The 576,716-nt window shown below is 37.4% G+C and overlaps 3 protein-coding genes across 3 annotated transcripts; 1 reads left to right on the forward strand and 2 right to left on the reverse strand.

Moving 5' to 3' along the window:
- Positions 1–13,576: 13,576 nt before the first annotated feature.
- On the reverse strand, positions 13,577–16,219 carry LOC121400634. The gene is made up of 2 exons (XM_041584123.1): positions 14,097–16,219; positions 13,577–13,842 (listed from the first exon to the last, which is right to left on the reverse strand). The coding sequence occupies exon 1, from the start codon at positions 15,680–15,682 to the stop codon at positions 14,165–14,167; it is 1,518 nt and encodes a 505-aa protein (XP_041440057.1). The 5' UTR covers positions 15,683–16,219; the 3' UTR covers positions 13,577–13,842; positions 14,097–14,164.
- LOC121400788 lies at positions 16,168–18,537 on the forward strand. The gene is made up of 2 exons (XM_041584741.1): positions 16,168–18,017; positions 18,272–18,537. Exon 1 carries the CDS (start codon positions 16,168–16,170, stop codon positions 17,947–17,949), a length of 1,782 nt encoding a protein of 593 aa, XP_041440675.1. The 3' UTR covers positions 17,950–18,017; positions 18,272–18,537.
- Positions 18,538–96,381: 77,844 nt separating this feature from the next.
- Positions 96,382–401,252, reverse strand: LOC108709652 (autism susceptibility gene 2 protein homolog). Its single transcript, XM_041584124.1, has 4 exons — positions 399,987–401,252; positions 230,726–230,923; positions 100,969–101,064; positions 96,382–96,465 (listed from the first exon to the last, which is right to left on the reverse strand). The coding sequence occupies exons 1-4, from the start codon at positions 400,260–400,262 to the stop codon at positions 96,394–96,396; spliced, it is 642 nt and encodes a 213-aa protein (XP_041440058.1). The 5' UTR covers positions 400,263–401,252; the 3' UTR covers positions 96,382–96,393.
- Positions 401,253–576,716: the final 175,464 nt, after the last annotated feature.

The raw sequence follows: 576,716 nt of genomic DNA on the forward strand, positions 1-576,716 counted from the left end.
TCCGCCTTCCACCTTGACCACCTGTTCCCATTCCCAGTCATCTGCCACCAGCCAAGTTTCTGTGAAGGCCATGTTTGAGCGTAAGAAGCCAATGTCTGACTGTCACCCCCTTGCCCGGCGTCTGACAGCTGGCTTGTCTGCACTCTTAGCCCGCCAGCTTTTACCATACCAGCTGGTGGACTCTGAGGCCTTCCGCAAATTTGTAGCAATTGGGACACCGCAGTGGAAGGTACCCAGCCGCAATTTTTTTTCTAAAAAGGGAATACCACACCTGTACCAACATGTGCAGAGCCAAGTTACCGCATCTCTGTCACTTAGTGTTGGGCCAAAGGTCCATATGACTACTGACGCATGGTCCTCCAAGCATGGTCAGGGCAGGTATGTCACCTACACTGCCCACTGGGTGAACTTGGTAATGGCTGGGAAGCAGGGAATGGGTAGCTCAACAACAACAGTGGAGTTGGTGTCACCGCCACGGATTGCACGCGGTTCTGCCACCACCTCTACTCCTCCATCGCTCTCTACCTCGTCTTCTTCTTCTTCTTACTCTGCTGCTGGGTCCTCCTTCTCCTCCTCCACACCTGTGCACCCCCAGCTCCCCCTAGGCTATTCGACGTGCCAGGTACGCCGTTGTCACGCTGTCTTGGGGATGACGTGCCTGGAAAGCAAAAACCATACCGGATCTGTACTCCTGTCATCTCTGCAGTCACAGGCCGATCGGTGGCTGACCCCACACCAACTGCAGATCGGAAAAGTGGTGTGTGACAATGGAAGCAATCTGTTGGCAGCGTTGAGACTAGGCAATTTAACACATGTGCCCTGCATGGCACATGTGTTAAATTTAATAGTCCAACGTTTTGTCTCCAAGTACCCAGGATTCCAGGACGTTCTCACCCAGTCCAGAAAGGTGTCGGCCCATTTCAGACGTTCCTACACAGCCATGGCACGCCTTGCTGACATTCAGCAGCGCTACAACATGCCAGTCAGGCGTTTGATTTCTGACAGCCAGACTCGCTGGAATTCAACGCTCCTTATGTTGGAACGTCTGCTGCAACAACAAAGGGCCGTCAACGAGTACCTTTTTGAACTGGGTGGTAGGACTGGATCTGCACAGCTGGGGATTTTTTTCCCCCGTTACTGGGTGCTTATGCGCGATGCCTGCAGGCTCATGCGACCTTTTGAAGAGGTGACAAATATGGTCAGTCGCACCGAAGGCACCATCAGCGACCTAATACCCTTCGCTTTATTCCTGGAGCGTGCCGTGCGACGAGTGACAGATGAGGCTGTAGACCAGCGTGACGAGGAGCTGGAAGCGCACGATTTCTGGTCGGAATCACCAGAACGAACCCAGGCACATGCTGCAACGCAGGGAGAGGTGCCAGAAGTGGAGTCAGAGGAGGAAGGTGGCTTTGTGGAGGAGGAGGAGGAGGACCAACAGGAGCAGGCTTCCCAGGGGGCTAGTGGTGACCTTTTGGGGACCCCTGGTCTTGTACGTGGCTGGGGGGAGGAGACCGTGGATGATGCAGTCCTTGATAATGAGGAAGCGGAGATGGATAGCTCTGCATCCAACCTTGTGAGAATGGGGTCTTTCATGCTGTCATGCCTGTTGAAGGACCCCCGTATCAAGAGGCTTAAGGAGAAGGACCTGTACTGGGTCGCAACGCTACTAGACCCTCGGTACAAGCATAAAGTGTCAGAAATGTTACCAACATACCACAAGTCCGAAAAGATGCGGCATTTACAAACCAGCCTGCAAAACATGTTGTACAATGCTTTTAAGGGTGATGTCACTTCAGGAACTCATCAACATTCCAGGGGCAGAGGTGCCAGTAATCCTGCCACGAGCACACCTGCAAGGACAAAGCCCTTTGGCCAGTCTGTAACGTCAGACATGCAAATGTTTTTCTGTCCAAGGCAGCGCCACAACCCTTCTGGATCCACCCTCAAAGAACGCCTCGACCGGCAGGTAGCGGACTACCTGGCATTAACTGCAGATATCGACACTCTGAGGAGCGATGAACCCCTGGACTACTGGGTGCGCAGGCTTGATCTGTGGCCAGAGCTGTCACAATTTGCCATGAACCTCTTGTCTTGCCCAGCCTCAAGTGTGCTCTCAGAAAGGACCTTCAGTGCAGCAGGAGGGATTGTAACTGAGAAGAGAACTCGCCTAGGTCACAAAAGTGTTGATTACCTGACCTTTATTAAAATGAATGAGGGGTGGATCTCGGAGGGTTACTGCACGCCGGAAGACTTGTTCTGACTTCTATGCAGCTGTCCTTCTCTTCAAGCCTCATGACTCCACACACAGCTGTCCTTTAGCGTCCTCCTCCTCCCTCCGCCACCGTTACAAACTAGGGTGCAAACCCTACTGGTTTAATTTTTTCTGGCCTCTGTGCTTCAGTGGCTGCGACCAAAAAAATGCCTATTTTCTGCATTTATATGACATAATTTTTCTGGCCTCTGTGCTTCAGTGGCTGCAACCAAAAAAATTTATATTTTCAGCATTTATATGGCATAATTTTTCTGTCAACTGTGCTTCAGTGGCTGCGACCAAAAAAATGCATATTTTCTGCATTTATATGGCATAATTTTTCTGGCCTCTGTGCTTCAGTGGCTGCAACCAAAAAAATTACTATTTTCAGCATTTATATGGCATAATTTTTCTGGCAACTGTGCTTCAGTGGCTGCGACCAAAAAAATGACTATTTTCAGCATTTATATGGCATATTTTTTCTGGCCTCTGTGCTTCAGTGGCTGTGGCCAAAAAAACTGGGCAAACAATGCCTACAAGGTCAACGACGTTGACCTTGTAGGCATTGTTTGCCCAGTTTTTTTGGTTGCAGCCACTGAAGCACAGAGGCCAGAAAAAATATGCCATATAAATGCTGAAAATAGTCATTTTTTGCCATACGTTGACTCAACGTATATGGCAAAAAATGACTATTTTCAGCATTTATGTGGCATATTTTTTCTGGCAACTGTGCTTCAGTGGCTGCAACCAAAAAAACTGGGCAAACAATGTCTACAAGGTCAACGTATGGCGAAAAATTACTATTTTCAGCATTTATATGGCATATTTTTTCTGGCAACTGTGCTTCAGTGGCTGCGTCCAAAAAAACTGGGCAAACAATGTCTACAAGGTCAACGTATGGCGAAAAATGACTATTTTCAGCATTTATATGGCATATTTTTTCTGGCAACTGTGCTTCAGTGGCTGCGTCCAAAAAAACTGGGCAAACAATGCCTACAAGGTCAACGTATGGCAGTTGTTTAAAGAGAACAGTAGATTACTAGCCAGCAAAGCTACCTAAGCTAAAATGTCCCTCAAATCCCTGCAGACTTCTGTCCCTCCAATACAGAGCAGTATCAAGCAGATTACTAGCCAGCAAACTTACTATCATCTGTCCCTGAAATCACTAACAGCTCTCCCCCTACACTATCTCTTCCAAGCACACACAGGCAGATTTTTCAGATACATTTTTGCCCTTGATCCCCCTCTGGCATGCCACTGTCCAGGTCGTTGCACCCTTTAAACAACTTTAAAATCATTTTTCTGGCCAGAAATGTCTTTTCTAGATGTTAAAGTTCGCCTTCCCATTGAAGTCTATGGGGTTCGCGAACCGTTCGCGAACCGCTCGCATTTTTGCGCAAGTTCGCGAATATGTTCGCGAACTTTTTTTCCGACGTTCGCTACATCCCTATTAATCATATATATATATATTTCAGTAATGCCCCTTTTGAATACTGGAAGCCAAACCTCCATTTAATTCTAGATGCCTCATTATCCATGTTTTGTAAATTTGAAGAACTCCTCTCACCTCCTGTGAATAAATACCATTTTGAGCACCAAAGAAATTATTGTTGGTCATTGCTGTCACTAATTGTTTGCTACAGTCATCCACAAGTGTCCTTTCTCCATCAAAGATTTATCTTAATCATGAGGGTATATGTGAAGTAGCTTAGATATATTAAATTTACCAAATACATAGCCTTACATTTATCAGAACTGATTCTCGCATGGTACTTACCCACCCAGATAACCAGTTTGTCAAAAGGATGAGAGAATCCTGTAGCACATCATATAGAACCCTATTCTAATTTAAAGAATTAAAAATTGCAAAGCACTCTCTGTCACTCTCAGACAGTTCTCTATTTAGGTACAAATAATACCCAAACAGCAAAAGACCTTAGATTAAAAACCAAAGGTTTATGTGGGACTGTATCAAGAGCCTAGGCTAGAGGAGACCACATCTAATCAAATGCCATTTTACCACTTCCTACATGATAAAAAGCAAGTTAATATGTTTGACACAATCTATTTGTATATAAAACCTGGATATTAATATTGAATGTGATCTTCTAACAAACCTTTGAATTACTTCCCCTGCTCCAAAAAGTAAAAGTTTCAGGTCTATAATTGCTAGGTAAGACCATGAACTCTTTTTAAATATTGGATTACATCAGATTTTCTTCATTTCACTGGTTCAACATCAAATTAAAATGAGTCTGAGAAAATCAGAAATAATGACCTTGCTAAAACTGAACTAAACTCTTTATATAGTTGTGGGTGTATTCTATCCATTTAATGTTTATTTGAACTGTTCTTAAAAGTGATGTCATCTGTCAGCCAGTGACAATTTGTTTTGGCCAAACCTTCTGTACTAGAGTTTGCAACACTGGATTCTCTGTTGTAATACTGAGAAAAAGAAATCATTTGAATAAAGCCACAGTCTTAACATGTATATTTTTACTGCTGTTTTTTGGGAATTGGTATTTGCAAGTGAAGCAATTCATTTCTTGTTTATTTATTCTTTATTGCACTGTAAATGACTGTAAATGATTTCCTTTTGTGAGATTTACTGTCCATGTTGATCAAGTTCATATATAAATGCATGAAAAGGGAAAACAATTTAGAAGGTTGATTTGGGCTGTTTTTCCAGTACGTTCCATTTATTTGAAGCTTTTATCTTGGTTTTATTGCCATCAGAGTAAATTCCTATTAATCCTAGCCAATACATAGTAGAACTAGTCATTAGACATTAATGGTTTCTCATAAAGGTTAAAACTTTGTTAATGTTTTCAGAATGACCTGCTTTTATGCTTTTTATTTAAAAATTCTAATTTTGATCTATACTTTGCCTTGTGCCAACAAATGACTATACTGAATATCATTGATTTGCTTGTTCATGATCTCTCAGATTTCTACAACATTATGGTAATAAATAATTTTAGACTACTGATTTAAGACCATAATCTCTAAAATTAGTTTACTTATAAAAAGGGTTCATTAAGCTCCTGCTAGTTGTGATCCTTTGGGGGGTATCTAGGGTTTTTTTTATGTGTGTTATTTTTCTAAATTTTAAATGTGTAATTATTATTTTTCTGGTTATGTAAGACAATCAGACACGAATGAATGTCAGATTTTAACAAGCAGTATTTTATTTGTAACAATAAACAATCTAAATCTAATTTTGTTTACACAAAGTAGCTGAGTCCTAAACTACAAAAAATAATCTTTGTTTTTATCCAGGTTCAATATCTGCCATCAGCTGTCTGCAACTTGACCAACCAAATCATCTCCATATTGCTGCTATTTTAAGGTGAACTTTTGAAAGAGTGCTCATCTGGCAATTACTTGATTGATCAGAACAATGCACCATTAGATGCCCTATTCAGTTCATATTAAAACCCATTCCAGATTATTCTACAAATTTGTGAAAATGTTGGTTTATTTTGTATTTGTTATACATAAAGCTGATATTTGGCTTTTATTTTCAGACCTTGTTAGATCATTGTTGATCTGTCTACGGACTAGCTCTAGTTCTTTTATTATAGAAAATATATCTGTAGTAATAAGTCAAATCAACTGGAATTGATACTAATATTTTATCTCCTTGAAGACTTTTCACTAGTCATCCCACTGGCTTTCTCAATTCAGAATGACCTGTACACAAATATTTGTGATTATATACCCTAGAATTGTACTCCAATCAGAATAATCTGTTTATTATAACCAGCATGGCATCCAAAACCTGATGGGGGTAAGGTGTTGATTGTATTAGCATGATTGGAGCTAAAACAGCATTGTACTGTATGTAGCAGACAATAGATGTTGCACCTCTGTTCAAACTTGGTTTTTACGTCTTCACATATATGTGACCCCTCCTTTGAACCAATCCTCCTCCCTGTCCAGAATGTGAACTTGGCAGTCTTCAAACATGTGTCTTTTTTCCTTTAGATGTAGGTACATTTCTGAGTCCAGACCAGAGAAACTAGTTCTTCTGTGCTGTGCCATATGTTTTTGTAACGCTTGTTTTGTTTCTCCCACATACATACGAGCACTTCCCACTGCAATGCATAAACAATATGCAATGTGTTGCTATGTTTAACACAGACTAGGATGCAGTATTTATTACAGATCCTTCTAAGTATTTCAGACACCCCAGAAATATAAGGGAGGACCAAGCTCTTGTGTATGTCCTTCTTTCCACCTTCACTGGTAGTTTTGGTGTTGTTCTTTCTCTTTCTCTTGATTTTAAAAAAGGCCCAGTCTGGATACCAGCATGTTGTCAGTGCCCCTTTGAGGTGTTTCAACTCTTTTGCCTGACTGTGATGGTGGGAATCATGTGTTCTGATTCAAATAGAAGGTACTAGAAGGTACTGATCTGTGTGGGTTGGTCTCTATGAGGTCCACTGTATTCAAAAGTCTGTACCTGTTGTGTCTATATCATAACCCAAGTGTCATCCACGTGTCTGAACCAATAAATGGGTGTCATTCTTTCTTGTAATTTCTTTCTCCTTATACAGGTTTGCCACAATGGGTGGAACTGGTGATCCCATTGTGCAGCCATGCTTCTGCCTATAGAATTTATCCTTGCACTTGGAATAGGCTGTACTCAGGCATAGGTTCAATAAGAAGCGCAATTGATCTTGGTTAAGTTCTGTTCTGTTGCCAAGGGTGTTTTGTAGCAACTGCTTTTTCAACTGCTAGTCATCCGACTGGCTTTCTCTGAACTGAGAAACCCAGTTGATGACAAGCAAAAAAAATACCACAAGTTCAGTTGATTTGACTTATTACTATAATTATACCATAACCTGAATGAATGAGAACCTTCATAGGTATAAAGTAATTACAGCACCATTTCTCCACATGCCAGACCTTGATGTGGTTGGGTTCATCCATATTTAATTAATCAAAGTTAATTAATTGGAGTCAAACACCAAGGATTCACCTGGGGAAATAGGCCCACCAACCACTAGTAAGCTATAAAACATGTTCTGCTTGCTGAGGAAAACACAAAAATTTCTATTTCTGAGAAATTCCAAATTCCAATTTGGCATCATTTTCAAAACAATGTGATGCTAGACTAGAGAATGACATCACAGTGAATGTTTTAGCAAATATTTTATGTATAAATAGAAATATCTCAGCATCCATTTTGGTAGTTTCCACAAAGTAAAATTCAGGATTAATTTTAAAATGTGTTTTCCTGTGTACTATGTTGCATTATACTACATTTGCTAGTACAAGCTGAGTTAGAGCACTAAGCAAAGAAGTGGATGCTCACAGACACATTCCAAAGTGTAGTCCAGACCAATTGTGTGCACTAACTATTGTATATTAGCTCTTTTTATACCATTTACACTGTGCAAAGTATTTCAGAGAAACATTTCCAGGTAAGTACAAAGTCAATTTAGCATTTGTCTTTTTCCAGACATATTATAGGGTTCTAAACAAATTATTTCTCACATGATTTTCTTTCATGGGCACCCCCATACACAGAGGTTTTAGCAATCTCTGAGAATTTCATGAAAACATAGGGAATAGTTATCACCATCATCATTTATTTATATAGCGCTGTCAAGATACGCAGTGATTTTACTGCTCTGTGCTCCAAAAAGCTAAAAGTGATCAAGCAGTCCAGTGTCCAATGTGTTACACAAAGTTTTATAAATATCTCATGTACTGTGTAATATTTTCTCAGTTTAGATACTAGCTAAAATATATCAACAAAAATGTAAGAAAATACACAAATAAATGACCATTGTTGGTCATCCCATGGTTTTTCAAATGTTGCCATGCATTTTATCTCAAATTTCAATTATTGCAACATGCACTGTGTGGACTTTTGTAATAGATATCCTGACAAGTATATATATATAATGTATCAAGCACTTACTATTTCTTTGTCAGTAACCACAAAAAAACTGAATTAGCCTCATTTACACATTTAGCAACACACAAACAATGCCACTGGAACTTTGGGGAAAATACTGCACTGGTTGTAAAAATAATGTGAACTGTGCTGAAAATACATTAGCAAACCTTGAATTTGAAATTTGAGTGCTGGAAATTGTGTGGATTCTGAAATAATTACTTTATTATATATCACCAACATATTCTGTAGTGCTATACAGAGATTTTACAACATTCACTGCCCAGGTGGAGCTTACAATCTAAAATCCCAATCACACTGACACAAATTAGGGTCAGTTTTATCAAGAGCCAAATAACCTCTCTATATGTTTTTGAAGTGTGGGATAAAACCAGCGTACCCCAAGGAAACCCACACAGAACATACTAACTTATTTTAGCTAGTGACCTGGCTGGAATTGAATCTAGGATCCCAGCATTGCAAGACATTGGTGCTAACTATTGCAACACTGTACTGCAGAAACCACAATTTTGCTGAATTCTAATTGTCATGTTACTTCTGGTAGGCGAAACCTTCCTTCTGAATTTTCTAAACCACATTCACAAAGTGTTTTAGAAGAATCCTATTTATTTTTACATGCAACACAAATGTGCATATCAGAGGATGGTGGCATATGCACAATTTATATCTCTATATCTTTTCAATATTCTAGAATCATAATGTAATCACATATCCATAGCATGGAATAAATCACCAGGGCTAAAATAAAGATTTAAAAAAAAAGCTTCTTCTAACTATAATTCATCTAAAACTCTGTGTATGTTCATCACCAATTATTCCAAAATGATGTGTGATTCTGAAATCAAATACACTTCAAAGTCTTAATATTTAATCTGGCAGTGATTATAGCAGCGTACTGATTGTATCTGACAGGATATCTTTTCCAATAATGTTAATTTTTTTTTTACAACTATTGAATTATAGAGAGGCAACATATTTGTCTTTTGCTGGCTAGGGGCTAAATTATAATCTACATCAGAAACCTCTGGCTGCTTCATTTCCAATGAATGTCATCTTTCCATAGTTCCGAGTCTGAAAATATGAAACAGTAATCTTTATCTGATTTCTAGATGAATTAAGTCATACTGGCTCATTATTAAAATTGGGTTACTGAAGCAATCATCATGTTTTGATACCGATAGAGTACATTACAATATCTAAGTGCTAATGCAATTCAGTGGCAGAAATGAGTGCAGTCCTTTAACTGCATTTCAAACATTCTGAATCTGAATTTATAAATTAAATCCAACAAACAAAAGTGGTGGGTTTTTGTCTTCCTATGGCTTTCCAGCAGATTTGGCAGTAGACACTAGAGGACATAATTAGTGATGGGCGAATAAATTCGCCTGGCACGAACTCGCCGCCGGCGAATAAATCTGCAAATCTTCAGCGAAAATTCGCCGTTGAAGATTCGCTGGCGTCAATTTCCGATTTTCACAATTTTTTCGTGAAAACGTTCGAATTGCTAGATTTTTTTCGTGAAAAGGTTTGAATTGCTCGATTTTGTAGTGAAAACTTTTGAATTGCTCGATTTTTTAGTGAAAACGTTCAAATTGCTCGATTTTTTCGTGAAAACGTTTGAATTTCACGATTTTTTCATGAAAACGTTTGAATTTCACGTTTTTTCCTGAACTTTCTTATTGCACGATTTTTAGTGAATTTTTCGTTGTTTCGCTAATTTTGCTGGAAATTTGCAAATTTTTCGGCGAAACAGGAGATATTCACCCATCACTAGACATAATGATTTGCTGTAAGTATTTGTGGAGTAATCCTTTGCCACTTCTGAAGCAGTAGATATATCCATGGACAATAGAAGTCACATTTAAGTAAGATGGACCAAACTGTTATAGGGATGCACAGTTTCTAGAACTGAAGCATATGTTGCACATTTTATTGCACTGAACACAGTCTTAGTTTAAAATATTTATGGATTATTTTATGAAATAAAAAGAATATGAAACATGTTTAAGATGACCTGTACCATTTTTCATTTATATGCTCTAAGAACTCCATTGAAAAGTTCATTGGTTTCCATTTGCTACATAGGTAACTGGAGCTCTTACCCTTGATACCTGTTGGTTGTTTGACATAGGTGACTATATGAGTACGTAACCCCATTACTGTCTATGTAATGGGTATAATTCTCTACCAGCCACAATGAATGTGGCTGGTAGAGAATTATATAACTTTAACATAGAGTTTAAATTCTGATACACTTTGACATTCCTTGTGTTTCTTTTTCCCTGTGCCCTGCTCATAAATAACTTTGCCTATAAAAGTATCACTAAAAATTGTTCACCAGTTCAATCCTGGTGAAATCACATTATCTTGTATAGGAAGATAAAGGATGAAGTCATCAATATTTACTACCTGTCTATAATTCTGTCAGAGTTGTTAAGTCGTTAAGAGTTAGTAATATTTACTACACTGATACCATTTTACAACTATTTCAACATCTCTCTGACTTTTGAAGCAAACACAGCAGTTTTACCAGTGCAGGGCAAAACTGCATTATATTTGTATTAGTTTAAGACAGTAAACATTACTAATTCTGCATCTTATAAAGTGCTCTTAATGTCACATCAGTCACTTTCTATTCATACTGATCCCTAGAGTCCCATAAAAGTGTTTATTTTCTGATTACAGTTCATATATACACTTGTATTTAGTGTATGTGATTCAGTCTTATCAGTTTAATACATACATTTGTTAAATTCAATCAGAATATTTATACAGCAGCATAAATATCAAATAAATGCTTGTTAGAAAAAAAGAGAAGTTCACAGAAAGAAGATTATATAATTGCTAGGATAAGGTTAGTGTTCTCTGATTCTGTCTACACCAACTTGCCAATAAAATGAGTGCACAAGACCTAAGGGAACATTTACAAAGTTGAGTCAGTAGGGAAATTATGGCTAAAGACATACATAAATTTAATCACTGTGGGAGATTATAAGATTATAATACACAAAAGCCATGAATATCTTGTAAATTATATCCTTATAAATGGCGAGTTCTGATGTCATCAGTTATAAACGGTGAGTAGTGATGTTATTTCTGTCACATGACTCACTGAAACTTGTGTATTATAATAAATAAAGTACGCCCAGTTGCAGAATATGAGGATATTAGAAGTTACCCCGGAGTTCCATGACCTGTATAAAAACACTCGGCCTTCGGCCTCGTACTTTTATATGATCATGAAACTCCTTGGTAACTTATAATATCATTATATTTTACAAGAGGGGGTACTTTATTCACTATATCATCTTATACCCCTGTGTACTTCACATGCACTGGGTGTGCCTATTATGGGTAAACATTTGGATGACTTGTGGTGTAAGGTATCTCCTGACAAATGGGTACACCCCTGAAAAGTCGACCTATAAATACAAGGGACTAGTTCCCCATATGTATTTCCCTGAGTGTTGATTCCTTTTGTGTCCACCCTTTAAAGTCAGGGCTGGACAGGGGTTTGTTTAAATAAAGTAGAATTTCGTGAATAACACTAAATTAATAGTTGTCTCCAATATTTATTTTGTAAAAACATTATAGAAAAAAACAAAACATGGTAATTTAGGTTGGAAAATGGAACATGTCCATTGAGTTCAACCTTTTATGTCTATAAAAAGTCTGTCTAATGGCAAGCTGATCCAATTTGCCTCAGTGGGGGAAACATTCCTTTATTTCCCATCAGTGATGAGCTAATGTTTTCACCAGGCATGGATTTGCAGCAAAATTCTGCACTTCACCATCTGCAATTTTTCCGCAAAACTGTTGCAAAAATCTGCTGCAGAAAAATTCTCCAAGACAAGAAAGTCGCTGAAACAAAAAAAATGCCTATTGACTTTACTGCATTTGGGGTGAGAAGAAATTGTTGAGCATGTAAAAATGTTGATGCCTATTGTCTTCTATGCGTTTCTCAAATTTTTCACAATAAGTCTATATTATATATGATATATAATTGTCAAATGGTTCAACTGAGTCAAAACAACAGTATAAAAAAAATCAAAATGATTTCGGCTCACTGGTCTTCTGTGAATATAATGTTAACTTTGTCCGACAAAGAGATAGATGCAGATGTAAGAAAAACGTATTTTTTGCATATGCCTATTTTCTTCCACAGACAATGAATCATATGAACTTTAGCCTGCAGCATAGTAACACTGGAATTTCAAAATTCATTGTAAAAATGTGCCACAGATTGACTTTGCATGACATTTGCAGGCAAAATAGCCTATAGTGCCTCCTTGATTCGATATACTGCAATAGCATCTAATGGGTAACCTTCCTTGACCTTTGCAGTTGTCATTGGTTAATGTAACTACAGTATCAACATTGTCAAGATTTTTCACAAAGGCATAGCCTTTCAGGCAATGTTAGACTGCAGCCAACAAATTGTGAATAACTGAGGCTGACAACACATTACAGCCCTGCCATAACCAATGACTGTCTCTGCACAGCAAAATGGCAGCTAAATTACAAGAGGATATGTAACAACATGTCTCTTAAATTGCCAAAACAGTCCACACAACATACAGAAAACAAAGCTTTGTGTTGCATCTAAAGCATCCTGCAAACTACCCTGCTCGTTGGTTAAAGTCAAAAGAATGCATATAGAGCACACTTGAATATTACTTGCATTATAACAAGATTTGTATGCAAAAGCCAATTCTGCTTACTGCACATATTATACTGTATACATGAATCTTCTTTGCCCTACGTTTTCTTATTTTATTCAAGCAAATTTTTGCTTCATCCCTTGGTGCTGCTATTTTAGCTATTTGGCATATAATGATTTAGGGATGGATTTATAAATGGTAGGGGAGGGTGTAAAGTGCAAAAAACAGATGCATGCTGCTTTACTTCTCATATGTTGTACCTTGTCCCTACCATGTATGCCTAGAATGAAGCACAAGGACCTCTGATTTCTTAGTGAATACAATACTGCCTGTGTTTCTCAGCACTGTGTTCATAAGAGGCAGGCTATGGGAGACATGTAGGCAACCCACAGTAGCAAGGGGAGCAATAGAGAGTACCTCTCTTTCTGATTGGCCAAGTAATTATTTTTCATTTAACTGGACCAATCAGATTACAGTAGCAGGGACCAGAGAACTGAAAACACTACTGTGCCAGACTCCCATTCAACCTACCCAGCACAAACCAGTGTTCCAGTCCCTAATTTTCTGAACCCTGATTGTCTATGTACCTTTGTACATATACTGTATATAACTAAACACAAGCTTATATTAACATTTCTCATGTTTTTGCTGAAAATCACATTTCAATAAAAACATTTCCAGTTAAGAAATCATTTTTAAAATAAGAAGATAGTGAAAGGATGCCATAGACTGCAGAGCTCTGCTGCGTTAGTGCTTTATTGTACACACGACATGTTTCGAGTCACATGGACCCTTTCTCAAGTGTAACAATCACATGATCAAACCACATCTTATAGCCTTAATTGCCAAACAGTGCTCCTCCTCCCACCAATTAACTCATTAGTCCAGAGTAAAAGTGTAAAATAGGTAGAAAACATAGAACGTATAAAACGTTTAAAAGTCCCAGTGATCTCCAGTGTACATGTAGTGTCCAAGTGCCAAGGTTCCATATCTTCAGATACACTCTATAATAAAAGACAAAAATCCAAAAAACCCCACATCACCTTAGTCCAAAAAATGGACAACCGCTATTTAATTTAAAAACATTTAAAATAGATATTCACATAAGAAAGGTGGTACTATCCTTTTTTGGATCTACCTGTCCTGACAATCCAAGAATACATGCATAACTGTGCCTTTCCACAATTATTCTAGAAATACATTCATATTAGACTATTATATTAAACAATACGATTTAAAGCAATCGCTTCTCCCTTACCTTACCCCCAGCTGAGAGGATAGGCATCACTTAATATCTGAAATAAATAAGAGTAAATATTACAATTCTTATAAAAAGCATTTCAAACTCCAGGCATCATTAAGCCCAACTGGGGCTAGTGAATTCAATTTAGAAATCCATTTGGCTTCACGTTGTAGCATCTTTTGCTTAAAGTTACCACCTCGACTTAATGGTTGTACTACTTCGAGGACCACCCATTTCAATTGCCCGTGGCTATGTTTTGCCTCATTAAAATGTCGGGCTACAGTCGTATCTGTCTGAGATCCTGGTTTATAATTCCTTATGTCCCCTTTATGCTCTTTAATCCTGGTTTTTACATTTCTAATTGTTTGCCCCACATAGACTAGGCCACATGGGCACTTCAACATGTATATGACCCCTTTCGATTCACATGTGGCATAGTCATTCAAATTTAGTTTATTGCCTTTAGTGGGATGATTAATGCTTGACCCTTTTATTATCGAGGCGCAACAGACACAATTCAAGCACGGAAAGGTACCTTTCTTCTGTATTCCCAGGAACATCTGTTTCTTTTCTATAGGTAACTCTGAAGGGCATAGCATGTCCCTAATACTCATGCCCTTCCTGTAGCAGAACCGTGGGGGATCCTTAAATAACTTCCCAAAAGTCTTATCTCGTTGGAGAACAGGCCAATATTTCTTTATAACCTTTTCTATATTTTTGCTATGTCTAACGAATTTGGACACAAACATACTCCGGTTATCCTTCTGTCTCACCTGCCGACTTTTTTGTAACAGTTCTTTCCTTGGTATAGACTTTACTTCCTCCATTACTTTTTTGACATGCTTAGACTCATATCCCCTTTGTACAAACCGCTCACTTAAGGACTGGCCAGCCCTTCTATAATCATCATCTGTAGAGGCAATCCTTTTGGCCCTTAAAAACTGACCCTTAGGGATTGCTTTAACGGTACTTGGGTTATGAAAACTCTGGGCATGGAGTAAGTTATTTCTATCTGTTCCTTTTCTATACAAGTTAGTGCTAATCGCCCCATTACGAATAGTGAGTTGAACATCTAGGAAGTGTAACTCCTTATCGGACATTTCAACCGTAAACTGTATAGTCTCGTGTGACCCATTTGCTTCATTAACCATCTCATTTAATGCATCCATGGTCCCATTCCATAGTATCAGGATATCATCCACATATCTAAGATATAATATGATATGTTCACTTAACCTGTGTCTCAGGAAGAATTTCTCCTCTAATCTGCGAACAAACAAATTGGCAAAAGAGGGGGCGACCGGGGCACCCATCGAGGTCCCCTGTCTCTGCCAATAGTACTCCCCTCCAAATCTGAAATAGTTTTTACACAACACCATTGTCAAGCAATCCAACAAAAAGTATACCAACTGGGTATCAATCGTGGTATCCAATAGTGCTTCCTCGATATACCTAATCCCTTCTTCCTGGGGAATGGAAGTATAAAGACTCTGAATGTCTATACTGGCTAGAACTATACCATTAGGTAAAGGGGGTAGGTCCTCAAGTCTGCACAATAGATCATTCGTATCTTTCAAACACGTAGGAATCTCTGTAACCATTGGTTGTAAATAGGCATCCACAAACTGTGCAAGAGGCTCTAAGATAGACCCCACGCCGGATACTATAGGGCGCCCTGGTGGATTGAGCAAAGATTTATGTATCTTAGGAAGAATTGATTGATTGGGATATAGAGTTTAAAAAGTTTGTACGTAGTCTAAAACTGAAAATGTATTTTGCCAATGTACCAGCTGTAGAACAAACTAAAGAGGTGGTTAGAAAGTTTACCCAGCGGAGTGAATTTATGCCTGAAATAGAGAACGTCTCCCTAGATATGTTTGAGCATTTGGTTGGTATGGAGGTTAAGCATATTTGGGAACAAATGGAGCAAAAAAAACTTAGATACAATTTAACGTTAAAGGAAAAAAAGGCACTTGATGGGTTAAAAATGAATAAAAATATAGTAATCAAGAAGGCCGATAAAGGCGGTGCATTGGTAATAATGGACCATACAATGTATGTAAATGAGGCCAATAGACAATTGATGATGCCTGGACATTACGAAAAAGTGGGTTATAATCCAACAGATGAGATAAAGGAAGCGGTCGATTTAATAGAGGCATGTGACAACAATGTTATTCCTAAAAATGTTAAAGATTTCTTGATTAATGCCCATCCAAAGATACCAGTACTGTATCTTCTTCCTAAGATACATAAATCTTTGCTCAATCCACCAGGGCGCCCTATAGTATCCGGCGTGGGGTCTATCTTAGAGCCTCTTGCACAGTTTGTGGATGCCTATTTACAACCAATGGTTACAGAGATTCCTACGTGTTTGAAAGATACGAATGATCTATTGTGCAGACTTGAGGACCTACCCCCTTTACCTAATGGTATAGTTCTAGCCAGTATAGACATTCAGAGTCTTTATACTTCCATTCCCCAGGAAGAAGGGATTAGGTATATCGAGGAAGCACTATTGGATACCACGATTGATACCCAGTTGGTATACTTTTTGTTGGATTGCTTGACAATGGTGTTGTGTAAAAACTATTTCAGATTTGGAGGGGAGTACTATTGGCAGAGACAGGGGACCTCGATGGGTGCCCCGGTCGCCCCCTCTTTTGCCAATTTGTTTGTTCGCAGATTAGAGGAGAAATTCTTCCTGAGACACAGGTTAAGTGAACATATCATATTATATCTTAGATATGTGGATGATATCCTGATACTATGGAATGGGACCATGGATGCATTAAATGAGATGGTTAATGAAGCAAATGGGTCACACGAGACTATACAGTTTACGGTTGAAATGTCCGATAAGGAGTTACACTTCCTAGATGTTCAACTCACTATTCGTAATGGGGCGATTAGCACTAACTTGTATAGAAAAGGAACAGATAGAAATAACTTACTCCATGCCCAGAGTTTTCATAACCCAAGTACCGTTAAAGCAATCCCTAAGGGTCAGTTTTTAAGGGCCAAAAGGATTGCCTCTACAGATGATGATTATAGAAGGGCTGGCCAGTCCTTAAGTGAGCGGTTTGTACAAAGGGGATATGAGTCTAAGCATGTCAAAAAAGTAATGGAGGAAGTAAAGTCTATACCAAGGAAAGAACTGTTACAAAAAAGTCGGCAGGTGAGACAGAAGGATAACCGGAGTATGTTTGTGTCCAAATTCGTTAGACATAGCAAAAATATAGAAAAGGTTATAAAGAAATATTGGCCTGTTCTCCAACGAGATAAGACTTTTGGGAAGTTATTTAAGGATCCCCCACGGTTCTGCTACAGGAAGGGCATGAGTATTAGGGACATGCTATGCCCTTCAGAGTTACCTATAGAAAAGAAACAGATGTTCCTGGGAATACAGAAGAAAGGTACCTTTCCGTGCTTGAATTGTGTCTGTTGCGCCTCGATAATAAAAGGGTCAAGCATTAATCATCCCACTAAAGGCAATAAACTAAATTTGAATGACTATGCCACATGTGAATCGAAAGGGGTCATATACATGTTGAAGTGCCCATGTGGCCTAGTCTATGTGGGGCAAACAATTAGAAATGTAAAAACCAGGATTAAAGAGCATAAAGGGGACATAAGGAATTATAAACCAGGATCTCAGACAGATACGACTGTAGCCCGACATTTTAATGAGGCAAAACATAGCCACGGGCAATTGAAATGGGTGGTCCTCGAAGTAGTACAACCATTAAGTCGAGGTGGTAACTTTAAGCAAAAGATGCTACAACGTGAAGCCAAATGGATTTCTAAATTGAATTCACTAGCCCCAGTTGGGCTTAATGATGCCTGGAGTTTGAAATGCTTTTTATAAGAATTGTAATATTTACTCTTATTTATTTCAGATATTAAGTGATGCCTATCCTCTCAGCTGGGGGTAAGGTAAGGGAGAAGCGATTGCTTTAAATCGTATTGTTTAATATAATAGTCTAATATGAATGTATTTCTAGAATAATTGTGGAAAGGCACAGTTATGCATGTATTCTTGGATTGTCAGGACAGGTAGATCCAAAAAAGGATAGTACCACCTTTCTTATGTGAATATCTATTTTAAATGTTTTTAAATTAAATAGCGGTTGTCCATTTTTTGGACTAAGGTGATGTGGGGTTTTTTGGATTTTTGTCTTTTATTATAGAGTGTATCTGAAGATATGGAACCTTGGCACTTGGACACTACATGTACACTGGAGATCACTGGGACTTTTAAACGTTTTATACGTTCTATGTTTTCTACCTATTTTACACTTTTACTCTGGACTAATGAGTTAATTGGTGGGAGGAGGAGCACTGTTTGGCAATTAAGGCTATAAGATGTGGTTTGATCATGTGATTGTTACACTTGAGAAAGGGTCCATGTGACTCGAAACATGTCGTGTGTACAATAAAGCACTAACGCAGCAGAGCTCTGCAGTCTATGGCATCCTTTCACTATCTTCTTGCTGATGCCAATTGAGGTCTATACGGTGTGACCTTTGAAAGGAGTGCCTGCTATTGCAAAGATTGGGGATAAGCTGGTAATTCGTTTGTTGGACATTTTTAAAATAAGTCACTCTTTATGAAAAAGTGTATTTTTCTCTTATTTTAGCAGCTTTAAGATTTTATTTGAGTTTGTTTTTTCACAATGTTCTGTGAAATTAATTAAATGTGAATCACCAAAACATCCACTCATTAATATCCAAATGTTCTCTACAGAAACTTGAATGACGAGTATTGCAGGCAAGGAATGCAAGCACAAAGGCAACCATACTCATCTTGTGGGACACATACCTTATTACACGGAGCTCATTACCAATACTCTTGTGTAGAAAAGAAGCACCTAGAGAGCACATCATTAGCTTTATATGCATTCATTATTGTGCAAATGGAATTTCCATTATAAAGCCACAAGCATAAGAATATCAGATCTCTAGTTTTGTTTTATACAAATAAATCTAAAATGTTATAAGAAATCGCTAAATACTGGTGCAGATGTTAAAAATGGACTTCTAAAGTTACCAACCTGTAATGACAAATAACAGATCCAAGAAACTTTACAACGTTGTTTATATTATCGCTAAGGAAAACCTCTAAAGAAAGTCAATAAGGTTACAAATTAGTGAAGTAAAATACATGTTGATTCAGAAAAAACAATCTACTCATACTTAAGACTGAATGATCCAAGATTTTTTTTTTAGCAGTTTCTGGCTAAATTTATCAGTACACATCCTGATTTAATCCAATTTCATCAACATTATTTATTTATATAGCTCCAGCAATATGCACTGATAATACTTTAAAAAATAAGAGACTTAAATCAAACTTACAAACAAGAATTGTAATTAGAAGGTCTTGCTTATAGGTCTTAGAGCCTCTAGAGTCATGAAGAGGCTTCAGATGGGTTTTTCTGCCTTCCTCTCGATCAATTGGCAATTAAATGGACGTGTGTCTCTTTTCAACCTAACTTACTATGTAAAGGAAATGCATGCAACATGAATAATTCATAATAATGCAATTTTTGAATTACATTGCAAATGACTCCTCTTTAATTAATTTTTTTTTTTAGTTTGTTTTAATTTGTTTTCCATCATCAAAAACCTACAATATCATGTGAAAGATTGGGGACACTTCTAAGTCATCATACGTCTGTGCTGTTTGTATTTATTTTAAATGCAATGCATTTGCAATTAGTATGATCCTGTACTGGGTAGATATCAGAATAGAAGTCATCTTCCATGGGCATTTACAGCCCAAAGTCAAAGCATCCAAAATTATCTCCATTCAAATTTGAACTTTGTCACATTGCTCAATTACAGTGTATTAATTGATTTCTGGGCATGGCAGTCTTGCATTTATTAGGATTCAAGCATTATAAGGTCTTATTTGTTAGCTTTGGACACGGCCCTAGGTGCAAAAACAGGTGCAAATGATATGATATAGAAAAGCCATATTTGTTTCATATAGAATTTACAATGAATACTGTAGCAGATAGTGTGCCATGGCTAAGCACCACTGAACAAATCTGTGGGTACAAACTGGCACATCATTTCTAGTCTAATCTTTATTTAATATAATCATTTGTGAGACTTTTATAGCCGTTTAAAGTACCAACTACACAAAAAAGGATTTTGCATGTATTTATATTACCCTGCCTTCTTTGCAAAAAACATTTATTCACTCCAGAATAACTACTACAGTTCAAGCTGAAATTTGGAAAAAAAAAGAATGTTTGCATAAGAGATGATAAATAGCTGTGAAGCATCCAATATTTTACATATGTACACAGCATGATAATCTAGGACTTTATTACAATGAAATATCTTATTTGTAGTTGAGGGATTAACAAATGCAACCATTTAAGGTACAAAAAAAAAACTACAGTATTTTCACTTTATGGCATTACTGATCTTTCACAACGAAGAATAAGTTTATGTTTGAATAAGATAGTATTCTACCTACTGTATGCACACTTGTGGGTGTGGAATTTGATAAACCAGATGTCATCCATATAGCAGACTCACACAGTGTTTTGTAGCAAAATATATTTGAATGTGGAGGGAGGACCTCTATATTGATGATGGCACTAACCGAGATTTATAAACTAGTAACAAAAATCTTTGATTGTTCGACAAATTGGTTTACTTTGTGCAAACTGATACAAATTTAATCTGAGGTATTTTTTAACATTGTCTTCAGAACACCTGTGACTATTCACGACAAAATAAGTATTTTAGTTGTTGTAATAAAGCTGAAAATCGATTATCTTATTTTATGACTTCTGTGAATAAAAAATAGAACTGCAAAATAAATAAAAACAAATTTGTTTCATAAACATAAAAGTTTGTCAGAAATGGCAACACTGCTCTTTAAAATGATGGATTGTTTCCTACAACCCTTCAATTAACATTACAAAGCCCTGACCTTGTGGGCATTAAGTATTCCCACAAGATGTTGAGGAATATTTTAAGAGTTGTTTCATTTTGCCGTCTTCCTTCTGATTACCTTTGAGGCTTATTAAGCAATCTACTATTTTGTCTTAGGGGCATAAGAGAAAAGCAGAGTGCCAGCCAAGGTTCTAAGATATTGACAGTACAAGATGAAAGGGATTTATTTACAGAAAACAGATTTGAATTTTTAAAAAAAAAAAAAGGAGCTGCAATTACTTCATGCATCAAATCATAAAAACATTTCACATGACAATAATAGTATTTCCGCATGAAGCCGCAAATGGTCTAATTTGTAAACAGTAGACAAAGGAAAAGACAAGAAAAGGTGAAAAAGTTGAAAAGGTGGGGTGCATTGTTCCTATTGGCAGGTAGCCTCTAACACATGTAAGGGGGAATGTAATTAAAAGTCACAAGCGTCATTTAAAATGGTGTCTTTGTGAATGTTTAGCACTGCTCACAATGTAAAATCAGTCACTTGCGAATATTACAAGTGCACATTTTCACTAAGCAAAGTTTAGCGTTAACACCTGCTCTGTAGTTTCGTTAAATAGTTGTCCCTAAAGACTTTTTTGAAAATGAATTACATACGCTGCGAATGTTCTCAAAAACAATCTGTTCGCAAACATTGCGATGAAGACGTTGAGGTCTTTAATCAGTAAAAAAGGACACAAAAATGGTAGCTAATGTTTGTACAGTATCTAGCACAGGTTTTTTTCACTAGCGAAACATAATAGATTCCCCTCGTAGGTTCCAAGATTTCAACTCAAATACTTTTGGATGATAAAAGTCACAGTGACTAAGGCCCTAAACATGGAGAGAAAGTTGTCAGACTTGCTTAGAAAAGACCAACAATCTTTTAGTCTTTTAGTATTACTCGTTGTTTTTTAGTTTTTTGGATATCTATTCAGCAGCTCTCCAGCAATCTGTTTGCTAGGGTATAAATTACCCTAGCAACCATACATTGATATAAATATCAGGCTGGAATATGAATAGTTGAGAAAGATTGAAGAAGGTAAATAATTTAAAAAACCTGTAAAAAAACAAACAAAGAGGACCAATTGAAAAATAGCTTAGAATTAGCCATTCTATAACCTACTTAGGGGCAGATTTATCAAGCCAGTGAAAATTTGAATATAGAATTCACATTTTTGCGTCAGTTTTTATGGCCAAAACTGTCAAATTCGACCATGGAATTATTAAAATTTGATTCGAATTTTTTAAAAAAATTTGAATTTGATTTTTAAAATATATTATACATTGGTCCTTTAGGAACTCAAATTCGACTATTCTCTACCTTAATCCTGCCGAATTGCTGTTTTAAATAACTCCCATGAACTCGGAATTTGACCCTTGATAAATCTGCTCCTAAAAGTTAACCTAAAAGGGAACCACCCCTTTAAGAAGTACTGTTACGCTTTGCCTGGCTTTGCAATAGCTATCCATCATCCATCATTTGAAATGAAATTTTTAACTTATTTGAAGTTACTGAAATCTGACATTATTTACATTTTACATTCATTGTCCCTTACATTGTAAATTCCTGCAAGAGATGATTATGATTTATGTTATAATCATAATTAACATTTCTCTTGTTGCTTAGACAGAGGGACAGTCCCTCTTTTGACAGCTCAACCTGCAGTCCCTCATTTGTAACAATTTTGAGACACAAAAAAACAGTTTAGATAAGGAGAAATATTTTCAAACTTTCAGAAACTGACAAATTTTGTAAAATAAACATTGTAATTAAGGGGTGTGGCCGCAGAAAGTGGCGTGGTCAAAACATTTGCTGCGCTTCATTTGAAAAAATGTTTTGTCCCACTTTTTACTTCCAAAATGTTGGGAGGTATTCTTAAATGATACCATCTAGTGGCATTATCTAAATTGAACTTAAATCTTGAACTTTAAAGTTTTAGCTTATTTTATTAAACTTTTCAGCAAGTACCAAAGATGTAACGAAGGCATAAAGAAATCAGAAAATAGCCGGTCAAAAAATATTACTTGAATATCAATCAAAAGTTTAAAAATATCTACTAATTTTTGTCCTGTTTGAAATTTATTCTGTGAATATTTACCAGATATAGTGACTCTGTATATTTCTGTTATTTCAGTCAGATTATGAAATAGAACCTAGAATTTCCTAAGCCCAAATTCTCATTTCTACCATTTGTGCAACAGTATTTTATTTTTATGGAAATAATTTACACAATGCACAGAGTCCTGAAAAAGAAAGCCATTAAGAGAAATAATATGTTTTTCATCACAGGGTGGAAAAAGCCACACAGAACAGGATGTCTTCTTCATCTTATGTAAAAGAAATATTTATATGATCTAACACAGAACCTTACAATTTTATTGCCCCAAAAATTATTTTTGTATGAGATTTATTTACTCTGTCTACAAATCTTAATTAGACACAGGCCAACAAATATAAACAGAAAAATCAATGCTAAGCTTAGTCTGTACAACACTGGCTCATTTATTTCATGGCGGCCTTGAGAAAATAAAATCCCAAACACTGTGAATAGGATGAGTGTTGTTGTATGCTATAAACTGTGTCTGATTCTGGGATCCCCTGCCAGGCGAAAAGATAAATACATAACGCACAGATGAGAAGTGCATCTGGTCTTGGATCATAAAACACATTAGAGTGAGCTTTGCACCTTACAGCTGGAAAGGGAGCAGGGTGGGAATTCCAGAAAGCCATGGATTAAGGACTGACACAGTCGATTGCATGAAGGAGCTTCCATTAATCAGACTGTTTGTGTCACAGGAAGGGAGAGTATTAGTGCAAACCCTTAGACACAAAATATCCTCATAAAAGAAACCGTATGCCACAGCTAGTATTCCAGGCAGCCAGCTAAGCCTACTGGAGATGCACATAATGAAATACAATCCTTTCAGGGATGGCCCTTGGGTAAAATTTTCACTTCTACAATCCATTTTCAGTTTAGGTCGGTATTTTTTGAAGACAATAAGCAGCAACCCGACTCCCAGGTGACATGATGTGTTCGAATTTAGTCTATGAATGTTGCAAATTAAATTCCCTCATCAGGCCTCTAATCACTCTTACCAGATGGGGCTTGTGCTCAATTTTGAATCCACAGGAAATTTAATGGTTATTGTTTCAGTTTAAATAGGAGATTATTGCATTTTAATAAGTTCTCTTTGGGACCTGCAGCAACAATAGAGCACTATGAATTACTGTAGATAGCCGTTACTGCATGCTGGGGAAAAATCAAGTTACTAAGTGTGACAAGTTGCTTTTTCTTGCCTTCCAGCAATCGCTCGGAGTGTATTTACCACCAAATTAAGTATGTGCCGTGGGGATAATATTTTTATCCTGCCAAGGGAGAGAAGGTGCTTGTCTGTGGATTTTCATTAAAATGACACATCTGTTCAGCATTTTCACAAAGTAATTCTACTGAAAGTTTTATCAGCTAATTTTAATTATTCACTCCAGTGGGTTGAATACAGGATTCATCATGTTGAATTAATACATTTGACGGGAATTTCACAAAGAGGGGGAGAATAAAAACAATCAACAAATTGAATTGTCATGCAATATGGATTTAATTGAGATTCTTTAATTAGGATAAGGCTGAGATGCGATATTTTAAAGGTATTAAAAAGCTTAGCAATACAATGGTAAAGATTAAGAAAAAATGCAATTAAACATCACTGGGTATAAACATACCTAAACAGAAGTAATTTAAATAGACTTTCAGAGTGTCTTTTTCCTTGTTTTTAATAGCTTTGCTATCCTATATGCTATACTCACACAGCCAATGAGACTATGTATATGTGGAAGCGGAATGGAAACCTTTGAAAAATTGCTAGGATAATCATTGTCATTCTTAAAGGGATCCTGTCATCGGAAAACATGTTTTTTTTCAAAACGCATCAGTTAATAGTGCTTCTCACATGACTTGGGGCAGCTGGGAAATTGACAATATGTCTAGCCCCATGTCAGATTTCAAAATTGAATATAAAAAAATCTGTTTGCTCTTTTGAGAAATGGATTTCAGTGCAGAATTCTGCTGGAGCAGCACTATTAACTGATTCATTTTGAAAAATTGTTTTTCCCATGACAGTATCCCTTTAAGCCTTTCCTACCATTCAGTGGCAAGAGAAATTAACAATTCCTATGCTCACCAATGAACTGAAAGATTAATGATAATGAACTTCACTAAAAGCAGACGGTCCTGTGCAGAACAAACGAAACAAACATGTGTGCACCCTCATGTGCAAAACAACATAGCCGCCATATGTATTTTATGTGATCAGTTGATTAATGCTCAAAAAGAAAGGTTCAACTTTGCTTCTTTAATTTTCTTTCCAAGATCATTTTTAGGTTTTATCATCTTAAGGTAAGGGACATTGAATGTGCTGGGATAACCCATCCATGTTTCTTTTGTGCTTTTTTAATTTTTTTTTGAGCACAGATTTTACCTAATAAAAGACATACCAAAGAAGATAACATCTGTTCTAAAAAACATTGACCTACCTTATAGGTTTTGACGGCTACATGCACAAGTGAAACAAATTGAAGGTGGCCACATTACAGACATCTGTCTATACGTTTGGAGATGATGAAGAAGTGCCACCTGCTTCATAGATATGTTTAGAAAGTTTCCATCTGCCTGACCTCAAATTGTATGTGTATTTTGCGATGTTACTGGAGAATCGAAGCAGATCCTGCAGGGAGCTGTATGAAAGAATTTTTTTAATCTAAGCATACTGGTACATTTCATAGATGAAAAGTCTCACTGTAATATATTTCTAAAGTTTGTATTCTATGCTTAGGGTTTTTTTCCCTGTTGTATATTTGAAGATACAATATGACAAAGGCATAAGAACCAGATACCAGTTTCTTGATCTATTAGATTCTGCAGCTTTTAAACAGCATTTAAAACATCCTTCATTTCCAGCACTACTAGTAAATATGGGTACCACAAGTCAAATGCACAAGGAGTTTCCTACAACCAATCCACACCTGGTTGACTAATATGGTAGTTAATTTGCCTCTTTTTAAGCAAGGTTATTATTTTTGTATGCTAGCATTCTTTAAGGAGACTAAAGCCTCATGTGATGGCAGCATGTATGAATTACTTCTGTGGAACAGGGCTTCTTTGCCAATTTCTAAATGATAGACATCCTCTAACTGATTTACCTATCTTTTTGGGGTTGCATGGTGTTTCTTTTTAATTACTACTCTGCGATGGAATAAATGATGTGTTGTGAATCATGCAAGAGCCTGTACCATATGTTTATGGGGTGGGAAATTGTATCCCATATGACATAAATGAATAAGAAAATAAATTCAGCACTTTAAGGGGAACTCCACAAAAACATGACTTAAGCTTTTTGAAAAGTAAACATAATTTCAAGCAACTTTGCAGTATACATCAATTAAAAAATATGCAGACTTTTCATGATTTTTAATGGTTTCTGAGAGTTCCCTAAGCATAGCCCCTTGCTCTTCTTCTGATCTTTCGGACTACTTTGCTGAGCAGGCTGACTACTGTTACTTTGTATCAACAGGCAGCTGTCCTTAGACTGCATCCTCCAAACCCCACAATTCCCTGCACATGTGATTTTAATTAGAAATGAACATCATAGTGCAATGCATTGTGGGTTATGTAGTTCCTGCATGGTGTCTTTAAGCTGTGGAGAAGTCATTACAATTTGTAACATCAGTGTTTAGTCTCTCCTTCCCTGCCAGGTTTGAACTGTTAACCAGCTGGATTGCAAAAAAAAAAAAAGAAAAAGGAAAATGTTGCAACAAAATCACATCTACCTTCTGCCTTAAGTCCAAACACACAGAAGTATGAACCCCTGGAACAATGGGAATATATCCCTCCCACAGGGCACAGGTTACACTGCAGGTATAGAGGAAGTTATCTCTGCATCTCTTACAGTTGAGTTGCTCTAAAGGCTGAAATGTAAATGGACAATAAAACCTCTTAATTTTGCTAAGGGAATACCTACACTAGACATTTTTGATATATTCATTCTACACAGACTATTTACAATGTTTTTTTTCTGGTGCTAATTAATTGGCCTCTTTTATTTGGTCACAGAATTATGCCACCTACTGCGTTCTTGTAAGAAGGTTTTTTTATACTATGTAAGAACTATTGAGGAGCAAGAGGAGCAACAGTTTTTCTTGAACATCATATTAATGCCATGGATGATTAATCCTTGCTATTTAATATGCTTTCAATATACCAGAAGCACACTGTTCTATAGAGCTTGGATGTTCTAGAATTATTTGAACTTTTTTAACAATTCCATTCCATTTTCTTTTTTGCTGTGCCTCGATTGGTTTGCTTTGCAATCAAGCCTGTGAGGTCATAGTATCCTTGAAGAAAAACTTCATGATCAGAAGAAGAAAATCATGACTTGGCATGGTCCTTTGGGATGCTCATAGTTAAGGAAAAAAATAGCACTGGCATATGGCAATGTTCATATAAAATATTCCCACCATTTGGTAAATTATTCTTGAGAAGTTACACATCATAGAGTGTGAGCCTCTACTGAGGGAGTAAAGCTGCTACTTTATATTCTCATGATCACAAGTATAATTGAGTGGAAAACAAATCTGTTAACATAAGGGAGGGGGTGACAAAATTTGGGCAATCACACACAAGTGCTGTTAAAATGTTAGCAAAGCAAGAACATTAACAGCAGGGATATAGCACATTTTATATACAGGAAAATACTAATAAATGTGAATACATTCTATGAAAAACAAAAAACCGTTTATAGAAATTAAACAACCATATATCTTTTGATCGCTTTTATTCTTTATAGAGTTAAGATAATTTCTGAAATACTGCAGGTCCATCTGATTTCCATGTATATATACATAAAAAGGCAAGGTAGTAAAAGACATTGCTATATCAGTACAGATTATTTATGGCCACAGTTTTGACATACAGGTATTGTACAGGTATTGGACCCATTATCCGGAAACCCATTATCCGGAAACCCATTATCCAGAAAGTTCAGAATTACGGAAAGGCCGTCTCCCATAGACTCCATTATAATAAATGAATCCAAATTCTTAAAAGTGATTTAATGATTTCCTTTTTCTCTGTAGTAATAAAACAGCACCTTGTACATTATCCAAACTAAGATATAATTAGTCCTTATTGGAAGCAAAATCATCTTATTGAGTGTATTTAATGTGTACATGATTTTCTTGTAGACTTAAGGTATGAAGATCCAATTTACGGAAAGATCCCTTATCCGGAAAACCCCAGGTCCTGAGCATTCTGGATAACAGGTCCCATACCAGTATTATTTAATTAAAAGGGTACTATCTAATGCACATGGCGTAGTCACAAGTTTTCAACATTATCAGTAGAGTCTTTCTTTGAGCTACATCTAGGGGCAAATTCATCAAGGGTCAAATTTCGAGGGGTTAAATCCCTCGAAATTCGACTGGGGAATAGAATCGAATAGGCAATTCAGGCGAATTTACGCGCTGGCGAATAGTCGAATTGGCGAATATTCACCAGGCGAATTGGCGCTCGATCGAATATTCGCTCGAAGGATTTTCATTTGATCGAATGCCTTTTTATTCGATCAAAAACTTGGAAAACAAGCCTATGGGACTTTCCCATAGGCTTTTAAAGCAATTCGGTAGGTTTTAGGTGGCGAAGTAGGCAGTCGAAGTATTTTTAAAAGAGACAGTACTTCGACTATCGAATGGGCGAATAGTCCGATCTATTCGAATCATTCTACTCAGGCGAATTTACGCCAATTCGATAGTCGAGGAGCACAAAAATTCTACTTCAAATCCTTCACTCGAAGTTAGTGAATCGGCCCCCAAATGTTCAAATCAAAATCAACAAGCTGATATTTTTTTTTTTGCAAAAGATTGATCACAAACGTAATTGTTTGTAATTATTTGTTATTGAATTGTTTCAGAATTTAATCAATTGATTTATTTTTCCTTATTTTTAATCATTTCAATGCCACCAGAACTATGGAAAATATGTTAACCTCCAACTTTATTAATGTCATAAACTTTTATTCAAGGAAATGCAATCTAAAATAGGTTCAGACTACATCATATATATATATTCCTTTGTGTTTTGCATAATTTTTTACTTAAATTAAATTTAACTCCAGGTTTTCTTACCTTGTATTACACAAAAGCCACCACTTACCATGTAGTAGGAGATACTGACGTATAAGCCCATCACCTTATTATTATTATTACCATTAGCAAGCCATAAAAACCTGTTTAGCTAAAAACCTGTTTAGATAACTATCACCCATTTTACATTTGATAAATACATAGCAAAATACATCTAACTAAAAAATAATAGCAAGCTATATAGGTCTGTGTTTTTGTAAAGGATATCCTTGCATAGTCTATTAGAGTATATTCCCATGAGATAACTGCATAATCTATGTAATAGTGCTCATATCCTAGAAAGTGACAAAAGCACTTCTGGGAAGGGAAATAGTAGAATGAATCTGAACAGATCAATTATAATTATCTTCTTCCCCAGGCACCACAGCTTATTGTGAATCACACAGCAATACGTAATGCACACTGTCTGGAATGTATTTTCTTTAAGATATAACTATAACATTCTAAATGTTCCATGCCTGTGGAATTATACTTTAAATTTCAACCAAAATGTCTCTTATTAGCAAAAATTTGACAATCATATAACTGTTTTTCTGAAAATAATTATTTTTAGCAAATAAATATTTGTATTAGCCCTTGATCCAGCTACGCACATCTAACTGTCACTTTTCTCTCATTTTTATGCGGTCTAACCTCATTGTTCTTTCCCACTCATTTTGCCATCCACAACTTTCCACATTTCTGCATTACTATTTGGCCAACTTATCCTGCTGTCACTGAGCTTTCTCGGTTTCTCAGTTTTCTGCATGTATTGACAATATCAGTGGGTGATTGTAACTTCTAAATGTTGGATATAACTTTCGTATGATTGCTGTCTGCCAAATAATGGCCAGAACATGGTCTGGTCTTGTTATTTTTACTAATTTATTTAATCATGTTTTATGCCTTCATAGTTCTTGAAAGAACCATTTGCTGTTTGCGATAGTTTTCGTTTGATAATGCAAATTCTTCTAATTTTTCAGATGACAATTAGAAAAAGTTGAGTTTTCGGGTTTTAAATAGAAAAAGTCTTGTGATTCCAACTGATGCTTGCACCAATTTGTCAGAGAAAAAGTACTGATAAATAAAGGGGATTCGGTTTGGGAGTTCGGCTGGATTTTTTTAATAAAGTGAGAAAATTTGAGTATTATGTACTCTTGTTTCCTTTTGCCAAGCCAATTGCTTGTCTGGACACTGTATGACAGCTATATACATGTTTTTCTATATGGTATGTGTTCCATATGGCCATGTCTGCTGTTGAGTTTCTTTGTTGGGATTATCCCAGGCAAACCAGTTAGCGTGAGAGTTCTAATCAGATCAGCTATTATTTACCGGCCCAGTGGGATGTGTGGCCAAAACTGGGATTGTGTCATGAAAACCAGAACATATGGGATTCATAGTTTCTTTTCAATTTGAACTTGGTGTATTTGTGAGAAATTAATTTGACAAAATCACTGTATGGTTGCAGAAATCCCCTCAGCACATTGTAAAAATAAAAATTACAATAAAAGTTTGTGAAAAAAATGTAAGAAAGCAATTTTCACTCTGCTCTGCAAAATGCCACAATTTTATACATATATTTTATATAACCACAGCTTGTTTTGCTGTTGGACTGCTGCTCACATGCTGTGCAGATTGCTGCTCATGAATATAAAGCATTCCATAGAGCGAAATGAAAGATTTGGGATATAGGTAGTATGAAAAAATAAAGTGCACAGCTGTCTGAAAACAATTCATATGAGGAGAAGGGATGGGGGGAATTGTAGGCACTGTACTTTCACCTTTAGAAAGCTTCTAAATATTAGATTGTAAGCTCAGCGGTGCAATAGACTCTTCTTCCCTCACTCTGTTAACTCTTTGGGGTAGGGATATCTTTTTGTGTCCTTGTTAACATAGTTATACTTTGTCGCCCTGTATTATTATGATGTGTGTATTATGAAGTATTGTGTTCTTGTATACTTTGTTATGTCCTGCAAACTCAATGGTGCTATATCAATAATGGGAGAACATTTACTAAAGGGTGAATTGTAGATTTTATAGAATTTGCAAAAATGACAATTCCTAATGAATTCACCAAAACAATCATTTACAATCATTTCCTGAAAGGAGAAGAAGACAATTTGCTATAGAAAAAGCTCAATGCTGCAGAACTTTTGTGCTATTTTGCCAGGAGAATTTTTGCTCAGGAGAATGATCGCTAATCCTCAAATTTATCAAAGTGTAAACTTTTCAATATGTTACCCTTTTCACCAAAGTATACTTCTCCTGGTTGTACCTGGTGAATAGTTAAGAGGAAGCTACATCCTCAATATTGCTAGGTCAGTGACATCATATCCTGTATTCAAAAAACTGTTTAATAGGACATGGGTCACTTAGTGCTAGCAAATTAGCAACGTTTGATGCAAGCAGACAGGATAGCCATGAAATTATCAGCATGCCCAGGTAGAAGGTAGTTTCAGGGTAACCTTGTGTCAATGGAGTGTATGGTCTGACATACAAGTACTTTACACAAAAGTAATTTGATTTACATATAAGTAATTTAGTAATTGTGAGTATGTTCACTCTGTGTCAGAAACTGACTCTTGTAGAAAAAAGGCTAATAGTATCACTGGTAGGGAAGTTAAAATGGCTGATGCTGCAGTTGGTGAAAAAGAGCCCTCGCTTGAGTATGACAGTAATTATTTCTCATGTATTTGATTATAACTTTATCCTGCAGAATACCGGCTATTACACCAATCTATAAGCTGGATTTATCAGGAATGCCCTCTCTAATATAAATGATACAAACGATTATCTACTAAAGATTATTACTACTAATTTAACTAATGCATATGATTCAGATTGCCATACAGTCCATATGTTGTCTATAGAACAACAGTACCAAACTTTAAATTTCCCAGTTATAGATATTAGCTGCAGTAACTTTCTATATAAATAAGGTATCATGAGTTGCACGAATGCCCAAAAAATGTGCCATAAAATGGTACAAGGTGAGTGATTCTAGATACAAAATACAATAGCAAGCCTGAACATTATGGTATGGGTTAGATCAGGGTTCCCTGGTTTAATGGTTATTGTAGGTCACTTTTATAAACTGTTTGGGGGGTCCAGTAGACTGGGGCTGTTTACATTTGCAGTTAATTTAGGGTTTCAGTATTATTGTCACTTGAATCTGGCATGCTGTATATTTTTAACAGAAAATATTATTGTAGGCTTGAAGGTTGGGACTATATACTTGTTCTTAGCATATTCCTTCAATTACAAGAACAATTTGTGTGCAAAATTCATTATTACAACATTATTATTTAGCCAATTTGATTTTTTTACCTGCCTTTAGAAATGGTTCTCAGACTATGACTAGATAACCAACAATTTTGTACTTTCTGAAGCAATTTCGTTGTACGAAAAATAAATACACCTAGCAAATGATCTTTAGTGGCCAAGCTAAAACTGCAGAGCTTTTTTTTTCTGTGTTATGATCAGGACAATTCAGCAAGCTACATGTCTGGCCAATTTGTACAATGCCCAACTGTCAGGCCCACAGGCCAACAATTTCAGGTAGCATGGGAATTGTCTGACACTGTGCTGAAGCAATAAAAAGATACAAAGGTCAGTTAAGAAAGATGGACAAAAGGCAAGACATTACAGTAAGTTTAATTGGCATGTTGGCTGAAGGCGAAGAAACTACATTTTAATAATGTGTCCTTTCACGATGCTGATTCCATACTGAGCAGATTGTGTGCCACTAATTGGCAATGCTAATTAGAACTGTGACATAGTGTTATATAAATATATACAGAAGACTGTTGCAGTACCTGTCGCTATCCTAGTTGCATGTCTAATAGATAAAATGTGTTAACAGATCATTTTTGCCTGTAAAAAAACGTACCATCTTCAATAAGGCTTAAATTAAAAGGCATTCTTGTAGAACCTAAGTTAGTGCGGAATTCCAGTTTTCTTTTGGCCAATAATAAAGCTTATTTAAACAAAGGTAATACATTTAAAACATGGGGATGTAAAGTACATTCAAATTCACAAACCATATCAAAGCAATGTGCACTAAAATAAATAACCTGTGTTCTATAATAACAGTTTTAAATAACCAGTAATGTAAGTAATATTTCCCACTGAACTATAACATGGCAACTTAAAATAACACATCATGAGCAGGATCTCATCCATTCCTTATTTGAAAACACTTTTTCTCAAGCATAGTATTGGCATCTTATTATGTTATTCAGTGTATCCAACCGTTCATTCATACCTAGGCATTGAGGTTAATGATGAGCGAATCTATCCCATTTCACTTTTTTGAAAATTTGTCAAACTGTGGGAACATTTCTGCAGGAAACTGCATGAAATGCATTGCTCAGTGGGTGTTTTTTTTGCTACATTTTTCATCTATGGGCATCTATTGTTTCATGGCAGTTTTGCAAAAATATTTGCTGATGGCCAAATGTAGAATTTCACTGCAGATCCATACCTGCTAAAAAATGTTGTTCTTTACAAATTAAGGTTATGCATTGGTAATAAATGGCAGGTAATCTGCAAAGCACATATTGGAAGACTGGAATTTTGTCAAAAGATTTTCTTATATACACTAGATCCTAAAATGTGCCTGAAAGCTTGAATCCGGTTAACATCACTTTTTTTGGGGAAAAATGGCATGTGCATGTATTTGACCTTTCTAATTTAATTTTGATTATAATTTTAACCTGTACCACTGCAAGCTGTTAGCATCTCATTTACAATATGTTTATTGGTGCAACTTGGTCTCTCCTGCCCCCTACTGCATGTCTCCTGGGTGAGTTGTGATAAGCTAAAACAAATACATGGTTTCCTGTGTTGTATTTTCTTTCCCTGAAAAGTGCTTCTACATTCCTCTCCTTGTTTAACGTCATTTCCAAATGTCTACTAGGGATTTTTCCCATATTATCTAGTGAAAAAGAAAGGTAAAATAACTAGCAATGCAGCAAAATGACTTTTGCAATTATATTTAATCATTTTAATGTTTTTTGTTGAAAATTTTAGTAGAAGTAATAATCATTAAGTCATTCCAAATTAAAGTGTGCTTCATCTACCTTTCTGACTTTTTCCAAAACTCTTTTTTTAACAACACATTGTTGTCTATTGGCACTTTTTTGAAACCCAGCAAAAAAATGTACCCATCACTACTAAAGAATTATAGGTGCACACATAATTTGCTAATATTTCACATTGGTATTTTCCTTAGTTTTGGATTTGAAAAAAAGTATTAAGATCTACATCTATTTTCCATATCTTTATTTTCACACTGCTCTATGAAGGTATAACTAACTTCATTTGCAATTTAAACCTTGCTGATCTCTTCATGGCTTGCTTTACTATACCTGCTATTATGAGCAAGAATGGCCATTGCATAACAATATTCTGGGCATGGTCAACTGAGTAGAGCTATGAATGACATTCTCCACAGCAGGGATAGCTACAGTATCTATGCTTTCTAAAAGTCATAAATCTATGTCAGCATACATTATAAATTTTGATACATAATTTACATAATTCTGCAGAAACTTTTGATCATGCAGTAGCACTTTAAGGATTGAATGCAAACCAAATTAATTTTAAATGTTAGTTAAAAGCCAAAGTAATTTAAATGTTTGTAGAAATAACGAGCAACAACAGCAATAATAATATAATAATACATTCTGATGAGCCTTCGAGCTCAGTCAGTTGGAATTAATCAATATAATACAGTACTTGGAAGAAGCACAATGCCTTACATGAAACACGGTCTGTAAAATAGATACAAAAGGCACATGATATTCTCCAAGGTCCCTGGAAGCTATAATATCCATCTTTGGCAGCTTACTTGACATTTATTTGCCCTGTTTCCCACTTCAACTATTTTTTTCCATTTCCCTCATAACAGCTAAGCTTTCACTCTCAGGGGTTTGCCATCCGGGTGAACAGATAACAAACCTGTCACAATGAGTTTGGCTAGGGAATAAATCCTGCAATTGCCAGGAAATGATGTGAACAATAGGAAAATTCAAGAAATGACATGAACTGTCCCATTGGAGAGAGCAAACAGGGAGAGAGCTTCAAATGTTATACAGTGTTAAATATACTCTTGGAGAGAAGATTAGATTTCACCTGGGATGTACAGTAGCAAGGGGACAAAGCAAACAAAATGTTATCCTATCATCCCAATTTAATGATGAAAAATCAAATAATTTACCGTACTATGAATGCATCAGCAGTGGCTGTTGAATTTGTATTATTTTCCAGTTCACTAGACATAAATTATTATAGGCAATAGACTGAAATGTATAATTAAGCAACGTGGAATCAAATAATTGTAGAATGAGTTAAGGAATGTTGGCCTGGAACATAGTATTTGTACCTGGATAGAGAACTGGCTAAAATATAGACTACAAAGAGTTGTTGTAAATGGAACATTTTCTAATTGGACCAGTGTTGTTAGCAGAGTACCACAGGGCTCTATACTAGGTCCCTTGCTTTTACACTTGTTTATTAATAACCTGGAGGTGGGCATTGAAAGTATTATTTCTACGTTTGCAGATGATACTAAATTGTGCAGAACTATAGGTTCCATGCAGGATGCTGCCACTTTGCAGAGTGAATTGTCTAAGTTGGAAAACTGGGCAGCAATCTGGAAAATTAGGTTCAATGTTGATAAATGTAAGGTTATGCACTTTGGCAAAAATAATATAAATCCAAGCTATACACTAAATGACAGTGTGTTGGGAGTTTCCTTAAATGAGTAGGATCTTGGGTTTTTGTAGATAACAAATTGTCTAATGCTGGGCAGTGTCATTCTGTGGCTAATAAAGAAAATAAAGTTCTGTTTTGCATAAAAAGGGCATTAAACAAGGGATGAAAACATAATTATGCCTCTTTATAGGTCCCTGGTAAGGCCTCATCTGGAGTATGCAGTGCAGTTTTGGACTCCAGACTCCAGTCATTAAGAGGGATATAAATGAGCTGGAGAGAGTGCAGAGACGTGCAACTAAACTGGTTAGAGGGATGGAAGACTTAAATTATGAGGGTAGACTGTCAAGTTTGGGGTTGTTTTCTCTGGAAAAAAGGCACTTGCGAGGGGACATGATTACACTTTACAAGTACATTAGAGGACATAATAGACAAATAGCAGGGGACCTTTTTACCCTTTTACCTTACCAGAGGCCACCCCTTCAGACTAGAAGAAAAGAACTTTCATTTAAAGCAACATAGGTGGTTCTTCACAGTCAGGACAGTGAGGTTGTGGAATGCACTGCCGGGTGATGTTGTGATGGCTGATTCTGTTAATGCCTTTAGGAGGGGCTTGGATGATTTCTTGGACAGACATAATATCAAATGCTATTGTGATACTAAGCTCTATAGTTAGTATAGATATGGGTATATAGAATTTAATTAAAAGTAGGGAGGGGTGTGTGTATATATGCTGGGTTTTCATTTGGAGGGGTTGAACTTGATGGACTTTGTCTTTTTTCAACCCAATTTAACTATGTAAGTTAATCAAGCTTTTTATTTGTTTTATAGTACAGTTCTTTGAGGAAAGCAGTGATTGTGCCATAAACTGCAATAATTGATTTCCAAAAAAACTTATTATTTAATACTGTAATATACTGTATATAAATATTTGAGCTAGTTACAAAGTAAAGCAATAACTTTGCTTTAATAGCCCATAGCAACCAATATACTTTCAGACAGGTGACAATTGTTATCTAATGTTTGGTTGTTATGATTTATTAGAATTAGTATATACTTTTACTACATGACTACCAAATTCACCAGCATACAGTAATATCTATAATATCTGTCATACCACTAAGGGTAGTGAGTTATTTCACTTTAGTCATGCAAGAAATTAGCTTTCCTACAAATAATATATCAATGGCAACTAGTGATAGGCGAATCTGACCCATTTTGGTTTTCCCAAAAACTTGCCAAACACATTGAAGTCAATGGACGTTTTCCACTCGACAATTTTTCAAACCACACAATATTAGAGTCTATGGGCATTTTTTCTTAGAGAAACATGGCAAAAAATATCCTTAATGCCAGCATAAGGTCAAGAATAATCCATACTACTTCCATATCTCCATATTTTTTATATATAGTTAGATCTGAGGAAAATTGTAGCTTTGATGATTTTTGATAAATGTGCCCCAAGATACTGATAAAAGGACTAAATAAAAAAATCTAATATAACTATTAGATTTAATATTCTAATATTATATCTAATATAAGTTTATCTTAAAATAGATATAAAAGTAATATCATTAGTAGAATAAACGTTTGGCTATATTATTTGGCTATATATATATATATATATATATATATATATATATAGACACACACATATATTACACACAAGACATGTAAATGCATGCTTTGAATACTCTTGTAATTAAATTAAATTCTAACAATTGTTTTGTTGTATTAAAATTATTGTTGACAGAGAATATCTCCTCTGAGATAAACACTCTTATTCAAAGTAGCCTTTGCACTAGCAAAAAACCCAAAACATTTTACTTAATAGGATACTCTATTAAGCAACCGAAGCCCAGTTGATTTCCCAAGTCCAATTATTTCACGCAGCACAATTCTCTTGAACAGCACACCTTACCAAGGGACATTGTCTAACTGAATTTAGAACGATTAATGGAGTCCCTGAAGCTGTCTCCATTTCATTGCTTCTGTCTAATAAGCAGTGATATTTTTCTCCTGCCAAATTAAATTTAAATGTACTCTTTACTTATGAAAACAAGTTTGAATGTATTCTCCAATGAGCATAGCAATTCCTCTCTAAACCTTTTCCCTAACCAACGCTGAGAAAAGTTTACTTACAAAAGGGCAGTTTCCAGAAACATCTGTTTTTACAGTTATCTGACTTAAGCCAGGTTTAGATGATATCACCACTGAGAGGAGAATATTGAGTTTGACAGAATTAGAAGTCAGAATTAAAGTTATTTATTAAATAAATAATCAAGGATAGATCTAAGGCATGTGTGGAAGCCCTATGGGTAGTGATTTAACTGGTCAGTTGCTGGTATAAGAAAATCTAATAATGCCATTGGTGGGTTCTCTCACTCTTTTCATCATTTTTTCCACAAAACAAAATTTATGGCAAAATTCTAGAGCAGATTCAATAAAATAAGCACTGCTGTAGAAAATTCAAATTTAGTCACAAAGCTGCACCAAGCTAAATAGTTTGAAAAATTTGTGAAACACATTGAACTCAATAGGCATCAATGTACTTTTACGTTCGACAACAGTTATTCTCACTCTAAATGCATCAGCATTTCTTGTGGTGACTTTTTTGTCTTGGCAATTTTTTTGTCTCCGCAAATTTTTTGTTCAAATGCAATAAAGTCAATGGGCGAATTTTCTTATGGCGATTTTTTTTTGTCTCAGCGACAATTTTGTTTCGTGACATTTTTGTTGTGGCGAAACTTTTTGGCGGCAGATTTTTGCCACAGTTTAGTGAAAAAAATTTCCTATGGCAAAATGCGGAAATTTGCCATGAATCCATGCCTAGCAAAAAATTTTTTTCATCACTACTCGTGACTATTGGTGTATTCGCCAAAGCAGTCATTGCATTTATAGATGTCATTTGTAAAAGTTATCTGCATCTAAAGGCAGTCCTTGCTTTTCTGAAAAGGTGCACTGTTGCTAGTTCTGTCTCACCCACCTAAGTGATTTACGCACAGTTCACCAATTAAAGCAGGAGAACCATAAAACTACTGATGCCAAATTTTGACACTATGTTCTGGAAATTCTGATATCCAAACACTGAAAATATTTAATGCAGTTTCATCAAATTTGTGACACGTGCAACTGCACAAGTTTTAATTTTTTTATTGCCCACCACTGAGCTGGTTGATAGCAAATTGTGTTCCATGTAGGATGCTGCTGCTTTGCAAAGTGATTTGACTAAATTGGAGAACTGGGCCATAAATTGGTAGATCAGATTTAATGTTGATAAATGCAAGGTCATGCATTTCGGAAGAAATTACATTAGTGCAAGTTAAACAAAAAATAGTAGAGTGTTGGGGACCTCTGATATTATGATGGGATTTTTGGGGATAACATTTATTAAATATTAAAGCAAATAAAGTACTTTTTTGCAAAAAAGGGCATTAACTCTAGGTATGAAGACATAATACGCACCTTAAATATGCAGTGCAGTTTTGGGCCCTGGCCCTTAAGAATATTAATGAGTTTTCTCTGGTGGGACATGATTACTCATAAGTTCATTAGAGGGCATTAAAACAGATGGACCTTTTTTGCATAGAAAATATTAACAAGAACAAGACACCGCCCCTTTAGAATTGAGGAACTAAACTGTCCATAATCCAGCAAAAAATGGGCTGGATTAAATTCAATGAGAAAAAGTTATATCATGCTTTATCACTTGAAAACTCACAGACAAGATTCAATAGGAGGAGAAAAAACTTTTCTCCAAATTCAGTTCCAATTTTTCCCATAGACTTTAATAGAGTTTTCACATGATAGATTATGCTTTTTCCTGAATTGAATTGCATCTCAAATGGAATCTCTTACATGGGTTTCAACTTTTTTCTCTTTTTTGGCCTAATAGATGGACAGTATTGTCTACTATTTCTGATATACCTATACCAGTAATCTGAAGGCTTTTGTGTATTCTTTCATTGCCTTTATTGGTTTTTCTATGTACACCTGTTTCCTTCGATCTCCAGAAATGCACAGGCAGGTTTATTGATGCCTGATACTGTATAATTGACCATTGTTAATATGATAGGTATTCCATTGAAGCAGGGTCTAAATTACAATAAATCTCTGTAAAAATTGCATTAATTCCTTCCACCTGTTATAGAATAGGAGTTTAGTACAAGGCTCTGGTAATATAATTATCTGAATAATTGTTATCATAATAATATCATATGTTTATTATATGAACAATAGCTAATCCAGAATGTTTGAGACATAAAGGGGATAAAGGGGGTATTTCTGTATTCTGGATCTCTTTACATTAAGAAAAAATAATAAGAAAATAAAAATAATTAAAATAACTAAAAGTATTTGAAATATTAATTCAAACCAACAGGATTGTATTGCAACCAATAAGGATTAATGATATGTTAGTTGGAATCAAGTACAAGGTACTGTTTTATAATTACAGAGAAATATATATATTTTTTGAAACAACAAAGTATTTTATAGCATTTAATAGTAAACACAAAGAACCAACATGAAAAATATCACAGATAATGTGCCAGAATGAGAAACAAAAATGGGATATATGCATTTCGGTCTAAAAGTTTTAAAAAAAAATTCTACAATGAACCATTTTTACATTTAACTTTAAAAAACCACAAGAGCTGTAAGTTGCAAGAAAATGGTAAAAAAAAATGAAATTACATAATGTTTATGCACTAAATTTCCAACACGAGGCCCCAAACAGACTTTAACCACATTAAGACATTACAGAGGTTATCTGTGTGCCATTAAGTTGAATGTTATGCTGCAACATTACTAAGCCACACTGGCATTTTGACTTGCTTTTGATGTTCTTTCTTATAATCTTTTTATAGCATAATCACACATTTTGGGATGTGCGTGATCAAAGGAATGTTAAAGCTTCAGAGGCTAAGCCTGGATATTGGATCTATAATTCACTGAATTCATTAGATTTAATGTTATTCTCCAGAGAATAATGAAACATATGCATAAAAAGGAAATAAACAGAGATGAATAATAAAAGTACAGGAAGTTGACTGTTTTCATTTTTTGTTGCCCCTTGTGACATGTGATCAAGAGTGTGACAGTGTCTTGTCTTGCAGCAAAGTGACCCCTGATTCACATGTGTTTAGCAACTCAGTTGTACTCTTTATACTGCAATAACAGAGCAGCATACATACAGCAAATGTCTTGGCTATGCCTCATTAAAGTTTTCTTTGTGCTTTCGGTCATGAATTTGGTCACCAGAGGTTCACATGCTGTATTCCTTACAGGCAATTATCTCTTTTTACACTTGCATATACAAGCCTTCACCATCTCATAATACATTCATATATTGTTTTGCTGTTTAAACACTACATAATCATTTTAAGCATTTCTGAATATCAAAATGTATTTTGGATGTTTAACATTAAAAACTAGCCTTGATGGAAAAAATACCAACATTTCTTTATATGCAGAGGGTAAATCAAAAAAACAATTGTAAATTATATTTAAGTAAGGCTCATTGTCGTAGCTGATACATATTTGAATTAGAACTGACAAAATGGTAAGTTGCCTGTCCTGGACTGATACAGAATGACATTTTTACATACCTCTTACATTGATTTGCCTCCTTATCAATCATTCTCCTATATAACTGGTAGGATTCATTAGTTATAGTGTCTTTTTTCCTACTAACAGTAGGAATGTTAGAATGGTGAGTTAGAATGGTTATGAATGTTAGAATGATAAGTTAGAATGGTGAACTATGGCTTTTTCATTGGTAGGGTGAAGTCAATGCACCCCTTTCCTCATGCCTCTAGTGTCATGTATAAGCAAGAGGTTACGCCAAAGGCTTGCACATTACTTTCATTGTGTGATGTTCCAAACATCTCATGATGTGTCACATGGGAGTCTTTACTATCATCAGTAACTCTCCTCTCCCCACCCCTCTGATAACAATATCTACACAGAAAAGTGGATAAAATTGATTGCTCGCATCTGTGGTGCAGTGAGCTGCCAAAATATTGCTAACAGATAATATATACTGATATACTAAATACTAAATATAAAATAAAAGTGAGCAGAGCTCAAAAGGGCAAATAGGAGTTGAAGGTTATGAGAGGTTGTGACATCACTTACCAGATCAAACAACGGTGAACTTTTTGTAGAATTTATAGGTTGACTTATCTGGGACACCCCAGCATGGCTTTATGAAGGATAGGTCATGTCAGACGAATTTGATTGCATTTTATGATGTGGTAAGTAAGATTCTGGACAGTGGGGTGGCAGTAGATGTGATCTATTTGGATTTTGCCAAAGCGTTTGATACTGTGCCCCACAAACGACTGCTTTCTAAACTAAGGTCTGTTGGGCTTAATGAAGTCGTTTGCACGTGGATAGGAAACTGGCTACAGGATCGGGTACAGAGGGTACTTGGAGTAAGGTTCTTAGTGTGGTCCCTCAGGGCTCAGTATTGGGTTCACTTTTATTTAAATTGTTCATTAATGACTTAGGGGAGGGTGTTGTAAGGAAGGTATCAGTGTTTGCAGATGACACAAAATTATCCAGCCCAATTAATTCCATTGAGGATGTGGCATCCTTGCCACAGGATCTTGACAAACTGGCAATCTGGGCAGCTAAGTGGCAAATGAGATTCAATGTTGATAAATGTAAATTCATGCACCTGGGATGTAAAAATATCCAAGCCACTTATACCCTTAATGGGACTGCACTAGGCAAATCCATTATGGAAAAGGACCTTGGAGTCCTTGTAGATGATAAACTTGGCTGTAGCAAGCAATGACAGTCAGCAGCATCAAGGGCAAATAAGGTCTTGAGCTGTATTAAAAGGGGCATAGAGTCAAGGGAGGAGGGGGTCATTCTTCCACTGTATAGAGCACTTATAAGGCCCCATCTAGAATATGCCGTACAGTTTTGGTCTCCATCACTCAAACAGGACACTATTGTATTAGAGAGGGTACAGAGAAGGGCAACTAAGCTGGTAAAAGGTATTGAAAATCTTAGCTATGAGGAAAGACTGGCCAAATTGGGGATGTTCCCGCTGGAGAAGAGGCGCTTAAGGGGTGATATGATGACTATGTATAAATATATAAGGGGATCATATAATAATCTCTCTAATGCTTTATTCACCAGTAGGTCTTTCCAGCTGAAATTCCGATTAGAAGAAAAGCGGTTCCGCCTAAATATTCGGAAGGGGTTTTTTACAGTGAGAGCTGTGAAGATGTGGAATTCTCTCCCTGAATCAGTTGTACAGGCTGATACATTAGATAGCTTTAAGAAGGGGTTGGATGGCTTTTTAGCAAGTAAGGGAATACAGGGTTATGGGAAATAGCTCATAGTCCAAGTTGATCCAGGGACTAGTCCGATTGTCATTTTGGAGTCAGGAAGGAATTTTTCCCCCTCTAAGGCAAATTGGTGAGGCTTCAGATGGGTTTTTTTTTTGCCTTCCTCTGGATCAACTGGCAGATAGGTAGTTAATAATAATAAAAAAAAAAAAAGTTGAACTCGATGGACATGTGTCTTTTATCAACCTTACTTACTATGTTACTATGTTATGGTTAACAGTTTAGTTAAAGAAACCCCACCACTGAAACTGATTTAATGGTAACCCCAGAACTGCAAGCATGCAGTTCTTTTAAAAACACTACAAACTGTTGAATGCAGATCTTCTTTTAGTCAAAACTGTGACGATAAAAATGTACAAAGTACTCAAGCATAGCTATTGGTTTCAAGGTTGAATACAATTATCACATTTTAAGTAGTCAGCTTAAAATCATACACCATATGTTATACTTCAGACTGCTTCCAAGATAAATTTTTTTTTTCAATTTTTTAATGTTTTTGTTTTGTTAATAACATACAGATGTATCCCATCACTTCAGACTTTAAATGTCACTTGATATCTTTCTGACTCATAAAATGATAGCCTCTGATGGACAAATGTACAATATGTGTTTTCTTAAAAAGGATTATGCGAGGCAAACCATTAGCATCAATATACCAATTACTGTACAAAAGGAATCTGAACCATTCAGCATGAACAGAACAAATTATAGAACCAGTAAACCTCAACTTTTTATTTTGCGTATGGATTTAATTTATAGAAATAATAATGGAGATCTACACTTTTTATCTTACTCTTGAAGACTTTTTATGTTTACCTATCTAGGTGGACTCATGCTTAGAGGAAGAGGTGGCAGAATGAAGTCCATCTCCATCTTGGACCTTGGCATATGTGGAGAAAGTTTCTGCAATCTGCCAATATAACCATTCCTGGCAGGGTATTTCAAACTGAACTCACTTTGAAAGGGGTGGCTTCTAGTCCTTTGCTATATGAAAAATGGCCTCTGATTTCCTGTAAAATATTTGTAATGTTATCATGTTCTTTGCAAGCACCTCTCTCCAGTGAAACTATACTTAATTTTGATAGTCTTTACTTATAATTGAATTTTTACCAGTTTAGCTGCATGTCTCTGCATTATTTACAAATCATTACAATCCTTTCTTAGGAATGTGACACAAAACTCCCCTACATACTCAAGATGAGGTTGTACATGATATTATTATTCATGGGCACTCTCTAGATTGTAGTCTGCTAGTCAACAAATCCCCAAAACCTTCTCAATTAAGTAGGTCCTCAACAAAATCCTATGTATTGTATAACTCACATTCAGGTTATTATAGAAGCACAACTTATACTTTTTCATTTTTCTGCCCATTTCTGTAATTAAATTGTAATTGCTCTGCAAAGTGGCAACATCCCACATAAAGACAAAAACAGAGGCAGTACTTACAATTAGATATACAAAGGACCAAAAATGTACCCCTGAGGTATTCCACTAACAACACATGTCCAACCCTCTTTACCACTACATTGTACCTTCATTTAATAAGTTAAAGTGTGTGCAGTACTGTACAAGGCAGCCCTGCTGTTAATTGTTCTTGTAAGTAAAGTAGTTACTGTAACTATAAAGTTCTAATTTGTATTCTAAGGTGCATGAGATGGATATAATGAAAGTTTCAGCTTACTCAAATTGCTTAAATGGACAATTTAATGCAATGATCTGAGAATGCATTCATCACAAAGGTTTTTCTTTGCTTTGTCTTTCTTTGCTTCTAAGAGTAATATGCAGAGAATGATATTTGTTAAATTGCATTTAAAAGATAAACCATTTGTATATTCTGTGTTAAACCATTTTTGTAACCCTCTAAAATGGCATTTTCACTCACTATGTCCAAGTCCCTATTCAGCATATTTTACAAAATAATCCTAATTACTATCCCATGCCTATTTTTGTATCACCTCTAACCTTTCTAGTCATCCTCTCCCCCAAACGGCAAACCATTATCACTATTCACCCCATCCATTGGAAGAGTCTAAAGCCAACTGAAAAAACAAGTTTGGGTCAAGTGGTGCTGCAGGGTTCAGTATTAGGTCTACTTTAGTGTTGATAATTAGAAATATTATGCACTGGGGATTTTATAATATGTATGCTATCCAAATTAGATGGCGATTTATCCTAAAATAAGGATTACTTGGGAATATGTTGACATTAACGGAAGGTTTTCTTTTTCAATCATCTACTAAGTAAAAAAACAGATAAATGCTTCTTTTAACTTTTCAATTAATAATATAAAGAAATAAATTATATGAAATGGCAAGTATAGTACAATCAAAGAAATGTGGATATCTTTATTAGGGATGAGCAAATTTTTTAGCCTTTTCTCGCAGCAGAAATGACGGCCATAGACTTCAATAGAAGAAAAAAGAAGTCGTGCATCAAAAATTTTTGTCATGCATCAAAAAAAAATTTTTTTGGTGAAGTGAAAGGGGTTCAATTAACCCATCCCTAATTTTAATGAATCAGTCTCTCACAAATATTTTCTACAATATGATCATTTGTTACCAATAGTTTACCTGCCTCCATAATAATGCTTCAGTTGAATATAGTAGCTTTAAAACATTTCTGTAATATTTCTTTTTTTATGTTGTGCAAGTGAAATTGAAGGTGTTTGTTGTAACCCAAGGCAATATCCAACTGAGCACTTTAACTGATGTAAATGCTAATAACCATTCATTATATCTGAACAGAATTTAAGACTAAAAAATAAGAATTTTTAGAGAAATGACAGCATAAACAAGGTGCCAAGAAATAAAGGCAATATCTCCTCTACCTTACAATTTTTACTATGCTCAAAACAAACATTTAGCTAAGCGTTTACTTCTGCTTGGAAGCAGTCAACATGTCAGCACAAACCTGGTCACAAGTAAGTTCATATTATCACCCCTTCCTTGGCTGGGAATTTCCTGCATACATTCTATCATAAATGCAAAACCAGGCTTATACCGTGGGAGCCGTGTGCTCCCTAAACCTGAAAAACTGACTGCAAGTAAGCGAGCAATGTATTGCCAAGTTGGCTGTGAAAAGTCATTCAGACACATTTAAAATTAAGTCCTGCTTGTAAAAACAGTTAGTCATGAGTTTTTAATAAAGAACTGGAATATAACTAAAGGGTTTTTTTGCAACGTTTGCTCTGTAGGCAAAACTTGTCCTTCAATTCAAATTATATGAATTTGACAAGGTAATTTCTTGCATTCTATCCATTGTGGGCAAATGAAAGGCCACATAAAAATGTATGCACATTTTCCTTTTTATCCCAATTTTGCAACACAAGGTTTGCTTAAAATGCTATAATCTCAGACTTGATGCCATAGTCCCTTACTGTTATAATATCCTTAATGTAAACTAACAAATGACATGGAATAGCAGTTCAGGGGTTATTGGTGAAGCTCTCCATATTTTTAATGTTATATCTAGAAAGTTTCTTATTTCCATGAAATTTAGATTTGTTTTTACAGACGTTTTAAAGTGCTACATTTACATTTTTTTAGGTCACAGATCATAATATTAAACACACACACACATATATATATATATATATATATATATATATATATATATAATCTCTAGAACAGACCAGGTTCTATCAGTTTACATAAGGTAGATGAGTTATGTTCTGTACAAGTCCTCAGTAGCTAAAATATATAATGTAGACCTATTCATATAATCTCTATATTTATAGATAAAGAGCAAGTTGCATACTGCAATTACAAATGTAAATAAACCCTTGATGAATAAAAATCTTCAAAGACCTAACCATACCATGTTTATAGCCATTTTAAAAATATAGCCATCTGGCAGATAATGTGTAGCCATCATTCTGTAAGTAAAAAAAAAAGTAAAGATGCTGAAGCATACCAATTCATTTTCAACAATTAGTTTTATGAGTGGCCTGTATTTACCATATCATATTTTGTATTTCTATTTATAATGACTGTCAAATGCTTACACTGCCTTTTTATTTAGGTTCTATCAGTTTTATACTAAAAAAAAACAACAAAACCCTATACCAAATAAAAAGCAGTATTTATCTTGCTTGAAAGGGGCTCAGTATGCCTTGCATCCATGTCTTCCTTATTTTCTTCCTTCTGCCATAGGTCATATTGCACTTAGTTTATGGAAGAATTATGCTCCAATGTGTTATTTCTTATCTTAGAGGTCTGGTCTCACTGTTGTCTGGAGCTTTTAAAATTGTGAAATGCTTTATGTGTCAAAAAGGTCAGTGAATGAATTGGGTGCAACTTATGGCAAACATCTTCAGAGTGTGTACTGCATCACTTCCAGAATTACATTAACGTTCAATTCGCTGGGTGCAAGTCTGTTGAATGTATTGATGCAACTAACTATGGAAACGCTATAAACATCCAGGGTGAGAGGAGCTCCAGGGTTATGCAAAGTCAATAGGCACCCTCGCACACAATTCTGAAGAAGAAGGATGGGCTCAATGGTGCTCAGCACAACTACTGTATGTGGAAATGGAAAGAGCATATTTGGATACAAATACAATTTGACAAATAGTTTCAATAAATAGTTTCAAGTGCAACTTTTTCTTTTTCCATTTTAGCACAACTGCAATTGAGGTCGTTAATGACCTTTGCTGTGTCTGACAATGTAAGAAAATACTATTTATTGAAAACTAGTGATGAGTGAATCTGTGGCATTTTCGCGGAAAAATTTGGAAATTCACGCGAATGGTTAAAAATTTGTGAAACGCATTGAAGTCAATTAGCGTCAAAATAATTTTGACGCAAGTGTCAATTTTTATACGTGCGACTACTTTGTCCAAATGCATTAAAGTTAAATCCATGCCTGCCGTATTCACCCATTACTATTGAAAACCAAAATACATATAAAAAATAAATGAAATCAACTTTTTTCCCAGACAATCAGTTGTCAATATTTCACAAAGTTTTCACAACTGTAGCTTTATCTTATTTCACAATGTATTGTTCGTGGAAAGCCAAAGGAATACCAATAAATCAATACTAAATTATTTTTAAACAACAGTAGCACAGTTGTCAGGTCCTAGATTTAACTCAGTTGACAGATGCCCTCCGTATGCTACAGTATCTGGCACATATTAAGATGTAATTAAAACTCTAATTCAATGTAACTGCTTTATAGGGAGCAACTTGACTGACATATTACTCATACAAGATAGATTAAAACCCTTAAAAGGGCACTAAGACAACTACATATAAAAAAAAATCTAGTACAAAAGGCACTGTTACAAGAATGAAAGATTTTCATATGCTTGTAAAACAAACAAAACCTGTGCTGTTTTAGCAATAAAATATTTTTTATAAAAAGTTTTTATGACCTACATTTAATTAACATTATAAATGTGAGGTGAGTATGTAGGAGAGAGAGATTGGGTGTCAAATTTCCGTGGCCCTTACTATGAATAGTAAGTATGCTACATACCTAGGGGGTTGCAAAAAAAGAAAAATATCGCTTACAAAAATATATGACAATATTTTCTTGTGGAACAGCGCCTAAAGTAAACGGAGAAAGCAAAAAAAAAACAGGGACAGAATATGGTGTAGTATTTTCAGTTATTCTTGTAACACCCTATGCTGAAAAGCAAAAAATCACTAGTGTGAGTTCCCCTTTAAAGAGACTTTCTCTTTTTGTCCCAGATTGTGTATAGTTGAATTTGGTGTTTTCTGGATCCTTCAATAAATTTAGAAGAAATGCCTACTTACAAGATAATGGTAATTTTATTGCATGTATTAATAGTTCCCAGTGTCCTCCTCTCCTATGCCAGCCACTGTTAGGCTCCAAGGTAAGGATGCAAAAGGTGGATAGTGTAATACTGATTTATTAAAAAAGCTTAAAAAACATTTAAAATATTCAACTCACATTTGTTTGCATTAGTTTTGGTCACATATAGGTAAGTCTTTTAGCAGGTGTCACCAGTTGGAATTCAAAGGAGGAGGTTTTGCCGGTGTCTCTCTCCCTCGTGGTGTCTTCCCCGCAGCTTGCTGTGACGTCACTTCCACCTGACGCGTTTCACCAACCCAATCGGCTTCCTCAGAGGCATGAAGTGTGTATAACAGCGCATCCTTAAAAAGCTCGTCATCCTTGGTTGCCATGGGTTACCTTCCGGTACGCTTCCTTATGCGTTCCACCGGTTTGCTATATTTTATATTTCATTTCTGGTTTATCGGTGTCGGATTTAGCAAGTCCTGTATCGGTATCGTAGATCTCCCATCTGAACTTGATCAATACTACATGCACATATAGATGGTATCTTTCCCCATGGACAAACAATGCTAAAAGGTTTTACATCAGGGTAGTAGGAGTATAAAGTTCATAACTGTTATATTCAACAAGTGATTAATATCATATAGACATACAGAAATCCTATTAATCCCTCTAATATTTTCAGTTATTTATACATTTCCTTTTTTAAAATTTGGCAATTTACCATTATTTCTATATGCCCCATCTTGAGCAGCCCAAATTTATCCACATCATTGCTTCAATGTATAGCATCTATTGCTTTTTTTCTTTCCCAAATTTCATATGTTTGTGTCCTATTCAATATACTGATTCATTAAATGCTATTGTGTATACATGAAATTATATAATTGTGTGAGTTGTCACTTCATTGACTTTTATTTATTAAATAAATGTATAGTTTGTTTATTTTTCATTCATGTGAATACTATATATATAACTAATTAATTTATGAATACAATCAATTTAACGTGCTTAGTGCTCCGTGCAAAATATTTAATAAATAAATATATTGAGAAAGAAATTTTGTTTTCCGTTCGTGTAGATACTGTATATGTAATTAATTTATGAATAATTTATAAATAAAGTCAATTTAAAGTGCTTAGTGTTCTGTGCAGTTTATCTATAAGAGTGCTTGCAATTTTCCTAATGTTAACCTCTGGTATTTTTATAATATTTCGTTTTTTCAGGTTCTCATAAAAAAGCCATGAGATTCATATCCATGTTCAATCCCTGCAGGGCTAAAGTTTGCATATTGTGGATCCACCTACTCTCCTCCTGCAGGGTCCTCTTGACTATATCCCCTCCCCTCCAATTGTTTGTTATTTGAGCGATGCCCTAAAATTTTAAACCTCCAGCCTTTTTATTGTGAATTTGTTTGAAATGATTTGACACATTATGATTTTCCACTCCCTTCTCAATGTTTCTAATGTGTTCATTAATTCTTTCTCTCAGACTTCTTTTTGCCTTCCCTATGTATCGAATATCGAAGTCGAAGGATTTAGTGCAATTCATTTGATCGATTAAATCGTTCGTTCGATTAAATCCTTCGATTTTAATCCAACGATCGAACGATTTTCCTTCGATCAGAAATTGGTTAGAAAGCCTATGGGGACCTTCCCCATAGGCTAACATTGTACCTCAGTAGGTTTTAGGTGGCGAAGTAGGTGGTCGAAGTTTTTTAGTTCGAAACGTTCAATTTGAAGTCGTAGTCGACGGTCGAAGTAGCCAATTCGATGGTCGAAATTCAACTTCGAAATTCAAAGTATTTTTTATTCTAATCCTTCACTTGAGCTAAGTAAATGTGCCCCTACATATAATTTAATGATAACAATAAGCAATACAGTCATATTGTTGCCTTTTTTTATTATAATACAAGTTCCATTTTTTAAGTTTCAAGTTTAAAATAATAAAACCATGAGAAAAATGTATGATTTTACTATACTGGTTCTAGGTGACTGTACGGGACTACTTGGAACTTACAGGAGATGGCAGAATGGGACTCCCAGTCCCAAGACTATACCCTGGGTCAGTGTGTTTTTCATTACAGAGGAACACCATTCTGGGGTTCAAAGTTAAAGACAGTAATCACTGGTAGATGCTTATCAAACTGCTTTCCTGCTATTTGCACTTTTTTTGTCCTTTAAAGATTTGGTCTTTTTTTCATCAGTAGAGCATGTTGCCCCTTTAATAACTCGAGAGGCCTGTTTCAATCCTGAGTGACAATAAATGAAAAGCTGTTTCTATTATCTCTATTTGAGAGCTGCCAAATTACTTAAAAAACACATGTGCTGAATGTTTTTCAAATCCTAAAATGAATATTAATAACCATTTCAAAATGTAAACTGAAAAATAATTAATGCATCTGACACACTGGAATTATTCTGCACAAAAATTGCAGATTTCTAATTATAGAACCAAAGAGTCACAAGAACTTCTAGTTCTTAACGGAAACAGAGGGAATGACTCATCAAACGTAATCTCTTTTAAAAAGTGCTATTCTTATACAGATCGACTTTTGTCATTCAAGCCTCGTCACTAGCAATCTTCAACATAAAGTCCTAAAATCCTAAGATCCTAAAGTGAAACCTTTCGAAGTCCAATCAAAGCATCAGCACATTGTTTATTTTGACTGATCTCGACCTAAACTCCATGTACTGTAGCTGAGAATTTTTCAGAGTTACTTGAATTTTTGCTATTTTAATAGAAAACTTGGGCAAATCTTAAATTATTTTACCAGCACTATTGAGGATACTATTGAGAAATAGTACAGTCCTGATAAGGCACATTCTTAAAACCCTTTCTAAAAGATAATACATACATTACATTTAAATATTATTGATAATTATTATTCAGTTTATTTTCAACGCTAATGTAAAAGCATTCGTAAGGCTTTAAACATTATAGTGTCAGGGATTCTCCAAGCATCATGTTACTAAGCCCTGGGCTGGTGGTCATCCTATAATTTGCTGCAACAATGATAACTACTTGTGGATTACAGTAAAACCAAGAATTAAGCTGTGCAAAGATGTTATTGGAGTTGTCTTCGCTGTGTCTATGACAGCATTTATCAGCATTATAACAATGACAGGTTCCTGAGAAATGAACAGTGATGACTGCTAAACTACAGCAGATGGTTGACTTAAAGGACATTTCCGAGCACAAACAGCCCATGAAATACCAATCCGACTGCAATTATTCTCTATCGAACATTATTAAGTGTTATATATGCAATTTATTTGAGTGCATTTTGAAATATACTACTAGATATTACAAGATATACAGTGATGGCACAATAGCATGGAGACGTTGATGTCAACCTATTACCTTACTGAGTTAGTAGATCATTTTATAGATTGAGTAAGGTAAAGTATAATTAAAAAAGAAGTCATGAGCATCTAAAGTCTTTAATGTCTAAATGTCCTTTATGCAGTGGGCTCACACAAGTTTTTTTTCTTTTAGAAGCTACAAAGATGTTTGTGGTTTCAAAAGCCTTGTTGTGCTTTCTGCCATTGTTAGTCAGCAATCAATTATAATACCTGTGCTTATAAGCAAGGCTTATCATTTTTGCTCCAGAAAAAAAAAGGCTGCTTACAGTACTGTAAATGTTTTGAAACACACGCATAGCATTGGATGATGTATTCTCTGGTGTTTAGAGCTGTAAAATCATACAATATATCGGGCAGGGTGGGTTCGGTCTAAAGAGCTCCACTGATTGTTCGGTGCACAGGGGAAAGCAAGAGCATATCAGATTGATTTCTAGTTCCTTCTGACAGCCTGTGGATTGAAGTAGATTGTCACAGCAGGTTGCGACCATCATTAGCTGTAGTCTGAAAATAGCTGATAGCAGATGGCATGCTCACATAAGCAACAAAAAAATACTCTTTCATGTAAGGTCTACAGGACTGTTGTCATACCTCATCTTTCCATTCACACTAATTCTCTCTGAGCTTAATGCAATATTGAAGACAAAGAAAGCAAGATTATAAATAAAATACAGATGCAAGATGCTTCCATGTTTTACACAGTTTGCACCCTGACCCACTATCAAGCCACCAAGAGACCCAGTAGTTACTATCTGGCAAGCGATAAGCAAAGGGCTTATTTAATTGTTTAATTCAGTGTCAGGTGCAGAGCATAGCACAACTCTGGCCACAAATGCTTCTAGAATGAGCACACCATTAGTGCTCTATCACTGGCATCCGGGGTCCTGCTAACTGACATCTGTTTTAAGGCAATTAATTATCACCATCAATATACAGGTTACTATAACACATTTATTTACAGATGAATATGGTTCCAGGACTTTGCACACAATATTCACCAGATACCTCAAAATGGTAATTTTCACCTGCATTGTTATGGTTTATCTATGGAGAAATTAACTGCCTGGTTCGCTTTACTTCTACTTTCTGCCTACAATACCTGATTGTGCCTAATTATTTAATACTGTTGCTTCTCCATTTATAACCAGTGTTGTGTTTAGCAATGTTGTGTTTAGTACCATGTCAGAAGAAACAAAGTATTGTGGCTGTGGGTAAGGATTTACTCTGTTTAAGGAGGAAGTTTTGCCGTTGAGGGAATAGAATTAAGGGGAAATACAGTATTTAAGTAAGTATTTTCATCTTTCTATTTCATTTCCATTAACTTCTATTTCTATTTAATCTATGTAAGTATTTCCATCTTTCTATTTACTTGTACCTATATATGATTTTAGAGACATATTTATTAAGAGATAAAAGTGTGTTCACACATACATATCAAATTGATCAGTCTTCCCTTGTCTCCACTGAAGTGCTCAGCATTGAATGAGAGGAGCTGAATCTTTAAGCTGGTGCAATCATTTCAGTATATAAAATATGGCATTTTAAGCCACATTAGTTTTTAGGGTTTTGTTCTCCTTTAAGCATTTTGATCTGAGTAGTTAAGCAAAGAACACTGCAACAATCTAAACTGACATAGTAACTGTTGCTTTTATACAGTAAGTAGAATTTAATTGAATCTCTCTACTTTAATTACAGATCCCTTATCCAGAAACCCGATATCCAGAACGCTCCCATAGACTCCATTTTATCCAAATAATCCAAATTTTTAAAAACGATTTCCTTTTTCTCTGTAATAATAAAACAGTAGCTTGTACTTGATCCCAACTAAGATATAATTAATAGAAGCAAAACCAGCCTATTGGGTTTATTTAATGTCTAAATGAATTTCTAATAGACATAAGGCATGAAGATCCAAATTACTGAAAGATCTGTTATCTGGAAAACCCAGGTCCCGAGCATTCTGGATAACAGGTCCGATACCTGTACTTCAAAGACAAGTCATTTTAGTTAGGATAATTTGGATATCTGTGTTTTGAAGTGGCATAATGAGGTGTTTACATCCAATATTTCTTTTACTTTCTGATACTGGCCTTATGTTTTTATTTTTGTTTTATTTTACTTATAAGCCTTGTAGTAAATATATTTATCAGTGAAAGGAACTCTTCAGTACATAAATAATAATAAAACACCCCAAACCATACACGTATAGGGGAGAGTTTCAGCTAGAAACAAAACCCTGAAGCTGGTAAACCATGTGCATTGTGAGCTAACCTTGACAGTGTTTTGTAATAGTGCTTTGTAATAACAGTACTTTGTAATAACAGATATTGAACCTATGATCCAGAATGCTTGGGACCTCTGGATTTCTGGATAATGAGTCTTTCTGCCTTCAGTCTGCTTAAAATCATTTAAACATGATTTAAAATCAGTAGGATTGTTCTGTCTATGATAAGGATGAATTATATATTGTACTGGGATCCAATATAAAGTACTGTTTTATTTTTAAAGGAAAAACGGGCTATGGGAGTCTTTGGGAGAAGGCCTTCCTGTACTTTGGAGATCAAGATCAGGTTCTGGTTGGAGAGGTCCATGAGGGCAGAAGCCCAATGGATTTTTTCCTGGTGTCCCACCAACCCAGTTCAACCTTGAGCACAAATTTGCCAACCAATCTTGTATCCCTAGTGAGCTGTTTGAATGGTTCTTTGTAACTGCAGTGTAGGGTATAAAAACAAACTTGTTATCTATGCCCTTTTAAAAAAGTAAAAAAAAATGAACAGAAATAGACAATTCAATTACATACAGGTATGTGCTATATATTCAACTTCAAAATAATTGATAATGAAGAAAATATGGCACAAACAACTGCACAAATGATGTATCAGAGCATGATGAGCTATATATCCCAATCATTTTTCAAAAAGAGAGCAGCAAGCAGGATTTTTAATTGATTTTTGTTTATTCATAAACTCCAATCATGATGTTCAAAGAACATTAAGCTGTAATTCAGATACAATTAAATATTGCAGATGATACCATTTGAAATATCAGTGAGAAGGCAAGTGGAAGTTCACAGAGTTCAGATTTCCAATAAATGAAACAAAGTATATAATAATAGAAATATAAATAGCTGAAGTTTTAAAGTATTTGAAGGCATAATTAGTTATTATTGTAATGTAGGAGGATATAGTAATTTGTTTTAATGGTGATACTGACTGTAGTAGCCATACAGTGCAAATGTACAATGTAGTACCATACAGTGGCGCTAGCATTTACATTATGTCACCATTTTTTTTTATAAAAGGCCATCTGAAAGTAATATTTACGAAGTTCTTGTTTAATATTCGTCTGTCAGATGCACCTGTAAAACACGACCTGAAGATAGGTGTTTATTTTAGGGCTCCCTTATTTTTGTGCCATGTCCCTTCCCTGTCCTAACCACTTTCATTCCAATTTCAAGGTTCATAATTGGGTTTACAAACTACGCTCCCACGTAGCAGGTGAATTCACAAGACCTGTCCTCAAATTGGGGCCCCACATTTGTATCCTTGCCAATATCATCCCTTGGGTGGTTCACTTACCGGGGTGCTCTCAGAGGCAGTAACACTTCAGATTACAGGCAGCTCTGCAGCAGGATCAGTCTCACCAGTGGCATATTTGAACTCCTGAGTCTCTAGCAGCTTGGCAGGGAACTGGATGGGCTCTCTCTGTACATCAAGAGATGCAGAACTCTCAACTAAAACTGCACAGTATAAAACAGCACCTTGTCTGCACTCCTGGGCAGTTTCACACAAACTGGTTCTGGCTGGATGCTGCAGCAGGGGCGCTTTTATAACCTCTCTCTCACAACCCCTTGCAATTGGCTCCAAACCCAGGCTCTTCCTGGATCCTCCTCTTTTTCCCAGATGGCCTCTGGGGCTTCCAGCCACTCAGTCACTCCCCTGCCTGTAACCGGGATTAGTGATGTCACAGGCAGAACAGGGGGAAGGCTTGTCTGATCCCCTCAGTGTCGGACTGGGACACCAGGGGCCTACCCAAAAATCTTTGACTAGGGGCCCACTAATTAATCTTAGACCAGGGGCCCACTCGTAGTACTATTATTTTTCCTCTCATCACTCAATCTCTATTCCTAGTCTTTTTCTTTTACATACTATAATCTATTATTCCATCTATTTAGCCTCTTTGTTCTTATAGCATTTGGGAATGGCCATGAAATATGCCAAATGTCTAGCAGCATGAGGGCCCACTGAAACCTTGGCCCCCCGGGACTTTTCCTGGTATCCCGGTGGGCCAGTCTGACACTGGATCCCTTACAGAACTTATTTTAGTTTTTTGTATGTTAATTCCACTTTATTTCTAGTGAGTCTTTAAAGTAGCAATGTTCAGTGATTCAGTGAGCAATTTTGGTAAAGTATTTTTATTCAAAGTAAAGAACAGTTAATAATCACCTGACAATCCTAAGTAGAATTTTTAAGTTGCCAGAAAAAGCACAGCTTCCTGTATAAAAGAATTCTCAAGACATTTAAAGTGCCCATCCATATGAAGAACCTTCTAGTAGAATATTGTTATCTACAGATCACAAAGGCAGAAAGGAGCCTTTTGACTTTACAATTCCTTTGAAATATATGGATAGAAAACATGTCTAAACAGGTTGGATATTTTAAATATAGGGAATTTATGGAATTAGGCAAATTATGCAGTCTGCGTTTATTGTTCCTATCTAGCATGTAGGGGCAGAAGACTTTAACAAAACTTTCCATTGTTTTTCTGTTTTATATAAAATTAAACCAGTAAAGGGTAACCAAAAAGGTATCACTGGCACACAGATTTTATCATATCATTATGAACAGCTTTAGCCATAACTGACTGCTGTTATATGAAGGTGATTATTATTGGTAAACTAACATCAACAGAGAATTCATGGGATGTGACCCTTTACTGTTGCTTTTGATAGGACATGTTTGTAGGATATAAGAAATGAACAATAATCTCAGTTTTGTTATCTCACATTATAAATAGAGTTGGGAAAATTATTTGAAATTATGTGGATGCAGCGTTTGGGCCAATTGTTCATCAGGAGCTATATCCATAACCAACTGTTGGGTTAAACTAGTAACCTAGAGGGTAATACATTTTTTTAATTTTGTTTTATAATAGGACTACAATTGAGGAAGCAATCTTCTCCATTGTTTATTCATTTTTATTTAACATTATCATTAATAGGCAAATCCTACCAGGGAACATAAAATGTGTGGCCATTTTGTCATCATCTGCAGCCACAATAAAATGCTGGGTCAAACTAGTAGATAGATTAGAAGAAGTTATATAGAGATTACCATTTTTATTGGCTAAGTACAGATGCAGCCACTTTGGTTTGTCTGTTTAACACAGAATAACTAAACACAGATATCCCATTTATCTCATTTAACACAGAAAACTGCGTCACAACATCCCATCTAATTAAGGCATTCACCATTGTTCACAATGGTGCTTTGGTATGCTAATGGAAAGGTTAAATGCATTAAATGAGTTAAGATGACTTTAGATAACGCAGTTTCTTCAATTAACCATGAGTCATGACGCATTTATCTCACAAATCCAAGTGGCTTCATCTGTAATAGGATAACCATAGCAAGTCCATTTGTCAAACTGAAAGGTTTTGAAAGTAGGTATGTTACATCTTGGTTAATCAAAAATATATGAACCATATTTTTTTAAAATATATTTTAAAATAAATAATATAATTTTCTTCCATTGTCATTTTACATTCTTTGCCTATTTAGTAAATCATGTTTTCATCAGCGTTATTAATTTGTTTCTTCTGCTAGCGAACACCTTTTTGCAATAAATATTTTTCACTTCACTTCCTTAGGACCAAGCTATTTTGCCATCTAAAAAATTCCAACATTTTCTCTTAATATTGCATATTTCTAAAAAACAAAATAAAATGGGAATTTTGTTGTTTATCCCATACAAATATTTACAGCATGAATGTCAAAAGAAAGAAAATTAAACATAAAATGGTTCTGCTAAATATTTTACTTGCAAATTTAACTCTTTTTTCAGTCTGCATGTCTGTCCTTATATATATATACTAAGAAGAATTGCACTCTGCAGATAATCCTTTGCACACATTAACAAAACATTCCTGTATGTAGAACAGGGCTGAAAACAATAAAGAGTCCCATCATTTGAAGACAGCAAAACTAGCAAAACATCCACTAAAATATGCCCATTTAAAATAAACAATACAGGTATATTACTTGTGTTTGTGAGGAAAATAAATTAGATGCTGTGGAACAAAACAGCCAGTTACTGAGGTTGCAGAGTAAAAGCTGTGTAAATTGTTGGGAGAAGCCTGCAGCAGCAATAACATATTAAAGTGACTTTCTGTTTCCAATAATGGACTGCAGACAATGATCATGGGGAGTTCTGGGCAGAAGGGATCATACTCCCACACACAGGAACAGTTCAAAGGGACACGAGCCACACCGAGTAATTCTGCAGCAATTTGACCCCCTGAAATGCAGTCCTACCCCTTAAAATCTCAACTACAAAACTTGTATATCATAAAGACTACATTCTGTAGCAATTTCCTAGATTCCTGGGGTTAGAAATCTAGATTGCCAATGGATAAGTGAGCCTTAAAATCACATCCCTGCTGACAAAAATTCATTTCTTATAACCGTCTCCATTTACTGGAATGCTGAATCTTTCCCATGGGGAAGGAACAAATGAAAATGTTATTTCTCTGCTCATGAACTCATACCTTTCTGTCTGCTTTTCACTGTTGGCAATTTCATTCTCTTCCAAATTTGACTAAAGCCCATGACCTGAGGGAAATAATGTCTATATAATAATCTTCTGAAACTCTAATTCTGAGTTGTGTTTTTTTGGATGTTGCCTTGCAGTTTATGAAAATTGCACTGAGATATGAAATGTAAGCGGTGTGGTGTCCTTGCCTAACATCATCATTCTGTGCACCGAACATGCTGCAAATAATAACAGAATGCACTTAACCTCTTTAGGCAGTGACAGATAATGCAATCATTTGGACAGGTGGCAGTCTCCATGACCTCCATGCCAATCCTTTAACCTAAATAAGTGATTTAGCAAATCTGTTTAGATTGTTGTAACGTATATTGTAATTTAATTGTTTCTCCTGTCTGTCAGCAACTGAAATGGGAAACACTGGTCATTTAGGAACACAATATCTGGAAGAGTTCATTGCATGATTATCGGAAATAAGGTCAGCGTTAGTGGAACATACACATTTGATTTCATATGGAAGTACATTTTGCAGGTATTTTGCAGATATTTTGCAGTTCATGTAGTTTTTTGCTCTTAACTATCACAACATACTTTTTCGCTGTTTTAATCAGGAAATATCTATGGTTTAGGTACTTTCTTGCACTAAACAGGGCAAAATCTGAAACTGAACTTGGTTAAGTGTTAGACTGGCCTTTATTTCTGATTCAGACTCTCTTTCATCTGGCATGGTACCTATGTATTGGAACGCTGGAACGCTGGGCTGCGATCCCTCCATAGGCTTATTACAAATGAAAACAGGACTCCAGCCTATAGAGGGATCTCGCCGCCCCAGCTCAGTGTGACTGAAACAATTCAGAAAGATAATTTAATGGTGTTAGAAGGTCGTCATTACTAAGGTTCGCTGGGCTAGGGCTGCTTTGCGGAGCTTTTAGCTGCTTATATTTTACGTGCAGCTTCTTTTCAATGATACCGACATGTTCCTATTTTTATAGGAACATGTCAGTATCACTTTAAGGATGCAGCATCCATGCAGCAGGATCTTGACAAACTGCCACTGGGCACTAAGTGGCAGATGAGATTCAATGTTGATAAATGTAAAGCCATTCACCTGGGATGTAAAAATATGCCAGCAACATATACCATATAGATTTTGCGGGAGGATGTCATTCTTCTACTGTACAGAGCCCTGCTAAGACCCCATCTAATATATTCCATACAATTTTGGCAACTAAGCTGGTAACAGGTATGGAAAAGCTGCCCAAGCTGGGGTTATTCACACTGGAGAAGAGGCGCTTGAGGGGTGATGTGATAACTATGTATAAATATATAAGGGGATCATCAGGGGTGCTTCACCAATGAGGCGAGTTGAGGCTGTCGCCTCAGGCGGCAGTGCCCCACTAGGTACCAGGGTCAGCAAAAATGCTGCTCCTGGTACTTTAAGAGCGAATTTCCGAGGGAGGGGGGGCAGCAGCAGCTGCTGCTGCCTCAGGTGGCGGAGGGGCCAGGATCGCCCCTGGGGATCATATATTAATCTCTCTGATGCTTTATTTACCAGTAGGTCCTTCCAGCTGACACAAGTCACCCATTTTGATTAGAAGAAAGGAAGTTCTGCCTAAATATTTTTACAACGAGAGCCGTGAAGATGTGGAATTCTCTTCCTGAATCAGTCATGATGGCTGATAAATTAGATAGCTTTCAGAAGGGATTGGATGGCTTTTTAACAAGTGAGGGAATACAGAGTTATAGAGTAACGTAACTTACTATGTTAACATGCTACTTCCTATGTTTACATGTACAGTAAACAATAAATCAGCATTCCACTGAGAAGCCCTCTCTCCCAAAGGTAGCCAGTTAGGCTGTAAGATAAGATTATTCTCAAAAAGTGTGGTTTTGTCAAAAACTTTATGTTTAGCAAAAGCCCTACCCATTGAATTTAAGTTGAAAGATGTTATTCAAGTCTAGATGTTAGATGTTATTCACGTCTATACAGTAATACTAAAAAAAAAGTGGGTCTTTAGTCAACAGAGCAAACCGTGGTAAAATGACATCCTTATGAAGTATGTGTACCCAGTGTATAGCCTTCTAAAAAGAATGGAGAAGTCTATTTACTGGCATTTCTCTGTGAAATTAAGATTCTATGCAAAAATGTTCATAGAATTCAGGAAATCATCAGCAACCAAAGTATAAACTAGTTTCAGAGCTGGATTCTATGTTGCAATTATTATTCTTAATTTGAAAAACAGAAACTTGGCAAAGCTCAACCAACAAGTTTTTGTGAGTATATTGATTCCAGAGGCATGATTGTTTTATTTCTTATCACAGTGGGATTCCATTTTAAAACATAAAATATGATTAAAACAAGTTATAAACAGAGGGATTTATTTAATGCTTGTCAGACCTTAGAACTGCTCAATGACAGAGCATAGCAGAAATTCCAGCCTCCTACTAGGTTTAGTTTACTGGAGAGGAGATAGAGTTGCAGGCAAGTAGTCAATGTGTTTGGTGCTAAGACACCTCTTTGGAAAATCCAAAAGTCTCATTTATTGCTAAGAATCAACATTTTCTGATTCTTTTACTATCTGTCTGATTAAAGTCAATGTTACACATTGGCATTTCACTCATATGTTTTAAAAGGCCAAATGAAAGACAACCGATGCAACGAGAAGGATAGATTATCGATATCAGGATCGTAGAAGTAAGCAGAATGAGAACGCAGGGCTGTTGTTTATGCTTCTTTCAGCTGTTCAAGAGAATATGTCCTGCACCCAGGTCACTTCAAGTAAAGATGTCCATGGATGCACAAAACAGTTCAGGTGTTGGATGTGAATTAAAACAATAAATGGGCATTTGTTGGAGGATTTGAGGTGCTGGATGTGTATTTCCATTACAATTTGTTTTATAAGCAGGCTTCAGGCTGGATCAAAACAGTGAATATATGATATTACATTTTAAACTTTATTTGTCTCAGCAGCAGTATGACTTTGCCAGAGTACCACACAGGAACTTTTATAAGATGGAGAAAGTAGGTTTTCTCCTGTGACTGCATGGTGGGTTGATTGATACAGATTCTACTACTGCTTGTGCTAGATGACAGCCTGCTTGGATTTCCAATCATCGCCACTCTGCATATTCAGGGCAGGCAGTAGGGCTGCTGAACATCTCTCATGTGGGAGATGCAGCTCCTGCTGGTAGCAGAGTTTGGGCCATCCTCTCTGTAGGTAGAGGCAGTCTAAAACTCAGTGGTGGATATAATGACATAGTGCTGATCTCAAGTGAGCAATAGTATAGTAGCAATCTCTTGTGGAATTTTGGCTTTGAATATAGCCTTGGAGTAAGGCTGGCAAGGCCCTATTTTTTTAATAAAATGTCAATAAATGCTGTGGCCATTTTACACAATTTCTAGCTCCAGGTGTTTCATTAAGGTATGTAACCATGGGGTTCAGTGGAATGGCTCAAGGCGAAGAGTCCCCTTGTCATGCTTTTACACCAGCCATATATTACAATTTTTTTTAAACAGGTGTTTTGCGAATAACGTGTTTTGTAAACCAAACAAAGCAAACAAATAATTGGGTTTTCTTACCTTCATAAACACAGCAGGGGTTAGGTAACAAAGGTGAAAATGTTGCTGCTGGTCCAATCACTTATAGCAACCAATCAGTAGTTACCATTTACCTGTCGTATATTTTTGGTTGCTATCAGTTACTGCTCTTGGACAAACTTTGTGCCTTTTATCACATATGGGAGGAGTTAAAGCTCAAGAATAGGATTTTCAAAAAGGTTGCATAGATACTGCAAGTGCAGTAATTGCTCTATTCTTTCATGTTTGTTTAAAATATTATTGCTTGAACTTGAATTCCAAGTTATTTTGTACAGCAATGTTTTATATGAAATAGGTAAAAATCCTGTTTCAATAAAATTACAAAGGAGAAAGTGTCAGCTTAACATCATAAAACATTGTTTGAATAATTCTTTGCCTTAGCTTTCAACAGGACATACAGATGAAGCCACTTGGATTTGTGAGTTAAATGCGTCATGACTCAGAGTTAATTGAAGAAACTGTGTTATCTAAAGTTATCTTAACTCATTTAATGCATTTAACCTTTTCATTAGCATACCAAAGCACCATTGTTCACAATGGTGAATGCTTTAATTAGATGGGATGTTGTGACACAGTTTTCTGTGTTAAATGAGATAAATGGGATATCTGTGTTTAGTTATTCTGTGTCAAACAGACAAACCAAAGTGGCTGCATCTGTAGCACCTCATTTGCAATTGCTTCCATGTACATTTTTTTTTTCTATTTTCCTTTTTACAACTCTAATTTCTACATTTCTGTTGAAATCCTGTATGAAACGGCCCTTATAAATCCCAATTAAACATATCTGTTTTCACTTACGCTGGTACGTATACCTGCTCATCCAAATGCAATTTCAGTTTCTCACAATGTAATGTAACTCTACCATTTGGAATCATTCTACAAAAGGAAGTAAGCAATTGTAAAGATGAATATCACATCTGATTGTGTCTGCATCAAGGCTAGTCCTCTTACTTCTATTGGCACAAAACTTACTACGTTTAAAAGTACATTGAAGACAGATGTGAATTTTTGAAGTCCTAAACAGAGATGATTAACATCATCCAGGGAAAGAAAGAAATGTGCTATTCCAGAGTTGACTAGTAAGGTATTCAGGAAGGCCTAGAGAATTCCTATAGGGAGGCAAACTAATAAGCTGTGAGACATTTTATTTTGGAAAGGGAATAATACACACTATTGACAGATCGCTGCCAGTTCTAACTAACGATTCGAAAAATTTCAGCTACATTAGAGAAACAAAGAATATTCATAATTATCTAAATATCCACTGGAAATTTGGATGTTTATTTATGTTTCTTTAGTTAAGCTTTAGTTCTCCTTTAAGTCTGTGAGGCACAAGTACTAGAGAGCTAAGGTCCACAAGAGCATGCCTCTTAGTGTTAACGTAACATGCACTTGTGCCCCAGATACTACTGCACTCTACACTGAGCCCCAAATTCTCTTAAAAAACAGCAGATAAAGAAAAAAGATTTGGCATTATCTACCGTATATACTCGAGTATAAGCCGAGTTTTTCAGCCCCCAAAATATGCTGAAAAACTCTACCTCGGCTTATATTCGGTTCAAGCGCATAAACCGTCGCCGGCACCTTAGAATAGTCGCTGGCGTCCAAGAATAGTCACCGGTGTCCAAGAATAGTCGCCGGCGTCCAAGAATAGTCTCCAAGAATATTCGCCGGCGTCCAAGAATGGTCCCCGGCATCCAAAAACGAGACAGTCACCTCCAATGGGAGCAGAAACCCTCAATTTATTGATTGAAACTTACCAGAAGCTGCTGCATTTCTCACCCTCGGCTTATACTCAAGTCAATAAGCTTTCCCAGTTTTTGGAGGTAAAATTAGGTACCTCGGCTTATAGCGGGACGGCTTATACTCGAGTATATACGGTAAATATTTACTGAAAAAACTGATGTTTATTTTATACTTTTGTATGATGAACATTTAGGGGGTAATTTATCAAGGTCTGAATATCTGAACCTCGAATAATTTGTGGTTTTCAGAGGAAAAAAAATACTAGGAATTTTTCGTGATTTAGTTTTTTAGTCCGATGGCCTAAAAACGTCGAATCCGAAACCCCGGCATCTAAAAGCTCTCGAGGTCCTGTATGGGTCAATGGGGAAGGTCCCAGTGTCTGCGCTGATGTCCGTACCAATATCCGAATTGTTTGTGGTTTCTGCGTAAAAAACTCAGAAAACTCAGATTTTTTCGTAGATTTCTGAGTTTTTTGTTCAGAAACCACAAACAATTTGGAAGTTTTCTGGGGGTTTTCGAAGTTTTTTGTGCTTTTTTTTTCATAAATAAGGTCCATTCGGGCAATCAGAGTTGCTCGGATTTCTTAGAATCTTAGAAATACTCAGATGAATTTGGACCTTGATAAATAACCCCCTTAATCACCATGGCTCTCCACAATTTCTAATGATTTCTTTGATGCCAGACAGTACAGTGTTTCTTAAAATTTCAAATAGCTTTCATATAGGTTTTAAAGTAATGGCAATAGCTAATTATGATGCTCTTAGATTTTCCACAGCATTTTGGGCTTCAGGGGCAAACAAGGATTTCTTCCCAGTAACTACAAACTGAGTCCTCTATGCATTGTCTGTCAGCTTAGTCTAGCTAGCCGATATAGCTAGCCGATAGAAAGAGCAGCTCCCTTTAAATCATAATAATAATAATAGTTCATCTTACAACTTCAGGTTGCATTTTTGTTACATTAAACAGTGGTAAAGAATATCTTCTAATTCATGTATATACAGGCATATAATCTATTATGTAAAATGCATCAGAGCTGAATTTTCAGAGATCTTTCTGTAATGGATCACCATTCTTCAAGAGTGAGTAAGTGTAACCTCGTGAGTTTCAAGGTGATACATACATAGACATACACTTGACCTGGTAACCAAAACTGGCCTTGCAGGGAATTATATAACAAATAAGTAGCACTTATATAAATGAAACAGTGAACACTACTGGTCTTAACCTTGCATACCTTATTGACGCTCAAGTTAGGGGGAGGGTGGGGGACGTCTATGTGCCGTTTGTATAAATTGCTGGACAAACACAGTGTGCAAAGTTTAAAAAATGCCTGATTGCAACCTTCATGACTCTTGGGGGCAGATTCACTAAGCACCGAATTTGCGATACCGTCCGCTTCGCTCACATCGCAACACTTCTCCAGGCGTAAATTCGCCAGGACAACACTAAGTCACTAAAATCCAAAGTTGCATCCAGGGCTGCGAACGCTGGTGAAGTAGCGCTAGTGTTACTGTGGCAAGTGAAGCGAAGTTGCGCTAGCGTTGGCTAATTTGCATACGGCGACAAGTTAAAGTTGAATGGACGTATATGTTGCAGCCAATACATTACACTACACAAGCCCAGGAAACCTTAATAAAATAAAATAGAGTTGTTATATTGCCCTACACATGAGCCCAGTGTATAGTTTAGGTGTCATATGTAGGAAATGTAGGGGGGAAGCCAGGTACCCCAGAAAAAATGTACGATCTTTTGCAGCCTATCACCCTGAAAAATGAAAAGTCGCCAGCGTTTTTTGGGACTTAGAACATTTTTCAACTGTTTTTTGGGGAAGTCCTATCTACTCTATTGCACTTTGCCTGGTCTGAGGTGGCGAAGGCAAGTCTGGTGCAAGAGGTAACGTTCAGTAAAATCCGCATCTTAGTGAATTTGCGTAGTTACGTCCCTTCGCCAGAGCGCAACTTCACCCTTTAGTAAATCAGCCCCTTGATGTTTGCTAATAATTTAAATTGCATTCTTCAGTGTTCTATTCTTCATGTCACTACTGTTTCTGTGTTGATACTCAGATCATTTTAATTGCACCTTTTCATTCCTGCTTACCTAACATATCAATCCTGTCTAAATTTGGAGTGTTCACCAATCAAATACAGCAAATTCACTGCACACACATTTCCATTACCTGCTCCCACAGTCTATACCACTCAGCAGCACCTGTTTACAAAACTCTTTTAATACTATAACATTTAACAAATAGCTCACTTTCCCTGTTACTCATCTTGCTCTCTAGGGATTTTTCACCAAACCAATACCTAAGCATAGGTATTCTTATCCTTACAATACCTTATTGCACATCAACCCCTAACCCCAGACATTCTAACTTGAACAGTCTGTCTATTTCTGCCTAACCCTCCTTCCCTTTACTTGTGCTATCTGTAATGATACTCTGGCTTGTAGTAAACTAACAGTCAATTTTGATTTTTTCTTTCCCAATCGCTCAATCTGTTAGCATTAACTGAACTATAGCTCATCTTAAAGGGGTGGTTAACCTTGTAGAGAGAATTGTAAACACCCCTTCAAAATTCACATTCTTCATCCAAACATACACAGTAATATCTTAACATCTCCATTATCAACTATAAAGCTTCTCACATTACATCTAATCCTACCTTTGTTATACTAATCTTTTTAAGATCCATGCACTTTACTATTCAGCAATGCCTCCTTCTAAAAAGACAGCATACATTAGATAGTACCTCACATATGTATATGGAACGCACCCCTAAAACCTTGTAGGTATCTAAAACAAAAAGGCACAGAAATAGAAAGTAAAGTACTACAGAAAGTAGTATAGCAACAGGAGTACTCTGTGGAAAGTAAGAATAATAGTGTGCATGATGAGCTGCAGAAGGGCACTTGGATTTGAAAGTAAGAGAAAGGAAGCCTGAGAAAAGTGACTGAGATGTAGGTTATCTGGCATCACTAATGACCTTAATTTGTGCCATATCAAGTGGTTTATTCATATCACCAGTAATACAGATGCAGCATCATATGCTACTCCAGAATGCTCCAACTGGGGGCACACATACCTGGCATTAGTAGCCAAGCAATTTTAATCCCCACCAGAAAGCCAAAGGTCTCCATGGATATCTTTATATGACATCACCATTTTATTCTAATCTGAGACACAAGCAGTGGTATGTCAAATAACTAGTCAACTAGATGCAAAACGTTAGTCAGCACTGCACTATAACATATTAAGGTGCTACGCAGAAATGCTGCATGATTCTAATTTAGGTCAGATGATCAAATGGTAAACTCTAACTTCATTTATTGATAAATATACCTCTATAAATCCATTAGAAATGAATCTAGAGTGAAATAATTTTACTGTGATGAGCTCTAATGTCATGCTTTGATAAATCTGCCCCATACTATCTAGTACCTAGGCATACTGGCATCATTTGAACTCCAAAAGACATCATAGGTAAGGTTTTATATGTACATAAAATGAGGTGTGTACTGAATGTAACTAAAAGTTATTTTGTCTTTTAGAGCTGTGTGCTAACTCATATAATACTTATATCTCTATTAAACAGTGATGAGAAATGAAGAAAGGACAAAAATCTGAATGTACTTTGTTGTATTCTTTATATATGTATAGATTATTCTGAAACTTTATGATCTGTTGCATAAAATGGTGCTTAAGGCAAAAAATATTTCTATTCCATTACTTGCGACAATACTATAATTTTAATAATGTAAAATATTCTGTTATGGGTAAAATTAAAATGCATTGTCGCTAAAGATTTCATAGGAAACATTTGTATTACGGCCATGGGCACATATTTATGGGGAAACAAACAAACTGTTTTGATGCCAGTTCAGCTTGAACCTAATATCATGCAATATAACTTACATTCTGCATCATGGAGCTAGGCCAAAGCATTAGCCTATATAGAAACTCCATTTTCCTTGATCCTTGTGAGCTTATTTTAATAAAGTACAAGCTACAAATCTAAACAGTATGTCAGCATATTAGATCTAGTAACCAAAATAACATATGATTTGGAGATCCATTACCTGTAAAGAACTCAGCCTTCGGCCTCATGTCTTAATATGGTCATGGAATTCCTCAGTGACTTCTAATATTATATTTTACAATAGAGGGTACATTAATTACTATATAAATGATGGTTACATGAGTGTCACCATGTTAGTCATCTTTAGGACTAACATGTAAATGAGTTCATCTCTCTCACTGAAGAACATATTGGCACCCATTCACTCATAATCATAACAAAATCAGTTGGTTGATCCAACCTAGTCACATAAGCAGGTATTTGGCAGTTTTGTTAAAACAATGAGCCAACTGGTTAGTTAACTGTGTGTATAGCTTCAAGATAGAGCATGAAAATCTCACCACATACCATTAAAATCTCTCCACATAAACAAATATCTCAAGACAATAAAAACACAAATGTTTCTTTAAGAAATTACCACAAAAAAACAATAAAAACTGGGATTTTTGTATTAAGTAATTAAGTATCTCAACCAAAATGGAAATGTTGTAGGAAAATAAATGATCTGTTTAGTGCCTGCTATTCAGCATTTGCTCCCAACAATATCCAATCAATTATGTACACGGGAGTTGACTGAGATTTCACTTAAATAAACACTCGCACATTCTCCAATATTGCACTGAGCATAATGAGGTAAACAGCTATTTAATTATTTCAATGAAAATAAATTCTGTCTCCCTTCAGCTCTCTGGGGGAATAATATCTCAATCTTCTAGCTTTAGGACAGCTCTCTGATGGACTTTTTTTTCTACATAATGACACAGAAACATAGGTAAAAGGTGATTTGGATAGACCGCTGTGTCACAAATTGTCAGGATCTGATTTAGAGACCTTGCTTTTGTCAAGAAAGACAGTTGGGTGTCTGCTTTAAAGAAGTGCTGGGAATATTTTCATCAAAGGTTTGAATTGAAAAACAGTAGGTGGCAAATATCAGAGATGTTGCTAAGAAAGACCACTGTACAGATGCAGCCACTTTGGTTTGTCTGTTTGACACAGAATAACTAAACACAGATATCCCATTTATCTCATTTAACACAGAAAACTGTGACGTAACATCCCATCTAATTAAAGCATTCACCATTGTGAACAATGGTGCTTTGGTATGCTAATGAAAAGGTTAAATGCATTAAATGAGTTAAGATAACTTTAGATAACACAGTTTCTTCAATTAACTCTGAGTCATGACGCATTTAACTCACAAATCCAAGTGGCTTCATCTGTATCTGCACAATTACCATTAACAGGAGACAGCAGTTGCTCAATGAAGTAATTCAATCTGGTGTCCTACATTTTATCAAAGTAATTTTTAAGCTAGCACAAAGTATTCGTAATAATCTTGAGGTTTATTTTCTATGTGTTGCATTCATATTCATTTTCAACCCTACTAAATAAATGCAGAAGATGAGACAATAGGAAAAAAATACAATCATATAATGTTTGATTAGTATTGGTTAGGGATGTAGCGAACCGCCGATAATGTGTTCGCGAACGCCGTTCGCGAACACCGGCAAAAAATGCGAACAGTTCGCGAACAGTTCGCGAACTTCGAACATCCGAAAATCATTCGATTCGAACGATCGAAGGATTTTAATCGTTCGATCGAACGATTTTCGTTCGAATCGAACGATCGAAGCCATTCGATCGAATGATTTCATTCAATCCAATGGCTTCGATCGTTCGATTCGAACGAAAATCCTTCGATTTTAGCGATCGAATGGTCGAATGGTCGAACGATTTTGACGCGAACGCCTTTTCGCGACGTTCGCGAACTTGCGGCGGACGCGAACAGCCGATGTTCGCGCAAACAAGTTCGCCGGCGAACAGTCCGCGACATCCCTAGTATTGGTGGAGTAAATAAATCAATATCATAAATGCAAGGTGAACACATCGTGAATAGATAATTTACAGCCTTGCTGTGAATAATGGTTATTGTAACATTTAGAGGAATAGTCAGGATACTGTTGTATCAATGAATATTAAACTAGAAAAAAATGTATAAAATAGTCATTGCTTAATGTTATACCAATAACAAATGCATTTTTAAGCCAGTATACACAATATATGACCAATAATCATGTAGTAATTACTGAAAATATGTTTGCAAACAAACATCTGGTGCTGGATGGTTGCTATGGGTGAGTAGACCTGGTCAAACTTTGCATCTTTTATTATATTACTCTATATGTACTTCAAATCTGCTTATAGATAGATGCATGAGTAATGTGACTCTAGTTGATATTCCAGTGGTAAAAAATGCTGTGAGAAGACCCCCGACATGCCACATAGTCACCCTCAAAGGAGGTGGGTGCTGACTCACTGGCACTGGCCAGTAGACATGAAAACCAGTAGCTGTGATTAAGGTAGGACACCACAGTGTATATTAAATTTGAAAAGTATTATTAATTCTACACATTACATCAGAGATCTGTAACCTCATTAAACGTAATTATTGTTTATCATATGGAATATTTACCTTCGTTTTCATGATAGTGAAAACATACAATTTTTCAGGGTAGTGTGAATCCATCTCATGCATTTCAACTTTAGACTGATCATTACTGATTTCAAAAATAATATAAGTGAAACACAAATCACATCAAATATTATTCTATTTTAAGATCAAAGAAGATATAGAAAAGACACCTTGTTTATGACTGTATAATTTCCGACAATTGACGAAGTATATTGCCAAATCAATTAGTTGTTTATCCTTTATAATTATAATAAATTCGGGGGGCGTGGCAAGATGGCGTGCTGAGAGGTCGCATTGAACTCACTCTCCCGACCCGAGCGCCCTGAAGCATATTAGTAAGCGATACCCATCTCACACAAATATGGGGAAACACTACAAAAAAGCTGAGCAAGCATCACAGAACTCATCGCAATCCGCCCAAGGCACAATATCACCATACCTGGGTAAGAAATCCGCCCATCGTTCTGAGGCCCGCTCATCCAAAATGGCGGAATCAGCAGCACGCAGTCCAAGCCCAGCCGGATCAACGGCCTCCGGCTACAGTACGGCCTCTACGCGCACAGATATCCGCGCCCTACTATCGGCTCTTCCGACTAAAGATGACCTGAGGGCTATGGCAAAAACGCTACGCGAATCCCAAAAGGCAGACCTTGCAGAAATCAAGACGGAACTGCGCCATATTGGTGAGGCCTGCAGCAAGATGGACGACAGGCTGTGTAAGGCGGAACAGGCACACAACTCTCTCACGCATAGATCTAATGACCATCACAGGTTCATATACCTTCTCCGCAAACACATGGAGGATTTAGACAATAGAGGCCGCCGCAACAACCTCAGAATCCGGGGCATTCCGGACTCAGTATCCGCAGCTGACCTGGGTGACACCGTAAGAGCCATTTTTAATTCTATTCTTGGCAAAGACCCCGCTAGCCCACTCGAACTGGACAGGGTCCACCGTACGTTGGGCACCCCCAGGTTCAGAACAGAGCGCCCTAGAGATGTTGTATGCTGTGTCCACAAATTTACGATTAAGGAGGACATAACAAGGGCCTTAAGAAATGTGGAGCTGTACAAATTCCAGGACTATGAAGTCTCTATATTTCAAGACTTGGCATGGCTCACGATTCAACAATGCAGAGCCCTAAGGCCACTCACCACTGTCCTGCGAGCTAAAAACATAGCTTACAGATGGAGCTTCCCATTCGCCCTCACAGTCTCGATGGAGGGAAGGCAATACAGTCTAAGGGAACCAGACGGCCTAGAGGACTTTCTGCGGGCAGTGGGGCTCCCTACAATTGAGCTCAAAGACTGGAGAGAACTAGCCTATAACGGAGATCCGATGGAAATTTTGGAAACCGAACATTGGCAAGGCAGAAGCACGATGCACAAAGCCACAAGCCCATCAACCCCAAGACGCACGGCTTGATTCCCACTCCTGTCACTATATACTGATATGCGGGTCAAGTGACATACTCCGCAAATTTTACATGCCATTATTTTCACCGAGGAACAGCGCGGGGAGTACCCGCAAATCTGACTCCCAAACAACTTACTTTTGGGTCAACCCTAACCCCCTGGAATCCTGTCATATGATTTTTACCAAACCAGTCATCCAAGGAAAACAATAAGGAACACGGAGGGGGGAGGGAGAGGGGAAAAGAAAGAGAAGTGATAAGACCCGAAGAGTCGCTAATGCAGAATAACTCATGTTTTCCCCATAACACCAATCTACAAAATGGGATCGTAGTTTCGCCTACAACTATCTGCAATTCTTGGACGCCCTTCATTTGGTGCTTCATAACGCCTCTTTCAGCCCCAACATTAAGTGACCTGGATTGTAAAGCTGGATATTTCCCACCTTTAGAAGACCCAACCAAAGCAGAATTTCCGGGACACTCTCAAACTTAAGGCTGGGACACAATTGGGAGTCACCTCTGCTATGCAGAGGGGAAACAAGTTTAAGCGGCCTTACCAATTCGCTCGTCAAATCCTTTATTTGCGAATGTTATGGTTTGAATAGTTTATTAGTTATGCATATTGTTATAGTTGCATGTATCAGTTTTAGATCCCCGATCTCCTGTGTCTTGCTTACACATGGGGACTGGAAAGTTCAATTAGGTATTCGGTGATCCCAAAATTGGGAATTACGGCTTATCACCATACTCATACTCCCCACTCCCAGATTACTTACTCATGTGATACTTATAGATAAGCTTATTGTTTCACTTTTTGGGAAGAACATGCTATCATACCCTGTAGACTACTCTGAAACCAATTATTACCACAACACGGAGGTTACTCCGAACTTAGAGGGGGTTTTCCCCATTCCCTCCCCCCCCCCCTTTTTTTTTTTTTTTTTTTTTCCTTCCCCTCAGCATTACCTGTTTGTAATCACCCTGGTAACTGCCATATAATCTACCCAGGGGGAGGTATCTTCACTGATTTAAAAGGGTGGCTCGGGTACGGAGGGATGTCCTGTGTACTCTTTGTGCGTCACACCCACGCGCCCCTAACCTTAGACCTTTGGGCTTACCACGAGTGTGACATGGGGAAATCTCACACTCGCTGTTCGGTCAAGTTGACCCCATTTATATTTTGCAACTGCATTGTATTTTTTGCGTATGTATGTTTTAATTACACTCTAAATTTCTTTTCTTACTCTTTTCTCCTGACACTCTACCTGGGGCTCTCCACCCACCACGTCCCTCCTGCAAGCGAGGCCTACAAAATACGAGACATCACTCACTGGCTCGGCTCACTTCCTGATGAACGATGGCTGAAATTCGAGTAGGATCAATAAACGTAAAGGGGCTCAATACCCCCATCAAAAGGTACAATCTCATGCGAGACATAAAGCGACTCAAACTTGACATAGTTTTTATCCAAGAAACACATTTTAAAAAGCAACAAACTCCGCTCCTCAGGTTTAAAGGTTTCTCTACTATAATTCATAGCACACCCTTACCTACCAAAACGAGAGGAGTCATGATTATGATCGCAGATTCTGTAGGCTTTACACCTATAGACACTCAATCAGATAGGCTAGGCAGGTATCTTTTAGTTAAAGGCAGCATCAGTGACAGTAAATATACCTTTGCCTCGATCTATCTCCCCCCCGACGAGCAATCGCCAGCCTTAACACAAACAATCCAAGCCCTAGTTGCTTTTGAAGAAGGCATGCTCGTTATGGGGGGGGATATAAATATGACGCTTGAACCAAAATTAGATTCGTCTACTGAACGGTCCAGCATCCCACACAGAAAAATAGAAGCGTTTAAGAAACAACTTAGGTCTCTCACCTTAATAGACACCTGGCGACTTACAAATCCTTCAACACGCGATTATACCTTTTACTCCCACCCACACGACTCTTATAGTAGGTTGGACTATATTTTCATACGACATTCTGACATCAATCTTTTAAAAGACTCTTCAATAGATATAATTACCTGGTCGGACCATGCACCCATTACATGCACTCTCCTCCGTAAAAACCCCATACACATAACTTTTTCTTGGAGATTAAACGACTCTCTCCTGAGGGACGAAACCATAAAGAACGATATAATTCAAAAACTCCAATATTATTTCCAGGAAAACAGCTCAGAGCAGATTGACCCATGGACCTTATGGTTAGCACACAAGTGTGTCATCAGGGGTGAATTAATTCAAATTGGAGCAAAAAGGAAAAAAGAACACAATGCTAAACTACAACTTTTATTAACGAAAATTCGAGCACTAGAAGCACAACATAAATATTCCAAATTTAACCACATATTAACCGAACTAACGCAAGCTAGGAAAGAATTGCGGGATACTTATTCGGCATTCATGGCCCGAGCTATCGAAATTCATAAAAAACTTTATTTTGAACACGGCAACAAATGCGGACGCCTCCTAGCCGCCGCCTTGAAAAAAAAACAACTGAGAAACTATATCCCCAAAATCCGAACTAAAGAAGAAAAAATGGCAAATACTTCTACAGATATTGCGGAGACCTTCCGTCAGTACTATGTTAAACTATATCAACTTCACTCCAACGACACCCCACATAGCAACACCTGCGATAAAAAGCACGCATGCAATGAATACATCACAGAATCAAATCTTCCACAATTGTCAGATGCAGTTAAAAAGATATTAGACTCCCCGCTAACTAAAGAAGAGTTTACACTAGCCATTAAAACATCGAAGTCTGGGAAGGCTCCCGGACCCGATGGATTCTCGATATCCTATTACAAGGAACTAAGTAATCATCTTATCCCATATCTAGTTACGGCCACTAACACTATCTCGGCTACTACGACAATCCCTCCTGAATTGCTAGAAGCCCACATAACCCTAATACATAAGAAGGGTAAAGACCCCACCGACCCAGGAAGTTATCGTCCCATCTCCCTCCTTAATGTTGATACTAAACTATACGCAAAGGTCCTAGCCACCAGACTTAACCAAGTTCTAGCCTCCCTCATTTCACCGGAACAGGTAGGCTTTGTTCCTCTTAGAGAGGCAAGAGACAACACAAACAGATTATTCAGTATAACCCATTTTTGCAAACACCGGTCCATCCCTGTCATGCTGCTGTCTACGGACGCTGAGAAAGCGTTTGATAGGGTGGACTGGACATTCATACAAGCTACTATAGCACACATAAATTTGGGGCCCAGAATGCAATCATGGATATCCACTTTATATACTAACCCATCTGCTAAACTCGCAACCCTTTCGGATCCACAATGGGACCCGACAGGGCTGCCCCCTCTCTCCGCTGCTATTTATTTTAACATTAGAGAGTTTCCTGAACACGATTAGAGGCAATCCAAACGTAAATGGCATCACTATCGGTTCAAAGGAACACAAGATTGCGGCATACGCCGAAGACCTTCTGTTCTTCTTGCGCAACCCCACGATCTCCCTCCCGAATCTAGTGAGAGAACTAGACAAATTCCGGTCAGTTAGTAACTTTAAAATAAACCTGACAAAATCAGTAGCCCAAAACGTATCAATTCCTCACGAAGAATTTTTAACTGCTACAGCCACCTTTCCCATTAAAACAACTAACACCGGTTTCACCTACCTCGGCATAAAGATATTTCCAGACATAAAGCAAACCATTACTAAAAATTACGCAGATTTTTTAAATTCTATTAAAGCTGACTTGAAAGACTGGACAAGCAAGACAATTTCATGGCTGGGTCGCATAAATACACTTAAGATGAATATTCTACCCCATTTTCTATACATATCACAGGCCATTCCATATCCCCCCCCTAGAGGCACCCTGCAAACAATGCACACAGTCACAAAAAAATTCGTCTGGGCAGATAAAAACCCGAGACTAGCCAGATCTACCCTATCCGCCTCCAAAGCACAAGGCGGCCTGAACCTTCCAGACTGGCAAAAATATCACCAAGCGACGATCATCAACAGATGTCTAGACTGGGCCTTTTTTAGGAAAACCAAACTATGGATAAGGATAGAACAGGAATCCTTAATAACGCCACTATGGGCCGCCCCTTGGCTACCACCAACAGATAGAACGTATAGAGACAGGTCAGATACCAAACTAAAATATACACTAGATACATGGGACACACTAGCTAAATCGGGTAAATGGATCAACTCTCCCTCCCCTCTGTTACCTGTAATAGGCAATCCCAAATTCACACCTGGTCTGGATCTAGACAATTACAAGGGTTGGAATATACTTCTCCACACGGGTGCCGAACACTTTCATAACCGAGGTAAACTGAAAGACATAGAAGATCTCATAACAGACAAAACTCCGTCTGATCTGGACAGATTTAAGTACAGACAAATTCGACACTTCATACAGGCAACATTCCCGCCTAATAAGACTAAGCCCACACTGACGACCATAGAACACATCTGGTCTCAGAAAGATCCCCCACAGCGGACAATTTCAAAAGTATACAAACTTATCACTGACCTCAAATCAAGCCCTCTATTCACCTTTAAAGACAAATGGCAACAGGAGATAAATTCAGAGATAACAGACAACCGATGGACCAAAATCACTCAATTGATACACCAATCCTCGAAATGCTCGAAACTTCAAGAACTTAATTATAAACTATTCACGAAATGGTATCGATATCCAACTAAACTGAATAAGATATATAAGGCTGTATCACCCATGTGCTGGAGATGCAAGGAATACCCGGGCACTTTAACACATATATTTTGGAGTTGCCCTATACTTAATACCTTTTGGACTACTGTACGCAATACTATCAAAATAGTCACAGATATAGAAATCCAAGACAATCCCTTAGCAGTCCTTCTACATGACACCCCTCTTGCAATAAAGACATACAAGAAATCTCTTGCTCCCATAATGCTTGACTCCGCTAAAGCTCTGATTCCCCTTAAGTGGAGACAGACGGTTAGCCCATCTATTAAAGATTGGTTACTTAAGATTAAAGAGATACACAAATTTGAGGAGCTGAAAAACGAATCAGCAAATGATTCCCAGAATTTCATACAGAAATGGTTCCACTGGATTGATTTCACCAATTCAGACTTATACGCTCAACTGTGCCCCGCATGAGATTTGCCTATACAAGCTGTCAGATATTTATAATCTCGGTTACTCAGCCACACAGGTATACAACTGAGTATACTGATCTCAACTAAGCAAAATTTATGGAGGAGCTGCAATCGGACGGAGACTTTGGGAAATACTTCTCGTGTCTCAGCGGGACCGTGCGCAGCATAGGGACAAGAAACCATCATCTCTGCGACATACTTAGTGGAGTGCCTCAGGTGGACTGGTCACCTACTCTTTCCCTGTACTTTCTTACCTATACCCACCTTCCCTGATCTTATCCCTTCGTTTTCCTTCTTCTATCTTTCCCTCCTCTTCTCTGTTCTATCGAACACTTTTCAGCTAGAAGCATCAGCACTCAATGTACAGCTATGTGGTAACCCTGAAGAACTAGTAGGTTGAGAAGCAGCAGAAACAAGCTTATGTGGACCCGGGAGTCAGCAATGAATACCCACTTCAAAATTGTGCTCTTCTCCTTAACTGAAAATGGTTCAATAGCAAACTATCCGGGCAGACTTCTGAGTTACAGATTTAAAGGAAAACTATACTCCCAAAATGAATACTTAAGCAACAGATAGTTTATATCAAATTGAATGACATATTAAAGAATCTTACCAAACTGGAATATATATTTACATAAATATTGCCCTTTTACATCTCTTGCCTTGAACCACCATTTCGTGACTCTATCTGTGCTGCCTCAGAGATCACCTGACCAGAAATACTACAACACTAACTGTAACAGGAAGAAGTGAGGAAGCAAAAGGCAGAACTCTGTCTGTTAATTGGCTCATGTGACCTTACATGTGGTTTGTTTGTGTACACAGTGAATCTTACGATCTCAGGGGGCGGCCCTTATTTTTTAAAATGGCAATTTTCTATTTATGATTACCCAATGGCACATACTACTAAAAAAGTATAATATTATGATAATGGTTCATTTACATGAAGCAGGGTTTTACACATGAGCTGTTTTACTCAGTATCTTTTAATAGAGACCTACATTGTTTGGGGGGTATAGTTTTCCTTTAAGGTTTCGCATGTGATATTGTATATTGTGGGTTACTACTGAATATTATGACTGTTGTAGATACACATTGCACATGATATGCTTCTTTTTCTTCACCTTCTGTTACTTTTAAAACTAATAAAAACAGAATTATAAAAAAAAAAATAATTATAATAAATTCAAATACCTCCACACCATTAATTTAACGCCTTTAACTGAATTATATTTCCAATTAATTGAATATCTTCAATGTAATTTCAAAATGGATTCATTTTTAAACATTTACTGTGTACACTCAATTGATCAATTCCAATAAAGAATTAAAAACCCAGAATCAGTGTTATTGTGCAATTAATAGTGCCAAAAAAGTGCCAAATGCCAAGTACTTTTAAACCACTCCAGTGTAATTCATTAATTAACTTAATCACACTCCACGAATCACTATCAATTAATTAATTCAATCAATTCAAAATAAACACCATCAAATTAACACCTTAATGAATTGTATGTCACCAATCAATTGTCTGTCTTCAATGAGTTTTTACCATTTTTACCAGAATAAATTCAATTCGAAATAATATCTGTTATCATTAATGAATTAATGATAAAGTATCAAGTGCTTTTAAACCATTCCTGTGTAATTTATTATTTTACTTAGTCACACTCCATATCTCCCATGAATTCATCAATTCAATTAATTCTATATAAAGTGACTGGTGCAATTCAAAAGTTTTTGGTTCCAATAAATATGTAATGTGAGTTATAAACCCTTTGTCAGAACACCCCCAAATCACTCCTTGATTAAAGATTTGGAGAAAATGAAACTGTATAGTCAGTGAAGTTGCTCCCAAAGAATCTAGCTTTCTCTGGTTAATATGGCATCATTCACAAGTGGACAGAGCACACCCCAGCAATTAGCTTTTAATTATAGTTTATATAGGTAAGGCCCCATCCCCTCCTCCATGTCTTTTTTTCATCTGTCCTACATATGACTGGCAGGGTAAGATTAACTGGCCCATGGCACCCTTATGGACGCCCAAATCCAGTAGAGATATATATATTTTTCTTTCACCCTTCTTTTTGATCCCACTGTAGCAGCCGGTGGAGCATGCCTGGTGGCCTGTTAGCAAGCAAATAATTGCTGGATCCAGAGCCTGCAAGGATGCCTTACCTGGTGGTAGGAGGTAGCAAGGACATGCAGAATAATTCTCAGACCTGGAGGCTGGGACGCACTAGATCCAGCATTATGGGAACGGAACGCACCTCCTGTGGCGATTGCGGGGATGTCAGAGGAGAGGTGGGGTCTGATGACGTGTACAGCTGGTTTAAGGAAGTGATTTCCACGCACACCGGCCCCTAGACTGGCAGTCACCATTTGCAGAGGCTAGAAGCCGGTTACCGATGTTATGAAAGTAATGAATCTCACGCTTGTGTGTTTCATTCAGCAATTGCCATGGAGTAAGGTCTCTCGCATAGCCCGGAAGTAGCTTGCCGAGAGGAAAGGAGGTGGGACATTTTTTTCTCTTTTTTGGTAGTAGTAAGAAGGGTGTAATATAGGAATCCAATGATTTTTTCTCTCTCTCTTCTGCTTGCATCAGTGAGAGGAAGGGAAAAGCCAAGATGTGCTGCTTATGATAATCAACTGAAAATTTTGTCTAGCATGTTCCAAGAAATTGTCAAGAGAAACTTCAGCGGATTCTTTAGACATTATGTCTTGGATTAAGGAGGCAGTAGTACAAGGCATCAAAAAAGCCTCAACCTCAACCACTGCAAGACAAGGAAGAGAGTTGCAGACAGAGAGTGCTACACTATAGAACATTCTCCATTAAGAGATTCTTCTGAAAAAGAATTATCTAAGGTGGAGGAGGAGGAAGACGTAACGGATCAATTCCCAACCTTTGACTTTATGTTCGTGGAACCATTAATAAAGGCGGTAAGAGAGGAACTGAATTTGCCAGAGGTTCATGAACCACAACCTTCAGTTAGTAACCCATTTAAGGTCCTTAAAAAGGAAAGACAGACCTTTCCGCTACATTAGACAATAAAGGAGATAATCACAACAGAATGGGAAAAAGCAGAGGCTAGGTTTACAATCCAGAACAAGATCCAAAGGTTATATCCATTTGTGTCAGATCAGGAAAAGATATGGGAAAAGACCCCTAAAGTGGATGCAGCAGTGGCTAGGCTCTCAAAGAGAACAATGCTACCAGGGGATGATGTTTCTTCATTTGCTAATCCAATGGACCGCAAAATGGAAGCAATGCTAAAGAAGAATTATTTAGCAACAGCAGACAGCAGATATTTCTGAGATAGAGGCAGCCCAGACCCAGAACATCCCCAGAAGACTATTGAAATTTATAGGGATTTGGGCAAAGTCAATATCGGACCAGTGGGTGTTAGACACAATAAAGAAAGGATACTGTTTGGAGTTCAAAACGAGTCCTTAACAGCATCAATTATGTATTTTAGAGATTCCACAAAACAGAGAAAAGAGAAGAGTCCTCTTAGATTATGTGGAACAATTGCAGGCACAAGGTGCAATCACAGTAGTGCCAAAGTTTAACATGAGACGAAGAAGCAATTTCAAACCAGTTCTAGACCTAAGGGAACTCAAAACACATCTGGTAGAGAAACCGTTCAAGATGGAATCACTGTTTACGATAATTCCAGAGGTCAGTCCAGGGGACTGGATGTTATCAATAGACCTAAAGGATGCATATTTGCATGTTCCAATTTCAGCATCACATCAAAAATTCCTTTGATTTACATTGGGGTTGAGCAGACACTATCAGTTCACTTGTCTGCCCTTCGGGCTTTCAACATCACCAAGAGTGTTCTCAAACATGCTAATTATGCTGATAGCAGAATTAAGAAGACAAAGAATCAGAGTCTATCATTATCCAGACAACATTCTACTTTTGGAAAGAGATCCTCAGAGTCTGAAGTTACAGTTTGATCTAGTCATTGCATTTCTACAAAGGCATGGTTGGATCATCAATCAAGAGAAGAGTCAATTAATACCTTCTCAAGATCTGGTTTATCTGGGAGCCAGATTCTGTACAAACAGGGCGATAGTCACAATTTCGGAGGAAAAGAAGGAAAAGATAAAAGAGAAGGTTTGTTGGATGATAGACAAAGGAGAGTGTACAGCAAAGCAGTACATGAGTGTGGTAGAGCTCTTGACACCAGTGATACCCATGCTACAATGGGCAAGATGGAATACAAGAGTACCACAGAGAGAGTATTTAGCCCAATGGAATAGGTGGGATTGGGATCAGAAGATATTCATTCACAAGAAAGTGAAGACAGCGTTGACATGGTGGTTGAAGGACAATCACTTGGCAAAAGAGGCAGAAGATTAGGAGACATACAATGGGAAATCCTAACAACAGATGCCAGCTCCATAGGTTGGGGAGCATACTGGTGGTCAGAAGTGACACAGGGGATTTGGTCACGAGAGGAAAGACTGCTTCCAGCGATTGTGCAAGAATTGAAGGCAGTAACATTAGCCCTACAGGATTTGGGACACTTCTTCAGAGGAAAATCACTACTGGTTTGAGTGGACAACACTACAGTAAAGTGTTATCTGGATAAACAGGGAGGAACCAGAAGTGTACAATTAATGAGAGAATTGAAACCAATAATGAATTGGGCACAGGACAATCTGCAAGATCTGTCAGCATTCTATTTACCAGGGAAGGACAACAGAATAGCAGGACAACCTAGTAGACAGACACAAGTGGGAGCTCATTCAACAGACCTTTGAAAGGAATGTGAACAGGTGTGGTAGATCTTTAATAAACCTGATGGCGACAAAGAGCAACAGGAAGGTGCAGCACTTTTATTTGAGATTTCCCGATCCAGCAGCAATGGCAACGGATACGCTGACACAGGAGTGGGGCACGGATCTTCTGTATGTCTTTCCACCCATCCCATTGATTGTGAGAGTTCTAAGGAAGATAAGACAGGACCAGGCAGTTAAAGTGGTGATTCCGGATTGGTCAAGGAGGACTTGGTATCCATTACTCAGACAGATGGTGGTGGACAGTCCAATGCAGTTACCAAGAATACCAGAGCTGTTAACACAGGGTCCTGTCAAACACCCACAAATCCATGCACTAGCCCTTAAGGCATGGATTTTGAAAGGAAGAGATTAGTGGTATCAGGATTACCACCTCCGGTAGTAGAGACCATGATGAATTCGCATAAGGCTTCTACAAATAAAACATATCAAAGATCATGGAAGGTTTTGTGAAATATCTCAGAGAAAAACAGATTTTGTCGAGGATATGGCAATGTCAGATATTTTAGAATATTTACAAAGAGGTTTGGAGAAAGGCCTAGGTCTGTGAACTTTAAAATTGCAAGTTTCAGCTATTTAAGCCTTTACGGGGAAGGCTTGGGCTCAAGAGCCCGCTCTGATACAGTTCATGGCAGCTATATTCAGGATAATACCTCCTAGAAGAAACATCTCTCCTTGCCTCTAGTATTGGGTGCTTTGACAGGATATCCTTTTGAACCTCTACAAAAGATGTCAGATACAATACTACCACAAAAAGCAGTTCTGCTAACTGCAATAACCTCAGCAAGACGAGTGAGTGAGTTGAGAGCTCTGTCAGCTAAAGAAACTTTCACAATGATTCATTCAGACAAAGTCATATTAAGACTGAACCCAGACTTCTTACCAAAGGTCTTGACGTCATTCCATTGAAATACAGAGATAGTACTTCCAGCCTATTATCCAAATCCTCAAGATGACCAAGAGAAGAAGTGGAACACTTTGGATTTAGTCAGGTGCTTGTTTCTTTGGAAAGAACGGCGAGTTGGAGAAAGTCACACCAATTATTTGTTATCCCTTCGGGAGTAAAGAAGGGGCAGACGGCAGCCATTTCTACCATAAGCAGATGGATAATTACAACGATCCAGAAAGCTTACAGATCACAGGTAAAACAGATACCTGAGGAGATTAATGCACACTCCACTAGGGCTGTAAGTGCTTCATGGGCTATGGAAGCACAGATATCTCCAGAGGAAGTATGCAAAGCTGCTACATGGAGTTCTTTCTCCACTTTCTTGAAGCATTATCTTTTGGATGTAAAATCAGCAACAGAAAACATAATGAGTGTTCTGTCAGCAGTCCAATCTTTCAGAGAATAAAGATTTGGTTATTTTTTTTGTTTTTGCAAACAATATGGTGTGGTGTCATTTGTATACATTCAACCCTCCCTTAAAACTGCTTATATAGACATATAGATGCCATATTAACCAGGGAAAGAAGAAAATGAATATCTTACTTACCAAAATTTTATTTTCCTGGTTAATAGATGGCATAATTTACAAGACCCTCCCTAAGTAGCTGAATTATAAAACATGGAGGAGGGGATGGGGGCTTACCTATATAAACTATAATTAAAAGCTAATTGCTTTGGGATGTGCTCTGTCCACTGTAAATGATGCCATCTATTAACCAGGAAAAGAACATTTTAGTAAGTATGATATTCATTTTCTTCTGTATTGTTTCTGGTCCCTAGGAGCACCAAAAAGTTGGAGAAGGCAGAAACTGAAGTGCTGCAGTCTTGGTTATTATCTTTCCTGCTTCTCTAAAGAAAGAGGCTATTATACCCTAAAAAACCGCAAGCCCAACAGATCTTAGAAAGGAAAATAGAATTAGTAAAAGATTCAAGGAAAAGTTTGTTATACATAAAAAAATTAACTACCGCCACACACCCTCCGGTAAATAAATAAAATCAATTAGAGTCAATCTTTGCCCAGACGCACGTTTCGCTATCAGCTTTCTCAAAAGGCAATTACTTGTTTGCATCGTGTTGGTGGTTTTTATAGCCGCATGTTCCTGTTTGGTGCGTTGTCAGTTTCCTCCAATTCACTTCCTCCCACCACTCGCTTTGACATCAGCACTCCGCACTTGTCTTGCGAGCATGGCCGTTGCTGGGTTAACATATTATTCTGGCAAGGTAACTCTTTGTAATATGCACCTTCCCATGTTGATACTTGAATGAGCACAAGTACTTTATCTACAGTATGTATTTTGTTATTTCCAATCAGCTACTACTTCTAGCATTCATCAACATCTTTAGGGCCACCAGGTTGGAGAATATATTCATTGTCTCAAAACATAAAGGCTGAGTTTTGCAGTCAGACACAAAACAAGAATAGGGACAAAGCTTGCTAGTATGGAATGAATATAAAACCTTCTCCAAATTCAATGCAGATTGTAAAAGATACAACACTTTGGGTGCCATCGATGTCACATACTGTCCAATGTAACAGGAACTGGCGGGTGAATCAGTGATTTGTTTTTTTGTCAGGTTTCAATGTACAAATTTCTATTGTTTAATTTCAAACACAAATTTATTTAGTTCTTTTTGGAAAGATGCCTTACCATTCTTGCAATTTATTGTCAGTGAAATGGAACAGATATATGCTGATGGGATATATTTTTTCATTCCTGAAGTCACATGCAATAAGCCTTCAGATTCAATGTAATGTAGCATGTCTTAGAAAGAACAGTTTAACAGCATGCAATCAAATTAATTTGCTTTGAGATAGCCAGCTATAAATCTCCAGTCTGTATAGGGCTCACATGGGGAGAATTCATATTTATTTCAGCACAGTTGAAGATATCTAGATTTGCTTGATGGAAAGAGGAAGGCAAAAAGAAAACAAGAGGGTTTTTGTTTGCAATAAAATGTAGACAGATAATGTAAGGTATTGCGAGATTATCAAGAGTAGCTTGTTCGATAGAAAAACTCAAAGAAAGACATCACAGTGGTTACATGCTCCAGTTGTGAACCCTTGTTTGCTTTTGTACCATGTAAGGTGCAAAAGAGTCTATAATCATAAAGCCTGTGCTAAAGAATTAAACAAACAGATGTTGGAAGAAAATAAGAAAAGAAAACAGGAAGTATGGACAAAATAAGCAAAGAGCATATGTACTGCAAACAAACCAAAATAGATTTTACTTCAAGTATATAAATTTGCATTCCTTTTTATATGCTGTTAAGGACAGATTTTTATGGCATTGTCTGCAAAGTATGAAGTGCATATGAAACTTTTGGAGAACAATGTTCTTTTTCATACACGTGCAATACATCTTTAGGGTCAATGCCAATATTTCAAGCCAATAGAATGAAAATAAAATTTTGCAAGCAATGTCTAGCAAATGAAGACATGTTTCAGTTACTTATTATTTGTAACAAATAAGGTTTAGGAAAGGAAAGCCCTGGAGATATAAGTGCAGGGGCTGCATGGCAAGGGATTTGAATAACCAGCAGCCAGATTATATAGGTCTAGGTTAGAGATGGGCATAATATTGGACTGGAATACCAGGGGCCCACCAGAAGACCTTAGGCTGAGGGTCCACTTTCCAAACTATTATATACTATCTCCTCGCTCAACGTCTTTATTCTCCTAGTATCTTTTCTCTACATACTATACTCTATTCATCATCATTTATTTATATAGCGCTGTCAAGATACGCAGTGCTTTACTGCAGCTATAGCAAACAGGAAATAACTGGTGGATAACAAATAAGGAATACAAAGTACAATAGGGTTAGAAGGACCTAGAGATTAGAGTTTACAAACTAAAGGTTAGGGTACAATTGAGACATTAGGATTATATAAACACTTTGTCATTTTTGATACAGCAATGATTAATTAAGGTACATCGAATAAGCCTCTTTAAACAGGTGGGTCTTTAAGGAGCGTTTGAAAGTTTTGAAAGAAGGAGTATGCCTCTTTGTTCCCATTAAGAAATAAGGAATGACAATGAAATAGGCCAAATGGTTAGAAGCAAGAGGCCCACTGACACCTGGGCCTACCGGGAGTTTTCCTGGTATTCTGGTGGGCCAGACTAACCCTGGATGGTTAGAATCACATGTAGCTGTGCTTAGGTGAGAAGTAATGAGTTAAGGCAAGAGATGAAAACAGTGCACATATGAAATTATATTTTAAGTATTATTTGTCACAGCAGTTGTGGGACCTTGCCAGAGTTCTGCACAGGTAAGTTTAAAAGAGGGAGAAAGGAGGTTATCTCCTGTGACTGCCTGTACAATGGGTTGATTGATACAGATGCTACTACTGCTTGTGCTAGGTGACAGCCTGCTTGGATTTCCTATCATCGAGACACTGCAGATGCGGGTCCAGCAGGAGGGCTTCTGAACTTCTCTTATGTTGGAGGCAAAGCATAGTACCGATCTCTTGTTAAATTCTGGCTTTAGAATATTGCCTTGGGTTAGGCTGGCAAGGTCCTATTTATTTGATAAAATGTGAATAAATGCTGTGACCATTTTACACCCATCTCTGTCTCCTGGTTTCATTGAGGTATATAACAATGGGGTTAAGTGGGATGGCTTAAGACGAAGGGTCAAACTGAGGAGTCCCCTTGTCATATCAGTTTCTAGTAAAATTCAGTGACACTGGAAAAGTATATTGGACTTCCAATTAAAAGCATACCCTTACATATTGCTGTTTCTTAGGTTACTGTCACACGGAAACGATTCTTGGGCTGTGGATAAAGGCAGGCTGAAAATCCATCCATACGCTTCAAAAAGTTTGGTGATGTGCCTGCACCGGAGTTCTTCATTTTATTCATAAAAACTGTTGATTTCACAGAGTAACTAGTCATGGGCGAATTTATTCGGCAGGCGTAAATTTGCGGCGAATTTGCGCGATTCGCTGCCAGCAAATAAATTTGCGAAACGCCCGCGAAAATTCGCGAAAAAAAAGTCAAAAACGGGCGCCGGCGTCAAAAACGAGACGCCGGCACCGTTTCGCGAATTTCACGCAAAATTCTCGAATTTTTCGGCGAACCAAAACCGTGCAAATTCGCCCATCACTAAGAGTAACTATTGGATCAAGCATTTTGACTGCCAACTCAGTTGGATCCAGTGGCGTAAAAAGATTTTACTGGGCCTTACTTCAAATAAATTTTAAGACCCCCAACATAACCAAAGGTTGTGTTTTTTTACCAATAATGTATATGTTGAAATAGCTCATTATTTAGGGCCTTGTGGGGCCCCTATACCTCCTGGGGCCCCCTGCAGCCACAGGGTCTTCTTCCTCTGTAGTTACACCCCTGGTTGGATTTTATGTTGTTATTTCATTTATTTGCCTAATTGTATTTGATTGTTGTGATTTTGTGGTTTTTATGCTTGCATTGTTTCTCAAGTTTTTTTAGCATTGTTTTGCAGTTTGATCATTTGGAGTAGAAACACATTTTTTGTAATTTTGTAATAGTCAGAATGTGTACTTTTCCAAAAAAGGTTTTTGGTGGTATTTTACTGTTAGGGGGTCTTGCGGCACATAATATGCAGTAAGGGTGCTTTGTTCACAGACGGGGAATTGGCTGTTGCGAAAATTCATATGCACTATTTTAATTTGGTGTCCGTACATGCCATCTGCTTTATTTTATTTATGCATATTGGGAATCAAACTGTTCAGTAGACCCGTCGCATTTATTTATTTTACTATTGTATGTAAGAAATTATGTGAGATAAATGCAACAAATTGCACTATTTTTACTAGATTTTCAAAAACTGCTGCCAGTATCGTAGCTTTGCAGTTTGGTAGTTTGAAGTAGAAAGACATAATTACCCATTTTAGATTCGTCAGAATGTTTACTTAGAAATTTATTTACTTACGCACAAATTCGAGCCTGCGAATAAATTCGCCCATCACTAGTTATCACCCTGTGGTGAGTCCACCACTAGTGCAGGGATTTCAGTGGGTGAGTTGAGGAGCAGTAATGGGGCCAAGATTCAAGACCCCAGGCTGAGTATCCTTGTGCACAAAGCTCTACTTTATGGGATGATTTGCCCCAGGAGCAAGGTAACCTATTATCGCTATTTGTCTTCTGAAAGGGGATTCTGCTATTATTATTCTGCTTGACATCAAAGTGCCTATAAATTACTTCATTGCAACTGTTCACTGTAAATAAACCAGTTATTTTGCTGCAAGAAATCATCTCTGTGACTGGATCCTTTGCTGCACGGAACTACACAAGGTATCGGGAGTTGCAGGGAGTGGCACAGGTACATGTAGGTCATTCGCTCAGTACAAGCCGCAGTAGTCCTACCCACACACTACAATACACAAACAGTGAAAGTGCACTCACGCGTGTGATATATATATATATATATATATATATATATATATATATATATATATATATATATATATATATATATATATGGGATTTGGTTATCCAATGTCAACATTTTTCTATTTTGAGTTAAGCTGCATAAATTTGGCTAAAAGGTTTGAATAATGCTAACATCTATATACCCTTGAAGAAAATATTATACAAAATTAAATGTAGGCTGTGGGTTCTCTCTTAGTTAAATTAGTTCAGGTCGTAAGTGCAGCACTTAAATGCTTTCTTCCCACACTGTGTGACTTAAATTCATGTGTGTTAAAAGCATAAACAAGGATGTATAATCAGTGTTTATGCCTCATTTTGGGATAATGTAATAATCATATTTATTATAAACACATGTCAAATGGAATTGTTAAAAGAAAATGTATTTGTCTGTGCCACAGAGTACATCTGGAGTATATTTAGTTCATGTAAGTTAATAAGGCTCTAGGTCTGTCTAAATAAGCTACATAATTTTAATAAGCTTTCCAAAATAAAAGCCAAGTAATTCACTCACATACATTCACTGGAAAATTATTATGCATATTTGTTGTGATACTTACAGATATCAAAGGATAAAATTAAAAAGCAGACATAATATATTTATCCAAGTATAACATATTTTTAGCTGCTTGTTGTAAATGCACAAAGAACATTGTTTTACAACAAGGGGGTAGGGGATGTGTATGTAGGAAATAGTCTGTTACATTTCTCAAGGAAATAAACTTGCAGATTAAAATATTTTAATATCCCTATGCATCTCACAGTTTCCATACAGTTCCTAGGATTCTATTCAAGAGCTGCCCTGAGGGAAAGCCTTCTCCAAGGTCGTATTTGCTAACTCAGGAGCTGGGAGCAATATCATGTGCAAATATTAAACTGACATACTGTAGGTTCCACCTACAGTTTTCTAAACAGTGCACTGCGAAAGATTATACTTTACATATAGCTTCCTCATATAGCTTCCTTTGTATATTGCATCCACACACAGCCTGAAAATAGCGCAATTCAGGAGCATGCCTGGTGCAACTTTCTGCACAGATTATGAGCAGATGCAAGAATGCTGGAACTATGGGAATGGGAATACTGCACCACCTTTTTTAATTATGCTTTTGGAAATTATTTTAATGCACCCTATCTTCTTCATGAGCATAACAGGCCAATAGTTATACATATCAATGTATTAGTTGACATTGCAAAAAGACATATGTAAAATATTCAATCCACCACTAAAATTACTTATTAGGTTTTAACTGAGGAATGCAAAGAAAAAAATCTATAATAAGATTATACAGCTGTCTAATATATAAATAATAAAACCTGAAAATCTGCAGATAACACTGGTTAAAGGTGATCTAAACTAATTTCAATCTCTCTTAGCACTTAACACAATAGTTGCAAAAAAACATGTATCCCATATATATATATATATATATATATATATATATATATATATATATATATATATATATATGTATATATATATATATATATATATATATATATATATGTGTATATATATATATATATATATATATATATATATATACACACATTCAAAGTCCTAACGCACACCATCCATGAGAGACTCCAATGATTAGTCACATACCTGGGTGCTACGCTGAAAATAGCTGCATTATCCAATTTCCACTGACAAAAGGTGCACACCAGGATTTTTCAGTTTAAAAACTCCATATTTATTAAATAGATTTAAAACAGGAACCGGCCAACGTTTCGGTCTTTTTCTAAGTCTTGATAAAGGTCTTAGAAAAATACCGAAACGTTGGCCGGTTCCTGTTTTAAATCTATTTAATAAATATGGAGTTTTAAACTGAAAAATCCTGGTGTGCACCTTTTGTCAGTGGAAATTATATATATATATATATATATATATATATATATATATATATATATATATATATATATATATATATATATATATATATATAAAACCCTGCATAATAACTTTAAAAAAAAGATAACAGTGGTATGTCTTTCATTTCCCTGGAACATATGAGTACTGGTGTGTTTTCTGAACAAAGATATTTAGTGAAGTAGTATTCAGTTGTATGAAATTAAATCAAATGTGAAAAAATAGCTGCGCAAAAATTTGGATACCCTTGTAATTTTACTTTACTAATTGAATGCATTTAACTGCTCAATACTGATTACTGGTAACACCAAATTGGTTGGATTAGCTCATTATGAACTTCATAGGCAGATGTGTCCAATCATGAGAAAGGTATTTAAGGTGGCCAATTGCAAGTTGTGCTTCTGTTTGATTCTCCTCTGAAAAGTGACAGCATGGGATGCTAAAAGCAACGCTCAAAAGATCTGAAAACAAAGATTGTTCAGCATCATGGTTTAGGAGAAGGCTACAAAAAGCTATCTCAGAGGTTTAAACTGTCTGTTTCAACTGAAAGGAATGTACTGTAATCAAGAAATGGAAGGCCACAGGCACAGTTGCTGTAAAACCCAGGTCTGGCAGGCCAAGAAAAATACAGGAGCGGCATATGCGGAGGATTGTGAGAATGGTTACAGACCCCAAAGATCACCTTCAAAGACCTGCAAGAACATCTTGCTGCAGATGGTGTATCTGTACATCATTCTACAATTCAGTGCAATTTGCACAAAGAACATCTGTATGGCAGGGTGATGAGAAAGAAGCCGTTTGTTGCTTGTTGTAAGCAACGCATTTAGACAAGCCACAGTCATTTTGGAAAAAAAGTGCTTTGGACTAATGAGACAAAAATGTAGTTATTTGGTCATAACAAAAAGCATTTTGCATGATGGAAGAAGAACACCTCATTCCAAGAAAAACACCTACTACCTAATGTCAAATTTGGTGGAGGTTCCATTATGCAGTGGGGCTAGTTTAGGGACTGGGGCCATTGTTAAAGATGAGGCTCGGATGAATTCAACCCATAATCAACAAATTCTTCAGGATAATGTTCAAGCATCAGTCACAAAGTTGAACTTATGCAGGGGTAGGATATTTCAACAAGACATGACCCTAAACACACTTCAAAATATAGAAAAGGCATTTATGCAGAGGATGAAGTACAATATTCCTGAATGGCGTTACTGTCCCCCGACTTGAATATCATTGAAAATCTATGGGATAATTTGAAGTAGGTTATCCATGCTTGGCAGCCATCAAATTTAAATGACCTGGAGAGATTTTGTATGGAGGAATGGTCAAAAATACCACCTTCCAGAATCCAGACACTCAATTGAAGGCTATAGGAGGCGTCTAGAGGCTGTTACATTTGCAAAAGGAGGCTCAACTAAGTATTGATGTAATATCTCTGTTGGGGTGCCCAAATTTATGCACCTGTCTAATTCTGTTATGATGCATATTGCATATTTTCTGTTAATACAATAAACTTTATGTCACTGCTGAAATACTACTGTTTCCATAAGGCATATTATATATTAAAAGGAAGTTGCTACTTTAAAGCTCTGCCAATGATAAACAAAACTCCAAAGAATTAAGAGTGGTTCCCAAACTTTTTCATATGACTATATATATATATATATATATATATATATATATATATATATATATATATATATATATATATATATATATATATATATATATATATATATATATATATATATATATATATATATATATATATATTATATATTATATATATATATATATATAAATACTATATATATTATATATGTATATTTTAATATATACAGTATATAAAATAAATATATATAAAGAAAATATGACATATAAGACTCTTGAACACTGAATTCAGTGTTTGGCACCATATCTCTAAGTGCTTTATGTCAGTTGTCTCTTATTGTTCACACTCAACAACTTAACAGTTAGAGCAGATATTCTACATTTAATTTTAAAAGTGTTGAAAATATTGAGACTCTCCAGGAGTTGGGAATTTTTCCAAATAGCCAGTCTCAATTCAGCATGGTGGAGAAATGTAGCAGATGGCATATCGTATGTTCTCTAGCTACTGAAAATAAAAATATATGATGATACAGATTGCTCTTCCATACACACACATAAGGGAAGGGAAGCAGAGTAATAGAGAACCTCAGATAAGTAGAGATAATGCTACACTAAAAGCAGGGTTTTTAAGGAATTGTATTTTGGTTGAAAGAAAAGGGAAAGTGACTGACAAAAAGTTCAAAACAGACTTATGGAATAAAAAAATATTTCTTTGAAAACAAAGCACCGGTTTGTCACTGGCGAAATATTCACCAGTTATCTCATGCTTTCATCACGTGCATTCGTCTATTTTTTTAAACTCTCTAGCAAGCCAGTTATTTTCATTAGCTGATATCTCATAAAATGGTTTTCTGTGTAAACTCCTTGGCATACCCACTATCTCACTGGTTGTGTAAATGTGCTCACCTCAAAAAATAAATATATGCTAGTACTGCTTTATGAACTGCATTAACCTCCTTGGATAAGCAGTTAAATTAATCAACTGTGGTGCTTGGCTCATCAAAAATCTAACTGTATGAACTAATTAACACTCTTCATCAGGCTGTCCCCATTGTGCACAAACTGTTGTAGAGTTGACTTGTTATTTGTGAGTTTTACTTTGCCTATACAGCATATAAATATTATCAATACAGTTGTAAAGACAAAGCATCTTATTTACCATCACTTTCAATCCATGCAATAATGTAATCAATTTAATATAGGGAATCATATTCAGTTGATTACATTATTACATGCACTAAAATGGAAAAGAGATTAAGATGCTGAAGTAAAGGCTATAAATTCCAGATTGTATTCTGAATGCTGTTTAAGTTTATTCACTTACAATGAGAATCTGAAGTGTTTGGAGAATAAAAAAGGAAAAGTATTTATACCCAATTTAAATTTATGGATTACTGTAGTTAATTCACTGCTAAAATACAGTTTGATGGTTATGGCAATTTAAAAGATGAATGCTATGACTGCACTACACTTTTTTATATTTTTATTTTTGTGATGTTGATATGTATGACTACTCACCTAGCCTCTGCTGCTAATAGGCAATTATTTATTTATGTCATTATGATGTCAGTCTGTCTAAGCCTCAAGTACAATTGCCCCCCCTGAACATTACATTCATACCATAAGACTAATCTTTTTCTAACTGTCTTTGATTTTTAAAAAAACAAAAACAACTGCAGCTTCAAATTTTCTTACCCAAAATAAGAGTAGGGAAACATGTATTATTTTAAATCCTATCTACATTACCAAAAATAATGATTATATTTTTGAACGATTTCTGACAAAATATATATCTATTTTTTTGCTCCATAACTTTTCATTCTTAAACTAATACTAAGACAAATAAATAAAAACAATTCTACAAATACATTTTTTCTCTAGGGCTATTTTGCTCTTGATCCAGAGAAATATCTAAAGAGTCTGAATCCCATAATAAGAAAGGAACAAATATAAACTTTTAAAGGATAAACAACATGAAAAAGTTAATTATTTCATTTTTAGTCAAAGATTGTGGGGGTCATTTATAAAGTTTGCACAGAGCATATTTATTCACAAGTGGTTGTATTACCCATTTTTTCCCTGAACCCTGAAATATTGCACTGCTGTGCCAGTCTTTCTGGGGTTTTTTTGCGAATTCTCATTATGCACAAATATTCGCAAATGATTTGGGTGTTTGTGTGAGTGTAGCCACTGTGAATGGTTGTAAAAATAGCATTCACAGTAATTTAAATTTGCAAATTTCGCAAACTGTTTAGCGAATATTTTCTCCGCCACCAAAGTCATGGCATAACTGAAAAGGCTAAATATTAGCAATTTCCGATGATGCCATATGAAATGCTCTTATGGACATCCGCAGCACAAATAAAATTTGCAATTCTGTTTGCACATAAAATACACCACTCTTATCTAGCTTAAAAATACAGTATACCCATACACAGGGCAAATATGTTCACTGTGCGAATTAATCTGTGACGCAAATGAGCCCCTGTATCTGTTTATCCAGCATCTATAAATAAACTATTTGTTGGAAGAAAATGTCCTGTTTTATATGGGCATGGTTTTCAGCCTATTGTCCGCTAAAGAGCCATGAACGGCATTTGGCTCATGTTTATCTTCCTGTGTAAGAACTAAACCCGTTGTATCCTACATATAGTAGATGTTATCTGCAGTGCGAATGTGTGACTTTTGCCTTATCACAACTTGAATGGCTGCACAGCAGTGTAGGGGGCAAACACAAATGTTTTGCCAGTGTAGTGTAATAGTATTATATTCAAGTGCATACAGTGTCGGACTGGCCCACCAGGAAAACTCCCAGTGGGCCCAGGTGTCAGTGGGTCTCTTGCTTCTAACCATTTGGCATTGGCATATATCATGGTCATTCCCTATTTCTTTTTTGGAAAAAAGAGGCTTAATAATGGAGTATAGTAGGTAGATATAAAAGATTTGGAGAATAAAGAGGTAGAGAAGTAAGTAGAGGAGGAATAGTAGTTTGGAAAGTGAGCCCACGGTCTAAGGTTTTCTGGTGGGACCCTGGCATCCCAGTCCGACACTGAGTGCATATAAAATTATAATTTTATATAATTTTAAAATATAATTTTTTTAGTGTTACTGTTCCCTTAAAATAACTACAGTAATTTGAGGTTATTAAGACACACTGGGAAAATTTACACCTGGGCAGTAACCCATGACAACCAATCAGGTGTTTGATTTCATTATTCTATCTGCTGCTGGCTGGAAAAAAAATCACTGATTGGTTGCTATGGGTTACAGCCCAGAAGCAAATGTGCCCAGTGTTTATAAATGAGCCCCCTGTATGTACTTGTTAAAGGTTCAGCGGCTTCAATCCAGACAACAAGTTACTATTTAAATTTAAAACGGATAACTGTTGGTATTTATTAGAATTGAACTGGATACAAATTGTTATAAATCATGCAGAAGCTTGCAATATGATGAAATCCTGCCAATTAATGCATTTTTATAATAAACTGAATATTTAAATATGTCCATCTTTTTTCCAAGATATCTCTATGTAATAGAAAAGTATTAAACACAATTGACAGAGAAGATGGTTACTTTATATTAAATATGCAGTTTCACAATCAGAAAGTGATTGTCATGGAAATACAATTGTAAATGAAGAGTTCATTATAGAAACATGACAGAAATCTGTGGGAATATGCCCGTGGTGACAAATATAAACCTGATACAGCCAACTTAAAATTTTCAAATAAACGAGAGACTCTTTTTTTTCTGAAAGGTAAACAGGCAGCCATGTATACAGCATGAAACAGGATGGGTATATGGAATTCATATTGGCATTGTACCAGCAGGAAAAAAATGGCCGCTGTAAGGAAAAGGTGCAAAAGCTGATTTTAAGCCTACTGTCAATCATACATGGATCCCTCCCACAGTGTGAGCCACTGCACATCCCCATATTTATGTGTTACCTTAATGCTTAACACTTCAGGAATGTTTGAGGGATGACATTTCATTTGGAATACCACAAGAACTTGGTCATATCCATAACTTGGGTTGTGCATGACATTCTGAAGTAGCACAGAGCTTTAGCCAGTTCTGACCTAATTACTATCATTAGCCAGGCATTGACCTTAGAAGTATGGTGTTGAAAGTTGATCTGTACTTACAAAATATCCTGTTCCCAAACTGGAAGGAGCTGAACTCTGTAAGAAAAGACAGGGGGTTGGAAAATCAGCAATTGGTCTGAACACATCACAATGGGCACTACATTGGTGTCACTTTCCATACTAATCCACAATTGTATTGTCAACCAAACTGCACATCATTGCTTCCTTTACTGTATGTTATTCCCTCTTTCTTTAAATCTCCTATTGATTTGGGGATTGCGACATATTATGTTTTGAATTCCAAGCTTTTGCTTCAACCATAATTGGCAATTTATTTGACAGGCAGCTGGGTAATGATGGCATTTCGCCCTCCAATGAGACTAAGCAGACACTCATCAAACTGTCTCCTTGCCTTTGTGACATCCACTGCCCTGATCCCAACTTACTCCAAAATGCGGCCAGACAATGGCAAAAGAGAAAACAGAACATCCGAGCATCAGACAAGGAAGTTGTTCTGGATGCAGAAAGAAATAAAGTTAACAATAATAATAGCCAGCTTGCCCAATGATCTACTGAAGGTTTGCAAAGAACGATGCATGTTTTAAAAAATATTTATAGCATGACATTAAATGGCAATATTGACACTACCAATATTTGTGTACTTCTGTGAAGACGTGCCATCTGTTTGTAGGGGTGGTGTTAGATAACATGCATCCTTATATATTACCAGCATTTTGTGTTATAGTTTTTAAAATTGAACATAACATTCTGTTATTAAAACCTGTAGATGGAATTACTAAGAATAGTCCAAATCCTAAATGAGATGAGTTATCTAGATATTATCCAAGATATTCAGAAGTCACTACAGATCGTATGCATTCACACAACCTTCTGGTTGGTGGATGTGGTTCTAAAAGACTCCACTTCAATTTCTATACCACGCAAATTTAATACCTGAGGATGGGATAGTGTTGCCACCTTTTGCTGCTGCATGGTCCAGGCAGGTGGGCAGGCTGGTGATATCATAGGGCGGGCTGGTGATGTCATAGGGTGATCTGCTGTCATGTGTTCCTTTCTGTAGCTCCATTGACAGGCATTGGCCTGTGTGGAGCTACACCGAGTGGATACTGTCACATTTTGTTCCATATCCATTCATTGTAGCTCCACACAATGTAGCTCCATACAGTATATATGAACAATCAGATATAGAACAAGGGAAAATGAATTAAATTAACTATTTCCTAGGAAAAAAATAAAAAATATATATCCTTTATCCTCTGAAATGTCAAGTCTCCAACATGTAAATATGTATTACAATGGAGATCTGGGTGGCACAGGGACTTTGTTATACATATTTGTCCTGACTTTTGTTTATGCAGGGCTGAGTGAACGAGGGAACAGTGGGTATCATTTCAATTTCTGATGTCAACATCAAATTACTTATTTAATTTCATGCCCGGTGAAGCATCGTATAGCTACATGCAGAATCATTTCACTTCATTTGTTATGCTGTGTTTTCTCGGCAATTGGCTTGCCTTCCAACTGACAGCTTTAATTACAACATGAATTTGATTGCACTGCCATGGAATTAACATAAAGCAACAAAGCATTTAAGAAGCTAGACTTACAAAACAAAAGTCTATCAACCTCCTTAAGTATAGGCTGACTGTCATTCTGCTACTACCATGTAGATGAGCAACACCTTTAAAAAAACAAAAGGAAATCCATCAGCAAGGTATGTGTCTGTTTTTTTCTCTCTTTAGAATGGCATACATTTTAACCCTTTAAGGGCCACACAATGTAGAAACTAAGTTCTATGGATAAAAATGCTCTCAGTGCCACAGAAAGTCAACGTTCTGCAGCACTTCCTGGCTTGGGAGTGGAGAATCAGCTTGTAAAGCAGCACCTTCACTTGTTCCCCCACCCCCAAGCAATGAGCAGAATCTGGGAACAAGTGGGCCCTTGGCTGTGATCGCCCAGAGTTCCCTAGAGAGTAGCATGTGCCAACTACCTGTCTGTTGCGGGCAGCACTTCCTCTTCTTCCATAATCACCCTCCCCCAGCGGATCCCATTATTGCTGGTGCAGCCCCTCATGCTCCAGTGTTCGTCCTGTACCTCCAGCCTGCCTACCTGCCTGTTTCAATAACTAAGTGCTGCTACACACACTTATATTTACACTTACACACACTCACATACATTTTTGGGGGATCAGGGGCATTTTTACACATTCACAGCACACACACACTTGCACACACACACATATGAATGCAACATAAAATTTGGCAAGTGTACACACACATACACAGTTTTGGAGCTTTTTTTTACTGTATTGTGAAATTTTTCTTGTTTTGCTTGAAAAAAAAAGTTGCATGGCCATTGCGAATAGTATATTCGCTAACCACATGGTGCATTACCTTTTGTATGTTATTTTGGTGATTATTTACAATTTTGGTGATTTTGGTGCATTTTTAGCCATTTTATAAAATTTTCAGCTCTATGTAGATGTTGTTCACTTATTTCTGTCTGTAAAAATTATTTGGCCAACCCAAAATAATCAGATCGTGATTCTGACTGCTGATTACACTAGGGGGCACATTTACTATGGGTCGAATATCGAGGGTTAATTAACCCTCGGTATTCGACCTTCGAAGTAAAATCCTTCGACTTTGAATATCAAAGTCAAAGGACTTACCGCATTTCGTTCAATTGAACGATTGAAGGAAAAATCGTTCGAACGATTAAATCCTTTGAATCGAACGGTTCGAAGGATTTTAATCTATCGATCTAACGATTTTCCTTCGATCAGAAATTATTTAGAAAGCCTATGGGGAAGGTCCCCATAGGCTAACATTGGTGCTCAGTAGGTTTTAGATGGCGAAGTAGGTAGTTGAAGTTTTTTTTAAAGAGACAGTACTTCGACTATCAAATGGCCGAATAGTTTTTAATTTTTAGTTTGAATCGTTTGAAGTCGAAGTCGCAGCTGAAGGTCGAAGTAGCCAATTCGATGGTCGAAGTAGCCAAAAAAAAACCTTCGAAATTTGAAGTATTTTTCATTCTAATCCACTCGAGCTAAGTAAATGTGCCCCCTAGATGATTTTAGTGATTTTATTGCATTCAACCTTGTTCTTTGTTACTTGTTTTTGCCCATGTAAATTTTGTCTGCAATATATTTGGTGTGGTCTGTACATCACATAGTTTTGGTAAATCTGTGCATACTGGGCATCAAAGTGTTCAGTAGACCCCTAATGTGCTTATTTAGGATATTTTTAGATGTTATCTTGCCAAATCTGGGGTATACAATAGGGTAAAATGAAAGCTTTGTGATGATTTTCAAAATATTTCATAAAAACCAGTATGTTTAGCATGGCCTTGCAGTTTGTTAGTTTGCCATAGAAAGAAGCATTTATCCATTTTGGATTCGTAAGAATGCTTACTTTCTGAAAAATAGATGGTTTTCTGGGGTTCAATTACTTATTTGCTGTTTTTGCCCCATAAAGCAGGCAGTATTTATTTTGGTAGGAGAAATATATGCTATGAAATGTGTATCCCTAATCATTTTGGGGTCTCTAAGCATCTCCTATGTACATTGAGCCTTGTATTTACCACAATAATAATATTGGTGTACATTTATAAATTAATGTTTTCAGTGGCCCATAAACATTTACAGACATATTTTAAAGGCCTTGTACTGGCATATTGATAGAAATACATTTCTTTTGTTGTTCTACTTTTTCCTATATTTAAAAGGCAACCATGTATGAAACTTGGTGAAGAGTGTAAGATACTTCACATATCTGATTCATCTCTACAGGAGTAGGCTTGTCACTAACAGCTTTCCAGATGACAAGTTTGTTTCTAATCAGACTTGCTCTTTACTTAGAATGTGGTTGCTGTAAGCAGAATATATTGTGCTGAGTGTTTATTAAAGTTGTACTTTTTTTACCTCATCTACTTTGATCAAAGGCTCAAAATCTTTGTGTTTCCCTCAATAGGGACCTGGAAAGTATTGAGCATTAACAGAGTTCTACCATCTCTAAAAGTACTCTCAATGAGTTGCCTGTTTTACTTGTGTTATCTGCTAACATTTGTGAGCTGCCATTCTCCAGCATGGATCTCATTAACGTGAAAAAGATATTAGGCTGTCAACATACCAAGTCTTAGCTTCCACGCACCTCAAAAACAGTAGATAAGAGAATGAATAGTTGAAAGATATTTCTTTGTACATGGACAAGACATCTGACATCCTTCAAAATGGATAATCATAATATTTTTCTCTAACTCGCATTTGTGTACTTACTTAGCTGCCTGCTTTAAAGTCAAAATATAGCTCTTTATAAGTAGAGATTATTGTTATTTTTTCCTTTTAAATAGGCAATAAACTATGATTGTATTGTCCATGACACACCACTGATTCTTTACATATTACAATGTATTAATATGAGTGGAAACTTCCATATTATTTTATTATACTCCTGTAGAAAAGACTGTGGAACAGTGGCATTTGCAGTCTTTGTATATAGTCCAGCTATGGGAAGCTAAACTTGGACAAACACACAAACATACAGTACATTAATTCTTATTTATATTTGGTATACTTACATCACTTAGTCTCTCCCGAGAAGCATTTTTCTTAGAAGGCTTTGATTCCTTCATATGGTTCTCACTGTCGCTGCAACTATTCTGTCTCGGTTTGAGCTATAAAGTAAAAAAAATAAAACTATAAATAATATTCCCTTCTACTTTCCTTCAGTTTGTTACTTCACGTACATATACTGTACTTTATGTTGCATGTCACAAATGACAATAAGCACAGGTACAATGGACATGCATCCTACAGATGGCCATTGTCATATGAGTGATTTTATGCTTGTAAATTTAATTTAACCAAGGCACCAGCCAATTCCTCAAGTGTTACTCGGATGGCCCTATCCAGGTTTGACATCTGCAATGATTGAAGGTGAAGGTTTAGGCTAGTGTTACATGTACAGTTTCTATCATGGGAAAAACTTTGTGTTTAACCATGTGGATGTGCAGATCAAGCACTTTTTCGCACCTGAAAAACACTCACCATTGTATTTGAATGAAAAGTCACTTGCTGGGATTTGCAAAAGGCACTCAGGAGAGGGTGGGTCCAGGAAAACTATGGTAGGGGATAATAAAAATGAAGCTCCTATTAAATGGTTTCTTTTTTTCCCCATTACTGATCCAAAAAGTAACCCCATAGACCAGGAGTTCATTAAAATGTCTGACTTAATGTGACATAACCCATTCTATACACAAAAATGGTGGATTATGGCTGTTTCAATAGTGCTGATCTTTTCTTTTACTGAAACTGCTATTAAGGAATCAGATGTTTGCTTTCATATGTGTAACCAATAAATGCTACTTTGTTGGTTCCACTGCAAATTTTGAATGATTATGGTGTATGGTTCCTGGCATGTCTTGCTCTGACCTCATATGCATCAATCTTATTGAATGGTGTCTTCATTAGTACTGGTGCAGTTAGCATTTTCTGTTTTTATGGGAGTGGCTGCAGGTTTCTGGGTTTTGAAAAGGAGCACATAGACCTGTGGCCATTCAACTAGAAAAGAACAGAGGCGATGTTCAAAGTGCAAAAAATGTTAATTGTGGCCATTTCTTGCACTTTGCACCCTGTCTTTCACTTTGTAAATGTTTGTAAATGTTTGTAAATATCTTTCACTTTTCACTGTTTGGTAAATATTGAAAATAGAATATGTATACAATGGACAGTCAATATTCAGCTGACAATATATTACAATTATTTATTAAAACCATTCACGATGAAATTATCATTGTAAAAGAAGGCATGCATTGTATGAATGCTACTGTACAGATTTAAACATGACAGAGAGAATGAACAAAGCAGTATGAATGCAATAACCCATTTTATTGTGTGTTTATTCAATTTTCAAAAAGCACCAGCTGTTACTACTGCAAACATTCCACAGAGAACTTAACTTGAGTTGAAGAGTGAGAATTCAGTGCTGATTAGCTGACTACCCCTCTCCATCTTCTATTTATGTTTAATCTCACAACAGACTTGTAGTCACTGTGCAACTGCTTCCTCACTTGACCCAAGCAGTAGAAGTAAATCTTTGTCCCATCAAACCCATATGCCAATCCTGCCATTAAGAAATGCACAGGGGGCATCTTTGAATATAATTATTTAATATGCAATATTATGTTAACCCACCATAGATTATTGCTATCGGTTAAAAAGAAACAAAAGTCATGAACGTTGAATGGAAGGGACTTAAGGGCTAATTTATTGTAAGAAGAGAGAGAGTGCTAAAATACAAATGTACCCCTTAGAGCCTATGCACTCAAATGTATTACTTGTGTCCCTGCTTATGTCGCACACAAACTGCGCCTTGTGTCAGAAACTATGCAGAGTACTGCTTGGGAAAGTACAAATATCAGGTTGTTCACAGTGGACACAAAAGAGTCTTGCATAACCTTCCTACCAGCCCCACCATCATAAATGAGCCAAATAGCATCTTTCATTAACCATGTCTGTCAGCATGTATGCAAGACAAACTGTTAATCATGGGGAAACTGGTATGCAAATAAGAAAAATAAAGCAATGTGTAAGACACCAACATTCCATGAAGTTTATTGTGCCAGAGAATAAAACTCATTTGAAAATGTTTTTGTTTTGTAGATGTTCAGATGAAGGCACTTCATAGAATATCTAAACACATTGAAACCACTTATCTCATTTAACACAGAAAATTGTGTCACAGCATCCCATCTAATTAAAGAGTTCACTGTTTGTGAACAATGGTACTTTGGTATACTAATGAAAAGGTTAAATGCATTAAATGAGTTTATCCCGAGTCATGACGCATTCAACACACAAATCCAAGTGGCTTGAATGAGGGATGAGTGGCTGTATGGGGATTTGTTCCAAAATTTATGTGTAAGATTTTCCAGCCTTGGGGCAAATTCTCTAAAGGGTGAATTTTTGCAAGTGAAGGCTCTGCCACTTTACTAAAATTCCAAAAAAATCTAAAATTGATAATTCACTAAAATGTGAAGTTGTGTCTCGTAGTCAAATGCTGGCGAAGTTTCCCTAGTGTTTGTCAGCGTGAGCATATCATAGAGAGCTTTTGCAAGCGTTCATTTCTACCTTGCAAAACTTCACTAGCGACGGCCTCTTTCAATAGCGAATTATCCTCTATGCCTGTTAGAAAATTGGCAATGGGCCTATGGATGGGATTTCTGATGAATTTTCACTAGCGACAGCCACTTAGCCCTTTAGTAGATCTGCCCCCTTGTATTTGAATATGTTAATTTATTAAACTTTATTTCCCTGCTTCTATATCATTTGTTATAGATCCCCATAATACAAATAAACCCTAAGGGACCTATTCATAAGCATGGACTGGTAATTTACACCAAAAAGTACAAACATTGGTATAAAATTAAATGTCAATTTACAAAGCTTTGAAGTATAAAAGATTGACACATTTCTTTGATTGTAAAAGGCCCTTGCACCTATGTATGCAAGTGTGCATGCCATCATAACTCTCGAACTTACGCAATTATTTTACAAACTCCCATCAAATGAAATGGAACCAAGTTGCCAAAGCTACATGTAAAAGTGGACTAAACAAAGCAAGTTGCTTAGGCAATAATTACTAACTGTGTAAGTTTCTATTTACCCAGTTTTTGATGCAAAACTTTTATGCGTGACTACACAGCTTTATAACAAAAGAACAAAAAAATGATAGTGCAAACTATGGTGAAATAAAAGACATCAATGGAAATACCGACCTACTTTTTAATACTTTCTAATTTCTAATTCTTCTGTGCCAACATTTCCTTTACTATTATTATTCATTGTAAAATATAAGCAGGTTGGACAGTTTTAGTAACTACAATATTTTAACGATCCTTATATATATTTGTTAATCAACCCCAGAGTGAGCTGATTTACTAGTTCAACTGTGGCAGGAACTGAGGTTTATCCATATGTTTGCTGCATGCAATATGATAGTCTCCTATTGCCCACCACTGATCTATACAGTAGTAATATTTTTCTTGATTTAATTTGGGGTTTTTCAGGTTTGGCTGAAAGAACCTGGCATAATAACTATAAGCTTTCAGATTTTTTTTGCAGGAATAGTTTCTTCCACTTGGAGAAGTTACCCTAGGGAATTGCAAAATTACAAATGTCAAAATAGATTTTTATTAAAAATGCATGAATGTTCTGCTCAAAATCCAAGCTTACAAAATTATCATTTCATTTACTTCTCCACAGTTTCTCTGCCTCATGACAGTAGGAGAATATCTGTCACCAGAAATGAAGCTTCTAACATTAGAACCTTGGCAGAACCAATAAACCTGACAAACTTGAAACAATGTCTGCCTGTGAATATGCTTAAGTTTGTCAAAGTAGTTATTGTAAGTATACAAAATTGTAAGTATACAAAAAAGATTCCATTGTTAATAGTCCAGAATTTTATTTGGCTTTAATGTCAAGACCCAAGTCAGATTAATACTTTGCAAAACTTATCTGGCTGTTATTATCTTTATGGGTTAAAATACTTTGAAAACCCCTGCAGACAGCATTTTTTATAGGGCTAGTAACACCAAAAAGATAATAATGAGAATAATGAGAATAAGAATAAAAATATTCCTAACTGGAACAGAAGTTTGCAAAAAAGTGTTTTGTACAAAGCCATGAATTATATTTGGCAACTTTTTATTATCACAACCATAAGTTCTAAAATCATGTTATTCTAAATAACTTGTGGGTCATTGGAGTCAATACACAAAAGTGATACCTTTTCTGTAAATCCTGCTGCCTCACAATACCAGAGCAAATAGCATGACCATTACAGAAGTGATCACAGATGCAGACAAACATTGATACTTAAAAAATCCCACCAGTTTGAAATTACTATATTGGCAGATATATTTGATCATTTTTAGAAAGGTTGATTTGATTGTTAGAACATCTAGGGGCACATTTACTATGGGTCGAACATCGAGGGTTAATTAACCCTCGATATTCAACCATCGAAGTTAAATCCTTTGACTTTGAATATCGAAGTCGAAGGATTTACCGCAATTCGTTAGATCAAACTATCGAAGGAAAAATCATACGATCGCAAAATTAAATCCTTCGAATCGAATGATTCGAAGGATTTTAATCCATCGATCGAATGATTTTTCTTTGATCAAAAAAATCAAGGAAAGCTTATGGGGACCTTCCCCATAGGCTAACATTAGTACTCGGTAGGTTTTAGGGGGCGAAGAAGTTGGTCGAAGTTTTTTTTAAAGAGACAGTACTTCTTCGTCTATCGAATGGTTGAATAGTCGAATGATTTTTAGTTTGAATCATTCGATTCGAAGTCAAAGTCGTAGTCGAAGGTCAAAGTAGCCAATTCGATGGTCGAAGTATTTATCATTCTAATCCTTCACTCGAGCTTAGTTAATGTGCCCCCTAATTATTAAATTGACAATGTTGACTGACTTAATTGACTGATCAGAAATTACATTTTGCCTTAATGAAGGAAATTGAATATGGCTTCCAATGGGTTTTTTTTTCTTTTACTAGCTCAGTTAGAAGTCGCGCAGGATGTATTTTCTGAAAAACTCATAGGTGAGGGCCCTCTCCATTTCCCCACAGAGAACTCTGTAGAAGAATTGGAACAGAAATTGGGGATGACATCACCAGCTTCCCTATGAAGAAGAGAGCAAACCTTGTGATTGGATTAGGTTCCTTCTGAATTCTATTCTAAAGTCCACGGGAGAACACCTATGTGATAGACAAAGTATTATGCAAGTAGACTGTGGCACCTTTAGGGTAAAAATTGAACAGTACTTTCACTTGAGGTATACTGTTTCTGTGGACATAAAAGCCTAAAGAGAAAGATGTAGAGCAATCATTCTGAAAGTAAGCACATATTCTCTGCCAATTAAAGAGTTATAATATGCTACTTATACTCAAATATGTTATTTATAATATGCACGTTTCAAAGTTTCCCTTCCTTTTCTAAAATTATGCAAAAGCTTATTAAAAACAACTTCATCTACAGTATTCACAAAATTAAAAACGATATATTTGCCCTTATGGAGTTAGGAAGGATTGCCCCAAAAAGTTAACGTGATGGACATGTGCCTTTATTTAAACTTGTTTTTTTATATGTAACAATAGATGCAATGGAAATGTTTAATGCAAAAGCTACATCAACCTTTTTTGTTCCATTTACACTAAAGTATCCACTTTAACCATATCAGAATGTTTTCTCCAGCTCAGAGCTGGCAAAATACTATTCCTTTGTAAGAGAATGAAGATGAAGAAGGCGAAACAATCATTGATGTCATTCAACTTGTTGAAATACTACTGAAATAATAGATTTTCTGACAGTTGTTATTACTTAAATACATTTTTGACTGTTACTTCAGTTCTTCAGTAGCAACTTTGCTCCCCTCAACATCGCCACAAACGTTTTCATTCATTGGGCTTTATTAAACCAATGATTTTCAGTATATTACATACCATATAAATGTAAGTTAGCAAAAAGTATCTCCCTTTGTGATTTCTTATATCATAAGCCTGTGGGCTGCTGTACATTGTAAATGTTTTATTAGTCATTAATAAGTCTTAATGCAATTAACATAATTGGGTATTGTGGTGGTGGATATATAGTTTCCCTTTAATGCATGTATATTGCATAGCCTTCTTGGGTTCACATTTGCTTATATAGCTCTCTGTTTGTTATCTAAAATACCAATAAATAGCTGAGTAATTCATGCTAATTGATACTAATTATCAACATAATTTCTCGAGGCAATGGAAATTAAATTAACTCAATTTGAGCATAATTAGAAAAGTCATTATTAACTCCATAGTATGCTTAGCACATGCTTGTTTTCATCCACAGTGCAGTTTTTTATATTATAATCCTGAATATCCTCAATATCAAATTTACAAGAACATAGAGAGAGAGTAGGGTTGCCACCTGGCCGGTATTTTACCGGCCTGGCCAGTTAAAATGATGGTTGATCCCAATGTTATTAATAGGGAAAAAAGATAAATATATCGGAAGGCCGGTATTTTTTTCCGGAAAAGGTGGCAACCTTAAGAGAGAGAGAAAGAGATGCACAAGTCTGTAAACTGATCATCTTATATACAGTATAATATGTGTTAAAAAAGAAAGTTTGTTAGCTGTTTTTTCACTCAGAAACAGTATGGACCAGTATAAAACATCTCAGGAACCATCCTCTAATCTATGAGGACATCACCATGTACTTTAGGTTCAAAAAAACATTGGGCATTCGTGTGCAATGGCCCTGCATATTTCATTGTCCCACAACATTTGATATTTCATGTTACTATTCGTTTAATGATGCAGATGCAAATATTTTTTTCAGAAATAACTGTAACATCTGGAAATAGTGAACAACTAACCCCCTAGACCCCACACACCCCCACACAACAGTTAAAAAGCCACACAAACATGAGCGGTAAAAACACATTGGTGGCCAGTCCCCCTTACAGGTTTAAAAAAAAAAAGTTGGTGGTCAGGGAGCAACTCATAAAAGTTAAAATATTGCACTGGTGACCCCTCCCGCCATAAAAGCAAAAAAAAAACTTCTGAGGGTGCATGCATGCCATGACGTGAAGCGGATGCACAAGAAGGGAGCTCTTGTCTATAGGGGACAAACAGTCCGATTTTAGCTTCTATACCCCCATTCTGCACTCATCGCGCAAGTAGCAGAGGAAAGCACAATGAAATGGGGAAACGCCGGACAAAAGACCACGCAGGCACAATGTTCCCATATTTGCAGAAGACACCAGCTCATCAGCAACATTCCCAAGATTGCGCAGAGGAGTTGGACATTGACGCTCCTCTTGACTCTTCACCACCCAGCTTTCCGGGACTGGCTCACGCAGCTTCATCTCCTCCTCAACAGCTCTGGGTGAGATTATAACCCAAAGAGTATACAAATCTACCTATTTACAAGCAGTACAAATGCCTGATGTTGCAACTGTTCAGGTACTTTCCTAGCAGCTAGCAGAATTACATGAAAAGCTGACAAGCTCCATTACTGACACTATTCATTTGGCTCTTAAAGACATACAACATGATAATCCAAATCTGGGAGAGAGGACTGATCAGATTGAAAACAAGGTAGACAAACTCATGATTAGATATAACCAAGAAGAGGAGGAATACTTAACTCTACACGATGAACTTTCTTTCTCTACTACTACAGACACTGAGGATCTGGAAAATAGATCCAGGTGGCAGAATTTAAGGGTGCAAGGGATCTGTCCTTTCACAAGATATCACATTTTTCCTGTGCTCCCTCTTTTCTGCCATTATTCCAGATCTCCCAGTAGAGGCCAGGCTCTTCGATACAGCCCATAGAGCCCTGGGAGCTAGACCGCCTAACGTAACTACACCAAGAGATATTATTGTCTGTTTACACTATTTCGAGTAAAAAGAGCATCATAGGCAAAATCTGGAACATGTGACATTTTTATCATCAAGGACAGAAAGTACAAATCTTTAATGATATCTCTCCAGTTATGTTGTATAAGAGGAGAGAGCTTCACCCCAACAACCCAGATGCTGAGGAAACATAACATATCCTATTTAAGCTAATTGCAAGATCTCAGTCTTCCAACATCAGATTCAAAGATACCGTCATCAAACAGGAAGAGACAACAGCCCAATCATCTGAAGATGAAGAATAGTTCTACCAGACTAACTTCCCCACTTAACGCAACGTGACTGCAACCCTCCATAGATTTGGACATCAACACTGCAATGCAGATTAGTTCAACCTCAAAACAAAATAGTAGAAAAACAAATTACTTAAGCACTGAGAGCTTAATCCTGTGTTAATACATTTCTGATAGAGAACAGTCTTCATGAGTTTAGTTTTGAGGTGTGTTCCAAGAAGCAAGATTTATTGTTGGACTACATTTAGACCGGCAATGGCCCACTGGATCTGAATCATTTAACTCAATGGGGCAGATTCACTAAAGGGCAAAGTAGCTGACGCTAGCAACAATTTGCCAGAAATCCCATCTGCAGGGACATCACAGATTCACTAACAGGCATTAGACCAGACCAGACGAACTGAGAGAATGAAGCTACATCTTCCTATGTCAGTGACATCATATCCTGTATGCCGGAAATGCATTAAAGTTGTAAAAAAAATGCTGGCGACTTTTCTTTTTTTAAAGCGGGATTGCCTTGGACATGTATTAAAAAGTGTGTGTATATACAGATGCAGCCACTTTGGTTTGTCTGTTTGACACAGAATAACTAAACACAGATATCCCATTTATCTCATTTAACACAGAAAACTGTGTCACAACATCCCATCTAATTAAAGCATTCACCATTGTGAACAATGGTGCTTTGGTATGCTAATGAAAAGGTTAAATGCATTAAATGAGTTAAGATGACTTTAGATAACCCAGTTTCTTCAATTAACCATGAGTCATGACGCATTTAACTCACAAATCCAAGTGGCTTCATCTGTATATGTATATACACTGTATATATACTAAATGCTACAATAATTTCCAGAAGCTCCCATGAATATGTTTTAGATTCCTGCATTAAAATAAAGTAACTGAAAAGTTGAGGGGGAAAAAAGTAATGTTGCATATAAAATGTTTCTTTTGCAAATTCATAACACTTCTACTTTACAGCCGCTAAAGAGATGATGCAGTTTGCAGTTGGTATATTTTAAAGCCACTCAAAGTTATTTGCCCATTTGTATTTTCAATCACAATGAAAATGCTGAACTGCACCAGGACTCCGATTGATGCTTACTGTATGTGAGAAGTTTAACGTTTTATTTATTCATTTATTTTTTTGTAAAACAGGCAGAATAGACAATAATAAGGTTCTTTGAACCTGGCTTAACTCATCAGGTACAAATAAAGCATTTGTTAATGTGGCCATATTTCTGAAATGTGTTTCAGAGGAAAATTGTGAGCTCAAACAGATAAAGGCTGTGGTATGTTGCATTGCTTAAGCTTAATGCTCAATGAAAATCTGTTCCATCTTATCATTCAGTAGGTCCTTCATACAAATATGAATAATTCAATATACAAGCTGATGCACATCGTCCACAAACCTAACCACTGCTTGGTCAAGGACTATTACTAAAAATGTTGCATCACATTCATATGTTAAAAGAATGTAACAATGGCAACTGATATCATTCTAGGCACATGCATCCATAAAATTAATTTCCATCTCCATCATATGAAAATAATCTCAGCAGATCAAAGATGTGCAGACAAGAAAAAAGAAACAAATTAATAACTATTTAAGTATTCTGTTTCATCACGATAACAAACAGATGGTTTTAATATTCTGGAGGCTAATTTCTGAACAATTAAAAACACAGCAAGATATTAACATCTAATGAAACATTTTAACTACCAGTATATGCATCTGCCATTAATTTCAACACAGTAAGGTCTTGGTTCCCCTCAATCTGTTCTTTATTAAGGGACATTTTTCCACTCTGAATTTAGTGAAGTAGAGAATTAACAACTGTTTTCAATCAGCAGTCAGCATGATATTTGCTAGTGAGGGCTAAAACCATTCACACAACGCAACAAAAATTTGCATTGTAGCTTTGATGTACAGTATACGTGTGTTATATTGCGTCCCTGTCCCTAATTAAAAAACTTTCTCCTATCTGTGATGGGTTTATAATTGTATGTGAGCCCGAACATAAAAAGGAAACTGGGGAAAGCAATGAAATAAATATGTCTTACTTAAAGATCAATAGAATTTTTCCAGGATGTTTAAACTGTGGGAAATTACATGTAAAGAATGGCTTTGGAGTTTGAGCAGATTTTATACACAGCAGGTGACATGAAAAGAGAAACTGATTTCCCAGATCCCAAAATGGCATTCAGTTGACATTATGATTGTTTGGGCACAAGTCTGCTGTGCTTATTGAAACCACCCCCATTGGGACAATTTAATTACCACCTTGTTTGGGGTTTTGGTAGCTTGAAAGTTCCCCAGGGTCAGTAGGTGAACTTGAGAACTTTGAGGGCAGAGACACACGCTGCGATTTAGGGAGATTAGTCGCCTGGCGGAGATGGCACTTTCGATTTCTGAAATCGCCTGAAGTTTCTTCGTGAGGCAACTTCAGACGACTTCAGAACAAAGCGCTCTGAGTGCCATCCCACTGGCGAATTGCATTCTAGCCGTCAGGAAGTCAGAGGAGGCAGTTCGGGGAGACTAGTCGCCCCAAAGAAGATGAGATTTTTTGCCGGGCTACTAATCTCCCTGAATCGCAGCGTGTCTCTGCCCTTAGCAAATAAGACAGGACAGATGCAATGGCACTAGGGGGCACATTTACTAAGCTCGAGTGAAGGATTCGAATTAAAAAAACTTCAAATTTCTAAGTATTTTTTTTGGGTACTTCGACCATTGAATAGTCTACTACGACCCTCGACTTCAATTCGAACGATTCGAACTAAAAATTGTTCGACTATTCGGCCATTCGCCAGCCAGTACTGTCTCTTTAAAAAAAACTTTGACTACATACTTCGGCAGTTTAAACCTACCAAGGTGCAATGTTAGCCTATGGGGACCTTCCTCAGCACAAGTTTTTTTTGATCGAAGAAAAATCACTTGATCGATCGCTTAAAATAATTCGAATCCAGGGCCGGAACTAGGGGTAGGCAGAGTAGGCACGTGCCTAGGTACTTACTCCTACCCCTAGTTCGGTCCCTTCTCTGCCGAACGCCCACTTGTTCATATCTGTGCGCGTATGCATGTGTCAATTCGCGCATGCGCAGAAGCGTTTTTTCGCGCATGCGCAGAAGCGCTCAACCAGCCGGCGCAGCAGCCGGGCAGGCTTGCCTAGGGCGCCTGCCCAACTTGCCCCGGCTATGATTTGCGCTAAATCCTTCTAATTCGATATTCAAAGACGAAGGATTTAACTTCGACGGTCGAATTCGAGGGTTTATTAACCCTCGAAATTCGACCCTTGATAAATGTGCCCCTAGGTGTAATAATATAGAAGTGGATCTAAGTAATAAATTATGTCATTAAGTGATACGTTCGGATCTATTTTAGCACGACCATACTTCATTAATGACCCCTAAAAACTGAGAGAGAATCAGAAAGGATGTAGCTAAGATATTTATTGAAATTCACACAACTGTTGTTTTAATTAGTAAAATAACATTACAAAAGACTTCTGGCTAATTCCAACCAAATGTCTTTGGTACTAAATTAACCTACTTACAATATTGTAAAGCATTAAGAGAGTTGCGGTGTTATTAGCAATTTTCACAACTACTGATACAGCAAACTAGTAATTATTGCCTGCTCTGATATTTACTCTAATCTCTGCAATGTTTGTTCCTGCAATTGGAATCTACATTCATTTCTCTTTATCTACCAGCAATTATGTGCTGCTTGCCCCAGGGGCAGTGATAAATTGTCTATATCTCTTGATGAAGGACCATTGCTCCGAGACATACAAGTGGGATGTGCTGATTAAAACCAATTAGCAGATTAAGAGATATTAATCATCTGAATTTGGAGCAACTGAGAAAATTGAGTTCATAATGATGCAAGCGGCAAAGATGTTTAATATTTGGAATTAAATGGCTTTGGAAGTACAGATTTTTTGTACGATGTATGTAAGAGAAACTGAACCCACAAACACATAGATAAATTTCACATTAGATAAAATCCACAATTGCCCACAGACTGAGTATGGAATGGTGTGTGAAACAAATCAATGGCATTTACAATGGCATACAGGCACATTAGAAACTTGTATTTAATGGAATGCAAGTTTGGCAAGTGCTCTTTACTGCTAAAAAGGGGAGGTAACTTTTATTTTACAAAAATAGGTTGTTTATATTTCTATGCTGTACATGTTATTGTGTTTAAAAAACTGAATGTGATAAGTATACAACTGTAACAGTTTATATTAAAGGTACTCTGTCATGGGAAAACATGTTTTTTTTGTTGTTTTTTAAATGCAGTTTAATTGCACTCCTCCGTCAGAATTGTGCATTGAAATCCATTTTTTTAAAAGAGCAGATTTTTTAATATTTCATTTTGGAATCTGACATGGGACTAGACATGTTGTTATTTTCTCAGTTGCCCTCAGCATTTTCTTTCCAGAGTAAAAATTAAGAGGATTTCTAGTCCCCATAGGCTAACATAGCAATTCGGCAGGTTTAAAGTGGCGAAGTGGCGAAGTCGAAGTTTTTTAAAGATATGCTCCACTAGATAAACATGCATATGTCAATGGAAAAATTAAGGGAATTCAGGGAAGGTGATTTGTATTAAAATGCAAATGTTTCTCTTTATTTTAAAATTAAAAATATGACCTCTCAACCTCGATTTGACTTAATTTACTAAAAAATCTGAATGAAAATTGTACGTGCCGGAAACGTCACTTAAAACATTTTTCACACATTTTTTGGATCTTTGAACAAAAACCAGCTTCAAAAGAGCTCAAAACCCTTGAAAATCATAAAGGCAAAAAACAACTTCCAATCATAAATGGGACATCTGCCATTGATTTTAACATGACTTCTAAATGTTTTTAGATGGAGCATTTTCAGATATGGATTTTTTTTTGGAACATAATAAATCACGAAAAAAAAAAAATCTGTTTTTTTTCTTTAAAAATTTGAAATTTCCCCCTTAAAAACTCAAACAGAAGAATTTGAGGTTTCATACATTGACCCTATAATCTCATTTCTTCATATTTTCCATGCTTCTATATGGCTGAAATTCTGTGTAGCTCACCCATAGTAAGTGATGACAACAGCTGCAGGGCTCAGCGGCTGTTATAAACCTACAGCAATTTAATCGTTTTATTGTTCTGCCGTGATATTAGAAAGCAACCACTCTTTTCTCGTAGGATTCTTATAGGGGTTGCAATGAGAGTACAACTCATTTACCTAAAAGTGCTTATAAATTTTTAATTTGCTTTAACAAGTAAATTAACAAGTCCCTCATTCAGGCACGTTTTATGACTCCTGGCCACTTAGGGAGGACTGTAAAAGTTTTATGGGTAATTTGGAGCTTCTGAGGCTGCTCTTGAAAAATTGTCTGTTTCCTGTAATTCCATCAAACTAGAAAGAATCTTTCGTCTTTTACTTACAGATTCCGAGTGCAATGTTTTCTTTTAACATTCTCCTTTTGACCTTTAAGATGATATTTTGTTCTTACTTAACTGGATTGCTCATTCAGCATACATAAGCTGTTGATAAATTACATTTCTGGGAGGTATAGTTTTCCCCAGTGGTAATGCATTCTCAAATTACCATGGTAACCTCGGATACTAGCGGTTAAGTAAACTATGATTTAAAGCACTGAAAATAAACAGTTATTAAAACATTTAATGCTCAGGGGCCTAATACTAACTAGCGATGCATCAGTTAATTTCACATTGATTCTCAATGGGATCACTGCTTGAAGCTTTTATCATTTTCAACTTTACCAGTTATAGTGAAATGGTGGCATCAGTGATTTCAAATGGGGAATCTTGTTTCTAACATGACCAGTCAATGCAAAAGCTGAAAGACTAAAGGCCAGTTTGACCAAAATCACGCTGGTATGCTACTCAAAGCTTGAACACAAAGCCTGGCTAACTAGAAATCATTTAAAAAATTGTTTGATTTATCTATCTAGTATCTATCTATCTATCTATCTATCTATCTATCTATCTATCTATCTATCTATCTAACTATCTATCTATCTATCTATCTTTCTTTCTTTCTTTCTTTCTTTCTATCTATCTATTGATCTATCTATCTATATGTGTGTGTGTATGTATGATATACGCAAGTTAGTAATGCTTATTTTCTTTATAATCTTCCTTTTACATTACATAGGAAAAAATGAATAAAGTCACAGAAAAACTGCTGTTCTAAATGTAAATCACATAATACCCTTAAGCAATTTTACAGCAGGAAACATGGGGCATATCCTGCTCTACAAATGCACATCATGTGCAATTAAACTGGAAACTGCTGTTATGCATTTTTATACTGTGCAATTCAGACGCTGGATTAGTTCACAACAGGCTAATGTGGTATAATCCACCAGGCAACAGACTTTGTAGGATGTAGTTGTCCTGCTAAAACCTTTTATCAATATGTCAGTTCCTTGTGACATAACATACACTGGTCGCAAATTTTATAGCTCAGCCATTAAGTAAGAGCACATGACAGAATAATCCCATTAACAAAAAGGGGATAAAGTGAAAAGACTGGCTGAATTTATTGACGCAATTATAGCTTATGAAAAATAAACCCCCTTTGAAGTTTCCATTTATTTATTTATTACTCCCACCCATTACTGGCTGTACATGCTGATGTTATGAGTATAGTGAAGAGAGCTCCTTCAATTATTTAATTAATGCTAAGCAGGGCATTATGCAAAACCAGTTTGGGGTTTTCATTATAATGGCTGACATTTTATGCCAGACAGCACTAGGGTCAGTAATTCCAGCACTAGCTCATAGAAGATCATATATATTCTTTCTAAAAATCTCTACCATTAAACCCCTGTGGACTCCTTTTAGAGTGCAAGGATTTGTACCTTTTGTGCTGTAGGAAACACATAGACATGACCCCTCCTGCCCTTACTAGTTTCCTAACTTGCTGTTTTTCTCCCACCAGCAATACACTCTTAACAAATTAAAAATCTTGCTTGAAGCATGGAGTGCTGGTATGCCCTGGGCCCAAGTGTTTGTTGAATGAACCCTAAATGGGTAATTTTGTATAGGTTCTGTCAGGACTTACCCTGGTGTTCTAGTGGGCAGCGGGGTCCACCGCCGCTCCTTCGGCATGGACGCCCGCTGCGCAGCTCCTGCTCACTTCCTGGTGCTGGTTTCCCCTAAGGCGCGTGCGCCGCGCACGCTCGGTTCTTAAAGGCGCAGTGACGCTGGCGTGTGACGTCAGCGCGCAATGGCGCCAAATTCAAATGTATTTAAGGGGAATTTAGGTTTCAGCAAGTTGCCCGTTGTTAGGTTCAAATTAGCTTGTTCCTGGGTGCTATTACTTGTGATTCCTGATTTATCTACCGTGTTTGCCCCATTGCCTGCCAGAACTTACACCTTGCACCTCTCGTTAAGTCCAGGTGGCATCTGAGTAAGCTGAGGGCTCCTCCCGAAGCCAAAGGCGGTCACTTAACTGGTGAAGTCGAGCCGAGACCAGGGTACTTGGTTTCTGTTCTGGTGTAGGGTGCCGACCGTGACAGTACAACGGGCCCATGAGACAGAAGAAAATGGAAGAAGCTCCCGTGATTCCGCAAACCACTGAACTGTTGTATTCAACCCTCCTCCAGCGCCTTGATGAACAAGAGGGGAAGCAGAATTTTATCATTCAAGGTCTGCGGTCTCTTTCCGAGAGGTTGGATGCACAGCAATCTGAGATTCCTGAGGGGTCTGTTTCGTCAGTTACTCCGGGTAATAGAGGTTTTTCCCATGATCCAAAAATCCCCTTTCCTGATAAGTTTAGTGGGGATAGGAGTAATTTTTTTGTTTTTCAAGAGGCATGTAAGTTGTACCTCAGTTTTTTCCCTCACAACTTCCCTACAGGTGAGGATGAAGTAAGGTTCGTTATGACCTTACTACAAGGTGACCCACAAGTTTGGGCACTAAGATTACCCCCCTCTGACCCTGCCCGTTTATCCCTAGAAGCATTTTTTGCTACCATGGCCATGTTATACAATGACCCGGATCGTGCTAGTTCTGCCGATTCCGCTATTCGTAAACTCCGTCAAGGGAAAAGAGTTATTGAGGAGTATTGTACCGAATTCCGCCACTGGTCAGTTGAGACGGGGTGGAATGAAACAGCTCTTCGTAGTCAATTCCGGTTGGGTCTTTCTAGCTCTGTCAAAAATTGCCTGGTTAATTACCCTCCTTCATCCACTTTGGATGACCTCATGAGGTTAGCCATCCAAATTGATAGGAGGCAAAGGGAAAGACGAGCTGAGGGGGATATAGATTTCCTTACTACATGTAATGACGAATCACCAACTCCCTCGTTTCCTAACCCTCAGGGGGAACCCATGCAATTGGGGGCTACACGCCTGTCTTCCGAGGAAAGGGCCCGTAGGCGATCCCTGGGTCTATGCATGTATTGTGGGGATAAGGGGCATTTCCTTAAAAATTGTCCCAAGAGGCCTGGAAATTCTCAAAACCTTTGTGGAGAAGGGAAGCTCCATTTGGGTAGAGAGATTTCCTCTCCCCAATTCGCCTCAAAAAACCTAGTAACGGTAGTTTTATCCTGGCCTGGGGGTTCAGTTACAGTTTCGGCCTTAGTGGATTCGGGGGCTGGGGGAAATTTTTTAGATGCTGCCTTTGCAGAAAGGTATAATATTCCCCTTAATCCCCTCACACCTCCTATGAGGATTTCTGCTATTGATAAAAGCCCACTGGGGTCAGGTTTGGTAACCCAAAAATCCAAAGCATTATCCATGTGTGTGAACAATATGCATTATGAAAAATTTGCTTTTCACATTCTCGATGGTTCCTCATCCCCGTTAATTCTGGGGTTACCATGGCTACAGGTACACAACCCCCACATTGATTGGGTAACTGGGGAGGTTATTCAGTGGGGTTCCAAGTGCCAAGATTCATGTCTAGCTTCCACTCTAATGGTTGCAGTTACTTCCTTAGAGAAACTCCCTTCTGTTGAGCATAGCTCTAAGTCTTGTTCTGGGATACGTAGGTCCCTATCGGCAGTTACATCCGCTCAAGTAAGAGCAGTAGATAAGTCCCATAGGGATGTATCCAAATTTCAGGTTGGGGACTTGGTATGGCTACCCACAGGGAATATTAAGCTTAAAATTCCAGCTCTTAAGCAGGGGCCCAAAGTTATAGGTCCATACCCTATTGTAGAAATTGTGAACCCAACCTCTGTCCGCCTTGAGTTACCTGAGATATTTCTGTTATCTAACCTGTTTCATGTTTCTGTGTTAAAACCAGCCATACAGGTCCACCAACAATCATGTCCTACTCCAGTGTTGGTGAAAAGTCTGGTCAAGTCTGATGCCAGGGTAGACCACCTTAGGATACAGTCCCATCCCAGGTCTACTGGTAAGCTTCAGGGTCCAGTGGCCCCTCCTAGAGGGGGGTAATGTCAGGACTTACCCTGGTGGTCTAGTGGGCAGCGGGGTCCACCACCGCTCCTTCGGCGTGGACGCCCTCTGCGCAGCTCCTGCTCACTTCCTGGTCACTCCTGCTCACTTCCCGGTTTCCCCTAAGGCGCGCGTGCCACGCACGCTCGGTTCTTAAAGGCGCAGTGACGCTGGCGTGTGACGTCAGCGCGCAATTGCGCCAAATTCAAATGTATTTAAGGGGAATTTAGGTTTCAGCAAGTTGCCCGTTGTTAGGTTCAAATTAGCTTGTTCCTGGGTGCTATTACTTGTGATTCCTGATTTATCTACCGTGTTTGCCCCATTGCCTGCCAGAACTTACACCTTGCACCTCTCGTTAAGTCCAGGTGGCATCTGAGTAAGCTGAGGGCTCCTCCCGAAGCCAAAGGCGGTCACTTAACTGGTGAAGTCGAGCCGAGACCAGGGTACTTGGTTTCTGTTCTGGTGTAGGGTGCCGACCGTGACAGGTTCTCTGTATGCCAAAGTTTCCTGCTTCCTGCTTTGAACTGTTATCATCATCAAGGGAGAAGCCTATTCTGCATATTCCTTAATATTCCAAAAGATAAAAAAAAGTACTTCCAGGTTTCAGGATGTTCATTAATAATGATGAGTTACACCTATAGATAATTTCCCAAGCACTCTAAATAACCTCTGCCACTATGATATCTACCATATCTTGCATATACATGACCATGCTCCTAGAATTTCAATTTGCATAGACAGGACACTAAAAATGTGGACCTTGACCTGATAATCAGGACATTCCGATGGCCTCTAAAAGGCTGTAATGTTACCCACGGCTACATTTTTGCCGAACTTGATATCTGAGCAAGACTTGATCAGATATTTAACCTGAAGGCAATCATTTTGAGTGAATACACATAAAATAAAGCGCCTTTGTGGATTCCAAGTGTCTGGTGAGTTCAGATATCTGGCAAAGAACACCCAGCTGATGCATAAATATAGGCACCCTAGGATCATTTCTGCAACAAACAGAAGTGTATGCCATTTTTTTTAAACCAAGAAAGAGGGACAGAACTCTGGCACTGCCTATGATTAAGGGAATAACTCCTGAAACGTGCAAGGCATAACTGCAGGGCACTGCAATAAACCTGCTCCTTTTTACAAGAGTGCCGCCCCTCTTTTCTGGTATAGTGATATTGTGAGAGTGGCTCTACAGGAGTGTGAGCTTGGAGCAGTCCCTTTGGTTGTTTATGGCATTTCTTCCCCTTTGCTTTCCCACTCAAAAATCTAGGCCTTAATTTTCCATTAGAAAAATGTTTTATGGGTTAGAAAGTTATATGGTTCTATTAACGTGCTCTTTAAGATTATGTATTAAATAGTTCTGACGTTCTATGTGAAAAAGAAGCTAACAGAATTAAAGTGTGTAGCTTTATTCGCAAGTACTGATATATTCATATTATCTTGAAAAACACACCTTAGACATGTTATATAATTTAATAATGCATTTTATAGTCTAGGAAAATTACCTATATTAGACCCTAATTTCAGATTCTTCTATAATGCTTTCAATAGCCGACATACCTCTGAGAGAAATGACTGCAGGTATGACTATATGCAATTTTTCTGTCTGGGAATATAGACTAAAAATCATGGGATTATTGTTCTGTTACCAGCTGTGTTGCTTTGTTCAAAGAACTTCTGGAACTATTAACAACAAACTATACCATTTTCTCAAGAGACCTAAAATGTTATTAAATCTTTCTATGGCTTTTCAGAAAAATCTCTGGTAAGCATCACTGGAAAACAGGCAGAAATCATAAAGTAACCATCTTATAATTTCCTTTCGATCTGGCATCCCTTTCAAAGTGGCTACCAGTCTCCTGTGCTCTTTTAAGCCAAGACAGCTCCTCTTGCGTAGAATTTAGGAAAAGGAGGTCATTGACGATAACTGAAAATAATAACACTAAAGGAGAAAGAAAAATGGGAACATTTCCAAAACTGCAGCTGTGCTGTCCCATTAAAAAGCTGAAAGTCATTCTGCAGCTCGACCTCGTGCTTATCACCACATAACTATTCATCAAAGACATTTCAGTGCAATTAATTAAATTATTCCCACGTCTGTGCCACAGAGTCGTTATTCCAATATCAGCTTTCACTCACACTCTCCTAAGCTTCTGTCTGCATGCCAAGTCACATCTCTAGGGTTGTCCAGTCTCAACAAAGCTGCTCCCCTCACCCCTCGCTCAGGCTATCATCTCTCCTTTTTATTGCTATTTATTTTCCACTAGGATTCCTCTGCCAGTATATTGGCAGGACTTCCAGTATATGGATGTAATGAAATCTACCACAGACACTTAACACAGGGTCATGATTTAGCTTTGCTCATGTGAAGCTGTAATATGATAAACAAATGCTTCCATGGGGAGGATTTTATTGGCTCAAAAATAGAACACGGTATCCTCTGGTATGCCAGTTTAGAAATAGTTGGAGTCTCTTGCAAATCCTTGTGATAATTAAGTTTATGGTTGAGATGTGCCTACATGAGAAATCTGAGCTAGGACATATCATTTATGTCATCTGTCAGGTCAGGTTTAAAGAGGGAATAAAACATTAACCTTACTAGGATCTATATTTGGTGTATGTGTGTTTCCAGTTCAGTAATCACAATCTACACTGCAGGTCAAAAGAAGTCTATGTCAAAAATAAAACAAAACTTAAATTGGTAATAGCTTCCATAGGTCTACCCCATGTTCCTTTTAAAGCCCAAGTACCACAAGGAATAGAATATGTTTTAGTAATGTTTTCTACATTGTTTACAAAAAGCTTTACATCTTAATGTAAACAGCCAATATGCCTATGTGAGTAGTTACCAACAGCACAACTATTTTGTATTTTACTAGGCAATAACATTTCCTGATTAGGGCAACATCTATATACAGGCACCTTAAGAACGTAGCCCACCACCACCACAGCTTTACCTAAATCCCACTTTTACCAGAAGAATCTAGGCCCCAAGCAACATAGTAATAAACCCAGGGTCAGACAGGCCACAGAACAGTCTAACAAAGTTTTTAAAACATATAAATTGTCTCAAAAGTGCAAAAAAAAAATGAAGCTGCATTATACGTTGCCCCTGTAGATATGTGTCTGCCATATCACTACAATGGAGTGCAACAGTGCCTGCTAGATTATGTTGTTCTGACTGTGTGCTCTTGGGCTTGCCCTTATACCTTTCTCCATATGCACCAACCAAAGTGCAGTGTACACTTAGCTTTCTGAAACTAGTGGTCAAAAAAGTACTCTAAAGGACATAAGGGCAGAATTTGCACCCCTGGGTTTATAAATGAGCAATAAAATAGTGATGAGTAATGAGTAATAAAATAGTCAATTTTAGCCATGCCTATATAGATCAACCATGTCACAATATACTTACCCAACAGTGTCTTTGACATGCTTTCCTACCACTACGCTGATAATAGCTACCTGCCATGCAAGAGACCTTCAGCAGACATGTTAGGTGGACTAGTAAGAGAAGGTAACATTTTAAAGAACACCCATTTCCTAGGAACCTATGTCTAAGTGATCCACTCACCAGAAGCAGCACTTTACTTCTTAAACAACAGGACAGACCCCACTCCTGGAAAACATTTCTATGGCAGCCTAGGACAACCAAGTTAATATGATGACCATCACACCACAATACCCGAAAATTTCAGGTGCCTTGCTGAGTTTTCACTATTCTTTCTAATTTTCTGACTTTTTTGTTGCTTGTGTTGGTCTTTGGCCTTCTCTTGTGTGAAGAGTTCTACACAATTAAGTTGGCAGGCCTCTTTTTATATGAATTATTACTTTTTGGAGCATCCAGTCGAAAAGCAACATAGTTATCATTTCATCCACTCTTAGCATCCCACTCCTCTTTCTTCTTCTACTGTGACATCTATACACATGTATGCAAATGTGTGCTGTCCATTTATATGTGTGCAGAACTATGTCACAAAATCAGGAAACTGCATTGGCTAGGTATGTTGTGGAGACAATTTTCTGAGCTATTTATTCAGGCGTATTTACTAACTGAGTGTTCATAAATGTGCTTAATTGATACTTAGTTGAGCTCTGTTTGAGGTCAACCAAAACTCACAGTGTCTGATACTATTTATGAGAATGCCCATTTTGAAAGGGTACTACATAATGAAAAACAACTGGCATTCCCAGGAATTCAGCTCCTGTGAATTTTGACCTAAGTTGTAACCAAGAGCAGAACTCTAAATAGACACAAATCAGGTGTCTGTTCCTCTTATTTTCAAAACTAGGTAGAAATAGACCTCCAATCTTCTATATGATTGCCTCATTCATTTGTATTTGTAAACTTAACAGAAAAATTAGGACAAAAACCTCTCATAGGTGGACATTATATTTAACTGTGCATAACGCATTCTCATTTTTGAAAAATAATGTCAAGAATATATTATTGAAAAATGGGACGTGATCCTTGCATATTCTTTGTCACAGAGCACAAAAAAAATAGTTTTTACTTTTTCTATTCAGATCTTTCTACAAGGAAATGAAAAATGCTCAGCAGAGTAGTAACCTTGTGAAATATTTCTCTTTAAGCAAACTACAATTGTGCAATTATAATGACAAAAACCTCTGCTATTCAAAGCACAAACTGAAAAGCACTTTTCATTTTAAAAAGGCTGGATAATCATGATTGATCTGGATTTGTTCACACAGTGCAAGAAAATGGAAGGAATGAAGCAGTGCCTTGTGGTTTCACCCTTGAGTCTAATTTGGTACATGCCCATTTAAAATGCATTGTGCTTCATGCTCATTATAGTCCAAAGACTTCTGTGATAATTTCCTTAAATTATACTAATGAAAATAAGAGCTATAGAAGAATGCTGGTGTACTTTCATATGCCTAGGAGATATATACTGTATGTACTACTTTAATAAGTCCAGATTATACCAGCCCACAGACAACCTGTGGCAACATTATTAGTTCTCTTGTACAATATGTGTTTTTTTCTGAATAATTATAAATATTAAAAATAAACAAGTGACACATTCATGCTTATGAACACTTTCATTTTGCACTATTTAAGTTTCCTTTTAATCTATTTTAATATTGTTTTTGGTTCAATTAGCTATTATCCTTATTCCCCAAATGAAAAAGTTTTTGTAACGGAAAAATAACAGTTATGAAAGTTTATACTAGCCATACTACAGTACACTGTAAAATAAACTGTGTGCATGTGTTCTTTTTTTGTTTTGGTGCTTGTTTTGAATATTAGTGCAGAGTAACACATTACTGACCTAGGCAAAGAATTCTCCTTTTACTGTTTTTATAGTGGGGTTGTATATCTTTCTAAAGAGAAGGCCATGGGCACACAGAGCTGAAGGCTCCATAGCGCTCAGCCTCTACACTTTTACAGACTGAGAGAAGCAGATACACTCAGTGCCCTTGCTCACTCATCTAAGCTGCTTCCAACTGCATGTAGTCACGGGGAGTGGAGGTCGGTGTGATGCCTCCACCTATTTGGGCTGACCTTCACTTCTGCTCCACTGTATGTGAGTGCACAAAGGTTAATCTAATTCAAATCAATTGAGATGGAGCATGGAGTGGATCCCCTTTTCTCTGCCTGCAAAAATGCACTCCATGTGCCCATGGCCTAAGCAGTATGGAATATGCTTTTTAAGGAAGGTCCCAATAAGATTTTGTCTTCTGTTTTGTTTTATGTTTTTTCAATAGGAAAGCCACAGCACAGGGGTATGAAGAAATAGTATAATAGAAATGTATAATAGCCTTAAATCGTTTTCTACTATGTTGTTTGTGCCACTGTGGGTTAAATTGGATACAAATCAAGTCGTTAATTGGTCATAGTGTTTCATTTTCACTATTGATGCATACTTTGTGAAGAAGTAAAAGGTAAGAAAGGTAAGAAGAACTTTAAAAGGTAAGAAAAGCATTAGCATCAATAAATATCAAAGTCTGAAAACATAGTTTAAAATAAGGATAGGCAATCGGCAGACCCATTGCCCTCTGCATTCCTTTTCTTTTAGCCTTGCTTTCTAAACAAAACAGTGTAGAACATATTTACAGTATAACATTTTTGAAAGCGCAAATTCAAATTGTAATTCAAATATTTTGCTTTAGAAACATGCATTCATTCTCTTTATTGTGGATTTTTTTCAATGTGCACAGGCTCTCCTGTGTGCTTTAATGAATGCCCAGCTTTGTTGTCTGAGAATATAGCCCACAAAGGGAATTCCAGGCTGTTCCAAACACAGATGCTTTTGCACACACCATTAAGCCGAGCACAGTCCCACATTTCAATTTTTTCGGTGGCTATAATCTTGCCCTTGCAAACAGAGTGAGATAAGAGAGATAAGGATAACTAATATCCAGCACACAGTCCTTCTATCTACATGATCTGGGGCAATACACTGAGAATGAAAACATATGCTATGGTTCGATAACTCTATCCCTGCTGTGATTTGATAACTGCATTTCAAACAGTGTGTGTTGTCAGACTCATTCCTGCACTTGTGGGTCTCCCATTGTCTGATTAAGAATATCGTAATCTGGGAAAATGCTTTGGTTAATGCTGTTTTAGAGAGATGAAAAGGCTTGTGGCTCTGGTTCAATACCCCAAGCCTTCTTCTTGATAACCTTGCTCTGATCGCTTAAGGTCTCAAGCAGTGCTTCACTATAAATGCACACAACACAAATAAAGTATAAAAAAAAAAAAAAGAAGTCAACAGAGAAAGGGCATTTATAACTGTAAAATTATTCCCTTGCTTTTGTCAGTGCTCCCAATTCTATAACAGTTAAAGCCTGCCAAGTAATAGGCATTGTAGAACTTTCCCTTGGGTGGCAGCCAAGGCCACTAACCTAGCTATTAGAGTGCTGACAAGCTTTGTCAATGCAATCTGCTGAATGCCGTGAGTGACAAGCGATCAATATTCTCTACTCTCCTGGGTCATCACAGGTGACAAAGGCCTAAGTAATAAAACAGTCTTAGCGTTCTTATACTAAAATGCTTCCTCTCTCCCTCTCTCCCTCTCCCTCTCCCTCTCCCTCTCTCCCTCTCCCTCTCCCTCTCCCTCTCCCTCTCCCTCTCCCTCTCCCTCTCTCTCTCTCTCTCTCTCTCTCTCTCTCTCTCTCTCTCTCTCTCTCTCTCTCTCTCTCTCTCTCTCTATATAATGTTTTTTTCCTCCATGCCTCCTTAGATATTGGCCCAAGTGATGATGATGATAAAGGTTTGTAAGCATTGCTGTCAATTGGTGTCACCAAGGAAAATTACTGTAGACAAGAGACAAATAAATCTAAACAACCTACAACAATTTTGTTATCTGCCAAAACAGGAGTCGAGTTGAACAGGTGCAGTATGATTCAGCCTAAAACTTATACATACTGTATTTTATAGTGTCTGATATTCTGTGCTGTTAACAAACACTTATAAAGTACTCCAATAGTACAGTACAGGTACACCAAATGTATAGTACAGGTATGACTACGTCACTTGCGCAATGAAGTAATGTTACTTCATTAGTTTACTTATGAATACTTAAGACTCACTTAAGATGTATTCTGTCTTTAAGATTTACAAATAAATGCAGTTGTCTTAACCACAATATAAAGTAGAAACTATATAAAGTGATCAAAGGAATTTTGCCATGGTTCGCTACTCAGTTAAGCTAAATTGGCATCTGACTATCTTGGGATGGTTTCAATATGTGGTCCTTTCAGGAGGTATGCCTTTACTAGAATGTATGCTTTACCGTGTATAATCTGTATCCTCTGTTATCGGTAACCCCTAACTTTATTTTATAGCCAGTGAGGTAAGGTCAACCTTTAACAATGATACAGTTGTTGGGTGCCATGAAAAAGAAGAAGCACTTTCTTCTTTACAAGTACATTACAAGACATTATACCTTTTTTTCCCATAAAAAAAAAAACCAATGCACCAGAGGTCACCCCTTTAGACTAGTAGAACAGAACGTTCTTTTAAAGCAGCATATGTGGTTGTGAGGCCAGTGTGGTTGCGGACAGTAGCGTAACAATGGCGTGCTGAGCCACCCTTGGCAAAAAAAACTTTGGAGGGACGCATCACACACCTACCTGCCACTTGCCTGCCCTCTTGCCTACTTGTGTTTCCTGCTCCCCCACCACTCATGCAGGGTAGGTACTATTGCAGCTGGGAAGGGGGAAATTCTTAAATATATAGAGCAAGTAGACGGCTCCCCTGTTCGATGCCCCCCCAATGACTCTGGCTGTTTCTCTTAATGCCTTTTAAAGTTGGGTTATTTCTTGAACATGCATAATATCCAAGGTTATTGTGATTTTAATATCTATTTTTTTTCCCTGATCAGCAAAAAAATAAACAAAAGCTAATTACAACAAAAAAGGCAAATCAAAAAAAGCAATCTTTTTGCCAAGATTTGTAAAAATGTTTCAATGTTTTTTTGCTGCACAAATGTAAAGTACTTTGTATAGTGATAATCCTCATGTATCTTATCTTTTTTATCATATACTGATTATATATATATATTCAGGGGATTAGAATAAATATGACTACAATTTGGCAACCGATCTAAGCCCTGCAAGGCTCTCATGGAAATAATGGTAAAAAAGGTAACCACTTTTCATGTTTTGTTTACTGTAAATGATTGCTTTGCTGAAACATCTATCTCCAAGGACAATCAATTGTGATAATGAATTATACAAAGAATTTGATGCACTATGCAAGAACAAGATGCTTGGCAGAATAATACTGACCTCCTTTACTTTAAATCAATTTACAGAAGGTGTATATGCACTTAGTATTTTTCCCAAGGTGCTTTTTTTCTTTCTATTACATCCTGTACTTTGTTGGTGGGCAAGCGTTCTACTAATTAGTGCTTTTATGACTTTACAGGAATGTTGGCGTTTATTTCCGATGCTTTCATGTCAAGTCCAATAACAATAATACAAAAGTTATGTATTTTTAAAGTTAAAAAGCTTTGTAAACTTTTGTAAAGCATTTAGGAAACTATTGTATGCAGAACGGATATGATCTAATATCTTATATAAAATGAACATTCCTAAAAAATGTAATTAATATAATTTTGTTAAGAAAAGGAACCGCCTTTCATTACTAAACTCTAAGGACCTACAAGATTTAAACATGTACAATATGTAAATACATGTATACATTTATATGTATGGTATGTGTTATCTTTGTTCCAAGATGGACAAACAATTTTAAGTAGTTACCTGATTTTGTATGTTTGTACACATCAAATGATAATGTAGGCGACCTATGCTTCTCCTACTGTTCAGGAAGTCTTCGGCCTGTTACTGATGCCATGTGGGAGGGAGGTTTCCCAACTGGCCCTAAGGGGAGAATCACTAGTTCTTTACCAAAGTTTTTATGATACAAGAGAGAACATGGTTTCTACCCTTTTGCCTCCACTAGTAATGCATGGGCTGGCCTGAAACCTGTAGGACAGGTGGGTTCGGACCGACTTTCACAGAAGATTGCTGGGTCACAGACATAATTGGGTTGAGGTCTTTCTTCCACTCTCCTCACAGCCTCTATTTATAGGCACGTGCACACGCTTTTGCGACATCAGATATGGTTGTGTGTGGGTTTATAAATAAAGCTGCCGTACCGGGTTGGATACAGTTTGGGTTGAGAGGGCTTGGGTTAGGGTTAGGTGTGGGTCAATTATTCGTCAACCTGTACATCATTACTCTCCATCTTGTGTCAGGGGTGGATGTGCTCGGAAGCCTGGAGCAATACCCCATTACCATGAATAAGTCTCAGACTCCTAAGGTAAGCAAACACATTAGACAGAATGAAAGCCTCATTTAAAAAGTATTGCAGTGGGGATGCTCTTCTGAATCTTTTTTCACTAGTGATTACAGACAAGGAACATCTACAGTTACAGTCATGTCAAGATTGGCTATAACTGCACATGCTCAGTTCTACCAATTAGGTATGGGCGAATTTGACCCGTTTCATTTTGCCAAAAAAAAAAAATTTTTTTTGACACGCGTCTTTTTATTTTGACACACAACGCCGTACAAATCTATGGGCGTAATTTTTTTCGGCGAAAAAAAACGCCCATCCCTACCACCAATCATTTGTGAGGGAAAATTCAGCACCACTGCATGATGCTGTTAAACTCCACTGTACTAATCTGCCTTTTCTTAACTGGTGTAAGATGGGCAGGAAAACTGCTGCAATTTTGGTGGTTGGATGAAGGAAACTCAAAACTACTACTATTTATGTGACGCTATCACTCTCCTTGATATTGGTAAGCAGGGACCCCAAAAACAAGGTAAAGGTTGTGGCAGACAGCCCTGTCATAGCATTTGTAGGAGCTGAGCAATAAACAGGTCAGCCTAACAAGAACAGTATTTCTCTCTCTAAGAATAGTGTGGAGTTGGTACTCCCCAAGAGCTCAAGGTATTCATCCCTGCAAGGCTTCCACTATATGGGATCCATTTCACTGATACACTACTTTTTACAAAACATGTTCCTTCCTCTGTCCTTCAAATGCCAACATTGGTCCAGGCTCTCATACTCTCCATCATAGCCCACTGAACCATGTTACCAGAATCTCATCTCCATCTGTCCATACTCTCCCTAGCTCAGAACAATCTTATGACCATGCAGTTCACCAAAACAGCTGAGACACGCATAAAACCTTTTTCACTGATTGTAACTCACCTCTAGAATGCTCTACTAGCTGGCATGGCGAAAGCGCCCACACTTTGCTTCAACAAACCCTGTTCACTTGTTCACCACCAATCTTTTTATGTCTCTTTCTAACAGATTGTAAGATCTACAGGGCAGGGACTTCATCCCAACTGTGTATTAAAAGAAAGGGGGTGCCAAATGTTAGGCACTCCCAAGTGAATGTTTTTACTTACCTGAAAACCTGGGCCAGTGCTCCTATCAGCAGAAAACTGTACCGGCCCGGGGTTATTCCAGAGAGCACTATGGAGCGCTCCTCTTCTGGCTTCCCAAGTGTAAATTAATTTCCTTCTCCTTTAAATAACCTAGCACTCAAGCATAGATTCATTTTCATTGTTTCATTTATTATAACTATACCTCTGTTTGTGTTTATGCCTTGTAAAGCATTGCATACATCAGTGGTGCTATCTTAATAAATACATACATACATATTGCTGCCGAACATTTCATATTTGACGAAACAAGTGTTGACTTTTACAGTTCAATTTACAAAACCCTTCCTACAACACAACACCTCTGTAAGTGCCCACCTGAGGAAGGGAGTCACAATTTAATAATGCTCAGCTATCAAGCAGCTGCTGTAATTTTTTTTTTTTTTTAAAACAAGGGGTATTTTTAGGCTGGGTAGCTGATGACTGGTTAAGTGGAAGTCTTCAGGAGTTTTAGGGTCAAGGGCTTGGGGAGCAGACGTTTTGAAGAAATACAACCGAACAAGTTCTGTCTGTTGTACTGAACTTCCTTCCTGTGTTCCATGTCCTCCATGGTGCTAAATAAGCTCAGTTGTGGGTACAGCTCATTGTCTGAGATCTCCCTCTTGGCTTTCACGTTTAAACCCTATATCTGCACCCTGCTTTACCTATGATACATAGCCTTTCTAGTTCCTGGTTGTACTTCTAGCAATTGATATTTATTTCATTGCCCTGTCAGTGCCAGTACCTGATCATTACTAGTTTTGACCTTTGCCTAATTTGAACCAAGTCTTGCAGGAATATTTTGTACCTCAATTACGGATTTGGTTGGTCCCCACCTTCAAGCGGTCTCATCCTCAACCAATCTGTATTTGGACTCCCTACCTGGCTGTTCAGTAAAGTTCATATTTTAAAGTCTTGGTCACCCAAGTAGTACACTTCTGATAAAGTTACATATAAGTGCATTCTGATATAAGTTCCACATATCTATCATAGACAGAAGAACAATCGGAGACCACGTTAATTGTGTAGATGCTTAGTTTTGGAGTCCTTGATCATTATACAGGGGAGCAGTATAATTTATTTTTTAATTGTTTCATTTATTATTACTATAGCCATGTTCAAGCCCCCCCACAAAAAAAATTATAGGAAGCCAGGCACACATGCTTAAACCCAGACCCCCTCAACACCCATCCACTAGATCGCCCACAGCCTGCCATAAAAATTAGCGAGCCAGCAAATTTTTCAGAAGTGGCAAACTACCGCACTGCAGCAAATGTTGTTAGTATTGATGAGTGAATGTGTCCTAAAAATGTAATTTAATTCTAAGTTACAATTAATGAATTATGAGTTAAAATAGATGCTGAAAAAGAGTTAAAGGAGAACCAAACCCTAAAAAGTAATAAGGTTATCCTAATGCTATAACGTTCTGCAACAGTAATGAGCCAAACATTCAAAGTTTTCACAGGAGTTCACCATCTTGGATTTTGTTATGAGTGTCATTGACACTGCACGTGTCCAGTGTGCTCTGAGCATTTTTAAAAATCTTAGGGGTCATAACAAATCCCTAGGCTGAAAATATGGTTTACCTGTCAGAAGCTGATGAAAGGGCTGATTATTTACAACTGCTAATTCCATTTTGGAGCTGCCATGTAATGAGTGAGTCGGACCTTAAGCTCAGGTAAGCAGAAAATAGCATGTGCAGTGAATTAACAGTAAAGATGATAGGGAGCTACTGGGGCATTTTTGGAGGGACAGATCTTCACTGCTAAAAGGCTGTGGTGGTTGCCTTGGCTGGTACAGAACCCCAACAGTATTTCTACCCTACTTCCTTGTTAAGATTTAATTTTTCATGTGAATTGTAATTTCTGTGGAAATATCTACAATCTGTGCATTAGGTGGTTCTAAAGGAGGTGGTTAATATGTCCTCCTATTGTTACCCTGCGAGGAATGTTTTGCTTATACTGTACATTGGTCTTTTTTAATATAACATTATGTGAGATTCAGGTTAGCAGGGATCATGAGAACAGCACTGTTTTTTCATACAAACATCGAAGGCCACCTTAAAACAGTTTTTTTTATTTCAATAAATTTTTATTGACTTTATCAGGATTTTGTGTACAGACTGTATTCCAACACTCGTATCCGGGTCCATGTTTTTATTGTTTTATTTTACAGCATGCAGTTACCTTAGTTTGTGGTCCGTAACACGTAATAATTTAAGCAAAAATATTAAGTCAGTCATTTTTATGACTAACAGTTTAACCTTATAAACTGTAAAGAACACTCAAGGGTGAACATTATAATTAAAAGGAAGAATACTATTAGTACCAATACTACAGTAGTGTACTGTACCTACTACAGAGAAAGAAGGGTGTGGCGAATGCCTGGCCCATACCTGTATACAATCCAGGTCCAGCACTTACAACATTAGGAGTACAAAGTCCCCCAAAAGTCTCAGTTAGGTTTGTAGCACCTAGTCAGTTAGGTGGGAATCTTTCATGTTCCTCTTTGTGCTATTTAATCAGCCTGCAGCTCAGTTTGGAAAACACACAGTTCTCAGTTCCCACACACACTCCAATACTGGGAAAGCTGTTTAAATTAGCCCACCTGTGTGCAAGAAAAATTTGGACCGGTTACATGGCCGGAACCATTCTGACAGAAACCTGGGACATTTTTTGATTTAAACTACATAACAGGTTATTATTGTAGTCGGGTCTCATACTTTCAAAGAGTGATTTTGGTTTCCGTTGACAATAAGTGAGTGTCACATAAATTGGTCTAAGTACCAACAGTGTTGCAACTATATACTGTATGCCATTTTTTAATGTTGCTAGTGTAGGGATATGGTAAATTAGCCACCCTAGTTAATATTGGCATGTAAATCCTCAGTGTTTTAGATGCCTAAATGGGTGCGACTCAATTTACTATAGCGCTACAATAGCAACAAATAGAAGTCTTGTCTTGACCAGGGCTATATTTATTCAGTAGGCTTCACATGGAAAATAGTACCAAAAAGGCTTTCTCTTAAAACATCAAAGTGGATGTGCCTGTAACATAAAGTGGTTACTTTGCCCCATTCAGTGTAAAATGCAAAGTTACAACATATGTTTTCACTAGAGCTTGCCTACAAACCTAGTAGGACTTTATTTTCCTTGCTCTTAGTGAACACAAAGTGTGCATCACAAAGGCATTAAAATCACAGGAAACCTCTGAGAATAAAAGCCAATGAAACACATGCTGGACTGAAATGGCTTAGATCAATATAATTAACTCCAGTGTTTTGGACTAAAACCCAGAGAAAGAATTATGCAGGGAATAGGAATTAATGGCACTAATGTAAGCCATTCGTTACAGTGTTTTTCTCCTAACTTTTAGAAGCGTACACTGAACACTGACTAATGCAGTGAACCTGTGTCTCAATAGATTCAATGATTAAAACATTTAGTGAGCAAGACATGCCGGCGGGTACATTTTTTATTTTTTTAGTCTTTAACACTAGAAAGTAACGAATAAATCCACATAATTATTTTTATGGCACTTTAGTTTTTCTGCCGATTCAAAATTCCCAGCCTAAGGACTCATTTTCAGCAACATTATTGCTAATTATAATTTATTTGATACTTTTCCGTAATATTAATTCTCAATACAATAGCTTGGGATTTTTATACTAGAAATTTCTGTGAATGCAATTCATCCATAAACGAATACCACTTCTCAATGTAGACATATGGAATCTATTATCCAGAAGGCAAGGGTTCTGAGGTGTTCTGCATAATGGGTCTTTTAGTAATGTGAAACACTATGTATTGTCTAATGAAAAAAAATGACATCAAAAAAAGTTTCTGCATCAGTCAAAAACAAAGATTTTCTTTTAAATAGGACCTTAGGATCTTTAAATGGCATTGCCACCATTGAGGAAGGTAGGGGCTGTAGGAGTGTACAAAATGTAACATTAAAAAATACTGAGGACCATGAAGTGATTTTGCTATTCTAGCTATTAAAGAGGGATCCAGGTGAGAGTTCTCATATACGTTGCAGTTAATTTGATGATAATTATCTCATAATGTCAAATAAATCTCAGTTTTAGGCTGGCCTCTTGTTTTTCGCAGACTCTCTTTAATCTGGTATGGTACCTATGGATTGGAGGAAAGCTGATGTAATTCATATATTTAAAAAAGGAATTATGATGTCAGCCAGGCAATTATAGGCCAGTAAGTTTTACATCTGTGGAGGGAAAATTATTTGAATACTTTTTAAGGGACCAGATTCAAAATATTGTCCTGGTGAATGGCATTACGATCAGCATGGCTTTATAAAGGATGGGTCATGTCAGATTAATTTGATGAGGTAATTAAGATGTTGGACAGTGGGGAGCAGTAGATGTGATCTATTCAGATTTTGCCAAAGCGTTTGATACACTGCCCCACAAACAACTGCTTGACCCTACGATTTGAGCCAACCCACTGAACCCTGTTATTATATACCTTAATGCAGGGATCCCAAACCTTTTTCAACTGTGAGCCACATTCAAATGTAAAAAGGGTTGGGGAGCAACATAGCATGAAAATAGTTCCCAAGGATGCCAACTAATGGCTGTGATTGGCTATTTGGTAGCCCTTATGTGAACTGGCAGCCTACAGAAGGCTCTGTTTGGCAACACAATTGGTTTTTATGCAACCAAAAGTTTCCATCAAGCCAGGAATTCAAAAATATGCACCTGCTTTGAAGTCCTTGAGAGCAACATCCAAGGGGTTGAGGAGCAAAATGTTGCTCATGAGCTATTGGTTGGGGACCACTGCCTTAATGAAATCAGAAGACAGAGAGAGGTGTATAATGTCCACAGCATTTATTCACATTTTATCAAATAAATAGGACCTTGCCAGCTTAAACCGAGGCAATATTCTAAAGCCAGAATTTAATAAAAGATCACTAATATGCTCTGCTGCCAACATGAGAGAAGTTCGGCAGCCCTGCTGATGGACCTGTATCTGCAGTGTCTCGATGATATGAAATCCAAGCAGGCTGTCACCTAGCACAAGCAGTAGTAGCGTCTGTACCAATCAACCCACAGTGCAGTCACAGGAGAAAACCTCCTTTCTCCATCTTCTAAACTTACCTGTGCAGTACTCTGGCAAGGTCCTACCGTACAGGTGATTAAACTTAAAATATAGTTTCATATGTGCAATGTTTTGATCCAGAAGAAAGCAAAAGACAGAGTCTGAAGCCAATGCCAATTATGCCTCAAGAGGGAAAAAATTCCTTCTTGACCCGAATGGCAATTGGACACATTCCTTGGATCAAGCATTTGACATTCATTTAAAAAAATCAATACAATGCAGAGTCTCACAATTATACTGTATAAAGATAAAGATAATAGGAAAACAAAAAGAAGAAAAGTCCTGACATTTCGCAAAATATGCAAAATGGGGGAGGGTGGGATGTTTCTACCTGCTCAGATGGTAAGAAAGTGAACTTCTTCTTCCCCTGACATCACATCCCTCTCTGACTCCGCCCCCAGGCCAAGCCATCTCATTCTTTAATTCACTCCTTTTCACCTAAATGCAGCTACTAGTGATGGGCAAATTTGCGCCGTTTCGGTTCGCTGAAAAATCCGCGAATTTCGCGAAACGGCGAAAAATCCGCAAAACGGCGCCGTCGTCTCGTTTTTTCAAAAAAAATTGTCGACGGCGGCGAATTTTTTGACGGCGGCAAATTTTCGCGGGTGTTTCGCGAATCTATTCGCAAATTCGCCGCGAATTTGCGCCTGGCGAATAAATTCGCCCATCACTAGCAGCTACACGTGATTCCTCCCATCTCTAACCAAGACCAGTGTTATCAAACAAGGTCTTGAACTGTATTAAAAGGGGCATAGATTTGTGGGAGGAAAAAGGGTCATTCTTCCACTGTACAGAGTGCTGGTAAGGCCCCATCTAGAATACACTGTACAGTTTTGTCTCCAGTGCTCAATATTGAATTAGAAAGGGTCCAGAGAAGGGCAACTAAGCTGGTAAAAGCTATGGACAATTTTGGAGTCAGGAAGGAATTTGTCCCCCTCTGAGTGAAATTGGAGAAGCTTCCAAATAGTTTTTTTTCCTTCCTCTGGATCATTTAGCAGTTATCATCATCATTTATTTATATAGCGCTGTCAAGAAACGCAGTGCTTTACGCAGGTTACTATGCATGACTTTGGTTACTGGACTGTGTAAAACTGTAACATGTTCCATATATATATATATATATATATATATATATATATATATATATATATATATATATATATATATATATATATATATATAACTTTACAAGTCAAATTGTAGATGCCCAATAACACTCTACTTTCTCCTTTTGGCACAGATAAACACTGTGCTAGTCTTGCAGCCTATACTTAAGCTTTGCAGCAAGCAGTTCCAAACAGAGGACATTGCCAATGTTGGTTATACTTGGTCATAACGGAATTATGTTGCTTTCAGTTCTTTTAAGTCTTTTATTGTAAATAGGGATGTAGCGAACGGCGGAAAAAATGTTCGCGAACATATTCGCGAACTTGCGACAAAACATGCGAATAGTTCGCGAACGTCGCGAACCCCATAGACTTCAATGGGAAGGCGAATTTTAAAAGCTAGAAAAGACATTTCTGGCCAGAAAAATGATTTTAAAGTTGTTTAAAGGGTGCAACGACCTGGACAGTGGCATGCCAGAGGGGGATCAAGGGCAAAAATGTATCTGAAAAATCCATTGTTGACACAGCGCTGCGTTTTGTGCTGTAAAGGGCAGAAATCACACTACGTCACTCAGGTGATGTTTCTGGACACGGAATGTGAAAAAGCTCACACAGCTAGGTGGCACTTGGTTAAAGACTGGGCAAACAATGCCTGCAAGGGCAACGTATACACTACAGCAGTGGATACGGAATATATTATTGCTGCTTGGAAAACGTCACTCAGGTGGTGTTTCTGGAGACGGTATTATTATTGATATTTAGACAGAATGTGAAAAAGATCACACAGCTAGGTGGCAGTTGTTTGAAGAACAGATGCAGATGAGAGATCAGCAGCAGGACAGCTGCCCACAGCAGCTACATACAGAGCACTGCAGTAGAAGGTAGATTACTAGCCAGCAAAGCTACCTAACCTAAAATGTCCCTCAAATCCCTGCAGAGTTCTGTCCCTACAATACAGAGCAGTATCAAGTAGATTACTAGCCAGCAAAGTTACTATCAACTGTCCCTCAAATCACTAACAGCTCTCTCCCTACACTAGCTCTTCCAAGCACACACAGGCAGAATGAAAAAACGCTGCAGGGCTTCAGTTTATATATGGAAGGGGAGTGATCCAGGGGGTGTGGGGGTGGTCCAGGAGGGAGAGCTTCCTGATTGGCTGCCATGTATCTGCTGGTCTGGGGTGAGAGGGCAAAAATAAGCGCCAGCTAAGGCGAACCCAAATTGCTAAAGTAAAAAACCCTTTGAAGCCATGCTCTCAGAGTCCATCTTGTGCTGGCTCTAGCCTGAGCATGCAGGCAGAGCTCGAGTGGAACCTAGACAGGTCAGGTCTAGTAAGGATAGGCTACTCACTTTAAGAGGTCACTCTAGGAGTGAAAGATAGACAGGCTATTTAGCTGAGCAGCTCAAGGCTCCGTCAAAGGGATTAAGATCACGGGTACTAATTGCCCAGAAGTAGGAAATAAGTGTGGAGACTTAGGGATGTAGAATTCCCCTGGGTTCCACTTAGGGAAAAGGCTGAAAGCTGGGTGTACCTTCATTGCTGCTGTGTATGTTCTCTTCCCTGTGGGGACTAATACTGACCAAATGTGCTGTGAGTGTATGCCTACCGTATATACAGGTACTCGAGTATAAGCCGAGTTTTTCAGCATCCAAAATGTGCTGAAAAAGTCTACCTCGGCTTATACTCGGGTCAGCGGGCAGTAGCTGAGATTGCAGTCACTTTTAATCATTCCTATACCAACAGTTCACTTGGGGAGAGACTGCAATATCCCACAATGCCCTCTGTTGGTTATATGAAAGAATAACAGTGCACCCTCTGTTGGTTTTATGAAAGAATAACAGTGACTGCAAAATCACACAGTGCCATCTGTTGGTTATATGAAAGAATAACAGTGTGCCCTCTGTTGGTTATATGAAAGAATAACAGTGACTGCAATATCACACAGCGCTCTCTGTTGGTTATATTAAAGAATAAAAATCTAAGTTACAAAAAAAAAAAAAGAATAACAATGACTGCAATATCACACAGCACCCTCTGTTGGTTATATGAAAGAATAACAGTGCGCCCTCTGTTGCTTATATGATAGAATAACACTGACTGCAATATCACACAGCACCCTCTGTTGGTTATATGAAATAATAACAGTGTGCCCTCTGTTGGTTATATGAAAGATTAACAGTGACTGCAATATCACACAGCACCGTCTGTTGGTTATATGAAAGAATAACAGTGACTGCAATATCACACAGCGCCCTCTGTTGGTTATATGAAAGAATAACAGCGACTGCAATATCACACAGCGCCCTCTGTTGGTTATATGAAGGATTAACAGTGATGCCAATATCACACAGCGCCCTCTGTTGGTTATACGAAAGATTAACAGTGATAGCAATATCAAACAGCACCCTCTGCACATGGTAGTGGGACAGTGGGACAATGCACACAGTAATCCATTTGGCAATTCTCTGTCACATCAACTTTGCAAAAAAGTCCGGTTGATCGCTGGGGGGGCGCTTTGACAGAATGTGTGCTGCTGGGAGATAGGGCTGTAGTTGTGTCTAGGCTTATACTAGAGTCAATATGTTTTCCCAGTTTTCGTAGGTAAAATTAGGTACCTCGGCTTATACTCGGGTCGGCTTATACTCGAGTATATACGGTATTCACATGTTAATGTATGATCCTGCTTGCTCTGTATGTACACTCCACTGAGGATTGTAATTGTTCTATAAATGTGTTCATTGGTTAAGTTATAAGAACCACTGGCACCCAATTCTTGCACCCTTAATCTAGTTACAGTTACACTACACCCTGCCTCCACACCATTTGCGAGGGCTTACTCCCAGAGATTTAAGGTCTCATCCGGAGCACAATATTGGGAGTGGAGCAAATGGAAAGAGAATGATGCAATTTACTGCTGCGCTACACAAGTTTATATCTACATTCTAAAAAACACCAGGACAAATCCTGACACTTTTGCTGAAATGCTTCCTGTCAGTCAAGCATTCAACTTCCGGCCTTGCAAGCTCTGATTGACAAGCCCCAAGGGACCATAAGAACGTGTTTGGTCCGGCACTCTCTTAAAGGAGAAGTGACCTATGTCCAATTTACACAGAAAGGTAACAGAAAATGGGCTAAAGGACATATAGGCATATTTTGATGAAGAATTCTATATTCTATATTGTGACTTTAGTCACTTAATAAAAATCCTTACACAAATCCATAGCTTAAATTGACTGTGAGAAACTGATGCTGCATCTGTACCCCTTAAAATCTGTTCTATTAAGCTTGATGTGGAAACTTGCCATCCGCCTTTCACCACCCCAATGGAAACTGATTGGCTGTTAACTGACAGCAGCACATTTTCTTTTTCAGATGCCAATGTTGTGATAAGGCTCCATATGTCGTAGAAACAGCCCTGCTTATCAATAAGGAACAGTGAAAGCTTTCCTTCAGCTTTGGCAAGAATACACATACAGTATACTGCCAGATCGGATGATCCGCTTCACTTCATAATGAATGTCAATCTGTTTTTCATCCATTATCGCTGTTTGAGCTGCAGCATTATTTTTTTCCCACTTTTAGTTCATAGGGCAAATGACTTACAATTTCAGTCAAGACATTCCATCTGGCTGTCCTTCATAGAACACCTACAGAAATACGTTGCCATGCATTCCATAACCCACCCCTTGTTTCTCCTTACGCACACAGCCATCTGTACTTTGGAATAAATCGTGAAAAAGTTTGTATGACTACAAATTTGCAAAAAGGTATCAGAGTAGCAGAATGCTAGCAGAGGAGTCATATCAAACCACTTGGAGATATAAGCAAAGGAGTTCTTAATGGGTACATCTTATGCCATTGTACAGATAAAGAAGGGATTCTTGATCAGAATTTTAAGGATCCAGAAGTACTTTTAATTAAAATGTTATTCTAAAAATATGGATTTACAGGTAAAATTGTGAGCTTTTTTATTTTACCCATTACTAGTTTGTAATGACATTTTCAATTGTTATAATAAGGTGCAACGTAGCTTTTTAAATACAAACTTAATCTTCTTTTATATTTCAGCAGGTTTTTCTTTTTTTATTATAAAGTGAATCTTGTCTCCTAGTCCAAATTAGTTATCCTGAAATGACTTTAAACCTATTCAGATTTGCCTGTGTTATTTATCATACTTTTTGAAGCAGCACTTTAGAACTTTACTTTAGATAAGTGATGGTTGATTGTGACCTGTTTCGATTTACTGAAAATTTGTGAAACACCAAAAAATATGCCAAACTCGCTGAAGTGAAAGGGCATTTTTTGGCACAACATTTTTCAAACCATGTATACATTAGAGTCTATGTCCAAAACAAATTAAAACATTTCTCTCAACCCTATTAATCATGTCTGTCCCCAGTGGAGCTTGCTATTTAAGGGCCCTACCATAAGTCAAGCACTATTGTAAATGTCCTTACAAACCTGCAAGTGTGTATTCGGACAAGACACAGAAAACATACAAAAGGATGCTAGCGCTTATAATCAGTCAGTATAGTCAGTGTTATAACCAGGGCCTGAGTGCTCAAGATGGAAGATGTTCTTCTATTCTTTATTTTACCATTTGCACTTCAAACCATTCCCTTTTCTTTTTTTGTAAGTCTTTATTTTTTAGAGTTTTCAAGGTTATATGGGGGTACAGAAGAGAAAAGAAGGTGGGTAAGGGGTACAGTATTATAATAAAGACACATAACATGTTTAGCATACAATATAGAACATTTATCATCAGACTGTTCCTTCAATTTATACCCTTTTGTCTTATTTCTTTTGTGTTAGGGCGACTTGGAAGCCCTTTTTTTTTTTTTTGCTTCCAAATATATTTCTGTGTTTCTATACTGTTGCTATCTGAGATAGGGGGGGGGAGAAGGGCAGGGGGGTGATAGAACTGGGGGGGGGGGGTGGAAGCAAATCTAGATCCACTCTTCATTGGTCCTTCTTTTTGTCTAATTCCTGATATCTCTTCTTCATCTACTTAGTTTATCAAAGATTATATTAGTCACTTAGTTGTTGTCTGACTATTTGAATTTCCTTGCAATGTAACTTGTAAGTCTTTCCAAATTGTTTCATGGTACCATTTTTTAATGCTACAAGTTCTTCCATTGTCTTTGTGTCCTCCAGTTCCCTGACCCAGTCTAGTTTGTTGGGGGGTTCTTCCGTGTTCCATCCTTTTTGTATCACCATTCTCGCAGCTTGTAGTATATGAATGATCAGTTTGTCTTTTATTACTGCTTGTGTAGCTCTGTTTACGTTGAAAATCCCTGTTTCTATACTGTTTGTGTATGTCCTAGGTCTTATTTTTTCAATCGCTTTAAACACCTCTTCCCAATATTTTGCAAGTTTCTCACACGTGTACCAGATGTGAATGAAAGATCCTTCTTCTTTCTTACATCTCCAGCAAGCTTCGGAGACATGGTCATAAATTCTATGTAGTTTTACGGGAGTCCTATACCATCTACTTAAGAGTTTGAAGTTAGCTTCCCGTACTCTGATTGATCTTGATCCTTTGTGCGCTGAAGACATTATATCTTCCCATGCTTCATCTGTGAAGCTAATGTTCGTTTCTTTCTCCCACTGTTGTTTGTACCTTGATTCCCCTGTTTGAGCCTCTGCGTTCAATTTTTTGTAAAATTTCGCTATGGGATGACTCATTCTTGGTTTCCCATTATTTCCCATTCTGTTAGTGGTCTTGTCAACTTGTCTATCCCTACTGCTTTCAGATAGTTTTTAACTTGTATATAGTTTCTTGGGTGATTACCCCATCTTTTATAGATTTTAGTGAAAGGGATCATTTTCCCTTTTTTAATGAAATGTTTCAGTTTGGTGAGTATCCCTTTAGTACTTGCCCATCTTTCGAATTGTCCTCTAAACCATTCCCTTTTCATGGAAAGTTGCAAGGATGCATCTAATCATAACCTTTCTGTAAACTGCTTCCTCTGTGCTTTTAAACTGTAGTGCAGGGCTTTTAAAGGAGAATTAAACCCTACAAATTAATATGGCTAGAAATGTCTTATTTTATATAATGAACATACTGAACTACCCTAAAGGTTCAGCATCCCTATAGTAGTAATGATGCTGGACTACAAAATTGTAGGAGTATCTGTAACGTACACATGCTCAGTGGGCTCTGAGCAGCTGTTGAGAAGCTAAGCTTCAGGGTGGTCACAAACAATCAAGTAGAAAATGAGGTTTGCCTGTCATATAAGCTGACGCTACAGGCTGATTTATTAAATTCTCATGGCAATTGGTTTCTGAGCTGCTATGTACAAATAATCATATTTACTAATCAGCCTTATATTGTAATATATATATATATATATATATATATATATATATATATATATATATATATATATACATATATATATATATATATATATATATATATATATATATTCAGTATATTGTGCATCTGCCCCTAAGCTCAGTAAGTGACAGCAGCACAGAGAATGTTTTAGTTCTCCTTTAAATGGTTGCTGAAAATGCCATGCACTATGCACATTATTTGTGATTTACGTGCACACATTTAAACTTGCAGACAAGTCACTAAATTAGCACAGCACTGCTCCAAATGATCTCTGCACCTAGTACCTGCCCTAGTCAAGCCAAAAGAACAGGGAATTTCTCTAAACATTTGTTTTCTAATGAAAATCATAACAAATAAAAATATTGCCACTTAAAGGGATACTGTCATGGAAAAAACATGTTTTTTCCAAACGGCATCAGTTAATAGTGCTGCTCCAGCAGAATTCTGCACTGAAATCCATTTCTCAAAAGAGCAAACAGATTTTTTTACATTCAATTTAGAAATCTGACATGGGGCTAGACATATTGTCAATTTCCCAGCTGCCCCAAGTCATGTGACTTGTGCTCTGATAAATTTCAATCACTCTTTACTGCTGTACTGCAAGTTGGAGTGATATCACTCCCCCCCCAGCAGCCAAGCAAAAGAGCAATGGGAAGGTAACCAGATAGCAGCTGCCTAACACAAGATAACAGCTGCCTGATAGATCTAAGAACAACACTCAATAGTAAAAACCCATGTCCCACTGAGACACATTCAGTTACATTGAGAAGGAAAAGCAGCAGCCTGCCAGAAAGCATTTCTCTCCGCGGGGCAAATTCACTAAGATGCGAAGTTGCGACAGGCGCAACTTCGCCGCACTTCGCCAGGCGTAGTTTCGCCAGCGCTTCGCAAATTCACTAAAATCCGAAGTTGCGCACAGGGGTAGCATAAGGTTGCAGAGTTGCGCTAGCGTTGTTTCGCTATATAAAGCAAAGTTACGCTAGCGAAGGCTAATTTGCATACGACGCGTACATTCAAATTTCAATGGAGGAATACGTATCTGCACTACAAATGCCTAGAAAACCTTCAAATCTGCAAATAAAAATTTTATTTTGCCCTACACATGTGCCCACTGTCTAGGTAAGTTGTCATGAGTCAGGAAATGTAGGGGGGAGGAAGGGGAGCCCCAAAAAAATTTCGATCTTTTTCAGCCTATCAGCCATCATGTAGAAGACACGCCAGCGTTTTTTGGGACTTAGAAAAAATTTTTACTTTTTTTTAAACAATCCCTATCTACTCTATTGCGCTTCGCCAGGTCTGAGGTGGCGAAGAAAGTCTAGCATAAAAGGTAGCGTTCACTACACTGCGCAAGTTAGTGAATTTGCGTAGTTTCGTCGCTAGCGAAGATTCGTCTGGCGTAAGGTTGTGAAGTAACACTAGCGAAACTACGCCAGCGTTCGTTAGTGAATTTGCGCAGTAGCGAAAATGCCAAACGCTAGCGAATTAACGCTAGCGTTCGGCGCTTCGCGCCTTAGTGAATTTGCCCCCTAAAGTGCAGGCACAAGTCACATGACTGGGGGCAGCTGGGAAATTGACAAAATGTCTAGCCCTATGTCAGATTTCAAAATTGAATATAAAAATATCTGTTTGCTCTTTTGAGAAGTGGATTTCAGTGCAGAATTCTGCTGGAGTAGCACTATTAACTGATGTGTTTTGGAAAAAACATGTTTTCCGATGACAGGATCCCTTTAAAACCTACCAAGATGCAGGTTTTAGTGATCAGGGCTATAGATTCACATGCACTTTTATAAATTTTCAATTGACCAATTCATCAATTTAACTTGCTTGTATGTTTTTGGAGTGTGAGAGTACCCAGAGAAAACCCAAGAAGTACATACAAACTCATTGAGGATAGTGTCCTAGCTGGAAGGGAACCTAGGGCCCCACTGAAAGGCAACATTTCCAATATATTTTCAATTTGGACAAGTTGAAATTTTACTGCTCTATAAATAGGTGGTAGAAGAGAGCTTCCAATCACACCCCATTGCTTTTATTGTTATGTGAATCGATTGTTGCTCACTAGACCAAGAATTGGAAACTTTGTACAGCATTTATAAATAGAAATAACAATATAACAATATAAACTCTTCCAAACCTATGCATCACATACTCTTTTCATTTAACTACTTAAAAGCTGTAGGTGCAAAGCATAGCAAATTTGTGCCCTGCCCTCTGACATTTAAACAGTTTACACATAATGGAGCAGATGGAAAAGATTGTCAATTTTAGACAAGACTCTTTTGACTCCCAGTAATCTTTCCTGCAATCATTCAATGTGATGTCATTGTGTTCCCTCAAAAGCGGAGTTCTTCCCAAGCTTAAGTTGTTATAGTATTACTTTTCTGTTTTATTTCACTCAACCTCTTTGCTGCTGCCGAGACAAGCAATTCTTTTCAGTACCAGTGGGGGAGTGAAAAGTGGCATGAAGGATTATTCCACAACAATAAAAAAGAAAACATAACAGAATTTATCTATGTTTAAGTTACGCTAAACCTCTTATCATCAAGGAGAAGTGATGTGTGCAAACAAAAAGGGTCTGTGTGACAAACATAAATTCCTTTATCCCCTACGTAGGAAAAGTCCTATTCCTTACCATAATGCACTTGTCACAACATGGCAAACTCTATAGTATGGCAAATTATCTGCTGCAGAAATTATGGTTGCTTGTGTATGCAGGGAATAATAATGTACATCATACTTTAAAATATAAAGATTCTAGGAGATCTATGACCATATAATAACATAAGCCGACAGGCAAAGTGTTTCTATACAGGTTAATGCAACTCCGAAGTGAGTACTAATTTTCTGATATTGATATCTGGTATAGTAGTGGTACATTATTTGTTATAATAGCTTCCAGGATTTTTAAGAATTATGAAGTGAAATCAAATAAGTGGAATGAAAATAAAAATTAATTCCACCAACCAAAACCAGTGTGTAATTCCTTCACCTTTATAACAACATTATAAAGGTCATTTAAGACCACAAATGCATTGTGCAAAGCAATATTTTAGGTGCAATTTGCAGTGTTATTTACCCACAATGTAGCATTTTCCATAATTCCAGCAATTGTGTTGAAAATGTCTGGATTTTGTTATTTCCAGTGCTCGCTATACAAAAAGCAGCAAGTATGATGCCAAGCCCCATTACAACAATGAATCATAATCAATATAGACAGTGAGAAGTATGTGACAACAAATCTTGAAGAATAAAGCATACCCCTAGAAAAACAAACAGATTTTAGTCACAACACTATTTATTCTGCATATCCTGAAAAGTGGAGATAAAGCACCATAAATAAATGGGGTTAAATGGCAAATCAAAGCAGAATGAAGGCCAACAAGGCCAAATAAAGGTGAGATTACTGTACGGAAACCTCACTAATTAAGGTCACATGGATGGTCACACATTGATTTGCAGTAGAACCAGTCAGGCTTAGAGATCCCTATCTGCAAAAAAAAAAAAAAACAAAGAGGAAAATGAAGAAATTACCAGCTGGCTAACACGTCACTACAATCATGAGCCAATCAGGCCAAATAACTATAGTCTATATTTTCTGATAACACAGATACCTGTCCTGCATAACGAATACTGAAAAATGTTACATGAAACAATATTTACCGTATATACTCGAGTATAAGTCGAGTTTTTCAGCCCCCAAAATATGCTGAAAAACTCTACCTCGGCTTATTCTTGGGTCAAACGCAAAAACGGTCGCCGGTGTCTAAGAATAGTCGCCGACGTCCAAGAATAGTCTCCAAGAATATTCGACGGCGTCCAAGAATGGTCGCCGGCATCCAAAAACGAGACGCCGGCACCTCCAATGGGAGCAGAAACCCCCAATTTTTTGATTGAAACTTACCAGAGGCTGCTGCATTTCTCACCCTAGGCTTATACCCTAGTCAAAAAGCTTTCCCAGTTTTTGGAGGTAAAATTAGGTGCCTCGGCTTATACTCGGGACAGCTTATACTCGAGTATATACGGTAGTTACATCACCAGAAAACTCATCCCAAACCTGTATTGATCCATGTAAATAATACGACTTGCACATTTCTTTCTTCCCTGATCCATCCTTCCAAAGCAACCAGGGCCTGAACTAGGGGTTAGGCAGAAGAGGTACCGGTCTAGGGTGCAACAGTGGGGGGGGGGGGTACTCAGCTGGTACCTCTTCTGCCTAACCCTAGTCTGAGCTATTTTGGTTCCATCAATTTTCAGGTACTGCTTTCTACATTATGAACACAGCAGCAGCATGTAGAAACAGGAACTTAACTCTAAAGGTAGCAGACCTTGAAGGTGCTGAAGGCTCATATAGGTAACTCCGAGGGGAACTGGCTGATTTGCTTTGTGGGTAAAAAAAAACATGGGTATCTGTTTTTGTACTTTGCACATAGCACTCACTTTCTTTAAATGAGTTCATCCAGTTCAAGATTTTGTGCTATTCCTTAAATTGTCATAGTTCAACATTTTTTTTTTTTTTTACGGACAGAACATATTCCAGGAACATGTCATAGTATTAACTAATTAAGTCAAGAATGATGAGTTAACGAGAAGACTGAAGTCTTGTGTTTAAGGCTTATTTTCCTGCCAAGCTGCTTAACGATCAACTGTTGTATTCCATTGGAATGAATGGTAACTATTCATTTACAACCATCTCAAATTACAGGTAAAGAATCCTTAGCTGACATCCAGGTCACTCCTATTAGAATCTTTTCCTTCATACACAGCCTATCTCTGTGTGCCTGAAAGTATCTGGATCACTCTAAAAGCATATTTAGCCCGAGGAAGCCAACAGTTTGACCCCTTTTTCATGCTGCCTCCTTAATCATGGAAACCAAGTTCTTGGTTAAGGTAACTCAGATGAGAACAAAATTAATTAAAATTTGGTCACACTGTATATCAAGATCTCCCGTTTTATATCAGAAAGCAGGTTATTGTTGAGTATTGTGCATTTAATAACACTAGCTTCAGTATAGTATGCAAACATGACTGATTTTATTGGTCTGGTAACTAGTTATGGGCGAATCTGACCTGTTTTGCGTGGACAAAAAAATAGCGAAAATTTTTCAAAATGCATTGAAATCTATTGGCGACAACATTTTTTTTACCCATTGGAATGGGGTAGATTCACTAAAGGACAAAGTGGCTAACACTAGTGACAATTCGCCAGCTTTGCCATCCGCAGGGACATTGCTAATTCATTAACAAGTGCAGGTGCCAATTTGCTAGAGAAAGAGACCGTCGCTAGTGTTCATTCGCACTCTATCGCAAGGTGACTTTCCTCTCTGGCGAAAGGTTGTTACTCCTTAAATTCAGTAAAGTGTGGATTTTACTGAACGATACCTCTTTTGCCAGAGTTGAGTTGACAGAACAGGTGAAGTGCTAAAAAGCAGCTAGATCTTCCTCAATCTTACATCATATCCTGTGTACCGAAAATGCATTAAAGTTCCAAAAATGCTGGCGAATTTTCCTTTTTGAAGCGGGATTGCTTGCAAAAGTCCTAACTTGAACTTTTTTTGGGTAACCGTTTTTCTCCAGGCATTTCATAACATATGGAACATTGACCTAAGCGAAAGATCACTAGCGAATTTTCTCTAGGCACAAACAAACGTTAGCACATCTTTGCTAAGAAATGCTTGCACTGCTGAAGTAACGCTAGTGAAAAGTCACTAGCATTTGGTGCCCAGGACCCCCTTATTAGTGAATTGGCATAGTCATAGCGCATTTGCGCCTGGCGAACTGGTGCGAGCTGTGTGAAGCTGACGCTGAGGCAAAACTTGGCGAAAAATTTAGCTCATCGCTACTGGTAACCAAAGCCCTATGTAAACCTGTTGTATACTAAGTATACATTGCTATTGGGCCGCTGTATCAAGTAAAGCCTATAACTGTAAAATAGATGCCAACAACTTCTTGTTGTGACAAGGCCTCCAGTGTCTAATTGCAGATGTAGCAGTACACAGTGAACCTGATCAGTTAAAATTATATGAATGTCATTGGCTGCTTTATAGATAGTATTATTAGGTGGTCCTGCTGGGATATTGACAGGACCGTCAACATCATGAATCATAGTTCAGGCCGGCGCCCATTAAAGTCAACGACCTCCGTTAATCGTCGCCGGCGTCTAAATTGACACTGCTGTCGAAACTTTGCAGCAAATTCACAGTGCTCTGACAGCGCTCCATAGGCCCCAATCCGATTTGTTCCTACATGTGGGTGGCCAAATTGGACCCAGATCTGCTCATTTACCCACTTTGACAATTGAGTGGATTTGGCAGAGTCTATCACATTCACATACACTGGTCAATTGTATTTTTTATCACAAGTGAACCTGCCTGAATGATCTTGGAATGTCTACTGTCTACTTCTGCTATGAAGAATATGAAGAATTTGTATATACATTATATAAGATGTTTGAGTGTTTCACATTTTTTGCAGTGCACTTGCACTCCCAATATTTTACCAGTGGACAAAGGCTATTGGGGGTTTCAGAAAGGTTGAGTTCAAACACAGATGGACAGTTGCAACCAGTATTGTTTTTTGTATGTTTTAGGCTACAGATTTCCAGCATTGTCAAAGACCAACCTTCTCAAATTGCAGCTTTAACATATTCTTTGCCCTAATACTCAGATACACACAAGTTTCCATGAAAAAAAAGAGCATTTCAGTTTATTAAATAAGAATCTCAGCCACACACTTGTGTCAGACCAATCACTATATCCCAGAGGAGTCAGATTCTGCAGAATAAGTAACTAGAGCAAATTCCTAAACAAAGGAACAACAAAGTGTTTCTCCAGCATGTATTCCTATGATCAGGTGTCCCAAGAAAACACAAGCTGGTCAACATTCACACGAATTTGCTGCTGCTTTACACAGCATCAATGATTCTTGCAAAGACTTTTCAGGGCTTAATAAAATAGGAATATATACCGTAGCTAACAAAACTCAATTTAAATGTTTTCTACCAAAGAAACTTCCAGAACGTGAAATTTAACTAGCACTAAACAGTGCCATCTGGTGAAAAATATCGGAAAGGAAAGAATTCATATTTTATGTAAGTTCATAGATTTTACAAAAAATAATATAATATAAATAATGCCTTTTCAATGAAATTTTAATTTTTTACAGGGTAAAAGGTGCAAAGGTGCATTTTTAATGAATTCTGAAGCCTACGTTGATCATAAATCATGTGAGAAATTTTCAAACAGCTACTATTAGAGATGATCAAATAGGTGCTGAGAAATTTGGAAGATGCGCCAGGTTCTTTGAAGGCAAGTCGCACATATTAAACATCAAGGGAAAGATGTCAGGAAATCTTTAACAACTACCTGTGCTCACAGAATTCATCTAATTTCATCACGCAGACACATAAGTCACCTGGATGTGCCACTATTGCTAAACTGATCTTGAGTGGCAACTGCATGAAACAGAAATTTCCTCCTGAATTAACCTATTTTTGTAAAAGTATGGTCAGAATATGTAACTATAACTACTGTATGTTTAAAACATTCTGGCCGACATCGCCCTTACTTTACTCATGATACTGAAGTGATTATCATTGTGCAAGTATCAACAGATTATTGTACAACATACAACCATTATACAGTAATTTAAAGGCTAACCTGATTAAAACAGGATACATTGTAAATACGGTATATAATAACAATTGTAAATGATCACCCATAGTGTTTTTTTTCTTCTTAAGGTTTTGTTCTGTGTCCTAATATACTGTATATGGGCAATGTGGTCCTTAACGCCTGCGTTAAGGACCACATTGCCCATATACAGTATATTATGTATAAGGTATGGGTCTGGTAGGGAACAGGATATGGGGCACCTACCTGTCTCACCTCTCTTAAATAAAGAAAACCAAAACGGAGTAGTCTTGTATAAGTAGGAGTAGCTGCAGGTCTCAGAGCTCCAAAAAGAAGCCTTAAATGAGAATTCAACCCTTCAGGGATCACAGTTCACAGCAGCGCAATTGTTACAAACCGGGAAATTTCTCCAACTGCGCATGCGCCACTCCGCCGGTCTCAGGTTACCAAAGAGCCGAAAGATGGCTGCCGTCAACTGTGATCTACGCCAAGGGTGGAGTTAGGGGCATTTCCCCAGGGTAGCTAGGCTGGGTATGTTGGGTAGGGGGTAGGGTTTTTTTTTTAATTAAGGGTTGAATTCTCCTTTGATTAAAGAAGGCAGTGGCTTTAATGACAAGTTTTTTGTAATTGACACACTGGCTTTGCACTACAAAAGCTAATTCTAACTTAGAAGAGGACATGGCTGCTAAAACCTATTGGAAAAGTGCCACTGTCTGGTGTGGACATGTAGCCTGTGCAGTCACACAGGAGCCAAGACACAGGGGCACTCGTTCACATGGTCCATTCATTTTTTGTTTTTTATTTTACACAGAATGAAGTGAACTTGGGTGAGAATCATAAGGGAATATGTAAACAGTTTGTTCCATTAAAACTAAATGAGGTACTTTCTAGACTGAAGAGGTAAGCGTGGTGGGCACAGAGAGTGATACAAGGGAGAAGGAGAATAAAAACCCACATATGCCATACAATAGGCAGCACTGTATTAGTTACATAATTGCAAGAGTAAGATGTTGCTGCCAGCCAGCATCATGTATGGCAGCTTCCTAAATCATGGTCACTGTTTTACAATTGGAAGATATCATGATCTGTGCTGGGTTTTGGGCAATAATTCGAATAATTTGTGATTTTTGGGCAATAATCTAAACAATTCTTGAGTTTTCGGGCACCGAATCCGAAAAAAAACAAGGTAAAAATGCGAGTTTAGTTCAAGTAGTTTTATATAGTTAGTTAACCAAAAATGTAATCAATAAAGGCTGAAGTGAACGGATGTCTAACATGATAGCCAGCTCTTTAACTCTGAGTTAGTCAGCAACTTTAAGGGAGGCCACATGGGACATAACAGTTCAGTGATTTTGCAATTGATCCTTCGCATGCAGGTCAGATTCAAAAAGCAAATAGTTATGCCCCATGTGGCCCCTCTCAAGTCACTGATTGGTTACTGCCTGGTAACCAATCAGTGAAAACCAGAGCTGCAAAGCAGGAAGTAGTTTTCTGGCTATTAAAGTTTTTTTTAAAAGTTGGCAACTCTAACTGGAAGGCCAGTCCACCCCTGTCAGCAAAATATACATATATATTTTGTTTATATGGCTGGGGTTGATGGTATGTTTTTTACAAGAAAGCAGGAACCACAACACACACATGTCCAGGCAGTTTATAAGATGATAATTCTCCACTTCTGGATGATAAACTGCTACTTAAAAAAAAAACCTTTCAACACTGAAAAATTGAAGTAAAGTGATACTTTAGATCCATGAACTTTCCATTGCTTTGTAGGCCTTTCTGGCGGTAATGAGTTTAAGGAATGCTGCATAATCCCTTCCATGCCTCCGGATAATATCAAATGACGTCTGGCAGACATCTAACAATTCTGCAAATCCCAATAACAGCTATAAACAGAATCATTTCTTTTTCTAAAAGATGGAAAACTTCAGTCAATAACTTTAGGATTTAGAGCTCTGTAAAAACCTATTTTCTGCCCGTAGCATAAAATACCTCCATATGCAAGGCCTCATGGGATTGTTAGAAAAGCCAGCAATTTTGAAAACTGTCGGCAGCACAACAGAATCAGAACTGACAGCGGCCCTAAGGGGCTACAGAAGTAATGTGACTTGTGTCCACTGGGGCTAATTCTGAGGTTTTTTTTCCCTGAGATGTACAATGCTGTTGCTTTCTTTAAGCCTCAGTGGATTCCCTGATTCTTGTCATCATCATGTCCTTGGATGACAAACGGTTCTTGTTTCACAATCAAAGAACATATGGGTTGCAAATGGGACACATTTGTTTCAGGATGTTTTAATTTGTCTGTGTAGTTTCTACACGCCATACGCTACTCTGCTGTTTATTTACGAGGAGAAAACATGTTGCGTGTAAAAAAAATGAAAGAGAAATGCTTGTAAATGTATGGTGCTTAGTGATAAATAGCAGCATACGCATTGTGACTTACATCATGAATTATTCTATTCACAGTCACGCATGCCTTAACTCTGAAAGAGTTCACTAGTATCCCCACCTTCAGCACAGCTTAACCAAACATTTGATTGATCTCCAATTTTGTTGTTAAACCCCATCCCCCTGGAGGGGGGGATAAGAGATACCGCATCCTCCACAGAACCCTAGTGACATTAATACACCTTTCTAAAGCTAGTACAGGTATAGGATCTATTATCCAGAATGCTTTTCTGTAAACAGGATAATTTGTATCACTTAACCTTAAATCTGCTAAAAACCAGGTAAACATTAAATAATCTCAATAGGAATATTTTGCCACCTGTATGGATTCATGCAGCTTAGTTATCGTCAAGTACAAGGTACTGTTTTATTGTTACGGAAAAAAGGAAATCTTTTTCAAAAACTAGAATTATTTTCTTAAAATAGAGTCTATGGGAGATGGCCTTCCCATAATTCTGATCTTATTGGATAATCGGTTTCCGGATAACGGATCATACATTTATACGTTTAGGCTTTGCTGCTTTTATGGATCAATTTAGTGAATTATAAATGACCTTAACTTGCACAGGACAACATGTGTATATCTATACCCAATTGTAAGCACAGGTATGGAATCCGTTGTCTGAAAACCCATTATCCAGAAAGCTCTGAATTACGGAAAGGCAGTCTTCCATAGACTCCATTATAATCAAATAATCTTAAATTTATAAAAACGAATTCCTTTTTCGCTGTAATAATAAAACAGCACCTTGTACTTGATCCAAGCTAAAATATACGTAATTAATCCTTATTGGAAGCAAAAGCATGTTATTGGGTTTATTTAATGTTTACATGATTTGCTAGTAGACTTAAGGTTATCCGGAAAACCCCCAGATCCAGAGCATTCTGGATAACAGGTCCTATACTGGTATAAGGATATTTCAAGATCATATAATGGCATAGCCTGGAGCACAGGACTCTAATGTAATGTCTTCTATCCTGAAAACTACTGTGCTGCAAGTTTGTAATTCAGGTGTCCAAACGGACAACATTCCTAATAATTAGCTTTGCTTTATATTTTCTGTATTGCAGCAGATTTGTAACAGGCTGAGGTTTAATAATTGTTGTAAGTCCTGCAGTTGCTACATAAACTGTAAATGCTTCCTATTGCTTCCAGTTTTCCAAGCCTGCAGTTGCACCAAAATGGACTGAAGATGGCGCCTGTGCCTTGCATTTCATTCTCTATCGAATTTAAACAGAATAAAAATTTACAGGATTGACTTTTAATGTCCTCTGATTAGTATTTGGTGTCACATATGCTAATAACCGGTAAATACATCGTAATACTAATAGAAACCCATGATGCCATTGCCCTGCGCACCCAAAGAATGAAGCAGACAAGCATCTTTGGGATCAAAAGTGCAGTGTACCAATTCCAGTGAAATTGAGGCCATGCCTATGTCAAAACTGTGAAATAAATTTAAGTTGTCAAGATGTTATTTCCAGTATTTGTCTTCAGAATTATATCTGCCCCTAGTTCACTGCATCTATTAACACAGTCTGATGTGGAAACACTGAGCTAGTATTATTACTGCCATACAGAATATCCCATGATCACTGTGGGGGCAGAGGTGGGACACATGGCCGCTGTGTCTGTTGTATGGTTCCACCTTAGTTCCTGCTGTATCGACCACTTAATCAAAGAAGCAGATCAACAGTTTAAAGATCACTTTGCAATTTTGGGTGCAAGTTGCCATTTTTTGGCCACAAACCATTGCTTGCCCCGCAATTCCAGTGCTTTTGTAGCAACAAAATGCCTGTCTGCCGAAAATTCAATAGTGTTAGCCCTCAAAATGAGGTCTGTGTTCCATTCTTTAGGCACAAATTAATTACATATATTGGCACAGGCCACTTTTTCGGAGCCAGTAGTTGTACATCCACATTTTCGTAAAAAATGGGCATTAAGAGCAAACATGCGGAAGTGGAAGGGGGTTGCTTTAGACGCATGTATCTTTAATGAATGCTATTTTTTGTGCAATGACTATGGACAAATGTATTCAATTACAACTAGACTTAGCAGAGATATTTAACATTTGCTAAGCATTATTTTATAAGCCACAGTTTGCTCTCAATATATCCTGAATAAAAAAGTACTGTTTCCAGCATCATTGTCAGAGACCAGCTACTTTATCAGTAAATACTACCCAGACATTGTTACAGCTTTGTATCAGGTCAGTACACACAACACCAAAAAGTAACACTGCTGACACTTGGTAAAATAGATCACATATATGTGATCCAAAGTGAGTGCCAAACACTCCAGCCAGATTTAGCCCAACACATATGTGGCCAGATAAGCTAAATAATTTATTGTAGGTCAATATAGCTAAACAAGCAGACATTTGGCCACATTTACACAGCCTCTTGTTTGCTAAGGTCAGTGGCTCTACCAATACCATAGTGGATTAAATATGAGGGTCACTTTTTTTATAACTACCAATTCAAATTACAACAATTATACTTTCCCTTTAATGTTACCAATGACCGCTATCTTAGCAATTCTGTCATATCAATTACTACCAGAAATCAAGCTGAATTACTGTTGTCTTTTAGTTTGTAGTTAGAGTTGTATAATAAAAAAGGGTCACTTTTTGCTTTCAGTCATATGTAGATTAAATCTTCCCCCCCATGTGGCCTCACTGGGCTCCTAGGGACATATCTGACACTTTCTAGGCCACTATACTGTAAGTGATGCACTGGCAATGTAATCACTATCCATGTAATAAAATACACTAAATGTGTCCAGAAGCAGTAACCTACAGCAACCTATGTTTTAATCCAATATATATTTCCTTGAGACGGATCCAACAGTCAACCTTAGTAGAAATTATAAAGCAGATCAAATTATCATATAAATTCATTAAAAATCAATATTTAACATTGACCTGCCCTGCCAGGAAATCGTTCCCTAGACCTCCTGGTCAACTGGTTTGAGGCATAGGATACCATTATAATCTATGGGGCATGTTCTATTGATCATTAATGAGATACTTTAATCGATCGTTCAGTAATAATCAGTGATAAAGCTGCCATTCAATTTTAATTAAGTGGAAATGCTTTACTTTACAAATATGCTTTGTAATACACATAATACGTGATCATTTATTATTTTGCTCTGCTTCTCCTTTTCCTCTTTATTCACTTCTAGATTTTCTCAATTCATCCTGCTAAGCTCTCCAATCCTGTATATAAAAAGGCTAATTCATAAGGAATAACTATAAGCATAATCACCATTTATAGCTATAGCAGTTTAAACAAGCATGCTTTCATATTCCACTGTGTACAATAGAATAAAAACAAATCAATGAAACATCCCAGGTGTGCAAATCAATGGCAGGGAGATCAAACTGTCAGATCTACATGACCAGGGACTGTCTTAAATGACTTTAAGCTTAACAGACTTTGCTTAACTGTTTAAGGGGTTGTTTAAGGGGTCGCCTTAACATAACTAGTATGATGTAAATATTGACATTCTGAGACAATTTGAAATTTGTCTTAACTATATAACTATATATTTTTAATTGTTCTGCTGCTCTCCAGTTAGTTTGGAATTTTAGCAGCAATTTGGTTACTAGGGTCCAAGTTACTCTAGTCACTGATTTAAATGAGAACCTAGAACATGAATAGGAGAGAGCTTCAACAGAAGGAAAAGTAGTAAAAATGAGCAATAATAATAAAGATGTAACCTCACAGAGCATTCGTTTTTTTGGAAGAAGGGCTCAGTGACCCCCATATAAAAGGTGGAAAAAGCGAGAAGAAGAAGGCAAGTAATACAAAAACTTTAACAAGTAGATAATGAAGACCAGTTAAAAAGCTGCTGTGAATTGGCCATTCTATAACATACAAAAAGTTAGGAGAACCATCCCTTTAAGTAATGTATAATACTGATGGAGCATACCTTGAATGGCGCAATGGTACAAAGGCACCAATTATGCTAGCACGTATGTAGCTCAGTATATATGTAGCATCATAAAAGCATAATCTATCTAGTTCTCTCGGCTGCCTCCACCTGCTGAACCAAAGTGAATGTCTGTTGGGGAGCCTGGGGCACAAGGCCCCAGTTAATGAAAAGCCTAATGGAGGTGAACCTTTAACAAAGTTAATAAAGTTGGAGAACAAGGACCTCATGAATAAGATCACAGATAGTGGTACCTGAGTTCATGTATTATTGTAGAAGTTTAAGGCAGACAGGCTGAGCTATAAAGAGCAGTTCTGAGCTCCAACATAGGATTAGTGGGTTTTGTGTCTTTCTCTCAGGTGATACTGCCTGTTTATGGATCAAAGTAGAAATGAAATCAGGTTACAGTATTTCCCACAAGCTTTCACTGGAGGTAATCCAGGGTCATAAAATGGTCATAAAAGGGTGTCACATGTGTAAAGGGGATCAAACTGTTGTGGAATTTCAATTACCGGAGACCACTTGAGGTTTACTGAACACAACCTCCATGGATTTTGAACTCACAAAGAGTCCCAAACAAAGGAATCACAGAGTTTTCTAAACTTGGGAACATATTACATGAGAACATATGTGAATAAAAGTTAGTGTCTGATGGGAGAGTATAGAGATACTGTATCTCTTTATAGCACAGAAAAACAAAGAACTGCTCTTATAGCCAATTAGGTGATTCTGCCTCAAGGTCAGGGAACTAGTGGCTAACTTAAGAACAGACTTCATCCAAGTCAGGGGCATCCCAGGAGGAATTTGCATACACAAAATTTCATTTTCTCACTGACTAGCCTGTCCTAAGAGGAAGGTCAGTGTGTGATATGCTCTGCAATATATTGCTGTGACCAACTTACCTCCACTTAATCATTAGTCCTACTATTTAGCTTGCTGAATAAACATTCGTCATTGGTTTAAAAAATCCAGTTTGTGCAGCTGAGAGATATAGTTCTCAACAACTTGAGTGAAAAAAACAAGGGTACGTGTAGTTACATGAACATCAGTACAAACACATACTGTATGTCTTTTCATTCAAGTGAAAGCAGATATGAATAAAAAACATTTACCGGCAATAAAAAATACATTGCCTTTAAAAAAGAATGCTTGAAATGATTTTACATAACCAATATATCATCCACACTGAATGCCTCACACCTGAAAAGACATGTTATCTCCCCTGATAAATTAACACTCTGCATTATTAAAAAGGTGAGATTCTTTGAGGCATGAAGCTGCAAGATAATAAGATAGGTCAGCAACTCATACAGTGCAGAGTATAAAAAATGCCTGAGTTCACTGAAAGCTTTCCTAGTTCTGAGCCCAGGAACATAGAGTTCTGACTTCTCTTTAATGATGCTAAAAATTGTCTGCAAACCTCAGATCAACTAACTGACCTTGATTATAATACACGCTTGTGTAAAATAAGGCAAGTAAATGTAAAACTAATAGAAACGGAAGGCCAAAACCCCCACCAAACTTACTATATAACAAAGAAGTTAATGCCATAGAATGGTGCCCCATGCTGATACCTTATGATGAATAAAACAGAAGATTCCTGTACATTTACATAGAATATAAAAAATACCCTATCATAGAATGACACATGCTTTGTATTGTGCTGATGCTATACAGAGATGGAGATGATATACAGAATAACTTGCAGTAAATGTAAGAGTATTTTATTATGCTGTGTATTCCTTTGCCACCTTTTATTAATAGGGATGTAGCGAACGTCGGAAAAAAAGTTCGCGAACATATTCGCGAACTTGCGCAAAAACGCGAGCGGTTCGCGAACGGTTCGCGAACCCCATAGACTTCAATGGGAAGGCGAACTTTAACATCTAGAAAAGACATTTCTGGCCAGAAAAATGATTTTAAAGTTGTTTAAAGGGTGCAACGACCTGGACAGTGGCATGCCAGAGGGGGATCAAGGGCAAAAATGTATCTGAAAAATCTGCCTGTGTGTGCTTGGAAGAGATAGTGTAGGGGGAGAGCTGTTAGTGATTTCAGGGACAGATGATAGTAAGTTTGCTGGCTAGTAATCTGCTTGATACTGCTCTGTATTGGAGGGACAGAAGTCTGCAGGGATTTGAGGGACATTTTAGCTTAGGTAGCTTTGCTGGCTAGTAATCTGCTGTTCTCTTTAAACAACTGCCATACGTTGACCTTGTAGGCATTGTTTGCCCAGTTTTTTTGGACGCAGCCACTGAAGCACAGTTGCCAGAAAAAATATGCCATATAAATGCTGAAAATAGTCATTTTTCGCCATACGTTGACCTTGTAGACATTGTTTGCCCAGTTTTTTTGGACGCAGCCACTGAAGCACAGTTGCCAGAAAAATTATGCCATATAAATGCTGAAAATATAAATTTTTTTGGTTGCAGCCACTGAAGCACAGAGGCCAGAAAAATTATGCCATATAAATGCAGAAAATATGCATTTTTTTGGTCGCAGCCACTGAAGCACAGTTGACAGAAAAATTATGCCATATAAATGCTGAAAATATAAACTTTTTTGGTTGCAGCCACTGAAGCACAGAGGCCAGAAAAATTATGCCATATAAATGCAGAAAACATGCATTTTTTTGGTCGCAGCCACTGAAGCACAGTTGACAGAAAAATTATGCCATATAAATGCTGAAAATATAAATTTTTTTGGTTGCAGCCACTGAAGCACAGAGGCCAGAAAAATTATGCCATATAAATGCAGAAAATATGCATTTTTTTGGTCGCAGCCACTGAAGCACAGTTGCCAGAAAAAATATGCCATATAAATGCTGAAAATAGTCATTTTTTGCCATATACGTTGAGTCAACGTATGGCAAAAAATGACTATTTTCAGCATTTATATGGCATATTTTTTCTGGCCTCTGTGCTTCAGTGGCTGCGGCCAAAAAAACTGGGCAAACAATGCCTACAAGGTCAACGTCGTTGACCTTGTAGGCATTGTTTGCCCAGTTTTTTGGCCGCAGCCACTGAAGCACAGAGGCCAGAAAAAATATGCCATATAAATGCTGAAAATAGTCATTTTTTTGGTCGCAGCCACTGAAGCACAGTTGCCAGAAAAATTATGCCATATAAATGCTGAAAATATAAATTTTTTTGGTTGCAGCCACTGAAGCACAGAGGCCAGAAAAATTATGCCATATAAATGCAGAAAATATGCATTTTTTTGGTTGCAGCCACTGAAGCACAGAGGCCAGAAAAATTATGCCATATAAATGCAGAAAATATGCATTTTTTTGGATGCAGCCACTGAAGCACAGTTGCCAGAAAAAATATGCCATATAAATGCTGAAAATAGTCATTTTTTGCCATACGTTGACCTTGTAGACATTGTTTGCCCAGTTTTTTTGGTTGCAGCCACTGAAGCACAGAGGCCAGAAAAAATTAAACCAGTAGGGTTTGCACCCTAGTTTGTAACGGTGGCGGAGGGAGGAGGAGGACGCTAAAGGACAGCTGTGTGTGGAGTCATGAGGCTTGAAGAGAAGGACAGCTGCATAGAAGTCAGAACAAGTCTTCCGGCGTGCAGTAACCCTCCGAGATCCACCCCTCATTCATTTTAATAAAGGTCAGGTAATCGACACTTTTGTGACCTAGGCGAGTTCTCTTCTCAGTTACAATCCCTCCTGCTGCACTGAAGGTCCTTTCTGAGAGCACACTTGAGGCTGGGCAAGACAAGAGGTTCATGGCAAATTGTGACAGCTCTGGCCACAGATCAAGCCTGCGCACCCAGTAGTCCAGGGGTTCATCGCTCCTCAGAGTGTCGATATCTGCAGTTAATGCCAGGTAGTCCGCTACCTGCCGGTCGAGGCGTTGGACAGAAAAACATTTGCATGTCTGACGTTACAGACTGGCCAAAGGGCTTTGTCCTTGCAGGTGTGCTCGTGGCAGGATTACTGGCACCTCTGCCCCTGGAATGTTGATGAGTTCCTGAAGTGACATCACCCTTAAAAGCATTGTACAACATGTTTTGCAGGCTGGTTTGTAAATGCCGCATCTTTTCGGACTTGTGGTATGTTGGTAACATTTCTGACACTTTATGCTTGTACCGAGGGTCTAGTAGCGTTGCGACCCAGTACAGGTCCTTCTCCTTAAGCCTCTTGATACGGGGGTCCTTCAACAGGCATGACAGCATGAAAGACCCCATTCTCACAAGGTTGGATGCAGAGCTATCCATCTCCGCTTCCTCATTATCAAGGACTGCATCATCCACGGTCTCCTCCCCCCAGCCACGTACAAGACCAGGGGTCCCCAAAAGGTCACCACTAGCCCCCTGGGAAGCCTGCTCCTGTTGGTCCTCCTCCTCCTCCTCCACAAAGCCACCTTCCTCCTCTGACTCCACTTCTGGCACCTCTCCCTGCGTTGCAGCAGGTGCCTGGGTTCGTTCTGGTGATTCCGACCAGAAATCGTGCGCTTCCAGCTCCTCGTCACGCTGGTCTACAGCCTCATCTGTCACTCGTCGCACGGCACGCTCCAGGAAGAAAGCGAAGGGTATTAGGTCGCTGATGGTGCCTTCGGTGCGACTGACCATATTTGTCACCTCTTCAAAAGGTCGCATGAGCCTGCAGGCATCGCGCATAAGCACCCAGTAACGGGGGAAAAAAATCCCCAGCTGTGCAGATCCAGTCCTACCACCCAGTTCAAAAAGGTACTCGTTGACGGCCCTTTGTTGTTGCAGCAGACGTTCCAACATAAGGAGCGTTGAATTCCAGCGAGTCTGGCTGTCAGAAATCAAACGCCTGACTGGCATGTTGTAGCGCTGCTGAATGTCAGCAAGGCGTGCCATGGCTGTGTAGGAACGTCTGAAATGGGCCGACACCTTTCTGGACTGGGTGAGAACGTCCTGGAATCCTGGGTACTTGGAGACAAAACGTTGGACTATTAAATTTAACACATGTGCCATGCAGGGCACATGTGTTAAATTGCCTAGTCTCAACGCTGCCAACAGATTGCTTCCATTGTCACACACCACTTTTCCGATCTGCAGTTGGTGTGGGGTCAGCCACCGATCGGCCTGTGACTGCAGAGATGACAGGAGTACAGATCCGGTATGGTTTTTGCTTTCCAGGCACGTCATCCCCAAGACAGCGTGACAACGGCGTACCTGGCACGTCGAATAGCCTAGGGGGAGCTGGGGGTGCACAGGTGTGGAGGAGGAGAAGGAGGACCCAGCAGCAGAGTAAGAAGAAGAAGAAGACGAGGTAGAGAGCGATGGAGGAGTAGAGGTGGTGGCAGAACCGCGTGCAATCCGTGGCGGTGACACCAACTCCACTGTTGTTGTTGAGCTACCCATTCCCTGCTTCCCAGCCATTACCAAGTTCACCCAGTGGGCAGTGTAGGTGACATACCTGCCCTGACCATGCTTGGAGGACCATGCGTCAGTAGTCATATGGACCTTTGGCCCAACACTAAGTGACAGAGATGCGGTAACTTGGCTCTGCACATGTTGGTACAGGTGTGGTATTCCCTTTTTAGAAAAAAAATTGCGGCTGGGTACCTTCCACTGCGGTGTCCCAATTGCTACAAATTTGCGGAAGGCCTCAGAGTCCACCAGCTGGTATGGTAAAAGCTGGCGGGCTAAGAGTGCAGACAAGCCAGCTGTCAGACGCCGGGCAAGGGGGTGACAGTCAGACATTGGCTTCTTACGCTCAAACATGGCCTTCACAGAAACTTGGCTGGTGGCAGATGACTGGGAATGGGAACAGGTGGTCAAGGTGGAAGGCGGAGTGGAGGGTGGTTCAGACGGGTCAAGGAGAGCAGAGGTAGAGCAGTAAGATGCTGGACCAGAAGGAGTGTGGCTTTTAGTTTGCCTGTTGCCTTTGAGGTGTTGCTCCCAAAGTGCTTTGTGCTTGCCGCTCATGTGCCTTCGCATAGAAGTTGTACCTATGTGGCTGTTGGGCTTACCAAGGCTCAGTTTCTGACTGCACTCATTGCAAATTACAATGCTTTTGTCAGAGGCACACACATTAAAAAAATCCCACACTGCTGACTTTTTGGAAGTGTGCGATCTGGCGGTAACAGTAGAAGTTGGCGGAGTTGGCGGTATTGGCGGCAATGGCGGGTGCGTTGGCCGGCTGAACACAGGTGCCGATACATGTTGTTGCCCTGCTGATCCCTGCGGGCTGTCCTCCCTGCTTCTTCTAAGTCTTATTCTCCTACTGCCTCTCTGACTCTCCGTCTCTCCATCTGAACTACCCTCCTCTTGCTCTCTTCTACTAGGCACCCACAAAACATCAATCTCCTCATCATCATTCTCCTCAGATGCATCAATTTCTTCTGACACATCACAGAAGGAAGCAGCAGCGGGGACCTCCTCCTCATCACTCATTATGTCCATCTCTATCGTGTTCTCTGCCAGAATTAAATCTGGTGTAAGGTCCTCATCTCCTTCATCTTCTTCTGGCAATAATGGTTGCGCATTACTCAGTTCAAGAAACTCATTGGAAAATAACTCCTCTGACCCCAGTGAAGAAGGGGCACCGGTGGTGGAGGAAGTGTTACGTGGGGTGGCCATAGCAGTGGAGGATGAGGAGGATGTTGTGGTAAAGTTAGAAACGGTAGAGGATGGGGTGTGCTGTGTAAGCCAGTCAACTACCTCTTCAGCATTTTGGGAGTTCAGGGTCATTGGCTTTTTAAAACTGGGCAATTTGCTAGGGCCACAGGATTGCATAGCAGCACGGCCCCTAGCACGGCCTCTGCGTGGCGGCCTGCCTTTGCCTGGCATTATTTTTAAAAAAACAACAACAACAACAAAAACTCAGTTGGTTTTTCTGGAAACGATAATACACACAGCTAGATGGCGGGTTGAAGAAAACACTGTGCAAATAATGCCTACAAAGTCAACGTATACACTACTACAGCGGTGGATACGGATTACGTAAAATATATGAATGCTGCTTGAAAAAAAGTAACTCAAGTGGTTTTTCTAGAGACGATAATATTATCAATATTTAGACAAAATGTGAACAAGGTCACACAGCTCGATGGCGGGTTGAAGAAAACAGTGTGCAAATAATGCCTACAAGGTCAACGTATACACTACTACAGCGGTGGATACGGATTACGTAAAATATATGAATGCTGCTTGAAAAAAGTGACTCCGGTGTTTTTTCTGGAGACGGTAATATTATGGATATTTAGACAGAATGGGAACAAGGTCACACAGCTCGATGGCGGGTTGAAGAAAACAGTGTGCAAATAATGCCTACAAGGTCAACGTATACACTACTACAGCGGTGGATACGGATTACGTAAAATATATGAATGCTGCTTGAAAAAAAGTAACTCAAGTGGTTTTTCTAGAGACGATAATATTATCAATATTTAGACAAAATGTGAACAAGCTCACACAGCTCGATGGCGGGTTGAAGAAAACAGTGTGCAAATAATGCCTACAAGGCCAACGTATACACTACTACAGCGGTGGATACGGATTACGTAAAATATATGAATGCTGCTTGAAAAAAGTGACTCCGGTGTTTTTTCTGGAGACGGTAATATTATGGATATTTAGACAGAATGGGAACAAGGTCACACAGCTCGATGGCGGGTTGAAGAAAACAGTGTGCAAATAATGCCTACAAGGTCAACGTATACACTACTACAGCGGTGGATACGGATTACGTAAAATATATGAATGCTGCTTGAAAAAAAGTAACTCAAGTGGTTTTTCTAGAGACGATAATATTATCAATATTTAGACAAAATGTGAACAAGCTCACACAGCTAGATGGCGGGTTGAAGAAAACACTGTGCAAATAATGCCTACAAGGTCAACGTATACACTACTACAGTGGTGGATACGGATTACGTAAAATATATGAATGCTGCTTGAAAAAAAGTAACTCAAGTGGTTTTTCTAGAGACGATAATATTATCAATATTTAGACAAAATGTGAACAAGCTCACACAGCTAGATGGCGGGTTGAAGAAAACACTGTGCAAATAATGCCTACAAGGTCAACGTATACACTACTACAGCGGTGGATACGGATTACGTAAAATATATGAATGCTGCTTGAAAAAAAGTAACTCAAGTGGTTTTTCTAGAGACGATAATATTATCAATATTTAGACAAAATGTGAACAAGCTCACACAGCTAGATGGCGGGTTGAAGAAAACACTGTGCAAATACTGCCCACAAGATCAACGTATACACTACTACAGCGGTGGATACGGATCTCGTAAAATTTATTATGGCTGCTTGAAAAAAGTCACTCCGGTGTTTTTTCTGGAGACGGTAATATTATGGATATTTAGACAGAATGTGAACAAGGTCACACAGCTAGATGGCAGTTGGTTGAATAACACACTGGGCAAAAAATGCCTACAGGGCAAATAATGCCTAAAAGGTCAACTTATACACTACTACAGCGATGGATACGGATTACGTAAAATATATTATGGCTGCTTGAAAAAAGTCACTCCGGTGTTTTTTCTGGAGACGGTAATATTATGGATATTTAGACAGAATGTGAACAAGGTCACACAGCTAGATGGCAGTTGGTTGAATAACACACTGGGCAAAAAATGCCTACAGGGCAAATAATGCCTAAAAGGTCAACTTATACACTACTACAGCGGTAGTAAAATAAAAAAAAGTAAAATAAAAAAAAATGAATATTAAAAAAAAAAATTAAAGTTGGTGCTGCTGAACTACTAGGAGCAGCAGATTAGCACACCAGTCCCACTCCCCAACACTGCTAGACTAATAGCACTGGGCTCTTATAGTAGTAGTAGTAGTAGTAGTAGTAAAACAACAAAAAAATAAATAAAAGCAGTCCTTACAAGGACTACTGTTATTGCAGCAGTCAGCAGATGAGATCAGAAGCAGGACAGCTGCCCACTGCAGCTACATACAGAGCACTGCAGTAGAAGGTAGATTACTAGCCAGCAAAGCTACCTAAGCTAAAATGTCCCTCAAACCCCTGCAGACTTCTGTCCCTCCAATAACAGAGCAGTATCAAAACGATTACTAGCCAGCAAACTTTCAACTGTCCCTGAAATCACTAACAGGCAGCAGCTCTCTCCCTACACTATCTCTTCAGCACACACAGGCAGAGTGAAAAAACGCTGCAGGGCTTCGGTTTTTATAGGGAAGGGGAGTGGTCCAGGGGAGAGCTTCCTGATTGGCTGCCATGTACCTGCTGGTCTGGGGTGAGAGGGCAAAAAAAAGCGCCAACAATGGCGAACCCAAAATGGCGAACGTCGCGCGACGTTCGCGAACTTCCGGCGAGCGCGAACACCCGATGTTCGCGCGAACAAGTTCGCCGGCGAACAGTTCGCGACATCTCTATTTATTAACACACCAGCTTATGATAAGTAAAAGTGTGCCTCCTTTTATTAACACATTACCAGCTTTCCTATATTGCTATCTATATGCACTAATAATAAAACCATCCAGGTGGAAACCATTGCTTTGTACAAAAAAGCAACATCGAAATTCACTTTTTTTGCACTGCTCTTACATAGCTCCCTGCTATAGAAATCAAAGCTTACTGAAAAAAGGCTAAAAAGGGCACATCAAACCACATGGACACCACAGTCTTGGAAATTGGCACCGTTTTGGAAAATCTGCCAAAAAAATGTGTACAGTAAAGTTTTTGCTATTTCTTGCACAATTTCAGTAACTTTGCTGATTTTCACGCACATTTACAAGACTTGCTCTTGCGCTTCACCAAGGCAGTTGGAGTGTATTTGTGTATTTTAGTATATATATAAATATAAATTTGGTATATATTTGGTAAAAATATACAGTATATATATATAGACAAATGCAATATATTTAGAACATTGAGACATTTTGTGCCTTAAGCTATTAAAAAATGCCTTACCCTTTAAACAAAACAGGGATTGTTTGACCTTATATTGCAATAAATTTAAACTGGCCAACTACGTCAAAGTCATCACTGGTATGGCCAGTCCTACACTCAGTCCTACACTGGGAGTTTAAAGCTGGCCATAGACGCACAGATCCTATCGTACAAATCGATTTGTACGATTTTCGTACGATTTTCGGATCGTGTGTGTAGATTGCGGACATCTTTCGTCCGGCGGAGATCGGTCGTTTGGTCGATCGGTCAGGTTTGATTTTGACCCAACCGATCCCTCCGGAGCCCATTGCACATCGTAATCAGATCATTCGGCCATACGGCCGTACGTTCAGATTACCCCCGATATAGCCATGCTCATTAATGGCATATCGGGGAAAGATCCACTTGTTTGGCGATGTCGCCAAACGAGCGGATCTTTGGTCTATGGCCACCTTTAACCCTGAAAGCAGCTAGTAAGTTGCAGGTAAAACTTGTGTAAAATGTATAATGAAGCAATAGAATTCTTAATGAATCAGATGAAAGTTGAGCGTAGGACTGGCCAGATATGGGATGACTTTGATGTAGTTGGCCAGCTTAAATATATTGCAATATATGGACAAACAATCCCTGTTTTGTTTAAAGGGTAAGGCATTTTTTAGTAGCTCTAAGCACAAAATGTCTCAATATCCTAAATATATTGATAATAGGGTCAGTGCAGCGGACCTTTTTTAAAGAAGGATTATACATACACATTTTGCAGGTATGGGATCGGTTATCCAGAAAAGCTCCAAATTACGGAAAGGCCATCAACCATAGACTCCATTTTATTGAAATAATCCAAATTTTAAAAACAATCTCCCTTTTCTCTGTAATAATAAAACAATTCCTTGTACTTGATCCAAACTGAAATATAATTAATCCTTATTGGAAGCAAAACCAGCCTATTGTTTTTTTTTAATGTTTGATTGTGTATTAGACTTAAGGTATTAAGATCCAAATTATGGTAAAATCCATTATCCGAGCATTCTGGATAACAGGTCCCATACCTGTATGTATATATATAAATACAGTATACAGTATATACTTGAGGCAATAGTGTCAAAATCCTTAGCAAGAATATCACCACATTATTTGCATTGAAAATCAAATTAAACACATATTTTATACATTTGCCCTTTTAATTAACATATATATCTGTTATTTCTTTAGGGTAGAATGGAATCTTATTTTTTTTCCCCCTCTGAATCTCACTTATGCATCAATGTTTGGCTTCCACGCTACAGAAAAGACTGTTCTAACATCTTATTTTTCCCATAGGAAGGAAACGTTGCAAAGGCATTTATGGCTGATGGAACTAATTTACTGCAGAATAGGCAGTAAGCTATCTTTAGATAAATGCTAATGAGAACAAGACTGCTCCACTCTGTTATGCTGAGATGGAAGGTCAACAGCTAATAAACCTAGTTAAAGCAATCTGAACTTTCCTTCAGCGCCTGCTGTTCAAAGTTATACTCTTACAGTCTGTGACAGTTAAAATGGCAGTACCCGGCAATGGATCAAATAAAACAATAATATAAACAGCTTATCAATGGAATCGGCCTAGATGGCAAATTGCAATTACAGTAACAACTTGACTGATTTTTAACTTGTAAATTAATTTACAGTAAATAGTTCGATCCCATCATCCAGTTAAATGATCTCAGGGGAAATTATACAGAATCATCATTGCACAAACAACAAGCTCAGAACATTTTGCAGACAATTGCAGGGAGATTTCTACCTTAATGGGATGGGATGGGACCTAATAGATCTGACATTCTAAGATATCAGGTGTTTCCAAGAGAGTTGTGCTATAACTAAGCATAAACATGATAGCACTATAAATATGTACAATGCATAAAGAGAGTAAAATCTGGACAAATACAATGATAATGTAGTTGAAAGACACACCATTAGTTTCTTATTGAATATTCATTAGGATTTATCTTAAAAGATTGTAAGCTTTGTGGGCATTATTGTAAGACCCCTCTTTATTATAAATAAATGTAGCACTGGCAGTATATGAATAGATGATGATGATGATGATGATGATGAAAGACAATTTTACCTTTTTTTAATTTACATGCAATTTACATCTTTTTTTACTTTTAATGGTTTCCAAGATATTACCAGTTTTAGACGTTTTTGAGTTTACTTGGCTTAGCAACTCTTTTGAAGGCCCTAAATGTTTAGCACTTTCTTTGGACTTCTTGTATTCAGTTAACTTTTGGATTGCTGACTCTCAGTTGAGCCAAAAGCCTGATTTTAGCAGTAGGCATGAGCAAAATATATTGTGGAAATTGCACATGAAAAAACATCCATAGACCCTAATGTATAGGAAACAAATGTTGAGTGGTTTGAAAAATGTAATGTAAAAAACTGCCTTGTGATTTCAAAGTTTTTTGCAGTTTGTGAACTTCCAGGGGGTTATTTATCAAAATCCAATTTTTTCAGATTTTTTGAATAGAAAAAGTCAGACCAAACTAGAATCCACAATGTAACCTTATTTATTATCTAAAAAGCATGAATTGATCAGTTTGGGGAAAACCCCTCAAAAAACGTATGAATAACCATATTGCACGTTTTTTCTCTGGCTTTTCCCCGAATCAGACTACTATAACTTCCAATTAAGATAGGGACCTCTCGCATTGATTTATATACAACCTTACCAGGTCTGAGATGGTGGATTTTCAGATTCTGACTTTTTGCAACCTTGGGGCATAATAAATCTTGAAAAATCAGAGGTTTTTTCCACTAAAAAATGCGGATTTTGTTTTTAGCATTCAGACTTTAATACATAACCCCTTAGTGTAGTGAAAAGGGTCAGATACATGCATCACTAATTAAAAGTCTAAAAATGGAAATATCTCAGAAAATGATAAAGATAGAAAATTATTGTAAACTGCAAATTTCAGAGGAACAAGCTAGATACGTTTATATACATGTATTTCAGGGTTTTGATTAAAACAGTTCCTCTGTGTTTTTGTTCATTAAATGGGGGGGACAAAAAAATGGGCACTTTAGTTAAAACTAAGAAGCAAAAAAATATCATATCAACAGTACCATAAAAGGTAGGCTCCTACAATATCAATGATAAAGTCAATGGAGTCAAAGACCAGGTTTACTAGGCTATTATAGTAACCGGTGATGAACTTATCAACCACATGTCTATGGCTGTTGCAATAAAACAAATGCACATATAGAAGTTACAACATTCAACCTGAAAGCAAAAATACTATAAGCATTTATTAGGCTTACACTTAAAATGCAGTAGTGATTTAGAAATGTCAATGTATACAGAAAGTAATTAAAAAAGAGAAATATATTAGCACTAGTGAATGTGTGACTAAGCAATACATCTGCTAAAATATTCTTGTTTTCCAGATGAGCCTGAGATGCATTTACAGAACCTGTATAGATAGAGGATTAATGAATAAAGCAATTAAGAATTTTAAATACTGGAAATACAGATATTTTTCAACATTTATATCATAATTGCCCTAAAGTTTAACTTTACATAGTTTACAATGCAAAACTGACAATTTGGGTATAGATTGGTGATATGACCTTCCAAGGCTCTCATTGATCCTGATCTATAGTGTCAGCACACTACACTAATCTCCCCACTGTGATGTATATTGATTTATTTTTCACTGTTGTTTTAGCAAGCTCATTAAAAGGGCATATTGTTGATCCAAAAGGTTAACAATTATAACAGAAGTAACAAAGTGAGCATTTAATGATTTGTTTTATTAATAATGAGCTGATGCTTGTTTTATTTCAAAGCAAAATTATTAATATGATCACTGAAAGTGGTCTGGTCAACTAGGTGGTAGTTGAGAAGCCATTTCGATATTAGGGAGTACTATTAACTCTGGTTCCAATACTGCAAATTGCAGAAATTATAGCAAAAATTAATAGTTTTCTCTCATTGATCTGGTGTAGTGATGGGCGAATAAATTCACCCGGCACGAATTTGGGTGGAATTTCCATGTTTCGCCGCCAGCAAATAAATTTGCGAATCTCCCACGAAAATTCGCTGGTGAAAATTCACCGACATCAATTTCCATTTTCAAGATTTTTCATGAAAATGTCAGGTTTTTCGCGATTTTTTTTGTGAAAACCTTCAAATTTCAAGATTTTTTGGTAAAAACCTTTCGAATTTCACTATTTTTTCGTGAAAACGTTAAAAATTCAAGATTTTTTCGCGAATTTTCCGATTTCACAATTTTTCGTATATTTTTCAATGTTTCGCAAATCACGAATTTTTAGGTGAAGCGTAACGGGAGAAATTCACCGATCATTAGTCTGGTGTAATTAGAAGAATGGAGTTCAAATGTAAGCAGAGGAGTATACCTCTTCTAACACTGATCACAAAATATTTTTTCTGTGTTTACTGTCTCTGAATAAACCATTCTAACCCAAACAGTCAATTCCTATCACTAACTAAAGTATACTGGGAAGTGGAGAGGTGAAAGAGTAGATCTACTATATATAGCTACATCTATCCATCAAATCCATAGTTCTAGCTATCCTATAACAAGGGTATTTTTTATCTTCTATACCTGAGTACAATACAAGATTGTGATATAGGGGAGACCCATCAGGGGACAACCATATCAGGGGCCCAATGCAGACATTTCAAACCTGTCCAAAAGATAACCTGGCCAGATATTGGCCACTCTACTTCTTTCTTTTCCTTGCTAACAATAACTACACTTGCCTGGTGTAAAAATAGATCCTCCTTTTACTTCTTTATTTGAAATTTGCATAAGTTATAAGAATGGTATAATAATAATAAAACATAGCTTGATGTCATACACATTGGCATAATCCTGCAAAGAATTTGCCAGTGGCAGATATTTGACCATAGGAAAATACATATTATTAAACATCTAGCCATGACAAGTTTATTTAAAGAAAATGTGATTTGCTTATAAAGATTTGTTTTTGTATGGATGAGGACCAAAGCACATCTGCGAGCCATTTGAATGAATAAACTAAAAGAACTTGATTTCTGTGATGTTTTAATCAGAATTTAGCTGTTGTAAGGGAATATAGGATTAAACAATATTGGGCAAAAATACAGTGGTTTTTTTTTTTGGTAATTCCTAGTCTTTGTAAAACATAATCACAATATTCCTCATTCAACCTCCTTCCAGCTACAATGGATCTGCTCCATGAGGTTATTACAGTACATGGAAATAAAGGATGTAAGGAATACCTTAGCATTAGCATTGTAGCGAGGTTACCAGATAATAAGGAAAATTGGGACAATTCTAGAAAACTCAGCAACTTAGCAACTAGCTTTTATTAATATTAATAGTAAGTCATAATTTATAGGCATCTGTCCAAAGAAGACAGTTCACTTTAAAGTTAACTTTTATTATGATATATTTATGCTGTTATGGTTTTTGAATAATTTAACTTGTTGTTCTGCACCTCTCCAGATTGCGGTTTAAACTGAATAGGAGAGGGTCAGAAAACAAAGATATGTAATGTAATGGTGCTGGGAGAGATGATCAAGCCCTTAACAGATAAGGCTGGATCATAGTAAGGTGAATTTACTTAAAATGGACAACATGAAATATTACTGGATTATGCTGTTACTGTATGTTGGTCATTCGTGAGCAAGTCAGTAAACCAGCCTGTGAATGGGGCTAAACTAGGGACTCCACAATCAATATATATGATCAAGGCTAGGCTGAGTTTGGCTCAATGGTGTTCAGCGCAAGTGGAAGACACAAGTATGGGTAAATACATGTCAGGGGGCCTAACGGCTCCCAGCGGGAGTAGTCGTAACCAAGTAGGAAGCACAACAGGGGTTAAAGTCCAATTTGCGGTACAGGTAGGGATCAGGAGAAATCAGAGTCAATATTCAGGCAGGAGTTAAATTGCAGGTAGAAATCAGAGAGGTCAAAGTCCAGGCAAGGTCAGGAATCCAGGAATCAATAGCAGACGAATTATAACAAACCCAGGAATGCAGCAAACAATTCCTATACTTGGGCATTGAACCGGCGACCTGGACATCCTTTTATTTTTTTTATTGACGTAGTTGGCCAGCCTAAATATATTGCAATATATGGACAAACAATCCCTGTTTTGTTTAAAGAGTAAGGCATTTTTTAGTAGCAGTATGCACAAAATGTCTCAATGTCCTAAATATATTGATAATGGGTTGAGTACAGAGGACCTCTTGTATTTGTCTATATGTATTTTGTGGTCACAGTCTCATTGCACCCCCATTTAATGGTTTTAAAAATTAGTGGTGAGCACAGCTTTCCCTTGTCCATTCAAATACCTGACCCACACCAACTCCCAGTGGCTCACTGGATTAATGCAGTTACTGTAAAGTTCAATTCCAGTCAGTGTCTGGCACAGTGTGTTACATTTTTAACAAGAACTTTTCATCTGCCTATACAAATGTGTGCAAATGCCGTATTAATATAAAATTAATACAATACAGTGGCTAACATTTAGACTGGCTCAGAGATTAGATGTATTTTGAATGTATGCACTAGAAAATGCACAATTTACCATATGGATCTGAACAGTGATTTAGTTTAGTTCCCCTTTAAGGGCTAACTGAACATGTGGATTAAATTACTTCATTTTGGATAAATCACAACATATAACATTAGATTTCCTTGGTCAGGAAAAGTACCAGAGGCCTTTATCCTTTGCATGCTCATATCAGATTAAGCCATTGGTCTAGTTTATGAATCACCGACACACTACAGTTCCCAGTAATGGAGAAATTGTATTTGAATGCTCCTTTGCCCTGCAGCTTTGGTCAAGACTGCTGTGTTTAAAGGTTATAGTGATTAAGCACCGTGATTAATTAAGTCTCAAAAGAATCAATTCCACTCAACCACAAATCTCATTTGCATGGCAGCACAAAGGTCTTGCTTAATCTTGCATCTTTATAGTTTCCAATGCCAGCCATTTTTCTTTACAACAAGCATTTTGGGATCAGAGCATTATTAAGACACGCTGTTCAAAAGCCAATATAAAAGATCTATGTTCTGTATATTGTGGCGAGAACATTAAATTGCCTTTCCTTCTGTTCCATGTTAGTTGTGCACTGAATTTCCCCCACAGCATTAAACTGTAATAAAAAGCAAGTTTTGAAAGCAATAACTCCATTCAGAAAGGGTTGCTGTTTATAATAATTAAATACCCAAGATCCTAGTTGTTGTTCTCTTATTGGATAAATGTGCTAAGTACTCAACACAAGTCATGCTCTGGAGGAAGCTGGCCTAGTGCCCTTCTGTTTAGGTATGGGGTATCCTTATTGTTTCCCATATCAGTATTATTATAAGGGTTACACTTACTAATTAAAGTAATAAGCACAGGGCATAAGGAATCTACCATTTTAAAAATGTTAAATGTTTACAGTGCTTCTATCTTATAAGAAATATATAGATATTTAGATACAGATAGGTCAGTCTTCCACAGTTTCTGATACTATCAGTTTTATTTTCCATGTGCGCTAGCACAAGTTTAAGCCAGTACAAGTGTGGTGTGTCTTTAAATATTTAGCTAAACTTGATCTTGTAAAATGTAAGGACTATTACAGGGTTGCCTAACACCATTCACTCAGCAAACAATTGGTCCCTTAGGAGACCTAGATGTTGCTTATATTCCTTTGCTGCTAAAGCAGGCATACTGGCAGACACATTGATGTAGAGCGACAGATCTGACAGTTGCCAGAAGTGACAGATTTGTTTTGTCAAGGCTCACTTCCACATACATGAGCTAGCTGGCAGTCAAACCAAGATCTATGCACTGTCTAAAATGACAGCTATTCTCATCCCTTCATCAACCAAAGTGACAAGGTGACCTTTACAGTCTATGCTATCAATATGTATCCCTATTTAATCACACATAAGATTAAATCTCATGAGATGTTCAAGGCTAAATATAGCCTTTACCCATGATGTAAAGGAATGCAGTCATTTTCCCTTTTTTTCTTTTTAATTCACAAATTTAATTTCAGCAGCAGCCAGAAAGACAATACTGCAGCAATGGCTTAATACAGATCCTCCACCATCGACACTGGTAAAACAAAAACGACACCATATCTTTCATATGGACTGGTTAGAAATGATAGCCAGAAAATAACATAATACATCGAAATTCTTCAACACGTGGCTAACCTATATTACGCACCTCCCACAACAGATTAGACACCTTGCGATCTGTACCTTTAGACATACATCATGCTATGATATGGAAACCTTGAAAGAACACCCATTGGTCATGGAATCATCCCAATACCTAGAAAACCTACAACAAGAACAACCAGATTATGCGCCTCCCAGGAGTCACCAGACTAACAGGTTATTGACCTCTTACCTAAACTAATCCTCATAGGATTTACATATTTACACCATAATTATGCAGTATATAAGGAAAAGTGCTTCATTTTATCTATTAATTTAAACAGTAAACATATAGAAGAGCACATTTACAGCACAGCCAGTTGTTTTTAACAGTAGCCCAGGAGAATATATCAGACTAAATGAGTCACTGATTAACCTACCTGTGTTTATGTGAGGCGTTCCTTTAGATATGGCACTTATGGGTGTACTAAACATTACCACTGAGAGCTAAAGCATGCCAGTGTTTTACTATGCACCCAATGTATTTGAAACTCACCACTGAATACTGATGACTTGTTAATTGGGATGTTGTTGCTACAGCGGTAAATACATTAGAAGGTTATCTAGTGGAATCAAGAAGGTAGTTCACAGTCATTGCGGACTTCATGTCACGGGGGAAACCTATCAAAGTGTTTGTACCATCTGTCTAGAGAAAATAACAGCAGCTGGTGCAAGTAAGCACAGATATTAGACCCTAAAGTGACAAGATGGGAAATGACACAAAACAGCTTTTTACTCTGCAAATAGCAGAAGAAACCTACAAAAATATCATGCTTGAAAACCTCCAGATGGCATCATGTTATCACATTTCCATACCTTTGTTCATAACACATCTGAAAGAAACAGAAAATGTATCCTTATCTCGCCCATGAATTGCAATATGAGTTTTAATAATCAAAGCACAAATAAGGTAGGGTGGAAAGCCCTTGCTAAGGCCAGAAGGGATGCTTTGCCTCTACATGACTTTTGGGAGTGATTCTATGGTTTGTTTCATATCGAACATATCCAGCATTAGGTATCTGCCATACCATGAATAACGCATTACCTTATAAATCACTTTTGCTCAATTATACTGAATCTTTCGCTGCACATATTATTGATAGCAGCACTATACCTTAATTTTTCATTTTAAGAGGTTTTTAATAATTGTGGCTTGCTTATCCTATAACTTTTATGGAAATGGCTCCGCTTGCTGCTAGCCTTATATAATCAATATTTGTCTTTCAAGCTGGCTAGCTAGCCAAACCGTCCCTATCAACTTCCATAATGCTCCTCTTGCATTTTAACCCCTCACACGAGGCCAGAAGGACATTTGAATTGATGCCAGTAAGGATGTTAACATCTAAGCTTTCCATAGCAGGGACCACTCCTTTAAATTTCTCATACATTGAAGGGGTTATTTATTGAAGTCCGATTTTTTTCTGGTCGGTGTTTTAAAGAGGAAAACACAATTTTTTTCATAGAAAAAAATAACTGAAAATTTTCAGGATTTATTAAACCCCAAGGCTGCTAAAAGTCAGAATAAAATAGTACTCTCAAACCTGCCAAGGTCATGTAGAAGTCAATGGCAGATGTCTCATTTACAATTGAGAGATATCCTGCTCTGTGCTGGGTTTCGTACAATAATCCGAATAACTTGCGGTTTTCGGGCGATAATCCAAACAAATAGTAAAAATGTTTTTTTCATGATTTAATAGAGTTAATGTATTGGTAAATACAGTAAAAATGTAGACGGGAGTTTGGTCGAAGTGGTTTTAGGAAAATTGTGAAAATTTTTCAGATTTTAGTAATTTTTTAGTGAACTAAACGAGAGATCGTGTTATACTGCTTTGTAGTACTTTTCCTTTTAATGACAATATAATATAGGTATACAGTCTGAGAAGAAAGCAACCAGCCCTTCTTTCACAAAATGTTGTACCTAAAGCACCTGCCACCCGTTTTCAGAATAGCTGTCCATGTGAAAACTGCCTGTCCAGATTTCAAAATTAGGAAATCCATACAGGGCTCTAAAGTAAATAACATAATCCTGACCCTTGACATGAACCCACCCATGAAATATCACCCAATCTGCCCCGATGTCATCAACCCTCCCCCACGACATCTGCCCCACCCCCTGCCTGGACCCCCAAATGCCAGAAGGTGGCAACCTAAGTGGGTCTGTATACTTTTAAGGTTTTACCAACTGTGGACATGCTGTCATTTCCTAAGCGGAAGAAGTATCTGAGCACTGTGGAGCACTGGGAGTTGCATTCAATATCCACTACACCTTTGTGCCCAGCAATAGGGTCTACAGTGTAGTGAACTTGGTTGATTACTGGGTTAACAGCAAAATTAAACTGTGTCCCTCTACCTTTTACCAATCAACAGAGATGGTAGTCAAAAAAGAAGGGAAAATAATACAAAACAAAATGACCTACGTAATTGCTAGTGTCTGTGACCATATTCACCAAATACACAATACAGTTTGCATACAAGGCTGCAGTTTCATTTGTTAAGTGGAAGTCTATAAGGGTAAATAAATAAAGGGAAGTATCCAAAAGCTCAGCAAATTCCATATATCGGTATAGAATCTATTATCTGGAATGCATGGGACATGGGGTTTTCCAGATAAGACAACTTTTTGTAATTTGGATCCCCATACCTTATATTAAACCAAATAGGATTGTTATACCACCACTATGGAATATGGTTTAATGTAGTATAGTTAGGATCAAGTACAAGGTACAGTTTTATTTATTACAGAGAAAATGGAAATAATTTTTTAAAATTAGAAATATTGACTTAAAAGTGACCTTATGGGAGATGGTTAGGAGCTTTCTGGATAACAGGTTTATGTATAAGAGATCCCATAACTGTACCACAAGAAGCAGGATCACACATTGAACTTTATATGGTAAAGAACTTCAAGAGGTCAGAGTCAGATTTTTAGCCATTACTATCATAAACATTTAAGAGTGGACTGACACAATATGTGCAATGTGAGCAATGATTTCTTTGCAGGACATGTTTTATGGTTTATGCAGTATTTGTAATAACACTTCTTACTAAAAAAAAAAAAATACACCAGCTCACGGATCATTGACTCTGTATATTTGCCAGCCAACATTCAAATGTGATACATGACTGTTCCTTAATTAGTTAAAACCTAATTAAATAGCCTAGAATACAGTTCCCAACTCAGCATAAATGTTTTTATATGAATTTGACCTTAAACATCATCTGATTTTCAAACAAGTCCTAAAAGTACTGTATGTGTGGCCCTCCATTGAAGTCTGGCTGCTTTGGTTGCTTACCTTTGTGAAGCCTTTCAAATTTTCTATGTTTTTATGTGAATTTGACCTTAAACATCTTCTGATTTACAAACAAGTCCGAAAAGTATGTGTGGCCCTCCATTGAAGTCTGGGTGCTTTGATTGATTACCTTTGTGTAAGCGTCAAAAGTTACCAGAACCGAGATTAACTGGCCCCTGCATAGTTCACACCTAAGATTTAAAGTGGCCACAGACATTAAGATTTTTCTCTCCTAAACAACCAATTCTTGTGAGGTTAGTGGGCAACCAAGAATCTTGAATCTACCGATTTTTCATCCGACACCGGTCAGAAAATTGATCAGCCGGGTTAGAATATTTCCATCTGTCACAATGGAATCTATCCATTGTCCAATTGTTTGCAGGGCCAACCAGTCAGCTAACCACAGTTTTCCTAGCTTCCTAGGGTAATATAGCTTGAAATGACCTTTTTAGTTGAGGGACAAATCATACATTGCAATGATCGTTTCAAGATAAGCTTGGTCTTACAATAATGATTGTGTAGAAATAGAGGAAATTCAAGGCCTTTGTTACTCTACCCAGAAGTGGTCGACCATCAAAGATAACTCCAAATGCAAGGCATCTAACAGTAAAAGAGGTTACAAAGGAATCCAGGGTAACTTCTAAACAACTGAAGGCCTGTCTCACATTGGCAAATGTTGATGTTCAGGAGAACACTGATACGCAATGGTGTGTATGTCAGGGTAGCAAGGAAAAAGTCACTGCTCCTCCCCCAAAATATTGCTAACCGTCTACAGTTTGCTAATGATCATGCGGACAAACCAGAAGGATACTGGAAGAATGTTTTGTGGATGGATGAAGACAAAATAGAACTTTTTGGCTTAAATGAGGAGAGTTACATTTGGAAACGCTGCATTCCAGCATAAGAAACTTATCCCATCTGTGAAACATCGTGGTGGGAGTGTTTTGGTTTGGACCTAGATGACATGCCATCATTGATTGAACTATACCAGAAAATTTAAAAGGAAAATGTCAACATCTGTCCGTGAAATCGATCTCAAGAGACAGTGGGTCATGCAGCAAGACAACAATCCTAAACACACAAGTTGTTGAATGGTTAAAGAATAAAGTGAATGTTCTGGAATGGCCAAGTGAAAGTCCTGATCTTAATCCAATTGAAATGTTGTGGAAAGAACACAAAGCAGTTCATGTAAGGGGAACCCACCAACATTCAAGAGTCAACACTGTTTTGTATGGAGGAATGTGCAGAACTGATCAACAGTCTCAAATGTTTAGTTGCAGTTATTGTTGAAAAAAGGGGGTCACACCAAATACTGAAAGCACAAATCACTTACTCTTGTCACTTGCAAATATGTTATTGGATAATTTTTCAGTAAATACATGGCCAAATACAATAATATTTGTTTCATTTGTTTAACGATTTTCTTCATGAATCTGTAAAAATCTTTTTTTTTTTCTATTTCTTTAAAACCCATAATAGTTGTTGGGGTACTACAGATGTCACTGAGAGTTGATCCTATTGGACATTTTCTTTTTTTAAAACTTAAGTTTTATTGAAGATTTTCATAAAAACAAGGAATACAAACCTTCGATAAGAATACAGTGTTTCAGAAGTAATTATGGTATCATTACATTTTTAAGCAGTTACAGAAAGATCGGTGGTTTGCCAGTTCCATATTAACACATGCTTTGAACTTCAAACAAGAACTCAGAGTAACAGAATAGAATAACAACTACTTGGAATAACAAGGCTCCCAAATCCTCCCAAAATATGGAGACACATGCTCCTATTTGGAGAAAAGGCAAAATCGTGTATAGAATGGACGAAAATCAGGACGCTACATTGAGATATGTAACACCTATTGGACATTTTCAATCAGTTCAGGCATTTAGAGGTTTTCACTAGGAATTTTTTTAGGTTTTAGGGTTTTTTTTGGGGGGGTTTGGATTGTGAAGCACTTTTTTTCAATTGTACTTTTTAAATTCAGATCTTTTAATGAATTCCATGGCATTCATGGTTTTAGAGAAAGTGCGCTTATTGTGTGGTTTCAAAAATATCTAAAACCACTAAAATAAGACAGCTAAAAAAACATTTAATAAACACAATGAGATTGGTTGGCCACTAAAATTGATTTGTTATCAATATATTATGTATTTAACTACCATAAAGTACATGGTTTTTATTACTACAGAATAAAGAAAATCATGATTATTTTCTTCAAATGGACTCTATGGAGGATGGCCTTACAGTAATTTAGAGCATTTTAAATATCGGGTTTCAGGAAAATAAATTTCATACCTATATTGTACTGTAAGGTAAAGATTGTTTTCTTAAATCCATTATCACTGTTCAGATCTTCCAATTGATATTCATCACTCCATACACAACACAAGGAGCTACAAGGAGCTACACAACAAAATCAAATTGAGGTTCTAATTTATGCTTTGTGTAAATTGCCATTATGAAACCATCTTTAGAACCTTTTCAGAGTGTTATATGGATATCATGTAAAAGAGAAAAAAATATCTCCTTATTAATGTCCCCTAGTAGATTATCGTGTATATTGTATTATATTGTCACTGCATTTGTGAATCTTTAGAAACAATCTTGCATAATAAACCAAAACAAAATCCATGACTTTTTAAAAAGGTTATGTGTTTAGCAGTTCCCTGTTATATGTCATAACAAATGGCTTCAGCAGTCTTGCTTCCACACTTGTAAAGGTCGTCTGTTCCAATTCTGTGTGCTATGTGTCAGAATGGATATTTCCAACAAATGGCATGGTGTTTAAATGAAATGCTTTAATTTGTTATGATACTGTGGCAAAGAGCTATTGTAGAAATTCTTTATTTACACAAACATATTATGTCCTAATGCATTTTGCCTAATCATAGGCCTATGATTACGTGTGGAAACACACAAAACACGTTAGGACATAATATATTTGTGTACATAAAGCATTTTTGGATTTTACCGCTGCCTGGAGTCCCGTTGAATGCGTGCCGTATGGTGTCGTTGATTTGGAGTCTCCCCTTGCTGAGGGTTCGGGGCGCAGCACCCGGGCCACCAAAAAAGGAGCGGTGAGTGACCGCAGCATTTGCACAAGTTTGTTTAATCTATCATCAAGTGGATGAGCACCCGAACCAAATTGTTGATTTGGTGAGCTATTGGGGAATTTCCTTATAATAATTTAAACGAAAGTTGGCATGTAAAATTGCCCCATATGTTCATTACAATTTTGTACGGCTTTTTTTAAAAAAAATTGGCAGAGGGGGTTTGAGCGCTCTAACTTTTGTGTGGTGCGCAAAGAGCTATTGTATTACTTAGAAAGAAGAATTGATCCACATGTATTGTTGAGTTTAAAATCTAAGTGGATTTGGTATCCACAGATAGATGTCCAATTACATTGGCCTTCTGAGTGTACATACTTGCAGTAAAACCTAAGATTTTTTTTTTATTATTTCGGTATCTGGGAACAGAATAATAGAGGCGATGAAGAGTTACAAATAGAAAAATAGATTCAGGTTTACTTGCAGGAACCCCAATAAATCCCAACTTTCAGAAGTGCCGTCTTTTTTCCTGAGTTTTTCGTTGAATTTACAGTGGGGACACTGTTGGACTGTGCACCTGAACCGAGGGGGGAACGGTGAGCAGTGCGGTCCTTATCTTTTTTTCTACTTATTGTTTCAATCTTTATACATTATCTTAATTTGTACTGTAATTAGTACACATAAGCAAAAAGCTGCTGATTATATACAAAAAGCTGATCCTCCATTAAATTTATATTCAGTATGACATATACTAATCAGCACTGCTTATATTCAGTAACACGTGTACCTCAAATATGCCTGTAAAAGAGTGAAGTTAGAGATCACCAGAGTCCTCTAGAGTGAAATTCCGCCACTCTCCATTCATTTCTATGGGATTTATACTAGAGTATTTATCAATGGGTGAAAGTGAAAGTTCATCTTTTGATAAATACATCTTTCAAAATCCCATAGTAATGAAGAGAGAGTGGCAGAATTTCACTCTAGAGGACTGTGGCAAACTTTAAATTCACTCTTTGATAAATATACCTCCCTAGGCTATAGTATAACTGCTGAATTTCTTATTAAGTTTTAAGAAGGCACATGTGGAGAGTACAGATACCTCATCTGATAATTGAATAGCATGACTGATTAAATGGCAAATACTGTAGGCCCATAATCTACACTACCAAATAGCACACACATTAAAATGCATAGGCCAAATTGATCATGAATGTAATGTGTGTTAAAGGGGCTTGCTTAAAAACAGCTTTAAATTTATCCCCCAGCTCCCACAGGACACTTTTATCTAAATCTAGTAATGGTGCTGTGGGAGAGCTGCGTGATTAGCACATCCACCGACTGTACTGTACATGAGCCAATTGGTAAAAGCTGTGACATTTGTGGCCCGGTGCCTAGGCCAGCACCAGACCAAATAAATCCCTGTTCAGCAGCAGCATCAATCCGAATTCTTTTTGCATGATGCTATTTATTTTTGTATACATAATACCTTTAATGCTGCAACCCTCTGCCCTTTGTTATTCTGGCTGCTATTTTTGTTGGATTTAATTCAAATTCTATTTCACCTCTTCAATAATGCTAAATTGCCACTTATTTCTGAAAAGGATTAGGCATATCTATTAGTGATATCTACACCCCAAACCACAGGCAGTCAATATAGCACCACTAAGCACCAGCAGCTTTGCACAGCTATTTGCTTACACACAAGGTTTCTGTTGCCATACGGCAAAATTTGCATCAGGTGTCAGCAGCCTGCTGACACCTGATTTTAAGATCAGAATTTGGCTCTTACAATGCAGCTGTCTCTGCAGCTCTCTGCACTAGAAAAGTGGCTCCCCCTCACCTGGCTCACTAACACTCACCCCTCACTAACACTCGGAAATATTAGCATATGGTGGGGGCATCCCAATCGCTGCCTCATGGCGGCCAGTGACCCAGAAATACCCCTGCTCATTCAAACTCGATTATGACAAATACATTTCCCCACATAAAACTGTGATGAACTCTATATACTGGTTTAAATGATTTGTAAGTAAATATAAAAGGTAAGCAAAGGTATCCTTATTCAAACCCAGAAAGGCTTTTATGCTTTAATTCCTAATTTTTGAATAAGACAAGCAAAAGCATGCCATGACAAAGATTGTTGTATTCCCTTTAAGTACAAGAAACAAAACAGAAACAATTAATCTACGTAAAATGAAGAAACAATGAAAAGACAAGATTGATAAACCCTTTGGTAGGCTTCCTTTATTATTAAACTCAGAAACAACCTGCTTAGCGGCTACACAGCAGTACAGCAGTAGGGCTTTATAATACAGCTTTAATTACTGTCTAAATAAAAGAAATTATTATTCATTTGTGACATTAATTTCAGCTTTGGAGCTGGATACATTTATGCTGCAGAAGAAAGGGGGGGCAGAGTATGTAATTACGCTGGAAGCACTTTACCAAATGATAGAGGAGTTAAACAAGAAAGCTTGTTATTTCTCTAATAGGATAGCACGTGACTTGTAGCTACTGACTCTGAAGGACGCCCACAGCCCTGATACCTGCCAGCATATGATAGGTACACCAATATTTGTAATTCCAATAACAGAGCTAATTGAAGCATATGGGGTTGGTCTGGCCTGTAGGAGGTCAAAAGCCACCAAAACTATCCAGACAACAAATTAAACACTAAACAACAGACTGCAAATATTATGATAGCTTTATAAAAGATATTGTGAAATATTTCAGTGGGAAAAGGTATATTTTCTAGAGGTTACGTAATGTAACATAAACTTATGAGGATAATTTACAGCTTATGATAATTACAGTATATACAAACCCACATGCTGTTTATTTTTTACCCTGGAAGCTTAACTAGCAGAGAAATAATTACACATTGTGTGGCATCATCTCCACATGCTGAACTCCTTGTCCTCCTTTCAGTATATTTGTTTTTAGAAAGTCAAACAGATAACAATCTGGTTTATTTAAAAACAGAAGTGGCTTACCATGACTAAAGGAGTTTAGAGTGCTTTAAATACAGTTACGTTGTTGGATTCTGTTCTTACATACACTTAAAGCAAAGTTTATTCTGCATCCATAATGAGTGAAGACATGCTGCGTAAAACCAATGAACTGTGCAATGCATTCTAAAAGAAATGACTATTTTTGGAATTCTATTTGCAACACAGTTTCTACATGTTCTACATTTGTCTGTATGGGTTTCAGCTTGGCACTACAGTTTACTCCCACACTCCAAAAACATACAGTATCAGCAGACAAAGTAACTGCTGATAAAACTGATCTTACTGTGTGTGATTGTGATAGATACCTTAGACTGTAAGCCCCACTTAGTCAGGGACTGCCAGTGTAAATGTGTCAGCCCTATATAAATAACTAGTCAACTGGGGAAAAAATTAAGGACTAATGTCAAGAGAAGAATAGTTGTCATACTTGCACTAGAAAGACTCGGGGGTCCTTTACTAAAGTGCAGTAAATTTGACTTTAATTTTCTGCATGTTATCGCTGCAGATATTTTTCTGCCAGAATATTCGCAGCGACTAAGTTTCCTAAACAGTGATGCGCTCAGAAGTCTTTGCGATCACTTGCGGTAACTACATTAACGAACCAGCTTACGCTAGCGGTAAATTTAGCGAGTTGCACATTTTCTGGCGACAAATTAAGTTTGCGAATACTTATGCTATAAAATAGTCTTGTTTTATGGCATTTATTATGGCATGATTCATGGCCAGAAATGTATCTTCAAAACTGCTGAACTTTATAGATATTATCAACAACACAGTAAACAGATTTCACCCATGTATGCATCATATAAATCCACATTTCAATACATCCAGTCACAAGACTGACCCCCTGCCAATGGAATCATATAAATAAAATTCATAAACAAGTTTTACCAATGTGTGGATCATATAAATGTAGTTTAATCTAGGCTGACGAAGCCTTTGGTCCCTCCTAGCCATAATAAATCGTCTTTCAGCTGAAAAAGCTGCTGTAGCAGCAGACAAAAGAATAATCCAAAACATCTTTGATAATCCTGTCACTTCTCTCTTCTCCTGTCAGGATTGGCAACAGGAACAGAATGATGGGTAAAACAAGGTGTTATGGGATATTTCCTGTCCCCTAGAGAATTTTCTGGTGAAAAAATAGATTACCGCCACTATATAGATGGCGGTAAAATTTTGTGAATCTGAAATTTTGTCTTTCGTACATTTTGCTGTTTAGTAAACCAGGCTTATTTTCAGCAAATGCGAAAACTGTCAAAAACATATTGTTGCGCAAGAAAATTCGCAAATTTATATTTACCGCAGGTTAAACTGGGGTGACAAATGTGTCTATATTCTGTGTGCATATTTTTACCGCGCAGGCATGCCACCTGTCATTCTTGTCTTTCTTCCAGTTATGCCAGTGCTAAGGTTAGCCAGCTCTCAACAATAATTAAATTGTGTTATGCAGTTACATAGGCATCATTTGAAGAACTTGATTCTGTGCCAACACTGTAGAAACAATTCAAACACAATTTTATAAACGCAAATTATCAAGACATCAATCAACAAGTTAAAACCTAGCAAGCAGAGTTCTATATAAGCCCACTATTATTCCATCACTTTAGCTTACAAGGAAACAAGCACACAGCTCATCTCATTAATTGTTTACCATTTTACAAACCTACTGTAAAAAAATCCAGTTCTTCAATAATTAAAGGTCATTGTTATTCTTTTCCTGCATTCCTAGCAAAATTTAGTTTTGAGCGATATACTCATTAAATTTGTTTAGAGAAGCCAATGCTTCAATTACTGGAATGATCAGTGTAACATAGTACTCATGTCCTTTGTCCTAAATAAGGCGACGAGTGCTATTTTTGAAGGCAGGACATTCTTTAATATGACTACATAGGCTTGCCCAGCATAAATCCCACTGAACATCTTTTTTGAGTCCTGCAATCAAAACAAACTCATACATCATAGATTGCTGACTTTTCCATATACAAATGGTTTGTTACAAGTAACAAAATATTCTTTGTTGTGGAATGTCCACAAATTCCAATTACACGCAGTTCGTAATAAAAGATAGCCAGCCCCAAATCTGCTTCCATTATGCTTTGGCATCTTTTACACAACTAATTCCTTCAAGGCAAAAGAAAGGGTCATCACAGTTCATTGCTCAAGGACATGGAAGCAGCATTTTGGCTGGGCTTACAGCAGCACCATTTAGTTCAGGCTTGGCAGTCTCTGGAGGAAAACACTGAGTATAAAAGATGGGTACATGATCACCCATATGTCTTTTCTCTTCTCTGTTTACACACATAGGATAAGATGTAATTCATCAGTAAAACTGCCATATTCTGATTCAGGGAAACCTGATTTTAATTTGTTTAACGAGCATATCCCAGGGAACCTGATAATTACAATGCATTGGGCAGGCAGTAGTTATGTGGATAGCCTGTTATTTTGTGTCTTACTTACTACACCTGCCACTATATATGCTAATATAGGAAAGCATATATAGTCGCCCACTATGAGAACAGGTAGTGAAAAACCAAACAAGAGGAAAGAGGCAAGGTGAGGTAAAGAAAGAGAAAGGAAAGTCTGATGGCTTTAGTATATCCCATAGTGGGTCAGTCTGTTTAACTTTTTTATTTTTGCTAATTATTCCTTTATTGCAGTTAAAGCAGCTAAATTACATTCACACTCAACTTTGCTTTTCCTTTTTAGGAAACAAGAAACTATAAAATAATAAAATCCACAAGGACAGTGAAACCACAGTGGTGCTTGGAAAGAGTGAAATGGAATTGTAAACTTAATGACTGCTCTTGCTTGTGAAATAATAATGATAATGGGGCCCAATAAGTTACAAAATGAAGTCAGTAGAAGCACACTGTAGTAAGACCTAAAGGTGACCATATAAGGGGGCAATAATGATGCCGAAAATTTATTGACCCGCGTTTGAGGTGCTCTGACTGCTTCCCCAATCATTTTCTGCCTGAAAATTGGGCAGATATCAATCCAACAGGTTTAAAAATGCTTTTGGACAGAGGACTGCATCAGTTTATTGATGCGGCCCTTGCGTCGACCTCCTGTATTCCTGTCACTGAGATCTGATTGTTGGGTTCCATGGCACACACTCGGATCAGCCTGATAATGCCACCTCAAGGTGGGCATATCGAGAAGAAATCTGCCCATTTCGAAAGTTGTATGGCCATCTTAAGCCATATCCACTCTGTGTGTTTGCTAACAGGCCAACCCTTCAGTGAACACTAGGGATGTCGCGGACTGTTCGCCCGCGAACTAATTCGCGCGAACATCGGCTGTTCTTCTACCTTCTACTGCAGTGCTCTGTATGTAGCTGCTGTGGGCACTGCTTCTGATCTCATCTGCTGACTGCTGTAATAACCCAATAGTCCTTGTAAGGACTGCTTTTATTTTCTTTTTTGTTTTTTTACTTTGCTACTATAAGAGCCCAGTGCTATTAGTCTAGCTGTGTTGGGGAGTGGGACTGGTGTGCTGCTCCTAGTAGTTCAGCACCATCCAGAGTAATTTTTTTTTTAATATATATATATTTTTTTTATTTTACTTATCTTACTGTTCTTTAACGTGTCCAGTGCTGTTTGCTGTTCTTCATAGTAGTGCACCAATAGTAGTGCACTTGCAGGCATTGTTTGCCCAGTGTGTTCTTCAAACAACTGCCACCTAGCTGTGTGAGCTTTTTCACATTCTGTCTAAATATCAATAATAATACCGTCTCCAGAAACACCACCTGAGTGATGTTTTTCAAGCAGCAATAATATATTCCGTATCCACTGCTGTAGTGTATACGTTGACCTTGCAGGCATTGTTTGCCCAGTGTGTTCTTCAAACAACTGGCACCTAGCTGTGTGAGCTTTTTCACATTCTGTCTAAATATCAATAATAATACCGTCTCCAGAAACACCACCTGAGTGACGTTTTCCAAGCAGCAATAATATATTCCGTATCCACTGCTGTAGTGTATACGTTGACCTTGCAGGCATTGTTTGCCCAGTGTGTTCTTCAAACAACTGCCACCTAGCTGTGTGAGCTTTTTCACATTCTGTCTAAATATCAATAATAATACCGTCTCCAGAAACACCACCTGAGTGAAGTTTTCCAAGCAGCAATAATATATTCCGTATCCACTGCTGTAGTGTATACGTTGACCTTGCAGGCATTATTTGCCCAGTGTGTTCTTCAAACAACTGCCACCTAGCTGTGTGAGCTTTTTCACATTCTGTCTAAATATCAATAATAATACCGTCTCCAGAAACACCACCTGAGTGACGTTTTCCAAGCAGCAATAATATATTCCGTATCCACTGCTGTAGTGTATACGTTGACCTTGCAGGCATTATTTGCCCAGTGTGTTCTTCAAACAACTGCCACCTAGCTGTGTGAGCTTTTTCACATTCTGTCTAAATATCAATAATAATACCGTCTCCAGAAACACCACCTGAGTGACGTTTTCCAAGCAGCAATAATATATTCCGTATCCACTGCTGTAGTGTATACGTTGACCTTGCAGGCATTGTTTGCCCAGTGTGTTCTTCAAACAACTGCCACCTAGCTGTGTGAGCTTTTTCACATTCTGTCTAAATATCAATAATAATATCGTCTCCAGAAACATCACCTGAGTTGTTGTTGTTGTTTTAAAAAAAATGCCAGGCAAAGGCAGGCCGCCACGCAGAGGTCCAACGTTTTGTCTCAAAGTACCCAGGATTCCAGGACATTCTCAGGCAGTCCAGGAAGGTGTCGGCGTTTTTTTGCGTTGCAGTAAGCGCCGCGTTTTGTCTTTGCGTGTGAACAGGCTGTAACCTTTACACGACTTGATTGGCATGTAGACGCCGGACGTTTTAAAGCAGTTTATTACACAAGTTTAGAAATGTAGTTTGATTTCTTCCCTTTACAGAACTCTGCAAGGATTTGATGGACATTTTAGGTTAGGTAGCTTTGCTGGCTAGTAATCTACCTTCTACTGCAGTGCTCTGTATGTAGCTGCTGTGGGCAGCTGTCCTGCTGCTGATCTCTCATCTGCTGACTGCTGCCTGTAACCCAATAGTCCTTGTAAGGACTGCTTTTATTTTCTTTTTTGTTTTTTTTACTTTGCTACTGTAAGAGCCCAGTGCTATTAGTCTAGCTGTGTTGGGGAGTGGGACTGGTGTGCTGCTCCTCCTAGTAGTTCACCACTACCAGCACCAACCAGAGTCAAAATTGTTACAAAGTATCTTATTTGCACCTGTTAGCTGTTCTGAGCTCTCTGCCAAAAGCTAATTAAGTTAGAAACTGGTTTTTTTCTGGCTGTTCAGTTCAGAGAAAAGAGGGACTGGTGTGCTGCTCCTCCTAGTAGTTAACCACCACCAGCACCAACCAGAGTCAAAATTGTTACAAAGTATCTTATTTGCACCTGTTAGCTGTTCTGAGCTCTCTGCCAAAAGCTAATTGAGTTAGAAACTGTTTTTTTTCTGGCTGTTCAGTGCAGAGAAAAGAGGGACTGGTGTGCTGCTCCTCCTAGTATTTCACCACCACCAGCACCAACCAGAGTCAAAATTGTTACAAAGTATCTTATTTGCACCTGTTAGCTGTTCTGAGCTCTCTGCCAAAAGCTAATTAAGTTAGAAACTGTTTTTTTTCTGGCTGTTCAGTTCAGAGAAAAGAGGGACTGGTGTGCTTCTCCTCTTAGTAGTTTACCACTACCAGCACCAACCAGAGTCAAAATTGTTACAAAGTATCTTATTTGCACCTGTTAGCTGTTCTGAGCTCTCTGCCAAAAGCTAATTAAGTTAGAAACTGGTTTTTTTCTGGCTGTTCAGTTCAGAGAAAAGAGGGACTGGTGTGCTGCTCCTCCTAGTAGTTCACCACTACCAGCACCAACCAGAGTCAAAATTGTTACAAAGTATCTTATTTGCACCTGTTAGCTGTTCTGAGCTCTCTGCCAAAAGCCAATTAAGTTAGAAACTGTTTTTTTTCTGGCTGTTCAGTGCAGAGAAAAGAGGGACTTTCCAGTACAAAAGAGGGACAGGGGGTTGAGTGGTCAAAAGAGGGACAGTTGGGAGGTATGCAAGTGCCACCTAGCTGTGTGAGCTTTTTCACATTCTGTCTAAATAACAATAATAATTCCGTGTCCGTAAACATCACCTGAGTGATGTTTTTACAGCAGCAATAATATATTCCGTATCCACTACTGTATACGTTGCCCTTGCAGGCATTGTTTGCCCAGTCTTTAACCAAGTGCCACCTAGCTGTGTGAGCTTTTTCACATTCCGTGTCCAGGAACATCACCTGAGTGACGTAGTGTGATTTCTGCCCTTTACAGCACAAAACGCAGCGCTGTGTCAGCAATGTATTTTTCAGATACATTTTTGCCCTTGATCCCCCTCTGGCATGCCACTGTCCAGGTCGTTGCACCCTTTAAACAACTTTAAAATCATTTTTCTGGCCAGAAATGTCTTTTCTAGCTTTTAAAATTCGCCTTCCCATTGAAGTCTATGGGGTTCGCGACGTTCGCGAACCGTTCGCATTTTTGGACGCAAGTTCGTGAATATGTTCGCGAACATTTTTCCCGCCGTTCGCTACATCCCTAGTGAACACAAATAGGATGTGTGGAAGTCAGTAGATTGGCCTTTCTCTGCTGCTGTATACTGTATATGCCAGTGGAGACAACGACCTGTCTGACATTGGCCTAAAATGTAACAGTGTACATCACATAATTTTTCAGACACATGTGGGACCCTGACCAAAAATCTTGATTTAATTATCTACGCCACTATATCACAGCCGGTGATATAGAGAAATGAGTCAACTCATTCTCTGTGAATCAAGAACATTTACTTGTTTTTTTCTGTTATTTTCTTAAAGGGATACTGTCATGGGAAAAAAATGTTTTTTCAAAATGAATCAGTTAATAGTGCTGCTCCAGCAGAATTCTGCACTGAAATCCATTTCTCAAAAGAGCAAACAGATATTTTTATATTCAATTTTGAAATCTGACATGGGGCTAGACATATTGTCAATTTCCCAGCTGCCCCAAGTCATGTAACCTGTGCTCTGATAAACTTCAATCACTCTTTACTGCTGTTCTGCAAGTTAGAGTGATATCAACCCCCTCCCTTTTTCCCCCAGCAGCCAAACAAAAGAACAATGGAAAGGTAACCAGATAACAGCTCCCTAACACAAGATAACAGCTGCCTGGTAGATATAAGTACAACACTCAATAGTAAAAACCCATGTGCCACTGAGACACATTCAGTTACATTGAGAAGGAAAAACAGCCTGCCAGAAAGAGTTGCTCTCCTAAAGTGCAGGCACAAGTCACATGACCAGGGGCAACTTGAAAATTGACAAAATGTCTAGCCCCATGTCAGATTTCAAAATTGAATATAAAAAAAACCTGTTTGCTCTTTTGAGAAATGGATTTCAGTGCAGAATTCTACTGGAGTAGCACTATTAACTGATGCGTTTTGAAAAAAACATGTTTTCCGATGACAGGATCCTTTTAAATAATGATTTATAGATTCTTCTCTATGTTTGTCATGTTATGGTTGCATTAAGTGTTGGTGTTATGTTTACATTTTTACATTTATAGATGTAGTAGTGTTAGTGTTTTTTAAGGTAGTAGTATCAAGGCTGACCTTACAGTTATCCATACATCTGCCTCATAATCTTGATATCTGACATCATAATTCTAAATGCAAATGCAAATATTTGGATTACTTGAATGGTCTGTTAATGCAAAGACTCACGTGTGGTCACAGCTGGCACAAAAATCTGATCTAACCATCTAGAGAACACGATACCAGTAGAAAATTACTCTTTACACCCATATGTATGTCGAGTTTTCTGGGTGACAATTTGAGAAAATTTTGATTCGATTTGATACAAAATGTTGTCGTGACTTTTTCCTGCACTGACTTTTTCAGGTTTATTGGTAAATATATATACATATATATATATATATATATATATATATATATATATATATATATATATATATAGTGAGAAAAAGTTGGAATTTAGTAAATACTCCCTTAAATGTAGTTTCCTTTTTGGTATGGCATAAACAAATATATTCTTTCTATATTGGTGTTCATTCTGGAACACATCAGTGAATATTGCTGCAGCAGCAGAATTCTGCACTTAAACAGCAAACATATCTTTTGAAACCTGACCAAGTATAGATATGCTTGTATGAAATTGTTGTTTTCTCATGTTCCCTCAGTCATGTGACTTGAGCTCTGATAACTTACTTATGCTTTACTGTTGCACTGCAAGTTGAAGTGAGATCACCCCCCATCTGCCTCCTTGGCTATTGCTTGCCTCTGCATGTTCAGTTAAACAAATCACAATGGATCTGTACAGGTTGCGGAAAACTTGCCCCATTTGTGATAAATTCGCCTTTTTAGATCCATTTGCTACCCCAAACCAATTGCGCACTTTGAATGATAGTTTTTATACATACCTTTTTTCTTTTTAAAAAAATTGGATATTAGAAAGACATTCAGAGGAAACATTTTCTAGATATCCAAGCTATGATTTATTCAGTACACAATTTAATAGAAACACACAACACCTTTATACTTCTGATTAGTGATTATTACAACAATGAATTCCTGCAGCATTTTTAGAGTTATTGACAAGCTTTCACCAGCTACTTTAACAAGACAAATAAGATGTGCCTGCAATCATTTGTACCAGTAAAGGTGCTGCTTGATGAAAACACATTGCAATATGCCCACAGCATTCTAAGCTAAGCTGTAGAGAGTGGCCAGAGTGAAATTACACTTCTGAAACCAAATTAAAAATCAGAATACTGCACCATGAATGCAATGCAGAGGGAAGACAAATAGAGTATAACAGAATGGTTTCAAGATGGTAGTGAGTCAATCTACCATACATATTGGAATTTATAAAATATTTGCCCAAATCATTTTTAGTATTAACTAATACATATTTAGTTAATGTTTTTTTTCTTGTTATGTATAAATATTAGTAAGGGTATTAGGAATAAACTCATGTTACTCTAATCTAAAGCATAAGAGGATAAGTGGGCATTGAAAGTACTGTTTCTATTATTGCTGATACTAAATTGTGCAGAACTATAGGTTCCATGTAGGATGCTGCCACTTTGCAGAGTGATTTGACTTAATTGGAAAACTGGGCAGCAAACTGGAAAATGAGGTTCAATGTTGATAAATGCAAGGTTATGTATGTTGGCAAAAATAATATAAATGCAAGCAGGTCTGGACTGGGACTCAAAATAGTCCCTGGCATTTCAAATACACCAACCAGTCCCCCACCAGCCCACTCCACAGTGACAGCAGCCCCTCTGGTATTTGCCAGAACTCACAGATTGCCAGTCCAGGCCTGAATGCAAGTTATACACATAGGGGGAATATTTATCAAGGGTCGAATCTCGAATTTGAAAAACGTTCGAATTCAAAAAGGTCAGTTTTTGGTCGAATTGGTCCGTATTCGTACAAATCGAATTTGCATTCGATCGAATTCAATACTAAGTGTTTCCCAAATTCAAAACGAATTTGGACCATTCCCTAGTCGAAGTACACAAAAAATAGCTTGAAACTCAAAAAATTCGAAAATTCCTCTCGACCTTTAATAAATCTGCCCCTAAATGGCAGTGTATTGAGAGTTAACTTAACAGAGAAGGATATAAGGGTTTTTGTTAATTCTGGACAGTGTCATTTTGTGGCCACTAAAGTAAATAAAGTGCCTTGCATCAACAAGAGCATAAATGCAACATAATTTTCCCTCTTTATAGGCCCCTGGTAAGGCCTCACCTAAGTAATAAAACTGGTATATATCACCCTTGTTGTATTCTCTTGAAGGTATCTTAAACCCCTGCTTCCATCCAAAGCTGAATCCAATAAAGCAAACGAAATGGGGAAAGAATACCAATAAGCGCTTATAGCTGCATAGGTGCCTTTATTTACCGTCACACGACATGTTTCGAGCTAGGTACCTAGTTTGAAACATGTCGTGTGACGGTGAATAAAGGCACCTATGCAGCTATAAGCGCTTATTGGTATTCTTTCCCCATTTTGTTTGCTTTATTAAAGGCCTCACCTTATGCTGCACCCCATGTGCAGCTTTAGGCTCCAGTCCAGGATATAAATGAGCTGGAGAGAGTGCAGTGAAAGTATAGAGTTGTTTTCTCTGGAAAAGACGTTTCAGAGGGGACATGATTACACTTTACAACTACATTAGAGGACAAATAGATATAAAGACAAATAGCAACGGGACAATTTTACCCATAAAGAGGATCACTGCACCAGAGGCCACCCCTTCAGAATAGAAGAAAAGAACTTTCATTTGAAGCAACGTAGGTGTTTTTTTTCACAGTGAGGACAGTGAGGTTGTGGAATGCACTGCCAGATTATGTTGTGATGTCCAATGTTGTTAATGCCTTTAGAGCGGCTTGGATGATTTCTTGGACAAGCATAATATCCAAGGCTATTGTGATACTAAACTCTATAGTTAGTGTATGAGTATATATAGTTTATGTGAGTGTATTGTGGGTTCAGTGTGTGTATGTATGGATGCTGGGTTTTCATTTGGAGGGGTTGAACTTGCTTTGGAGAACATTTAAGATCCTTGCTGGTGTATCTTCCCATGAGAATCTAGTAAGCTAGAAATGGAATAGTTTTCTGGATATGAAAATGATACATCATGAATAGAGTATGTAAGTCAAGTGTGCAAAACAGAGAAACACAGTTTTGCCCTATTGGGAAAACAAGGCAGTTTACCTCATCCTTTCGAATGAGTGCCTCCAGGTTTCCCACCTTAGGTTGCATGCATATAAAGTAATGCATTCTGTGGGAAGAGTCTAAGTAAAAATCCAAAAAAGAAAAGGTGATTTTTTTTTATTAAATTTTAGAACTAAAGAGTAGATAAATTAAAAAGAAGAAAAAAGACCAGTAAAAGGAGAAGAGACATTCAAGGAATTGTTTGGAAAAAAATAGAACAAAAAATAAAGATTAATGGGAGTATAGAGAGTTATAGAGTACAAAATGTATAAAACAGGGAAGAGGAGTAAGGAAAGGCTGGATCAGAAGAAAGAGGTAAGAAAAGGGGTTATATAAAAAATGGAAGAAAATGACAAAAGAGTTAAAGAAGGAAACAGTTGAACAATATTTGTGATGAGTATTATTTTATATGTCTAGAATATCTAGCAGATACTGAAATGCAGTTTACAGTATTCTCTTGCAGACTTTTACTTAGGGTTACTGTTCCACAAAAACCTGAGGGTACCAGTTTGAAAACCTGGCATATATTGGGGTATCTTGGCCTAGGATGCTGATATACTGCTTTGCTTCTGTAAAAATATAACGATTAGGGGATAGGGCTGCTCATTAAAATGTTTTAGCAATGTGAACCCCCTTCCCTTACTAAAGAGGCTAGTGAAGTCTTTAAGATCAGGCCTGACTCTTCACTGAGCAACAGGATGCTCCCATAAAGAATACTGTTCATTTTGCTCTAGCGAAGGGTTAGGAAATATTGTGTGAACTTTGTGAAATTACTGAAAGACTAGGGTCAATTATTTATGCAAGTGCAGTACACAATTTCTGTTGTTCTGCTGTTATTTTTTTAACCAAATTGCATAATTTTTTCCACAATTCCAATATCATTGCGGCCAACGACAGTGTTCAACTCAACTGCTTGAGCGTAAATTAATTGTGCTAAATTGTACATTTGTTAATAATGCTACATTTTTGGGGTTTGGAAGGTGTCAAAACAGCATTAGTGCGTTATTCTTTGGGTGTAAGTCTGTTGCACCTATTGATGCAGCCTTCTGGAATTACTGCTACATTCAGGATTGGGTAGCTCAAGTGTTCCTATGAGTCAATAAATGCAATTGCATACATTTTTTGTAAAGAATGGGCATTCAATGCACAATAGTTTGGACACAAGTATCTATGAATAGTGCCAATAAGCACATAGCCTTGCATCTCAGCTTCCATCACAGCTCACGGGAACTTGCTAAATAGCAAAAAGGAGCCCTCTGGTGTGATGCACAGAAGGAATGCGGAAGGAGAAAGGGCCAATAGCAACCCTGTTCCCTGGAGCTCCAAATGGAATATATGCAACATGCCAGTACCACCAGCCCCATAATCTGTATGATGTGTCACAGGCAAAAAGCACTGTCAACCTACATGGAAACCCTATGCCATTAAAGTGTCAGCGATTTATCTGGGACTCTGAGGCAATGTATACTGCTGTGACAGGTGCATCGTACATTTTGATCTGCTGGGTGTGTATATATTTATATATATATATATGTGTGTGTGTGTGCATGCATACCCCAGGTGTATACAAGTGTCCACATTTTCCCTTTGCCATATGAGACAATATATAAGGATTATGTGGCAAAATACCAAATCTGCAGCATCACTGCCAGTTGTAAAGAAGAAAGAAATGATATCACTGCTGTCATTTCAGTAGCAATGCACATTTCATTAAAGCGAAACTTTTGGATTAAGATAAAAAAAAATCTTAGTTTCAGAACTGTTTAGCTTTATTATGTTTTTACATGTTTGTATCAATAACAGTGTAAATATTAGCATTTACTTCTTAGAATTTAGCATTTTCTTCCAAATAATATATAATAATGTATAGTCTGCATGTGTTCATTTGTATTGCAGAGGATTAAACATTGCTTTGCATTTGCTATTAACCCTTTGCACAATAGTTAAATACCCTCAAGGTGTTGCACTTTGTGCATGTTTGGATGCTTGAGAGAAGCTGTCACTGTGCATCTGCAGTCCTGTCAAAGATACTGAGATAATCTGATGTCGTAAATGTAACTTACCTTTTCCGCATATTTGAACTTGACATAAAACCAAGTAGACTTGATCATTGTCTACTGAAATGCGTTTGATACAATCCAAGCAGGTGTTTGTATTTGGTTCTAATCCTTTCTGAGGAAAAGGGCAGCCTCATACATGCACCCTCGCTAAAGGATAAAGCCTGTGGATTCTTCTCTTGCTCTGCTACTGTGTATCCTGCTGTGATGAAGCCTTCTCCATCCACTGTGCTCAGCAAATGCTCTGTGCTGTGTTTCCTCTGTCAACTTGGCTGCCTGACAAGAGAATTCCTCAAATCGACCTCAGCAGCATTCATCACAAATGGCACATGTCAGTAAGCCAGGAGGAGGCTGGCTTCAGACCTGGCAGCATCCCATGAGAACAGCCTCCCTCCACTGAGATGAATAATGAATTCCAGTGCTGCCCTCCAGATACAGATTAACACCTGGCTAAACATTATTCTGACAACATGCTGCCTGGTTAGAGATCCCAGCAAGAAAAGATTAACTCTTCTAAGCCTTAATAATGCTCGTCTATGCCCCGTGCCCACTTCAGAGCAGGGGAGCAGAAGCAGAGCAATGATTAATTCCTTTATATACACACCACTGAAGCCAAGGCACCAAGCAAAAAGCCATTACTAAGCATACTTGCAGGAAATCAAGTTTGCACTGCTAACAAATAGCAAGATATGTTCTTTATTTGCAACTAGGATGGAGGGTACCATCACCTTCATTTGTATAATGTGTCCTCTAATCATCAACATAGTAGAACACAATGAGAATATAAGTGTTAAAAGCATTGTTCCCTCTTATTCCTACCTGGACATTTATTTTTGTGTGCACATTTTAAACATATGTGCACAGTTTTAAAAAATGTGTGCTAAAGAGGGATACTGTCACGGGAAAACATGTTTTTTTCAAAACGCATCAGTTAATAGTGCTGCTCCAGCAGAATTCTGCACTGAAATCCATTTTTCAAAAGAGCAAACAGATTTTTTTATATTCATAGGGGCGGGGCTAGACATATTGTCAATTTCCCAGCTGCCCCCAGTCATGTGACTCTGATAAACTTCAATCACTCTTTACTGCTGTACTGCAAGTTGGAGTGATATCACTCCCTCCCTTCCCCCCCCCAGCATATATGTCTAGCCCCATGTCAGATTTCAAAATTGAATATAAAAAATCTGTTTGCTCTATTGAGAAATGGATTTCAGTGAAGAATTCTGCTGGAGCAGCATGGAGCAACATGTTTTCCCATGACAGTATCCCTTTAAGGTCAGAATTAATTCAAAATGTTGTGTTTTCACACAAAATTGTTTGTGTGCACCACAATTTGTTGTGTGCGCGCACACAAGTGCACACCTTACACTACAGTATTATTTTACTGTAATTAACACTCTTGTCGTGGTTGTTTACCTTTAAATTAAAGGGATACTGTCATGGGAAAACATGTTTTTTTGAAAACGCATCAGCAGAATTCTGCACTGAAATCCGTTTCTCAAAAGAGCAAACAGATTTTTTATATTTAAATATATATATACAATTAAACTGTTCTTGCATTGCAAATTTTCTTTGTGCATTGCCTACTTTTAAAAAGTGATTAAAGGCGTTGTAATCTTTTGGAGCAAATGCAATAACATTTTTTCAGTAAGAGGTTTTATTACATTCACTGCGCACTGGCGCAAACTATAAAATTTGCAAACCGGAAGTGGTCACTAAAAAGTTTCCGGGTTCGCAAAAGCTATATTAAATTTGCGCAAATGAAAATTTGTTCGCACAGAAGCATAACTTTTCGCATTGCAAATATTTTTTTCCGTTACCAACTTTTATTACATTCCCCCAATAGACTTTAAACATAAATGTTTTTTAAAAAAAAACTTTACAGTGACTTTAAGTCAACTCTCAGCATAAAAATAAGTTTTGTTTAAACCCAAAGCCTGCCTACAATACTCTACACTATAATGGTATTTAGGACACCTTAAAGTAAAAAGTTTTATTGAGCAAAAATATTGTACAGGAATTAGAGATGATTCAGGGTTGACATAAAAAGTAACTGGTCCATTCCATACTCGGTCTTTGTCATGAATATGATGAAGACTTCTATAACAAATAAATGCAATTTTTTGAACAGTTTGCAAAACCAGTTATATCAAGGTTGAATTCATTCTCTTTCTCTGCCTTTTTCTAATGATGGGTTTTTACATTTGAGTCTTCCGTGTCATTATTGTATTAATACTTAAAATACAAGTATCCTTTGTGTAACAAATATAGGAAGGTATTTCACTGGCATGAATTTCAATTACCCTAACAGCATTTCATCAGTCAGTGAATACTGCACTGTACAAGACAGCCACTTCCTAGGTTTCACATATGCTGATTAGAAAACCCTGCACTGAACCGAAGAGTCCCAAACTGCCCTGCAGTTGGGATCTAATTAGTGCTAGCATGGTTGTTCTTTAGAACCAGATGGGTGGGCTTCAGTCTAAAGGTTATTCCATGTATCAGAAATAGCTTAGATTCTTTCCAAGATTTTCCATGCAGTTTTATATACAAATATGCAGTGTGTCTCCTTAATCCTCAAGTGCTGTACGTCTGTTCATTGTGCTGAGTTCCAACAATTGCATACCCAGTCTTCAACTGGGATAAAGCTGTGCTTTAAAACATGGTGGTGGGAAGACACCTATTGCATTCAGCCTGTAGCTAAATATATTTCATAATCAATGTGTTGCTGACAATGTATGCAGTAGTTTTAGACAGGTAGCCTGTTTGTGACTATGCAAGAAATGTATCTCTATTCTGGAAGTCATTTAAATTTAAGACCTATTGCGGATTTTTATTCAACAGTCACCAGGGCCGGGTTTACATAGTGGGCACCCCTAAGCCCACTGCCGTTTGTCGCCTCTGTCCCCTCCAGGGGGACAGGAGCAATGGGGATTGGCGAACATTAAATTTAAAAAATGATTGAATCTCCAGCACATCCCCAGTGTCTTTGAACCAATGTGGGTGTGGTTGGGCAGCATGCCGTCCCCCTAAAATCCTGCCACCCTAGGCCCGGGCCTAGGTGGTCTTTCCACAAATCCGGCCTGACAGTCACACAAGTTTTTACCTTTTATACTGCATACTGTATGTGTGTGGTCAGATTTATATCAAAGTAGATAGAAAAGGATTCTGGGGGGAAAGGTCAGACTGGTCCACTTGGCCCCAAGTAAGAGCGAGCCCCACTTTTAACCAAACAGTTAGACTTCTTTGCAAATGTCATAAGAGAGACAGTGAGAAGAAAAGAAAAACAGAAAGGGAGAGAAAGAATTAAAGAAAAAGTAGTTATTAATAGAAATAGTAGGTAATAAAGGAACAGAAATGGAAGCAGACAAAACAAAAGAAAAAAGGATACTGGAGGAAGAGAAAACAAGGAAGCAGGACACCAGCATTGAATTTAGAATAAAGGGCCATGCTCTAAGGTTATCTTTTGGGCCCCTGAGAGGCAGTCTGACACTTCAAGATTCAATTTTTGTTGTGTTTTTTGTCATGTTTGTCTTTCTTTCATTCCTAATACATCTCAAAACACAGGGAAACTGGTATACACAGCAGGCAAAAAAATAATCATAGAAATGATAATCTCTCTTTTCTCTATTTACTGGACCCATTTATTATACAGACACTAAAGACATAATTAGCAGTACATGTGGCTAAGTGTGAGCCACAGTGATTCATGAGATTGCAGATAAGATTGTTTCTTTAAATCCCCATTTGTTGCAAATTTTATTCTGGCACTGTTCGCAAAACTGTTAAAAGAATACTGTATATTTACTTGTAATTCCTGATGGATAGGTAAATATAATTAACAAGCAATTAGTAATGTGCAGGCTGTCTGGAAGCAGATGTCTCGGCTTCATAAAAAATGAAAATAGTTTTAAAAATAGCTTAAAATAATGTAAAATAATATGAGTTTTATAGTTAGGTGTGGTATATGATAGTATATGATGTCATAGGTACTGCTGAAACATCACACTGGGAAATACAATTTGAGAGCAATACCATGTATCAAAGGGACAAAGGGGAGTATGTTTTTAGGCATGGTTTGTTAAGATATGTATTAATGTGTGTGCTCTCATACGGATCCCAAAGTAATCTGATACTGATACAGTGTCATGTGACATATTCTTTGTCTGCTAATGCAGAAGTGTTAATAAAGTTATATGTTCTTGAAGCAAGAGAAGCATGGTGTCTATGTGCAGTTTCTCCTCTGTCTAAAGAAAGCTGCAGGCTCACGTGAGATTGAGCTACCGGTTATCTCATCTCTTAAGCAGAATGGTTACATGGTTTGAAAGACAGGGGAATTAATGATATGGTTGAATCCATATGGGTAGAACTGTTCATAGTTTGTAAGACAACAGGCAAGTTTACTGCCACTGTGTTGTCACATTTTCAAATTTTTTTTTAAATTTGAAAAACTCGACAGACTCAAAAGTGTGCCAAAACAATCAGGATCAGAATTCCTGCTAATCCTTAATGCAATAAACCAATTGATCTTGCATCATTAAACCAGACACGCTGCCAGCCTGCACAGCGCTCCAGGTGCCCGTGACGTCACAAGAGGGTGACGTTACAAGAGGGTGATGTCACAAGAGGGTGACGTCACAAGAGGGTGATGTCACAAGAGGGTGATGTCACAAGAGGGTGACGTCACAAGAGGGTGACGTCACAAGAGGTAAGCAGCTTTCCCTTTTTATAACAACCCTCTCTGAGTGCCATAAACCAATCCTTCCACCCCCTATAGCCAGTCCCAGGGTTCCCTCTGCTCCCAGTACCTCCCCACCCTTCGTTACCCACTTTGGTGCCTTGCATGACATCACTAAGCATATTATAAATTTGAAGATATTAGTACTCATTTTCTTTTTAACCTTAAAACAATAAATATAATCTAGTCTCTAAGAAAACTGAAGGTTTATATGATATGATACTATGTTTAGCATCCATAAAATAAATATACAGTTTATAATCTTTCCAAAAAAAAAAAAAAAAATTTCCCCCAAATACAAAAATACAAGCAGGCTGCAATCAGATCCACACAATATAACTGCAGACTGAAAAGCTAATGTAGGATTGTAGTTTTAGAGAGAACATAATCTGCGCCCACATCCTTTCTGACAAACTGGAAGATTAGAATAAAATTCAGCAATCCTCACGTCTCCCTTATTATGAGCTGGGGAGGGAATGATTGTCTCTGTGTTACCCATGCGTGATTATACTCAGTCTAGGCTTATTTAACAGATCATTCTCTTAATTTTACATATTGGTGGAAGAGATTATGTACTTGATCTGCATCTGGAAATGTTTCAAAGATCACATGCATGATTAAATGGAAAGCTGTTCTACTTTTCATTTACGTCTGATAGAAACAAAACTGTAACATTTTGAGAATTGAAAGATTATAGTTTTTATACATTTTACACCAATGACAATTAGCTTGTGTTAATCATCTTCTCTGAATGTAAGATTTGAATTTTGAAAGCGATCAATTAAAATAGCTTTGGGAGTAAATTTAAATGTGCAGCAATTTAGCCAGTAAAAAATGCAAAGGAAATGTCATTTAAGAAAACCAAGTCCCCTGTAAATAACTCTTAAAACCCTCTGCATGAATGCACTAGCAAAGAACTGAATTATTTTGTGCAATATAACATTGAATATATACCCAAAGGTCTATAATACCCTGGGTGTCATGTTTTGATTATTATCTTTGCCTATATCTATGGGTCTTCAGTGAGAACTTGAGAATTCAGTGATATTCTGTTCTTGCATGCATTTATAATGCATCTGGCACTATGAAATGAATAGTTGTCTTGCAGTAGATGCATCTGTGTGATGGTTAGTAAGGGTTCAAGCTATTTATAAACAGTGACTTCATTAGCATGATTCTTTAATTCCCAGTTGACAAAAGTTGTATCAAAAATCTAAAAATTTAAATAAAATTGGGTAGAAAACTAGAAATGTCTTTAGGGGTCATTTACTAAATGGAAGGTATGCACTTCTGCCCAGGGTCTTCAAAAATGACTCCTTACATGTTTTAAAACCTGAATACAATGTAGAAGTTAAAAAGGTCTAACTATAGTAACCTTAGTAGTCTTCAATTCTGACAGCTCAAGACAGCAGCTCCCAGACAGTTCGACCCTACAGGAATCTCAATGTCACATGCTTTCAGGCCTGTTTGCTATTTCCCACTCACCAACCACATTTTGAATGCATTCATCATACAAAGCATCTTTGCTTCCTCCTAACTGCCCTTTAATGGTCTCTTTAATCTTTTAAACTCTTGGTTCTTATCCAGCTTCTGCCATTTTGAGCACTTATGGTATTAAAAGAAGGAAGAGAAAATAAAAGGCATATTATCACTGGAGGAACTGTTGTATCTCCAGGACAGAACATTTTATATTTATGCCTAAGAGTGACATCACCTCTTCATAGCACAATGAGAAGTTATCCATTCACAATTTTATTTTGACATGCTAAGTGTTACTGGAGTTACACACAAAACCGGTCTGATGGCAGGGAAGAAATATAATTTACATCTTGAAATCCTCAGCAATGTCCGATTAATAGAAACTTTTCTTTGGGGAATTTAAGTACAGACAGGCATTTGCAGCAAAGAACATCAGTCAACGAGTCTTAAAATGAATCTTGAGGAAATGCTTTGTTACTGGGGAGCTGATAATAACAAAGCCAATGCCATTTCATTTTACAAAAGGGCACAACTTTTTGCTGAGCATGAGAGATAACAGTTATGCTAGTCCTTTATATATATTATAGTGGTTTTTCTGGTCTCTTTCACATGGAAGTTCGATAACAATGGCATTCTGAGACAAGGTATTAGAAAGTAGCTACACTATATAAAATGCTACAAAAGCCATTGTAGGTGAGGCGGTTTCTGCAGACAGTCCGAGATGATGTAATATACTCAATTTCTCAATAGATGTATCTGTACACGATTCCTTTAGTGAACAAGTGCATACTAGATGATTCGATACAAAGGACATCTCACTCACCCAAACTCAACAGGTTCAAATTAAATCTGGATAATTTAACAGAGCTATAACCCATATTTAACAGATCAAACAAAACTCATTTCTGATTGGTCACTGTCAGTTTAATGCATCAGTACTTTATAAGGGCAACAAAAAAAAAGGCAAAATAGGCACAATCATTGCAGTATGATGACCCAGTTTTTAAGACATATCTTTGAGAGCACAGTGAGTACAGTTATTTTACAATTAATGTACTTTAAGTTCCATGGGGTATTTTGTAATTTGAGAAATTAAAAAAAAACAAAACAGCTAGATGCACAAAATAGAATATAATAAAAAAACTTATTTGCATGCTCCCATACTGTTTATAAATTACATTATGATTATCTAACTGCTTTATCCTATGCAATTCTGGCAAATCAGTAAATGCTTCTGTTTTTGGTTTCTAATGGAATTGCCAGCATCTGTACTGAGACCATGTACAAGACATATGTATTTCTATCAATTCAGTGCAGACATTTATTTGATTTTTAAATTAAAAAGCAGACAAAACTAGTATCCACAATTTGCCCTAATTTAGCAATGAAAAATATCAGATCAGGGAAAACCGTGACTTTTTTCTCATTGCCCTATGAAAAATCTGACTTTTTTGCGTTTGATGCCTGAAAACCACTAAAAATTATTTTGCGGAAAAACCAGTGTCAAACCCTGAAAATATCTTCAAATGGTTAAGGGGACATCTGCCATTGACTTTTACATGAATTTGGAATTTTTTTAGATGGCATACTTTCGGATTTGGACTTGGAACAGATTTGGGGCATAATAAACCGCAACTCTTTTGGGGTTTCAGTGTCAAAACAGACACCGCAAAAAAAACAAATTAATAAATCTTTGATCTGAAAACAAAGATTGTTCAGTATCATGGTTTAGGGGAAAACTATAAAAAGCTATCTCAGAGGGTTCAACTGTAAGGAATGTGATCAGGAAATGGAAGGCCACAGGCACAGTTGCTGTAAAACCCAGGTCTGGCAGGCCAAGAAAAATACTCGAGCGGCATATGCAGAGGATTGTAAGATTGTGAGAACAGGCCTGCACTACCTGCTTTCCCCAGGATTGAGAGAGAGACACACAATAGCTTGCCCTATTTGGACTTGGAACAGATTTGGGGCATAATAAACCGCAACTCTTTTGGGGTTTCAGTGTCAAAACAGACACCGCAAAAAAAACAAATTAATAAATCTTTGATCTGAAAACAAAGATTGTTCAGTATCATGGTTTAGGGGAAAGCTATAAAAAGCTATCTCAGAGGGTTCAACTGTCAGTTTCAACTGTAAGGAATGTGATCAGGAAATGGAAGCCCACAGGCACAGTTGCTGTAAAACCCAGGTCTGGCAGGCCAAGAAAAATACTCGAGCGGCATATGCAGAGGATTGTAAGATTGTGAGAACAGGCCTGCACTACCTGCTTTCCCCAGGATTGAGAGAAAGACACACAATAGCTTGCCCTATTTGGACTTGGAACAGATTTGGGGCATAATAAACCGCAACTCTTTTGGGGTTTCAGTGTCAAAACAGACACCGCAAAAAAAACAAATTAATAAATCTTTGATCTGAAAACAAAGATTGTTCAGTATCATGGTTTAGGGGAAAGCTATAAAAAGCTATCTCAGAGGGTTCAACTGTCAGTTTCAACTGTAAGGAATGTGATCAGGAAATGGAAGGCCACAGGCACAGTTGCTGTAAAACCCAGGTCTGGCAGGCCAAGAAAAATACTCGAGCGGCATATGCAGAGGATTGTAAGATTGTGAGAACAGGCCTGCACTACCTGCTTTCCCCAGGATTGAGAGAGAGACACACAATAGCTTGCCCTACTTAAGGAGAGAAACACCTGTTACTCTGTCAAGTGTTGGACAGACCCAGACTGTTCATCTGGAGTAGGACCCGCCCAACACTCACTACTCCAGTAAACCAGGCCCTTTTCCAGCTATTACAGCTAGCCGCAGACCCGTGAGAAAATCCATTCACTACAAAAATGCACATTTACCTGGTTGCTTAAAAACAGTAGGACAGAAATCTGGGTGAAACATATACCCCTTCAACCAGTTTCCCAGCATTTCTGTTACACCCTAGATATCTCTGCACACCGATGAAAGTTTAGGTACATAATTCTGACAAACTTGCATTCCAACTTTTGTAACTGATCAAAGCATCATTTTTAAAAAAATTGTATAAATTGCAATAGAATTCATTGGTTATTCGTGGTTATTTACTGGATCACACAGATCTTTTGACACAATAGCTCTGACACTATGATGCCTTTGGTCAGTAAACTAACAGTTTATATAGAAGAGGGAGAATGGTATCACAAACCACAATGGAGCCAAGCATATGGGCATACATAAAACGATGGATTTCATTGTGCTTTCAGTTTACAACATGACATATTTTATCTATTGCAGTGCACAATGTCTCTCTGCAACATGTTGCACCATGTAACATATATTGCGCTATTAAGGTCCACTCCATCTGTTTGCTCATAAGCTACACAACAGCAAATATAATATTGCTAAGGTGCTCCATGCTATTCTTTTTTTTAACGTATGTTTTTATTTAAATTTTCAAACAAAATAAAAGAAAAAACATAATAACAGTATGGAGAAAACAGAATTGCAGGTACAGAAGGAGTGTTCCATTTAAAAACATTTTTAGGAAGTTTGTCTAGAATATACCAAGTTACATGTCAGTAGAGATAGCATCAATAGAAAAATAGTATTAAGTTATCTATGTTGTCTCATATCACAGATTACAGAGTAATTAGTCATGAGTAAGTATTACCCGATTAATTTGGCTGCTCCTGGGGGGGGGGTGATCGATGATCCTGTTGCTGTAGGAGAGAGAGATTTTGGATGTATATATCTGTTTCTTGTACTATGGGGTTGTCGGTCAGTAATTCTGTATCAAACCAGGTGGTATGTCTAAATGCATAAATAGTGAGATGTTTAATATGCGAGGGAAGAGAGGTAATATATGTCATCCAGGTTGAGAAAAAATGTTCTCAATGTTGTTCTTTATTTGTCATAGATTCTAGTCAATCCATATGGAAAATGTGGTGAAGTTTGCGTTTGACTAGTGAAAGAGGGGGAGAAGATGAAGAGAGCCAATGATGTAAGATAGTTTTTCTGGTTGCAGCAGTTAGTCTTTCAGCTAAAAGCCTTTCTGAACGTGTATGATTCAGTTGTGGGGGGGGGGTGTACGGAAGTACGGAAATACGCCTGGCGAAGTGCGGCGAAGCGGACGCTGGCGCAACTATGAATCTTAGTGAATTTGCCCCATAGTGTGTTTATTGGGTTGTTTTTATCATTCTGGGAAAGATGTTGTAAAGTCTTCATGGCAAAATCTAAAATTTGGATAGAGAGCAAGTAGTCATCGGATAGAAATGGGAGTTAGATTTTCTTTGGTAAGTATTGTGAATTTGTTGGTAGCTATGTATTGATCAGTCTCAGGTTTTTGCTGTTGCCAGTTTAGGTAGGTGGAGTAGCCTGATGTGAGCTTGAATCTGTGTCGTACTGTGTTCCAAGCTTTGTAGGTATCTATGAATAGGGGGTGTTTAAGCATATCCTGAGGAAGGTCTTTTAGTGGAGAATGGAGTAAATAATTAAGTGATAGACCTCCAGTCAGTGCTTGATCAAGTTCTATTGAGGTGTATACATCTCTATTGTGTAGCCAGTCACCTTCAAAGCGCATGAGTGATGCATCGTTGTAGTGACGTATATTTGGAAAATTCACCCTTCCCAGCTCTTTGGATTGTTGTAGCTTAAATAGACTTATCCTAGGTCTTTTTTGTTTCCATATAAAGGTGCGGAATATTGTGAGTAGTCTTTTGTGGTCTGAGGGCTTTATACTATATGGCAGCATCTGTAATTGATATCATATTCTAGCTCCATGCTATCCTTACTGAACACTTTACAGTGGTACTTGAAGAAACGTGAGCAAAAATGTGTCATTGTTGAATGACCTACAATCGTATTGTTTTCTTTATCTTTTCACTGTAGACCAGGGATCCCCAACCTTTTGAACCCGTGAGCAACATTCAGAAGTAAAAGGTGTTAGGGAGCAACACAAGCATGAAAAATGTTCTTGGGGTGCCAAATAAGTGCTGTGATTGGCCATTTGGTAGCCCCTATGAGGATTGTCAACCTACATTGAGGCTCTGTTTGGCAGTATACCTGGTTTTTATACAACCAAAACTTTTCTCCAAGCCCGGAATTCAAAAATAAGCACCTGCTTTGAGGCCATTGGGAGCAACATTCAAGGGGTTGGAGAGCAACATGTTGCTCACGAGCTACTGGTTGGGGATCACTGCTGTAGACTAATAAAAGCTTAATGCTTATCGGTTATTATGGGCCAATAAATGAGTGCAAACCTCTATTAACCAACTTAATCTGTTCCCATACAATATACCTAGATATCATAACATATGTTAACAATGAACTTTGACATGTTTTTCTGTTTATAAATACTAGATATAACAAGAGGGGTGCAGAGCCTGCAGATGCTTTGCAGATGGCCCCACCTCTGGCAAATCTTGCACACACAATAGTTGGCTGTGCATCAAAGAGTTCATTGTGCATATGTTGCAATGATGTTGTTTCTTTGTTGTGTTGATACCCCGCAGGAAGGCTTTGGGCCAGGTTCAAAGTTCTGTTAATTATGCAATTGTTGAACAAATATTTGCAAGTGAACTAGGACAATTTTACTGCTACACACTGCATATACTAACAACTATGTAACTATATACTGTATATATATAGATGAAGGTTTCTGTGTCAGACCGAAACCTTTCTTTTCGTTCATTTATATTTTTTGTTTGCCAATTCTTTATATTCTAGGAGCGCAGTCCTTATTTTTTTGGACTAACACCCAGGTTTTGTTGCTGACCCTTTGGACCAGGGCCGGAACTAGGGATAGGCAGAAGAGGCACGTGCCTAGGGTGCAAAGGTAGAGGGGCGCCAGGCACTTACCTCTTCTGACGCCTTCCCCTAGTTCCAGAAACAGTGTTCCGCTTCTCTACGCATGCACACTTGTGCACCCCCGACGCATGCGCACGCGCTTCCTTGGCGCATGCACACTTGCGCCTCCTCGGCGCATGCGCACTTGGCACAAATGTGGGGGGGGGGGCAGAGTAGGCGCTGGGTTGCCTAGGGCAGCCGGCCTTCTTGGCCCGGCACTGCTTTGGACTATTTTATATACATACTATACATACATAAGTAAAGGCTTGCTACATTATATATACAATACATAGCTTTACCAATATGCAAAATGAAACTGAAGCTATGACTGAAATGTTTAAATTGCAGCCATAACTAGGTAAAACATGAAACAGGCATGAGTTGGAATGCGGTAAAGCAAGGCCCTGGAAAATTGCCATTCAATATAAATGCGCTTTAGCTTAAGCTGTTACGGAACAGATGAAAGGATGTCTTTTATTGTGGAGACTCATTTCTTATATTCCTTTGTGAAAAAAAATAAAATAATCCATATTCAGTTCAATGCGAGTAACTGAGAGTTCAGTTCAATGAGAGTTACTGACAGAGATAATTGCCATAAAGCTAAAAAGATTGCTTAAGGTTAATGGCACAGGTTAATGGTTGAGTACCCCAAGTTTTATAATCCAATTTTTAGGGGGTTTTGTCCATGTACTTTTGCAAACAATGTATTTTGTCTATTCAGAGCGGATCACTTACATAAAATCTTTACAATGAATGGGCGCGAAATTGAATTGAGTACTAAAGGAGAAGGAAAGGCTTGGTGCACTTGGGGGTGCCAAATGTTAGACACCCCCAACACCAAGTGATTGTATTTACTTACCTGAAACCCTGGGCCGGTGCTCCTATCAGCAGAAAACTACATTGGATTGGGGTTATACCACTGAGCACCACGGAGCGCTCTTGCTTCATCTTCCACTCTCTTTGCGTGGCTGTGCATGTGCAGTAGAATGAAAAGCTGAACTTTAACTAAAAAGTAGGCTAATTTGTTCAACTGCACATGCATTTGCCCTGGGAAATTTGAAGCAAGAAGAAGCCGGAAGAGGATCGATCCGTGGTGCTCACTGGTATAACCCCGGGCCAGTGCAGTTTTCTGCTGATCACCGGCCCGGTGTTTCAGGTAAGTCAATAGAATCAATTGGGGGTGCCTAACATTTGGTACCCCCAAGTGCAGGAGGCCTTTCCTTTTCCTTTAAGGGATGTTTTTGTTTCTGCAGACATATAAGACAAAACCATAACACACTCCAGTTATCCAATGACATTTAATTTACTGCATTTTGTGCTTGGCACATACATTACTTGTGCATTGTATTTGGAGGTAAATATAACTGTTAATTAACTGTAATTTTGATCAGCAGACAAGGCTTTGTGTCACATATTTACAGCTTGATCTTTCTAGCAGTAAAATATAAATATACTTTTTGCAAGGAAATACAATCCTAAAGACAACATTAAGTTATGCTATAGCGCATAAGGTTTACAACTGCTATCATTCTATGACAGCACCCATTTTGAAACTTTACAATGCTTTATGATGCTTTAAATGCAGCATTGCAGTTGCTGAGCAGAAACCCACTTTCAAATCAGACTTCATAGGCATCAACAGAAGCGCTGTCCGTAGTGACCCACTGTCAGCAGGAATAAGGAAAAATAGTATTCTTATTTTTTGTCCATGATAACAGGTAAAAAAGAGATAGTAAATAGTGTATGAAGAAATCCCTGCAACCGCTTCATCATGGGCAAGATACATATGCATTAGCCTGAGGTCTTGCCACAAGGCACTTTAAACTAAATGTACAAATAAGTCCCTGAAGCAGAATTTTCCCAGCTCATAAAAACCACAACATGTACTTAACAATAATGTAATGATAATCTGATATTTCTTAAGTCAGGAACATATCGAAACATTTCAGTTCCATTTTCAATATGTTACTCTGAAGCAAGTACAGGTATGGGACCTGTTATCCAGCATGCTCAAAACCTGGGGCTTAACGGATCTTTCTGTAATTTGGATCTTGATACCCAAGTCTACTAGAAAATCCTGTAAACATTAAATAAACTCAATAAGCTGCTTCTGCTTCCAATAAGGATTATTATATTATAGTTTGAATCATGTAAAGGTACTTTTTTATTATTACAGAGAAAAGTGAAATCATTTTTAAAAATTTGGATTATTTGGATAAAATGGAGTCTATGGGACACAGCCTTTCCATAATTCAGAGCTTTCGGAATAACAGGTTTCTGAATAAGGGAACCTTATCATTAATAAGGTTTAAAAAAATGGTGCTTAAGAGGGAAACTGACTATAAAAATGATGTGAGACACATTTCAAAATGAGATTAAACACAATGGAAATTAGTGAAGTGGAAAACTACAGTACGGAACCATAACTAATTAATTCTTTCTGTAGCTGATAAATGCATCACTTGCAACCTGAAACATCTCTATGATGAGCATCAGCTTTCTTTTGTTAAATAACAACATAAAGATAGCAGAAACTATCAACAATGGCTGCGGCTGTATGCAAGTTGTATCTTACATTGTAGACCTCATTGAGAAGACTGTATTTTCCACAATGAGCAGGGTGCATTTAGGTGCAGTCTCTGGTGGTAAAGAGTATAGTACTGCTTAGTGAAGCACTTAATCAGTGTCCCAACGGATTGCGCTAGGCTCCTCTGAAGATTTTTTTGCAAGGTTACGCCACTGATTGTGGGGTAATTTATTGAAGTGGTTAAGCTGTGGCCTTTTTTGCTCCAAGAAGTTGGCATGCATATATATGCAGTGGAGCAATCAACAGTAACACTAATGTTAAAAGGATAAAAGGGTGAATAATAATAAATATGGGTGGCTGGTGGTCTTTGGAGGAGTGAACCCTATTGCTGTCATATAGAAAGAAAAGGTATTGTATTATGATCTATAATTTTTATTCAAAGACCATCATTTGGGACAAGCATTGACTAGATACCAGTACTGTTGGGTTACTGAGCTAGATAGCATGATACTAAAGGCCTTGTTGTCATACATTGTTGCAATAAACGACTTTTCTTAACTGGCGTTCAGCCTGGTTTGTGCTTGAGAGGAGTGTGAAGACAGATGCTATGCCGGAGCCTGAGAACCAGGTTGGTTTGTGGTTCAGCATTGGTAGGATCTTGTAAGCGGGGACGTCTGGCAGAGGGCGGGTTTGCAGCAGCCTTTCTTATTAACTGGATGCTAATGGCCTCAGCATTTAACGTGATGAAGCACTTTCCATGTTTTCTACTTAGCAAGTTTAGGTAATAATCATATGTGTTTGAGTGTGTTTCTTTTTCTGCTAAAGTTGACACAACAACACAAACATATAAGCTATTTCCAACAAAATAAATATCCACTGTTAAAACCTCATTACAAAAAAGCCATATTTACAGCCCAAAGGCATCAATAAGGTACAATAAGATTGTTTCATAAAGAAAATAATTAGTTGTCAGAGGTTTCAGAATGAAATATACGCATACATGTTTGCTAAAGCATCAGACACAATCTGACAGTCAGGGATTTGTGAGTTTACCTGTATTCGGTTACCATACAAGCAATGCAGTCTATTTGAAAACCATATAAAATACTGTCTAGCTTTAATATTCCCGTTCATTCTGAAGCATCTGTTTTGCAGCCTCAGGGTAATCTGGTCACCATGGAGAAATCATCCCCTTGCCATAGAAACCATCATTTACTGAGAACTCTCATAAGGCTTATGGAAGCTTGAATTAAGTTAATGCCAAATTAAACTATGGCATCATTTATCTGAATGAATCATGGATTATAGGTCAACAGGTAAAGAAAGTGCCATATTTCATCTGCTGTGTAGTAAAGACACTACCTTCTGAAAGTGCAGTTTACAGAATGTTTCCCTTGAATATATACTTAGCACACAATATCATGGCAAACTCTGAAACTAAAGAAACAAAGTGATTTTTTTTTGCAGGTGAGGGAGAGCACGGTGCACAGTTGTTATAGCTAGTGCGAATACCCACGATTCACCGCCGGCGAATAAATGTGCAAAATTGCAGCGAGAATTCGCCAGCATCAAAAGAAATGGACGCCGGTGTTCGTTTTTTTTGGCGTAAAAAAAAAGTGGACGCTGGCATCAAAAACGAGAAGCCGGCGCTGTTTCGAAAATTTTTCGGCAAAGCGAAACGCCCCAAATTCGCTCATCACTAGTTATAGCTCTATCACATTCTCCTTCCTCACCTTTTGTATTGGTATTGATTGTGATGTATGTAACTCCATATATATATGTTCTATGTATATAATTCATGTGATTTAGTAGTATAATCACATTTACTTTACAGCGCTACGCAATATGTTGGCGCTATATAAATACATGTTAATAATAATACTTCCTGGTTCCAGTAGGCAACAGTACACCAAGAAGGCTGTGTATCATGAGCTGTTCTTTATCTAAAAAATTTACAGGCTGTAGCTGGGGGAAGGGATAGGTTTAATTCTGCAGAATGAATCACAAAACATTTTGTACTTTTAATTAAGCCCTTTAATTAAGCATTAAATAATGCATGCATGTATGCATACAATATATTCAATGGCATTACTATTGTTACATCCATAAACAAATGGGATAAACTGCAAATGATCAGTGTAATCAGTGTGCTAATGAATACACTAGTAGCAGTTTTATGCACTGACATTGTCCAGTATCATGAGGATGAATTGCTCTAGGGCTATACTCACTGTACAAGTGTGACAAGAATTCTGGCCTGCATATTAGTCAGCATTACATATTGATCTTCTACAGTTTCGTGCTGGAAACATGTGATTTAAGAGCACACAATGGGAGCAGAATCAATAATGGAACATTTTATTCACCAGGGGGTTTCAAAGATAAACAAAGAAGATGAAACCCCTGATTTAAACATAAATAAACATGTACTAAGTGCTGCATAAATTCTTTGGACAATTACTTATTTTAACTCTATTTTTTCTCTGACAACTCCTGCAGCATAAATTCAATGTGCTCATTCTCAATCCAGTCTAAGGTTATTTAGATCCCCTTCGGTTATTTAGGCATGTTATTTATTTCTTGTAAATCTGTTCTACGTATCAGAACAATGCCTATGTATAGCTCAATGTAGCATTAGGCTTTTCTCTGTGGGTATTATCTGATGATAAACCATATTGTAATATTTTACATCGGACAGCAGAGGGAACCAAATCCATTGTTTTGGGTCTTAAATAGACCTGTTATTTGAAAAATCTGTCTGATTTGGAGATCTGTCAAGAGGTGTTTACTTCAATTTTCTATGACATTGAATACTGGAATTACAGCATCAAACAAAGGAAAAGAAAACTATTAGTAGAAAGAAAACAATGCTGCTTCTTTCATAGTTTGCAGTGAGTGCTTTTAGCATTATACAGATGTAACATACCTCTAAGGGGCCTGTTTATAAATATTCATTGCAAATTTTACACCAACAAAAAAAAAAGTGCAAAAAAATATAAAATGAATTGTTTTTTGAATCCATTTCCCTTATGCATATATTCCATATATAAAAGTTTTCTGCGACTTTATATCTGGGCATGCTTTTATATAGCGAACGGTGGCAAAAAAGGTAAACTTACTTGTAAAGCTATGTAATCAGTTTGGTTTCCCAAAATGTTCTGAAATACAGAGATTCTATTTTTGAGAATACTGATGTAGTTTTGCACATTTTTATAACAGGTTAAGCTGAATTAGAAACAGTATAAAACCTATTACACTGCATGTTTAACTAGCGTTAATTCGCCAAGCAAAGTGAAGTTAGGCTTGCGATGCTTAATTTGCATACGGCGCCAAATTGAAGTTACAATGGAGGTAGGCCAGACACGTAGAGATGCGCTCGTTTGGCGATTTCTCCAATCGAACGGATCAATCCCCGTAAGTAAATTAATAAAATATTATTTTTATGCTGGTTAAGCTGATATGCCCACACTGAGGCGGGCAATATCAGGCTGATCCGATCATTGGTCCCTATACGGGCAGTCAGATTGTAGGACCGCATTAACCAACAGATTCGGCCCGCGATCTAATGGGATTTTTAACCATGCTCGATCAACATCTGGTTGACTTTCAGCCAGATATCGATTGGGGAAGCCCATCGGAGGGCCCCACACACTGGCCAATAAGCTGCAGACTCGGTCTGTGTCGCATGTATGCCCAGCTTTAGTCTGCTGGACCAAGAAAAAATTGCTCCCAAGACTGCTGCCAATCACACTCATGCTTGCAAAAGAAATTGTGAGGAGATGGGTGTGCAATCAAAGTGGGTGGCCCAGCAATCCGTCAGGGCCCTGAACTAGTGATTGGCATGTATGTGCCCAGCACCATCGAGGGTTGTACCCTAGGTATGTGCTTCTTCTGTCTACCACTAGTTCCAGCCCTGGACTTAGTTGTCCAAACCATGTTACCAAACTGGTCAATGCGAACATAGCAAAGGATGATAAAACATTTCAGAGGTTATTTTCAGATAAAAAATGATCAGTAAATCAAAATCCAACTGCACTGGATTGGCAATTGGCAACATGACGTGTTCAAGCAACTCTTTAGACACAAGTTCTCTGCATCAATTGATACAGGCCACTGTGGGAAGCCTGGAGCTACTGTCACCTTCTCCAAGATTCCCGTTCATCAATGGACACATATGGGCAAACATCATGACAAGAGGTGGGATGAAGGCAGCAGTGATGAGCATTACTACATGGAAGTATAAGGAGCATCTTTGAATGCAAGTACCTTTAATAAAAGGCAAATATTTTAGTAATTCACTCCCCTGAGGAAGCTACTATTTTGACATAAGGCATAGGGCCAGCTGGCATAGGTCAATGGTGGTATGGATTAGCTGCCACCAGTTCCAAAACAATTAGAGAACTTAATAGGAGAATAATTGTAGGCATTCCACAAGCCACTGTGCATTCATTTTTAACGGCATGTGCCCTCATCCATAGATGTTCTCTCTCTGAATGTTACTTAGCTGTGTGGTCAAATTCAAAAAAATCTAATTAAAGTTATGTTTTCATTTATACCTTTCTGTAAGGCAAACCTTGGGTATGTGTCCTAAACTGGTCTACTAGGTTGTAGCAATCTTCAAGGGATGGACTTTGTTGATCTGCAGGTATTAATTACCATTCTTTTCCATTTTACATATGTTGCTTTAGTATTGTTTGGAGTTGCAGGACTGTAAACTTAGAAGAATAACTGATAACATGAACTTTGTCTCCTGTCCTAATCTAGCTACCTCTGTTTACTATAGCACACTCACCACTGCACTTAATGAGCTTGCTCCCAGCAAAACTTAACACACTAGACCCAAACTGCTTCAATTTGGCATACTGCTCATACAAAAGCTCTCCAGAGTCATTCACATGCATTTAACCATTGCTGGTGCCAATTCCATTTAGAATCTGACTTCTGGAGCTACAAATCTGCCCTACTCTCTTATAACACTAGCTTTTCCCTAGCTAAATGAACATGCTTTACTACACTCATTCCTAACACTCTTCTTTCCCCTTCCACATTGTGTGAATCTGCTCAAGATATTGCTGAGCACTTCTGACACCATCAGGAGTGACATTAAACAACTAAACCTCCCTAGACATTCACCACCCTCCCTCCACACTTTCCAGTCACTTCTGTGCTGATGAGGAAGTCTAAAAACATTTGCAATCCTCTCACCTTACTACCTGCCCACTTTATCCCATTCCTTCCAAACTTTTACGCAATGATAATCCCTGCTTAGGGATGGGCAAATTTGACCAATTTAGTTTTGCCAAAAATTTGCCGCCGGCGAAATGTCTATAGTCTATAGGCAAAACAAGGCGAAAAAATTCAGCCATCCCTATCCCTGCTTAATCAAAGGCTTAATTCATCTTCTCCCCTACTTTCTCCCTTCTTTTTGTTAGGGTTCCTCAAGGCTCTGTCCTGGGCCCCTTATTATTCTCTCTATACTTTCTCCCTCGGCAAACTAATAAACTCATATGGTTTCCAACCACCTCTATGCTGATACTCAGATCTATCTCTCCTCTCCTGATCTCAACCCAGAGCTTTTAACTCAGATCTCTTCCTGCCTGTCTGCTTTCTGTACTTGGATCACAATGCTACCTTAATTGAACCTCTTTAAAACGAAATGGTTCTCTTCCTCCAAATAAGGTCCATAACATCCCAGAAATATCTATCATTGACAATTCCACTATCCCCCATCTCCCCAGGATCAATGCTTTGGGGTTCTGCCCTGTCCTTTACTCCTTATATCCAGTTGCTTATTAAATCATGTCACTTTCACGTAAGGAACACAGCACTCTGTGAGTTAGTCAGCAAATTTAAGGGGGCCACATGGGACATAACTGTTCAGTGAGTTTTCAATTGATCCTTAGCATTCAGCTCTGATTGAAAGCAAACACTTATGACCCATATGCCCCTCCCCACCTCAAGTCACTGCCTAGTAACCAATCAGTAGAAACCAAGAGAGTTGCAAAGCAAGAAGTAGTGTTCTATTTTAGACATCCAGTCACTCCAGCCTTTATAGATTACATTTTTGGCTAACTTTATTGAAAACATTTTTTATTTTGCACAGCCTATCTAGTTACCTAGTTTTTATTTTTATACTGACCAATTCCTTTAAAAGACAATTATTTGAGAAGTCTACCCACATTCTTTTTAGCTACCAAATGCAATATCGTGTGCTAAACCTCCCACCATGCTTATTTCCGATCTTGCCCACTGCCACATCTTGTGTCTCATTCCCTTCCACTTTTACATTGTAAGTTTTTTTGCACAGGGCCTTCTTCACCTTTTGTATCAGTTACTGGTTACTTTGCTATGCATCTAATTATGTATTTTCTTTGTACATGTATATACATTTATTTTAAAGAGCCGTGAAATATGTTGGCACTCTAAAAATACATGTTAATAATAATAATAATAATAATAATAATAATAATAATAATAATAATAATAATAATAATACTGCAGTTCAATGTAAGCAAAACCAATAAATAAAATGGTTACCAGGGCTAAAAGTGATTACAGACCTTCACATTTTTCAACACATGCAACAAGTAAACCATGAAGCTAAGCTTATTATGGAATATTTTTTTGTTTATGCTTGTATTTCAGACATCCTATTATATGTGTTTATCAAGCTCTGTGCATTACTGGTAGCGCTATTTTCTATCTGGAAAGAAAACAGAGATATCTGTGCCTAAACTAAAGCCACATAGGCATATTATTAGCTCAGAAGTCCACTTGAGAAGAGATAGGAATTTTTCCTTGGGTTTAGATCATAATCAATAGCTTGCCATTGTTGGCCCTTAAGTCACTGAAACAAATTTTTATTTGCAACAATCACTGGCTGTTTTGTGCACAAACTCATACAACTTACTAAATATGCATTATTAAGCATTAATGATTTAAAAAAAAAAAAACATTTTTCCAAAGGTTACAGATCCTTAATATTGAATCTGGAAACATCCACCCCAATTAAACATGCTATAATAAAATGCCAGTAAATCTGGATAATTGGAAGTAAAATGATTTGATGTTTGACCTCTATATTTAATATCTGTCAAGTTCTCAAATGTAGAAGTCATAATTTCCTCAAAGAGCTTTAAATTACAACATTCTGCAATCATTCAAAGGCATACTGCATTTCTTCATTTGGTGAGTAAAAATATTCAATATAAAGCAAATATTAATTCCTGGTAAAGTGTTATAATCTGGAGTAATACAAGGTACAAAACTGCATCATCTGCTGTTACTAAACTCTTTGACTTATTCCTAAAGCAAAACACCCTTTCAATCCTCATTCATTTTCTTAGCCTCCTTTAAAGGAGAAGGAAAGGTTAAAACTAAGTAAGCCTTATCAGAAAGGTCCATCTAAATATACCAGTAAACCCCCAAAGTAATGCCGCTCTGAGTCCCCTGTCAAAAGAAACACTGCATTTCTTTCCTTCTATTGTGTACTCATGGGCTTCTGTATCAGACTTCCTGCCTTCAGCTTAAACCTCATTGCCCTGGGCAAGAGCATGCTCAGTTTGTTCCTCTTCCCCACCCCCCTCCCTTCTCTACTGTAATCTAAGCCCAGAGCAGGGAGAGACTCAGGCAGGAAGTGATGTCACACCACATTGATACTGCAGCTCCTATCCTAAACAAACAAGAGAGTTTCTAGAGCTTTTTACTCAGGTATGGTAAAACATTCTACAGAATAAATATAGCATTCTAGCTTGCACTATTGCAGCTAATCTATTGCCAATAAAATGCCTCCGTAGCTTTCCTTCTCCTTTAAGGCATGACTACCAATGTAAGCATTTCTCATTTATAATCAGGTTAATCCTGCTCTTACTTCTCCAATCATATTTGAACCCTACATGTTCATCAGACAAATACCTGAATGAGGATACTGTATTCTGCAGGAAAGAGATATTAATACTGAAGAAGATATATTTTTGTTGTGTGTCTTCTGCTTTAGCACAGGTAGAGCCTCTGTTATATGCAAACAGCAGATCAGGGTGCTTCTTGTCAACACCCAAGGAATATGATCAACTATGGATTTAAACTATTCTCTTGAACACACTTCTTAAGCATTCCCGTTGGTTATTTGGAGAGAGAATATAAAATGTTATACTCAAGTTCCTGTTTAGTGGTTTTTCTATTATTATATATATACACACACTGTATGTGTAACTCCATTTCGTACCTTTAATATTGTCATTTATTCATATTCTACTTATGAAAAATGGTATCATTCCTATTTTGTGCTCATCATTTATTTGCTAGGAATGGATTTGCATAGAATTTTGCCGATGGTGAACATTTTCTTGAAACTGCCATGAAACAGTTTTGAGTGTATACCTCAGTCAATGATTCTCTCCACTTAAAATAGTCTTCTTCCAGGCCATGTAATATGCTCTATTGCATTTTCTAAATGATGTTATGCTCAAACCAGCTCCATAGCTACTCTTTGGATCCCCCAAGTTTACTCATAGGCTAAACAGAGTGAGCACAGAGCCTTTGTGAAGTAATAGTGCAAGGACCCTATTAAACTTTAAAGTACATTGTACAAAAGGGTTTCTGTGTATTTCTGTACTTTAGCAGAGTTGCTCTGCAGGAAGAATGGTAAAAACTGGTTCATTTAATGGTGGTCTTATGTATTGGTGGTGGTCTGGACACTCTTTCTCTATTTCTTCTAAAAGCTGCAGTTGGGAGGATTAAGCCTGTGAAACCAGTGTTTTGGTTTTTTCAGTCTTTCTTCTATAAAAGCTAATGGCAGGGAATGAAAATTTACCAAACCCCTCTCTTTTCTATTTTTGTAGCTAACTTGGCCAGATCAGTTGCACTTCCATTGTACTTATTTTATGTAATCTTGGAGTACCCCCTCTCTTTTGTGCATTTTTATACTTTAGCAGTAGTGATGGGCGAATTTGCGGCGTTTCGATTCGCAGAAAAAAATCACGAATTTCGTAAAAAAATTGCGAAACGGCGAAAAATTTGCGAAACGCCGAAAATGCCAATTTTTTCTGCTTGCGAATTTTCGTGCCCGTTTCGTAAATGTATTCGCCGGCTCTATAAGAAAAATGCAAAACTTACATGATGTTCTAGCAAAACTATCCCTTTAATGGTGGTTTTATGCCTTTAAAAGTGGGTGTTGGTCTTAGCATTATCTCTCTCTTAAATGCCGCAAGTGGGGGAGGATTGAGACTGTGAAGACAGTTTTCTTTAAACGGCCAGTAAATACCATTGTCTGTCTGGCAGTACAATGCACAGAAGTGCACAGAAGTGATGTTATCCGCGGGTCGGGAGAGTTCTGGCCAACTTCCGCATCATCTCCTGCAGCCTCTATTTATAGGTGCTTGCCTGCCCTGCCCCACCCCCTTTTGTGGCATCAGAGATAGGCGGGTTCTATAAAAAGAACAGGTCAGGTAGGGTTCGGGTTGGAAGGGGTTTGGGATAGGTACGGGTGTGGGTCCATTTTTTTTCTGAGTAAGGTGTTGTATTTACCACACTCCTGTAATCCACTTCAATTGCAGTGGTGCTGGTTCTCGTTGACCTGACAAGGTCCCTTAGCAACAATGATTTTTGTATACGGATCTGCACTCACTCAATTTTCTGCAGTATCTTTTATTATATATTCACCAGTGAGTGAGTGCGGATCCGTATACAAAAATCATTGTTCCATTTTTTTCTGACCTGTACATTACTAGTGCACAGGGTCCTACATATATTTATCACCTCTAATAAGTAACTGATACAGTATAATGATCTGGTCTGGTCCTTTAGGAACACAATGTAGGACATGTATGTTGTGTGGTCCAGAGAATAACCCCTGCGGAATATCCTTGGAGAATATCTTGATACCTAGTAAAACATCAGTATTTCCCACTTTGTAAGCACTAACCAATTCTGCAGCTGCAATTTAGCTGTTGGTATGCTGGTAAAAAAGAAGAGGATTTATATTTATGAAGACATTTGCAAGCCTAGTATCTTTTTTAAGTCAATAGGCTAAAGCATTCGCATTATTCTTTATGCTAACATATTAATTTACCGGTAAGGATGCCATGGTCAATAAAACATCAGAAATTTAAGAACGTACTAAGTAATTGCAGCTGCCACTGTATATATTACTGTCTATTAAGGCTTATAATTGTCACCATTTTTTCAGTAGTCTAGCAAGTGTCATTTTAGTCACAGTATTGATTTCTAAAAGTCTCCACTTTGCTTTCATGCAGTTAATAACACACACAGCATATGCCATACTATCTTAATGTGTGTAAGGAACAATAATCAATTATCCCAGTGGTTGTTATAGCAGGAAAACACTTTGCACAGAGCAATCTATGGAACAGTAACATTGCCAGATGGTAAAGCACAGAGCTTTCACTTCACAGGAGGAATGTTTTTAGGTGCTAAAATCTGATATAGTTTCAGCTACTAATATTTGTTTTTTTTCCAGCACAGCTGAGAATTGTGTTCTCTTGATCCTCATTTTAGCACTTAAGTTTAAATATTGCAAAGGCCGCAATTAATTACAGTCAAACAAAAGTCCAAGGGCAATAATTTGTAATTATCACCTCCTCCACGCTGAGCTGAATTCCATCAAGATGTATGACACTGGGTTTCTTATTCAATATCTAAAAATACTCTTCGTTTTATTAAACTTGAAATTTCACTGGAGCCCGATATGCATAATTTTATCGTTTCTATAGGGCAGTGAATTACACAACAAGGCTTTTGCATTAATATGAGATAGTATATAGAAAATTGCTTTCCACAACGTCAATTAGGAATCTGCTGTACAGCGCTGCTTGCTTAAGTTTTGCTGTATAAAAATAAATATACAGTATATGCAGACATACATACTAACATCATACTAGTAGGTGCATTATTCATGATGATGATAAATGTATTGTGGGGAAAGCAATAGAAATAATTTACATGCAATATTAGAAGAAAACTTGAACTGGTAAATTAGTCTCCCAGTATTATTTAGCAGGCAGTTCCCTAATGTTATAGACACTTAACTGGGTTCTCAAATACAGTTAGGAGGGGGGACCTGTTCCTATTCCTGCTTAAAGCTATGCCCTTGGTGTTCACAATAGTGACCAGTAGATGGCACTATGCTAAAGTATAAAGCCCTGGGTAGCCATGTGCTCAGGGTCCATCTTGTGCTAACTCTGGCCTGAGCAGGCAGGCATAGCTCGAGTGGAACCTAGACAGGTCAGGTCTAGTCAGGATAGGCTACACACATTAAGAGGTCACTCTAGGAGTGACAGATAGACATGCTATTTAGCTGAGCAGCTTGAGGCTCCTGCAAGGAATGTGAGTGGGATTATGATCCCGGTTACTAATTTTTAAGAAGTAGGGACTAAGTGTACAGACCTAGGGATGTGAGTTTCCCCTCATGTTCCACTTAGGGAAAAGGCTGAAAGCTGGGTGTACCCGAGCAGCTGTTGTGTACATTGTCCCTATCCCCGTGGGGGACAGCTACTGACCAAAAGGAGCTGTGAGTATATGCCTATCCACTGTTCTGTATGATCCTGCTTGCTCTGTATGTACACTACATTGAGGATTGTTATTGCTCAATAAATGTGTTCATTGGTTAACTATAGCCCTACAGTAACAAATGTTCAAAGGGGACCAATACTAACAAAAAGTCATAAATCTGACTATAATAGATATTAAAAAGAAATAAGACTTGATTTTAAATGCAATACACACTTAGAATGCTAATGGATAGTGAAGGACTCACGTACAATGAGGGGCCTTGATGTGGCACGTGAGTTTACATATTTTTGTGTAAGTGGGGTACTAACGCCTCATTTTTTTTGTAATAATTATTTTTAAAGGCAAACTGTGCACTGGAAATTTTTCTCTTTATTAAAAAAGAAAATACTTGGTTGCAATAGATCACCAAGTAGCCACAAACGAGACTCCAAATTGTCTAAGGAGCATATTTATTATCCTTTTGTAAAATGAAACCTGCAGAAAAAACAGTAAAAAAAGCTGTGTAAAATAAATGGCAAATTTATCAAGGTTTTTGTAATTGTACGCCATGTGAACGCCAGTTTTGACAATGTTATTTTATATTGCTTCTGGTGAAAGTAACTCTATGAGAAAATATACACGGCAAAGCCCAATGCTGTATGGTGTATTATCCCACTGTTTTTTACACAGCATAATAAATATGCCCATAAATGTATTACATTTGTTATCTGGAATCCATCACATTTTCAGTTAAGCACCACTATCAACATTCATTTCTACAGACTAAATTCAAAGAAGAATTTCAGTAAATGAAGGATACAAAGCATAAAAAGTTCATATTTGGAGATGGGTTATTAAAGATTTATTTTAACAAATGTGATTGGTTGACATTTGTGGCCCCTGGTATCCTGCACTTGTACTGTATGTGGGGCTGACATAAAAATAATTGTATTACTTAAATATATTAATCTTCTAGTTCTTAAACATCTGTAGAAAATTGGACAAGGGAATACAGATACAGGTACATTTTGCATAGTGTAGGCTTTTTGACATCCTGTGACTTACTAACTTCCAACATGCCCTTATGGGAGTCACTGAATGCCTGTATATTGATTCAATATGATTGCTATGCCATTTAGTGGCAGGATGGTGGCTATAAGGGCCCAATACAAGAATGCTTGTGCCTTTGGCTATGAAAAACTGGTTTTATCACATTCACAAAAATAGCACTTACAATCCTTTCTCCACTGTTGGAGTGGTCACTGAACAGCTACGAAAAACTAGTTTTATCACATTCACAAAAATAACATTTACAATCCCTTCTCCACTGTTGGAGTGGTCACTGAACAGTTTCTGGTTTTTCCTTTGTGCAAATTTAATATTGCTTTTGCAAACCAAATTCATAAAACTATTTACTACTATTTAAAAAACAACAACCTAATTTCATCATTAGAGACATTTTGAAATAATGAATGAGGAACTGCTACAAGTTACAAGTTATGTCATGTAAGCATATAAACAATGGGAATGTTTTTCCATCAAACTGAATATGGGAAGACTTGGTCAGTGTCTGTGTATGCAAGTATTTCATTTACACTATTTTGATATGTTAATTAAAAAAGACATACATATCAACCATTAAAATGTGATGCTGTTTTAATAAAGCATCTTAATTCCCAACATTGGATACATTTACAGTTACCCATAGTCATCTAAATGTGTACATATCTATAGCAAAGCTCAACATTTTCTGACACTGATTTATATTCTAGGAAGAATGTTTAGTCTGTTACTCTGACCACAATTATGAAATAAAGCAGGAACAGTGCATTATACATGTAGCAAATGAATTTTCCATCTGTAGTGGCCAGTAATTCAATGACCACAATGGATAGGATTATGTCTTTGGGAATCCATAAACAATACTCAGTACACACAAACTTACATTGCAGCAATGCAGCCAATCCATTATTCTTTCTTCACTTAAAAACATTTTATTAATGACGAGTGTTTTGTATAATTAAAAATACATTGCCGATGGAGAAGCAGTTACTTCACTATAACAATAACTTCATGATTATTTATTATGCAATTAATATAAATGCAACTATCTCTGGTATCAAATCACCATTGTTATGTGAACCTAAAAAACATGACAGGGGTTCTGTATAGTAATTATATAATTAATTATATAATGGAACTTAATTTAGTATTGCTGTACTCTAAACCTCTCACTCACTCTCTCCTCTTCTTTTATATAAAGTAAAGATAGTAAAATATGGAAAGATAACAGGTTTGCCTTAACAATTAAAATGTCATAATTTTGATACCTTTTTGTTATGGGTTGTAATGAAATGGGTTTCTTTAACATTTGATTGTGTCAATTTAAATTCCGATTTTCCAATACACTTTGCCATAAAGTTACCCTTCAACCAAAACATTCTCATCTCCAGACAACTCAAATATGATGTTTGGTACATTATACATAAATGCTGAAATCAGTTTGTTAGACCTATGAACATGAATAACTGATACCTTGTCTCGCAGCAATTGTCACCTTATGTAACTAATAGCTTTTGCAGATCCTTATCATAAATTAATTGCTGCAGCAGAAAGGAAAATGTCCTTGTGATGAAGATAATTATATTATATATATCAACCTCCCTTTCAGTGTCAGACTGGCTCACAGGGATACCAGGAAAACTCCCGGTGGGCCCAGGTGTCAGTGGGCCCTCATGTTGCTAAACATTTGGATTATTTCATGGTCATTCCTTATTTATATGAGAAAAAATGCTTAATAGATGGAATAATTGATTATAGTATGTAAAGAAAAGAGACTAGGAGAATAGAGGTTGAGTGAGGAGAGAAAGAAAATAGTACTGAGAGTGGACCCCTAGTTTGAAGTTTTTTGGTGGGCCCCTGACGTCCCAGTCCGACACTGCTGCCTTTACTGTCTCTTGTATATGTTTTGTTAGCAGGAGTCCATTATGCAGGGGGTTATCTTTGCACTGATCTACCTCACAAGCTCCCAAATATGGAGTAGCTTCAATTTCCCTGCCTGTCTTGTTTAAAAAAAAAAAAAAAAACAATTTTTTAATGATTAACACAACAGGCAAAAAATATTCTCAACAGAATCCAGGTTCACTGAACTCATGCTGAACCATTTTAAGATGTCTTATAGCATTTCAAAGTTAAATGATTGACTTGGTACCCCTATTGCTTACGTGATTGCTTACAAGGTTGTAGTAGAGATTTTGGTAGACTGCAACCTTGGCTATATGCTGGGAAATGGTGTGTGGCTAGTCTCCTTTGCTGGTAGTAGACTATATATGGAGTTTGGGCAAAAAAATAAATAATAGACTACATCATGAAAGTGTGGATGCAACCTATGATGTTGAACCTTATAACTGCATATTATGCAATATGCTCCAATATCTTGCATACCTACCGCACATGTCCTCCCTTTGTCAGCAGTCTAATGTTGATCTCTACATTCATTTTGTGCTTAAACTTCAACAAAGCAGCTTTATTATATGCATTGCAAAACTGTTGTTGTAGCCTTTTATTTTGGGGCTATTATTGAATATCCCTAATGTCTTGCAGACCTACGATATGCCTCCTGCCTTTCCCGGGAGCCTAAACAATGACAAACTCTGCCTTTAGTGTTGATTAGCTTTCCAAAAGCAAACTGCATATTATCCATCGTAAAGCTATCGTAAAGCTATTATTTTAAGCATAACATTGCATCCTGTTGAAGTTTCCCCAATGTCTCACTTATGTACATGTCTGTCTTCCACAACAATAAAGAGTTCTGAATACTTCATTTAGTGTTGCTTAGGATGATGTGAGATGAGATTAGATGCCTTTAAACTCCTCTAGTGCAGGCAACTAGTTTTTACCAAATATGAATCCTCTTGTGTCATTGTCCTAAATCTTCACCATGGTAATTTAAATTATATTATATTAAACCAAGTGGCAGAAACATTGCCATTCCCTCTGGCTAGTCCTAAGCAGCTTTAGCCATAAAGTGAAATTAAAGTTAAGATCACATGGTCTACAAATAAATTCTATTATTGTCTATGGAGTGAATCTCTACTAGCTGTTTGTCACCTATGTGACTAAGCTACTTGTACCGACTACATGTAAGCAGACTGTGTACGTAGCCTGTGTAAGCCTAGCTTAACAATCTATACTTTACTCAAAGAACACCTGCACTGCCTGTTTGTAAAGTCAGCATCACGTCATCACTAGTGGTCATGTTCTTAAGTCTATGGAGAACTCACAGACCTTAATAAAAGTAGGAACCAGGCTGTGCACACGTTCTCTTCTGTCTACATTGTGTTTGTAATTCACCTTGTTTAAGCAGAACAGCCTTACACAATTGTATTTTGTTTGTTTTGCTTTGAACCCTGAGCTTTGAATTCTGGTTTACAGGCTAGAGCAGATGTTTTTCATGTTAGCTGGAATATTATACAGGATTTAGGCAGATTTATTTTCCTTAGAGAAGATTTGCAGAAGATTAAAACATTATGCCACTTCTAGAAAATAAACAGAATTTTTAACAGGGTAAGCACTGCATTATTCAGTACTAAATCAATTTTCAATTACCTGAGCTATTCAGAATACTGTCCTTAATATAATCAGGCAGGCATTATTCTTAATAAACCAAGTGTGAGTCTGCTGTGTCATGAGCAATTATGTATGTTAGAATACTGTCTGGTGTCTTTACTAAAGGGACAGAACATGCACAGCTTAGCATTCAATTAGCAATCCATTCTGCTTACAGCAAAGCCTTAATGGGCAGCAATAGAGTTAAATGATTATAGCAAAGCATGGGAACTTATTTGATTCCCTACAGACATATTCTGAAGCTGACACTCAATTTTCCCCCTTCTTTTTTCAATTAGCAGTTTGTGAACAATGGTAAATGAAGCAGCAGCAAAAAAAAAAATACTGACTTCAGAGAATAATACAAAAAAGGCTGCAAAAGGCACATTGTAAACTGCTTATCACTACAGTGTCAGCTCTTCCTTGGTTCATATGACAAGAGACATTCATGCGAATCTGTCAGCCTCTTACTTGGATTTTGACCTGAGACAAAACTGAAGTCCACTTTACAAGAGCAAACAGTGTGACAGGTGTCAGTGTTTTACACATTAATATATAATTTCCTAGCTAGCCCTTTCACCTACCATCACAATATAATTCATTGGTATACAGAAAGACAAGGATAAGGTGCAGCATACCAGAACGTTGCTGTTAGTATCAGAGGGAAGATAGGGGGGTCAGTGTTCTTAATTCAAAGTGACATCTCTGTTCCAAATCAACAGCAGCTAGGTGTAAAAAGCCCTGGTCCAGTTTCCTTTTCAGCATCTTCTTCCCTACTCCAGGTATCCATTGATGGGCCCATTCACAGTACAGTAAAATACTACAGGTATATGATCTGTTATCCAGAAACCCTTTAGCCAGAAAGCTCAGAATTACAGGAAGGCAATCTTCTACTCCATTTTAATCAAATTCAGTTATTTACATTTTTAAAAATTGCTTCCTTTTTCTCTGTAATAATAAGACACTACATTGTACCTGATCCCAACTAAGATATAATTAATCCTTATTGTGGGCAAAACAGTCCTATTGGGTTTATTTAATATTTTAATGATTTTTTATGAGACAAGTTATATAGATCCACATTACGGAACAACCCCTTATCCAGAAAACTCCAGGTCCCAAGCAATCTTCATAACTAGTGATGGGAGAATTTATTCGCGAGACGCCGGCACAGTTTTGCGCCAATTCGCCCATCACTATTCATAACCGATCCAATACCTGTATTTAGTATTATTTCAAACTACAAACATTCTTCTGAAAACATACGCATTGCGCTTACTACACATCTTCTTATTGCTCTGTTAGTATCCAGCAAAAGTTAATTATTCTAATTATATTTTAGGATCAAGTTCAGCATTTACACAGTGCGTCGTTTACTTTAAAACACTTCTTTTAATAGGTTTAAAATGCTGGTGTATGTTGAAGTGCTTAATTATTGCCTGTTTTACAATTTTCAGACACTTAATAAATATATTTGTTAAAAGCTAAAATGAAAATTAAGGGTTGAGAAATGTTCATACTGCTACTCATGTAAAAGCTTTAATTAGCTCACTGATGAAAGCTTAAAGATCTAAGTCATGTCAGAGCTATGAGTTAAGCTGATGAATACATTATACTACCTGTTCAATAAATACCAAGATAAAATAGCAAGGCTTTGTCTATATATTATTTCTTCTGTATTTTTTTTTTACTATATCTGTTATAATATATTTATATATGTGATATGGGCTCTTCAAGACCCATGCTTTGGCTTTCACATTCTAAATTATAGCAGAAAATGTTACACCTGACAACTCCTACCCCTGAGGAAACTTTTGCCAAGGGATTCTAAAACACTTATTTGTACCAATTTTATAATGTTAAAGTGTTAGCCTGATTCTTCTTCATAATTAGACTCCAACTGAAATGCTGCACTCTAGGGTGATATTTTTAATACCAGCTTGATTTTGCCATTTATAGGCAAAATTAGAAATCTTTGTTCCATTGGTTGTTCCATTGGTGGTTGAGTTGACATGTTTAATTAATAATTTTTTTCCTTAGAATATAAAATGTTTATTTCCTCCTTAATCATCTAAACCAGGGGTCCCCAACCTTTTTTTCACCCATGAGCCACCTTCAATTGCAAATAAAAGTTGGGGAGCAGCATGAGCATGAAAGAGGTTCCCAGGTGGTTTAAAATAAGGGCTGTGATTGGCTATTAGTAGCCACTATGTGGGTTGGCAGTCTACATGTGGCTCTGTTTGGCAGTACATCTGGTTTCTCTGCAACCAAAACTTGCTTCCAAGCTAGGAATTTAAAAAAATAAGCACCTGCTTTGAAGTCACTGGGAGCAACATCCAAGGGGTTGGAGAGAAACATGTTGCTCGCGAGCCACTGGTTGGGAATCACTGATCTAAACAATTGCAATGGTAAGAATTCAGAATATTGGAGTATAAAATCCAAATAGAATGTAGTAGGTAACTACTGCAGGAAGCAAAAAAAAAATTTCAGTGTCACTCAGGTCTTTAAAGTTTTATGCTAATGATTTTACTGTAACTGTATGTACAGATTTTTCAGTATCCCACATATCAAGTTTTGAAAGCAAAAAAGAGCAAGGCCAATACGTCTTCCCCTCATTTTGTAGGATTTGAAAATCAGATATACATGTTTAAATCTGAAAAATTATATCCGCCATATATTTTTCTGAATTTTCTAAGGATGTATCTCTTAATTGTGTAGCTTCCTGTCTCATGTCATATTTTATTGATGATGATGCAACTCTTTTTCTATTATTTTGTTAGTTATAGTGTGTGATGTGCAGACCCACTATATTAACAAAGCAGTACATTTACAAAACAGACTAAATTAAGTATGACCAAACAATAACTCTAGTTGGTAATTATTACCATTTGACATAATTGAGGACATAATCAGGGAGCAAGTGTTATGTATACAGTACATATTTAATTCAATTTTATTAAATTCCTCAAGCAGTCTTTAAAGGAGAGCAAAAACCTAAAATTGAATATGTATTTAATATACTAAACCTACTGTGCCAGCCCAGAAGTTCAGCAGCCCTATAACAGTAATGATACAGGCCATAACTTGTTAGACATTCTTTTCAGTGTCAGTGACACTCACATGGTCAGTATGATCTAGAAGCTTTTAAGATTGTCAGAAATCAACAGAGCTGTAACTAATGAAAGGCAGTTAGTGTTTCAGTTTTGCTCTGGGAGCCTTTATCAAGACAGGAAGCACAGAACTTCACTACTAAAGGGCTAATAAAGAAGCTCGGAGAATTATGTGCATCATTGCTATCTTGCTTATTTAATATTATTATTATTTATATATATCTTTTTCATTTCACTGGATGCTGTTATAGTGTGCTAAATGGTAAAAACAATATATTATGTATATTCATTTAATATCTTAATCCAAAAACTAAGAAAACAATTTAGGAAATAAAGTTTTCTTCTTTCCATTATAACACAATGAATCCATATGACATAATACAAGTTGATGACCTAAACAAAAACATAATTAATTTTAAGTGAAAAATAATGAATTACAAATGCAATATACATCAAACAACAACACAAATATCTTGATGGATGTTAGAAAAGTAGGCAGCTGGGTCTCAGTCAGAGGCAAACAAAAGTGGAATTAAATATACATGAATGTTTTCCTTTGCCTTGGTAAAATAAACCAGGTGAAGAGGCAGTGTTAACGGCAAGTAATCACAATGTAAATGGCACATTAAGAAAGAAATATATATGCATTTAGCGCAAACGAATACAATCAGGCTAAAGTTAACTTAGCAAAGTGCTTACCTGTTTGTATCTCTTCTGATACGTCTTCTTTCCAAACTGCTGGCAAATGTTGCGATCATTTTCCCTGTCGGAGCTGTAGTTTTGACTTATTTTGTTGTTCTTCTGGGATTTATAAGAGAATTCATTGCTTAAAACATCCCGTTTCTTTTTTGTTAGTGGTGTCTGCTGCTTTTCATCTGGCATCAAAGCCCCATCTTTCTGTAAGAATAAAATAAGTAAGTTAAAGGACTGGTAGTAACAAAAATTGTAATTATTTATTTTATTGTGCTTTTTTCCTGTTTTTTTAAAAATCAGATATTTTTGTCAGCAATTTGCCTTTACCTTTTTAGGAGTTGGACAATGTGTCTACTGAAATGGCCTAGACTAGAATGCAAAAACATAGAATCAACAGCACATAAGAATCTGGTCCTTGACAGCCAGTGGCATATATTCTGAGCATCCATGGCCACCAACAAGGTGGGTGAAAAGACGGTGCTTGTCAAACCTTCCCAATCCCTATCTAGTCCATTCGATGACATATATCACTTTGTCATGACCAAACTATGGTCCCCATTCATGGCCACCAGTCAGGAGGCACTGTGTTGGCAACTTTTATTGGCCCATGTATGGCCAACTTCAGTTAATATTATATATTTAATAAAATTATAACTTGATTATTATAAATCACCCCTTAAAGCCCTACCAGAAAGCATTCAGGTTTCAAATACAAATATTATGCTAAAATGGTATCATCATTTTTTTTTTATTTTTGTGGTGTTATTTGACCTTCAACATTCCAGGTCCTCATAGGTTGTGCAATGCACTTTTTTAAATGCCACATTTCTTTTTGTACCCTTCCAATAAAACATCCAAAATGCATAACAACGCAATAAGACTATACTAAATATAGTTTCATATTACAGAAAGCCAAGTTTATTATTATTTTTTTTTGTATTTGTAAGTGTCTTCTTCCATATTTCCCCATGATTATAATGGATCGACAGATCCTCATGTGTAAAATGTCTTACATGCAACAATCTCCATTCTTAAGGATCAAACAGTATTTTGTGCATTCTGTCACTCACAGGAGACAAGATCTCCCACAGGCCAAACTCCCCCCGTATTCTATGATTGTTTGGTAAGTATCTCATTATCAGCATCATATTAAAAAGGTCAAGACCCCTTTGTAGGTTGTAAGGGTTTTTTTTACCCATGCTATTCTCTTGAAACAAATGTAATATGTAAAAAGCATTATTTCCCTTATCTTTGATATAATAAACTCCTCTGGAAGAGTCGCTTTACAAACTGCAGATACTAAGTAGAAAAATCAAATGTCAAAGATAAAAGGTTATCCAAACAATGTTTCTGAATCATATTTCTCATAGTTCATTGCTACATGTTCAAAAAATGCTAATGATTAGCAAAACAAGCAACATTTTTATAACAAACTGTGATGCATCTGTAAAATGGAAAACATAATTATAGTACACATTCAACATGTGCATTATGTATTTTTATTGTGTTTGCATATTTAATTCTTCTAATACGTTTTCTGTGATGCAGCATAAATGCTTTGCCCAGGTACCACCCATAATAATTCATAAAATATCATCTTCAGGATGCTTCATTTATTTCTTCAAATGATAACGAATGTTTATACTGATAAAGTACATGATGTAGTGCTGTGGGTAATGATAACAATATGCTCTAAAGCAGTTTTTCAATTCCAAATCTCCATATCTCCTTCTGACCAACTGTTGCAGTCAGTTGGTCTATTTGAGCCTTAGTGGAACAGCATTTTTAGGGCATCTGCCTTCTTCCAGTGCACTAAAGAATACATAGGCCAATTATTTTTTGAAAACACTAGAAAAAGTGTTGAGTAGTGATGGGCGAATAAATGCGCCAGGCATGGATTTGCGGCAAACTTGTACATTTAGCCACCTGAAAATGTTTTCGCGAAACTGAATATAAAATTTGCTGGCAAAAAATCAGCCGCGACAAAAAAAATTGTCACGCATCATTATTTTGACGTCCGTTGACTTCAATGCTTTTCGTGAATTTTCACAAATCAACACTAGTGTTGAGACTTTGTTGGAATGGTTCGAGATTTGTATTTTCACCACATGATCTTGTAATCTTACCCCAATGAACTCCCTGGACCCTTGTAGATATGACTAGGGTTAGCACCTTCTTTCCCCCTAATACCGACCTTCGGGTCAGGGGGGGCGTGATGTCACTTGAGGGAGGGTTATTATTTAAAGGAGCGGGTTGGGCAGGAAAGTGTGTATGGGGCTGTAAAATGTGTTGGGAAATGGGTGAGCTGGGCAGGCAAATTGGCAGGTGTGGATCTGGGGTCAGAAGATGAGATCAGCAGCGGAAGGGGTAAGAGATTATTTCTATAATATGAAGTCCCCAGTAGCAGAAATTGAGAGGCACCTAGCATAGATAACTTATTTAAAGAGGATTGCAAACCCATTTATTTCAGAAGAAACATTTTTGGATGCTTAGCAAAGTGTCTTTATTCTTAAGCAATTATCCACCCTGAAACAATTAGTTTAACTCCCTTCAAAAAACAGAATGGAGCTATACAAATTACAAATAAAAAAATCAGAAATATTTATGGAGATTTTATTGGAAAAAGCTCAGTAGAAGATGTTTCATGCCAACAATATTAAGGCCATAAACAATTCTCCATAACATTATAAGAACCTCACAATGCCAAGTTTTCAAACTGGATTTGCACAAAAATTAAAAATAATTTTTTGGGGATTAGTCAAAATATTAGAAGCTGTACTGCACTTGAAATGTGTGTTTGTACAGATGATCGGCGCCTGTTAAGTGGACTACTTTGACAGATGTTATGTATAAAGCTTGTATTTAATGAGCTAATATTTTATGGTAATGGTTAAATAGCAGGTTGAGGAACAACGGAACAAAGAGTGGATGAAGAGAAAATATGTTCATTGTGATTATTTACTGTATTTATATATCGTTGAAACATTTATGCAGCATTTTACAGAGCCTATTCCTCATTTACTGCCCCAGTAATCTTTACAATCTTTGGTCCCTATCAGACTCACACATCCTACTAGGGTCATTAGAAGCCAAACAACCTATGCCTATGTTTTTGAAGGATGGGGTAAAAATACACAAGCTAGTTGTTCTCAAGGCAGCACTGCATGTAGAGTGTGAGAACCTCAATTCCTTGCACGCCATTCTCAGAGCAAGAAGAGCTGCAACTCAAGCCTCAAGAAGGAAATTCAATTGCAGCAAGGTACAAATGGTTATTCCACTTTGAACCTTGCCGCCATTTTGTAAAATAGCCCAAAACTGTTTTTAAAATGTAACTCAACTGATAGTAACATGGATAATATGTACTGTAAATAATATGCAGTAGGGCTTTTTACAATAGACTAATAAGGTAATTATGACAAGTATAAGTGGAGAGATACATCTATTAAATGCTATTAGTATTGATAAAGAGTGAATAATTAACAAGCTGTTGAGTATATACTGTATATTTATCCATAATTTAAACAAGTGAATTAGTGCCAAACAAAATCACTTTTTTTGGATAAGAGATCTTTCCATAATTTGGAGCATTATGTCTTAAGGCTATGAAAAACATTTAAACATTAAATGCCATAAGATATGGGTCCTTGGTTGGAATCAAGACTGGGGGAAATGATTGCGATACCTTGACTTGGAACACTTTTTGATCAGTGATACACAATTGTTACAGGTATGGGACCTGAATGCTCAGGACCTGGGGTTTTCTGGATAATGGATCTTCGGACCTTAAGGGGCCGATTCATCATGAGTCGAATATCGAGGGTTAATTAACCCTCGATATTCGACTGGGAACTAAAATCGTTCGACTTCGAATATCGAAGTCGAACGATTTTGCGCAAATCCTGCGATCGATCGATCGAAGGATTTTTCGTTCGATCGAACGATTAAATCCTTCGAATCGAACGATTCGAAGGATTTTAATCCAACGATCGAAGGAAAATCCTTCGATCAAAAAATCACAGGCAAGCCTATGGGGACCTTCCCCATAGGCTAACATTGACTTCGGTAGGTTTTATCTACCGAAGTAGGTGGTCGAAGTATTTTTTAAAGAGACAGTACTTCGATTATCGAATGGTCAAATAGTTGAACGATTTTTACTTCGAATCGTTCGAATTCAATCGAATTTAACCAATTCGATGGTCGAAGTACCCAAAAAATACTTCGAAATTCGAAGTTTTTTACATTCAAATTCTTCACTCGAATTTTGTAAATCTGCCCCTAAGTCTATGAGAAAATCATGTAAACATGAAATAAAACCAAAATAATGGTTTTGCTTCCAATAAAGCTTAATTATATCTTAGTTTCAATAAAGAACAAGGATTTTTTGGATAAAATGAAGTCTATTGGAGATGAGAGTTTCCTGGATAATGGGTTTCCAGATAATGGATCCCATACCTCTAAATGTTTGTTTATCTTTAAATGAAAATAGGATTATTTCGCCGCTGCGTGGATTTATGCTTTTTTTAGTTTAATTCAAGTATCATTACAGGATACAGTTTTATTAAGAAAAAGCATATATGCAAAAAATTAAGAATGGTATGTTTTAATAAGACAGGAAATTGCATATCTGTATTCCAGAGCTCTCTGTAAAACAGCTTTCCAGACAACAGGATCCCATACCTGTAATAGTAATACATAATACTTATACATGAGCGGGAAGTAAAGTAGTTATATGTCCATCTAAGTCAAGAATGGAGCCATCCACCAGGGACCAAAATGATCTGCTATACATGTTGACCCATTACGTAGTATTATAGCTATATGCATTCCAAACTGTAAATGCCTGCTTTTGTGTATAAATATTTTACTATAAAAAAAAAATTCTGACAGTGAGCATTTGTGTCCTTGTAAATGAAGTTGCACAAAGCACTTGAGATAACAGCTGCTGAACAATGCATATGATAATTCCTCTTCAACAAATAACTGTAGTTTGAGAACAGTACTGAATGATTTACACATTAATAGCTGTAAAATGTGCCTTGGCAGCAAACTAATAAGTGACTGAGGGCAGTATTTACATGATAGCAATTTATAAGAGAGAGCAAACAAATGTATTATAATTTATGCTTTTTTATTTACTGGTTGCTTCCAAGGAAATTGGTTTTCATGTTTACTAGCTTAGGTAAAGTTCGCACCATTGTGTTGTATATTTACAACAGTAGATACTAATGCAACCATGTAGTTGAACCTAATAAAATGTATAATGGTTTTGTATGGAATGTGTAAATATAGTTCCTTTAGCTAATTAGAGTGAGTGGTCATCCACATTTGAAAGACCATAGTCAATGTGTATGTGAAGTCAGAAGGAAAAGACAAAAGGGCTTATTTAAGACGTGCAACCAAAGTTGCAGTCATGAATGAATGCCATTCATTAAAGGGTACAATAGAACCCTGCTTTTACCTACCCAGAAATGACTGTTTTCTGCAAAATACATCGGCACATGTAAACACTGTTCATTTTTTTGCCCCCATTTTACATTTTCCCACCATCAGATTGATTTTTCCTGGTCCCCGTGCTGACTTACTCTTATCAACATGGATGTGGAGCAGGTGGGCGAGGTATTGAATATTGTTTGTTTGCAGAAAATACAACTTTATATTGGCTACCATTTTTGCTACATAGCTACACACAAAGGAAAGACCTGGGGGCCCATTTACTTAGCTCGAGTGAAGGAATAGAGGAAAAATAATTTGAATTTCGAATGGTCGAATATGGCTACTTCGATCATCGAATGGGCTACTTTGACCTTCGACTACGACCTTCGACTTTGAATCGAACGATTCGAACTAAAAATCGTTCGACTATTCGACCATTCGATAGTCGAAGTACTGTCTCTTTAAAAAATTCTTCGACCCCCTAGTTCGCCACCTAAAACCTACCGAGGCCAATGTTAGCCTATGGGGAAGGTCCCCATAGGCTTCCTAACAATTTTCTGACGAAGGAATATCCTTCGATCGATGGAGTAAAATCCTTCGAATAGTTTGATTCGAAGGATTTAATCGTTCGATCGAATGATTATTCCTTTGGTCGTTCTATCGTAGGAATATCGGTAAATCTTTCCACTTCGATATTCAAAGTCGAAGGATTTTACTTCGATGGTCGAATATCGAGGGTTAATTAATCCTCGATATTCGACCCTAGGTAAATGTGCCCCCTGGAGTCAATTAAAAGTACAATCAGTTATGGCTTCCTTATGCACAGTGTTTTCTAACTGCATGTTTAGATTTTAAAATATTTATATAAGGATTAAGTTATATGGGTTATTTACGAAACTCCGAATGCAAAATTTTTTATAAAAGCGGTCACTAAACAAGAAAACCACTCACTTAGATAATAAATTGAGGGTGTATAAAGAAATACCAAAATCAATACCAATATTGAAATCACTGGGACAGGAATTTGGTGCCCTTGGCTCTCCAACTGTTCTTGCACTGCCATTCCTGGAAACCTCCAATGACAGTTACAGCTGTAGAGCTAATAATCATATATTCCTGCTCTCAGTTATCAGGGGCCAAAAGGGATGTACAGTAACTAAGAGGAACTGCTTTTAAAAGCAGCATTATCCCTTATATTTAATAAAGAAGTGCAGTGTCCTTTTACTTAGTTTAGTAGATTATGAGTACCATTCTCAGTATACAGTTGCTTGTAGATATCATTATAGATTATGATATACCTTGTATACACACCTGTTCCAAAGGCCATTATTAAAAAGAAGCACATTTTCTACTATTCTGTTTATATAGATTACCTGTGTATTTCTACAGCTTTACCACATTGGGCACATTATAGAGAAACCCATCCCCACACCCTGAAGCCACTATTGAAACCCTATTGCAATGAAGTGGAGATATTTTATTACTTGTCACCTCTTTGAGCATAGGGTTAGGCAACGAGCAAATGGACTAATCAACGTCATTAGCAAAGCACTCCCATGTACCTTAATTTATTTTTTGGGCATTTTACACTGAAGTATATACAGTATATGAAAATTATGAGTAAACATTTATTTTTTCATGCCCTTGAATTCCCAAATGTCACAACAAATAGACCAAGTGCAGATTGTTTAATTAGTGTGCAGTGCGCACCCTAGGCAACCCAGCCAGTCGTATCACCCCCCCCCCCTTCCCGGTGTATGTAATCACTAATGCTTGATGATATGGAACACCACCAGGCAGCTAGGGGAAATAGGTCCAGACTCAGGGTAAGCAACAGAGAAAGAATGATATTTTTCTTACTATGCAAAAAATGTTTTTCGAGTGGCGTTTCAATTTAAGATGCCTTGGTAATGGTACAGAACAAGGGCAGTATTTATTCACTATTTGTAATAAAAGATATAAATGTAAGCTTTAAGAAGTAGAAAATTGTACATCAAGAGGGCTTCAGTACATTCTTCTTAGTCAACATGTACTTCAGTTAATTCACATGTTACAGTTATAATACTAAACATAACATTTATTCAATTTAAATGAATAGTTTGCTTTACAAATATTTGTCATAAAATACAGTATGTCCTTCATTCCTCCAGCCAAGAATTGTTGACTGTTGATGCTACAGTTATTGAAAACCTGACAGCTATATACAATGCATTTTACTATAATATGTAACTGTAATATGTAATATGTATAATATGTACTGTATGTAGTTTAAGTATTTAACCTAGTGTTAATCAGACAAATGAACTGTTTGCCTTACAAAGGTTCATCATGAGATAAATAGTTTGCAATGATGAACTGTCATTTGTCATTCTTCAAGCCTGTGTTATTATTTATGATTATTATTATTATTTATGTCATGCAACAGTTACAGTGACCCTACAGCTACAAATCATTTCACAATTCTATTCAGACATAACAGTTTATAGATTCTTAACTAACACTACTAGCATGACAGTTTTTAATGTTATTGGGAGAGTTCCTCCTATTTACTGAAAGACAGGCAACATGTTTAATCAGAGTAAAAGAACTAAACAAATTATATATAATATTATATTAATTATTATATAATAAATTAAACCAGCTTTTACACAGTACATCTCCAGATGTAATCTAAGATTACTGGATAAAAATAATTAATTGAAAATATTACAATTGTTATTTATATTTGAAAAAGGCAATTCAGCTTCATAAATCTTATTAAAGTTTACCTTCCATACACTTAGGGGCAGATTTACATAGGGTCGAATATCGAGGGTTAATTAACCCTCAATATTTGACCATTGAAGTTAAATCCTTCGACTTCAAAATAGTTTGATCGAACGAAAACGATTAAATCCTTCGAATCGATTTTAATCCATCGATCAAACGATTTTTCTTCGACCTAAAAAACATTAAAAAGCCTATGGGGACCTTCCCCATAGGCTAACATTGCACTTCGGTAGGTTTTAGGTGGCGAACTAGGGGGTCAAAGATTTTTTTAAAGAGACAGTACTTCGACTGGTCGAATGGTCGAATAGTCGAACGATTTTTAGTTCGAATCGTTCAATTCGAAGTCGAAGGTCGAAGTAGCCAATTCGATGGTCGAAGTAGCCACAAAAATCATTCGAAATTTTTTATTCTATTCCTTCACTCGAGCTAAGTAAATGGGCCCCTTTTTGTCAGTTGTTTTCAAAGTTCACCATATGCTATTTCTGGTGTACTATCTGAAAACATCTGAACTGATAATCAAGATTATGTCTGTCAATTATTATTTAGGGGCAAGTATGTAGCACCTATTGACCCTAGCCAATCATAGAGCTACATTTAACATAGATATTTCAACTCCTGTTTTGTCTTTACCTAGGCATACTATTAAGAGAATGTAGCACTGAAAATTCACCATCATGGTTCCCAGGAGTTTGGCATAATGTCACTTTCTGGCACTGCAGAAAAACACATTTCTGATCCTCCCTTCACAATATCAGATGCCCTGCTCCCTCGGGAGATCCTGGCAAAAGGGAGAAAGTGAGGAATGTGGGTCATTATTGGGAAACCACTTCTCAAGGCATGCAGTCTCTGTAATACATGACACATCAAGTATTTGATTGAGGGAAATCATTTGTATGTCGGCATGCAGACAATTCCCATATAAAAGTTAAATAATTCCCACTTAATGTTAAGTAAAGGTTTCAAAAGCCATTATGTAGGTGGTATTTCTCTGACACGTATTGAGCCGTAATTGAGATTGGCATACACAAAAAGCAAAACGCACACATCTACACATTCAGCCCCCTACTGCTCTATTATTTCAACAAATGGGAGCCAACAGGCTGCCCAGTCATTTACAGAGAGGAAAATAACTCACATCATCTTTTTCAAACAGAAAGGGATACAATTACTTGAAATGGCTTTCAGAGGAAATAATACAGTGCCAAGTTTTTTTTTAATCCTACAAGCAATATAGTCACGGAGAAACCATACAATTTATGAAGTTCTATAAACCTTGACATGTCAATAAAAAAAATTGGACTTTATTATATAAATATGATTTGGTACAGGCAATTTAGGGGATTTTATTTTTTTCTTCTAAAAATGAATTTAAAATCTTGTTAATAAAAAATTGTCACATTAGATAACATGGAATTTAAAGGCTGATGAAGACTAGATGATTATTATCTATATCTAAGAGCAGGTAAATCCTTTTTTGGATCCTGGGCTGTTAGTCTGCAGGTTTAAATGAAGGAATATGCCCAAACAGCTTGTAGCATATTTGCTCTACATGCCATGTATTTTCAAAACTAAACCATGATATGAATTAAATAGCATGTTCAGTGGATATTATTCTTGTATTGGTGCATGATTAAGAATGAAACCCTGCTTTTTAACAGCCATAGAAGACTATGAACTAATGCATGTCCCTGCAGCCCATTGCAGTTAGAATTTTCAAATCAAAAGTCCAGTTGGTTGCTATGTTTTGCTAAATATTCCATGTGCTTGCTTGAAACATTCTTGACTCATGACTCATGGTTAGCATGAATTTCCTTAGCATACTTTGGGGAAAAATATAGAAAAACAGTCATTTTGTTTTGACAATAGAACATTGTTTGTATTGTAATCTTTTTATAATTTTTAGAATGGAAAATATTAACATAGTTAATTAGTTAAGTGAGCAACAACATGTCCTATAATATATAAATGCCAAGATGTCTGTTGTCAAAGGATCAACTGCCATTCAAGAAAAAATGTGTCAAGCTTGTGTCAGGCCATGTCATTTTATGTTTTGATTACTGTTAGGGCCACTGGCCCACAGTTTAGATGTGCAGACTATAGAGGAGACGGGAACTAGGGCACATTTTTACTTGGGCAGAGGCAGTTAAGGTAGGCACATGGAACTGGAACAGGCAGGTTAGGCAAGATAGCTAAAGGAAGAAGGCACTGTAACAGGTCTTGGAAGGGCTTGCAGTATTCAAGAGTTGTCACAAGTCAGGTAAAAAGTGGTAACCGGCAATTTAAAGCAGAAAGGTATGTACAGAATACGATCTACAAACAGGGAGCAATTGAATCAGTGAGCTTTAAATATTTCATTTTGCACAAATTGTGCTCACTCCCGACCCCTAATACTAATGAAGTTGCATTCTGCTATCTCTCAAAATGTTTCATGAATCCTTGTAAAATCAAAATACAGTGACATATTTACACAAAACCAGCTGTAAGTACCCTCCTACTAAGCCCACCTATTAAACATAGAGAACATGGAATATGTCAAGTTGCTTCTTTCAGCAATCAGAATTAATTCCCGCATTCATTAGAACAAAATGTGTCTCCTATTTCCATCAGTCAGGTCACTTTGCTGATTTCTTTGCCAAACATAATATATGTTTTACAGATGACCTTTGAAAATCCAATTAATGTTGTGATTTCAGCCATTAAATGCCAGGTTATGGTACGCTATCCTTGTCAGAGAGACAACAAATACTGTATATGACACTAAAAGGCTTCTCTCAGAATATAAACGGAACACAAATATTTTGTGAGTATTTTAGACTAGCTATGAAGTGAATAATACCAAAGAATCGAATCAAGCCTTAATGTGCCCATTATAGTTGCATGGAAAAGATGTAAGGTTTGCTTTGTGAATATTAAAGGGGATAAATAATCTTCATACCTCTCTTCCACATAGTTATATTGGGTTGTAAAAAGACAAAATTCCATCAAATTCAACCCCTCCAAAAGAAACCCAGCATCCATACACACACCTCCATAACCTCACATAAAATATGTATACCCACATCTATACTAACTATAGCATTTAGTATCACAATAGCCTTTGATATTAGGTCTGTTCAAGAAATAATCAAGCCACTCTTAAAAACATTAACAGAATCAGCCATCACAACATCACACGACCTGTCCTCACTGTGAAGAACCACCTACGCTGCTTTGAATGAAAATGCTTTTCCTCTAGTCTAAAGTGTGGCCTCTGGTGCAGTGATCCTCTTTATGGGTAAAAAGGTCCCTTGCTATTTGTCTATAATGTCCTCTAAAAATGTAATCATGTCCCCAACAACCCCATCTTGTAATCTTGAGAAAACAACCCCAACCTTAACAGTCTACCATCATAATTTAAATCTCCCATCCCTCTAACCAGTTTGTTGCTCGTCTGTGCACTCTCTCCAGCTCATTTATAACCCTCTTAAGGACTGGAGTCCAAAACTGCACTGCATACTCCAGATGAGGCCTTACCAGGGACTTATAAAGAGGCATAATTATGTTTTCATCCCTTGAGTTAATGCCCTTTTTTATTCAAGACAGAACTTTATATGCTTTAGTGACCACAGAATGACACTGCCCAGAATTAGACAACGTGTTATCTACAAAGACCCCTAGATCCTTCTCAGTTACAGAAACTCCCAACACACTGCCATTTAGTGTAAACTTGCATTTATATTATTTTTGCCAAAGTGCATAACCTTGCATCCATCAACATTGAACCTCGTTTTTCTGTTGTCTGTTTTATCTGTTTTCAGATTGCCCAGTTTTCCAACTTAGTCAGATCTGGCAGCATCCTGCATGGAGCCTATAGTTCTGCATAATTTAGTATCATCAGCAAAAATAGAAACAGTACTTTCAATGCCCACCTCCAGGTCATTAATCTACTGATAAAATCAATGGATTTACGAGTTATCCATGTAGCTATGACCCCAAAATGCTCTCCTACATCTCAAGCAATAAGGCCCAACCTAACTGCTAGCTGATCTAGCAGAAGGCAAAAAAAAAATCTGAAGCCTTTCCAATTTGTCTCATACGGGGACAAAATTCCTTCTTGACACCATAATACCAATCAGACGAGCCCCTGGATCAAATTGGCACTAAGTGCTATTTTCAGTAGCCCTGTATTTTCTCACTTGACAAAAAGCCATCCAGCCTCTTTTTGATGATATCTCATGTATCTGCCAGTACAACAAATCCAGCTCACAGTAAAAAAACCCTTTTCAAAAAAATTAAGAGAGAATCTCAGTTATCTTATAATCAAAACAGATGTCCTTGTGTCTGCTGGAAAGACCTACTGATAAATAGGGAGTTTATTGTATTGTCCCCTTATATTTATACATTCCCTTATCTTTACTTAAGCGCTTCTTCTCCTATATAAACAACCTCAACTTGGCCATCATATGAATGTTAATGTGACAAAAAGAGATCAAAAACCTTTGCGATCTTGGTGATTATGGTGTCTAATCCTCACCTTTTTAAATTACTTTTTAGTAATAAAAATATTTTTTGATTTGATTTGAGCCACTTCACCTGGGGAAAAGCTTATCCTTGTTAAAATTTGTTGAAAAATTGATATGGGACAGAGAAGATCAGTGAGAGCCTGGGTAACATCAGTGTATCCCCTGTTTTTCAAGCTTTTGTGCATACAGATATATGTATAAATGCTTATGTTAAAAAATCAATATCTATATCTTTTTAAATTTCCCTTGAACAACAAATAAACATAAATGAAAGAAGCAGTCAACATCACAATTCTTGCACTATTTGAATCCAAAGATATTGTAAAGATTAAAAAAGAACATGAATGTTGATAGTGATGCGGAATCTGCAGATAGACCTAGTGGTTATAACATAAAATAAGCTCAAGAGCTGTAATAATTTTGGCTAAGAAATACTCATACATCATATAAACTGCCTTCTAGAATAGAGAATACCAGTCACTCATAACATTTATTCAAATGCATGAATGGTCAAAACCATGTATATTTTAACATCAGTGTATGAACATATAATGGGGTGGCACTTTGCTTAATATAACTTTAGCTTATGAACTATTTGTAGCCCACACTACCGGTGCAGAAAAGAGGAGACTTGTTGTCTAGTTGAATGCTTGGTATGATATTAACTGGAGGTTCTGTCAGGGGGACTATTGGCTCCCAGCGAGAGAAGTCCAGACCAAGGAGGAAGCTTTGGGTAAAAGTCCAAGTTCAGCGGTATCCAAAAGAGGTCAGGCGAAAGTGTAGTCAAATTCAGGCAAATGTTCAAAAGGCAGGCAGCAAGAATCAGAATCAGGGTCAAAGCAGAAGTCAGGAATCCAGGAAACAGCAATATAGGAATTTAGGAAACCCAGGAACATAAGTCAGGAATTCCTATAATCTGGCATCGAACCCATGACCTGGAAGTTTTTTATACAAATTGCTGGCGTCAAGGTGCTGGCGTCAACCCACGTGGGTCATGGGTGCACCATCGGGCACTCCTGACAGGTCCACATAGTCCTGCAGCCACAACAGTACCAGTACAGTTTATTATAAACACTGTAGTGATTCACATGGTATAGCATCTCCCTACTGATCATCTCACTTTCCTGAGACTTTTAATTTATTCAGGAACCTACTTGACACAGCAAAACAGTCCAAACAAGGCTGTAGCACACATACAGCCATATGCAGAAATAACCTATCGAATCATTTTCCTCTGACAATTTGATACTGACTAGTGAAGTACCGCCAATGTATTGACTTCTTTCTTTTTCCCTGGTGGATTCTCATTTGCTCAGCTAGCTGTTGTACTGTTATCTCTTACCACCTACAGTGAGCTCCACAGAATCTGACCTACTGTGCAACCTGCTCACCTACGTCGTCCTAATAACAGGCTAACCTCAGGCACCTTGGCTAAGTTAGCAATACTTCATCAGGGGAAAACCACCATTTTTTGCATTGAACATTTTTTGTGATTTATTAAACCCTGATGGTGTTAAAATTCAGAATAAAAAAGTACTCCAACACAAAAAAAATCGGATTTTGATAGATAACCCCCTTAATGACCAAGAGCCCTGGTCAACAACAAGTTATACTGATCGTTCCCTGCACTGTTAAGACAGTTTCCACTGCCTGACAATTATAGTCATAAGCACAATCTCAAATGAATTGTAGCTATTAAAGATGTCCTAAGCGTTATAGAAAAATGACACTGGCAAATTCATCAGGTGAATGTGTTGATTCAGTACAATTTATGTGACTGTTTCAAGCAGTTGAAACAACTTTCTGCTCTGTGATCAGTAGTATTGATCTCTAATACTGCTGCTAACTAGTGATGGGTGAATTTATTCGCCAGGCACAAATTTGCGCCGAATTTGCGCGATTCGCCGCCAGCGAATAAATTCGCAAAACGCCCCCGAAAATTTGCGGAAAATTTGCGGAAACGGCGCAAATTCGCCCATCACTACTGCTAACTAAATAATGCAAAATATGGGGTTGCTAAATATTTAGAAATATTTTTTGCTGCACTAGAACAAGAGTTTGGTAATTGTATTATTTCTTGTAGAGTAGTAAGCACTGCTGTTTTGTGAGAAAAGTTGCTTGATCTATCAATCCATTTTTTTTGTAGAATAAGTAAAAGAAAAAAGCATTTCTTAATTGCTGAATCCTTATACTTATCCTGATATGTTCTCTGGATATGCTCTTCTGCCTCATCCAGTGGGCACCATATCCAGAACGCTAATAATTCTGAGTAACCGGGGAAATTCAATAACTATGTAAATAGGTATTCATATGAATGTATTATAACAGTTGGAATTTTAAATCATCTGAGCAAGAAAAATGTTTACGACTCTAATGACAATATTTAAATGTATATGCAATGTTTCTGAAAATATTGACTACGTATCCCTTTAACAGGGAGAAAGTGATAATTAAGTTATAATCAGACGAAACACAATACAGTGTAATTGTCTGAAATGTATAAACATATTACCCTTAGTGGCAGTCACAGTATGAAACACAACACCAATCTTGAGTTAAAAGCGTAATAGGATTATGATGTTAATTTTAAAACTTTCTCATTTACTGTAATAGAATTTGACTTATTATTAGTAAATCCAAAGTGGAGCATCATAACAATTTACTGTATCCCTAATCCCTTTAGCACATTTACATTTTCTTCAATCGGTGAATAGAAATTTTCCTTCTAGTACCCTTGATTGTGTCTAACAATGAAACCAACCAATTTTACAGTACATAAATTATTAGATTATGCATAAATACCAGAGTTTGTTGTTATACTGGGAATAAAGTGTTTGAGCAAGGCATTATTCATGAAATGGGAGCTTGATTTGAATAAGACATCTATTTTAATTTTCTATTCAAAATTTTTTAGTTTTGCATATATACTGTATATCCAATTTTCCAAGCTGAAACACAAATATCATAAGAATAAAATAATATAAAAAATATATATATATATATATATATGAAAACGTTTGGGAACCCCTCTCAGCCTGCATAATAATTTACTCCACTTCAACAAAAAAGATAACAGTGGTATGTCTTTCATTTCCCAGGAACATCTGAGTACTGGGGTGTTTTCTGAAGAAAGATTTTTAGTGAAGCTTTTTATTTTTAATTTTATGAAATTAAATCAAATGTGAAAAACTGGCTGTGCAAAAATGTGGGTACCCTTATAGTTTTGCTAATTTGAATGCATATAACTGCTCAATACTGATTACTGGCAACACCAAATAGGTTGTATTTGCTTGTTAAGCCTTGAACTTCATAGACAGGTGTGTCTATGAAGAAATGGTATTTAAGGTGGCCAATTGCAAGTTGTGCTCTGAAGAGTGACAGCATGGGGTCTACGATTCCTGACACCTGCCTTGAACTTTTTGCCTGACTCTGCCCACGTCTTCTATAAATCCTTGCCAGTACATAGTTTAGAGACTTTTTACACCCCGAAAGCCCGGGCCCCAAAAGGGCATTGGTGAACCCCGGAACCCACAGGGTCCACCTGTGCCTCGGAAGGTATCACCACTGAACAAGGTCTCTGATAATGTGGTCGTTCAAGGAAGGCCACAGGCACAGTTGCTGTAAAACCCAAGTCTGGCATGCCAAGAAAAATACAGGAGCGGCATATGCGGAGGATTGTAAGAAATGTTACAGACAACCCAAAGATCACCTCCAAAAACCTGCAATAACATCTTGCTGCAGATGGTGTATCTGTACAACGTTCTACAATTCAACACAATTTTCACAAAGAACATCTGTATTACAGGATCAGAAAGAAACCCATTCTGCACTCACGCCACAAACAGAGTCGCTTTTTGTATGCAAAAGCTCATTTAGATCATTTTGGAGACAAAAATGTAGTTATTTGGATATAACAAAAAGAGCTTTGCATGGTGGAAGAATAACACAGCATTCCAAGAAAAACACTTGCTACCTACTATCAAATACTATCAAATACTACCATCATGTTGTGGTGCTGTGTGGCTAGTTCAGGGACTGGGGCCCTTGTTAAAGTCAAGGATCGGATGATTTCAACCCAATATCAACAAATTATTCAGGATAATATTCAAGCATCAGTCACAAAGTTTAAGTAAGGCAGAGGTGGGATATTCCAACAAGACAATGACCCTAAAAAAACTTCGAAATCTACAAAGGCATTTATGCAGAGGGAGAAGTACAGTATTCTGGAATGGCCGTCCCAGTCCCCTGACTTAAATATCATTGAAAATCTATGGGATGATTTTGAAGCTGTCCATGCTCGGCAGCCATTAAATTTAACTGAACTGGAAAGATTTTGTATGGACAAAAAATACCGCCATCCAGACACTCCTCAAAGGCTATAGGAGGTGTCTAGAGGCTGTTACATTTGCCAAAGGAGGCTCAACTAAGTATTGATGTAATATCTCTGTTGGGGTGCCCAAATTTATGCACCTGTCTAATTTTGTTATGATGCATATTGCATATTTTCTGTTATTCCAATAAACGTTATGTCCCTGCTGAAATACTACTGTTTCCATAAGGCATGTTATATATTAAAAGGAAGTTGCTACTTTGAAAGCTCAGCCAATGATAAAACTCCAAAGAATTAAGAGGCGTTATATACTGTATATATATATATATATATATATATATATATATATATATATATATATATATATATATATATATATATATATATATATATATATACATATATATATTAAATGTATTTATATATAAATTTATATATAAATTTATATATCATAAATATATTGTCTGCCCGGGTGCTGGTAACAAATAATGTAATAATCTACAGCACTCAACGGGTCTTGTGCAAACAAAAATATGTTTTTTTATTTAATTTACAAATCTGACATAAATATAGTACATAAAATATATCTATGCTAGAAACATCTAAAGAGTAGAATGAAAAGATTATTTTATGTTGTAGAATATGTATCTATTTATTTATTCACTGTTGAAAGATATTATTCCCACAGTGTTACTATCTCTGCAGTATGTATAATAGCATTTAAAAGACCTTCCTAATGTGGGTCCAATATAGGTCCATGTTCAGTGCAGTTTGTGCCATGAGGGCATAGCAAAGCTTTTGGCCATCCCTTGTAACTTTAATGGCTAAATGTCTGGTTGTTTGGCCAACATTTTGGCTCTTTAGTTTAGAGAGTGCAGTTTGCCATAGTTATCCTTTATTGATGTAGTCCTTAAAGTTCACCATAATTATCCTTTATTGATATAGTCCTACCAGGGTTGGCACTGGGGCCCCTCCAGCCCCCCGTCACATGTGTGCGCATGAGCACACGCAAGCACACTGTGTTTTTGCCACGACCAGCTGGTCAAGGCAGGAGGAAATTCAGAAGTGCAAGGTGCAGATCTGGGCTGGCGGGCCCCACGAGCAAGGGGCCCACCTGTTTTTTTTCTGTGTTTACAGCTGGCCCAGTCTGACCCTGTTCCATACAAACTCAGCATTTTATATACATCAGTGTCTGTCACAGTGTAGTTTCCAGTCTCATACTGTACCTCCCAACTGTCCCTTTTTTTCTGCTTGACAGTCCCAATTTCGACAGCTCAGCCTGCAGTCCTGTGTTTCTTACTGAAATGTCCCAAAAAATGTTGCCATGCTACACGCAGCTGATTTTTTTGTCCCTCTTTACATTTTTCAAATGTTGGGAGATATGCAATCTAAGGTCCCTGTTTCATTCATGCACACTATGGTCAATTTAATTAGAAAACAATTAAGATTTATCCTATATTTGTATGGGGCAAAACACATATGCACGGGGAGAACATACAAACTCATTGCACTTAGTTCCCTGGCTGGAAATGAACCAAGAACCCTTGCAAGGCAGCGGTAGAAATTGCTTTATCATATTGCACATTTCCACTACAGAAACATACCTGTATATAAGGCAAAGCTGTGTAAGATTAAAAAATGTTTACAGGCATAAATGAATGCATATTTATTCACTAATAGTTTTACAAAGGGGAATACATATAAGTGTTTCTATTGCTATCCATTTGTATAACCGTATATATTATTGAATGATATGTAATTCATAAAGAAGACCACCAAAAAAAACCTCTCCGGCTCTTTTGTCTGCTAGAACGTAAGAATAATGTTGCTCCTCCAGAGACTTCATTTAATGAAATTTACGTTGGTCACTATGACTCCAGGAGGCTAGCACATTATTCTGCAGTCAGCTACTTTAGAGTTTAATTAATGGCTGCCTTATTATAGCACCTTTTGTCCTTGGCAGAATATAAGTGCTTCCATACCTATTACTTTAAAATGCATATTCTATTATCAAAATTATATAGTTGCTTGAGGAAAATGAACTACCACCTAAGACCGACTGCAGTCGTCGGGCATAATTTGTATTAAATTACACAGTAAGACAATCACAACGGCACGTTATAAAGTAAAACGGCAATCTATTTGTATTTAATGCTGTACACACAATTCAGCACAAATATGCCATGAAAAACAGGTTAAATAATTGTACTTAATGTGGCAGAATCAATTTCAATAACACAAAACTGCACCTGCCAGTGCAATGTGGTAAATCTTTGGTAAATTTCAATTAACACTCAGATATTAACAAAATAGAACAGTCTGCTCCCTATTAGAAGTAAGAGCATTTGTTCTTCACAAGTCGAGGTTTCTTTGTAGAAATTCCAGCCTATTATCATTAAGGCCCTCAACATGAGCAGGTGTGCACACATGGCGACAGGAATTTGCTAGTGGTTGGGTGCCAAGGTTTAGAGAATAAAAGGAAATCGTTATCAGTAAGTATCAAAGGCATTTTATTCCACTTTAGACATACTGTGCATCTAGAATATTACAATGTATTATTAGGACTCTGAACATCTTTGAATCGGTTAACATTAAGCTATATCAAAAAGCTCCTTGCAAGTAGCTATACTGCATGCTCTGCTTCATTTTGCGTGTGCAGCTTTTGTACATTTTTATTAAGTCTTTTTTTGTGAGTTTTAAGGATACAATTCTCCTTGGCTTTAGCCAGCTGACCTCGGAGTTAGTTATGGGTTCAGAAAAGGGAATTCTTGTGATGTACTTCTCTCTAATTCTATTTCCACTTTGGGTAGGGGACTGTCGATTAATATTGTTTACAAATGAGTATGGTTTTCCTGCCAGCACCTAGTAAGTTTGTTATGTATTTCTTAAAAGTATCTTAGAACAATCACCTCCCTGTTTATACGGGGCTTCATGCATTTTAAAATAACCCTGTGCACCCTAGTCACTAGTGAAGTAGATATTGTGAAAAGGAGGAAGCCATGTGATGGGTCTTTTGCTCACTCCTTTGCACAGGTCAAACAGTGTCTGGATACAGCAGTAATTTAGCACTGGTATTTCCAATTAAACAGTCTCTGAAACACATACAGTAGAACTAAGAAACAGAAACTAGCAAAGAAACTGCCCCTGACTAGTCACTATTTAAAATTAATAAAGCGTCATATGTATCAGTTAATTCAATACCCTTTGATAGATACATTAGAAGCATTAAAATGAGAAGACAAAAAACAGGGAGCTAACAATTTGAATGGGGTGGCTACATTGACATAAGCCTACACCACCTGCACAGAGCTCTGATGACTTTGCGTTAGAGGGTTGCAGCATTCAGGTAAAGCATAACATGGGAGGTTAAAAAGAATGATTTGATTTATTTTTAAAAAGTGTATGTTCATGTAGGAGGGTAAAGGTTTTGCCATCATTTAATTGCTTTGCTTTCCCCAGCAGGGTTCTTTTCAGACTAGAAGTGGGCCTTTTTTAAAGTTGGGAGGGAGAGCAGGTTCCTTGGCAGTACAGTACTTAGCCATTGGGTGTCAGGATACCCCTAATTTATAAAAAGGGAAGCCCACATGTGAGCATCCTCTTTTGGCCTTCTGACTAGTGGGAGGTTGTGGTGTGTGCCCTAACAGGGCCTGGAACAGAGGTCGTTTCCAGTAGGTGAAGTAAATATACTCTAGGAGTGAGAGGCAACACCAGGGTATGTAGAAGAGCAGCCAGATGCTCCAACAAGGAGGCTATCAAGTGTCAATGCTGCTTGTATAAGGACTTGAGCAGTTAGGCTCCGGAATAGATAATAGAGTAATGTAGAACTGTAAGTTTCGCCTAGCACTGGGGATTTTTGTTTTACCAATGCAGTGAGTATTGCCTCTGGGTTTTGTGAACAATACAGCTGTGTGAGTAATAACTGATTAAAAAAGTGATTAAAACATTAATTGGTTTGATATTTTACCATCTAAATTAGCAGCCACCAACATAAAGTGTTTATCATCAGCCCATTAAAGTGTTTTTAAAGAACTACTGGCCCCAGGTTATTTAAAGAATCTGTTTTATGGTGGAGCTACAATGTTGTTAACCCTTCCTCCAACAATGCAGTTAGGGCCCACCTGAGGGAGGAATCCTATGTAACACATGCTTATCAGGAGTTGTTACTGCTCCCAAGTCAGTCTGGATAAGATCTGTTACAGGGCAAGGTAGTAGAAAACAGCCGTTCCTAAAACCTGCTACATTCACACCATATTAAAACAGATTTTATTATGACTTTAAAAGATCTAGTTCCATCACGGTACACATCACTTCCAAAACACAATTATAGTATTTCAGTGGGTAGTTTTTTCATTTACCCATGAGATGTTAATTCAGTTCTGACATTTTATAGTTTATGGGCGCCAAGTCTTTCATTTTTACTGATATCTTTGTTAACTGGCACTGGCTACAACTCATTACTCCTCTTTAATGTATATGTTACTCCTAGTAGGCCTTAAAGGGCATGTTTATCTTTTGCAAACTCCTTCTTCCTTCTTTTTTTAGCAAAATGAACACATTAATGTTTTATTAACTTTATTAATAATTAAAATAATTTTTTGTTGCATTTTGTTGGAGCCCTTTTCTATTTTTGCAGAGAAAATTTTGACCAAAAAATCACAGATGGCAGAACACAAAGTATTGCTGCAAATCCATGCTTGATGAAAACTTTTAATCATCACTAGCAGCCAACTGGCTGCAGGACTGTGACAATGTAACCGGGAATGTATTGTAGCTCTTAAATCTGCCCTCTCCTTACTGAGGATTCTTACCTGCTGCTGATCTCTGCATATACAGTACAGAGGAGGAGGTGATTGTGACCATCATCTCCAGAGTCAAAAACCCCAAGACACTCTAGGGTAACCGCTGAAATCTTTTTTCAATAATTGATGACTGGAGCACTGGGGAAATTCACTACAACCCTTCCCCCTAATTATTCCAGTTTAAGGCATCATACAACTGTACTTTCGGCTTGATACAGGGTTCAGCATTATTGACCAAATTGCTATCATTCTGTACATAAAAAAGTTGCATATTTTGCACTGGTGTTTAGGCACCTGGAAATCTGAAACAAACATAAAGGGCAGAGACAGACGAGAAGATTCTGCCCGGCAACAAATCACCTCTTATTCGGGAAACTAATCTCCCCAAACTGCCTCCCTGCCCGGCTAGAATCTAAATCGCCGGTGGGATGGCACTTGGAGCGCTTAGTTTTCAGAAGTCGTCTGAAGTTTCCTCATGAGGTAACATCGGCCAGCTTTCGAAAAAGAAGTGCTCTGAGTGCCATCCTGCCGGCGATTTCGATTCTGCCCGGGCGACTAAATCTCCCTGAATCTTCTCGTCTGTCTCTGCCCTTAGAGGTAAAAACCTACTGCACTTTTCTTCAGAAAAACTTTTGTATACTTTCCATCAAACATAAAATATATAGAACGTATTATACCCCCTATAAAGGATACTACATGTTATTATGTACTTTTGGTGTTTAAAATTGCCAGAGTTATAACAAGACAAAGTTAACACTGGGATGTAGCTGTCAACTTCATCATGAACTTGAAAAAGCATGAACCAAATCCAATAACAATACAATGGAGATGAATGGAAGAAAAGCAGACAAATAAGTGAGGATTGTAAGAGCAAACCTCTGAGGTAAAGGAAATGAAGTAATAGAAGAGTAGATCATCTACAGCTACAGTATGTCCTGTGACTGTGCTAGCTATGTTTATCTAAGTAAAATAAATAAAGCATAACCTTACTTATGAAATGAGCAAATTCCTCTTTTAAAGTAGATTTCCCTTGGAAAACTATTTAGATGGTCTGTCATTCTCTATTCCCTAGAAATCCAAATTAAAAACACAAGTCTTTATTAAACTCCAGTCCAGGGCTTAATCCGTTCATAAAACACTATGGCAGTGGCTGCACGGTTGTCTGGATCACATAAGAGAAGAGAGCCAAACCAAATAATCAGCATGTAGTGAAATACCAAATCATAACAGTTGTTTAAAAAATCACGTATGGGGATTCAGCATGCATTTAATTACTGGGCACTGTATGAAGAAAGAGTAGTGTTGCATTTTACATACAATAGGGATTTCTGACTAATGAATTTATTTTGCAAGACTAAGGGGCCAATTCATGAAGCTCGAGTGAAGGATTCGAATTAAAAAAACTTTGAATTTCGAAGTGTTTTTTGGGCTACTTCGACCATCGAATGGGCTACTTCGACCTTCGACTACGACTACGAATCGAACGATTCGAAGTAAAAATCGTTCGACTATTCGGCCATTCGATAGTCGAAGTACTGTCTCTTTAAGAAAAATTCGACCCCCTACTTCGGCAGCTAAAAGCTACCGAAGTCAATGTTAGCCTATGGGGATATGGGGATATTCCTTCGATCGTTGGATTAAAATCCTTCGAATCGTTCGATTCGAAGGATTTAATCGTTCGATCGAAGGAATAATCCTTCGATCGTTCGATCGCAGGATTTGCGCTAAATCGTTCGACTTCGATATTCGAAGTCGAACGATTTTAGTTCCTAGTCGAATATCGAGGGTTAATTAACCCTCGATATTCGACCCTTCATACATCTGCCCCTTAATATTTTTTTTTTTCAAAATGATTCTAGGAATCTTCCTCAAAGCCAAGTTTTCCCAGAGTAATCACTGCATGGCCTTAATAATGAACATATGACTTTTCTCACTGCATGTTATTTTCATCACAATCTTCTATTATGTATTCTTCCTCTTGGGCCATTGCATTTGCTTTACATACCAAGATGAGAGTCTTCCCCTATATTTTGGTTGTCTGTTTGAAATTGTCCTGCAGTAACAGAGAATACTCGACAATGTAAGTGTTTTGCACAGTTGCAGATACTTTGCATTGTGTATACAAAAATGTGTGAGTTCAGAAGAGGTCTTCTTCTCCATAGCTTTGGAGGAGAGCACTATATATAATGTTGTTGGAGACAACGTTTATTCTAAATGTCACAATATTTGGTACCTGTTACCAGGTTTTAGTTGGTTGGTTGTATAAACCATAAGTTTATAGTGAATAAGTTTGTTTTGCCTTAAACATCTATCCATAATTGAGGACAAGGGCAATGACAGATGCATCTGCTGAATTTCAGCTTTATTGCAGGAAAATGCCTTCTACCTAATTTTCAGCCCCAGGGAGGCCAATTTATCAGTATTTAAATTTGTGTTGTTTTTGAGTTTTTTTCAATCAAGACTAAACTCATATTTAAAAACAACATGTCTACATATACTGATTAAACAATCTAAATATAAAAAGCACACAAAAAATAAAAACATGGACCAAATCCGAATAAGAATAGGAAGACCAACAATCTTCGTTTACTCATGAGTTTACAAGCAAAAAAGCTTTAAAAAATTCTAACTAAATATTTGCTAAGGCCAGCATCCATTGACTTCTACACAATCTCAGCATACTTTTATATCTTAGCTTTTTGTGTTGTTTACACTTCATTAATAGCAAAAAAATTGTGTTTCAAAACCATTCTTCACATGCAAGTTTGAATTGTCTGCCCCCTTATGTCCAAAGCTGACCATATGTGAGCCTTCTGACTATATCAGGTGGGCCAACACGCAATTGTAATATTAATTGCCTCTTGATTCTAGAACCTACACTGAATTTCTACCTTAAAATAGGGTCAATATGAATGATCGCATGCATAATGCTTACATTTCCATTTGCAGAATATATATATATATATATATATATATATATATATATATATATATATATATATATATATTCTTTTTTTGACAAATATTGATAAATCTAGAAAAAGTAATAAAAAATATGGAGGTCACCAGTTCTTATTAGTAAACTATACCTGAGCATCAATGGCAGATTAGCACTCTATAAAAAATACATAATAAAGCTTCTGATGTTGTTGCTGGGATAAGCCCAGGTAAATCTGTATCCAAACAATATAATAGCATTAGATATAAAAGATGGTGGTGTTTGCATGCTAATATGAATAAATGGCATTTAGGAGATTTTTTTTTACTGTAACAATTTGTTTGAAAATCTTTATTGCACACAATACAAAATAAAAAAAAATGTTTTAATGTAAAATCCCTTTTTTTTTTCCATTGTGTGTTCCAGATAAAGTTAACCAAGCTGTAAAGGCCAAAATACTGCTGTTATTTAGGATTACTTCCCCTTAACACCATTACATATAAATAAGTATATAGCCCTAAACAGCACTAGAATAAAGAACTGTGTGTAATACTGTAAGAAGGCAGCACCACTAATTTAAAGGGACAGTATACCCCTGGGCAACATAAGCGCAATGAATTTGGGCTTGTGCTGAACATACTTTTTTTGGTTTAATCAAAAAAACATATAAGGTTATTTTTGTTATTTCATGAACTAAACAGGTCAAACAGCAGAACATTAGATGCTATGTGTTTGGGCCTTGCTAGCTAGATACACCTGTAACAGATTTTGAAATTGACAGCAAACCCTGTGTATATACAAGTAGCTTTACCTTTTGGAGATGTGAATTCATTACATATAGCCACATCACTCAATATAATGTAGTTCATATAGATAAGGGAACACAGGACACACCAATATTAACTGATATGTTTATTGTACAGTATCTTACCAAATGCAAACAACATTTCAACCTTCCCTCGCATGGGAGGTATGTACCCCCTCCAAAAGTCGCTTCCGTTTGGAATTGTACAATAAAGCCAACACAGCAGCCAATTTATGAAGCTTTAAATCTGGTTGAGTTTGAAAGGGGGAAAAGGGTGAAAAGTATAGGTACCCATAGCAACCAATCACATGTGATCAAACAGCTGACCAGTAAACGCTAGCTGCTGATTGGTTTAGTATCCCAGAAACAAACCCTGCTCCTCTTATTAAATTACCCCGCCCCCCAAAGTCTAATAATAAATAAAAGGGAAAAATCCCTGTATCTTTTCCCTGCATGTTCCAAAGCCACCTTTCTATTCAAGTGTCTCTGGCCCTGGTATATTTCCGTATCATGATGGTTTTTTTAAGTCAAATATTATGCTTACTCTTGCTAAATATTTCCATTTACATGTAGATTTTGACCTTCCCATCAATGAAAAATAGATGATAGCATAAAATATATATTATCTGGTCTTAAAGGAAGGGAACTGTGTTCTGTTGATGAAATAATAATGTTTCAAGCCTTTTCTGATTTCAATCTTGTGACAATAACAAGTAAATCCTCCAATTACTGAATTAAGGTTATGAAAGTAATTTAATGCAAGGCAGATGATTGTCAGTATGTAAGGATGAAGTGTAATTTATTTTACAAGACATCTAAACAAAAATAACTTTGCTAAAAATATGTATATTTATATATTTTAATTCTGTATAGCTCATAAACTATACTGTTAATTAAGGACAATACTGTGTACTGTTCATTTTCAAAACCTCCCAGACATTACTGGTAGCAGGAGCGCAATAATTTGGATTCTAATTCCCAAAATATTCTTCAATAAAATTGAACAATTATTAAAATAATTCAATAGTGTTATTTTCTCCATGCTTTCATAAGGTACCACTTTCATAAGGTTTTCTACTCTATACAAAATTAATATTATTCTAAAGCAGTAATGTAAAGAACACATTTTTCTTTCCTTACTAGCACTTTTGTACTTAAAAAAAGCAATGTTCTGAATTTTCTTAATTTTTTTAATTTTAAAAAGGTTGAAAACATTAAGGGTGTTATTTATTAAGGTCCGAATCTATCTCAATATCGGCTGCTACAAACTCCGATCTAACCCGCTCGGGTTTTTAACGCTTATTTATTATTAAATTTTCCCGAAGATTTGCTTAGCGGGAAAAGCTCCGATTTTCAAGATTGTTTTGTGAATTTTCCCCGAAAGCTCCGAATTTTTCGGAGTTTTCACCCGAAAGCTTCGAAAACATTGTGAAATTGCCCGAAACCCCCGACACAACCAAAATCAATGGGACTGTTCCCATTGACTTTTATGCAACCTCGACAGGTTTGTGATGCCCTGTTTTTATATTCTGGCTTTTTAGCCCTCGGGGTTTAAGAAATTCCGATAAATTCGTGATTTTTTTTAAAAGTCCGATTTTTTAAAAAAAAAATCACGAATTTTTAGGATTTCGGGGAATTTCAGGTATTCGGAGCTTAGTAAATAACCCCCTACAATCTCAAATGTGTGCTTATTTATTAAAATAATAATTTCATAACATGAACAGCAACTTGAACACAGTGAAATCATATTCTACCACATTTTAAATTGATCTCAGAAAATCAAATTGAAAAATAGCTTGCATTTTGCCAATTTAATTCCCATTGACTTCTACATGAATTTACCAAATGATTCCAAATGAAATGTTACTATTCAAGTTTTGAGTTTTTGTGCATCTTAACTCCCAAAGTTCCATTGAATTTTATTTTTTTTAGCCACAAAAAACTCAAATTGCACTAAAATTCAAATGCTGATTGAAATGTGCAATTTGTAAATCAACATATAATAACCAGAGTCATAAATAATGTCAAAATGTCACACCTCATAAAATACTGGATACAAAAAATGTAATATCAATGTTTAAATGTCTGTTGCAGAAGAAGATAAAAATTGCACATAATATATCAATAAAGTTTAATGGAGATGTAGATGAAAAAATTGAGAATGATAACCAAATCAGAATTTAAGAAAAACTGATAAACATATAATTATTGATGTATTAGTAAATCACTTGTGTGAGTCAATGGGTAAGAGTGGAACAGCTTGAAATGCATCAGGCTGTAATTATAGCACTGTAATATATTGACACTTAGGGGCAGATTTATCAAGAGTCGAATTTCGAAGATAAAAAACTTCGAAATTCAATCATCGAATAGGCCAAATTCGATATTCGAACTTTTCTTTTTGAATTTTTTGGCCGTTTTTGGTAAATTCGTTCGACAGTTGGTGAAATAGCTCGAATTAAATGATTCGAATGATTTAATCGATCAAACAATTTTCAAAAAAAAACTTCGACTTTTTAAAACTTAGCCAAGTTTTAGCTCTAGGTTCTAGGAGGTTCCCATGGGCTAACATAGCAATTTGGCAGGTTTAAAGTGGCGAAGTGATGAAGGCTAAGTTTTTTAAACAGACAGTACTTCGATTTTCGAATGGTCGAATATTCAAAGTATTTTCTATTCGAATCGAAGTCGAAGTTGGCCTATTCAATGGGCGAAGTACCCAAAAATACTTGAAATTCGAAGTTTCTTCATTTGAATATTCACTTCGACCCTTAGTAAATGTGCCCCTTAAATTATGACTGTTTTTAACTCATCTGGAGCTGCCACTTGATTCTTTTCATGAATGTACAAGGATATATAACAGACCGTATAATCCCAAGGGTCAGCTAATGACCAGATAAAGTACATTAGAGAAAAAACAAATATTAATGCTAATGCTAGTATGCTAGGGGTGGCGTATATTTTTTTCTCAATAGCTTTAAAACCTCTGATTTGCTACTTACTGCATATGCTGGAAACAAAGATGGTTGCTTATTCCAGAGCAGTGTGAATTCTATTATGCAGCAAAACATACTTTTACTGAAAGTTATTTCACCAGTATTTATATCACTTACAGTATTTTACTAATATTATATAATATTATTATAGGCTTATAATACACAAAAGCCATAAAAATCCTGTAAATTATATCCTTATAAACGGTGAGTTCTGATGTCATCAGTTATAAACGGTGAGTTCTGATGTCATTTCTGTCACATGACTCACTGAACTTATAATAAATAAAGTACCCACAGTTGAAAAATATGAGGATATTAGAAGTTACCTCGGAGTTCCATGACCTGTATAAAAGACGAGGCCGAAACTCCTCGGTAACTATGGGGCCGATTCACTAACTTCGAGTGAAGAATTCGAAGGTAAAAAACTTCGAATTTCTAAGTTTTTTTTGGGCTACTTCGACCATCGAATGGGTTACTTCGACCTTCGACTACGACTTCGAATCGAAGGATTCGAACTAAAAATCTTTCGACTATTCGACTATTCGATAGTCAAAGTACTGTCTCTTTAAAAAAAACTTCGACCCCCTAGTTCGCCATCTAAAAGCTACCGAAGTCAATGTTAGCCTATGGGGAAGGTCCCCATAGGCTTGCCTAACTTTTTTTGATCTAAGGATATTCCTTCGATCGTTGGATTTAAATCCTTCGAAACGTTCGATTCGAAGGATTTAATCGTTCGATCGTAGGAATAATCCTTCGATCGTACGATCGCACTATTTGCGCTAAATCCTTCGACTTCGATATTCGAAGACGAAGGATTTCAATTCCCATTCGAATATCGAGGGTTAATTAACCCTCGATATTCAACCCTAAGTGAATCAGCCCCATAATATCCTTATATTTTACAAGAGGGGGTACTTTATTCACTATATATTTTTAAATTAATTTCCTTTAGTCAGTAGTTTTACCCGCATCCTATATTTACGTTTTCTGAATTTAATTATGCAATAAAATGGACAAAGTTTGCCTTCTTTACCAACTAATAAGCAAATCACCAGTTTACATGGAAACATGATTGGTTTCTATGGTTTACGGCACCTGGCATGTTATGCTTTTTATTGCTTTTGGGGGTTAATCTTAATGGAGATAATTCTTAATGGAGATAAATATTAAAAATACATAAAAAGTACTCAACTATGCAGACATCAAAAATAGTAATAAGTCAGACCTCATAAGCATATATTATATTGACAAAACTACCCCTTTATAATCTGTATCCATATATTAATTTAATTTGTCAATCATTAGCTGATCACTAATTCAAACCAACGATATAGGATGATTATAATCTTATGAGTGAAGAACATTTGAAAATATAAAATCCCCAAAGTGACAAATTCCTTTTAGGTGTTTAAAACAAACTGAAAAAGCTAAATCTCCCTTGGGATATTACAATGATGGATGGTGAGTTACATGCTCTCTACAGTACAGTATTTATATGATGTTCTGCATCCAGTCAAGAGAAACCTAATAAGACAGATGAGATGAGACTCAAGATAATTGTGTTCTGCTGCTTTTCCTACTACTAATTTATTTCTCTTTTTACATGCTCCAAATTTCTATTATATGGTGCACTGCCGGGAAAAGAGCTGGAATAGATATAAGTTGAAATGAATTTAGCAATTCATCCCCAGCTACACTGCTAACTTTCTTTAATAATATTCATTTCCAAACCTGCTGGTGTTAGGGAACCGGTTAGTTCCTGAGCTGGTGGGATATTTTTGTGTAAACATAAAAAACCAAGTTCTGAACGTAATAGCATATTCTAAATCATACTTTTTAAGAGCTCTGACAAATAAAATACATTTTCAAATAGCTTATTATAATGTATAATAGAAGAGACAGGCAAGCTGTAATAGTTTAATGCAAGAAGATTGGGCTTTTGTGACACAGATATCTGCCAAGGAACAAGTATTTCAGAAAGCTAATTTGCCTTCAGTTTTCAATGGGAATTCTAGAGAGGTGTCTGAAGCATGGAATTAATCTCTCTCTAGAAATATAACAAGACATTTTTTGTTCTGTGGGAATACTGGTATGTAGTAATGGGACTATCATTCTGAGAGTCCCTTTTATAGCTATCTCACGCTATATAAAATGCTATTTGTTCAAGTGACAAGACAATTATATATTAAACCGCTGTTTAAGTATGTGTCTAATAGGTATGTAGCTTTATTATTTGATTAACGGACAGTGAATTTCATCGCTGAAGTCATAATTTTTATGATGCCTAGATTAAACATAGATAAACAATGGGTGTTTGCTTTATTCTTTGATTTTCCTGGATTGTGGAAGGTAATCTTGTACTATTGATGCAAATAACATAACTGTAAATGTAAAGTAATTTTAGCATGGAAACTGGACCTTGAGGGATAGAATTTGGGACAGTATAAATCCACAGTAGTAAATACTACAATTCATAACCATTAAATAAAAATAGGGGCTGGACAAAATATCGGCACTGTTTTTTGAGGGGATAACTTTACTGTATGCACAGAAAATATTTTTAGTTTACATTTAAGGAGCATGTGTCATTACTATACATATATAGTACCATATACCATAATGGTTGCCTCAACTGCTTAACCCACAAACAGAACAATCTGTTCATTCCAACTTGGACCGTTGCTTTATGCTTTATTGTTGGAAATGTCTCACCAAATGGCTAGGTTGAGATAAGTAAATATCTGCATAAAAGTCTAAAGTTCAGAAATCAGATTCAGCACAGAGGATGCACAACCTGCAGTGTGATATGACTTCATCTAGATGCTGGCATCTGACAAGCTCTTCTGCAAAATTGTTACTCAAATTGTGTGGTTCTCTGCTCTTAAACCAGTGAATAAATATGATACACGGGCCTTAACATTCTGTATATACTTATACAAATATTCCTACATTTCCAAGCATCATCACTAAAAATGTTAGGGCTGCAGTTGTAACAGTATGTTTATGAAAGATGTGTTGCCTGTGTTACAACGAGTATATCCTATATATACACATATACATATATCAGAAGAAAGATGAAAGCACTCACTGCATCAGTTTTGTAAAAAAAGCTCTTTTCTGAGGCATAGCGGATATCGACATCCTGACTACGATCCCTAGAGGATCTAAACACATCGATGTCCGCAATGCCTCAGTAAAGAGTTTTTTTTTTTTTACAAAACTGATGGCATGAGTGCTTTCATTTTTCTTCTGATGTATACAATTTGGTTAGTACCCAGCAAATTTACTGATGGTAGGTGAGTGCCGGTATTGAACACACACACACACATATTTAACCTGATTCTGATGAGCGTGCTTAGGTCTGTAGATAGTTTTGGGAATGAAGGAAAAGCTTATATATATGTGTGTGTGTGTGTGTGTGTGTGTGTGTTCAGTACCGGCACTCACCTACTGATGGTAGGTGAGTGCCGGTATTGAACACACACACACAAACACACACACACACATATATAAGCTTTTCCTTCATTCCCAAGGTCTACAGACCTAATCACGCTCATCAGAATCAGGTTAAATAAAAGCCATGTTCTGAACAGACTATTCATGACATTGTCAACTGTATTGAACTAATCATTCTTAAAAATTGACTCATTTAGGTGTAAAGATAACAACATAAAAATATTTTCATTTCAAGCTAATATTGCTGTATTGTTAGTACAATTGTGATATTTATTGAAAACTCGGGAAATATGCTCAGAAAGTGTCTGAATCTAATGGAATGCAGAGTAGGATTGATGCAGTCTTCTATGCTGTATGCAATAGGGAAAAACGTATATTTTTCTCATGTAAGTTCTTTGTGAGAAAATGTCATAACATTCCAGAGGTTAAGCTTTACGTGAATTATGTAACCTATCATTTTGCAAGTGAATACTAAGTCTAAATGGATATGCTAGGTATAAAATCGTGTTGGGTAACAAATGTGTTCTTTTAGAGGGAAATAAGGAACTGAAGACTTTTCAGAAAATACATATTTACTACAGAATATATCAGTTAGATAGAATGATTGAGGTATGATTACAGTTAGATATATACACATGAAAAAAAAAAGGAATGGGAATGGGAATATACATGCTAGTATTTATTAGAGAAAAAAATGCAAAAAGTTCCAAGAAAAACACTTGGTAAGTAGAAACTGGTGAGTTATAGAAATCTACGGTTAATGTCTCTAACATCTTTTATTTCCCCACTATATTATTATTATTACTATTATTTTAATGAGGCTGAAGATTTTAGCCTCCTTGAAAATGAATGGAACAATTTCATTCTAGTTTGTGAGGGTTTCTCCCTGCAACAAAATGGACCGCAAATATTCTATCACATTTTGTTAATAAACAAGGCAGTGCTCAAGGAAAAAATTTGTAATCATGGAACAAATTTTACATGCTTTCTGTTGCATTTTTTAAAAGCAATCCCAATATTTCTTCAACACTGAAAATAATAAATAGGCTTCTATTCAAGCCTCAGCTTCCAACCTCTCATCCTCCCCTTTACTCCATGTATCTTACTCACCCTTGTCCTTATATTCCACCTATCCCAAGCAATCTTTTTTGTATGATCATCCATACATCCATCATAACCTTTGTTTCTTCTTTCTAAATCTCCAAAAATAAATATAAATGTATTTCTTTTACCAAGACATGCCTGAAGCCACAGACTGAAAGGAAACATTTCAAATATGTCTGTCTGTTTGCCAGTTCCCCAAACCCTAAACTATTTGTGTAATGCAACACCTCTCTCAGCTTGTTCAATTGTGGAGTGGTGAATTCAAAGTCCTAGAATCCAAGTCTTCACAATAGAACAGAGTGAAGGTTGTGTTGCATTACACTGTAAGACTAAGGGATGTTGAGAAATGATACAGTGTAACATGCTTTACTTTATGTCAATCTGTGGAACCATTTATGCTGAGTAAAAAAAATTATATTTATACTGTATTTATATCTGAAAGTTCAGATATAATATAATACTTTATATCTATATTTTATTATTATTATTATTATCATTATTGTATATTATATTATAATTTTCTATTTTAGCTTGTATAGTTTTATAACAGTGATAGTTATAAATTGTGCTTTTGTATAACTAGAAAACTGTAGCAGATTTTATCAATAGGACACTTGCAACAACTTTAATAAATTAAAGTCACTCTTTGGCAAAAGTGTATATTGGGTAAAGCCATAAATCCAGACTATGCTGTTTATCCTGTCAGGAGAATAAAGTATCTGAAAGCAACCTTTTCCCAGTCTCAATAAAAGCACTCAGAGAAATTACATTAACCTTTACTATTGTGCATTTGTAAGCCATTATTTCAATTACATTCTAACAAATGTTTTTACAATAATAATTTTATATTTAATTTTACACTTAAGCATTCAAGAGGTTGTATCGTGTCAGAAATGTTTAAAGAATTATTCTATGGTGCTATTCTGAGCACTTTTGTAAAGTGCTTTCAGTATGTTTATGAACAGTTTTTTAAATTGCACAATTAAAAACTCAGATGAAATAATAATAATATTTTTTTCTTTGGGGTACAATATTTTTAGAAATATTTTTTTTAAATAATACTGGTCAAAAAAATTATAGGGTTGCCACCTGATTTTGATCTTGACAACACGGTTTTCAGAAGGACTGCCTGGGTCAAAACTGCCTGCCCGGTTTTCTAAATTAGGAAAACCAGACAGGACTCCATGAGATTGATGGCAGTGATGACCCTGTGAGATCATCCCCCTTCACAGACTTAGCAGCCCTGCCACCACCCCAATAGCACCAACCAGACAAAGCCCAGGAGGTAAGTATTAAGTGTAGCTGCAAGTCTGCAGAAGCAGGCCCAGAAAGTAGAAACTGGAGTGCAGCACCCTGGTAAGGTCAAAAGTAGCTCTGTAATTATTTCTTAATTCAGAATATGTGCAACTAGTGATGGGCGAATTTATTCACCAGCCATGGATTCACTCCAAATTTCCATGTATTTTTACTAATATTTTTGCAAAACTGTACTTTGCAAGCAGAAAATTTGCGTGACAAAAATGAAAAGTTGCACGTCATAATTGGCGTGAATAAAAATTGTCTTACGTCAAAATTATTCGGACGTCCATTGTTATTAAACACAGAGACAGATGTATTGACCAGGATACACTTGTTTGAAGCATTAGTAACATCTCTTTTTATCCTTTTAAAACACCATTTTAAAATAACAGTTGGTTCAGTGTTTATTATTGGATCAAACTGCCATGCAAGCGTTCTAACACACAAGGCCAAAGTTTTATTGATTGCATGCTTGAGAAAATGATCATCCTTTCATGCTTCTGGACAGAATTTGTGAAGAGAATGTTTGTAAAAACAACATATTTAATCTGTAATTCTTTCAAATCATGTCCACCAAAATAAAAAAAAGGATCCCAGGTAGACCAAGAGCATTTTCTCAACAACATGCAAATTACTAAGCATCTCCCTGCCCATTCAAACAGAATATTAAAATATCATAGTTTATATTTGGAGAAACAATTAACATTCAGAATACTCTCTGTAAACACACCTACTGTATATTGCTAGAGGAATCCTGAAAAAAAGACAAATTCTCAAACTATTTCAAAGCTGTTTCCATTTAAGAAATATATATCAAAATACAGCTATTACTGAGAAACCCTACCCTACTGTAGACTGTAGTTAGTCTATGGTTTTTAAAATGGTCCACTTTATGATGCACAGTTTAAATGTTTTTTATGCAATTCCTTTTTTAGCTCCAATGAGCTAGTTTTGAATACTGTATATCAGTCTCTCCTATCTGAACATATGTTCCACTGCAAGGATTGCAAAGTTTCCATGGTACAGTAAAGAAAAAGTCTCATTGGCTATTAGAGGTTACTACTTTCAAACAGTAAGATGCCATACAAAGGTATTTTTCAGGTGGAGGAATAATGAAATGAGATGACTGCTCATGCACCATAATTTACAAAAAAATAATGCTAGAAAATACCATTTTGAATGGTAGAATTTTCCCACCACAGATTCAAATTTACTGGCCTATAATTGCAGCTCTTAATCCCTGTTGTATACACCATAGAAAATAACTGATTTAGCACTTTCCCTTTTCAGTATCTGTTAAAACCATGCTGGTACAATTATTTAAAAGAGCGATGCTCTCAACCTGCATGTTTTACTATTACTAATTTTTTTTAAAAAAAATGGGGTTAGACTTAGCCTCTGTTGCAATGCACTCCTCGTTTTCTATGTTTGCCTTTCAGATTGCTGTTAAACAGGTATGGGATCTGTTATCCAGAATGCTCGGGACCTGGGGTTTTCCAGATAACGGATCTTTCCGTAATTTGGGTCTTCATGCCTTAAGTCTACTAGAAATTCATTTAAACGTTAAATAAACCCAATAGGCTGGTTTTGCTTCCAATAAGGATTAATTATATCTTAGTTGGGATCAAGTACAAGCTACTGTTTTGTTATTACAGAGAAAAAGGAAATCATTTTTAAAAATTTGGATTATTTGGATAAAATGGAGTCTATGGGAGCCATTCCGTAATTCTGAGCTTTCTGGATATCAGGTTTCCAGATAAGGGATCCTATACCTGTACAACGTTTACTATAGTGTTTATATTCATTAAATACAGCTTCTGTTCCCACAGACTAGTTTTGAAATGCTGTTCTGTTTTATATATTAAGCCAAATAGGGTGCTTCTTGGTGCTTCTACAATTATTTCTTAAGGAATAAACTGAGAACAGTAACAATTTAATATAATTTTTAATGACAATCATTTCTGTTCAGAGTTTTTAGCAGAAAACACAATGTTTTGAAGGGCAGCCCTTAAGGAGCTAAAATGTGTTTTTCTGAAATTCAGGGTTTTTGTTTGCCCCAGTGTATATTTGTTTTTTGCACCAAACATTAAATGGTCATTGTTACCCAGGGGTTCAATTACTTGCACATTTGCTATACATTCTGGGTTACTAGATCTAGTAAAGCATGGTTTCTGGTTGGCTCTTCAACAACCTGTGCCATTTACAGTAATTGTCATGCAACAAGTTTATAAACTCATTCCCATTAACTTTCCTGGTAATACTGTTGCTCCAGTCAATATCTGGGTAATTAAAATTAAAATTACAATTATCAATACTTTCACCAGACTAGCAGCCTTTTATATTAGCATCAGGAGATTAGCCTCCTCCTTCTCACTTAGATTAGGGGGTCTATAGCATACTCCAAAAAATTTATTTTCTGGACATTTTACTGTCAGTGAAGAGCTCCACTGATAAGGCTTTAGCCCCCTTATTTTCTATCATTATCTCTTCCTTTATATAAGCTTTTAAATCTTGCCAACAGACACACATATCCCTCCTCATTTTCTATTGCCTCTGTCCCTCTAAAACAAAGCACGGCCACTGATATTAACTGCCCAGTCATGTGACTTATTCAGCCATGTTTCAGCAACACCAATCATGTAATATTCCCCTCCAGAACGAGTACTTGCAGCTTGTCACATAGGCCTAGCAGCTCCAAACGGGAGTAGTCAGGAGTCTCAGGACCAAGAAGGAAGCTAGAATAGTCCGTGTTCGCAGTATCCAGAAGGGGTTAACCAGAAGGCAACAGGAAACAGGCAAAAAGTCCACAAGGCAGGCAGCAAGGATTATAAACAGGGTCAAAGCAAGGGTCAATAGTCCAGAGTTAAACAAATAGAGCAGTATAATAAAACCCAGGTACACCAGAATTGGAAACCTATAATTGGGCAAAGAACTGGTACGCCAATGCGCAGCGTCATGACGTCACACGTTTACGCGCCAACGTCAAGATGCCAGCGCCACACGTGTCGCAGACATTTAGGCCACCACGTGGAACCCAACGGGAGCACCGCTGAGTGCTTTGAGCACTCGTGACACAGTTCTCCCATTTTACCAGTCAGACTCCTTGCATTTTATACATTTTATAATGGTACCTGCATGAGAATTTTGTAAATGCAACACGTGGTCCTTCCAGTACCCCCACTAAAAATTCCCTCCTCCATTTTCCCCTTACTATGCCCACTACCTCATATAACCTGTCTTCAATGGAATCCCTTACTGCACACCTAACCACACTGCATGTTTAAAATCTCCTCCAACACTAGCTACCATTTGACTTGGAGGTGCAGCCCATCCATTGCAAAGAACCCAGTTCTCCAAAAACCCAAAGCCCTCCTCCCTACAACAATTAACGCATTAATCTCCCTAAGCTCCCACTGTCTTCTTAACCCCCCCAAATGCCCTTATTAGAGACACTCTCTCCCAGGGTGCTCTGAGAATCAGCCTGCTCCATACATGTCAGTTCAGAGCTGTCCTCCACATCATCTTCAGCCAAAATAGCAAATCTGTTGCTTTGGACTAGCTGTGGACAAGCCCCCTACAGTCCTCTATTTCCCCTTTTGACTGCCACAAACCTTACTGCCCCTTCTCCACCCCACAACACTGGCCCCTGCTAATGGTTGCTCTGTGAACCTCTTTTCCTCCCCCACATTTGCCGCTGCCCTCAGTACTGCAGGTCCCTCCCCCCTTTAGTGTCTGCAAATGTGAATGTGTGAAATACATTCTGAAAACATGTATGTATGAATGACCCCTGTGTGTACAGTAAACATACAGATGAAGCCACTTTGGTTCCAAATCCAAGTGGCTTCATCTGTAAACAAAGATTTACTGTAAGCAGAAACAGACAAGACAAAATCTATTTTCCCCTAATTCTGTGTAGATGAAGCATTAGCAGTAATAGTAGTATTAGCCCACATGGAAAAATGAAAGAATTTGAAATCTGTTGTTTCAGCATAATCTTAGATCTGTATAAAACCAATCTAAGATTATGTGACCCCACAGATTTTATGTTCTTTCAGTGTTAGCCTATGGCAACAGAGTCTGTATTAGACCTGCTTACCAAAGAGCAGAATCAGAATCCAATAAACCATATAGAAACAGGGAGGATTCCTCTGTTTGGAACTACACCAAGGGCCAAGCAACATAAAACAATGTTATTAACCTTATTCGTTTATTAATTGCCTCATGGTTAGCCTTCACTACAGGAAGCAAGACTTACATGACAACATTTTGCTTCAGGGACATTAAAGTACTTAGACTGACCTGTGCTGCACCTCATAAATCAACATATCTCTGCTTTTTGTCCATCTTCCTGTGTTCAGACCTTTCATAAGGTAATTTACTCTGTCCAAAAATATTTTTACAGAACTTTTGCTTTTATTCAGCAGGACTTTTTGATGCAAGTCATGAATATGTACAGTATGAACTAAAGCTATTGCAACACAAAATATCCCATTATAACACAATAGCTAGTCGATATTAAAAAAAACCACATCTGATTCAAGGAAATATTTTATATGTTCAGAAAAAAATAATGATTCTATATAAGATAATTCATATTTGTTTAAATCTGTCAAAATAAATTACATTGGATGCAGTTTTTTTTTTTTATTAATTTGAGCAGTCGTAGGTTTTGAAGCAAACTACCAGAAAGCGATCGTTCCATGGGAAAATAATAAATGTACTTGAGCAATTCTAATGTACTTAAGACTGTTAAGTGCCTTGCTGTGAACTGTCCTACAGTTCTCTCTGTTCTTTATTTTAGCTTCAGCTGAGTCCCTCATTCTACTTAGAAAATGGGCAACTTTCTTAATACAGCTCGGTATGACTGTACAGTATCTGGTTGAAAGATGATCAGTTTTAGGGCAATGTTAATACAGTATTGCTAATGAAGGTGAAATTGCCCTTCAAGCTGTCTCAGTTTCCCCAAGAGACCTGCTTATTTTAAATAGTTACAACTCTATCCTTGCATATCTTAAATTGTTACAAATGTACTGAAGTGCAGGTGCTGAGTGTTCTAGGCTCCCTGCCATAACCGCTCTTATTTTTATTATGTTTCAGAAACTTTGTAACTTTCTGGCATCAGTGAAGGAGATCAAAGAGAAACTCTGGACTTTTATATAAAAAACTGGGAATGCGGGCCGAGCTCTCAAATTCAGAACTGTCCGACAGAAAACGGGATCGTTGGGAGGCATGACATTCAATTGTTTACATGCAGGTATCTCCAAGTGTAAGCAACCAACCATGCCACTCACACAAGGGACCTTTATCCTTAATCACTCTTTATGTACAAAGAATCATACAAAGGAGATACGCTGACATACTAGGGTTCCTCCTAGCTAAGCAACACACACCTAATCCCTTGCTATTCCTACCTTTAGATTCATTTAGTGCAGTGCCATTGATACTTATGCCACACTATCATCTTGCTTCAAAGTTTCTACAAAATAAACAAAATCCATCTCCTTGGAAATATTCTCTAGAGCATAAAATTGGGAAAATATAGAGAATGACACCAATGACTGTCTGGGGAAATTCATTTTGATAGATTTTCTCACACTGCAGGGAAAAGTACTGTCCAAGGTTAAGTACTGGAACTAAGGGCTTTGTTGGTATTTTGTCCTGGATAATATTCCTGCTATTAGTCCATATATCAAATGGAGTAATCAAAGCAAGCTAGTGCATTTGTCAGCATTCATGAAGCAGAGATGCTTTCCCCAATAACTGCAGGGAGTCAGTTAGTTCATTCTGTATCCCCATAGCCACAAATGCCTACATCTTACTATAGATTTTTGACAGTTGCTTTTTTCCCAAATTAGCCATTTTCTACTTTTGTAAACACCATTTTAACATTTGTAAAAACAAAGAATGTTTTACTTGTAAAACATTCTCTTTCTTTCTCAGATGCATTTATATATACAGTATATATATATATATATATATATATATATATATATATATATATATATATATATATATATATATACTTTACTTAATATAAACCAAAGGAATTTTCAAGTGACTGATGTATTAGTAAATGATAATTAGGGATGGGTGAATTTGACCCGTTTCGTTTCACCAAAAATACGCTGCTGGCGAAATGTCGCAGACGCCCAAAAAAATTGTCGCGCGGCAAAACTGTTTTGATGCGTGTCTTTTTTTTTTTTTGACGCACGCCACCATACAAGTCTATGGGCGTCCTTTTTTCTGCGAAACAAGGCAAAAAAATTCGCCCATCCCTAGTGATAATCTGTCCTGTATGACATAAAAAGAGCAGGCTTGGTGGGCTTTGGCGCTACCCGATCAAGGAGCGTGTATAGATGCAACTACCTTTTATAAATGCCATTAATGTGCATGCAAGTTTGCTGCCATCTTAGCAGACTCCACATTCTAAATGACTCATAGGGGCGTATTTATCAAGGGTCAAATTTCGAATTGAAAAAACTTCGAAATTCAAATTCAAGTTGAAGTTTTTTTTTTTGGTTGAATAGGTCCATTTCAGATCGAATAGGATCGTATTTGAACGAATCGTACGAATTGAAGGAATAACGCATTAGATCGCATTTCCCAAAAAGGCTAAAACAGCATATCGGCAGGTTTTAAATGGCAAATGGTTAACGTCAAATTTTTAAAGAGACAGATACATTTTGATATTCGAATTTTTGATTTTCTTCAAATTTGAATCAAATCTGGATTATTCGCCATTCGAAGTACACGAAAAATAGCTCGAAATTCAAATTTTTTTAATCCGAAAATTCACCTCGACCTTTGATAAATCTGCCCTTTACTTTCTCATTCTTACAAAGAAAAAGCAAATCAGTCAACATTTTTATTTAAACATGGACACAGTAAACTCCGATTCACGATAATAGATCCATTAGCTGAGCCGCATATTCTTTACTGTACCTCTTCACTCGCCACTTTGATTTTATATTATTGATTTTATTTAAACCATACTGCACTACAGAACTGGAGTAACGGCAATATAATCCCCTCTTCAACTGACTTGACCCTGTAAAGGAAATCATTTTATGGTTATTTAGCCCCAGTGGTGCTGTATTACACACATTTGTGATTATTGAAATAAGCTTATTAAATTGCAGGATTGCAAAGGGAGATCTTACAAAAATCCTGCTACAAAAGAGGATCATAGATATAGTCAAGGGTTTAATAAGCACTTACAGACCTGCCAATTCACAGGAGTGTTTTGCGATGCAAACACATTTGAAATCGCCCATGGAGCAAAATATATTTGAGATCTCAGTGTGATTTATTTAAATAGCCTAAAAATGATACTCTATTATGTCTTTCTGATAAAAGTGTTCTGTAACCACTGACAGAATGTACACAGTGCATTAAAAGAGAATTTGTGATATTGTGACATAGATACAGCATAAGGAGAATAAATTGCTGTTAAGCTTCTCAAACTAGACTGGGAAATATATTGAGAGAATACTTTTTGTAACTATTACGTTTTCGGCTCCTATACTCGAGCCTTCTTCAGGAAGTGAAGAAGGCTTGAGTATAGAAGCCGAAACGTCGGAATAAAACCACTGCTTTTTTGCACCTTACCAAGTCCTGTGAGTGCGGTTTATATTTGTTTATTTGTTTATCACAATATAACCTGCACCCAGGCGGTTGTTGAATTTTTGTGTGAGTGCTCCAGCTTTACCCAAGTATATACAGTATATGTATATATATATATATATATATATATATATATATATATATATATATCTGATACTCCAAGTCCAATGGCAGGTGTTAGGTAAAATTATGTATAATATGTAAAATGGACCAGCACTGTATGAGGTCCGAATTATGGAATGGCAATAATCAAAATTTTTTAAAATGGTTTCCTTTTTCTCTGTAATGATAAAACAGTACTTTGTACTTGATCCAAATTAAAAAGTCCAGATTTTGACAGCTCATCCCGCAGTCCCGGGTTTGTTATGGAAATGTCCCGACTTTCACTTTGATCTCCTGCACTGAACAGCCAGGAAAACCATACAAAGTTTCTAACTTAATTGGCTTTTGGCAGAGAGCCCAGAACAGCCACCAGGTGCACTTGGATGATAAGCAGGTCTCTTGGGGAAAGTGTGACTTACAGTTTAAAGGAAAACTATACCCCCAAAATGAACACTTAAGCAACAGATAGTTCATATCATATTAGGTGGCATATTAAAGAATCTTACCAAACTGGAATATATATTTAAGTAAATATTGCCCTTTTACATCTCTTGCCTTGAGCCACCATTTCGTGACTCTATCTGTGCTGAGATCACCTGACCAGAAATACTTCAACTTTAACTGTAACAGGAAGAAGTGTGGAAGCAAAAGAGACAACTCTGTCTGTTAATTGGCTCATGTGACCTAACATGTATGGTTTGTTGGTATGGTTGTGAGTACAGTGAATCCTACGATCCCAGGGGGCGGCCCTTATTTTTTAAATTGGCAATTTTCTATTTATGATTACCCAATGGCACATACTACTAGAAAAGTATATTATTATGAAAATGGTTTATTTACATGAAGCAGGAGTTTACATATGAGCTGTTTTATGCAATATCTTTTTATAGAGACCTACATTGTTTGGGGGTATAGTTTTCCTTTAAAGGGCAATTCGCCTTCATTAGCAAAACTGTAATAGCACATAAAAACCACAAAAATGTGTTCAAACTTTCATAACCTGCCAAATTTTGTAAAATGAACATGGCAATGTTGGGAGGTATGTAATAGGTCCCATACCTGTACTATTATTATATAATATTTAATATTGCATTATTACAGGGATTAGAAGGCTTTACATTGCATGTCTCGCATTGTGAAGGGCTTTTTGGCTCCTTTTAGGTTGTATCACCCTTACCAGATTGTTTTTTCTGCTTTACTGCTCTCCAAGTGCTACCCACTCAGAAGCAATATTCCAATATCCTGCGCTGATGTGATCTAACAAGATTGAAACAGACTGTCTGCAAGTTTGGATATATGGCTCTGAACTATTAGGCTGTATCTGTGCTATAAAACCAGTGGTTCTGGATGCTTACTTGGCCACAGGGACATAAAAGAGTGATTGGCATGGCTCTGCCCATAATGCCTTATGTGAGATTTAAACTCTCATTTTTGGTATGAAGGCAGTGCTGTGTGTATGGCATGTTAATACCTTCTGTTTTTGGAAGGTTTTATGCTTAAAAATCCAACAAATTCAAAAGGGACTGTTTAAGAAAACTGTTAAGAAAATTAAACATTTGCCTTTGAAAAAGAAGAAAACAGAAATAAAACTTAAAATCACATGATGTACGACTGCAGTGAGTAAAAGAACAGCAGGTCGATCTAATCTCTATCGCATCAGCTGCATTATTTATTGTAACTGACAGACCAAGGCAATCATTTCCTTATACAAAAACCAAGCCTAGCAGAAAAATGCCAATATAAATCCAACCAAGTGCAACATCAATTAACCTGGTAGTATAAGAGGATATCAGGCTTTCGTGAAAGAACTTATTTTAGGTGTGGGTTAAGTGTACAACATCTGTCTTTCTGTACTTGTAGAACAAGCTGTACCAACAGCCATAAATTAAACCCAAAGCTGCTTTACTAAATAACTCTCTCTCTCTCTCACACTCTCACTCTCTCTCTCTCTCTCAGATGAAACTAATTTAACTATAAAGAATCAGTTCTCTTATGTTGGGTTTGCCCTTGAGTAAGGCATTAAGAAAGCATGACACTTGTGGTTTTGTATTTTCAATGAAGCTTAAGGTAACCAGGTCACGGCTTGCATTCATGTTGTCAATTTATTTAGTTTGATGGATAAGACATTACAATGAGCTTGTTATGCAAACAAAAAATGGAAGCAAATATGCTAAACATAGATAACTCTAGCACCGAATTATCACAATAAAAACAATGTGATTATACTGCAATTATAATTAATAAGAAACTGAGGTATAAATTAGAGCTTTCCTAATAAACCTTGCATACATTATTCAGTGTTAATAAATGTAGCAGTAAATTGAAAAGTTAATATAACAGGTTGGGAGTGGGACTAGAAAAGAGAAAAGGTAAAGCAACTGGTATCAAATGCTGTTTTCATGATACATGGTTTCGATTAGAAAAACATCCAAATCTCGGTTGAACTGTACCAAACCATCTATAAACTCAAACAAAACCAGAGACAAACCAGACCCAGAGGGCCAGTGCACAGAAACACATGGATAATGCAAACTTGCGTTTGTCATAACACGCAGGCTTACCCTTAAAATCATCTAACCAATGGCCAGTGCAAGTTACTGAACAATCATATGCACCAGGAATGGTAGACATCCTTGCTCTCCTTTCATTCCCTATATATATATATATATTCTTGTGGACCTTCACTTCAGTAGTGTTCAAATTGTTGAAAAGTGTTGAAAAGCACTTTTACAATTAAGGACAGTTGGTGATGGAAAACTTTGGTATGAGAGACATCATTTTTGGTGCCAATTTCGAAATGGGGAAGTGTGGGGTATAAATACACTAAATCACTTTAAACATTTATCCTTAAAAGGCCCTAATGTGGACCGAAATGTCGGATGCATAAGATATATATAATAAAAGCAATTTAATTTACCACAAACTGGAGTGCAGGTCCATGAGAAGATTTTTGTATATTACTTGACCCTGCACCCACATTGACAGAAATTATCAGCATCCGAGTGTGGCTGCTTGTGATTGAATATATATTTTGATGTAATATATTTAAACTGCACTTCACTATACATAAATTATTTTTCTCCTCTTGATGGATTTTTTTTTTTGCATATCTTTACCAAGAGGCTTTTGCTAGGCTTAGACTATAGGCCTGCTCATACCGGTTAAAATTCGATTTCTGCAAAAGCATTTAGGAGAAAGAAAACCATGTTTCTTAGCAATGTAGGTCTCACTTGGGTAGTAGCATGCTATTATTTACATGTACGTGTAGATACATAGCCTGCTGACATTTTTTTTTGGCATGCCAACATGGTTTAGAGGCCCAGAAATAATCTAAAGCTTTACCAGGGACTACATGAACTAACTATGAAGGCAAAAACCTATCTAGCTCATCCAACACAGTAATAATTAAGAGATAACTTGCAATAACATGGTTACAAGGCAAGACCATGGTTAGTATTAATGATACTACTTTAAACAAGTGTTTAATTACTAGCTTTTTGTATTGGTGTGGCTTGCCCAATGTGTATAAAATGGTTCAGATCCATGTCTTATTCTACGCCAAAACTGCATCACCAACTGGGCTTCTTGGCTTCACTGCATACAAGATATCAATAAAAGATTTTACATTCCTTTACATTAACATTAACATTAAGAAGGGGTGGTGATGTCAGTGAGTGGGGCTATGATGTGTGGCCAGCAATTGGTTAGCTGTCATGTCATTCAGTCCAGAGCTCTGTCCAAATTTCCCAAACCTATTTTTATACTATACATTACAGTCTGGGTTTTTTTCATGGCGAAAGCTGTTGAAAAATGTTGCCAATAGTAATTTATTGTCACTGAAAATAATTAATTATTATTGTTCATTCTTAAGTTAAGTAATGAACAGGTCAAACACACAGTTACACAGTTAAGTTGGGTTGAAAAAAGACCAAAGTCCATCATGTTCAACCCCTACAAATGAAACCCAGTGCACATACCTACACACACTGATAATATATATAGCAATATCTATACTAACTATAGAGTTTAGTACTACAATAGCCTTGGATTTTATGTTTGTCCATGAAATCATCCAAGCAACTCTTAAAAGCATTAACAAAATCAGCCATCACAACATCATTCAGCAGGGCATTCCACAATCTCACAGCCCTCACTGTGATAAACCACCTACCACCTGCTTCAAATAAAAGCTATTTTCCTCTAATCTAAAGGGGTGGCCCCTGGTCCGATGATCCATTTTATGGAAACATAGATCTCCCACTAGTGATTAATAATACCCTCTAATGTACTGCTCTCTCCAAGGAGGTTGTGAGATACACAAGCCAGCTTAGAACAGCAGCTTCTCTTCCACGGGGTAGATGTATAGTACAGTAAGAATTCCTAAGTGTAAGGACCACAATCTGGAAAAAGAACTCTATTTCTTTGCAAGTCTATTTCTTTGCAAAGAGGCTTCACTTGATAAGAAACCTTTCACTGAGGTATCTCTTTATTGGTGAGACTATTCCTTCACATCAATATTGTCTCCTATGACTGTTGGGGAATCAACCTCTCTAAAACTGCTTATCCTTGATATACCACTCCATTCTCAGATGCAGTTGATTACATAACTGATGTTATAAGAAGTTCCTTATTCAAGTTACGAGAGTTAATGAATCATATTTTCCCTTAAAGTAGTAGTTTACACCCATATTCAACACAAGTTGAATAGGGCATAGGGATTGTGTTGAATATTCTGCCCCTTATTAATGAAAATCTATGATGTTCATATAGAGTATTGGAATATATGTTCAAGGCCCTGCCCCCCTGGTTAAAGGAAAACTAAAATTAAAATCATGGGGGGAGGGGTGCACCAAAATATTAGGTACCCCCCGTGATTATAATTGCGCACCTGATACCCTGGCATGGTGCTCCTGTTTGCTAAAAACAGAGTATTTCTTTAGAAGATCCTTCTTACCACTTTCTTCTGTCTTCTTTTATCCCAATTCAGACAGGCGCATGTGCAGTAGAGTGAAAGTCAAACTTAGACATAAAAGGCCGGATATTTCATGCTTCTATACATGCCTCTGTCTGCGCATGGAGAAAAGAAGACAGAAGAGGAAGATACATTGCACAGAAATACCCTGGGCCGGTGCAGTTTTCTGCTGACAAGGGTACCAGGCCAGGGTATCAGGTTAAACGATTATAATCACTAAGAAGAACCCTGCAGTGCTTTGATGCTATACATGGTAAGTAAAGTATTTTAGGGGTTTTTGTTGGCTTTTGTTTGGCTGAATAACATGTTAGTGTGTGTGTGTGTGTAATTTCACAGTTTTACAGACTCAAGCCAGACATGAAGATTTTTGCATTTAAAAAAAAAACCTTTACTTTTTGAAAATGGTTCTCGAGTGAGGCCATGCCATTTAACACAGCCTGTCTATAAAATTAAATAATATTGTAGGGACCCATAGAGTTAACAATGACTATATGGCTTTAATTCCCTAACTTCTGGATCTCCCTAGTTGCTGGGCAGATTCCCATGTAGCTAGAGGCAATTTGCAAAGATGTATTATTGTGCAGGAGGCGCTGTGACCACGTCCTGTCACATTCTGGTATAGTGAGAGAGAAAGGGTTAAACCTTCCTCTTTGGCTGCTGGATGCTGATCCAGCTGGTTGAGAAGAATGCACTGCACTGCTGAGTTTTTTTTAAAACATATTACAATTACATGCAAAATGTCTTTTGCCAAGTTGTGCACATCCTATACAACTTATCAAATGGGTTGTAATTCATATGCAGTCTCCAATTGACACTGGCTTCAAACACATTATGCATACTATTGAAGTGAGTCTTCAAAGTGAGGTTCAAAAGTACAGCCTCTGCTTCTGTCAATAAAAATACACTCATTATAACCACAAAGAGAGATGAATACACATCTTGGGTTTATTTTTAAACAAGAACTGAAGTACTGTAACTTTCGAAAGGTAGTGAACCAATTCAGCTGTGTCATGGAAAACATGGCTGTTAGCATTTTCACTTTATATGTTTGTTTTTAAAATAACCAAGAAAGACAGCAGGTGTTCTGAAAAGAATAACATTAACGAAGAATTAAAGCCTGACATAAAATGCAGTTTTTCTTGAGACACTGCACTATTTAGATCTTTTAGGTGAAATGGGAAATATTTGATCATTACTAATTAAATAAAATGATTAAAATGGTACCAACCCATGAAGATTGTTTTTTAATCATTATATATTTATAACAAAATTCTGGTTGCAAATGATATAGTCTTGTTTTTTAACCAGCTAAAACACCACATACTGCAAATATGTCATGTCTAAACGGATGAACATGGTGTTGCTTTGTTAATTAAAAAGAGTGTTAGTTCAAGGGCACATGTTTTTCTATCATGGTCTGTGTCAAGTACCTCAAATCAACACAACACATGGTGTTCTGTATAATCAAACAACCTAAAAATCATTTGTTCCATTAACAATCACAATGCATTTTAATTTCCAAACAGAAAACCTTGCACACAGTTTAGAATATTTCATATGCTATAAATCTATTCCTTTATTTGTTTGGGTTTAGGCACTTGCCATCCATATCAAGCCTGCTATTTGCTCCGATATTCATTTTGTGTTAAGACAGGATATTGTATGGCCTCGAGGAGCAGCAATGTTCCCTTGAGATGGATTCTTACACATGCACAAAATCACATCATTTCAGCGATGCCACGGGAATATTGTTGTCAGAGAAACCATGAATTTAAGAAGGATTATTTTAAAACTGTGTAGCCATGGATTTCTAATAGTGATATGGTGTAATGTTAAATAGTTTTCTAACAATGTAGCTTCTATTAGAATGAGGTATATGGCGAGTGCCATGAGGCTGCAATATCATTTTAACTTTCATCTGTGAAAAGTGAGATAAATTGATCAAATATTTTTCGTCAAACAATGTGAAAAGGCTACTGTCATTACATACTAACTCCCATTTATTATAACTTTATTAGCATTCTATTGTTTATTAGTGATGGGCGAATCGTGGAAAATCCGAAAGTTTCACGAAAAAATCGAGAGAATTGGAAATTTTCACGCATAAATCTTGAAAATCGGAAAGTTTCACGAAAAAATCGCGAAAATCGGAAACTGACGACAAAGTCTATTGCATAAATTTTGACGCTGGTGTTAAAGTCAATGGGTGTCCAGAATTTTTTGACAAATTTTTGCGGGAGATTTTGTGAATTTATTCGCCGCCGCCGAAACGTGGAACTTTGCTGCGAATTCGTGCCAGGCGAATTTATTCGTCCATCACTATTCTCTATGTTTTTGAGCTTCTGTTGTTTATCAGAACGGACTAGAAATAGTCATACATACTGTATGTGTGCCAGGAAATGGATTCCCCCATGCAAAAAAAAAGTTCTTCACCTTTCTAGTGGAGTAAAATATTTCCATCCAAAGTACACAATAGTGAGCACAGTTTTCTGGCTGAGGACACATTTCATCACTGTTGCATTAAAAAAAGTCTATTCAGGTACTTTCATCCTTCCTGTCTGCTGCTCCAAAGTGAGCAAAGTTCTACCTATTAACACGGGGGAACCCTGCAGCTACCACCTCTGGTGTTAGCTCCAGGGTTCCCACAGCAGCATGCATCAATTACTGCAGTGTAGTTAAGAGTAGGCCACACATGTCACTTGCACACAGAATGCCAGAAATTACACCAGCTGAAAGCTTGATTGCAATTACAATTATGTTGCTCCATTTATTTGCTCAAGAGTATTCAAAATATGGTATGGTATGGCTTTTTTAAAATTTATAACGTTACTCATGAATAAGATGGAATATAATGGAACACACCTCCTAAAAAGAATAACATTTTGCTTCCCAAATGGAATCTGTAATCTATACAAACATCGGGCTTGATTTAATACAATACAATCAATGTGCGATAAAGTAAAGATCTGTTTACCTCCAAAAATAATGCAAATTTGATCTATTTCAATTCATTGTGATAAAGAATTTAGTGAATGCAAGAAACTGTCCCTTTTGCAGAACTGAATTATTGCTGTTTCTGGGTTTTACTTCTATTTTTAGCAGACACTATTGTTGGCGAACCTTTTTTCACAAATCAAGCCGCAACTTAACACACAATATTCCACCTACTTCTAGCATTGCTTAAATACAACATAAGTCAAGTGCACAAATTCTTTAATTTTTTGATGTGAAAAATAAATGACAGTTGCCCTCTAAAGGTCAACACCGCCTAACATTTCTATGAACATCTTTGTTGGCTCAGCCCAACCAATCAAAGATTATTAGTTAAAGACCACACCCTGACATAGCAAAGCTATAAAAATGACTTTTTGTTCTGGAAAATGTGCTCTTTACCACGAGGGGGCAATATATCGATTGCACCCATGACGTTAGGCAAATCTCCTTGGACATAAAAGTCCCTTTTAACTTTCAGCCAATCCTGTCTGGTGTTGGAAAAATTGATAAACACATGATATCTTTTTTAAGAACTTGTAGAACTTGTAGAGATAAAGTAGATTTAACATGCCACTGACAAGACACTCTGAAAGCTACCCGATGCCAGAAAATGAAAGGTTGCCAATAACTTTGTGAAGCCTGGAACTGCCTATTTGATGGTGCCAGAGGATCAATATAATTTTTAAGACATTCATAGAGAATAGAATGTGACCAATAACCCAGAATACAAACATATTAAGGTGTGAGACTGAACATTCTAGAGTTATTGGCAGCTGAAAAAAAATTAGAGTTTATGTCAGACCCATTCCAAGTCAACTTGCGAACAAATACTCAATGGTTGCTAGTGTCCAAAAGGAAGAAATGAATGTAGTACTAGTCAAGTGTTATACACACACATTAAAAAAAACATGAATGAAAATGAAAAATAAAGCCATCAGGTCATATATTTTGAATAAATATATTTTTTAAGAACAACAGAACATTTGAAAGTACTTTTGTGTAGCTGTAACTGCTTAAAAAACACTTGTGTGCTTGTGTCAGAATAGAAGACAGAAAGAGAGCGAAAGGCCTTTAGCGATAGGACAAAGAGCACCAGTTCATGGTGGTGTCAGGGAAACCAGAAGATAATGCAAAATACTTCACTCAGCAGTTTCAGATTCAATTAAATTGTGAAAAGTAAGTGTTCCCGGCACTTTCAATGCGCCATTAGTGTAACATACCCTGGTGGTCTAATGGGGTGGGGACACCCGCCGCACCTCCGGCGGGGATGCCCACTGCGTGGTGCTTCTTCCTCATAGTGCCGGTTTTCCTAGGGCGCAGGCCCGGACTGGCAATCGGTGGGTTCTGGGAAATGCCAGAGGGGTTGCTGTATGGTTCCATAGAAAGTTACCATATAGTGGGCTGGAAGGGGGCTGTTTAGGCTGGTAGGGGGCTGTTTGGGCCTATGTGGGCTTGGAATGGCAGGGCCTATTTTGACTCCCAGTCCAGGCCTGGGCGCGCACATCATCATGCCCGTGGAGCGAAATTTAGTATTTAAAGGGGCTTTGGACTTGTGATCATTGCCTGTTGTTAGGTCTAATCTCACTCACAGGGTAACACACAGAACGCCAAGCATTATTCGCAAGCCTTGATTCCCTCTGGTGTTCCGTCAAGTCACCACAAGAATACTTCAATCATGGGATATGGAAAGCAAAGGCAAACAGCAAAATACCTGCTAATCAGTGCTTTATTGTGCGTCCACACGACATGTTTCGGGCAGCAAAAGGCCCTTTTTCAAGTCAGGGTCAGACAGGCAGTGGTCTAATCTGTCTGTGAATATCCCGGTTTTGATCCCTGCCTGTCTGACTATCCTGAACTCTGCCAATTCTGACCCTTGCCTGCCTGACTATTCTAAACTCTGCCGATATTGACCCTTGCATGCATGACCATTCTTGATACTGACCACTACCTGTCTGACCTTGCTTAAACTCTGCCAGTACCGACCACTGCCTGTCTGACCCTGATTAAACTCTGCCTGTACTGCCCCCGGCCTGCCTGACCACGCTTATTATCTACTCCTAAAACTGTTGCCTTCCATCCAACCTTGTTAAACCTACGTGCCCCTTCGCTCATTCAAAACCTTTGCTTTGTTACTCTCAAGTTAAGACCTGGTGTCATCTGAGTAGCTGAGGGCTCCTTCCGAGGCCAAAGCCAGCTGCTACAGGCAAAAGATTGGACCATTACCAGGGAGCCTAGCACTTGTTCTGGATTTAGGGAGCCGTACATGACAATTAGGTTGGGAAAACATAGATAACAGAAAGATATATTGGTTAATGTGATAAGTGTTTATTGCAATGGATTGCATAGCGGACTCACAAAAAGTCTCACTTATCATATTAAACATACCATATAGCGTTGTACTGAATCAAGCCCATTATGTACAAATGTTTATAATTGAACTGAAATCAATTGATCTCCAAAGAAACCAGTTTTAACACCAAAAATTGAAAGTGTATCAAAGTTATTAAAATATAATGTACTGGTGTGTTTGCTTCAAAAAGACTACCGTATATACTCGAGTATAAGCCGACCCGAGTATAAGCCGAGGTTCCTAATTTTACCTACGAAAACTGGGGAAACTTATTGACTCGAGTATAAGCCTAGACACAACTACAGCCCTGTCTCCCAGCAGCGCACATTCCGCCAAAGCGACCCCCCCAGCGATCAACCGGACTTATTTGCAAAGTTGATGGTGACAGAGAATTGCCAAACGGATTGGCCCACTGTTCCACTACCATGTGCAGAGGGTGCTGTCACTGTTAATCTTTCGTATAACCAACAGAGGGCGCTGTGTGATATTGCCATCACTGTTAATCCTTCATATAACCAACAGAGGGCGCTGTGTGATATTGCAGTCACTGTTATTCTTTCATATAACCAACAGAGGGCGCACTGTTATTCTTTCATGTAACCAACAGAGGGAGCTGTGTGATATTGCAGTCTCTCCCCAAGCGAACTGTTATAGGAATAATTAAAAGTTACTGCAATCTCAGCTACTGCCCACTGAATCTAGTATAAGCCGAGGTAGACTTTTTCAGCACATTTTGGATGCTGAAAAACTCGGCTTATACTCGAGTATATACGGTAATATAATTTATACAAACAAGCTGCTAAGTAGCAATGGGGACAGCCATTTAAGCTGGAAAAAAAAGGCACAGGTTATCTAGCAGATAACAGTTAAAACACCATTGTATTGGACAGGATTTACCTGTTATCTGCTGTGTAACCTGTGCTTTTTCTTATTTTTTTCAGCATGAATGGCTGCCCCCATGGCCACACAGCAGTTAGTTTATATAAACTATAGAAGTTTTTCTGAAGCAAACACACAGCTTTTACCAGTGCATGCTAAAAATATATTATGGGGGTTATTTATCAATACATTTTCATGAAAAAATCTGGTGTGGGAAAAGACTTCCGATTTTTTTCAGATTTTATGCCCGAAAGCTCTGTCTTTTTCGGATTTTCACCTGAGAACAACAAAATCTTAGGAATATTCTATGAAACCCAACACAGATTGGGATATCGTCTAATTGCAAACGGGACATCTGCCATTGCCTTCTACATGATCACGGCAGGTTTCAGATGGAGTACTTTTTTATTCTGACTTTTAACACCATTGGTTTAATAAATCACAAAAAAAGTGTGTTTTTTTCTCAGAAAAATTGTTTTTTTTGTGTTTTTAGTAAATAACCCCCTAAATGTTAATTATTTTAAAACACCTTCATTTTTGGTGTTACTGTTTCTTTAATTATTCTCTTTTAATCATGTTGATTTATGTGATTACAGTATGCTTATGTACTGTACATTGCTGACAATGAGTATAATGTAAAAAAGTATAGAGCAAGTCTTTTTAAATGCCATAAGTACACAGCTGGCCCAGGCAACATGGTCATTCATTTACTGTATCTCTGTGCCATTCCACCGATCTGTAAAGTCAAACAAGAAACTGTCTTTGTTTGATCTTTTGGAACATATAAAGAGAGCAATCACTTTTGTAAATATAAAAGCAAAAATAAACAGTCCTGCTGTGTATGGCTCCACACTTTAAACTATAAATACTGTATTTCTCAACTCTAGCCATTATGAGCAACACCAGGTCATTGATCAAAAGCCAAAAGAATTTCCAGTTGAATTGCTTTATATTTTTTTACTACATTCTAGCAAAAGAGAAGTCAGCATACTTATCAAATGGGTTTACTTTATAATATATAGCAAGACTGTCCTTTCGCGTTACTCTTTGAGACAGTTGAAACACCAAGAGCAAGACTTTTTATCTAGCTGTGTCAAGTGCCACCATCAGACACTTCCCACTTTAAGTAGAAAAAAATCTAAATGTAATTCTGAGGTTTCTGAGCTGTGGGTTAACACATGCATATTATATGGCTTGCACACTGGGATAGTTGCTTCACTGAATCCTAACTTCTGGTGTATCATAAAACTTTAAAGGGCTGAATAGCTTATCATTATCCACTAAAGAAGCATTCCAAAAGCTGTAGAAAACATGCACTTCTGAGTGGCCAAGTCAATTGAAATATATGTTATTTTAATGCAGCCTGTCAAGGTTAAGTGATTGATTAAAATACCAATTCAGTAGGTTGTCTTATAGTAAAAGGATGGACATAAAGGCAACGTTTAAGTGGACAGAACACTTTAGTTCCTTACATTTTTATGCAATCTTTTTGTTCAACCCACTGATTTAAAGTCTGCAGTTCAATTGCATCTGAGTGTTTCAAAATTAATTATGGTAATGTACAGAAATATTTATGAGCCTAAATGTATCTTTTTTTTTAATTATTATTTATTTATTTAGACTCAAGAGTTGATTTGTTTATTACATGTGTGAATGGATGACATGGACCCTATACTGCTGAGCTTCAGACATTTTATACATTTGATAACAGAGTGCTACTTAATTAACTTTAAGGATGTAAGATAATTTTTTCTCCATTTCCTGGTCAGCTTAATATTCATGCTGAATCACTAACTGGAGGTGGCTAACACAGTCTGCATTGCCTTCTAAGTAGTTATAATCGTCCAACTGAATAAAAATAGACCTGCCATGTGTATTTTATATATTTTCAAATTTAATGCAAACATTTGAAAAACCAAAAGGATTGTTCATAAAAATGGAAAATACAAAGTGAAAAAAAAGGACGCAAAGCAGCCAGGTTTGTTGCACTTTGTCCCTTGCTTCAGTTTGAAGTCTTTAAAGTTCTTCGCCAGGCATAGTTTCGCCAGCGCTCCGCAAATTCACTAAAATCCGAAGCTGTGCACAGGGATAGCGTAAGGTTGCGAAGTTGCGCTAGCGTTGATTCGCTAAGTGAAGCAAAGTTACGCTAGCGAAGGTTAATTTGCATATGGCGCCAAATTCAAATTTCAATTGAGGAATACGTATCAGCACTACAAATGCCTAGAAAACCTTCAAAATATCAAATAAAATTTTTATTTTGCCCTACACATGTGCCCACTGTCTAGGTAAGTTGCCATGAGTCAGGAAATGTAGGGGGGAAGGAGGGGAGCCCCAAAAAATGTGCGATCTTTTTCAGCCTATCACCCATAACGTAGAAAACACGCCAGCGTTTTTTGGGACTTAGAAAAAATTTTGACTTTTTTTGAAGCAATCCCTATCTACTCTATTGCGCTTCACCTGGTCTGAGGTGGCGAAGGAAGTCTAGTGTAAAAGGTAGCATTCAGTACACTGCGCGCGTTAGTGAATTTGCGTAGTTACGTCCGTAGCGATAATTCGCCAGGCGTAAGGGTGCGAAGTAACACTAGCGAAAATGCCAAACGCTAGCGAAGTAACGCTAGCGTACGGCGCTTCGGCGCTTAGTGAATTTGCCCCATAGCCTTCTGCTTTGGTGCCAGAACATGTTCCAGTGTTTCATAGTAGAATGGAATTGCTATTTCATGTTCAGTTGCCCTTTAGTTTTGATCCAGATAACTGTGTGCTTTGTGTTAGCTTTAAAGTAAGCAGTAACCTGTCCAACGCAACCATTCAAACAATTATTCTGGAACAAGTTTTATCATTTTCTGACTGCTGATACTGGAATGCCCACAACGTTTTGTCACTGCCAAAGGCAAACATTCAGTTTTTGCTCAGATTCCATTTTTTATATGTGATATTTGGAATACAAGTGCACTCTGAGATGCAAGTCCTTCAGATCTTTGACAGATACAAATTCAGTTATATCTCTTCAAGCTAAATTATACAGAGTGAGAAAGTGTTACTGACACAAGGAAGCCAAACAAATACTTTTCAGTTTACATTATCTGTGTTGATTGTTTCTAAAGGATAATCATATTCATCCCTCTATAAAGCCATGTATTTACACAACAGCTCACTAAGAAGCAAGCATGTCTGAAGTGCACCAAAATGCATCTGACTTATCACCAGGAACATAAGATAAAGAACAGAAAAACACAATAAAAAAAACTAATCTATAATCCTTTTTGAAAACAAAAACATTGTGGCATTTAGGTCGTTAATAATCTCCATTTTGGTGACTGGGTTCCTAGAGACAGATCACTTACTGTATATTGTATATTAATATTTTGGAGATAAAAAGCAAATAATATTGTGAGCTTCCCAGTTCACCTAACCGGCTCAGCAGGAAAATACAAACATTTCTGCAATTAAAGAAGGTTTAATTCTGTGTATGCTTGGGAAAGTTATTTAGAGAAGTTGATTGGGGGCATTTGGTTTCTGCAAATCCTATGTTTACTCTTTATCTGCCCAGGTATGGGACAGACGTTATCCAGAATTTTAGGGACCTGGAGTTTTCCAGATAATGTATCTTTAGATAATTTGGATCTTCAACCTCAAGTCTACAAGAAAACTATGTAAACATAAAAAAACCAATAAGCTGGTTTTTGCTTCCAATAATCAAGTACAATGTACTATTTTATTATTACAGAGAAAAAGGAAATCATTTTTAAATTTTTTATTATTTACATAAATAATATAATTCAATAAGAATTCCATACCTGTACTAAGAAGCATTGGATAAAATAGCATTTTGTGTAAAAAAATAATTTTCAATATGCCACGTCTTCCGTTTCACCTCATATATTGCAACTTCTATTAAGCCTAGACTCACTGTGCCTGAAATTATTAGGGAGATAGCAGTAGCGTAGAGGTAACCTGAATTGAACTGCTGAGAAGGAAGTTTTTTCCCTTAAAGGGGTTGTTCACCTTCCAAACACTTTTTTTCAGTTCAGTTGTTTTTAGATTGTTCCCCAGCAATAAGGAATTTTTTCAATTACCTTCCATTATTTATTTACTGTTTTTCCAAAATCTAAGTTTAAAGTGTAATGTTCGTGTCTCTGGTGTTTGAGTCTGGCAGTTTAGTAATTCAGGTGCAGATTCTGAACTGTTACAATTTTGCAACATTTAGTTGATACATTTCTCAGCAGCATCTCTGGAGTATTAGCAACTATTGTATCAAGTCTAACAGCTGCCTGTAATGAAACCCAGAGATTCTGCTCAGCACGGACAAAGAGAAGAAATGTATCAACTAAATGTATCCATTTATAACAGTTTACAGGGTCGGCAACCCCACCTCCCAGGGCTGCTTCAGAAGGTGAAAAATTACACTTTTTCGACTATTCGACCATTCGATAGTCGAAGTACTGTCTCTTTAAAAAAAACTTCGACCACCTACTTCACCACTTTAAACCTAGTGAGCTACAATGTTAGCCTATGGGGACCTGCTAAGCTTTTACTGATCAAAGGAAAATCCTTCGATCGATGGATTAAAATCCTTTGAATCATTTGATTCAAAGGATTTAATTGTTCGATCGAACGATTTTTCCTTCAATCGTACGATTGAAGTATTTGCAGTAAATCCTTCGACTTCGATATTCGAAGTCGAAGGATTTTACTTCAAGGGTTAATTAACCTTCGATATTCGACCCTTAGTAAATGTGCCCCATAATGTTGGTATGATTTTTCCCCATGATATATATATATAGATTCTCACAAATAGTGAGATTTCAGCTTGGTAATTATAACGGTGAACTATTACAAAGACATTGCTGTTTTCTGTAGCTCATTTTTAATGAGTAATATTGTTGTATGTATTTAACCTATTTAACTGAGTTTATAACAAGCAGAATGCAATTTTTTTACTAAATGATATTTCTCACTATTCCCTTAGGGACCATTTCAGGTTCACTAATTCCTAGCCAGACATAAAAAGCCTTCTTGTTCCGTATTTGCTTAGCATAAAAAAACACCTTATTAATCCTATGGGGAAAGGAACCAAGACTAGACTTGTAAAAAATACACTGGTTCTTTCTCTGTATTTCATGGCAGTGTTTTCTTCCTATAGAACCTGTTTTTAAAGAAATCTGAACCGGCAAACTCGGCAATCCAGTCTAGTATGACGACAACTTGCAGATTGTACAGCTTGAACAGATTCTCCTACTACTCCACCACAAATAGGTATTCCCTACTTATATCACCATGAAAATTATTTTTTGTATTTTTTGAAAAGAATTGTAGAAATGTACAATACAAATCCTATGCCTATTTAATTGTATCTCCTTTAAATGCTTGTAAAACCCTTACATTTTATTGGTATTTCTTTGTTTATTGGATGTTGCTCAAGAAATACTAAGAATAGCACCTGCTCCACACTATTAGCTTTTAACAGAAAAGGGTGTGTAAACACACTATAACAAAGTATAACAATCATACTCATCGTACATGCCACATATAATAGGGTGCCTACTTTCATAGTATGATGGAAATTATTTTTAAGTGTTTACAGCTAATCTTGTATTTTAGAATCTATAGCAAATAGTGCTTCGATTAAAAAAAAAAAGTAATCTTTCTAACTCTGATAACTCTGTGCCAGTTTAAGATTTACGAATAAATCTTATTTCTGCCAGGTGTTGCAATATTTTCCTTTGAGCCAGGCTTCTCTCAGTCATTTGTCAAAGCTGGAAATCTTTTTCTGCAACATGAAACTGAGGCATGTGAAGGGATAAGTACGCCAAATGCTCAAAGAATTCATCAATCACTTCTAACATGAATCAACTTCAAGTCATAGTTGTTATTTGTATGTATTCCCTTCTGAATCATGCTGCTGAACAAAATGATCAAAAACAAGACAATTCTAGAAATCAAACTAAACCCCAGACCTTAGCAATAGAATGCAAAAAAAGGAAAATAAGCTCACGTGTGCAAAGCGCACTCTTCACAATTTTTTGATTTGCTCATTTAGAAATCAAAGACCACTTTGTACTAAAGAGGTTAGTAACATCTACATGCCTGGGCTGGCTTACAGAAAAAAAATATGTAATGTAATTTAACAACAGCCAAGTCAAAGCTTGGCTCAGTCTTTTATATCCTTAACTCATATCAACATTTACAACTATAAATACAACTCAGATCCCACAATAAAAAAGGTCTGTACAAAATACATTATACAGGTTTGTCTGCTACTGTGTATTATCTTACCATAATAACTGCTCCACAAGGCCTCTCCAATGTCAACCGCACCTTTTCTCATGTGGCCAAGGTATATGGAGCCAGAGTGTTGCAAAGAAAAAAATCCTTGAGGCATGATAAATCAGGCCTTATGAGTTGGATACATTTCCAAGAGCTCATTCATGGAACTGTGGGGGGGGGGGGGTCATCAAGAGTGATGAGTCCCCATAAAATTTATTTGGGTTGGGATGAAGATTGAATTGTTGGTTGAAGATAAATATTAAAATGTTTATATAATCATATTACTTTTTAACCAAAATTTGGCCTTTTTCATATGCATTGTGTGTAGAAGATGTAATAGATCAACAATTTCAAATGTTTTTTACTAAAACATGCCCACCATGCTCTCCTTTTAATTTGTACAGCTTTTTCCTTAATTAAGAGAATTACAGACTTTATATCTTCTATATTTTAATATCCCATGAGATGTTTACTGTGTTTATGAATATAGTTAAAGTACAGATGGTAGGAGCTGGCTGTTATCTCAACTTTTAAAACTGTATTTTGCTGATCATTTTTAGGTTTGCAGAAAGTTGAATTGCATGCAATATAGTAAATACTTTTTTTTAATATAATGCTTATAACTAAGACTGTAGTTGTACACGTTTATCATTCAATATATACAATCTTTATATACGATAACTGACAAATCAAGTTAAAGCTTTGTTGCCATGAAGTGGACCTCATAAAAATGAATGACAAATGCATATAAAAACAACTGTACAATAGTTATAAGAAGTGATTTGTTACGACATGTTGAACACATATCAGGTGCTGCTATTTTTAAAAATAAAACACCTCATTTTGTCAGCACAGCAAAATAAATACACAAAAGGATTGCATTTACTGATATAAACTTAACAGCTAGAGACAGGAAGCGCCATGGTGATATATGTTCCAGGGATTGTTAACAGAGTGTTATGTTAGACAGCCAAGAGCAGATTTAGATTAATAGCCGTCACTGTTATTATCTCTAAGACATGTCAAAAAAACACATGAACCCACAAATCAAGAGATGGCTCCTCTCAAGTTGAGTGAAAGGTATTATTTTATTTTCACATCTTTGACAAAGGTTTTTTTTTTTACAGAAATCAAAATTCTACTATTTTATTTCTAATAACGTTGGATATTTACCCCACTTCCAGCTTAGTTAAGGCAATTAAAATTAAGTCTTTGTACTACTACTGTAGGAAAGTATATTTAAATAATGCAAATGGATGAATTATCACAAAAATAAAAACGTCAGAATTTCTTTCTGTATCTCGGCATGAACTTGTTCATACAATACAGTTTTGCAGCAAAATATATATTTTCTTCAGCAGTGATCCAATCTAGAATTTTTCCATATGATCTGTTTTACTGGAATAGAGATGCAGACGTTATTGCTATCCGACCCCTTGCCTTCTATGTCATGTCTATACTATAGAACTGTATATGCTATTGCACAGCTAAAAACACCTTAAAGCAAAACTATACCCCAAAAATGTATCTCTCTATAGAAATATATTGCATAAAACAGCTCATATGTAAAGACCTTGCTTCATGTAAATAAACCACTTTCATAATAATGTACTTTTTTGTGCCATAGGGTAATCCTAAATAGATTTATTTTATGAGAAATAAGGGCTGACCCCTGGGATCCTATAATTCATGGCACACACGAACAAGCCATCCATGTTAGGTCTCATGAGCCAGTTAACGGTTGAAGTTCTGTGTTTTGCTTCCACACTTTTTCCTGTAACAATTAGAGCTGCAGTATTTCTGGTCAGGAGATCCCAGAGGTAGCACAGAGAATATCATAAAATGGGGGGGGGGGTCAAGGGAAAATGTGTATGTATATTCCAGTTTCATAAGACTCTTTAATATGCTGCTTAATATCACGTAAACTCAGTGTTCATTTTGAGGGCATAGTTTCCTTGAACCACAATTTAGTTTTGTCTTTCCATTTACTCAAAAGCATTTTGGTTTGTTCAATCTTCACTACCTGTATTCCATTCAATGGTGAAAAAGCTTATATACATATATATATATATCACTGGGAAAATGCAAGTAGACCTTGAACAACCCACTAGACAATCTCAAATTAACATGCTTATTAATATTCACACCATTATAAATGTTCAAGTTATATATTGTATACATAAAAAGGAGACTCTAAACTTAACTTATGAACATGAACACATATAATATCTTATGAAGCATCAAAAGATGCGTAGACACCACAAAGAAGGCCGACAAAGCAATCCAAAAAATACTGATGACATTAAAATGATTAAAATGAACCTAATAAGAAAATCCAAATAATAGCAGTCCCAATAATGGAAAAGCAAATGCTCAGGGAAAACTCATACAGGTTTAAAAAAAAAAAAAAAATATATATATATATAGATATATATATATATATATATATAGATATATATATATATATATATATATATATATATATATATATATATATATATATATATATATATACAATGGTAGATTATGCCCCAGCACTCTCCTCAGCGCTTCAGTGAAAATCTCAGTGCAAGCTCCCTAGGGGACGCCGTCTCGTCTCCTCGTATAATAACAACAAAATAAATGAAGCAGCACTCGAATGATGCAAAAAAGTGTATTAAAACATCACAAAGCGACGTTTCGGACAAGCCAAGTGCCCTTTCTCAAGCTTAATGAACAACAGTATTACACAGGTGAAACATATTTAAGGCAGTGAACAGGAAATGACCTCATAGCCTATATCTCACTAAATTAGCATATATACATTTATAAATACAAAAAAAGGTCATAGTCTTTATTTAGACCTGTTGGATGTAGCGACTTAAGTTTATTGATCCACCACACCTCCCTCTTTTTCAATCTCAGCTCTCTGTCTCCTCCTCTTTTCAACGGAGGTATCGTTTCCAATATCATAAATTTCAATTGATCTGCAGTGTGTCCCTTTTCTATGAAATGTTTAGAAACAGGTAACATGGTATTGCCTAGATTAATGCTTGAGCGATGCTGTGAAATACGCGACTTTACCATCTGAGTGGTTTCACCTATATAGATGAAACCACATGGACATATCAGTACGTAAATCGCAAATTTGGAGATACATGTAAAGTGTCCCCGTCGATGTACAACTTGTCCAGTAAGAGGATGAGTGAATTCTTTACCCTTAAGGACATATGGGCATTGTGCACATCCTAAACAGGGAAACATACCCTTTGACCTGCCACCCCAAAATACATTTGTCTCCTTGGGTTTGGCTTTCAACACAGATGAAGTGACCTGCGACCCAATGGTCTGACCCCTACGATATGAAATCAAAGGGGGTGCTCTGAATTCTTGTATCAATGGATATGCATTCTGCAAGATATACCAATGTTTTTGTACAATCTTCTTGACAGCATCACTTTCTGTGTGAAATTGGGTGACAAAAGGTATACGGTCAGATCTCCCCACTCTTTTATGAGGGTGTCTCACCCTATACTGTGCCTGTTGTATAACTTTCTCTGGATAACCCCTAGTTCTGAATTTGTGACACATAATTTGTTCTTGTCTATCTTTCTCATTGTCGTCACTTACTAGTCTCTGTACTCTTGAGAGTTGACTGACTGGTATAGATTTTTTAATGTGGGAGGGGTGTTTACTGGTATAGTGTAAAATTTGGTTCCTGTCTGTCGGTTTAGTATATAATGAGGTACATATCTGGCTGTCAGAGCCTTTGTAGACAAGGACATCTAAAAAATTTATTTTGTGGAGATCAAAGGAAAGTGTAAAAGCAATAGAGGGATGTATCCTATCAATCCTGGCATGGAACCGCCGAAGGGAGTCAACGTCACCCCGCCACACTAAAAAATATCATCGATGTATCTCCACCAAGCCAAACAATGGCTGGTGAAATCAACATCGAGATATATATAAAGTTGTTCAAGCCTAGCCATAAAGGCATTGGCGTATGACGGGGCGACGTTGGATCCCATCGCGGTCCCACGCAATTGTAGATAGTAACGTTCCCGAAAAGTAAAGTAGTTACAACCTAATATAATCTCCAAAGCCTGTAGGAAAAAAACCAGCTGTTGTGTCGAATACTGTGCTGATTCCCTAAGAATCCATTCACAGGCTTGTAAACCATCTCTGTGTGGGAAAGATGTGTACAGACTGGTCACATCTAGTGTGGCCAGAATCACATCGCTATCTCCCACACAGCCAAGTGATTGAAGTTTTTGGAGAAAATGTCCTGTATCTTTTACATAAGACGGAACCTTCTGTATCAATGGACCCAATATCTTGTCCAACATTGTTGCAAGCGGACAAAAGACCGAGCCTATTCCAGCCACTATCGGCCTCCATGGGGGATGTACTGGATCTTTGTGGATCTTAGGTAAAACATAGATAGTCGGTGTAATCGGACTCGACACCACCAAGAATTTCCTAAGTTTATCTGTAATGACCCCACTATCTACCATATCATCTAATAGTGTTCTAATCTTTCTAATGATTCCCAAAAGGGGATCACCAGTTGATACACATCCTCATCAGCCAATTGTCTCTCAATTTCAGATATATAGTATGCAGTATCCATTATTACTATCGCACCCCCTTTATTACTATCGCACCCCCTTTATCAGAGGGGGTGCGATAGCAAAGGCAGTGAACAGGAAATGACCTCATAGCCTATATCTCACTAAATTAGCATATATACATTTATAAATACAAAAAAAGGTCATAGTCTTTATTTAGACCTGTTGGATGTAGCGACTTAAGTTTATTGATCCACCACACCTCCCTCTTTTTCAATCTCAGCTCTCTGTCTCCTCCTCTTTTCAACGGAGGTATCGTTTCCAATATCATAAATTTCAATTGATCTGCAGTGTGTCCCTTTTCTATGAAATGTTTAGAAACAGGTAACATGGTATTGCCTAGATTAATGCTTGAGCGATGCTGTGAAATACGCGACTTTACCATCTGAGTGGTTTCACCTATATAGATGAAACCACATGGACATATCAGTACGTAAATCGCAAATTTGGAGATACATGTAAAGTGTCCCCGTCGATGTACAACTTGTCCAGTAAGAGGATGAGTGAATTCTTTACCCTTAAGGACATATGGGCATTGTGCACATCCTAAACAGGGAAACATACCCTTTGACCTGCCACCCCAAAATACATTTGTCTCCTTGGGTTTGGCTTTCAACACAGATGAAGTGACCTGCGACCCAATGGTCTGACCCCTACGATATGAAATCAAAGGGGGTGCTCTGAATTCTTGTATCAATGGATATGCATTCTGCAAGATATACCAATGTTTTTGTACAATCTTCTTGACAGCATCACTTTCTGTGTGAAATTGGGTGACAAAAGGTATACGGTCAGATCTCCCCACTCTTTTATGAGGGTGTCTCACCCTATACTGTGCCTGTTGTATAACTTTCTCTGGATAACCCCTAGTTCTGAATTTGTGACACATAATTTGTTCTTGTCTATCTTTCTCATTGTCGTCACTTACTAGTCTCTGTACTCTTGAGAGTTGACTGACTGGTATAGATTTTTTAATGTGGGAGGGGTGTTTACTGGTATAGTGTAAAATTTGGTTCCTGTCTGTCGGTTTAGTATATAATGAGGTACATACAGTATCTGGCTGTCAGAGCCTTTGTAGACAAGGACATCTAAAAAATGTATTTTGTGGAGATCAAAGGAAAGTGTAAAAGCAATAGAGGGATGTATCCTATCAATCCTGGCATGGAACCGCCGAAGGGAGTCAACGTCACCCCGCCACACTAAAAAAATATCATCGATGTATCTCCACCAAGCCAAACAATGGCTGGTGAAATCAACATCGAGATATATATAAAGTTGTTCAAGCCTAGCCATAAAGGCATTGGCGTATGACGGGGCGACGTTGGATCCCATCGCGGTCCCACGCAATTGTAGATAGTAACGTTCCCGAAAAGTAAAGTAGTTACAACCTAATATAATCTCCAAAGCCTGTAGGAAAAAAACCAGCTGTTGTGTCGAATACTGTGCTGATTCCCTAAGAATCCATTCACAGGCTTGTAAACCATCTCTGTGTGGGATAGATGTGTACAGACTGGTCACATCTAGTGTGGCCAGAATCACATCGCTATCTCCCACACAGCCAAGTGATTGAAGTTTTTGGAGAAAATGTCCTGTATCTTTTACATAAGACGGAACCTTCTGTATCAATGGACCCAATATCTTGTCCAACATTGTTGCAAGCGGACAAAAGACCGAGCCTATTCCAGCCACTATCGGCCTCCCTGGGGGATGTACTGGATCTTTGTGGATCTTAGGTAAAACATAGATAGTCGGTGTAATCGGACTCGACACCACCAAGAATTTCCTAAGTTTATCTGTAATGACCCCACTATCTACCATATCATCTAATAGTGTTCTAATCTTTCTAATGATTCCCAAAAGGGGATCACCAGTTGATACACATCCTCATCAGCCAATTGTCTCTCAATTTCAGATATATAGTATGCAGTATCCATTATTACTATCGCACCCCCTTTATCAGAGGGTTTGATGGTAATATCGGTTCTTTGAGATAAATCCCTCAGTGCATCACGTTGTGCTTTAGAAAAATTATGTGTCACCCCTAGAGGACTCGCCCCTACCTGACACATCTGTTTCACTTCTGACTGGATGTTTTTAATATATGTTTCCACAGCAGCATATGTAGTAGGTGGAACATACATACTTTTGCTATGTAAACCAAATGTGTCCATATATATATATATATATATATATATAGCCTTCAAAATGGAGCCGCTATCCAAAAGTTCTTTTGATCAAACTATTTTATTGAAACATCACTCATGTAACCCAAAGTTTCGGCCGACATTGGAGTGCGGGTACATTTTGAAGGCTGCATATTACATTTCGACCATATCACCCACTATTAATCATTGGAGGAAGAGTGCGGGTACTATTGTAAGAATTATATATATATATATATATATATATATATATATATATATATATATATATATATATATATATATATATATATACACACAGTAGAAAGTGATTTAGTTTAATTATCTATAACATTAACATATGTAATTTACATTGAATTCATATGAAGACCACTTTTTAAGCCCATGGACACCCAGTCTGCAAGACTGTGTATGGTGGTGAAAAGCCATTTTTTGAGTATATACAGTATATCATTACACTGTAGATCTGGAGTGGAGATAAGTTGAATGCCAAATTTAGATGCCAAATTTGAGCTTGGAAGCTATGCAATTAAATAGTCAATAATGACTATACTTAAAAATGTTAAAACCAATCATTTTGTTTGCCATTAACAATATAAACAGCATTGGTTTCGTACTCCATTCAATGCAAGAGCCTGCTCTCATTTACTGGCCTTATTGTTCTTTGTCTTTGGTATGCATTAATACTGTGCATTAGCCATCCCACTACTTTTAGTACTTTCAGTACATAAGCCTCACAGTCTGAGTGACTCATGTTAAATGTGGTTTCTGAAACTCCCAGCCCTAGATATCCACACAAGGCATTTTTCTATTTAATGTGAACAAAATCCTGACCCTGGGTTTATTCCACAATTGGGAATGCATGGCAATTTAGAATTTATAACGTTTTCAATTTTTTTCTCTTTTGTAGCACACAATATACAATTTGCCTTGTTTCTATTTTTTAAGTTAAACATAACATACTCCTGGATGTGTTTCATTGTACATTCTCAAGTCACATATTGAAGGCAGACTCAGATGCGGTGCCGTTTTGATAGCTCTTTAATTGTTCAATTTTCCAATGGCCTTTTAAGGTAGAAGTTCCTAAGAAACCAAACCCCTACTTTAGTCACCATAGAAACTAGCTCTCTATCAGTTCTATTTTGAGTCAAGCAGTCTGTTGCAGGCTTCTCTTTAAAGGCATCAGTGTTAGAGTTTGCAGGCTCTAATTGTCTTCAACAAGAATTGTCTTCCACTTCATACTTCTCCTATATTAGGTTTAAACAACATGTTCACCTCTGCCTGTGTGCTGTCCAATACTCAAAATAAATGCAAATAAACATAAACACACCTGGTTCAACATATTAAACATATTAAACATTGGTACAACATATCGATTGTTCTGTTTACATCATTATATTATTTATGTAGTAACGCAAAGTATGTAGTCTCAGCATTCACTTGTAAAAGTAAAAGAACCAGGTAAAAAAGGAAAAGAAAGGTCAAGGAAGAAGAGAAAGAAAGTGCAGTGAGAGGTATACATTTTTTTTGAGCGATAACAACAAGCTTCCCTTGCACATAAACTACAAGAAGTGTAGATGTCCGGAAAAACCCTGAAATATAATAATATAATTTATTAATATTATATTAAACATTTTAAACAGAAGCATACTGTTGTGGAATGTGTTGACTGGCTCTTGTGGAAGAATTTCCATGTAGATGCCAACTACAATGGCATGCAATACAAGCCATTGTGTAATTTTGCAAAGCTAGAACCCCTTGACCTTGTCATCATGTTGTGACATGATCCCATAAAATCATATCCAAAGAGTAATGCATCTATAATTCTATGCAGTCCACACCTCAATTGTCCCCATTTTGCACCCATCACTAGGGGTGTTATTTATCAAAGTCCAAATTTATCTCAATATTTTCTGGTACAAACTCCGATCAAATACGCTCGGGTTTTTATGCTTATGTATTATTAAATTTTCGAGAAAATTTGCTTTGCGGGAAAAAATCTGATTTTCACATTTTTTATTTTTATTTTTGGATTTTTCATCCGTTTTTCATGATTTTTTTCGGATTTTTCACCTGAAAACTCTGAATTCGTATGTTTTTTTGCCTGAAAATACTGAAAACTTCGGGGTATTGCAAAAAACCTAGCACACATCAAAAAATCATTGGGACTTCTCCCATTAACTTACAGTATATGTCAGGGATCCCCAACCTTTTGAACCTGTGAGCAACATTCAGAAGTAAAAGGAGTTGGGGAGCAACACTACCATGAAAAATGTTCTTGGGGTGTCAAATAAGGGCTGTGATTGGCCATTTGGTAGCCCCTATGCGGATTGTCAACCTGCAATGAGACTCTGTTTGGCAGTGCACCTAGTTTTTATGCAACCAAAACTCCAAGCCTAGAATTCAAAAATAATCACCTGCTTTGAGGCCACTGGGAGCAACATCCAAGGGGTTGGAGAGCAACATGTTGCTCACAAGCTACTGGTTGGGGACCACTGGTATATGTGCTTCAAACAGGCTACTGACTAGAAAAAGCAACTAAAAGCAAACAAAACAAATGAAAAGGATAAGTATTTGTTATTAACTGTTATTTTATAGTAAGGTTTTATATTTAAATACTGTGGTTTATTTTTTATAGTTTTTTTCTGCCTTGGGTGCTAAATAGCAATTTTGGTGTACTATTGTGTTGACAGCAAGTTTGTCACAACCTGCTTTACTTTGCAGTTAGTTTTCCCTCGGTTTGAGGGGGTGGGGTTTGATTAGTTGCACCTCAACAGACTATATATATAAAACCCCTGGGACTCCAGTGGAGCTAGCTCTAGTGTTTGCTCTTAAAGTGGGGGATCTGTAAGTGGAGTTACAAACACCAGAGTTACAAACACTGGAATTACAAACACCGGAGTTTTAAACTAAAGGAGGTTCAAACTAGGTCACAAGTTTATTCTAAACCCTAATTTTTTTTATTCCTGTTTTGATCTGTAACTGGGATAATGAGTGCTAGCAAGATTGAAGGTCTGACTCAGTGCACATTCTGCCATATGTATACAGATTTGGAACAAGAGTAGGGATGGGTGAATTTATTCGGCAGGTGCAAATTTGCGGCGAATTCCAGCGATTCGCCGCTGACTAATAAATTTGCGAAACCGCAGCGAAAATTCGAAGACGCCGTTTTGCAAATTTCTCAGGAAATTCGTGAATTTTTTGGCGAAGCGAAACGCCCCAAATTTGCCCATCACTAAGCAAGAGATCCAAACTGCTTACCTCTGTGGTGGTTGTGAGCAAACTGCCACTTTTGAGGTTCGAGTTAGAGCACTAGAGCAAGAAATTGCAACACTGCGGTCAATTGACAATCTTGAAAGGAGTCAAATGTTAGGGCACAGCGTGATGACGCTGAGCGTCAAACATTGCGCGCGCGCCCAAATAAACGGTCGTGCGCGCACAGGCAACAAGCGCTGAGACTGAACAGAACCCTGCAAACCCCTACGCCTGCGCGCAGGGCGAAGGCTTAGCTGCACCCAGTGGTACCTTACAGCTTAGCTCTGTGATTGCCAAACCTCTTTGCTTAATTTTTCAGGATTCTTTGAGGGCTGGCATAGTGCCGAGATAATGGTGAATGTAGTACTGCTATCCAAAAATGGATCCCATTCTCATCCTCAAAACTATGGGCCAGTTATTCTGGCATCAGTGGTGGGAAAGCTTTTTGAAGGGTTAATAAAGGATAAGATACTGGACTTCATAGCAAATCATAATACTATGAGTTTGTGTCAGCAAGGTTTTATGCGCAATCGATCTTGCCAGACTAACTTCATTTCTTATTATAAGAAGGTAAGTAGAGATCTTGATTCTAGGATGGCAGTGGATGTGATTTACTTAGACTTTGCTAAAGCATTTGATACAGTGCCACACAGAAAGTTACAGGTTAAATTCAGGAATGTTGGCCTGGAACATAGTATTTGTACCTGGATAGAGAACTGGCTAAAAGATAGACTACAACAGGGATCCCCAACCTTTTGATCCCATTAACAACATTCAGAAGTAAAAGGAGTTGGGAGCAACACAAGCATGAGAAATGTTTTTGGGGTGCCATATAAGTGCTGTGATTGGCTATTTGGTAGCCTGTATGTGGATTGTCAACCTACATTGAGGCTCTGTTTGGCAGTGCACCTGGTTTTTATACAACCAGAACTTGCCTCCAAACCTGGAATTCAAAAATAAGCACCTGCTTTGAGGCCACCAGGAGCAACATCCAAGAGATTGGAGAGCAACATGTTGCTCACGAGCTACTGGTTGGGGATCACTGGACTACAAAGAGTGGTGGTCCTAATTGGACCAGTGTTGTTAGTGGAGTACCGCAGGGCTCTGTACTAGGTCCCTTGCTTGTCAACTCATTTATTAATGACCTGGAGGTGGGCATTGAAAGTAATGTTTCTATTTTTGCAGATGATAATAAATTGTGCAGAACTATAGGTTCCATGCAGGATGCTGACAGTTTGCAGAGTGATTTGTCTAACTTGGGAAACTGGGCAGCAAACTGGAAAATGAGGTTTACTGCAAGTTATACACTAAATGGCAGTGTGTTGGGAGTTTCCTTAAATGAGAAGGATCTTGGGGTTTTTGTAGATAAATTGTCTAATTCTGGGCAGTGTCATTATGTGGCTACTAAAGCAAATAAAGTTCTGTCTTGCATAAAAAAGGGCATTAACTCAAGGGATGAAAACATAATTATACCTCTTTATAGGTCCCTAGTAAGGCCTCATCTGGAGTATGCAGTGCAGTTTTGGACTCCAGTCCTTAAGAGGAATATAAATGAGCTGGAGAGAGTGCAGCGATGTGCAACTAAACTGGTTAGAGGGATGGAAACCTTAAATTATGAGGGTAGACTGTCAAGTTTGGGGTTATTTTCTCTGGAAAAAAAGCGCTTGCGAGGGGACATGATTACACTTTACAAGGACATTAGAGGACATTATAGACAAATAGCAGGGGACCTTTTTACCCATAAAGAGGATCAACGTAACAGAGGCCACCCCTTTAGACTAGAAGAAAAGAACTTTCATTTGAAGCAACGTAGGGGGTTCTTCACAGTCAGGACAGTGAGGTTGTGGAATGCACTGCCGGGTGATGTTGTGATGGCTGATTCAGTTAATGCCTTTAAAGGAAAACTATACCTCCCAAACAATGGGATAGCAAGTTAGATTGTGTGGACGACATCAGCAGGCAGGCTCCGGGGAAACCAAACTTGATTTAAAAAGTCCAATCTTTATTAGGTATAGTAAAATACACTGTAGGAGCAGGCAGGGGAACAGGCTTAACGCGTTTCGTGACCCAAGTCACTTCATCAGAAGCTAAAGTGCCCCCTGCAGGGATCTAGCTAATAAAACCATGTCAATTAAAAATGCAAATTAGTATAAGACCAAAAGGCCACTAACGTTTATCAATATATAAATGTAAACAACTCTGTTACCATATAAATCTATAATTGAATCCCAGAGAAAAAGCAGGCTAGCAAAATGGAAACATGGAAACATAAAAACATGGAACAAATAAAGTAATGGAAACAAAATAAACATAATTAATTACCATGCAAAAATACAACTGAAAAAATACAAAAATGAATAAATGAAAAAATCAATTAATGGAAAAATGTATATGAAAAAATATATATATATGAAAAATATATATATATGAGAAAATATATATATATCCAGAGAATAATTATATATGAAAAAGAATATGTAGAACAAAATATATAGAAAAAAAAAAAAAAAAAATATATATATATATATATATATACATATGTATATGCATATATTGAAAAAATTGAAAAAAATTGAAAAAATTATATAATGAATAAAATGGAGTGAGTAGAGAGTAGGACTGACTCGGTAAAGAGGGACACTTCAAAAATAAACACATCCAATATGTGTACCATTATGAGTACAAAATAAATCAAAATATAAAGATAGGATGCAAACGGATTAATGCCCGATAAAACAAGTCAGTTCCCAGTCCCTATTCAAACCATTTGGAACAATGGTATCCAAATTATAAATCCAAAATGCCTCTCTACGTGATAAGGATATCTCAATATCTCCCATCCTCACATCATTAACCACTCTATCGATTATCTGAAAAGATATACACAGATTCCCCGCATGACAATCCAAAAGATGTTTGGCCACAGCGGACCTAGTGTCACCCCTGGACACGCAATTAAGATGTTCAGATATCCGTTTCCTGACAGGTCTGCTCGTCTTGCCTACATACTTGGTGCCACAAACACAAGTAATCAAATAAATCACAAATTTTGTGCCACAATTGGCGTAAAAGCCTATTTTATGACGTCTGTGGTCATTGCTGCCAGTGAAAAACTTCGATGGTCTCATGTATCTACACGAGCCACATCGAGTAACACCGCACCTGTAACATCCCTTAGTTTCCAACCAATGTGTGGGTCGTGTATGTTTGGTGTCCATATATAAACTAGGGGAAAGTCTGGATCCTAAACTTCGCCCTTTTCTATATGTAAAATTAGGTTGGGATGGTAAAAGACTTTTAAGATGGGGGTCCTGTGTTAGAATTTTCCAATACTTATTAATAGTCTTCCGAATGAAAGGAGTGTCTTTCGAATAGGTGGTAATAATACGGGGACATGTTCTATTGGAAGGATATCTCACGTTTCTGCGTTGCCCCCGTACACCACCCTTGATGTTTTCTCTCAAAAGGGTTTCACGGCTAGTGCCCACGGCCCTATCATATGCCGATTTAATATCCTGTAGGGAGTAGCCACGTTCAGTAAAACGGTCCCATAAAATCATGGCTTGGGTGTTAAAGGACTCCCAGGTGGAGCATAATCTCCGTAATCTCAAAAATTGACTGATTGGTACACTTCTCAAGGTACTAGCCGGATGACAACTGTTGGCATGGAGCAAAGTGTTACGAGTAATCGGCTTGCGATATAGATCAGTAACAATGGTATCCCCATCCACTTTAAATTGGATATCAAGAAAAGATAGCTCGTGAGAATTGATGTCACTGGTAAGTTTGATGCCCCAATCCGTATCGTTAAGATAATCAATAAACAATTTGATATCATGAGCCTTACCGTCCCAAATCAAAATCAAATTGTCTATATAACGGTAATAGCAGACAATTTGAGAACGAAAGGGGTTACCATCATCATAAATGAATAATCTCTCCCACAGTCCCATGAAGAGGTTGGCGTAAGATGGCGCAAATCGTGCGCCCATAGCCGCCCCCCTCTTCTGGAGGTAGAACACCCCATTAAACGTAAAATAGTTGGTATTCAATAAAAATTCTAGGGACTGTAGGAGAAATTCATTTTGAGTATCAGTATATCAGCCAGTGTGCTGTAACCAAAACTTGATGGCCAAAATCCCCCGGTCATGATTAATGGAAGAGTAAAGTGAACTGACATCAAGAGAGACCCACACGTATGATGATTTCCAACAAATATTTTGAAATTTTTTAATACAGTCTGTGCTGTCCCTAAGATAACTAGGAAGTTCCAGGACAATAGGTAATAAAAGGCGATCTACATATTCAGATAAATGTTCGTTCAAAGATCCTATGCCAGAGACTATAGGACGTCCCTGTACATTTTCAATACTTTTATGGACTTTAGGTAGCCAATGAAAAATTGGAATACGAGGATTTTTACGAAATATATAATTAAATTCTCTGTCAGTCAAAATTGATTCACCCTTGGCCCATAGTAGTAAATTTAGCATAATGTCCTGGAACTTCCTAGTGGGGTCACTATCCAAAGACCGGTAGGTCTCTGAGTCCTGAAGCTGTCTCAAAGCTTCCAATTCATAATATTCTGTATCTAAGACCACGACAGATCCCCCCTTATCAGCATTCTTAATAACAATCGATTCATTAGACTGTAAATTTATAACGGCTTCACTCTCTTGTCGACTAAGATTCTGACCACTCCTGTTTGGTAATGGCTTGTGTTTAGTCAAGTCATTAATCACTAGCTTCTGAAACATGTCAATGTAAATACCCCTACTTTGTATCGGATAGAAAGTAGATTTCTCACCCAATGTAGTATGTGTTACAGAGACTTCCGATGACTCATAGGTATTGGATTCAAACATCAAATCCTGCAGGGTATTAACCGTGCAGAGTTCTTCAAATGAAAAAACAGGGGGTTGTGTATCACCAACTGAGGTGTCGGAACTTCCCTCACCAATCTCCAGAACCGGGGAAATACCCAAACCTTCTCCATTAGGAGTACCCTCAAAGGAAGGAACATTACTCACATGTGAATGGCCCAAATTAAAATGCCTCATCAAAGTGAGATTACGTATAAATTGATTAATTTCCAATATCACATCAAACGATCGCATGCCACTATCAGGGACAAAATTAAGGCCATAGCTCAACACTTTTAACTCAACATTAGACAATGTATGACTCGATAAATTAATCACATTGCATATTGGTGTGGGCATTGACCCATCTCCCCCCGATACTAATGGCGCTTGTAGTTCTGAGTCCTCCTTGTCAGTTCTCTGCCTCCAGAGTCCACTCCTCCTGGCTGGCTCCGTGTTTTGACTCTCTCCCTGTGTGCCTGGATATTCTTTTGACTCGTCTTTTCTTGCCCTCTGTTGTCCTCCTCTAGATCGTCCGGGGAAAAATCCCCCTCTGTGTGTAAATATGAGGACGAGGAAGCTGAACCATCTGAAGTATAGTTATCTTGATCATTGAAATGCACTTTTTTTTGGTTCTTTTTCTTATACGATTTATTAGACGGATGTCTGGGACGAACATTGGTAAATTTGGATCAAACCTCTCGGTATTCTACCGGACTTTAAATAATTCTCTAAAGTAGAGATGTCCCACCATAACTGAGTCTCTTTAATCATATATTTCTCAAGTTTCTTACAGAGATCAGTCACATCATCTGTATGAGAATGCAGGAAAATGTCATCTCCCAGTGATTCAGAGAAAACATCAGCTGCCTGTCTTTCCCGAGAAGTCATGGTAGTATGGCTGCTAAAACAAGCGCCCATAAGTTCCACCCTGCCTGCTTGCTTCAATACGGATTCCCCTTCCATCGTGAGTATTACGTTTATATGAACAAATAAATAAATAACGTTCAGAGTAAGTGAAGGGACTTGCGAGTCCCAATAATAGAACTTGTACTCACTCGTATGTAGTGCTCTCTTATGCCACACAGGGTAAGCGATTCCCGGCCAGAAGAAAATTACTCACACGTGCACATGGGCAGACGAGCAGACCTGTCAGGAAACGGATATCTGAACATCTTAATTGCGTGTCCAGGGGTGACACTAGGTCCGCTGTGGCCAAACATCTTTTGGATTGTCATGCGGGGAATCTGTGTATATCTTTTCAGATAATCGATAGAGTGGTTAATGATGTGAGGATGGGAGATATTGAGATATCCTTATCACGTAGAGAGGCATTTTGGATTTATAATTTGGATACCATTGTTCCAAATGGTTTGAATAGGGACTGGGAACTGACTTGTTTTATCGGGCATTAATCCGTTTGCATCCTATCTTTATATTTTGATTTATTTTGTACTCATAATGGTACACATATTGGATGTGTTTATTTTTGAAGTGTCCCTCTTTACCGAGTCAGTCCTACTCTCTACTCACTCCATTTTATTCATTATATAATTTTTTCAATTTTTTTCAATTTTTTTCAATATATGCATATACATATGTATATATATATATTTTTTTTTTTTTTTTTTTTTTTTTTCTATATATTTTGTTCTACATATTCTTTTTCATATATAATTATTCTCTGGATATATATATATATTTTCTCATATATATATTTTTTCATATATATATATTTTTCATATATATTTTTCCATTAATTGATTTTTTCATTTATTCATTTTTGTATTTTTTCAGTTGTATTTTTGCATGGTAATTAATTATGTTTATTTTGTTTCCATTACTTTATTTGTTCCATGTTTTTATGTTTCCATGTTTCCATTTTGCTAGCCTGCTTTTTCTCTGGGATTCAATTATAGATTTATATGGTAACAGAGTTGTTTACATTTATATATTGATAAACATTAGTGGCCTTTTGGTCTTATACTTATTTGCATTTTTAATTGACATGGTTTTATTAGCTAGATCCCTGCAGGGGGCGCTTTAGCTTCTGATGAAGTGACTTGGGTCACGAAACGCGTTAAGCCTGTTCCCCTGCCTGCTCCTACAGTGTATTTTACTATACCTAATAAAGATTGGACTTTTTAAATCAAGTTTGGTTTCCCCGGAGCCTGCCTGCTGATGTCGTCCACACAATCTAACTTGCTATCCCTTTGCGTCTCCGCAGCCAGAGCGGCTTTGGACGGATCGCGTGTGTTTGCAGGCCCAGTAACGCTCTCGCATTCTTGACCCACGGGGATGGCGTCTGCCCATGTGCACCTCCCAAACAATGTAGGTCTCTATAAAAATATACTGCATAAAACAGGTCATATGTAAAATCCTGCTTCATGTAAACAAACCATTTTCATTATAATATACTTTCTAGTAGTATAAGCCATTGGGTAATCATAAATAGAAAATTGCCATTTTAAAAAATAAGGGCCACCCCCTGGGATTGTACGATTCACGTGCACACAAACAAATCAAACAAACTATACTTTTTAGGTCAAATGAGTCAAATACAAGAGTCCTCTGCACTCAACCCATTATCAATATATTTAAGACAGCGACATTTTGTGCATACTGCTACTAAAAAATCCCTTACCCTTTAAACAAAACAGGGATTGTTTGTCCATATATTGCAATATATTTAAGCTGGCCAACTACGTCAAAGTCATCCCATATCTGGCCAGTCCTATGCTCAATTTTATCTGATTCATTAAGAATTCTATTGCTTCATTATCAGGGATGGGCGAATTTGACCCGTTTCGCTTCGCCGAAAATTCGCCGCGGGCGAAATGTCGCAGACGCCCATTAAAGTCTATGGGCGTCAAAAAAAAATTTTGTCGCGCGGCGAAACTGTTTTGACGCTCGTCTTTTTTTTTTGACGCACGCTGCCATACGAGTCTATGGGCGTCATTTTTTCGGCGAAACGAGGCGAAAAAATTCGCCCATCCCTATTCATTATACATTTTACAAAGGGACTAGGTTTTACCTGCAACTTACTTGCTGCTTTCATAGTAAACCTCCATACTTGGCTGCCCTTTTATTAGACAGCCAAGTATGGAGGTTTACTTTGAAAGCAGCAAGTAAGTTGCAGGTAAAACCTAGTCCCCTTTAAAACCATTTTAGGGTTTAAATTCAGTTTGTTTGCTGTGCACTGTGTACCCCACCTGAGGAAGGTTCTCGTATTTGGAACCGAAACGTCGAATAAATACTTTTAACACTTTTTGCATTCATAAGTCCTGTGTGGTGCGGTTTTTGATATTGGTATATATATATATATATATATATATATATATATATATATATATATATACACAAAGTGTGACAAAGTGTCAGCACTGAAACCTTTAAGGAACCAGAGGTGCAAGACCAATAATTTGTATATGCAGTGAAATATACCTTTTTCAAGGTCCCCAGGTAGGACCGAAACGCTGGATTAAGATGCTATATTATCATATAAAATAAAAAGAGCACGTATATTTCACTGCAAACAGAGAGTGCTGATCCTTTACATATGCATAGTTGTAGGGATGGCACCTAGTAATAACAGCGAACAAGATTTCCTTTTCATTCCTTTTCGAATTTTTTCTAGTTTTGTGAATTAAAAATACAGTATCAGTCACAATGAATAAGAGTCATAAAAAAACATAATAATGTGTACCTAGAAGATTTTTTATTTTTCATCTGTGTATGCAACTATGTAACTGCCAAACCTACTACTACTTAATCTTTAAGGAGTTTTTGTGTCTGGCAAGGTTTTGAGAGACTGGTGAATGTGTTTCCATTATTCTGAAAGGGATTCTGTTCTCAATCTAAAAACTGTAATGTATTGGTAGGAAAACATCTGGAGGGGGGTAATAAGGGATACGACACTGAAATACATTTAAACTCACAATACTATGGGGTAGGTTTAACAAAGTATGAAATCAGATCTCACCACAGAAAAACTCAACCACTTTTTATTCATAATTGTGGGTTTTTTTCAGAAGTATATTTATCAATTGGTAGAAGTTAGAGTTCACCATTGGATATTAATATTTGAATTGCATTTAAAAAGGAATAAAAAGAAAGTGGATGAATTTTTTAGTGGTAAGTTTTAATTCCACACTTTTACCAATCTGCTCCTATTAGTTTGTGCCAACATTGTTTTATGTGCAATGGATCTTGCAGAAAAAAAATGAATTGCCTTTTATGAAAAGGTGAGCAGGAACCTGAATATGGTGGTAGAAGACATAATCTACTTAAATTTTGCTAAAGCATTTGGCAGCTAAAAGCTGACAACCGTTTACCCCAGCAGTTTTAAAATTGTGCAAAACAAAAGGAATCACAAACTTTCCAGCTGTTTTGTGAATTTTTTGGTGAAGTGTAACAGGACAGATTCAATCAATCATCACTAATCCCTGGTTAGGCCTTACAGTATACGGTGCAGTTGTGGACCTCAGTACAGGACAGGATGGGCGAATTTGCGTTGTTTCGCCGAAAAATGCGCGACTTTCATGCGAAATTCGCGAAATGGCGAAAAATTCGAGAAACGGAGCCGTCGTCTCGTTTTTGACGCCAGCGCCCGTTTTTTACGCCAGCGTCCGTTTTTGACGCCGGCACCCGTTTTTTCGAAAAAAAACATTTTGACGCCGGCGAATTTTTGCAGTGAATTTTCGCGGGCGTTTCACGAATTTAACGCCCGCGAATTTAATCTTCCTCTAGTGCTGAAGGTGCTTTCCTTATATCCCTAACTTTGGAATCTATTTCAATCTGGCTTGTGAAAATCAAGACTCTTTTTCTAGTGGTGATGGCCTCAGCTTCTAGAGTAGGGCAGTTGCAGGCTCTCTCCTGTGGCGCAGGCCACATCCTTTTTCTGCATGATAAAGTCCTTCTAAAGCCGGACATGTCCTTCTTACCCAAAGTAGTGTAATCCTTTCATTTGAAAACTGAGGTGATTCTCCCTATATTCAAGTCTGATCACCAGAAAGTGGAAGAGATGCACAAGATTGATCCAGTACCTTGGCTGCTTCATTACCTGGAAGTTTCAGGATGTTCTGTTGTTGTGTGATTGGCTGTAATAAGGGACAGGCTGCTTCTTCTTCTACTATCAATCAATTGATTTGCTTATGTCAAAGGCTTACCAGTCACAGTGCAAGCTAGCTCCGGAAGGCTTGAGGGCTCAATTATATAGGACGGCTGCTGCATCCTGGGCAGCATTGGCAGCGGTACCGATGTCACAGATTTACGAGGTGGCTTCTTGGTCTCGGCTCAGACCTTCATCAAGCATTATTCTCTGGACTTGGCTGTCTCCAGTAACCATGCATTTGCAGCAGGGTCTCATCTTGTCTTCATGTCTTGAATTAAAGTATTTTGCCTTCTATTGGGTCTTTTGACTTATTCTTTTATTTGCACACCCTGAAGATTGTGATGGCTTGGTAGATCCAGGTGTAATGCTGTAATTCTCCTTTCCTGGCCACTCTCCATTTCAGCATTTCCCACCATTAGTAGGTGAACTTGGTATTAGACAAACTGGGTGAGTCTTGGGGGTGCCTTTAAAAGTTTGGAGGGGGAGGTACTGTCTGGTCTGGGGGCAGGGATGGGAGGGGCCTCCCGGGTGTAATACTGATATGGAGAGTGGCCAGGAAAAGGGAATTATTGTAAGTATGAATCAATTTAGACTTTAGACTGATAAACTTTATGCACAGCTGTTAGTTCTAAGAGGGCTTGACTGCCTATATATTAGATAACATAGGTCATCTTGCAGGCTTGCGCAGTAATGCTTACGCACATTACGTCACTTCTGGGCATTCCCATTACATTACTTATTCACATGCACAGATAGGTGAATGATCATACATAATCATAGTAGGCTTTATTTCAAATCAAAACACTGTTCTCTACACTACATTGTACCATTGTAATAAAAGCCCACAGCAAGTTTCTGTTTGTATTTCATCTCTTTTCTGATCTCTCTGTGCTTGCTATTCTGCCTACGCACCCTCCTTCTTGCAAAACCTCCTATAATTTTGTGTTTATTTTCTATTTTGTTAGATTACTAACACAGTCGAGGCCTTCATTAAGTCTGCTCTGTCATAAGGACATCTGGGAGTTAAGCAGCCCACTTGTTCATTAGCCAGTTTTACCTTTGAGAGTTTCTATCAAAGCTGCTGGATTTACTCTCTAATTCTTCACACTGTACATGCTGTGGTAATGTTATTAGTTTTGTTCCTGATGTTACATGCATTAGAAAATCCATTTTAACTCTGTCACCTACATATTTTACAATCTCTTGGTATGGATTAGTGTCTGAGTGAAGAGATGATATGCTTCCTTGATCAATGGAACCGGTGAACTTTTTTTTTTTACCAAGACCAATAGTAGACGAATTTTATAAAGGAACAGGAACAGTTTAATTTCACTGAAAGAACAGGCTATGGAATGGAATGGAATAAATGGAATGGAATAAAATAACACATTCAAACTGAGAAAAAAGGGGAAAGTAACAGTGGATGTAAGCAGTTTCCCAGTGTGGTCAGACTGACTTATTACTAATTTCATAATAATACTATGGTTGGACACATCCTCTGTTACTAACTAACTTGTTACTGATTCCCAAAACAATGTTGCAATTTCTTGCATGTCTTGTATTGTTAGACTGCACACTGGCATGGGCAGAGATCCATAACCATCAAACTCATATTTTAAATGAAAACTTAAGTCTAACTAAAGAAGTCGGCTAGAGATATTGTACATTATGTTTTGGGCTTCTGTATCAGCCCAAGGTAATCACAGTTTAGCAGGGGAGATCTGTGTCTCCAAAATGCCCCAGTAGCTCCCCGTCTTCTTTTCTACTGATTCACTGCACACGCTCTTTGCTGCTGTCACTTACTGAGTTTAGGGACTGAATCAAAATATATAGTGCACATAGAATATAAATGTCACAATATAAGGTGATTAGTAATTAATACAGCTAATGAAACATGGCAGCACATAAACCAGTGCAATTAGCATCAGAAATTAATAATCAGCCCTGTAGCATCAGCTTATATTACAAACCAACCTAATTTTCTGCTTGATAATTTGCGACAACCCCTTAGCTTATCTTCTCACCATCTACTCATAGCCCAATGAGCATGTGAGTGTTGCAGACACTGTCCAAGATGGTGACCCCCTGTGACAAGTTTAAAATCCTGGATCATTGCTGCTACTTAGAAGCTTAAACTTTAGGCTGGTGCAATAAGTAATGTATATAAAATATGGAATCTTTAGAATATTTAGTTTTAGGGTTTAGTTCTCCTTTAAAGTGGATCTAAGCCACCAAATTAATCTAAAACAAAAAAATAAAAATCTAAAAAAAATAAGCCACTTGCCAAAATCTATTTGCTGTGTTTCTTACTATTATACAGTTCAAGCTCAATTAAATTAAGTACCCATAGGCAATTTTTTATGTTCTATCCAACGACTGAATTATCAAAATTGAATTTGCAGTGTCACATACACCTGCTTAATTGGGGTCTGCACCATAAGTGTGGATGCTTTGCCGATATGATTCCTGATACTAAAATGTCCTGCTTGAGCATAAAAAAGGGAGCTATACAGACTGTGTGTCAAGTCCTACCACCACAGAGCTGCACTGCATGTTTTGGGTCAGCCCGATATCCATCCAGTCTCAAACTGTTTGTTTTGCTGTACGTTGTGCACGCCACATCTCCCAGATGCTACACCATGCCTCAAGTTAGACATTATTTTCTCGCAAATGCACTTCTCTCCAGAAAACCTTACACTAATAAATAGGGCACATTGGGATTAGATTAATGTCACTCCATGGATTTAGCACACCTACATAGTTGGTCAACCTATACTGTAGTTGAGGTTCTACTTTATACAGTAATTCCTCAAGAATTTCTTATTCCTTATGCAGTTTCCTAGACAACAACTCCCTGTTGAAAAGTGAAGCATGTTAAGATGGACAACACATTGGATTGTAAATGATTGCCGACCATGAAATAGCCAAGTAATGGGAAGCTGAAATATGAGTGAGTTGCTATCAATCTGTAAACAATATCCAAGTTCATGCTAAGCAAGCTGTTAAATGTATCTGGAACTAAATGCAGCTTGAGCAAGAGAAGATGAAGAAAGAATAAAAGGCAACACAAATTTAAAGGGGACATATAGCATACATTTTCACAATGCTTTAAACCATTTCAAATAATGTAAAATAGAAGAGAGTGTTTTTATTTCAATACCTTTTGCATCAAAAAACGCCTGTATTAGCTTGAAAACTGTTCTCAGCCCTCCCCCTTTGAAACTTCCTGTCTCAGACTCTTCAGTATCTGAACTGCAGCCGACGGCTCTTTCTGTATAAGCTATAGAGCAACAGCCAATGAGGGAGGAGTGGGCGTGTCGGTGATGTCTCTCTCAGTCCTTCCCTGCAGACTTCTGTTAACCCTTACTGCTGGTTTTCCCTGAACTGCTCCTTTCTCTTCCTCTGTCCTATTTATTTAACCCCCTCTCTGCCCTGTTTGTTTTCCTCCCCCTCCCTTCACTGCTTGTTCCTTTCTCTTGCCCTGCAATAATTGTGGAAAAGAAAGAAAAGCAAATTTCTGTATAAATAATACATAATCTGCTGCTAAAATTATTTTATTCTTTTCTGGGGGCAATGAGCAGTATGAGCAGTTAGTGTAAGTACCATAGTCATTTTCTACCCAGTATTATGTTGTATACAACCAGCAATCAATGTCTTTTTGGGGTTTCCTTTGTTACTCCCTGCATCTGTTGTTATATGTTATACAATTCCATCAGCTGCATTTATTCCCTTGCAACTCCCTGCACCTCATTATAAATTGTTCCATAACAGCTGCATTTCTCCTTGCAACTCCCTGCACCTGATCATAAATTATCCCAGAACAGCTGCATTTATTCCCTTGCAACTCCCTGCACCTCCCTATAAATTGTTCCATAACAGCTGTATTTCCTCTTGCAACTCCCTGCACCTCCCTATAAATTGTTCCATAACAGCTGCATTTCCCCTTGCAACTCCCTGCACCTGATCAAACATGATCCCAAAACAGCTGCGATTATTCCCTTGCAACTCCCTGCACCTCCCTATAAATTGTTCCATAACCGCTGTATTTCCTCTTGCAACTCCCTGCACCTCCCTATAAATTGTTCCATAACAGCTGTATTTCCTCTTGCAACTCCCTGCATTTCCCCTTGCAACTCCCTGCATCTGATAAAAAATTATCCCAGAGCAGCTGTATTTATTCCCTTGCAACTCCCTGCACCTCCCTATAAATTGTTCCATAACATCTGTATTTCCCCTTGCAACTCCCTGCACCTCCCTATAAATTGTTCCATAACAGCTGAACTTCCCCTTGCAACTCCCTGCACCTCCCTATAAATTGATACACAACAGCTGCATTTCCCCTTGCAACTCCCTGCACCTGATCATAAATTGTTACACAACAGCTGCATTTCCCTTGCAACTCCCTGCACCTGATCATAAACTGTTCCACAACAGCTGTATTTCCTCTTATAACTCCTTGCACCTGATCATAAACTGCTCCACAAGAGCTGCATTTTACCTTGCAACTCCATGCACCTGGTCATAAATTGTTCCAGAACAGCTGCATTTTACCTTCCAACTCCCTGCACCTGGTCATAAATTGTTCCAGAACAGCTGCATTTCCCCTTACAACTCCCTGCACCTGGTCATAAACTGCTCCACAACAGCTGAATTCCCCTTGCAACTCCCTGCACCTGGTCATAAATTGTTTCAGAAAAGTTGCATTTTACCTTGCAACTCCCTGCACCTGGTCATAAATTGTTCCAGAACAGCTGCATTTCCTCTTGCAACTCCCTGCACCTGGTCATAAACTGTTCCACAACAGCTGCATTCTCCTTGCAACTCCCTGCACCTGGTCATAAATTGTTCCAAAACAGCTGCATTTAACCTTGCAACTCCCTGCACCTGGTCATAAATTGTTCCAGAATAGCTGCATTTCCCCTTGCAACTCCCTGCACCTGATCATAAATTGTTCCAGAATAGCTGCATTTCCCCTTGCAACTCCCTGCACCTGGTCATAAACTGCTCCACAACAGCTGAATTCCCCTTGCAACTCCCTGCACCTGGTCATAAATTGTTTCAGAAAAGTTGCATTTCACCTTGCAACTCCCTGCACCTGGTCATAAATTGTTCCAGAACAGCTGCATTTCCTCTTGCAACTCCCTGCACCTGGTCATAAACTGTTCCACAACAGCTGCATTCTCCTTGCAACTCCCTGCACCTGGTCATAAATTGTTCCAAAACAGCTGCATTTAACCTTGCAACTCCCTGCACCTGGTCATAAATTGTTCCAGAATAGCTGCATTTCCCCTTGCAACTCCCTGCACCTGATCATAAATTGTTCCAGAATAGCTGCATTTCCCCTTGCAACTCCCTGCACCTGGTCATAAACTGCTCCACAACAGCTGAATTCCCCTTGCAACTCCCTGCACCTGGTCATAAATTGTTTCAGAAAAGTTGCATTTTACCTTGCAACTCCCTGCACCTGGTCATAAATTGTTCCAGAACAGCTGCATTTCCCCTTGCAACTCCCTGCACCTGGTCATAAACTGTTCCACAACAGCTGCATTCTCCTTGCAACTCCCTGCACCTGGTCATAAATTGTTCCAAAACAGCTGCATTTAACCTTGCAACTCCCTGCACCTGGTCATAAATTTTTCCAGAATAGCTGCATTTCCCCTTGCAACTCCCTGCACCTGATCATAAATTGTTCCAGAATAGCTGCATTTCCCCTTGCAACTCCCTGCACCTGATCATAAATTGTTCCAGAATAGCTGCATTTCCCCTTGCAACTCCCTGCACCTGGTCATAAATTGTTCCAGAATAGCTGCATTTCCCCTTGCAACTCCCTGCACCTGGTCATAAATTGTTCCAGAATAGCTGCATTTCCCCTTGCAACTCCCTGCACCTGGTCATAAATTGTTCCAGAATAGCTGCATTTCCCCTTGCAACTCCCTGCACCTGGTCATAAATTGTTTCAGAATAGCTGCATTTCCCCTTGCAACTCCCTGCACCTGGTCATAAATTGTTCCAGAACAGCTGCATTTACTCCCTTGCAACTCCCTGCACCTGATCATATATGAATATGAAGGAAAACAAAGCTACAGCTGCTGTTCTGCAATATCATAACAGTGAATACTAATGGACACTGTTTGTATAAGTTTTATAATGTAATAGAGGCAGGGAGTTACACAGTGTATAACAATATATTATGGACTATAGATTATGTCCAGGGACATGTGTGACTGATGCCTATTTGCTGTGGAACACAGGACAATACTGTTGTACTTTAAATAAAAGAAAATACTATTATATTACTATTACAGTTTTTATTAACCTTCACATATATTGATTAATGTTGAGCATTTCAGGGATGCTGTTATAAGTGAATGATCAGGCAGCAGCATAAGACAGTTATGTGCAGGCTGGACACACAGGACAGAGGGTGGGAGGGGAGGGGTTTGGCTGCTACAGCTCAGGAGTTCAGCCTGTCAGTCAGTGCTGTGACCACTTCCTGTGAGAGAATGAACAGACACTCCCACTCTTCATTTCAGCCTAGCTTCTGACCTGAGAGGTTCTCTCTGCAGCTCTGATATAATGACAGTTCTAGGAGGTAAAATTCTTTCAAAACGTTTTTCTTTCTGCATCATTACATGTTTTGAGGAAGGATGTGCAATATATCTGAATATGAAGGTTATATGAAATGTCCCCTTTAAGTTTTTTCAAGCACTTAAGCTTGATTATGATTGGTGTCATTTCTTTTTGGCTCATCAGTTAATAAAATGTAGTATTAAAAGGGAAGAAGAAAGAACATAAAAGTAAAAAAAAAGAGCAGCCGAACAGGCTGAAACACTACAATTAAAAACCACCAATCACTGTACAGAAAGGGAAGAGAAGTATGTCAAGCATATAATGCTGCAAATTACATTATCTGCTCTATGGAATGGAGCCATTTAATAAAATGTTAAGGGATCGGGTATACACTTGATATTACCTGGCTGAAGGTTTTGTTACATACTGTACTGGAAAGAGAATCAGCAAAAAACTGAAAGGGCAAGAATAAACCATACATGTTAATTGTTAGCAACTAAAGCTCAAAAGAAGGGATTCTAAATGTATGCATTGGGACCCAAAAATGAACTCCCTGACTCTTCTGAGACTGTCATGATGATTCCCATAAATACAATGAACTGTCTCCAATAGTATCATTTGTAGATCTTTAAAAATAGATACATCATTAATTCCAAGCCAAATCTTGGTTAGCAAACTTTACTTCCAGTCAACTGGGTCCCACACAAAAGAGACAGTAAAAGAAAGGAAGAAATCAATTAGCATTCAGTAAAAGACCTATACATTTGCAATGCATGCAGTATTCAACATCAGCATCTAATTTCTATTGATTCATACTTTTATTTCACCTAGCTTGTGTGTTTTAAATGCAATTGAGACAGAGGTAAGAGCACTGCTGGGCAGTAAATGTGTAGATTAAAAGGCGATCAGTGGAGTAACAAGAATGTGAAACATTTTTTAAAAGAGAGTCCTACCTTAAGTAGGACTGCTCGCATGTGCACACTCCTACCATATGGCAGACAAATTTTTCTGCGCTATTACAACTTGGATGACTGTCCCTGTGGCTGCACAGCAGTTTTTACTGATAAAAAAGAACTTTGGCACACACTCTACAGCAGTGATCCCCAACCAGTAGCTTGTGAGCGACATGTTGCTCTCCAACCTCTTGGATGTTGCCTTCAGTGTCCTCAAAGCAGGTGCTTATATTTGAATTCCAGGCTTGGAAGCAAGTTTTAATTGCATAAAAACGAAGTATAGTGTCAAGTAAAGCCTCTTGTGGGCTGTCAGTCCACATAGGGGCTACCAAATAGCCAATCACAGCCCTTATTTGGCACCCCAAAGGGACTTTTTATGATGTGTTGCTTCTAAACTCTTTTTATATTTGAATGTGGCTCACGGGTAAAAACGTTTGGGGACCCCTTCTCTACAGACTCGCATATGGTGGTGACATTTAGATGACTTTATTTGCATTAACATACACAACAAATTTGTGTATACTAACTATATTGGTGTTTTTTGAAGCAAACATACCAGTTTTACCAGTGCAGGGCAGTAAATACTTTTCTATTTAATTTAATACTCTTTATACCCCCAATGATGATAATGATGTCTAGTTTACACACTCTTAGGCAAAAATGTTTCCTAAAAAAGCATATCTATAGTGATGGGCAAATTTATTTGCCAGGCGCGAATTCGTGGCGAATTTGCGTGATCCGCCGCCAGCGAATAAATTTGCGAAACGCCCGCGAAAATTCGTGGCAAAAATTCGCCGGCGTCAAAAAATTTTTTCTCAAAAACGGGCGCCGGTGTCAAAAAAATGGGCACCGGCGTCAAAAACGGGCGCCGGTGTCAAAAACGAGACGCCGGCGCCATTTCGCAAATGCGCCCATCACTACATATCTACTGTGTAAAAAATGTCTGTGTACAACATAACAAACCATTGAATTCACTACCACTATGTATTGTGATGCCTGGGTTTGACACCTGTATATAAAATGTGCCTAAAACCAATCTTTCAGATTTAAATAAATGAAGTCAATTAATTCAAAACGAGTCAATTTTCTCATTAATCTGACTTTGCCTTTCAGTGGTGTAATTAGCTGCAATTTATAAAGAAAATGCCCTTCTTATCAATATTTAAATTCCTATTTAGAGTGAAGGAAATGTTGCAATTTGTTAACATTTCTTGTCTGGAACTGGCTGACTCTTTTCTGACTTTTTTTTTCATTTCTTTGGAAATTCAAATTGTTAGCATCAATGATAACAGTTACTTAAAGATAAATTAGCTGACTCTAATCTATTACTGATTATTACAGGATCAATTCAAATATCTGGCATACAATTATGCCATATAACCTGCTTTATCTAAGATGTTTCCTTATATATATACAAGGAAATATTTGGAAAAGATCAAAGAATCTCTTTCTATATCTGCAGGTTTACTTCAAAGAGATGATAAAAGCATCATCTTACAAAAATCTATTGAAAAGGAGCAAAACCTCATTACACCTAAAGAATTCAGAACAGAATGGCTTCCTATCAAAAATAAGAAGCTTGTTATGAAACAGAAGGGACCTCTTTATTCTGTGTTTGAGCACTTGGTGAAGAAGCCTATGTAGTCTGAAAAGTATATACTATACAACTGAACTTTAATTAATATAGTTCAAGGTGCAAAGCACACAGATGCAAGGAAGCCCTGGAATTTACATGTGCCTTGAGGTTAGGGCCCCATTTATCAATCAATCATCAAGAAAATCCAATGAGAGTTTCCTTAATTCATACTGCCTTCTAGCCAAAAAAGCTTAGCAATTTTTGTAATTTTTTACCAGTCAAGGCTTTTTTTAAAAAAGAAAAACTTTGCCATTAAAGCTCACACAATCATAAATGGGGCAGTGTGCTACTTCCAGGGCTCTATTTGCGTGATGCAACTATACCGTACATACATCCAATAAGCACTTAAATCTCCCTAGTTTCTGGTATTTCTTAAAACTGATCTACAGCCTTTTCTGAAATCAGTCACCTTAGCCAAAAGTAGTAATGACAAGGCCAAACACAGAGTTATTCCTATTATAATCATCATCAATATTCTCAACTGAATTGTTGTATGAAATTTTTTAACAATACTTTTACACTTCATGGAAACTTTTTCATTGAATTCGTTGAACCTAGGTAATACATAAAACTTATTGAATCATTTTGAGTTGTAATATACATATTTTCTACATGAACTCACTGATTTTTTTTACATTCAAGTTTTCAATTTTTTGTGCTTTATAAGGCTCATACAGTATATTTGAAATTAGAGAAAGTAGAATTCGCAATTGAAAAACTTGAATTGATGTAAAACCTCAAATTTTACCTAAAATCTGACCGTTAGTATTTATGGTAAATATACAAAGAATAGTGCAAAAACACATTTATCAAAGAATTACGTTAATGTTTGTCACAGCTCTCATTTCCTTTCTATTGCATTTTAGAGCCATGTTTATCAAATGGTGAGCTCTCACTTTCACTTATTGATAAATTTGGCCCAAAAAGTCCCATACAAATAAACATGAAGCAGCAGAATTTCACTCAAGCAAACTATGGGGAGATCTAATTGTACTTTTGATAATGTTCCTTTTTTAAAATATAATGAATCTTGTAAAGAAGATTGAGACTATTAAAAGCCATTTAAAATATTTACGTTTGGAACGCTTTACTTATTTCTTGGTTTGGACGCATTGCTGCCATACGCATGTTGGTTCTCCCAAAGATTTTATATCTATTTTGAGCATTACAAATATCAGTCAAAACATCAGATCTCATTAAACTACAAATACACATGTAACCCCTTTGGCCACCCCCCTGTGCCAAAGGTTATACATCATTCCATTCCTTACCAATTACAGATCCTGATTCCCCTTTGCTAAGTAAAAGGGTACTGGAAAACTCTTCTCTGGCAGTGCCTCCACCTAATGGGATCTGGGAATACACCTGTGGGTGTCCCCATTAGGAAAACATTAAATACACACACTTATTTTATAAAAATATAAATTTTATACAAGGAAGTGCAGATTAAAGGGGAAATAAACGGTAAAAGTACACATATGCATGTAAAAGCATGAGCCACTACCCTGGTGACCCTGTACCAGTCCTATCCTGGTAATTCATTACCAGGCAAAGTCACGCACTACTCCTTTGGTGACAAAGAGTCTCTGTCCCTTTTCCCAACAAGAGCACAAATAGTCCAGGTAGCACTATTTCCCCAAGTACCTTACCCAATGGACAAGGTACTGGCTCCCACATGGCATGGTACACAAACAGCCTGTGACACAATAGAAACCCCGCTGGATACTTTCCCTTTCCTCTACTCTGCCCTGCTGCACCCACAATGCTCTGGCACCAGCCCCTGGGAAACCCCATAGCTCAGCCATGTGGCTCTCTGTAGGAAATTGACCCTTCGGGTCCCTACACACATATGACATTTTATATGGAAATAATTTTCACAGATTCAATAGTAGTAAATTAATATAGGGCAGCTATATTAGCACAAACTATTCCATGGCACAATGCACTTGTCATTCTCAGATGGGTAGATATTGAATATGCCTTAATATACCATTTACAGGCACTATTATGGGCAATTACAAATAGTATTCAGAAATTTAATATTACCAATCCAATTATTAAATTTCATTTTCAACTCTGGAAAACATTGAAGAACAAATTGATTCCACAGGATCAGTTACATGCAACCGTTTATAGGTAACCCTGATTTCTTTCCTGGACTAAATCAATGGATTTCACTGGTGGTCTTCTTACAAAATCACCAAACTAAATGATTTGTTGACCTCCCAATGTTTGAAATCATGGGTATCCCTTAAAGAATCATTATCTATCCTTTCAGATGAATTTTGAGATACTCACAACTTTCCCATTTTGTTTATATTAACTACAACAGCAACCTACCCTCTCCTTTTGAGAATCTTTGTATAAACTCCTTATTGACCAAAGACAACATTTCAATGGAATATTCATTATTGACAGAAATGCAACCATACACCCCAACCACTTTATGTTAGCATGGGAAAAATACTTCATTCTGTCTTGGTCCCAAGAGGATTGGTCTAAGATATTAACAAATGGCATATAAAATACTCTCACAATGGTAAATGATCCTGAGAAGTAAGAATGCCATACATCCAGATTCTTCTTCAAATTGCTTCAGTGGCTGCTCTGAAGTAGGTGACTACAAATACTCTTGTGGTCCTGTCTGATAGGTATATCTAAAGCTGCAAATCTCTTATTGTCTCAACTATGGGCTGCAGCCTACTGGGCCATAGCATTGAACTGGATTACTCCCCTGTTATCATTAGTACAATTTATTTCCAGAGCTAACTACATCCAAGTGATGCAAAAAAATCACATACTTTCCATTACAAGATGCCCAAACCAATATACAGATTCCAGGCCTTAACTGATTCATTCTTACAGCACACTTGTAAAGCACAAGACCTTTTATCGCTTTATGTACCATAGTGATGAACACTATATGTATTTTAAAGATATGTAAAAATACATTAGTTATTGGAAGTAATTTGTATTTTTATTATGTTCTGTTTTTTTCTTATTTATTTTCTTTTCTTTTACTATTTTTGTTTTTATTTTCTATATCCCAATTATTGGGCTAGCAAAATAAGAAACTGAGACTACATTGGCAATATTGTACTCATATTTATTACTTTTATTGTTTTGGAATGACAATTATATACATCTGTTGAACATAAACAAAGAGAAGTTTATTCAATTCTATAATGTGTCTAATAATCCACTAACAAGTAAATAGTCTACTAACGAGCAAAATGTTTTTGATGAAAAGGAGAATAACGTTTTTGTCTCAATGAAGCACGTAAACAGCAAAACCACAGGTCTATTATTGATGGGGAGTCCAATGTTTGGATTAGTCTTATTAGACTTTATGGGAGCACTTATGAAGCCAAATACTTCACTAAATAAATTATGGCAAATGTGTAGGAAAATGATATAAGGTATTGATCCGCAAGTGCAAATTAAGACCCATTGCAACATGAATAATTTAAAATTAGCATCAAATAAATAATAGGAAATTCATTCCAAATTTACACGCATTAATATATAAAATGTGTGCCCTCATTGGTGCTTAGGTGTATGCGTGAGAGCAATTAAATAGTGCACATTTGAAATGGTGAGTTAGAAGCTTATCCAGTAGGTGAGAATGCATTGAGCAGTAGCTATTATTATACAGTATCTTCTTGATCCTTTTCGGTATATGAATGACAACATTACCCCTCCTTTTCAGTTTTGTTGTGTTACTTCCACAAAGGTGTAATAAAAATGCCTAATAAATGCACTGTGAGAAGAAAGATGTTTTTTCACATTATTATATATTCACTGACAGCAGAAACATATTAAAGAAAGTAATTAGTGGGACTGTAAGGTGAGCAGTGTGTATTTGTAAATGTGTCCTCTCTTTCAAGGAATTAAAAGATCAGAAACAAAGATTGTCTTTATAACTGGCTTTGGTTTCACTCCTTTGTAAGCTCTGGCATCAAATTATATTGTTGTCCACTTTTGTATTGAAAAAGAAAATGACCTCTAAAGGGCAATACTATCAAGCTTATGGCATGACACAAAGACTGAAGCCATTCAGTGTACAGTGTTCTGTTAAACCAAAATGAAACATGAGATGAACTATGAAGTTGTAAGGTTGTTATAAGGTTGAACTGGTGACATCGCTATGTCACAGCAAAATCCTTAATATAAATGTGCCTCAGACATCAGTTTAATACTTATTTGTAGTTCTTGGATGTGTTATTATTGTCTACTGTTGCCCATTCCTGGTTCTTGACTCTTTAGTCTGTTTCTAACAATACATGCTGCCAGCCCAGACTATTGACTGTCTAGTTCATGTTCAGTTTTCCACCTACACTCAGATGATATGTATTTTATGAAGAAGGGGGTAGATTGGGGTTAGGTTTTCAGTAAAGCTGTTTCAGGTTACATTAAGTTTGCTAGTGTTGGCCCCGGAGTTCAAAAGTGACCTACAGTAAGTAGGGTAATTTTGTGATACCTGTGAAGATTCCACCCAAGGTGCCCGGCATCATACTGGGGTGTCTAATGCCCACCGGAACTGTGACCTGAAGGGCCCTCCCTACCATTTAAAGGGCCCACCCTCTCAACATTTGTCCCCTGCACTGCATAGTGTATCTACTTTCTCCTTATTAACTTGCAGCCAAAATCTGGTAAGAGGAGGAGGCCTTGCACTGGGGAGCTTCAGCAGCTTTTCCTGGTGTGCAATCTGCCCAGTCTGACCCTGATGGTGCCCAAAGGGCATTCCAGGTGTTTATGAGTATTAAAACTATTGACTTGTAATACTGATTAGCTGTTTAATAACTAGGCAGTGTTGTATAAATATGAGATTTACAAACAAGTAAGAAGAATGATGAAAAGAAGACTGTAAATGATTTTAGATTCTAAGACATATTACTAGCCATACAAATCAGCAATATATTAATGATAATATTTCTGTATAGAAATGTGATAAAAGGCATACAAATAATCTAGTTGTAAATGCAGAACGCTTTTACGACTTACAAGCATTTCCAGACACTGAAAAGCATTAAGAGATTTATACTTGAGCTTTAGAAAAAGGTCAACAATTGCATTTGCCACTCCACTGCCAATGTCCTTGGATTGTGCAATTCACAAGTGACATGCCTTGTTTTCATAGAAGAGCTGCTTTTAATAGCATGCCTTGATGGCAAAGCAAGAGGAAACAGATGAAATTCAATCAAGCAACTCTATAGGACATGATACACGAAGCTCTAGCCTGACAGGCTCTCTTTCCAATAAACAAGCTGAGAAAGCTGCTTATGCAGAGACTCTGTAAGCATGCTTTGTTAGCAGAACATTGGCATCTCCTGCTGCAGACACTGCTATTCATTAGATGTCCAGTGAAACAGTGCTTAGTGTTTGCGAACACTTGTTAAGCCTCCAAACAGGATTCTAATTACACCATCTTGCTGTCAAATTCACTTCGTTTTTAACATCAATTATTATTGTTGATTGTACAAACTTAAATGTTCTTATTCAGATTACAAAGAGGTCCAGGGAAAGTCAACATAAAACACTTTCCTCATAACTCTGTGCATTTAAACTGAATTACCCTTTTATCCTGCTCTTCACTACCATAAAGCTAGATGTCTTCAGCAGCAAATAAAACACTTACCTAACCTTTAAGATCAAGCAAACAGCATTAACAGTACAGTAAAATCAAATAGTATGAGAAAAGCAGCATAAAGTAAAAACTTAAAATGAGATGTATGGCCTGGCCAGGCACTCAGGGACAGCAAAGTCCAATTGTTAAACTGGTCATAGGGAGACCAACATTGGCTGCAGTGTGATGGAAGTAAAGTAACAGTTATAAGCAAAAGAGAACAACATAATACAAAAGGGAATTGTCAAAGCAGAAAAGAGAATGATAAGACAAAAGAATACATAGCAGAAATGGATGAAGGAAACAGAAGTAGAAGTATACACATACTATAAAGAAGTAGTTTTTCTGGGCAGGAAAAAAAAGAGCTAACGTTAAATTATAACAAGGATATTCTTTTCTTTACTGTTCTATTACTATTGGCATTCTATTTTCCTTATTGTTAAACAATATTTGTAATCTGTATCTCCGCATTATTGATACTGCTTTTTTTGCAACGTATTACTTGCTGAATGAGTACTCATGGAAAACAGGAACAGCAAATGTATTTTGATTTTCTTCTATTTCTTTATTGTAAAACAAAATAAAAATATTTAAAAAATATATATATATATAACAAGGAATGTTCAGTGCACATTTATAATTGGTACCGTATATACTCGAGTATAAGCCGAGCTTTTCAGCATCCAAAATGTGCTAAAAAAGTCTACCTCTGTTGGTTATATGAAAGAATAACAGTGACTGCAATATCACACAGCGCCCTCTGTTGGTTATATGAAAGATTAACAGTGATGGCAATATCAAACAGCACCCTCTGCACATGGTAGTGGGACAGTGGGACAATGCACACAGTAATCCGTTTGGCAATTCTCTGTCACCATCAACTTTGCAAAGAAGTCCTGTTGATCGCTGGGGGGGTCGCTTTGGTGGAATGTGCGCTGCTGGGAGACAGGGCTGTAGTTGTGTCTAGGCTTATACTAGAGTCAATAAGTTTTCCCAGTTTTCGTAGGTAAAATTAGGTACCTCGGCTTATACTCAGGTTGGCTTATACTCGAGTATATACGGTACTTGCATAACATGACCAATCCAAATGTGTGTGTTATAAAAATATATATTATTTTATTATATATATTATTTATCAAACATTACACTATTAGAAGTCACCTTGGAGTTCCATGGCCCATTTAAAGAATTGTAGATCTCCTCATATATGCATATGGAGGGTTTCAGTTTGGATAAAAAAAGAGACATGCATTTTTGCTTGTTAGCTCTAAAATAATCTTGCCTCTGCAGTGGAAGACAGACCTAAATAATAAACCAAGAACAATAGAGTATGAAAACATCTGCTGCACCAAAATTCTGTGTTGATTACTATGACCTATAAAGTCACATTAATCACATCAACACTGACCTGTTTGCTATAAGGTGACTTCTATTACAGCAGTGATACTGCATACATACAAGCATGCTTTATATTCTTTTGGAATTGAAATATGTTAGTCTGCTCTGTATTTGTCATCCTCCTACTTGCAGTGACTAGGTTTTATTAAATCATCAGCTACAGTTGTAAGCGATTGATGACTATAAAATTGCAAGAAAAAAAACATTTTGTTTGTTTTGCAAACAATTGACACTATATTAACCAGAAAAGCAGATGGATTATGGTATCCAAGACTAATTACTGTGTGCAACGGCAGTGAATCATTTCTGGACTATGGCCAGAAATGTGGTGCATCTGGTTACTCACATGGTCATACACAATGCAGGGAGTGGCGTAGAAGAACAAAAACAAATTGCACTAGGCGGAGGTTTCAGTAAAGGTCAACTGAACACACTGACATATACATTTTCTGATTAACTACAGTTATAAAAACTATTTCATGAACTGTTATTAAATGGTTTCCTTTTTATACATAGATGACTGCAAAATGTTTTGGAAATTGCTTGTTTAATTCCTGACAAGGGTACAGCATCTATGCACTAATTCATTCTCTTTCAGGATTCAGTCAAACTATAAGGTGATTACAAACATGTAGCGGTGAAATCATTGGGATTTTAGTGGTGCCTCAGCGGCACTGTATATGTGATGTCATTAAGGTGGCAACCACTCAAAATAGAAGGCATTATTCAATTTGTGTTTAAGGAGAAAATTACAACATCACAACTTCCAGAATAATCTGAGTTATCCTAAATGATCCTAAATTACTGATTAATCAGTGAATATTCCATATATATTATTTGAAAATATCTTAAATTAAAACTGGTATAGTTTCTGCCATTTCTGCATTCTGTTTATATACTTTAAAAAACTAGTTCACATGCAGTCTAAATAAATTGTATACTGCCCTTAGGAAAACAATACTTCAGAGTTACAATACTAATTTAAAAGTAAGGGGCAGCATTATCAGTATATTGTACTGGGCAGCCCTGATGTATTCCCAGCCGTTCAATATCTTTTCCCATTCATCAAAACTTTTTTTTCAGTCAGTACCACTTTCCAATTAACCAACTGACACTTTTGTTAAGACCACTTTGTCAGTTTGTTAGAATGTGTATGGTCTAACCACCATTGTTCTGTTGGAGCAACAATGATCAACTATGCTCAACAGCATCCAGAAGTACACTCGCCTATGTGTATTGCATGAATGGAAAATAGATATTTTCCTCACTGGGATCAATTGTCTCCTATGTCACAATTTAATAATGTAAACTAGAGTCCTGCGCGGGTCCATTTTTTGGGACCCGAACCCGACCCGTACCCGCAACCTGCAATCCGCAACCCGCACCCCGCATTCTTACCCGATTGGACCCGCAACCCGACCCGACCCGCAAGTACCTTCTCTGCAACCCTGACCCGCGACCCACTGACCATCAAGAATCAGGAAGTGCTGTCATTATAAACCGGAAGTGACATCATCGGAAGTAGATATGATAAGAAAAAAAGGAGTAAAACCGGAAGTGCTGTCATTGTGTGGAAGTGGACGTGACCAGAAAAAAGGAGCAAATATCGATATTGAGAATACCCGCAGCCAGACCCGCAACCCGCAAACCCGCCTACCCGCGGGTATACCCGCACCTTGAACTTCAATGAAAACCCCGTTTGGTACTGTAGGTTTTTGCGGGTAACCCGCAGGTACCCGACCCGCTGCAGGACTCTAATGTAAACCCACTGCAGAAGCAGATTTATTAAAAGTCAGTAATCCTACCATTATCTTTGGGATTGTGGGAGGAAAGGGATCACCTGGAATAAAAACAAAATTCAATGGGAAAAATCCTAATTTCTAACTGCATTTAAAGGAGAAGGAAAGGGGTTTTCTATTAGGGGTGCCAAAAGTTAGGCACTCCCAAGTTATTGTACCTAACACCCTGGGCAGAATACTGTACTGGCCTGGGGGTTATTCCAGCTCTATGGAGTGGTGAAAAGCTGAACTTGAATAAAAAAGCCAGCTATTTAATTCTACTGCACATGTGTCTGCCCCAGGAATTTTGGAGAAGCAGGAAGACAATCGCTCTGGAATAACCCCGAACCAGAGCAGTTTTCTCCTGATAAGAGCACTCCAGGGTGCCAGGTAAGTAGATATAATCACTTGGGAGTGCCTAACTTTTGGCAGCCCCAAGTAAAAACACATTTCCTTCTCAGTTAATTGACATTGTCTTGAATATTACACATTATTAAAAAAGCTGTTAATGAATATTATGAAAAGTCATTTATTTGAAACCACTACTACAATAAATTCAATCTCTTAAAATTACAAAGATCTCTTCTCTGCATTAAATAGCCATGATGAATTCAATGTTTTATATGAGTGTGCTTTTCCTCCATAAGTCCTGTTGTCACTTACATAAATCTAGCTGATTCTACCCATGCATCAAAGCCACGGTGCTGTAGTCTGTCTGGCATGATTAGATCTTGGAACTGTGGTTAAAGTGTGCCGACAAATAATAAGCTCATTTGTTTGCACAAACATAAAATGTAGAGTAAGTAAAGTAGGCGCACACACATACACACATAACAGATGAAGGATTCATTAAACTGTGCACATAATAGAAGGAAAATTATTTCCATCTGCTTGACTAATCAAAGGAGAATTTGCGCATTCCATGTAAGTAATGTCATACATAGAGAGACGCTGATAATATCAGATATTATGTAGAAGGGAAAGTATTTTGCTAAAGCAAAGAAAGGGAAATAACAATTCAAGCTACCATTTTAAATGTATGCAAAAAACATGCTTAACAGTCGTTCAGATATACATGGAAGGCCACAGCTTAGTTTCTCCACTTAAATTTAAATAAATAATTTTCACATATTTTAACACTAAAATGAATTGTACCACTACCATGGTGTACTGTATGAGCCACACTGTCATCTGAAAAATGCCAAGTGGTTAGAAAACAGATTAGCTGGAAAGCAATGAAGTGGTTGGTTGACATTATTGCTCAGTTACAAAAGGAAAATTTTTTAGATGAAACCATAACAGAAATAAATGGTTATCTTTTTCTCTTTACCGGTCTATAGAAAAATTAATTGATGTATTATAATAAACAAGCCATTCCATTTTGCTATTTCATGCCAACAGTATAGCTACATGTTTCCCAGAAATCAATTTGTCCTCTCATAAAGAAACACTCACTGAAAGGACTGTACAAGAACAAAATTGGATTTTTATGAGCAAAACCTTTTTCTCCCTCTGCACTTGAATATGGAACAGATTAACTTCAACAAGTTTGAGACTATATTTCTATTGAAATAATGTATCTAAGAGAAATGATTTAGATTATAAAACCAGCACTGTAGATTGGCATTTATTTATTTTTTTGCAGGCCCTATGAATTTACTTCTAGGAATGACAAACTATGTAGATGTCATCACCAGTAAATGATCAACTGAGAAAATCCTTGCAGGAGAAATTGTTTTTATCTTTGTATACAGATGTATTATAATATCTGAATTATGAGGTTTACAATTTACAATTAATATCAATTAATTTTTGCTTATTTTAAGAGTTATCATTTGGTTTCCTATAATTGTGGGTATATAAAGAGGGTACTGCTAACACAAAAAGTCAGTTCTTGCTAAGACTGCCATCAGAAATCGTGAGGCCCCTTACAAAAAAATTTGCTGGACCCTATGGGCTCCACCCACCCCAGGTCAGCCCCAGACCCCTCCTACTCCACAGTAAATAGGCCACACAAACACGAGCGCTAAAACAGTAAAAACACTTTTGGCAAAAGGATTATAAAGACTGCCACCAAGTTAACAAAAATCATTGGTGGTCTGCCCCTCCCCTACAAGTTACGTAGGGGAGCCATGTCCCCCCCCCACAAGAGACCTCAGTTCTTACGGGATAAGGGGTATTTCTCTAATTTGGATCACCATAAGTCTACTAAAATTAATTTAAACATTAAATAAATTAAATTAAGGTACTGCTTTATTATTACAGAGAAAAAGTAAATACATTTAATAATTTGTAATTATTTGATTTCTGGATAATGGGTCTATGGATAATCGATCCTATGCTGTACCAGGTTTTCATCCTAGTGGCTTTTCAAGTGCAGCCAAAGATATCCTTTTCTAACACTACAATATGTTATGTTACATTATCGTTGTGCTCTTGGGTACTGCCCGCTATGAAAACACAAGTGTTTTATGCCTGTACTAGGTCCCTTAATACAATATAGAAACCATAGTACTAGTATATCTTTGGCACAAGAGCAAAATTTGTAAATTATATGATATTTGAAAAAGGACTGCTTTCTTCTGCTTATGAAATGGAGAAAAGGACAAGGTCACTGAGTTGAAGGAAGGAACTAGAAAATAGAATCTAAAACAATCAGTCGGATGCAGGCAAACAGGGGCACCAGACAGGTAGGATTCCCAGGATTCAAATTTTTTTTCCCCACAAAAACCCACACATTCATACAAAAACTCGAATGCTTGGTATTTATTAAGCACAAAGAACTTGAAAAACTTGAATGCAAAACTACAGGCAAACATCTATAAGTTTGCGAGTGAGTTCATGTAGAAGTCAATGGGAGTTGTCCTAGACATAATTCAAGCAATTTTTTTAATTCAAGAATTTCGAGGTTTTGTCAAGTTGGTAAAAACCAAATTTTTCAAGTTTTTTGAGCATGTGAATTCACAAATTATTTTTTTTTAGTTTTTACATGATTGTATGGAATCATTTTTTTTTTATTCTATTTTTTAATAAACAGACAGACATTCAAGTTTTTTTAACATTTTGAGTTTATTCGTAAAAAAACTCTAAAAACTCACAAATTAGATTTTTTATAAATAAACCGATAAATATATGGTTTCTCTGGTGATGTTTATACTATTTGCCCCATTCAGTAAGACAACATTGGTGGAACCTTCAAAGACAACTTATTACACTGTGTATAAATGTACACAACACTCCAGTACTACTTCAGTGCTGCTGCCCCATGAGACAAGTAGTTGACTTGAGTTGGACTTTAAAGTATTAAATGTTTACGCAAAGAAAATTTTTTTGAATGTGAATGATCTGCAGTGCTTTATACATCAAAGGTAAGTTTTTAATAAATTGGCTAATCATTCCCTCAAGGCATTACTTCATGTCAGAGAACAAAAGCAAACGAATGAAGGCAGATATTGGAGTTTTATATTTACCAGGCGCTGTTACATCTTCAGCAGTTTGTTCTGACAGCATAAACAAATCCCAAAGCCTTATTTGCTTCATTGCAACAGGCAGTTTTTCAAATTAACAGAGGCATTTGCAAGCTTAATATAAAATATTAATGCCTAATTTATTCAACAGTTTAATAAAAATTAAAACTTTTAGGTTAATCATAAAACAAGCCATTTTAATTAAAACAGTTATAAAACAATTAATCCACTTGAGCTGCTTTGGATTAATGCCAGTCCTATTGGTTTAATAGATGTAAGCATATATTTTTTTTCCCTTTGACTTAATGAATGCTAAATATGTCACTAAAAATATGTACACTGTATTATGAACAGTTGGTCCATCTGCTTTTCCTGCAAGTTTATATATGTGATTTTCCTTTGACAGTAAAAACTGTTGGAAATTCCCACTAAGAATTATAATTAGTAAAATATTTATTTTGTATACTTACAAAAATACACCATTTAAAGGCAAAATAATCTCCTACAAAAGGCTAGACTAGAGATGATAAAAGGCTGTTGTATAATCCTAGAGGTAAAGAACACTATAACCACAGGCAGAGGTTGATTTTGTGTTTGGGATGACATTTCTTCATAGTATCGCAAGTCTCTGCAATCTACCCTAAAACACATGGAAAGATAAATACAATGATCATTTCTTGCAAAATACCTGCAAACAAGGCCTGCACAATAAATGCAGCACCAATTTCATGAGTGTAATAATTAGAAGACATTGAAATAAAAACAATAGTAACAATTTTATACACATGACAAGTAAAATCCAGCACCAATTCTATGTTGAGTACCTCTGGAATGCTTGCCAGAATTATTATAGTAATAGTAGTTTCATAATATAATACCTTAGAACAGATGGCAAGATAAATGCAGTATAACACTTCCACCCTGTTTGCTGTAGAAAATTCATTGGAGCTTGATTTGGGGAGGCAGCCTCCCTGAGCCTTTAATAAAATCCACCCATGCCTATGACCGTGAAGATCCAAGCTTACAAAGTGGTCCCTAAAAGACTCTTTACATTATAGAATCTGTTTATTCCTGCCATGTAATATATGAAGGCATGTAGAGTGGGCCATGTCCAGTAAGCATGGAATATACAAAAAGATTGCTGAAGGCAGAAAGAAGGCTGTGCTAGATCAGAAACCCAAAAGATAAAATATGTGACCCATTTCTTGCTAGTAGTTTGCATCCATGTGTATCTCTAAAAAGATATGTATGTTTCAGAGGGAGCATAGACCTATATACACTTTTTTTTTTTTTTTTTTACAAAAAAATATATACTGTACATTCTTCTTATTCTATTAAATGGGTAGTTCACAGTGCTGGAATTGGGGCGGGATGTGGCGGGATGGCATGCCGCCACTTCTTTTTTTGTACTATATTGCATCCCATCAGGCAGGATGCAATGATTTAGAATACCAGAACTGTTGCCCTAACTTTCTGTATCTCGGAACTTGTTTCCGGCTGACAGTTGGCAGTGAAAAGGTTACCTGCGGCTCAATTCCAGCACGGAGAGGGTTAAGGCTCGCAATGTGTGCACATTGCATTTAGAAAATAATACGCCGCAGACAGGGGATGGGGCGGGGGCTGATGGAAGGGGGAGGTGGAGTAACGAAACAAACCGCAGCAGAGGGACAGGATTCCTCCTCAGTCACGTGACGGACGGGCCTCTGAAGATGGCACGCTCGCAAAGAATTTGTCTCCACCCTCTCACAAACCAGCCCCTGAAGTCCCCAACGGAGTAAACTTATGCTCGTACTTGCATGGTGGAATGTACCTAGCTAAGGTCAACGGGGAGGGGTAGTGGAGATTTCTTTTTGAAAGCAAATGTAGCGCCCCATCACTTAAAGATCTAGGGTGGGGTGTTGGTACCTTCATGTCTTACACACAGAAGAAGCACTTAAAGGGGTGGTTCAGATTTAAGGTAACTTTTATTATCTTATAGAACGCCCAATTCTAAGCAACTATTTAATTGGTTTTCATTCTTTATTTTTTTTTATAGTTTTATAGTTATTTGCCTTTTTCTTCTGACTCTTTGCAGCTTTCAGATGGGCATGGCTGACTCTCTTCTAAGCTTCTAAGGCTACAAATGTATTGTTATTGTTACTTTTTATTACTGATTCTTCTATTCAGTCTCTCTCGTATTCATATTCCTGTCTCTTATTCAAATCAATGCATGGTTGCTAGGTTGCTTAAAATGCAAATTCAAGAGCTGCTGAATAAAAATCTAAATAACTCAAAAACCTTTAATAATAAAAAATGAAAACAAATTGAAAATTGTCTCAGAATATCACTCTCTACATCTTACTTAAAGTTATCTCAAAGGTGCATCCTCAGTATTACCTAATACTGTGTCGGACTGACAGTGAGCGGCCACTAGCGAGATGAAAGGAGCTGCAGCTTTTAAGGCTTTTATTTTACACATGTACCAGGTTCCCCGATGGCTACCAGTGAGAAGCCCATTGAGATTATAGTGAGCTGAAATCTGTCTCCGGGAGCTTTAATAAACCCTGCCCAGCAGCATCCTGCTACAAGAGGGGAGCACATTCTGCATAAATCTAGAGTGCCAACTAAATCAAGAAGCGGAACTATGTTTAGTGGTGCAGCGTTGCATTAGGTGCATTAAAGGGGTTGGTCACCTTTGACTTCATTTTTAGTATGATTTTGAGAGAGATATTTTGAGACAGTTTGCGATGGTTTTAATTTTTTTTTTATTTTGTGTTTTTTAGTTATTTATCTTTTTATTCTGCAGTTCTCCAGTTTGCTAGGGTCCAAATCAGGGTTGGGAGTAGGGTTGCCACCTGGCCGGTATTTTACTAGAAAGTATTGGTGGGCGAGGCTTATTCTAATGGGGTGGGGCTTATATTTGTGGGCGGGGCCAAAAATTTGCACTGGCATTGGTCCCAATTCAAGCACTGGTAGTTCACCTTCAAAAAACTTTTAGTATTTTACAGAAAGGCCCATATTAAAATTATCTTCATTATGAAATTTTTAATAGATTTTTTTTAATTATTTGCCTTCTTCTTCTGACTCTTCTTCCACAGCTTTCAATTGGGGGTCAGTGACCCCATCTAAAAATAAACTGCTACATATTTATTGTAATTTTTATTCATCATATTTCTAGTCAGACCCTCAACTAGTTATATTCCAGTCTCTTATTCAAATTAATCATTAGTTGCTAGGGTAATTAGGACTATACCAACCAGCTGAATTTGCAAACTGGAGAGCTGCTGAATAAAAAGCTAAATAACTCAAAAACCACAAATAATGAAAACCAACTGCAAACTGTATCAGAATATCACCCTCTACATTAATACATAACTACTACTGCACTTACTACTTTTTATTATCTTTTGCAGTAATAGAGAATTCTTTTGCTTTCATACATACTACTTCCCCTATAAATAGCGGTGCTATTTTAAATACAAACAAGTTCTGTCTAACATACTCTCTCCTCCCTTCCCACCTTTGGTGTAACTGCAGTGCAGAAGGGGGAACAGTAACTGCAAGAAGCAAGGGAGGGCCTAGGATCCAAAATACTTACTAGGCCCACTCTTGTCTGTGGTCTCAGTCTGCTCCCCCTTAGCACTGAACAACTGCTCACAGAAGCAGAGGACCAATATGCAGAGGGTTTATCTGTGCACTGCTAATTAACTGAATGGCAAGAGAAAGCTGAAAATATGGAGAGCATACTCTTGATTAAAAGAGCACACCTTTAGAACTGGAAATGAAAAAAATATGGTGGTGTATTTTATGGCTTACATTCATAACAATGTTTCACTGTTTGCACATCAAAATACTTCAAGGGCTAGGGACAACACTGTTATTTTGAGAGTGTTATGCATTAAAGGACCAGTAGCACCAAAATGTTGCATCTGTTGATCTATAACATATTAAAGGGATACTGTCATGGGAAAAAAACATTTTTTCAAAATGAATCCGTTAATAGTGCTGCTCCAGCAGAATTCTGCACTGAAATCCATTTCTCAAAAGAGCAAACAGATTTTTTTATATTCAATTTTGAAATCTGACATGGGGCTAGACATTTTGTCAATTTCCCAGCTGCCCCTGGTCATGTGACTTGTGCCTGCACTTCAGGAGAGAAATGGTTTTTGGCAGGCTGCTGTTTTTCCTTCTCAATGTAACTGAATGTGTCCCAGTGGGACATGGGTTTTTACTATTGAGTGTTGTTCTTAGATCTACCAGGCAGCTGTTATCTTGTGTTAGGGAGCTGCTATCTGGTTACCTTCCCATTGTTCTGTTATTAGGCTGCTGGGGGGGGGGGGGAAAGGGAGGGGGGTGATATCACTCCAACTTGCAGTACAGCAGTAAAGAGTGATTGAAGTTTATCAGAGCACAAGTCACATGACTTGGGGCAGCTGGGAAATTGACAATATGTCTAGCCCCATGTCAGATTTCAAAATTGAATATGAAAAAATCTGTTTGCTCTTTTGAGAAATGGATTTCAGTGCAGAATTCTGCTGGAGCAGCACTATTAACTGATTCATTTTGAAAAAATTTTTTTTTCCCATGACAGTATCCCTTTAATAATGAATGTATTGGCAACAAATGTCCTATTTTATATGAGAGAAGTTTTTATTATACAGTCTATTAGAGAGCCGTCTTTTACATTTGACCTTAGTTAATCTTCATGGGTAAGGAATTAATTGCATTCTAAAGAGATTATCTGATATGTAACCTGTGATCAATGTCATCTGTTGATCCATAACATATTAATAATGAATGTATTGGCAACAAATCTTCTATTTTATATGAAAGAAGTTTTTATTATACAGTCTATTAGAGAGCCATGTTTTACATTTGACCCTAGTTAATCTTCATGGGTAAGGAATTAATTGCATTCTACAGAGATTATCTGATATGTAAACTGTGATCTTTTAGCCCCCACAGCAGTTTTATATAAACTATAGTAGTGTTTCTAAAGCAAACACAAAATTTTTACCAGTGCATTGCAACAGCACATTATATTTTACTTTAACACAATTTCGTTTTTGGTGTTGCTGTCCCTTTAATTCCCCAATCTACATACACACTCACATACACTCCTTTGACACATAAGTGCACACATATGCTGAAATGATCTGTAAAAATCATGCATTATCTTACATTAGCAAATAAATTCTAAGAGATGATGCATTTTACAATAGAAATAGAAAGCTTTCTTTCCCCAGTCTCTAAAAGGACCGTATAGCTACTTTAACAAAGATTATCAAGGCAGCATGGAAAGAAAAAGAACTTCACTGGCATAATGAAAATGCCTTGTTAACAGAATATATGTAACATCTGATTCCCTGTGAATGGCTCAGACTAAATTTAAAAACTGAGCCCATTAAATTCCACCACCATCACTGTCACATTAACTTAAATTTCAGCTCCTCTTTAGATCAGAGACTTCCAATCACAAAAATTGAATTTTCTATTGTGTTCAATGTTAATTTCTCTTATAGCCCAATATTTTTAAGACTTTAATTTCTTTATTTAAAGGTTACAATATAAAATAGACCAGCATTCGCGGTGGCCTATTTATTTAAGATCAAATTTTAGAGATTTTAAAGGTTATTTAAAACCATGATTAAACTCTATTTCTCTAAAACCACAAATGCCATGGAAGTTATTAAAAGATCTGAATATATAAAAGTAAAAACAAAAAAAAACAAAACGATTTGTTAAAAAATATGAGAACCTAAAAATTTGAATGCTGCGAGCAATTACTAGCCCACTAAAACCTGTTAAGTCTGGAAGGCTAAAAAAGGGTCCAATAGAAGCAGTGCAGATGCCAATGACTTCTAAAGGACCTTGCAAGCTTTTACTTTTTGTACAGAGTTTTTGTGGTTCCACGCTTAATAAATCTCAAATGTTTAGAGTAATAAAAAAAAGAACACATTTTTAAAGAAAAAAATACGTTATTAGTGATGGGCGAATCTGTCCCATTTCGCATCACCAAAAATTTGCGAAATGGAAAAAAAGATTTGCAAAACCCATTGAAGTCAATGGGCCTCAAAATTATTTTGACACGCAACAATTCTTATATGCGCGACTATTTTGTCTAAATGCATTAAAGTCAATGGGTGTCCGAAAAATTTTCATGCGCGACAATTTTTATGTGAGTGTCAAATTTGTCACAGTGAATGTTTTTCTCAGTTTCACGATAATTCGCAGTGAATCCATGCCTGGCGAATGTATTTGCCCATAACTATACATTATATTATAAAGCTTTACTAAATGGCATTAATCATGCTGGATAAAAAAAATGGTAGTTTTTACCTAATGTTTCTTCGGCAAGAAGTGTTTTCTATTAAACAAAATTTTACTGCAATTCGTATAATACTTCCCAGAGCCAGCAATTCAATGGGCTAACATGATACTGCTAGCTCAAATCATTCAACACTGTTTGATACAGCAAGCTGAGCGCTAGACGAATCCATCAGCTATTATATTACAAGCATGTATAAAAAGCGTGAACAATAATTCTGGGTTGTTTGCACTTTGTAAGTAAACTAACACCTGGCCTTTTCAACATTGCAAGGAGATTATTATAAAGCCATTGAATATGTCTGGAAGAAAATCTTGTGTGTCTCTTTGTATGGTTTAATTGTTATATTTTTGTTGAGCATGCAATTTATAGGTTCTTTGTTAAATATGTAATATATTCAAAATTATCTGTTTTAGTTTAAACATTATACTAAAAAGAAAAATACACCAATGTAATATACAAAGTCAGTCTAATCTGTTTATTTATCTCATTGTCATAAAGCATGAAGATGGCCTTTATATTTTTTGTTTTGTGGTTATTTAGATGTTAATTATAGGCCTTTGTTGAGCATAAGTTCATTTAATAGGGCATGAGCCATACATACTATTTGCTTAGTGATTTAATTATAAAAAATAGGTATTTTGTTATTCTTGAGCTAAACTGGCAAACAGGGAAATATGAACTATTCCATGTTTGGTCCTTGTGAGGTAGATAATTCAGGGCACAGATAATTCTCCTGCATAATGGACTCCTGCATGCACATTGGTCACAACATAGGATGAAGGGAAGGGGGTTGAAAGGTCGCAAGGACCAAACATGGAGCAACTTTAATATCCCTGTTTGCTTTGTGAATATTTGTGAATAAAAAATAGGCAAAAAGTATTTTCAGCATAAGCCATATTCATTGAACCTGTATTGAACTAGGAAAAATACTGTATTTTGGGGGCCTGGTGTGAACTATGCTCATTCATATCCACAACCAAAAGTCATCTAGTGCTTTTAGGGGCCAATTTACTAAACGTCAACTTTTTTTGGATCAGGCATTTTGTCGCCAAAAACTCAGAAAATTCATGGGACAAAAAGCATTGCTTTTCCAGGCTTTATTATGGGGCAAAACTGCAACAATTCCAAATCCGAAAATACTTTCGTTAAAACCTGTTGAAATTACGTAGAAGTCAATTTTTAACTGATTTTTCTTTCTTTCATGGTTTTTGGGGGTTTTGGGTGTTTTTGATGCTGGCTTTTGTGCAACAAGTTGAAGTTTTCGACTGACATTTGTGGAAATTAGTTTATTTATGGTTTCTTAAAAATAAAAATGAGAAAAATTCACATTTTGCCAACTTGTCTCCCAAAAGGTGCTGCCTAAGTAACACCTTGATTTTTGGTCAAGACACATGCAAGATGGGTGTGCATCCTGCTTTAGGGCTATACCCAACATTTGGCAGGAATCTCAGCTTTCAGTCACTGCCGAACCACCTTGATGCAAATAAGGCTTGCTTTAAAATCACCTATCAAGTTCTGCCTATAATGTAGTGGCTGCAGAATCTCAAGAAGAAGCAATCCTTCCTACCTGAAGCAAGGATGAGATAAAACCACTGTCACCCAGTGTGGCCCTTTGTGGTTTAGCTAGCTGCTAAATAGAAGGCTTCAACCCCAACAGCAGTAACATCATTAAATGGCACTTATCAACTGGCTGCACCACCAAGTACTGATTTGCAATCAATTTTCTATGTAATTTCCCAAGTGACAAGATTGTGCTGAGCATACTTTTGCCTATCATTTTAATCACTAAAATCAATGGTTTTAGGACAAACTGGGTGATTTAAGCAATCCCATGTTTGGTCCTTGTGAGGTAGATAATTAGATTGCCAGTGCAAATTGCATTATGTATTCCTACTAACAAACCAGTCATAACAAAGGGTGAAGTGTATGCTAGTACTTATCTACCTTCAGTTCAAGATTTAATTTCCCTTTTAACCTTGCTTAGCTCAAGAAATAACAAAAACTACAAATTATTTATGACTAAAACAGGCAGAAAGTATTCTCAGCACAAGCCAAATTCATTGAACTCTTGTTGTACAGTACAAGGGGTTATACTGTACATTCCCTTTAATATTTCTGCGGAAACCGGAAATTCTGAATTTAGTTTCTTTGATAACTTTACGCCAATTAAAAATAAAATGTAAGTATATGAATTAAAATCAAGCATGACAACATCATCTTTAGAAAGGGTTTTCAATTACATTTATGGATTCTACTTGTATAAATTAAGTCATCTGTTGCTTAACAGATTGTTGTTCATGAATTTCATACCTAGTTCCAGAAATAGACACCAAAGTTCTGTATCTTCAGCTACCAAGATGTAGATATTCTAAGCATGAGTGTGTTTGCAAATAAGAGTTGTTTTTTTATTACAAAGTTGCATTATCTTTTCTGAATATGCAAATATGGAAGTGTGTTGTTCTGTTGCACATAATATGCTAATTTGCTTGGTATTGCTTCAAAGGTTGATATGATATTGGGCATTCTGTACGGCAATTGAAACCATAAATCTAGGAAAAATGTAAACTGTAATAAAGCAGGAGTTTGAACCTTTGGATTTGTATATAATTATTGAATATATTACTAATGCTTGATTCCCAAAGAAACATTATAATTATTACAATAATGCTGTTTTCATAACATTAGCCCTGAAATGGCATTTCTGATTACTAATTTAAAATATACTGTTGGATAAAAGAGTAGAGAAAATTAGATTAGTCTGATATTCTGTTCAGTTTAAAGTCTACTTTTATATCGTATGTCCCAATTACAACCTCCTTCAAATATCTTAATGCAATCTATCTATACTGCTTGTTGCATTATTTCAACCACATGATTTAAAGGGAAGTCACTGATCATGAGGATCTACATTTGGAAGAGTATCTTTCCCTTCTTGGCAGAGATAATATTTTGTTCTGTAAGCCGAGGAGAAAAAGAGGTCCAATACTGGCACAGAACCACCAAATCAGACTATACTCGAGTATAAGCCGAGTTTTTCAGCCCCCAAAATATGCTGAAAAACTCTACCTCGGCTTATACTCGGGTCAAGCGCAAAAATGGTCGCTGGCGTCTACGAATAGTCGCCGGCATCTAAGAATAGTCGCCGGCGCCTAAGAATAGTCGAGGCTTCATGGGGGTTTGCCCCTCACACTCTACCCTGTGTTTTACTGGAGCAAATGCAGGCAACGAGGAGGGGGCTGGAAGGAATTACTAGTGTTAACAGCGAAATCATTAATTTCAACAGCATTTCCTTGCCAGCAGAATTTAAGAGCTCTAAACTGAGTTCCATTTAATCCTAATGGAAATCTTCCTAGCACTCTACAGAGATAACGACAGTAAAATTCCTCCACTTTCTATTCAATCCTATGGGATTTTTAGAGTCGTATTTATTGCATGGTGAACTTTCATCCCACTGATAAATTAACCTCTAAAAATTCCATAGAAATTTTAATATAATGAGGTCTAATATCATACTTTGATAAATCTGCCCCTGATTTAATACCAAATATTTAATACCAAAAGAAAAATGAGAAGCATTTTCATATTTTGAAAAATCTGCCTTTTAGACATATAGCATATTATGGAATAAATACAACAAAGCATAGCACATACATTTACATGGATTGAAAAATGAAATGGTAGAATACCATATGATCATGATCTTTAATACTATGGGGCAAATTTACTAAACTTTGAAGTTGCGCCAGCGTTGGCTTTGCCACACTTTGACAGGCGAAGTTTCGCTAAAATCCGAAGTTGCGCTCAGGGAGGTGAAAGGTAGCAAAGTTTCCCTACCGTTAATTCCTCAAGCAAAGCTAAATTGCGCTAGCGATGCCTAATTTGCATATGGCGCCAAGTATAATGGACGTATATGTAGCAGCAAATACATTACACTACACAAGCCTGGGAAAGCTTCATAAGATAAAATAGAGTTGTTATTTTGCCCAATTCATTTGCCCAGTGTATAGTTTAGGTGCCATATGTTAGGAAATGTAGGGGGGAAAAAATTTACAATCTTTTTCAGCCTATCACCCTTAAAAAAGTAAAAGACGCCAGCATTTTTCAACTATTTTTCTACCCTATTGCACTTCGCATGGTCTGAGGTGGCGAAGGCAAGTCTGGCGCAAGAGGAAACATTCAGTACAATGCGCAAGTTAGTGAATTAGCGTAGTTATGTCCCTTCATCATAGCGCAACTTCGCCTGGTGTAAGGGTGCGAAGTAGCGCTAGAGTAGGTCCACTTCGCTAGCAAATGTACGCCAGCACCCATTAGTAAATCAGTGAAGTAACAAAATGACATCACGCTGGCGAATTTTCACTAGCGTTAGCCACTTCGCCCTTTAGTAAATTTGCCTCTATGAATGATGTAAAAATATTTTACTATCGGTGTTACTACAACGGAGCTCTTCAATCACATTTTTGTAGAATTATATAGCATACAGTATTTGACATCTAAGTTACAGGTTAACTATCACTGGTGAATGAAAGTATCTTTAGAGATGAGTCAGTCAAATTTAGTGATCTGCAATTAAGAAATTGAATTAGCTTATTTCTTAATCTGATTCATGTACAGTTTGGCATGTTTCCTGAAAAAATTTAAAGAGATGCAAAGAAAAAATGATTATAAGGAACAGTTTATGTAATTAATTGCATCATCAATTATTTATCACAGAGGAGTGACAACGTTTATGTGATTCAAATTCATATCAATCTGTAAAACATGATTTGTAAATTCATACAGAATTTGTATTTTGTATTTGTTTTTTTTAATTCTTTTCAAATTCAGTCCCAAGTCTCTGGTGGAGACTTCTCTCACTATAAGATGATTAAATAGGATATCAGTGAGTATATCATAGTAACATAGTAACATAGTAAGTAAGGTTGAAAAAAGACACACGTCCATCAAGTTCAACCTGTCCCAAATTTATTAATTGTGATACTATACAAACCCTAATACAAACTCACTACTCTATGTCTATGCCATACTAATGGTTTATAATGAATATTGCTTGTTCATGATCACTTTGCAATAGAGTTGCTAATCAAATATCAGAAAATCCATTTTTTTTCTAGATAACTTACAAAGACATTGTAGCTTAATATTCAGCTTACGTCTCCTCTAGGGACACTCCAGTAAGGCAAGATTCTAGGATAACCATCTATTTATGCATGAATAAAACAGATGTAAAGCTTTGTCTTTGTAATACTTTAATCATTTTTTCACTCTACTTTATCTCTGACATTTTAAGCAAGAAACTTTGTAATCTATTTCAATAAATCTAGTCTTGTTATTGATGTGTTTAATCAATGAGAAGAGAGGTCAACTTCAATTCATAGCAGAAAATAAATATGTCTTATGTTTTATCAATAGAAATTAGCTGCTCATGTTCAGGCAGATATTACACAGAGTAGAGAGGATCAGAATCATAGCATACCTTAATACTCTTTCATTAAAGGCAGCTTTTACCCAACATTAAGTCTGTTGACATAGGAACTAAGGCATCTAGAACATTCTATAGCCAAACCAACTCAACTCTAATGCCCAGGTCAGGAGACCTTTATTTCAGGTAATGCTCTTATGCCAGGAGGCTTTAGCATTTAAAATTATGACCAGAGGTCAATAGTTAGGGACCGCCATATCGGTTTTACCTTGACGTGGTACGGTGGCTTATCAATCTTATGATCATAATTTTATAACTAAAAAACCCCTGTCTTTGTAAATACATGCATCTGCATAGATTACTGATATGACAAGGGACCAGGGAATGTGCATTGATCAATTTTTCTTCTTATTATTGTTAGCTACTTTTCCATAGAAATGTGGAACAGACACTGTAGTTCATTATGGCAGGGAAAACTTAAAGAAGAATGAGGAAGAGTCAACACAATTTACATAATGTAAATTTAAGCAACATCAATCTACTGGAATTTACAACCAAATTTTCAGTGGACCTGGTGATGTGTATAACATCAAAGTTAGGTTGGAAGTCTAGTAAACACTGGCTTAGGCTGTAGAACACCACTTTACTTTTCTATACTTATATGCTGATTCTATAAAAAATTACTAGACTCCAATATTTATTCATGCCAAAGGGGCAAGTGGGAAGGGTTGGGCGGGGAAGAGAAGGTGGACACAAAATGTGATTAAAATGAGAAGGAGAATATATGAGAGATAAAAACAAGCAAGGAATTTTCTATATTCTATATTCTACCAGTGCTTGTGAGGGTGTCTCCAAGTTACTTAGATTTCTTCCAACATTCCAAAAAAGTACAGATTTGTTACTCTGCAACATATTATGTGGAAAATGATTTTCACACTGTTAAACATAGAACAACAATGGGATGTTTTTAAATTGCTGTTTAATAAATATACATGTCAGTATATTCCCTTGTAAGCAAGGAACGCAGGTGTAATTGGGCGGCATGCTGCCCCCCTAAAATTCTGCCGCCCTTGGCCACCGGCCTTTGTGCCCTTTCTACAAATCTGGGCCCGACTGGCTAAAAGATTAAAAAGATTGGTGGTAAATGGAACATTTTCTAATTGGACCAGTGTTATTCGTGGAGTACCGTAGGGCTCAGTACTTGGTTCTTTGCTTTTCAACTTGTTTATTAATGACCTGGAGGTGGGCATTGAAATTACTGTTTCTATTTTTGCTGATAATATTAAATTGTGCAGAGCTATAGGTTCCATGCAGGATGCTGCCAATTTGCAGGGTGATTTGACTAAATTGGAAAACTGGGCAGCAAACTGGAAAATGAGGTTCAGTGTTGATAAATGCAAGGTTATGCACTTTGGCAAAAATAATATAAATACAATTTAAATACTAATTCTGGGCAGTGTCATTCTGTGGCTACTAAAGCAAATAAAGTTCTGTCTTGCATAAAAAAGGAAATAAACTCAAGGGATGAAAACATAATGTTGCCCCTTTATAGGTTCCTGGAGTATGCAGTGCAGAGGGATATGAGCTGGAGAGAGTGCAGAGATGTGCAACTAAACTGGTTAGAAAGATTGAATACTTAAATTATGAGGGTAGACTGCAACGGTTAAGGTTGTTTTCTCTGGAAAAAAAAGACACGAGAGTGGTCATGATTACACTTTACAAGTATATTAGAGAATATTTTACACAAATAGCAAGGGACTTTTTTTCCCCAAAAAGAGGATAACTGCACCAGAGGCCACCCCTTCAGGAAAAGAACTTTCAGTTGAAGCAGCTTAGGGAGTTCTTCACAGTGAGGAAATTGTGGACACTTTACTTAATTTTTTAGGTCTCATTGAGGTCTGGCATGGTGCCTAATCAAAAAGGGATCCCGTTCTCAGCCTCAAAACTATTGGCCGGTGAGTCTAACATCAGTCGTAGAAAAGCTTGATAAAATACTGGACTTCATTGCAAATCATAATACTATGGATTTATGCGTAATAGATCTTGCCAGACTTATTTCATTTTCAGTTGAAGCAGCTTAGTGAGTTCTTCAGAGTGAGGACATTGAGGTTGTGGAATTTACCGCCTGATGATGTTGGGATGGCCAATTCTGTTAATGGAGTGGCTCGAATGATTTCTTGGACAAGCATAATATCCAAGGCTATTGTGATACTATCTATAGTTAATGTTTGAGTATATATTGTTCATGAGAATGTATGGAGGGGTCTGTGTGTGTGTATGGATGCTGGGTTTCATTTGGAGTTATCGAACTGAACTTTGGTCTTTTTTCAACCCGATCTAACGTATGTTACTTTGTAAATATGTAACTTATGTAACTGGCTCTTTAAAAAAATAATACTGTTTGATGGGGGCCATTTGGGTGGTGACAGTGTTGTGAATGAGAATGAGAATGTTGGTGGGCTCCATGGACCCCCTGGTAGTTCCACTGCTTAGAAAGAAGTGATAAATCAAAAGGTGACAATAAATACAAATATGAGAGAAAATGAAAAAGCAAGACCAAACAGCAGACAAGATTGGGCTAATTATAGTGTTAAAAGAAGGGAAAGAAGGGGAAGAAAGGCTAAATAAAGCGCATAGTGAGGGCCCATGATTATAGCTTTTCTGTGGGCCTAAAAACCTCTTCAAATATGAATGTACAGCATGCTACAGTACATGTTGCAACTAGTGTAAGATTAGGCAGATCTTAAAGCTGATGTTTTAGTTTCATAAAACAAAGACGACTTACATGTTTTCTAAAAAAAGCAATTACAGTTAGGATTGCCACCTGGACAGTATTTTAGAGGTCTGCCCTGCAAAAATGACATTTGATGCAAAGGACGGAAAGATAAAAATATAAGATAATAGTATAGGGCCTATGTTTGTTTTCCAGAATAAAATTACAACCCTACTTCCAATATTACATTTATAGACTCGATATTTGTCTAAGATATACTGTATATTGTATATTGTACACTCCCCTAACCAGGTTGTTTTTTTTGCTTTAGCACACTGAATGATAATGTCCACTTATTGCTTGAAATGATGGATATGCCAAATAGGTTCTTCTGTGTTTATAAGGTGTCTATGGAGATTAATAGTAGGCATACAAAACTTGCACAGGCCTGGCTACCGATCAAATTCAATTTGTATATATTCCTATTTACAATTCCTCTTATGCTTTCTGCCTTTGCACATCTTAATGGATTAAGTATACACTAAAAGAGCATTATATGTAACAAGGCAGTTTATGTAGACCTGGAATGTGTTCGCCAATAAGATTAACAAACCTAATAGGATTTAAATTACTATCAAGGCCATTATTGTGTCCCTTACACACTGCACGCTCCAGAAACTTTAACCATCCTGATTTAATCTAATCTAATCAAGCCTGCCTAGGTACAATATTTTGTGCACATAGTAGACAAACACAAGTACAATGATAGAATGTTTAACAGTCCAGCAGCATTATGGCAGTCAGAGTCTATTTATGAAATCAGGAGAACAAAAAAAAATCTTATTTTCTGATTTTAGAAAGAAATTGCCATCTTAACTCAATCTGAAGTGAATGAGAGACAGCATAACAAGCCATACAACTAAATGTGCCTTCTCATTTCAGATGAATTGCTGTGGGGCTAGTAAAGGTGGGTAGACATTGTCCAATAGAAGCTGATAACCCGACTACTTCAGATCGAGTTGGTAGCTTACTGGCCAATGGCCTGTCTGAAGGTACAGTATCTGTCTGAAAATCAGCCAGGCTAAGAAATCCTGTTGGGTCAGAACTACATTGACCTGTTGATGCAGTCCTTTCCAAACATGTCTGCAAATGCCCCAATAAGGGTTGACACCTGTCCAGTTTTGACCTGGACAGCCCAATTTCCAGTATAGTTGGCCTGGTGAAAACTGCCTGTCTGGATTTTAACATTAGGACTTTGAAGTAAATGCCTTGGCAATCAGATGATCGGTGATCACCATGCTATAGTCCAGCCCCCTGATATCACTGACCCGCCCCTGGTGTCACCACCCTACTCCTGAAACATCACTGCTCCACCCCCAACCAGACTTTGTATTGTCAAAAGGAGACAACCCTAGCCCCTATTACAAAGCAATTCGAGTCAGCTAAAGATCCACTCATTTCCACTTTCATTTGACCCCAGCTTATTTGTATAATGCGTAAACCCAATAAATTACATTATCTGTTATCTGCTTTGTAAACATGTGCCTTTTTGCCCTATTCAGCGTGAATAGCTGCCCACATACAGCCAACTTATTTATATCTAAACACCATTTTGTTTTGTTTTTTACCAGCATGTCATATTTCAAAGTTTTTAAAATACTTTCATACTTTTCAAAATACTTTCAATGGTGATTCTTTTCCTTAAAAAAGAGTCTTTCCCAAAATTTGCACCCCTGTTGAATGGCATAAAACATATATACAAAATAGTAACTTTCACAAAGCAAACTGGTCATTATTCAGAGAATCTGTTCCTTGGATAAGAAGCTATGTGTGGATATTAATGTTCTGCTCTGCCTACACTTCTAAAGGGCAATGACAGTTAGGGGCAGATTTACTAAGCTCGAGTGAATAATTCAAATGCAAAAATATTCGAATTTCGAAGTATTTTTTTGGGTACTTCGACCAATCGAATGATTAGAACGATTCAAAGTAAAAATCGTTTGACCATTCGATAATCAAAGTACTGTCTCTTTAAAAAATCCTTCGATTCAATACTTCGCCAAATGAATGTGCCTATGGTGACATTGTGGGATTTGGGCACTTTTTATGATCGAATAAAAATCATTCGATCCATTGCTTAAAATCATTTGAATCATTCGATTCAAATGATTTTATCGTTCGATCGAGCGATTTTTATTCGATCGTTCAATCAAACCTTCTGCGGTAAAATCCTTTGAATTCGATATTCGAATTCGAAGGAATTTACTTCGAGGGTCGAATTCGAGGGTTTTTTAACCCTCGAAATACGACCCTTGATAAATCTGCCCCTTAATAAAATATAAGAGATGAGTAAGTAAATTGATCCTTTACATATTTCCCACACATAAAGTTGCCTTGTTTCTAACAACGCTACTGTCATCTCTTCAGCCATCAAAGCATTTACCTACAATCAGCAGCAGACATACTTAGCAAACTTTAACATATCCGCGCTCAACGCTGTCACAATTAGTCATTCTGTAATGTCATGAAAAGTAATCTTCTCCCATTAAACTCTTCACATGCTCATTAAAAAAGCACTTACAGACTGGAAAATGTTTATAATACATTATTTAAAAATGCAAGAGGTAACTAGGCTTACATTGGGCTAAACTAACAGTTTTGTTTTGAATCTGTGAACATTCATGATAAAATCTGTATGGCCATCATGCAATCTGTCACCAACAGAGATTCTAGACTCAGTTTTATAGCCTGCTATCTGCAATATATTATATGGTTCTTCAAGGCTAACCTGGTTTATGTACATATTAGTATTACATGGCATGACTGTCTTCCAATGAAAACAAATTAAATGAGTGAACTATATCTGTAGGTTAATAGTATCTTGTAAAGTTTTCCCTAGTGTGTATGTATATATGTTGTTGACTGACAGTGGAACATTAGATTGTGAGCTCCAATGCAACAGGGACTGAAATGACTAAGTAAACATTCACTGTAGACCCCTGTGGAATGTTCTGGGTCTATACAAATGAAAGGTAATAGTTTAAATACAGTATAGCGCCATATCATATACTACTTCTACTGGATACTGGTATAAATGCTTTCTTAAACACTGCCCACTATTATGTTTAGCTTCAATGCCAATGCTTTGAGTAGTTAAATACAGTTCTTTATTGTGGATCATAGAGTTCAGTGTTCACAACCACCTATATAACCCCATACTGATTTCTTTCAGTATGTCCTGAAAAAGAATGAATGTTAATAGAATCATATAACCACAATATGAGTCTATGGCAGATGCAACACACTGGTATATTTAACACTGTAATAACTGTCACCTAACATATGATTGCTTGCCAAAGCATATCCCTCAAGGAGAATCTAAATAAAAGGAAACCTATTCCCCCAAAATAAATACTTTATCATTATATGATATTCTCTGTGATGTCTCAGAGATCACCTGACCAGAAATACTGCAGCTCTAACTGTAGCAGGAAGAAGTGTGGAAGTAAAAGACAGAACTGTGTCCATTAACTGGTTCATGTGACACAAAATGTATGTGTGTCCTTGGTTTATTTGTGTGCACCGAGAATCCCAGGATCGCAGGGGACAGCCGTTATTTCTTAAAATCGCAATTTATTTATTTAAGATTTCCCAATGGCACACACTACTAAAACAGTAAATTATTCTGAAAAAAAGTTTTTTTTACATGAAGCAGAGTTTTACATATGAGGGCGGTTTTATGCAATATATTGTTCAGGGGTATAGGTTTCCTTTAAGGATACAGAAAACAAAAAACATATTACTATGCATTAGGTGGTTAGCAGGCATTTGTAAAATATGCATCATTTGGTCATGAGAGTATCAACAACTCAAAACAAAAATCTCCCCTGTTAAAAGGAGACAAAAGATTGTGACTATTAAATACCAATTATTTTATGTGCAGATAAATCTAGTGGTTCCCTCCAAATTTATAGAAATTGAAAATACATTAGGAATTAAAATATTTCTGAGGTTCTAAAGCAAAAATCTGCTTAAAACACAGTGTACACAGATTCACTATAACCAATAAAAAACTGGACACACCAATAGGAAATTATTTCAATGGCCCTCATCACTCCATAAAGGATTTAAGAATTTTGGTTCTTAAGGGCAATTTTAAAACAGATAATGAAAGAAAAGTGTGGGAATACAAATTAATGGAAACTTTCAATTCTCTGAGGAATGGACTAAACCTGGGCCTTGGATTTATGGCTAATTATGTGGACTAAGAAAGGACTACACCAGGTCAGGAATACCAACATGTCTGGATATGGAGGAAGGGATCATATGGAATTCCTTTGATTCTACACTCCAAAAATTCAGCCCTAATTTATACTCAGCCTCTTTGACCCATATTATCTTGTACCTTATCTACGTGTCTCTTGCAGATCCCCTCCTAAATGACTTTGACACCTTACACATAGATTGATATTCCTTTATGTTGGTCATTTGACCTATGAGCTGAATGTTGTATGTATACCAGAGAACACATCAGTTTCATTGTAATCAGCTTGAAAAAGGAACTACAATGTTCTGAAAGCTTGCTATGATTATATTAGTTAGCCAATAAAGGTATCACCTTTATACCACTTTTGTTATTTTGTTGCCCTGTAACATTTTTACTGGCTAACACGGTACAGCAACTTTACCTATAGTTATATAGTTAAATTGGGTTGAAAAAAGACAAAGTCCATCAAGTTCAACCCCTCCAAATGAAAACCCAGCATCCATACACACACCCCTCCCTACTTTTAATTAAAATCTATATACCCATACCTATACTAACTATAGAGCTTAGTATTTAAATAGCCTTTGATATTATGTCTGTCCAAAAAATCATCCAAGCTCCTAAAGGCATTAACAGAATCAGCCATCACCACTAGGGATGGGCGAATTTGACCTGTTTCGTTTCGGCAAATATTTGCCGCCGGTGAATTGTCGCAGACGCCCATTAAAGTCTATGGGCGTCCAAAATATGACAACATTTTTTTTGACACGCGTCTTTTTTTTTTTACGCACGCCGCCATACAAGTCTATGGGCGTCATTTTTTCGGCTAAACGAGGCGAAAAAATTCACCCATCTCTAATCACAACATCACCCCGCAGTGCATTCCACAACCTCACTGTCCTCACTGTGAAGAACCACCTACGTTGCTTCACATGAAAGTTCTTTTTTTCTAAAGGGGTGGCCTCTGGTACGGTGATCCACTTTATGGGTAAAAAGGTCCCCTGCTATTTGTCTATAATGTCCTCTAATGTACTTATAAAGTGTAATCATGTCTCCTCGCAAGCACCTTTTTTTCCAGAGACAACATCCCCAATCTGACAGTCTACCCTCATAATTTAAGTATTCCATCCTTCTAACCTTAATACCATTCTCATTAAAGTAGGTACATGTGTACTGTAGGTACATCAATAAAGTTATACTCTACTGTAGTATCTGGAAACGTAGTGGCTTGATGCTTTAAAGTGGCATTACAGTACAGATCAGTTTTACCAGTGCAGGGCAACAGTACATGATCTTTTCATTACTTTAAAACACTTTCATTTTTTGGTGTTACTGTTCCTTTAACTTATAGACTGACCAAGTATAAGCAACTTTTCAATTGGCCTTAATTTTTTCTTTTTTTATAGTTTTTGAAATATGCTTCAAATGCTCTGTAAGGCTTCAAATGTATTGTTATTGATACTTTTTATTACTCATCTGTAATTTGAATCAGGCCCTCTGCTTCAAATCAATGCATAGTTGTTAGGGTAATTTGGACCCTAGCAAACAGATTGCAGAAACTGCAAATGTGGGGAGAGGCTGAATAAAAAGCTACATAACTCGAAACCACAAATATGAAAAAATGAAGACGAATAGAAAATTGTCTCAGAATATCAGTCTCTACATCATACGAAAAGTTAATTTAAAAATGAACAACTCCATTTAACACCATTACTGCTTCAAAGCTTGTATAAAGTCAGACAAATGGCTGGCACTTCAACATCATATTTACCCATTTAGGAACTGAGGAACTACATTTTAATTTGAAGCAGAGCAGGTGGTTCTTCACAGTGAGGATGGTGAGGTTGTGGAATGTCCCGTGGGGTGATGTTGTGATGAGAGAATCTATTAATGCCTATAAGAGGATGTTAAGATATTCACTGTCATGGGAAAACATGTTTTTTTCAAAACACATCAGTTAATAGTGCTGCTCCAGCAGAATTCTGCACTGAAATCCATTTTTCAAAAAAGCAAATTTTTTTATATTTTATTTTGAAATCTAACATGGGGCTAGACATATTGTCAGTTTTCCAGCTGCCTCCAGTCATGTGACTTGTGCTCTTATAAACTTCAGTCACTCTTTACTGCTGTACTGCAAGTTAGAGTGATATCACTCCCTCCCTTTCCCCCACCCCAGCAGCCTAACAGAAGAACAATTGGAAGGTAACCAGATAGCAGCTCCCTTACACAAGATAACAGCTACCTGGTAGATCTAAAAACAACACTTAATAGTAAAAGCCGAATCCCACTGAGACTGATTCAGTTACATTAAGTAGGAGAAATAACAGCCTGGCAGAAAGTAGTTCAATCCTTAAGTGCAGACACAAGTCACATGACTGGGGGCTCCTGGGAAAATGACAATATGTCTAGCCCCATGTCAGATTTCAAAATTGAATATAAAAAAATCTGTTTGCTCTTTTGAGAATTGGATTTCAATGCAGAAGTCTGCTGGACTAGCACTATTAACTGATGCGTTTTGAAAAAAACATGTTTTCCCATGACAGCATCCCTTTAATATAATACTCAAGTATTTGGGTTAATTTGCAAATATTACATTTGTATTCAAATACAGATATAAGAACAAAGAACAATAAATAAAAAAAAATGCTTTTAAATAATATATAGTGATATTCTGTTGTACTAAATACATTATACAATACAAACCACTTTTTATAAGTCACGCCATTTTTATTTATTATTACCTGGTTGGACTGGAACATTCATACTATAGCTGCACAAAACATATACTCCTTTTCTTAAGTAATCAGAAAGGCCAGTGTAAAAATATTTTTGACCTTAAATGCATTTTTTCCCCATTTATTTCTTCTGTTTTTCCTAAATAATACTTTATTATGTATTAAAATATCTGGATAGAAACAGCCTTAGGACAATGGTTAGAAAATAAATAAATCCAATGCAATGATAATAATACTCTGATATTATGCTGCAGAAAAACAGAACAGAACAGAATTAAATCCCTTTCTACTACAGCACACACACATTCTCAAAGAAGCTATGACTCTTTGGCAAATTGCATGACAAACAAAAAATAATATCTGACATCTGAATGTACTTGCTTATAAAGGCAGTGCACAAGTGGGTCACTGACAGCATAGATGATATGTTACAGTAACAAATCACATCTCATGCTTGAAAAAAGAATCCTTCACAATCAATTTTTTTAAATACAGCTGCTAACAATTTAACCAACATGCTGCCATTTTAAAATATTTGCAAACCTAAGTGGTCATATATAGCATTATAATTGGCTGTAAATGTATGAAGCATTCATATAAACAAAACTTTAAATGAAACTCACTTTAATTTTAGGCATCGTACTTACTGTAAATCCCGAGGAAGGATAAATGTAAATTCATAGGGTTGGATGATTGTGACAACCAAACAAGCATGTATCTAGACTCTAGATGAGGTATGGTTACAAAACACAAACTATTGACAAATCTTTGCTTAATTAACCCTTTCCAATGACTTTAACAAATATATGTTCTATACAGAGGATAGAATATATTCGTAAGTACCTAAGGTTGTCACCTTTCCTCATTGCAAAAGCTAGGCAGATGGTGATGTCATTATGGGAGTGGAGTGATGACATTACTGGGGTGAAGTGGGGAGATCATGAAGCAATGACTATGATGCTGTAATCAGAGATTGGTCAATCATCACATCAGTCTGGGAGAGTCCTGCCTGGTACACCTAATATCTGATGGGCAGGCAGTTTTGACCAGAGAACCGTTCCGAAAACCAGGCAGTCCAGTTCAAAACTGGTGGCAACCCTATATGTTACTATACCTTTCAGTATAATAAAAACTTTAACAAACTGGACCACATATCAATTACAATAATACAATAATAAAGTCTTGCCTTCCAATGTTTGGAATTTGTCTTGGCAAGTCAAATAACACCTTGTGTGTCATTGCCCTAAAGCACCGGTGGAATTGTACCAAGAAAATAACCTTTACTAGTTAACGCAACTTGATGGGAATTACAGACCATTTTCAAAATGGCAGACTTTTAGTTTATTTGTACAGGGGAAATCAGACATCAACCTAATTTTCTGATGACAGCCATAAGAGAAAGTCCTACCTCTTACACCAATTTCGAGAGCAAAGATAAGGGAGGCTTGAAAGCAAAATGACAGAACCATTGTCAGTTTGCAAGGGTACATTTGAGATATGGATGAAATACTGTTATAATTTACAACACAACTTTTTGTAAAGAACAAGTGATCTTAATAGGATCTCTTGCATCATACCCTGAATATTGTTTTTATGTGGTTTTTTTTTGGTGCTCTGATATCTGCGAATATTTTTTTTCTGTTGCTTTAACTAACATCCACCCATTCCCATTCAGTCTCGGTGCCCAATTTTAATTGAGCTTTAAAATAGTCTATGCTTCCTGACTGCACTTAATTAGGCAGGGCAGTCCTGATTTTCAGATCCCGAATGGGTCAGAACATACAAAAAAGGGAGTAAAATATGAAAACAAGGATTTTGTTCTGATTTTTCCAAAAAGGCTTGAAACATGAAAATAAAGTGTTTCTAAAGATACATACCTATCTAGAAATTATGCAAACATTTTATAATAGTTTTAAAGAAAATATCCATTAAGCTTTTTCAAGATATGATGTTCCTGTCGATGACAATGGCTTGGTTCTGTCCCTGAAACTGTTACATATACTGCAACATACACACATACTGTATGATGAAAATGTCTGCTTAATAAATATGAAGCATTTGAATAAAGAGTGAGACACAGCCTAAGTACTGTACCTCAAAGAGAAAATATTAATTGTTAAGGTGAATGAAGCAAGTGGATTTCAGTCTGTGTTTATGTTTCTAAGGAAATTGAGAGAAGGAAAGCATTAGAGCTTTTTAACCTTGCCAAGCTTCCACTATTGTGTATGTTTCATTGAAGATGGAATTCTATCACATCTTGGCAGATCTCTGAGCTGCGTCAGGCAGTTGTCACACCAAGACATTTCTCCATCTGCTCGCTTACACAGTCGATCTGCTGCATATGTGAGTTCTGAGTTTAAAGTTCCTTTCCTTGTTGAATACTTTTGAATCCTCTCAGTTGTATATGCAGTCATAGTAAATTATATTTACTTTATATGGCCACTTCAATAAGGTAGTAAACAATGGTGGAATTAGATGTCTCCAAGGGGCTTCCCTTCACTTACAGCCTATATTATTAGTGTGACCCTGCAGGTGTTTGGTCATTTTTTGGTCACACTGCAGGTGGGGCATTACTGAAACCCCTGCATGTTTAGGCTAATAAGATTTCACAGCAGTATGGGCAGGGAAGACACAAGTCTGGAAGATAAATTGCCCTTTAATAGGGGTTATGTGCAAAAGGAATTATTTTTTTGCATTTTTTGTTTGCTATTTGTAAAACATATAAGGAGTCATTGACATATGTGCAAGGGCACAAAGGGTCACAAAACCTCACCCTTTAGAATGTTTGTCTGGGTCTGGCTGTATTCTGCACCTCACAATAAAAACAGGCCAGCCCTTAGGGAATGTAGTAAGTACAGAGCTCTGCTGTACCCTGCAACCTGCTTCCTCCACTGCTCCCTAACTTGTAAGTCTCAATGGTGGGCAGGTTGTAAAGGTTAGTCTCTTAAACCAGGACTCTTTCAGACAAAGAAAACTCTCTCAGAGAAAATTTATTACACACATGTGTGGGTCAGCAATGTAAAAAGGACTACTGGCCCCGAGTACAATTTCAAGACATAGTTATACTACTAATTTCAGAAAGTTCCAAATTAACATATTTTAAAATCATTGGATAGATGGTAACATAGTATAATCTGATTGGTACATTTGTATATAACCTACACCATCGACTAAGTATGCCTTAGGTCAGAGGTTAAACATTAACAAATGTGGAAACCTGCACAGATTCCCTTTTAAGGACATGAAGAGTTTCGTTTAGATTATCTCCAAATTCTCATTAACCCTTACAAGGTCAGGGGACTTAGCTGTAATGTGATGTATTGTAAGGCAGGGTTCAAAGAGCAAAAACATGGTGGATTGCAGCCGCTTTTTTTTTTGTACATTATGTCCTGCATTTAACATCTTAATGATGCCTCAGGAATAAAAACTCTCTTATTCTAGATCTATTATTTTTTTTATCTCTAGTGATCTAGTAATAATATTTACATGTAATGAAACAGTCAATGCCAGAGGAAAAACGAAAGCCTAAAGCAGGCCATAGACGCAAAGATCGAAGCTTTCTTTAGATTTTCGGAACGTGTGCGGAGAGTCCCGACGTTTTTCATCTAGATAATATCTCTGCGTGTATTGCCGATCGTACGATTTTCAGTGGGAGACTGTTACTAGCTTTGTCTAGCATACGTCTAATCTAACTCTCTTGCTTTTATTCATTTTAGCAATGGAAAAGAAGGATAGCTAAAACCCAGAGAAAAGGGCAGAGATGAAGAATAAGTAAGGAAACTCATTTACATTATACTCATGGTATGGAACGAATTGAAAGGCAGTTATTGCAGTTTGAAGAACTACACCAACAAAGAGCCTTTTGATTAACACAATTTAGCCAAATAAAGCCAAATGTTCCTCACTTCCATTGCTAGATTATGTAAATCAAATGAATTGAGATAATCACTCATAAAGCAGTGGTGGTAAAATATGTTACATGTGTATCACAAACAAAATAGAAATTACTCCCAATATAAACATTTGTTTGATGTTTGGGTAAAATTATGTACATTTTCAAATTTGATGGTAATTCACTATATATAATTTTTTCTCCTGTTTAGTACATCTGCTCACACTTTAAAAACACACATTCATGATCTGCACAGGAAAAAGCACTTATCTAAATTCAAATATTTATATTTATGGCTTACTACTGATATGGAACTTTTAAGTCTTTAAATATCATATCAATCAAAGCAAAGAACACCATGGCATAATGAAACAAGTATTCATAGAAGTAACTGACCAATCAAAAGCATAAAAGGTTTGTGGGAGCAGCCAGATGTCATGGAAATTATTCTGTCTGAAGCAGTGAGGTATCAGCTGAAGGCCAGTATAATCAGGAGTTGAGGGTTGCCTGGGAAAAAAACATGTAACTTAGCAATTCCCCTGAAAAATGACAATTCCAGGAAAGATGCAAGTTTTGTACTGCACGATATATAGAATTTTACATAAGAGATGAAGAGCTGGAGAGGGTAAATATGAGACTCCCTATTTCTGAAATTTTTTATATTTTATTTCCATGCTGCACTTTTCTTGTTGGCTTGTGCAACAGTTCAGTTTTGGGTAGGAAGCCCTTCAGTCTATTAGGCTAAGCATTCCATGAAGACCAATTACAATGATTTCAATAAATTATTTAAGCGCACATCTAAAAAGAGAAAGACATATAGTTTATGTTACACAATTCTAGGAGATAGTGCCAACTACATGGTCAGATTGCATGTTGGTTTGCGTCTGGTGCCAGGCCAGTTTGCATGGATACATTACACAGCTGGCTACATTAGTTCATAGGGATATAGAAATAACAATGCTCTTGTTGTCTTTGAAAAGGTCTGCTCTTCTAGTACAGTGTTACATGATAACGTTATCCTGGCTTTCTGCAGACTGCTTTATTTTATAATTAAAAAGCACAAATTGGAAAGCAAAAAATTCAAGTGCCAAAGAACGTGCTTCTTTAAATTCCTACCTTTATTTTATTATAATACACAAAAGTCAACGGTGAGTTCTGATGTCATCAGTTATAAACGGTGAGTTCTGATGTCATTTCTGCCAAATGACTCACTGAAACTTGTGTATTATAATAAATAAGGTACCCCCAGTTGCAAAATATGATTATATTAGAAGTTAACTCGGAGTTACATGACCTGTATAAAAACACTCGGCCTTCGGCCTCGTGGTTTTATATGGTCATGAAACTCCTCGGTAACTTATAATATCCTTATATTTTACAAGAGGGGGTACTTTATTCACTATATATGCTTTAGCCTAATGGTCATATGTATAGTGGTGTCTTCATTTTCCTATTTGCTCACTTTCCATGGTTTCTTTGATAGTAATACATAGTTAGCTTGAAAATAAAGTAGCATTAGTATTAGCTGAAAGGAAGGTGCCATAGGGTTGCCACTTTTCATGGCAGTGAAGTCCAGGAAGGGGGACAGGCTGGTGATGTCATGGGGCAGAGCAGTGATGGCAAGGGGCAGGGTTATGACATGGCAATCAGCCTATCACATGGCCTATCACCACGTCAATCTAGGAGAATCCTGCCCGGTTTTCCGGGCAGTTACTTCCAACCTAAGGTAAGACTTGACTTAGCCTTAGTATGAGAGAATGTGGGCAAACTGGGGTTTCATCACTTAAAAAGCATCACAGAAAATCACAGAACTGTGGCTTTATTGGGAGCTTTTAAGTAAAATGGGAAAACATGGCCCTTGTTCCATGCTCTAATGTAAATTAATCAATTCAAATATTTGCTTCCTTCATCATGATTTCACATGCAACCGTCTGAAAAAAGCCAATCACTGATTGGTTGCTATGGGTTACTGCCCATGTGCAAATTCACCCAGTGTTTAAAAATGAGCTCCAGTTGTTTACCACTGCTATGTTACTAAAGAGCAGCTACAGTATTTAATATAATTACTTCTCTATGCTAAAATTGCAGCAAAAATTCCACAAACTAATTAATCACTAATTAACCATGCATGGAATATTTCACAAGCAGATCTGAAGTGCAGGAAAACTACACTAGAATTGCCAGAGGCAAGAAAATGCAATATATTGTCGAGCATTTAGCCAACTCAGTTTTATAACTCAGCAATCACACACAATTAAACACAAACTCCCAACATTCATGTCTTAACACAAACTACTTCCAATACCTTGCACAGTAAATCCCAAACACAAAGTACACATTACCACATACCAAAGTCCACTGCTCATGTTTTTACTAATACTCAATAACAACATTCTCCACTGAGAATGAATAAAATCCTGTGTATGCAGATTCCCCCCCCCCCTTTGGGTGGATTCTGTTCTCAAGCTCACCTTGGTACTACTACCTTAACCTTGAGGAAGAACCATCCCATTGATATTTGATTAGTTCTTTGTTTTTCTGTGAAGAGATATCTCTATGCGCTCGCAATGGTAATGCACTTTTATATTCCCAAGTTTATAAAAAATCTGTGATTTATTTGTTCAGGGTTCTGACACTTTGTGAGTTCAGAATCCACAGACCTTGTGTCAAATTAACTTTATCTTTTCACCTCAAGTGGTCTCTGGTTCTTGAAGTTCCACAACATCACGGAGCAAGATACCACTTCTCTTCACTTCCAACACAGTTTTATATTTTCTTATCATATACCCTCTCCTAACAGTGACCACACATGCAGCCAAGTGCTTGACCCATTTTACCAAATACTCCAAATAAATCACTGGTGTTCTAACATTTCTGCCACACTACCAAAAAAGGATGAGGTTTTGAGAGCATTCCACAGCTAAGTAAAATATACAAGTACAATGCAAGTGCAATTGATCTGGCTAAAAAAAGCTAAAAGAATGCAAAAGAGAGGGGATTAATAACTGCACATTCCCCGGTCCCCTGTTTCATTAGTAATTCAGTATCTATACAAGTGCATATATTTTTTAAAAACAGGGGGTTTTAGTTGACAATTTTATGATCACAAAGTTGACAAGCCACATTATCACTTCAAGGTAAACCCCATCTAATGGTCCTAAATATTCAGTCATATTTTAAATAGGCTGGCACCTCCCTGCAAGGTTGCATTTCTTGGGAAAAGTGTATCCAAACCCGGGCATTGGTATCAGTTACATTCTTGAATTACCACTACCATTAGTTTTTAAAGGAGAGATATTTCCAATATCATAGCATTTGTTTCACAGGTTTAATCCTCCACCACTTGCAGCATTTAATGGAGAGAGACTTCCCAGACCAACACCCATTTTTAAAGACATAAGACCACCATTAAAAGAAGGGTTGTAGGGTGCTATAACCACATGGATGATTGGCCATTCTTGCTGCAGAATATTAAAGTGTACACAGAAAAAAAGCGTTATGGGAGGATAATAAAAGTCCAAGTGATCTGGCCAAATAAGCAACAAACGTACGAAACAGAGGAACGATCAATGCAAATTCCTTGATCCTTTGTATTTAGTATCTGTGCTGTGCAAGTGCATATATTTCATATAAAGTATGATTGGAACAATATAAAGAAAAGGAACAGGTCATAAAAAAGGAAATATTGAAGCTCGTGGCAGAAAATATAGTTCTAAAAATCCAATGCCGTACTGCATTTTCCATTACTTGAAAAAAAATAGACAGCAGAAGTGCATAAGAGGTCATAAACATTTAATGATCCAATAATTGTTATATCAGAATAATCACTGTTCGTAATTAACATCCTTTGTTCTCATCCATCTGATATTTTCAGCAGTCTTTAATAGTTTCTTGTGACAATCAGCATTTTTAGCATCTTATAAAATGAAGTCTTTAAAGAGATGCAGAGACAAAATGATCCCATATATTACAGCTATTTCCTCTCTCTCATTTGAAGTGAACCATCACCGACAGACTATCAACGTAGATTTTCTCCATAATGTTTAATTGCTCTTTTACTAGTAAAATGCAATTCCAGTTAATACATTAAAAATACCGGACAGCAGAGCTACAGCAAATGCTAAAAAAATAAATAAATTTCTGTGAGAAACAAATATGATATTATTTAAAGGGATTCTATCACTGGAAAAAGGTGCTAGACATGTTGTTAGTTTCCCAGGTGCCCTTAGTCATGACTTGCTATGCTATGCTATACTTCAGTCACTCTTTACTACTGCAAAGCAAGTTGGAATGATATCATCTCCTTTCCTTTTCCCTAGCAGAATATAAACAGAAACATGGGAAGGTAACAGGATAACAGTACACTGACACCTGCATTCTTAGGTGTAGATATGAGAATAGCATTCAATAGTAAAAATCCAGTTCTCACTGGGTCACCACCAGTTAAACTGAGTAGGAGAGAGCAGTTCTATTATGAAGTGGTAGCTCTTCTCAAAGCATAGGAACAGGCACAATGACCTCAGACTAGTGTTGCCATCTGTCCGGATTTGACACGGACAGCCCGGTTTTCAGAAGGGCTTCCCGGGTCAAGACAGTCTGCCAGGTTTTCCAAATAAGGAAACCCGGGCTGGATCTCCCTTGATTGACATGGCAAATAGCCAATTGCTGATCGCCACATCATAGCCCTGCCGTATGGTGCTCTGTCCACAATGTCTCTGGCCTGCCCCTCTGATGTCATGCCTCTGCCCCCTGCCCAGATCAATGGCCACAGAAAGGTGGCAACCCTAACATAGACGGCTGCATGCACACCAATATTGCAGCTAAAACATACATTTGTTGGTTCAGGACTAAATTGCAAATGGTAGAATAAATTATTTATTTATTATAGTATTATTGTCATTTATTTATTATGTAAATTTAAGTGTAATTTAGAAATAAAAATTACATTTTAAAAATCATGACAGAATACCTTCAATGACAAAGGAATCCTTAAAAATTTATATCAATAAACTAAAATTTTCAGGGATTGAGGATTATTATTGTAGTTTAAGAATGTGGCTTTTATTTTGGTAGCTCAGCTGGTTTGTGCAACTGAGTTAAAGAACTACAGTACATCCCATTATATCACTCATACAATACAGACCTATATTGTCACTCGGCTGTTATATTTGGGTGCTTCATGAAAAAACTAATTATAAGGCAGAATATAATGAGTGTAAAATGGAAGCACAGTAATAAAAATGATTATTCAGGAAAGAGCTAGTGAGTTTTTCTATTGAAACATTGCAATTACATTTAGATCCCTACTATTGCTATCTAATTATCTTAATAGAGTCTGAAATACACGTTATACTTTAAAAATACATAAATATACACCCTACAATGAGAAATAATTATATCTGTTTATTAAAATCTTAAATATATTGCATCTTAGTCATGTGTGTGACTTATTAAACCAAATAGTCTATAGAAATAAATATTTGAAGGGACTCTATTTCAAAGTAATATTTTATGTCATTACATCCAGAACAGTGACAGTTTCTTTATTTTGGTTAGTGCATACGAATGTAGGGGACTGGTTATATTGCCTTTTGTTCAGAAACTCCCCTAAGGATTAGACAACTAAAAGGAGTCCTTAGTGATATGTGTCTGTTCCTATGTTAAAGCATACCCCCTGGCAGTTCAGAGACTGGATAGAGGGTGACACTGTTCCAAAGTATATAAGCTGTTGCTTATCAGGATTATTCCTGGAGTTTCCCTTAGATATGCAGGGGGACTGGGGTCCTATGCCTATGAGGCATAAGGGCAGACACACGCTAAGATTCGGGGAGATTTAGTCACCCAGCAACAAATCTTTTCTTATTCGGGGCAACTAATCTCCCCAAACTGTCTCCTGTCGGCTAGAATGTAAATTGGTGTGCTTCATTTTCCCAAGTCTCCCGAAATCGCCTCACGAGGAAACTTCGGACTACTTTGGAAAACAAAGTGCTCCGAGTGTCATCCTACCAGCGATTTTGATTCTAGCTAGCTATCCGAGCAGCTTAAAACCCCACCAAGGAGATATAGTAAGGATTAGAATTCTGTGTGCCCTACTGCCCAGAGTTGGGGCCAAGTGTATAGATCTAGTGGCTATTATGGTTGGATTATACCTGAGAAGTATAGTTGTACTACTATGCCTTCACTTTATGAGATGGCTCATACTTAGAGATAGTCACATAAACATTTTACCGGTAAAACGTATAGTTCTGGGAGAAGCAGATATCTCCATTACTATGGCCTTACACTAATTTAGGAATACAGTGGTCTTCCATTTTTGGTTAAATGCAGGGGAGTTTTCCACCACACACCCACCTTCACTTCCTTGTATTTCAATTTACTAATGTCGTTAAGCACACAACACAGGCAGTTCATAGATTTTTGTGCATAGATTTCAGTGCAGCTACAAAGGCAATATTTTTAGGTGACTTGGTAACCCTACGGTATCCAGCCAGACATTAATACTTGCACATATTCTAACCCATAGCAATTAAAAATAGCATAAATTAGTTTTACCCCTACAGTCAGTTGCACTAAAGCATTTGCCCTTCCAAGTACTGCACTATTTTCCATATATTCACACACCACTGCTCACACCTTTGTGAATACACAGGGCTAACTAATGTATTTGGAGGAAGCAATATTAATTGGCATCTAAATCCTTATTTCATACAGGTAAATGGAAAAACTACCAATTCATACAGTATACAAAAATATGCAGTGATAACCCAATATTTTCACAGATAAATAGTAATGTGTATGTCAAAATATTTAACTGCTGCAATAAAGCTGTAGACTGCTATTAGTATTTATTGTAATCATTAATATATGGAAATAACTCTGTATATAACTATTGCATTAAACTCAGTTCAAATGAGTCATGCTATTTTCACCACTAAACTGTGCTTAAGACAAGGTGAAATACAGTTTTTCCTTTAAAAAAAAAATGTCCTTCACAAACTGTTTGCAGGTCATTGAGTCGATGTAGAACTATAACCACTGCACTTTACTAAATGACCTTTATAATGTTTCAAAGTGATAGCCTTGATGCTTCAGTGAAGCATGTCATCACTTAAGGGACTTTCCACAATGGGTACAAGAAGCAGAAATACTGTATAGAGCAATTATGATGGAGTGAAAGAAAAAATATCAGCTGCTTTCTAAAGAAGAGGGAAGCACATACAGTAGTTCAGTCTCTATGCACCAAATCCTATGAAAGAAATCAAACAGGTCAGCACATTATGAGTGTATGATAAAATTATTTGAACAAGCAGAATTTCATTTTAGGTTTTTTCTGAATGGACATATTATTCTATATTCCTTTCTTAAATACAGGAAATTTCATTATAAAATGGAGAATTGAAGAAAATAATCTGGCACTAAAAGAGCAAGAAGACTAAAGAAGAAGAATCTGTATGGATACTTTACTTTTATAGGCTCTGGTTCTCTTTCATTACTCTTAGTATCCATGTGTATGCCCCTATATCAGTCCACTAGTACCTGGTTTATAAGATGGAGGGGTCACCTGTACATAGCCATAGTGATATCAGGTACATAATAAATTCGCAAAACTGCCACTTTCCAAAGAAAACGAGACTCCGGCGGCGTTTCACAAATTTTTTGCCGTTTCGCGACAAATTCGCTCATCACTAATTACTGTATATCCCCAACAATGACTGGCTTTTATGGCAGATTTTTCAAACTGAGGAATACAACACCGCACTGGTTTAAATTACACTGTAATTATAAAAATACATTTATTTATTCAACATTTATTTATGCTACTTTGTTTGATCATTCACTATGTTGGAAGGCTATGTTCCTGTCCAGTATAATAATAAAACTGGGTCCTGATTATACTCAGTATTGAAAGTGGTTCTACACATTACTTCAGTTCAGTTACGGTTTTGTGAGCAGATGTTTGTGCAGTCATAAACAATACACCATGAATGGCAAGCACATAAGGCTGTAGAGTGACATATATAATGGAGTGGGGGTGTGGAGACCAATGACCAACACAACTTTTGATCACCCTGTTCTGTAGCCTGAATCAGATAAGAATAGTCCCTTCATGTGTACGCATGTATACGTAAATTATATGATTCGTTACTTTTAGCACAAATTGACATGCGTATGACATGCTGACCAGTCATTTTTGCTCATAATGATGGGGCACTTAAAATAAATTCTCTCTAAAGATCTAAGCAGGAGTGATTCTTCTAATTGGATGAATATTAAACCAGTAATGTGGAGTCAGAGGCATTAAATGTGCTGCCACTAAGAAGGGTCAATATTTATTTGATTGACCTGATGATCTTTCAAATTGCTTTATTTTGGTGTCCTTTTTATGAAGTGATTTTGATTGATCCCTCGGTTTAATTAATTTGTATGCTATTTTTAAATTGCTATTAGGGTGATGGGTTTCTGATATGCATTGTGTGCATTTGTGCTGTATTTATAGAATGTGTGCAATATTGGAATGGTCTGTGTTTTTTGTGTGATGCACAAATAAGAGTTATTTATTAGTATATAACATTTGGTAATTATTTTGTAGGGATGGTTGAGAACCTTATATTTTTTTCCATCTTGTTTACTTTGTGAATTATAGCACTCCTAGCTATTCCAGGCCCTCATTTTAATAGGAATTGTAGAGTGCAAAGGGGGTTTATACACAAAACCATCAAATGATGATTCCTCGTGCAGAGACTGTGATTTTGCAGACCACCAGCAGTTCAGATAGAAACTGATTTCTGACTTTTACATCAATGGATTTAAAAAAAGAATAGTGTAACTGGAATATCGACATAAAGAATATACAGTATAGTTCCTACTGAGCAATGTGTATTTTAGTCTTCAGTAGGATTGTCTTTTTTTACACAACTACATTGGTGTCAGCAACAAATTAATCTAGTAGGCACGGCCCCCTCTCCCCACAAAAAATCTTTTTTTTGGGGGGGATTTCTTAACTGGAAAGTGGACCCTGCAGGGTCTGCTTCTTCTATAGTTACACCAGTGCCCTCGCCCATGCCCACATCTGCCATTCCTACCCACAAGCAGCAAAATACTATTTTTTTATCTGTAACTCCCAGAAACCCAACACAATGCAGGACTTTTCCAGTTCCACATACAGTAAATCAGTGAAAAAGTCACCATTGTCATCAGATTTGTCTCCACACTGCAAAAGAGTAGTGCATTATTTTTACAACAACTGCAATGTGACTTAGGGGCCCGTTTACTAAAGTGCGGTAAATCTGACTTTAAGTTTCAGCATGTTATCGCTGAGAATATTTTTCCGCCAGAATATTCGCAGCGACAAAGTTTACTAAACAGCGATGCACTCAGAAGTCATTGCGATCACTTGCGGTAACTATGTTAACCAACCAGCTTACGTTATCGGTAATTTACCGCAGGTTGGTAAACTGGCGTTAACATATTTGGCGACAAATTTGTCTATATTTTTTGCGCAAATTTTTACCGTGCTTTAGTAAACAGACCCCAAAGTCCTTTGTTATGATAATCAGAAATTAGCGTCTCAGTTAATCAATCGTTTTATCAGCAGTTTTCTTACTGTCCCTTTACGATTAGCAGGAGCAACAAAATTGATTTTATTTTAACAATGGTTTAGGAAATCTGCTGTTACAGTCAACTCAGGAAACATAAAAAATACTTGAGATGTTGGGTATTCAAGGTCTAATACACACATTGCTGCTAATATCTGCACTATCTGCAGTAAAACTTCACTTTAAAGCTTAAATTGCTTTCAGTTCAATTCTGCAAGTTAATATATAGAAAAAGCAAAGTTTAAATGCCAAAGCAAGCAGCACTCAAGAAATTAGTCTGCACATCTATTCTCGTCGTGTTCTCTCCCTCATTTACGGAACAATTGATTTTGTATGAGCGAAGTATTTCTGCTTTGCGATCAATGGCAAAGTAAAGACAATTGATTAAAAATTATGTTTACAAACCTAACAGCTTTATAAAGAACATTCACGACAATGTCTAAGCTTCCAGAATACAAAGCAGAAGAATGAAATGTGAGTAGCAGGTGCAAACAAATCATAAAATACAGACAGAAAATCCTCTTCACCCCCCTATATTAATATATGAAGCATACATCACAAAGGACTCATGATTCTTAGGGGCAGATGTACTGTACAAAAGGGCGAAGTGGCCTTGGCGAATTCGCAAAGTTTCGCAAAGTTTGCAAACAAATAGCTTTTGTGAACTTTTGCAGTGTATGTAATAAAATTTCCCAATCAGCTGAAATTTCGCTAGTGTTAATTTGTCAGCGTGAGCATTTCTTAGCGATCTTTCGCTAGTGTTCAATTTGTTAGTACTCTTAAGCTGGCCATAGACGCAAAGATCCGATCGTACGAATCAACGTACGATCGGACTTTCCCATCTCCCGACCCTCCACTAACCATTCAGATCAAAGTCTTTACCATTCCGATCAAATAAGAACAGATCACCCAATGTTCTGCCCCTGACAGCAATCGTACGATACTTATGTCTGACAACACTAGTGACAGTCTCCCTCTGAAAATCGTACGATCGGCAATACACGCAGAGATATTATCGGCAGGCGACAGAAATTTTCTAACCTGTCCGATCGACCAAACGACCGATCTCCGGCGGACGAAAAATGTCGGGACTCTCCACACACGGTCCGAAATTCGTACGAATCCACGATTCGTACGATCGGATCTTTGCGTCTATGGCCAGCTTTACCCTTAGTTCAATTTGAATAGGTTGGGTACATACAGTTCGTATAGACATCTTTATTTGAGACATTGGTTAAAATACTTGAAGTGGCTACTTATTATTACACATGTTCTAGGAAGCAAAATAAAAAATTAAGACATCCTCTAATGTCCTAGACATGTGCCCATCCTAAAACAAATGTGGCATGCCCCTCAAATTGGTTAGAAAATAGTTTACACAAAAATCTTGTAATATTTAGGACTTTTGAAGGCAATCCAGCCAGCGTTTTTTTACAACTTTTATGACTTTCCGTCATATAGGAAATGATTTCACTGACATAAGATTGAGGATGATTTAGCTTTGTTTTATCAGTTCACCAGGTCTAAGGTGGTGAAGGAAACTCTTTAGTGAATATGTGGAGTAATGATCGTTCGCTTGAACAAAAATGCACCTTGCCATGGGGTGCAAAACTGCGTTAGTGATGGTCTCTTTCACTGGCGAATTGTCCTCTACACCTTTTAAGTAAATTGGTGATGTTCCTGTGGATGAGATTTCTGGCGAATTTTCACTAGCGATGGCCACAAGTGTTCAAGGTCTGTAATCGATCAAAAAGGACCCAAACACGGTTGATAATACTTGCAGTGTTCTTTAGGAATATTTTTTGCAGAGTTCTGCAATAAATCCACATGATTAAAGCTGTGTGCAATTGTTTTTATTCTTTTCTGATAAATGTAAGAGAAATGCTATCACATAAACTGTTTGTATAGTGGATTTGGAAGGTCTCCAGATGTAAGTTCCACTTGCCCTGGTCTAGGGTCTGTCGGCTTAGTTAATCCACCATCCAATGTCTACTCCTGACAGATAAACGGCGGATATTGCTGGGACATTGTTTTCCGCCCAAGTTAGGATTCTTTCTGCCTCTGCCAGTGATGCTGGACTTCTGGTGCCTCCCTGGTGGTTGATGTATGCCACTGCAGTCACATTGTCTGACTGTACTCACACTGCTCTTCCTCTTAAGATTTCTGTCCTGTATTCTAGTGAGTATAGGATCGCTCGGAGTTCTAACAGGTCGATTGGAAGAAACCTCTCTGTCTGGTTCCAGCACTCCTCCCCACCCCGAGACTGGCATCTATTGTTATCACCATCCAGGAGTGGTTGGGGAAGGGCTTTCCCAACAATGTCCGGTTGGGTTGTAGCCACCAGTTGAGTGATTGTCTGACTTGTTCTGAGATTAGGATCTGCCTGTCCAGGTTCTCTCGGTCTCTTCTCTGCTGTCGTAGTATCAACTGTTGTAATGGTCTCGTGTGAAGTTGAGCATATGGAATTGTCGGAAACAATGCCACCATTGTTCCCTGGGTCTGCATGGCAGTTCGGAGGGTAGTGACTCCGGTCTTCTTGAGGGTCGCGACTCTGTTCTGTAGGGTGCCTATCTTGTCCCATGGGAGAAAGGCTCTCTCCATCCTGGAATTCAGGATTAATCCTAGGTATTCCATGGTCTGTGCTGGGAGTAGGTTGGAGGTCTTGGAGGTTCCCTTGGAGGAATTCCATGTCGACCCCTGTTTGTTGTGATATCTCTGACGAAAGCCTGTTTTGGATTTTTCTGTCTGAGGCTTGGACCTCTGTCCTTGGCGAAAAGGATGAAAAAAGGGGCATCTCTTGATTGGAGGCCTCTTAGGCTTGTTTTGAGGGAGGAGGGTGCTCTTACCCCCTGTGGCCTGAGATATTATCTTGTCGAGTTCCGCTCCAAAAAGTTGCTTTCCTAGGAAGGGAATACTCACTAGTGACCTCTTTGAAGTGAGGTCTGCTGACCAGTTCTTAAGCCATAGGAATCTACGTGCTGCTATGGATTGTGCTGATGCCTTGGCAACCAGCTTTGGAGAATCCAGTGCTGCATCGCATATGTAGGCAGTAGCATCCGCTACTTGAGAGAGAAGAAGGTCTGTTGTTGGTTCCTCAGATCCCAAGAGCTGTGTCATCTGTTCCACCCAGACCTCCATGGCCTTAGCGACCCATGCGATAGCGAACAGAGGTCTAAGGGCCGTTCCTGAGGCTGTGAAGATCGACTTTAGGAACCCCTCTAGTCTCTTATCTATTGGGTCCTTGAATGATGCTGCATCAGCAGCAGGGATGGTGGTAGTCTTAGGTAGTCTGGAAACTGGCGGAGGGGAAGACCATAGGTCTATGCATTCCTGTGAGAAAGGATATGCCTGGGAGAAGCGTTTGGATACGCAGTCTTCCAGGACCTGTTAGGACCTGTCCTTCCTCATCGGAGGAGGTGTTGTGGTCCCCCTTGGGCCCCGGAAGGGAGTCGGGAGGCCGCTTAGAAGAAGTAGAGCATCTACTCTGTGTCTGTGAGGGTTTGGAGAGATGTTCCAGCACTCTGTCCAGGGTCTCTGGAATGCGGGCTAGGTTTTGGAGTCCCCTCAGGGATAGGGATAATGCCCGCACAAGCTCACTGTCGGATTCCCTCTGTGGTAAGGGTTGAGCAGGAGTGTGTGTGGGAATGGGGGGAGCAATGGTGGGCCTGTAGGCCAGACAAACAGGCTCAGCTGAAACTGTTGTAAATTTGGTTGTGCATACTGCACATACCAGATAAGACACCGAGGGTGTCTTATGGCAAGGTGCAGAGAATTTGGCTAGAGCTGCCTTCTCAGCTATGTCTGCCATGGCTAATTTTTCCCAACCTTGGGAATAGATAAGGAGGCAGGGAGAAGGGTCACTTTGATCCCAAATGGATGGAAGCTGTGGATGCGGTGTGTCCGGCGTGTCTGTAAGACAGAACCTGCGCCATTAGAATGGTACCCGAATAAGAGGAAAGCAGATATCGCATAAGAAAACAATGATTTGCCTGTAAGATCAGGATGCTGCGTGCCTGCAAGGAGAGGCCGTGTTGTGGAGCCAGGGAGATGTGCAAAATGGTGAGGGGGAGTGACTACAAGTGCGGGAAGGATGATGCGTCCGGGACCTGCCTCCCCACTGCGTTGAAGAGAGAGGGGGATGCCGTGTGTAAGGGATCCAGCAGCACCAGTTGCTAGTGCCTTGGGAGGTAAGGGGCTTGTGATGGAACACTGCTCCAAGGGTTGCTGCTGTGTGGGGTGGAAGGTAGGATATAAAGGGGGTCCTACCTGTTCAGCCAGTTTGTAGTGCCTTTTTGGAAGACTTCCCTGTATACTCAGGCTGGTGTAGTCCTCCGTAGAGTGGGAACAGCAGCCTCAGGGTTATGGGAGCTCATGCCTGCAGCCTCCGTGGAGCGGGAAGGCAGAAAGGCAGCTGGATCCTCTGGCTGAGGGGGCACTGGAGTTAAACTCTCTGGCCCCAGTGTGGCATGACCCACACCCTAGTTAATGCCATTTGCTCATGCCACAGAGTGTCTGTGTTCTTCCTCTGAGGACACTAAAGAAGCTGGAGAGAGTAAGAGGAGGCAGGGAATGAAGCCCAGAGCAGGAGGAGGAGTCAACTTTTAACTATTAGTGTCCACTTTCCAAGCTGCAGGCTCTTTATCCCCACGGTGCCTGTGTCCCCCAATCTAGGTGAGAGAAAAAGTCAATGCATGCTACAAATAAAAAGGACAACTATGCCTAATCTACAACAAAATGCATATTGCATAAACACAATAAAATTAGTATTGACGGACACTGAGCTTCAAATGTAGACTACAGTCAGACATAATATTGATTTTCTTCATAAGAAGAACACAAAGTCAATTGGTTTCTTAAAATGAGCTCTGCTTTTGAAGAATAGATTTTTTCATAAAGACATCCATATACATTATAAAGGATATAATTGATTTTTAATTGGTTTTAATTTACAGGTTGATGTAGGTGCTAATCTAGTTTAATTTATATTCTTCAAAATATGGTTTTGAACCTGGACGTCAGTTTCAAACCTCAAACTCATTATGCCTGTATGCTTGCTATTTTATCTTTTAATCAAAAAGAAAGAAAAAGAATCGACCCATGTATCTGCACCCTCCCTTCCATCACATCCAATAACTCATGTGTGGTGTGGTTAATAAAGCTTAATTTTTATTAAATTGTTACCATTAAAAACTAAGTGTCCAGTACATATCAATGAAATTAAAACAAGGGAAAAGGCAGGGGAGCGGACCAACAGAAGGCGGTGTGTTGGACTAATGCAACTGTGGCTAAATAGCTGATCAGAAGATAAATCAGCCAAGTGTACAATGTTGCAAATAGTAACCTAATGCAATGATAAGTTATCTGTCCGGTATTACAATGTTACATCATACATGACCTGTTAATTTGAGACGTTTCGAGCCAGCATTGTGCCCTTTCTTTAACAGGTAGTCCTAGAGAAAGGGCACAATGCTGGCCCGAAACATTAACAGGTCAAGTATGATGTAACATTGTGAACTTTTATCTTTTTAATACACTTTTTTCACTATTTTTGCATATACTGAGTGCTGCCTTTTTCTTGCTTGGATACTTTGTATATAAGTGTGGGAAGGATTCGGACCAATATTTGACACATAATTATATAGTTTATTGTACTCATCCAACGAAGTTAAGTGTAGGATGGGGTTGGGGGTTGAAAAGGTAAAATTAACCTAAGGTTCTTTCTATCTAAATCAAAACAACATAACATAATACATGTTGCTATTAATAACTTGTTAGGAGAAAGAAAAGGGATAGTGTAGAAAAGAATGAAGGTCAAGAAGACATTTAAGCAACGTATGTTTCCCATCTTGGGTAGTTGAGGGAACCGAGGTATCAAAACGTCCTTGGGGGGGGCGAGAGAGGATTGCTTGTCGCCATTCCTCTCGGGACTAGGATTAATTTGTTGAGATCATCCAATGATAGTGAACTGGGATTCTCACTCTGCTTCCCATTGTTTCTGTTGAGGTGGTCTGCGTCATTGAGGAAGTGGATCATCTGGAGGATTGTAATCCAGCTATGCTTTGTGGCAGAATACTTTTTTTTCTCTTGGGTGTTTTAGAGTATAGGTTCAGCTTCCATACTACTAGTAGCTTGAAGGGGTATCCCCAATTATATTGGATATTGTGTTGTCATAGGTATGAGGTTAGTCCCTTCAGAGATCATCTTTTCGCAAGGATGGACGGAGCTATATCTGGATCTTCTGGTCCTCCACTACAATCTCTCCCTATGGTTTTGTTGCCTCACTAAGGGCTGCTTTGGTGCAATATTTGTCTTGTCACACAATCACGTCTCAGGGAGGTTCTGTCGGTTATGGTTTCGGTCTCAGTGTTGGTGTCGGTGTGCCCTAATGATTTCTATGTCTGTATCTGTTCAGTCTGGGAGTAGATTTTGAAACACTTCAATCAGTAGTGGTTCTAGGTTTCGGGAAGACCTTTGAGTCTAATATTCTTGTGTCTCTTTCCTGTATCCTCCTGTTGGGTTTTGAGATTGTCAATCTTGTTAAATAGATATAAGTAGTTTTCCACCCGATGTGCATATTTCATGAGATAACTTATTTGGTGTTCTGCTTCTTGGAGTCTATTACCTAAAGCGACTATTTCAGTAGATAGTTCTTTAGTTGTGTTAGCATGCTCTGTTTTGATTGCCTTTTCTATACTATGGTATAGGTTTAATAGATATTGTTTGGATACCTGGCTTGTTTCCCCCAGTTCCTCAGATTCCTCCTGTATGGGGCTATCTTGAGAGTGGTCTCTGCTTCATTTGGTAAAAATGTTTCTCAGATCAGAGTCCATGCTGTGTTTCTTTGTGTTTGGTCCCATCATCTAGATAGGTTTAGACAGACCCGTTCCACCTCTGTAATGTTGGATGTGCTTATATAGTCTTGTGGTTCCTCCTTCCCGGTCCGTGGTTAGCCAATCCCCCCATACAGATACACATTTTGTATATACAGTATAAGGAACTACAGGGCAGCATATCCAACCAGATGATTATCTGTAATCCTAGCTAAATTGAGGTCCTGGATTAAATTTCTTTCAAATTGACTACAATTCCTACCCATATATATTTTCCTTTAGCACATACCATGGACATTTCTGCCATTTAACGCTGGAATTCTTTAAGTGACTGGATACAGAGGCAGCTTCCGAATAAACAATAACTGATGGCATAAAGAAAATGTTTGAGTGCTAAAATGAGTCAGCAGCAGTGAGCACTGAGTGTTTCAACTGAAAACCAACATTCTGTTCAAGATGATAAATTAGCTGGAAGGGGAGGAATGTAGCAGGTAAAATGCTTGCAGTGTAGAAAAATAAAAACCCTTCTAAACTGCAGGAGGCTTAAAAGGCAAATGAAAAGTAATTATAGCTACAAAATAATACAATGCTGAAACGAAACAGGAATAAAAAGATCTCGGTGCAGGTTGAGTTGTGAAGCTTACAGAAGTGAAAGATTAAAGTTAGAAGAAGCTGTTAAAGCTGTTAAAATATCCATAGCAAAGCCAGAGTATTTTACATCACTTTGAAGCTTCATAACTGCTCTAATTGATCTCTTTCAATGCTCTGGTCGTTTAAACATCAACAATTTCATGTCACCAAAAAGCAAGATGGACTACTCTTGCTTCAACAGGAGCCTCTAGTTGGCTACATAACAGTTATCTCCCTCAAGTACAAATACTAGTTATACTGAAAATAATTCTAATGTATTCTATAATCACTTCTACTGCAGTAAACATCCCATATTTCATTCAGTTATTCAAGCTTTATTACAAGCAAAGCTGTGTTAGGGAGTTGATTAATCACATAAAATTGTATTTAAAAAAAAAACATACAATTCCATGCAAAACCCCATTCATGTCCCCAAAATAAAATACTCAATACTACTTTTACTTTTAATTGTACATTACACAATGATGTTTTATTTTCTTTTGACTTTAATATACATAATCCCATTTTTTATCGTGTGCTACTTGGAACTTTAACAAGTATTAGGATCCAGGAGCAGCATCCACTGCAGCTACTACTTTAAGGGTAAAATGTCACTCATCATAAGTGTCAGTACCTTGTCTCTATATTTAATGAAAAAATGCTTGTCACATTAATTCACGCTCAGTCAGTCTCCACCTTAGGAATCTCAGATATTACATGATTACCTATCTGTGCACTCTCTTGTATCTGCAGATGAATTACTCAGCCACATTGATTCCTCACCAACAAAATCAGATAGTATTTATTGATGATCACTGAGCACTAATTATTTTAGTATTCCATTCTCCTTTGTACTGAGCAAAGTGAATAAAGCAGGCAAAATAAGAACAAGAACAGTCTTTAAAAATCTCTCTCTTTAAAAATTCAACTTCGACCATTCACCATCTAAAACCTGCTGAATTGCAGTTTTAGCCTATGGGGGACCTCCTAGAACCTATTTGGGGACAAATTCACTAACCGGCGAATATTCGCCAGCGCTGGGTTCGCACACATCGAAACACCTAAATTCGCCTGGACAACGCTAATTCACGAAGATCCGAAGTTGCGCACAGGGTACCGAACACCAGCGAAATTCTAGCAGTTCAAAGTTACACTACCGTTGGCTAATTAGCATACAGCGTGCAGTTAAAGTTCAATGACCGAATATGCTGCAGCAAATACATTACACTACACAAGGCCAGGGAACCTTAAAAAAATGATATAAAGTTGTTATAATGCCCTACACATGTGCCTACAGTATAGTTTAGGTGCCATATGTTAGCAAATGTAGGGAGGAAGGAGGATACCCCAAAAAAATGTACAATCTTTTTCAGCCTGTCACCCTTTAAATAGGAAAAAACGCCAGCGTTTTTTGGGATTTAGAAAAATTTTCAACTTTTCTTTTGAGGAACTGGTGGGGAAGGCAAGTCTGGCGATAAAGGTAACGGTCAGTAAAATCAAAAACTGAATTTGCGTAGTAACGCTCTTTCACCAGACTGAAAATCTGCAAAGTTGCACCAGAGTCTCCTTGGCGAAATTACGCCAGCGTTAGCCACTTCGCCCTTTAGTAAATTTCCCCCTTGGAGTAAATTGGTGGACTTTGAAAAATCTAATTTTTTTTGGGAAAAACTTTGATTCGAATTTGATAGAATGCGCTATTACTTTGATTCATATGATTCAAATTTGGCCAAGTACGGCCCTATTTGGCCAAAAAAACTTTGGTTGAATTCGAATTTCGAAGTTTTTGCCCCCGACTGTCCAGAAACTGACAAGGAGACAATATATGTTCAGGACATCATGGTTTTACTGACAGTAATTTAGGATTGTTTTACATTCTAAATGTAAGACATTGGCAGGAGTACATAGATAGGGCAATGCCATGCTCCAATTATATTCTGGAATTTATAGTTAAATGTTACTATGTAGATGCACCAGTTCGATTTTTCCAAAACAGAAATAAGAACTAATGTGTCTTATACTTGGTATATTGTCATATTTGCAATGAATATCAAACATTTGTCACTGAAATATGGTTTACACTGTATACACAGAAGATTTTACTGAAATATCTTTTAGATAGATTAAACTTTAATGGAGAACATAGAGTGCCTTGTGTGGAAAAGATGATGAAGAACATCAGCAGTGAAATATATCTGCAGAATGGGATATACTTCATTCTTTCCTTGTGAAATAGGTTTGCAGTTTGAAAATTTGTAATGAATAAATACAGCTGTACACTCCAAGTAAAACAAAAACAAAAAATAAATGTATCAATATCTAATGTTCTCAATACATACCCTACTATGAAAATACAGGTATACACAATTTTGCAGTTCATTATTACCTGATTTTTGTCCCTAGAAGGGTTGTTAAGCAGTAAATTTCCTTTGCCTGATAATTAATTTTTACTTCCCTTAATTAAATGTTATATCAGACATGCAACATAAAGTTACAATAGGATAAATTGCCAGCATTGTAAGGCATGACTAATGCAGACCTGTCAACCCTCCTGTATAATGTGGTCACGTGCAATTACACCAAAGTGGGGGCAGAACAAGGGGCACACAGGAAAGTGTTAGGACAATTTACAGGACGCAAAAAAGAGCATGCAAGAAGCACTATGAGTATTTGTAGATCTTTGATTTGGCTAAATCATGCCATATTAAAGAGATGCAAATGAAGACAAATAGAGGTTGCATGCACTGTAGCGCTGCATATCCACCCTTCAGATTTCACTTCCACCTTGAGTGGCAAAAACATCAGTGATGGCCTTCTTCCCTCATAATTATCTTGACAGCAGATTATTTTACAAAATAAAACTAACCGAGGAAATATTTCTAGATAATAGAAATATAAATGATAATACTGGGGATGGACTGAATCCATAATTTTTGGAATTTTTGAATCCTTCACAAAGGATTTTAAAAATAACCAACTAAATCCACATTTTTCAATTGATATAATTCAAAATGTAATTATAAAAAAAAAATTTGACAGATGACTCCTGAAGGTATACCAAACACCAGATCCCAGCGACTGTATCAACTGATAACAATGTAAAAGGTACTAATTGGCCTTTAATATACCATTTTGGGTCAGTAAGATCAATAAGAAAGCATTTCAAAGCATACATGCAGCAGTTTTGTTCAAGATACAGGTACTGATCTATTATCCATATTGTCAGGAATCTAGGATTTTTGAAATTGTCTTATAATGTCAAGTATAATGACTTAATGGCATTTAAATATTTAAACCAGAATTGTTTTGCATTCAGGATGGATTTACAGTATGCTATCTTAGTTATAATCTAGGTCAATTAAGAAAACTGGTCAAAAATTAAGAAATGTCTTTTTTAAACACTATTGCATGCCATATAATATTTTCTATTGCAGAACCCACATTTTATTTCAGCCAGGCATTCAGTGAGTGACACACAGAACATCACAAAATGGTGGCTTAAAGTAAAATGGAAATATATTAATTGATATAACCTTTTTTTGCAGAATTTATAGATCTCCTGTAACTTAAGCTGAATAATGAACACACCATTGATAATAATTATAATATGGATGATTGTATTAGTGATCTTGAAGGACAAGTGCAAATAATACATTTGATGTTGGTGTAACGATATCCACTTACCCTGGTGGTCTAGTGGTTGGCGGGGATGCCTGCCGTGTGGTTTTTGCTCCTTCTGAGCCAAGACCAGGGAGTCTTGCACTGGTTCTGGATTTAGGGTGCCGAACATGACAGTTGGAAATTCAATAATGCAAGTAACCAACAATTACATTTATCTTTGCAGATAAAGATTTTTAGTCAAAAAAAATAAAGGATGTCAGATGAGCATCATTAAAGTCATAAATAGAAATAATCTGCAATCGGGCTTGTGTGAACATTTTTTATACTATGTATTTAAGATAGTTTTTAGTCCTTAAAGTTCCTTAAAGGTATATAGCTCCCAGAGAAAAAAAGGATTGTGCAACTTCTAATGGCTAAAGAACAAACTTACAGACACATTGTTCTATAGTGGTGCCTAGTATCCAACAAATATGCTTTTTCCTACTCATGCCCATCAATACTTCTTTTGCATGTCTTTCCCTTCCTTTGCTAGTGCAAATCATGAGCACACAGTATATTAACTGCAGACTGTTTTATTGCACATAAAAAATATGGCAAACTGTAAATAATCTCTTCAGTCTCAGAAGTCAATGAAAAGTGGACTGGAGATCTCTGAATTGGAACTTTTTATTCTCAATGAAGAAAACTTTGGCAAAGACATATTTTATTGTTGTATTTTATTGTTCATGATCTTTACATTGTGGCAAAACATTGTAGGCTAGACAAATTTATCTAACCAATCTGATTAACTGTTGCTGCAGATACCCAATCTGTGGTCCCACCTTCAGATGCGGCTTGACAACATCTACCAGAATTCCATTAGCGCTACAGCTAAACAACCACACGTTGGAAATGGCAGAGGTAGTCTTTTCTTTGTATAATGTCAGGAAAAAAAGTCTAAACACTGAATAATCTTTTTTATCATTTCACTAGGCACAGCAGTCTCTTAATAGTAAAATTTTTCCAACTTCTTCATAATAAGGTTTATTAAAGCCATCTGGTTTGGTGCTTTATTGCTTAAAAAGTAATTTGATCACTTTTCTTATCTCTTTGTCAGTAATGAGCTTGTCTAATTTCATCCTTGCCTATTTCTTAATGCGGGTTAGATCACAGATGCTTGTCTACTTGTTAATTTTGCATCGCAAGAAAGAAAGTCCCTTTGAATTCCAAGTAGATCTATAATGAGCTGTGTAATAGTGGACACAATCCTGCACATCTCTGAGGGATTTTAGATGAAGGAACAATTGCTACTTTGTTTCATTTCATTTCTTTCCCATAATCCAACTACACTAGAATAGCCTAAACACAATAAGGAAAAATCTCAATTCTGGTTCTCCCAACTAATAAACACAAGCAGTGCCAGCGTTATTGTTTCTTTTGCTTTCACAGTAATTATACAGACAATCCAAGGAGCAATTCCAGAAACGACCTAAAGCAAACTCTAAGTGGTAAAACCATTATTAATGTGCTACACAATAAAGAGATGTCTCCGGGATAAAGAATTGCAGTTACTGCCCTGTTTACCAACATTTTATGAAAAACCCTTTTTTCTTTTGGCTGTCTTCATGAAATCTTTCTCAAATCAAAGTGGAGAACATTTGGTGCTTATAGCAACCAACAGGCTGCCTTTATTTTACTCATTAATAAGTAGCTAAGGGGAAATTAGAGAAAAGATGGCTATGTATGTTACTTTCACGGTTTAATAATTTTGCTGGCCCTCATTCTTTCTTCAGCATGTAAAGCATAGAAATGTCTGTAACATGGATAAAACCTTTAAGTTTATTATTTTTGTTTGTTTATAACTTTTTTTGCTAGGGCTAGCTGCAAAGCTCATCTCTTGCCATAACTCATTCTTAATAAAAAAAAAATGCATGACCTCTCTTTCAAGAACTCAGTGTTGCTATTATTATTCTGAAGATAGTCTACCAATATAGGAAGTTCCATAAATGCTGAAATAGGAACAGAGACATCCAGACAATGAAATGTTATCCAATTTAACATTGGGCATCTGCAAAGGACATAAACAGATACTCTAAAAGCTGCTGAAAAGCTGTATCTTGTTATCCTCAAGACTTAGGTCTGATAAAGCTTCTCCTATGTGAGGGGGTATTTGGCACAGGGATACTTTTTCCTAGTGTCAAGTTTATACTGCCACTCCATCTAATAAAGTCATCTGCAAACTCATTCTGCAGAAAGCTCAGAAGGAAGGCCATCTCCCATTTCAAGCAAATAATTGTAATTTTTTAAAAAAAGTATTTCCTTTTTCTTTGAAATAATAAATTGATATTGAGGTAAAACAATTTAATTGGGTTTAATCAATGTTCACATTTTTTTTTTTTAGAAGACTTAATGTATGGTGATCCAAATTATAGACATTTTAATTTAGGGATAAAATAGCTTTTAATTCTAGTTTGTCTGAATAATTTAATATTTACTGTGTGGCATTTAGTCCAAATAGCCACTACAAATCCCCCCTGAGCTACATAAGCCTTGGTCTTATTACTCCTTTAAAAATTCAGGGTGGTATAATATTCCTTTCAAATTATACAAGCTGGGGGTTTGGCCTATGGGTTGAAGGAGGAGTAAATTCTAAAAACAATATGGCTAGAGAAGTACTGTTTTGAACTATCTTGGAAATTAACCTACCGGAGATCACTTGAGGTGAAATACAGTACATAATAAAACATAATAAAGTTTATTTGACATGAGATCTGTGGTTTTTAAACTCTAAGCATCAGGCAAATACATTCATAGCAAAATTCTAAATAGCATTCAAAGACAATGTCATGCTAGATAATAAAAAAAAGGTTATTTTCTAATGTCAGTATGTCTTTAAGCTAACAAATAAGTCTAAAACAATATTTATATACAGTATTCTATCTATTGCTAGTCTATTTTTTATTTCTCTTTTAAGTGAATTTTTTAAATCACTGTGGTTGTTTACTGGGGGTTTTGTTAAAAAGAAAATAGAGCAGCGTTAAGGGAAGCAAGTACAAATTATAAAGATTGCTCTTAGCAAGTACAGACACACATAAAAATAGTGGCAGTGGAAAAACCAATATTGTAAGCTTGGCCAGTTGCTAGAAGCAATAAATGCCACAGCTCAGTCTAACCTACAATTAAAGTTAAAACAGAATTACTGCACTTTATTGTGTTACACCTGTATTTAGTAAGTAGGATGGCCTTCCACCTCTTGGCACTTGCAGGGCAGGAGTCTTTCTCACAGCTAACATCTAGACTTCCAGATTTTCTAATCTTATAACAGAGAAAAAAACTGCATTCTTTTTCAATCTAACATAAGAAAAGTGGTTGAAGACACTTTTCATATCTGTAGTTGGGTGTCTTTGGAATATAAAAGGCAGCAATACTTTCTAATTGTATAATGTACATTGGTAAAGGTATTTTAACACTCTGACTTGTTTTAATTGATTTAATGACTGTTTAGTTGTGTTTGGGCTGTACAGTAAGTATATCAATGTGCATCTAGCCGTTCGCTTGCTGTACCAATCTGTAATGGTTCATTACAGGAAGTTAATTTCCATTCTGAAAGCATTCTCTCTCAGCTCGGAATGCATCTAATCCACACACATTAGTTTTTGGGCATGCCCAAAACAAGTCAATGCAGCACAAGTTATAAAAATAAACCATTTAGTTTGCTACAGTGTAAACAAATGGAAATAACATCTATTTATGATTTCTTCTATGTCATTTAATGCATTTGCTGTCTTCAAGGGAAGAGCATGTTGCCAGGATTCTGTTGTTGCATCAAAGTATATATATATATACAGTACACACATAATGCTTCCAACTGTTAATTTGTATGTTTACTTTCAATTTTTTGTAAAGAATTTGTATTCCTTTTCAAATATGCCTCAATGATGTGTTGCAAACATTTCCTAATATTACTTTCTTTAAGCTTCTTTCAGCGCAAATCCCAAAAGTTTCAAATTTTGGTGTGCAAATGTGCAAATTAAGATCGGATTTCAGCCAAACACAATCTGCTTGCTACATACTTAATTCCCTGGTATTAGGTATCTACTATGGTGTCTGCAAAAGAGATTACTTTTAAATGCTCAAAGCAAGAAAAATGTGACAAGTCAATCAGCTAGATGCATTTTCTGGATTTTTAAACTCATTAAAATGTGCTTGCTTCAGACAAGCAGACTCAGTGACAAAGCTGCTAGAACTGCATTTTCGTTGTTTACCATAATTAACTATGCTGCTGCCGCAAAAAAAAAGTGTGTATTATCAATAAATGCAGTCCAGTATTTCCCAAGATTCAGTCTATAATCATTTCAGCTCTTGAAGGGAAATGGTACAAATCATTGTAAATCTTGTCCGTGAAGCTGTCACCACACCTACGTGAGTGTACAGTACATTGGGTTATATTGATTCTAACCACTGCCAATACATAATGGCTTACTCAAGTACATTCACAGTCAGTCCTCTGCAGGTAATGCAGTGAATGCTACATAAACAAGTAATATTATTATAGTCATTATGTATTTATGGTAGTATAAAATGAATGCACAAATAAAAACATGATAGTTGAAGGGGAGATTTTATTTTAGCATTTGAGAAAATAAATGATAACATTGTATGCTGCCATTAAAAAGCTCTGAGTTCAATTACTAATTGCACTATAACTAAATACACAAGAGTGAACTATTTTTTACGCTAAACATATTTATCTGTTGTTCCAGCGTGATATATTAAATTCAGAGCTCTTTCCGATGCCATGATTGGGCTACATTTTGTATTACAGTTATAGTTTAATGTAGTGGTTATTTCCAGCAGATTCACTTAGAATCAATCAAACAGTAAATGTCAGGCAATTCACTACACTTTGACATTTATCTGTGAATACAAAATACACATCATCTTATCAGGTATAATATTTCCCAACCAAATGTACAGAAGATACCATTAACCAGAGAAACCAGAGTAGGGAGCAGCTTCTGCATTACATAGACGACATTAATCCATTGTCACCGGAACTCTCCTCCTAAATGAAAGCATGGCAGCTTAAAATAATTTCATCTGTCTAAATCATGGATACCTTCATTACAGCCTGCCAGCTGCTTAACTATTTATATGGTATTAATGGGATGTTGGAAGGTGTAATTCAACTACAACAGGGTCACAGAAAAGGCACAACAAATCATATGTAATCAATGGCACTAAGTTTGTCTAGGTGTCATAGCTCATAGCAACCAATTAGTAGGTAGCAATTATTGGTTACCTGTTTCAAAGCAAATGTGTTATTGTGTGTTACTGCACCTGGGCAAACTTACAATGCAGTACCCCTCTATTACACATAGGGGAATATATAAATAGCGACAACTGTCCCATTTCTTTGAAATTGAATTCCTTTCTTTGAAATTGAATTCAATCAGTAGTAAGTGATGCTGGAAATAATATTTAAAGGCCATTCATTTAATTTCCAGCCCCAATCCATGGGAACGACAAGTGTAAATTGCTAGCATTACTGCCTACAGCACTGGAGTCCACAGTTTGATCATAACCTAGAGTATATTCTAGCAAGTAGTGATTAGTTGCCCATAAATCTGCCAAAATTTCCTGGCCAAGTTTTGGTGTACAAACATACACTTTATGCCATCATTTCGAGCTGATAATTCATAATTCACCAGATCTAGGAATCCCCAGCAGCCTACCAATTGATTTTTTTCCCAAACGGTGACCAGGAAATAACCTATGGACTGATATGTTATTCTCTGAATTATATTACATTACCCTTATGATAAACAACCTTATTCTAAAAGACAACAGGTTATACAATAATCAACAAGGTACTTTATAGAGCAAGTATCTTATCCTTCATGAAAAGAGCTGCAAATATCTATTAATAGATTTTTTTCATGCAGGCTAAACCCCTACATATGTCTGGAAAGCTACTTTAAAAAGCACACAAAGATAGTTGTTTTTTGAATCTACTATGATGCTTAGAAGGCTTATAAGGTTAGTAGTAGTACAAGTAACAAAGACATTTGAAAAGCATTGTCTTTCAGCCAGTTTGTGACTCGAAAGCCATAAAAGTACAATACAAGGTCCCCTGTTGACTAGCAAAGCTAGAGGCATATTTTTCCTGCTTGAAAGAATGTAGCGCTACCCAAAAACAGTAACAATTGATTCTGATTTTTCATCTGTCTACACAATTAAGGAAACAGTTAATGAAGGTTTCCTTCTTAATAGTCCCAATTCTAGTAATACAACTAGGGGCATATTTATCAAGGGTTGAATTTCGAATTTGAAAAACGTAGAAATTTGAATTCAAAAAGACCAACCGAAATGAAGTCCAAGGTTTTTTTTGGCTGAATAGGTCCATTTTCATTGAATAGGTCCGTATATGGCTGTATTTGAATTGTACGAATTGAAGTAATATCGCATAAGACTCCAAATAGGATCTAGGAGGTCCCCCATAGGCTAAAACAGCAATTCCTCCCGTTCTCAGCCTCAAAACAACAGGTTGGTTAGTCATGACAGTATCCCTTTAAGAGCGCTTGGGCAAGCATAATATCCAAGGATATTATACTAAAATCTATAGTTAGTGTATGAGTATATATAGCTTATGTGAGTGTATGGAGGGGTCAGTGTGTGTGTGTGTGTGTATGGCTGCTGGGTTTCATTTGGAGGAGTTGAACTTGATGGACTTTGGCCTTTTTTCAACCTGGTCTAACAATTTAACTATGTAACAATTTGATACCAAGAAGGGGAAAAATGAAACTGCTGCTGTTGCTGCATAGATTCCTGGGAGTTTCACAGTTTAGTGTGCACTAACCATGCAGGGTGATATATCACTAGAGATGAAACCTGTCATTATATTATTTATGACACCGAGATGATAAAGCGTTCCTTAGCTTCAATCCAAAAGTAATAGGTTTTGAAAGCTGAAAAAGACTTTTCCTATATGGGCAAGCAACTCCAAGAAGTCATAAGAATAGCCCTGATTCATATTTTATAGTTTATTTAAAAGGGGGGGGGAGTTTCTTAATAAAAAAAAGAATAAAAGAAAAATACAACTATGGGGATACATGACAAAAAGTGGAAGAAAAAAGTGAGGGTTTTGTATTCAGTTCTAACCGTGGCACAGTATGTGTAGAATTACACAGCTTTTGTTTGGTTTTCCTTGGAGATCTTCCATTTTTATCCGATGGCCCAGAAACATAGTGGCTGGACTGAATGTTTTCTGTATGTATTTACCTCTGGTATGGAAATTGGACTTTAACTACCACTTGGGAAAGGGTACTTAACATTCTAAGTATGGTAAATCTAATATAAGTAATTCAAAAATAAATAAATAATACATTTTTTAAAAAAAGTGTAAATGCTATCTGATTATTGGATTCTATGGATTACTGCACCTGGGCAATGCCTTTTATTACATAACCTCATTAGGGTTATACATGTAGTAAAATTGAGAAAAATATAATGTCATTTTCATTCATCTAAATAAGATTATAGTCTAAGGTCCCTATGATACACACACTAGGTTAATTTCATCAGGACCACAATATATCTGAAGTTGCACCTTCAGTGCTTTATATGAATTGCATTGGTGTTTTAGACATTAGGTAACATCCCCATGTAACACACACACACACACTATTTACAGCAATAAAGAGCTTAACCCACTTGTTAAATCTACCAGTGCCAAGTGATGGCCACATGCCTGGCATGTTCAATGTGTTGGAAACTAATTATTCTTTGGTTTGTGGGAAGACATGGGCAGCAAAGCCTTTAGAAGTAGGCTAGCCTGGGAAGTAAATATTAAGACCATGTTTAAGCCCTAGGTGTTCCAGGACATTCAGGAAAAGCCAACTAAAGAGTCTAATGTAAAATGAGAAAAACTACCAAAGCAACCCAAGAAAGAATAGGGAATTCAATGTAAATATCTTTTGTTATATTGCATCTGTGCTAATCCCCTGACCTAATGCTGTTTACAACTGGGAATTAGTGTTGGATGCAAAATGTAATGTTGTCCAGTTAATGTGCTTAAATGCAGCACATATATTCTCGAACATGTATACAATACAGTACACTTTTGAGTTTACATAAGCACCGCATGAGAGGATGAAAAATGTGCTGACCAACCCCATATTTGTTGAAACCCAGAAAGTGGCTAAAAAGCAATAAATAACTTTGTCTACTTGACATGCTGTTAAATTCAGTAAAACTTGGCCATTTTTCAAACTCGCTTCTGAAAAAGCATTAAAGCAGAGCTCTCCAACCTACAGTTTAAGCACAAGATGATTATATAAAGAATAGGTTTAACATTATGTGGAAGCTCATTCAGTGTTATAAATTACAGCAAAAGAACTCTTTTTAAAAGTGTTCCCATCCGATTATCAATGAGGAGTTGACATAGTGGAGACTCCCTGGTGAAAAATTAGCACTGGGTTTAGTCAACAAAACCAACACTGCATAAAAATTGCTCTAAGCTCCTCTAACAACCCTTATCAATCACAGAGAAGAATAAATACTCATGCTCAGTATTATTAAATCTACCTAAGACTGAGTTGTTTTTAGGAGAAAGAATGTGTAGCATTGACAGAAAATATAATGTTACATATGCAGATATAGGAGCCTGTTTATAAAGCTGTGTTTCAAAAAAAAAAAAAGAGATATAACTCACATTGCTACATAACACATTTTTGTATGTATGTATATTAGGTGACCATAAAGTCCAGTTCTAGCCTAAACAGCACCTGGTTTCAAAATACCAGTTTTTACATAGCTTCATACTCTGGAATTGAATTGTATTTTGCCCCTTGATACTTACACCAGGTATAATATAATGGCATTTGGATTTGGCTAAAAAAAACAGAGCCAGATTAAGACTACAGAGACCCTAGATAGGGTAGTGCTTAAGTACCTCCATTTGAAACAATGCTCACAAAGTGGGACATTCACTAAGATTCGTTTTTGCGCCAGGCGTAACTTCGCCGCACTTCGCCAGGCGTAGTTTCGCCAGCGCTCCACAAATTCACTAAAATCCGAAGTGGCGCTCAGGGGTAGCGTAAGGTTGTGAAGTTGCGTTAGCGCTGATTCGCTAAGCGAAGCGAAGTTACGCTAGCGATGGTTAATTTGCATACGGCGCCAAATTCAAATTTCAATGGAGGAATATGTAGCAGCACTACAAATGCCTGGGAAACCTTTAAAACATCAAACAACATTTTTATTTTGCCCTACACATGTGCCCACTGTATAGTTAAGGTGCCATGAGTAAGGAAATGTAGAGGGGAAGCCCCAAAAAATTTTTTGATCTTTTTCAGCCTATCACCCATAATATAGAAAAAACGCCAGCGTTTTTTGGGACTTAGAATTTTTTTTAACTTTTTATGAAGAAATCCCTATCTACTCTATTGCGCTTCGCCTGGTCTGAGGTGGCGAAGGAAGTCTAGCGTAAAAGGTAGCGCTCAGAACAATGCGCGCGTTAGTGAATTTGCGTAGTTACATCCATTGCGCAAATTCGTCAGGGTGCGAAGTTACACTAGCAAAGTTAGTGAATTTGCGAAGTAACGAAAATTCCCAACGCTAGCGAATTGACGCTAGTGTTAGGAGCTTTGGCGCATAGTGAATTTGCCCCATGTGTTTAGCTAAAAATCTGTTTGAACTGCTCTCTCATTGATGTTCACTAAATGAAGCTCCATCCAAGGCAATGAAATGGCCAGTGCCTTGAACAGGTGGGTCCTAGGAAGGTGCTTAGTTTACCTAGTAAAAAGAATACTAGACCTCATAGTGTGGAATGGCAGATTCAACTCCTAAGCATGGACATTTTGGTTTTTATATTACTAATATTTTTTTTTATAACTTTGTCTATTAATATATGCATTTGTGATGGCTAATCTGCTGAAGTGGTCACAGTGTTTGGGTTGTAGTAATTAGTTCAACATTAAAACACAATAGAATGTAAAGTCCTTAATTATGAGTGCAATGATTTAAGACATGCCATAAGGTTTCTGTATCATTCTAAAGGAAAAAATAACTCTGTTGGCAAATGAAGGATGGACAAAGGTTCAGAGTGTAAAGGAAATGTGCAGGGCTGCTAACTCACCAACAACACTGTAGATTAGTGGTACCATAAGTGACATTTGGGGGAACACTGCTGTAATCATGTGCCTATTTTGGAAGCATTCTGTAATGTGTGGTTCACAAACAGTTCCGGCTTGTAATTGTGATTCTCTAATGTAAATATATATATATATATTTCTTAATTATAAAACATAGCTAAAAGCTGACTAGAGGTCATTCCAGAGTTAAGACAACACATTAGCAAAATATAAATAACAGTCAAGACTGTGTTTATTTTAATTCAGTTTTTTTTTACTCCCATTAACTTTTTAGTGTATTTTTTCCAAAGTCAGCTGGGCTTTCCCTTGCTTGTGTGTGTGTTTTACATACAGCGATTCTAATTAAATGAAGTGCTTTAAACTTTAATAACAAGTTCATTTAAATAGTGTTCCCTTAGGCAAAATATGCTGCTCTGTAATGCAGTATTTAAACCATACTTACAGTGTCTCTGTAAATAGGCATAAAGTGGTTATTGCGACAATATATAATGCAGGTGTAAATGTGCCTGATGGAGCATGCTATGAGATAAATCTCAGTAGAGGAACAGTACTACAGTTAATAGGGTACTACAGATCTAAAAACAAACACACCATTCAAGATAAGTAAAAATAAAATAAACAAACTAAAACCTGACATCAAGCAAGCAGGCAATGCTGAATCAAAGACAAGGGGTCTAATAACGAGGATCACTCATTAAGAGACCCCTTGTCTTTGATTCAGCTTTCACTCATAATGAGGTCCAACAATGTGCTGCTCTAAAATTTTATTTTGAGAACTCAAGAGCTGTTGTCACATTGTTTCTACATATGCTACCAAACGTACTGTGTTTGTGTCTATTTTTTAGAGTGTTCTGCCATTGGGAACCATAACAACCCACTTTATTGAACTGAACTGAAAGACATTCTTAAATGCGCTTATCAAAATGACAGATGTTGACAAGACTATATAGTGCTGTCACATTTTTAGAATTAAGATGATTGAAACTGGTCTGTGCCTGACTAATTTACAGATAACATTTTTGGAATTAATTAAATTTAAAGGAGAAGGAATGCTACGGAGGCATTTTATTGCCAATAGATTAGCTGCATTAGTGCAAGCTAGAATGCTATATTTACTCTGTAGAATGTTTTATCATACCTGAGTAAAAAGCTCTAGAGGCTCTCTGTTTGTTTAGAATAGCAGTTGCAGTATTAACTTGGTGTGACATCTCACCCTGCTCAGATTACAGCAGAGAAGGGAGGGGGGAGGAGCAAACTGAGCATGCTCATGCCCAGGGCAAGGAGGTTTAAGCTTAAGGCAGGAAGTCTGATACAGAAGCCCACGTGCACACAATACCTGAAGTCTACTAAAAAATCATGTAAACATTAAATAAACCCAATAGGCTGGTTTTGCTTTTAATAAGGACAAATTATATCTTAGTTGGGATCAAGTACAATGTACTGTTTTATTATTACAGAGAAAAATGAAATCAATTTTAAAATTTTTTAATTATTTGATTATAATGTAGTCTATGGGAGATGGGCTTTCCATAATTCTGAGCTTTCTGGATAATGGGTTTCTGGATAATGGATTCCATTCCTGAACATTCAAAACAATGGTTGCATCTAAAATTTTACAGGTAACAATGCCCAAGACAATTAAACACATGTTAAAAGAAGTCTACTTCTTCATAACTGAGAAACAGGATATTTTCCAATGTAGCAAATGTATGCATTCAACAAAAAGCAAAATTCAATGATTTTAATATAATTATCTTTTATTTATATAGCACTGACATATTTCATAACATCGTACAGAAATGATTCATCATTCATTTCAGTCTCAGTGACTACAACCTAACAACCTACAACCTAAGCTCCCTATAACATTCAGTTCCACAATTAAATGGTTAAAAGAACTGGGGGAATGTGGGGAGAGCAGTGACATCTAGAAAGTGCTGAATGGAAAGTGAAAGTAATTATCTGCCCCGCCTCTATGCCTAAGGCATAGAGTAGGGGCAGCCAATATTTGATTGACAGTTGAGATTTTTACATCAGCTTACAACAGCTATGAATGCTTTAATAAAAAAATAGAAATTGGATTTCATGTTTAATTTGAAAAGGACTTTTATTATACAGATTTTTGTGTCTGGGTGACAGGTCCACTTTAATAATACAACTACTGATCCATGGTTCACACAAGAGGAAATTCAAAAGAGACTCGAACATGTACGGTAAACATAAACAAAGGTCTGTTATATGTTATATGGTATTCATCCCAGAGTACTAAACAAGCTTAGCTCTGTGATCGCCAAGCCTCTTTACTTATTTTTTTTAGAATTTGTTGAGATCTGGTATGGTGCCACGAGACTGACTAATTGCTATTGTCGCTATTCTAAAAGGTATCCCGTCCTCAGTCTCAAAACTATAGGCTGATTAGTCTGTCAGTGGTAGGAAAGCTTTAGGGAGGGAAATTAAGGGGTAAGATACTTGGCTTCATTGCAAAAAGTAATACTATGAGTTTGTGCCGACCAATTTAATTGCCTTTTATGAAGAGGTGTGCAAAAACCTCAACTCTGCAATGGACTTTGCTAAAGCTTTTGATATAGTACCACACAGAAGGTTAATGATTAAATTAAGGAATATTGGCCTGAAACATAGTATTTGTACTTGGATAGAGAACTGGCTGAAGGATAGATTACAGAGAGTGCTGGTAAATGGCACATTTTCTAATTGGACCAGCGTTATTAGTGGAGTACCTCAGGGCTCTGTCCTTGGATCTTTGCTTTTCAACTTGTTTATTAATAACCTGGAGGTGGGCAGGTTATTTTTGCTGACAATATGAAATTGTGCAGAACTATAAGTTCCATGCAGGATGCTGACTTTGCAGAGTGATGTGACTAAATTGGAAAAATGGGCCACAAACTGGAAAATTAGGTTCAATGTTGATAAATGCAAGGTTATGCACTTTGGTAGTAATAATATAAATGCAAATGATACACTACATGACAGTGTTGGGGGTTTCCTTAACTGAGAAGCATCTAGCGGTTTATGTGGATAACAAGTTATCTAATTCCGGGCAGTATCTTTCTGTGACTGCTAAAGCAAAGAAAGATCTGTCTTGCATAAAAAGGGCATTAACTCAAGGGATGATAATGTATTTCTGTCTCTTTGTGGGTCCATGGTAAGGCCTCACCTTGAGTATGCAGTGCAGTTTTGGATATTAATGAGCTGGAGAGAGTGCAGAGACATGCAACTAAACTGGTTAGAGGGATGGAAGACTTAAATTATGAGGGTAGACTATCAAGGTTCAGGTTGTTCTCGCTGGGAAAAAAGACGCTTGCAAGGGGACATGATTACATTTTATAAGTACATTAGAGGACATTATAGCCATTTTCTTAAAATGGATCACAGCACCTGAGGCCACCCCTTTAGACTAAAGGAACAGAACATTCAATTGAAGCAGCATAATTGGTTCTTCACAGTGAAAACAGTGAGGTTGTGGAATGACCTGCCAGGTGTTGTGATGGCTGATTCAGTTAATGCCTTTAAGAGGGCTTGGATGATTTCATGGACAAGCATAATATCCAAGGCTATAGTGATGCTAAAATCTAACATTAATATAGATATGGGTATATATAGTGAGTGTATGGAGGGGTCAGTGTGAGTGTGTGTATGGATGTGCACAAAGTTTCATTTAAAGGGGTTGAACTTGATAGACTTTGGTCCTTAACCCAAATTAACTATGTAACTATAGTATGTAACTATCACTATTCTATCACACACAGGAATCAACTCTACAATGACATTACTCCAGCCACAAATTGGTCGGATACTTTCCTGTAGACAGCACAATGTTTTTAACTGCCACTATAACCACAGATGGTCATGCAATATGTGCCATGACCCACCTATAGCCTGCAGTTTGCACAGTGCCCCTATCAATCAGAACCATCTCCAAGCTGCAAAGGGGGGTCTGATCTACTATGTCATCAGGCTGCACAAACTCAACATGGCAAGTATTAACATTTACTCTCTATGGAGTTTTGATTATTTATGTAAAACACCATTGCCTAGTACAGGTTAAGCATATACGTAGATGATGATTTAACGGTTAAAGGTCAGATTTTAGTGGTTTTAGATGTTTTTGAAACCACAACTAAACTCACTAACTCGCTGAATTTATTAAAAGATCTGAACATAAAAAGGACAAACAAAAATATGAATACCTCGAGAAACATTAGAGAAAATTTTGAGTTTTTCAGAAAATTCATAGAGAAAAAAAATTCAAAACCTCTAAAAGTCCGAATCGATTAAAAGCGGTCCAATTGAAAATGAATAAACATACTTTAAAAACTTAAAAAAAAAGCGGTCTAATAACATCATTGCAGCTTATGAATTAGGAAACATATTTTTTAAATGTCAGTGTTGCTCGTGTGATAAGAGAAAAGCTAGAGGTTACCTACACACATGCCACTTACCAGCAACATAAATGGGCCATAATCACAAACACATTGAAACTCAAAGAGATCTGTAAATCTAAATGATGGACTATGACATTTATTCAGCAAGGGACAAATTCAAGGTCAAACAAAATGCTTGTATTCCATAACATTTGTGCTTGCATTATCCTAATCAAAATACATTTCATATTAAAGGAACAGTAACGTCAAAAAAGAAAAGTGTTTTAAAGTAATGAAAATATAATGCAGTATTGCCCTGCACTGGTAAAACTGCTGTGTTTGCTTAAGAAACACTACTATTGTTTATATAAATAAGCTGTGGTGTAGCAATGGGGGCAGCCATTCAAAAGAGAACAAGCTCAAGTTACACAGCAGATAGCAGATAAGCTCTGTCTGTCTAATGGTGTTATCTGTTATCCATTAGTTAACCTGTGCCATATAGCCGTTTTTCAATTTCCGCCATTGCTCCACAGCAGCTTGTTTATATGAACTAAAGTAGTGTTTCTGAAGCAAACAGATCAGTTTTACCAGTGCAGGGCAACACTACATGATATTTTCATTACTTTAAAACACTTACATTTTTTGGTGTTACTGTTCCTTTAAAACACTTAGGGGCCCATTTACTTAGTTCGAGTGAAGGAATAAAGGAAAAAAAAGTTCAATTTAGAATGGTCAAATATAGCTACTTCGACCATCGAATCGGCTACTTTGACCTTCGACTACCACCTTCGACTTCGAATCGAACGATTCGAACTAAAAATCGTTCGACTATTCGACCATTCGATAGTCGAAGTACTGTCTCTTTAAAAAATTCTTCGACCCCCTAGTTCGACCACCTAAAACCTACCGAGGCAAATGTAAGGTCCCCATAGGCTTCCTAACAATTTCCTGATCGAAGGAATATCCTTCGATCGATGGATTAAAATCCTTCGAATCGTTCGATTCGAAGGGTTTAATCGTTCGATTGAATGATTATTCCTTCGATCGTTCGATCGCAGGAATAGCGCTAAATCCTTCGACTTCGATATTCGAAGTCGAAGGATTTTAATTCGACGGTCGAATATTGAGGGTTAATTAACCCTCGATATTCGACCCTAGGTAAATGTGCCCCTTAATGTGGCACTGGTTAACAAAAGCAGATGACACTGGTCAATTTCGTTTATATAGCTGTCCAAAATTATGATTAAAGCTTGATCGTATCGAATTGTTATGTTAACCATAAACTTTGATACATTAACCCTATAACCCACTATCAGTCAACTCCTCTATTCAAGTCCAACTGCCTATTCACCTATTTTTATATTGAGTAAAAGTAAGATTTGTTTCTTATCCTCTGTAAGTGTCACGTGCAAGACTAAATGCCACATGTGACTGCAAAGATAAACTCAATGTGCATCAACTGTTTTGTGGATTAATAGAAGTATAAGGCATATGTGCACAGGATATTTTTCCATTTTCAATAGCAGCACATGCAGTATATCATTGCTTGAAATGTTGCCTGTTTTTTAATCTCATGTTGCTTTAAAGGATGGGTTGCCACTGCACTGCACCACTCACAAAGCCAAATTAGTTACAGTAGGGTTACAGTAGGGTTACATACAGAGTCTACATATAAGTGTATGTTTAATGATTAATGCGTAGGGATTCATTTATCAATACTGCCTGAAAGTAACTACATGTAGATGCAACAGAATTGTAGTATGTACATTTGATAAACAATGAAGCAGAATGATTTTCTTAATTTGATGCAGGTGCTGGTGTTGAGTTGCACTTGCATTCCACCTTTAGTGCTAAGAATACCCTATAAATCTGCCATGTGGGTAAGTAATAGCAACAACCTGTAAATGTGTCCTAATATACATATTTATGGAAGTTAGATTTCCAAAGTCAAGAATTGTAGCTGACCAGTTGTCGGACAAAGCAGGCTGATGAAGTTGAAGCTGTAAATTGAGCAGTCTGAAGCCTAAAACCTTTACAACCGTATATCCTAATGCAAATTAAAATTAATTATATAACATAATTAGCATGAGGGAGAAGGGATTAACTCTTATTTTTAACCAGTCAACAGTACATTGTATAAGCTCAGATAAAGAGCCAGTTCTAAGTATCAGTGTGGGGAGGTTTAACCTCATCCAGGTGTGGGCATACTCTGTTGGTCGTGGGAAAGTTCTCATTGGTACAGAGATGACAGGTAATTTCCATTTGCAGTATAAAAAGAGGGGATAGTAGCCAATTTCAAACACCCATTCATGGAAGAATGTGCATGTTGCTGGAAATATAAGGCAAGCAAGGTAGTGTAAAGAGTGAAACATCAGATGTTAATTCAAGGTCACTAGAGCAGTCTGCAGGACCAATGTATGTGTATTAATGTGTAGGCTCCGGGTAGAAGAGAACATTTTAAAGCACGCACTGGAGGGCCCTGTAAAGTGTGGCTGTGTATCATTCTAGAAGGTAAATTAAGTAACACCTGTCCATCCATGTTATCTTTATTACCATATGTAAATATAACGGCAACATATTCTCTATCACGCCACCAATAATTTCATTTGTTTTAAAAATGTTAGCCCTAAGATTTATTGTGTGTGTTTCACAAATAATTGAGGTTCTTGATGAAATCATTACTATTGGCTTATTATTTAACAACGCATGTTCCATACAGGTAAACCAAAGATATAGTATTATTAAAGATCATTTCTGTAAAGATTTGTTTACACATATTGTTTTATCAGATCAAAGAAACAGCAATATAACAATTAAATGAAACTCCTATGTGGGCCATTCAATGAACATGACATGAGATTTAAAACACACATAAGAAAACATAAAATATGACGTTGCTGATGATGTGCCTAATGACAATACATTGTCAGAAGAGTCTACCAGACAGTTTGATTGATAAGCACTTTTAACTGGTTCATAAGTGTTTTTATCTATTTACAATTATAAATTATATTTGAATACAATGTCTTCTTTTTGACTAGTGCTTTAAGATAATATACACCCATTATGTGTAAATAAAGAACATCACAAATGATTACATTAAAAGAACGAGCACCATCATTACGCAGGTCATGAATAACATTTGCAGGATCCCAAAAACAATGATTCAACGATAAGCTACGCAGCTGCTTATATATTCTAATATATATAAACTACTATTTATTAGCATTAGATAAATCTCAGCTTTAGCATGTCTTTGTCTTTCTCAATGTGCAGGCCACTTTTCAGTTGAATTAACCTTACAATAATCTTCTGCTTCGACCCACTAAGGCACCAGTGAAGGCATCTCCACCAGGACACCAAGCAGTTGAAGAAACACTTTAAATGTAGAAAAAATTGTGAAACACATTTTTTTTCCTCAGAGCTGGACATGCATCTGTTATAAAAAATAACATGAAGAAATCAGCATGCAGTACTACACAGTTGGGATAGGTATGCAACAGTAGGGTTTGCAGTGATAGATTGACGGTAGAGGCCTTTTCAAGGTGGTTGATGACAGTCTTTTCAATAAGAACCATGGCTGTAATGGAATAGGAAAACCAAAATTAACCATCTTGCACCTCTTGTGCTTTCCACTGGTGGCAGGGAACTGCCTTACAAACATTTTAAACCTAATAGTTTATACAATGTCACAGACATTATCAAATCTGGGCAAGGAAAATCCTTACCCTTAAAGTACAATGAAAGTCATCCATTGTCTGATGCATTTGACCCAAGGCTGCTCCAGAAAAGCTAACCACCAGGACAGCAATTATATAATTTTTTTGTTTTAATGAATCAACCAGAACGCCACAACATTGGATTGGATCATCACAGCTGATTTACATTACAATTGCAGATAGAGGCAGGTTAATAAAGATCCAAGGTTAATATTGGGGGGCACCATCCCCAACTAAGTCTGAGAAGAGCAGCACACTCAAAGCGTTGGGGTTTGCCCCTTGTACTATATTTGCATGTGTAATGTCACCCTACTGTAGAGAAAGCAACAGCTTACCTGATGATTTCTGCTAACTTGGAAGATGAGGAATGCTACTCATGTAAACACATTTGCAAGGCTGTTCCATAGCGCCCCCTATTTTTTTATGGAATTTGCCACGGAATTTGGAATTTTTTTACGGAATTTGCCAAAAAACATTATTATAGATGCAAGGAAATTCACCAACAAGAATTATACTGATCAAAAACTTCATTATAAATGCAAAGGAACTGACAAATAAGAATGTTGAATCCCAGCACAATATCAGGCATCTTGCTGTTATCTTGCTTTTATCTTACATATAGAGATAATATTTTTTTTATATATATAGCACTGGAATCAAACATGGGGATAAAAGACAGACTTGTTCAGTCCTAGGAACCTGAGCTACTTCTTTCAGTAACAATTGGAAAGTTGCTTAGAAGCATATTCTTTCATTAGGCAACTTTTCTTTTTCTTTATGGGTTCACAAACTGTTTAGGAGTAAATGGGATGTGGATGAAAGGCTTTACATGGCTTTTAAAATATCTGCTGTTTATAACCCTGCAAAAACAAAAGATTGCCTACTTGAAATGCTCCTGATTTGTGTAACTCCTTAACAGCAAAAATAATATTTACCTTTAATGTTGGTGGGTATTTAACACAGCAAAGACATACATTTTAGGGTACGCAGTGTGGTGATTATTCTATTTAATAAAATATGTATTCTTTCAACTGTTTTGATACATTTTATAAAACATTTATCAAGAAGACCTCACTCTGTGTCAATATTTCTCAGCCTCTTGGAAACTTTATCAGGAGTGGTAAGGAATATTGTACATTTCTGAATTATGGCATCTGATATCAGTACTCGATACAATATACACAGTTTACTATATAAAAGAGCACGTAAGAAAACAGCCAGAAAGTTTCACCTTAATACAATGAAGAATTCTGGTTTTAAGTACAATGTGGGATTTAAAAAAACACTTAAAGGCATATTTTATAGCCCAAAACACAACATCGTTTATACATGCACTGGAATCAATACAATATCTGGAATACAATACATGAAATCAATCTTTCTTTTTAGTTCCCTTGTGGTTAGTTACGAAAACATCACTTTTCTCTACCTGCAGAAAGCCATCCCCTGAGTTTTCTGGTAAAACACCTGCCACACAAGAGGATTGGACTTTATGCCAACAGCTTAAAAGACAAGGAAGGGCTAATTCAAAATAGGTTTCAAAATGTTAACCACCTTCCACTGAATAAAATTGCATTTTTTCCCATCTGCCAGAACTCTTTTTTTTTTTCGAATAAAACTGCACCAACCTGGGAAACTTTTAAAAGAAGCGTCACTCTCCCCATGCCACATGCTCAGTAGTGTACTTTACTCTATTGCACATATGCTAGTCCTAGTTGGAGAACAATGTTTGAAAAAGACAGGTAAGATGGCTGTATGGCTCATCTTTAGAAACTTTCCTGGACTGCTGTAGTTTTTCATGAAAAAGAGCTCCGGTTAGGGGAAAAAACTGAATGCCCACCACCTGGAAAATTTGACTTCACTTGTCTTTTAACGTTCAACCACCAATTTATACTTTTCTAGATAGCTTTTTTGTTGCAGAACATAATGTATAATTCTTTTGAAAGTCTGGCACAAAGCACCTCAACCCTGGTCATCTAAAATCATAGCACTGCAGCACTTGGTCAAACAAAGTTGGGCATCCAACCAATTACCTACAGTACATAATCATTATTATTTACAAGGTCTTTCAGGCTCCAAAGCATATGTGGTTTTGTTTAGACATATCTAATGTAACTCAGAAGTGGGAAAAGTCTACCACATGGTGTCTTCAAATTATAGCCCACATCAGGCGCCAACTAGCTACTAATGTCAGAAACCACCAAATTGTGCATATCATCTCTGTCCAGTTTGCTTCGGTGATAACAATGGTTCACAATTAGCAAAAGGTCTACTCAGACAGAAATTACTTGAACAATATTAGACATGTATGAATCAATCTTATTTTGACAAGGTACCCATTAAAGCATTTTACATGCATCACTCAAGATGTACAGAATGGAAAAACATTAATATTGTCTTGGGTAACAAACTTGTAGTGAAAAAAAAGGAAATTGTGAAATATTTTGAAAAGATGTCCTCCTGAAATTCCCCCTAAAATGGATTGACTATTGAAAAACATTTAAATGGCCTAGTAGCCTTTTTATATCTAACAGGTGCAAAAAAACTAAGAAGACACCAACTACCACCAAGTAGGATTCAGACTCTTTCATACTGACCAACAGGAGAACATGAGGTGAGCAATTACCCAAAGAAAGTAGGTGAACATATCATGTAATGTTAAAACATATGTATTTATGTAAAGTGAAAACACCTGGTATAATCACAAATACTGAATTTGGTCAAATGCAACATAACGCAGATCACTGGCTATTTTGGGATATTCCAAGGCAGATTACTGCTTACACAATTTTATGTCACAACAGTATTATATTAGTGTATTTCATGAATAGCTAGTAGTAGATGCTGCCATTTTATTCCCACCAATAAACAGTAACACTTTAGGGGCCAGACATGCTCCCAAAGCTTTGGCTTAACTGGTCCCAGGAGACTAAAATTCATTCTGCTTTGTATTTGCATGTGGGATTTCATATTGATGGCAATCAGGCAATCTCCTAATCACCCATTCACTTTAGATCTTACAGCAAGGTAACCTTGAACAATGAACTCAGTTTGTATAAGTACAGCATGACAAAGCAAGACCGGATCATCATCAAATCAGCATTATGGCCTTGGTCACCTTTTATCCACAAAAATTATACAGCAGAAAAATGGGGGGAAAGTTTCTCCTTACAGCCATGCCATTTTCTTACACAATGCTTTGCTGAATGAGCTGCATGTAGCAATGGTAGAGCACAGACAAGAGACATTTTAAAGCAAACAAAGCCATACTTTCTGCCAAATCAGTGCGCCAGCACAGAAACATTCCAAACCACAATCACTTCCCAGATGAGACACAATGCAAAATATATATTTTAGTGGTTAAAGCGCTGCAGGTGTCCGATCACTACAAAAACTCAAAGCATTTGCCAGAAAACAGAGAATCACTTTTGCACAGACAATAGCAGGAGAAGCCTTTAACACAGGACATCAGCAGGGATGATTTGATATTTTCATTAACCCCTGTTAAGTAAGAAGGAGCATTCATTGTCACATTCATGTTTGTTAAGTGTTACCCAGTGACTATCAGAACACATTGGTCCAATAACCTTGTTTAAACCTAAACCACTCCCGAAGATGTAGAGATCCACCTAAAATACTAAAACATAATACTATTTAGCTGATTAAAGTAACCATCAACATACACTTAAACAGTTATAGCAATCTGTGTTTTAAAAACCTCATCCACCCTAACACAGACACTTCATTTCCATATCTCCAGCTAAGCTACAGAATTAACCACCCCAGTGCTGGAGAATGTTTGAGTGTGACCTGCAGCCAGCCACTCGCTTTCCCAAACCTAGGCACGAAAGGATTAAACGACATTCTGCAGTGACATAGGTCCAGCCCCCCTCTCTCCTCTCAACCACTTCACTCTAAAACATTAGGACCTTAAATGAACCCCCACAATCCAAAGCACACACCCTTTAAACACAGCTCTCTCCTTACCTCCAAAGCCTGAAAAGTCACAAAGCTGGTCATTGCAAATCCATCAATGATGTCTTCTTCAGCTGAAGAGGACTCTTTCCTCTTTCTCCTGGGTGGTTTGGGTCTGGGCAAGGAGGAGCCGGTTGGGTTCTCATTGTCTTCTTTTTCAGATCCAGATGAGAAAAGCAAAGAACCGTTCCTGGCAACCCTTAATCCACTTTTGGGTCTCATCTCCCGATCCCTTTGGGATTTAGATCGCCTCTTTTTCCGAAAGCCATTGCACCGTGGGCCATCCATTGCACCCACAACACCAGCAGCAGCACCAAGACTCCAGCAACCACCCCCCTTTTCCCTCTCCCCTTTCCCACCTCCTCCCGTGCTGATCAAAAAAGAATTAATAAAACACCACGTTCTGGAAAAGCAATAGAATAAAAATGATCATTAAAAAAAAGGAATAATTATTAACAAAGATCTTGGGAGCACATTTCACCTTCTTTGAGATCCATGCACACAAACTGGAATGGAGAGAAAATGTTGAGTGTGATTCCACCACATAGACACATACAAAAATAATAATGCCAGAGATTCCTACAAGCCTGCCAAGGAAAGTAATGGCTGATCACAGGTCGGCTTTGTAAAAGGAAAAAAAAAAAAAGATTAAGAAAAAGGGGGGAACAGAGGAAAAAACACAAAGCAGGCAATAAATCTGAATGGCAGAATGCTTTGATGACAAAATTTAGAATAAATCCAGAAATAGAGAGAAAAAATAAAACACAGGTATTTCCGCTTGATTTATTCCCAGAGGGAAATTAACTCTTGGCGTTTCTTCTCCTTTTTTTAACCCCATCCCAAGTACTCTTCATAATTCCCCCCTCCCCTTCTGTAAGGAACTTCCAACACAGATTTGCCCTCCCCTCCTTCGTTTCTTCCTCCTGCTCGATTTTCTTGTTCTCCTTCTGCTTCTCCCCTCCTCTGTGACAGATGCATTCACACTAAGCAGACAGAGGAGGGATATGAGCAGGAGACTGGGTGGGAGAGAAGTGCAGGAATAAGAGAGACAAGCAGCAGCAGCAGCAGTAACACACACACATATATAGAGTCTCACACACACAATGCAATGGAAGTGAGAGCAGTGAGTGTTTTCAGTGTGCTGTGCTCTCTCCAGTACTGAAGGCTCTCTTCTCCTCCTCCTCCTCCGGAGTCCACTTCTCCTGCTCCACGGGAGGTCAGGGCGATGCTGTGTCTCTCCCCACTCAGGCTGGCTCCATGCCAAAGTCTGTATCCTGACACATTCTGGAGCCGGATGCCTTAGGGGCGTGGTTTCGTGGCGTGCACGCGCAAGGAAGGCTGCAGGGTCCTAATTCCGAACGGCAACAGGGGAGTTGCTGCCCAGGGTACTGAAACTCCTGGTGAGTTTGAGAGAGTTCACTGGAATGTCAAGCTCATGCCTCGCTGTAAACCCTTGCAGAACAAAACCTTGTGCGTTTTGTACTCTCCATAGTCGTGTTAGCTCAATGGGCACGTCATGTCAAAGAACATCGGGCGAGCAAGAGCAAACCGGATGGGGAGCACCAGTTTATTTGAGCATTGTTCCTCGAAGCACAAGGCAATGCTTAATATAAAAAGTTCTAGGAAGGATACGCCTTTTTTTTAGCGTCAATAATGTAGACAAGCTTTTAGTTAATTGGCTTTACTAGTTCATCTGCTTGTTGGGGGATCCGTTTTCTTAAATGGGTGTTTCACCTTTAAAGGAGAACTAAACCCCCTTGCTAATAAAACACACCTACCCCCTACCCTCCATAGTCCCTATGGAGGGTAGGGGTTTTTATTAGCAAGGGGGTTTAGTTCTCCTTTAAGCTAACTTTTTTTATGCTACAGAGTGGCTACTTCTAAGCACCTTTTCAATTGGCCAGGGGCGCTGCGCCAGTGAGGTCAGGTAACCCACTGGTTACCAAGGGTAGCAAAATGCCACTTCTGTAACTTTAACCGGAAATAGGCTCTATATAGCACCGAGAGCGCAATTGCACTCTCCTGGACCCCCCTGGACCTCTCTGCCGGTGTTGTGGACCCCCCTCAACCCCCTCCAGCGCACATAGGTGAGTATGCGGGGGAGGGGGACGGCAGCAGCAAGCTGCCTCAGGCGGGGGAGGGGCCAGGATCGCCCCTGCAATTGCCTTCATTTTTTCTTTTTTATAGTTTTTTAATTATTTTAATTATTTATATTCTTATTTTGCCTCTTTCCATCTTTCAAAAACAAAAAAAAAAACAAATGCTCTGCAAGGCTAGAAATATAGTATAGTATAGTTTTTACTCATCTTTCTATTCAATCCCTCTTCTATTCACATTGCAGTCTTTTCATAAACTCAGTGCATGTTTACTAGGGTAACCTGGACCATAGCAAGCAATGTTAAATTACACAAAAAATGGCATATAATAAAAAAGAAAACCAATTGCAAATTAAATGATGATATCACTCTCTACATCATACTAAAGTTAATTTAAACGTGAACAACTCCTTTAAAGGGTATGTCTAATAAATCAGATTTTGCCTGGTGAAAGAAAACATCGTTCGAAATAACTTTCCAGTATAATTTATTTAAAAAAAAATTTCAGCTGCAAATTAATTGTAAATGAACCTGTGAAAATCCGCCCCTTTCTACAGTTCTGTTTCTGACTCTTGGAACAATGTAGCAGAAACTAAGACCAATATGTTAATATACTGCTTGCAATAGGAAGTACATTTAAAACTAGGGGGCATATTTATCAAGGGTCAAATTTTGAATTTAAAAAACTTCGAAATTCGAATTCAAAAAGACCAACCGAAATTAAGTCAAAGTTTTTTTTTGGTCGAATAGGTACGTTTTCGATTGAAAGGTCCAGATTCGAATCTTACGAATCGAAGGAATAGCACATTCGACCGAATTTGATTCGTTTTTTCCAAAAAAAACAAAACAAAAACAAGTTTTCAAAGTCCACCAATTGACTCCAAATACATTCTAGGAGGTCCCCCATAGGCTAAAACAGCAATTCGACAGGTTTTAGATGGCAGATGGTCGAAGTTGAATTTTTAAAGAGACAGTACATGATAAATTTCGAAATTAAATTTTTTGAATTTTTTTCAAATTCGAATCGAATTTGGACTATTCCCTAGTCGAAGTACACAAAAATAGCTTGAAATTCAAATTTTTTTCATTCGAAAATGTACCTCGACCGTTGATAAATCTGCCCCATACTGTGCACTATCGCATTTGCAATCTCTATCCTACTGTCACATGAGGGGCAAAGTGTTTGCAAAGGTAACATTTTTACTTTGCTAACATTTATTCACATTGTGAAGGAATTGAAAAAATTTTTGCTTTAGCAATCAATATTACAACCCCTCAATAATTTTTACATTATTAAAACAATAGGCAAAAAATATGGTCACCCCAATCCCTATTCACTGGACTCATGTTGAACAAGGGGGATGTTGTTCAGCAATACTCTTGTAGAAACTGAAGTTTTTAGCTACTAAGGGATGTTTTTTTTTTAATGGATGCACAGCTTAGAAAACACAGACCAAGGCCTGTACACACAATGTAGCACACACATTCTCAGTTTTATTAGTTGCATATATTGAAATTACCATTAAATTACCATTACAGCAATTTCAAAGGCTTTTTTGATTGACTCAGCACTATGAACTTTCCTTACAGCATGAACCAATACACAGCCCACCTTGCCTTTCCCATTATTGTGGTGCACATTACAAATAAATAAATTACATTGTGTCACAAGAACCTGTAAGAAGAAGAAGAGGTCTAGTGTTGTTATCCTTTGTGCTGATTTAGGTAGGCAGTCACTGTAACTGATTGTGTCACAGCGATAACTATTGACATCACAGTGAATTTGAGCACATCCTTTCTAGTGATTTCCCCGCTTATAATACATTGCAATAATGGTGCATTTAATATTGCTTTAATGATGTAAGAGTCAAGTATAGGCAGTAATGATGAGCAAACTTTTTTTACCTGGTACTGTTTCACTTCAAAACTGTGAAAATTTGCAGGAAATCACAATAGTATTTCGCTATGACGTATTTTCCCCAGGCAAAAGCGGTCTATTGTACCTGAAAAACCCAAGATGTTATTAATATTATGTGCCCCTTGCATTGTATTACAGCCAATGGGATTGGAGCGCTCCCCAGTGCATCTAAGGCATTGTCGGGGGTGAAAATGGGCAACGTGGGAGACTTAATTTTTCTATGAAGAATAGTTGTAGCATAGTGGAAGGAGCTACTCTAACAAGGTAGGCAATACATAGGTTATTGCTATGTTAAAAACTTATTTTCAGTTGTGTACTTGGCAGTAAATGTCCTGATGTATTTAAATTGAAACCTGGCCTTAGAACTAACACAAGAAAAGGGTTATACTACATTATATTCGTTCATTACCTTTGCAAGCAAATAACATTTTTTTCCTTTTGATAAGCCTGTTTTCTAGTTTCATGTGCTAAGTGATCCAATCTCACCCAACAGAATGGCAAGATAATGTACTTTAACAATTCAATTTGCACATAAAAGCCGCAAGTCAATAAACATCACTCACATATATATGAGAGCCAACCAAATGTTCATGATTTGGCTTTCTTCAATAATTTCCCACTTGAGGTGTTTTTGCATAGCACAGTAAATGCTGGGTAATAGCGAATGAAAATGATTCAGTTGTTCATTCGGAGAAACATTTTACAACTACCTTAGCGCACACAGCAATAAATAAGTCTAATCTCTCAATATTTTATGAACTGAAATGTTCTGTGCATCTGTTTACTTGTGGTATTGATTTACTGCAGCAAACTGCACACACACACCAATGAAAATGTTGTATTTTTTTATTACCTATAAACCTAATAAAGCATGCTTCCAAAAATGTTACATACATTTAAATAGATATTGTCATATCTGTTAGATTTTACTGATTTATACGTATACCATACAATACAAAAAATACTGTATGTCCTGATGACTTATCTGTTGCACAAATTGATTACAAATTTTAAAGAGGTTGTTCACCTTTAAATTAACTTATAGTATGATGTAGAGAGAATTTGCCTCCGGTCTTAATTTTTTTTTATAATTTGTGGTTTTTGAATTATTAAGCTTTTTATGTAGCAGCTCTTCGGAATTGCAGTGGTTATATGGTTGCAAGGGTCCAATTTACCCTAGGCAATAAGGACTGGAATAGGAATAGGAGAGGGCCTGAATAGAAAGGTAAGCAATAAGGGTAACATTAACAATAAATTGTTGCCTCACAGATCAATAGGTTTTTGTCTGCCAGAGTCAGTCAACCACATTTGAAAGCTCAAAAGAGACAGAAGAGAAAGTTAACCAATTAAAGAAAAATGAAGACCAATTGGAAAATTGTTAAAAAACAAAGAGTTAAGTATTTTACTCTTATGTGGATTCCATAAAAATATCTCTCTTTCTATCTTGAGATTTATTTTACCTAGACAGCTTAATATCGACAATTCAAGTCACTGTAACAAGGGAAGGTGCAAGCACTAGACATAAAAGCATTCACAAAAATGCTGTAATGACGTGCTTGTGCCTAAGTTTTATTGTTCCTATCAGGAATGCACCTGTTGTGCTATTGACATCACTAACTACCTGTCCAACTGTACAATTAAAACAAATGGCAATTGCAGTTATATCACTCACAGTTCATAATGCCCAGCTGATGTTTAAGATGGTATGCAAAACAAATTTGTCATCAGCACTAAATGCAGATGTTGTAGCATTTCTGAACATATGTGCTTTCATAAAACACTATCAAGGGACAGACAGTCATGTTTCCTCCAGTCATGGAGATATTTTACAGCTGCATACAAATAATGACAGTTCTTTCTCAGTAAAAGCATTAGCAGATCAATCCACTAAATGCCTTAAGACGAATGCTTGTCATTTTATTTATTTTTGCTTTACAAGGCACCATTTACTGGCTTGTGGGAATTCTATACAACTAGAAGCACAGAAGTGTATGCGTTTTACTGTCTATTCTTGATTTATCACATTCAAGCATCAGTACTTAAAATATCTTATTTAACATTAATTGAACATTTTTTTCTTCAAACATTATGAAGAATATCCATTATCCACTTGCATTTCCACTGTGGTTTATAAAGCTCTATGACATTCCCCTGCTTTGTGCATTAAGTCATAAACGAGGTAAGATTAGTCAAGATGATATTCCTTTCTAAATAATGCCTTCATTTGAAGATTTTCATGTTTATCTTATCTGTCTATATTTACACCTATAATATTCATGTATTCAGTTTACTGTGCAAAGCATGAATTTAAATGCAAAATAAATTGTGCATTGACAGTTTTCGGAAAAGTATTTGCCCCCATACATGCTTCTTAGCAACTTGTGTCGACACCAATGTTTCCATTCATCCTGCTCTGATAAATAAAGAGCAGGTGTAAGTATGGGTACAAGGGAACCCTGGAATTCCTGTCTGCCTAGACATGCTGGCTGATTGTCTCAATAGCCATACCTGAATTGCAGCAAGTGAATCAGACACTAATGCATATGTTCTGAAAAAGGCACTATAGATCTATGAATAGAAAAATGTGGATATCGTTACAAAAAAACCCCAGTAAGTATAATAGCTTGCACATGAAAAACAAACTCTATTGCAAGAATAAAGATTAGTGCTAGAACAGTTGAAACAGCATAGCAACAGGGAAAATGTTTAATCTACCCCACTAGAAAAACTGGAAGCAAGCCAATTGGTTATCCCTGCGAGCTGCTTCTAAATGTATGACGTGTCACTCAACCTTTTCTGATTTGGGTTTAAATAAATGTTTTTTATTTCACATTCAGATTTCATAGAGGTCAATGTAGCCTGCAACATGAACCTGAATTGAGTTATAATAAGACAGCTATTAATTTAGATAAATCTTAACAGGTCAACCTTTTTTATAAAGCAGTAATCCCCAACCAGTGGCTAGTGAGCAACATTTTGCTCACCAACCCCTTGGATGTAGAACCTAGTGGCCACAAAGCAGGTTCTTGGCTTGGAGGCACCAGGAGTACTGGCAAAAAAAGTCTCCTGTAGGCTGCCAGTCCACATAGCCAACCACAGCACTTATTTTGTATCTCCAGGAACGTCTTTATGTTTGAGTTGCTACCGACTCTTTTTACATTTGAACGTGGCTCAAGACTTAAAAAAGTTTGGGGACCTCTGATCTAAAGGAACATTGTTACCTATGAGCACTTGGAATTCAGATTGGCCAAGACAATGATTTCTTAAAAGTAACTTAGTGATTAGAATTAACTTGGACTATTATCACTCTGTTTATTCCTCCTACACAGCTGGCACGTCTATTTTAATAAAAAAGTCGGTATTCTTTAGGCCCTACACTGTTAAAATAGACCCTAGAGGCAGATTTGTCTTTCTTCACTGCCAAATAGCAGCCAAAGAGCTAAATTTAGCTAACTTGTATATTCCCCCTCCGTATTCAGATGAATGCCTACACCAACTTATTCCATTCATCACTGCTCGCCCACACGCTCAAATTATCTGTGCTGGGGATTTCAATACGGTCCTCTCTCCGCAGCTGGACAAGTTGCATAGGCAGCCTCCACAGACAGCTCCAAATCCCACTAATTTAGCCAGCATAATTGAGGCATTTGGTCTAGTAGAGGGCTGGAGACTTTTGCATCCTACAGAGCTTCAATATTCGTGCTTTTCCACTTCACACTTATCCCTATCCCGCATTGACCTTATCTTCCTATCAGGTGGGATCCTGGCTGGACTTAAAGATATAGTATACCTATCCCGGGGCATCTCAGATCATGCCCCCCTTTTGGCTAGGCATACCCCTCAGGATAGCACAATGAAAAGGTGGGCTTTGAATCCGATTTGGTTGGAGATCATTGACAATGATGAGAGACTTGCTGGTAATATGAGAGAATTTTTTGAGGCAAATGAGATCCATCAGTAATATGGGACACTTTTAAAGCATATATGAGAGGGGTCTTTCATAGTGAAATTACAGCATTTAAACGCACCTCAAAATTGGAGGAGATCACTCTAGCTAATAAAGTTGCTAAATGTGAAGCTGCAGTAGTTAATAACCCTATCCCACAGCACTATAAAAACCTCCAATCTGCCCAATCAGTCTACTCTTCTTATCTTTCCACTAAGGCTAAACGTAAATTACTATTCACTAAGGCTTCCTTTTTTGAGCATGGGGAGAGGGTAGGTAAGCTTCTCACATATGTTTCTAGAGCTGACAATCCCACTCCACTAATAACAGAACTTAAAAATCAGCAAGAGCTAATGTGTAATCGACCTAGTGAAATACAGGACCTACTGACTTCCTATTACACTGAAGTTTACAAATCTAACAATGCTACGTCAGCAGAAGAAAGGGAAAACTTTTTAACTAGCCTAAGGTTGCCACAGTTGTCCAATGTTGACAAGACCCTGTTAGATGAGGCAATAACCTTGAGAGAATTGTACGATGCTATAAACTCTTTTCCTTGCCGGAAAGCATCGGGCCCGGATGGCCTCCCAATTGAATTTTATAAAAGGTTTAAGGAGATTATTGGGCCCTACTTAATATCAATGCTGCAGTATGCTTTCCAAGAGGGACACCTTCCTCCTTCCATGTATGAGGCCTCTGTAGTCTTGTTACATAAGCCCGGTAAAGACCCTACACTTATGGATGCTTACAGACCAATTTCTCTGCTCCCAACTGATATTAAAATTTTGGCAAAAGTACTAGCGAATAGGTTTAATAAGGTCATTCACACTATTATAGCAGAGGATCAGACTGGGTTTATGCAGGGGAAGTCAACTGCTCTAAATATTAGACGGCTTTATTTAAACCTTGCTACTATACATGACAACTCCGGCCAGAGGGCAGTGGCTGTCTTAGACATTACAAAGGCATTTGACACAGTCGAATGGCCCTATATGTGTTCCATTTTGAAGCATTTTAATTTTGTGCCTTCATATACCAATTGGATAAGACTCATGTACTACTCGCCTAGGGCGGCCCTAATTGTAAATGGCATACCCTCAAAACAGTTCCCCCTGGAAAGGGGTATGAGACACGGCTGCCCGATGTCCCCCCTTCTCTTTGCCCTAGCCATGGAGCCCTTTGCTCAAACAATCAGAATACATGATAATTTTCAAGGGTGGCGCCTGGGAAATAGGGAAGAGAGGATTCAGCTATATGTTGACGATACTTTGATATACCTTGGGGATTTAGGGCCATCCCTACAGAGTCTAATGGAGGTAACAACAAAATTTGGACACCTTTACGGGTTGGTCACTAGTGTAGCGAAATCCAGCATAATGCTAGTAGATGGCACAAATGTGCAGGGAAGAGTGCCACAATCTCCCTTTCCAATAGTCGATCAATTTACTTATATGGGAGTAGTGATCAAGTTGCCCATCTCTGATTACTACAGTTCTAATGTTCTACCTCTGTTGACAACTGTGGAAAAGAAAATTAAAGCGTGGGAATCTTTGATGTTAAGCCCAATGGGTAGGATACAGCTCATAAAGATGATTCTTCTCCCTAAACTGACATATGTTCTTCTTCAAGTTCCGATTTGGATTAAAAAAACATTCTTTGCCAAAATTGACTCTAGCTTTAGACAACTGATTTGGATGGGCACCCGCCCACCCGCCCTCACCCGCCCTCAATTGAGTTTAAGTACGTTAACCAGGGACAAATTCCAAGGTAGGGTATCCTTCCCAAATATTTTCCTGTACTATTTGGCAGCTCAGCTAAGCCACCTAGTGGTGTGGGTTGAGGAATCTTTTCACCAGACTCTTTACCAATTGCATGGGCTACTACTGGGTGGTTCATCCCCCCATTCCAGTGGCTTCTCATTAAAAAATCACGGCCAATAAAATACCCTAATCAGGTGTTGACCTTTATGTGCACAATCTGGGGGAAAGCCTCACAAATAGCTATGATTGACAAATTACTACCTCAGACACCACTATGGGACAATTATTGGTTTCCGGGCATTGCTAGGCTGGGCAAGAATCCTGTATGGGCAAGGTGTGGCATCCACACCATAGGGGAGGTTTGGCAAGAAGGGAAAATGGTCCCCTTTGGTACACTGCAAGAAAATTTTCACCTACCTCTGCACCAATGGTTACGGTACACTCAAGTAAAGCAGAGCCTAAACATCAGAACAGGCAGCAACCAATACAGTTAGCCCATTACAGTGTGGTTGACTGTTTTTCACAGGGCTCCACGAAAGGCATTATATCAAAACTCTATGCAGGTTTGCACACTGCACTTTTCAACAAACCCCTATTGTCCCTTAAAGAGAAGTGGGAGAGAGAAGTTGGGGTGCTAGAGGATGAGGAAGAGCTGTTGGCCTCTCCTCCCACAGTCTCCATCAATTATAGAGATAGAATGATACAGTTATATCTGATTCATAGGGCATATTATTATCCGGCTAAACTAAACCGAATCTTTCCAGAATCCTCTTCAGAATGCCCCAAATGCCATGCTCATAATACCTCTCTCACCCACAGCCCTTGCTTCGTACTGGTCAGAGATTCTTGACGCTCTAGATGCAATTATGGAAACCACACTCCCAAGAACAGTGAAAACCTGCTTTTTCGGCATAGGCCTCTTTACATTCTGACAGGGTCTTTTTGTAAAAGAATGTCTATTTTTGCAAGGAAGCTCATCACAAGGAAGTGGAAGGATGCCCTACCTCCTTCCCCTGTACACTGGAGGCAGGAGGTTAAAACACTATGCAACCTAGAGACCTTGATATATAAAAAGAGAGGTAGCGCTAAGAAATTTAATAATATTTGGGATAAGTGGCTGGATTGGGTACAGGACTAGCGAATCTCTGTTTTTTTTTCTAGGTAGTGATGAACATTGCTATGCACTTCCTTTTGATACTACTGTGATACTTCTAAAGTGAAATATTGCTTATACTACAGAATGTGCCTTTGACTGTATTGTATAACCAAATGTGATAATGTGATGATATGCTTTGTAATTGTATGTCTTGTAAATTGAGTTCAATAAACAACGCCTGAATTAAAAAAAAAGAATTAACTTGGACTATCAGGTTGCTGTAGCAGGGAACTGGATTGAGAAATGTCAGATCCAGCAGAGCAGAGAAAATAGTGCTTAAGTCACTTAGGTAGAGGGCATGGGGTTATAAGCAGTAGTAATGTGTGGTCTGGACTTAAAGGTCATGTAAACCCCCCATAAAAATGTGATCAGTAAATAGACTCTTTTAAATCTTTAAATTCCTACCAATCTGGTTAATAGTAAGGCTACAGCATTCACTTAATCACTTAGGGTTCCTTCTTCTCCTCCTCCTCTAACCCACTCAAAGCCATCCCTCAGGAATTTACTTTGGCTGTTGCCTACTGAGCATGCTCAGTTCTTCTCAGCTCAGAATTCTAAACACACCCTCTAGCAGTCTAGCAGCCAGTTGGCACTCATGTGTAGGCACATCATAAAAAGCTCAAAGAATTGAGGGCTTTAATTCGTTATAGACAGATGCTGTGAGCATGTATTCAAATCAGTGCTGCTACACAAGAAGTATTTAATAGTTTTAAATAATTACATTAGTTTATTGATTAGTAGTCAGATCCATTGCATAATACATAATACACTGGGATCTCTGTAAATTGTGCAGTGAATTTGAACTAATTAGTAATCAGCCATGCAAAATCTGTTTTGTTTAGTAGGTATAAATTATCAAATGCTCAGGCTTCAGGCTGGTTTGATTAGATGTTACAGTGTTCTGTTGAACAAAAACCAATAATCTAAAATATGTATCAGTAATATATAATAATTCTTATATACTGTATGTGCCATTCTTTAGAGGGTAGGATATTATGTGACCACCATAAAGTCTAGAGGCAATGGGGGAAGGTTTTTCACATTAAATCAGAAACTTTCTATTGTGATGGGAGGAGCAATATTCTGTTAGACCATTTGACTATATTTATTGTTGCACATCAAGTGGGTTATTTACTTTTTCACACTTTTATAGAAAGAAATTGACCAACTCCCAAAACCAAATCCCTTTGATTTAGCAATAACACGTCTCAAAAAAAAACTGGTGCGACAAAGAGGCGCAGCAAAATCTATCGTCACTTCAATTGTGCAACTTTCGAGCTTACTATCCGAAAACTCTACTTTAAACTCTAGTTTTCGCCCAAAGAACTCGAATATATCGCATTATCGAAGGAAAACCAGAGCAAACATCCTGAAAATATTGAGTATTCTGGAAGTACAAAACATGTGGATTTTCACATTAATTTGACTTTTGACTTGCCAAAAGTGAGAATAGCCCCAACGTTTTGGTGTTTGGTAACGCTGAAATGTTGGGGCTATTCTCATTTTTATTCAAGTGTATCTGCTTACTGCTTTTTTGCCTTGAGCATGCAATTGGATGGTATGTATTGGTATTATGCTATCTAATAAGATTGATCTTCTTATACTGTATGTACAAATTTATGACAACTATTGTTTTGTATGATATACTGTATATAATTTTCATATAAAGAAATCCTTTTTTTGTGATACCACCTTGCGCTGTTAACCAATTTAAGTGTGCAAGCCCACTAAATGTAAATAGTTTAATTTAAGTTACTCTATATGGGGTTACTTTTGGACTTTCTGCACCCCTGCAACTGCGGGATCCAGCATCTATCCTTCTCCTTTTTCTATAACGATTTATTTCTTGAATATGTGCATTTCCAGATAAGCAGGCAATGTTTACCTTCAGGGATAATGAACACCTTGTTGGTTGCTTAGTAATGGTACATTCAGTGCCACTTTATTGTGAGTGGTATTTATAGCAGAGCCCTGTGGGTGACTGCAGGTTTGGTTAAGGTCTAAGTTTCAGAGCAAAGCATTTCAGAGAGTTCTACTTTACTTAATGCAACCAAGTAAGAATGCAGACTCAAATGTATCATATTCTGGGTGATAGGAGAAGTCATACAAAGACCCCAGACTGTCTTTTACAAAAAAGGGGCAGAAAGATTTTGGAAAGGTAGATAGCTCTAGTGGAGGTAACAGAACAGTGAAGCACAAAAGGCAGATTCATCTTTAAATATTTACTATAACATTTTCCTTATAGGAAGTATGGGAAGTTCCTGACTGATGATCTTCCCTTTGTACTGCATTCCTTGCTGCTCACTTCCCCTTAAAGGATCTTTCCTTTCAGTAATGGGGAAAGAGGAGATATCTATAGCCTTGTTAATAAGTGTGGGAAAGGGGCATAACCCTTTCCCACACACATTGGGGGGGGGGCCTTATTTATTTCTGACTATTTAAATAAAAAAGTCCAACCAAGCTAGAATCCAAGATTAGACCTTATTTATTATTAAAAAAGCAAAATGTTATCAGTTTTTTCCCAAATCGCAAAATTTTTCTGATTTTTGCCCAAAATGTCTGAAATTTAGCTTTTGAGGCTAATTCCAGCACAGACCACAAAAACATTCAAATAGGATCAGGACCTCTCCCATTGACTTACATACAACCTCGGTAGTTTTAATAAACTTGAAAAAAAAATTCTACTAGAAATTTGGAATTATAGTAAAAAAAACAAAAATGTTTTAAGTTTTTGGCATTCAGACTATTTTAATTTATTTAATTTTTATTCAGTTTAGCGTTCTGCTAGAAAATGTGTTTCTAAGGAATCTTTTAAATAAAAACTGATACAGGTATTCTTTATATTACAGCTGCTCTATTTCTGTGGGTGCATGGTTGAACACCATCAGGAAGGCAAAGTGCAAAATGCAAATTATATGCTGTAGTTTTTGCACTTTTTCCACCCTGCATTGCTCTCTTCACAAACTGACTACGGTCTCTGTACTGTTTTGGAGCACAGAGACCCATGTCTAGTCTTGTAAAATAAGTCTCTGTTCAAATGCCTCTGTTCAAAAATGCTCTATTCATGAGGAATGGGCAGTGAGAGGAACACAGGTGCCCCCCCCCAGAACCCTACAGTATGTGTCCTCTAACCTGTGTGTCATGTATATTCATGTGAAGTGCAGAGTTCAGCTATACTATTGCTGCCTGAATGAGCATTAAGAGGCATCTCTGTAAATCAAATTTCATGTCTACTAACCTGTCTTCCTGACTCCCTTCTCTCTCCCCTCCAATCAATCTTAAACTCTGCTACCAGAATCCTTCTGCTCACTCCTAAGAGGGAAACTGTTCAACCCCAACTAAAATCCTTAGCATGGCTGCCTGTTAAGCACGGGATCGATCTCTCTCACTCGATCCCTTTAATTATCTCACTGCACGTTCCTGGCCGTCTTCTTCAATACTCTCAGAGCCACCTTATTTCCACACCATCCACATCCACTGCCACGTTCCATCCCAAACTTTTCTATCTTGCTGATTCTTACCTCTGGAATTCCATCCCTGAATTCCTCTGAAAGGATTGCTCTCTTAATCTACAGAACATTAGTCTAGTCCTGGTATCTACTGGACAATGTCTTTACCTTGTGCACATTTTCCCCTCCAATTTTTGCCTGTATTGTAGCCACCCACTTAGACTGTAAGCTCTATGGGACAGGGACCTCCTTCCCACCATATGTCTCTTACCACATAGTAAGCTCTGTGTACTGTGTTTAGTTATTGTATTTATTGTATACTTTTATATATTGTACTTTTATTTATATTGTACTTTTATGCGTTGTACGACACTGCAGCTCCATAACACTTTACAATAAAGTTATACATGAATACATACTTCAGAAAGCCAAGACCATTTTATGATTTCCTGCTTCATTTTTGTACAAGTCCACCTGCTTTAAGTTAGTTCTATTACAAATTTCTTGGGACATCTGTAGGGATCAACCAATGCAATCTTTGAAGTGTCCTGGAAGTGCCTTGCAGTGCCAAAATAGTCCAAAACCACCCAGCTAAAACAATAAAAAAGTAATTTTTTAAAAAATGTTTTCCATTTTGTACTTGATCCTAAATAAGATGCAAGAATCCACATTGATGGCAAAATAATCCTTTTGGATTTATTACATGTTTGAATGTTTTTAGTAGTCTTAAAGGAAAACTATGCTCCTGAACCATGTAGGTCTCTATAAAATTATATTACATAAAAAAGCTCATACGTAAACCCTGCTTCATCTAAATAAGCCATTTTCATAATAATATATTTTTAGCAGTATGTGCCATTGGATAATCCTAAATAGAAAATTTCCATTTTAAAAACAAAGAGCAGCCCCCTGGGATCCTATGATGCATGGTGCACACAAACAAATCATTCATATTAGGTCACATGAGCCAATAAACAGACAGAGTTTAATATTTTGCCACACTTTGTCCTGTTACAGTTAGAGCTGCAGTATTTGTGGTCAGATGATCTCTGAGGCAGCACAGCAATAATCACAAAATGGGGGCTCAAGGGAAAAGATGTAAAAGGGCAAAAGTAAATATATATAAATATATTCCAGTTTGGCAGGATTCTTTAAAATGCCATTTAATATGATATAATGAACTGTATGTTGCTTTAGTATTCATTTTGGTGATTTAAGATTAAATCATTGCAACTCTCCCTATTTTGTTAATCCTCTACTAGCCATGCTCAGGCACTCAACATTTCAGTATGACATTTGAGTATGACTTTATTTTTTTAACACAATTTTAATAGATATATCATTCTACAGTCCTCAAGGCCAGGACTTTGTATGGAGACATTATCCCATTTATATCACTCGTGGTTTTAATTTGAAGAACACATCGACTACAAAGATAACAAAAAAAACTAAACACATTTTTCTAATCTTTAAATGATTCCTGTTCTGGTTTTAATACAAGCCATAATCCTGTATGCTGCATGTACTTTGCTAAAAAAAATACCGGTTGTGCTCCCTTTTCACAGAAAGAGCCCTGTTTCTGTGTCAGCCCTTCTAATTGCTCTGTATCCATAGAATTGCAACATTCAAACACCTTCTAAAGAACCATATGTTCAATGAGATGCTTTCGATATATTTGTACAAGCACACTTAATAATAAAACAGCAATTTAATCCTTTTTCCTTCAGGTCTTTTGTAACGCTTTGTGTATACAGGGAATGTGTCGATATGAATAGAGACACACTCATATACTGTACATATGGTATTTGACATTAATCTGCCTTGTTTTAGGAAATGTGATTGTCCTTATAAACGAATGTCAACTGCATATGTGTATTTAGAGAATTTATAAATACATAAAGGTTTGTTTAACACATCTAAGCGGAAGAGCAATGCTTGCTAATGGGCGCACAATCAATAGCAATTGAACAGCACCCTGCTCCCTGCAATGGTTATGTTTTATATTGTGCATCTGAGGGAAGGTGCAGCGTTCAGCACTCTGTGTGGAGGGAAGACCTAGGGCTCTTGATGTACTTAGCAGATAAGGGGCATGTCACCATTCTTTGTCAACTTAACTTAATAATAATACAAATCCAGTACATTTTGTTGAGTTGAATCCTGTATATGCTAAATGTTTTTTTTTTTTTAATAGGAAACCAAAGCAATAGGCTTTAGTAGCTACATATATTTTCAGTAGTTCCTGAACTTACACAAAATGTGTAAGCAGCAGGAGTACATTAATTTAATTGCCATGTGGCTCCAAATGCAGCCAGAATATTCTAATCTTCTGATACCTGTTCTTAAATAGGAAAACTCCTTATTCAGTTTTCCATTTAATACAAGTTTCATCCCCCTAATTATATATACTAGTATCACTGAGTTCATTGCTTCAATATCTCAGTTATAGTTGTATAGTTACTTGTGAGAGTGTAGAATATGTGTTGTATTTGGGTCTATAGGAGTTATGTGATAGTAACACCAAATACTAGCATTGTACTTTGTAGTGCTCAACTACATTAGGGACAAGTGTTATTGAAATACTCTGTGAGGCCTCTCACATGTGTCCCATTAACATTTTTATGTTCGTGTCATTACTCTTTTGAAAATATGCTCTTATAATTTTCACTAACTTGTTCACTCATATTTTTGAATACATACTCTACAATTGATTGGATTATTACTCTGATATTGTCTAATAATGCTTTCCAGTTCCTTTACAGAAAGTGAAGCAAAGGGAATATTCGGCTGTTCCAAAAAATAGTAGTGAAACTGAAAAATGTTTCAAGATTTTACTTACCTTGCATGAGTGAACTAATATTTAGTTGTATAACCAGTGCTTCTGAAAACTGTTGCACATCTGTGTTGCATGGAGTCAACCAACTTCTGGCACCTGTTACATTCCACAATTCTTCTGCATTTGTTCATTTTGCCTCAGAAGCAGCATTTGTGATGTCACCCCTATTGGATTGAGGTCTGGGGATTGCTTGTTTACTGGTGTGTTTGGGGACTTTGTCTTGTTGAAACACCCATGTCAAGGGAATTTCCTATTCAGCAACATCTTCAGGTATTTTAATGTATTGAAACTGATCCATGATCCCTGGTATGTGATAAATAGTCCCAACACCATAGTATGAGAAACATCCCCATATCATAAAGCTTGTGCCACCATGCTTCACTGTCTTCACACTGTACTGTGGCTTGAATTCAGTGTTTGGGGGTCATCTGTTGGCTTCCCCTAGACCCCAACAAAAACAATATCACTTTCATCACTTGGCAAATTGTCAACTCTTCAGCACATGTGTTTTTTCCACAATGAGACTTTGCAGTGGCAACATTTGTAACAGGAGGTCTCTGAGGAAGTGTTGTATCACGAAACGCGTCAGACCTCAGACGCTATGTTTACTAGAGTGATACTATGTTTAAATAAAGTATAACATTTTTTTAACCAACCTGGAGACAAGCGATCAATTTTTGAGGCCCAGGAGTGCGCTGCCTTTATTCTACTGTATTAACATTTGTAACAGTACTCACAGGTAACTTTAGACCTTCTTTGATCTTCTTAGAGCTGATCATTGGCTTAGACTTTGCCATTTTGCCATTTCTTCAATTGATATGAATGGTAGTTTGCCATTTTAATACACTTCTTTCAGGTTTTGGTTGCCATTTTAAAGCATTTGAGAACATTTTAGCTGAGCCTATAATTTTCTGCATTAACTTGTATGTTTTCTCCTTTTCAATCAACTTTTTTAACCAAAATACACTGTGAACAATGTCTGGAATGACTTTTTCTCAGAATGCACTATAACCAGCATGTACAACATTTGCTGTCTTCCCGTCTTAAAAAAACCCCTAAAAATTAATATGGCTAAAAATACCATATTTTACAAACTGAACGTATTGCATAAGCCCTTTAGTTTCAGCTTCCCAATAGCAGCAATGATCCAGGACTTCCAACTTGTCACAGGGGGTCACCATCTTGGAAAGTGTCTGTGACACTCACATACTCAGTGGGCTTTGAGCAGCTGTTGACAAGCTAAGTGTAGGGGCGTAGGGGTTGTCACAAATTATCAAGCAGAAAATGAGTTTGGTCTGTAATATAAGCTCATGCTACAGGGCTGATTATTAAATTCTGATGCTAATTGCACTGGTTTCTGTGCTACCATGTAGCAATTATCTGCATTAAATACTAATAAACCTTATATTGTGCCATTTATATTCTATGTGTACTGTATATTGTAGGTCTCTAAGCTCAGCAAGTGACAGAAGCACAGAGTATGTGCAGTGAATCAGCAGAAAAGAAGATGTGGAGCTACTGGGGCATTTTTGGAGACACAAATCTAAAGGGTTGTGCTTGCCTTGGGCTTGTACAGAAGCCCAAAACATACTGTACAACATTTCTACCCACTTCTTTAGTAAGGCTTGAGTTCTCCTTTAAAAAAGGGTCGTAATTGACACCTGTTTTTTTACAGAATGAATGACCTTACTAATTGAACTCCACACTGCTATTATTTGGAACAAGCTATTATTATTTTGAACAAGCCACAATTAATTGCGCAGAATTACACAGAATCAGCAGCCTGCATGTCATGACTGTTGGGTCTGTTAGTTTTATATTACTTTACTAGTAAATTATTTGCCATGTATATATAATTTCTACTAAAAACGGTGATTGATCAGGTTAGTGATGTAGAACTGCTGTTATTCTGAACACAACTGTACTACCACACATGGCAAAAGCAATTTAATCTTTGGCAAAATTCATACAGAATATTAAGACTGTGATATAGGGTATCTTTATATTATTATTAGCTACCATAATATTGCAAGAAAATGTGGGGGCTCTAATAAAAGATGCTTACGTGAAACAGGGAAGTTCTATGTAATGATCATATCCATTTTAAACTTTTTATGGGGTTATGGAATAAAAGGCATTAAGTTTGACCAGGTGTAGTAGCTAATAAGCACATATTGTTTACTGGTCGTCTGTTTATAAGCAAACATGTATTGGTTGCTATCGGTTACTACTCTTGGGCAAACTTAGAGCCTTTTATTACATACATGAGGGTTATTGTATGACGTAAGATAATTTTAATAATTATTTAGTGCTTGTTCTAATGCACACTATTGTTCCCGCTTCTAATGCAATATTGTCTATAAATATGCAGTTATTAATTACAACGTTGACAAAAAGAATGAGTACTGCTTCGACTTGCTAAATAAATTCAGTCAAAACAAAAAAAAAATCGACACATTATGAATGATAGATGCAAATGATGCAGATGAAAAGTCATAAATCCATAAATATGAATTCTAGATGGAAGTAAATATTGGATTTTATGAACTAGCTTTACAGAAGATGAGATAACAATGACTTTAGATGTGTGACAAAGAAAGGTTTCACATGCAGCTGTCCTCATTATACAAACTGATGTGTTTGTATATGGAAAGAAAAATAGGCAAGAGGCAGCACAGTGTCTATATACTTTGTAGTGTGCCATATCTATTGTTGAGGTTCTGTTGTACACATAAGAACACATATAAACAATAGAAAAATAGCATCTTAGAGGATTGACACTGCATGTTTGTGTAATAAGCCTAAATCTAAAATCCCTCCTTAAGTTCTTCGACACACTTTTAATTGTTTATACTGATTGCATTAGATGTTAAATTACATAGTTAAATTGGGTTGAAAAAAGACAAAGTCCATCAAGTTCAACCCCTCCAAATGAAAACCCAGCATCCATAAACACACCCTTCCATACTTTCACATAAATTATATATATCCATACCTATACTAACTATAGAGTTTAGTATCACAATAGCCTTTGATATTATGTCTGTCCAAAAAATCATCCAAGCCATTAACTGAATCAGCCATCACAACATCACCCAGCAGTGCATTCCACAACCTCACTGTCCTCACTGTGAAGAACCCCCTACGTTGCTTCAAATGAAAGTTATTTTCTTCTAGTCTAAAGGGCTGGTCTCTGGTACCGTGATCCACTTTATGGGTAAAAAGGTCCCCTGCTATTTGTCTATAATGTCCTCTAATGTACTTGTAAAGTGTAATCATGTCCCCTCGCAAGCGCCTTTTTTCCAGAGAAAACAACCCCAACCTTTACAGTCTACCTTCATAATTTAAGTCTTCCATCCCTCTAACCAATTTAGTTGCAAGTCCAAAACTGCACTGCATACTCCAAATGAGGCCTCACCAGGGACCTATAAAGAGGCATAATTATGTTTTCATCCCTTGAGTTAATGCCCTTTTTTATGCAAGACAGAACTTTATTTGCTTTAGTAGCCACAGAATGACACTGCCCAGAATTAGACAATTTGTTATCTACAAAATCCCCTAGATCCTTCTTATTTAAGGAAACTCCCAACACACTGCCATTTAGTGTATGACTTGCATTTATATTATTTTTGCCAAAGTGCATAACCTTGCATTTATCTACATTGAACCTCATTTTGCAGTTTGCTGCCCAGTTTTCCAACTTAGACAGGTCACTCTGCAAAGTGGCAGCATCCTGCATGGAACCTATAGTTCTGCACAATATAGTATCATCTGCAAATATAGAACAGGACTTTCAATGCCCACCTCCAGGTCATTAATAAACAAGTTGAAAAGCAAGAGACCTAGTACAGATCCCTGCGGTAGTCCACTAACAACAATGGTCCAATTAGAAAATGTTCTATTTACCACCACTCTTTGTAGTCTATCTTTTAGCCAGTTCTCTATCCAGGTACAAATACTATGTTCCAGGCCAACATTCCTTAATTTAACCAGTAACCTTCTTTCTGTGTGACACTGTATCAAATGCTTTAGCAAAGTCTAAGTAAATCACATCCACCGCCATCCCAGAATCGAGCTCCCTACTTATCATCTCATAAAAAGAAATTAAGTTCGTCTGGCAAGATCTATTACGCATAAAACCATGCTGGCACAAACTCATAGTATTGTGATTTGCTATGAAGTCCAGTATCTTATCCTTTATTAACTTAAATATAAGTCTCTGTATTTCCTTTAAAGGACTCAAGATATAGTGTGGGCCTTAATATTAACTAGTGGAATGGCAATTCTAGGAAACTGTGCTATTAATGTTTTTTTTATATATATTATTTATATGTAATGCTTGTTTAGCTTTAGTAAAACATTTTAAGAGTTAAGCTAATTTTATTAAAGTTCCAATAATTATGCAAATGTGCTCTTCAGTTCTTTTCTTCAGTGTATACAATAGAGGAGTCTGAGTTCCCAGGTTCACTTTATAGCTGCACTAATGGCTCAGCTCAATCTAGTCAGTGGCTGACTCAGGATATGATTCATAAAGCTTTAATAAAAATTAATGTAATAATGCTTAATAAAGTAGCTTAATAATGCTTAATGAAGTAGTTTGCACATGGATAGGAAACTGGCTACACGATCAGGTACAGAGGGTGGCAGTACTTCAGTTTACTTAAACTTTAGTTAGCCCTAGTGTGCTGCCACAATCATTTGTGTATTTTTAAAACCCCCCACAGCACAGGCACAGAGAATGCTTTGCACATACTGTACTAATCGAGGTTCAATGTGCAGCACATAAGAAAGTAATACCGATCAAAATTCCTTGATAACAGAACAGAAGTGCTTGGAGGTTTGGCCCTGACTGTGTTAACTCTTTTGTGTTAACATACTTTTCATCATCACAGTTGTTCACATAAGGTTGAGGTTTTCCAGATCACATATCCAGATCAGTAGCAACTTGTAATGGGGGGGAAAATATCTCCTGTGCCTTATCCGTTGTTAACCCTTGATGTACCACCAACCTTTTGTGTGCGGGAACCCTTGAGTGAAGCATACCAGGCAAAGAGTAGTAGTTTAGTCATGTTCTCTTTATTTCACCGGAACAGCAGCACATTCACAGAGCTCAATCTCCCAGCATTTTGAACATTGACAAAAAAGGGACTGGAGAGCCTTTCAATGCAGTCTATATATTTTTATTGAAGCACTACATTTTTCAGACCACACGGGTCCTTCCTCGGGTGCATGTGTGCGGAACATTGTCCGTAACAGCACACTGTCAGGGGACACACATGCAGGCACCCCTCCTCGGCCCTGGCTGACTCAATCCGGATCAGCCTATCCTCTTAAACGCAGGCTGGTAGGATTCCGGCTGGGAACAATATGCCTACTCACTCCTATTTGGGGCCATAGCTGCCCATGCTAGTTACCTCTCTAACTTACACTCTCTAGAGTGTACTATTACACCACTAGGCCTCACACTATCTCGGCTCAGTACCTCTTCCAGGAGATGACTCTACTGCTGCAGTGCCCTCTGCTCATATTTATCCCATGACACATCTCTAAAAATCATCCCTTCCTGAAACCTTGCCTTTTATAACTTCCTATTTTCCACCCACTATAGACTTTCCCTCACAACTGTTATCCTCTAGCTCCCCCTAGTGGCCAACCTAAACATATGTATTCGCCATTACTTAACTCACTATTAGTGATGGGCAAAAAAAATTGTAAAATGCATTGAAGTCAGTGTCCAATAGATTTAGCTCCATTTTTTTTTGTCGCTGTGGATTTTTCGCTAATGAATTTTCGGCGCATTTTTCGCGAAAACATTCTCGGGTGGTGAAACACGGAAATTCGGCACAAATCCATGCCTGGTGAATTTATTCGGCCATCACTTTTTACTATGTCTTTCACATCTTCCCATATGCAGATTCTCTAAACTCTCAGATTCCCTTTAACAAATACGATCTTGCTATCATGCTGTGGACCATACCCTAGTTAGATGGAAGCAGGTTAGTGTTTTCAAATGAAGTCAAAAGATAAGCCATTGGGCAGAACAAGTTTGTAGTAAGTCAGTTTATATAATTTCTGTGCATTTTGGAATTACAATGTGTCTATTGTTTATCAAAGAGAATAAGGTTAGAGGGCGTATCGCTGCATGTACTGAATCAACATCATGAACATCATCTTCGCTGCTGTATTTTGGTTTACACCGTGTTAAGTAATAAAAATGCAGAGTGGGCTGTTTTCAGTGATTTGTTGCAGCAATGCTTGTTAGCAAGGATTTTTGCAAAAATGTTAGCGGTTAGTTTTCACTGCATGCTCCACCTAGAGGCAGAATACAGAATCATTGTAACCATTGAGTATGTGGTCTCACTTTAATGTTAAAACCTTTTTATTCTAGTTATTATTTTATTCATACAAATAAAAACATCAATGGGAAAAAGCTGCAGTTTCTCTCATCTTTTGTTAGTTTGTTGGGAACATATTGAACAGTTTACATTACAAACAAATGACTTGCACTTCGAATACATTTTTAAATGTTACTTAAATAAAGCATAATATATTGTGCCATATATATTAAGGTTCAGGTCAAGCAAATGTGCTTAGGCTGGGGTAGTGTATAATGCTATGTCTGCCAAGTATTTTGAATCAAAATGAATTAGGTTCATATGTTTCATTGCTATCAAGAGCGATAATTCCCAAATCATCAGCAAAAGCACAAGATTTTCAAAGTTTACAATAGGGAATTTTAATATTTGACATAGAATAACTATTCTGTTCCCCAAAGCATTGTTTCCTAGTTATTTCATGAGCATGAAACTCATTAGAATGCTTTATGTTGTCAGGCTCATTAAGTAATTTCGTACAGTGAATCAGGGGACATATATAGCATTAGTCAAACTGTCTTAAGATGCTTGGAAAGTAAGAAGTATTTGCAATTTAGATCTCTTTAAACCCATGGTTTGTAATATAATGAGATTGTGGAGGAAGATGTCTTTCCCATTAGGACTAGTTAACGGCAGCACTTGGGGTTTATAAAAATGGTGGGTTTAAAAATAGGCCACACCTTCATATAATACTCGGTGATTTAATCAAATGTAATTAAACTGCTGCAATTAAGATTGTTGGAAAGAGTTATTGTTCTGGAGCCTGCAAATACCATAGTGTATTATGGGAAATAATTGTTTCAGCCACAAAGAAATAGGTCTAGGATATGTGTTACCTCTTTCCTTATTTTTGTATGTAACTTTCATATGGTTTTGTATAAAATAACATTTGGTCAGTATCCAAATATTTAATTTACTGTTCAGTTCTAGATTTGGAAAACAGATTTAGGATCCCCTGCTATGTTGCTCTGTTTCATGTAAAGCAATATTGTCCATCACTGCCATGATCCTGGGACTGATTTACTAACATTGATGCTAAATTGCACTATACCAATGGATCAGAAATAAGTACAGGTATGGGATCTGTCATTCAGAAAATTGTTAACCAAGAAAGATGCAAATTAGGCCATCTTCTATAGATTGCATTTTAATCAAATAATTCAAATTTTAAAAAACGATTTACTTGTTCTCTGTGATAATAAAACAATACCTTCTTTATTAGAGGGTAAAAGCATCCTATTGGGTTTATTTCACACTTACATGATTTGGAGGAGATCCAAATTACAGAAACATCCCATACCCAGAAAACCCCAGATCCCTAGATTCTGGATAAAAGGTCCCATACATGTACATGAGACTGGTTTAGAAAAGACTTTTCAGACAGCAGATAAGTGCTCCACCCCTACATCTTATGCTAGCAAAACTAATAACTCTTCTCTTAACTTAGCTACTGTTTCCCCCCCCAGGTTGAATTTACTATTTATGCCATTTTGGACACAGGAAGTCTGTTCTGTCTTCCCTCTTTATGGCACAATAGTGTTCACCCAATGGCCTGAAACTCTACCTCTCATATAAGTAAAATAAACATAAAATACACAATACTTTAGTTTAATTTTTTTTTTTAATATTTAGACTTTTCTGCAAAAAGCAGAAACCCTCCTCTTCCTCCTACTGCCATATTCTTCTCATCTGAGGAGTTCTTCTTTATAGGTGCAGTTTAACTGCGACTGTTGCAAATTTATTTCCAAGTATGTAAATGTATTACCCAGAAATTAGATCTTCAGGGGATTCCACATCCTCAATATACTTTTCTGTCTTGACAGTCTAGTTTTGGAACTTTAAAGCTAAGTTGCTGCAAAGTTAAAATATACAAAATCTACAAATATTTTCTTATACTATCTTGTATCTATATGTATATTTATGACAATGAGAAGCATTGTCAGTATGAAAAAGCAAATCCCATTCAATTTAAACCACTCCAAAGTGGAAAGGAAAAGGGTAATCCTAATTTAAAAATATTACTTTAGTTAGTTAAATGACGGGCAATAGGTTGGGTACAAGGATATAAAGTTTCCACCATAAGAGGTGGCTTGACAACCTTCCTGTGGACAGTATGGTAGGATAAAATGCAACTGTATGGAGATGGGAGATTTCAATAAGGCGTGTGAGGGATTGCACACCAAATTGAAAGAAAAAGGTTACAATACAAGGAGGAATTAATTGATCAGGCAAAAGATACAGTGGATTCATCTACTAGAGAGGCCCTTATGAGGAAAGAACAGTTAGATAAAAGGAATAGCGAGGAGGTCAACTTTATTACCCAGTAAAGAGCTGACCATAAAGTACTAGAACGTGTAATGAAGAAGCACTGGCATGTATTGAATTTGGATAAAAGCATGCATTCTGTCATTGGGAATAAACCCAATACTACTATAGGAATACCTACTGTAGGAATTGCATTGTATGCAAAACAACTAGCTGCAATATAAAAATAGGGAAAGAGTTTAAGGCAACCTCGAATGGAATTTCGGATTTTTTTTTTTACTAGGAATTGCCCTCATTACCAACAGCCTGTGGGAGCATGCACAGCTGAAGCCTATTCCAGACTCAACCCAACTGTGCATGCTCCCGCAGTCTTTGAGTCGGCAAATAGACCCGAAAGAATGCAGAAAGTGGTGCCTGGGAACGCTGCTGCACTGCTCTACATTTTAGGATCAGGTGTTTTTTGTCAGTGGCAATTTTTTGACTAATGAACAATGCAGGGAGTGAATAGGGAGGTGGCAATGGCAGGCAGTTAAGGGGGCTTACTGGGGGGTGTAGCTCTTCTTTAAAGGAGAACTAAATCTTAACTAAAGAAGTAGTGTCACGGCCGGCACCCAACACCAGAACAAGTGCTCGAATCCTGGTTCTGAGCTAAGCTTCACCAGTGGTGTGACCACCTTTGAGCTTCGGGAGGAGCCCTCAGCCTAATCGGGTGCCACCTGGTCTTACGAGAGGTTCAAGCAAGTGTTCTGGCAGGCAATGGGGCACGGCTGGTAGCTAGAGTCTTTGGGACCGAGGATCACGGTAACAGACAAGGATAAGGCAGAAGGATCGTCAGACAGGCTGGGTCGTGGCAGGCAGAAAGCAAGGGTCGTCAGGCAGGCAAGGGTCAAAACCGGGTATCAAGCAGGAAGGGTACAAGCAGAAGAGTAGTCGGATATCAGGCACAGGTCAGGATACAGAATTCAGGATGGTCAAGGTACAGGCTGGGTCAAACACGGATAATCAGATTCAAACAGGCAAAATAGCACAAGGCTTCAGAACAGAGCACCAGAAACAAGTTCTATCACGGGCAGTTTGCTGGGAGTGGAAGTGGCCTATTTATACCCTGTTTGGGCGCCAAGGTTTTCGCGCCAAAATCGACGCACACGCGTCAGGATCGACGCGCGCGCGTCCGCGTCAAAATAAAGGAAACGAGACGCGGGCGCGCGCGTCCTAAGGAGGCAAGATGGTGGAACCACGAGGCGGGCGTCCCCGCGGCCGGCGTGGCGGGCGTCCCGCGGCCGACTTACAGCACCCCCAATCCCAGGTAAAACAGATTTCCTTACATTACCCCCCTCTCTAGGGGGGGACACCGGACCCCCAGGCTTCCCAGGAAACTTTAAATGGAACTGCTTCCTAAGACGATCAGCCTTGATGTCATCAACTGAGACCCAGGAGTTCTCCTCAGGACCGAATCCTTTCCACCTAGTGAGGTACTGGAGTTTGTTACGTACCATTCGGGAATCAAGGAACTCCTGGATCTCAAATTCAGGCTGACCGTCAACTTGCACTGGAGGGGGAACAGAAGTAAGGCGAGTATTAGCGGCAGGTTTAAGTAAAGAAACATGAAAAGAATCAGAAATCTTGAAATTAACAGGCAATTTAAGGCGAACAGACGAAGGGTTGATAACAGTAGTGATGGGGTAAGGACCAATGAAACGGGGACCCAGCTTAAGGGAAGGAACCTTTAGCTTGATGTTTTTGGTAGAGAGCCACACCAAGTCTCCCACTTTATACTGGGGTGCTTCTCTACGTCTTTTATCAGCAGCCCTTTTCTGAGCAGAAGTAGCAGTAGACAAGGAATCATGTACCTGGGACCAAATCAAGGAAAATTGTTCGACAGAGGAATTAGCGGAAGGGACAGAAGAACCAGAATTAGAGAAGGAAAAGGCTTTTGGGTGTAACCCATTAACAACAAAAAATGGAGACTCCCCAGTGGAGGAGTGGGTAGCGTTATTGTAGGCAAATTCTGCCCAGGGTAACAGTTCTGCCCAGGAAGATTGATTTTCGGACACAAAACATCTTAAAAATTGCTCTAAAGACTGGTTCACTCTTTCGGTTTGCCCATTGGTTTGTGGGTGATAGGCGGTTGAAAAAGAAAGATCGATCCCCACTAACGAGCAAAATGCGCGCCAGAACTTAGAGATAAATTGAACACCTCTGTCTGAAACAATATTACTGGGAAACCCATGCAACTTAAATATATGTTGAATAAAAAGTTCGGACAAAGTTTTGGCAGATGGGAGGTGGGGAAGAGCAATAAAATGACCCATCTTACTGAATCTATCCACCACCACCCAAATTACTGTTTTCCCCTGGGACACAGGCAACTCCACAATAAAATCCATAGAAAGATGGGTCCATGGTCTTTCAGGAATAGGGAGGGGAATCAGTAACCCTTGGGACAAATTTCTAGAAGTCTTGGAGCGTTGGCAGACAGGACAAGAATCCACAAAAGATTTAACATCTTGTTTACAGGTCGGCCACCAAGCACTTCGAGTAAGTAATGAAATAGTTTTACTTACACCAGGATGTCCTGCCATCTTGGAATCATGAACCTCTCTTAGAACCTGTTCTCTAAGATCTTCAGGAACAAAAAATCTCCCAACAGGAGTGTTAGAGGGAGCGTCTGTCTGAACAGGGGATAACAAAGAAGAGAGGTCAGATTCCAAAGTAGCCACAATGACTTCACCCGGAATAATTGTACTACAGTCATCAGTTTCAGAATATATTGAGTCAAAGCTTCTGGAAAGAGCATCTGCCTTGACGTTCTTTGTACCAGGCCTAAACGTCAAGGTAAAGTTAAACCTAGAAAAGAACAAAGCCCACCTTGCCTGTCTGGGATTTAGACGCTTTGCTGACTCAATATACAACAGATTTTTATGGTCAGTGTAGACCGTAACCTGGTGTTTAGCCCCTTCTAATAGATGCCGCCATTCTTCAAAGGCCCACTTGACAGCTAATAGTTCTCTATTCCCTATGTCATAATTTGCCTCTGCAGGAAGAAATTTTCTAGAGAAAAATGCACAGGGATGTAACCTATTAGTAGTCGGGTGCCTTTGAGAGAGAATTGCCCCTGCTCCCACCTCAGAAGCATCTACCTCAACTATAAAAGGTAGTGTTGTATCGGGATGGCGGAGGATTGGGGCAGAACTAAACTCCCTTTTGAGGAACTCGAAAGCTTGGATAGCTTCCGGAGGCCACATACTGGGGTCAGCACCTTTTTTAGTAAGATTTGTGATAGGAGCCACAATAAGTGAAAAATTTTTAATGAATTGCCTATAATAGTTGGCAAAACCTAGGAACCTTTGGGTTGCACGTAAAGAATATGGTTGGGTCCACTCCAGGACAGCTCTTACTTTGTCTGGATCCATTTCGAGACCCTTGGAAGAAATATTAAATCCCAAGAACTGTACGGAAGCAACCTCAAAAATACATTTTTTCCAATTTTGCATACAGGTTATTAGCTCTAAGCCTACGCAATACCTCACAAACATGAAGACGATGATCAGACAGATTGGCAGAGAAGATGAGGATGTCATCTAGGTAGACCACTACGTATATCCCCAGCAGGTCCCGAAAGATGTCATTGACAAACTCCTGAAACACTGCTGGGGCGTTACATAGACCAAACGGCATAACAAGGTACTCGTAGTGGCCATCCCTAGTATTAAAAGCCGTTTTCCACTCATCCCCCTCCCTGATCCGAATGAGGTTATAGGCACCCCTCAAGTCAAGCTTGGAGAAGATCTTAGCATCCTTGACCTGGTCAAATAGTTCGGAGATTAATGGTAAGGGGTAGCGATTTTTTACAGTGATTTTGTTAAGCCCCCTGTAATCAATACAGGGGCGTAAACCACCGTCTTTCTTACCCACAAAAAAGAACCCTGCCCCCGCAGGGGAACAGGAGGGCCTAATGAAGCCCCTGTCAAGATTTTCTTGTATATACTCTTTCATTGCCTGGGCTTCGGGCAATGAAAGAGGGTAGGTTCTACCACGTGGAGGAATTGACCCAGGAACTAAATCAATAGGACAGTCATACTGCCGATGCGGAGGTAAGGTCTCAGCTGCTTTTTTGGAGAAAACATCAGAAAAAACAGAATATGCTGTGGGTAACCCCTCAAAAGAAGTAGTGGCTACTACAGAGGGAAAACAAACCCCACTACATCCTGTACCCCATTGAGTCACCCCCTTAGAAACCCAGTCTATCAGAGGGTTATGCCTCTGGAGCCATGGTAAACCAAGAATAAGAGGAGAGGAAGCTCCCTCAATGAGGTATAGAGCTATCTCCTCACAGTGTAGATCATTTGCACACATGGAAAGATTTGTGGTCTTTTGGGAAACCACCCCTGATCCCAAGGGTCTTTTATCGACAGCCAGAATTCTCAAAGGAGGATTGAGGGCAACCAAAGGAATTTTATTTTTAGCAGCGAATGCTGCGTCCAAGAAATTACCCTCCGCCCCAGAATCAATGAAGGCTGACAATTTAACAGTGCCCGTAGGCCAGGTTAATTTAACAGATAATAGGACCTTGGAGGCAGATTGGGGAGAGGAAACGCCTGCACCCAAATGGAGCTCCCCTTCTCCATTTAGGCTAGAGCGTTTCCCGGCCTCTTGGAACATTGATTGAGGAAGTGACCCTTCTCCCCACAATACAAACACAACCCAAGAGACCGCCTCCGTGCCTTTTCCTCAGGAGAGAGGTGAAAGATGCCCAGCTGCATAGGCTCCTCCTGAGGTTGAGACACAGAGGGGTTTGACAACTTAGCACTAAAATTATGCTTATACAAAGAAGAAGTACCCTGTTCCTCCCGATTTTCCCTCTGTCTCCTATCTACCTGGATAACCAGAGACATAAGGTCATCCAGACTGGTAGATAGGGGGTAATTGACCAGGCTGTCTTTGACAGATTTGGCTAGACCGATGCGAAACTGGCTCCTTAGAGCTGCATCGTTCCAGCCAGTCTCCACCGCCCACCTACGAAACTCTGTGCAGTAAATTTCCACCTCCCGTTTACCCTGGCGTAGTTTGCGAATAGCGGAATCGGCCGAAGAGGCGCGATCCGGGTCATCGTAAAGAATGGCCATAGAGCGGAAGAAAATATCTAAAGAGAAACGGGCAGGGTCGGTGGCTGGCAATCTAAGTGCCCAGACTTGGGGGTCACCCACTAATAGGGTCATTACGAACCTGACCTTTTCCTCGTCAGAGGGAAATGAGTGGGGGAAAAAGCTGAGGTACAGCTTACAGGCTTCTTGAAAAACAAAAAACTGGGTTCTGTCCCCACCAAACTTGGCCGGAAATGCAATCTTGGGTTCCTGAGGTCTGAATACAGCACCCCTATCAGGCAGGGAACCCACTGAAGGAGTAGGAACAGAACTGGCTGGCTGCTGCGAGGGTTCCAGCTGGCGTGTTAGGTTATGAAACCCCTGGAGTAGATAGTTCTGCTTTTGCTCCTGCTCCTCCATGCGTTCCAGCAGCGTAGTTAGCAACAGCTCGGAAGAAGATGGAAGTGGAGCAGCGGCAGCAGCTTCGGTGTGATCGTCGTCCTCCATGGCCCGTGATAATGTCACGGCCGGCACCCAACACCAGAACAAGTGCTCGAATCCTGGTTCTGAGCTAAGCTTCACCAGTGGTGTGACCACCTTTGAGCTTCGGGAGGAGCCCTCAGCCTAATCGGGTGCCACCTGGTCTTACGAGAGGTTCAAGCAAGTGTTCTGGCAGGCAATGGGGCACGGCTGGTAGCTAGAGTCTTTGGGACCGAGGATCACGGTAACAGACAAGGATAAGGCAGAAGGATCGTCAGACAGGCTGGGTCGTGGCAGGCAGAAAGCAAGGGTCGTCAGGCAGGCAAGGGTCAAAACCGGGTATCAAGCAGGAAGGGTACAAGCAGAAGAGTAGTCGGATATCAGGCACAGGTCAGGATACAGAATTCAGGATGGTCAAGGTACAGGCTGGGTCAAACACGGATAATCAGATTCAAACAGGCAAAATAGCACAAGGCTTCAGAACAGAGCACCAGAAACAAGTTCTATCACGGGCAGTTTGCTGGGAGTGGAAGTGGCCTATTTATACCCTGTTTGGGCGCCAAGGTTTTCGCGCCAAAATCGACGCACACGCGTCAGGATCGACGCGCGCGCGTCCGCGTCAAAATAAAGGAAACGAGACGCGGGCGCGCGCGTCCTAAGGAGGCAAGATGGTGGAACCACGAGGCGGGCGTCCCCGCGGCCGGCGTGGCGGGCGTCCCCGCGGCCGACTTACAGCACCCCCAATCCCAGGTAAAACAGATTTCCTTACAAGTAGGCTAAGAAGTAACCATAATGTTGTACATTATGTTTTGGGCTTCTGTACCAGCCCTAGGCAACCACGGCCCTTTAGCAGGGAAGATCTGTGCTTCTAAAGATGCCCCAGTAGCTCCCCATCTTCTTTTCCATCTTTTCCAATTTAAACACAGAGTTACTTGTTGATTACTCTACCTGGTGCAAGCTTTTATTACATTACCTCAAATGAGCATTAATATAAAGTAGGGAAATTGATGGCCTTCCCATAATTCAGAGCAACAATTAACGCACTTAAGGCATTCAGGCTCAGAACACATTATTTATTGAAACCCTTAGAACTTTATTATCCTTATAATCTTTTTTATTAGAAGTTCAGTAAAAGTCATTTCGTAGCTTCTCATATTTCTATGCTGTTGAGGCATTACCTAATTTGTCTGCTCTAGACTAATGTCAATCACCTTTGTTTAGGGAATGATACATGATATGATTGGCACTAGAGACTAAGGTCAGATTAAACGGTCACAGTTTGATCCACTGCAGTAAAACACTATGCTGCAGGACTGATCCATTGCTAGGCAGGGTGAAAGTTGGCAAAGCATTGTTTGAAAACTAGACACTGTAAATATATCAGCACAGAGAACTGCTGCCCAGAATCCAATGCAGCCTGTAGCATATTTTGGACCCGATTAACAATTCAACATGTCTAAATTATATCAAGCATGCAAGATCAGAAGAGACCATTACAAAAATGCATTTTGTAGGATAGCATTGATTTCTATGTAGAACCGTTTTTTCCATGTTTTACTATTTCAGATCACTGCTACAATGCAGCTGATTTTATTAATGCTTGGTTTTAAGGGTGTTAGATGGAGGTGTTAGCTGCAGGTTAGGATTCTACCTATATGATATAACAGGAATATCAGCTCCTTTTAAATTGAATAGATATAAAATATACTGACTTAATATACTCTTTAACAGAGGATGCTCTTTAATGGCGAGATTCACTGCTGATGTGTTTAGAATACTATAAAATGTACAGTACACTATCTCTAATTCATGTTTATGTGTTAGCTCTGTTTTCCTATGTAATTCACAGTGAACCAACACTATGACATAAGTAATTACTTATTTTCTTTTACTTTACTCTGAGTGCTTCTTAGCATGTTGTCTGCACCACTATATTATATAATACCCATCTTGTTGCGTGTTGCACCAGTCTGCAACAGTACTAATGCATAACAGCCATCTAATCAGTAGGTAGAATTTACTAGTTACTGTATATCCTTAAGAGCAAACAGCTGATTCATTGTTATTGGTTACTAGGCCTGTTATAAAGGTTGAACCTTTTACTACATTACCCCATATATTATTATTAACATGTATTTTTAGAGCGCCAACATATTGTGCGGCACTATACATATATATATATATATATATATATATATATATATATATATATATATACTTGGAATCTTGCATGAAGCGTCCAAAAAAAACTATAAAGAAGATGTGCCCAGTTACATGGTGAACTAACTGTATGAAAAAAATCAGACTGTACAAAAACACCTTTAATCATAGTAAAAACATCTTATGTTAACAAAAACTTGCATTGGGTTAAACTGTATGCAAAATCTCCATAAGAAACCAACATGGTGCTCTATGGCCTTGTACAAGTAGGAAATATGGGGCATTCTTGACTTGATAAAGAAACCAGACACTGCTTTTCAGGGCCCAAATAATCATAGGACATGTTTGCTAGTTTTTCCTTACAAGAGGCATGTATTCTTGGGTTGTGGTATCAGTGCTAAAGTGTCCTTTCTTGGAAGGATGCATATGATAATTCCATGTACATCCAAAGAGCTCCATAGCTCCCCTTGGTGAGGACTAAGAATTTCTTGTAGCTCTTTATCCTGATGATCTGAAGACTTAGCAGTTGGATCAGCTAATGTAATGTAAAATCAAGTGAGCCCCATAGCTCCCCTTAGTGAGGACTAAGAATTTCTTGTAGCACATTACCCCGATGGTCTGAAGATGTAGTAACTGGATCAACTAATGTAATGTACAATCAAGTGAGCCCCATAGCTCCCCTTAGTGAGGAGTAAGAATTTCTCGAAGCACATTACCCCAATGGTCTGAAGAATTAGCAGTTGAATAAACTAATGTTATGTTTTTTGTTTATCTGCAAAAAAAAGTTTACATATTTGCTACCAAGAATATCAGTCTTCCAATTAATCAGTTTAAATGATAGTTTAATGAATAGAGAATCGCTAATATACAAGCATACCAGTTATGCCTTCCAGTAGCCTAATTACAACAAGGATGCTTGGAGCTTTTGTTCTCTGTAGAAATAGCAAACAATTTATACAAGCCAGATGTAGTCAAATGCATTTGTAACAAAGAGCCTTCCATGCAGAATAAGGTATTCTGTCATTTTTGTAGTGAACATAATATTAGTTTTTAGTTACAGCAATACCATGTACTAACATTTTATGAACTACTCACTCGACAATATAAGTTTTAATATATAATGATTGATTATGCCAGGAGCAGCTGAAATTTTATGTGGAAAATCATGTTGAGAAAGAAGAATGTCTTGCAGTATTTCATATACAGTATACTGCTGCTAAACAGCAAAAGGCAGTGTTAGTAATTTACTTATACATTACAGGTTACAATTATTTTAAGTAAAATTAATGAGCTATTTGGACAGGTGGTTTGATCATGCAAATTTCATATTTACAGTAAATTTGTGTAATTATTATCCACATGCCCTATCCTGACCGGTGTTTTAAGTACAGGTTCCAGTAGATTTTCATAATAGGCAAATATGTAGCTCTGCATGCATAATTTAATCCGTTTTTGGTCCAGATGCAATGCACGCTGGATAACTTAAGGAGGGGGAAATAATTTTCCTAGGCTTCAAGAACAGCTGTTAAATTTGTGTAATATTTATATGGATTGTGCAAGGTGCTACTGGCAAGAGATTGGAGCAAAATTATATACTCTATCTTTCAAAAACACATTTGTATTGATTTAATTGTGTAGTGGTTTGATCTAAGCCAAGAATTCCAAAATGCCATCTTCAGCTGTTAATGAACTAAAAGCACACTGGGGCTCATTTATAAACACTGGGCAAATTTGCACCTGGGCAGTAACCTATGGCAACCAATCAAATTTTGTTTTCATTGTTCAACCAGCAGCTGCCTGTAAAAAGCCAGTCACTGATTGGTTGCTATTGGTAACTGCCCAGGTGCAAATTTGCCTAGTGTTTATAAATGTGCCCCATTGTTTTAATACTCAGTGAAATGTGGCTCCCTACACTTCTCAATAGTCATATGAATGTAGATCTAAAGATGTATCTTATCTAAAGCAATGTAAACTATGGACTGTATACGGGTGTGCTGCTGCCATGAGGCGAGTTGAGTAACTTAAAGATGCTCAATTCCAACTTTTACATTGGAATTTCTAGTGCAGAGAGCACTATCGGGGACCTCATCTGAATTAATACTAAATACTGTAGGCCCCTTGGAGCTCATCAATACTGAAGGACTATAGACGGCACTTGACTTGCAAATTGCTTTGATCATCTCAGTGAGACACTAATTTCTTTGCAGGTATAACTAAGGGTCCTACTTACTAACATTCTGCTTTCCCTTTTTCCATAAATCATATTTTTCTATAAAAAAATTCTCAAAAGCTCTTAAAAATTCAAGATTTATTAGGGATAAAAACTATTACAAAACTTCTCCAAGTAAAAGCAGTCAAGGTCCCATAGAAGTCAATGGGAGTTGTACTGATCCTATTGGACCTTTTTGGATTTTCACTAGTATTTGTCTGAAAAAAAAAAATCTACATTTTAAAGGTGTTAGAGATAGTTTTTCAGATCGTTTAGCACTTTTTTTCGTTCATATTTTTATAAAACCTATATGACATGCGTGGTTTTAGAGTTCAAAAACCTCTAATACCACTAAAAGTTGATCTTTAATAAATGGGCCACCAATGGAAGAGATTATAAGGACACATTTGTGAATAAACTGTTCAAACTGGTTATTTAATTTCCTAGTTTGATGTGGTAACCTATGAATTTGCACAATTTAAGTGCCACAATGGCAGTTCTGGAGCAAACGTATATGCTGTTTTAGCTGTGCTAATAACATACATTTCTTTGTCTTAAGGCAGTTGCAGTGTAGGAAATTATACATCTATCTGCTCATTTTGTGGCTGAACCTTTGTTTAACTATTCATGACTCATTTAGCAAAATCATTTAGCAATTAGCATGTCTTCAGAAGACAAAATATCCTTTTGTACATTTTACGTAATAGAATTCCGATTATATTGTACAACTCTATGAAAAATACATATATACTGTAAAATGCATTATTGAAACACAAGTCAAAGCTGGCGATATAAAGAGGGAGATGCTAATAAAGGGAGAGATAGTTGCAGTAAATGACAGATAAAACAAACTGGCCAATGACTTCCCTTGTGCTTGCTTTAAAACAAACCAGTTTCTTAATGATGTATGATAAGAATTGAATACATTCTATTCAGATCTATGAGTATATGGTTCCTCTGTCTGATTTTGATTAATTTTGCCAACCTGGTGTATGCAACCATACCAAAGATCTACCTGTGCTTCATGCTTGAGATATTATTTCCTTTCAATACAAGAAAAGCATAGGCTTTATTGTTTCATTCATCTGCAGTGGGTTTTGTGTTAGCTTAGAGCTGATATTATGAACGTATATTGTCTTATTCATAATTATTTTCCATGTCTGTCCCTGGATGATTGCAAACACAATTAGGGAACTTAAATAAAAGTGAAATCCTGGAAAACAACAGGTTTAGGCAAATGAAATGCACTTAATATAAATAGCTAACTAGGGTATTTTAATGGGAAATCTAAGAACTGCAGATGGCTTGCATGAAGATGCTAAAGTAAACCAAAGGCAAACACACTGAGAAAAAAAACTGCAGCTGGTCAATAAAATCTTGTGAAAATTGCATTTTGTGTCTAGTTTAATATATGTTGTTTGTAGTAGTGTCAAGTTCTATGAATTGGTTCTTCTTTTTGATATTTATTCAAAAGCAGACCAGATTGGCATGGTGCCATATTGTATTCATATCCAGAGAATAGATTTTATTGAAGAATTCTAAATTTTACTTTTAACTGGTTACTTTTTCTTACAAAACTCTAGAATTGTTTTTTTTAAACATTGAATTCCTGAGGCAAACATATAACAAAAAAATGAATTCATATCAAATACATAACAAGGAATATTGCAGTCCTTTGTGTTCATAATTAATTAAAGGGGAACTAAACCCAAAAAATTAATTGATGCAAACTAATTCAGTGGTCCACTTAGCACAGGGGTGTCCAAACTTTTTGCAACAAGGGCCAGATTTAGTGAGGTGAAAACGTGTGAGGGACGATCATTCAACCTGACGTCCATTCCGAGGTAGCTAGCTTTTTATCAGGATCATTCACTCCTGGAGATGGATGCGTACACGGCGTTTAGGAAGTGGAGTCTGTTTGGACTTATTCTCCGCGCCTCATTTAGACAAGGAATTGCATAGCCGTAGCAGTATAGACGATAATTTCACTAATCATGTGCGCAAATATTACTGCTACGGCTACGTGATTCCTGATTGCACTGTCCTGGGGGGGGCACATTATTATTAATTTCATGATGGAGGCTGGGGGCTGGTGTATATTTCAAAACGGGCCACAATTAGCCCGCAGGCCTGACTTTGGACATGCCTGTCTTAGCACTTTTGCAAATGACATTCATTTTCTAATTTAAACGGTTTCTGAGATATTTGCACGTTTATATTGCCAATGCCAGGCTTTTGGCTCAACTGAGAATCAGCAATCATAGGGTTAACTGAATCCAGGAAGTGCATAGAAAATGCATTGACATGCTTGGCCTTCAAAAAGATCAGTTGAACTACATACTGCCTAGCAGTATAAAACTGATAATATTGGTTAAATAAAAAATTTCTGTAAATTGTATAAGTACAATTACATAATTTTTTTAAATTCATGTAAAGTTCCCACAGAACTGGTCTCCTGTAAGCCTTCAACCATCTTGGTTCTGTGGGTTATTTCACCTTATTTTTAATCATAGGCTCATGATTAAGTATCCTGTTGATACGAAATGCGTTAGGCTGTGTCCTAGTGCTCCTCAATAAATAAATACTTTTTAACTAAAAAAGTCTGCTTGGAAGATTGGTTCCTAGAAGTGCCTGCTCATTTTCTACAAGCAAATTTAATATAGCTTTAAACTGCTTTTCCTGAATGGCAGGCCTGTCTTAAATTTCAGATTTGTGAAGCTCATATATATTTGCAAAATTTTCACATTGAATCGTTTGTTCATTTTAAAGATCACAGTTTTGTGATGTTAGAAAAACTTCCTGTTTTCTCTATTCCTGTCAGTGAGATTCACTCCATTGTGCACATTGCTCCATCTTATGTAAATGAGCCAACCTGTGTGGAAAGTGAAGCCTCAGGTCTTGTTGATATCATCTGTCATTCATTGACAAGAGTGGATCAGTCTCAGGCATCTCAGGGTAAAGAAACTCTCATTGCATAAACAGATTCTGTGACTTTAATTTAAGACCTAGTGGAAAAGGCAGATATGGATATGCACACACTACCTATACATAAACAAATAGTTTATACCATATCGCTTTCATCCTATAGAACTTAAAAACTTAGAAATAGTCAGTTTTAGAAGCAAATACATATAATCAGAGGCCAACATAATGGCTATTCCAGCTGACGACATACTGTAAGTCTTTCTTATCTATTCAGTAAGCAGTTTGTGAAATGTATGCCCATCTTTTTTATCTTTTATACTGTACCCTGTACCCCTTATTTATTGTATTTTTGTACTAATAACCAGTAGTAATAAATAATGTGCTAAATTTTTATGATTCGTTTGATTAAATTGTTCTATCTTTTTAGGCTTTTCAGTGTGTCAATCTGTTGGTAGATGAAAGCAGTTTAAACTCCAATAATATAATTCATAACAAAGCATGTACATACACAGTGATTCAGCTAAACATGCACTGACCTTTTCCTCTCATTGTAGCCAATCAGTAATGCAGTTGTAAGTAATGTGAGAATCTGGAAATGCAGACAATATGTGACTTTCTACAAGATATCACTTGAAGGCAGTATATGTTTTCATGCTGTTGATTTGTTTTGATGGTTGTATGACAGGGTTTAGTACAGTTACAAAAGCGTAAGGGTATTTTTTTAAAAAAAAAATACTGTAATTATATTGCCTAGCATATCTGAATAGCTATACTAATTGTATGTATAATATTTCATTGTCATATGTCACTCATTGTTCTTCTCCTGTAATTCTAAAATGATACCCCTATAATAAAATAACTTTGAGTAATTGCTTATGAAATATTGTTATTGTAGAGTATAATATGGTGGATAATGTATCAATTACTGAAAACTAATATTGATAAGCATATTTGCAAATCTGTAAACAATTTTGCGAAACTGCAAAAATTCACTGAACTACAATGGAATCAATTGGGAGACAAAATTAATTGTGGTTAAGGCATTTTTTAGCAACAGATACATTGACCTATCTTGTTACAGAACGCCCTTTCCACTGCTCTTCATAGAAAACGTTGCAATAGTAATCGATAGAACAATTTATTACCGGCAACCATAAATAATCTTTTGACCAACAAGTGACAATGGAAATAATATTTTGATGCACTTATGTCACTAGTTTACATGTGCAAAAATTTGTTGTTGTGTGATCAGTTTATTTCTCTTTGGCTGAACTGGTTGAGGGATACTGTCATGATTTTTATGGTGTGGTTTTTATTTCTAAATTACATTGTTTACACTGCAATAATTCACTCTACCATATCAAATTTTATTCCTGAACTAAGTATATATTTTTTAGTTGTTATATTGGTTTGTAGGCAGTCATCTCAGGTCATTTTGCCTGACCCTGTGCTTCCAGAAAGAGCCAACACTTCAGGATGGAATGCTTTCAGGCAGGCTATTGTTTCTTCTACTCAATGTAACTGAAGGAGTCGCAGTGGGATTGGATTATTACTAGTGAGTGTTATTTTCATATGTACCAAGGAGCTGTTATCTGGTTAACTTCCCATTGTTCTATTGTTAAGATGCTGGGGGGAAGGGAGGGGTAATTTCCCTCCAACTTGCAGTGCAGCAGTAAAGAGTGACTAAAGTTTATCAGAGCACAAGTCACATGACTGGGGGCACCTGGGAAACAGACAATATGTCTAGCCCCATGTCAGATTTCAAAATTAAATCTAAAAAATTCTGTTTGCTCGTTTGAAAAATTGATTTCAGTGCAGATTTCTGCTGGACCAGCACTATTAACTGATGTGCTTTGAAAAAAAAACATACTTTCCTATGACAGAATCCCTTTAAGGAAATATCTCTATAGCTAGTAAATTTATTAAATCTTGCCCCACCACAAAAAAATGATCCTACACCCTAATCCAGATTAAGTTTATAGAGCCAGGAAGCCCCATCTTCAGCTGTACTAAGATGCATTAATTTTAATTCCATGCTATATAAATTAAAAACAGATGCATTAATTTTAATTCCATGCTATATAAATTAAAAACAGACATCAACACTCACACCCTCTGGGTGTAGTTCAGTATAAGCCAACATAATTGTTTGTAACATCCTAATAAACGCACTGTGAAAAATCCAATATACAGTCTCTATATAAAGTTTTTACCCACATTTGTTCTCAGAGATGATTTAAATGTGTCATATTAAAGGGGTCATGTAAAAACTATTTTTTTAATTGTATTGTAAAGCACTTTATAGAGCTGTTTTCACTTTGACATGAAAGAGTCTATTTGTGTTGACTAGTGTAAATTTAAATTAAATCTGCTGTGATTCTGTGACAATAAAACATGAAAATATCTAAGGGAGAAAACACTTTTTACAGCCCCTGCATTTTTCTGCTTTGTCTCTAACAGATGTACTGTATATTTTTATGCTATAGATATGTTGGTGGCTGAGAGATTCTTAATTATCAATTATAACAAACAAAATATGTTTCTATATTGTGATAAAGTCTCTAGAAGCTCTGATTTATGTAGCAACAGGACTTCTATTCAAAAAGGTTAAGAGTTTCCAATATACTGTGATCATTCCTTTTTCCCACTGTTTCTTAGCCTATTATTCAAGTGCACCTTATCGTATCAGCATGGGAAATGTTATATCCACTAATTATCTCTTCAGTGCTTTTGTGTTCCACCTACTGTCCTTTGACACTTGCCCTATTTTCTGATACAATATAATAATCATTTGGAGTTCTACTTTAAACTGTCGGCTGATTCGCTGTCTCTTGCTGTTCAATAACCAGGTCTTTGACTTTCCGTTTGCAGTATTCTAAGCATTTTTCCTCTTACTCTTTTGTGTGCTTGAGATTCAAACCTTCGCTTCATTCTCTTTTCATCTTCATCCCTGTCTGTTACCCTTCACTCTTTTCTTGTCTGTCCTCTCCTATTCTTTTTCTCTATCTGGCTCCCTCCATGTCTTCTCAAATATTTTTCTGATTTGTGAGCAAACGTTTCATGCACCAATAATTCTGCTTATGCCACTGCTTTTTTCTATGCTGCTCTGAGCAGAATCGAGACAATGCAAACATTTGGTTTGAAATTGCCCCTTTGCAGAGCCATGAAGAAAGAAAAAAGAAAAGGAAAAAAGTTGTGGAAGAATAGGGTGCATTTCTTATTTCCTGTATATTAGCTTAAGGCATTGTTGGTCTTGTAAGCAACTAAATGTGTTCACAGAAACTCGTGTGGAAACAAATAATTATTTATTTTTCTTCTTTATAAACTGTCATTAATGGAAAAATGGTGTTTGATGTTTTTTGTATAAAAATGTGATTAATGATGATAGACCTAATTTGATTATCTTACATGTCATCACAGTGTACACAAAGGCAATGCATAGGAATGCTGAGGACAGATGGATATAACATTGCATAACTCATGCTTTGTTGACAACAACATTGTGTTGCACTGCTGACAAATGAAAAAAATGGACAATTAGCAAATATTACCCACTGTTACTTCTATTTTATGTTGAAAGAAAGTATGGCCAGAAATAATTGAGTGGCTAGCACTTGTAGTGTTTTTTTTAAAATATTTTTGGTAATACTGAGCCTACCTTATTGACCAATCCTTATCTTAGTGGTAAAATGGAAAGCAACTTGCTATTGGCTAGATGTATCTAATACAGGCACAAGTATTGATACAAGGACAATTGCAGTGGGAGGTGTTCCATGATCCACAGACAAGACATAGTTCACAAAATAATGTTTCATCTAAAGGGTATATATATTTAAAACATTTATTTACAATATTTATTAAAAATAGTATCTTTAAGAGTTAAATCTAATATAGTCCCATATTGGACTTCTACATAAGAGGTGCCATGCCATGGTCACAAAATGAGTTTTGTCAGAACAAATTGAACTGTACAAAAACTATTTTGTAGTTACAGAGTGTCATTTGTCAGCTCAGTATGAATTTTGTGATCACAAAACAATTCTATATTTTGTTAGCAGAAATTTTTTTTGTAGTCACATATTTTTACCAGTACAAATAAATCCTGTGAACACAAGTACCGTTTATACTCGAGTATAAGCCGAGTTTTTCAGCACCCAAAATGTGCTGAAAAAGTTAACCTCGGCTTATACTCAAGTCAATGGCTACGCTTCAGCAGAACACACGCTCCTCCATTCACTTCCTATCTCCTATCTCCGCATCTCCCTGGCACCTCCCGCTGACTCACGCCTTCTTCAGTGACATCATCAGAGGCAGCCGGCAACATGGTGCCGGGCATATCGGTAGTTCCTTCTACTGCAGCCTCCCCACCTCTGCAGTCCTGCTGCGCATGCGAGGACTCATGCTAGAGGTGAGTAATGGCCAAGTAAGTGGCTGGTGTTCTGCATGATGGGTATGGATTTATGCAGCTTAGTTAGGCTCAAGCACAAAGTACTGTGTTATTATTACAGAGAAAAAAGAACATTATTTAATTAAAACTAACTTATTTGACTTAAAAAGGCTCCATAAGGGATGGCCAAATTGTTATTTAGAGCTTTCTGAATATTGGGTTTCTAGATATGGAATCCTATCTCACAATATAGGGATCATTACTGAATACCAGTGTCACGGTCGGCACCCTAAATTCAGAACCAATGCTAAGCACCCTGTTCTCGGCTCTTGCTTTTGCCTTTAACAGCCGCCTTTCACCTCGGGAGGAGCCCTCGGCTAATCGGATGGGCCATGTCTTAATAAGAGAGGTGCCAAATGAGAGGTTCTGAACGAGCAAAGGGGCACGACTGTAAAGCAAAGTCTTTAGGGCAGACAGTCACGGTACAAGGCGTATACAGGAAGCATAGTCAGATCAGGCCAGGTTGGGGCAGGCAGAGTACAAGCGTAGTCAGGCAGGCAAGGGTCAAAACCAGGAGATCAATCAGGAGGGAAACGGATAAAGCAGAGTCAGAAATCAGGCTGGGTCAGGATTTCAGAGATTAGAATCGTCAAAACAGGTAGGGGTCACACCAGGAATCAGAATAATCACACAGAAGCACCAGGAACTCAATACAGATGAACCTATAACGGGCAAAGAACTGCAGCCCAAGTGCGCCTTTTAAACTTTTTCGCGCCATTGCGCGCTGATGAAGTAGAAGGAGCAGAGGTGTGGCGCGCACACTCTTAGTACAGCCACTTCAGGAGGAAGAGAATGCAGCTTGCGGCAGGCGTCCCTCCCCACTAGACCACCACGGTACGTTGTTACAACCAGATGCAACTAATTATCCCACAAAACAACAAATAACAAATGCTTTGGTGCAGCTTTGGGAGCTGTACTAATTACCATGGTGTCCTTGCACTATTTCTGTACAAGTGTCCTATTTTTACTGTGTTTGCTCCTGGTACTCTGTGCAATCAGAATGTGTCTGCACGTTACATCCACAACAGTGATGATGGAATTTGTGCTTGATTTATCACAAATCAGACACATTACTAGTGATGGGCGAATTTATTCGAAACGCCCGCGAAAATTCGCCGAAAAAAACGGGCGCCGGCGTCGAAAAAACGGGCGCCGGCGTCAAAAACGAGACGCTGGCGCCGTTTCGCGAATTTTTCGCCATTTTGCGAATTTCACGCGAAATTCGCAAATTTTTCGGCGAAGCGAAACGGCGCAAATTCGCCCATCACTACACATTACATTTCAAGTGCTTAAAAGCAAAATCATATTATGACCACATTAAAAAGAATTTACCAGTGAAAAAAGATTCTGTGAATACAAAACTAATTTTGTGCTGTCAAAAAGTTTGTTACTACTAAATTATTTTTGTGATCACAAAATAAATTTTGCATGAATAAATGTTATTTTATGAATACATTTAGGGCCCCATTTATTAATCAATAAGTGACTGGCAAAGAAAATTAGGAAAATTCAAGCATTCCGAAGACATTAATTTGGCAGGTTACCAAGCATTGTGCCAGGCAGTATCCATTTCCCAAGGACTCGGTTGACAAGTGGAGTACACCACCGTTGGTTGATGCTCCAGTGTCACGCCTATCTAAGGCTACCGGTCCCTGACGCTTCGGGTTTCTAGGACTAACAAAGAATTTTTCATGCAAGACATAATTTTTAGATTGTCCCCAATGCACTGGTATGTGTATGTTCAGCAAACTTGAAATAATGTATTGCTGCATATTTCATAATCATTTTCAATATACTATAATAAACAAAAGAAAATAATACAATTCATCAGTCATGCAAGCATTCCCAGCTATGACCACCATTGGTAATGACTAGGTCACTTCAATTATAGGACTACAAAGACTGCTGAAAATAAGTAAGATGCAGTTTCCTGCACAACAGTAGATTAACTAGTGTTGACTTGATGTTACTAAATAGTCACCCATATGCACACTGACTTTTCTGACAGCCCAATGGCTGAGATTAAAAATGTTTTCTAGTCTAGCTAGAGTGCTATTCTGTGTTTTATCCTCCAATTCTAAGCATAGTTATATAATAAGATAGTACCTTGTACTGACCCCAACTAATTAATCCCTATTGAATACAAAATAATTCTATTGGTTTTATTTAATGTTTATATTATATTTTTAGCATACTTAAGATATGAAAAGGTCCCTTATCCGGAAAACCCCAGATCCTGGGAATTCTCCCATACAGCTCTCATAACCATATTATGCTTTGCATTATATTATAACAAATTGGTTTTGTGCTTGCTTGGTGTTTTTGCTCTTTACTTATTTGTATACTGCTTGTAAGCTAAATGTTTGCAGTCAGTTTACAGTTAAGAAACAAATAGGTGAATAGATCCTGGAAAAGTATACATCAGTGATGCAGGAGACATTTACTTAATAAGTCTCTTTAAACTCCATGTTTTTTTTCAGTGTTGTAAAGCCAAAGCATGTATTGCAGAGTAATAATAAAAAGCATCAGTTAAACTGGATAAGAGAAGTAGATCGTCAGTTTTATTTTATTTTTAAAGTGCATTACTGTGAGAAATCACACAGTTTCAAGTTAGATTTATAGAAAATCTGCTAAACTCTGGAGACTGATTGTATTAGACAAATCTATCTTCTGCAAAAGGGTATTGACTCAGATGTATGAAAAAACCCAGTATATTTGAATAATAAATAATGCAGCAAAACACAATGCAAGATAAAACATATTAAACAAATGCTTGGTTATTGCTTTGCATAAAAACCTCAGATCAGTCAGTACTCTTATTTAAATCACTTGCATGGATTTGCTTGAAAATTCGCTATCTGTAAAACTGCAACAAAAAAGTTGCCATAACATTATTGTTACCATGATAAAAAAAAGTAGCCAAAAGTCCATTGATTTTAATTTATTTGAACAAAAAGTCGCCAAGACGAAGAAAGTGCCCATTGACTTTAATGCATTTGGAGTGAGAATAAAAGTTGTGTGCATAAAAAGATGACGTGCGTAAAATTTTATGTTGCCTATTGACTTCAGTGTGTTTTGTGACGTTTGTGCCGTTTCCTGAATTTTTTGCAGTTTCGTGAATTCTTTAGCAACTAAACTGGACTCATTGATAAAACATGACCTTTTTGAGTATTTTAATGTTTTGAAACTGATCCATAATCCGTGCTATGTGATAAATAGGCCCAACACCAAAGTATGAGAAACAGACCCATATCATGATGCTTGTGCCCCCATGCTTCACTGTCTTCAATGTTTGAAAGGTTTTATGTCAAACTGTCTGTGGCCCCTAGACCCAAAAAGAATAATCTTGCTTTCATCAGTCCACAAAATGTTGTGTCATTTCTCTTTAGGTCAGTCAATGTGTTCTTTCTTCTAATTGTAACAGTACTCACAGGTAACGTTGGACATTCTTTGATCTTCCTGGAGCTGCTCATTGGCTGAGTATTTATCACTTTGGCTATTCTTCTATCCATTCCAATGATAGTTTTCCGCAGAACAGCTTATCATTTTCTGCACTTATTTATATGTTTTCCCCTTTCCAATCAACTTTTTAATCAAAGTACAATGATCTTCTGAACAATGTCTGGAATGACCCATTTTATTCAGATTTTTAGATAGAAATGTACTATAACCTGCATGCACAACATAAATAACCGCATGTCAAATCTTCCCCAGGGAGACGCCATAAGGTACCAGGAAGATAGGAGCCTAAAGCCTAAAGAGATCAGAAGCTATGATAAACATTAAAAGAAAACTTTAATAAACCTAGGGAAGTGATTACACAAGCAACAGTGCTCTCAATGAATGTACAAACTTTAATGATAGAAGGCAACAGGCAGAGACATAATCCAGAATCAGGCCAAAGAGTTGACGCGGGCAGCAGACAAGTGAAGTTGGGGAGCAGGCCAGGAGTCAGAACCAGGGAATCCAAGAGCAGGGCTAAAAGGGATCTGGAACAGGACTAGGAATCTGTAACAAGGAACCAGAGGGTGTCGCAAAAGCTTGGATACTAGAATACAAGATCAGAATCACAAGAACCAGAGGAAAGATCACAGCAACAGCCTAATGACCATGCGCTGAGCAAAGGTATGGGACAGGCCTATAAAGGGTCTGGATTGAATAATGAATTACAAATGGATATAATGAGATGGGTGGCTAGATGAAGCAAAACATAGGAAACTCAGAGCCAAAGAACACTTGCCCCTGCATGTAATAAAAGGCACTAAGTTTGCCCAGGAGCAATAACGCATAGCAATCAAAAAGATGTTTGCTTTCAAACAGGTAACTGGTTAATGCTGCCTGCTGGTTGGTTGCTATGGGTCACTGCTCCTGGGCAAACTTAGTGCCTTTTATTACATAACCCCCTAAGAGCCTTCAGTGGCACAACAGGTAAATGCACAGAGTCCAGAGTTCAAAACCCAGTAAGTCCTAACACCTCACTAATTGAACTCCACACTGCTTATTATTTTGAACAAGCCTCAATTAATGATTCAATTACACAGAATCAGCAGCATGCATGTCATGACTGTTGGGTCTGTTAGTTTTCTGTTACTCTATTACACCTACTAGTAAATGCCATGTAGAAATTTAATTTCTACTAAAACAGTGATTGATCAGGTTAGTGATGTCTGACTGCTATTATTCTGAACACAACTGTAGGTGAGCTATACCAAAGGGCTGTAGTAGCCTATGACTTGCTCACTCTTGGAGGAAAACTCCAGTGGTCTCTATTTGCTTTGTAACTTTCTCCATCTAAATCAGCAGCAAGCATAATACTGTATGTATGGTTAAATTATGTAAACTTATTTGACGAAGATTTAGCCATAATTTCTTCCAATTCAATCTCTAGTGTATTTATTTGAGTAAATAATAAAGTGCTAACTGTGGTGTTCATGCAAATGGCCTGCAGATGTCACTGTTCTCATACTTATACTGTGCATACTTCCTGGTAGCTTAAAAGTGAAAGTTACTGTTGTTTAATGCCTGCATGAATCTTTTAATAAAGCACTGTTATACTCTACTCATCCTCGACTACCCTAAACATAACACTAACTAATTTAGTTTTGATTAGACTCTTTAAAAAAATGCTTTGTGAAATTGGCCCACAGTGATCATAACTTCTGAAACCAATTTATAGAGATACAGTATTCCAGTGTCCCTCACTTTTACTATTAGTTCAGATGAATCCTAGATGGCTGATTTAGCCTTCACTGCAATCCACACAATGCATCACCAAAAGCTTCCTTATTGTCTGTTACAAGCCTGTCTAGGTCTGCCTCGGTCAAGCAGAAACCAAATGACTCCATCTAATGGGAAGATGATGGGAAGGCAGGCTGAGAAGCCTATTTTACAACCAACAAGATGACCAAGAAACAGAAAAACTAAAATAGAATGCAAAAGGAAGCCCACACATAGAGTAGCATTGTCTTAAATAAGATATAAATAAGATATAAGATAAGATAATAAGTAATGAAGCCCATAGAGCCACAGAGTGTTTAAAATAGTGTCTGGAGAGCTATATTGCAGAAGATCCACCACTGTGATATTCTTCAAGATTCCCCCTTTTTGGGTATATACTCAAGATTTCTTGGATTTTTGATGCATATAAAAATGTTGGTACTTCGCCTTAAGTTCCTCCAGTCATCCAGCAAGTAGTATAATGAAGATATAAAGCAAAATATATAAAAAAGATGACCAAGACGTGTGGTTGACCTATGAGACCTAACTCTCAACAACATTTACCTACCTGCTCTGTACCCACATTTTGTGCAAATAACCACATCAGGATAATCTAAGGGTAGGGTTGCACTTTAATAATTATTTAACTTGTATGAATATATGCTAATGAAAATAAGTTAACAAAGCTAGTGAGCTAATATTGTCCTTTAAATGGACCGTTGAAGACAAGCAGTTTTTTTATTACTGTTCTGATGATGAGCTGAAGACTTTAGTCACAAGTAGTTTGAAACACATCTAAATTAAATAAGGTGACACAGTCTAGATATAGTCATTTTTCAATTTTGAAAGGCCATAAAAATGCTGAAATTAAATCAACAATACGGTAAATAAGGTTTAATAGAAGACAGGCAGGTTTTTCTTACAGTTCTGATGATGAGCTGGGAATATTCACAATTAGTTTTAAACACAATAAGGTAACAGTCTAGATATAGGCATTTTTCAATTTTGAAAGGCCATAAAATGCTGAAATGGTATCAACATTCAATAAGGTTTAATAGAGCCAAACAGGTTATTTGCAAATACAATAAAGAAGATACATTATTCTTAGCCATTATTTTTTTTCCTTTTAGAAATAGCTACAGCATATACCCTAAGCATAATATGATTTCCGCTTTGATGTTGGATGTGGCAATACTACTATTTCATTTGATGTGTGGATTGAGGATTATGGACTGTAGTACTGAAGGTATTAATCTCAGAAGCACAGCTTTTACTTTTCACTTACCTTCACATAACATACAATCCTTGTTTCCTGACCTGCAAGATGTGAAAAATGATACTTATTAATTGTGAAGGTTTGAGATGTATAAATGTGATATGGATTGGGAGATCTGCCAATAATAGTTAATGGAGGCGTTCATTACTTCCCCTAAGTGCTTGAAATAACCTGAGCTTGAAGTAAAACCAAACCTGATATCACATCATCATCCAGTTATTCAGTGAGCGCTAAATGATGGAGAAATGATTTCACTTCACTCCAACAGCACAAGTTGTGAGTATAAGAAGCAGAACCAAATAATCTTAGCAAATGTAAGTGGCAGATGTCTTAAACAAAAAAATGAATAGTGTAGAAGTTACAAGAACACTTTATTGTCATTATAATTATGATTACACACTTGTAGTCTTCCACATTGCTTTAAACATCCTTTTCCAAATATTGTCCACTTTATTTGTTAATCTTAAATCCTAGCAATTCCAGCCAGCCAAAGCACATTGGTTTAGTGGTTAGTATTGCTTTGTTGCAGCTTTTAAGTCCTGAGTTTTATTATGACCATGGCCATTTCTCTAAGTTACACATACAGTAGTTACCCAGTTAATTTGGGTTAAAAAACAAAGTCCATCAAGTTTTACCCCTCCAAATGAAACCCAGGGCACATACATACACTCATACTCACATAAACTATATATACCCATAACTATATAAATTGTAGATTTTAGTATCACTATAGCCTTGGATATTATGCTTGTGCAAGAAAACATCCAAGCCATTAGCAGAATCAGCCATCACAACATCATCCGGCAGTGCATTCCACAACCTCACTGTCCTCACTGTGAAGAACCACCTACACTGCTTCAAATGAAAGTTCTTTTCCTCTCGTCTAAAGGGGTGGCCCTGGTGATACATTTTATGGAAGAACAGATCTGCTATCTGTCTATAATGCCCTTAAATTTACTTATAAAGAGTAATCATGTCCCCTCACAGGTGTCTTTTCTCCAGAGAGAACAGACCCAACCTTGTTCTTTAAATCTTCCATCCCCTTAAAGGAGAATTCAACCCTTAACTAAAAAAAACCCTACCCCCTACCCTACACAGACCCCCTCCCTCCTCCCCCCATCCTAGCTGCTACCCCAGGAAATGCCCCTTACTTTTTACTTACCCCTCTGTGCAGATTCAGGGATCGCAGTTCATGGCATCCATCTTCTGGGTCTTTGTGTCTTCTTCCAGCATTCTGGCAATTTCCGTCTATTTCAGGGCATGCGTATTTGTCACGAACTGGGAAATTGTTCCAACTGCGCATGCGCCACTTCACCGGTCTCAGTCTCAGATTACCGAAAACCCGGAAGATGGCTGCTGTGAACTGTGATCCCTGAGTCTGCACTGATGGCTAAGTAAAAAGTTAGGGGCATTTCCCCGGGTTAGCAGCTAGGCTGGGGGGAAGGAGGGAGGGGGGTCTACGTAGGGTAGGGTTTTTTAAGTTAAGGGTTGAATTCTCCTTTAACCAGCTTAGCGGCACAACTCTGCACTCTTTCCAGCACAGACATTGAAAAATCAAATTGACCATTATGCTTTTCCATAGTGAGTTAGATTGTAAGGTCTACAGATGGAAGGGCTTATGTCAATGAATGAACGAGGACTGTGGAGTTTAGGCACACATTCAGCAACTTTGATTCACCACTCCAGACTTTCCTCTAAGTGTGCCTTTCTCCACTGAATCCTCCCAAGCTCACTCCAGACCAGGCATATTGACACCTCTGAAGGCTCGGTGAAATGGGCGGTGCAGACAATCAGTGTTACTAGTCGAGCATATCACTGCTTTATTAGATGTGTGGCAGCAAACACTATGGCATGTATATTCATGCAGTATTCCAGAAAGGGGTTAAAGCTAGTCAATTTTTTGTTAATGTCATCAGAATACTATCTTTTGGCAGCAGAACATCCTTAAAGAAAATGATGCGCAATTCTACATCTGTAATCGTTTTCTGCTTCATGCAGATGCTGGGTTTGTCAGCCCCAGACAATTGAAGAAACGAATGCAATGCACACATTGAAATTGGGACTTGAGAAATGACTTGGTTGTTGCTTCTGATCACAGCTTGCCACAGAAACAAGAGCATGAACATAATCATGAAATGCTGTAGCCTCTGGTTGATATCTCTCACACTGATGTCTTTATGTTTTATCTCAGACACGTTTCAGTCCCTGTCATCTGTTGCATATTCTCAGCTATTGTTATCTTGCGCAGTCAGCAAGCCGTAGGGTTTGCAATGAATTATATTAAGCATTACATACTTGGAATATGTTTTCCTATAATTATTCATTAGCAGTCTTCGGAAAATGGCAAAGGCTTTATACTGGTAAACACTAAAGAATAACACTAAATTATTTAAAAGTTTGGAGGCACCAAACTGTTTTTGCTGGAAAGTGACTACATCTGTATTCAGCAGGAACATAGACAGTCTGGATTAACTCCATAGGGCACATTTACTAAAGCAGTGCTCCATGTTCAAATACAAAGCAAAATGCCTTTTTTCCACGATGCAGTATTTTTTCATATATGTCTACTAAACAGCAGATATGGGGACATTACTGGGCGCTCAATGCATGTGTTAATTTCAGGGTTAATTTTTTGCCTATAATTTGTTTTTGTATGCAATGGTGGCACATTTATCAAGGGAAACACAACAGGCACATTGATGTTATGTGCAAGTTGTACAGTAGAACTGTCATTTCATGTTTTTCAGAGGGTCATAAAAATTAGTTGAATCAGGAAAATCAGTTCAAGTAAGGTGGGTTATCAGCTAAAGTGATATATGCAAATTAGGGGCGGGGTGGGAAATCGCATGGCTTTTTGTCACGAAACAAGTAAGTAAAAATTGTTTCTCTTTCCACTCCTAATTTGCATATGCAAATTAGGAATCAGATTCGGTTTGGTATTCGGCTGAATCTTTCACGAAGGATTCGGTGGTTCGGCCGAATCAAAATGGATTCAGTGCATCCCTAATATTTTGTTAATCCTCTCTCCATTTTCTCTTTGTGTTTTTTATCTCACATTTCCAACCTACACAATACTTTCATGCCTTCCACATTATTTGCTGTACTGCAAGTTAATCTTTGGTTAAAGCATTTCCATTTAAGAACTTGCTCAAATGTTAGTATTGACTAAGGTAGTGGGATATACTAATAGACCAATATTGGGAAATGGGAAAACGTTATGAAGCATTCAGTTTCATTTTTGAGTAGCTCATGTCAAGAAGCTGGCTTTCTTAAAGGCATGTCAGGGCTTGGTACAAAGGTCAAACAATAAAGATGTTACAGGCCATTACTGCATAGAGAATCATAGCAACATAGTAAGTTACATTGAAAAAAGACACACATCCATCAAGTTTAACATTTTATGTACAGTATATATATGTACAGTATATATATATATATATATATATATATATATATATATATATATATATATATATATATATATATATATATATATATATATATATATATAGAATAAGAAGGATCAGCACTCACTATATTGATGTGAAGAAAAATTCGCTTTTTATTATTTACATCATAATCCGACGTTTCGGTCCCACCTGGGGACCTTTTTCAAGGATGTATATATATATATATATATATATATGTGTGTGTGTGTGTGTGTCAGCTAGGAGAACCTACTGGTAAAAATAACATTAGAGAGATTATTCATAGCTGAGAATTTCCATACCTTTTACCAGCTTAGTTGCCCTTTTCTGGACCCTCTCCAATTCAATAATGTTCCGTTTGAACACTGGAGTCCAAAACTGTATGGCATATTCTACATGGTTCCTTATTAGAGCTCTGTACAGGGGAAGATTATGTCTCCTCCTGTGAATTTATGCCCAGTGCAATATAGTTCAAGACCTAGTTTGCCCTTGTTTATTATCTACAAGGACTCCAAGATTCCCTTCCATAATGGATTTTCCTTTTTCATTAAGGATAAGGGTATAATTGGCTTGCATATTTCCCCATGTGCATGACTATACTTTTATCAACATTTAATCTCATCTCCCACTTAGCCATCCAGATTGCCAGTTTTTCAAGATCCTGCTGCAAGTATGCCATCTCCTGGATGGAATTAATTGGGCTGCATAGTTTTGTTACATCTGTAACCACTGATACATTACTAACCCTCCCATTAGTCATTAATAAACAAGGTAAGTAAAAGTCGACCTAAAACAACAATCTGAAGGGGGTCTGACATGACTTATCCTTCATCAAGCCATGCCAATCACTGCTTATAATGTCGTTGACCAGGAGATCATTTTAAATGTGATTCCTTAACAAGCCTTCAAATAATTTGCCCACCACGAATGTTAAACTTAATGGTCTATAATTGCCAGGCTGAGATCACAATCCCTTTCCTCCAATCCCCAGGTAACATACCATATGAAAGCGAGTCTGAGAAAATCAGAAATAGAGGCGGTCTGAAAATGAACTAAGCTCTCTTAGTACTCGAAGGTGTATTCCATCAGGGCCTTGTTCACATTTATTTTGAGTAAAGCTTTATGAGTCGTATCTTGTGTTAGTCACTGACTTATTTGAGCTGAGTCAACAGTGCAGCTACAAGGTGGGTCTTGGAACTCTGACTCCTCTATTGTATACAATGAAGAAAAGAACTGATTTAGCATATTTGGCTTTTCTGTATCTCTTATGCCCATATTTGTACCATTATTAGTGATGGGCAAATCTGTCCCATTTTGATTTGCCGAAAAATTTGCGAAACTCCAGAAAAATTTGCAAAGGGGGGGGGGCGAAAAATTAACTAATAGTATTGAAGTAAATTGGCATCACAATAATTTTGATGCGTGACAATTTTGACATGAGCAACTCTTTTGTCCAAATGCATTAAAGTCAATTGGCTCCCAAAAAAATAAATAAAGCTAGTAGCCCTGGATGAGCCTCCCCATTTACATTACCTGTTGAGAAAAAGAAAGCAGCACGCAGGTGTTGGCACACACCACCTCATCTTCTTCTGCAAGTGATTCCAGACATTATGCGCAGTTGAATCCAGGTTCTTATTAGCGTCAGGGGCTCATGCATAGTGTCAGTGGTCCTTTGCAGGAAAAGATTAAGGGGTCTGACATGGCACGTACCAACCACAGTGAGTAACAAAAATAGGGAACCTTGGCGAGGGGGGCTCACTGGTGTAGTTCAGGAATGGGGAAGCCCATTTAGGACTACTACCTTTTACCAAGGACTTTTATCCTCCTTTAGTTAAATAAAATATATGTTTTACCTCCTTAAATACATTTTAAAGAATGTAATGGTATATTTACTTGTCAGAGTTAGTACATTAAAGAATAAGGTTGTACAGGTATAGGATTTGTTAACCAGAATGCTTTGAACCTGGAAAGGGATCTATCTGTTATTTAGATCACATACCTATTATTACAGAGAAAAGGGAAATTATTTTTAAATGCTAGAATTATTTGCTTATTATTTGGACTCTATGGGAAATGGCCTTCCTATAATTTGGGGGCTTTCTGAATAATGGGCTTCCAAATAAGGGATCTCAGAGCTATACCTATATTTTATCTGTATTACAATATACAATATGTATTTTGGTCAAACATGCCAGATACCTTATGCACTGTTTTTCACAAACCTGAAAATAAATCATATTTTTTCAATAGCAGTGTAAAATAAACATAAAATTCAAAAAAACTTGCACTGACAAATAAGGATGCATAGAAGTATAAATTAAATTGCAGAGCAAAAATATCCCAAAGTAACAGTTTTATTTTCATGATATGAATATATTGAGTACTCTAACATCTTACTAATGTGTAAAATGACATTCTTCAAATGCTGATATTTTAATTACATTTTTAAACCTTCTTGTAAAATGAACTGTGAAAATGTGATGATCTTTAAACGTTAATAATAATAAAAATCATTATTGTTAGCATTTTGTTTCCTAGCAATGAGTTTTAATACTCATAGCTTATCATGCCACACCTTTTTTTTTTTTTACTGGCAACTACATTAACTATAACATGTACTGTCTTTGGGAGAGATGGACACAACAGTAAAATATATTTATAAAATATGACCAGAGGTAAATAGTTAGGGACCGCCATATGGGTTTTACCTTGACGTGGTATGGTGGCTTATCAATCTTATGATCATAATTTTGTAACTAAAAAACCCCTGTCTTTGTAAATACATGCATCTGCATAGATTACTGATATGACAGGGAACCAGGGAATGTGCATTGATCAATTTTTCTTTTTTTCTATGTTTGTAGTTAATTTGGCCAGATCAGTAGCACTTCCAATATATTTTAGTACATTTTTATTAAGCCATGGAGTGCTCTCACAACTTTTCCTTTTTGCATATTTATAAAATATATTGATTCTTTGTCATCTTAGCAATTCAGAAATATATGTTCCTTTAATATGGGTATGGGATGATGGCACAATTGTTGGTACACTGCTGTCTTGCAGTACTGAGGGCCTAGGTTCACTTCTAGCCTGGACATTATCTTTAAGGGTATGAAACAAAATAAGGGTAGTCCTTCATTTAGTCATGTGTATATTTGTGCCTTTCAACGAGCTGCAAACCCTTTAAGGGGATTGGATATTCTTGTCCTGCTTGCATGGTTTCCTCCCACACCACGACTCTTTATAACAACTGACCATAATGTGAATAATTTGAATCCAGTGGAATAACTACCTGGGGTGCACCTTGGCCTGAACCCCCTTGGTGCCCACCAAAGTTGCAATAGGTAATATCATGGTTGGCAGGGCAGGTGAAATTCTTCTAGGGCACATCCATTTCAGGATGGGGGAGTCCTGCTGGAGGGAGAGGCAGAGACCACAGGCTGCATTAATACCCTGTTTTTACCACCTGACCTTAACACCTGATGCTGTAGTCTGCAACCTTGAACTGAATATTTTTATCTGGTGCAGGGGTCCAGTCAGACTCTAGCAAGTACATAATCGGGGGGGGGGGTTGATGAGCCCTCTAGACTGTTGCTGGGGATTTGACATTTGAATGAAAGAATACAGTATATCACAGTCTCAGATTTTAGTAGATCCTTCTGAAATGCCTGTGTGATTTAATTGCTGTAAAAGGTGTAGAATCAAGAGGGGGCAGCTGAAACTGGCTACTATTTGTAATCTGTTTTTATTTCAGTAGAAACTGGCATTTTTAACATTGGTTACTTACCAAATATTCTTAGAGCACACTGAGTAGGCATTGGTTCCAAATGTTGGTTAAAAGAACTGTACTTGACTTTTTGTGAAACTTCCTAGCAGGGCAGCCACCAGGAGGGGACAGGGGGGAGAGTTGTAGGGGGCCCGAGGGCCACGGCGCACTTTCTTGATTAGCTGGGCCCCCCTGCTTTCTGAGAGTTGCTGACTTCGGGAAGGCAGGGCGGGAGCACAAGGGGAGGTATCTTCTGTCCATTACTTCCCCTTATTGGTCACTGAGTTTAAGTCCCGGTTGAGCTGCTCAGGGATTGGATAGCTGAGGTTTGAACTTCTCCTCCAGCTCATCCAATCACCATGCAGCTTTACCAGGACTTGAAATTCTGTGACCAATAAGGGAAGAAAATGGTGTCATTGGAAGAAGATGCAGCCACCTGTGCTCCCCTCTTCCCTTCTGTAGTTGGCAGCTCACTTGCAGGTGGGCCTCACTAATGAAGTAAGTGTAACATGACAGGGCCCCCCTAAAGGTAACCCTTTGTGTGGTGGGGCCCTGGGCACCAAATTTTTTTTAAACTTCTAGGGGGGCAAGTTTTTTTTACATGGATGTTTAAGGGGGGCCCTGGCCATCAATTTTCTTATAACGTGGGGGGGGCCCTGGCCACCATTTTTTTCCCCCATTTGCGTTCCTAGCAACCAATATTTATTAATGGGGGGCCCTGACCACAAATGTTTTTTTCAATGGGGGGGCCCTGACCACCAATATTTTTTTTATTAACATGTGGGAACCATAGCCACCAATGTTTTTTTTAGTATGTGGTGGGGGTGGACCTGTGGGGTGGGGAGGGTGGACCTGTAGGTGGGGCTTGTGATGGGCGCAGCCCAGGGGCCCAGGATTTCTGATGGTGGCCCTGCTTCCTAGTATTGTATGAAGTGCCTGTTAGGTGTGTATGTTTTGGAATTTGTTTTTTTTCTTGTTTGTAAGACATTTTGTGCAGAGGTCTTAACCCATAGACATACTATTAAATCCATGTTTGTAGATTTTTGGTTGCTGATTGCAATAGGTAGTGTATATACAAACACACCCCTGTAGAAAATATGTAATTTCATAAGGCAAGATATTCTTGCCACATTCTCATATAATTCATCCACCTGCCATACACACTTGTAGAGCACCTACAAAAGTCATTGTCATTATTAATTTGACAAATTGACATTTTGCTATTCTGCCGTTCCCTCTGGCTTTGCCACATGCTGTGTTTTAACTCTGGCTGCTCTTCAAATGTCGGTTGTAATGTAGTATCGGATTATTTCCGAAACCTTAAATGCTGAATCCCAGAAGCTTATTATCTGAGGGAAAAATTATGTTTTCAAAATAAATCACTTTCTCTGCAAAGTCAGGGAACTGATGTTTGATCAGATTAAGATAGGATGAGCAATAGTATTTTGTGGTGATGGATAAATATATTTAGGAAACCACAATACTCTAAGTTAATTGTTATAATGCCAAGTGTTACTGGCTAAACTGTAAATATTCTGTGGACTATGAACTGTTTTAGATTAGAGTCTGACATTTTATATTACAGTGTACTATTATAGCAAGCTGTTGTGGCTGTGCTATTTTTCATTTTAATGCATTTAACACTTGTTCATTGCTTATGTACAGAGATCTGTGTAAATACTGAACAATTAAATAAAGTCAATTAAACAGAAGGATGGAACACATGCTATCGTTCATTTGTTTCCCTACCATTTCAAGAAGACTGCCTTATAATACTTGCCTAATTTTAAAATGAATCAATAATATAATAATAATGTGGTTTAGCATTCTTTTTGCTCTTTAAAACACCATACTCTAAGCACTTATACCTTCCCTATTTACTTGTTTCTGTAAGGTGTACTTGTACTCCATAAAAGAGACAACTGGCAGTGTCTACAGAGGAGAAACAAGGTTTGGGAAAATACTCGGCAATTTAAGACTTTTCTTTTACACTTTGCAAGCGTAAAAAAACAACCCTTTATTGTTTGTTATCTATACATTGAGAGACCAAGTAAGAATCGGTGAGATCTGAGCTGTATAACTCTATAACTCTCCTGGTTTGAGCTATTACCAGGCCAGTATTCTGATCCAGTGCTGGCCTAGATACTGGACCTCTTTGCTCCCATTGGAGCATGTATGGTGATGTTGGCTGAAGTGATGTCATAATGCAATGTGCTGCATGCGACGTGTATTCCGTCATGGCCCAAGTACACCCCACCTCTGCCACCTCTTTTGGGAAAGTATCCGGCAGCAGGGGAAGAGTTTTTTTATTTACACAAACATTTTAGGTACCCTATAGGCATCTGTGGGCTTCTCACCTAAAGCTGCCTTGGGCACAACAATAGGCAGGGACCTCAGCCCCCCTGCTGCAACCCCCCTGTATGGGAGTTCAGGGAGTAGTGCTAATAGCCGGTCTGGGCTGTCTGGGCCCACCGAGTTTTCTCCCGGTGTCTCGCCTGCCCAGTCTGACCCTGACAATAGGGGGGGGGGCGCTCGGCAGGTACCTGTAAAGTGTCTTCTGCCTACCCCTAGTTCGTGTTCGCTGCCTCTGTCACTCTCCTCTGCTACCATGCATGTGTGGTCGGGTTCAAGGCCATGCACACGAGCGGATCATGGTGGCTTGCCAGGTTGCCTCATGTGCTTGGTCGCCTTGGTCTGGTCTTGGTTAGTGTAATGATTTACTAGTATAGTATATGAATTCTAAATAACATAGTTGCAGAGCCAATAGATGTTCATGGTACTATGACATAATAGATTGGAACTATAACTGGATTTCTCATTTGAAGGGTATTTTTAACGGAGAACTATAGGTTAACTATAGAAATAGGCTGAAATGTTTACATTATGTAGCTATATTTGTTTTTAAGCTTTATATCAGCAACATATGTTTAATGTTACCGAGTAAGTAAACGTTATATTCTTTTGTTAATACAGAAAAAAACAAGCATCTTGCCATTTTATTTAAATATGTTGTTTGTATTGCATTCTTTCTTTTTCCACTTTGCAACAAACAACAGTTTTTAAACATCTCTCAATCAAAGGATGGGTCCCTAGTTTGATGGATGCAGAGAGTAGTCTCACAGAAGGAGTAGTTGCCTATAAATTACTGACCTCAAAAAAAGGCAAAAATGTATTCTGAACTGGAAATAAAAACAATCATTAATTACTGAACAAAGTGTGCATTTTTACCAACCATGAATTAGTAGCCTACTGTGAGACCTCATTATAGACCAAAGGACTGTTTATAGAAAATAATTTGGCCTGTTAATTACTTGCTATGTCAGAGCCGGGCAAGCTTTACATGCATTTGGATGATTTTTTTTATCAAAACTCAAGTCTGAAGCTCAATTTATATTATAACGATGATGTCATACAAAGTGGGACCTTGGCTAGACTAAAAAAAAAGAGACAGATATATTTTAAACAAATTTACATACACAAAAGTAAATATTTTTGAAAACCTGCAATGCAGCTGATGCAAAACTACATCTATGACAAAGATTAATAATAACTTTTCATTGAGGATACTCATGAAAAATCTCCTTTCCCGACTAAGGCTTCAGCATATAATTCCAAGTAGTCTGCCTGTGAAAGGTCAGAACTGATAGATTAGTTGCTACTGTGGTTTTATTTTCCTTGGCTGCAATGCCATGTACAATAGGAATATGTACATATATGTCTTAATTCATGGCATCATTTCTCAACAATTACATTCATTTCCTGTAGGCTATTAGCTAGTTTTAATGCTAGCCCCTATTCATAACAATATACATTTATATCTAATCTCCCAGAATCACCTAAGTAGGCATAGCTACAAAGTGATATTTTATGTTAATTTGGTAAAGCAATAGTTTCTCAAATGGTTAGTGTAACTAGAGATCACCATTAATTGCAATACCTTCTATTAATAGTGTAGCTTCAGTTTTAATAACAGAAACTGAATCTTCTAGGATCAAAATGAAACAAGTGTGCTTTGGGCAATTAACAGTTCAGCAAACATATATCTTTTCTTCAGTAAATTGTTATGCTCCAGAAGCACAGTAGTGTGTTGGGAAGCGCTAATGGTCTACATTTGAACCCAAGTAGATGCACCCTTAAAATGGGATAAGTGCTTTTGATGAATAGCAGTGCATAGGGTTTTTTTTTTTAATAATGTCTTTATTTGCACCAATTAAACATATCAACAAACAAACAAAATTGAATGCCCTATAGTATTGTCATTTCACATAGGGACACAAATAAAAAGGAAGTAGACCTACACACAAGGGTTTCCCCCGGCCAACTCCCACATTCCTCAATATATGTAAAAAAATAAACCACCCTATCTCTGTTGATCAATATAATTTTTATTTTACCCACGAGGTTACCTCTAAATGCATTTAAGATCCTGTTAGGTATAAGGCCACCTGTCACTAATTCCATTACATTTAAGTTATTTCATTACTGGGTTTCTCCCTGCCAATTCTTCAGACATGTACCATGTGGTGAATTGAAAAACATAGGAAATTTCCTGCTGATGTGTGTAACTTGGCGTTTCCTATTTAGGGAGGCTTCCAGCCAATCCATGCGGTAAACAAGATCTAGCTTCGTAATCATCATCTAAAGTGGTGGGGGATGGTTTGCTTTCCAACAATGTAATATTGCCTTTCTGTTAACTGCAGAGATTATGTTTGCTAATTTCTTGTCTGCCTTTGGGATATTGGTTGTGTCTCCAAAAATCGCCCATAGAGGTGTAAGGCAGACTTGAATGTGTAGTGTGAGCTTACAGTAGGAAATGACCGTCTCCAAAAATTGTTTGATTACTGTCAGACTTACCGAACCGGGAGGGATCACAGATGGTGAGGAAGACAACCCTTACAGCTCCTCTACCAATACACCCTCAACTGGATACAGAGGGAGATTAGTGAAGGTGTAGTATGGGATTCCTGGCAGGATGTGCCGGTCTGTGAAGGAGCGGGTCTTGTGTCTGTAGAGGTACAGGAAGACGAAGGATTAGTGAGAGTAGCCAAGAGTAGAGACTACGTCATAGGAAACTAGTGCGGTAATCACCTTAGCGTCAACTGCAGGCAAATGCTGAAGAGTAGTTAGCAGATATGACGGTCAGCGCAGATGATACAATTAACCGCTTCACTAGTCGCACTGGCGGAACAGACGGCATCATGTTGATGGAAGTGTTCACAGGAAAAGGGTTCCCAGGGTGATAACTGGAGCATAGTCGGGTTGGACAAACTGGGTCGGCAACGGTGATCAAAGTCCCAACAGTTAACAGAAGTCAAGGCGAGAAGACGTAATCAATGACAGGCAAAAGTTCAGCAACAGGGAAGCAAGTACAAGCAGGGTTCCAAGAGTTAATACTGAAGCATAGTCAAATGGCAAGCAGAGTTGGCAGCAGGAGATCAAATAACAAGCAGGGTTCCAAGGGTTAAACAGGAGCGTAGTCAAACAGGCAATAGCAGAGTCAAAACCAAAGTTCAAGAATAATCAGTATAACTTACTCAGTTTAGCTAGGAGAATGATGTCCGAGCACTGGGAGAAACTCTGCACCAAAAGAAATAATGTCACCTGCGTCAATACACTGCATCCAGCAAATCCCCTGCGCTAGCGTTACGGCACACACATCGTGGCGTCACTGGAACGCATCGCGCCAAAGAGCCGCATCTCCCAGAAGATCGGTGATTTCCTGACAATTACTGAGCAGGACCATAAACAATGGTAAATGTCTGCTTTTTGAGCTTGGAACTTAGGACATGCATCAGAATCAGACCACCCCACCAATTTCAGCAATGCTGGTGAAAAATCTCTCCTATGCAAAATATTCAAAAACATAGCTTGAAAGTGACTTGAGGTGAGAAGCGAAGTATATTGTAAATGCAAGATGAATATATTATCTCGTGTAAGATCTGGAATTTGGTGTAACCATTTTCCTGTACCTCTTTCAAAGTCCTTGTCCGATACTGAAGGTTTAATAATTCTATATATAAGTGAGATGGAGGGCTGTATTGTAGAGGATCGAAACAATCAATTGGGTTGTCAATATTTTGTGTTGGGACAGTCCGAATCACCGTCTGTGTATAGGGTCTTAATTGTAAATAGGAGAATGGATCCCATACTATCTGAGGATATCTTTCTTTGAGGTCATTAAGGGAATACAAATTTGTGGGTATATGCATTAGATGTCTTACCTGCGTAAACCCCTGTTCCGCCCACCTTAAAAAGGGCTGGCTGATATAGTTGTTTAAAAACTGTGGGTTGCCTATAAAGGATAGAAAAAATGATGCTTAGGGTGAGACCGACTATGTTGTGCTGTTCGCCAGGCTCTGATAGTAGTATAGAGGAGTGGGTTATCCCTTACTGCCAGTGGGAGTTGTTTTTCCTGGGAATGTACCAAACATTTGGTACTAAAGCTTGTTCTAGCCTGGGTAGTGCAAAGAGTTCTCTATTATTGATCCGATTATATGTCTGTATATGTGGCAGATTTATTCCTCCTTGTGATTTGGATTGTTGGAGTTTTAATCTGCTGATTCGAGAATGGTTACTTCCCCAAATAAATTGTTCGGCATGTTGAATGCCAAGTTGTATCCCCCAAAAGGCTGGAGACGCGAGTAATACTTGCAGGAAAGGTTTTATGTTTTGGTAGCAGAGGATGAGTAGAATATAACAGTGCTTTATTAGCAGAGACTCATGCAGCCATTATACAACAGTAAGCTTAAACTCTAACACTCTCAAACTGTACAGAAAGCCCTGTGTATGCACAGTACAAGTCCTGTGCACAGTGACACCCGCAGGCCATTTGTATAAACACCACAAAAGGGTCTAGTGCTAGGATAAATAATAGCGGGAGAGCGGGCAACCCTGCCTAGTGCCTCGTGCAAGGGAAAGCAGAGAGGAGAAGTGTCCATTTATAAAGAGTTTGGCTTGTGAGGGGCGATAAAGTATTGAAACTGCCTTTATAAATAAAGGCCCGAAGTGTCTAAATTTCACTAATCTGATTAAATGAGAGTGAAACACTTGGTCAAACACCTTATCGGCATCCAAGTTGACTAGTAAGGTTTGGGAATTCTTGTTATGAGAGTCAGCTATTATTGCTGATAAAACCTAGAGGATCGCTTTTATTGAGTGCCTATTGCGTGTAAAACCTAACTGCTCAGGTATTATCAGTTCTGGCAGGATATTTTGCAATCTGGCAGCCAGTAGCTTAGTGAATATTTTATAATAATGGATGAGCAGCGATATTGGCCTGTATGATTCTACCAGGTCTGATTGTCTGTCTTTTTGGGGGATTTCAATAATTTTTGCTTCACTGAATCCGTCCCAGACCTTGAATGTATGTTGAAACAAAGCATGTAAAATTTGGGGGATTACTTCAGGTAGCATTTTGTAATATTCACTCGAGAACCCATCTAGCCCTGGTGCTTTGTTGTTGGCTAGAAACTTGATTGTGTCACTAATTTCTTGTTCAGTTAGGGGGGTGTTGAGTATATCTTTATGAGATTGTGATAGTTTAGGCAGATTTGTGAAGGTATTCCACGCCCTCGTGTAACGTATCGGTGGATGCCTAATATAGTGTTTGATAGTAGGACTGCAATTCTTGGAGAATCTCTGCTGAGGGGCGTTTAAAATCCCCCTTTGATCTAATCATAGAAATAAAAGATGGGCCTTTTACCCTAAGCACCATATTGGCTGTGCTTTAGTTTTTTTACCTATATGGTAACTTATGTTTTTACAGTGGGATGCTATGAGGAAAAGAACAAATGATAACGACTGTCAACACTGTACATTAAATATCAAAGTATCTGTAGTAGATATTGAGGACAGTAGGATTTATTGACAACATTTTAGAACAAATAGGTTTGAAAAACAGTGACAATTTTGAAAAAACAACAATATGACAGTCGTAGGAGTTTTGCAATGCACATATATTAAAAAGAAAATCAGCTTCCTAATTACTGTACAATTATCTTTCTTTTGTGGAAGCAAAATCTAAAACAATCTTGGCTGAATGGCTAAAAACATACTAGTCATATAAAATTTTACCTAAGCTTCAATAATGTTTTTATGTAAAATGCTGCATTAAGGTCTAGACTTCATTGCATCTTTTCACTGGTGAATGGCATACATATAGTCTTTTTGACAAGAACACAGCAGTGCGTAGATCACTAAACAAAAGATACCACCCTCCCTTCTTGACAAGTTTTCAAGCTGTTGTGATTTCAGTACAGGCTTTTTGCCAAATTAAATAAAGCAAACAATGAATCTCTCTTTTTTTTGTTGTTTAGTAGCAAAAATATATACACCAAATTAACATTACATCTGGGCCACATAAAAACAAAAAACACAGGTGGATGTATGTGCACTGTGTATATTTATTTTATATATTATAATGTACATATATTTTTGTATTGGTTTTCTTTTTTCTCTCTGTTCCATTCATTTTACAAATCTGAGAGTAATGGAAAACTTGAAAAAATATTATAGCTTGAAATTGCACCTCCCACTGCAGTTCAAAGCAGGATCTTTTTTATTGATACGTTTTTAAAATTCAAGTGTGAAAAATGTGAATTTGGAAAAAATGGAGATTGCTTTTGTCTGAATTTTCTGTAGCTGTGGCAACAACACGATCTTGATTTTTAATAAATAGGTGATTTTCATAAGGAATTTGAACAAAAAACCAAAATAAGAAATTGAGTTCTACTTCTCAATGTATGTAGGAAATGAGAGTAAAAAGAAAGAAAAATCAGCCACCATGCATTTTGGATCTGAAATTGAGTATGCAAGCTTGGGAATTTGTTCCAGAGGAAGTCGATATTTGATAAAACGTGTTTGGCAATGCTGCAAATTGTTGATGAGTGAGTTTATCACTTCTGTAAGGGCAATTGTATCCATGGAATACATTTTTTCAAGCATACTATAGAATGGAACACATACTTCTCTTTGATTTATCTTGTAAATTTCATTTGGTTTCAATTAACCTTTGAAGTGGCAGCATAAACTGTTTTATAGAAGCTGAGAATGGGACTGGGATACAGCTCTCCATTAGTGATGGGTGAATCTGTGGTATTTGCTTTGACCAAAAATTTGCAAATTTAACGAAAAAATTCGTGAAAGTGTGAAAAATTTGCAAAACGCATTGAAGTCAATGGGCATCATTATGTGTGCCAATTATTTTTGTTTTGCTGCAGTTTCACAAATTTATTTGCTGGCAGCGAAACGTTGAAATTCACTGCGAATCCATGCCTACTGAATTCATTCGCCCATCACTACTCTCCACTGAACTCTGCTATATTGGAACATGAAATGTATATATTTGAACTCTGAGATCTGCTAAGTAATAATTAGTACTAAGTGACTGGCCGCTATACATGTTTTTTCTAGGAGTTTTTACATTATTATGACAAGTGGTTACCAATAAAGTCATTGGAGGCCTTCATAAGTGGTATTGGGTGGTATTGAGTTATTCCCTGTAGTATTAAAACTCCAGCTTATTAAATGCTACTTATGAGTTATGACATTAGCCTTAACCTTAGGTAAATATAAGAGAAGTATTTGTGAGGAGTGGGACTAGGATCAGAGAAGAAACAGAGGTGATAGGTATGTGATTATATGCTTTTGAAAAACAGTATGTATGAGGTTAGAAATAATTTATATCTCTAAATTGCACCAGACCAATTATTCTCTTTTGTTCTACTATATTTAGGGTGAGAGTGAGAGTCATTGGACTCTGGAAAAATTTGTAAGGGAGATAAATAAATCATTACCTTACATCAGGTTTACAGCCAATAGCAGTAAGGACTGTGTCTCTTTTTTGGACCCTAAGGTGTCGAGGTGCGGCCCAGCTCTGTCGGTGGATTTGTACACCAAACCCACTGACAGAAATACTCTGCTTCACTTCGACTCCTTTCACCCTATACAGGTGAAGAAATCCCTACCCAAGTCCCAATTTATTAGGGTAAAACGCATTGTATCAGATGACTTATTGTTACCAAAAAGACTTGATGAAATGCATGTGAAATTTAGGGAACTTGGATATCCTAATGATCTGCTTCAATTTGAACGTAAAGAGATAGAGAAACTAGAGAAGAGCACTATGCTCCAGGGCTGTAATAGACAACAGGAGGATCATATCCTTTTTGTCTCCAAATATCACCACCAGGTGGCAGATATTATGAGAAAACATTGGAAAATCCTCAAGGAGTGTCTCCCCCAAGTGCCTACTTTTGGGAAACCACCCCTTATGTCCTACAAAAAAAGCAAAACGGTGGCTTCCATGCTGGTAAAATCCGACATAGGTGGTCGGAAAGAATCACAAAGTACATTACGGCCAGCTAGGAAGGGGACATTTCCATGCTTGGGTTGCAGCTGCTGTTCCAATTGCCAAAAAGGTGACGTGGTATACCATCCACGAAAAGGAACCCCTATAAAGATTAGGGGGTACTATACATGTGCGTCGAGTTTCGTTGTCTACATTATAAAATGCCCTTGTGGCTTATTATATGTGGGGCAAACGTCACGTCCTGTCAGGGAACGGATGAGAGAGCACAAATCAGCAATTAGAACTGGCAAAAGGGAACAAGCAGTTGCATCACATTTTTTGGAAGCTAGTCATGGTATACACCAGCTTAAATATCAAGTGGTCGACCATGTCCCTAGTCTAAGACGTGGGGGGGACCGTGTGGGAGCATTACTTAGGAAAGAAGCAATATGGATTAGAAAATTGGAGACACTTACCCCGCAAGGGTTAAATAGGGAGTATGAGCTCCAAGCTATTTTTCACTAAATTTTGTTTTTAAATTGTTTTTAACATTTGTCTTTCAGACTTTTTCTGAAAAAGTGATCGGGCCTGTTTCCCATACAGAATTTAAAAAAGTTCCTACTATTATTGTGACATTGTATTCATTTGGTTACTAAGGCTTTGTAACAATTGTATAAACTATATATATGGTCATGTTAGTTTGTAACCAGTAGGTGGCGAAATATTGTCTATAAAAGGGCCATCTGGCCAGTGTTAAGTGAGCTTGATAAAAGACCGCATATAGGCCTGAAACGTTGCTGAACGGGTCTGCCATGAGAATTTGAATAAAGGCATTTTTTAACCACAAGGTGCTGTGCTGAATTAATTCTACTGGGTGAGAGTGCAACAGCATTACTATCCAATACATTATGAGACATTCTATATTGGCACGTGCCCAGACCAAGCTGTCCAAGGAATACCGTTTAGAATAGACTTGACTTGCAATTGTCTAACCAATTGGCAAATCTTCAGGTTCCTTGTCCATTGAAGTTATGGTTCTACAAAGTATTAATTTGTGGAGATCTAATACTTGTACAAATGACATATTTCATTTTATAATATTTTATAGCTTTTTTAAATACCTATGCAAGCAGAACGTATTTTCTCTTTTTGTACATAAAACAATGGTACGTGGGACTATACTGTATATCAAAGCATGACTTGACAATTTGCTAAAAATTGCACTTAAATGTACTAGAAGTTTGTCCAGTATATGTATTTTGTTCTGTGCACATAAGAATATTGCTATTATTCTGAACATCAAGCTACTAAATTTAATGACCCGGTAAATACAAGGCATGTACAGTAATAAACATTATATTTCTCATTTATATTAAGTTAATAAAATGAAAACACCATCAATCACTTTGCCTATATATGCATCATTTTCTATCTCTCCACATCTATTCATCCACATCTAAGGTGAAAAAAATGAATCATAGTGTTTCTAGGCATTATATTAAACAACACAATGGTGACCCTAGTGAAACTACATATGTACGTTCAGAACAAGTACTGGCCACTTATAAGGGTGATGATCGTCTAATGAATTTAAGACAAAGGGAAACCCTTTGGATTTTTAAACTGAATAGCTTACAACCTAATGGTCTAAACATAGATCTTTATCTTTATGCTGGTTATTGTATGTTTTATGTATTATTTATTAGTATTCTACTTTTATTTATTGTGAGATTGTCTTGATATTTTGAGGAACTTTTATTGGTTGATTGAACACAATTCTTTTGGCGCTGTAAGAAGGAGGAGAAGCACATGGAGGATTGGAGGTATTTTGTCCTGCCAATATGGGATGTGTAGCTCACTTCTTGGATCCTCATGTGAAAGAGAGGCTTGGCAGGGGGAGCGCTGTAAGGTGTGGTTATGTCTTCATGCATTAGACACATGTGCACGGCACCATATGACTAGGTGGACCGATGGGGATCAGTTAAAAGAAGTACTACACGGGGGGAGGTACTGTGTTTGTGTTTTAAGGGCAACCATATCAGAATGGCACATATCCTCCTGAGGAAGCATGGCACACCACGTGAAACGCATAGAGGAATTCATATTTTGGACTTTTGAACAGTTGTTCAATGCTGTTTTCATTTTCAAATCTTGTGATTATAGTGGGTTGGGACTCTTTTATTAACAATGAAAAAGCTATACTTTGCTATATGGTGTTCCTCTCTTTGTTTTATTCAAGGTTGTGAAGATTGAATTAACTGTGTTTGGTCTATCTACCTCTTAAATCTGGTGACTAGGCATTCTCTCCAGGGATCTTTGTATTAGTGGGGTTACCATAATGACAGGATGGATGTGTTTCTGCATTTTTTATTAAGCACTTGCGTATCTGGATATTCTGCACCAAGAGTTGTCTTGTTTGCACTTCGACACAAAATATATTTTCAATTCTAAATGATATGTTAATGCAATAAAAAGCAAAGTGGCAACACGTATGTATTGGTTGCCTTTGTTAAAATACAAAATATATCAATGAAATTCCTACTGAAATGTTGAAATCCTACTGGAAATGACTGGTAATGTAAACATGAACATAATTGATACAGACAGAAACAGAGATCTTCTGCATGCATCAGTATTAATATAACAAAGATACTAACAGTTTTTTTTTTATCAAAAAGCCAACAAAATGTGCAACACTTTACAAAAGGATTGTTTCTCCAAATATTGCAATATTTTTATGCTGACCAAATCACTTTTTACTTATTTCAGTAAGAATTTGCACATTTTTCATATAATTTTATATTATTTTACTTGCAATTTCATGGTTAAAATCCATACCTTTTCTCTTTTTGTTGGGCAGTACAGGAATCATCCCTGCTGGGAATGATTGAAAGCTACAGCATTGGGTTGACCACTGTTCCTCCATAAACTAATAGCAAAGTGGAGATTTGTGCTTATCAGTAAAGATTTTGAAATTGTAAAGTGTGGGTGCAATGAGGGAGACATACAAACATCCTTTTAGGAAGAATTTCATTGCATGTGAAGGGCTCTTCAGCTTTTTTTTTTTTTAGCCCGTCTTACCCTAACCATTATTGTTATTTAGCTTTGCACCTCTTCTTGTTTTCTACAATGATTACTAATAGCTCTAATAATGCTTCTGATGGATGCCAACACAGCTTGAAATCTAAAACAATGAATAATGTGTGTTTTTTATAACACGCATGCTGTGTGGCATCTGTCATTATTGGGGCAGCTATAGTCCACATAATCACATAGAAATCTGCATTATCTACAGTAGCTGAAGTGAGCAAGCCAAACAACAGCAGTATTTTATTACAAGCTGACCAAATCACCCCTTTAAATGGAGATGCATGCAAAAACATTGCAAATTCATCTTGAATGGCAATTATTAGAATAGATCCCTGTCCATTTTTAAAACTTTTTTTTTATATCAAACAGATAAAACACTGCAGCTTTAAAATTAAATATTTACCATAACACTAGGCAAACATTTAAACATACAATTCTAAATTCTTTTGCCAACACAATGGGCAGATTTATAATTTAACTGGGAAATCCTGAAAAATTTCCAACAGTTCAAATGTGTTCACATTTATTATCACTTACATGGCTGTCAGGAATATGTTTGCCAGATTGATATATTTTTCAAAGCAGATGAATGTGCCAGTTCAGAATGTGGTTGATTGATTTGTATATCGGAACACAATTCTGTTCTGTAGAGAGTTAGAGACAGTTCTGAGCTCTAATATCCCTCAAAATATTCAATCCCAGGTGTAATTTCCAAGGCATTAATGATTCATACTGTTCATACTGTTTACTACACTAGAACATATCATTCCATTGCTAAAATGCCCCAGGGAGTGAGCAGAGAAGTTGTGGAGTGGAGGGTAACATGACCTGGTTAGGATGCATCCAGCCTAGAGGTAATTTATTAAGGAAACTATGGCTGGAGATGGGTTGGGGGAATAGATGGCACTTTTAAGTGCAGTGCTGTTAGCGGAAGTGGGGCATGGATATGATTTGGAACAGCTTCCATCTTCCCACCACTTGAGATGAGTATGTAGTGGTAGTTGGTTGATTGCTTGGGTGGACATTTCATAGATGATGGAAGCGTGGGCTTCTCAATGAGGGTAGTTGGGTATGCTACAATTAGGTGGGTGAGTATTGGGGATTTATGAAAACAGTGCTAAGCCATCAGAGAAATTGCCAGCGCAGGTTTCAAAGAGAACGCTTATAGAGGGCCAACAAAGGGTTGGCAACAAAAGGGGTTTTGGTTGACTCAAGGTTAAAAATGTTGAATGCTCACTAATTGTAGTACCTACATTTATTATACTACTGTAAACAGTTACATTTGTTTACTAATTTAACAAATAACCCTGTGTTTTATCTCTGCCCACATTTGGTGGATTATTGCAAAGCAGGGTTTAAGAAACATTGGAGGTACAGGCAAAGAGTGGTATGCTTAAAGGTGAACTGGGTGGCCAAAGCTGATGCTTCCACAGTCAATTAATTGCTAAATCTGAAAGCCTGTTGATGCTTTGCGAATCAGACTCCTGTTTTTAATTGTGCCCAGCTAAAGGTATGACATGGAAAGCTTATTTTTAATGTTTAATATTGAAGGGACTAGGAGAATCCTAAACTGCAGGCAAGGTGTCATTTTATCACTATGTTTTAAATAAAAGGTGCTAGATACTTATTCTAAAATGGGTGGTTTTTAAAATATGCAAAGATTTCAAATTTTTAATGGGATATCCAAAAGGAATAACATGGCATTAAGTTGGAAGTTTTAGTTGACATTAAACATTTTTTGCACCATCAGGTGCTTAACCATAGACTTAAAAGACCTCCCTTTAATTTTCTGTACTTTATGAAGATTTTCTTTTTCATCACATGTAAACAGGTACTCAGGTATTAAAATGCCAATAGCATAAATGCTAAATCTGCAATAGCCCATTGCAGCTAATGAGATCTTTGCTTTAATTTCTTAACTGGTGAATGAAAACCAATTTGTTAACTGCAATGTTAAGCATCGAGCCCTAAAATCTGTCCCTCGTGCCATACAGTAAAAAGCCTAATGTTTTATTTTCATAAAATATCACTGAATGAAGCTTCATTGTAAGTTGTGCTTCATAGTGCTTCATGTCCAAAGTCACTGGTAATGCTCAGTATACATTTGATTGTATCAAATCTATATCCGATTCAATGGTTCAGCTTTATATTTACAATGAATCAAAATATTTCTTATTTTGTGGCTAATTACAAAAAGGTTAGAGTCTAACGTTCAGATTCATATATTTAGGAGCCTCCATCCACCACCATGTTTATAACACCACTGACATTTAATGGCTGCAGCTAGGATGTAAAACCAAGATGTAGTACAGATGATACTAATGTACAACTATTGGGTAGGGATGAGCGAATTTATTCACTAGGCATGGATTCGCAGCAAAAATCTGCACTTTGCCACCTGTGAATTTTCCACTAAACTGTGGCAAAAAATCACTGCAACTAAATTGTCACCTACAAAAAATATGCCATAATAAAAAACGTCCGTTGATTTTGATACATTTAGACCAAAAAGTCACAGAGACAAAACAATTGTCTCTGAGACAAAAGAGTTGCTTTAAGAAAAAAAGCCCATTGACTCCATTTGGAGTGAGAAAAAATTATTGTGCACAAAAAAATGTTTGCCGGCCAATGACTTCAATGTGTTTCGCCAATTTTTTGCCGTTTTGCAAATTTTTTGGTGAAGTGAAACAGGACAGATTCGATTATCACTACTATTAGGATATATGTGTATGAGTAATATAAAGGAAAATGCACAATAAAACAAAAAGTGGCTCAGTGATTTCCATTTATTTGTTGTACAGAGCAGTCAATAATGATCTTAATTAACTTTGCTCATGGAAGAGCCATTTACTGTTGGCCCTTGGGCAGAAACACAATTAAGAATGATTGCACATTTTTTGCAGTAGCCCATTTGTTGGCATCTGTAGTTTTTCTTCCAGCCTACTGCTGATATCCAGTAAACTCATGCAAGGGATTGCTTTCAATTCCTATACACTTTAACATGATTTTCTGGATTTCTCAGCTCAAGCCAACTGAATTATCATTGTACATAGTTCTGTATGGTGCAAAACAGAACAGATGAGAGGAACATGTTGAGTGTAGACATAAAAATAACATAAATAAATGACAGAGAGGAAAAGATGTAGGGTAAAATGTGAACGCAAAGATGGATGATGGATCCATTACTCATCATTTAATATTAGAACAACAAGAAGCGACCGCAAACTTAGAATTCCTTAAAACTTAATTTAATCATTCTGTGAACTGTATTTGGTATTGTACTGTACACTCCTTATACAGTACTATATGCTTTCAGGTGCATTGATGGAATGTTCTTGAGATAACTTACTTATATAAAGCTTAGTTGTATTTCCCCTTTAAACACACATTTCTTTAGTAATAATAACTAATGCAATGCCAACGTAAGTGTATTTTACATTAGTCCTGTGAAATATGCACTGGTATTCTTCATAAAAATGTGTCAAAAGTACGTTATGGATTTTTCTCAGACAACAGTTTGAAAGAGTAGAGTTATGAGTCTCTGAAACATAAAATTTATTTCTGGAGTCAGGCCAAATCTGACACATTTTTCCAGCTCAATATAATATTATAAATATATGAAAACAAAGATTTAACAAGTGCCAGGCTGTCCAGAAGACATTAACTGCAACACAGAATATGCCGATTCCCTTGAAGACTAAAATTGATTAAAACATATCTAATAGATTAATACTCTGGCAACTCTCTGGCAACTCTCTGCCACCCTGAAGATTGATTTTTATGGCATGTTATCTTTAGTTTCGTTCTATAGCTATCAAAAAACATTTCAATTCTGATGCTGAATTAATGCCTGCAACCTCTGTTTATCTTTATCTATCTATATCTATATATATATATATCTATATATATATATCTATATATACAGTATCTATATATATATCTATATCTATATATATATATATATATATATATATATATATATATATATATATATATATATATATATATATATATAACCCATACAAAAAAGCCGCACTCCTAGGTCTTTGTCAAATACAAAAATATCCAAGTGTTTATTTATTCATAGAATAAAATAAACACTTGGATATTTTTGTATTTGACAAAGACCTAGGAGTGCGGCTTTTTTGTATGGGTTACATGTTCGTTTGACCTGCACCCAGGCGGTTGGCCTTTGGGTCATGTGTGCACCAATAGTGGGTTTTTATATATATATATATATATATATATATATATAGTCAAATACAAGAGTCCTCTGCACTCAACCCATTATCAATATATTATATATTAAACAAAACAGGGATTGTTTGTCCATATATTGCAATATATTTAACTGGCCAGCTTAAATATATTGCAATATATGGACAAACAATCCCTGTGTTGTTTAAAGGGTAAGGCATTTTTTAGTAGCAGTATGCACAAAATGTCTCTGTCTTAAATATATTGATAATGGGTTGAGTGCAGAGGACCTCTTGTAGTTGACTATATGTATTTTGTGGTCACACCCTCATTGCACCCCCGCCTAATGGTTTTAAAAAATAGTGGTGAGCACAACTTTCCCTTGTTTGTTTCATTTAAAAGAGCTCTATTGATAGGAAAGAACTAAAATTATATACACATAGAGATTAAATGCGTTACTTAGAAAGCACTGTCCCAATCTGATATGTTGTTTCTTGGAATCTAAAAACTCTGTTTACTAAATCCAGAGGCTTGGAAGATATCATGATCTGCACTGGGTTTCATACAATAACTGAAGAATTTGTGGTTTGTGGAGTTTTTGGGCGTCAAACCTGAAAAAAAAAAAAACCTACGATTGTGATTTTTTCACAATTTTATCGAGTCTTTTCCCACACCAGATTTTTCCAGTATATTTATTGATAAATATAGTAAAAATGTGCACTGGAGTTTGGTCGAAGCGATTTTAAGAAAACAGTGAGAAATTTTCTGATTTTAGTAAATAACCCCCACAAGGTCTTAACCAGTTTGCCGAGGTCCAAAAAATGAGTGACCATATTGTTTAGAGGGGATCACTGTTACCCCTATTACTACTGTGACTTATAGATCGGATAATATTCTTCATTTAGATAAAACCAAATTGTAGGAAACATTCTGAAAAATATACCAAATAACACCATGCAAAGTGTATTATTCACAAGACATACTGTAAGTACAAAAGTGAAGATTAAATCGATCAGCCCCTCCTTTTCATCACTAGGTAGAAGACAATGGCAAGTAGGAAAATATGGAGTGCTGTTTTTGAAACTGAAGATCATCCAATATATTTTTGCATTCAAAATACATTGCATATCATTTCAAATGAGGGTATAACAGTTTCTGCAAAACAATTTTTGCAATTTCTTTTCTAGAACCGATTTTTATATTTTTTTCTGTTGATTTTACTTGTGCGTTCACATACAGACCTAGAAACACTGCTGTTATTTAGTGATTTAATCAAATCAAACAGAGGGTTACCTTTAGACTGATATTTAGAGAAATCCAGTACCAGTGACATTACAGTTCCAAGACCTTGTGATCATTTTCATCATTCGGGGAAAATAGTATTTATATTTGTTTCTAAATCAATATGCTCAGGAAATGGCTAAAAGCTTATATTTTCCGATTCACCTTAATGAACCAGAAAGAACCCAGAGATCAATACCTAATCTAGGCAGGTCATGTCCATGACCAAAACAAATAACCCAATCAGGGTACTGTATGTTAGAAGAGAAGAAGTTAGTGTTTCAGAGCACATTGCTACTTACAGTATGTCTTTCCACAGCATTTTACTTTACAGCATTCATTATATAGCCATTATAGTCTAGTAGATAAAAATACTATAAACTAACACAATAAACACAATTAAATAATAACGAATGATTGTTTAAACCAGTTCAATGTATATTGTATATGTATTTATTACTGACTTTTATTTTAATACTGGTGTAGTATGTACATTTTATGAATTCTTTTTTTTACAGTGATTGTTCATTGTTCACATCAGTTCCTTTTCCAGTGGAGCATATCATGTAAATGTAAATGTATTTTGAACTAGACTCAGAAAATGAAATTGAGTGTACAGTTCAGCAAATGGCCTGGGTGGGAGCAAATTTTCCCAGGGGCTATTACTCCCTATCGTATTACTCCTTATCAGTTGAAGCATCATATTCTCTGTATTTGCAGTTGCTAATGTGTCAATTATCACAAATCCAGACCCTTTGTTAAGGAGAAAGAATTATGTCCATATATTTCACATTTTAAACATTTCTCTCTATATATATATAATACTGGTTGGGGGTACTGATTCAGTTTTTTTTTTTTTTTTTTCTTCTTTCAACATTTTTTTATTGATCATAATCACATTGCAGATTAACAATAAATCCAAACATTTTTCATTTTGCTATATTGAAGTCCCCCTAAGTGACAGGGGGTATGTGCAAGATATATACATTCACTATAATCACTTCAAAGCTGAAGTTTGTATATTGTTACAATTGGTTGCAGTCATGTCAGAAATAAGTTATTGTTATGTTTATTACAATAAAAAAAAAGAAAAAAACACGAAACAATAATCAAGAATAAAAATAATAAAAAGGAACTTTCGAAACAAACTGGCCGTCTCCTGTGTTTCCTGTCACATTTCACTATTTATTTTCGCAATTCTCCTGTGGGTACCCAAAAATTAGCTATATAATGATTGGGTCCTCTTTCCCATTATTGTCCCCATTTTTGCAATATTCTTCCTCTCTCAGATTCCCATCAAGTCACACTACAAAACAAGCCACCTGTTTTACCCATTTTGTATTTCAGTATATCTAATCCAGGGTGTCCATATTGTGATATATTTATTATATGTATCAGATGCAATACTTAAAAGCCTTTCATTCACCATTATCCAGTTCATCCTGATTCTGAATAGGACAATAGGGAGCGAGCATTTTTTCCAGGAAGCCGCTATTGTTTGTTTCGCAGCGATGAATATAAACTGGATCAATTTTCTATGTGCCTTATTTGAAATAGGAGGTGACTTATTAAGCAAAGCATGAATGGGATCCTTTCGGAGATTTTCCCCCATGATAGAGTCAATAAGCGTGTATATCCGTGAACAAAATCGAACAGTTACTCTGCATTGCCACCAAATATGTAACATTGAGCCTTCGGCCCCACAATTACGAAAGCAAAGTGAACTGACAGTTGGGTAAAATTTATGCAGTTTGAGGGGAACCATGTACCATCCCGATACCACTTTGTATAATGTTTCCTGCGCCAAAATGTTAATTGAGCTCTTGGCTGTATTTTCCCAAATCTGTTGGCACGTATTAGCGTCTAAAGATACCTTCATTTCTTTTTCCCAGTTCTTGATATATGATGGTATTGGCGGCACTGCAGAGTTCAATATTTCTTTATACAAGGTGGAAATTACCCCTTTGCTATGGGGAAATTTGATGCATAGGGTTTCCCAAGCTGTCAGTGATAGTGTATTGTCACATCCCTTTAATCTGGTTACGAGAAAGTGATATATCTGTAGGTATCTAAAATGTTCTGAAACAGGAAGGTTATAGCGTGAGAGCAATGTCTCCCATTCTTTTATACCTACAAGTCCTATGAAATGATAAACGTACATCAGACTACATGTCGTCCACTGCCGAAAGTCTCTAAGACTTAGGCCTGGTTGGAAAGAAGGATTGCCCATGATGGGCATTGCTGGGAGATGCAAGGAACCCAATTTAGTTTTTTGGGTAACCGAATCCCAGATAGCTAATGCAATTCTCAGGACTGGGGAATAAGATGCCGGTCTATCCTGTCTTGGTATCCAAAGTAACGTCGCCGGATTAATTGGTTTCAACCATTCTGCTTCTATTTGGGCCCATAACGGGGGTATGGGTCGATAAAAGTGTATTAATGGCATGATTTGAGAGGCCTGGTAATAATAATACAAGTTTGGGACACTGAGACCCCCTTTTTGTTTGGGAGCTGACAGAGTTGCTAGTGATATACGTGATTTTTTTCCCGCCCATATAAATTTAGTTATCTTCCCTTGTATTTTTGTTATAACAAACTTAGGAATCTCAATAGGTAAAACCCTAAAAAAATATAATATTTTGGGTAGTATTACCATCTTAACTGCGTTGATTCTTCCAAACCAAGAAATTTGTAGTTTAGTCCAGGATGTAAGTGTGTTCTCAATCTCCTTCCATAGTTGGGGATAGTTGGCTTGATAAAACCCTTCTAGTTTAGGTGTTATATTCACTCCTAAGTAATGTAATGATTTTTCTCGCCATTGCAAATCAAAGTTGACTTGAATCAGTTTTTTATCAGTATGTGTTACATTAACAGGGAGTGCTTCCGATTTGGTTGGGTTGATCTTTAGGCCTGATATAGTTGCAAATTTGTTAAGAATGTCAAATAAATAGGGAAGTGACGACAATGGTTTGGTTAATGTTAATAACATATCGTCCGCAAATAACATCTGTTTATGCATTTGCGTGCCTATTGTTATTCCCGTCACGTTTGTGTCTTGTCGAATCATTGCCGCTAAAGGCTCGATTGCAAGAACAAATAACAGTGGCGAAAGGGGACAACCCTGCCTGGTCCCCCTGTAGAGGGAGATATGGTCTGAAGTGAAGGAGCCCCACTTTAGGAAGGCTTGTGGATGATTGTATAGTGCTTTAATAGTATTTATAAACATATCTCCGAAATTCCATTGCTCAAGGACATAATATAAATAATTCCACGCCACTGTGTCAAAGGCTTTGTGTATATCAAGAGATAGTAACATTGCTGGAGTAGATGAAGACCTTAAAGAGTATATTAGTTGTGTTAACCGTCTAATATTCTCGCCCCCTTCTCGGTTAGGAACAAACCCGACCTGATCTGGATGTATTAATGTTGCCAAGAAGGTGTTCAATCTAGTGGCAAGGACTTTTCCTAGTATTTTAATGTCATTATTTAGAATAGAGATTGGCCTGTAATTCCCACACTCTAAGGGTTCTTATTAGGCTTTGGTATTAACGCTATTTGGGCTAATATAGAATCTGTATGTAACTTACCCCCTCGTCTCAGGGTATTAAACATTAAATTTAGGTATGGGGCTACTAGCAATGCAAACTTTTTATAATACATTATGGAGAAGCCATCTGGACCCGTCGCTTTAGAATTGGAGAGTGATTTAATTGCCAATAGTGTTTCCTCAATTGTTATATCATTATCCATTAATTGCTTTTGCTCATTAGTCAGTTTAGGTAATTGAAGTCTGACGAAAGTAGTGTCTGCTTGAGTTTCATTAAATGCAGCGGGGGTTTGATATATTTTAGTATAAAAATGTCTAAATTCTTCTAAAATTTTAAGCGGGTTACCAGTTATTGTTCCTCGCCTGGTTCGAATTTTATGTAGAGAAGTGGTAGGAGTCACTGTGTATCGCAGAGTTCGAGCTAAAGGTGTATCTGGCTTATTGCCCTTGGTATATCGTCGTTGTTGACGCCATTGGTATGTATTTTCCATATCTAATGTATAAGCTAAATCTAGCTCTCGTTTAGTGTCTATGATGGCTTTGTGTGTATGTGAGGAATATTTGGCTTTATTTTGTAATTCTAAGTCGAGAAGTTTGTTCTGAAGCCTTTCCAATTTTTCCTTTTTTTCTTTTTTGCGGGCTGCCATTATACTGATAAGTTCGCCTCTTAAAACAGACTTGTGCGCTTCCCATAATGTAACTGCAGATTCTACTGATCCTCGGTTTAATTCGAAGTAACGTTTTATTTGCTCCGCAATCTGAATTCGTACTGGAGGAACAGATAATAACGTATCATTTAGTCTCCATCTATATTGAGTGGGTCGGCAAAGAAGAGATTGTCGTTCGATTAATACGATCGCATGATCAGACCATGTAGTCGGAATTATTTTAGCTGTGTGAACATTTGGTAATAGTGATTGCGTGAGAAAAATGTGGTCTATTCGGGAATATACTTTATGGGGGTTAGAGAAAAAAGTGTAGTCTTTAGTTGTCGGCCACCTTTCCCTCCATGCATCAACCACTTGCATTGATTGTAACAGTGTTAATATACGTCTAGTACTAGGGGTATCTACCGGGTTTGTAAAAGTATCCTTATAGGTCCTGTCCAGACTAGCATTCAAACATACATTGGAGTCTCCCCCCATTATCAAGTCACCGACTTGGGTGGCCTGAATGAGGTGGAACATTTGTTCAAAAAATTGGTCTTGACCTGTGTTTGGAGCATAGTAATTTAACAAGGTTACCGTCACATCTTGGATTTCGCCAACCATCAATATAAACCTGCCATTGGGGTCTGCTTTAATCAATTGTGGTTTAAATTGCAAACCTTTACGGAAACATATCATCACACCGTTGTTTTTGGTAGGCCCAGATGCTTTAAAAAATAAGGGGAAATAAGATGACATAAAGTTTGGAAATGACTGATTCAGTTTTTTAATGCTTCTTTATTTACACTCAATCAAAAATAGCAATTATTTGTTTTTCAGCTGGAATTATTTTTCATTACCAGTTTTCACAAGTTATGGTTTGAAGAAAATTTCCATAGTGTGTATTTCAACAGCACTATAGGTGTTAATTTGCCCAATACAATTGATGTTGTTATTGAGCAAATCTACTAGAAATGGTAGACTTACGCCCTTTCTATTCACTATGAGGTAAATGTAATAAAATTGGTAAAGAGCAAAACTTTGCGAATAAAAATTCGCCTGTTGTTATGTAATATTGATCGTTAGGCTTTCATTGCATTGTGAATCTTAATTGCGCATTGCGAACCTTTAACATCTGCTCTGAAGCCGCAAAATTGTATTACATACACTGCCAGTGGTGTTTTTTGAATGTTTTTTGCACTAATAAAACATATTATATTTCCCCATTTGTGTTCTCTTACACAGAGACAAACTGTTCCTTTATATACCAGGCAATACCAGTATTACTTAGACTTCTCTGTTTGGTGGGGGGTGCCTGGAATCTTAGCAAGTAGCTGAAAGAAAGAAGAACTAAAGTGACCGGCAAATGTGAATTATAACTTGCTTTCATTTATGAATTGGGCTACAGAATCTTTTTGTGTCTAGCTAAATATTCCATTAAGTAGAAGTCCCTAAGTATCTCTAATAATAATTTTTTTACAAGTCCCTTCATTCTCATGATAACTTCAAACACTGCATCACCAACACAGTCAAGGAACCTGATTTGCAACAAGTTTGGGGAACCAAAATTGTATCCAATTTTCTTCTTCAATTTTCTTTTCAAATCCATTAAACAGACAGTATATTTACTTTCGCGGTGAAAAATATTCACACTATACAATACTATGAGCGTTTCCATTATTTTACAAAATATAAGTATGCCAGCTCAGTTTCATTTTCCTTGAAATGCTGTATCTGAAAGGCTGTATCTGAATGGAGACCCAAAAAACTATTTACTTTAATGTATTCCACTTCAGTTCAATAAAATATGCTCGAGGTGAAACACTATAGAGGGATTTTAGGCAAAGAAAGAGATCTTAGATTACATTTGAAACATAGCAGAAAAAGGCAATTGTGTGACTGTGGAAGTCTTTCTAGGTTTACTTCAGATTGCTTTATTTAATATTTTAACGTATACCTCCAGGCAGAAACATCTAATAGGCTGATAGCATCCGTTTATATTCTTATATGCAGAGGCTGTTGAACTAGAAGAAAATTTCATCACTTAACAAAACTGACCCATTTTGAATGATCTAAATTGGAATTATTGAATTATTGATTCGGTGAATCCAGAAGTTAGGGAGATAACTGGGATGAAAGGTGTCAGACATTGTCCAAATAAATGAGTAACATTATGTCTCTCTTTGACTGACATGATATCAAAAATATCCTTTCCATATAACACAAAATACTGAGGTTCAGAAAAGAAGCAGCAGAAACATGTATACTAAACCCCACCTGTTATGTAAAATTCTTTCTCTGTAAAGCCATTTTTTTAGAAAAACTGTAAATAAATATTTGCTATCAATACAGCAATAGACATCAGTACTAGAAATTTATGATCAGACTTGGCTTGTACCAGGTATCAGATGTAACCATTCATTCATTTTTAATTAAACCAACATGAGATCTGTTATCCATTATTAAGAAAGTTCTGAATTACTGGAAAGCCATCTCAATTTTCATCAAATTATTCAATTTTTTTTTTAAATGATTGGCTTTTTCTCCATTATAATGAAACTGTACCCTGTACTTGACCCTAACTAATAATTAATCCATGGTTGAGGTAAAATAGCCCTATTGGGTTTATTAATGCCTCAGTGTTGTTTTAATAGACAAAGGGGGTTATGTAATAAAAGGCACTAAGTTATATAGCAACCAATCAGCATGTAGTATTTTCTGGTCACCTGTTTAAAATCAAACATCTTATTGGTTGCTAAAGGTAACTACTGCTGTGCAAACTTAGTGCCTTTTATAACATATGGGGGTTATTTATTAAGTGGTTTTAGATGTTTTTGAAATCACAACTAAACTCACTTTCTCTAAAACCATGAATGTCATGAAGTTTGTTAAAAAGCATGAATGAAAATGAATATAAAAATTAATATGAAATGGTCCAATAGGATCAGCTCAACTCCCACTGATTTCATAGGACCTCAACAACTTTTACCTAGTTTACCTGGTGAATTTTGTTAAAGAGCTTTTGTAGTTTAATAAATTTTTAGATTTTTGAAAAAAAATGGAAAACCACACATTTTTAGAGATTCGTAAAAAAAAACCCATTTAGATGTAAAAAGAGTGGAGGCATGAAAAATGTTCCTGGGTGGTGCAAAATAAATGCTACTGGTAGCCCTTATGTTGACTAGCAGGAAGTTCTGTTTTGCAGTACATCTGGTTTTTATGCAACCAAAACATTCCATTATTCAAAAATAAGCACCTGCCTAAAGGCAACATGTTACTCACAAGCCACTGGATGGGAGCCACTGCTTTAGGGTATGGAGATCCAAATTATGGAAAAATCCATAATCCAGGTCCTGAGCATTTTGGATAAGATGCCTCATACTTCTACTATTATATTTACTTTTAAACAACATATTTCCCTGGCATTCCAATATGCTAACCAATATGTTTCTGAATCATATTATTATATCTTTGTGTAATTGAACAGTCTGAAATCAGCAGGTTGAGTCAATATTGCTGAATGCTACTTACTTACCGTATATACTCGAGTATAAGCCGACCCGAGTATAAGCCGAGGTACCTAATTTTACCTACGAAAACTGGAAAAACTTATTGACTCTAGTATAAGCCTAGACACAACTACAGCCCTGTCTCCCAGCAGCGCACATTCTGCCAAAGCGACCCCCCCAGCGATCAACCGGACTTCTTTGCAAAGTTGATGGTGACAGAGAATTGCCAAACGGATTACTGTGTGCATTGTCCCACTGTCCCACTACCATGTGCAGAGGGTGCTGTTTGATATACCCATCACTGTTAATCTTTCGTATAACCAACAGAGGGCGCTGTGTGATATTGCAGTCACTGTTATTCTTTCATATAACCAACAGAGGGCGCACTGTTATTCTTTCATATAACCAACAGAGGGCATTGTGGGATTGCAGTCTCTCCCCAAGTGTACTGTTGGTATAGGAATGATTAAAAGTGACTGCAATCTTAGCTACTCGGGTCGGATACCGCTGACCCGAGTATAAGCCGAGGTAGACTTTTTCAGCACATTTTGGATGCTGAAAAACTCGGCTTATACTCGGGTATATACGGTAGTAGAGATGCAAAATACTAGTGATATGTAGTCATTGTGGATTGAATGTATTTAAGGCTTTTCTAAAGATAAGAAAAAATACATAATATAAAATCATAAACCTGTCAGCACTAATTAATATACAAGACAAGAGCTTTGTTCCCCAATCCCTTACAAGCCAAACACGTACTAGAGTCTTAGGGCTTTTCCACTGGGGCATTTTTTCCCAGAGCTCTCCTCTGGTCAGTTTTAATGCATTTCCACCTGCATTTGTCAATTGCATTTGTACTTGTGAGTGTGTGGCAAAGCCCTTATACACTTGCAAGATAGTATGGTCACACAGAAACAGCAATTCTTGCTTATACCAAGGTTCTCTCTCTCTCATATTGGAAAAAACAACTCCTTTTCTTAGGAAGCCAACCCCTGTACTAGTCTGCGCCTGAATAACTGAGCTGTTAGACTCAAACATCAGATACAAATTCAAATTTAAACTTAGATTTTGGAAAAACAGTCAAAAATACTGTAAGTAATGGAAAGTAATTTAAAAAAGTCTTTATTTCTGGGGAACAATCTGAAAACAATTGAACTGAAAAAAGTGTTTGGAAGGTGAACAACCCCTTTAAGGGCCTAGATGAATCATAAACCCTTTGCTATCCATATCACACAAGGTGATGGAAAAATGACTTTTACTGAGTTTAAAATGCAGTTAAAAAGTTTTCAGGACACTGAGAAATAACGTGTCAGCCCAATCACTGATAATATGATGCATGTCAGCACCCCTGTTACAATGATAAGGGAGAGAGGCAAAATTAACCACTGTCTGCTACAACTGGGACAAAAAGGGCCACAAAGCTAACATGCCCAAGCAAGTGAAATAAGAGAAGGTCACAGTGGTGTAAAATTTGCTAGAACCCGACACATAAAGAGGCATTTTGCAGACACAAGTGGCGGGACAATGTAAAGCAAGCAGCTGATGACATAGAGCAAACAATTGCCTTCGAAACAAGTGAGAGGCAAACAGTTTAACACTAAAGGGACTAATCGTGGATACAGGAGCAATCTCACATATAATTACAAACATTCAAAAGTTTAAAAGATTTGATAAGACATTCAAGCCAGAGAACCACTACATGGAGTTGGCGGATAGTAAAAAGACTTCTGGTGTAGCACTGAAGAAAGGTGATAAAAAGTGTGCCTAACTGACAGCAAGGGGAATAGTGTAAAAACAACATTAATAAATGCACTGTTTATCCCCAGATATCCACAGGACATTTTCTCTGTTGAAGCAGCAACAAGCAACAACGGCAAGATGGGAGTGAACTGATCCATAAGAATGGTACCAAATTCACCATTTAGAAAAAAGACTTTATTATCTGAACACTTTTGAGACTGGTGACAGTTGTCATGGTTGAGAATGGTTGAGAATGAGAATATTTTCTATACTATTAACATACGGTACCTGCTAACTTAATGTGATCTTCCCATGTTTATGTATACCAACCTTGTCAGTAGCCATGGATAAAATGTTTGGCTTGGCATATATTAGAGGCTGTTAAATATTCTGTAAAAAGTTAAACTAGTTTGTAGAACCAGTGTAAAGGATACAAATAAATGAAATTAAAATATAAAAATTTAATATATATATCTATTTTCACTATAAATACACACAGACTTTTGACTTTGTTCTAGTGAAATGAAAAAGCATTCCATAGAAATTAAATAAAGATGTTAGTAGCTCTGTAAAACATGCAGTTATTGTAAATTGTTATATGTAAAGAGATCACAGAGGTCTCAATTTGCTAATTCTATGGCTAACAAAATTTCCTACAGAAACCTGCACAGATTGAAAAGTATATATCTCTTGCAGTCATTCAGGAAACCTGAAATACGAAGGATGAAGGAGAATTTGAGAGAACAACAGAAAGTTCTTTGGTGCAATATCTGAGGAACCAAGGTATATTTTTTCCTTTTTTTTTAGCTTTGCCATACTGTAAATTAATACAATGATCATGTATTCTTACAGATCTTAAGCGTTCATTAACACCGTAAAGTTAAAGTATTTTATTCAAAGTTATACCTTACTTATTCAAGTATACTTTTTAACTTCTGCATTCTAGCTCATATCAAATATTCATAATTTTGTGAATTTGTTTTAGATTTTACCAATATCCCCTGTGCTGGAAGCATACAGATCATAAAGACTTTGCACAACACTGTGAAAACAAGAAAAACAAGAGCAAGAATGACATATTGTTGAGATCATCTCTGAAGGCCCTTCAAAATTAAAAAGTGGGATATCTAGTGATGGGCGAATTTGTCCAGTTTCACTTTGCAGAATGTCCCGCAAAATTCATTTTTTGGCGAATTTTAGCTGTAGTTTTGCGGATTTATTCGCCGGCAGTGAATAGCGGGAATCTGCCGCTAATTCGCGCCTGCCGAATAAATTCGCCCATCACTAGTGATTTCCTAAAAAGTTTCCTTTATGAATCGTCCCACAAATGCTGTAAAACAAGAATGCTGTTTGTATCAAAAACAATGAAGGTTAGACATTTTTTTTTGAAGATTTTTACATTTTAATAAGCCACATATGCCTAGATTTGATATGTATTGCATGGAAGAGATTCCATTCTGATACACCATTCTCTAGTTCATTTGTATCTAAAGTTTGAAAATTTTTGTGCAAATGCACCATGTCAGTTATTATAAGGTACATTGGCAGATCACGAATTTAAGAGATGGCTGATTGGTCAGATACTATAGAGTTTTGAAAATGATCAGATTGATATTTCATATTTATGGACTTCTAGCCACTTGGTTGGAAAATTATAAACTTCTAATGTTTAATAATGCCAAAAAAAACTTTATTTATGGGATGGCTACTTCCTGATACGTATGTATGTATATTTTAATACAGGTATGGAACCTGTTATACAGAATGCTTACGACCTGGGGTTTTCTGGATAACGGGTCTTTATGTAATTTGGATCTTCATTCATTAATGTCTACTAAAAAAGCATTTAAACATTAATTACACCCAATAGGCTGGTTTTGCCTCCCGTAAGGACTAATTATATCTTAGTTTGGATCAAGTAAAAGATACTGTTTTATTTTTACAGAAAAAAAGGAAATAATTGTAAAAAATTGATTATTTTGATAAAATTATGTCTATGGAAGAGAATGATGTGTGGCATTTGGTTTACAGTTTCAATGTAATTTGCTTGCTGTTATTTAAAAAAAAGAAAATTATATTTTTTTTTCTGCCTTTAAAGGTTCTGTGCAGCCTGCATTGTTGCTGAATTGCAGTTTTTGCATGATCATAACATTATTCATAGATAAGCTTTGAATACTGAAAGTGATAGGTCCTGTTGCTTTATTTTTAGAAGCAGTTGTGTGTTTTCTACAAATGACTTCATTTTAACAGATTAACAGCTGTGAGTAACAAACACAGACAAAATAGCAATAATCAATATAACTTTGTTATTGTGTCTTATTTGACACTTTTGAGCTCTGTAGTTTGGTCACATGACATGCCAGATTAGGAGGTTGAAAGTGAAAAGAAAAAAAGAAAAAAAGACCATTGGTTGTAAAAAGGAAAGTAAAAAATGAAATTATGTCAAATTATAGAAATTGCATAGTTGACTTCTTTCTACCACAAAAAAAAAATGTTTGTTTTAAGGAGACAGCAGGTAGGAGGTTATGGGCTTGGATGAACACTGTCTCAGTCTTTGACATTGTAACAAGAAGTCAGATGGTTAGATCCAGGCAAATGTGGCTGTTTTAAAGATGAGTTTCATTCAACAGATTTGATGATGACTTTTAAAACCTATGCTGTGAATTATCAACTAGTTTTCTATAGGAACATTGACTAGATGCCTTACTCTTCTTCTGAGACTGTTACAGCGTCTGTTCTGGTACATCTGTAAACAAAATGGTATCTCATATTACCAAAATGATGAATCTAGGTTACAACAATTACAGAAGAAATTAATTCAGAAATGTAATCATTGGAATTTTTTTTTAAGTTGTCCCTAAAAATGTGGACCTTTCATTTAGAGAGACAACGTAAAGCGATAAAGAGAATAAAATACTAAAAGTTCTGGCTTCCTTGCCAGTCGAGTTAAGTCTTCTTCTATAGAGATGAGGGAATCCATTTGTTCAACTCTTGGACTTGGATGTTATTGCAGCTGATATAAGAATGATAGAATCATTCATTAGAATCTCAGATTTATTGATAGGTAGCCTGCATTGTACAGGGCACCAAGGACACACCAGAAAGCCAGATCTGGGGTTCACCAACCACTAGGGAGTGCAAAAACCTTGTGTATGTGCTACTTTGTGCAACTTGATGGACATTTTTTAACCCAAATTATCTATGTAATTATATGTAAAACAGTTCAACCATTGACCAAATTATACTGGTGATTAACTACTGCTTATTATTTTATGATCTGATCTGACTATGATTTTAGTTATCTGATAACTATTCAGTAACTCTTGTGTAACAGGGAGAACTATAATCTAGAATTATCCAGAACAAAAACAATATTTAATTAAAACATTACAAAATAAATAGTTTCTTATGTATTTGAAAAAGGATTTATTTGTGGCAGGTAGTGAACAGACACCATTTTACATTTTACGTATCTGTTCCAAAGACTGAAAGGTATAACCAGATGGCAGATGGCAAAAAAGTTTTTTACCTTATATTTACTACCAAAATATCAGTTTGAGGTATTTTTTATAGGTTATTAAAAAGTCAACAACATGAATATGTTTTACAACCATAACTGTACAATCCAGTCCAGGAAATCCTTCGGACTCTTATCCCCATACTGGCAGATGAAAGAGTGGAGATGACCTTCTTTCTTATCATACCCTGCATGTCTCCACTTTGAAGATATTATGTAGGGCTCTCTGATGACTTTTTTAGATTTAATTAGTCTGACCTTCTGTGATAATCCCTTCAATTCTGAATCATTTTCAGCTTCTGCATTCATCGGCAAAAGACCAACTGCTACAAGCAGCCCTAAGCATAATTCACAGCTTGGCTGTTCAAAAATGATATATTTTTTTTAAATAGGGAGCCATTTCAGCATTAAAACTGGGATACTTTAGTGCCAATGAAAGTTTATCTTGGAGTTCAGACAAGCTGTGGTGCTCCAACTCAAATATTTCTCTTTTAATACAGAGTGAAGTAAACAGTGGGTATTCCAAAATATTTATAATTTGACTTATCTGCAGTTTGTTTGTATTGTGCTTGCTCCTCTTAAAAACAGCATTTAGAGCAGATGAGGAACAGATGTTAAAAAATCAATTTCATGTCAAATTAAATTAAAAGATTTAGTCTCTTATTAAATAATTATAAAGTGGTTGTGTATGCAGTTGTATTTAAGCTAAATAGATTTACCATATTTAACTAAACTGTGCATTTGTTCTTTATTTCTTTTTTTTGTAACTTATATTTTTTATTAGCACGAAAGAAGTCATACAGAATCATGAGCCATACAAAATAACACAAGTCATCACTAACAGTGTTGAACAATTACAGGGTCCATGAGGCTCCTTCAGGATCAAAGGATAATCAAAGAGGAGAAGGGGGGGGGGCAGAAAAGGAAGTGGGGGGGAAGGAGGAAGAAAAGGGGGGAATGAGTGAAGAGAAAATAGAATAATAGAACAAACCAAAACATTCAGCCTTGGGTCGAGAACATATTGCAAGATAATAGCAATGAAGCACGAAAGTATCTGTCAATGGAAGCAGACCTAACAATAAGTGACTTACAGGCATGTTTGTTTCAAGCAGTCAGACCCCTAAGTACCCAAACAGACCAGATCTGTAAGTATTGAGGTGTTTTGTTCTGAAGAAAAGCAATTCGCTCTTCAAAGGAACGATTACTATTAACTCTAGTTATCACTTCAGTTAAGGTTGGGGGATCTGTGGATTTCCATTTGGCCGCAATAGCCAATCTTGTAGCAGTTAAAACCTGGTTGACTAAGATCTGGGAGTGTTTGGGCAGTCCGGGGAATGGCTTACCCAAAAGGTAGGTTAAAGGATCCCTGGGCAAAGCACAGGTTTGGTTAGTAAAGTCTCAATATCACCCCATAAGGCATGTAGTTTAGGACAGGACCAAAAAGTATGTAGCAACGAACCAACATCACCACATTGCCTCCCCACTCTTCTGCACTCAATTGTTGCGCCAAGGACTCTTCCCATTTGAGCATATATGGATGGTTAGGGCGGCTGTTCAGTGGTGTGTCCAGCAAGATTTTGTAAATTCTGGAAATTAAGCCCTTCTGTGGCAGGCCTGACCTAGCCAAAAGTTCAAATGGTGTAGGAAGTGCAGCTTTAGCCTGCTGTATGTACGGTTGCAGAAAATGGCGTAGTTGGAAATACTCAAAGAGTCGTACATTAGCCAGTGGGGCTTTTTGGGAGAGTTCTCCATACGTCAAGAGTGAGTTAGTGGTAGTCAGCAAGTCTTTGATCCTGCATAGGTTCGTTGTTTGCCATCTAGAGTAAAATCCCTGTAATGTACCTGGGTAAAAGTCTGGGTTTTTCAAGAAAAGTACATTCGAAGAATAAGCCGACTTTAGATTGAATTTCGTCTTAAGGGCAGACCAGATTCGCAGAGTGTGTTGTGTAGAGTGCAGAAGAGCAGACAACGACTGTGGTTTATTGCTGGGGGACCATATACGGCAGTTAAGATGACTTCCCAAGGATTGTGTGTTTTCAATATGGCCCCAGATGGTATTAGAGTCCCAGTGAGACCAGGCCAATAGCTGTCGAAGGTGTGATGCCTCATAATACCGCTGGAGGAAGGGAACGCCAAGGCCTCCAGATCGAAGTGGGGCGGTTAACGTTGCTTTTGATATCCTATGGCGTTTATTTCCCCAAATGAAGTTATGAAATGAAGCTTGGACATCCTGAAAAGTTTTGCGGGGAAACGGAATAGGTAGTGTCTCAAATAAGTACAAAAATTTTGGGAGAATGTTCATTTTCAATGCAGCAATCCTTCCAAACCAGGAAAGAGAGTGAGTGCTCCACCGTTGCAGGGTGGTCTTCGTTTGAGTGATAAGAGGAGTGAAGTTATAGGCAAATAGCTGGTTATATGAAGGGGTGATTTTCATGCCCAGATAAGTAATGAAATTAGATTTCCAGTTATATTTAAATTTAGATTGCAAAATTTCTAAGGTCCTTAGGGGTATTCGCACTGGCAGGGCTTCTGTTTTGGTTAAATTGATTTTATGTCCCGATAAACTGCCGTAAACTTCCAGTATTCTATGCAAGGACGGTAGGGTTAATAGAGGATTAGTGATAGTTAATAGTACATCATCAGCAAATAGTGACAACTTAAATTGCTCATTATTAACCTGTACCCCAGTGACGTCTTTACTGTTCCTAATGACAGCTGCTAGAGGCTCAATACTAAGGGCGTACAATAGAGGAGAGAGGGCAACCCTGTCTAGTGCCATTGGCGATCGAGATTGGACTGTGGGCCTGACCTGGGAGCTTGAGATATGTTGTTGGGGTGCTATACAGGCTTCCTAATGCAGTCAAATAGGGACCTGTAAGGTTCAGATGGCGGAGAAGTGCAAATAGAAAAGGCCAACTTAAGCGGTCAAAAGCCTTTTCGGCATCTAGACTAAGTAGGAGCATTGGTTGTTTCTCCCTATGGGCAATATCCAATAAGTCAACGGTCCTTCTCGTGTTGTCTCCCGCCTGTCGGCCCTGTATAAAACCAACCTGATCCCGATGTATGAGACGGGGCAAAATGGGAGCAAGACGATTAGCAAGGATCTTGGAAAATAATTTTAAATCAGAATTCAATAAGGCTATTGGTCTATAATTAGTACAGAGCGTTGCATCCTTACCTTCCTTGGGGATCAAAGCTAGATATGAGGTAAGGTCCGTATGTGGAATAGGGGTACCTTGAAGGTATTCATTAAAAAGTTTTGTGAGAAATGGAGAAAGGACATGTAGGAAAATCTTATAATATTTGTATGTAAACCCGTCAGGCCCTGGAGTTTTAGCATTAGGCATTGACTTAAGGGTTGCTGCGATTTCCTCTGGAGTGATGGGTTGGTTAAGCGTTTGCAAATCTGATTCCACGAATTTTGGTAGGTTTGCTTCCCTGAGAAAATTAGTAAGAGGGTCTAGGTCGGAATCGGTATCGGCCGGCAGTTGCAGGTTCAGATTATACAATTTATGGTAAAAATCATGAAAGATCTGCCCGATCTGATCAGGGTTATACGTTAGTTGGCCTGAGTGGGTTTTGATGGCAGCTATCCTAGTCGAAGCTTTTTGGTCTCTCAGGTTCCTCGCTAAAAGTGTATGTTGCTTATCACCCTTTTCATAATATTTTAATTTGGTCCAGATCATAGCTTTTTCAACCTCCTTATATCTAGCAGTTTTCAGTTCACCTCGAAGTTGTAAAATCTGCGCCAGCAGGGTGGGTGAATTGTGGGAGTAGTATGAGCTTTCAAGCACACGTAATCGAGCCTCCAGATTTTTGTAGGAGCTAAGATACAACTTTTTTTTTGTGCTGCAAGGGCAATGAATTTGCCTCTAATGGTAGCTTTGTGCGCTTCCCACAGGGTCGGCAGGGATTGCACTGAATTTGTGTTAAATTGAAAATATTCCTTCAGCGCTGACTCAATTTGTTGAACCGTGTCAGCATCATGAAGGACAGTTTCATTCAATCGCCAATGTGGTTCTCTGCCTGGGAGTGCAGCAAGGTGTAATTGTAAGACTATGGGGGAATGGTCGGACCACGTAATGGGAAGTATGTCAGTGGAATAACGCAGTTTCAAGCAGGGATGAGAAATCAAGAAATAATCAATACGTGTATGAAGTTTGTGGGGGTTGGAGTAGAATGTAAATTGTTTCTCATTTGGATGATTGATACGCCAGGCATCAAATAAGGAGAACTGTCTTGTGAGCTGCCTAGATTTTCTGGACATATTGTGGGTTGCCTGATTCAGGGCCTGTTGGGAATGGTCCATTGTCTGTGAGAAAGTCATATTAAAATCACCACCAATAACTAAATAGGGGTGGAGAGTGTCTAGGTGGGACTGCAGGATCTTCAGTAGGAAAGCGTATTGCCCTTTATTGTGGGAGTATATATTGAGCAAGCTAATCGGAATCCCAGTATAGGTAGCTGAAAGCAATAAATAGTGACCCTCAGGGTCGCGGATGGCCTGATTTACAATAAGGGGGCAGTCTTTATGGATTAGTATGGCCACACCAGCTTTCTTCTGGTTGCCAGAAGCATAGTAACCAATAGGGAAATATTTAGAGCTCAATTTATGCGAGCCAGAAGCATCAAAATGAGTCTTTGTTCTTTATTTCTAGTGTGGTAGTATAACCTGTTTTCATGACCTGTCTTCGCTTTTTGATCATGGGAATGAATGGATGTCTGTATTTCGTGTGTAGAGAAGGGTACAAAACATTTTATTAATACATAAATATAATATATATATACTGTATATACACTTCAAATGAAGACCAGCAACACCGAGAAGATTTGCAAAAAATGTGTGTGCATTCAAAAGCGAATACGAAATTCAAAACCGGTTCGAACGTCATACCGTACCTCTTTAAAAGGAGATACCAAATTCATGTCCCTGGATTCATTTAAATTGATATAAATAATGACTGATAAGAAGTAGTCGATTTTTGAGGAAATGAAAGATGCTGTTTGAAGGTTTGTACTGCACAGTTTAATTAACATCTCGGCTATAAGAAGCTTAATAATAATTTGACAAGTAAGGTTAATTGTGTTGAAAGCGAAATGATAGGAACTTACAGAAATGTACTAGAGATAAGAGGGATTATGATATGAACAGAGTGTTTAGTTTGTCCAGATTTAGTAAATAAAATAGAACTGTTAAAATGCTTCACATGTAAACACTTCTCAGGAAAAATCTAAATTTTCACACAATTATTGATGTTACTCATTTAGGCTTTTTGAAATAATACTTTTGGTTTACACCAGAATCATACTAATAATGATAAATGCTTATAATGTAATTCAGACTGGTAGGGTTTATGGTAATGAAGTTACCATGTATGGTAATGAAGTTAAAAGATATGCCAGCAGACAATGATGATTATATTGGAAGGGTCTGAGTGGACTATGACTACAAGTGCATAGCCCTGGGAGTCCATCTGTGTGATATTAATACATTTATACTTGAAATGAACTTCCAATCAACCAGCTGTATTAAAATGTGATGTTCTTGTTCTCTATTTTATTGACATTCTGGTTGTCTGTCCTGTTTAAAAGGAGTTAATAGAATTAAATCAGTGTTCCAGCCATACTATTTAAGTGATAAACTATTCAAATACAGATATCCTTTTTTGGATATGCCCCTTTGAAACAAATGCCATTACTCCATCCAATCTATGCCCCAAGAAACCCTGATAGGCATAGTATCCAGTGCACACATAGGGCACTGCAAACATTTAAAAATGTGGAGAAACGTCATGTTTACCACTTACCTTCAGCTTAAAGTACAGCTGCATTTGATCTGATAATACAGATAAAGCCATAATAAACACTGAGCAAATATGCATTTGGTAAGTAACCCATGGCAACCAAACAAAATAATAAATTAAAGCAAGTACCTAGGAGTAAGTTACCTGATACATGTATGAATGCTGCACTAAACCCTGAATAAACAATACAGTAATACAACTAGTGGGCACTCTCACACTTGAAACATTTATTTGGTGCACAAAACAATCATGTTATATTCTTTTATCATACCAAAAGGACAGAGATACCTCAGTGTTCCAAGGTCGATGAGCATTTCTCTAGTAAAACATTTTGTATCATTAGATGCTCCATCAGAGGCAGTAACCAATGATCTTCTCCTGGCAAAGTCTAAAGGTCACCATTCCATAATTATGCTTATAGATCCCTCTGTAGCCTTTGACCACACACTCCTACTAGACATTTTATACTCAGCTGGCATTCGTGACACAGTTTTTTCATGGTTTGCATCTTATCTTTCAGATTGTTCCATTAAAGTTGCCTTCTCTAACTCACTTTCTTCTATGTTTCCTCTCTTTTGGGAGTTCCTTGAGGCTCTGTCTTAGGCTCTCTGCTGTTTTTGCTCTATACTACTTTGCTAGGAAAACATATTCAGTTGTTTGGACTTCAGTATCACCTTTATGCTGATGACACCCAATTCTACTTGTCTACTCCTGACTTCACTACTTCTGTCCTTTCCCAAGTTACAGACTGCCTTTCTGCTCTCTTGCATGTCTCAGTGCCACCTGATACTGAATCTTTCTAAAACAGAACTTATTATATTTCCTCCAAGATCTTCCTGTCCCTCAGAACTCACTCACAGTTAATAACATCACCTTCCATTCAACCACACAGGCATGCTGCCTAGGAGTTAACTTAGACTCACATCTGTCTTTTCACCACAAATCGAAAACACTTGCAAAATCTTTCGGCTGCTCAACACTGCATATCGTACCGTATTTCAGTTCAGACACAACCAAAACACTTATTCATTCTCTTATTATCTCCCTCCTTGATTGCTGCAACCTACTCCTCATAGACATTCCAACAAGTCACATTTCACAACTCCAATCTGTTCTAAATGCTGCTGCTAGACTACATATCTCATCAATCTCTCCCCAAATACACCTGAAATTCCAATAAACCTTCTTAGCATATGTTTCTTCTGTTACTAGTTATTACAATGACTAAAAAGTATTTTAGAAAATGTTTTTACAACACTGTTCTTTTTAAAACTGATCTAATTGTGAGAAATCAAAACAATGCTTTCTTGAATGCCTGTTAGTTCAAAAAATAAAGGGAGAGCTTTTTCTTCTTCTTTGCCAACAAAAATGGTTACAAATCTCAATTTTAAAAAAGCCCTTGTAAAAAGTTTCCTGCTTGCATGAAATGGACCATTTGGTCAAGGCCATAGTCCTGGAAACCACAGAGTATGGGGTCCAGGGATCAAGGAGCTTCCAATGTCAATGTCAGTTTGAAAAGGAAGATTTATTGCTTTTATCCTAAAAGTTTGTGCTATATAAAATATATATCACCCACTCAAAAAACTTTGTTTAACGTGAGATAAAATAAAAAGGGTGTCTGAAATAGACAGTTTTTAAGAATAAATTAAAATGCTACCAAAATGACTAGGAGTATCCATTTCAATCAATTTTGCCCTCTAAAACTGCCAGACAGATTTTCCTGTAGAAAAAAAATAATGATATTCTTTTTGTGTTTATACATAGACAAATATCAGGGATAGTGATATTTCACCTCAAAAATGCATGGTGTAAAAAATTTGGCGTGCTGCATCGCACAACAAAAAAAATTAACGCCTATAAACTATAAATGCATTTTGTCTCATTTTTGCCCAACATTAATTAGGGATCATTTACAAACCCAGCAGCACGCAAAGTGCAAAAGAAGGCTGCAATCAGCAGCGCTTTGCATGTACAGATTCCTGAGGATTGCTCTATGAATCTAGCGCCCCTGATTCAATAGGATAACAGTATAATTCCATTTAATAATTATTAAACAAAATTATACTATTATTCTCTCTTTTATCTTCACTTCATGTATTGAGTAATGAATGAACTGTGGAACACAAAACAAATATGATATGCAGGCTGAACATTGACTGTTTGTAAGTACATGCCCAAAAGGCAAGCCTGATTGGTGTGTGCACCTTGGGTGGATCCAATTAACTTTTTTATCTGAACATCGTTTAACCCTATTGTGGCTGGATTTTCCTTATCAGACAACACAAAACAGTATTGCCCTATGTGCGGTTCCTTCTCTTTTAGATATTTTGCAGCACTGACCAACTTTGTGTGAGAGCTGGAATTAAGGAAGGAGATACTTAGTGAATTGGCATGGTATTAATAAAATCCTCTCCAATGCTTTTAATTGCCTTGGTTTAGTTGATGGTTTGCATGCATTGTTTCCTTGCTTTCTGTACCTTTTCCATGTGACCATGTGTAACACCAGGGAATGATCAGTCTAGACAACACCATCTGTACTATTTCTACCCCATCCAGCCTCATGGTAGCATCATTGGTAGGTATTACCTCCAAGTACCTCCTACTTTACCATTTCGAACTTTCCATGCAATTTCATAATTATACAAAGATATCTCATGGCACTGCTGTATCAGTAATCACTTTGGAATCTAGGCATTACCCCCACATGGATGCTTCTCTTCTTTTTTGCTTTGTATATGCTAATAATTACAGTGATTATTGTACTTTACCATATTATGCTGTATAATAAGCATTGTCATTTTTTTTCCATTTCCCCAATTTTACACCTTCAACTTAGCTCAATAACCTCGGTCTCGGTGAATTGATGAAGGAAGGAGTTTAGCTGTAGTTCAAGCAACACACTACTCATGAAGACAGAACAATTGAGTTATGGCATAATGGGGTGTTACAACTATAATACAAGGAGTCCAAATTATTAATGATTACATGGCATACTGTATATAGTGATGGGCGAATCTATTCGCGAGGCATGAATTCCCAGCGAATTCCCTCATTAAGCCGCCGGCGAATAAATTTGCGAATTTGCCGGCGTCCAAGAAAATGAACGCTGGCAACTGTTTTTTTGGACACTGGCGCATTTTCATCAGCAAATGTGTGCAGGCATCCAAAAAATGGGCACCGGCATCCAAAAGAGGATGCAAATTTTTTGCCGTTTCGCTAATTTCACTGGAAATTCGCAAATCTTTTGACTTTGATGAACGGGACAAGTTTGCTCATCACTAACTGTCTACTTACCAGGCAGTTGGTAGGGTTTTATTTTCCAATTGATAACCTCACCTGTTTTTTGAGGTATAAGCTGAATGGACAAATATCTAATAGTATGTCTCTGTAAATTAACAGCAAAGTATTTCAGTCATATACCATAGTTACTGAAATTCTTTATACAACAAACTCAATAGCTTTTTTCTAATTTTACATACACCACTCAATCAGGAAAGGATTTTTTTTGTGCAATTGCCTGCCCTGTATTCCTGAATGGTTTCCAGAGAACAGGGAAAATAAAAGCTCCAATTCCCTTCAAATGCGCTTTCTCTCACAGTGAATGCAATCAGTCACATTGTTAGCCATTATATTTTTGAGTTGTAAAGCTAACAAAACTAGTGCAAGCTTTAGTGTTCATAAAGAAAATACATACTGTGTGATTAAGGGCTGTAAATCTGACAAGAAAATGGTAGGGTTTTTGCAGAAAGATACAGAGAAATGGCTACATCTGTGGGGGGTAGTTGTCCCTACCATCTGTACGAATGCAGAAAAATACATGATTTATTGGAACACTGCAAGGAATATAGCAGGGGTTACCTTTCTGTAAATGTACAGACAATGGGTTTGTAGAATAAACTGTTCTGGTCTCATAGTTACAAGGATTCTTTACAAGCTGTGATAATTTTATTGGGCCAATACAAGTATTATTTTAGATGGTGTCTCACTTGACATTTTCAAATAGAAAACGGAATAAATGACTGTTATTTAAAATGTGAATATCTGTATCTAGCAACACCTAACTACTTTATTATAAGATTGCAGTTTTTGAGGGATAAAAGCAGCTTTAGTTGGTTTTAACAAGGAGTTTTGCACACCATAAAATGGTTTTATTAAAGGCCCATTTATTAACATTCTCATTATAGAGGGCTTTTGAAACCACAATTAGGGGTCAGATTTATGAAAATATGAGTTTAGAGCTTAATAAATAAAAACCCACCCGTGGGTGGGCCTGAGATGTGTTGAAATAGTGTGACTTGCTGCCAGTGTATCCAGGGCACCCTGGGGCAACTCTCTGCAACACTGCAAGGAATATAGCAGGGGTTACCTCTCTGTAATGGGTTTGTAGAAAAAAACTGTTCTGGCCTCATGGTTACAAGGATTCTTTACAAGCTGTTATAGTTTTATTGGGCCAATACAAGAATAATTTTAGACTCCCTGCAACTCCCTGCAATGTGTATTGGTCCCTTTAAGCACCTTACCCGCAGGTGAATCATGTGTGTCTTCTAGTGCACAGAAAAACCAGCTTGCAAACAACAGCAGTTCAGTGGTAGCTTCAAACAGATAAACTTCTTTATTGAACAGGCAGGTAACTGTTCAGAGCAATCAGGCAATATGGACCTTCCAGTACATTTTCAGCAATCAGTGGAAATTCTTCACATTTTAAGATATTGCAAGTCGGTCCCTCTCAGGGGTAGTGCAGCCTGTCTTGGTTATTTTCCCCAGCACTAGGGATTCCACGGGGTATCTTGCTCCTGAGTCCTTGGCACTTTCCCTGCTCCTGATCTCACCTACTCGTGTCCCAGTCTGGTGGCTTAATCACCACAAGGGTGCCAACCCCAACTACTCTCCTTGCTGGAGCCAGATAACTACTCACTAAACACCTGCCTCCACCTTTCACACCTAGTCAAAGTCGAATTTTTAAAGAGACAGAATTTTTTTCAAATTCGGATCGAATTGGACACAAAAAATAGCTCGAAATTCGTATTTTTTTCATTTGAAAATTCACCTCGACCTTTGATAAATCTGCCCCCAAGACACTGATCTGCATCTGTGGGTCAAATAAATTACATGTACAGCAGCAGTTTTTCACATGCCTTTTTCTCACACAATTATTTTGAGAACAATTTATCCACATTTACTTGAGAGTAAATAATTTGATAAAATTACAGACAATTGTTGTCTCCCAACCCCTCCCAATTTAGGTCTTGGTTTAGATGGTCAGGAGGATTCAGTGTAAATAGCCTTGATTCGATGCATTGATTTTATGCCTTAATCCAAGTCAATCATCATCATCATAATCAAGTTATGTTTCTATTAGTGACGGGCGAATTTGCGGCAGTTCACTTTGCAGGAAAAATTTTTGCGGTCATTTTGCGAATTTATTCGCCAGCAGCTAATCGGGCAAACTCGCCGCAAATTCGCACCTGGCGAATAAATTCGCCCATCACTAGTTTCTATTAGAGATGTCGCGAACTGTTCGCCGGCGAACTTGTTCGCGCGAACATCGGGTGTTCGCGCTCGCCGGAAGTTCGCGAACGTCGCGCGACGTTCGCCATTTTGGGTTCGCCATTGTTGGCGCTTTTTTTTGCCCTCTCACCCCAGACCAGCAGGTACATGGCAGCCAATCAGGAAGCTCTCCCCTGGACCACTCCCCTTCCCTATAAAAACCGAAGCCCTGCAGCGTTTTTTCACTCTGCCTGTGTGTGCTGAAGAGATAGTGTAGGGAGAGAGCTGCTGCCTGTTAGTGATTTCAGGGACAGTTGAAAGTTTGCTGGCTAGTAATCGTTTTGATACTGCTCTGTTATTGGAGGGACAGAAGTCTGCAGGGGTTTGAGGGACATTTTAGCTTAGGTAGCTTTGCTGGCTAGTAATCTACCTTCTACTGCAGTGCTCTGTATGTAGCTGCAGTGGGCAGCTGTCCTGCTTCTGATCTCATCTGCTGACTGCTGCAATAACAGTAGTCCTTGTAAGGACTGCTTTTATTTATTTTTTTGTTGTTTTACTACTACTACTACTACTACTACTATAAGAGCCCAGTGCTATTAGTCTAGCAGTGTTGGGGAGTGGGACTGGTGTGCTAATCTGCTGCTCCTAGTAGTTCAGCAGCACCAACTTTAATTTTTTTTTTTTAATATTCATTTTTTTTTATTTTACTTTTTTTATTTTACTACCGCTGTAGTAGTGTATAAGTTGACCTTTTAGGCATTATTTGCCCTGTAGGCATTATTTGCACAGTGTTTTCTTCAACCCGCCATCTAGCTGTGTGACCTTGTTCACATTCTGTCTAAATATCCATAATATTACCGTCTCCAGGACAAACACCGGAGTGACTTTTTTCAAGCAGCCATAATATATTTTACGTAATCCGTATCCACCGCTGTAGTAGTGTATACGTTGACCTTGTAGGCATTATTTGCACAGTGTTTTCTTCAACCCGCCATCTAGCTGTGTGACCTTGTTCACATTCTGTCTAAATATCCATAATATTACCGTCTCCAGAAAAAACACCGGAGTGACTTTTTTCAAGCAGCCATAATATATTTTACGTAATCCGTATCCACCGCTGTAGTAGTGTATACGTTGACCTTGTAGGCATTGTTTGCCCAGTTTTTTTGGCCGCAGCCACTGAAGCACAGAGGCCAGAAAAAATATGCCATATAAATGCTGAAAATAGTCATTTTTTGCCATACGTTGACTCAACGTATATGGCAAAAAATGACTATTTTCAGCATTTATATGGCATATTTTTTCTGGCAACTGTGCTTCAGTGGCTGCGACCAAAAAAACTGGGCAAACAATGCCTACAAGGTCAACGTATGGCAAAAAATGACTATTTTCAGCATTTATATGGCATATTTTTTCTGGCAACTGTGCTTCAGTGGCTGCAACCAAAAAAACTGGGCAAACAATGTCTACAAGGTCAACGTATGGCGAAAAATGACTATTTTCAGCATTTATATGGCATATTTTTTCTGGCAACTGTGCTTCAGTGGCTGCGTCCAAAAAAACTGGGCAAACAATGCCTACAAGGTCAACGTATGGCAGTTGTTTAAAGAGAACAGTAGATTACTAGCCAGCAAAGCTACCTAAGCTAAAATGTCCCTCAAATCCCTGCAGACTTCTGTCCCTCCAATACAGAGCAGTATCAAGCAGATTACTAGCCAGCAAACTTACTATCATCTGTCCCTGAAATCACTAACAGCTCTCCCCCTACACTATCTCTTCCAAGCACACACAGGCAGATTTTTCAGATACATTTTTGCCCTTGATCCCCCTCTGGCATGCCACTGTCCAGGTCGTTGCACCCTTTAAACAACTTTAAAATCATTTTTCTGGCCAGAAATTTTTTTTTTAGATGTTAAAGTTCGCCTTCCCATTGAAGTCTATGGGGTTCGCGAACCGTTCGCGAACCGCTCGCGTTTTTGCGCAAGTTCGCGAATATGTTCGCGAACTTTTTTTCCGACGTTCGCTACATCCCTAGTTTCTATGGCAATATAGCAATTTATTGAATGGTTAGTATCAACCTGTTACTCTGCATTATGTGGAGGCCATGTATTTCAGAGGCCAATGTAAAAATGACTGAAAGCATCTGCATTTGCTTTGTCCTTCATTTTATTTCATATGGACAGCAAAAAGTGCAATGAAAATTTCAATTATGGTTTAAATTTAAGAATTCTGCCTAATTACAGATTTAAAAGACACAGTTTCTAATAGCTATAGTTTTTTTTAAAAGTATATACAAAAAATATGGGACTTAATCCCCAACCATAAGCCAATAAATAACCATACCTAAATGGTCAAAATATGTAAATAAAAAAGCAATATTTATTCACAATCATGGCATTAAACACATTTAAAATCAGATTAAAAATATACGGTATTGCATGTGGGAGAAGGGATCCCTCTCAAGTAAATGCTTAACCTCACAGTCCAATATATGAATCAGATGTGGGGGTAATGCATATACAGTTAAATGTACAAATTTTTTTTTCAAAGTATTTCTCAGTGAGATTCCATACTTCCATATTAAGGCTTAACTTTACCATGCAAATTCATGTTTCATATCAATAAAGAGGTTTCTATTCAACACAGTTATGTATGCATTCTCTCTCTCTCTCTCTCTCTCTCTCTCTCTCTCTCTCTCTCTCTCTCTCTCTCTCTCTCTCTCTCTCTCTCTCTCTCTCTCTCAATTATGTCTCTTCATATGTTATCACAACTGTTATTTTATGATACCCAGTTCTTACTGAATACTAACCTAGCTCCTGGCTCTCTGCTTGCTGTTGTATGTCTTCTGATTCCTGATTTTCTGTAATCCTATCCTTAAAATACCTTAACGCCTTTGCATTTTATAATAGCTCTTGGAGAAGGGGGTTGCCCCAAAACAATTGCTGTGATCTCAATAAACTTCACAAAAATTGTGTTATATGTATGTGAATTTATCTTTAATAAGCACCACCTACAGCACACAGGGACGTACTGCAAAATTCTAAACTGAAATCTTGATCCTGACTTGGCTTCTTGACCTCTGGCTTGTAATAGCCCTATTGGTACTCTGGCCCTTTTTACCAGCTGGTGTGAGGCGGTAGAAGAGATGCCAATATTGGTAATGTTGGCTCCTGCCTCAGCACAGGTAAGTCTTCCTTACACTTATCCCCTACTATAAATTAAATGTATAGTACATTTTCATAATTATTGTCATGTTAGTGTTTGGATGTTGGAACTGGTTTTTAAAAATCTAGTTTAATTCTTTACTTTTACTTTACCAACGTCTCTTCTAGGGGGTTATTTATCAAAATCGGAAACATTCTCACTATTTTCTGAAATCTACTTGACCAAATCCACATGGACCTTTTCCCCCTATTTATCAATACATTTTTAGAAAAAACTCAATAAACTTCTGACAAAATCTGAATCGTACATATTTTTGGGATTTGAATTTTGACGACCGAAAACTCTTTTTCGGATTTGATGCCCGAAACCACAAAATCTTCAGATTATTGAACGAAACCCAAATTTCAATATAAACTCTGCAGGTCTGAGTTTGAGTACTTTTAATTCGGACTTTTAACACCATGGGAGTTTAATAAGTTTTGTAAAATTTTAGTTATTTTTTCTAGGGAAAAATCAGTAACTAACCTCCTTAATGTTATTAATATGAAATGTATCTTTTTCTACTTTTAGTAATTTATCTTCCAAGAATCCATCTGTTTGAAAGCTTTCAGTCAGATTTTTCAATATTTTTAAGTAAAGCTAAAAAAATAATAGTTTTTCGAACATTTTGTATGTATTAATAGCATGTATAAAAATTATATACTGTTGCCTTTTCCCCTTTCATAAAAATGAATCAGGATAGTGGACCATGAAATAGCCATTTACATTCATGTTCTTTCATACATGAGTCTATGGGAGTCTTTTTTGTGAAGAAACCTGGCGAAAAATTTCGCTCATCGCTAGTGCTCCTTTGTACCAAAGTTTTGCGCTTATGCTGAATAAACTTCTAAGTACAGCACACGGCTATCTATGGCATCTTACAGCAGCCCCTCTGGCATTTGCCACAATCCACAGATTGCTAGTCCGGTAGTTTTTAGTAGTTTTTCCATTTGTATGACTTGAAATAGGCATCCTAATGATGCCAATTTGTGCCAGGATTGACATATATGCAGTAAATAGCAGCAAGTACAAATTTTACAGTTAGGAGTTAGATGTCATATTTCTGATATTTAATACCTTATTTTTTTATAGACTCTTCTGAAGAATTGTAATTTGAGTCAAAAATGTTTTTCATTCAAGACCTCCAAGTTTTATCTATGAATTTTAGAAATTTGAATTGACTGACATCTTACTTCTCTAGTAGATTTACAGCCTGCAGAAATAAACTGCAAACATATAGTAACTGCAGGTCAGTACAAATAAAAGGCTGGAAATTCTAGAGCACATGACATTATTCCTTATTGCAGGCCACTGCACCTATGCTATTTTCTCAGTACTGTACGTGAAATTCCAACTTCACAATCCTTATTTTGCTGAGTTGACCTACAACACTATACAATTACACCTTTTGTATTTTAAACAGCCTATAGCCTGCTAAGCACTTTATTCAGACTGTGACTTAAAAAAAGAGAAAAAGCATTACTTAAAGGGTCACAGTCACACAAAATGTGTAGCTAAAATAATCTGTCATGTGATTTACTTCTGTAAGATTGATAGAAAACATTTGTAGTATGCCTTCAATAACAGCGTTTTTGTGTTTTTCACTAGATCCATGTCAATTTTGCATGTAGTTGGAACATGCAAAGGAAATACTGCTTCCTCAAAGCCCCAATATAATTTTAAATGCTACTTGAAAGTGAGAGTATGAATTAATTCCAGACAGTCAAAGCAAGTGAAGTAACTGAACTACCACTCCCACACAGTTATTGAAATAACGTACAAGGAGCAAAAATGTTTTTGTTAATATCATTTATGTGCATACAGAATAGTGTTTTGCATTTGTGTTAATTGTTGACATGTATTTATAGAGCAGCAACATATTGCGTATGGCTGTAAAGTAAGTGTGTTATACCACTTAATCACATGAATTACATACATAGAACAAATGGAGTTACATACATCATTCATTTGAATTTTATTCTGAAAGTTAGCAGAAGCCAGTGAAGGGATTGTTCGTGTGGCATGGCAGAGAAGGAGCGGTTGCTGAGGCAAAAAGTTTTGAGACTTCCTCATCAATCAGGGGCAAAGGAGCACAGGAGAGACTGGGGAGTGTGGAGGGAGGAAGTCTAGGGGGGTTGAGTAGTGTAATGTCACTTCTGATGGTGTCAATTTTGTTTTCGAAGTGCTCAGCAATATCTTGAGCAGAGACATATGTGCATGGAGGGGGTGAAGAAGGGGAAAGAAAAGTATTAAAGGTGGAGAAAAGTCGTGACATTTTTTTAGAAAGGGAGTTAGTGAGTGAAGTAAAGTATGTTTGTTTGGCTTGGGAAAGGCTGATGTTATAGGAGTGCAGGGAAGATATGTAGCTCCAAAAGTCTGATTCTAAGTGGCATTTGCGCCAGCATTGCTCGTGAGTGCCTTTTGGAGAGCTTTTGTATGAGCAGTATGCCAAGGTTGAAGTGATTTGGGTCTAGCACATTTAGTTTTTGCAGGAGCAAGCTCATTAAGAGCAGTGGTCAGAGTATTATAGTAGACAGAGTTAGCCACATTAGGACAAGAGATGGCTGAGATATTAGAAGAGAGTCAAAGGAAGAAGAGAGATGCAACACGTCTAGAGCTTGCAAGTCATGGTAGGTACATGTTAGGGGAATAGCAGGGGGTGAGGAGGGAGTTAGTGAGAGTTAAATTGTGAGCATATTGTGATTAGAGAGGGGAAATGGTGAGTTAGTTTGTGGTTGAACAGAGTCTGGTAAATATAAGATCCAGATCGTTACCATTGGAGTGAGAGGGGGAGTGTGAGCACAAAGATAAGCCTAGGGATGATGTTAGCGAGTTACCTGGAACAGCTAAACATAGTACTTTGTAAACTTCATGTACATAGAGGGAAGCAGAGGAAAGTAGCGAGGGTTCATAAATGAGTCTTGTAATCTTGGTCCTTGCAACTGTTAACAGTGGAACACAAACCTATAACTCTAATCTTCATCCATTGATGAATACTCTTGTAAAGTTGGGTTATACCCCTTTGTCAAGTTTGACACACTGAAGAGTTATGTCCCATGTGGCCACCTATATAGTCACTGACTAACTCAGCAACAGAGAGCTGAAAAGCAGGAAGTAGTGTTCTGTTCTGTCATTTTAAACATCCAGTCACTCCAGCTTTTATACATTATATTTTTGGCTAACTAAGTATATTAGAAACATTTTTTATTTTGCACATACTATCTATTTACCCAGTTTTTATTTTTACACTGAACTGTTCCTTTAAAGATTTTGCAGTTGGACTATTTACTGGGTTAAATGTTTGATTGCCATATATCTGCCTCATTTCACGTCTGAATTAATTATTGCCTCATTATATCACCGGCTGTTGTATAGTTTCTCTGTATCTCCATCCAGGGTTGGACTGGGCCGGCCAGCCCAGATCCGCACCCTGCATTTCTAAAGTTCTCTCAGTGTGTGTGCGCACCTAAAGGTTTTCCTGCCACACTCAGCTCTCACAGTGTGTGCGCTTAGTGAATTTGCCCCTAGGTTTGTATGGCTTTCCTGTTTATTGTCTCTAGATAAAACTGACCCTAATGTGCTTGTTCCTTTGGTAGGAAAATTAGAATGAGATCTAGAACCACTAGAACAGGCATTCATATGGATGATTACACATTTTCTGTGCAATATAATGAGTGCTTTACAAAATAAGGCTAATAATAATGACATTTGTCAGTTACCTATGATGCAACTAGATATTTATAATTTGGTGGTAGACTTTCCATCATCATGGATTTATGTGTTATGTTCTATCACTGAGGACAGATAGGAACAAGGGAGCCTGTACACTGGATAACCCGGTGTATAACCATAAATGGAGTTCGGAAGCCATGAAAAAGTAAAGATTTAAAGAAATGTGTAAAACACTAACCAGTGAATAAACAGAATAAACTGAGTCCAGTCAATGGGCCAAATGTTAGGACAGGTTGGCTAGCAGCGAAGGTCCAATAAACAAGCTGAGGTCGAGACAGGCAGAAGTCCAGAGGGAGAGTCCAGAGAGAAAGCCAACGTCAGTAACGGGAGTTGACACGAAGTAGGCAGGGAGTCAATGAGAATGTCCAGAAAGCAGGCTGAGGTTAGTACCGGGAGATACACATGATGCAGGCAGGGAAAAAGGACAAGGGTACATGAACAAGGAGAGGACTCAGAAACTAGGAACTTGGAACACGGAGCAAGGAACAAGGCAAAGAACAAGAAGTTGCAGGATAAATCTGGCTGGGGTTCATCTGCAAAGCATGGAGCACCATGTAGAGTATTTTATGTAAAATCCAGTATTTATTTAATCCACTTAAAATTCAATACAAAAGAACGCCATGTGTATATAGAACCATCATGCTTGGCGCGTTTCGTAGCCCTCTGGCTACTTTTTCAATTTTGAAAAAGTAGCCGGAGGGCTATGAAACGCGTCAAGTGTGATGGTTCTATATACACATGGCGTTCTTTTGTATTGAATTACAAAATACTCTGCGTGGTGCTCCATGCTTTGCAGATGAACTTTGACTGATGCTATCCGGAGCAGCTTTCATGTGCAGCACACTGTGAGCTTATTTAATATCAATTACAAGGACATGTCTATTATAGAGAAAACCAAACTAGTCAAAAGTAGAGAATTGCTTGTATAGACCTGTGCTCACCATGTGCCCAGAATCTGAGTTTATGTTAAAAATTCATTCTTTAAAAATAAATATATAGTTTATGTGGTACCAAATGGCTTTTGTTGAACAGAATAGTGTAAATTGACTGTAAAACAGTGGGGATGAAAATAAAGACTACTTTTAGCTTACACTTGATGACACCACCTTGGTTTTCCAGAGCTATTAGGGAAAACAACTATTTAAACAGATATCCTTTACAGGTAACACCCTTATTATTAACATCTTATCTGTAAGCTTCAGACAAAGACACCAGTTATGGAAAGTGAAGAACTCAGACAAATCTCATTATCTCTTTAATATAACACTGTTTATTCCAGTTAGGGTAAAACTAATAGTATAAGCATTAGCTCTTTGTACCAAAGAAAAAAAAAAGAGGAAATATGCATAGGGAAAATTTTGCAGTCTTCAAATGCCAAAAAAACCCATTCTTAAACAAGTTCTATTTATCAGGCTCATTCTGAACATTGATGTACACTGCCTCTTTGAACAGAACACTATAGGAAATGGAATTTTCTAGATTATGGATCCCATACTTATAAAAGATAATAGAGGGGATGATTACTTAATCCATTTACTGGATGTGGTAGAAGGTATAATGATCTTATAAAAGATATATTTGGGGAAATTCACAGGTTATTTTTTACCCATAATGCACGGTTTCCCCATCATTCCAGCATTATTATTCGGGAGAGTTGTGGTTCTGTTGCAGGTGCATGTTTTGGCAATTCAGATGCAACCAATCTTAAAATGACGTGAAAATATATTATCACTTCCAACAATTTGTTTGTAATTGCCAAAGGCAGCTGCTATACTAAAATCTCTGAGGAAAAGCTTCACAAAATGTATTATCTCATGCTAAAAACATTAATGATTTGCATTCAGACAGTGGCATAACTACCAGGGGTGCAAGCGGTGCGACTGCACCAGGGCTGTGGCCCCTGCACTCCTGATGGGGCGCAGGGGAGTAAGAGGTTCCTTGTCAAAACAAATTTTGAATAAATGAGTGTAAGGTTACCACTAGGTGGAGCATGTGATGTCATGAGCAGCTGCCCTACGATCACGAACATTTCATTTCTGCCCTGCTGCCTTCCAAACCAGCATCTTATGTTTGCACAGTCGCATAGATCCTGTCCACTGAGCGAAGCAAAATCACTTAAAATGAAGAGCGATGTGCAGACAACTAACAGGCTAAGGTGTGGTCTCTGCACACTCCGTACATCCAATGACTAGCTCAGAGAAGCACTCGATCATAAAACTGACACAGAAACGCTCAGTCCTCATGTGGGTGATTGTAACAGACTGCTCTGCAGCCTCTGTCTTGCTCCTCTGCACTATCTTATGGTCATCTGCCAAAGAAAAATGTGACCAGGAAGGGGTGGGAGTATGAGCAAGCTTCCTTTCTAAGTTCTGCCTAAATACATTTATGAGTGGACTGGTTAAGTTATTAAGGAGAAGTGAGAAGGGAGCAGCTCTCTTGTCTTGACCGGTCAGTTCTAAAGTCCTCCAACTCTCTATATAAAATGTATATATGGCTACTAAAGTTTCAGGTTGGTTGTGTTGTGGGAGCTGCCTGTGCTGTATGTGATCAGTAGTTTAACTGATCACTTTTTTTTAACATGTGGTCTTTTCTTAAGTTAGGGCCCTTAGTTCAAACTTCTGTCCCATGCTGACACTACCTAGTGTTAATCTGCTTAAAAATCCCTTTCTGATCATACGTGCTTGTCTGGGGTTTATGAAATACATATGTATTTCTGCAGTGAAGGAGAAACTTCAGCTTCAGACCAGGCCTTTCCAGCAGTGATGAGCGAATCTGTGAAAAAGTTTGGGGAACGGCGCAAACTTTGCATAACTCATTGAAGTCAATGGGTGTTAAAATGTTTCTTTTACATGCCACAAATTTTTATGCGCACTACTATTTTTTTCTCACTCCAACCACATTAACCACAATTTTGTCTTGGCAACTTTTTTGAAAGCAGATTTTTGCCACAGATTCGCAGATGGCAAAATGTAGAATCCATCCCTGGTGAAAAAATTTGCTTGTCACTACTAGCCAGTGGCAATAAGCAAGAATGGATTGATAATTACAATGGTAGAGCATAAAGCAATATGTAATTTAGACAGATAAACTGAAATTGGCCACTAGTAACATATTTATTCAGTATGTGATTGTAATATTTATATGCGTGTGTCATATAAGTAAACTGGGCGTTTGGTCAAGAGCCACTGATGTTTGGGGCAATATGTGTGTTCTAAAGGGCAAAATCATGGACAAAATCCACCAATAAATATACATGTTAATTGGTAGCAAGTTAGAAATACAGGGCTACTGAAAATAGCTCATGGAAGAAGTTGATCAAAGGACCTTTTCCAGTTGCCCTCTTGGAGTCAGGAAAAATGTTCCAATCTGAGGCAAATTGGAGAGGCTACAGAAAGGTCTGTTTGCCTTCTTCTGGATAAAATGACAGGCAGGTTATACTGTATATTTTGTTCTGCACCAAGCTCTTTATAACAAATACACACCAATTATTCTATTTTTCTGCTCTATTTTTTTAATTTCAGTCCTGTGACATAATGGTTGTGGTCCAGTCCAGGGCTCAGGGGGGCCCATTTGTAAATTTCCACACCAGGGCCCATGGATGTCTAGTTACGACACTGCATCCAGAGTCATTAAATACTTGAAAGACAAGACGGGCATGCTCAACCATTGGGTATGGACCCTAATTGCATGCATAGGCATTTGCCTAGTGGAAAACACATATTCTTTTGTATAGTTAAGCATAAAAAGTACATTCTAAACTCCATGATAAAAGCATTTTAAGTCAAAAAATGGTTGAATAAATCTCTCTTGGAGAGCAAGACACAGTTAGACTTTATCCCCATAACACATATTGGTAGGTAATAGAAACTCACCTAATAAATAGTGCAAATGGGTGAACTGCTCCTGACCTGTAGCTGCAGGCACCCCATGATCTCAAAATAATGGTAAGTATTTACCATGTATGCTCTATTGCTCTAATCCTTCTTGCAACTGAGTTTTTACTAAATGTGTTACAGCTTGCAGTAACTATTTTTACAAGAAAATTCTCTATCAAAACCCTTACAATAAGGCTCAGAGGCGTGTCAGTTATGGCAGCCAGTTAGAAAAAAGGGCCTGTATTATCACTAGATTTAATGTCTTTTTATGACTTCATGGGCTGGTTTAAAAATCACAATAGAACTTGCTGCTGAGATAAACTGGAGCTAAACAATAGGAATCTTATTTATTAAAGGTCAGGTTTTAGTGGATTTAGAGGTTTTTGAAACCACGACTAAACTCACAAACTCTAAAACCACAATTGTCATTGAATTTATTAAAATATCCTAATATAAAAATTGTAAAAGAAAAAAAAGCACTGAACGATGCGCTAAAAAATACAAATACCTTAAAAACCTCTAAAAACTTGAGTTTTTTGGACAATTCCTAATGAAAAAAAAACACATCTAAGTAAAATCAGTCCAATAAAATCAGCGCAGATTTCATTGACTTCTATAGCACCTTGACGACTTTTACTTTGCACAGTTTGGTATTAAAGGTTTTTGTGGGTTTTTTTCACTTAATAAATGTTGAATTTTTAGAGTTTTTACAAAATATTGGAAAACCACAAATTTTTTCAAGATTTGTGAAAAAAAAAAATCACAATTCTATTATTAGTAAAAGGCCCGATAAAGTCCACATCATCTGTAGGTTAAAGAAATTAGACATTTTTCTTTTTCCCTTTATCAGTGGCCACCAAGGGACATAGTTTCAGGAAGAAAATTCCTTTTATACATTTTCTAAAAATGCAATAAATACTATTTTGTGACTGCAGAAAGTATGCATCCATTGTGTTTAATGTAAAAGTTTTATGTAACTTTTGCCCCTCACTTGTACATATACAAAATATTGTTACAGACCATGACCCTTCACCCTTAGTGATAAGCGAAAATTTTCACCAGGTTTCGATTCGAAGAATCCCCCTATAGACTCCAATTTACTGTGCGCTGAAAAAGTTGCACAAAAAAGTGGCATGGCCAATGCTAAAAAAAACAGCCATTGACTTTAATGTGTAATATTTGCTGTTTTGTGATTTCTGGCTAAGTGAAACAGGACAATTTCAATCATAACTATTCACGCTAAATCATCTTAATTTAGAAATTCCTGGGTTTTTTTTAAAAGGCCATAATTGCTACTTTTAAATGCCCCATATTTACATAATCACCTTGTCATGCAAGTGAAATGATTTTCTATGTTTGCAGGTGGACTGGTAAACTAGTCTCCCAGTATTATTTAGCAGGCAGTCCCCTAGTGTTATAGACTCCTAACTGGGTCCTAAAATACAGTTAGAAGGGGGACCTGTTCCTATTCCTGCTTAAAGCTATGCCCTTGGTGTTCACACAGTGACCAGTAGATGGCACTGTGCTAAAGTATAAAGTCCTGGGCAGTGCTCAGGGTCCATTATGTGTTAGCCCTGGCCTGAGCAGGCAGGCAGGGTATCCAGTGGAACCTAGACAGGTCAGGTCTAGTAAGGATAGGATACTAACCTTAAGAGGTCACTCTAGCAGTGACAGATAGACAGGCTATTTAGCTGAGCAGCTTGAGGCTCCTCCGAGGAATGTGAGTGGGATTATGATCCTGGGTACCAATTGCAGAGAAGTAGGGACTAAGGGGCACATTTACTAAGGGTCGAATATCGAGGGTTAATTAACCCTCGATATTCGACCAGGAACTAAAATCGTTCGACTTCGAATATCGAAGTCGAACGATTTAGCGCTAATACTTCGATCGAACGATTATTCGTTCGATCGAACGATTAAATCCTTCGAATCGAACGATTCGAAGGATTTTAATTCATCGATCGAACGAATATCCTTCGATCCAAAAAACATAGGCAAGCCTATGGGGACCTTCCCCATAGGCTAACATTGAGTTCGGTAGCTTTTAGCTGCCGAACTAGGGGGTCGAAGTTTTTCTTAAAGAGACAGTACTTCGATTATCGAACGATCGAATAGTCGAACGATTTTTAGTTCGAATCGTTCGATTCGAAGTCAAAGTCGTAGTCGAAGGTCGAACTAGCCCATTCGATGGTCGAAGTAGCCAAAAAAACACTTCGAAATTCAAAGTTTTTTTTATTCGAATCCTTCACTTGAGCTTTGTAAATGTGCCCCCAAGTGTAAAGACATAGAGATGTGAGTTGCCTCTCAGGTTCCACTTAGGGAAAAGGCTGAAAGCTAGGTGCACCTCAAGCGGCTGCTGTATACATGTTCCCATCCCTGTGGAGACTGATACTGACCAAAGGTGCTGTGAGTATATGCCTATCCACATATTGATGTATGATCCTGCTTGCTCTGTATGTACACTCCATTGTGGAGGCTTTTGTACAATAAATATGTTCATTGGTTAAGGTATAAGAACCACTGGCGCCCAATTATTATACCCTGCACAAAGTTACAGTTACACTATACCCTGCCTCCATACCGTTTGCGAGGGTTTACTCCCTAAGAATTAAGGTCTCATCCGGAGCACATTGAGAGTGGAGCTATAGGCAGAGAACGGTGCACTCAATTTACTATAGCGCTACACCTGGATTTTCTGTACTGTACTATTTACTATGGATATACTGTATGAATATAGGCAGGTTAGGGAATTTGGCAGATTTTAAAATTTCATCTGCTGATGATTAATGTGGATGAGTGCGTGGTGCATTGGCAGATAAGGGAGTGATAATAAGCTGCCTAAGTGATTAAAACAATAGAAGGCTGGCCATTAAGGGGCACATTTATAAAGGGTCGAATTTCAAATTCATGTGAGTTTTTTTAACTCACATGAATTAGATTTTACTCAAAATTTGAATATTCAACTATTTATTAATAAAATCGAATATGTCAATCTCTGACAAATTTTACCAACTCGAAAACTCGATTTGAAATCAAATTGAATTCGACCAAACTCCAAATTGGTCACTGCAGCTCTCCCATTGACTTTAATTTCAATTTGGCAGGTTTTAGGTGGCGAATAGTCGAATTCGATTCAGAGTATTATAAATCTCGAAATCTGAATTCAAATTGAAATAAAAATTCGAATCGAGTTTGGATAATTTACAATTCAAATTTGAGAGTCATCATAAAAAAAATGTGAAAATCCAAATTCTAATATTCAATTTGACCCTTAATAAATCTGCCCTTAAGTGTATGGTGCCTGTCTGCCTGCAGGCTAAACAGATGGAGAATGTACTGAACTGGCTACTGTATGGTGCCTAGGACAATTTTTGTTTAGATGTTGCTGCCCTTGAAACTCTTTCAGGAATTTTAAATATGATAAGAGTGCCATATATACAGTTATCTATAGCTTGCTAGTTGAAATATATGTCTAAATCTAAGATGTACGCCATCCATTGCCACACATCTCTGAGTAAATGACCTGGTTAAATCTGGCATATTCATGAAGTTGTGTATTTATGTAAGCATCTGTGAAGTCCAGTCCAAAGATTCTGGCTGAAAGGACATGGAAAGCCTTATGGCTGAACTCCACTGCGCTCTGTTGTCAGATATGTCACCATGTGATGACACTCATGCGAAGTGTCACATGTGCAGAAGATAATGGTGCTGAACGTGAAATTGCAGGTACAAACTACATGTATCTGGCTGTCGGATGAAGACGTCGAGTTCAGCCCTAAAACACCAGACATATCAATTATTAGGCACACCAGGGGCTTTTTAATCTAGAGGTCCCCAGTGCCATTTTTGCCCACTCCAGGCTATGTATGATTTCAATACATGGTGTAAAATAACACTAAGGGGCAAATTCACTAAACTCTGAAAATTCACCAGCGACGGCTTCGCTCACAGCGCAACACGTGTAGATTTGCCAGGACATCGCTAATTCACTAAAATCCGAAGTTGCGTCCATGGCGCCAAATGCTCGCAAAGTTGCACTAGTGTTACTGCGCCAAGCAAAGAGAAGTTGCGCTAGCGTTGCCTAATTTGCATATGGCGGGAAGTTAAAGTTGAATCGACATACAGTATATGCTGCAGCAAATACATTACATTACACAAGCCTGGGACACCTTAATAAAATTGTTATATTGCCCTACACATGAGCACAGTGTATAGTTTATGTGCCATATGTTAGGAAATGTAGGGGGAAGCCGGTTACCCCCAAAAAAATGTATGATCTTTTGCAGCCTATCACCCTGAAAAAAGGAAAAGACACTAGCATTTTTTGGGACTTAATCGTAAATCGGCAAAGTTCCAAAATGACATCACGCTGGCGTTTTCGCCATCGTTAGTCACTTCACCCTTTAGTAAATTTGCCCCTTAGAACAATTAAGCATTTATTTACAAACATGGTGCAATGTGTGAAAGTGCCCTGATATGAACTTGATATTTTATTTATATGTAGACTTTAATCTCCTTTGCGCAAAAAACGAGTGAGAAAGTTTCTGCAAAATTTTGCCTGGATGCTCAAAGCTTCTTAAATTTGTCCTGGATAGTTGTATTCAGATTGGGCTGCATGTACATTTCTGTTGAACTGCTGCTGGAGAAAGCCAAACTAATATGATGTAATATATAATATACTTAAGAACTAGCTCAAGCAACAAGTTCTGATGTATACATGGTACCTAAAGAATTAGAGAAACAACAATATTTATTTATTTAGTTTTAAGCTAAAAAATTACGAAAGTGAGTAGTAAACTGGTTTGCTGGTGCCAGTATAAACAGTTTCTTTATGGCAGTACAGTCTAGACATATTAGACCGTGCATCACATTAAATTTAGGCAACATCTGTTTCCTTTCTTGTCTCAAAACTTTTTAACCTGTATTCTAAGGTAAAGTCACACTCTGTGACTCTTCTAAATTTCTTCTAAAATCAGAGCAGAATACTTTCCTTATTAAGTATTCTGCAGGCACTAGTCTGCACAAAAAAAATTCTGAATAAATTAATGTTGATGTCATGGACAGCATTGTTAAAAAACTATATTTTTGAAACAGCTGTAGGTCGATGAAGAGCATATGTGTTGCCTTGGTGAAGTCCTGATTTCACCTGAATATCGTTAATCAGCAAGCATCTGTTTCCTTTCTACGGCATTGAATCCCTACAGTACATGCATTATGCTGGCAGACAGAAAAGAAATGTTGGTGTATATCATTAGCACATCTTGAAATCTAACTGCTTACACATTGACTTCCAAGTCATAATAAAATATGAAATAATTGCTTTTGACCTTGTTAAATGCAGTATGGAATCTTTTATATGAAACCACTGCTATCAGGTCAATGGTAGTTCACATTTCGAATGGATAGCAGATATAAACCAAATACATATCTGTACAGGTATAAGAGCAGCTCAAAAACTTCCTATTTTTTGTATTTTGGTCCCAAATCTCACTATTTAGACCTGATCACTCGTTCATTCCTTGTCCAAGCTGGCTTCTGGTTGTATACAGATTTTGCTTAAAGGAAAACTATACCCCCCAAACAATGTAGGTCTCTATAAAAAGATATTGCATAAAACAGCTCATATGTAAAATCCTGCTTCATGTAAATAAACCATTTTCATAATAATATACTTTTTCTAGTAGTATCTGCCATTGGGTAATCATAAATAGAAAATTGCCATTTTAAAAAATAAGGGCCGCCCCCTGGGATCGTAGGATTCACTGTACTCACAAACATACCAACAAACCATACATGTTAGGTCACATGAGCCAATCAACAGACAGAGTTGTGTCTTTTGCTTACACACTTCTTCCTGTTACAGTTAGAGTTGTAGTATTTCTGGTCAGGTGATCTCTGAGACAGCACAGAGACCATCACAAAATGGTGGCTCAAGGCAAGAGATGTAAAAGGGCAAGATTTACTTAAATATATAGACCAGTTTGGTAAGATTCTTTAATATGCCACTTAATATGATATGAACTATCTGTTGCTTAAGTGTTCATTTTGGGGGTATAGTTTTCCTTTAAGCCTTTTTTTCATGGTGTATTTCTGGTTCCTAATGAACTCTGCCTGTCTGACTACGATTCTCGCCGCCTGCCCTTGACCACTAGCCTGTTTTTGACTATGCTCTTGCCTAATCCTTGCCTGTACTGTGTAATAGAAGTATGGTCTCGGCAAACTTATTCGCCGGCGTCGAATCGTGCACATTCACCACAAATTCGCGCCTGGTGAATATATTCACCATCACTATCACTAATTACTAGTGAAAAAAAATCTGAAAACCTCTAAAAATCTAAAAGGCTTTAAAAAAGATAAAATAGTATCAGCCGATTGATTTTGGATTCAAGCTTTTCATGGTTTTTACACTTGATATATCTCAAGTGGAATTTTAGAGAAATTGGATGGGGACCAAACATTTTTGGAGATAAATACAATTTGTGAAAAAAATATAAAGTCAAATTTTAGTAAATATGACCCGGGGAGGCCCATCTATCAAAGGTCGAATTTCGAATTCATGTGAATTTATTTTTAGATTCAAATATACTCACAATTTGACCGGGAGGCTATTTAAGAAAAAAATTGGAATGTTTAATATTCGATCGAATGGTTCCTACCCTAAAATTTTAATTTTAAACATTACTTTACCTATAAACCTTTTAAAGCTTATAAAAAAAAATTGGTGCAAGAACAAGTTGTTAGGAGACACATGATGCTCCAGAATGATTAGTAAATGACTCATCAAATAGTGAATGTGGTCCGGGTGCTCCAGCCCTTCAGAGCCCATGAGTGGGTGGGTGGAGATGATACACATTTTTTAACTTTGTATAATAAAATATATTTTTAACTAATCTTCTCTAGTCCTGTGGATCCGTTTGAGTGCCAGTAAGCCCTGCTTCCATTTATCCTTTGCAAGAAAAAGTTGTGACAAAATTGTGCTTCAATTAGAATCATGCAACTTTTTCGAATTGATGCCCGAAAGCTCGACTTCATGGAATTGTTGCCACAACAACTCGAATTTATCGATTATTGAAAACAATGCAAACAGCTTAAAACTATTGAGAATCCTGAAGGTAAAAACCATGGGGCAGATTTACTAAAGGGTGAAGTGACTAATGCTGGCGACGATTCGCCAGCGTAACCAATTTCAGGGACTTTGCCAATTTACTAATGGGCACAGGCGTCACTTCACTAGCGATGGAGATAGATCGTAGCGGTGATTCGCATTCTAACGCCAGGTGACTTTTCACTCCGGTGAATGGATGTTACACTGCAAATTCACTAAAATGTGGATTTTACTGAACGTTACCTCTTTTGCCAGACTTGTCTTTGCCAGCTCAGACCAGGCGAAATGCATAGAACTCAATCTTCAGTTACTTACATCATATATTTTGAGTGGAAAAACGTCTAAGTCCAAAAAACGCTGGCATCTTTTCCTTTTTTCAGGGTGATAGACTGCAAAAGATTTATTTTTGTGTAACCGGTTTCCCCCATACATTTTATAGCATATGGGAACATTATTTTACACTGGGCTTTTGTGTAGGGCATTATAACAACTCAATTGACTTTATTAGGGTTCCCTTGGCATGTGTAGTTATCAGTGTAAATATAATGTATTAGATGCAGCATGTAACATAAAGAGGTTCATTCAACTTTAAATTTTCCGCCGTATGCAAACTAGCCTGAGCGCAAGACTTCTAACGAAGTTGTGCTAGGCAGAATTGAACGATATCGCTTCTTCGCTTTGATCTGCTCGCATTAGCGAAGTAACGCTATCGATTTGCCAGCGTCCGACTCCCAGGACGAAACTTCTCATTTTAGTAAATTAGGGGTTGTCTGAGCAAATTTTCACCTGGGGAAGTGTTGCAATGGCTGCGAAGCTGTCGTTTGTGAATTTTCCACGGACGCCTGGACCCATTAGTAAATCGGCAAAGTCCCTGAAAGCGGTAGTGCTGGTGAATTCTTGCCATCGTTAGTCACTTTGCCCTTTAGTAAATCTGCTCCAAATTGGTGGTACAGTGAATAGACAGGGTCAAATGCACTAAAATAGAGACTGAAGGGATTCAAGGGTGAACTAAAGGCAGTGGACAACTGTCTCTGAACTGATTGTTCTCCACAAGCACATCTTGTTATCAAATAATCTCATCTGGCATTTATTGTTCCCTGGGAGGCAGCTAATCTCAGACTTTAAGATACACTGGGGCAGGGACTAATGTAAATAATAAACAATCTCGATAATAATGTACTAAAAAAGAGTGCTGGTCCACTTCAGTGATAAGGCTATAACATTTGTAATATATATAGTAACAGTTCTTTTATTCTGGCAATATAAATTCTAGAAGTTTTCAATTTGTTTGCATTATTGTCTTTAAATTTGTTTGTACAGGTATGGGACCTGTTATCCAGAATGCTCGGGACCTGGGGCTGTCTGGATAATGGATCTTTCTGTAATTTGGATTGTCATACATAACACTAGGAAATCATGTAAACAAAAACTCAAAAGGCTGGTTCTGCTTCTAATAATAGTAATTATATCTTAGTTTGGATCAAGTATAAGGTACTATCTCATTAATACAGAGAAGAAGGAAGTCATTTAAAAAAATCTGATTATTTGGATAAAATTGAGTCTATGGGAGACATCCTTTGCGTGTTTCTGGATAACGGATCCCATACCTCTACTATGTTTTGTTTGTTTGTATTGTGTTTTAGTTTGTTTGTATTATAAAACTTAAATATTAATAAATGCCTTCCACTGAAGTGAGTGGGTACATTAGGGGGCACATTTACTATGGGTCGAATATCGAGGGTTAATTAACCCTCGATATTCGACCATCGAAGTTAAATCCTTCGACTTCGAATATCGAAGTCAAAGGATTTACCGCAATTCGTTCGATCAAACGATCAAAGGAAAAATTGTTCAATCGAACGATTAAATCCTTCTAAACGAACTATTCGAAGGATTATAATCCATCGGTCGAACGATTTTCCTACGATCACAAATTGGTAGGAAAGCCTATGGGTGCTCGGTATGTTTTAGGTGGCAAAGTAGGTGGTCGAGGTTTTTTTTAAAGAGACAGTACTTAGACTATCGAATGGTCGAATAGTCTAACGATTTTTAGTTCGAATCGTTCGATTCGAAGTCGTAGTCAAAGGTTGAAGTAGCCAATTCGATGGCCGAAGTAGCCAAAAGAATACTTCGAAATTCAAAGTATTTTTCATTCTAATCCTTCACTCGAGCTAAGTAAATGTGCCTCCAAGTGTGTGTGAAATCTTCTAGAGGGAATACAGCATACTGTATATTTTTTTATAATATGTTGGATGTAAAAAAGGTTCCAAACGAAATGAAAGGAATAGTGCTCCTGTCTGAAAAACTGGATTTATACATAAAACAGCAATAATCGCACCTCTGTAGATGGTAAAACCATTCAAATACTACTGGCTTGGCTCAGGTTTATATAAATTAGCAGTAAAAAAATCAAATAATATAGCGCAAGTCAAGACCTTCCAATTCAGACAATTGTAATGCAAGTAATGGAATAAAATTAGCAAGTAGTAATAAGAATAGAATTAGAATTTTGCAGTGTACTGTGTTAGATGATTATGCACATTTTAATTAAGCAGAGTCCTTTTTGGGGCCATGCTACTAGGTTAAATACTGTAAATACAAGTGCATACAATGTGCTGGCACGCTAGATGCATTAGTAGATGCTATTGCAGGTTTGCAAAAGTTACAATAAATACACAAAAAGGAAAAGTAGTTTGTATTTTTCTGTTACTGAACTTTCTAATACTCTTACAATCTATACTTATATTCTATGCTTCCATATTTACATTTTTTGATGTATATTTTATTACAGCAACTTTTTAGCATTGTTTTCGTTAATTAAAGGTATACTATCATTTTTTATAATATCTTTAATTTTTCTACATGCTTTCTCATGCTAATAGTAAACTGCAAATAAATGTCTGTGAAAAGCTCTAAGGAAGCTGATCTGCTTCTGTCATGCTCCATTCAAACACATCAAGGTAAAGTTATGAAAGGTTTTATTTTCAAGGGAGTAAATTGATACTGGATATACATTTTGGACCCTTGTTAGAGGTAGAAATTAAGGTATGGGGTAAATGTACCCAATATGTTACTTGCTTTAATTAGCACCATTTATAAGATGTCATATTAACAATTGTTTTCTGTGGTCAGACTCTAAACACCAAGATACGCATGTATATTTGTGCATGGAGTAAAGACCTCTATGATCTGCAAGATTAGAGGTTGGCAATCTTTGTTCCATAGCTCTACCAAAGAATTCCCTTTTTCATTATTTTTTCAGAAAATCCTTCCCATTGGGATTACGCGACATGCAAATACCAAATGCCCAATTAAAGACTGAATTTGCTTCAATGTAACTTTCCTTGGCACCTATAACACTATCAGCCAAAGCTGTAAACGTCTCCATCTTACCGGAAGGCAAACTAAATATTATGTCTTCCATGTCTATCTCAATCCCCAAGAAAATATTATGTTTAGGGGCCTTCCGTTTTTTCCCTGGCGACTGGTACTCCAAATTTCTCCATAATTTTTAGGAAGGTTGTTAGCAACTGGGAACAAACCCCCAATCCTGCTGGTCCTACAAACAGGAAATAATTGAGGTAATGCAGTCCCATTCAGAAATTTGTTTTGTTTTGTTTTGTTACCCAATCCAATAAATACTTCAAAATAATAGCACAATATCGAGCATCCCATTGGGAGACACATATCTACAAAATACTTTCCTTTGAAGCAGAATCCCAAGTGGTAGCACTGGGGGTGGATAGGCAATAACCTGAATAATTTTTCTCTAACCATGTCCAAATTGTCATTGACTGAATTTAAATTCAAGTTGGCAATTCACTGGGAACAAAAGATATCCAAAACCCATCCTCGAAACCATTAATCAATAATCAATGCCTCACGATTATTGGGATACATTTTTAACCATGGTAGCATCCTTTTCCTTTTCACTGGTGTCATCAGTCTTACCAGGTTTAACTCTGGTTTTGCTGCAGCCAGTTTGACTTTTTTGAAGCAACATAAGACTGGGAGTGCTCCTCCACAGCATGAGCATTCATGCTTATATCTACAGTTGCTATACTATTTGCAGTGGCTCTCATTATATAACCTACATACCTTTTTCGGACGCCGGCGCATTTTCGCAGCAAATTTGCGCTGGCGTCCAAAAAACGGATTCTGGTGTCAAAAATGGATGTCTGCTAGTTTCACAAATTTTTCGCCACAAATTTGGGACGTTTTGCTTCGCCGAAAAATTCGCAAATTTTCGGCGAAGCAAAATGTCCCAAATTTGCCCATCACTAATTGCTGCCTTTCTACATCTAGATTTCTCATCATACTTTAGCCAGCAAATGCCACCGTAGGTCCTACAGTATATGCACCCCAAATAATTTCAAACAAAGTGAAGATACTTTTTCGGGGGAATTTTTTGCACAAAACCATGCAGCCAATTATTGATAGTACACATTTGCCGTGTCACATGCTCTCCTTATACAGTAGGTTTATCCACTGAATCTTTATCTGGGTGCTTACGAGTAAATACATCTACAAACTGTTTCAGCCAAAGTTTTTTGTCTTTTACCCCTGGATCCAAATGCAACCCCAGTGGAGCTGCTTCACAGAATGAGGTGGTACTAAAATTGTTCCTAGACTCTGTACACCCCCTATCTCAGAGCTACAGTAGTATCATTGGTATGAGCAGCAACATACCCATGCCCCTGCAGCATTAGCATCAATATGCAATCACCATTTTTTTAAAATCTTTTTACAGACAAGTAAAAAAAAAAACATTCTGCTCAAAAAAGTATCAGAGGGTAGGAGGAGGAACACCAACAGAATTAGACCTCCGGGACTAGGAGGAAGGAATTTCAACCGTACTTGAGCCAGACACAATAACTGAAGGACATTATGATAAAAATTTGGACACATGCAATAGGTAAACTCAATATTTGTAAATGTATTTTCCTAACACATTTCCATAACTTTATGTGACAAATTGTCAAAATGTGCCATTAAAGCTCACCACCCAATTTGTATCAATTTCTATTGCCTTATAAGAAGTGTTTTAACTCAACCTTGCAGTCATTTATGAATATGCTTCTTATATATCCCATAGGAATTATTAGAAAGCGGATGAATATTTCTGTGGTCAGCTCTAATCTAACATGTGGAGAAATGTCACCCTAAGATCTAGATATATGTATTTTAGAATGCACATATTTCTACATGTTGCAGCCTAGAATAGCTTAATTTCCTGTTGCTCACTTTAGGGGCAACCAACACAAGGGAGTCTGAGGACAACCAAAAGCAGCATAGTCAACAAATGCATGCAGGGGGATGAAGAGGAACAGGAATGCCATTAAACACTGCCAATTAAATGTTGTAATAAAATATTTTTATTGATGAGGTGAAAAAAATATCTTTAGAATTGATGTTCTGAGGCCAAAAAGGAAGTGCTTCAGCAAGGCATTGCCTTATATAGGCTCCTGCATGGGAATTCCCCTACAGGCCAACCTTAGGAGTTGACACTAGCTGCTGGCTGAACTACCACATTGCCCGACTAACGGGGGTTCAAGTGCCTGATTGCTGCTTCCACATTACATTCCTTGGCAATCTTGACTAGCATCTTTGCATCAAAAAAGATATTGTCATTTCAGAAGAGGTCCATACCAGGCTCCACTCTTCTTTCTGGTGTGCTGCATTGACAGACTGCTAAAAACACAGGGCAAATTCAGGGGTTCAAAGTGCAAAATACATGCAAGCAGTCTATTGCTCTTTGCACTTGCCCCTCTTTTGTAAATGATCCTGACTGTCACAATAAAACTGTCACTTTTGGGTTACCAGCTGAATGAGGGCCAGAAATTGGTCTCAATATAGCAGTGACTTTTTTCGTATATGCTGTACAGAGATACCATGAAACTATAGGGCTAAGAAGGAAGGCGGTACAATTCTTACATGACTCTATAACTTTGGCCTTGGATGTGTAATCTACAGTATATTTCAGCTATATAATGTGGTTGTTTCAAAAGTTCTTCCCTAGCATATTACAAAGTGTTCACCTGGAAGCTGATTGCAGACACATTTATTATAGTAACATCCCCACAGAATGACTGGTCTTGCATCAGCAATTGCCAATTAATAGATATCTTTTGTGTGCAAAAAAATGGTGTGCTCTCAGTACTAATTAACATCTAGGTAATTTGTTTGTCAGCTGGGATGTTTTTATTATTCACCTTGAGGCACAATCTATTTTTAAGCTCTACTGCAGAAGTGTTATGAAAACATATCCAGTTATTAGCCTTGGTGTATAGTACAGTAACATACATATATGTATTGGAACATTGGTGTCAGAAAAAAACAATATCCCCCAACTTGTTTAATTCTGGAAGGTATTAATCTACTGAGTTATTAAATTTAATTGTAAATGAGTGTTTCACCCATTTAAGCTTTGCTAGTATTGATTCGATAAGTGATGAAAAGATTATAGGAAATCACTGTAATAAGATTTTTTAGCAGGTTAAGAGACCCTGGGGGAATAATTAAAGCAGAAGCCATGGTGATAAACTATACAATAAGTATACTTCTTGTCATCTTAAAAGTCAGAAAGGCGCAAGTAATTATTTGCTTTTTTGAAATGTGCGGTTCATCTATAGTATATATATGGCAATAGTACTCAAGTTATAGAGTGTTAGTGCCATAGATTCAATGTTTCTGGGTTCAGTTATTTTCCAATGGAGAATCCTGTTCATGCCAAAATCTTGCACAGGCTGGGTTTAAACATTTTTCTTACTGTTTAGTTGTTATTTTATGTTCCATTGTGTATACTTTGGTATGAATCAAAAGCATTACAAAATTCACTAGAGAAATCTATTGCTTTGTAAATAAACCACAATATGTTTATTGGTCGATTGTTAATTTGAGCCTGAGGTGAACTGTAAACAGAATCATTACTGAGAAAATGTTATGGTTATTGCTGAACATTTATTTGTTCCTCCCAAGCTTAGTATGAAACAATGCAGCTACCTGAGACATTAATGGAAATGTTTTCTTCTTGTTTTCTTCTGATACAATATTATAAGTGACTGTATCACCAAATGGTCTTGAGCAAGGACCAAACACTAAGTTCCATTCTAGATCAAGAAAAAACAAAACATACATTTTTTGTAAATAAAATGACAAAAAGTATGTTCAGCACAAGCCCATATTAATGCAGTCATGTAGAAAAGGGGGTATACTGCCCCTATAATGTATCATGATGAGCTATAACATAGATCTAGTAATAGTTTCATCACAGGTCCAGTCAAGTTACACAGGCAATGTATAAAAATACCATAGTTTATTTACAGCACTTAATATATTCACCATATTTGCCACCATTATCAATACAACTGTTAAATGTTCTTTCTGGTTCTTTAATGTCTTTCTACACTATAGTATTACATGTCCTAGGGGCACATTTATCAAGGGTCGAATTTCGAAGTTAAAAAAACTTAGAAATTCGACCATCGAATTGGACTTTTTTTTACATTTTTTTGGCCGTTTTCGGTCGAATTAAAATCCTTTGATCGATTGTAGAAATAGTTTGAATCGAACAATTCATCGATCGATCGAACGATTTTCAAAAAAAATACTTTTTTTAAAACTTCTAGGAGCTCCCCATAGGCTAACATAGCAATTCAGCAGGTGGCAAAGTCAAAGTTTTTTAAAGAGAGAGTACTTTGATTTTCAAATGTTCGAATATTCAAAGTATTTTCAATTTGAATCGAAGTCGAATTTGGCCTATTCAATGGTCGAAGTACCCAAAAATACTTCAAAATTTGAAGTTTTTTCATTCAAAAATTCACTTTAACCCTTAGTAAATGTGCCCCCTAGTGTTCCAATATCATGGGTGTATAATGGGTGCCCAAAAACCAAAATGGCAGCATTATTACTATATAGAAGGTAACCAGATAGCAGCTCCCCAACACAAGATAACAGCTAAAATAGAATGCAAAAGAAGTGCACACTAAGGGGCAGATGTATGAAGGGTCGAATATCGAGGGTTAATTAACCCTTGATATTCGACTAGGAACTAAAATCCTTCGACTTCGAATGTCGAAGTCGAAGGATTTAGCGCAAATGCTGCGATCGAACGATCGAAGGATTATTCCTTCGATCGAACAATTAAATCCTTCGAATCGAACGATTCGAAGGATTTTAATACAACGATCGAAGGAATATCCTTCGATCAAAAAAACTTAGGCAAGCCTATGGGGACCTTCCACATTGTCTTCGGTAGCTTTTAGCTGCCGAAGTAGGGGGTCGAAGTTTTTTTTAAAGAGACAGTACTTCGACTATCGAATGGTCGAATAGTCAAACGATTTTTAGTTCGAATCGTTCGATTCGTAGTCGTAGTCGAAGGTCGAAGTAGCCCATTCGATGGTCGAAGTAGCCCAAAAAACACTTCGAAATTCGAAGTTTTTTTTACTTCGAATCCTTCACTCGAGCTTCATGAATCGGCCCCATAGAGTAGTATTGTCTTAATTAAGATGATTAATGAAGCCCATAGAGCCACAGAGTGTTTAAAAATGGTGCCCGAAGAGCTATATTACAGAAGAACCCCCACTGTGATATTCTTCAAGATTCCCCTTTTCGGGTATATACTCACAAGAATTCTTGGATTTTTGATGTACATGGTAATGTTGGTCCTTTGCCGTATGAGTTCCCTCCAGTCAACCATTAAGTAGTATAATGAAGATATAAAGAAAAATATAGTATAATATTGCCTTAATAAATGTTAAAAATCACCACAATACAACCGATTTTCTACTCACAAGGATAGCCAGGTCATAAAGAACGTAGTACCCAAAGCAAAACAAAAGTCTGGACTTCTCTGGGACCAGAAAGCTTCTCCTGTTGAGTCTGTGATCGGTGAATAACTCAAACTGCTCCAATCTCCAACACATTTCGCAGTCTCCCTTGCCTGCTTCCTCAGGGATAAACAAGTCCTTGTTAATCATGTCGGTGCTGCTTTCTCCCTGTTGCACACTGACCCATGTATATTTATTGTGACATAGTTACCCGCAACTTGATGTTCAAATTTCATAATTCACAACAAGTACCCAATAAACATATACACATATTCCAAGCTATTCACAGTATATTGTGATTATAACAGTTAATGAAATCATTTTATGTAGTTTTGACCATACCCATTGAAAATGCTTATTTATGCTAATTAAGACTGATAAACTAAAATCTCTCATAAATAGTTAATAACTGATAAATTAAGATAGAAACTGAGTCAACTTGTTAAATTCAAAAGCTGCTAAATTCAGGTCTATGTTAAGACTTCGGAGTTAAAGAATTCAACCTGTAAATCCAATATGTCTCCCTATTGGGTACTTGCTTTGAATATGCTTTATGCACCAAAAATCCAAGAAATCTTGTGAGTACAGTATGTACCCGAATGGGGGAATCTTGAAGAATATCACAGTGGTGGATCTCCTGCAATATAGCTCTCCAGGCACCATTTTTAAACACTCTGTGGGCTTCATTACTTATCTTAATTAAGACAATACTACTCTATCCCCCAAATTCAATAAAAGGCAATAAGTTTGCCCAGGAGCAGCAACCTATAGCAACCAATAAGATGGTTGCTTTTAAACAGTTGACCAGTAAATGCTACCTGCTGATTGGTTGCTATGGGTTACTGCCCATGGGCAAACATAGTGCCTTTTATTACATAACCCCCTATGTGTGTGCTTCCTTTTGCATTCTATTTTAGATTTCTGGTGTCGTATTAACCTGGTGTGAACGGTGATATTCAAGGAAGCAGCCCCCCCCTTTTTGGTCAATAGTGGAGTGGTGCTGTATTGGTATAAAATAATTATACCTCTTTCTATTTAATTTTATAACAAGATAACAGCTGCCTGGTAGATCTAAGAACAACACTCAATAGTAATATTCAGGTCCCACTACAACATATTCAGTTACATTGAGTAGGAGAAATAACAGCCTGTCAGAAAGCAGTTCTATCCTCACATTGGTTTTCCTACTACAAAATGCCCTTTTCAGTGGAGCAGCTTCTCTCTCAGGATGTTATGCTTTGGTTTCAGAGAATAGGCATATATTTATTCTTTTGTAATGTTTTTTCTTAGGAAATGCTGGCTTTCTCTAGCTTATTTTTACATTTGATGTTTTTTCAATAGGCTGTGTCAAATCCTCTGTTTTCATCTTCATGAACATGTTGAGTACCTAAAGTATTTCTCTGTGAAATGGCTTTAATGTATACTCTCTAACAAGCACGTTATTTTGGAACTTTTTCTGTTTGAGGAGTTTGCTCAATTTTTTATAGCTTACTTCAATGAAAAACAGCTTGAGTCAAAAGAAAGTCTACATTGCTGCCTTGATTACGCATGTGTATTCTTCCAAAGCACATTATAAGTAACATAATATAAAACCACTGTCAACACATATCAGCTAACAAATAGTAAAGATAGAAGGTGGTCCATGGACCTTGCCAAAAAAAAAAAACCCACAAAAACAAATGGGGTTTTATATTTTGTGGTTTTATTTTCCTTATATTGTATACATTATTTATTGTACATTATTTGTTTACTAAGAGGAATGGTTTAAAATGAACACAATTCATATGCAAATTTGTCAATATTAAGAGCCCTTTACACTTATGTATATAATTTTGCAAAGGAACAGATAGCCCATTACCAATAGGTAATAAACCTTATCCTAGCAAATCAGAGTGTCAAGAAATGGGCTTAAATACATATCATTCATATACATGTTGGTGGTAATTCCACTGCTGTGACACTGCAGATGGCCCACTTGCATCTCAAGTACCAAGCACAGATATACAGTAATTATCCCTTTTGTGAATTTAATCCAGTTCGTCAAAATGTACATGTACAATTGCATGTGTTTTGCAGCAATTACACTGGAATTATGGGGGGGGGGAAGGTAAAGTGCACTTTTCATATTTCACTTGCATAAATAAATAGCCCTCCATGTGTGGCCTACTTCTTAACCATGGAGATTAGGGGATATTGTGGAGAGCACCAAAAATGGGGGTAAAGTTGATCACCACCACTTGTAAAAAATTGGATGGAAAATCCAAAGTGAATTTATTTCAATGAAATAAATTATGGAAAGGCCATCTTCTATAGGGGCAGATTTACTAAAGCGCAAAATGACTAACGCTAGTGAAAATTCGCCAGCGTGACGTCATTTTGTTACTTCGCTGGAGTAACTTTGCTAGCTAGAGATAGTTTCTAGCGGTACTTTGCTCCCTTATGCCTGGCGAAGTTGCGCTCTGGCAAATGTATGTAACTACGCAAATTCACTAAGATGCGGATTTTACTGAACGGTACCTCTTGTGCCAGACTTGCCTTCGCCACCTCAGACCAGGCGAAGTGCAATAGGACTTCCTTAAAAAATAGTTGGAAGAAAAGTCCCAAAAAATGCTGGCGAATTTTCATTTTTCAGGGTGATAGGCTGCAAAAAATCTTAAATTTTTTCTATTTTGATAAATGATTTTGATAATGAATTTTTTGGTGAAGCGAAACGGGAGAAATTCACCCATCACTACTCATAAACTATGCACTGGGCTCATGTGTAGGGACATATAATAACTCTATTTTATTTTATTAAGGTTTCCCGGGCTTGTGTAGTGTAATGTATTGGCTGCAACATACTGTATATGTCCATTGAACTTTAATTTCCGCCGTATGCAAATTAGGCAACGCTAGCGCAACTTCGCTTCGCTTGCCACAGTAACGCTAGCACTACTTCGCCAGCTTTCGGCGCCCTGGACGCAACTTTGGTTTTTAGTGAATTAGCATTGTCCTGGCGAATCTACGCCTGGCGAAGTGTTGCGATGTGAACGAAGCCATTGCTGGCGAATTTTCAGAGGTTAGTAAATTTGCCCCATTGCCTCTATTTTATCCAAATAAGATTAATAATGCAGATCCAAAGTACGTAAAACATCACTTATCTATAAAACCCTAGGCCCTGAGCATTCTGGAAAACTGGTCTCATACCTGTATATCAATAACAACAAAAAAACATTTGAAAACTGATGTATAATATTACAGCTAGACCGTAACAGAAGTTTATTTCTTATTTTATACCTCCAATGTATGGATATCCCATACAACATAAAGTATGTCCAAGGTATATTGAGCCATTGCTTAGCACTTAGGCTTTAATAGTTTCTCATTTTCTTTCTGTTTCATGTCTTGCACAATACCTGCCTGGTGTTTCTTCTAGAAACTATGATTGTACTATATCATCTAAACTCTTAGTGCTCACTCTAGGAGCACAAGCACCCTCATGGCTTTCATAAATATGGCTTTCATAAATAAAAACACAAATTCAAAAGCATATCAAGCAGTTTCATTCTTGTACCATAGATGAGCTGATAATGATTAAGACACAAACAAAGTGAACTTGGCTGTCTCTAAAACCAGCAATAGTAAATGTTAGCTGAAACGTATTATTGTTTAAAACAGATTTCAAAAGGCATTGCACTTCTATTATGGAAACCCTAATTGTTCAATATTGGATTCTTTTTGTATATTTTGCCTATCTTGCAGAATTTTCCAGACATACATTTCAGAAACAACAAAAAGAGTCTCTGAGGATGACAACAATTCTTTAACGAACGGTACATTCTGAACATGCTGATGCATTCTGTGTCTGTGTGCCAACATCTTGCTACTAGAGTTAAACAGTTTTGTGCTGACCTTTGAATCCCAAGTTGATTAAACTAATACTCTAGTAAGCCATATGAAAAGTTACTTAGCAAAACTGGAGAAGCAATTTGGAATCTTAAATTTCTATATTTGAAAAGAACTGTTATCATATATCACACTGGTTCTTATGGCGATGAGTGACCACACAGACTATAGTTAGTGATGGGTGAATTTGGGGCGTTTCGTTTTGGCTAAAAATCTGCAAATTCCAAACGGATTACTGTGTGCATTGTGCCACTGTCCCACTACCATGTGCAGAGGGTGCTGTTTGATATTGCCATCACTGTTAATCTTTCATATAACCAACAGAGGGCGCTGTGTGATATTGCAGTCACTGTTATTCTTTCATATAACCAACAGAGGGTGCTGTGTAATATTGCAGTCACTGTTAATCTTTCATATAACCAACAGATGGCTCTGTGTGATATTACAGTCACTGTTATTCTTTCATATAACCAACAGAGGGTGCTGTGTGATATTGCAGTCACTGTTATTCTTTCATATAACCAACAGAGGGCGCACTGTTATTCTTTCATATAACCAACAGAGGGTGCTGTGTGATATTGCAGTCACTGTTATTCTTTAATATAACCAACAGAGGGGGCACTGTTATTCTTTCATACAACCAACAGATGGCGCTGTGTGATATTGCAGTCACTGTTATTCTTTCATATAACCAACAGATGGCGCTGTGTGATATTGCAGTCACTGTTATTCTTTCATATAACCAACAGAGGGCGCACTGTTATTCTTTCATATAACCAACAGAGGGCATTGTGGGATATTGCAGTCTCTCCCCAAGTGTACTGTTGGTATAGGAATGATTAAAAGTGACTGCAATCTCAGCTACTCGGGTCGGGTACCGCTGACCCGAGTATAAGCCGAGGTAGACTTTTTCAGCACATTTTGGATGCTGAAAAACTCGGCTTATACTCGGGTATATACGGTAGGCTACTTTATATATACTTTATACACAATAGCAACAAAATTCTTCGAACTAACCTTAAGAGTAGTGATGGGCGAATTTGGGGTGTTTCACTTTGCTGAAATATTCGTGAATTTCCCGGTTTCGCAAATTTATTCGTCGGTGGCAAATCGTGGAAATTCGCCTCGAATTTGCGCCTGGTGAATAAATTCGCCCATCACTACTTAAAAAACATGTATATTTCTTTGATATTCTTTTTTTACTATACAGTCATTAAGTTAAATTAAGTACACACTTTCTAGTAATTTCATATAGTTTCTCTTTTCATTTGCAATGAACAAATCTGTAGTGAATAGCTTATTCATTTGCTTCATGCAGAGCTGGAAGCATCTCAAAAACTAGCTTAATAAGAGGAATTCTTGGCAAAATATTCTTTTTAATAATGGCTCAGCAAGCAGCTCTACTTATCTTAAAATTCAGTGCTTACATATTTGGAAGAAAAGCATGAATTTCATGCAGATCTTAAAGAAACGTCTGCCTAAAGAGGTTATAGTATGGTGAAAGAAAATTCTCTAAATTTGTTAATAACTACTTGCAAACACGTGCACCACATTTGCTCCCTTGAGCCATTACTAAAACAATAGCAGTCTGTCCTTTACTTCTGGTGTTGGGGGCAGTGTTGGCAGGGGCTGGTTAAGAGTGGATGAGGATTAAGGAAGAGTTTGGTTTTGATGCCTAAACTAGAGAAAGTGCCATCAGAGGCTATAAAAGATCTCCTGCATCAACTCTAATAGAGACTGTCCAGGAGAGCAGAAAGAGTGCTATCCCTGTTAAACTCAGCCAGGAAGGGATGCCTGAAGCTCCAATTGTAGAGAGAGACCCCATCTTATCTCACACAAAAAGCTGCAAGACAAGAGGAGGATATGAGAATGTGGGGTCAAGTCTTGCATTTGTATTTGCTACATTGGAGCAACTGCTTTTTGCCAAGGAGTGGTACTTAGGGGTTGGTAGCACTACCTAGGGTTTTAGGAGCTCTTTGGAGGCACCAATGTTGAAAAATGAGCCAAATCACTCTGGATTGCATACAATAAATTTTCACAATACATATTCAGTTTCCTACAGTCTTATTTTGTTTTTCTAAATGGATTATTGTTCTGTTCCTTATTATTCTGTTCTTATAGACACAGTTCATTGCTGTCCGAATCCAGTTTTACTTGTATCCTTGTATCTAAACCAAACTCAGTGGATAGTAGCATGGAAGGGTAAATGTAGAAATAATTATTAGGAAATGCAAAATTATACCAGTGGAATCTCTTATTTGAAAATTTGTTTTATAGATGTCAATCTCTTTCAGCAAAGTGATCGGATAAAATTGGTATTGATCAATTTTTAGTACTTCAGTAGTACAGTATATAAATGTAATGTTTTTCAGCATCTTCAGTTTTTAAGGTTTACAGAAATACAGTATTACTATTACTACAGGGTAGCGATTGCTGTGTGTGTGCTTAAAGACAAATGAAGGCTAGTGATGGGCGAATCTCTTGCTTTTCGCCAAAAAAATTAGCAAAATTCCTGTTTTGGGGCAATCAGCAATTTTTTTCACTTTAACGCAAACCTGACTCTTGACACAATGTATTTTTTTGTGTCATGTAACTAGAAGAAAACCTTCATCTATAAGGATGGCAGGTATGTGGCGGGTAACACCATTAAGAGTTTTTTTGCAGCAGATAATCTCCTTTGACAGCTCATTTACTTGTTCTCTGCAATTATATAACAACTGTTCCTCACCTTTAGGGTAAGGACACACGAGGAGATTCAGGGAGATTTTGTCGCCTGGCTACTAATCTCCTTGTCTTTTGAGCAACTATCTCCCTGAACTGCCTCAGCGTTTTTCCCCATAGGCTACAATGAAAAGTTGCCTGCGCTAATGCACACACGGTGATGCGTTTTCAATAGTTGCCCAAAGTTGCCTCAGTGAGGCAATTTCAGGCAACTATTGAAAACGCATCGCCCTGTGTGCATTAGCGCAGGCAACTTTTCATTGTAGCCTATGGCGAAAAACGCTGAGGCAGTTCAGGGAGATAGTTGCTCAAAAGACAAGGAGATTAGTAGCCAGGCGACAAAATCTCCCTGAATCTCCTCGTGTGTCCTTACCCTAAAGTATTCACTTAAATACACTTTTGCTCTAAAATAACAAATAATTAGAAAACAAGTGACTTTATTGTAATTTATAGTGATGGGCGAATTTATTCGCCAGGCATGAATTTGCGGCGAATTTGTGCGATTCCCCGGCAGCGAATAAATTCGGAAAACGCCCGCGAAAATTCGCCCAATAAAAAAATTTTCACAGGCTTAAAAAAAAAAAACGGACGCCGGCGTCAAAAACGGCCTCCGTCATAAAAAAAACAGGCGCCGGCATCAAAAATGGGTGCCGGCGTCAAAAACGAGACAAAGCGAAGCGAAACGGCGCAAATTCGCCCATCACTAGTAATTTAGAAGAGAATTCTATTTATTCTGTTTAAATAAATCTACCTTCTACATCTAACCGCAGCTGTTCAATCGAGTCTGGCTGCTGCCTCTTCAGGTCACTCCAGATGCACTGCACCACACGCAGGCTCAGATGCACATTGAAGTGCTGCCTCAGCCTGCGCCGCAGCCTCTGAATTATGTTCCTTTTTAGGGACTGTATAATAACTCCTGGGAGTTATTGTCATACCCCTCCCAGTGCAGATACCGGAACATACATTGAACTTGCTCCTCACTTAGCATGCCAGGACCTGCCATCTCTTAAAAGTGTAAGGTTGGTTATTTATACTGGCGCCAAATTAGGCACTTGCGCATCAAACTCGGAGCTTCTGCATTAAATCAGGTGCTTCCACATAAGATCAGGTGCTTCCGCATCAAATCAGGTACTCGTACATCAGACTGAATGCGCGATCGGCTAATTTGAAGAATCTGCTATTGAATTAAGTGACCCTAAAATCCATTATAATTTTTTTTGGTTACATAATGTAAACTTTCAATACAAGTATAACACAACACTAGCATTTGTTGAAGACCTTGAAGAGATTGCTATTTGTATGATGATGAGCCAGCTGGACTTTTGGCAGCACTCTTTTCAGAGACCTCATTTGTGTAGTTGCAGACATCTCACTTAGAGACAGCACTTAGCAGGACTTTGGGTAATAGTGTGACTACATTTGACAACCATGCTGCAGTAGTAAAAGCAATATTATCATTAAACTTGATAAGCCCAACCTGAAAATTATTTGCCAACAATGCAACAGTAATAGTAGCAGCAACATTATTAGAAGCCTTGATAGGCCTCAACCACAAGAAATTTGCCAACAATATGACAGTAGTAGTAGTAGCAACAGCTGCAGTAGTAGAAGCACCATTATTAGAAGCATTGACAGTCCTCAACTAGAAGAAATTTGCCAACCATGTGGCAGTAGTAGAAGCAAGATTATTATTAGCCTTGATAGGTCTCAAATTTGCCAACTATGCAGTAGTATTACAAGTAAAGTTATTAGGAGCCTTGACAGGCCCTTAACCAGAATCAATTTGGCAACTATGCAGCAGTAGTAGCAGCAACAGCAGTAGTAGAAGCAACATTATCATTAGCCCTGGTAGGCCTCAACCAGAAAACATTTGCCAACCATGTGGCAGTATTAGAAGCAACATTATTAGAAGCCTTGACAGACTCCACACAAGAATAAATTTGCCAACTTTTCAGCAGTAGTAGCAACAGCAGAATGGGGGAAGGCCTCCCTCAGTTTTAAGCACAGAGCCCTCTTCAATTGACCCATCCTCCTTTCTCTCTCTGGCTGGGTACAAGGAACCCCCCCACCTTTCCCTTGTATTGTGGGTCAAGCATAGTGGCCATCCAGTAATCATCCTGGTCTTTGATGGAACAGATCCTCTCTGAGGAAGTGCGTAGCCACGAAACGCGTCAGACCTCAGACGCTAGATGTTTGATCAGATGAGAAAATAAAGTTATACCTTTTTAACCATAACCTCGTGTGGGCGATTCCTTCGGGTGCCGGTGTGCGCTGCTACAAAACCTGTTGTGCTGTGAATACGTCTCCTCTGTGACGGACTCGGGGCGGCTGCACCCGGGTCACCACGTGGACAGGGTAAGACTCTGCAAATACTTATCTACTAATAACTTGATGTTTTTCGATGGGGAGCCCGATGGGACGTACGTTTGTATAGAACTTCAGTGCAGGGTCCGGGGCTATTAGCACCCGGGCCACTAGCCTTAAACGGTGAGCGACGCCAAGGGTGGTATAAGTTTCCCGAGAGAGTTAAAATCTCTGTGCCCTGTAATTGATTGACTATACAAATCTTAACAGAAGCGCTGAATTGATGAATTGTTTGCATACCCTACATGCCTTCATACCCTACATGCCATACTGGTCTTTGATGAAACAGATCTGCAGAACGCTCCAGAGGCAAGTCTGCATATTGTCGGACATGTAGAAGAGGTGCCCGTGACCAACCTCTTCTTGACTGCCCTCCAGATGCAGCAGGTCATCTATTTCCTCCTCCCCCTGCTCTGTGCCCTCCCAGCAGTGGACTATAGCTGGGGTGGTTGGGCGGTGTGTGCCCTGCTCCCCATGCTGTGCAGGTACCTAGTCCTCCTCTTCCTCATCCTTCTCATTAGCAGAGCTGCCTCATCTGCTGTTCTGCACTGAAGTACCCCAAATCTGCCCCCAAGTACCCCTAGCAGTGTGTTCCAGCAGGTAATTGCTGACCACCCAGCGCTGCTCTACAAGGAGCTCCACCATGTGCAGAGTCAAATTCCAGAGTGTCGGCAGATCACAGATCAGCAGGTGAGGTGGCAGATGTTGCTGCCAACGCATCCGTGCCAAAGACGAGCTGGCGGTGGGGAAACTGCAAAAGTGGCTGCATACCCTACATGCCTTATCCAGCAAGGCACCCAAACCTTGCTCAGTTTTCACGAAGCTCTGAGCTATAAGGTTGAGGACATGTGTGAAGCAAGGCACATGGGTCAGTCGGCCTAAAGCAGGTGGAGAGCTGGATTTCAGTTTTTTAGAAAAGCAAAGTCCTGGTATGGCTGGTCTTCCTTCTATATATTGCTAGTATTACCTTGCCCTTGGGTGTTGACAGCGCCGATTCTGGGGCTGCTGCCACCTGAGGCAGCAGCCCAGATGCCGCCCCCCTCCTCTCCCGCTCCGCGCTTAAAAATTAGCGTCGGAGCGGTTTTCAGTATCGCTAGTGCATTGAGCGCTAGAGCGCTCTTTGCACTAGTGGAGCTGAATTTCCGGGCTAAAACCCGGAAGTTCGGCTCTTAAAGTTACAAGAGGCGGCTTTTTGCCGCCCCTTTTAACTGGGCACTCGCTGCAGCCTGAGGCAAGGGTTTCACCTTGCCTCATGGCAGAAGCGGCCCTGGGTGTTGATGAAAAAAAGGTGTGCTGTCCTTTTAAAAAAAAAAAAGATAAATAGATATATATATAGAGAGAGAGAGAGAGAGAGAGAGAGAGAGAGAGAGAGCACTTCCTGTTTGCTGTTTTTTTAAGCATTTACATTTCCTAAGCACTTTCATTTTAAAAGTGTTTTTTGCTCATTATTTCTGTGGATCTCTGCTTTGTCAAACACCTTTCTTTCTCCATGAAGCAAGGTTAAATAGTATTGTTAAATGAACATCTTTTTAAATTATTCATTCACACACAACTCACTGAAGCAGTACTTGACCTCTTTCTAGCCTTGATTTTTGATCAATGAATGTCTACTGCTGTTGCTGTGCATGTTGGTTAGACTGTTACAAGGCTATATTAGAAGCTAATTGGGCAAGGGATGGGTTTTACATTTTTTCAGTTTCATTCATACTGTTTTAGCTATTTACATTTAATATCTTACCTTTACCTTTACATTGCTTAGATTAAAATGAATTGTTAAACATAATTTCAAGTATTTAAAATACATGCTTTGTGCAAGGTTTAAACATTAATTATTTTGTTCATACAAAAAAAAACATATCATACCCTGCAGCAATAAGATAGTTTTTTTTTGTCAAAACTGCCTGAATAATATAAATATCCTAACTCCTCAGGGCACACAAAAAATATGTGTATTCTGTTTAACACATAAATGATGAGCAGTGTCAGTCTCATTCTTCATTCAACAAATAAAATCTTATTCTGAAGATTATTTTAACACCATTTTCAAACCTATAGAGAATGATTTGGTTGAGCAAGCATTTTTTTTTTTTTGCTAAATTTGCTATTTGTATTTTTACAATAAAATAATATTCATAATGTTTAACATATGCCCTAATTATTTGGCTCATGTATGGAATTAATATACGTTGTATCTTTTAAGATGGCCTATGGGTGCCATGATAATATTCCATTTTCAATTTTAACTCTAGGGCAGAATAAAAAAAAATTGTTTGTGAGTCACAAAGGCTAGGATTTATCATCTATAAGGAGCTTGTGAAGTCTTGTGGCAAAATTTGTGGTTTTGCCAGTGAATATTTTCGGGACTCTTTAATTTCAGTATGTGACGTGTCACCAGAAAAAAATGCAGATGTCATTATTATCCCCTTGCATTCCGCATCAACCAATGGGCCCTCTTTAGACCTTCTCCTGTCCTTCAAAGGAGCCATTTGGGCACCATGTTTGAAAAAAAAAAAAATCAGCATTGGAAACTTTTTTTTTTCTATGGAGTTGTAAAGCTGTTAATACTTTTTTTTCTATGACCAGTTGTATCACAGTAGACAAGTGTTACAGTCTAACATTGTATGGCAATACATGTACAGATGAAGCCACTTTGATTTGTGAGTTAAATGCATCATGACTCAGGGGTAATTGAAGAAACTGTGTTATCTAAAGTCATCTTAACTCATTTAATGCATTTAACCTTTTCATTAGCATACCAAAGCTCCATTGTTCACAATGGTGAATGCTTTAATTAGATGGGATGTTGTGACGCAGTTTTCTGTGTTAATTGAGATAAATGGGATATCTGTGTTTAGTTATTCTGTGTCAAACAGACAAACCAAAGTGGCTGCATCTGTATATGCCTTAAAGGACCAGTAACATCAAAAAAATTTTTACAAAAATTAGTTAGAATACAACAAAAAAAACCAACCAAGACAAATTAAATTTTAAAATAGCAAAGCATTTATTAAGAAATAACTTACCGAAACTCCACTTCCTGTCCTCTACAGAAAAGGCGACACGGCGACCATCCATACTGCAGCGCTCGATTTCTTCTCCCTGGCTATTCACTGACAGTGTGTCCTGCAGCCGGTCCCTGATCTTCATGCGAATATCCCCAGGTCCCTGTGTTTGTCTGTATGTGTATCAGCGCGATGTATGACCCCGCCGTGCTCCTGCCGACCCCGCCGCCTTGTATGTGTCTTTGGTGGAGGATCAGCGCGGGAAGCGGGGCATCAGCAGGTCCCCATCCTCTTCTTCCTCTGCCCGCCGTTCGTCCTGCATGATCTCCTCTGCTGTGCGAGAGCCCTATGCGATGCGCTTGGGAGCCGAACCAGTGCCGATACCAATTCCTGCGAGAGCGCAGGGTTTGCACAAACAGCTGTCCAGCTGGATTGCTGCAGTTGCTGCTAAGTTATGGATCAGCAGAAGTGGACGAGCGTTTGCTCCCCGTGCCACTTCTCTGGCTGCTCATTCATTCAGCTCTCCGGTAGCTTTGGGAGAAGAGGCAGGCAGAGAAAAAGCCCTGGGGAGCTGCTGTGTTGGGGATCACTAGAAACCAAGCGCATCGCATGGAGCTACTAACCCTGCGCAGGAATTGGTATCGGCACCGGTTCGGCTCCCAATCGCATCGCATAGGGCTCTCGCACAGCAGAGGAGATCATGCAGGACGAACGGCGGGCAGAGGAAGAAGAGGATGGGGACCTGCTGATGCCCCGCTTCCCGTGCTGATCCTCCACCAAAGACACATACAAGGCGGCGGGGTCGGCAGGATCACAGCGGGGTCGTACATCGCGCTGATACACATACAGACAAACACAGGGACCTGGGGATATTCGCGTGAAGATCAGGGACCGGCTGCAGGACACACTGTCAGTGAATAGCCAGGGAGAAGAAATCGAGCGCTGCAGTATGGATGGTCGCCGTGTCGCCTTTTCTGTAGAGGACAGGAAGTGGAGTTTCGGTAAGTTATTTCTTAATAAATGCTTTGCTATTTTAAAATGTAATTTGTCTTGGTGGGTTTTTTTTGTTGTATTCTAACTAATTTTTGTAAAAAATTTTTTGATGTTACTGGTCCTTTAACCTCTATGTAATTGTGCTTTGTCATTGTGGTGGTGGTGGTGCAAATAGCTAAATGGTTTCCTGGTCTCTCCCCAAATTGTCTCAGAGACTGTAACATCGGTACAATGGGACATATTTGGTTGGACTGCTCCATCATGAAATGACCGTGGATATGGGTCAATACCAGGAATCCCCAACATTTTTTATGCATGAAGTACATTCAAGTGGAAAAAGTGTTGGGGAGCAACATAAGCATGAACAAAGTTCCAGGGGTGCCAAATAACAGCTTTTGACAGGCTATTTGGTAGCCCCATGGGAACTGGCAGCCTACAGAAGGCTCTATTTTCTATTTTTATGCAACCAAAACTTGCCTCCAAGCCAGGAATTTAAAAACAGGCCCCTGCTTTCAGGACACTTGCCACTTCAATTGGTTGGTGAGCATCATGTTGCTCGTGAGCCACTGGTTGGGGATCACTGGAATGATAAATAACATACTTGCCATTCCATTGAGAAAGGATCCCTATGATGCCCTTCTAAACAAGCCAATCAATGGTTTTTCCAACTGTCAACTTAAATTAATTAAAAATCACTATAGTTTACAGTGCCACCAAACAAATCATAGGTAAATCATTTCGTACCTCAATGTTAGATGTTAGATTTACAGGGTGAAAATTAAAATGAAGAAAATTTGAACTCAGTAGTTACATAGTTAGTTCCCATTTGGTTTTGTTTATTTTTTAAAATTGCCACTTCAATTGGTTGGTGAGCATCATGTTGCTCGTGAGCCACTGGTTGGGGATCACTGGAATGATAAATAACATACTTGCCATTCCATTGAGAAAGGATCCCTATGATGCCCTTCTAAACAAGCCAATCAATGGTTTTTCCAACTGTCAACTTAAATTAATTAAAAATCACTATAGTTTACAGCGCCACCAAACAAATCATAGGTAAATCATTTCGTACCTCAATGTTAGATGTTAGATTTACAGGGTGAAAATTAAAATGAAGAAAATTTGAACTCAGTAGTTACATAGTTAGTTCCCATTTGGTTTTGTTTAGTTTTTAAAATTTACGTCCAAATTTTTGAAATGCATTGCAGTCAGGTGACTTTTATTGTGGAAACTTTATATGTGCAAAATACATTAAAGTTGCATTTTTCAGATTTCAGTAAAACAGTGCACTGGGGCTTGTGTGCATGAATGTCAGAGGGGGAGGGGGCCAGAAAAAGTTTGATCTGAATAAAGAACTAATAAAACCTTATCCTTTAGTTTGCATGATGGGTGCTGGTAAGAAGGTTTACCATTATGTACTGTAGGCTTGTAATTGGTACTTTACTCCAATGATTTCTTGCATCACATGACCAGAACTACTTATAGCTGAACAAATGGAACAAGATTATTCATGTTTTATAGTTGGAAGAAAGATAGCTAATTTGTCACTGATGTAATACATCTGGTTTTATGTAGCATACAGTTCAGTGATATAAAGCAAAATATATAATTATGGCAGTAATATTAATAATACTGTGCATTTTGTGGCTTCTGCAACAAAGACAATAATTGTTTGTGCATTCTTTCTTTGCTTTTCAGCGATACTTGTTTTTGATGAAACTTCTCCACAGGATCTACCTAAATTAACTTCATGATTGGATGTATTTGCATGCATTAAGGAATGTTTCACTGAATGATAATGTTCATATATGACAATAAGATTATGAGAGTGGGTAATCAAAAAAGTAAAGTAAAAAAAAACAGCTAAAGACAACAGAGAAGGAAAAGTAACTTGCCTTTGAATAAAAAGCAATTAAGTATGATTGAAAGAGTAATTAACAATGGGGTATAAACTTTTAAAAAACTGCTTGCTTGATTGCCTATTTCTTAACATAGTCTATAAAGGAATTATCATCTCAATGTTTTGATGATCAATTGAAAGAAAAATTAAAATGTGCAATCAACATTAATTAATAAGACACATAGCGGCAAGAACTATGGTAAGTACTCTGTTTAGCCAATCTGCATGCATAAATAGAATGATTATCCACATATTGGAGACAAATAACAGAACATTCTAGATTTTTTTAATCAAGATTATTTCCACTTCAAACATCAATAACTTATTTTATCCACAGATCAGAAATTCTGGTATTGTTCCTTTTTGCCTACTTTCTGCCAGAATCACCATAAACTTCTCACACAAAGGTAGAATACTCTACATATTATCTACTTTTACAGAACACCTGTCTCCGAATCTGCTGTCCAAATATTGCAATTCCATCCCATGATGACTTCCTTTCTTCTATGCTTATCTTACTCCTTCCATCAGCTGTTATACAGTATTTGTCTTTGAATTGTCAACTTTGGTAATCATTGTTAGTTTGCTGACTTCCTAATTTCAAATTCATGCTTTTCTGCTAAAACAGAGCCAATTTAATGGCTTAATATTGGTATATCTTCTTATATCCCCTCTATATATATTTATTGACTGTATTTATTTCTTATACTCAATTTTTATTTTTGCATAACACATCTCTTAAATTCACCACAACCACCTGTGCTTGCTGTAACCCCTCAACCTATTTATCTTAATATCATCTACTCAAAACTCCATGTCATTATGTACTATAGAATTTCTCTTGAGCTTCTGCTTGTCCGTAGAATTTCTCATGAGACAAATGCTCCCATTTATCCTACTTATCAGACATAATTTTGCATGCCATAAAGGACAATTAACATCCCCAACAATCGTATGTGTGCATTGTTCTTCAAACCTCTTGATTATACTGTTTACATTAAATAATAATTCACTTTAACATATAAAATGTAATTCCTGAACCAATAAGTTTTTTTAGCTGTAATATTTATGCTTAGGCAGCCATCTCAGGTCATTGTGACAGTACTTCACTATTGTACTGCTTTCAGATAAGCTATTGTTTCTCCTACTCAATGTAACTGGAAGAGTCCCAGTGGGACTTGGAGTTTTACAATTGAGTGCTCTTCTCGTATCTACCAGGGAGCTGGCTATTCTCTTATCTAACAGGGTTACCCTTCCATTGTTCTGTTGATATACTGCTGGACAGGTACTACACCTATAGTATCTCCAAGCAAAGGGTTCTATAGCTTCTCTGGGCTGAGTAAAAAAAAGTATTTTTATAAAAACTTATATAATCTGCCAATAAACACAATACATTCCAAAACCATGCAACCAGGTGGTCTAGATTCTTCCTTACTGTGTCCTGCTCTGATGCCTGCCACTGGTTATCATCATCATCATTTATTTATATAGCGCCAACCTTAGTTATAACAAACAGGGAATAAATGGAGGATAACAAATAAGGGATACAGAGTACAATAGGAATTAGAGGGTCCTACAAATTAGAGTTTACAAAGTAAAGGTTAGGGTACAATTGGCATTAGGATTTTAGAAACAATTTTGTGATTTTGATTAGTGATGGGCGAAATTCGCGAAACGGCGACGCCGGCGCCCGTTTTTTCGAAAAAAAAATTTTGACGCCGGTGAATTTTTGCCGCGAATTTTCGCGGGTGTTTTGCGAATTTATTCGCTGGCGGCGAAACGCGCAAATTCGCGCCTGGCGAATAAATTCGCCCATCACTAATTTTGATACAGCAATGTTTGATCAATTAAAGTACATTGAATAAGCTTATTTAAACAGGTGGGTCTTTAAGGAGCACTTGAAGTTTTGGAAAGAAGGAGAAAGTCTGACAGCTCGAGGCAGAGAGTTCCAGAGAAAAGCAGAGGCCAGAGAAAAGTCTTGTAGATGAGAATGGGCAGAAGTAATCAGAGGAGAAGAGAAGCGAAGATTAGAAGCAGAGTGAAGGTTGCATGAAGGAGTTTATTTGGAGATCAGAGATGAACTATAGGTAGGGGCTTCATTATTAAGGGCCTTAAAAGTGAGTGTTAGTAATTTGAGCAAATTGGGAGCCAGTGAAGGGACATGCATATGGGAGCAGCTGATGTTGAGCGGTGAGATAGATGAATGAGTTTAGCGGCCGCATTTAGAACAGATTGGAGTTGTGACAGGTGACTTGCTGGAATACCTGCGAGGAGTAGGTTGCAGTAATCAAGGTGGGAGATGATGAGAGACTGGATCAATGTTTTAGTTGATTCTGAACTGAGATATGATTGTATTCGGGCAATGTTGCGCAGTTGAATACGACAAGATTTTGCAAGTGTTTGAATGTGTGGTGAAAAAGACAGATGCGAGTCTAGGATTACTCCTAGGCAGGGTGCCTGTGTGGTGGAATGAAAGGTGGTGTTGTTTACTGTGAGTGATAACTGAGGGACAGGGAAAGATTTTGGAGGAAATATAATTATAGAGTTCTGTTTTTGAAAGGTTCAGTTTCAGGTGGCGCTGTGACATCCAGGAGGAGACAGTCTGTAACGTGGGATAGGACAGAATTAGAAAGATCGGGAGTAGACATGTTGTTCTTTAGGATCTGTGTTTTGCACTCTAGGGATTAGAGTACATATATATTTCTCTTCCAATATTTGTTTGTTTGTTTCATTTTAATTACTAAAGATCTGACAACCCAATTGATGTTGATGATACTCATACAGTTAAATAGTGTCCATGGGGACTTGATATCACTAACCTTGTTACATGCAGTGGAAAGCTTTGTTCAAACGATCTACTTCATTGCTATGATCATGTCCATTCTTACAACTAGTATGGCATTTTAACTATAGTTCTCCACCACTTTCATAGGAAAGCCTACCACTTCAACCACTTTGTTATGAAAAGCTACATGTAAGCAGAATTTACTGTTAAAATAGCTGTTCAGAAAAGGCTTCACATATTAATAAGAAACTAATATTAAATGCTTTCCTAGAAACAATGTGTTGAATGCAGTACTGTGGGTGTAACAGAGCCCTTTACTTTCTTCTCTTTGTGTGTCTCACCTGCTCCTTATGAATTAAGTGCTCTGAAGGCAGGCAGTGCTGCATTTATAAGAAATGCATAGCTCATTGTGCTCCATTATGAAGTGCTAAGACCTCCACCTATAAGCATGAAGCGCACAGGATTCAAAGTTATATGTTGCTTTGAGCCCTATCTCACCAGTCATAAATGAGGCCCCCCATCTCTTGAGTAATGTAGGCCTGTTGAGATACACAATACACATGCTGTCAACTGAGTTCAGATATTTTTGCTAGTGTTCAGCTCTTTTTTATTCTTTGTATTAGCATGCACTGTCATTTTACTATAACCATGATAAAGCAACCATCACAAAATCAATAAATGCACGAAATGTACTATAATATTGTTTTAGCTCTTAGATATATTATTATATGAGCATATTTGTAGCAATGAAAACAATTCCATAATAGCTATCTCTGCTACAACAAGAACTGACTGAATGTAATATGGTGGCCTATTAAAGGGCAAAATGTCATGTCCTGTTATTAAAGTCTAAATTGCTTTTTTGTACAGAAAAAGGGGGTACAATTTGCTTCCTAATAGAATGAACAGTGATCCAATTGTTGAAAGATTTATGTTGTACAAGTGCATACTGCCTCTGTTTAATTGTGGTTTTATAGCAATAAACATGCTTCATGGTTCAGCAGAATTCACAATGCTTTACTCTTCTGCAAACCCTCAAGGGACCAGATATATAAAAAAGTGATTTAAATAGGAAATGATGTCTATAGTCAGTGCATAGCTGCATTTTGATCAAGAGTTACTGGAATACCTGAATTTCATTTGCTTACATTTTTAATAACCAGTAGATCAGAGCAAATTATGGATACATCGTAGATACCAGGTTTATCTCTTGCATTCTTCATTACTGTGCTTCTCAAAAAATATTAACTCTATATAAAAATGCATAGAGATGTCATTCAATCGCCAAGAAAAATTTTAATCCAAGCCTATTGGGGGGGTTCATAGCTGTAAATAGAGTTAGGTTATGGAAGAGGGGTGCTAAGAAGCTGTCTTTCTGGGAGGTCTGTGCCAATGCAATAAGAGAATCAGGATTAAAAAGTGCTGCCTTTTGCCAAGTAAATGGTCATTTTTTTTCTAAAAAGTTATCAAACCCTTGTCGAAACTATAAATACAATCAATTGCAATACAAAAACTTCAGAAAAAGAATTTCACACTCCACAGCTCTCGCTGTAAAAAAAACTTTTTTGTGTCTTAAAATAAAACTTCCTTTCTTCTGCTCTTAATGGATGCCCTTGTGTATGCTGGAAGGTCTTATTGATTAATGAAGCGTCAGAGGTTTTATTGTATGGTTCCCTTGTACATTTATACATAGTTAACCTATTTAACCATATCCTAAATATGCAGTGTAAAAAATTCCAACTTGGCCAGACTTTATATTATTTAAAACTACACATGCGTGTGCAGTTACCTTCTATGGAGCGTTTAGAGCTGCACTGCTAATCAGAATAATGCACATGCATGGTTGGAAGTGATGCTACTGGGGAGAAAGTTGCTGCATCCTATCAAGAGACGTTTGCTGACGTTTGTTGTCATGAGGAAGATCACCCTCATAACTCATAGGGAATTTACTTCTGACCTTTTGGAGTTGCCATTTTGAGAAGAAAATGAAAGAAAGGAAAGCCCTAGAGCTATAAATGCAGGAACTGCATGACAAGGGAGATTTTTCTGTGGCAAATTTTTACTGCAGTTCTGTTAAAAAATTGGCACATGGCAAAATTTGGAATTCAATCGTGAATCCATAAATTCACTCATCACTAACCAGCAGCCAGATTACACTGGTTTATGTTTAAAGATTGTCAGAATCAGATGTAGCTATGATTGTGTATGAAGCAATGAGTCAAGGCAAGGAAAAGCTGGGCTGGGGGTGGAGAAAGAGAGGGATGTGATGTCAGGGGAAGAAGCAGTTCACTTCCTGTTCACTTCCTTAACTTCTGAACAGGTAGAAACATCCCCCCTTTTTTGCATATTTTGTGAAATGTGGAGTTTTTTCTTCTATATCTTCTTATATTACCTATAAGATGTTTTCCTACATGCACTGTTATATTGTGGTTTTGGTACAGTTATACAGTATAAACGTCAGAGTCTGCATGGTATTATTCAAGTAAAATGAATGTCAAATGCTTGATCCAGGGAACGTTTCTGATCGCCATTGGGGTCAGTAATTTTTTCCCTGAAGCATAATTGGCATTGGCCTCAGACTGTTTTTTTTTTGCCTTCCTCTGGATCAGAATAGTGGATATATGATAATGTATTTTAAGTTTTATTTGTCACACCAGTGGTAGGACCTTACCAGAGTACTGCACAGGAAATTTTAGAAGAGGGAGAAAGGAGGTTCTCTCCTATGACTGCACAGTGGGTTGATTGATACAGGCACTACTACTGCTTGTGCTAGGTGACAGCCTGCTTGTATTTCCTATCTACACACTGCAGTTTCAGGGCAGCCAGTAGAGCTGCTGAACTTTTCTCATTGTGGGAGATGTTTCAGGGCAGCCAGTAGAGCTGCTGAACTTTTCTCATTGTGGGAGATGCAGTTCCTTCTGGAAGGTTTGGGGCTCATTCTCTCTGTAGGTAGAGACAGCCTAATACTCAGTGATATAGTGCTGATCTCAAGTCTTTACTCAGGAACGGCAGAGCATAGTAGCATTTTCTTATGGAATTCTGGATTTGAATGGCTGGTAAGGTCCTATTTATTTGATAAAATGTAAATAAATGCTGTGGCCATTTTACCCCATTTCTGGCTCACGGTGTTTCATTAAGGTATGTAACAATGGGGTTTAGTGGGATGGCTGAAAGCGTGTGGTAGGTATCCAGGGTTTATGGTTAGACTAGAGTTGTGAGGGTGATTGGTCCCTGGCAATGGTGACTGACTGGCAAACTGGAGTTTACCAAGTCCCAAGATTGTTAGTGGGACATAGTTGTTTTCCACTTTAACGGGGGAATGTAATAAAAGTCGGTAACAGAAAAACTATTCGCAATGTGAAACGTTCTGCCTTTGCACAAACTAAACCCGGAAACTGTTTAACTTCTGACAGTGGAAGACCATTTGCAAATTTTATAGTTTGCGCCAATGTGCAGTTAATGTAATAAAACTTCTTACTGGAAAAGTCGTTATGTTTGCTCCAAAAGATTACAACACCTTAAAGCACTTCTTAAATTAAAATTCTCAATGCGCAATTACATTTCTTAATGCAATAACATTAGTCTTATTGGTGCAAATTGTTTTTCTCTTTGCTACTTTAATTACATTCCCCCAAGAGCGTTGGTCTCTGGGAGGTGTTATGTTACATTAGTTGAAGCATGCGATCCGGTGTACCCACCAGGATGGAAGGCACAAGCAGCTGTTTGCTGGTACGAATGTCATGCACCTAATTATGGTCCATTGACAGAGATCTTGCAGATACTGTGAATTACTAGGCTATTAATATATCACTGTTGATATTTATTGTTATAACACTGTTAATATGTACCTGTTATTTATATTTATGGTTATGTATTGTTAATGCATATGTCTTGTAATAAAGCTGTTGCCAACAAAGATTCCAATGTAAAACACATGGTAAGAGTTAATTATTTCTAGACCAGCTGGGGGGGAAAGAGACAGACTGAGGGGAATATTTTTTTTTCATAAATACTGCTTTTAAGACCCTGAGACCAAAATTGCACTGCATTCATGTAGCTTTACAATGCTTTGTAAAGATGAAGAATGACCCTTTCCTTGAATCTATTCTCTTATGATTTGTCCCAAATGCATAACCTTTTATTTTACAACAGTCAATCGTATCTGCGACTTAGCTGTCCAGTGTAATAGTTTGCCCAATCCCCCTGCAACAATCCCGGATTGAATACATTTTTTCTGCAAAGTCTTCAGTAAGTAAAGGTATGCTACTTACAAATAACTATCCTTTACATTAATATCAAACAGTTACAGATCTCAGTTCATTCCCTTAGGAAAGAAAGGTAAAAACATTAAATGGGAACTAAACATTACTAAACAAATTCATGTGAAATTTCACAAAATGCTGATCAGTTACTTTTCCAAATATTTCTGCTTAAATAATTTGGAACAGTAGCACCCCACAAAGGGTTACATGAGTAATTAATACAACTGTGAACAGCTTAAAATTGTTTTTGTCTTGAACAAATATAAATTAGTTGTGTAATCTTCTAATAAACTTGCTGTCTGGTATTTCTTTTTTTTAACGAGCACTAAATTCCTTGATACTGTGCAAAAATTTCTGAAACTTCAAAGGTTATGTACAACTTGGACACAAATCATTGTGATTTTTACCCACAATGCATTTTCTCAATAATTCTATTTAACTTTGAATGTGTGGGGAGTTGAGTCCATAGCAATTTAAAACCCAATGCATCTCCATTTAAGCAAAAGCTGTTGCTTACAGAATAAGGATTGTGTCACTTCTGGCTCTAGATATTCAAATTATAACTGATTATTTTGGGAGTAAGTCTGCTATCCCTTGTGTGAACAGACACACTGCAGTGATCCCCAACCAGTAGCTCGTGAGCAACATGTTGCTCTCCAACCCCTTGGATGTTGCTCCCAGTGATCTCAAAGCAGATGCTTATTTTTGATTTCCAGGCTTGGAGGAAGGTTTTGGTTGTATAAAAACCAGGTGCACTGCCAAATAGATCCTCAATGTATGTTGACAATCCACATAGAGGCTACCAAATGGCCAATCACAGCACTTATTTGGCACCCCAAGAACATTTTTCATGCTAGCGTTGCTCCCCAACTCCTTTAACTTCTCGATGTTGCTCACAGGTTCAGAAGGTTGGGGATCCCTGCACTAGAGCATGATTCAGCAGAAAAGGTTAGAAGGACACACAGTGGCATTTGGCACATTTATACAGAAGTGCAAGAAGAGTGTTTGGATACAAGTGCTTATAATGTATAGTGTTAATAAGTGTAACTATTGCATCTATGTAAGCATAACCATACTTGCTGCTGAATTCAAAAAATAACTGTCACGGCCGGCACCCAATACCAGAACTAGAGCCAAGCACCGTGGTCAGAGCTCTCTTCACCAGTATGTGTGACCACTTTTGGGCTTCGGGAAGGCCCTCCGCCTACTGGGGTGCCACCTGGACTTATGAGTGGGCAAGGCTAGAGTTCTGGCAAGCAATGGGGCACGGCAGGTATCTAGAGTCTTTTGGGCCGAGGATCACAGTTACAGGCAAGGATGAGGCAGAGAGGATAGTCAGACAGGCTGGGTCGAGGCAGGCAGATAGCAAGGATCGTCAGGCAGGAAAGGGTCAAAACCGGGTATCAAGCAGAAGGGGTTCAGGCAATAGAGTAGTCGGTTAACAGGCACAGGTCAGGATTCAGATGGGAGCGTCGTCAGGAAACAGGCAGAGGTCAAAAACCGGATTCAAACAGGTTCAGAATATAGCACAAGGCTCAGAAGCACCAGGAAACAATATCCTATCACGGGCAATGCATAAAGTAAAACTGTACCTTTAAATACATTTGAAATTCGCGCCTTTGTATGACGTCAGCGCGCCTGCGCCTTTAAATAATGCGCATGCGCGCCGCGCGCGCACTAGGACCCGGAAGCCGACGGAGAAGGAGCGCGGCGGCGTGGCGGCCGTCCACGCCGCCGCGACTCAGGTAATTTTCTTACATTACCCCCCTCTCTAGGGGGGGCCACTGGACCCCCAGGCTTCCCAGGAAACTTAATGTGAAATTGCCTCCTGAGGCGGTCAGCCTTGATGTCATCAACTGAGACCCAGGAGTTCTCCTCAGGACCGAATCCCTTCCATCTAGTGAGGTACTGGAGTTTGTTACGTACCAAACGGGAATCAAGGAACTCCTGGATCTCAAATTCAGGCTGACCGTCAACTTGCACTGGAGGAGGAACAGAAACAAGGCGGGTGTTAGAAGCAGGTTTTAGTAGCGAGACATGAAAGGAATCAGAAATTTTGAAATTAACAGGTAACTTAAGACGAACAGAAGAAGGGTTGATAACAGAAGTGATGGGATATGGACCAATGAAACGGGGACCCAATTTTAGGGAAGGAACTTTCAATTTAATGTTCTTGGTGGAGAGCCACACCAAGTCTCCCACCTTATATTGGGGTGCCTCCCTGCGTCTCCTATCAGCAGCCCTCTTCTGAGAGGATGTAGCTGTCTTAAGAGAGTTGTGAACTTGTGACCAGACTTTAGAAAACTGTTCGACAGAGGAGTTGGCAGATGGAACAGAGGAACCAGACCCTGAAAAAGAAAATGCCTTGGGGTGCAACCCATTAACAATAAAAAACGGAGACTCCCCAGTGGAGGAGTGTGAAGCATTATTGTAGGCAAATTCTGCCCAGGATAACAATTCTGCCCAAGAAGACTGATTCTCAGAGACATAGCACCTTAGAAATTGTTCTAAGGTCTGATTTACCCTTTCAGTTTGCCCGTTGGTTTGTGGGTGATAAGCAGTAGAAAACGAAAGATTAATCCCCACTAAAGAGCAAAATGCTCGCCAAAACTTGGAGACAAACTGAACCCCTCTGTCAGAAACAATATTAACAGGAAAACCATGTAACTTGAATATGTGCTGAATAAAAAGCTCGGATAAGGTTTTAGCGGAAGGGAGATGTGGAAGTGCGACAAAATGACCCATTTTGCTAAATCTGTCCACGACCACCCAAATTACTGTTTTCCCCTGGGACGATGGTAAGTCCACTATAAAATCCATCGAAAGATGGGTCCACGGTCTCTCAGGAATAGGCAGGGGAATGAGTAATCCCTGGGACAAATTTTTAGAAGATTTAGAGCGTTGGCAAACAGGGCAAGAGTCTACAAACGATTTTACATCTTGCTTGAAAGTTGGCCACCACACACTTCTGGACAACAAAGATGTAGTTTTACTTACACCGGGGTGTCCTGCCATTTTGGAATCATGAACCTCTCTTAACACCTGTTCTCTGAGATTTTCAGGAACAAAAAGCCTCCCCTCAGGAGTGTTGGAGGGAGCATCATTTTGAACAGAGGACAATAAGGAAGAGAGGTCAGATTCCAATGTGGCTACAATACATTCCCTTGGGATAATAGAAGGATTATCATCTAAGTCAGAACAGATTGAGTCGAAGCTCCTAGAGAGAGCATCTGCCTTGATGTTCTTTGTACCAGGTCTAAAGGTTAAAGAAAAATCAAACCTGGTGAAGAACAGAGCCCACCTAGCCTGTCTAGGGTTTAATCGCTTAGCTGACTCAATATAGAGCAAATTCTTATGGTCAGTATAGACCGTAATCTGGTGTTTAGCCCCCTCCAGTAGGTGCCGCCATTCCTCAAAGGCCCACTTGACTGCCAACAATTCACGATTCCCTATATCATAGTTTACCTCAGCGGGCAGGAACTTCCTAGAGAAGAACGCACAGGGATGCAATTTGTTGGTAGTCGGGTGCCTTTGGGAAAGAACCGCCCCTGCTCCTACCTCAGAAGCATCTACTTCCACAATGAAAGGTAAAGCAGTATCAGGATGGCGTAGAATTGGGGCGGAACTGAATTCCCTCTTGAGGGTTTCAAAAGCTTGAATAGCTTCAGGGGGCCACATGCTGGGATCAGCACCTTTTTTGGTTAAATTAGTGATGGGCGCCACTATGACAGAAAAGTTTTTGATGAATTGCCTGTAATAATTTGCGAACCCCAAGAATCTCTGGGTTGCACGCAGTGAAAGGGGTTGAGTCCAATCCAGGACAGCTCTCACCTTGCCCGGATCCATTTCAAGACCCTTAAAAGAAATGTTGAACCCCAGAAATTGGACAGAGGTTACCTCGAATGTGCATTTCTCTAACTTAGCATACAGACAATTCACCCTTAACCTACGTAATACCTCACAGACATGAATGCGATGTTCGCAAAGGTTTGCAGAAAAAATTAGTATGTCGTCAAGATAAACCACCACATATACCCCCAACAGGTCCCGAAAGATGTCATTGACAAATTCCTGAAACACTGCTGGGGCGTTACATAGACCAAAGGGCATTACGAGGTACTCATAGTGGCCATCCCTGGTATTGAAAGCAGTTTTCCACTCGTCCCCCTCCCTGATCCGTATGAGATTGTAAGCTCCCCTCAGGTCTAATTTGGAGAAGATTTTAGCATCCTTGACCTGGTCAAACAATTCAGAGATAAGGGGTAAGGGATAGCGGTTTTTCACAGTGATCTTGTTCAAGCCCCTATAATCAATACAGGGGCGTAAACCACCGTCTTTCTTGCCTACAAAGAAAAACCCTGCCCCCGCAGGGGAACTGGAAGGCCTAATAAACCCTCTATCAAGGTTCTCTTGAATATACTCTCTCATTGCCTGGGCCTCAGGCAATGAGAGGGGAAAGGTTCTGCCTCGAGGGGGAGATGATCCCGGAAGCAGATCAATAGGGCAGTCATACTGCCGATGTGGGGGTAGTGTCTCAGCTGCCTTTTTGGAAAATACGTCAGAATAGGCAGTGTAGGCAGATGGTAACCCCTCAAGGATGGTATTACCCACTACAGATGGAGTACACACCCCACTACAACCAGAGCCCCACTGAATAACCTCCCTAGAAACCCAATCTATCAGAGGGTTATGCCTCTGGAGCCAGGGTAAACCCAGAATGAGAGGACAGGAAGCTCCCTCAATGAGGTACAAAGCTATTTCTTCAGAATGCAGATTACTTATACACAAGGACAGGTTGATGGTCTTTTGGGAAACCACCCCAGACCCCAAGGGTCTTTTATCTACAGCAAGGATTCTCATGGGCGGATTAAGGGCAACCAGTGGAATTTTGAATTTTGCAGCAAAAGCCGCGTCCAAGAAATTACCCTCTGCCCCAGAATCAATGAAAGCCGACACTTCGATAGTGCCCGTAGGCCAGGTCAATTTAACTGGTAATAGAACCTTAGAGGCAGATTGGGGAGAGGAAACGCCTGCACCCAAATGGAGCTCCCCTTCTCCATTTAAGCTTGGGCGTTTCCCGGCCTCTTGGTGCATTGATTGAGAAAGTGACCCTTCTCCCCACAATAAATACACAGCCCAAGGGACCGCCTGCGTGCCTTTTCCTCAGGAGTAAGGTGTGAGATGCCTAGCTGCATAGGCTCCTCCTGAGGTTGAGACACAGAGGGGTTTGAAAACTTAGCACTATGAACATGTTTATACCCAACATAAGTATCCTGTTCATCCCTATTCACCCTTTGTCTCCTATCTATCTGGATGGCCAAAGACATAAGGTCATCCAGACTAGAAGATAGGGGATAGTTAACAAGGCTGTCTTTGACAGATTTGGCCAGACCAATGCGAAACTGACTCCGTAGAGCCGTATCATTCCACCCCGTTTCCACCGCCCACCTACGAAACTCAGTACAATAAGTTTCCACCTCCCGTTTACCTTGGCGTAATTTACGAATCGCGGAGTCGGCCGAAGAGGCGCGATCCGGGTCATCGTATAGAATAGCCATAGAACGGAAGAACTGGTCTAAAGATAAACGGGCAGGATCGGTGGCTGGCAGTCTAAGTGCCCAGATTTGGGGGTCACCCACTAATAGGGTCATAACGAATCTGACCTTTTCCTCATCAGAGGGAAAAGAATGGGGGAAAAAGCTGAGGTACAGCTTGCAGGCTTCTTGAAAAACAAAAAACTGGGTTCTGTCCCCACCGAACTTGGCAGGAAATGCGATCATGGGTTCCTGGGGTCTGGATGTAGAACCCCTATCTGGCGGGGAACCCACAGAGGATGTAGGAACAGAACTAGCTGACTGCTGCGAGGGTCCCAGCTGGCGGGTTAGATTATGGAACCCCTGGAGCAGATAATTTTGCTTTTGCTCCTGGTCCTCCATTCGTTGCAGCAAAGTAGTAAGCAACAGATCAGTGGATGTTGGGAGAGGAGCAGCAGCAGCAGCAGCTTCAATGTGATCGTCGTCCTCCATGGCCCGTGATAATGTCACGGCCGGCACCCAATACCAGAACTAGAGCCAAGCACCGTGGTCAGAGCTCTCTTCACCAGTATGTGTGACCACTTTTGGGCTTCGGGAAGGCCCTCCGCCTACTGGGGTGCCACCTGGACTTATGAGTGGGCAAGGCTAGAGTTCTGGCAAGCAATGGGGCACGGCAGGTATCTAGAGTCTTTTGGGCCGAGGATCACAGTTACAGGCAAGGATGAGGCAGAGAGGATAGTCAGACAGGCTGGGTCGAGGCAGGCAGATAGCAAGGATCGTCAGGCAGGAAAGGGTCAAAACCGGGTATCAAGCAGAAGGGGTTCAGGCAATAGAGTAGTCGGTTAACAGGCACAGGTCAGGATTCAGATGGGAGCGTCGTCAGGAAACAGGCAGAGGTCAAAAACCGGATTCAAACAGGTTCAGAATATAGCACAAGGCTCAGAAGCACCAGGAAACAATATCCTATCACGGGCAATGCATAAAGTAAAACTGTACCTTTAAATACATTTGAAATTCGCGCCTTTGTATGACGTCAGCGCGCCTGCGCCTTTAAATAATGCGCATGCGCGCCGCGCGCGCACTAGGACCCGGAAGCCGACGGAGAAGGAGCGCGGCGGCGTGGCGGCCGTCCACGCCGCCGCGACTCAGGTAATTTTCTTACAATAACCTTTCAATTATAACTAAATAATGCCAAATAAAATGATGTGCTATTTTATTTACACCCTTTCCCATGGAGTTGATATAGAAAATGTATCTCAAAAAGAATATTTTTCACACTGGGATAATACCACATAATTAGCTAGTATGTGTCTTAGTCAGCAGTGGAGATGTAATGATTCAAGGTGAAGTTCACTCCTGCTTAAAAAAATTAGATTTTCACAGAGCAAAAGAATCATGACTTAAAAACATGATTGTTACTAGCAGTATATAAGTAACAAGCAAAGGGTTGGCATCTTTATTGGTTATAGCCAATGTAGTATAAGCTACTGCAGGTGTAGAATGAGAACTTACAGTATGTTTTATGTACGCATTAAAACCTTTAAATGGCAGTAACACACTAAATTGCTAATAACAAGACATTCCCTTGAAAATACTGCTTTTTTGTTTCTTTTGTTGAAAATAACATTTGAAGCTACTGCGGGAAATCTAGCACAAATTTTTTTCCCCTTGTATAAATTCTGTATAATTCTGGAAAAACCTAAGAGAGATCTTTTATGAAATCAAATTATAATATAAAGTATACAATATTACTAATTGCAATGTACTTTACCATCAATGCAGTACCTATTATTATACTCTACTCAATACAATTATCATGTACACTGTCATCAAATATATTGTTGCTAATGTTCTGAGTCTTTATTGTTTACTCACCAATAGGCGATTATTCACCATTTAATTAGTAACCACAAGCCTTATTTTAATTTAGTATTTATGCTAATGAGAATTTTGATTTAAAGTTACCAACTGAGTTCTAGCCAAAAAAAAAATGCTTTAACTAGGCAAAACCGCATGGAATTTATGTGCAAAATTATCACTATGGACTGCCTGCATGTGTTCATTAAATTTTATCACCATTGGATTCTCAGAAAAGTAGAATTAGGCTTTTAGAATTTTATTAATCTGCTAGTTAAAATAAAATGTGTTTTCATAAGGAACATTATGTGAAACATAAATGCATAGTTAAGTGTTTTAACTCTTTAGTGTTTATGATAATAAACTTGATTATGTTGTTTCTGCACACACAAAAAATACAGTATTGTCCTAATGTTGTTTTGAAGTGATATAGAGTAGTAAAAGTAACAATTTACATACATATTTGATTATGTAATTATTTATAAGGATTATATAAATCACCAAACAGTTTAATGACCATATATATATATATATATATATATATATATATTTATATATATATATATATATATATATATATATATATATATATATATGTGTAGCACAAGACCACAATGCACAGTAAGAGCTTTAGTTACATACAGGCTGCCTTGGAATATTTAAGTTGATGATATTTTTACTAAATATCTTATGCAGTTGAAAGCTTTTAATTCTGTCTTTCATCACTAGCATTAGATTAAGACAGTTCTTAGAAAATCATCCTCAATGTTCTTAGCAAATCATCCTCAATGTATTAGTATACAGTAGTTTCATTGTGGCATATGCTGGTGATCCCAGGCAATAAAGAATGTAGAAATAACAGGAAATGCCACTTTTGAAAGTCATCAATAATGTCTTCTTAATTAACCTGGGCAAAACATACTCATAGAGCTAATTAATTGCAATTTGTAGGATTAGTGATAACAGTTTGGCATCATGACAGGAAAGATGTGATTTAAAACATCAATTCTTTCAAGTAAAGCAAACTTAAAGCCATTCTAGTGACACCACTAAACAGTTTTCATTAAAATGTTCATATACAGCTCAGAATTCTGTAAATAAAAACACTTTATTCGTGTACTTCTTGGTGCTAATTCGTTATGGGTGAAGGCAGAAAGAAATAATTGAAAAAATAGTACTTGATTGTACAGAATCAGAGCCATACTTTCTTATACTGTAATTATCCCAGTTGATATAGTGTTAATGATGACAAATCAGGGTAATTTGTCATGTTCTGATGTCTCCTATGTTGATGATCATCTTAGATTAATGCCTAGAGATGATAGTTACTCCATCTGTAGATCATGTTTATGCCTTGGCCAGGTCCAGTTTAAGATATTCTACACTACTAGTTAAAAAAAGCAGAAATTCAACTTTAAAGTTATGGCTACATGGCAAAAATGTAAATATGTGCAGTTGCACAACATTCATCAGATGATAGATACAATAGCACTTCATTCAATGATACAGACATGCAAAGAGTGTTTTTGAATGCAATTATTAATTAACAAACCATTTGGGTGTATGACTGCTCCCCATAAACTTGGTAGTACTGATATTTTTATAGAAATCTTGAGTACCAAAGCTTTATGCTTACTAGCATTCAGTTACATATTAAATATTTATTTTAAAACAAATGCTTAGAAATACTGTAGATATTTAGAAATTATTTCTAAAAATTCTCAGTTATAGTTCAGTTATAATGAAGGTAAATAAAGTAAAATTTCCTTTTTTTTATTTTCAGTTGTAAAAAGTGAGTGTGTGTGACTTTTCCAAGTAAAGCAAACAAGGCAATACTAGGGATGGAATACTTTGAGCTTCAAAAGAGAAACAAATGTAATCTTTAACCTAGTGACTGAATTATTACAATTCTCAGTAGAAATATTAAAGCAGTTCAGATGTTTTCACAGTAAGAAAGATGTTCCCAGGATCTATCAAATCTAATTTCATTTAATCCACATTAACATCTTTTTCACTAGAAATGCATTAGAGAGAACAATGCACCTTTTAAATAATGGTTGTGTCAGTGTTTCATCTGGTGCCAAACTTGATTGGCTGAAGAGAGCAAAGAGGGTGATGCCAAAGGTGTAAAGACTATGCAAACACAACAGATGGCACAGATGGATAACTGGCATGAGGCTGATGGGAAAACCAATTAGAAAACAACATATTACCTGCTCAAAATGCTTTCAAAAACCATCCTCTGTAACAAAGTCATGCAATACTTTTTAGACTTGTATGTCTTCTAAAACATACATGTCTTTACATTAATGCAGCCATTGTGCAAACAAAGGAAAGCTTTCACTTCCAAATGGATACAATGTTTGGTACAGTCACTGAAATATTCCAAAAACAAAAATGTAGAATGCATTTAGAGTGAAAAAAATTATTGCGTGCAAAAAATTTCACACGTCAAAAGTTCTGCGAAATTTTCCAGAGTTTCATGAATTTTTCAGCGAATCGAAATGGGACAGATTTGCTGATCACTACTTTGGATGTCTAAGCAGAGACATTGGACTAGACTCACCTGCTCTAATAAATAGGAATTGTGCTTTTTATATACCTCCTTTAAAGATGTGGCGATTGCTCATCCCTTCTCTGTTGTACCCTATTAATTTTAAATGATTATTTTATTTATTGGAAAGAAATTCTCCAGAACAAAGTTGTTGTTGGGAGTTTTTCTGAATAACATGGACACTGTCTCAGTGTAAGGTTCAGGACCTGTACAGGAAGTTAGATTTCAATTTTGCTTAATGCCTGTCCTGCTTGTTTCCATTGCCAGTATCCTGTTCTCCAGTACTTGATTCATTCTTACAAACAAATCCTGACAGCCATTGGCCCTGACTCTTCAGGAGCAACTGAAAAGAGATTAACAATTAGGGTGCTGCTTCACAAAAGCCCCAGGGACATGAGTGAGGAGGAAATAAGTTAGGAAGAAAAAAGGTCAAATATTGAGGACAGTTCGAATAGTATTTATAGTAAGAGCAGAGATGTAGAGACAAGCAAGATTGTGGAGTGCTTTGGGGGTTAGGCGTATTATTTATTCATGTATGCACGTATCTTATTTATATGATTCTGGAAACTACAGGATTGAGGGAGCAGAAGACTAGATAATAGAAGGTTGCAGTAGTCTAACAATTAATAACAATTCAAATTCATACATGAATAGTCACAATCTATTTTCTTAATAGCCACTGAAACTTCATGCATGACTTTTCCAGTTAGGTGTGTATAGAGAAAACACATCACTGCTGTTGTTTTTATTATTATTTAAAATGAATAATATTACTTTATATATCTTAAAGGAAGGGAAAGCTTTACTTGGTAGATAAACGTTAGAGAATAAAATGGGTAGTGTGTTTTACGCTGCATGTCAAGATCTCTTTGACAGAATGTCATCACATAAAAGAACTTGCCCAGCCATTACTGTCTAGAGCTGCTACATGAGCTCTGTCTTATACTAATGACATGAAGACTGATGGTAAAAGAAATTGACAGTTTTTCCAAGGTTACCAGATATAATGAGAAATGAAATTCCCCTATGAAAATGCAATAATAACTGTTTTATTAATATTTCAACACTGAGTTTGCGGCTGGCTTAGCTTCCAGCTAAAATAGCTGCAAAATTTTCTATTGGCTTAATTATTTCAATTATGTTGCATAAAAAACAAAGCCAAGTTCCTTCTAACATTCGCTTTTGAGTCTCTTAGCTAACTGTCTTTAGATAATTTAGTTAAATTTCTTATTTGTGCCTTAGGGGAATGTAAAAGTCAAGCATTATTTAGCACTTCAAACATGAAAGAGTACAGAATTTCTCTCTACTTTATTCTCACTTTTGTAAGATCTACAGTACTTCATACATTCATTTTCTATGACAGTAAGCTCTAATGCAAAGGGTTGAGTGCCTATGTTTTGAAAGCTTAAATGCATTTTTCATTTTCTGCATTCTGGAACCTTTAACCATGTCTAAGTATATGGCCAATTGGTAAAGCAAGCAAGCAAATGGCAAAGGGCCCTTTCACTAGACTATTATCTACAGCTGGGTTGAAAGTGTGGGTCAGGGAATACAAACAGAAGAATAAACATAGATAATCGATAGGCTACAACCAGAGTCCCTGCTGTGGCTCAAGCCAGAGGAGCAGTGACTAGTATATTATGGGGCTACCCAGCTCCCAGCTCCAAGCAGACATCTCACATGTTAATACTATTAAACAAGGCATACTTTATTAAGGTAGCTCCACACAGGGGATGGCAAAGTATAATGCTAAGTACAAATGAACCAACTTCAGTTTCTTTCTAGTCACATATCAGTTAAATAAACACTTATATGAAGATCCTCTCACACCTTCTCTTCTCTTACAGTGTTCTTCACACAAAGCATCCAACTTTATGGTTATATAGGAATACACTAGCAGAGTGCCATTTAATGTTAAGGAGCTCCCTCTTCTTTCACACTCTTCTCTGTCATGTCCACATACAGCTAAAAAGCTTTTCCTGGCTGTCTCACTACAGCCTTGGGTTCCCTACTAATCTACCCTGAACTGGCGCATAGTCACCTGGGGTACTAACTCCAATAACAAAAAAGGTGTGACAAGCCAGTTTCTAGCACTGCTACAGTATAATATCTATAAGTGCAGTTGTAAAGCATAAATACGTATAATAAAGGAATGAAAAATACTCACAGTTCACCCTAGTCTATGGGTGCATATGTACATACCAATAACAAAAAATTTGAGTTTTTTTTTCACAAAAGTAAACCAAAAAGTGGTTTAAAAGTCTTCCTAGGCCAAAGTAGTGCCCGGCTCAGGCACTTCCTTCTATAAGCTTTTAAGGGTTTTTTTAAGGGTTGCTGCAAAGCAGTTATCATTTTCACACTGTACAGAGGTACACTGCTTGTTATGCCCGGACTGGCCATCTGTAATTTCGGGCAAATGCCCGATATGACGCTATCTGTGTAATGTAAATCTGCACAGCCTGTTGTACTGAGTTCTACTGTAGCTGTCTGTTAAAGAGGCTGCTCTTGCTGACAAACACCACTAGATGTCGCCTATTTCTCAAGTGACTGTAGCTCCTCTGCAGTTCTTTAAAGTAACCACTAGGTGTCAGTTCCGGAAACTGTAACTGCGTTTTGACAGGTATCTGTTTTTGAGCATGCAGTCTTTATTTCCTGCCTTCCTGGTACTCCCCTGCAACATGGAGGTGCTGTTCTCTGGCAAGTTTATACTTATACTTATTTCTGAGCTTATTGCTGTTTTTGATGAAAAAGTTTAGCAGCGAATGTAATTAAAGTCGCAAAGAGCAAAACAATTAAAAAGAGCAAATAAGAATAAAAATCCACATCTCGCAATGCAATATTGTTCCTTAAACTGTTATTGCATTGCGAATTGTAATTGCACACTTTTAAGAAGTGCTTGAAGGTGTCTTAATCTTTTGGAGCAAACATAACGACTTTTTCAGTAAGAAGTCTCATTACATTTACTGTGCATTGGCGCAAACTATAAAATTCGCAAACGGTTGGAAGTGGTCGCTAAACTATTTCCAGGTTTGCAAAAGCTATATTAAGGCATAACTTTTCGCATTGTGAATAGTTTTTCTGTTACCGACTTTTATTACATTCTCCCGCAAATCTATTAAAGGCTATGAAGCTGCTTCTACTGTTGATCCTTAAAATGTTCAGCCCTTTAGCCTGTGATTACTGTTGAACTTCAACATTTTAGGGCCTGTAGGACCACAGGCAGATCTTCAGGGGAAATAAACAGCATTATATACGGACTATGTAGCCACTTATGAAGATACTTAACTTCCTAAGTCACAATTTCTCTTTTGGTGAACATTGTATTATGCCCCTTTACTTTATGGTGGTGCCCCTTTACTTTATGATGAACTGGTCACATTTGTCATTCACTGTGAGACATTACAGATATAGAAATAAAATCTTTGCTCTATCAAATAATCTAATTTCCTTTAGCAAATATATGTATAGATCAGCAAAGATCTGATGCTATGGGCAAAATCACAGGTGATATCTGTCGCTATTGTTATTAAATACATCCCTTAGTGCAGATGTATACATGTAGGCTGCTTCAGCTTTCCTTTGCCATGGCTTCTTTTAACTCCCAGTCTGGCACTGCAACCAGGGGCTGAGACACTCGCCTCAGGCGGCAACGCCGGAGAGGTTTCCAGGGGTGGCAAAAAGCCGCTCCTAGTACCTTTAAGAGCCGAATTTCCGGTTTTTAAACCGGAAATTCGGCTTTACTAATACGAGAGAGCACAATTGCGCTCTCTGCATTAGTGTTCCTGCCTCCCCTCCCGACAGGTAAGTCGGCGAGGGGGGCGGCATTGCAGGAGCCTCCTCAGGCGGCCCTTAGGTAAGTATTGGCGCTGACTGCAACACATTACACTGGATTACAAACAATCACTGTTTTCTTACTTTCCAGAAGTAGTGTTATATATCAAGTGCTGCTATGAAGAGAGTCCAACCAAGTTCCTAAATTAACATTAATACCAACAGAATTTAAAATTCTGTGCTTACCGCACTATTTGATATATAATCTGATAGAACTTGCTTGGGTAAACTCATTTCCTCTCCAAATAACTCACATTACTGAACATTTACTGCAACGATTCATTTATATGGGTGGGGTACTACTGCCATTTATCATACAATTATACCTTTAGAATCATCATTTTTATAACTCAACTTAATAGCCTTCTACTGAGCAAAAGCTGCAAAAAAGTCCAACTACTTTAATTCCATCCATCAATGGGGGAATATCATCTATATATTTTCATCTTATACAGGGACGGCATATTTAAAAGATCCATGTAAAATACAATACAAATAAGCTCAGTTCTACATTTTCATTTTTTTTTCATTTTTAACCATTAATATTTTTTGTATGCATTCTACACGGTATGTCCTTAGCACAACATGATTATATTTTAATTAAGGCCAAATTAGTATGGAATATTCTTTAACTCAGGAGGCCTCACTACCACAGTACCATAATGAGCTAATAATGAATGTGCTAAAGTCATTAAGACAGAGTTTTACAAAACACAGAGAATGGAATTTTATATATTAAAACAATTTAAATCCAAATTATGAGAAATACAGAATTATCATTGTGTATGAAAGTTACTCACTAAAATAATACTATCTCTTAGCTATGCTCTGCAAATCATAGCAATACCATATAAATGTTAGTGAGTAATAAAATCCTAAGATCATAGTAAAATAGATATTGTAGTTACAGTTAAAATACACTGTTATGAACTGCAAATTCTTATTTTGCGATGTAAACATTTTAACACAGTTTGATTTATGTGTCACTACTTTCAGAGCTTTTGCAAATAAATATATTGCACTTTATCCTGACATTTAACATTGCTATAATAAAAAACATTTTGCCTCAGTTTTATAGGTTCTGCATCTTCCTGCATTGTATAAACGCTGAAAGACAATTTGTCTTTAAATAGATTTTGACAGGTTTATATTGTGTAATACACTAGTGTTCTTGTACAAGTTATTTAGATGTATATCTGCCTGCCTTGATCATGGTGGATGGCATGGATATCATGTCACTAAAACTATTTATTTACAGAACTAGAAGCATTACCAGTGGCAAAACTGTTTGCTGCCATAAAAATAAGCTTCTGTTTACTGGCTACAATTTGTTTGGACATATAAGATAATGTAGGCAGTTTATGTTGTATCAATGTAACACATAATCAAATAGTAATTTAAAAATCAACATGGCAATCGGACTAGTCCCTAGATCAACTTTGTTTTTCTTACCCTGTAATTTTTAATCTGAATGGATGCCCATGTGTCTTCTGAAAAAACCCTACGGGTGAATAAAGCATCAGAGGGTTTATTATATGTTCCCCTTATATACTTATTTTTACAGTTATCATATATATCATTAACATTTTCAACCTTGGCAGCCCTTCTTAGTAACTAAGGCTTTCCATACCTTTAACCGCAGTAGATACCCTTCTTTGTACTCTCTCTAATTCAGTAATATTCCATTTGAGCACGGGAGACAAAACTGCACTGCATATTATGGCTTTAGCAGTGCTTTGTGAATGAGATGTATGACCCTCTCTTCCTGTCTGTATAGGTCCGCATAGACGCAAAGATTTCTCTTGCAGAACGACCGATTTTAGCTAAGTCCGACCAATCCTTCAAAATTATCGTGCGGTTAGTGGGATTCGAACGATCGAACATCTTACGATTTTTCGGCCGACATCTGTCAGGAAATTGATCGGCCAGGTTAAAAAATCTTTGTCGGTCCCAGTGCAATCTATCTATGTTAGCAGGGCCAAGCAGGCATCTACCCTTTGTTCCTGGCAAAATGGTCTTTTTAGTTGATGGACAATTCGTACGATCGTTCCGAGATAATCGTGGTCTCACGATGTTGATCAGATCTTTTAAAAATCTCAACATCTATGGCCAGCTTATCACTTTGAGTACAGCCTGAAGCTATGTTGCTCTTGCAGCTACTGACTGACATTATTTGCCACAGCCAAGTTTATTATCCTCAACTACCCCTTAGGTCTTTCTTCATCATGGATTTGAATAACATAGTCCCATGAATGGGCTTAGTTATCAAAAATTGTTTTGTGTAATGCTAGAGGTTTTGTTTACTGTTAGAGTTTTTTTTTGTACCGTATTTAAACTTGAATGCTTGCAAATCTAATTATAACAAATTCGATAGAGAAAAAAACAATTTTCAATAGCTTGAATTTTTACTCCATTTATCATTTTCAATAAGTCAAAAAATTTGAAAAACTCGCATTAAAAAAAAAAGCATTAAAAGCATTCCCACGGACTTCTACATGAAAACGACAGCTTTCCATTTGAGCTTAACCAATTTTTTGCGCTTAATACATATCATACATGAGTTTTGTAAGCATATTTCGAATTCTCAAGTTTAAAAGTCAAAGTCAAAGTAAACTTTATTGTCATCTCAGCAGTATACGAATACACTGTGAGACGAGACGACGTTGCTCCAGCTAGTACAGATATCAGAATGTCTCTGAGGTAGTACCGGTGTGAAAAAGAAAAGTTCAGTTAACAGTTCAGGTGTGTCTGGAATGTAGTGGAAGGGCTGGCAGTGAGTTGAGGAGTCTGATCGCTTCTGGAAAAAAGCTTTCGCGCAGCCTGGTTGATCAGGCTCTAATACTGCAAAGAGCACCTGCTGGATGGGAGCAGCGTGAACAGTCTGTGTGAGGGGTGTGTGGAGTCCAGTGCGTGGCAGGAGGCCTTTCCTGCACAGCGTTTGTGGAAGATGTCCTGCAATGATGTCACCAGCTGCTCTGACAGTCCGCTGTAGACTTTTCCGGTCAGCAGCGCTGGCCCTACTGTACCAGACGGAGATTCAGCTCGTCAGGACACTCCCTATGGTGCCCCTGTAGAACACTGTGAGGGTGGAAAGCGGAAGGTTGGCCCGTTTCCGTCGTCTCAGGAAGTGAAGACGCTGCTGAGCTTTTTTGGTGATGGAGGCGGTGTTGGTGGTCCAGGTGAGGTCATCTGACATGTGGACTCCCAGGAACTTGGTGTTCTTTACTATATCTACCGTGGAGCCATTGATGTTGAGTGTTGTGTGAGCAGGGCAAGTTCTCCTGAAGTCGATGATCATCTCTTTCATTTTGTCAACATTCAGTGACAGGTTGTTCTCACTGCACCAGACTGCCAGCTGCTGAACCTCATCTCTGTACGCCGACTCGTCGTTGTGGCTGATGAGCCCCACCACAGTCATGTCATTGGCGAACTTGATGATGTGGTTTAAGGTGTGTCTAGCTGTGCAGTCATGTGTCAGCAATGTGTACAACAATGGGCTGAGAACACATCCTTGATAGCAGATACAATAAAATTCAATTAATTGAAAAAAAAATCTACATTGATAAACCGTGTAGCTTTACAACCCAGTTGTGTAACTTTAGAATTATCAACAATGAATCTCCTCTGCCACTTTGCCAAGCAGAGTACAATTTTGTCTTAATACTGTTGCAAGTATGCTACACCCTGGATGGAATTAATTGGCCTTCATAGTTATGTGTCATCTGCAAACAAGATATACGCAAAAAATCCATTAAGCTGCAAAAATAATTAAAAAATGCAGTCAGCCCTAAAAAGGAACATACAGATGACATTTTGGGCCTCACTGTGCCCTTTCAAGCCTAAATATAGAGTGACTGATATGAATTTAAAGACAAAGTGGTGATCCAACCCCTAATTAGTGACATCAATGTGCCCCCCTACAAAGTACATAATTAGTTCAAATACATCCACAGGTAAGGTTCAAATATGGCTATGTAGAGTGAAGGAAAAGTTTGAAATTACATTTCAAATATGGCTACTCTTGATAGGTACCAGCTCAAGATTTTTTCTCTCCAGAAAATATGAGAAAAAATTTAGAAAAAATCAAAAGAAGGTCGATCTGCACAAGTAACTTTTTTAAGTGTTGGTATACGTAAAAAAAAATAGCTCTTATGTGATTTTTGTTACATATTAAATGTAAAAGGTTTATTCCAAATTGCTTTGCAATGCGTGAGTTAAAAAATTACTACTCAATTTAAATTGGCATTCTTGATATTATAAATCCAAATCAAAAGTGTTCATTTAATTCATGTGATGATGTGGCACATAGGCAATCCCAATTTCCCCATGAAATGAACATTGCCCTGAACATTGCACAATTTGCACCAAATACATCAATAAAGTCTGCTTTACTTTTAAATCAATTAACAAATATTAGAGTGTTTTTAATGAGAATTAAACCCTAAAATGAATATGGCTAAAAATGCTATATTTTATATACTGAAACTATTTCACCAGTCTAAAGTTTCAGCTTTTCAATAGCAGCAATGATCCACAAAAGTGTCTGTGACACTTGCTTGCTCCGTGGGCTCTGAGCAGCTGTTGGGAAGTTAAGCTTAGGGTTTGTTGCAAATTATCAAGAGCAGCAAATGAGGTTGGCCTGTAATATAAGCTGATGCTGATTATTAAAAGGTGGTGATAGTTGCACTGGTTTTTGTGCTGCCATGTAGTTATTATCTGTATTAATTACTAATCAGCCGTATATTGTGATATTTATATTCTATGTGTACTGTATATTTTGAGTTGGTCCCCAAGCTCTCTAACTGACAGCAGCACAGAGCATGTGCAGTGAATCTTCAGACAAGACGATGGGGGGGCTACTGGGGGGCAATCTTGGAGGCACAGATCTTCCCTGCTAAAGGGCTGTGGTTGCCTTGGACTGGTATGATATACTTCTTTAAGCTTTAGTTCTCCTTTAAGGTGACAGCTACAGTTTTTGGTTTATTATGGTATTTATGTGTTATTTTTAAATATGTGTTTTATTTAAATAATTATTATTGGGCTTTCCAGCTAACAAAAGTATTGATTAAAATATTACAGGTACTGTATATGTAAATTTAGCAGCTTTATATTAGCCTTCAGTTACAGAATTCAATATAAACAACATCATGGGACCAAAACATAATTGACATTGTGCATGAATATTATTACCAATATACAATAGTTAATAGCTACAATGAATTTTAGCTTGCAGAAATATTTAACAGTGCATTAGCTTAAGACATATATGCATATATTAGTTAGAAAAACTGTCCTAAGGTCAACAGGGTATGGAAAATGACATAAGATTTTTTGTATTGATGTCTACATTTTAGTAGTTTAGTGTATGGTGCTTCATCCAGGAAATTAAAGTTCCCAGGCATTCTGAATAATGGATCCCATAGCTGTATTGTAACATAGTAAGCTAAGTTAAAAAAAGACACACATCCATCAAGTTCAAACTTTAAAGTCTATATATTACCTGCCTAACTGCTAGTTGATCCAGAGGAAGGCAAAATACCCCATTTGGATAACAAATAACAGAGTCTCAGGAGCTGTATCTCTTTACTCCAAAGATTGCTATATATCTTCTATTGCAATGTAATCATAAAAAAAAGTGTTTTGATTTGGGTAGCCGAGGATGAGTAGGGTATAACAGTGCTTTGTTAGCAGGCTCATGCAGGCATTACACAACAGTAACTTTCACTTTTAAGCTGTCAGGAAGTATGCACAGATAAGTCTGAGCACAGTGACCTCTACAGGCCATTTGTATAAACACTACATATTCCTCTTAAAGCAATAATATACATTATTCACATCATATAGTCCTGGGTCCATGCAGGTAGTTTGCTGATTCTCTCAGTACGCCTTATAGGTTCACATTCTTCAGTCCTATTGCAGCTGACATCAGGAGTAGGAAAATGTCCTTCATCAAATGGAGCTTCTCCAAAGTCATATCTAACAGGAGCAAGACGACTTGCATTCCATATGCGTCCATCAGACAGTTCATATGTGTATGGTCCTAGTTGGTGTTTCACTTCAAGTCGTGTAGTAAATTTAGATTGTCCTTGTTTCAGTATTCCTGGTTTCTTAATTCTGACTAAAGATCCAGGCTGAAAGTGTACTTCTCTGGCACCACGTTTTCTGTCAGTATAAGCCTTACATTTGGCTTGTTGACGTTTCACAATGTCAGCAGTAGATGATTTTGTAGGCAAAGTATTTTGTGGAAGTTTGATGTATGCAACATGTAACTTAGTGCGCATCTGTCTGCCATGTAATAATTCAGCAGGAGATGATTGGGTTGTTGCATGGCACGTTGCTGTCTGTAGTGCTTCTTTCAGACTTTTGTTGAATTGCTTGTTTTCTCCATTTGCTTGTGGGTAATACTCTGAAGATTTCCTATGCACAATATTCCTCTCTCTCAGAAAGAATTCAAACTCGGATGAGACAAACTGTGGTCCGTTGTCTGATATTAACTCCTTTGGATTACCTTCTCTGCTGAACACTGTAGACAGAAATATTAATGTAGCTGATGTTATATGAGAAACAAATGCAATTTCAGGCCATTTACTGTAATAGTCTATCAAGGTTATAGCAAATCTACAGTCTATAGGAGCATCTGTAAAAGGACCGACAATATCAATAACAAGTTTTTCCCATGCTGAATCAAGGAATGGTACTGGTTTTATATCTGATCTCAACATAACTTTGTGTACAAAGTTCTTTGCACAGCACAGTGAAGTGTTGGTTTGTGGTGAAATTTTAGACACTGGCTGTATGCCAGACACTGGTGCTGTAGTAATGAGACCATCAACTAATTGAAGGTTTAATGTAGCAAAGAGATCCCTTCCAAGTATAGCAGTACCCTTATTCACAATGTAAAAGTCAGATTTTGCAGTATTTCATTCAAATTGTATAGTCAATGGCAAGCAACCAAGCACAGTGATTGGATCCTTTAAGTAACTGACCAGTTTCAGGGCAGGTGCAACAAGTGGATCTTTTGCAAAGTATTTCAAGAAAATATTCTTTGGTAGTATAGAAACATGTGAACCTGTATCAAGCATCAGGTTAATGAAGTGTCCCTTGTCAGCAGAAGCAGTACTGACACTGACAAATAAACTTGTCTGGAATAAATGTACCAGCTTTATCGACACTTAATACTGTAACATTTGTAGTAGTGACTTCATGAACATCTTTAGCAGAACTACGGCGGATCTTAGCAAAATGTCCTACTTTTGTACATTTGCGGCACCGTTTAGCTTTTGCAGGACATGTAACATGATTTGCAGTGTGTTGTGTTGAACCACAGCGAAAGCAGTATTTTCTATTTGTATTTGCTGCACGGTTTTGCAGTGTAGGTGAAAAAGTTCTTTATAGCAGTAAGAGCAGTTTCATAAGTCTCATCAGGTAATGGTAATGTATAGAATATACGCTGTCCCTCTGCTCCCAGGCAGTGAATAAGTAAAGCACGCTTTCTAGCAGCAGAAATCTCCCCTTGGTCAGCAGCAATAATGTGATTTTCAAACATACGGATCCAAGCAGTAAAAGGTATGGTAGGCTCACCAGAATTTGGAAGAAAAGGTGCAGGCTGCTGCAGTGGTAGAAGAGCCATCCTGTCTCCAATATGTTATGTTTTGGGTAGCCGAGGATGAGTAGAGTATAACAGTGCTTTATTAGCAGGCTCAAACAGGCATTACACAACAGTAACTTTCACTTTTAAGCTGTCAGGAAGTATGCACAGTATATGTCTGGGCACAGTGACATCTACAGACCATTTGTATAAACACCACAAAAAGCATCTAAATGCTAAGTTTTTCTTCTCCAAAACGCATTGCAATTACATCTGATTAAGTCTACTTAAAATAACAATAAAAATAACTCTTTGATAACCCTTAGCATATTTGGTCTAACCTTACTCATAACAAAATTATGAATGCTTAAGATATTATTACAGTGACACTAGTAGTTAACCAGCATATCACCTAGAGCAGGGGTGCCCAAAAGGTAGATCGGGATCTACCAGTAGACCTACCTACTTTAGCTGGTGATCAGTAGATCTGAAGACGCTGTCAATACTGATGGACGAATATGTCCAGTTTAGATTCACAGAAAAATACGTGAAATGATGAAAAATTAGCAAAACGGCAAAAAAATTGCGAAATGCATTGGTCAATGCGTGACAATCTTGACATTAGCGAAAATTTTTATACGCGTGACTATTTTGTCCAAACGCATTAAAGTCAATAAGTGTCCGAAAAATTTAGGACGCGGGTTGATTTTTCACTGCAGTTTTGTGAAAACATTCGGTGGCGGCGAAACGTAGAAATTCGTCATGAATCCATGCCTGCCGAATTTATTCACCCCTCACTAACTGTCAACAAACAGCTTGTATAAATCATCCTCCTGTTTCATTCTTTTCATTAAGATATCTATTACAGATTATTTATTAAAGTTACATAATAAATAGTTGTTCGTTAAACATAGCAATATACATTTGCTCATAAATCAATGTAATATTGTAAATAATGTTTTCAATGGAACAGAATGCTAGCAATGATTTTATGGATGTAGATCATAATGGGGCAACATCACTAAAAGTACACCCTTCATTAGAAAAGTAGGGCACTCCTGACCTAGAGATATAAAAACAGAAAACAAACCATTCATAGGATTGAACAAACACTGACCTAAGAAAAAAACACCAAGCTAGGATCAATATCAAGACAGTTGGATCATGCTGTAATTTCACTAACATTGACATTCGCAGTACCAACACACAGCATTTGTTCATGGAATCTAAACGAAAAAATAATTTTAGATGCTGGCAAATCTTCAGGCAAAACTTTAACAGGGGTAGCAAAAAGCTGTTTTAAATCCTTTTGCTCATATGCATTTTTTTATATTGAAGAAACCATGAGAAGTTACAAAAAAAAAATTGCAAAGAAATAAATTATTTAAAATAATATTTTAAAATATAATATTGGAGTGCAACCCAAACCTGAAAAAAGATCCTAGGGTGCCAAATAAGGGCTATGATTGGCTGTTTGGTAGCCCTATATGAATTGGCAGCCAACATGAGGCTCAGTTTGGCCATAAACCTGGTTTCTATGCAGCCAAAACTTGCCTCCAAGCCAGGAATTGAAAAATAAGAACCTGCTTTGAGGTTACTGAGGGTTGCTCATGAGCCACATCATGCTCATCAGGCTCATGAGCCACTAGTTGGGGACCACTGGCCAAGAAAGTATTTAGTTTATTAAATAAAATATCCTGCTTATACATACAGTACACTATAGTAATGAAAAGTCAATTTCAGGTATGGAACCTATTAACTAGAATGTTTCAGACCTGGGGTTTTACGAATAAGGGGGTCTTTGCATAATTTGAATCTTCATACCATGAGCCTGCTAAAAATCATTTAAACATTTATTAAACCAAATAGTACTATTTTGCCTGCAATAAGGATTAATTATATTACAGAGATAAAATATAATTTTTAAAAATATGAATTTTTAAAATTTAATTTCAATGGAATCTATGGGAGATGCCCTTCCCATAATTCAGAGCTTTCTGGATAACAGATTCCATTCCTTTCTGGATAATGAGATACTGAATAATGGATATTATAATTATTATGAAAAAAGTATAGAATAAAAAGAAAGAAAATATTAACAAATAGAGTGCCCCATGTTAAAGAAATTCTGAAGAAGCATATTAAAAAAAATGTGCCTGCTGTGCACATTTTTATGCTATCCGTCATAGAAAACAAGAATATTCTGTAGAGAAGAACCATAGAGAATGACTTTACTTCCCCTGAGCAAAGTATTGAACTCTGAAACTGATCAGTGTAATCTCAGCATAGCATCAAGTTACTTAAATCACTACTTACTGTTCCCAGGGGTTATTTTCTATTCTTAAATTCTAGCTTATACTTTTCCTATTTTAGAACTTTAACCTGGATATAAATCAAATGAAACTGACAAAATCAAGCTTGGCAAAAGTTAAAGCTATATTTATTTCCCCCATTGTTCTTGAGATGCTGGAATTCAAACTAACATGAACAAAATGATGAGTTCTCAGTTTGGAAAGGCAAGCAGATTATGTTGCATTTAAAAGATGGCTACAACCCCTAGGCTATAAAAAACAAGAGAAAACCTAAGCCTTGACAATGAATACAAACCACTGATTTCAAACATTTACTGAAATACTGTGACTAGCTTAGAAGTTCTAGTATCAGTGTAAAAATAACCCAGAGTCTATTTTGTTAACTTTCAGTTAAACTTTCAATAGTTTTATAAGATGTATTTCGTGCCATTATTCATCCCAGGATTGCTCTTCTTGCTTGGCTTGCTTTGACATTGAAGACACACCAAATTCTCAGTCTATCAACACCATTTTACTAAAATATACCATTTAAACTAGTATGGTTTACGAACCAGTAACATAAAATAAATTCAGCTCCACCATCAATAACGCACTCACACAATCACTCACAACACAAGTAAAGTAATACAAGTAAAATTAGGATCCTGCCAACAAAACTGAATAGTCTGCTTGCACAAATATTTAATTGCCAATAACGCCCTAGTAATTAAATCATTCGAATTTTGGTATCAGAACCAGGCAAAATTAAGTGTCCAAGTTTAAAATAATAGTGATCATGGGCATGATTAAAGTAATCTACCTTTCAAAATTGTAAGGGTAAGTAATTGTTTTAGAGCCAGCCCTAAAAAAAGTGACCCATAAACTCAGTACTTCAGCACTTTCTTGGACATGATTTAATATGTAGTTAGTGCCTATGTAGATGTGTAAAAGATAAGTAGTTGTATCAGAGGCAGTTCTTAAAAAATGTAATCCCAATCAATACTGAGCTTGAGTATGATCCTAATTTTTTTAAGAGAAAAAACTGTACCCTGAAACCCTAAATACTGTATAAATTCAAGATGTATTGTCAAGTTGCAAAAAAATACTGATTTGACATTTATAAGAAGCCTGCAGGCAAACTATTTTTTTTTTTAATTCATTCAGTACGTGATTCATATTTGGAATCAGCTATTAATTGTCTCAGGATAGTTGTAGTGTAACAGGAACATTGGATCTTATGTTCAGGACTCGGGTAGGATTAAGCTGTAGATTTTTCCAGACTTTAGCACATAATAGTGGTTCAGAAAGTCAAACATTTTATTTACCTGCCTAAAGTTCTTTTATTAATGGTGAATCCTTATAGTAGAGTCCTGCACAGAACCAATTTATAAGACAATGCAGCAACCATGTAAAATAATGTAAAATAGAACAAATAGTTTTTATTTTAATACCTTTTGGGTCAAAAATCTCTGTATTAGCTCCTCTCTATACTGCTCTTTTCCCTCCTCTCCTCCCTGTAGTGTTCATTTCTCTCCCTCTCTCCCCTATTATTTTAACCCCCTCCCTGCATTGTTTGTTTCTCTCCCTCTCTGCCCTGTTCATTTTACACCTCTTCCCTGCAGTGTTCAATTTTCTCCCTCTTTGCCCTGTTCATTTAACCACTATCTGCCCTGTTCATTGTCCTTCCTCCTCCCCCTCCCTTCACTGCTTGTTCCTCTCCCTTGCCCTGCTATGATTGGGAAAAAGGAAAAGCACACTATTGTATAAATTAAACATATTGTAATCTGCTACTAAGAGTATTTTTTTTCTTTTCTGTGTATCAGCAGTTAGTGTAAATACCATAGTCATTACCTACACCGCATTATGTTGTGTACAAAAAGCAATCAACACCTTTGGGTTTTCCTTTGTAACTTCCTGCATCTGCTATTATATGTTACAATTACAATACAATTACGGAACATGAGCTGCATTTATGCCCTTGCAGCTCCCTGTACCTTATCCTAAAATGTATCAGAACAGCTGCATTTATTTGCTTGCAACTCCTGCACCTAAACATATTCTTAATTATCCGAGAACATCTGCATTTTTACCTTTCAACTCCATACACCTGATCATAAATTGTTCCAGAACAGCTGCATTTATTCCCTTGCAACTTCCTGCTCCTGATAATATATCAATATGCATGAAAAGAAACAAACAGTTTCTGTTCTAGAATTTGAATTTGAACAATAAATACTAATGTACACCGTTTAAATAACTTTTAAAATTGAATAGAGGCAGGGTGTTATATAGTGTATAACAATGCATTATGGACTATAAATTACAGTTTTTCCTGTTGGCTAGGTATATTTGTGAATAATGTCTATTTGCCGTGGAACACAGGAGCATACTGTTGTACTTTAAATACAAGAAAATATAACTATCACATTTTTACAGTTTGTATTAAACGTAACATCTATTGCTTTATGTTGAGCATTTAAGGTTTATTGTTATAAGTGAATGATCAGGCAGCAGCATAAGACAACTATGTGCAGGCTGGGACACATACAGTAGGACAGAGGGTGGGAAGTTATATAAAATGTCTCCTTTAACATACAGTTGTATGCATTACAACCAACTGTAAAGAGATAGTTCAGGGACTACCAATGAATTCAGAATAATGTAACTGTAAGAATGTTCTCTTTACAAGAATGGGGATTTAATAATATCTAGCATTCACATAATATTGCTCCCACTGGAAACCAAAATGCTTAGATTGATAGTTCTAATCTGACAATTGATCTCTCCAAAGACATGATAAAAAAAATGGCTAAGGATGACATTACCAATGCTCTTTCTATCTATATATTACAGGTAGCTTGCTTTAAACTACAATAATGCGTGCAATGTGTAGTGCAATGTGTAGGTTGACATAGAGAAAACATCCTTCTTGGCCCCAACTTGTAGAAATTCAGACAACTTTTAGTTTTTCTCTTCAGCTACTGAAGTACTGTACTGAAGACATAGACAGGTTGCATGAACCATGCACTACTGTCAGGCTCTGCTGGGGTTTGATCGCAGGATCAAACCCCAAGACCTATCTAAAAGTGCCAACAGATTTTAGAAACAGTAAATACAGTTGGTAAAACAAGCTTTTATAATTCATATCTATGGCTTTCTATTCAGCTGGGTTTCTTTTGTGTGTGCTATGGCCCTGTAGCTGCAGGTTGAGACAATATTTGTCAAATAGAAAATACATTTCTACGTAACATTTCATATTTCCATTAAGCAAAGCCACAGGGAAGATAAAAACAAAGGAATGGATCTGATGATTTGAATCTGATATCTTGCTGGCCCATTTACTTCCGTAGAGGGAAATAATATAATCTCCAGTGTTTACTGTTTTGACAATTAGCAAAATAGCTTTGATTTTATTTGTCTAAAGCTGAAGCCAGACTTGCATAATTCAGTAATGACTACCTTTATAGTCACCAAGGGCTCATATAAGAACTCAGGTTTAAAGAGTTTGTTTCCTTAATGGCAACTTGCTTGAATTATATTATAATGCCATAATTAAAATCTGTGCATCAGAATTGATGGTTATTTCTAACAAACCTTACACACCTTACACATGATTTACTGAACTAAATGCTAAATTTTCATACATATTGGTGCATCACACAAAAGAAGCAGTGATGTAAACATCATTACATATTTTCATGCAGACATTGCATGTTTACATAAATACTTTTACCGCAGTGAGCATAATGCGATGACATTTTGCTGGCATAAATTCAACAGTGCATTTTCCTCATATACTTATAGTGAGGAAAATTTGCTAAAGAATTACGCCATAGAGAAATTACATATGTGGGATATGGCAGAGATGTAGATAATGAGACCCAAAAGTGGCTGCTGTATCTTTATAATGGTAGTTCCTCACAAAGTATATTCATTCTTGCATCCCTGATAAATGCCAAAAATGTAAAATCTGGCACTGGAGAAAGTTTGCCTGGTCTAAAAAATCTGAATGTTCTCCAGTACAACATTTATTTACAAAAGGCTGTACTTCACCCTTCAGTAAATATACCCTCATGTGTCTACAGTTATTCTTGCATCTAGAGCTCCTCAGCACTTTGCACTTAAATTGACTTACACACATTCACATATTGTGTGTTTTTTTTACCAAATTTCTTTTGCCAAATGTGTACACTAATTGCTTAGATTTTGCTGATTTGCCTGCATTTTGTCTGTCAATTGTTTGTGTTTGCCTATACAACAATCTATAGACAGCTAGACAATTGGGACTGGGTATGTAGCCCACTAATCATTTTTTTTCCAGAGAGGATGCTATTTTGTTATTCAGCTAAACCTTTTTAGTATATGGTCCTGTATTAGTCTGAATCCAAAAGCAATGACTTTGTTGCTTCCATGACATGACAGTAGCAGTGGCACTTTTTTTTGCAGTTTTCTTGTTAAACTACCTCTTAAGAACCATAATAGTTCCAAAAGAGCAAACCCCATTGAGAGCCATTACAGTATAGAGAAACGATTAT

The sequence above is a fragment of the Xenopus laevis genome, chromosome 2S (genome assembly GCF_017654675.1).
Source record: "Xenopus laevis strain J_2021 chromosome 2S, Xenopus_laevis_v10.1, whole genome shotgun sequence".
Classification (NCBI taxonomy): domain Eukaryota; kingdom Metazoa; phylum Chordata; class Amphibia; order Anura; family Pipidae; genus Xenopus; species Xenopus laevis.

Coding starts and splice junctions, on each gene's coding strand:
- LOC121400634 (XM_041584123.1), bottom strand. CDS start 15,682: ATGGTTACAGAGATTCCTACGTGTTTGAAAGATACGAATGATCTATTG.
- LOC121400788 (XM_041584741.1), top strand. CDS start 16,168: ATGCCTGGACATTACGAAAAAGTGGGTTATAATCCAACAGATGAGATA.
- LOC108709652 (XM_041584124.1), bottom strand. CDS start 400,262: ATGGATGGCCCACGGTGCAATGGCTTTCGGAAAAAGAGGCGATCTAAA. Junction 230,924..399,986: donor TGACTTTTCAGGCTTTGGAG/GTAAGGAGAGAG, acceptor TTATTCTTACAG/AAAGATGGGGCTTTGATGCC. Junction 101,065..230,725: donor ATCAGAAGAGATACAAACAG/GTAAGCACTTTG, acceptor TTTACTTTATAG/CTCAAACCGAGACAGAATAG.